Here is a 536335-nt window from a genome sequence, read left to right as displayed (position 1 = left end):
TCGTCGAACTCATCTCGGCAATCCCGCGACGCAGAGTGGCGGACGTTCCAGGAAAAGTTGACGCCGGTGTCGCAACTGGCAGGCAAAACTTGCACCTCAGCGGGCCGTTCCTAACACCGCGAAATACAAAACACCAAGTGACATGTCCGCATGAGCGTCGTGGTTGCACTCCTCCCAAACATTCCGCGAACAAACAGCCATAGGCGCGCTGACGCTTAAAAGGCGACAGGGCAGCAACGTAGGCATTGGCTGTGCCATTTACGCTAGCGATGTACTCCCTTCGCGACAGTTCGTTATAGCGATAAGCGGACACAGCGATTATCGCTTCTGCTGACGGAATTAACAGGTCCGTCTTTTCGCGATAGCTGTAAGCAAATTGAACATCTCTAAATAAAAAAAACTCAGTTTTCAGAAGGCTGAAAATGGTAGAATAAGAGTATCCTAACTGACCAGACGCAGTCTTTCAATGAATTTGCGTTTATTTTTCATGCGCTTTCACAGCAAGCGCTCGAAGAGGTCACCTTCTGCAACGATACAACACTGGGATCTTCTGAGAAAGCTTGCTGTCGCTGCCTTGAGCACCGTCGGTGAAATGCTGTGGCAGACTTCAGTTATATTCTCCTGTAAGGCTTCTGGAGTCGTTGTTTCCGTCGTGTATATATATATATATATATATACGTGATCCTTAATATAGCCCCACAAGAAAAAGTCGAGAGGGTTGAGGTCGGGTGACCTTGACGGCCACATGACAGGCCCGTTTCTCCCTATCCATTGCCCTGAGAAGGTAACATCAAGCCAGGCTCGTACTTGACTGCAGCTGTGGGCTGGGGCCCCGTCGTGCTGATACCACATTGCGTCAAGCCGGGCTGGTGGCATGTCGCAGCAGAAGTCTTCAACCGGCCCTTTGAGGAACTTACTTACATACCTCTTGCCAGTGTTAGGATTGGGGGCTCAATCCCATCGCTCGTAACCCGTTGTCAAGATTGGAGTCCGGCATGAATTAGAAGGTAGCTGGCCCATGCCGACGTCCAACTTATCCACGCTGATGACGTTGATGAAGGGAAGGACTGCTTCTCATCGAGAACGAGGAATATGGGTTTATTTACAGTATTTACATGCAGTTCATCAGTCTAGCATAACCGCGAGAGAAAGTACGTCAGTCTAACACGACTGCTTGAGAGAGTGCCTCAGTCTAACATGACTGCGTAAAAAAGTCTCTCAGTCCATCCGCACAACAGCCGTTTATAAACACTCGGTCTCGTAAACACGCCGCCTCTCCGCGGGATGGTTTATACAACACACACACACACACACACACACACACACACACACACACAGGTTCTCGGTCCGAAATCGACATCACACGAATTTCGTAGAACTCGGGGTGGACCCTCGCAGTGCGCCCGGGTAGCCATTGTCTTGCGTCTTGGTCGGCGCGTGGGAAGAGGTCTCCGACGACGTTCCCGCGGCAACTCCCCCACTCATAGCAGATCAGGTCCGCGTTGGTGGGTTCGGTAACAATAGTTGGCCCGCCGAACTCATTTAGTCACAACGGCGACGAGGCTAGAGCGTAACGGTGGCGGTTTCAGCACAAAGCCTGCTTCGTCAAACGCATCCTAGCTGAAGCGACGGAGAGTGGAGGACGCGCGTATTGTTCCCGATACAAAGTCGACTTAGTCACGCCGTGGCTAGAGGTTGGCGGTGGCGTTCCAGGAAAGTTGCGTCCACTGTCGCAACTGGCCGGCAAAACGCACTGCAGCTGGCCGTTCTGAACAGCAGTCAGACTGTTGTTAAAAACAGTGGGCTAATGACTGTGTTGACATATATTCCACACCAAATGTTAAAAGACCACTGATATTAGTGTCGGGATATTCCTGGCCAGGGGGGATCTTGCTCACTGCAATAGTGCGCGTTGTGAATATTTACTTGACGATTTCGAGAAAAGTTGGCCTCGTCAGTCCGGAAACCTTGGTGAGAAAGTCAGAATCCTGCTCCTCCTGAATCAAAATCCAATGCGCATAGTCGAGTCTCTTTTGGAGATCCCTTGACTCCAGGCATTGATGCAACTGCAGGTGATAGGGGTGCTGTCCAGCTGTTTTCAAAATTATCCAGGTAGTTGAGGTGAACATACGAAGCTGTGCGCTCACGCTGCGCGTGCTAGCGTGTAGATGAGCCGTCATGAAAGGCAAAACGTTGGAACGAACCTCATTACTTATGAGTGAAGCTCTCTGCCTCTTCCTTGTGAACCTGCCGGCTTGCTTCAGCGACTCGTAGGTGTTGAATATTGTCATTGGGCTCGGTCGCGTTTCCGGGTGCCAGCTTCGAAATATTTTTGCAACCTGCCGTCTCTGTCCGGCTGCAGCTCCTAGGGCAAGGATCGTGTCCGCTTTTTCCTCGTTGGAAAAAGGCATCACGAAATTGATCGCGCTTTAACAGCCGATGCACGATAGTGTGTTTATCGGTATACCTGGAACTACCACCTATCACTGCCACCACGTCCGTCAGTCGCTTTACGCAGCGCAGGAGATAACTGTTGCTAGCTTAAATCGAACATCCAACGCTTGTGTCGCTGCCCTGTCCCTTCTTAAGCGGCAGCGCACCTATGGCTGTTCGCGGAACGCTTGGGAGCAGTGCAATCACGACGCGCAAGCGGGCATCTCACGTTGTGTTTTTTTGTATTTCGCGGGCATCCGCAGTGAGCTGAAAAACACTAATACTTAATAGATAGAAAGACAGAAAATGTTTATTCGAACGTTTTGCCAACCGCTCTGCAACTTTCTAATAGGAATTTTTTCCTAGCTTTGTTGCTGCAGAAGTTAGTTAATTAATATTGACTAATTATCTAATTAAACAAAATAAAAAATAACGTGACACGCTGCATACCAAAGTGAGCTACATGCATTTGGTCGCGTCGTCTTAGAGTACATCGGCATATGTTTAAACTCTGGCTAAAGTTAGCTAAAACACCCTGTATAATACGTCAAACAAGGCAAATAAACATGTTGCGCAATCACAAATTCACAGATCACAGTACACCCGGCGTGGTTGCTCAATGGCTATGGTGTTGTGCTGCTGAGCACGAGGTCACGGGATCGAATCCCGGCCACGGCGGTGGCATTTCGATGGGGGCGAAATGCGAAAACATCCGTGTACTTAGATTTAGGCGAACGTAAAGAACTCCAGGTGGTCGAAATTTCCGGAGTCCACCACTACGGCGTGCCTCATAATCGGAAAGTGGTTTTGGCACTAAAACCCCATAATTTTAGTTCACAGAATCCTGAGGCCCGCCCACCCTCCCTTTACTCTCCCGATGCATCGCTCGCGACGGAAGGCTGCGCGCTTTCTCCCCGCTATACTCTGTTGCGCCCACAAGACTGACCCACCATCGCCGGCTCACCTCCCTCCCCCCCCCCCCCGCGCTCCTGCGCTTTCACTCGCACATACAGCATGCGGCGCGCGCTGACAAAATGTTATCGCCCTTGGACTTCATACGGAACATGACAGCGACGACAGGTATGCGCCTTGAGTATCCATATAATTGCTATCGGAATAATATAAGAGTATCCAGCGACTGAAGAGTCCCGTGGCACATTACTTTTCGCAAAAGAAGTAACAAAATCGAACTTTCACCATACGACAATTCGCTGCGCCGCAACAATGTCTTTTGTGTGTGTGCGCGTGCGTGTGTGTTTGTGGGGCGGGGGCATAGAAATGAAGAAACGCAAAGGAAAGCATGTTGGCCACAATCGAATGCTTACTTTGGGCACCTAATGTAGCTATCCAAGGAATATCGATGAAAACGTGAGACTCTTGGTCCACAGAGAAACATATGCATGCTGCTCGTTATCCTACACTGGCGAGATAAAAGGCCTTCCGTAGATATTGCGATAACATCGAAATGATGGTGATGCCCTCAAGCGAACGAGTTGCAATATGTCGAGTCCCCACAATGGTGGCGGCGAGCGACGATTGCTTCTTTTTGTCGCCTGCTAGCCAGAAAGTATCCAAAACTCTATGAGGCCAAAATCTGCTCGGCCAGAGAAAAAGGAGCGCCCACCAAAGTGCGCCGCGCGGTTGTAAGGGCAACACGTGAAAAACGCATGACCTCTGGCTGGCTCTGGCAGCGCGCGGGTAGCGAGAACAAGAAAATTAAAGAGACTCAATGTGTCCTTGCCAATAAAAGCCAAAGTAGAAAAAATAAATAAGAACGCAGTTACCTTTGCTGGCTTTAGCGTTTTGACATGTATGCTTTGGCGCAGGTGAAAAACATGTTGATATTCTTTTCTGTGGAATGATGGCACAAATGATCCATGACAACGCTTCGTCTCATAGAACCTCGCTGCGTGCTTTGTCAACTTGTCTGATAGTGTGTTTATTTGGCATGTCTCGTTGTTTGGTCCGATGTACGACTTTAGAAAAGTCAATGCACCTTTGGCGTCAAATGTTTATAAGAACATTAAACTCACAAAGATCCGGAACTGAATATGTAAAGCACGACTTTGGAAATGTCAATGCACCTTTCACATCAAAAGTTTATGTCATCTTTATACCCATAAAATTTCGGAATTGAAATCCATGCGGTCCGTAGATACCGCGGCCTCTGCGATATGCCGCGACGAGCCCGCTCGCCATCAAAGCGCCTTTGAAACTTTGTGCTGGGATGGGGATCTTTGCGGGGGCGGGGGGGAGGGGGGGGGATTTTTCGCACCAGGTCTTTCTGGAGTAATGACGAGTCGGGCTGCCGAGCTACGGCCATCATTTTAAACGACAAGAGGATGGCGACGACACCGGTGACTGTTAAATGACACCACCCACAACGCCGTGGCGGTCATACTACTTCTAGGTACCCGAGACCTGTGATGCATACTGCCTGGACGACGAAATAGAAGAGGATGTGTAAAGTGGGGTCGACACGCCACTTTGATTGCACCAAATCATGTAAATACAATTCGACCTCCCACACTGCCTCATTCTTTGCCACACAACTCGGCAACACCACTTTGCAGCACCTCTCCGTAACAACAACCTTGACAAAAGAAATACTTTTGCGTTCTCATCTCATAAGAATATGCTTAGGGATCCCCTTCAACTAGTCACTAGTCAGTACAAGCGTAGTACCTAATTTTGCCGAAATAAATATTCCCGCTTTGAATATACGTGTCTGCATTTGTCTCTTCGATATTTAGAATATTTGACTATTTTTAACATGGCCTTGAAGATTAGCTTTTCCCTGTCGCATCAATTTTTTTTTCGCCAGTGAAAGATAGTGTGCACAATTCGTGTTAGTGCACGATAACGATTGTCTGGTTTTTGCGCGTCCGGGTGGCGCATGTGATCAGGTTGCCTATATAAAGGCTTTCTGCCGTTTCATGAAATAAAGTTGGTAGTCTGCACTGTGTCCTGCCTCCTTTTTCTTTTCTTGTGCATCTTGCGCATCACGGTAATAATTGAACTAGAAGTTGCGAAGACTTCCTCTGGCATTTGCGGAGCGACGTCTTGCGCACATGTCTGGCACTTGAAGCCGTATGGGGCAGACATCGATGGATGTCGAGGTGCCGTTCCAACCTGTTCAGTATAATCTTTTCCGTCAGTTTGCCCACGCACGACGTTAGCGAAATGGGCCGAAGGTTTGCCAGGCATGGTAGGGGATTTGTTGGTTTTGGGAAGCAGGATAATGTTGGCTTCTTTCCAGCTAGGGGGAACTTGCCATGTTCCCAGACGCGGTTAATGATCCAGAGGACGGCCTCCAGTTGTTTGTCAGGCAAATGGCGCATAGGGTGGCGTAGGTAACACGGTCAAGTCCTGGAGTTGTGTTTCAGTGTAGGTGGAACAGGTCACACCCACCGCAGTTTCACAAATAGCAAATGGGGAGTCGACGCCCTATAGTCGGAGGTCTAATCAGGTAGTAATGTTTGAATGCGCAGCGGATTGAATATATAGGATACGAAACCTCGCGGAGCTCCTGAAAAAGTTCAGCACTGAACTTTTTCACTTAGCAGAGCAGCATCGCTGAATTTTGTGCTTTTGAAGGGCATGACGGGGCCAAGGGTCACCCAGAGGTAACCGAACGATGTGCCAAACTTCAGACAGGGTCTGTCGGGCAGAGCGACGCGCCTCCTGTGACAATACGCGAATACAGCAAAAGAGACGTCGATATTGGTGACTCCTACAAAAGAAACCGAGCTGCGGGCAGAATACCGTGGTCGGTAGGGGTCGCAGCTTGCTTCGGCCTGGTGTTCCTGGAAGTGCGCCCTCGAACTCACGTAGCAGTGTTGGTCGGAACGTCTCCGTCAGCAGCTCGTACATCCGCGCGGCGGGCGCGAACCACTGCGGGGAGCACGGGCAGCGGTGGGGCCCCGATTTATGAGTTCGAGTGCGCGCCACGGACTGCAACTCTGCTGAGCGCCACGGCTCGACGACTACGGTGGTCCTAGATCACGACGGCTGGAAGCGTTCCTGTACTGCGCCTCGACCGTGGGAGCGTGACTGTTGCTGGAGACAGCCGTGAGTGAACTGGAGAGGACCCCGTGCAGTGTGGGATTTACAACAGACTTTAAGGGAGGGTCAGGGGAGACCGATTTTGGAACGCGCCGAGTGCGCATCGGGCAATAAACAAGCTGCATTTAGCCCCGTAGAAATATCCTCTTACCAGTGACACATACAAGAGCCGGCTTTCTCAGTATACCGGTCAGCACTGGAGAAAGGTGCTTGCGAACATCACTGGTCTGTTTATATTTATTTATTTATTTATTTATTTATCTTTATTTACATTACCCCTAAGGGCCCTCATGCGAGGGTATTACATAGGGGGGGCGGACACAAACATGAAATATACACAAGAAATAAAACTATATGAAATAAACACACCCACGCACAAGGAACATAATATAAATAGATATGAACAAGGGGTATATGCACTAAGTCATGAAAACACAACAACTTTTTACATAATATGTTAATATGTACATATAGCAATAATTAATAACTAATCTGCTGCCACTAACAGCATATCTTCGCGTATCTGCACCTATCTTTGGTCAGCCAAGTAGTCGATGCAAATTTGACTTTCTCGTTAAGAGCGTAATAATGCGTTGAATCTGTCTGCATCTCTTGTTTTTCTGCCATTTTTCCCCATGTTTTCGGCTTTTGCTTCAGGGAGCTAGAAGGTGCGAGTCGACACCAAGGTAGTCTTCGCTTTTTGATCTTGATGTGCATGCTGCTTGTTTGTGCTCTGTATACTTTGGCACCAAACGTCGTAGTCCTCACAGCATGCCTCTTGAGCTTCACGTACTTTGCGTACTTCTGTACAATCGGTCAGGCTGGTCTCGCGGTATTTCTTGATGCACTGGGTACCGGCATTGCCCAATTGTAGGCGTAGCTCCAGAATGTAGTGGTCACTGCCAAGAGCGTCGTGGGTATTATCCCATTGAGCTCGTAGGGGGCAGTGGTACCGCGTCAAGTCTGGGTTCGTGTCGTGTTCTTGGGATGTGTCGATGCACGTGAATTTTGTGGTATATGGTTGAGCAAAGTCCGGATCATGAGACGCATACGTCTTCGCTATCCAAGGGAACGTCGGTGGGCGGTAGCCGATGGGGGTTTTCCGCAAGCTCGTCGGCGCGCTCGTTGCCGAGCACGCCGCAGTGCCTGGGGACCTACTGCAATCGGACGCCGACATCCATCGGCTCCAGTTCAGCGAATTGGCTGCGTATCTGAAGCACTAGAAAGGAGCCGCGGCCCTTCGCCTGGTTGTGGCTCAGCGCCGCGCGCGAGTCGCGTCCAGGTTGGCGACTCCAGGAGGAGGCTGAGTCCCGTGATCAGGCCCCAAAACTGGGCTGTCATCGACGAACCCTGGTGCGTCGGTCGTTGGTGTTCGTAGCGCAGGAGAACTGGAATGACGGCTACCGCACTGAGGGATCGGCCGTCTTGCCCCGAGCTGTCGGTGTGCATTTGCAGATGGTCGCAAAGTTCGTGCACGATGTGAGCAGCTCCAGCGCTCACTGTGGCGTTTTCCATTTAGCGCCGATGCCTGGGATATCCGCGCGCAGTTCGACGTGTTGTGGGCCTGGACAAGGCTCGCAGGTTCCGTGTGTGTCGCGTCCTTGCTCAGTTGTTCGCAGAGCTGGAGCACGTCTCCCCTTCTCTAACTGTTTTGCTGTCGAAGGCGCTGAAGAGGGAGACCACCGTCCGTATTTTGTCAATATGGGGCAGTGTATACGTTGCGTGGCCAGGAGTTCGAACGGCCAAGACCGCACTTATTCTGTCAGCATGGCTCCGCACTGAGTTGAATTTTTTACTTGACTTGAGTGGCTTGAATTTTTAATGTCAACTAACACACCCTTCGCGTTATTTCATACTGTGCCAAGCTTAATTGTTAGTCTTGAATGTTCTGGTTAAGAAATATGGATCAGACTTCATCCAGTATTGGTGTAGCAACCGCAGTATTGAATGGGTCCTGAATCACGATTTTTGAAGCATCAAAAACACCTTGGGACGGGTGTTGGGCCTCCCATGAATAATATATTACCGAAATATTCTTTTAAAAAATGCGTTAGTACTCTCGTATATGTACATACTACGAGCGCAATGTTTATCTTTCTTATTCCTACTCAACGTCCTTCGCTCCGAAGAAGTGGACGGCGCCGGTTCCGGTGCCCCGCCTACGGCGTTACGTCACCTGGCTTCAATGTTACTTCCTTCAGCGGAAATTGACTGGTGCTGTTGGCAACTTCGCGTTCCCCCCAACAAAACTCGGCGCTTGTCTTTGTCTGTTCTTCGGTTTTGTCTTCGTTCAAGTCGCGCTGTTATACTATGAGTCATGCAGAACCAACTATAGCCCAATCTTTGGCATTCGATACGCGATTGACACTATAGCACTGCCGAATGCGTAGTCCGCTGAGCCACCGCCACCAAACGCGAATGAAAAGAATAAAGCAGCGCTAGACGTCGTGACACGCGGCGAGCGCAATTACAGCAATTAAACATGCCACTACGTGTCTAGAGAACGAAATGTAATCAGTTCCGAAGCCGTAACATTTTGAACAGCGCTACCGAGCCACGCAGGCACAAAGACCAAATAGGAAACGAGCGCGATGGCGACAGGCGAAATATATATTCACCATCGAAACAAGCAAATAATTTCGATTCTGCGAGGCGGTCGCTTTCGTGATTGCACAGAATGCGCTAGCGACAGGTCGGTTGGAAAGCAAGCAACGCAGTATGCTATCTCGCCAAACGAGCTACATTCACGCTGGAGGCCTAAAGTTTTGGTATGTATACATCCCCCGCTGTGATGAGCATGCTCCAGAATCGGTTACCTGTGCTGGAAACACTGTCCAAATAGACAAAGATGTCTACGACATCCAGATTCACGGCGGCTCTTTCGCTTGGTGCGGCGCTCACATTTCTCGTTTGTGGCGTCGAATCCAGGTGTTTTCGTCGAAGCCAAGAGGGTCCTTGCTACCGACCACCTTATTTAGATCGGTCTCAAGGATTTCAGCGACGAAAGCGCGAAAACAGTTACGCTGTGCGTGCACACGTCCGATCTGCCCAGCGAGTCGCATCAGATTTCTTTAAAGACAAAGAACCGTTTAAACGAGCCGGAGGTTAAAAAAAGAAAGGGAGGTGTTTGTGCATAGCGGGCTTCCGAAAGGTGCAAGTGCTTGTTTGCGGCGTTGCTACACTGGTACAGGTACGATACTCGACTCTTTTCGACCTTCATAGGCAACTATAGGCGACTCCGCATTGCGGCTTCTGTCGTAGTATATCAATCATAGCATCTCACACTGTATAGGCAGTAACGACTGCCGCGCTTTCAGAAGCTAAATACGTATATTTTGCACTGATAGAATGAGGCCAAAAACTGTAAAGTTAACCTGGTCAATGTGTCTTGGCATGAAAACCAATGAGAGTTCATTTTGTGAGGCGAGGTGCACCTTTCTTTTTATAATTAGCTGATACGTGTGGTGAGGCCGTCTGCGTCCAATGACTGGCGCTTGTTCGTGCTCGCAGCACGCAGTGCTCGAGGTAGGGCCCGGGTTTGGGGACGCGACAGACACCTGCCACCCGTAGGAATTATCAAAGCCCGGTGAAAGGTGAGAAGTGAATAACAACGAATCGAGCCAAGTTGAGTTTCTTGCAATAGGTTTCCAAAATTAAGCGAAGCTTTTCTTTTGGGCAAAGTCACTTGTATTAGTGTAAATTCATGACTTGGAAACAAATATAACCAGTTGTGATGGAATTTAGCTGCGTTCACAGTGTGTAGGAAAAGAAACTAGCGGCGCTGTGCGCAGGCTGGACGCTCCAAAGCTCGAACGGGCGCTGTTTGCTGTTGCTTCTCAATTTCTTGTGAGCAAATAGACAGACAACTCAACGCGTTGAATGAGAAAGCAGCATCTTCTGCTTGCACCGCTAAACTAAAAGATGCTATGAAAACGATATGTCGCCTCGCGGCATAACATGTGTCGTGATCAAGTCCAGACCTTTCGGGATATCATTCCTGCTACTGTGCCTGCATACAAAAGTACATTAGCGAGAATATTCCTGCTGCCTAAAGCAGTATATAGTAACACTGATGCTGGGGCATAAAACTATGAACGAATCAAACCAAAGGAAGCTTAAGCGTACATTACTATAATTTATTAAAGCACCTGCTTGAACAAAGTGCACTCCATGATTTGAAATACCAGCAAGACATTTAAAATAAATAAAAAGAAAGCAATGCTCTACTCGTTGGGAAGAAAGAAGTCATCCCGAATGGAGTGTTTCGAACAAACCGCTATAGTATCGGTCACCTTTTCCCAATGCGGAAGTTTCTCATCCGAGCCGCTCTCCGATGCGCGTCGTCTGCTTCTTTCGGCAAAAGACGAAATTATGCATATATGTATTTCCCCCGCGATGACACGCACAGTGGTACACACAAGAAGACATCCGTCTTTTTATCATATTCGGGCTTGTGCGCGGCGGCATCACGACGATTGGAGAACTACGAGACATTCAGCACATATGAGACCCTCTTTCGCTTCAAGCTTGTACCTAGAAAGGCTGTTTCTCGGCGCGGCCGCTAGGTAGTGAGCTTGGAAAGTTTTCTATTGTTCGAGGCGTGGGAAAGCGCTCTGCGGAATGTAGTGCGTCCACGAACCATGTATCGACCGGAAAGTGACCAGTGTCGCATGTGTGGCAAATTGGAAGAGTCGTTCGAGCTGCATCCAAGCCGCTCGTCGGATTACCTTCTGTGGATCAATGGTCCACACCATGGATGAGACACCCTATATAAGATACCCGCCGTCGTGACTCAGCGGCAGTGGTGTTGAGCGGCTAAGTATGAAGTCGCGGGATGAAATCCCGGCCGCGGCGGCCGCATTTCGATGGGGGCGAAATGCAAAAACGCCCATTGTCCCGTGCACTGGAGGCACGTTAAATTTCCTCAGGTAGTAGAAATTTAATCCTTAGCTCCCCACTACGATGTGCCTCATAATCAAATCGTGGTTTTGGCACGTAAAACCCCAGAATTTCTTTGACATCTAAGATGACGATTTTTTATCAATCACTGTTCACGGTATATTCTAGTGAATAAAACGCAATAATAATTCGACGTTCGTCCCTCTTTGACGTAGCACAATACCCAAAGCTAAATAGCGCGAATAGACGCGCTCTTGATCATGAGCATGCCCCATTACGTTTACCAAAACAATGTTCATCCTTGCACAGTGCTTTGTCCGCATAAAAACTGTCATGATCCGAAAAACGAGTGCCCTGTCCCGCTCCTCGCGCTGCGTGACAACGAGACACGTGTACGCATGCATCTCGGGCGGCGGTCCACCTGCACGAAGTGTGCAGGTACGCGTACTGTTTGAAGCGCGCGGATGATTCACGGACTCAAGAGAGAGAGAGAGAGAGAGAGAGAGAGAGAGAATATTTTGCATCAAACAAAACACAAAACTAGATGCGGCTTCGCTTCGTTCTCGGCGTCGTTTCTTCCTGGTGGATGACTGCGAAGTACAATAACAAACGTCGTACTATAACGCCAGCAGGTTCGAAGATAACACGGAGCGCGGTGAGGCCGTGGCGCGGGTGGGGACGGACGGGGTGTCGGCCGGTCACGACTCCCGCGCACGAACGCCTTCCAACAAACGCCAGGTGTTACTCCCGTGCTCCCAGGGGTATCGCGCGCACGTCAATGACGTTCGCCCGCAACGGATGGCTGACGCAGAACCCACAAAACTGAACGAAACAACTTACCAAACCACGAATCCACGCACCGATCTCCTCGCGTGGCTCATAGGGTACACAGGCACAACTCGATACCCCCTTTCGTTTTGCCACGCCTGTAAAAGGACGCGCTGCGCGTTCGGGGTGCTGCGCGGTCTTGCCCTTCGATTGGCAGCGAACGCTATGCTCGAGGCTCATGCGCAGTAGCTTCGCCGTCAGGGGCGCCGGAACTGCTCGATACATGCTTGTAGCCCCGAATCCCAACTAGACGAAAGATCCAACAACTCATGGGAGAGACGAAAAAAAAAAAACATCAAGCCGAACGCACATGTTGGAACCTGAGACCTATATGAAGCGAAGCCTTAGTGAAGGGGTAAATTAAATCCTATATAACTAAATACGACGCGTATACAATCGCGTTCAGTTGCCCTTTATGCAACGTATAACCTCAAGCAATGTCTTTGGCCCATGCGCCATAAAACGCGATAAATAATCATCAAACAATGTTCCCGCACCACACAAGTCACAATTTAAATTTCACGCGATGTTTATGTTTTACACAGTTCACAAGCTATGCCTAAATGCAAACACCAAATCTGGTGGATGCAAACTCTGAGCCGTTGGCGCAGCGATATACCGATTAAGACGATGTACGGTATTCTTCGAGGGAACAATAGTGATGAGAGGTGTATGAGGGGGGGGGGGGGCATGAAGTACGACACATGTAAACTAATTTAAGCATTTAGCACCCTTTAGTTCAAAGTGATAAGCATCAATTCTTGAAGGAAGGAAGGAAATCAACTTTATTCGAGGTCCTGCAGGCCACGAGAGCTTTGGACTCTCATGGAGTGGGCGTCTCCCACGACGGAACCGGGAGGTTGAGTTTCCTGGCGGCGTCGTGGACCTGCTGGACGACCCAGAGTTGGGGAGCGAGTTCTTCGCTCCGGATTGCTTCTTCAAACTTGCGCTTGTCCTGTTCGTAGTTTATGTGAGCTTGCGAGCATGGCCAGAGTAAATGATATACGTTAAGGGATCTATTGCAACTGGTGCAATAACTCTTGTAGTAGAGCTCAGGCATGTAATGGTGTAGTCTGTTTTGTGTGGTGTATGTGTCTGTTTGTAGCATTCTGAGTGTAACCACTTGAGCTCGAGTGAGCGTGCGGTGTGGCGTGCTATACTCTCTACGTTGTAGGTAGTAGTGGTTAGTGATTTCATTGTATGTAGTGGGGGCGTCCTTGTTCTCCGAGTGGTCGGGTGAAGCAGCGCGGTCTGTAAGCGCTCGTGTGCCGCCTCGTTAAGGTTGGGGACGTCGCCGATCTTTGGTCCTAAGTGTGCCGGGAACCAGTATATGACGTGTTTCTTAATCTCTTTCTTTGTAACAATTCTGAGAGCCTGTGCGCAGACCGTGCTCTTTTGGAAAGCTCTGATAGCGGCTATGGAGTCGCTGTAGATATAGCAAAGATTGTCGCCGGTGAGCGCAACAGCGATCGCAACCTGTTCGGCCTGTTCAGGCTTCCTTGCGATTACCGTGGCTGCATGTCTTGTGGATCCGCGGCCGTCCACAACCGCCACTGCGAAAGCTTTGTCTCACGCGTATGCAGCCGCGTCCACAAAAGCTGAGCGTTCGCGGTTCGCCAAGGCTTGGTTAAGGAGTAATTGTCCTCTCGCTTGTCGTCTGCCCTTGTTGTTTTCGGGGCGTACGTTTCTGGGTACAGGTCGTACCGTGATCTTGACACGGATGTCCCGTGAGAGGTCCGCAAAGTCTTTTTCTATGTTTCCTTGTGCAAAGCCTAGCTTCTCTAGGATCGTGCGCCCCGGAGGCGTCGTCGAAAGCCTAGCAAGCTGGGCGCGCTGCTGGGCTTCGGCAATTTCTTCCAGGGTGTTGTGCATGCCCAGCTGCTCCAGCTTCTCGTTGCTGGTGCTGGTCGGAATGCCGAGGGCTTGCTTGGTGACCTTTCTGATTTGGGCATTAAGTCTTGTCTCTTTCGGATCGTGACTAATTGAGCATTGCCGCAACGTATGCGAAGTGACAGGTGACGAACGCGTGTAGGAGTTTGATGAGATTATGTTCCTTGAGGCCCCTGTGTCTACTTGCAATTCTTCTAATGAGCCCGATAGCGTTGTTGGTCTTGGTGATGAGCTTCTGAACCGTAGAGGCATTGACGTAGAGGCCGAGACTGAGCACATACCCAGTGGCACGTACCCAGTTGTACATGTACCCTGTGGGCCAAGAATGGGTACCCAAATATAAAATGAAGAACTAAGAAAATCAAAGGAGCCGCTGAATATCATGCGATATACATTAAGAGGTCTGTGCGCTGTGGACATACCGAAGAGCTGACATTATGTGTGCAGGTTTTATGCCGTGATTTAATGTTTTATTACGCAGAACACAGGTGCACCCAATGTTACTACTGTGCGGGCCAATTCTGTGCTGCATAAGCCGGTTTGCACTAGAATAGCAGCGCTATAGAAATGAAGAAAAAATTCATTTGCACTCGAAGTTCACGGGGCCGCTTTGCATTGCTGCGGGGCCCTTTTGCCTACGGCGTAACCGGTGCGAGGCAGTTGCCGCGGGGCTACGTCGCCGCGCTCTGTTTCCACTTCTGGGAAGGCTCTACTTTGAGCTATACTATCCTTTCTGTCAGAGGAGTTGTTCTTCCTTGAAGAAGAAGAGTTCCTTCTACAGTGGTCATGCCGTTTCCTGTCGGTGGCCAGCCAGTTTTCTGTAGCCTGTTCCTGTAGCCTGTAACCAGCCTGGTTCTTGTTGCCAGGCCATCAGAAATATTCATTGAATGCACATAGAATGTAGGTGCCCGTGATTTCTGTGTGTGTGTGCTCTCGTATACATGATCATTTTTGTATGGACACATGTCATGCACATCACTTCAAAATTGTGTAAAGTGTCTCTGGCACATCATCATTGTACATAACCATTGTGTACACTGTATATATGGAGCATCCTTTTATACATGTGACAATTAGTTTATGTGTAACTGTGCCTTTCCCTGGGTCTATGTGATTATATGTTAGTGAGTGAGGACTCGGACACTACTTTAAAAACGTGCCGTGTATAGAATGCTTCGTTTTTTGTATATGTTATCGTACTGGTGGAATTGTCCCATCATTGGGACTCAGTGTTCGTATCGTCTTTTGTACAAATAAACTTTTTCTAAACACAAAGTTTATAGGCAAGGAAACGCTGCGGGCAGCATGGACACGGCAACATGTGGTACACGGTTTAGCCATAGGCAGCCAAGCTATAGACGTCGGAAAGGTTGGCGGCGGAGTCTTCTGAAAACGCGAAGGGTATCCGTGGCAACGTAGGCACCGCTCGCGTGATCATGCGCAACAGGAGCTGTTACCACTGTGAAAACAAACCTTCGAAGGCTTAGAGAAAGGGATTGCCCGAGGGCTTGAACTAGCGTACACTGTATCGTATGAATGTTTGTCTCGCGTGCATTGCTTGGCATGGGCATCGGGCTGCACCGCATGTGCGCTGGCGGCCATACACATGTGTATCTGTTTTGCTTACGCTGCAGGGTCACAATTTATTTGTATCCTCCTTTTCGTCCCTCTTTGGTGTTTTTGTCACATCGAATTTGTTTAAAGACACCGACTCATTTTTTTGCCCATCGCCTCTGCTTGCTTTGCAGAGTGGCTTTCTGTGCGTTAATTTCGTGCTAGCGGCGAAGCCTAATTAGGCTACCTCAATGTATATTTAGGATCAAAGCAAGCGTGCTGGTAAAGGCCATCTCATCAGAATGTGATGGCCGCGACCAGGAATTGCAACAAGTCTAACTACGATCTTGTTCTAAGGCAAACACAGCACCATAGTAACCGATCAAGGACTGATTCATCAAGCCTGAAGCAAGAATTCTTGGTATCATGCTTACCATCGTCACGGTCAGTGTTTAGCAGTGTTTTGATGAAATACGAATGAACGACTGACTCGCTGTGTCGACACTTCTGAAGTGCACATTGCTCAGAAAATTGCTGGAAGCGAAGCGTTATACAGTCAAACCTCGATATAGCGAAGCCGGTGAATTCGCCACTTTATTTCGTTATATCAAAATTTTTTTATATTGAAATTCGACTTTTATGCAAATAACAACAGTCACTGACGGATTTTTCTCACACAGGAAGGGCCGTAGAATTTTCCGAATTATCGAGCAATCCTAATGACAAATTTCAATGAGAAAGAAAAAGCAACACTTGGTCGAATTGCAGAGTTTGCAACCAAAGATAAGGTTTCATGGTGTGTTGACGATATCTTCAGATTGGCGATACAAAACGAAGCCTGCGAAGCTTTTGCATCCACTCTGCCGCCGCTGCTGACAGCGTCGCCCGCCGCGTTGCGACGCTATCGTGAAGAAAGAAGGAAGAGATGCGCGAGCGCTTTGTCTGCCTCTCGGTTAAACGCGTCTTCGAAACTAGAAATTATAGGACATATAGCACTAAACGTGCGAGAAGAAAGCGCTCATGAAGCCACGGCCATCGATGGCTTTGCACCCGCCGCCGATTACCTCCAAAATAGGGTGCGCGGGTCACGTATGCGGTCAACCGGGCCGACAGCCATGCGTCCGGGCCAGAAGAGGAGACGCACGCTAAACTGAACGCCTAGCGTGCGCTTGATCACATTACGCTCGCGTTGTCAATTAGCCGTATATAATTCAACCATTTGACCATCTGGGCTAGCGGCAGTTTCTATTTATTGTCTTCGTGTTCCTTCGCGGCGGCAGTGAAATTTTGTTAAATTAATATCGTGTATGACCACACTTCATTATATTGAAGTTCGAAATGCATGGTGTTCTATGGATAAGAAGTTATAAAAAGTTAAATACCTCGTTATAGTGAGAATTTTCGTTATATTGAAGTTCGCTTTATCGAGGTTTAACTGTAGTACTGAACTTTCGCTGCAACAATAAGTCAGAGAGCAATATTAGCGAACACGGTGTGGACTGCTCTTCGAGCGCACCGTTCCGTTGGAGATCTATTTGAACGGACAGAACGACTGAACAGCAGAAAGAATAAGAACACGCGTTCTCGAAACAGTGGCAGCCTAATACGCTCTTTAAGATTGAGGTATTCGGAGCTGAGTTCTGTTGATGATCAGCAAAAGCTCCAATCTGAGGTCGACAAATTGATGCATTGGTGTGGGGCGTGGCAGATGTCTATTAATTACCAGAAATGTGTAATTATGTCCATAACTAATAAGAAACATCCTTTAACTTTTTCCTACACAGCGAACGGAAACGTACTGCCTCGTGTTAGGGATTTTGAATACCTCGGTCAACACTTCACTAATGATCTCAAATGGGATCAGCATATTACTCGCATGTGTAATAGGACAATGACTAAACTTTATTTCTTGAAACGTTCTCTTCGTGATGCTTCAAGCCTCACTACACTTCTTGCATTTACGCGTTTTATAATAGCAATACTCGATTACGCAAACATTCTTTGGGACCTTTTTACAAAAGCCAATGAAAACAAATTAGAATACAAAATAAGGCATTACGGTTTATTTTAATAGTTATGGACGAAAATCAATTTCACAACTAATGGCGAAAGTTAATATTAAGCGTCTATCAGAGAGGAATCGTGTAGGCCGTTTGACATTTATGTTCAAAATAGTCAAGGGACTACTGAATAGCCAGACAATGTACTATGTTAAATTTTCTTCTGTATGTGCTACTCGGCACCGACATAAGTTTACACTAGCTCCCTTTAAATACCAAAACAATACCTTTAAATACTCCTTCTTTCCACAAACAGCAATTGTCTGGAATGGTCTTAACGCTGATACAAGCGAACAAAATGAATTAGAGAAATTTCGGGATCTTTCGGAACTATGAGGAGCTTATTTTTGTGCACTAGTTTTTTTTTCTTTGTTTCCCTTATTATTTCTATTGTTTTTCATTTCTTGCCGAGGATGGTGTCTTATTCACACACACACACGCACACACACGCATATATATATATATATATATATATATATATATATATATATATATATATATATATATATATATATATATATATATATATATATATATATATATATATATATATGCGTGTATATATGTGTATATGTACAAATAAATAAATAAATAAGGAATTGGCTTCTTTTGACCAAAACCGAAGCAAGAACTGATTTCGTACGTGATCAGTAAAGATAAGTGAACAGAATTGCACTGCTATAGCCCTACTCTAGCGAGCCCTTGTGTAGACGATACTATGATGGTGATATATTGACGTCAGCCATCTACCTAGTATGCGACGAATGTATGCGGCTTCATTCCAAATGCTGCTGATGCAATGTCATGACTTTTTTGATGGTTACTATCGTCCTACGGGCTAGAACTTGACTTTGAAACGAATGAAATTGTTGGAATACGGTATACATCCACTATTTTTGGACAATGGTAGCGTCGCTACACTTATTCCTCTGACGGAAAATAAAAGCACCATTTATAACGCTGTGAATGCTTTGTAGAAATCTTGGGGCGTGAAGACCGATGTACCCTACAGCTGTACTAGTGACATGTCGCGCTGTCCCCCCGACAAGTGCATTTTTGATGATAAGAGCCAAATGAATGAAAGCTTGGAATGAATTCCATATTTTATAGAACATAAGCACCCCTTGAATCTGAGCGCCCCTACCTTTATTGCTCTCAAGTCTTGGAAAAGGCGAAAGACAAAAAATTGGCAGAGACACTTAAGGCTGCTTAAAAAAATTATGGGGTTTTAGCTGCCGAAACCACGATCTGATTTTTGAGGAATGCCGTAGTGAGGGACTCCGGAATAATTTTGTCCACCTGGGGTTCTTTAACGTGCACCTAAATCTAAGTACTCAGGTGTTTTTTTATTTTGCATTTGACGTCAATCCGAGAATTTTTCGACGTGTTCTTACTCTTTGCACCGTCGGCCATTTTCGGTACCATCTTTCGGTCACGCGGACGCCGACGGATTTTCGCGTAATGGCGCATATAATGCTATGGCATTAATAAAAGGGCAGGAATGTTAGGGGAACGTATGTTCATTCTTTGTTGCTGTTCGCCACTGACGCCGCTGTCGGAGAAATCTCTTGAAAAGGGCAGAGTCACAAACGGACTCGATACAACTTAAGAGCAGCTCGTCGTGACGTGCTCACCGCGGTGGCTACGTGGTGGCGCTGCTGCTGCAGCACTAGGTCACGGGTTCAATTCCCGGCCGAGGCGGTCTCATTTCGACGGCGGCAAACTCCAGAAACGCTTGCGTAACTGCATACATTTAGGTGCACGTTAAAGAACCCCGCGCGGTCAGAATTAATCCGGAGTCTCGCACTGTACCGCGTCTCTCCCCAGTGTTGCTCTGGGACGATGAACCCCACTAATCAATCAATCAGTACAGTTTCTCATTTGAAATCAAGAATTGGAAGGAAACCCGTCTGGCCTACATAACCGGACCATTTCCGCCTTCAACTTCATTGTGAACAAGGCTCCCGTGCGGAGCCGAAACGTCTTTCCTTTTGTTAACTTTCGTGGTCGGTGTCCGCTTTTAACTGTTCTCAAGCCTGTCAGTTGATTCCGAGCGCAGCAGCAGCAGCAGCTAGAACGACGGCACGACTGACTCCTTTTCAAATAGTAGTGCGAACGATTGACTGAGTGCCGTGGCAATGGTGGCAAGCCGAATTACGGCCAGCGAAAGCTTATCGTGTGCCTTTTAAACGACCTAACTGAACCTGCGCATGGGTGTTGGTGTGGGCGCTGGGTCACGGTCAGAAATAAGATCAGGCGGCCTTTGTTGGTTTAGCTCTTCTGTTTCCAGTGGTATCCTGCGCGCACTCAAAAAATTAAAATCTGGGTTTTGGCGTGCCAGAACAACGATCCAATCATGAGGCACATAGTAGTGGGGCGTTCCGGAATAATTTTGCCTCCCATCGTGCGTGCACTCTGATATTTCCGCGATTCTGGAGTGGAAGGGCAGTTATATGTCACTGCTGCAGTTCATTTCCACGATGCGTCACTGCCGAGCGCACTTCTAGCGATGCCTCCGAACAAAAGAATTTGGTTGCGCACCAGTATGGTGCACATCTGTGGCAACCGGATAGGCGAAGAGCTTAGCTCGCATGCAATGAGCTCTACAGATCAAAATCCGTTGAGCTGTCCCCACATGCAGCGTTTCTTCTATTCGAATTCACGCCCTCCCAACCAGTTTCCATTGCTCCCTCTTTTTTTTTTTCTTCGTGCTTTTAAGCGCTGCTTCGAACGTCACGTTCCTGGTCGTCACTACGCAGTCACGCTTTTCTCAAGCAGCCAAACGCAACCAGCGAGCACTATTTTTTTCCCCTCCTCATCTCACGCGCCGCAGAACAACAGTGCGTCACCATTGTAATTGGCGCGCGGCGCCGCTTTTGAGAAAACAAGTCGGCAAAGGCGCTTCGCCACGCCGAGTGGCGGGCGCGCGATCGGGGTTTCGCCGTTGCATCGCGCCTCGCACAATAATAATAACGGACCCGTAGGCAAGCACGGCTCGCGCACGCGGGAAACCGATTGGCGAAGCTTCGCTTCCTTTCGCGGCGGCAGGAGCAGTGACCACCGGCGCGGACGGCACGACGGTGCTTCAGCCGGTCACGCGGACCCCGCGGCCGCCGCTGTATAGACGCAGATGCCGCCGCCTCTCTGCCCATTGGAATCGGCCCGACACGCATGGACGCGACGTGTGCGCCCGTTCGCTGAGATGTGCGCTGTACGTGCGTGCGTAGACGCCCTTGTTTCGATCGTGAACGCCGTGGATGGCGTTTATACACGCCCGCGGAGTACCCGCGCCCATAAGGTGTGCGTTTGTTTGTGCGCGTGAGCGCGCCTGCTGGGATTTTGGACTCTCGGGGCAGAGTTCGTCGTGCTCTATGGGAATGTCCGTGTCAGTCGTTCTCCTCGTTGCCCTTTAGACAGCCTCTCGCGCGGGTCAAGAAGAAAAAAAAATGTGCTGGAGCCATCGACGATGATTGTCAATGTAAGCGAATAGAACGAACGAACGAACGAACGAACGAACGAACGAACGAACGAACGAACGAACGAACGAACGAACGAACGAACGAACGAACGAACGAACGAACGAACGAACGAACGAACGAACGAACGAACGAACGAACGAACGAACGAACGAACGAACGAACGAACGAACGAACGAACGAACGAACGAACGAACGAACGAACGAACGAACGAACGAACGAACGAACGAACGAACGAACGAACGAACGAACGAACGAACGAACGAACGAACGAACGAACGAACGAACGAACGAACGAACGAACGAACGAACGAACGAACGAACGAACGAACGAACGAACGAACGAACGAACGAACGAACGAACGAACGAACGAACGAACGAACGAACGAACGAACGAACGAACGAACGAACGAACGAACGAACGAACGAACGAACGAACGAACGAACGAACGAACGAACGAACGAACGAACGAACGAACGAACGAACGAACGAACGAACGAACGAACGAACGAACGAACGAACGAACGAACGAACGAACGAACGAACGAACGAACGAACGAACGAACGAACGAACGAACGAACGAACGAACGAACGAACGAACGAACGAACGAACGAACGAACGAACGAACGAACGAACGAACGAACGAACGAACGAACGAACGAACGAACGAACGAACGAACGAACGAACGAACGAACGAACGAACGAACGAACGAACGAACGAACGAACGAACGAACGAACGAACGAACGAACGAACGAACGAACGAACGAACGAACGAACGAACGAACGAACGAACGAACGAACGAACGAACGAACGAACGAACGAACGAACGAACGAACGAACGAACGAACGAACGAACGAACGAACGAACGAACGAACGAACGAACGAACGAACGAACGAACGAACGAACGAACGAACGAACGAACGAACGAACGAACGAACGAACGAACGAACGAACGAACGAACGAACGAACGAACGAACGAACGAACGAACGAACGAACGAACGAACGAACGAACGAACGAACGAACGAACGAACGAACGAACGAACGAACGAACGAACGAACGAACGAACGAACGAACGAACGAACGAACGAACGAACGAACGAACGAACGAACGAACGAACGAACGAACGAACGAACGAACGAACGAACGAACGAACGAACGAACGAACGAACGAACGAACGAACGAACGAACGAACGAACGAACGAACGAACGAACGAACGAACGAACGAACGAACGAACGAACGAACGAACGAACGAACGAACGAACGAACGTACGTACGTACGTACGTACGTACGTACGTACGTACGTACGTACGTACGTACGTTTATCCCACCGTAGGAATGGGACCGCATCGATCCGGTACGATTCGCCCTGTAGGACGTGGGACACCCCAGGGCTCAGTTCTTTCCCCTACTCTATTCAATATCGCGCTCGCAGGGCTTCCCCGGCTACTCGACCAGATCCCTGATGTCGCCCACGCTATTTATGCGGACGACATTACTATCTGGTCGGCACGGGGTTCCGACGGAGCCATCGAGGACCGACTGCAGCAAGCAGTCGATACAGTTTCCGAGTACGCGAGAAAATGCGGCTTAAGATGTGCTCCGGAAAAGTCGGAGCTCATAATCATTCGCCCCCGCAGCCGTTCCTCTACTCCCCCTATCACTGTGCACGTGGATGGCACACCGATACCACAGGTTAATCGTGCTCGTATCCTCTGCCTACACGTCCAAGCGGATAGCAGGTCAAACTACACTGTTTCCCTTCTATCCAGACAGATTGAGCAAATTCTGGCCATGATCCGGAGGGTCTCCAACAACAGGCGCTCGGGCCTTCGAGAAGAGGACCTGCTGCGCTTGGTGGAGGCATGCGTGATCAGCCGCCTTACATACCATCTCCCATTTCAGCGGTTGACCCAAGCGCAACAACTTCGCATAGACGCAATGATTCGCAAAGCGACGAAGCTGGCCCATGGCCTCCCGAATTATACTTCCAACCGCCGTCTCCTTAACTTAGGGACACATAACACACTAGGCGAGCTGCTAGAGGCACATTGGGTCAGCCATCGCCAGTGCCTCCTACTCATTCCTACTTCTCACACGGCTAGGATACTTTGTCCCACCCCTTGAGTCTGAAACCCGTCCAATGATCTTGTCGTCAGCGATACGCCAAGCACTAAGTATTCATCCATTGCCACGTAATATGCACCCCGAGCATGACAAAGGGCGGCGCAAAGCCCGTGTATGATACATTGGCCGCATGCTTGCAAACATCCCGGAAACACATACTTTATACACGGACACATCATGCACTCAAGAGGGCTATACCTCGGTAGTTTTGGATGGCACCGAATTTCTGAGAGACTGCTGCAATGCGCGGAAGAAATGCCTCTTACGGAGAAATTCTCGGTGTTGCTCTTGCAATTCGATACGCCATCCGTGTTCCTGAGGAAGTGTATATATTGACGGACTCACAACAGGCATGCCGGGCGTTCCTATCAGGACATGGCATCCCGAGAGCGGCGCACCAAATTCTCAAACAGATCCCGCAAAATACACCAACCACATCTCCCCGCATCCACTTACTCTGGACCCCTGGTCATACCTCGCTGCCGGGTAACGAACGCGCACATGCGGTTGCCCGAGAAATTTCCCTCCGGGCGACTCGGCGTGGTGAGGCGACTAGTTCAGAGTGGGGTGATCCCTTGCTCCGTTACAAAGACATACTCCGTTATTATACACGCATTCGTCGCACCCACGCCGCACCACCGCCGTCCTTCTCGCGGGAGGAAGCAGTGGTATTACGCCAGTTACAAACCGCAACTTTTCCAAATCTTGTCTCTCTCAATAAATTCTACCCACACTGTTATGCAGATTGTTGCCCTGGCTGTGGCAGCTCGCCCACAATATTCCACATCACGATTTAGTGCACCGCAAACCTCTTTCCTCCCTTGCTAACTCTCCTTTACCCCCTACGCAACAAAGAGCTGTGGGACGATGCCCTCTGCCACGGACCTCCCGAGGTCCTCCGAGCTGTGATACAACGGACTCGAAACATCGCCGGAATCATCTTAGGGACCCTGAACTGAGGGTTCCTCCCACACTGCTCTCGCCATTCAAGTATTATTAATAAAGATGTTTTACTCTCTCTTGCCGAGTTCGACCATCGACCAACCACTAAAACGCCCTAAAAAGCCAAGAAAGCTATTCGCTTGTTTAAAAAATGGGCAAGTGATGACGCGTTACAAAAACAATTTCGCGCGAGGAATTGGTAGCTCTGTAGCCGCGTTCACATAACAATGGCGCATCGCATCGCCTCTCTAGCGCAACGCATCGACGTAAACTGCGGTAATGCGCTAGGAAGACGAAACGCATTAATGCGCCAGGAGAGGGTACATTGACACGGGTAAGTCGACTCAAGCGTATCTGCAGCCAGTGTAAATAGTGTAGAATAAACCCTTTTTACTTCATTCCTGCTATCGGGCGTACTCATCCCTTTGCCTGGAGATTCATGGCCTAAACACTACCCAGAGCCGCAACATACTCTGGCTAGTTCTGCAGATGTTGGAGATGACCGGTAGCCTGTACCACAAGAATATAATAAAAAGGACCCTGTACAGTGGCCGCATAGAGTGCATTGACTCTCCCCAGGTCTTTCCTGCTAGGAAGCTAAACATGTGGCAAATTGCCGTCAGGCGTTTTTTCACGTAATTCACATGAAGGGTCCAGGAGACGTTTCTGTCAGCAACCACCCACAAAAATATGTGAATTGTGCTGTACGAGATCGGCTGTCCGTCGACGGATATCACGTATGGAGACATTGTCTGGTAAATACCACCACTGCGCACTTTTTACATGATATCAGCCGTCCTTGTTCGCGAAGGTAGAATGATGTTAAAGCGGCTGCCTTCTGAAGCCGCGCGCGAAAAGGGAGCCGCGTCACACCCGACGTCCAAATACAAATGTCGTCGGCGTATATGAATAGCCGAACGATGCTTGTGAGGATGACGGTGAGTCCAATGAGAGTTTGAAGAGCTCTGGGCTCAGTACCCCGCCCTGGGGTACTTACTGTAATGCTGGGGGATTGGGCCGTCCTCTGTGAGTATGAAGAAAGATCTAATTTGTAGGTAGCTATACATCCAAAGATAGATCTTGCCCCAAAGCCCTACTACCTCTAACGTGCTCAAGATCGGTTCGTGCGTGACGTTGTCATAAGCTCTTTTAATATCCAGAAAAAAGGGCCGCAAATAATCGTTTACAGGAGTTATGGTGCTCGACGTACGTCACCAAGTGGACTACGTTGACGATTGAAGCGTCTCAATCCGGCCATTGCGTCTGGATATACCTCGTAATGTTCGAGGTACAGTGTTCACGGAATTAAACACAACAGAGATCATTTAGTAGAACCCTGCATATGTGCAAAGTATTCGAGAGTATCATGTCATGTCGCTAGGAATCTGGTCACCAAAGATGATGCGGGCTCCAATCCAAGTGTACACGCCAAAATTACGTCGAATGGACACGAACTGCAGCCGGTGCAAACGAAAGTATGCGTATCAGTTAGCCCTAAATTGGCATGTTTCATTCCGTGAGCACTGTACTAGTCTAACAGTTCTAGAATCACCCTCTTCATTAATTTTCCGACCCAACTGGCAAATCCAATCGAACGGTATGACGCAATGTTTACAGGCGACTTCCGAGCCTTCAGGAGCGAAATTAGGCGACTAGTCTTCCATTTATGGGGAGCCATGCCTGTCTGCTTGGAGTTGAAGAGCAGGAGTACTTTCCGATCCTCTTCGTCAAGATTACATAGGGCGCGGTAGGATATACAATCGGATCCTGGCGATGATGAACACTTGCACAAAGCAAGTGCAGCTTCGAGTTCGTCCGTTAAAAAAAAAGGAAATTTCCATGAGGGGATAGCGTGAAATCGGTGGGTTGTCGAGCGTCGATGTTCCAGCGGAGCTAGTTTTGCCAGCAATCATCCGGAAGAAATCCTCAACGTTGTTAATCTCTTTGTGTTGTTGTTTAAGGGCCATCTATTTAAAAGGGTGCACTGCCAAGGGGTTCCACGGAGACCACAAACAGTTCTTCAGATGCGAGACAAAGGTTTGCTGGGATCCAAAGACTCCCAGAACAACATCCCTCGTTGCGATGGCAGCCGGACTTATCTCCGGGCGGGGACTCACAGCAGCTGCTTGGACTTGACATTAGTGTCGCATAGTTTAAGTTCCAAACTTCAACGGTTCACAGACATTAAAACTCTCGGCAGCGACCATATTCCTACGTACATGACCATCAGAGGCCTTAACAGTTCTCCCTGTGCTCTCAAGACAGATAGACTGGCAAGCGTACCGAATTTCGATCGAGGAAAAGTGCAGACATGAACATCCCGAGCCCCTCGAATACAGGATCATACGAGTTCTGCAGGCTTCTACGCGAACATTTACAACATCTACAAGACGCACAGATTTCGACCAATCATTGGAGAGGCTTCGGGTAATCCGCCGGCGGGACGAGAGACGATATAGGCCTACTAAGTCCATTTATGACCTGAGGGAAGCCAGACGCATTCAGATGAAAGTTCAGCGTCAGATGAACAAACTTCAGGATTAACGATGGAAGACCTTCTGCGAATCACGGGGCCCTCGCAAGACGTTATCCCCCGTGTGGAGAACTCTTCAGGGTCTTCGCTCATCTCCACAACAACGTCGTCCCTTAACAGCGCTGGCCCTACATCAAAGTCGTCCAGAGCTTGAGGTCGCGGGAGAATTTTGTGCGAAAGTTACTGGCGACTTCGTTCTGCTGGCTGACTTCTCGATACGTGATGTTCCCATCGCGTTCCCATCGATCAGAGCATAGAAGTGCTTTTCTATATGAAAAAATTGTAAGCAGCCTTGGCTGCGTGCAGGCGATCGTCATCACCCGGTCCTGATGCGGTGACCTACACTGCCTTAAGGCACCTAGGTTCAACAGCACAACGCTGTCTTTTAGATATATTCAATCAGTCCTGGCATGACGGCTAGTGCCCCACGGTTGGAAGTGTAGCCGTATGGTGCCTCTACTGAAGCCTGGGAAGTCTCCGCTGGACCTTACATCGTACCGGCCGATTGCACTTGCAAGTTGCATCGGTAAGGTCATGGAGAGGATGTTGCTGACACGTATGTAATGGTACCTCGAATACTATAACATTTATTCTGAGGCTATGGCAGGTTTTCTACGTGGACGCGGTCTTCAATTGACAGAGTCACCGTGACAACGTAACCCATGAAGCCATTCTCCAAGCTCTTGAGGCTGCAGAACTTGAAGGCCACGTCTTTAGTTGGATTACGAGCTACCTCTCACGGACATCCGTGTTTGTCCTTACAGAGGATGGCCCGACAAGCAGATGTATTTCCAGTCGGGGTGTCCCACAAGGCGGAGTGTTGAGCCCCACTAGTTCAATCTAGTTCTAGTGGGGTTTGCTGAAACTCTATCACAGACTGCTAATGTCTCGCTCTACGCTGACGATATTTGCGTCTGGCCGTCCGGCGTGACAAGGCCACAAGTGCCCGCCAGAATACAGAAAGCGGCAACTCTGACAGCGGCATACCTTTGCCGACAAGGTCTGACGATTTCTACAGAAAAATGTGCACTAGTGGCATTTGCACGAAAAGCGATGTCTTTCTACCCGGTGTGTATCGAGGGCCAGCCCATTGCGTACAAGAAAGATCACAAGTTCTCAGGCGTTAATGTGGATCGTAACTTCACCTGGAGTCCACATGTCTCAAACATGACGAAAAGCTCATTTGTATTGCGCATATGTTCAAATTCGTAGCTGTAAAATCGTGGGGATCGCGGGGAACGTCAGTGCGCTCCATATTGCAGCTATACACGGCAATTTTTCTCAGATTTTTGCGATAAAGTCTTCCTGTTTTGTCCAACACATGGAAGATTAATCTCCTTCCACTACAGAGCGTACAAGCCCAAGCACTTCGGACATGTCTTGACCTCCCGAGGTGTTCTTCGACAGCTGCAACGATTGTCATCGCACAGGAGTACTGGTTCACCACTAATATCGTCGGTGAGACGCTAAGATGGCAAATTCGACACCTTTCTCGGCTACCATCCCACCATTTAGCCGATTTGCCAGTTCGAAAACCACAGGCTACATTCTGTGGTATTGTGACGAGACACCATGACTCGATACCAACTGGCTTCAAGCCTGCGAAACGCCCAACATTGGCATTGTGGCGTCTCCGACATATTCACGTGTGCCACTCAATTCCTGGGATTGCGAAGAAGGCAGACTTGTTACCGCTAGCCTTGAAGCAGTTGTCTGTGCTTCTCCTTAACGAGTCTTACTTTGACCCCATACACATTTACGGTTCCACCAATTCAAACAACTCTACCAGAGCAGTAGTTGTTCCATCAGACGCCGTCTCTCTACTGTTTAAACATTCGAACAATACAACATAGACAGCAGTAGAACTTGCGGCTCTTCAAGGTGCACTCAAGTACGTGCTGCAGCAGCCACCAAATTGTTGGGCCATTTTCTGCGATACCAAAGCAGCCCTACAAACTCTGCAGTTCGCCCTACGTCATGGGTTACACGAGCAGCTACTGCACGAAATAAGACACGCGCATAATCACGTGCTCGAGAAAGGCCACGACATTGTATTTCAATGGTTGCCAAGCCAGTGCGAAATTATCGGCAACCACAGCGCAGACGAAGCTGCGCATTCGGCTTACCAAAAACATCAGCGGGTTCCTATACCGCTTTCAAGAACTGATGCAGCGCAACAACTTCAATCACTTGCTCGTCACATCACACTTCTACGATGGAATTCACCGGGTTTGACCAACTCACGCTTGCACTCTCTCGACCCTAATTTGCGACTTCGCCTGCCACCTGGACTCTCCCGTCGCGAAACAACTTTACTGTGTCTCATGTGGTTGGGCGTCGCGTTTAAAAATTCCTATTCATTCCTGATAGGAATGGCCAACAGCGTGGCGTGCAATTTGTGCGGGTGCGATGAGACTCTAAAGCACCTTCTGTGTCACTGCCCATCCTCTGACACTCAACGACGTACTTTACAAGCGAAACTCAACCTGCTAGACAACAGAGCGCTCTCAGAAGAAAAGATCCTTGGGCCATGGCCTATGCGTTCTTGCATGCAAAAGGCCACAAAAGCCCTTCTGCGTTTCTTGAAGGACAATGCATGGACTGTATGAACGCTTGTGACAGGAGAGATTCCTCTGCGACTGACTGTGAATGACTGACTATTCTTTTTCTTTTCTCTCCTTATCTATTCTTCCATTTACCCCTCCCCAAGTGTAGGGTAGCCAACCGGGCACGTCCTTGGTTAACCTCCCTACCTTTCCCTCTTCGTTTCTCTCTCTCTCTCTCTTGTCCATTCGACGCTGCATGTTCTTTTGTGCGCGTTTGGCCAACCTGAAGTCATGTACGTACTTTGTACGCCTATATTGTCGCTCCGCACGAGGACGAATTGCACGAAGCTTCTTTAATTCAATTTCGTAGTCGGTGCTTGCAGAAGTTCTCGAAAGCGAATGCGTGGCGACCTGTAGAGCACTATTTGAAGTGTCCTTTAGGCTGGAGGATAAACCATCACAACAGTTGTCTTCCCCAATTGATTTGAATGTCGGCCAGTCAATACTTCAACTTCAACTTCAACTTTATTAATTATTCTAGTACACACTAGAAACGTCCTCCTGGGCTAAAAGCTGCCATAAGCAGCTTGACTGGACCCAAGAGACGTTGTACATGGCAGGGTGATAACAGAGAGTACTTTAAAACATCAAACATACAACATCAAACATCAAACAAAAACAATTGTAACATTTTCAAATATAAGCCTATTGACAGGATAATTATCTTGCGATACAGAAACAAACAACATTCAAGGATATTTGATAAGTTAAAGAAAAAGAATCATCAAAGGGCACCACATAATTAGAATCATTATACGTGAAACATATATGTTTAGATTTGAACAAAACACATCTTCAGTTCCCAGTGAGAAAAATTAGAAGTGTCAGTGTAATTATTAGGGATTTTTGGTAAATTGTGTTTAATAGATTGTAATTTGTATTCAGTGCGGAAACGTGGTACATACCAAGGATCAGGGTTTCTTAGATGTACTGGTATTTTATGGCGCTGCAAGGCCGCTATGAATGTAAGCCAATTCTTCAATTCTTCTTTTGCAAAATAAAACATATGTAAAGTTTTCTTGGTGTCACACGAATGCCAACCATCGTGGAAAGTAGGACTCCAGGGGTACAAGATGGGTAGTATTGTTGGTATGTCGTGCCACGTTACAGTGCTTTGTTATTTGACCATGGAATAAGAACATTTTTTTTTCTGATTTGTTGTATAGACAGCATGAGTCCTGTTACTGTGGCTCGAGAATATGGATCGGCATACAGATTTCTGCAAGCGCCCCAGCCTAGATGTTCGATAGGTACGTAGGCAGCACAAGCTAGGAAGCTCCAGTCTTATTCAGTGCATTGTATTCACATTGCTTTCTGCAGACAATATATATACCCCAGGCACACTGTGAAGGCTCCCGACCAGGCCGCCTAGAAGCTTCCAGGCAACGACGCTTGATGCTGGATGTAGCTAAGGTATAAACTTCTTAACTTAATCTACCACTTGAGTTGAAATAAACATAAAGTGCACAAATGCTCAAGGCTCAAATGAATTGTAAACTATCCTTATTTAAAAAGTATTCATTGCAGAAATTCTGTTTGCAATCACTTGATATTGCGTTTTTACTGTTAAACTTTCGTATCTTTGTGGTGTTGTCTTTTGCACTGGAGGAAAGTACGAACTGACTTGGGAATTAATTTGCGTTCAGTTATTTAATCTTGAATGTTTATTGTTTCCGAAATTTCCTAGGCAGAAGAGCATACTCAAATTTATCGCGTTTATTTATTTGTTCTGTGGTAGTTTTTTGTATCTGTTCGTGATATATTTATACCTCTTTCGTTACTTGTTAATTGCTGTTGTTTGCAGTGCGACACGAAGAAGTAACTATAAGAGTTTAAGATTACTATTCTGTCCTTGTAGGCTCCACTGCGCAGCAAGGAGATCGGAGAATCAGCAACTGGCATACTGGCAGCAAACAGACATGATTGTGCTCACAACAGGGATGAGATCGTCTTCCTTATGATAGTCTAAAAATTACGCGTATTTGTATTTAAACATATTGAACACGAACCTTCAACATTCCTCTCTGTTTGCACCCTTCCTGGGGCTGCTGTAGAAATTTGCGCTGCCACGCAGCGCTGTGCTCAAAGGTCTTTTCATTAGTGCTTCATGGCCGTGAAGAAAAAAACGGTGTTAAAGTAAATAAAAACAGAGCAAGGCAGAAAGTATTTTTGCTTGTGAAGGGAAAACTTTGAGTTACCTTGTTTGCCACGTGCAAATAAAGTAATCATCGCATTTTGACTAAATGTTTTGTGTCAGCTTCTCTTCTTACAGCTGCTACTACATCATTTCCAGAATGTGGGTGCTGTCGCCTCATACCACCATTAAAATTCTTTTCGACACAGGCAATGTTGCATGCAGAAATACGTAATGATTCTGAAATGTGCCACCTCTTCAGATGCTGGGCTTTCCACTTGTGCAAAATATAATTATTATAAATCTCACTATATTGTGATGACAGCATGATACTGTTTAGGGAAAACTCTTTTAACATGGTCCGCAGCAAAGAAATTATGTTGCGGGTCGAAGCTTTATGCAATGCATTCACCTCTACAAAAGCAGCATAGTCTGTATTTCATCAATTACACTGTGTTTTACACATTTAATCCTAAAATTACCAATTATGTGTCAGCTTATTTCAAAGGCACAACTTTTTTTGATGCATTGTGCCTTTTATACGAATTGCTGCAAACTGCCTTGTGTAAATGACCTGCGCTGTAAAATAGCAAGACTGCAAAGGTGATTTATAGATACGCTGTGATCCAGACTGTCTTTCGAATATTAAAAATAGGAAATTTGAGACGAAGTGTTGATTTCTGCTGAACAAGCTTTATAGCAATCGCAACAGAATTTCCGCAATAACCGTTAGTATGAATATTCCCAATATTTGACTGATTAGCACGTAAATAACCAGCTGTGGTTAACGACAGGGGTGGTCAGTCAGCACTCCATAACCGGTTGCTGGAAGCTTTCTGCCGCAGTGTAATCTCAAAAGCGCATACTGCAAACATGCCCTAAAGTGCATTGTTGTTCCAGTTGAGATACATATATATGCAGAATTTATATGTATATTGAGATACTTATATATGCAGAAACGTGCGCGGCGGCCGCGCCGCGCACTTTTTACCGCTTGTGTGCATGGGGCTCTCTGCGGCGACAGAATAGTGCGCGTCGTCTGCTCACCGACGACGCCATTGATAAGGCATGCGGCGAGTGCGTCAAGACAAAGCACTGCATGAGTAGATTTATGTCTGCGGCGGCTGCTCTGAGTCGCGCCCACGCGTCACCATGCGCTGCCTCTCGCGATCTCCCGATTAGTGAGGCAGTCGCGCCACACTTCACTCGTTTGCAACGTGCTCCACGAGACACTGACCGCGCCAGCCAATATGTCGTGAAACACGTATGAAATATGAAAACACGTATAGAGCTGCACTCAATATTTCGCATTAGGTAGTATCGTAATCGTCGGTGAATTTTTTCCTTCGTTTGTTGACAGGTCGGCGCTGTGTTTACATTCTCCGTCCTTCGTTCTTAACGCGAGTCATGTCTTATGCAGATGACGACGCCGTTGCCACAGATCATAATCATGTTGGTGTGCTCTCTTCTGTTGCGGCGTCGCCGCGTTCTAAAGTCAAGGGGAATGAGGTACTGGGTGTCGCCTCCGCGTTCTTCTATTCAGAGTCTGTCTTATCGTACATAATCGGATATGGCGCACTTTCTCCAAAAACGTTTCCATCAGGACGTCTCCGTTTCGACTCGTCAATGTAAATAACAATCTTGAACCATGACAATCAAAACAAGCGCGAACGAGACCAGACCAAGCAAACCAAACAAGCGCGAGTGAGAGCTGACGCGAGCAGACTATATAGTACGAAACGAGCGGTCCAGGCTGAGACCAGATGCGAGTACGCATCGTGCGGTCGGGCGTGTCCGCATGACACCAGTCTCCCGCACGCATGTCACTGAAGGGGCTACTCTCATTGGTCTCCGTCATTCGCAGCTCGCTTTTTTCATCTTCCGCTTCGCGTTCGCTCTTTCATCCTCCGCCGTTGTGCTCGTTCGCTTGGTTACGCCGAGGCATACGCTCGCCGCAGGAATGGGCGCCTAAAAGCTGCGTTCTAATATTACTGGCGTATCTCCTTAACCGCTGTCTACAGCTACAACTTAACAAAACGCCGAGAATTGCAGATACGCACTGAATGTTTAGATAATCACTTGATAGTTGATCTTTGTGGGATACTGCAACGAACAAATGGAGAAAATGTTTTGACGAAGACAATACTAGTGTTGATTCACCACGCTAGGTCTCTAGCTATGCTATGTTCACCCAAAGTCTCTCCATACGTGACCGTCGACGAGCCTGCGGTGTACTGTAGTCACGGAACGAAACCCGACAGGGAAACTTTAATGTAGAACAACCAATAAGCGCACTTGCTCGAGATTGCGATGGCACACCACTGCGCACTTGGAGGTGGCATGAATGCTCATCTAGCCATAACGGCGAGAACTACGACGCCGATGTAACACGAATTCGAGACGACAGAAACGAAAGCACGCGCATTAGCAAGGCCTACATTGACGCGTTAAATTCCGTGAGAGTGGTGCACTTCCAGTCAAGCCAGAGAACAGCTTTTTGACTGCGCCTGCAGCATCAGTTTACATTGAGAGGAAGGCAGGGTGATCTTCGTCCAGGAAGGTCCGTCAATTACTTCTTGTCGATTCGCAATGTGGGATTCTCCGTGCGTTTATTGAACAGGACAAAAGAGTCAATAGCTCTTGGAGTTATTGGAGCTTGGAGCTGTTGGAGCTTGTTTCAGAGGCAGTGAGGAAGCGTGACTGAATTGCTGAATTCGGTACGTTTACTCCGAAGGGGACTATGTAGAAGTTGTCAGCACTTCTCGCTTTCTATTGGCGCTGATTTCAAGAAAGCTATGTTTGCAGATGTTTAACACTCTCTGAGCACCTTGCAAGCTTCAATAGCGTTGAAGCTTTTACAAGAGCATCAAAGTCTGTGACTAAAGTTAAAGAAAATCGCCAAGCGTCGCTTTTAAATCTGGGGCCGTATTCTGAAACAATCCACTTCGGCGATACTGTCGCCTCGGTGATAGTTCGCCATCAGGCATGGGTTGATTGGCTGGTTGAGAAAAATCGGATGACGCAGCTCATCCGTTTTGCTAAAACAACCAATCAGCGTGCGTCTGACGGCGAACTATCGCCGAAATGGATCGTTTCAGAATACGGCCCTTGCGCAGCGCTTTTAGTGATTGAGGGGAGAAGCAGCTGCAAGCTGTACGAATGTGACCGTATGCTTGCTGACGCCGTGATAGTCTGTAGCATTTGTATTTGTACTCACAAAGTTTCGTCGAGGTATGGATCACAAGTACGCTTACTAACTGAATTGCACATTCGAGCAATGTTCGTTTACTAAGTGGAGGCTGTGGTGGGCACATTAAACTGACCAACAAGCATGTGTCAACGGGTATCATCATATTTCGTATGCTGAATCCAAGAACATATCAGTGGAGCCGCAAAAGTTCTGTGAAACGCTGCATAATCTATAGAGAAGATATAATGTGCATTACTTTCACAATAAACTTCTTTTCCGGAAGCATGGGCCAGGTGCTGTGAAAATTTTAAATGCGGCATTACGTTGAAGTTTTCAACGACCCCTATGCGGCACTGCGTCTTCCACAGAAGTGCTGCGCGGCCCCGGTGTAAAGTTGTTCAATGGCAATCTTGGCCATTAGGCACCAGCGTATTGAGTCGGGGTTGACCACATCTACGAGCGAAAGCAAACGTCCTGAACCTTCAAAGCAGTTCGTCCTACAACAGGAACAATTCCAAACAACTCGATCAAGGCTACGACTTTCATAATACTCTATTGTGTTCCTATAAAAAACAAAGAAGGTTGCACTCAGTGATACGATCGCCTAGTTTTCCAACGCAGACGGATCACGAGCTGTGGATCAGCGCAGAACGCTTGAGCACAATTGTTCGGAGTGAAAGGCAAGATCAAGATAGATAAGGAACAGCCTCGCGCAGCGCGAGGTTGAATATTAACGGGCACTCTCAGAGGAGGTCATTAGGGTGGAGCGGGCTGCTCGCAAATCGAGAGCACCTTTCGCTCGCGAAATCGATCTCGCGGCTTCACAAGGACCAACTGAAGTGGTGCGGGCTGCTCGTGCGAATTTCTGCTTGCAGCATCACACTTTCTAGCTGTACATATGGTAGGTGGTATAGCCGACGAAGGATCTTGTCGTATGTATTGGAATATGTAGATGGCTGTAATTATCTTATCGCTTAGCTGTTTTCGACAGAAAGGTAATCTTGCATCCTTCAATGGAGTGGGAATTTCATCCGTCATAACTTCCTGTATATATCGCAAAAGGATTGACTTTTGGTAAATCGTCTTCCAACCAAAGATGAGAAAAAGTGGAGAACAGGGAGGTTAGCCAGTGTAAATACCGGCAAAAACTGGACGATCACCCCTTGACGGAGAAAAAAGTTCTAGGACACTGGTCCAGGCAGGTTTTGGCACTCAAGGCTTAAATGTTCTGCTCAGGTGATTCTTAAGGACTTATGAATTGAAAATTAAATTCTGGGGTTTTACGTGCCAAAACCATTTTCTGATTATGAGGCACGCCGTAGTGGAGGGCTCCGGAAATTTCGCCCACCTGGGGTTCTTTAACGTGCACCTAAATCTAAGTACACAAGTGTTTTCGCATTTCGCCCCCATCGAAATGCGGCCGCCGTGGCCGGAATTCGATCCCGCGACCTCGTGCTCAGCAGCCCAACACCATAGCCACTGAGCAACCACGGCGGGTGACTTATGAATTGTGCGACCGCCTCAGAATGTGGTTCGCGTTGCATAGCGCTATATCGTGCACATTTTTTCTATATTTATTTTAGAGCGCAGCTCTTAGGCGCCCGTTTCCACGTTGAGCGTCGGCGTCCTCGGCGTAACCGAGCCAACGAGCACAGCGAAGGATGAAAAAGCGAACGCGGAGCGCAGCGTGGGATGAAAGACGGCGTAAGTGAAGATAGCGCTAGGAAGAAAGCGGAGGAGGAGGGTGCAGCAGAAACATGCGGAAAGCGGAGGATGAGACTATGGACAAGAACGGCACCGAGAGCGGCGCTGCTGCGCCGGCGTTGAGAGCGCCGCATGCGAAGCAAAATTCTAATAGCGGGTGGTACCCCTCTCCCATCTCTCGTTCGCACCGCCTTGATTGCCTCCTGCACTGCGCGTGTTTGGGCACGTTTCGTGCCGCGCTCGGTGTGTGCCTACGTGTGTGCGCGTGGACATTTCATTCGAAGGGCGATTTACAGTCTGTTTCACATTTAGTGAACTCGGAGCGCGTTGCATCGCGATGCGGCGAGCGCTTGAGTCAGGCGGCGGCAGCAGCTCGCGCAGCTGCTCGAGGGGCGGGGTCTTGAACGGCGTCGTCTGCTGCGGCGGCGCGCGCTGGCCGCATTGTCGGGAAGCGTTCTACTGTCAGTTGCAGGGCGCCGATCTCATGGTTACTGCGTGAAATGAGCCGGTATTCTTTACTAAGCGTTGTGCGACGCCCACTGATACGCCTCGAAGCTAAGTTCATCGCTGAAAGGTGCAGGGCAGTCATAGACGACGTACTGATTCCATACACTCTTGACGGCCCGTTTATGGAAGGCGACTGTATATTCTAACGCGATAGGTCGCCGATCCACACTGCTCCTGTTGTGCAAGAACTGCCGGAAGAGCGCGCAGTCACTCTCTTGTAGTGGCCGCTTCAATCCCCGCGCGCCAACATCATTTAAAATGTCTGGGGCTCGTTGAAAGTATCATTGGCGCAACATCCCCTCTATCAGTCGCCCCCGAGGATAGGCTTCGCTCCACCATTGTCAGCGACTGAGACGTGTTGCGCATGAAGACATCCCTGATCAAGTCATTCTACACTTCACTGCCTTCCAGGATGAGCGCTGTCATCGCTGCCGCTGAGGACATGACGAGATACTAACTGAAGTTCCGAGCGTGACGTGTCCGATTCACCGCCGGCGGGCAGGGTCTGCCTGGTGTAGTGAATGATTGTCGAGAAAAATCACTTCCGGCTCATTGTCTTAACCTAAAACATTCCTTTAATCGTATCCATTTGTTTCATCGTGTTCGACCCCCATAGTTATCATTGTTGAGGGCTTTGTTTTGCTTTCGAGTCAAACAAAGACTGAGCACGTTGCGCGCACATCTTGGTGCGTCTTGTCACTGCTTATTACGGTAGCACACACAGTGAAGAAATATACGTGCACGCGCTCAGTACCCCGGCCTTTCGAATGAACAAACGAAGCATGCTGTCAAAAGAAGTTTGTGGAACTCCATTATCGCCAATGAAGGCTCGGAGTTTGGCTTCGCACAACGTTTAGTAAAGAATATAAGCTCAGCTCCCGCAGTACCGATGAAATCGGTGCACTGCCCCTGACAGTAGCACGCTTCCCGACAATGCGGCCAGCGCGCGCCGCCGTAGCAGACGACGCAGATCACGACTCCGCCCCTCGAGCGTTTGCGCCTGCTCAAGCTGCTGCCACCGCACGACTCCATTGCTTGCCGCATCGCGATGCAATACGTTCCGAGTTTTCCCCTAAATGTGAAACAGACTGTACACGCTTCTATTTGCCTTTAAGAAGATCGGTACGATTGACAATTATTTTTATGGCTGCAAAAGGGCAGCGTCTGTTTAACCGTGTAAGTGACGCTGAGCAGGTAATTGTAAACGACATCGTATGTGCCGCTGGAAAAATCGTCAGCACATACGATGCGCCACACGAGCTAAAGTCATTTTTGCAGTGTCTCACAATGTTTGCTACAAATCCGTGTTGTCTCTGATGGCGACAACGGACTTCCATCGACACTGTGCGGAAATAAAAAATATATCGCTGCATAGCACAAGTACGACATGCGCACACAACTTTAACTAGTACGTCCCCTACAATATGGAATAGAGGCAGCAATGTAGACAGCTTGGCCATTTTTTAACAGTGCCCAAGAGACGGAAGTTGAAAGTATTAGTAATCATTCCTGCTTCAGCAATGCCGTCGCGACCAAGACGCGGGCGTGTATCGTCCAGTAAGTCGATCGAGCGATGCAGTGGTGAAGCGGGAATGAACTCCGGTCATGTTCAATGCATCGTGCATGTATTCAATTTCTCGGCACGCGTGAACTTCGGCCACTGCTAGCGCATACAACAGAAGTGGTTTCCATTTTTTGGCAGCGCACACACAAACGAAACACGAGAAAGAAGACAGGACAAGCGCTCGTCGAACAACTCAAAGTTTTTATATGAATAAAAGAATTATGTACCGAGTAATTATTAAATTCATGTGGGTTACATATAAAAACCGTCATACACTCAGGAGTGATTAATGAACGCGCTCGCTTCGTTTGCCAGTTGTTTACTTCACTCGGCGCACCGCAGTAATCCATGTCTGTCGTCTGCTTTTTTCGTACCATTTTCTTGTGGATCGGCAGAATTTCACTGGTGGCATCAACCCTTTCGTGTTTACATTGCTGTCGTGACAGTGAACAACGCAATAATAATTTCCGGTCATCCGAAGAGGCGCCGTCGCAAACAAGAGACGTTTCGCGCGCAGCGCGAACTGAACGCGGGTACGACCGCTAAGGGAAGCGGCGGCGGAAACCTACACCCGTTGGAGATGAAATCGTTCCGCCAGGGGAGAAACGAGCGCTGGCGTCTAGGATGAAACTTGGCGTGCGGTCGTCCATGGCGACAGTGTGAGGAGAAAAGCGGAGTGCCGCACGAGACGTGCTCCACGGCGGCGACCAGGCATACGGCGAGCGCGCCCACCGATACCGTATATGGAAACAAAGCGCTGGCGTGGGCTTCGGACCCATTGCGCATGCGCTACTTTGCCTGCGCCGCCGCCGCTACAGAGTGCGCTCCGCGCGAGCCACGTGGTCCCGTGTTCTCTCTTTCTGAACAATGAGTGACGCAACCGGGGAAAAGGCTTCGCCTGTCGCTGCTGTAAATGACCTGCCTGAGCAGAGGCTCAGCGCCACCGCAGGGAGGACCCTGAAGTTAAGAATCAAAATATTTGCCAGAATATATCGCGTATTCAAAACACCTCAGATCAGATGCAGATCAAGGCTATATAGACACTCGGCACGAAGGCTTCGTGGGATTTGGAGCCCTCACACTTGCCGACATGACGCTAATACCGCTGTTGCTGGTGCAGGTCAGTAATTACTATCCATCTGAATCGCAGAAGCTAGTGTGTGCGTTGCCGGCTCCTCCCACGATGCCAAGTGTTTGTAACAAAAATCGCGGATGCAGCATGCACAGATTGCGTCTGAAGGGATTCCGTTTATTTTCCAACAGAGTGCTCTACTTGATTTCGTTGTTAATACTCGCGGGGGACGTTGAACTAAATCCAGGGCCTACTAACACACCGGAGATGGAACTGCTGCAATGTTTGCGCAGTGGGCAGGAAACGCTAATTTCAAAGTTCAACGGCATCGAAGCCAGGTTCGAAAAGAATGAGAACATGCTGATGGAAGGGAAAAATAAGCTTAGCCAAACTCAGAACCAGATAAAGGACATCAGTATGATTGCTACAGAACAGGCAGCTGTAATACGGCATCTCATGCAACAGGTAAAAGATTTGCAGAAGAAAACAAATCACCTAGAGAACAGAAGTCACCGGAAAAATCTTGTTTTCTATGGTGTTCAAGATAAACCCTCAGAATCATGGTATGAATACGAAGCTATGGTAAAGAATATTTGCAAAACGAGCCTTGGAATTGAACTCGGGTCTCTGGAAAGGGCACGCTGCTTAGGACGCTATAAAGAAAATAGAAAAAGACCGATTATTGTTAAATTTTCCTTGTACAAAGAGCGTCAGGCAGTGCTTCTTAATGCTAAATAATTTAAGGATTCGCAGTACAGCGTGGGCGAAGATTACTCACTTGAAACAAGAAGTACTAGGAAGAAGTTATGGGAATACGCTAAGGCAAAAAGAGAGGATAAGAACAATAAAGTGAGACTGGATTTTGACAAACTGATTGTCAACGGCAGGGCTTTCAGGTGGGATGAAGACAAAGAAGAGGTCGTCCCATTGCGTAGGCAGTGACAGACCAGAAAAAAGCAAAAGTACTAATGTCGACGACTCGTTGCTGTCATCGTGAACTGCCGAAGCGTAGTTAACAAAACAGCCGAGCTTTCTGGGTTAATAGAAAGTGTTGACGCTGACATAGTCCTTGGCACCGAATCTTGGTTAAAGCCTTCAATTGCTGATAGTGAGGTGTTTCCAGAAAACTACGTCGTCTATCGCAAAGATAGACCCACTGCAGGTGCGGGTGTCTTTTTGCTTGTTCATTCATCACTACAGTCTTCAGCAATTGATTACAAGTGCAATGCACTGGAGTCTGTATGGTGCAAGATAGTCCTATCTGATAATTTCACGTTCACTGTTGGAGTGGTTTGTCGCTCGCCCAGCTCAGATATCAGCACAGTGCAAACATTATATGAAAATTTCACCGAAGTGTCAGCTCAGATGATACTTCTTGGGGGGGGGGGATTTTAATCTGCCTGGGTTATCTTGATGCAATGATGCGTGTACAAGTTCTGGCAGGTGTATGAACCTTGCGATGAAAAATATCGTAGACACGTTTGGTCTGACGCAGTACGTTACCGATCCTACTCGCAATGACGCTGCCTTAGACTTGCTGTTTTGTAACTCGCCAGACTTCGTAAGAAATGTGACTGTCATTCCGGGAATTAGCGACCATCTGGCTGTTGTTGCCGGTATCCATAAAGAAAAAAAAACCGTGGGAAGTTATTTACGAGTAGAAGGGTCTACTTTTATGAGAAGGGTGACTACGATGCAATTTCTGAGAAACTTCGTAATTTCTTTTCTGTTTTCGAGTGCTTATCTGAGGAGCGTAATGTGCATGATATGTGGGACAATATTAAAAATATGTTACTCGAGCTGGTAAGTGTACATATCCCCAACGTTGATTCTTCACGGCTTACAAAGCACGAACAGCCATGGGTAACAACACATATACTAAAACTTATCAAGAAAAGGATGAGGGCATTTAACGCATTCAAGAAAAGCAAATCAGCTGCTCATTTTTCAAAACTACATACGATTACACGCGAATATAAGCTAAAAATAGGAAAAGCTAAAGATGACTACTTCACCGAGCTGAGCAACAAAATGAAATCAAACCCTAAAATGTTTTGGAAGTACTTAAAACAGTGTGGTTCAGATTCATTCGGAATACAGGAGTTAAATTATAATGGTAAGATAATTATGGAAGACAGGGATAAAGCTGCGTGCCTAAACATCTTTTTTCATTCGGTATTCTTACCCAACCACACCTGTCATATTCATCCACCTACAACGAATATTTCGCCTATGCTTCCTGTTGAACTTAGTGTTAATGGAATTGAAAAACTATTGAAGGATATTGATGAGAGTAAATCTAGTGGTCCGGATGGAATTTACCCACGTGTGCTCAAACGTTGCGCGGGGCCAATTTCTATGTACCTTTATTTAATTTTTGAAAAATCTTTATCGACAGGTATTTTACCACATGACTGGAAAATTGCACACTTTGTTCCGATACATCGAGGTGGGTCCAAAAAAGACGTTGGTAACTACAGGCCAATATCGCTTACGTCTATCCTGTGTAAAATACTTGAACATATCTTTTATAAACAAATACTAAATCATTTAAGTAAGCATAAGGTACTAATTAACGAGCAGCATGGATTTCATAGGGGACCATCTTGCACAACAGAACTAGTTGAGTTTTATCATGACATAATATCCAGCGTAGATGCAGGAGGACAGGTAGACGGTGTGTTCCTGGATTTTCGAAAAGCCTTCGACACGGTATTGCATTCACCATTATTGTTTAAGATTAATGCCCTAAACATTGATGCAACTGTTTTTAAATGGATTGATCGTTACCTTTCCCAAAGAAGGCAATGTATAATACTGAATGGGAAATCCTCCGAATATGCAGATGTTACGTCAGGAGTCCCACAGGGCTCCGTTCTGGGTCCGCTATTATTTTTGATGTACATTAATAATATTTCTGCCGGAATTTCATCTTCAAAACGGTTGCTTGCGGATGACTGTGTTGTGTACAAAAAATTGCCCATCACAATGATACAATTGAACTTCAGAACGACTTATCACTTATTCATGATTGGTGTACTAAATGGAAAATGACTTTGAGCATAACAAAGTGTGTACATCGCTCATTTACTAAAAAGAAGAAAGCAATTCAGTCACGGTATCATCTGAACAATGTACTATTGAAGCAAGGCAGTACGTATAAGTACTTAAGTGTGCTACTGTCGTCTGAATGTTCGTGGAAACCTCACGTAGACAGTATCATAGCCAAAGCTGGTAAAGCTTTGAATTTCATTCAGAGAAACCTGCGATGTTCACATGCGAATTTAAAACGTATGGCATATACAACTTGTGTTCGACCACTCTTAGAATATGGCTGTGTTGTGTGGGACCCCCACGAGGTAACCTTCATTGCCGCTCTAGAAAAAATACAAAACCGAGCTGTCAGGTTCGTCTTGGGACGGTACGGAAGGACGGAGAGCTGCACTGCAATCAAGGCTGAGCTAGGATGGGAATCTCTTTCTGCCCGCTGCAAGAAACTGATATTAAAATTTCTATATTCGATTTACTATAATAAAACTGGAATTAATAGGGAAATTTACCTACAGAAACCTCATTATATTTCAAAACGAACTGATCATAGTTGCAAAATCCTCGAGTACCCTGCCAAGACTAACATGTAGGCCAATTCATTTTTTGTTCAAAAATTAAACAGTGGAATAGGCTGACTGAAAAGCAAGTGAATTGTATGAATAAAGATGTATTTTATTCAATGTTGTAACCACCCTGCTGTAACGCCTTTGGGCGCTGCGGGGTAATTGATGAATAAAGAAAAAAGAATAAACTCGCCTCATTAATAGCCGAGATAGAAATATTTCACTGCCGCGAACCAATGATTTCAGGAGGCGAGCTCCACAGCCAAGCAAGACGCTCCCTCCACTTGCCCCAAGGTATAAATATATACCATGGGGCAAGTATCAATATGGTATAAAATTTAGGTTCGTAACTATGATTATTTATCCTAATGCATAGATGGTTCGAAGGTAATCGGGAAACGTGCCGAATGTGCGCTCTGAGAGCGTCGGTGGTTATGTACGTTGATAGTGGGTGATCTCGCGCTATGGCAATCCTTTCCGCTGTAGACAAACACTTAGGAAGAGAGAGACACGTCCTTAGGTCTTGAGCGTGTAGTCCCTGAAGTACACGCAGGTTTGTTTTGTAGGTGTTGCCTAGCCCAGGGAGACTGTATCTTGCAAAAAGGAGCAACAAGACATTATAAAGCTGCAGCATTCACCCTGCCGATGTGCCCAATGACTTTCTTTACCTGCAAAAAGGCCACGCACAACTTTCAGACGTATAATTGCTGCCAATCGTACATCGTTGCCATCGAACCACATGCCTGCAGCAAGACCATCCTCACCTTTATTGTGGCTGCACAAAACGCAGGGCCTACACCAACCGAACTTTTAGACCACCTGTTGGTACCTGGGCTGTAAATCCTCCATGCTCGCATGATGGGGCGAACAGCCTAGGCCATTACATTTGATGGCCTCAAGGTACCGCGCTACGTGAGGCTATATGGGGCCGAATACATGTATACGCTACATACACACCGCCAGGGGCCCAGGTGTGCGGCATCTGCCTCACAGTGGGTCACCGTGCGGACGTCTGCCCCACACCAAGCATCAACCGCTGCCCCACATGTGGTACTGAAAACCAATCCAACACCGATCCACACCAGTGCCACCCCCGGTGCCTGACGTGCAAAGAGGAGCACCCGACCACCGATCCCAGCTGTCCGAGCCAGGCACGAAAGCCACCCAACAAGAAACGAGTGCGCCAGGAACTCTAGAAACAAAAACGGCAAGAGCACCGTCCTCCGACCAAATACAGAGAGCGACGAAGCCGATCGCGGTCCCGATCCCGGTCGCGGTCCCGGTCGCGATCCCGGAGCCGATGCCCTGACGACCGTTCCAAGAACCGCGAGCGGGGACCACCATCATCTTCATTATCATCCTCACCATCATCGTCGTCACCATCATCGTCGTCACCACCACCGGCGGCATCACCACCCGCCAAAAAGAAGTCGCCACCACTACCGCAACAGCTACCATTAGCAGTGTCCGAAGAGCCAGCCGGACTTATCGGGTAAGTCGCGCGGAGGGCCCGCCACCTTCACTGCGCAAATCTCCCTCACCCTCATCCGAACGTCAGTCCCTACCACAAACCTAATCCTAATCACAGGCGCCTCGCGCCAAGATCCCTCCACAGTCCGCAAGTGCATTGTTCCACGACCTCCAGCATGAGCTCCGACGAGAATTACACCGAGCTGTACAGGAGATGCGAGAAAGCATTTTCACGGAGGTCAATGAAATGATCTGAGCCGCTTTCGTCGACTTCCTGACCACGGTGCTGAAACCAATGCTACTTGAAATTACCAGCGAACTCAAGCAGAACGTGAGAGAGCTCACGGCACAACCCCTTCCCCCTAAATCATCATCATCATCATCATCATCATCCTCATCCTCACTAGTCGCACGCGCTACACCAACCTCAGCGCCGTCACTAGCGACAAGCGAGCGCGCTCACCCGTACATTCGCCCAGCCCAACTAAAGAATGATGGCTCCTGCAATGCAGATGCAAAATAGAACGACGGGACTGACGCTGTGGCAATGGAATTGCGGGCTATCGATCTAAACGGGGCTCGCTGCAACAGTACGTTGCCGCAGCGTCAGGACCGCCGGATATCGTACTTCTCCAAGAGCCGGGCGCCACACTTGCTCCTATCAGTGGCTACGAGACCATAAAGGGCTCGGACGAGACGAAAGTGTGCGCGCTCGTGTGCAGGAAACTCACCTACACACATACTTTTCTCATGTCAGACAACCCTCATCAAATCATTGAGATTGTCGCCGCGGACACGCGACAAAATAGCCTGTGCATCCTAAATGTATACAGTGCACCTTGTGCTCGGTGGGACAATTTTCAGTAGCTACTCACGCATTCATTCATCAATATGGGCCCACAGTCCGTAGCGTGCGGTGACTTCAATGCCGCACACGTGGCTTGGGGGTATCGCAGTAACGCACCAAATGGCACCCAACCACGCCAAGCCCAAGGCACAACAAACAGAGAGCACCCAACAAGCCACGAGAAGTGCCAAGTTCACACGTTCTTCACATAAAACCCTATCAGAATCCTACCTGCAGCCCTCGTATTTAGGAGGGAGCGTATTTAGACCAGCCTAATGCCTAACGTATTTTGTTTCGTTTTCCCGAGAAAGCCACGATTATCGAGAGACTGAGAACGCATTGAAATTAAAGCCAATAAGCTACTGATAACTGATAAACGAAAAAAATTGCATCGCACTCTATATACACACAAGAAACTTATAGATGCGCCTAATTCGACAATTTTTACCTCTTAATGTGCACTCGATCGGACCGCTGTCTGAAGGCCTTCGGGCCTCGCCGAAGGCAACAAAGGGCGCCAGGCATACGCTGCCCTCTGTCATCGGCTGCCCGCGGCTTGCTACCCTCTGCCAATGTGACCGCGGCTTGCTTTTCATCTCTGAAAAGGAGGCCGTAAACGCGGGAAGAACTGCCAGCCTCCTTTTTCCCTTACTCTCGCGGCGCATTCTATAGCAGTAACAGTCTGACTGGTCCTGTTTGTACACGCATATCTCAGCCCGGGGTTGAGCCTTTCAGCCACATCCCTACTCGCAGAGACGCGTTCTGATTTGTTGTTAGGTGACGCCTCCGTTTTCTCACCCACCACAACGAGCCCTTTGAAGTTCTACGTGGTGGCCTGTTCTCTTGTCTTACGGGCTGCGGTGTGGCGACTTTCCCTATTCTTCGCTGAGCCGAATACTCGGATCGCTTGATCTTGCGCTGTTTAAGCAATTTTTGCCATGCCAGGCGGTCGCCGTATGCGCTTCTGCAGTTCCCGAGCGTCGGGTTGCTGCTCTGCTGGACCAACCTGGCATTCTCCTCTCCTTTCGACGATTCCGGAAAGTCGCCCAAGTGCGGAGGTACGAGGGAGTTTTTCAGCGCCTCCTTGAACTTTTTGGGGCTGTTTAAACTGGTCTCGTCTCCGCAAGGAACGTCCTCCGGGATAGTCCTTGTTTCCACTTTCGAGACGTAATTGCTCTCTTCTTCCGTCGCGATTCCTTCTTTAACAAACCTTCAGTAGGTCTAGAGAGCTTTCCGAATGTGGCAGCACCTAATTAGTCTTTAATTCCTCTCCTAGCCCTTGTTGCGGTATTCTCACTGACTCGGATGCCTCCTCGCTAGTGCCTTTTCCACTGATTTCGCTAGCTATGTGTTGTGCTCCCTGAGTGCCTCTGTCACGAGGCATATTTTTGGCTTCGTTGCCGTGATTTATATCTGTCGCGATCTCTCGAGCCTTGGAACGCGTGAGAGCTTGGACCGTATGGTCGCCAAAACCGGGGCCCTTTTTCTTCAACAGCATTTCCGAAAGATTTGAAAATAAGTAGTGATATTTTCGACAGATTTGGTGATACTGATGGTTCAGCGAGTAATAGTCCAAACGGCATTTCAATCTTCGCGCTGGCTATGGGCAAGCAAACACTATTCTTCTCAACTACCTGCCGGATCCACGCATTCCCCGGTGAAATCCTCAGGTTGCACAAATGCAGGGTGGACAATGTCCATTGTGACAGCTGAGTCCCTAAGTACGTTACACGGCATTCCATTCATTACTAGATCGCGGTTCTAAGAGGGCCAAGTTGTCATCGCTGCCTTTCACGAAAGAAAAACAATTCTAGGCTTCCGACAGCCGATCGCAAGGTGTCCAGGTTCCTGGCAACGGAAACAGACGACTGGTTTTCTAGCCTCAAACGCTTTTTTTGTTTTTGTTTCGTCTTTTACTGCGGTGTTATTCTCTCCTGAATTATCGGGCTGCACGTCTTCTGTCCCACCTCCAGCCTTTTCGTGGTGAATGGGGCGCCAGTTTTCGTCTTTGCTGAATTTAGTGAATGGCCTGACACGTGTTTTCTCGGATTCGCGACGTGCTGCGAATTCATCTGCTAGCACTGCAGCACGTTCCAACTCCTTTTCGCCCGACCTACCTTGAATCCACAGGCGCATTTCTTCGATCAAGGACCCATAGAACCGCTCCAAGCAGATTAACTCAGCAACTTTGTCGTGACAACCGAACGCCTCTTCCTCTTTTATCCATTCAATTAAATTGGCTTTCAGCTCATAAGTGAAATCTTGAAAAGACTCGCCCTGTCGTTATAGCTGTCTCCAGACAACGGCGACGGAAAGCCTCCGCTGAGAGCCGATATTTCCTTAGCAACGCAGCTTTTACTTTCTGATGGTCATCTGCGTCGTCTCTCGTTAGCCTTGCAATTATTTCGGTTGCTTCGCAAGGAACAACGGTCAGAATCTGCTGCAGCCAATTCTCTAGTGCCAACCCGTTTTTCTCGCAGATTCGTTAAAAAGTAGCGAGAAACAATCCCATGTTATCGTTTACCTTGTACGACGGCATGAGATCCCTTATTTTTACTCCTGCTTCACCTGAACGTCTTTCATTTATTGAGATGTTATTTGCCGATTGCATGGCCAGATTCCGCTGCACGTCTAGTTCCTTTAGCTTTAGTTCGTGAGCTCTCTGTCCCTCTCGTTCCTTTCTTTCTGCAGCTTCGCTTTGATCAGCTCTCTGCCTTTCTTCTGCAGCCCTGCCTTTCCTTTCCTCTGCAGCGTTTTATTCAGCTTTCTCAGCTCGTCTCTCGATCTCTTCCCATGCTTTTGAAATTTCGTGCTCAAGAGCCCCGCACTTCTCAATTGCCTCAATAAGCTGCGGCTTTCTCTGACTTTTCCCGACCTCAGTTACCAGCTCTTCACATAGTAATAATACTCTGGCTTTTCCCGTTTGTTTAAATCCATGGTCAATCCTGAACTAATACTTCCTTACTCTGCTGTGACGTGAGGAAGCTTTCAACAGGAGCCTGCACGTAGAGAAACTAATTTGCAGTTTTAGAAAATACAAGCGCTAAAACTTTGCAAGAGAGAGAGAGAGAGAATGAAGAGGAAAGGCAGGGAGGTTAACCAGATATGAGTCTCCGGTTTGCTACCCTACACTGGGGATGGGGGATAGGGGTTAGAAAGATGACAGAGAGGAAAACGTTAAAAAAATAAAGGTAAAAAATAAACACGCACACATGGAGGCACACACACAAAAGGCGTTCCAGTTAAAGTCGTTCACACAGGCCGGTAGAACGCAAAAAACGCAATAGCGCTTGCACAGCCTTCTTCTGTGACGGTAGGTCCTTTCGATGTTGCAGAATTCTTTTTTCGGATAGCGCTTGGTCGTCCAGTTCGTCAAGTTCGTGGCGAAGGCATGCCCTCTGTGTACTGTACTGCGGGCAGGCACACAAAATATGGCCAATTGATTCTTCATGGCCGCAGTGGTCACAGGTTGGGCTGTCGGTCATCCCTATGCGGAATGCATAGGCTTTAGTAAAGGCAACGCCCAACCAAAGTCGATATAAAAGCGTGGCGTCTCGACGGCGAAGCTGTGATGGCGCTCGAAGACTTAGTGTTGGATCAAGTTGTGGGTAGAGTTGTCTCTCACCATTTGTTTAAGAATGGTGATCTCTTTCTTGATCTGGGGACAGTCCTTGGAAGAGGCGCAGTGATCACCCTGACAGTTAGGACACTTCAACGTGATTGCGCTGCAGTTGTCTTCGGAGTGGGATTCGGCACATCGAGGGCACACGGCCGAATTTCTGCAGACACCCTTCACATGGCCCATCTTCTGACAATTGAAGCATTGCATTGGTCTTGGAATAAACGGTCGAACCTGGTGGCGAAAGTGGCCGACCTTCACGTAGGGTGGAAGGCAGTCGCCTTTGAACGTTAGTCTCACACAACGTGTGTTGCCGAGGCGGCAAACATGCACAATGACGTTGCGTTCACTTGCTGGTTTTATAAGAACTGGGAGGTCTGCATTAGGAATTTCATTGTCAATGTCATAGATGAAACTGTCATAGAAACTTTGCAAATTCTCAAAGAAAGTCATGCGCTCACCATCCTGCTGAAGCCAGGACGAAGGGTGGAGTATCTCGTTGCTGCCAACCAGCTTTTCCGATCTCGATCGGGAGAGGTGGGTCTTCACCGCAGGAATCAGGAAACGACGAGGAAGCCGGGCATCATGATGATGAAAAAAAAGTAGAAAAGATTGTATTCACTTCATTGGTACATGTTTGTGACTCTCATCCGAGTCTCGAGCTGTTCTAATATAACCCGGGGGCCTGGACGACCTTAAATAACCCTTCTTTCATTCGTTGAGGGAATCTACTGTCCAATCAAAACGCCGAATAGTTCACCACCTCCATCGCCCCTCACTGGTCGTCATCGTGCTGCTCGGGTGCTGTCCTCTGTGAGCTGCCTGGGGAGCTCATGTCCTCTGAGCTGCTCGCGGTGCTGTCCTCCACGTGCTGCTCGTGGTGCTCGTGTCCTCAATGAGCTACTCGCGTACGTGGTGCACCTGTATCCAACGTGTCACAATGGGAGGCAACCAGCTGTCGTTGATACCTCCCCCCCCCCCCCCCCGGGGAGGACCCGTTCATCAATAATTGGCCACTTTGTGATGGTCAGGAGGGCGACGTTGCTGTCTTGAAGCGAAGCGAATGATGAGGCGTGAATATCAACCGTGACAGCTGCGTGTTGCTCGGGAAGCATACCCCCCCCCCCCCCGTCGCCAGATGTGGTAGTCAATGGCTTCTTGGAAAACTTAGGTCGATCATAACAGCCCCCAAAATCATGCCAGCTGGCTCAGTGATTTACGCAACGATTTAAACAAAACGACTAGCCGCATAGCTACGACAATAGAGAGCTTCGAGGTTAATTGAGCCGCACCTCCTAAATTGACGCGCGCCGAGGTCTCACAAAACGGCGGAAGCGACAAAAACTCAACCGAAAATTGCGCATCAGAATATCCCAAATAACGAGAGCAGTCCAGGAATAGGCGTACCAGCTCACCAGTGCTATCTGGCATACGTTTTGTGGTAAGCTAAGTGGTACGCTGGGCACCGCGAGAACCTGGGCCATCCTTCGGTCACTAATAGATGCGAGAAACACGAAATCCCATAAATATCGGCAGCGTCGAGTACTCCTCCACCAGTACGGAGGAGACGGAGACCAGCTCCTGAAGGAGGAGGAGGAGGAGGATGGAACTTTATTATCGCAGAAGCCCTTGCGCGGTTTATTCCTGGGTGGTTCCCTCTGACAAGGCTGCACTGGCGATCGCGGCTCGCCAGGCCTGGTTGAGCGTCGCCAGGTGGCTTCCCAGGTCCAGTTCGCAGAGTCTCGCCTCCCAAGACCACGTAGTGAGTGTGTGTGCTGTGACCCATGGCGAAATTGCGTCGCCCGGACGGTCGTTGCGTTCGTGTTATGTGCGCGAGTGTCGTTGTGTCATTGCTACACCAGGGACATGTCCGGGACGTATATCTGTCCCGGGGGATTGCGTGTAGACGAGACCTTGAACAAATCTCTCCTGTGGTTCTAAGCCTAGCTGTCAGCGCCATTTCTATTACCATATTATGTATATGTCATTGTAAAAGCATAACAAGGTAAACAAATTAAAACCGCATTATTTAAGTCACATTCGTTCGCCATGGCACGTGATGGTCAAGCTTATCAGGGAAAACATTAGGGTTCAGGTTAGGGTAACTATGCGCAGAAACTGATGCACGAACGGCAAGTTACAACGGCACACATGCAGAACAGTAACGATGGTACTACGGGGCACGTACTTTATGAACAATTTCAGGAGTATTTATAGCCGTACATCGGGGGAGTACAGCTAGTACCAGTGAGCACCTATGTATTTGAGTGAGTGAGTGAGAGAGAGAGAGAGACAGAGAGAGAGGAAAGACAGGGAGATTAACCAGAGATTATCTCCGGTTAGCTACCATGTACCGGGGGAGGGGAAAGGGATGCGATAGAAGAGAGAAGAAGAATCGAAAAGAAAAAAGACACAGACAGAATACAGAACTGTTTCTGTGGGCGCTGTCACGCAGTCTGCAAAGGCGTTACATAGTGTGTCAACGTCCCACTAATACATTCTACATCACACAGCATACAGTCACAATTTGTCAAAAAGTCGAGTGTCTTTTAACTAACGCAGCAGTACCTTTATAGCGGCTCGCGCTCTTGTTCGTGCAGGTCAATTTCCAAGAACTTTGTTTTACATTAGCGGGTGTTTGTACAGTTGGTCTAGCGTGGCTGAGAGGGCTGCTGTTTGGGGGTTGAAATGAGGGCACTCGCAATGAAGATGGGCGATTGTTTCGCTGCACCCGCAGAAGTCACAAAGTGGGCTATCGGCCATTAAAATAAGAAAGGAATAAAAAGAAGAAGAAAAAACTTTATTATAAAGTAAAAAAATTGATGTGGTTGTGGCCCTTAGTCTACGGCCCCAATGGCTGCCGCCGCCGCTCGTGCTCATCGTATCAGGGCCAGCCAGACCTGAGGCTCGGAGCGACGGAGGATCGCCTCCCACTGCGCATATGTTGGATGGGGGGATTGTAGAAGAGGGATATCCGTTGGTAGTCTTTGGCACTCAATCGTGCCGTCGAATGTCGTCGGTGGTGCACCGCAGCCTGGGCAGGTGGTGGGGTATAAGGTTGGGGAGAACTTCTTCAGAAGCAGAAGGTTCGGATACGAGTTGGTTTGAAGCCGACTCAGGAAGACGGCTTCATTCCGGGAGAAAGATTTGCGTGGAGGGTGATATCGCAAGCGCCCTAGTCTGTAAAGGTCTAGAGTGTCACGGTATGTGTTGGGCAAATTCTGGGCGACTTGATCTGGGCTGCTCGCCTCACTGCCAGGTACCCAGCAGGTTAGCTCTCGGGCAGCCGCATGAGCGCGCTCATTGCCTGACAGTGAGTCGTGAGCAACTGTCAATAAGTTTATCACCACCACCACCAAATCAGCCTGATGCGTGGTATTGAGGGATCTGGAGTGGCGGGGAGTTGCGTGTGCTGGTGAGAGCGCGATCGGCTTCCTGAGGTATATGACCCCTAAGGTAGGCCCGACATGCGTCTTGGCAGTCTGTAATGATGATGTGGTCTTGTTTTGGTGATCTATTTCTATGAATGACGATGTGGTTGATGGTGAGTGCTATGACCAACGTCTCCCCTGTGAGCGTAGCCTCGGTTTGGACACTAGACGAGGTGACGATATCACCCTGATCGTCCACCATCACCGGCACTTCTCTTTCTTTATTTCTGATCGCAAGAGCGTAGTGGGCAGCGTCGGTATAATAGGCGGTGCCCTCCGGCACGGCGTTGAGGAGTTTCTGAAGGTATCTAACACGTGCATACCGGCGACCATTATGATGCTTTGGATGAATATTGCGCGGTATGGGGGGGTGCTATGGTGAGCAAGGTTCGGATCTTTGAGGGGAGGGTGACATACTCTCCCGTAGAGAGAGAGAGAGAGAGACAAAAGCGAAAGAAAGACAGGGAGGTTAGCCAGTGTAAATACCGGCTGGCTACCTTGTGCTGGGGAAAGGGGTAAAGGGAATAAAAGGAGAAGGAAGAGAGAAAAAAAACGAGAAAAATGCATACAGTAACGCGATGTTACGCGCAACAATAGTCAAAGGCGTTCACACAATTCACATGTCCTTAAGAACATGAGCAAAGCCCTTAAGGCCTTTAGTGCCGAAACCCGTCTGGACCAGTGTCCTAGAACTTTCTCTTCTGTGAAGGGGCGATTGTCCAGTTTTTCGAGCACGGTCACGAGCACTTTTCTTTGCACATTGTAATGTGGACAGTCACAGAGGAGGTGCGTGATCGTCTCTTCGCAGCCGCAGGTGTCGCAAGCAGGGCTGTCGGCCATTCCAATAAGGAAGGAATAGGAGTTCGTGAATGCCACGCCGAGCCATAGGCGGCAAAGAAGTGTTGCTTCCACTCGTGGCAACCCTGGTGGAAGGCGGAGTTGCAAACTTGGATCCAATCTGTGAAGACGTGTGTTCGTGAATTCACTGGTGTTCCACAGAGTTAGTGTAAGCTCGCGTGCGAGGGAACGAAGAGTTCTGGCTGCATCTGTTCTTGACAGCGGTATGGGTACAATCTAGGCACCATCATGGGCCAACCGGGCAGCGTCATCCGCACTGTCGTTTCCCGAAATTCTGCAGTGGCCCGGTATCCACTGGTAGATGATGTTGTATCCCTTTTCGATTGCGTAATGGTGGAGTAGTCGGATGTCTGCGACTAATTGAATATTTGGTCCGTGGTTGAAAGGGGACAGCAGACACGGGAGAGCTGCCTTTGAATCACAAAAGATGGACCATGAATGTGGTGATCTGGGACCAATAAACTCCAGAGCAGCACGGATAGCTGCGAGTTTTGCAGCCGTCGATGATGTAACGTAAGACGTCTTGAATTTGATAGTGACAGATTGAGCGGGAAGTACCACTGCTCCAGCTGAACTTTTAGAGGAGACAGAACCGTCCGTGTAAACGTGGGTGCGTTCGTTGTGTTTTTCATGTAAGAATGAAAGGACGGTTTGTTTGAGGGCGAAAGATGACATCTCCGTTTTCTTTTTGATGCCGGGAATAATAAGAAGGGCCTGGAGTGGATGCAGGCACCACAACGGTAGAGATGATCGTGCTGCAGGTGTGAAGTTTGACGGTAAACTTCCGTGGTTGGCGGCAATAATTCTGCTAAACGCTGAACGAGGTCGAGCGGCAGGAAGGGAGGCGAGATGATGCGATGGAAGTCGGGCGAAGTGCCTGATGTGCACCCTTCGGGAGTCGACATGAATATACGTATTGATAAAGTGGTCATGCGCGATGGCTATTGTTGCTGCCGTCGATGCACACCTGGGAAGGCCAAGACAAATTCGCAGAGCTTGAGCTTGTACAGATTGGAGGGCTCGGAGGTTCGTCTTACCGGTCCCACCTAGTACAGGTAAGCTGTAGCGTAGGAGACCCAAGAACAGTGCGTTATAGAGTTGGAGCATTGCACTCACAGACGCACCCCATGACTTTCCTGCAAGAAATCTGAGCACATCTGTTATCATCACTAGTTTCCTTTTTACCTAAGAGACGTGAGGACTCCAGGAGAGGTCTCGATCTATTACTCCTAGAAAACGGTGCGTCTTCTCGTAGGCAATAGGCTTTCCATTAATTCTAACAACGTATTGTCTCATTGCTTTGCGCGTGAAAGCGACCATAGAGCACTTCTGGGAGGACACCTCCAAACCTCGTGCTCGAAGATAGCTGGACGTTAGTGTGGCCGCTTTTTGCAGTCTGGCGCGCACCTGTGGACGCGTCGCTCCTGATGACCAAATGCATATATCGTCTGCATAGATCGACACATGGACGGATTGTGGAAGGGTGTGAACCAGGTCGATGAGCACGAGGTTAAATAGAGTGGGGCTCCAAGACTCCGCCTTGCGGTACTCCGCGGTAGGTGTTGTGTTGTGATGATGCACCATCCTCTGTTTGCACAAAGAATGACCTGTCTGCCAAGTAGCTGAATATCCATCGAAACGCAAGTCCCCCTAGGCCGACATCGCCCAAGGCGTCCAGGATGGCTCGATGTGTTACGTTGTCATAAATGCCTTTAACGTCCAGGAACATCGCTCGCGTAGAGGGTGAATGCTGTGGGTAGCCCAGCTGTGGATAGCCCAGCTGTGGGTAGCCCAGCCGTGAGAGCCTGCCTGTGGGGGTCAGCCTTAATCGCTCGAGTTGCGCCACAGTGTGGGCTTCGATGTGTTCCTCGATAGTGTTGTGTACCCCAAGAGCAAGTAGTGGTTCCGTGGAAGCATATACAGGAATTCCGAGTGCTTGTTTAACGGCTCTTCTTTTGTGCGGTTCGTCTGGGAGAGGGTCAGGTTGTGGTACGGAAGGTGATAGGTTAGCGGGTGATAATGCATGCTTTGGCCAACTGCAGAATATCGGCTTCCCTGAGTCCTGAGCGGCGTTTACTGACGCGCCTCATCATACCTATGATTTGATCGCGCTGTCGTACAAGGAGATTGAAGTGACGTGAAGTGACATTTGGCATTGGATTGGTGGTGATAACCAAGGATTCGGACCCTTTGTGCAGTGAGAATTGGTATGCCTTGTATTTTCACTTCAATAACTGGAATAGGCGTTTAGGAGCTGCGTCGGGGTCGGACTAATAATAGTTCTGACTAATGTGGCGCACATTCGAGGTCTCCAGCCGCGAGGTACTCCTGCACTATATCTACCACCGTCTGTAGGCAGTCCTGAATTTCTCCGTCCGAGCCGGTGCTCGTCCAAAGAGTCAAATCGTCAGCACATATTGCGGGGTATAACCCCTCGACCTTCTCCGGGAACTGAGGTAGCCTCGCCTTAGCTATGTTGAACAGCGTCAGCGAGAGCACCGACACCCTGAGGTGTGCCCGCTCCGGTAATTTTAATGTCTGATGACCGGTATTAGCCCATTCCCACTGCGGCTACACGGTCCTTGAGAAAGGCTCCTACGTAATTATACATACGGGAGCCAGAGTGAGACTGGGCCAGGTTTTCAAGGATGAGACCATGGGAAACGTTATCGAAAGCTCCCTTGACATCAAGTGCCAAAAGAGCTCTCGTTTGTGCCCTGATGGCGTGGTGCCGGCGCGCCAGTGCTGATTGTACATAGCACAGAGCGTTTCCAGGTCCTCATCCGGAAGATTTCGCAATAGGGTGTACTGTCCCGCACTCACCGGGTGCCAGTTATACAGTTATACGTACAGTTATAGTGGGTCACTTTCTGCAGTTCGACCGCTTCTTCACTGCCTGAAGGCAACAGACTTGAGTGCCCGACTATAGACATCCTACACCTAACTTAGTGCATGTGAAAGTGCGGTATAGACTCATGTTTTCTTTCTATCTCTTTCACTCCCCATTCCCTTCCCCACGTGTAGGGTAGCAAACTGGACTCAATCTGGTTAACCTCCCTGCCTTTCCTTCTTCCCTTCTCTCTCTTCTTCTGTGTACGGATAGCCCGGATGAAATACTCCCCACTAAATTGCTGATAATTGTAAAGCAGTTGAGTGGCTACTTCATTTTGTAGTTTGTAAGTGAGAAATTACTAAAGGTGAGTCTTACCTTACTTATACCCCTGTCACACGGGCACCCGCGAACTCCATTTAACTCCTTCGTCCTTACGTCAAGTGAATTGCGCTCCGTGTCACACGATCTCCCTTGCGCCAAGGAAGTTAAATGGAGGTTTTGGCAAAGGGAGGGTTCGGCAATGACCATTACGGCTGGATGGAATACTCTCGTTCCCAGACAGCGACAGCTGCGATGAAAACCACGCTAATAAAATCGTCGTAAGTGGCTCGCGTACAAATTTTACCATTATTATTTTTGCATCGGTTTACACGGCACGCAATGGGAGTTTTCACTTTGTTTCTAAGGACATAGCGCCTGTGTACCCTATACACCAATCCTTCGCCATGCAGCATGGGGAAATGTCGTTCCGTCATTTCGTTTGTTTATGCGCTTCGTCATTCATCTGGAAGCAAGTGAGCTCGCCGCGAACACACGTACATGGACGATTACACAGCACAGAACCACAACTCGAAGCGCACCGGTCGAACAACGTGACCCACGCTGCCCACTGTTGCGTACTCCAGGGTAGCGTGTCGTACTGCGGCCGAGTTGTAGCGGCGCCTGCCTGTCGCAGCTCGACTGACGTTACTTATTGGGTAGCGTGGCGTTGTCGGCCGGCTGCAGGCATCCGGTAGACCATGGCGACCAAGCAAGGGCGAGACGATTTCTAGTGCGAAACTTGCACGGCTTATTCAAAAGTTGGTGAAAGAAAATTATAAGAGCATGAAGTGATCTCAAGTACATTTCGGAGCCCCTTGTTGCGTACTCCAGGGTAGCGTACCGTACTGCTGCCGAGAAGTAGCGGCGCCTGCCTATCGAAGCTCGACCGACATTACTTATTGGGTAGCGGGGCGTTGTCGGCGGGCTGCAGGCATACGGTCGATCATGGCGACCAAGCAGGGGCGAGACGATTTGCTAGTGCGAAACTTGCACGGGTTATTCAAAGGTAGTTAAAAGAAAATAAGAAAAGCATGAAGTATGAAGTCTCAAGTATGAAGTCTCTCAAAGTACATTTCGGAGCCCCTTAAATAGGCTCTCTACAAGTTGTGGGCGGGATCTTGCTTCCGTCGAATGACACGTGACAGGCACGGAGAGAGGGCCCCCGTAGGCTCCGGCTCAGAAGGGGGGAGAGGATGAGGTAAGCACACACGATGCCACGACCATGAGAGGCGACGGGGATGAGGTCAGCACGCGCGATTCCACGACCATGAGAGGCGACGGGGATGAGGTCAGCACGCGCGATGCCACGACCATGAGAGGCGACGGGGATGAGGTCAGCACACGCGATGCCACGACCATGAGAGGCGACGGGGATGAGGTCGCTCGTGGGCTTCGGCTCAGGGGGTAGGGTGAATGACCTCTCGCCACGTGGTGTCAGACGCCAACCCTAACAGCATCTCCGGCGGGGGAGGAATATCCCGACGTGTAGGGGCCAACAGCCGCTGTACGATGGATCGGCGTTTCGGTAGCAGGATTCCCCGTAGAGGTCACGAACCCTTCGTTCGTAGCAGGTAGATTCCGGGGAGTGGTCTTCCGTCCTCGTGACGCTCTTGTGACTTTTCTCCTTGGTCTGGTCCGGTGAAATTGGTCTTTGCAAGCAGGTCTCGCAACTTTTCGTCTCCTGCGTGGGCAAGCAATCACCCCAGAACAGTGCCGGACCCACAACCACAAAGCAGCGAGCACAGGGCCACTCTCCCCCAAGACACACTCGGCTTTTAACAAAAAAAAAAGAAAACCCGCTACACCTTTCCCATTTCCTACGCCCCCCCCCCCCTTAACACTAAAAACAGCCATTTCTTGAAAGCGTTAAGACGTGGTTATTAAAATCGGCTAACAATCGGCTTCACTTCGGAAAAACATATGAATGCACGAAAAAAATGCCACGGAAACCCGGATGAGCATGAGGCTTTCGATACTCTAGGGGCAACGACTTAAACCGTCGGCATTGCCGTTAAGCTTACCCTTCTTGTAGCGAATATCGAAGGTGTACTGTTGAAGAGCCAAGCTCCAGCGCAAAAGACGACCGTTTTTGTTAGACAGGGACAGCAGCCATGTGAGGGGACAGTGGTCAGTCTCTATGGTGAATCTTGAGCCAGCGATATAGCAAGCTAGCTTCTGTACCGCCCAAACTACGCAGGCGCATTCCTTTTCTGATGCACTGTATGCTACCTCACGAACTGAAAGCTTTCTACTGGCGTACAGTACAGGATGTTCGTTCTCGTCATCTTTCTTTTGACAGAGCACCACCCCCATACCCCTGTCACTGGCATCACACTGAAGAATGAATGGCTTAGAGTAGTCGGGCGCGTTCAACACTGGCTGACTCGTTAGTGCGTTCTTCAGCATACTAAAAGCCTTTTCTTTCGCGTCATCCCACTTTACCGTTTGTGGTTCTGTTTTTCTGAGAGCATCCGTTAAAGGACTTGCAACCTCAGAATACCGCGGAATATATCTTTGGTAATAACCCGCCAAGCCAAGGAATGATCTGATGTCCCGCTTGGTGCGTGGTTGCGGGAAGTTGTCTATCGCGGTCAGTTTAACCTCGGAAGGCCGACGATGGCCTTGCCCTATTACATGACCTAGATAAGCTACCTCCGCGCGCCCTAATTGGCATTTGGAAGCCTTAACAGTTAAGTTGGCCTCTCGTAGCCGACACAACACGGTTCGCAGGTGTTGCATATGGTCCGCCCATGATGAAGAAAAGATAGCTATGTCATCGAGATAGGGAAGTGCAAAGTCCTCCATTCCTCGCAGCACGTGGTCCATAAGGCTAGAGAAGCAATATGGCGCATTCTTCAATCCAAAACTCAGGACTTTCGGACGAAAGGTTCCCATCGGGGAAATAAACGCTGCAAGCCTGCTTGCCCTCTCGGTCAACGGAACCTGCCAATACCCTCTGACTAAATCGAGCGTAGAAATGAAATTAGCACTGCTCACTTTCTCAAGCCTTTCCTCGATATGCGGTATGGGATAAGTCTGGTCCTTCGTGATTAAATTGAGCCTGCGGTAGTCGATACATGGCCGCGGCTCTTTTCCTGGGACCTCAACCAAGATAAGAGGCGAGGTATAATCACTCTCTCCTGGTTCGATTACACCTAGCTCTAACATCTTGTTTATTTCAGCGGTCATGACTTCACGTTGACGAGGCGAAACGCGATAAGCTTTCGAACGAACAGGGTCCGACTAGGTTAACTCGATATCGTGAACGATCGCAGTTGTCCTGCCCGGTGTGTCTGAAAATACGTCTTTAAATTCAAACACGACCATGAGAGGCGACGGGGATGAGGTCGCTCGTGGGCTTCGGCTCAGGGGGTAGGGTGAATGACCTCTCGCCACGTGGTGTCAGACGCCAACCCTAACACCCTTCAATAGGCTCTCTACAATCGTGGGAGGGATCTTGCTGCCATCGACGTCACGTGACCGGCACAGAAAGCTTGCTGCAAGGAGGAGGGATCTTGCTTCCGTCGATGTCACGTGACCGGAACAGAAAGCCTGCTGCAAGGAGGAGGCCGTCCCGCCTCCTGGAATTGTGGACGCTTGTCCGTCTCGTTTGTGCGTTGCTGGTTCGTGGTGGAAGTTCTGTAGACTTTGGCCGTTCGAGGAAAGGGTCCCTCTAAAGTCGCGCGCGCGCACACACACACACACAAACACACACACACACACACACACACACACACACACACACACACACACACGAGGCATGATGAGAGAAGGGCGGGTGAAATCCTTTTCTGCACGTGGTGCCAGACGCCAACCTGCCCGGCGTGTCTGAATATACGTCTTTAAATTCAAACACCAGTTCCCTCAGTTCGGCCCTCAGATTGGGATTCAACTCCGCCTGCTCTACTAGCTTGTGAATGGTCTCCTGAATGTATTTTGCGTCCGTCACGGCTGTTAACTACGGAAAGTCGACAGGCACCTCCTCAGGTTGGTTAAGGGACATGTTCACAATGGCCTCCCTCTGCCGGTAGGGTGTAGGTAGATTGCTATGGTACACTTGTGGTGTCCTTCGTTTTCGCGGTACCGTGATTACGTAGTTTGTTTCAGATAATTTCTGAATTATGTCAACCGGTCCTTCCCATTGAACCTCTAGTTTGTTTTTCAAAGAGGGTTTCAGGATCATTACCTTTTCCCCAACTTCAAAGCGTCGCGTGCGAGCCGTCCTGTCATAGTAATGCTTAGCATTGCTTTGTGCCTTACGCATTTCCTGCTCAGCAGTTATTGTGGCAGGGCTTACGTTCAATAACTTTCTGCTGCATTCCGCCTCGCTGAGACATTTCAGGCTCCGCTGCTTTCCTGACGTTTTCATTAGCTGGTGTACTTTCCGCATTATCCCCTATAGGGCTGTCCCGTTCGGTACTGGTTGACGAGTCCTCCTTCAAACCTGTTTCCTCCACCACTGGACATTTGTACCCTGCCTTGGCCGCGAGCTCTCTTGCCTTGGAACGAGTTGGGGCTTGCACTGTTACCTCACTAAACCCGATTCCCTTGCGTCGTAGTAAATCCTCCGATTTGTTAGAAAACAAATGCGGATGCTGCGGTGGGAGATGTGCCGAGACGGCGGCTTCAGTGTCCAGTACTCCAAAAGGGCCTTCGATACGAATCTGGGCCACAGGGAGACAAACACTGGAGGACTCTACGGCTTGCCTTATCGCAGCACATTCTCCCGTGAATTGGCCTTCCTCTACGTACGACGGATGCACCACGTCCATTGTGGCTGCCGAGTCGCGAAGCACTCTACACGGTTTGCCGCTTACCACGAGTTCTCGAATGTATGGTTCTAGCAAGTTCAGATTTTCTGCGTTACTAGTTAGTGACATCAATACAAGTTTGGGATTTTTGCATCCCGCGGAGATATGCCTTGTTTGCTGGCAGTTGTAGCAAACTATTGGTTTCTTGGCCTCGAAAGCTTTTCTCTTTTGCCTTTTTGCCTTCTCTTCGGGTGACTCCTTTTCCCCCTCGCTTTCCTCGTCACTAGTTTTCACCGAATCTGACCTTTCCACTGTTTTATATCGACTCGACTTTGACCATTGCTTTGGCTTGTCGGGTCGGCATTTATTCATCTCCTTCTTAGGAGCTTCGTCGCCTTCGTCCGCACGGCGAGTTACGCACTCGTCAGCGAGATCGGCCGCTCTCGTGATTGTGTCTACGCCTGGCCTATCCTGAACCCAATACTTGATGTTTATTGGCAGCCGGCGGTAGAACTGTTCTAAAGCAACGCACTGCATTGTCTTTTCGGCGTCGCCGAGTGCACCCTCTTCTCTGAGCCATTCCTTCAGGTTTACCTCCAAGGTGTATGCAAAATCTGAGTATGACTCGGTTTTGGTCTTCTCGACTTCCCTGAATTTTCGCCTGAATGCTTCCGCTGATAATCTGTACTTTTTAAGTAGATTCGCTTTGACTTCATCGAAATCCTCTGCTTCTTCTTTCCCCATGCAGGCGATAATATCAGCTACCTCACGTGGTAGTAACGTAAGCAAGCGTTGCGGCCACGTGTTTCTCGCGAATTTTGCTTTCTCACACGTGCGCTCAAGCTGTACCAGAAAAAGACCTATGTCCCCTCCTACTGCCTAGGGTGCCATCAAGTCTGTCATCCTGCGCTCGCTTTCATGTGCCTCTGTGCTAGGTCTTCTTCGTGATTTGGGAGAGGGAAAATACGCTCAGTTCTGCAGCCCATATGGGAGCACTTGTTGCGTTTGGTGACATTCCTGTCTCTGTGGGCCCCCACCGGTCTATGAACACTGTGCGTGGTGTCATTTCTGATGACGACCTCCTTGAACTTAGTGAGAGCGAGCTGTTGGAAGGATGACAAGACAAAAACGTGGTAAAGGTGCAACGAATTAAGTTAAGGCGCGACGACAAGGAAATTCCAACAAAGCATCTAATAATAACATTTGGAACAAGTGAACTACCTGATTCATTAGAGACGTGATATTGTAAACTACGCGTACGACCGTACATTCCCAATCCGCGCCGATGCTTCAAGTGTCAGCGTTTTGGGCATGGGTCTCAGAGCTACCGAGAGCGTGCTACTTGTGCATCTAAAGACCACACATCAGATAACTGTTCTTCCACAACCCACTGCGCTAACTGTGACGGAGACCACCCCGCCTGTTCGCGATCGTGCCCATCATGGAAGAAAGAAAAACAAATAATCGAACTGAAGGTCCAAACTAAACATTTCTTTTCCAGAAGCGCGCAAGCGTTTTAGTGTCCACAACCAATCGAATCCGTCCTACAGGGATGTGACGCGCCAGGGGGCAGTGCCACATCTTGTGGCGGCCGCGCAAGTCACACAGAGTGTGACGGCTGTTACGCCATCAGCCCTCCTGGCGGGAGCAGCCACTGCTCTTCCGCCCCCTACCATGAAGGGCCAGCAGACCTCCGAGCCTGCCGGTCCCAGGGCCACTGCTCGTGCAGACAGGCCCGAAAAACCCCCGAGAGTGCCCGCTGAGCGGGCGTCATCCAGCGCCTCTGACGAGGCGATGGATGTAAGAAATACTTCTCCGGCGTCTCAGACGCCGAAGGAACGACGTTACTCCCTGGAGCGCGCCAACAAAAAAGAAATACCCCGCATCAAGGGGCCTGGAAAGGCCTCTTGAGCCAACCTAATTGATTTCTCTTGACACACACCACAAAACACTTCCAATATGGCCACACAGGTAATGCATCGGAATGGGAGAGGTCTAATAAACAATCTTGATGACATTAAGGAACTCCCTCGCAAGTTTAATCCACGGGTGTTGTGTGTGCAAGAGACACACCTCAATCCTTCACATACTAACTTTCTCAAACAATATGCCATTTACTGCAAAGATCGCAGTGATGCGTACGCCTCGTCAGGCGGTGTTGCTGTTATAGTTGATAAGGGTATCGCCTGCAAGCATTTACATCTGCAAACGCCCCTTGAGGCAGTGGCAATCAGAGCCGTACTATTTGATAAGCTAGTTACTGTTTGCTCTCTCTACATTCCTCCGAGCCATCAACTTTCCAGAATAGAATTCGAGAGCTTTATCGCAGAACTCCCCGAACCTTACATTGTAGTAGGCGATTTAAATGCACACAACACCCTCTGGGGAGGTTCTCGTTGTGATACGAGAGGGCGCTTATTAGAAAACTTCCTTTTATCTTCCGATGCATGCTTACTAAACAAGAAAGAACCCACATTCTACAGCGTGGCGAACAAAACGTTCTCATCTATTGACTTAAGTATAACATCAAGTACACTAGTGCCATACCTGGAGTGGAATGTGATCAAAATATCATATGGGAGTGACCATTTCCCAATTGTCTTGAAATTAACAAAAGGCCATAAGTGTTCCCCTCATCTGCCATGTTGGAAGGTCGACTGTGCTGACTGGAAACGATACAGAGAGCTGTCACATTTGACCTGGGATGACATCTATACTCTCTCAATCAATGATGCAGTGTCATATTTCACGGCATTTATAACTGACGCTGCATCAATACGTATCCCTGAAACGAACGGAACGCCCTCTAAACGACGTATTCCTTGGTGGAATGAGCAGTGTAAGGAAGCTCGCAAAAATCAAAATAAGGCTTGGAGTCGCCTTCGCGACTGTCCAACTACCGAGAACTTGATTAGCTTCAAGAAAACAAAGTCCGAAGGTAGGAGAACGCGCCGCCTAGCCAAAAGAGAAAGCTGGCAGAAATACATCTCTAATATTAATTCATATAGAGATGAAAGAAAAACCTGGAACAGGGTAAACAAAATAAAATGCCGCGAAACTCATCCTCTACCCTTGGTAAATACACAAGGAGACACATTTATTGACCAAGCTGATTCTCTAGGGGTACATATTGAACAGATTTCTAGTTCATTCCACTACTCAGATACATTTCTCTGATACCGGCAACAAGCGGAACGACTGCCTCTGGGTCGGAAAGGAAATAGTAATCAACCTCACAACCGTCCATTTAACATGGCGGAATTCCAAGCTGCACTAAATGGCTTTAACACATCCGCTCCAGGAAGTGACAGAATATTGTATGAAATGATCAAACACCTACACACTGAAACCCACAAAACACTACTGTCATTTTTCAACTCTGTGTTTTCTGCCGGCTGCATTCCATCCGCCTGGAAGGAAGCAATAATCATTCCAATACTAAAAGACAGCAAGGATCCAACTTCGGTCAACAGCTATAGGCCTATAGCGTTGACAAGTTGCCTATGTAAACTGTTTGAGAAAATGGTTAACCGGCGTCTCCTTCATTTTCTTGAAAGTAACTATTAGATCCCCTACAGTGTGGCTTCAGGGAAGGTAGATCCACAACCGATCACCTTGCCCGCATTGAGACAAATTTCCGCGATGCTTTTGTGCATAAGCAGTTCTGTTTGTCAGTATTTATTGACATAGAGAAGGCGTATGACACCACGTGGCGTTTCGGAATTCTCCGTGACCTGGCTGAAATTGGAGTGCGAGGCAATTTGCTGAATGTCATCCAGAGTTACTTGTCTAACCGCACGTTGCGCGTCAGAGTTGGTAATGCGCTATCTCGTCTATTTACACAGGAAACGGGTGTACCACAAGGTGGCGTGCTGAGCTGCACTCTATTCGTTGTAAAAATGAACTCGCTTTTACCATCATACCACGTACAATGTTTCATTCAGTGTACGTGGAAGACGTACAAATAGGTTTTAAATCATGTAGTCTTTCCATCTGTGAGCGACATGTACAGCTTGGGCTAAACAAATTGTCAAAGTGGGCTGACTAGAATGGATTTATGTTAAACCCGCAAAAAAGCACGTGTGTTCTCTTCTCGAACAAGAGAGATATAGTACCTGAACCCGCTATTTACCTTAATCGACAACAGCTCCCTGTGAGCCATGAACATACATTTTTGGGCCTCATTTTAGACTCTAAATTAACATTTATCCCCCACTTGAAATATCTGAAAGCGAAGTGCATGAAGACAATGAATCTTCTGAAGCTCTTGTCCCGTACATCCTGGGGAAGTGACAGAAAGTACCTTTTGAGCTTGTCAGTGGCGTAGCCAGAAATTTCGTTCGGGGGGGGGGGGGGGTGCTCACTTTGCAGCTCGGCCTCCCCTTATAGAATTAGTCGAGGAATCTATATATATATATATATATATATATATATATATTATATATATATATATATATATATATATATATATATATATATATATCTGTCATTCAACAACCTTGTTTACATTTTCGTACATATGCAACGACCAGGGGAAAATCTCAATGACGCTGTCCTTTGTTAGAATGTATTGCGCAGGAGCAGCTGTCACCGGTTGTGTATTGCGAGTACTTGCTCGGAAAATATAGTCGCAACAGAGAGCACATATAAAAAGCAGGAGTTCTGCAAAATATACGAGGGCGAGTCAAATGAAAGTGAGACGATGCGAATATATGACACACGGGGTACATTATTTAAAAGTAGTCACCATGAGTATTTAGACACTTGTCCTACTAACGAGTCGCGTTATTCCCGTCTCATAAAACTCCTTGGATTGCTACCTCAAAAATCTGTAAATGACTACACGTCATCTTCCCACACGAATCTGGTTCACTTGAGCAGTTTCTTCAAATTTTACCAAATGTGGAAGACGCAAGGCAACAGGTCTGGGCTGCATGAGGGATGTTGCAGCGTTTCCCACTTGAACTTTGCCAGATTTGTATTAACCCCATCAGCGACGTGGGAACGGGCAATGTCGTGAAGCAAGATGTTCCCAATGCTCAATTTTCCACCTCGTTTGTTCTTGATTGCGACACGCAGCCGATACGACCTTTCACAATATCTGAAACGATTTAGAGTCTCTCCAGGTTTAGGAAATTCGATCAGTAATGGCCCCTAACGATCTAAAAGGAAGCCAACACTTCTCCGGCAGAAATGACGGCCTTTGTTTTCCTTGGGAGTGGTGAATTCAAATGTTTCCACTGTAAGCTTTGCCGTAATGTTTCAGGCTAGTAGTAGCGGCACCATGAGTCATCCTCGGTCACAATTGCAGACAAAAAGGCGTCACCCTCATCTGGGGTTCTTTGACGTGCACCTAAATCTAAGTACACGGGTGTTTTTAGCATTTCGCCTCCATCGAAATGCAGCCGCCGTGACGGGGATTCGATCCTGCGACCTCGTGCTCAGCAGCCCAACACCATAGCCACTGAGCAACCACGGCCTTTTCAATTGTGTTGGGGGTGATTGCACGGTGGCTTTGGCCCGGCCATGGATCGTCTTTGTAGCTTTCATGTCCTTTGAGCAGTTTGCTACAACGCTTCACAGTGGCCAATGAAACGCAATGTTCAACGCATACGGCAGCCATACGGCGAATAATTTCTTTTTGGGAAACATCTTCATTTATCAAAAACCTCACGACACCAAGCTGTTCAACTTTTGGAGTGTCCATTATGTCACGCAACCATGTTCAACCCAGTGTATGAGAGCATTAAAGAACATTTAACCTCACCTCTGCATGTCACTTGTAAATAAGATGCGTATGTGCTACGCGCATGCCTCGAAAATGATGAACCGGACCATTATTGCGCGGGGCGGGTTGTCTCACTTTCATTTGACTTGCCTTCGTACATTAGAAATGCGAAGATACAATGGAATATACAAATGTGAAGCTACAGCTTGATACAGGGCAAAAAATTGTCACTGGAAACAAAGTTCACTGCGCATATGCACAAAACCTCGCAACAAGATATTTAAATATACGTATAAGTCTCCAATATATCTACGTACCTAAGAAAAAGTCACTATATATAATGCGTCAAACAAGGCAAATAAACAGGTTGCGCAACCACAGATTCACAGATCACAGCACCCCCCCCCCTCCTTCCACTCCCAAAATGTATCGCGCGCGACGGAAGGCGGCGCGCTTCCTCCCCGCTTTTCTCCCTTGTGCACACAAGACTCATCGTCGGCTCCCCCCCTCCTCCTCCCCCCCCCCCCCACGCTTTCATTCGCACATAGAGCATGCGGCGCGCGGTCACGATGTTATCGCCCTTGGCCTTTATTTATACGGAACATGAGGGCAACGGCAGGAATGCGCCTGGAGTCTTCATATAGCTGCTATTGCAATAATATAATAGTATCCGGCAACTGAAGCGTCCCGTGGCCCATTACTTTCCGCAAAAGAAGTAACAAAATCGAACTTTCACCATGCGACAATTCGCTGCGCCGCAACAATGTCTTTTTTTTCTTTCGTGGGGCGGGGGGCGGCGAAATAGAATAACGCAAAGGAAAGCATGTTGGCTACAATCGAATGCCTACTTTGGGCACCTAGTGTGGCTACCGAAGGAATATCGAAGAAAACGTGTGACGCTTGGTCCACAGAAAACCATACGCATACTGCTCGGTATCCTACACCGGCGAGACAAAATTTTCCGGAGAGGTTGCGCTCAAGCGAACGCGTTGCAATCCGTCGAGTCCCCGCAGTGCTGGCGGCGAGCGACTATGCATTGTTTCTTTTTCTCGTGTGCTTGCCAGAAAGCGTCCAAAACTCTGCCATGCGAAAATGCAGTCGGTCAGAGAAAAACGAACGCGCATCCAAGTGCGCAGCGCGGTTGTCGATGCAGCACGAGAAAAACGCATGCGCTCTGGCTGGATCGGCATCCCGCGGGTTACAAGAACAAAAGAAAAAAAAAAGAGAAAGAGGCTCAATGTATCCTCGTGAATAAAAGTCTAGGTAGAAAAATAAATAAGAACTTAGTTACAATGGTGGATTTAGTGTCTTGACATGGATGCTTTGGCGCAGGTGTAAAAAAAATGTTCATATTCTTTTCTGTGACCTGACGGCACAAATGAACCACCACAACGCTTTGTCTCATCGGACCTCGCTGCGCGCTTTGTCAACTTGTCTGATAGTATGTTGATTTGGCTTGTCTCGTTGTATGGCCCGATGTGCGACTTTAGAAAAGTCGATGCACCTTTGGCGTCAAATGTTTACAACAGCTTTAAACCCACAAAGTTCCGTAATTGAAGATCTAAAGCACGACTTTGGAAATGTCAATGCACCTTTCGCATCAAAATGTTATGAGAACTTTATACCCACAAAGTTTGAGACTTGAAATCCAAGCGCTCCGTAGATTCCGCGGCCTCCGCGAGATGCCGAGACGAGCCCGCTTGCCATCAAAGCGCCCTTGAAATTTTGTGCTCGGTGGGGCTCCTTGTGTTACGATATGTGACTCCCGAAGCATGGGCGTTGCCGCGAAATCCAGCCCGATTTGGCAATGTTCGCGCTAAAATGTCTTTTCGAGCGTGAATTAAGGTCATTCTAGACAAAATCGAGCATGATTTCCGGCGCCGGGAGTTTTTTTGGTCGGCGGCGCATGACAGCACGAAAGAATTTCGGGGGGGGGGGGGCTGAAGCCCCATAAGCTCCCCCCCCCTGGCTACGCCCCTGGAGCTTGTATAAAAGTTTGATAAGGTCACGCGTTGATTACGGTGCTATAGTGTATAACTCTGCTACGCCTAGTGCCTTGAAGATGCTAGATTCGATTCACCACTTGGGGATCCGTCTTGCTACAGGTGGTTTCAGGACTAGTCCTGTAGAGAGCCTGTACCTTGAATCCAACGAATGGTCTCTGCATCTACAAAGAGCATATTTAACTTTCTCTTACGCCCTAAAAGTTAAATCAAATATTCAGCATCCATGTCATTTTACAATTCGCGACTTGTCCGCTGCCAGGCTTCCGTAACCGCCCAGCCACCAGGCCTCCTCTGTCCCTCCGATTGGAAGCACTGTCAGAAGAAACAGGCCTCCCTGTTTTAGAGACTGTCCTAATGGCTCCTACTCGGCTTCCACCGCCTTGGTAGTGGCAAACTATCCAATGTGACATCTCGTTCTTAAAAATATCGAAACGAGCGCCTGAGGCTCACATACAATCACATTTTCTTGAACTTAAAGAGAAGTATTCATGTGCTGAATTTTACACAGATGCTTCGAAGTCTGCTGGCGGTGTTGCTTACGCAGCTCTCGGACCCTCATTTTCCACATCTGGGGCACTAAACACACACACAAGCATCTTTACAGCGGAAGCATACGCTATACTCTCGGCTATTAAGCACATAAGGCTCACAAACGTCGCTAAGGCTGTTCTCTTCACAGACTCATTAAGTGTAGTGAGAGCCCTAATTAACCTGCGAAAACATAAGAACTCTGTTTTGAATGAACTATATACTTTGTTGTGCTCTGCAAATATGTGCAATCAAGTGATCGTCTTATGCTGGGTACCTGGCCACAGGGGTATAGAAGGCAATGTGGCTGCTGACGAAATGGCTACGTCAATGAGTTTTAGCGACAAAGATGGAAATAACCCCATCCTTGCCACAGACCTAAAGCCTTTTCTGCACCGTAAATTGAGGAATCATAGGCAAGGCGAGTGGGATACACAAGCAATGAATAAGCTTCACATTGTAAAACGAAAACTTGGGAACTGGATAAGTGGAAAAACAGCACGGTACAAGGAAGTACTTCTTTACCGATTAAGAATAGGCCGCACATACGGTAATCACTCTTATCTCTTGAGTGGGAGCGATCCTCCAACTTGTATTAAGTGCGGCAACAGTCTCACAGTCATCCAGGTTCTTATTCAGTGCCCTGCCATACAAACAGAGAGGAAAAAGTATTTCCCTGCTGCATATCGCGAGAATATACCCCTTCAACCTGCATTTTCTCTTAGCGATGAACCGCTCTTTAATCTGCAAACAGCCTTAGATTTTTTAGCGGAAACTGACACCCTGAAAATCATTTGGCCAGGCCAGGCCACTTTTAGTACATGAATAACAGCCCTGCATTCAAGGGCTCTCTTGAAACTCTGGTGTCAGTGTTATGTTTTATTGCATCATGTTTTAACGAAATTGGATTGGATTGGAGAAACTTTATTTATACCTGCAGTTGGGCGCTCGCGCGCCCCTACGAGCGCCTACGTCATCCTCGAAGTTGCCGTTACTCGGCGCGGGTCTCCGTTCGCCGTTGCCGGCTCTTCATCAAAGCCCATTGCCATAGCCTACATCAGCCTAGTCACCGTCATTATTTTAGCACCTATACATCCTACGCCACTTACAGCTACATGTTTCGGGCCCTTTTACAGCCATGTCACATCTACCATGAAGAATTCATTGTGCACGCAATCCATAATACATCGTCAACATTACCACTTGTCATGGCGCTCTTTGGCCAAACCTGGCCCTTGCGCCATAAAACACCACACATCATCATCAGCAGTCACGCCTCATTTCGACGAAGCATGGTGAGAGAAGGTCGGGTGAAATCCCTTTCTGTATGTGGTGCCAGACGCCAACCATAACAGCACGCACGAAAGCAAGAGCGCAGTGTGGCCAGCATCGCTTTCAACTTCGCCATGCTTGGAAAGCAAGTCTTGCGGTTACAGCAAACTCTCTCCCTATCATTTTATCAGATTACATACTGCGTTGAAAGAAAAAAAAACTACCTTTAACGGCGACTGTAAGTGTGTGCAGTTGCACGCGAAAGTATGCGCAGCAGCGCCGTTTCTCTCCCATACGGCGCCCGTCGAAAGCTCGCAATGTTCCGTGTAGCACGGCCGCAACTCCATTGCCGTAAATCTCCATTAAGGAGTGTCATGCCAACGGAGTTCACGGGTGCCCGTGTGACAGGGGTGTTACACAGTCTTACTGTACTGTGAGGCCCAATTAGTAACCGTTATTACATTCTTTAGTTAGTAAAGTTACAACCACTACCGTAACTGTCTGCATATACTAGGTGGTCAATATCGAGACAAACATTTACCACACTTATGTTGGTAACTCTATACAGCCGTTCAAAGAGTGCATGGCCAATATCAGGATTGGCTGGAATTCGCTCTTACGTACAATTCTAGCGTAAGAGCTTTTGGTGAATACGGGTCCAGGTGGTATCAATGCCACAATATATCCGTCTTAAGTTCCATACTCTATAGGCTATTTGCCTAAGTATACGCCAAAACAAGCCAACAGTGGTGATGTGGGCTTGTTGGCACATCTTGACTAAAGGTGGTTGAGCGCAGGGAAACACGAGGACAAGAGGAGGAACATTGGCGCCTGTGCGTCCAATATGATTTAATTCTTTTCTCCTCGTGTTTCCCTGAGCTCAACCACCTTTAGTAAAAACAAGGGCCCGTATTCACTAAACGTATCTTGTGTAAGTGCCGCCCGCGAGTGGCCACCGTCGGGGAGGACAACCGGGCCGTGATTTTATAGCGATCCCTTTGCCGATGCCTTTTCGCGCCTCGTCAGTGGTCAGAGCGAGGCATCGATCGCCCGCGTTATTGATGGATCAGCCGACCGTGAATGGTGGATGATAAGAATGGCATAGAATTGAGCGGAATGAATCGCTACAATATCGCGGCCCAGGTTTTGCAGCGACGCCTTCCGCTGCGGTCACTGAAGAAGCACGAAAGGGAATAGCGTTTAAAAAGACATCGCTACACATAAAATGGCGGCCGAGGGCCGCAATTCTGCATTGATGACGATCGCTATCATAAATGGCAGGCGCCGGAACACCAGCCATTGAGAGATGATCTAACGCAGAAAAAATTTTTGAGTATAGGCCCTGGATATTATTACGGCTGCTTTGTGAATATTGCACCTATTTTTTTTTTCGTACACGCAGCTTAATTGTGCGCGATCAATAGCGACCATCGGTTAATACATACGGTGAGTTCCGGCTTCCAAGCTGCATGCACAAATCGAAAATAGGTTTAGATTTATTTATTTTTCTCACGGATGCCGCCGCCTCCAAATTGTTTTCTCCTGACGGTTAGTACACATGGCGACCGCTGCAGTCGCTGCTGGACCCAGACTGAGCAAAGAAACACGTGAAACAGCCAGCTTATTATTGCAAAAACATTTTTTCCTTTATTTCATTTATTTACAGCGATGCCAAGCGTGTTCAGGCACTTGGCGCTACAGTGTACATAGCGCTGCGAACCACGCCACACTCACTGGTAAACGCGCCCAAGGCGAAGAACCGAAGACTGGCGGGAAAAAAAATTGAAAAAAAAAGAAAGACTCTTATGTAGAAAATCAACAGCACAAATGGTGTGGAAACAAACACGCACTTGGTCGATGTCACAGAAAACAAGCTGGATGGGGAGGGGTGGGTGGATGACACCTCGTGTGTGTGTGTGTACAGCGCGCAAAGCCTGCGTATAGATGTGTGTGCGCGTGCCCACGGCACGGTTCACGAGGTGGAAGCTCATCCTCGGCAGAGGTGAGGCACCTCCACCGCCACCGCTCTGCGCGCCTCGAGCGGCGCCTTCTCGAGGGAGCTGCAGTTTCTCGAAGTTGGCGTGCAGCGGGGCGGCGCTTGCGGCGTCGGGGCCTTCGAACGCTCTCTCTCCTTCCAGAATGAGAACTGTGCACCACCATCGATCTGTCAGTGTTTTTTGCAAAGCACAACTATATCTCGACGTCCTACAGAAAGACGACAAGGAGAAGGCGAGAGAGAGACGGTCAACAAGAAGTGTACATGAACAGAAAAGTGAAAGAGTATAGAGCAAGCTCCCTGCACAAGTAAGCTTTCAAAGAAAAAAAGAAAGAAAGAAAATATTGAAGAAATCGCAACGGGGCATGTTTTGCGGGATGTTGTTTCATTTTATCCGACATGAACACATAAAAACTTTATAACGCGCTTTCTCTTTATTCGTATTACGGCGGGGATTCCAACATCCCGCATGTAATAACATTGCCATCAACAAGAAGCTTGCAAAGCGGGTCTAGGCGCCACAAGAAAAAGAAAACGAAGGAAACCCGTGTGTGAGTGTGATAAGTTTTGTCGCGCGCGTAAATAAGTAATACGGAATACAGGAGTTAAATATACAAGGCGGAGAATAAAGATTCAGCGAAGGAGTTTCAAGTGAACCACAGGACATACAGCATAAAAAAAAAAAAACAAGAGAGAGAGAGAGAGAGAGAGGAAAGCACGTGCGTGTTTCGGCTATACATATATCAAATTGTCATCAGAGCACAAAAAAAAAGAAAGCTAAAAACAAGACGTGACCAGTAGCATCCATTTCGTTTCTGGCACGATTTCCAGATATCGTCGACGTGTTGATGTTCTGTTTTCGAGCTCGTCTATCCGCAGCCTATACACATGTGACGCTTAATTTCGAAGTAGAGCGCGTCAGTGACCGTTCAAGTTTCCTTCATTGCGCTTTCCTCGTTACTCTTCCGGAGACAAGCACGCGATTCGTTACTTTTACGCAATAATTAGCGTCACGTTTAGTCAGTTGAGGACTTCTGAAGCGTGGAGTATATTATAGAGACGCCGAAAACAAGACGTTCTCAGTGTGCGACTGCGCTCTACGAAGAGAAGAGGCAAGAAGTTTTGGCACTGACCAGTCGCTTGATGTGGTATGTATTTCTTTTCTTTTTTTCGAGCGCGAAAGTTCAAGAAGAGAGAGGGAGAGAGAGAGGATTATCGGAAAGGCGAAGGCGTCGTTCTGTAACAGACGCTCGCCAATTTTGGCACAACGAAATTCAAAGAAAGGTTTGCAGGAAACGAAGAAAGAAATCGAACACCATTACATCCGCAAGGAAAAGTATGTTATAGAACGCCGAGGTCAGAGCAGTGGGAGGCGCATCACGCGACGTTTCACGGGCGGGGAGGCGCTGCTGTCGGTGGTGGCATGACAAGCAGAACGCGCGCGAGGGATGCAAGTCGTTCAGTGAGAGTGGACCGATGTTGTGCGCTCCGCTTGTGCAATTTACAATGGTCCTGCAGCACGATCAAAAGTTGCGTCTAATGATCGTGCGGCCTCGCTTAAGGTTAGCGTCTCTTCTAAACGTATAAGGCTGCCACCGCGCGGATATGAAACGCAATATCAATGAACCAGCGACTTAACGCCGCGGTGAAGGCGTGCCAAGCTCGCGGTTCTCGCCAACGCGTTTGTGATACCATCACTTGAACGTAGGCTAATGAAGCAAGAGAAAGACGGGAGGGGCTCTACTCCGTAAAAACAAGAAGGAAAAAAAGGAGAGCGAGAGAGATAAGCCGCGCCCCCGACGAGCAAATTAAATACGACGATGAGGCAAAGAAGAAGAACGAGGGCCGTGGCTCGACCGCGCTTCCTGTTGCTATCGCGATCACTTTGTTCGTTCGGTTCTTTTCCTTTTCTTCTTTGTTCATTCTTGAACGCGACCTCCTCCATGCAAAAACTCGAAGAGCGAGGACTGCCAGCGCGCCGCGCCAAGTCGGTCAAACGAGAAGGATCACACTGCTTGTTTCCTCGTTTCCTTTCTTATTGCTTGCTCGTCTTCATCGGTGGCCGCTGCCGTTTTGCGCTCTCCGCCGATGTGCTCGGCCCGAGCTATTAAAACGACAAACGATAACGCGGCGTCGGGCGCCAGCGTACTGCCCCACTCGTCCCGGCGCCCGCACTCCAAGGTGCGCTCTCCCCACGCCTCGCTCCGTTTTCCATTCTTTTTCTTTGCTTTTTTGCCTGTCCACACCCGCCCCATTAAAGTTCGCTCCCAATTTTGACCACGCGTTGCTTCGGAGAGCGCACTCAGCCACGCCGCGCTGTACTCATATCCGCGCACCAGCGGCGGCAACTCGTCCCTCCCCGTTTCCTCATTCTATACCTTATGAGAAAGTACGTGTGTGTTATACTTCAGCGGGAGCAGGCAGCGACCAAGTTCAGAGGTGCTTCTTTCTCGGCTCTGAGAGGTTTTTAAGTCTGTGGGCCGGGCTTCCGTGACAAAGCCTACTTGTACTCTTATGCAAATTAGACTCACGAACTGTTTTGAGCGCGGCGCCTGAATGAAGAGGCAGTGATGTGTCTCGCGCGCTACGCGGTGAATAATGAGTGAAAGAAAAAAAAATGCAGGAAATAGGGGGGGGGGGGAGGGCTTGCGCAAAGCTCGCACTCGACACAAGCCCGGAACAAGCGTGTGTGTGTGTGTGTGTGTGTGTGTGTGTGTGTGTGTGTGTGTGTGTGTGTGTGTGTGTGTGTGTGTATATATATATATATATATAGCTCAAGAAGGTCGTTCGTTGAGAGCAATGGATTTGGGTAAGTGCTCCTTGTCAGATAGTTCCGATTTCACGATACGAAAAGGCGCGCGGTTCGCGGTTCTGAAGAAGCCATGCTTCGGAGGCTACGAGACCGTGTAGTTCCGAAGAAGCCTAAAAGGTGCATTTGTAAAGCAGCGTTTCTATTTCTGTCCTAATCACAGTGAGAGGACGGCGTGAAAGTTACCTTAATATGTTATTTTTTCTGAACGCGTAATTGACGAGGCGACCAACAAAGTTGCACCTGCAACCTGTTCCTCTTATATATATATATATATATATATATAACAGAAAACCAACAGGAGAACGGCACCAGTTGTAATAGATTTTTAAGTCAGGTTGCGTTGTCAATAAGTGTTCTTTCTTCTTTCTTAACTGAACGGCCTCGGTCCGCTAGCAAGCTTTATAGTATTTGTGCCGACCGTACGCACGTACGCGTAAAATAAACAGCTTTTTTTACGACACGCACATAGTTTACTACATATGCATGCGAGCGCGCGCGTGCGTGTGCGTGTGCGTGTGTGTGTGTGTGTGTGTGTGTGTGTGTGTGTGTGTGTGTGTGTGTGTGTGTGTGTGTGTGTGTGTGTGTGTGTGCACGACAACCAGCTTCATTTAAGATAAAGAAGACGAAAGGGCAGGGAGGTCAACAAGGCGTAATATTACGTCCGGTTCGCCACACCTCACACATGGGAATAGGAGCACAGTAGGAAGCGAGAGAACTGGCTATTCATGCGCAAGGTAGACTGGCGCAGCTTAAATCAACTCCGAGCCAGGCAGGCGCTTGCTTTTGTACTACAGCTCGCGAGGCCGACGAAGAGCGACAAGTGAACTCGCGCCCAGCGGCGGCGTGCGCACACATCACTAAGCTAGCTACCGCTTCGGCGCCCTAACGCTCCCGAATACTTCGCGCCTCGTGGCACGAGCACGAGCCCGAGGTCCCGTGACTCACGGCGTCGTCAGCGCTGCGTAACTCTGAACGAGAGCCAGGGACCGCAGGGCGGTTTATCGCGAAACACGACCGCTCTTTGCTGCCTTGTACAACGCGGCTACAAGACGAGCAAAGAAGCCTTCACCTCCTTTCTCACTCTTCTTTCGCCCTAGTGCTCCTTTAAGTACCACGTCCTTGCATCCTGCTTCCGTGCACAGCAAGCTGCCCTTGCTCTGTGGGAAAGATCTGCTCCCTGTTGAATGGCATACTTTGACGACATGCTATTGTCAGCGCTTACTTTTTCGTTTGTTTCGTTATGTAGTCGTTACTCGCATAAAGAACCAGCGTGCTCTAGTTTTACATTATTAGCGATACATTTAAAGGGGAAATGATGTAGGGTTCCAACTCTAAACCGTTTCGCAGTGGTAACAGAAATGTACAGAGACGGGAAAGATAAATCGTTAGTAGTATAGGAGCTGGCGCAGTCATAGAAACGTCCGGACACTGAGTTAAGGACCGTCTGCACAAAGCCGTCGATTTCGGAGTTAGCTAGTGACGTCCAAAATCGGCTTTCGGGTGGTCGAGCATTTAAGTGAGGCTGCTACAACTAACCACTGAGTTTGTGGTATGGCCGGTCTATTGAACAGTCTAAGTAAGACGTTTCTGGTATGGCCGACGTACTGAACAACCTAAGTAAGACAGTAAGATAGCTTTAAGGTTCGCCTCTACGAGTGCAGGTGCACGTGAACACTCGGGACCTACGCTATTCAGAAGTACCGCCTTAAGCGAAAGCTTGCTACGCACGTTGGTGTTAATAAGCTTTACAGTGTGCACAGTAATTAGACACGAGAGGTCGCTCACATCCGCGAGGCGGTATTACCCTCGGTCAGCGCAATACACTCGCGGTTCACCACATCGACAGGCAGAGGAAGGCACTTCGTGAGTCTTACAAGCGGTACTCGTGTAGCGTCATGCATTAGCCGTGAGTAAGTTCAATTCTGTGTGGCACGTGTTCGACTTCTGATCCGGGCCATCCATCTCTTCTGCGCACATCGCATAGTGGTCGCCCAGGTGTCACAAGCAAGCGTCCGTCGCGGCTGCTGGAGGATTAACACACATGCACCACCCGGCGTCGATCTATCGCCGCTCCAGGGTGCGCAGAAACCCGAAGACGTGCACTCTTGCGCTGGTGCTTTGCCGACAAGTGAGCTCTTGCTACTTTCTTCTGGAGCAGATAAACGGGTGCGATTGCAGTGTTTTCCTATACGGGAACTGGTTGCGGGGAGGTGGACACGAAGCCGCTGTCGTCGGCGCTGCCTTTATTGGCCGAGTCGGCGAAGAACGCCGCCTTGGCTTCAGCTAGCTTGGCCCTCATGGGCGTGTAGCCGCCTCCGTTGCCGTTCATCTTGGTTGGCTTAGATGTCTTGATTATTGTTTTGCCAGCGGCAGTCGATGACTTGTTACACGGGTCCTGGCCAGAGGGCTCCGCAGGAATAGCCTTGGGGAGCGCGTGCTGCAGTGAAGTGGTGATGTTGGTTACGGTCCTCGAGCTTCCCACTTCTGTGACCAACTCCATATTAACATCCACCGTGCTCTTAAGGTTTCCCATCTTGCCAGTGGACTCGAGCGTCGACTGCACCGACTTCTCCTCGACAATTTTCTTGATTGGCCCGGCAACAGACGGGGATGAAGCTCCGCTTTTCCTCTGGGCCTCGATCTTCTCCTCCAGGATCAGGTTCGTTGCGATCTTCTTGGTATTCTCGCTACCGTCGTCGTCGATTTTTCCGTTTGTCTGCTTGATGGACACCGTAGTCGTGTTGGTAGATGGCTGAAGGTTCTTGAGAGTCTGCGGTGAAGGCTTGGTTTTATCCAGGTCAGCCACCGAGCTCAGGTTCTGTATGTTCTTCAGCGTGACTGTGTCCGTCGTCGTAAAAGTCGTAGTGGTCGTTGTCCGTCGGGGTTCGATTACTTGCGGCTGTGGAGGCACCTTGCTGATGACTATGGGTCCGCACTGAAGGTTCTTAATGGCGGCGATCGGACGCGGTTCAACTTTGTCCTCCGCCTTGTGCAAGTTCTTGAGGTCATCAGCGCTGATGTGTGCGCCTCCGCGCATTGGAAACGCGGCCGCTGACGGCTGCTGCTGCAGATTCTTCATGGAAAAGGCCGTCGGGGCGTTTCTCTGCGCCTCCGCTCGGATCCGGGACGTCGCTACGTTGTCGATGTCCAAGGTCGTTCCGGCGATGCTGCTTCGGCGGGCTTCAAACGTGGCCAAAGGCACAGGTCCTGGTCTTGGTAACCTGTTGTTGTTAGTGTAGTCGGAAGGCTGTTGCGGCTTACCGCTGGGCGGTAGCTCGTCACCCGCACCGGCCTTCTCGAGGGCGTTGTTGGTGAAGTTTGGCGGTCTGTACCGTTGGTCGTCCTGCCGGAGGCCGCCGTTGTTCAGCCTCTCGACAGGAAGCGGCGGCAAGGCCCTCTGGTGGCGGTAAGCACGGCGAGACAGCGGCGGGGTTCTGATCTCGGCCGTCGACGGCAGGCGTCGGTTGGTGGCTGCCGACTGCGCCAGCGCACTGCCGTGGCGCGACCCGTTGTTCTGGTTGTGGTTGTTGCGGCGCGCAGCGGGAGAAGCGCTGCGGTGTCGGTACAGTAGCGTGCCAGAAGAGTCCAGGTCCTCAGCAGCCGCTAGGGCTGCCGCCTTGCGGGGACCTCGGTAGTATCCTCTCGAACTGCGAGACCGCCGGTCCGAGCGGTCCAGGCTTGCGTCCGGAGTGTCCCCATTACTGGAGTGTCGCTCGCGGGCTCGATTCGTGCTCGACGACCTCGGCTGCACAGAGTGAGAAGAAAGAAGACAGATTTATTACACCCAGAAAAACAACACTTCCATGTTGCGGTCGAACAGTTAGAGGGATGAAAGAACAAAGATCAAGAAAATAATAAGGCCGCCATAGCGGCTCCAATGTATGGAATGTAAGGAGACAAGTTCATGTTTCTCTGAAGCGACGTTTACCAGCCGTAAAAACCGACTCGAACTCTGTGTTTCAAGGTTGAACATAATTGGAACGGTTGAGTTTCGCGAAGCGCTTTCATGACACAACGCCGCACCTGTAGTATGTTCTTGATAAACCTATAACTCCCAACCTGAGTTGAGTTCTCTCGGCAGAATATGCCTTATGCAATGAGTCTTGCTCGCAGCGAAATCTTTTAAACCTCTGACGCACAGCTGAATATCACTACAGCTGAGAAATTTATGCCGAGGTCCTCAGCTAAATTATGTACCCCTGATATATTTATGTATTTGAACATACTTTGCGCCCTACCCGGGCACAAGTAGGAGTTCGAGCTCGTTAACCAAGAAAATATGCGCTGTGAAAAGACGTACGGTAGGATATAAAAACATAACAATGGTCATAAAAATCAAGATGACTATCACGAGGAGATGAGCAAATTAAAGCAAGGTGATGGTCATGGATAATCGTAGAAAGCACTATAGGTACATTCATTAAAAATACATATATATATATATATATATATATATATATATATATATATATATATATATATATATATATATATATATATATATATATATATATATATATATATATATATATATATATGCGTCGTACGCAATCAATCGACGCTTTTCACCGCGTTCCCACGGGCACCGCCATATTCGATCATGTGATGACCCCTCCATTCCTTGATTCAGCTAGCCTCTGCTGCCTCTGTTTACGATGGCATGTGCGTGGAACAGGGGGCACGGTGCAGCAAGCCGCAGTTTCAGCAGCTGTCGTCGACAATGAGCAAGTGAAGGGCACACAAATTTGGCCAAAGCTTCAGAAGGCATGCAAATGTCGCATATCCATCCTTCCGAGCTCGTTACGCCTTGTCGAAATGCTACGAGTACTGCCGCACAGTGCGCCTGCCACAAGGTAGCGCTAGAAATTGTTTTCCCATGACACAGTGGTGCATGTTTTCAGCCGCTGTGCAAAAGAGAATTTCTGTCATTCGCCCGTCTTTATTTATTGCCAATGACTTTGAAGCTACAGCTTGTCATGTTTTTGCTTCAGTAACGCTTTTTGGTGCGACTTCATTACATTAAATTCTACATAATCCCTCATGAATGTGCCAGTTGCGCTTGATTTGTTTATTCATATCTGCGAGCAAAAAACAGCCACGTTTTGAAGTTTTGCAACAGCTTAACGAAAATACGTAATATTGTTCGTCACTCGCTTACGTTGCGCCTCGTGACGAAACGTTCAGCTTCGAACATTAAAACGGGACATACTTTAACCACTGATCGGTCGGCATGCTCGTTAACAAGTTCACTCATTTCTAACACGCGACTCTGAGCCTCAAAGTGAGTTTCAGTGAAAGGGGCTGGACGTTAGTGGAGACTATGCAAAAGTAACATTTACAAGCGCGAGCGAGTGTCTGCTAGATTTGCGGCCATAGTATTTTTCCGGGAACTCTGTCTTAGATAAAAAAAAACAACAACAACAAAAAGTATCGCTACCGCGACACCTTGGTTTGAGTTAAATTATGGTCAGCCGGCCGTGAGCGGTGGATGATAGGAAACAAATAGGACCGAGCGAAATGAATCCTTACATTATGCGCGTAGTGGATGGATGGATGGATGGATGGATGGATGGATGGATGGATGGATGGATGGATGGATGGATGGTTGGATGGATGGATGGATGGATGGATGGATGGATGGATGGATGGACGGACGGACGGACGGACGGACGGACGGACGGACGGATGGATGGATGGATGGATGTTATGAACGTCCCCTTTGGAACTGGGTGGTGGGTTGCGCCACCAAGCTCTTGCTATTATACTGCCTAATGTGCAACCTAGGTTAAAGAAGAAAAAAAAAAACGCACAATGAATTCTCATCACCAAACTTTCTGAACCCCTATTTCGAACTTTGTTTCCCTACTTCCACCGATCTTCCAATCGCCTCTTACTAATCTCTATTGCGGACATGTTCGGTTTCCCCCTTCTCTCGCTGAACCCAAGAGCTTCAAAGAGGCCAGTGGTGCCTAAATCGACCGCTGGGCAGACATCTTCACATTCTAATAAAACATGTGCCATCGTTTCCCTATACCGCAGCAAGCACATGCTTCTTCTTCTTTTATAGGTGCGTGTTTTAAGGCATCCTGATCTCGCTTCGAAAAGTAATGATATTCCCTTTGAGTTAGCATAAATTTATTTCTTTTTAATTTCGTTTTTTCCTCTTAAGTAGTTACTCATGGCAGGTTTCTTTCCCATTGCCGCCACCCATGAGATTATTTCAGCCTCTCTGACTTTCTGCTTGACGTTCTTTGTTGCTGTGTTGCTCACCCTACAGGCCGCATACTTGCTGGTAAGCTTCGTAGTTCTTTTCCTCCATTGTGAATCAATCTTTCTTTTTCATGTACAGATACCTCAACACTCTCCCAGCCCATTTACTTTCTTTCATATTCCTCAGTCATTCTTCATAATCAATTTTACTGTGAGCTTCCCTCACTTCAAAACTTGTCCAGCCCACATCACCTTGCACAGCTTCATTTGTAGTCTACCCGTGAGCGCCTAATGCGAGGCGTCCCACTGACCTTTGGTTGCCATCCAGTCCTGATTGTACCCCTGATTTCAAGGAAACAACCGCATTTCCCAAAGTAAGTCCCGGAACCATTACACCTTTCCACACACCCCGGAGCACCTCGTACCTATTGTATCCCCGTAGCGCTCTGTGCTTCACTATCGCTGCATTTCGCTTCCCCTTTACTGTTATTGTTTTTTCCTGTGTTTCCATATATCTATTGCCTTCGTGTAACCATATACCAAGATATTTATATTATTTTACCCGAGGTATTTCCTGGCCCTGTATTGCCACTGTCTGTTCACTGTTTTCGTTGAATACCATAACACCTGATTTTCTAACCCTAAATTTCAAACCTTCCTGTCCTTCCTGTCCACCCTTCCTGTCCACAGATATTAGCCAGACGTTGCAAATCATTTTGCTTGTTAGCTAGCAACACGATGTCGTCTGCATAAAATGAACCTGGAAGCTGCTGCTCCACTACTGTACCCGCCTGTTTGTATAAGAGATCAAACCCGATATTACTACCTTCTAGCGCCCTCTGATCCTCACCATGTAGATCATAAACAGCAGTGGGGATAAAGGGCACCCCTGCCTCAGTCCCTTGTTGATATCGACTTTCTCCTCGCTCCTCATCTCTTCCCATTCAACGCAAACGGTATTTTCTAGGTAAATTTCTCTCAAAAGCTGCAGACAATCGTCACCTAAGCCTTTCCCTTCCAGAATATACCACAATATGTGGCGGTCTACGTTGTCATACGCTCCTGTAATGTCTAAAAAGGCCACACATAACAGTCTGCTTTCTACTCTTGATATTTCAGCACACTGAGTAAGAACAAATAAGTTATCACCCAAACGCCTACCTATTCTGAAGCAATTCTGAAGTTCTCCCAAAATGTCATTATTCTCTGCCCATGCTTGCAGCTTTAATTTGATTGCCTGCATTGCTGACCTGTATATTACTTATGTAATGGTACTTATGTATCAGTACGTACGCGGATGATATCTGTATTTGGTCATCCGGGGTCACACGTCCACAAGTGCGTGCAAGGCTTCAACGTGCGGTTACCATAACGGCGAAGTACTTGCGCCGTAGAGGCCTGCAACTCTCAGCAACTAAGTGTGCAGTCATGGCATTTACGCGCAAATTGATGTCAAATTATCCAATCTTTGTCGACGGAACGGCGCTTCCTTTAGTCACCCACCACAGATTTCTTGGCGTGATAATAGACCGCAGTCTTTCTTGGACCAAACATGTTACTGCGCTTAAGGCTAAACTGACTAACTTCATACACGTTCTTCGTGTAATATCAGGACTGAGATGGGGCCCCTCTGAGCGAAGTTTGCTCCAAGTGTACCAGGCACTTTTTGTGGGCTACATACGCTACAGCATGCCTGTGTTATCTAACATGGGGTCATCTTGTATACGCACGCTGGAGAGCCTTCAGGCTCAAGCACTACGGATATGTCTTGGCTTGCCACGCTGCACGTCAACTAAGGGCACAATAGCGGAAGCACGGGCTTGTCCTATCGACATATACAGGTCTTGTGAACCTGTGCGAACCTATCTTCGCCTGCTAACCAGACACTCACACCATCCACTGTCAACGCTCCCAAGCATCAACCTTGACTGTGCTTTTTCTAAAGCTATTGCATGTCACGCAAGCATTGTACCTGCAAGATTCCAGGCAACCGACATCCCCGCGACACCTCCATGGACATTGCCAAGACCACTAGTGAGGCTTCAGATACCCGGAATTAGGAAGAAATCTCACGTTTCCTCCATTGGCTTGAAGCAGCTCACCCTGTCCCATATATTTACTTTATATAGTGGGACTGTACAAGTATATACCGATGGTTCGGTCACGCCATCTGCCACAACGGCCGCATTTGTCATCCCACAACTTGGAATTACTCAACGATTTCGATTAGACCACAAATCGACATCTACGGCTGCGGAACTTGCGGGAATACGGGAGGCTGTCCGTTTTATGAGAACGCAGACACCCCATAAATGGACAATATTGTGCGATGCCAAATCAGCGCTACAGGCGCTAAAATACTTTTTAAACAAAGGACCATACTATCTGCTCGTGCTGGAAATCGTCGAACTTTATCACAGTGCCGAGTTAAGAGGCCACGTGATCACCTTTCAATGGGTGCCTAGCCATTGTGGTGTTTTTGGTAATGAACTCGCTGACAGTGAGGCAAGATCGGCCTCCTCTTCCTCTGATGAAGTACGGATTGCCTACTCGCGACCTGACACCAACTCCATGATCAAGGCACTCATGCAGGACCTTACAAAGGCTTACAGAGCCCACTCTGATAACATTCACAGACGTCTACATATGATTGACCCAGACGGTAAATTCTGTTTGCCCCCGAAGCTTACACGGAGCAAAACATCATTGCTACACAGGATTCGGCTCGGCGTTGCCTTCACCCGTCGCTACGCACACCTCATCGGCCAATCGAACAGCCCTGATTGTGTACATTGCCAGATGCCCGAAACACTGCAACACGTACTGTGCGACTGCCCAGCATATATGCTGGAGCGAAGGACGATAGACAGTTTCTTAGCCAGCGTTGGCAGGCAACTACTGTCGGAGGAAGCTATCCTCGGCCCATGGCCTGACACTGCAATTTCAATGCGTGCAACAAAAGTATTGTTGGAGTTTCTGCAGGACACCAAGCTCGACGAGCGGCTCTAGCGAGGCAACTGTCTCATGTACATAAGCACTCACCACTTCTCTTATCATCATCATCCATTCCAATACTTTCACTCCCCTTCCCTCTTCCCCAGTGCAGAGTAGCAGACTAGAGCGCACTAGCTCAGGTCGACCTCTCTGTCTTTCCTATCAATAAATTCTATTCATTCATTCTCCCCCCTTTAGAAATTAAATTCATTCTACTTTGTCGCCAACTGTCTGGCATTCTTCGATCTTTTGAAGTTTTTTCCACTGCTTTCACCAGGGCTTCCTTACTTTTTGGTCCTAGTTCATTAATCAGCCTAACGGGAACCTCGTCTAGCCATGTGGTTGTGCGCTTAGGAATTTTCTCTTCGGCTTTCTTCCAGTTGAAATTTGTTAGCACCTGCTCCTTTTCCATCTGGTTCTCTTTCATGCTCTGTTTTCTTCAAATACAACCCTGTCATTGCCTTGGAAAGATACGTCTGTTATTTTTCTGATGTAATTTAATGCCGCTTCCCCTTCCAGTTTGTTTCCATATTCGTCTAGGATATGTTGCTCTATTGTTGTTGACTTCCTGCCTAATAATTTTATGTGGTTTCAAAATCTTCTAGGTGCGGCCTTTATTTTCTCACGTATTTCCTACAACCAACGTTCACTTTCACCTTTTATTTTTGCTTGCACCAGCATTTGAAACATAGACTTTTTCTCCCGGTATAATTCCCATTTACTGACCACTTCATCCTGTGGCAACTGCGCCTTCTTTGCCTGCCTGTGCTCTCGGGAGGCTTTCTGTCGTTCGGCCATCGCTTCTCGTATCTCCCTGTTTTACCAGTAGTGCGCGCCGATGGACGCACTACTGGTGGAACAGGGAGATACGAGAAGTGATCGCCGAACAACAGAAAGCATCCCGAGAGCACAGGCAGGCAAAGAAGGCGCAGTTGCCACAGGATGAAGTGGTCAGTAAATGGGAATTATATCGGGAAAAAAAGTCTATGGCGCGCCACTGGTGGCGGTCTTGTGCAGAACACTCGGGAAAGGAGCCAGCCGCGCGCCGTAGTTTGCTGCGTCGTTGATCGTGCTTTTCTGTCTTATTCACCTTTTCATAGCAAAATAAACAACCCTCTTCGCATGTGGGGTGTGGCCAAGGCTTCAAGGTATGTCGAAGAAGAATTGTTTCACGGTGGGGTGCTCATATACCGGCAAAAACGTGCCGGCGATACGGTTCTAATCATTCCCCGCGAAGCCTCATCAGCGGGAGATATACGGTAGCAATGGATCGCCGCTGTTCAGCGGGAAATTTCTTGTTGTGATCATCCTTTGCTTTGCCGTGTCGGTGTTTTTTCCACTCGATCAAATTTTGACGGGAAAGCGACGAAGTTCGTCTGCAGTGCAGCATGCCGTTCAAAGGCATTTTCTCTTCGGCTTTCTTCCAGTTGAAATTTGTTAGCACCAGCTCCTTTTCCATCTGGTTCTCTTTCATGCTCTGTTTTTCTTCAAATACAACCCTGTCATTGCCTTGGAAAGAAAATTGTTGGTCTTATGCGGCCCGGTAAATCTTCGCACCAACTGTCGCGCACTTCATGCTTTTGCACCTATTTTATGCGTGGCTTCGCGCATGTTGAACTGTTGCTAGTTGCTTCATGCATAACGGTTGATTTTTTTTTTTTTTTTGAGGTGCGAGGTTTTCATCCTGCCTCGTTTATAAAGGGTCTAAATCACGCTGTCTCTTATCGGAATGATACCATGCAAGTGCTTCTTTGACAGTTTTATTCGTTTCGCCTGATGGCATGTTAGATATTGTGGTTTTTTGGGAAATGTGTTTAGGAAGTAGGTAGTTCAGGGCGAGAATTGTTAATAGTTGCTGCATATGATATTTTTGTTCCATTTTCGTTAAAAGGTTCGCATCACGTTTGGAAAGTCGTCACACTTCGATGCATGCTGTCTGAGCAGACTTACCACGCCGAGTGATTTGTTTATTTCACAACGTAGTCCCTTTTTGCATGTGAATTTTGTACTTAACTGAATTCGTTCTTGTTATGCTAACGCCGCAGAGGACTAAACCCGGCCTTGCTGCCAGCGCTCATCTACTTTGACTGGCGCTGCTCTGCCTTTAAATATATCATGTAGCATCTCTCTCTAGTAACATTATAAAAAAGTACTGAAGAGTTGGTCAGACTTTAGCTTTGTACGTTTCCAAGCAGTTCACTTGGGGAAATTAAAACTGCAAAAACTGCAGCGGGAACGGCCGTTCATCGGCGTATACAGCAGAATTGCATCGGCGGTACAGCGCTAACCCGTGCGTTTGGTGACTTCGTTGACTAGTGTATGCGTTCCCATAAAAAAAAAAAAAATCGCACTTACTCTTCTTGAGGCGACTTTGACTGCACTTATTCGGCGATGTCAGATGTATTCATTGGCAGAAAGGTCACAACGGCATGTGCAGACATCGCACCCTGCGGATTTGTTTGAGATATAAGTCTGCACTAATGACGGTTGCTTGTTATTGAGGTACAGAAGCAGCATTACGGCAAGGGTAGAATTAAAAAAAAAACGATCGAGACATTGCATTATTCAACAAAATTTAGCGGCTAGTTAACATGAACTGCACTTCATATAAATGGGATTCATCGCGTTTATCTGCAGGACGCACCTGGCACGTATGTGGACTGGGTTGTCCCAAACACCGGTAACATCGTGTAACGCGCTAACCCGCTACCACCGGTAACACGCTACCACGGAGGCCAGCGTCTTCCCTACAGCTGTCACTGCAGAAGAAGCAGTCTGGCGCCCGAACAAAGGAAAAATGGCAGCCGCGAACTTCAGCCATCCAGCGCTGCAAAGGGTTGTCGTCTGCTACTGCTCCCGAGCTTACTCTTGGAAGCACCCGCTAGGTGGCTATCAGTGGCGCCTCTATAGGAGGTGCATTACGCGTATACCGGCCCAGTATTTACCGGAGCCAATATGTGGGAGCCAGAGCTCGGCGCAACCGCCTGTCATTAGAGAGATGGTACTCTTATACGAAAAGAAGAAGCCAATAACTCGCACATATCCTTTTCCTTCCTTTCCCTGCTGGCTTGCGGCTATGTATACGGTAACATTAGCACGAGGTCATTTAGGCACTTGTATTTCTTCAAACCTCAAAGAGAGAGAGAGAGCAAATGATAAATGAAAGGTAGGGAGGTTAACCAGGACTGAGCCCGGTTGGCTACGTCACAGTGGCATGCATATATGAGAAATGTTGGTCGACAACGCTACCCGGTGAGGTTTGCCCTTGACGAAATAATACAGCCGCAAGTAACGACTTGCTTGTTGGGGACAACAATGTCGATAAAAGTTGCTGAGTTAAACCTTGCACACGAACACTTTGGAATGAAATTATCGGCTCCAGTAATCGCATCTATCAGGGCTTTCTGTGAGCAAAGCAGAAGAGACCCGACTTCCTGCGTTGCTGAAACAAACGCAGCCGTCCTATGACGAAACGTGAGCAACTGGAGCTATTTCGAACGGCTTACACTTCGTCTTTTCTTTTCGACCGCACAGATTAATGTGATAGCGCACGATGGTGCTGGCTCAGCGTTGTGAAAATCCTTGTCTGCAAGTGTATACAAGTAGACTTCAGCTGCGTGGCCCCTCTTGTGTCCTCGCTGGCCGGGCGCTTTAAATTCTGTTTGCAGCAGACCAAACAGTTACGTTTGTTTATAGGAACCGCACCGCTCCGTTACGCGGAGGCGTCGCCCCAAGTCGGTGCATACAAGCCGCTTCCTCAAACGAGGAAAGTTTGGCCCTGCCGCAGATGTTGCTCCGCGCGTATTGTTGCGGCGTCTGCTTGCATCGGCTGCGAGCTCCACTGAGGACCCGGCGGCACGTACGATATTCGAGGTCACGCGAAGTCGTCCAGTGTTGAAACATTTATCAAGCCGAAAACATTCATCATAAGGCAGCATTTGTCAAAGCAGAAAAGGAAGAACACGCCTTCTGTGTGCACGACTCGCTCTGAGCGCGCGCGTGCGTCTGTTCGACTGGCCACAGAGCGCCGTTGCTGCACACACCGACACTATACCGAACTCGTTTTAATCGGTGCCCCACCCACACCTCCGCCTTCACCAGTCGGCTCCGCCTACATTTTATTTAGCGAGGCCGCCATTAAGTGACCTGATCTCTCTCTCCCTCTCTCTCTCCCCGCTGCTGGTGCGGGCAAAAAAGGCAAGAAAGAAAGAAAGAAAGAAAGAAAGAAAGAAAGAAAGAAAGAAAGATTTTTTCTGCAACGCTGTATCGCCTAGTCGAGCGCTGCTTTGGTATGGACAAATGCAAATGAAGCGCGAGAAGCAGCTCCCCGAGCCCGTTGGGAAGGGCCGAGAGCGGGCGACTCGCTTTTTTCGCAAGTTGGCCGGATTATGTGTTCAGACGATCGGTCTCTCCGCTTTGCCCCTCTTGGAGCGGTCGCTTCTTTCCGCCACGCTTTGTGGGCGTTGTGTGCCGGGTACCTCGGCAGTACCGTTTACCAGTGCGCAGTCGGGCGTCCAAAGGAGGTACACGCGCCTGCTGCAGCGACGAGGAATGACCACCTAATGCTCACTCGGGCGCTGATACCGACAGACACTGTGGGGCCGTTTATCTACATCGGGGCCTCAATGTGCCTGTGACCGCAGATATCGAAACGGGCACGGGTCGTTGGTAGCCAAATGGGCACCAATGTGGTGCAATGTAAGAAACGCGCCTCATGCCCCAAACTTGCGTGCGTACTGTGAATTTTAGCGCGGCCATGGGCAGGCTTGTTAGACTAAGGGCTCGTCTGGAGAACAGAGCGAAGAATTACTGCGTTGAAGGTGAGGACTCCGTGCGCTAATGAGCCGTGATAGCCTCGTATTTTTGTTGAAACGTGAAGTGTTGTTTATTTCCCAGGTCTCTGCGTCTCCGCGCGTGCAGCACGTACGTAGCGGAAACAATGCAACCACAACAAACAGATCAGTAGCTGAATAGCTTCACTTCAGTGAGCACGCAGAAAATTCGAGAGGGAAATGTGCCTAAGCAATTTTCTAACGTAACACACGGTTTCACTTCTTGCGCGGAGACTAAGGTTCAGAAAAAAAGCCCTGCGCAATTGGTGTGCGGCTAAGGTGAAAATAAATAAATAAAAATAAAATAAAAAACAGGAAAAAAGTAAAGAAAAGAAGGGAAGACAAAAAGAAAGGAAAGCCGCGCATGCTTCTGATGGAAGGAGTTACCACGTGAAGTGCAGATATACGTACGTGAATTGGCAGGTGAGCGCTGTGACGTACATGGTTGCGCGTACACCTTCAGGGCTATTGTGCGCATGTTGCTCGGCAAGTTGCGAGTGTGTGCTGCTTCCTTACAGCCGGATTTTTTTACGACAAAGAACTATATTACAATCCACTAACCCAAATCTATTCACCAAGTTCTTTCGGTGAAAAGTGATAGTGCTCTGCATTTTCTTCACTTCGAGCGGACCACCGCAGAACCGTACCGTTTTTATTGCGACATCAATTATACGGACACTCCAGAAGAATTTCCGCCGTCGGCGTAGCCGTGATGTTCCGTATAAAGTCCAAGTGCGGCAAGCTCGCGGTCGCATGCCCTATGCTGTAGGTTCAAGGAAAAGCGTGCGAGGGTGAGCCGACAAGGATATTGGCTTGATATCACGTGTACAAGGGAAGATGCACGCTGTCTTCTCGCGCGCGAAAACGGGGGGGGGGGGTGCAGGTTTCTGGCATCTCCTCTTCTATACTTGAGCCGCGGCTGCCCATGACGTGGCTGCACCAGCCTCTCTCGGCGGTAATCTGCGGTGGGTGCAACGAGTAGGCGACCCGAGATGATGGTTTCGTGTGCGCTGTGTTCTCGCGCGCTTCTTTTATACAACCCACCACGGTGAGTTAGCGGCTATGGCGCTGCAAAGCGCGAGGTCGCGGGATCGAATCCCGGCAGCTGCGGCCGCACTTCAGTGGGAGCGAAATGCAATAACGGCCGTGTCCCGCGCGCATCGGGGGTACGTTAAATATCCCCATGGTGGTCAAATCAAATCGTGGTCTCGGTACGTAAAAACCCAGAATTCAATCCAATTCTTTTATCCGTCCGGCAGGCTTCTATGTATCTTAAGAAATGTACGGGGGAGAAGACATTTACTGAAGCGTGAGGACTGACTCAAAGCCTATAGTCAGAATAGCTTACGATACAGCGAAGCGTACCACTAAAGTGAACCGAAACCAACGTATGTCACGCAACTAAACAGAAATTATTTACGAAGAAAAAAAAAGTAACTATGTTCGGAAACACCTCTTCTAAGAAATATGTCGGAACTTGTTTGTAGATATCAAGGATGTTTTGGACAAGAGAAATCTAAGGAACTTTGCCTGCAGGAGGAGCCGGGGCCGCTTAAGATATCTCCCCAAGCACATATTAAAGAAGAAAAAAATATCATAGTCGTCCGTAACAGCTTTAAATTTGGGCAGCAATAATTATCACAGTTTGTTTCCAATCTCCCATTTTTCATAATTCGAAACGGTTGTGGCTGAAACGCTTGTGAGCTCGAACGAGTTTGAACACCTTTGGGGCCTGTATATAGTGTAACGATTCGTCTCGCTCGATTATGCATTCCTTCTTAATCAAGCGCCGCTGTGGACCGGTCGATCCAATTGTGATAACGTAGGCGAAGCACCGCTTGGACCACAAACAAAGCACGTGAAGCAAAAAAAGAAGGGGTGGGGGGGGGGGGCATGCAACTTTGCGCTCCGTCGGCCGGTGTTGCCGCTGAAAAAAAAAAAAAAAAGAACCTGCTTACAAGCTCGTCGCTTCAACGCGGTCTGCCGAGTCGCGAGAAAGGACGGCGACCCGGAGCAAACTACCACCCTGCCGAATATTTGGTCTAGTATTATTACTGGTCAGGATTACGGACGAGTCAAAGGAACTGAAAGGAGACATAGAGAGAGAGAAAGAAAGGAAGGAAGAAAGAAAGAGAAACCCCGTCGAATTGCACAGTCGGCGACGTGCAAAATTCCCACTTTCCCCGCACTGATTGCAGTTCGGACATGCGCCACACAAAGGACGATGACACGTGACGAGAAGGCGCGCGCCTCTCCTTTTGTATAGAAAAGTTCTGACCGAAATCAAAACAAAAACGCAACAGCCCCCAAAAAAAGAAAAACAACGAAAAGAAAACAGAGTCCCTTCGAAGTAAGAAAGCGACGACGTGTCAGAGCGACCGGCTTCGCGGCGAGTGTTGCCCGCGCTGCGTGGGCGGCAGAGAAATTGAGTGTGACCGTTTCTCCGGACAATTGAAGCCGTCGGGAAAAAGGACTCGCGACGAGGCATTCTCACTCCGCGGCGATGGGGAACGCACGGAGCGGTTGTCAACTGCACACAGAGCTGTCGTGCTGGCACTGGCCAGTTCTTCCGCGTGCTATAAAACCGGGTTTCGCGCCGTATACGCGTTGACAGTGCCCTTGTTAGCTCCGCACTGTATGTACTCTGCGGCCTGACCGCGTGCACGGTTGACGTGCGGCTGTGGTTTGCCGCTCTGTCGAAAAAGGTGCTGAGAAACGCTGCGATCGACTCGCTGCGTGCTCTCGACGGCGCCGGGCTGGTTTCCGTCAAACTGTGTACGCGACGTGCGGATGTCTCGCCTGAGGGACGAAAGCGCGTGCTGGCAGTTGGGTCGGGCACCCGGTGACGCGCCGTTGCGCGTAACCTCAACGGATTATATGCCACAGGGTGTGTTTCCGGCTCGTGGTGAAATTCGGAGCATGTTTCTCGGAGTTTATATTTTGTAAAAAAGGAAAACAAAAATATTGGCCTCTATTGGTGTTTATTTTCGCCAACTCGCATTACACGAAATTCAACGTGTAATTGCTTCTTCTTTTTTCACTTCGGAAATTATTAACTAACTGCTCCAGGTTTATCGTAAACGGGGGACGTAAGCTCGTCTGGCTATTTATTTGTCTGCAACCCGCGCTTAGAAGTGAGTGCATCTGCAGCCTCTACGATGATTAATTGCAATTTAGCATTGACGAGCACCGCCTCCTCGAAGTGAATCCCACGGCCTCCGTGATTAGCTGCCGAGAGCTAATGACAAGAGTAGAATGTACCACCACGACACTGTGAGAATCACGGCCACAGAAAGTCGAAAAGAAATCAGCCAGTGCTGCAGTGCGGGCTCGTTGGTAAGGCATCTTGGAGTATACTATTGCAGCGCGTATAGACGAGGACGCAAGAAGGCACACGAAAGACACAGGCACACGGCGCCAACTTCCTTTGTCTGCGTCTTGTCTTTCCAAAAGAAAGACGAGACGAACCCAATTCCTAATTCTGCCAACCAGACTATTCGCAGTCGTAAATGGGATGAACCTCATTGTGTGAGGTACACCTCCTCTCGTGCAATATAAGTTCACGGCCGACGTATGGACAAGTACCACATATAAAGGTCCATGGATTCACTCAGGTCGTAAACGCGAGGCTGAAATGTGGTCTGGAAAGAACTTGGCAGTGAAATGAACTTCTTACGTGCTGTATCAGTGCGACGACATCTCGCGGCGGCTAAACACAAGTGTATGAAAATGATACCGCATTATTACGCTACTCATTAAAATACTGGTGAAACGTACAATCAGTGACAATAAAGTTATAAAGTCTTCTACAGTTGCACAGTATTATGTTTTTATAATCGAACAGAAGTGGATGCCTAAAATGCGTCAACCTTCTGCAGTTCACTTTCGGTTTTGCTGCGCGGCGCCTAATTGTCGATATGGTATCGCCATATGCCTTTACAGTGAGATTTCTCTTATATGTAAAGTAATAAAAAGTTGCATACGATACTATAGAGAATAAGGCACTTTATACTGCCTGCCTCTGTTATTTGTTTATAGACGGTTTCTATAATAATAATAATAATAATAATAATAATAATAATAATAATAATAATAATAATAATAATAATAATAATAATAATGAAGTACTTACGGACATTGGGAACGGCTTCATAAATTATGCTCAGTTAAATTCACAAGGCACTCGTAAGTGATCTTTGCGATTGGTCGCAGCCGTCTTGACTAATAAAATGCCCAGCATTAAGGGCGGCTGTAATTTTATCTTACGAATAACTCTAGCCTCAAAGCTTCTTGTGAATAAGGCGCCTCGTCTGACAGCTGCGTACGATCCCACAGCTGCGTGTTTATCTGGAGCACACGGAGGCTCAGAAACATCGTATAATTCATTCTGCAGTGCAGCCATTTTGTACAGCTTGTCGTGAAGGGTGTGCGTCGTTGTATACGCTCTGTTAATGCAGTGCACTCCAGCGGTTCGACGTTCTGTCTTGAACTTGATGACACGTGTTTTATGCGAAGCATATTACTAGAGCTCAACCCAGCTCCTCAGGCGCGGCGGTGTCGCCTTCAATGACCTTTAGTGACCCCATGCCATACCACGTGACACCGTGACGTCACGACAGAGGAGAAACGGGGCTCCAACTCGCGCCGTCGCTCGCGGCGTCGCCTTCAAGGCTGACCACGTGACACCGTGACGTCACGACAGAGGAGAAACGGGGCTCCAACTCGCGCCGTCGCTCGCGGCGTCGCCTTCAAGGCTGACCACGTGACACCGTGACGTCACGACAGAGGAGAAACGGGGCTCCAACTCGCGCCGTCGCTCGCGGTGTCGCGGCGGTATATAAGCAGCTGCGCTTGCCTCTGCTAGACACTCACTAGGTGAGATGCCTTCTGGAGACAGAGCTGCTCGTTGGAATGAGAAGCGAAGGTTGCGGCGGGCTACAGAGACTGATGAAGAGCGGGAAGAACGTCTGGCCAAGCAACGTGCTCAGTATGCGGCTCGGCGACAACGTTCTACCCATGCCTTACCGAGATTAGTCGAGAACACCAAGTATAACCGAGCATAACCATGCCTTACCGAGATTAGCCGAGAAAGACCAAGTATAACCGAGAACAGCCATGCCTTACCGAGATTAGCCGAGAAAGACCAAGTATAACCGAGAACAGCCATGCCTTACCGAGATTAGCCGACAAAGACCAAGTATAACCGAGAACAGCCATGCCTTACCAACTTTAGCCACCAATATGCTTCGCATCTGTCTAGGCTTAACCAAGCTAAGCCTCAGCGAATTTTTTTTTTTTGTAATCAGAAAGATAAAACAGCAGCAATGCTAGGCGGGACGAGAACGAATTTCCAAATGCGAGATAGGAGTCGTGTTTGCGCGCTGCAGGGAGTATAGAACGACACTGCCCACAAGCTTGTGGGCAGTGTCGTGGGGCATGAATGTGTCGTGGGGCATGAAGTGGGCATGAATACTGCTTTGTATTTTATTGGAATAAAATGTCTGTGTGAGTGTCTGCCTGCCAGCCTGCCAGCCAGCCCGCCAGCATGTATGTATGTATGTATGTATGTATGTATGTATGTATGTATGTATGTATGTATGTATGTATGTATGTATGTATGTATGTATGTATGTATGTATGTATGTATGTATGCATGCATGTATGCATGCATGCATGTATGTATGTATGTATGTATGTATGTATGTATGTATGTATGTATGTATGTATGTATGTATGTATGTATGTATGTATGTATGTATGCATTTTCCTTTAGTCATACCAGCGGCAAAGCGACGCTGCGCCTCCGAGTTCGTACGTTCCCGCAGTGCCCTTTTTTTCAGGCCGACCTGCGTTGTACATACCGAAGAACTCGGGGTGTCTACCAGTAGTTAGCATCTAACATGCTACGCACTTTGGTGTTAAAATGTAATAATAATAATAATAAACTCGCCTGAAGTGCGTCCGAGAACTGCTTCGGGCCGCGTATCCACAAAAAAGAAAACCGCTTACGCTAGAACGTATATACGCTAGAATTGCCACGGGATTCCCGCATGGATGTAATGTTTTCGGTGGAGGAGCTTGAAGCGGCACTAGCGACTTGCAGGCGCTCTTCGTCACCTGGGCCGGACGGCGTTACATATGCGGCGCTTGCCAATCTTAGGCAGAAAGCACGACTCATGCTGCTAAACCTTTACAACGAGTCTTGGCGCAAAGGTTTGGCTCCACGTGAATGGAAATGCAGCCGCTTGGTTCCGCTTCTCAAACCTGGCAAATCACCGTTAGATTTGTCATCGCACCGCCCCATCGCTCTGGCCAGTTGCATAGGGAAAATAATGGAAAGAATGATTCTGACTCGCCTGGAATGGTACCTCGAAAGTTACAACGTGTACCCAGATGCTATGGCTGGCTTCCGGCGTGGGCGCTCATCCATAGATAATGTCATCGATTTGGTCACGTATGTTCAACATCAAAAACGGATGAAACGACTCACTGCGGCATTATTCCTTGACATAAAAGGCGCCTATGATAATATAGCACATTATGCAATTATAGAGGCCCTGATTAAAGCAGGAATCGGTGGCCGCACTTTTCAGTGGCTGTGCAGTTATTTGACCGACAGGCATTTCTTCGTGCTGACCGAGGAAGGCGCCACGACTCAACACCAAACGTTCCGTGGAGTACCGCAAGGCGGAGCGTTGAGCCCGACGCTATTCAACCTAGTGCTCGTTGGCCTAGTCAGATGCTTGCCCAACACAGTTCAAGTATCAATCTATGCCGACGACATCTGCATTTGGGCGTCTGCTGTAACACGACTGCAGGTACGAGCACGGCTACAAAAGGCAGCTACCTTAACATCACTGTACTTGCGAAAACAGAACTTAGAGCTGTCTTCAGAGAAATGCTGCCTTGTTACTTTCACTCGGAAGGAAATGAAGCGTTATTCTGTAAGTGTCAACGGACAAGCAGTTGCAAATGCACGTAAACACCGCTTTTTAGGGGTAATTATCGACCGCGACCTATCATGGAGCCCGCACGTTTCGTACCTAAAGAAGAGGCTGCTGACAATAATACATCTCCTCAAATTTCTCGGCGGAAAGTCATGGGGCACATCGGTGCGATCAATGCTGCAGCTTTATAACGCCTTGTTCCTCGGTTTCGCAAGATACAGCCTCCCTGTGCTTGGTAACACCTGCAAAACAAACCTGCGTTTACTCCAGGGACTACAAGCTCAAGCCCTAAGGACGTGTCTCGGTCTTCCGAGGTGTGCGTCTACAGCGGCAACGATTGTCATAGCTCGGGATCACCCAATATCAACGTACTTGGTAACCGACGCTCTCAGAGCGCATATTCGCCACGTTGCCCGACTACCTTCTCACCACCTTGCCGCTCTACCCGCAGAAAGGCCACACACAACTATCAGTCGTATGATTGTTGCCAATCGCACCTCATTGCCATTGAACTACATGCCTGCAGCAAGACCATCCTCACCTTTATGGTGCCTGCACAGACCTGAAGTACGCCTCGCCATCCCAGGAATCACTAAAAAGGCTAACATGCCGTCGTTTGCCCTGAAGCAGGCCACATTAGAACTTTTACATGCAGTGCACAGTGGCCGCGTACACGTTTACATCGATGGTTCAGTCACATCTGCAAGTTCAGCTGCTGCTGTGGTGATACCAACAAGATCCGTCGAAATACAGCTAAAAACGTCGCATGTATCATCAACGACAGCTGCTGAACTGGTAGCCTTACGTGCGGCTCTTCATTTCATTCAGGAGGAACCACCCCATGCATGGTCAGTCTTCTGTGATTCCAAGGCAGCCCTACAGAGTGTACTCTCAGCACTGCGCCATGGATCACATGAACAGCTCGTCGCAGAGATCAGAGAAGTACATCATCGCATAGTTGACGAAGGACATGATATCATATATCAGTGGTTGCCTAGTCACTGTGGCATACACGGCAATGATCGAGCAGACGCAGCTGCCCGATCTGCCCATGACGGCGTCAGCTGCGTTGCCATTCCTCTTTCGAGAGCCGACGCAGCGAAAAAACTTGCCGTCCTGGCAAACGACCTGACATTAGCTCAGTGGAATTCATCCGATTTCACAAGTGCACGACTTCACACCCTGGACCCTAATTTACAACTCCGTATTCCGCCCGAGCTTCCACGACGCGACTGTACCCTTCTAGTTCGTCTATGGCTTGGAGTAGCATTTTCAAATGCGTATTCCTTTCTTATCGGAATGTCCGACAACCCACTTTGTGACTTCTGCGGGTGCAACGAAACAATCGCGCACCTTCTTTGTGAGTGCTCTCGTTTCAACCCGCAAAGAGCAGTCCTCTCAGCCACCCTAGACAAACTGGACAAGCGCCCACTGACAGAAAACAAGATCCTTGGATACTGGCCTACGCGAACATCAGCGCGATCGGCTATGAAGGCGCTGCTGCGGTATTTAAAAGACACTGGACTTTCTGACAGATTGTGACGCAGGATTGTACGGTGACACTGCACAACACTAGGAACACCTTTGCGGGCTGCGTGACAGTGCCCACAGAAACAGTTTGTGTGTACGTGCGTGTGTGTGTAGTTTTTTTTTCTTTTTTTTTAATCCTTCTCTCTCTCACCTATCGCATCCCCTTGCCCCTCCCCCAGTACAGGGTAGCCAACCGGAGATAATCTCTGGTTAACCTCCCTGTCTTTCCTTTGCCTTTCTCTCTCTCTCTCTGGTAAGGAGTAATTCCTGGCAATCCCAATGCTGGACTTACTAGCGTAGGTGGCTGGCCAATGGCAGAGTACTTACGAACGGGTAACTTTGCGAGTTCGGTCCCAGCTGTTTAAGCAAGAACTGGTGAGTACAAAAATCATAAACAGTGGAACCAGCATGCCTGACTGCCCTTTCAGAAAGCATCACACCCTGGTACAACAACTTCGCACAGAGGTGACGTGAAAGCCGTTGTCTTTGATTCTCCAGCATACCTCAAAGATGTGAAGTTCCATACAAGTGTCGCCACGCACACACGCTTCCGCACACTTGCGGCTGCACGCTGGCTATAGAACCGCACGCCCGCGGCGACAACCGACACCAAAGATAGGCGTGTTTTTCGACAGCGTACGCAAAACGACAGCGAGGCACAACGCGGCGCTTAGGGATTGACTGAGACACCAAAGGACCCACTGACGCGGTCGCGTACATGACAGTGACATTTATATGTGTAATTACGTCCGCTTAATTACCCGTGATTGCACGCTTCGCGGCTCTGCAGCCGTGCCCACACCTTATAAGCGCGCGTATTTCGAGACGCAGCAAGAAAGCTGGCCCGAGTGCACTTTCTTTATTTCCCGCCCCCTGTATACTCTCTCGGCACACACACGTGGAGCACGAAAACGACGGCGTGCAGCTCAGGTCGTAATCACGGAGGACGCTCACGCAGTGGTCCTTCGCCTCCATATGTTGGGCACAGTGTGGCGCGCGCCGTGTTAGGCCCGCAATTTACAATTTGCTACAGACACAGAGCGCAAAGCCCGCGCTACCGTGGCCCCCGAGATATGGCAAAACGACGGCGTGCCATTGACGTTTAGAACCAAGGAATGAAGCGGCCTACATTTTTGTCGCCCTCTCTCCCAGTCGCTCGGTGCTCGCTTATCCGCCCGGCAAAAGCGGTCGGAGATGAGCGCCACGTGCGCTGCAGAGACCGAACCTCGGTCGAGGATTTTACTGGCCGCACTCGGGCGACGCGGCTTTTTCGCTCAACAGGCGGCCGTGCTCGCTTGCTCGCCTCTCGGGCAGCCACCGAGCAGCTGTAGCTGCGAGTCCCAAAGTGCTTGAGCGAGGAAGCGGGAACGCGAGGGATCCAACGGTGTCGACAGTCGGTGTGTGTGTGTGTGCGCGCGCGCGCAGTTCCTCTAGCGGCGCCGCCCTACTTGGGGCGTTTTCTCCTATATGGTCGGAGGAAGTGCTACGGGTTCGACCCGCCGAGAGATCAGTGGCTCGGATCTGTTTCGCGAGAAAAAAGCAAACAAACAAACAAAAAATCAAGCTTTGCCCACGGGCGTTGGCAATGACTGGTCGAAGTTGGGGGTTGGGGGTGGTTTGGGGTATAGAGTTACTGTTTGGGGAAGTGGAATCACAAATATACATGCGACGGCGTTGCCCAGTAACAAAAACATGAGATATATATTTATATATAGAGAGACAGACAGACAGAGCTGTCTTTATTTAAAAGCAAGGGGTTTGCCAACATAAATGTATTCGCTTATGTTATACACAAATCAAAACAAAAATAAGCAGACTTCCGAGGTTCCTCCGGCTTTGGACTAATTCACTGCGACCGCAGCAGGCTCTCACAGCGCACGCTGTCATTTTCTCGAACTTGCAACACAAAGCTCTCCTCGTCCGCTACAGCACTAGTTGCGTGTTGTCGCCTCCGAGATACATCTACAGACGCTCTCAAAGAGTGTGTGGGGCGCCAAATCTCGCAGATATTGACAAGGGCCAAAGCTGCATGACAGCGCAGTCAGCGCATCCAGCTCCCAAGTGCACATACCACTGCAGGGGCGTGAGTTTGAACCCTTGGGCAAAGTTGTGTTTCTCTTCGCCCTGGGTGAAACTGAGGATGAGTAGACGTACCACGACACAATAACGACCGGTAGCATCGATGCATCGATTACCTCGTTAACATCACAGCGCTATAGGTGTTAGGTATGTACACTTCGTCTCATGCCGTCGGAATCGTCGTATAGCGAAGGTAGTGAGTGACCGAGGCGTCCGTTGCGCTCAGCCTTAATCTGCCGGGCGCGCGGCCCATGGAACGGTGAACGACAGGCGCGCCCAAGGGCCGAACGAGACCGCGCCAGAGCTGGTGGAACGCGGAAACCGCGAGCGAAGCGTGCGTCGCCGGGCGGCATATCGCGCCAAGTCCGCTTAATTAACGACCTTACGGACAAAACCGCTCCCGGCGATCGCGGCCGGCCAGCGAACGCCTCGGCGCAGCAGGTTCGTGTATAAGAGTGGCAGATACGCGATATCCCCACCCCGCGTGCTGAGGCGACCGCGATGCCGCACAGCGCAGACGCCTTCCTCGGGCGCGCACCGCTATAAACAACTGTCAGTCGTGGCGCCTTCGCTTAGCCACAGAACACCTATACATGGCTTAGCCGCATCAGAGGTCGTTCCCTGTACAGAACGTATGCTACAAGGCCGCGTTGTGGTCTTTCCTGCACTCAGGGTGGCCAGGTACGCGCACCGTCGCCGCCGAGATCAACTGTTCGCCGACGCCCTAGTCGGGCAGTCTGATAAGGAGCGATGGCGGTGGAGAAAGATACGCGTTCCCTTTGTGGGACACGTCGAGAGTAGCGGACAGCGCACACTTGGAACTATAGGAGCTCCAGCCCCTGTACAGATTGAAAAATTTAGGTTACGGAAGTTTAACCGTTCCAGAGATACTCGTAACCTATGAGAGACGTCGCTGTGGGAGGCTCCAGATTAATTTAGACCACTCCAAGTTCCTTAATGCGCACCCAAATAACGATCGTAAATGCGGACGGAACGCGGCCGCCGCGGTCGGTATATAAAATCGCAACCGCAATGTCGCGCTCAGCAGTGTACTCACTGAGACACTGCGGCTGGTGAAGAGAGCGAAAGTTGAACATGCTATAGTGTTATTTCCGGTCACAGTATTTAGTAAGGTGTAGATTTTACCTGTAGCTTGGCTAACGTGACTTAATATGACGTCGCAGACAAGGACGGTCACATTAGTCTTTCTCCTTGTCCTTCCTCGGCACATTGGCTTGCACACATTCGGCGAGGCAGTTCAGCGACCATGGATAGCGGGCGCCCCCTCCACCCCACCATAGCCCTTTTCAAGCAATCGAGTGAAATTGCATATTCGACGCTCAGTGCATGGGCTGTAAAAGTCTGCGCCTGGTTCTCCGACAGGTGGAGCTTGAGGGTAATGCAAGGTGACTGCAGGATCTTCACGTACGTTATTGACGCTCTTTCGGGCTGCAAAATAATCACGCCTGCGAACACAATCATACTGGCGTCATTTGTTTAGCAGAGAGCCGCTAGTTTGTTTTATGAGAGGAAAAAGAAATTTAGAAAAAGAACCGCTTAAGAAAACGTTTTATCGCAGTATTATGCCGCGGCGATCGCGTCATTTCTGGACGTTACTACATTGAAACACTTTCTGCTTACCACAGAGTAAATGCGGAATTTGATGACGCTGAAATTGTTGAGTCATTCACATGCGCTACAGTGTGGGCAAACGTTGCGTATGCGGTGTGTCCCACGTGACTTGCGTCATAGTCTAAACAATAAAAAAAATATGCGAGTGCCACGTAGCTGGACAGAACCAAGGTAATGTTGTTTGCCGTCGCTTGGAGCTTGTCGCAATAATTTTTGTATTTTGCCTATTTACAGAATTACTAATTAATTAACTCCTCAAATATTGTAATCTGACCAAGGTTGTCAATCAGAAAATTGCAGCTCATGATGAAAAATTCCGAATCTATATTTCTGCTGCGCAATACATGCTACACAAACGTTTTTTTTTTTTTTTTCCGCAAGCGTTAAAGAAAGCTCCCAAAAAACAAAACAAGTGCCGTGCGATTAGTCACATGGCACTTCTCGCGTGCTTTTGCGCTCTCCTTTCAGACTGGTATTGCAGCAACCCATGGTGTATTGTTGCAATCTCAAATGTTCTTGTGCTTTTCTTTCTTCTTCCTTTTCTTTTTTTTTTCACACTGACTGACGTGAGCTTGTGCTCTGGCTTGTGAACTTGGTTTGGGAGCATGCGGCTTGTTAGTCACGACTTATGAACTATTCGCGGGAAGTCGTTCAGGTGTGCGTCTTGTATCCCTATGGCTTTGTTCTTCTTTGAGTGTTTCTATTTTGATGGCATGTCCGAGCGTAGGAGTAGGCGTCTACGAGGCGCCAACATCTCCTTGCACATATTTAATTTAAAAAAAAACATCCTCCTATTTTGCTCACAGTTGCATGTTGCAAAAGTATGGAACATATACTGTACAGTGCTACTATAACGTCTTGCATAAAACAGATATTTCACGCGGATGCAGCATGGTTTTCAGACTGTTCTTTATTGTACTGAACCAAAATTAGCTACGAACCTTTTTTTTTTTTTCTTCCTTTCACGAGAACGCAGAGATAGCCTGATTTTATTTTAGCGCTTCAGGAAGCGTTTGATAAAGTTCCATACGTAGAGAACGAATTACCATTTCTTGACCTTATTATACATTATTATCTCTCGTTCAGGCCTCCTGTCGTCACGTCCGGCGGGCCGCAGAAACCCACCTTGGGACCACGCCCCCATTTTAGTTACGAGAACGATACTGTTCAGATCCTATCGTATAAAACTCGGTTATACGCTGATCAATGATTGTGTCATTTATTATGCCATACGTAATCTGAGCGGTACTTCTTCAACATGGGTCAGATAAGATAAACGCTGGAATGCGAAACAGAATGTGATTTTGAATTCTTTAAAGTGTCAGTACGTCGTCTTCACAAGTATAGGGGACTCCTTGCGCAGATGAGGCGGCTTATAGTTTTCAGATAACATTTCACTAACGGTGGTTACCGAGCAAAAATATCTGGATTTACTTTTCACCCGATCTTACTTAGAGTCGATGAGTTAAATATATTTCCTCTAAAGCAGGTATTTAACTTCTCAAAACGTAAATTTCGTAAAGCTCCGAAGAAGATACACCACTTCTGTGCCACTTTAATGCAATTAGGCTTATACTGGAGTATCCCTGCGGGCGTGGCATGGAATCCTCAATTCGCAAACTTCTGTTCTGTACTTGAAATGCAGAGAACCGAGCTGCCACATTTATTTTCAGTGACTGTGACCATTGTAGTAGCGTTACAGGAACCAAAACAGCGAGTTGTAAGGGGCTTCTTTGAAATATCGGCGATTTTGTGAACAATTGGTAAAGCTTTAAAAGAACCGTATGACAAGTATGGCAATGCGTTCTCGTATACTTCAATAAGGCTGGTATAAATAAGAAAAACTGCCTCTTACGACCTCACTTAGTCCTCGAATCGACGGGGCCACGGTGGCGCAGTAGTTTTGGCGTTCTGGTGCTGAGTACAAGGTATCGGGTTTGTTTCCACGGCGGCCACAATTTGACGGGTGGAAATGCAAGAAAAGTTCGGGCGGGACTAACCTACTATGAAAGAAGCAGGTCAGAGAGGTTTGCCGCGTGTTGGCCGCTCCTAGAACACGGGGCAAACTTCCCTGACCGGCTGCTTTCTTCAGCTGCCGGCAGGCGGCGACACAAGTTTATGATAGCGCCGTCGCTGCAGAAGCTCGCATACACATAAGTGAAGGCAAATTCGCACTTTTTACAGCGAAGCTGTCTATGACCAGGATCTGGAAAAAAAAATGTGTCCGAGATGTTCACACAAGCAAATCATCATGTGGGCCGATTCTGGTGATAGTGCAGAAAGGGTCCAAGCTCAATGGCCCATACCCCTGTGGGCTCGGGGACCTGTAACGCGCTCTTGAACTACCCTTGTCGCACCTGGAAACCAAAGAGGACCCAGGCAGAAGGGTAAAAACTGTTGTTTTTGAAAAAAAATTACGCTTTCGGAAAGGTCTGTTAAAGAATTCTCGGCGCCAACCGCGCAAACGCGCTAGTGCCAGCGCTCCCGCGTTCGTCGTCGTCTTCCACAGCTGGCTCCGTTGCGGCAAAAACTATCATCATCAGCAATGGCTCGAGCGTCGTCGTCTCACAGCCGGCTCCGTTGCCGTTCATCATTCCAGCGCATAATTTCACATCTGTCGCCGTAATGGGGAGGCCGCGAATGTGTGTGCGTACCTGTATCTCCACAATGACCACATATTCGGACAACTCAACCAACTCAAGGCAATCCAGCAGGCCGAAGATGCCGCCAGGGCCCAAGGGCTCGAGGCCGTCATTTAGGTAGAGGCCTAGGTCGCAAATGTGCTGTGCACAAATAAAGTTTATTCCTCCTCCTCCTCCCACATTTGTTCAATATTCTGGGTCACCTCTGTGTCGTGCGCTAAACAGCTTCGCTGGTCATCCACCTTCACATAGTGGAATGGCTCACGAATTCTTTTTCTTAAACACCAGGCAATTAACTGCGGTAAGTGCTATACTAAACGACGTGGACTCCAATATCTTATCTTTCAGCAAAATTTGAGCAATAATAGTGCAGCGGGGAGCGCGAAACCTTTTTTCGGACAGGCTCGGCGGAATATGCAGGACCCTGTACATTTAAACAGGTCTGTCTTGTAGTGGTGCGGCCTAACCCTACATGAATTATCTTTGCGTGATGAAACATAATGCGAGGGTTCAAGATACGTCCAGGGAGAAAGCGCCAATTTATTGTGGTATATTTAATGAATAGCTTAAGACGCAGGTTCTTAAGCCGCTGCGCTGCAGAAACCTATAGCCTAGATTTTCCTTAATTTTCGTAACGCTTGAATACCGGCCGTATTTTACCAAGACAAACCTTGCAGCGACAGATTGTATATGTTCAATAGCATTGATGTGTACACTGTGAAATTGAGGTATAGCGCGAAAGGGCACGCAGGACGGTGCGCCCCCTTGCGCTATATCTATAGCTACGCAATATATATATATATATATATATATATATATATATATATATATATATATATATATATATATATATATATATATATATATATATATATATATATATTAACTAGCCCGCCAGTCTCTTCTTTTGAAGACATGCGTGTTTTAGGCGCGTCTCCCTTCACTTTACATAGGTGTTTAAAATTACGCTTTAGAAAACTAAGAGAGCCCACGGCGCTTAGAACTAAATTATTAATGGGTTCCGACTACGAGCCGTCTTCCGAAAACCTGACGGCGAAGTATATTTACTGTTTGCATATTTCTTAGTTCCCGACTGTTCAAGACATATTCGCTCGTTATTTCGTCAATTTCGTTTGTAAAATACACGTGTACGCACTTTTCTGTGTTTAAGGACACCTGACTGGTGATACAGGATTTCTTTCTTTTCGCTTCAAGGTCAGTACCCAGTCGCGCGCGTGTATTCCGCGTATTCGATCCGTCCATTCGCTCTCTAGAGAGGTGCGCGCAACTACTGATGCGCAGTGCGCGCTCCGCGGCGACCTGCTATCGCTGCTCAGGCTGGCCCGCGAACCGCGCAATGTCCGGCTTCGGCGCCGCTGGGGCCACGGTCGCTGCCGAAACGCCCCGAGGCACCGCCGGCGCACGTCGGCTCGATTCCTGCGTCGTCACGTACGGCGGCGCGTCTGCCCGAACACCGTCCGATTTCCCGACCCCGCAGACAGCGCGAGGCCATTGTTGAGGATGTTAGCGCGCACCGGCCAACGAGGTAGACATGCTGCTGTTGAATTCCCCGCCTTCGCCTATGCGTATTGTGTTTTTCCAGTCAACACGACGACGTAACAGCCGCCCTTGTTTTCCCGTTTGGAGGCGGATACGGACACCAGGCGAAACACCCGCACTCGCTCTTGCTGGCGAAAAAAAACAAAAAAAAAAAAAGGAGAAAGGACAGCTATGTGTGCGTACGTGTGCCGTGAACGCGGGGAGCGGACGTGACGATGACTAGACACTGACGGCGTGTTTATAGCTTATGTCGGCTAGGTCAATTGACTCTGAGACATGTCGAGCAAGCAAGCGCGTCTAGCGCGGCTTTTCTTCTTTCTCCCCGTGCATGCTGTAGATCGCTATGTTTTAGAGAAACTTGTATTGCTCCGACATTCATGTCGCAATCTGAACAGATGTGCGCAGAAATAGTCATTCCGCAGTGTAATTATGTAGCCTTGTGTGATGGTGCACTGTGCACTGAGCGATGTTAGGCCCGGATATGTACGGTCGTGCGAAGAAGTTCCACTTTGTTAGAGCGCAGGTTTTAGGCGCCCATTCCTTCGGCGTCCCTCGACGTAACCGCGCGAACGCGCTCGTGCCACGAGCTCGCGCGTTCGTCGTCTTCTTCCACAGCTGGCTCCAATGTCGCTCATCATGCCAACGTTCCTACATTGCCCCACACTCTGCGAAGGCGCTGACGGCACTGGCCCACTGCCAGTCGGTGCGGTGATTTTGGTCTCAAATTCTTTGCCTCAGTATATCGCGAAATGAAAACACGAGGTAGTGCTTCTCGTGCCGCTTATTCGAAGAACTAATCACCAAGTTTCCAAAATCGGCGATGAAGAAAGAATGATAAAAATAAGTAGGAAGAAGGAGTGTTCTCAAAGCGGCGAAGGGCAAAGAATAGTACATCTAGATTACTCGCATACGATGCAGCACTAAGAGAAAAACAACAACAAGATAAGCTTAACATGACACCGTTCACTGAGACGTGCGCAAGGTTATCACAGAGCCCGACGCCCATGCCAACAAGGGACAATTTGCGATCGCATAGGCGCACGTGCAGATTCGACTACCACCAGCACGTTTAACGGAGGACAATGTGTGCCTTGAAACAACGCGCACCACACACCCCTCGGCCCCTCTACCAATCTGCCGGTTCTCGCGCTCCGACGCGCGACCCGCGGCACAAGCGAAACGAGGAAGCGCTCGATCCTCTCGGCGTCCCCCATCTGCGATCACACGGTGTCGACGCGTCGACTGCACGCGGGGCGGACGCGAACGGCGCCGCTCTATGCTGTCTCAGGGGACGACGGTGCACCGTTGTGGCCGAGCACATGACGACGAAGATAGCGCGCGCGCGCGTCAGGTGGGCAGGCGCCACACGGACGAGGAAATTGTAAATAACTGTGATCGCACATCGTGGTTGCTGCCGCCTCCGCTGAGCTCTCATCTGATCCGGCCGCGAATGCGTTGTGCCGCGAGGCTTTACGGCGGAGTATGTTCTCGTCCTCCTCCCCCCCCCCCCCCGGCCCTTCCAAGAGCTCTTCGCCGAATGCATTGATACTTCGAGGCAGTTGGCCCTGGAGTCTCACACCAAGCAAGAGGTCGAAGAGTTTCGGCCTCGTCGTCCTAACTCCTCACGCTCACCTTTATTCTTTATTTTTTTTTCCTAATTTGTAGGTACTGTTCTGCAACAGGCACCACCGTCACGAGCCAACCACACATTCTCAATAATCGTTTCTCTCTCTTTTTATTTCTGATTTCTTTTCACTTGCAGTACTATACCTGTCTAGTATACAATGGACTATACCATGGGTGTTTCATCCTTAAAGCAGAACCATGAAAGTTTTTTGCAGCTGCTGTAGCAACAAATGGGAAAAGTCGGCTACCAAAACGCTGGTTTAAACGGCCCCTCACCAGGTCTGGCCATTTTGAGTTGACGAGCGCAGAGCATACATTGCGCGATAACGATCGTGTCTGCAAAGTATTATACATCGCTACGCGCCGCGGAAAGATCTGAAATTTCAAACCGAACGCCGTTTTTGCTTCTCCTCGCGGCCACCGCACTACAAGCCGGACGCCTGCGCCCTGCGCCTGCGTAGTCGTGTCCGCAGTGTGACGTCGCTGATGGAGACACGTGACTTCGAGAATTATTCAAGACAACATCTGTTATTAATGCGATCTGTTGCTTGAATTGACGACCTGAACTTTATAAAAATAATAAAACACACAAATGGAATGTCTGCATGTTTTTTTTTTCTTTTTTGTTTTACTTCGCACCGAAGCAAGAGAGATGTACTTCCGCTTCGTCTGCTTGTTCCCACGGTCGTGCGGTCAGGTGCGCAGGTACCGAAACTGCTATTTTCTACCGTGTTCCAGCGCGTGATCATGCTCTGCGATCCGCTTGTTCTGCCTCAGTATTCGTGAAGCACTGTATTATACCGCTAGTCATGTTTCCTTGTGCACAGCGCGCAAAATCGTGCGCTGCGCGAAACGAGACAACTCGCGCGCGACGCCGCCGACGGAAGTGCGTAGCGCCGAAAAAAAAAAGCGAGGGGGAAAAAAAATGAACCAGGGGCCTGTGACGTATGCGTCACGCGATCCTCGAGGTCCGGAATGGGAGAACGCAGGGAAGGAATTTCGCTTGCGTAGGCTAGACGGGGCGAGTGGAGAGAGCGTATTGTTTGGCAGTGGAGCCCGCCTACTGAAATCATGGGTTCGCGGCACTTAAATATTTCTGTCTCGGCTATTAATGAGCCGATTTGAAAAAAAAAAATTGCGGCAGAACGCTCCCTAGAGGACACGTAACAACTTCCAGCGTATAACGAAAATTTGCTACGGGGCCTGGCGAGGGGCCCGTTAAGCTTCCAGTCGAACTTAAAACACTGAGGCCTTTCCCGAAGCGCTCGAATCATATAGTACTCGCAAGTGCACTAACATGTCCGAGGCTTGGTTGTTTACGTAATGCCACATCATAGCACGAACGCGATGGGTCATCTGCCTCGCCAGAAATGTTTGTTTGCTGCTTTTCAGTGATATGCATACATTTATTTACTCAGTGCATGGTCCGATCATGGTCTACCACTACGGATATAGATTCTTTTCGTGTACATTTCTTCCTTGCTTAATAAGATTTAACTCAATCCTACTCCCATTCCTTGTTTTGCCGCCGTTTCTTTGTTTTCCATATTATCCTGCTCCACGCACTTACCTTAGCTTTCGCTGCTCAAGAACGGAACCTTTCTGAATGAGTCATAAATGAAAGCTTACCAAAGTTCTTGAAAAGTGTACATTCAGTGCACTCTACTAGTGTTAAGCTACGAGGTATATGCGTCTGGGTTCGTGCTCGTGTCGCAAGTTTTGCAGGTAGTGGCAACGCTATACGCTGATCAGTCCACGGCGTCTGTTTTATCCATTCTGTTGCTGCTGCTAGGTGCGTGTGAAATGCAAGAACATTGCCGCGGTTCCGCACCAATTGACAAACAGGATGATCGAGCCGGAAATCGAATGTATACGGACAATTGTAGTTTCGATGAGATCATCACTGATTTTAAATTAAAATCTGGGTTTTAAGTGCCAAAACCACGATATCATTATGAGACACGACGCAGTGGATTAATTTTGACCATTTGGGCTTCTTGCACAACGTGCACCCAGTGCACGGTACACGCGAATTTTAGCATATCGACTCCGTCGTTACGTGGCCGCCGCGGCAGGGTTTTGATCCCACGCCTTCGGGCTGTTTGTTCCACTTTCAACAAACACTGGAAAGTTAAACAGACTCTTTCATTGCTCCTTGTGATGTTGCTGAGTTATATGACGTTATCCTGCAACGACAAGCGAGTCTGTATTACTATTTTACTTTAGCCAAGTTGGCAGTACGCATTTCGCAACATACAGTAACAAAGGACAGCTTAAGCTAAAGTTGACGGTGCCCAAGGAGATCAGTTTTCGAGCACGGGCTATTACGCAATGGTTACGTGGTTAACTCAATTTAGATTTCCTTTGTGATTAACTAACATACTAACGGCTCACCATCAGGTCCGGTGCAGCTGGTCCCTGCCATCGCCGAGCGTGCTAACCCATCGCGTGCAGCCACGCAGACGTCGTTACCCAATGCCCGCGGCGCGGTCGGTTTCTGTCACCTATGTACGGCTTGCAAATCAGTGAACGGGTGCATCAGTGAGCTTTGTTTCCCTTCTGCACCTGCTCGTTGATTCTCGGCCGCGACAACTATTGTAATGCAAATTGTGATGACATTATTCCACGACGCTTCGGTCCATGCCGAAGAAAAAAATGGTGGTTCGAGTTAAATCGTATAGCCTTCCGTTGCATAGCATTGCTCATAGCCTAGGTTTAGCTGAGGATATCATACACGAGTATATCAGTCAAATCCTAGACATGCCGTAGTACAGTATATTCAGGATAGCTTTTGGTTGCGCAATTTAAATGCCGCCGCGTGATTACGACCGAAGGATTAGAACAGTGCTCTGGATTACACGCTGAGAATTCGCACTCAGCCTCTTGACGCATGAGTGCTCTCTCTCTCTCTCTCTCTCTCTCTCACACACACACACACACACACACACACACACACACACACACACACACACGCGCACGTTCGACGAACCCTGAGAAGAGGGACCGGTTTGACGAAACGCGTCGGCCGCATCGACAGCGCTGCCTCTCCTTTTCCTGTTTTCCTGTCAGCCCGCTTTTAATGAATGGCTCGCGGGCCGCTCTCTTGCCTCTCGAGGCTCCCAGTTCATTTCAGTACAAAGGGCTTGGCTGCCGCTCCATTCAGTCGACCAAGCCTCCGCGGCTGTCCACTTGCTGCACCGTGGAGTGACATCCTCGGACTCGTAGTCGCCACCGCCATCGCGTGTGCCCACCCCACGGGCGCGCCGAAGATAACCGCGCAGAAAGCCATGCGCGTTTTGCCAGCGCGGTCGGCAAATCCATGTCGCTAAGAGATAAAAAGAACGCGCCGTCGATACGACTGGATGTTTACTCGCGCACATGACGCGACTGACGCGCACCTTACGCAAACTAGAACAGGGCGCGTATTCGCGAAAATGCTACCAAGTTGGAATTGTTCGTAACAGAAAATTTCGGCCAGTCTTTATGCTGGACATCTTATTACGAATTCGGCGAGTCAATGGTAAATATCACTTAAGAACGAAATGCTTCGTGAAGGCACTCTCATGCAGATTGAGGAATTTTGTGTCTTCTTTGACAATGCCCAGCTCATTAGCTTAATATTTACGCTGCTTCGTACGGGTCTATAAAGACGATGGTAGTGAAAGGGAAAGATTGCATAAGCGCCTGTGTTCGTACTGAAAAGCGCGAAAATAAGACGAGCACTAAATTCATGCAACAAACGAGACACATACCGTACAATAGAATATGCTTTATTTCTCGTCCTGTTTTCGTTAATGCGACCTATCGAGTCATCGTTGAGCAAAAAATGGATTTCTGTGCGCCTAATTTTAAGCAACGTATAAAAAACCTTCTCATACTCAATCAAATTATTTATACATAAAATGCTATCGCACTAAAATATTTTATGCGCTATATATGTATTCCTTAATCTGCGCTGTAATGTGAATGCACAAACAAAAATTCTAGCATAAATGTCTTTTTCACATAGTCATTGTATAATGGACACATTATCTTGTTTATTTGTATTTTCTACATCGTACTTGCTTGTTTCTTGTTATATTTGCTTTTTTCGTACATTGGATCATCATGTAACCCGAACGCGCTTAGGAGCAAGAGCCCCTCCCCTGTCAGGCCAAATGGCCTTTAGCTCTTGTTTCCTCTTTCTGTAACGAAGAAAGAAAATCAACTTCAAACTTCAAACTACTATACGTCTCTACTGAGGTCGGAAAAAGGGAATGGAAATATTAGGTGGCTGGTCTATCGCATCAACTCTCGATTTTACAAAATCCTTTATTGATGTTTGATGTTTATCGTATTGCATTGAAATTGACGTTTGCAATGTCAGATTTGGGCTTCGAGTCCCATCAGCCGAACGCGATAAAGCAATGGGCTCAGATCTTGTCTTCTCGCTCTACAGATTCCACTATCAACGATGCTGGTGCCAGTGTGATGAGACAAAAGAGCTCGCGTTCTGCGATTTCCAGGCGCCATTTACTAGCAAGCAGGTATCCGTGGCCCGCTGTACACACACTTGCTCACGCGCGCCTCGTAGCGGATCGCAGCTTACAGTGTGACGCCAAAATTATGCGCGCGGCGTATCTTGCGTGACGCGCACACTGAGTGGCGAATCACGAGCGCCACGTAACGCGGGCACGGCCGTAAGCAACTTGCGGAGCTTCCACCCAGTCTTTGTCTTCGCTCTCTCTATCCCACGAGCCACAATGCGAATGAGTGCGTCCATGGCTTCTCATTAGCCCTACACCGGCCGCTTTTGGTGTGGAAACCACGGAGCGCTTACGACATACGCACTCGACTTGAGCACCTCGCCCTACCCCGTTTTCTTGTGCGCCCAGACGGAACCAGACCACTTAAAACCCACGCACAGGTACCAGCTGACACATCAAGTGGCGGTCGTACGTATACGCCGTATCTGCGTCACATACAGGCGCGGCGGCCCGAGCCCGCACACGCATCCGTGCGTATGTGCACACCGCCGAGAAGGCGCCAGTGTCGCGTTCAGCCAAAACGCGCACTGCCCCCCCCCCCCCCCGCCTTCCCTTCTCCTCCTTGAGGCAGCAACGCGAGCGATGCCTATCTCGTAGTTGACAGATCGCCTGCGCCCGACGTCCACTGCGCTAATGCCAGGCGGCAGGCAACTGCGGTGGCCCCACTTGGCTACGAGCAACTGCAGTGTGCGGCGAGCGTAACGTCCTTTCGTGCGCCAGAACACGGAGAAGAGAGAATAGTCGGAGTGTACACAAGGGGAAAACGAGAGCGCAACCGTTAATACCAGCGAGTCTCCACTGTCGCCACGAAGACGCATAGACAGCGTTCCGAGGGAAAAAAATATCGTAACGGTGCGCTCAGCTTCGGGGCCAGCATGCGGTACACGAAGCGCGAGCGACGTTTGTATATCTCGACAACAGCAGGGGAGCACCACTGTTAAAGATGTGGCCCCGTTAGCGTGCCGTGTTTATTCGGACACACGCGGTACCTCACCGCTTTCCTTTTCTCTCCCTCGCTCTCTCTCTCTGTCTGCCTATCCGTTTAACAGGCTGTCGAGATATTCCATTACTGCCGCAGTACGCAGCTGCATTAAGTGTATTCAGGGCAGTCAGATTCGCGCGTTTGTATTGGTTTGAAATGCAAAGGTGTGGGTCAGCGTCAAGCAGCTGACCATGACTTTTCTTATTTTCACCTTTCCACATCATTCGATAGATATTCAGATCAACATCCCTGCAAAGGATGGCCTTCCCCACCAAAATCAACTGTGTGGAACTGCCCGATGAGCGCAGATTGCTTACGTGAGCGTGCACTTCCCCTTTCCGGTTCAGTAGACTTGCTCCGACGCGCTGAATTATTTGAGGAGAATATAAGCATTAAATGAAGTGCCCACGCACGCACGCACGCACGCACGCACGCACACACGCACACACGCACACACGCACACACACACACACACACACACACACACACACGCATGCACATGACATATCCAATCGCGTGTATGGAATTGCATGCGAGCAGAGCAGTAAATGGCTGTCGTTTCTTTATTACCATCTATGCCTGGGAATAATATCCAATATCAACGTCAAATCTATAATTCGCGATATATCGAGCCAGCGCCCCCGTGGCTTTCGTCTTTCTTACCACTAAATCCGGTCGTCTTTTCGTTTTTCTCGTCAGGCACCCCAACGGCCCCAACAACGTATGAGTGGCCCCTGACTCTCTCTACATCCCTCTTCGTTTTAATAATAATATTTGGGGTTTTACGTGCCAAAACCACTTTCTGATTATGAGGCACGCCGTAGTGGAGGACTCCGGAAATTTTTTGTCCACCTGGGGTTCTTTAACGTGCACCTAAATCTAAGCACACGGGTGTTTTCGCATTTCGCCCCCATCGGCCTCTTCGTTTTCCATTCATTGCAGGCACTTTGGGCGCACAAAAATCTTTGGCACACACCTGCAGTCCGGGACTTGAGGTACGAGTATTGTTCGTAAGCAGTCTCTAATATGCCTTCGTATTTCAACCACAGGCGCTTCCATTTCTATAACAAATATCGACCGTTGTCCTGAGCAATAGCTGAGTGAGCAACGCATCGGGCAATACCCTTTCACCAGTGCATGGTACGGTGAACAGATTTCGATGTTGATTCCCAGTGATCTGCACTGTACCTCAAGCAACATTGGATTTCCATTTGAACAATAATACATTTAGCGCCAAAAACACAATGACAAGGAGGGGAGGACACAAAGACAGGACAAACGCTAGTACAAGTAGATTTGTATGCCAAGCCCGCTGAAAAGCAATAATGTGTTTCTTGCTTCACAGAGGAGCAATCGGAATAAACAGGCCGGGTTAGTTCATGCCGGACTTGTCCTCTTTAGAGGCGCCCTCGTAGCGAGCGCCTAGTGAGCGCACGAGAACGAGGTACTAACTTTCAACATTATTCCAAAGAATTAGGGCCAGAAAAAGAATAAAAACAGACAAGAACATTATCGATCACTAATTTCTGTCTTATCCATCTGTACTTGCATCGTTGCTTTTGCCGCATCACCTCCTGCATCGAATATATATTTTTAAAAAATGATTTAGAGAGAGAGAGAAAGAGAGGGAGAGGGACACGAAGACACTACCCCTCCTGAGAAGAACAAAAAAGGAAAGAAAAGAAAGCAAAAGGCAGGACGATTTAAAATGGCCACTGATGTTCTGGCGTTCGCCGGGCAGTCGAATGAAGCCGGTAGTACGCCAACAGCGCGGCCCCAGGCGACCGGACGGGTGGAACGGCATACAGCGACGGAGATCGGAGATACCGGCGTGCAATTTAAGGTTCGCTCCGGCTAATTTGCGCCGTTCAGCCCAGCCCCGTAACTCGAGAAGTGCCGCGCAGAAAGGCGGGACACTCGCTTCTGCTGGAGTCCGCGATCAGCAATGGGAGAGGAGGGCGCGTCACAACAAGCGATAAGGGGCAACAGTAGGCGCGGTAGCAAAACTACGGCAAGAGAAAAGGGCCCTGCAACCTGTTCACCCATTTTTTTTTTCTCGAGGAGCTGATATGTGCGTGGCAAGATGGAGCTGCCTCTTTGACGACGGGAAAAAAGAAATGCAACAATCAATCTACTCACGGAAAGCGAACTGCGCGCTGTGGGCTTCCACAAGCGACTTCTTTCTGTTTATTTTTTTTTTTTGCAGAGTTGTGCCTTATTTTACACTCGAACCTTAAAATATAATCAGCATCTCTTTTTCCTTCTTCGAAATCAGGGAACCTCTAATCGTTCGCTCAAGTAATGACTAGATACCTCGTTAAACATCAGAGACATGCGTCGTGCGAAGATTTCGCTTTGCTGCAACCAAGCATGCAGAACAAAGCATTACGTTCTGCACTGTGTCACTACCTAGCGCGTGAAGCGGATCTCGGGGGATCAAAAGCTGCGAAGTGCAGCAGTATATGGCCAGAAAGGTATTACTAATTTCAACTTGGCATCTTGCGCTCGGGATTCGTCGTGCATGAGTTTGCCCGCGACCGTTTTCAAGGAGTCGGTGACATTTTCGTCGACGGTTTCGATTATGTTCTTGCCGCTACTGCGCCCTTTCCAGGATTTCCAAGAAATATCAGCACCCCGGGCGTGGTTTATCGCGGTGCTAAGTTCCCTGTGCTTTTGCATCGAGCGGCCGTGTAAGTTCTACATTGCTCGTCAGACAAAAATGTGCCGGTAACTTTTCGCCCCCGTGCTCGGCTGTTGACCACCCACGCACGCACACGCTGACGATCTCGGCAATCTCGGGGATAAGCAGTCTGGTTTTAGCGGCACTAAAATTAGAGCCGTATTTCGTGACGATTCTTCTCCCTCGATTGCATTATGTTTCATTTGTCCCTCGCGCTGACTGGCGATAGTGGCGGCATAGTGGCGACGCAGTCGCGAATGGCGAAAAGAATGGGAAAAGAAAATAATGCTCACAAAATGCTGGCCTCCTATAGCGCTGTTTCGTACACTCGCGAAGTCGAACGCGACCCATCTGAACCCGTCGCGAGTCGAAGCCGCACACCCACGTGGATCCGAGGATAGCGTGTACGTCCAGGACAGCAAAACCAGCAGCGGCCCGCACAAATTGCTACTCACACCAGCGCCCAGCCGCGGGCTCTTCCGCGGATATGTTTCGCCCCACTCTTCAAAGCCTATCTAAGTGGTTCTGACGTCGCCGTCCTTGTTTACTGCGGCCTGATGATGGCGCAGGCGTGTCACAACTCACCCGAAACCGCCCTTGTCGCCCTCGGAAACACCGTTATGCTGGGCTAGCGCGATGTACGCGGCCGACACGCACGTTCCCACGATTGTCAGGAACTATACTCCCGAAAGCAACGATAAAGAGCGAAGACTTGGTGTTATCCGCGTTTTTCTTTTTCTTTCCTTAGCGAACGCTTCAGCCCTATGACCTCACGCGCGCTTTGTCTTAGTTGGCGCTGCGCACTGGGCAGAAATAGAACGCGTGCAACCCCCCTTCCCCTAGGACTGATTTCCATGCGGGCGGCTTCGCCTGCACGCGAATCAAGCAAATCTCGAAGAGGGCACGTGCTGCGTATACGTGCGTCCCTTTCTAGCCAAGCTCGATGGCGTGAGAACGGCGCTCTGTTTTCTTTGTTCCTTTCTTCTGCAGTGGTCTGCGTTGCGCCTTACACTGTCGTCGTTGCGGTACGGCATTGCAGCATCGCCTATTTCTCTCTGTGTGCCTCTCTCGCTTTCTTTGTTATGCGGGCTTGGCATTTTACCTTTTGTTTTCCTCGATCCGCATTTCTGGCCGTGCTTCACATTGTTTCGTCTGCGCTGACATTTGCGTATGCGCGTCGGCGCACGCAAAGCATGCCTTCGCAGTGTAAACGCCAGCCGCGCGCGATATGATGATTACGGGAAGACCATGAATGAAGCAGAAACGAAAGGCTGCTCACGCGCGACGTATGCGCTTAACGCGGTGCGCTGAGCTCCTTATTGAACCGTGCAGGCAGGCGGTAACGGGGTGCGTATGCGCGTTTCGCTTTCACAGAGCCGCGCGTATAGTAGAGCCACACGCACGCGTGGAAAAGAAAGAACAGAAAAAAGAAAAGCAAGCGAGCACCGACAAACGACTCAAGCGAAGGTGCTCGGCAAATATGTATACCTCCGCAGAAAAGGGTCGACGTACGGTAGATCTTTCGTCGAGGAAGAAAGCGGCCATGTTTATTGATGAGGTCACCTCTCAACTTCCGCCATCACGCTCGCCCAGCGGATAATGATGCGAAGTGCGGATACTCCTATACGGCTCTGAGCACACACCCGTGCGGGTATACGGCGGGGTTTCCGTTCGTGTTCCTGTCTGACTGCGAGTTTTCCAACAGTACACCGAGATTGAATTAAGCACGTTTGCGATCGTCGAGAAGACCGGAAGAAACTGCACTGTACGCACGCGGCAGCGGGCGACACTTCATGCCAAGATGCGGTCATTAATGAGTGCACAGCGTCGCGCGATATATGTATGTTACATACGTGATTCGACAGAATTTCGAAGCTGTCACGCATGGTTCAGAAGAAAGGGGGGAAAATGATAACTGGAATGCTGGGGCACGTCTTGCTCGAGCCATTAAGCTCTCTAGCATGGATTGCAACAAGGCCGCGAACTTTGAACCATGGGGGCGACGCGTGAAGGCAGAGACCATCATGGCCGTACGTTGCAATGGTTGACGACACATGTGGCGCTCTGTGCGAAGGCATTTTTGCCCATACAGCGTAGTTTCCAACAGCTATTTGGACTCCGCATGTGAAGTCACGGCTCAAAGCACGCAGGACTCCCGTTATCAAGGAGTTGGTGCTGCATGCAGAGTGTGCTACGTGTTCCAAGCGAGAGCGCGCTAAAAACCTCGAACACGTATGTACCCGGTGTTCGGGGCGAATTCGACAGTTGGTATATATATATATATATATATATATATATATATATATATATATATATATATATATATATATATATATATATATATATATATATATATATATATATATATATATTGTGCACTCCTTCATCATCTGTATATTATCATCCTCATGTGTGTGCCCTCCTTCTTAATCGTGCGGGTAGTCGCATCATATATCTTTATATATATGTGGAATTAATTCATTATATTTACATGGAATTTTTATGCTGTGTGTCTCATAAACCCATCAAATCAACTGGAACGGCAATGGGCGCGAGGAAGCTACCGGTGTACTAGCGAAGAGTTACCAGCATCACGGTGATTCTGGCCGGACAGCCAAATTGCGCAATCAGGACAGCTGCTCAATACACCTTGAACACCGTAAAAGCAATGCGACATGAAATGCAGAGTTGCAACGGCGACTGTTGCGACGGCTGAAGATGGTGCATGTTCCGCGTGTCACAAAAACCAAATGTCCCCAAAGTGTGATGGCATTTGGATGCGTCTCCAGTGAGGGTGCTGTGTTGCCCCCACACATCTTTCCACAGGGACTCAGGCTGGATTATAATGGGTTTGTGGAACTGCTCGACGGCTCCCTGTCATACCGCTGGAAAAGATCAAAAGTGAAAGCCTGAGAATTTTCACGATTTCGACGCTCCGAGCGTCTGGCCTCTATAACTATACTCTGACTGCAATTTTATTATGTGTAGGGCGCAGTTGAGCAGGTAACCAACCTACAGCAGCACCAAGACCTAGCTGATCGACAAGATTCGGGCGGCTTTTGCGGCTCACCCTCGGGACTAGGTGAAGATGCCAGGTTCCCCTCAAGGATGCTGAGGGTGGCTTTTTTGAGCGCTTTCACTTTGCCATCTTTTCAGCTTGATGCCCCTTCTCAATGTGTCTTGTAAATCTCTTTTTGCTCAAGTTACGACTTCTTTTCGACTTACATCTACATGTGTAAAATTTGCACTGACCACCCTGTATACAATTGTGAAAGTTAATGAAGTAGAATGGGGTTACTCAGTTGTCTTCGGAAGCTGCCCCCTTGGTCTATGGGCCGAATCCACGAATGTATTCGTTCGTAAGCGCTCTTTGCCACTGGCGGGCAACCTTACCTAATGATATGTCCAACATCAAGATGGGCTGGAATTTCTCCTTACGAACACTTCTAGCGTAACAGCGTTTTGGGAATACGGGCCCAGATGAATACAATTACGAACACAGGAAAAAAATTATTCCTGAACCACAACTCGTGCCTTTAAAGAATGTACTGTAATCGGACATTTTGTCGAGGAAAAAAAAAAGGCTACAGTACTGCAGGCAGTTCATCGAGTATACTGTCACACCATACAGCAGTAACTGAAAAAGACACGGACGATAAAGAACAGCTGTCGTTTGACAGCAGTTGGCTTCGTTGATATGCCAGTGGATCAATCGCACTCGGTTTCTTGAAGCCGATGAAGGTCTGAATGCGGCCATGTGAGGGTTTACACGCTACATTTACAACCGATACCCCGCTCGCTTGATGAGGTCGCAATTGTTATAGACCCTATAGCTCTTTGCTAAATAGACGGCCTAGAAACGTTTTCGGTCAGTTAACTGCAGCATGTTTGTTATTGTAGAGCCACCTTTAGGGGGCAAACTATACTTCAGGCCTCGCGTCTCGCTGCGTAATCGTTTTCTAGAGGTGCTCTAAAGTATACGACAACCGCCCCCCCCCCCCCCCCAATCCCTTCATTATTTCTACAGAATGCCTAATATGAGTTATTTTCAGAATACTAAAACGACGACAGCTTTGTATTTCTTCGCGGTTTGGACTCAGAGCCTGAATTGAAGATCCACACCAGTGGGATCTGGCACAGCGTGTGCAACTTCCAGCCATGGTTATACCAAGATGAGCTTGGACGTGGCTTCCACGCTACGGATACTGGTGGGAGGGGCTCTATGGCAACCATGATGTCCTCGGCATCCAACCAGGGCAACGCCTAAGCCATATACGTGGAAAATATTGCGCTGACGCCATCATGGGATTCAGCATCGCCGATGGAGACAACGGCCGCTTTAGCCTAGCGCGCGATCCTCACTCGAGACTCCAACAAACTAGCGTCAGGCCGGACCGACCGCATCAGGATTTACTGCTCTCGGGACAATCGGTGCATGTATACCATATATGGCCGCCCGACTGCAGTAACGCGTGACCGCGGCGGCTCGCTTTTCGGCCTGACTCCACAATATACAGTAAACGCGTTGTCGTACAAGCAAGCGTCCGTTAGTTTTCGGACAGGAGTGATGCGTCAGCTATTGGTTCGCTCTCTCCGTACCCACAACTCGAGGATGTATTCACGCTTCAAACATTCTCGTGCCATCAATCTCGCTGTATAGCATCCCATCGTAGCAGGAGCTCGAGCAACTAAAGAAAAGGAAAACGAAAAGAAAATCTCAGACACTGGAGCGACCAACAGAAATCGCACGCTCTCTTCGAAAGGCCAGCCTTATACGAACCAGGATTTCGAATTACCATTGCAGTACATATATATTCCAGACCATTCCTGCGGAGTCCCCGCGAACGTATATGAGCTCGTCCAGGTTTTCTTCGCGCCGATAAGCGATCGGATCCACATCAAAAGCTCGTACCATCCATCCCGGCGAGCAATCCATAAGCGATGCAGGCAAGAAGAAAAAAAATGATAATACACATAGACCACACAGCGCGAGCCGCAAACATACATCATCCTGTATTTGGAACATACGTGTGCGCTAGCCCGAGCACACGCTCGCGTGGACGTGTGCAAGACTTCCCTATCGCGCTCTCGCTGGAAAATCGCACGCTCTGGCCTTGGCGCTCTCTCCAAAGAGCGCGTGGTCATCACATCTGATATGCCGTCTTTATATTCTCGTGTAGAGCACACGCCCTCAGCCGCAGACCACTGCGGCCGCCACCAGCTCCACCGTTTACATATACACGTACAACACCCTTCGCTGAAAGAAGTATAGTAACTGGTCGCGCGAATGGTGCGCACTCGGAATAAACTATATACATATATTGGCCAAGTCGTCGCCACGATAAGGCCTGCTCTTTTTTCATGCCCGCCTCGACTTTTTCTTTTCCGCGCATGGCAGACAACGCGAATCGGGGGAGACCGCCACCACCAAATAAACTCTTAGCCAAAGAGTTTATTTGGTGGTGGCGGTCTCCAGTCGGGACGCATGTTCTCGCCTGCCGCGAGCCCGCACCCACCGTTTTTCATCCCGGCGCTCTTTCTCCCTCTTACCTTTCCGGTTTAGCGCGCGAGCCTCGTATATTTTTGAGTATAGAGCCCGCCGCGTCGTGACCGTAATGTGCCATTTCCGTATAAAGCTATACAGCCGCATGCCGTCAGCCTCCTCGACGCGGGAGCCATGTATACGGCCCACCATGGTCACATCCTGTACGCCCTCCGGCGAAGTTGCGACGCGGGTCTTGCGAGATACGCTGGGAAGCTTTCTGGGCTGCGGTTCTGCACGTGCGCGCAAGAGTCATGAGCCTTTTAGCCGCGTCGCGACTCCATAGCAGCAAAGCCGCGCGCCGCTGCGGCAGAAGCGGAGCAAAACGGTGTGGCCCGAGTTCTGATTGGTGGGCGGGCGTCCTTGGCGGAGTTGGTTTCGGGGCTGCGCACGTCCCGCCGTACTCTTTGTACCGCGCACGCGTACGCCGCTATGTCCGACTACGACCAACGCTCCTTGGAGATTTACGACCCCTGTCGGTGCTATAGCGGGCCGCATTCATCAGACGCACATCAGCCGTCTACACACTGCCCGGATCGCTCTGTCGACGTTGCATACGTAGCCCAATGGCCGAATAGCTGTGCCGCTATTCTCCGCAGGTATGAATGGCCCACAATGCGACCAGTCCTCGTTATTTATCCGCCATTATGTATCTATGCCGAGTAAATGTGTAGCGCTCGTTCGACGTGGATGCATAACACCGCACGCAATACATACATACATACATACATACATACATACATACATACATACATACATACATACATGCATACATACATACATACATACATACATACATACATACATACATACATACATACATACATACATTGTATACTGGAGCTTCAGTAAAGCGAACTAGTACACATAGTCTTCACTCGCAGATAACAGCTTTTAAGTGCCCTCTAAACGGATAATTTTGCTTAAACGCAGAACGGCGCCGATTAAGTCTCAGAACATTGTTCGTCGATATTAATTTCTGTTCAACAGCACTAACGTTCTTAGAGCTCTTTGGCCTGGTGGAGTGTTTCCATCGCGGTTCGATTGTTCGTCTCCAGGAGAGGCGTCAGACAAGAAGCGACTGCTTCGTCAATTTTTATTAAGTTGACCTCACATCAGCTGACCTAGCGATTGCATCATTCATGCGTACGCTCCTAAAGGTAAAACGAGAATAACGCGATACTTAGCTGACTATGGTCAAATCGCGCGAAATGAAATGCGGGCAAAGCAGGGAACCGATGAAGACGGCAAATATAGCACGTATTTTAAAGTTATATTATGGATTTTACGTGCCAAAACCACGATCTGATTATGGGGCACACCGTAGTGGGGAAACTCCGGAGATTTGGACCACTTGGGGTTCTTTAACGGCAACCTGAGTCTAAGTACGCGGATGTTTTCGCATTTCTGCCCCATCGAAATGCGGTCGCAGTGGCCGGGATTCGATCCCGCGACCTCGTGCTTAGCAGCCCAGCACCATAGCCACTAAGCAACCGCGGCGCGTAAATATAGCGCGTAGGTTGCGACGTGGCTGCGACCGCAGTTTTAGGGCAGCATTTTGTATAATTCTTTTCCTTCGTTTCTACCATTTCACACCATACGGCGCGCCGAGTTACCGACAGCGGAGGCGCGGTCGTGCGAACTTGAGATTTGTAGGACCGGACTGAGTAGAAATGTGCAAAATTTTAGACTGATTAGCATGTATGGATTAATCTGGGGGGGTGGGGTGGGGGGGGAGCGTGTATTCTTTAAGTGTCTGCCTATAGCGGACTGTCCATTGCTACGTGACGAGCTGCGTGAAGTAGCATTTTAAAAGGGCTATAGGTTATACGAACTCCGGAAACTCTTGCCTGCGCGGTAGTCGAGAGGTTGCGCGTTTGCAGATGTAGTTTTTTCGTTCACGCAAACGGTCAGTTTACTAGTCCGACTCTATATACAGCACAGATTTGTCCTTTCTTTCGCTGCGCCGGTGATTAAACTACTAAACTCACCGATTGGTCGTACACAGTCGTCTGCGTCACTGTTTGCACCATCGTGGGAACTCGAAAGAACAAGAAAAAGCGCTGTAGACGGCTCTCCCGTAATATGACCAGCACAAAAAAAAAAGAAGCAGAAAAATAAGGGCGTATCAGAAACGTGTTTTTTTTTTCTTTTTTTTTTCTGTTAAGTCCCATACGACGGCGTAATCCGAAAACACAGGTCGCCAGCCACACCCTTGCAGTCGAGAAGGACCGAGACCTTGGAGCACAACAATCGCGACTCGTCACACCACTGTGGAAACCACTACCCGCGCTCGGGTCAGTTTGTCCGCTGGAAGCCACTTTGCACTACAGTGGCGCGGCGTGCGCACGGTGTGCGAATCAGCCTCAGCGTCCGCAAGGCAGCTGCGCGCGTCTTCGGGCCAGCGAACGTCGGCCGAGTCACCGCGCGTGGGAAAAGCCTCGTTAGCGACCGTGGCCGCCACAGTGACAGAACGGTACACGTGTGGCATGGTGCTCGCTACACCTATCGGCTCGACATATCTCGAAGCTTCGCGCCTTTGTCGGTTCTCCGGAGAGAGACGAAACCCCGCGAGAGAGTTCGAGCACAAAGGCGGCTGACAAGTGTGCGCACCAGTTTCCCGACTAGTTGGCGGAGGCCACAAGAACAATGGCGCCAGATGAGTCGCGCGCTTGGGTTTCCACTGATCGGGGATGGAGGAGACACTTCCTCTCTCGCTGTCGAGGCTCTCGAAGCTATAGTATTTCTCCTCTTGGCTTGTATAAGGACGGCGGCATGTATGTGTCAAGCCGAAGATGTATGGTGTGACGGGAGCGACCGTCGCCAACTGGCTTCGTGTTGCGATGCACGAGCCATAGCTTCAATGAGGTGGCCGAGCGTGAGACGAAAGCTCAACCGAGGTTCTTTCCGATGCTATGATCGAGTCTGGAAAGACCGTACTTTTCTATCCGCCAACTCGAAACGACCGATGCATGGTGACAGCAAATTTCGCCCGTAAGACAGCGCAGGTAAACTGTGTTTCGTCCCACAAATATGGGCACACGCAACTCTCGAACATAGCCATATTCACAGACAACGCACATTTTTTTCGTGCCCCGTTGGACATGATGGTGAGCCTTCCTTTTCGTCCCCCGTTGCACTATGGCTGAGCCTTCCTTACTAGAAGTGCTCCTTATCAGCCAAGTGGAGCTTCCTGATAAATGTTTTTTTTTTTCAGCTGGCGGCACTTGTGCGTCACTGTGAAGCGCGTTAGTAACATCACTTGCCGCGTTGATAAGAGCAGATGAGACTTTGTCCACATTGAATTGATTACCGGAAAGATGCGTTCTAGAGAGGCAAGAAGCCAGCTGTACGATCCAAGCCTAGCTTATGTTTTCAGCCTTCACCTCTGTAGTATACTTATAGCGACTACGCGCACAAGTCGGCCTCAGCCTTTGCACAGTGAGTTTGTTTTCGGCGTTCATCTGGCGTCCGGCGTTCATTTGTCGTTCATCTGTCCGTTATTTCTTAGTTTTAATTGTGTATATTTACCTTAAAACTATGCGTTATCAGCAAGAAACTGCACATTTCTAGACATTTCGACAAGAAGACGGCACGGGAAAGATGCCTCCAAAGCAGGCGAAGAAGAACGTGGGCTCACGTGCAGGTAGCGCGAGAAGCGCTAGGGCGCTCAACCTGAGCAACCGCGCTGTCGACCGCTCCCGAGATCCCGCTGCACCACGGCTGGCCTGCCTAAATAAACCGTGGCCACGGCGGCTACCACTTCGCGCCGCCTCCCACAGAATCTAAAGATACGGCATGTCTCCGGAACAAAAAAATAAAAATAAAATAAAATAAAACGATGTCTGATCACATAACCACGAGGTGTCACTATAGGAACAAGACTGGCACTTTGCATGATTGCCGCAAGAAATTTATTTTGCCTGGAAAAATAGAAACTGCGCATACTCCAGAAATGCGCTGAGAAGTTAAAATACATGGTCGTGTTGCCTGAGGGTAATCTCTTGGAATGACTAGCTGAACGTGGGTATATATGTAGCAACAAACGCAGCAAGAAGACCCTTATACATAGCGGTATTGCAACCCTTCGTCCGCACAGTTCTATACATAACTCGCACGCATTCTTTCAGTGGTTTCTCTAAGCAAGCAAACGAAGACCGAGCCATAGGAAAGTCAATCCGCATTTAGTATATAGGTGAATTTCAAAATTCGCGCACATTCCTGCTCTGTTTGAGAATTTAACTAATCGTAGCGCCACAAGCGGAAACACCACAGCTGGAGGAAAAAGCGCACGAAATTGTCGTGGTGTGCGTTAGTTTCTGTTCACAGAGCGAAAGAAGAAACAGGACTACTTAGCACTGCCGTCCCATTGACCAAGGACCTCACTACAGCACCTCGGTCCCTGCGAAGGCTAACCGTTTATGCGTCGCAATCAAGGCACAACGCGCAGCATCCTTGGCGAGTTCCGACAGCTCGCGCGATACTGCAGCCTTTTCGTTAGTATGCGGGAACCGATCGCATCACGAGAGCGATAAGAAGACTGCGAGCCGCTCCATTCGCAGACGACGATCGGCGCGAGGAGTGGATGACAAACTGAGGTCCCCATCAGAATGGAGGGCGTCATAACTATAAACGATCCCAAGGTGGGATCGCCGTATCGGATCAACAGCGCACGGTTGATTATACTTATCGCGCGCGGTGATCGAGCCGAAATGGATGCCTGCGGAGCCGCCATCAATCGTCGGCGCGTACAGCGTGTGGACGAGGTCCACACACGCAGTACGATGTGAGGCGAGGTCCATACACTCGAAATAAATTGCGGACAAGAAGCTGCGTAGCGTTGTTGGCCTTGCCACTCGTTCGCACTGAGGGACAACGAGCAATCATCTTTGCTTCGTGGCACATGTAGGAGACGCGTCAAAGTATACGGCCGCCCAGTGGGGACGCGTCATTTTCGCGTTTGCATGTGGTGAGCCTCGCCTCGGCGTACCGCTGCAAGGCTGGCGAAGGTCGAGTTGTTTTCACCTTGCCTGGGCATGGGCGCAATTGTCCGGCGCAATAACACGAAAAGAAACTTATCTATACACACGCGTCCAGAGACAATGAAACTGCTGTCATCCATGCTCGAACAATGAATGTAGATTACAGTTCAGATTGTATGTAGATTCAACGAGAATCACGCCAGCTCTAAGATTTCGCATTTGCGAGAATCGGGCCCGTATAGTCATTAGCTGGTATAGCTTTTAAGTGCATGACAAACATTGGCACAATCACATAGCCGGCATGCTGTATCTTCTGAGCGGCGAGAGCATTCGGTACACTGCCTGACAAGAGGCACGCAGCTAACTGGAGGATAAATACCACCTCAGAGTTAATGCAGACTTCGGTGCCAGACCTCTGCTACGTGTTGAGTGAGACGTATATCATTTTCCATTTGCCTTCACACCGAAGGATATTATGTACCAACCTGCCTTATATCTCTGACACACGCGGACCGAGCACGGTGGCGGTAGAAGGGTGGGAGAGGTGACGGGAGAGGGGAGCGTTAGTGAGAATGGTATCAGTCACTTGCCTGCCCGTGTAGGGCGAGGCACCCGATCAAGTCTAGCACCCAAAACTCCAGCGCTGCCAAGATGCCTCCATCTGTTCCCGCCTCGCCTCCCCCCCTCACCCCCCGTTCGTCGGTATCGGCGTCGAGATGGTTCGCCTGGCTCCATGGACGTCGGGCTGGCCCACAGCTCACGACCCCCCGTCGCTCTCGCAAAGTGGTCGTGGGCGAGCCGATGCTATGGCCGAGAAGCCCTGCGGCCGCGGCCACGCGTATAGCGCGCAAGGAGCCAGCACGCGCGCGCGCGCGCGCACCAGCACACACACACACACACACACACACACACACACACACACACACACACACACACACACACACACACACACACACACACACACGTGTGTGTGTGTGTGTGTGTGTGTGTGTGTGCGCGCGGACAGGACAGGACGAATGAGCGCGCGCGCGCCCCGCGTCGACCCCGCAGGAGCGGCCGGCGTGCGCCCGGCGTGCCACTCCCCTTCGGAGTGCCGTGTCAGCGGCGAAGGGTCACGCCTTCGGACACGTAACCTATATACCTGGGGCGCCGACCCTCCTCCCGATGCACTGCATCACGACGGGGTCAATCCCACTTGTTTACTCCGACTGGAAGAATTACTGGCAGCGGGAAAGAAAAGAAAAAAAAAAGAAAGAAGACAACCTCCTCGGAACTATTTAACTCTCGAGTTAAACGGCTCCATACGCGCTGAATCGTTCCAACACGATGCACGCAGGTTACCTTTTCCTCGACCGCCTTAACCTAACGTCATGGGAGTGAGCAGCAGGCGATGCTGAACTCGTACACTGAACAACTATAGGCGGGCGATCTGCTTGCGGCGTGACACGCACGAAGGTCTTGTTTCCGTGTTCGCCAGTTAGTAATTGTTTTTGAAATGTGGCTCTCGCGAGGGACCCGGTTTGCATCCGCTCAGAGGCATTTGTATTTTGAGAACTTCAAAACTGATCTCACAGTTAGCAGTGTTCTGAGCACAATTATCGTGTCGAGGAAGAGGAGCAGCAACATGTACTTAAACGCAATTATTAATAAAAAGAATCAAACATGGATTCTTGATCGAAAAAAAAGAAAGAAAGAATGGCTGTCTTTTATTTCAAAAGCATGGCTCTGCGACACATACTGGGGCTTTGGCAAGATCGAGCGAGGCTGAAGAAGTGCGTGTGGAAGGGAAGGGGTGGGGGAGGATGAGAAAGGTGTCGCACAAAATAGGGACTAAATATGTGTGAACTTGAGAGACATGGTAAACACTTAATGTAGTGGCGTGCAGATAGCACTGGGCTTCGCTTTGTACCCTTTAGTGCGCTATTACCCAAAGGAACGCACATGCTGATGCATTATGCTTGATGAAGTGGCTGTCCCGTAGTTTCAGCTCAGGTAATGCGTCATTCTTGGTCGCAGTCGTAAGCCGAGACCCCAACAGGGGCCTCGGAGCTCTCGCTGATCGCATAGACGCCATTGAGGCGCGAATGGCTACACCCGCCTCCGTCGTACAACCGCTCACCGTTCCCGCCATACTAAAGGAAGCTAGACTTCAATATCCAACCAGGGCGGCGTCAGGAGGTCCCAGTCTTTGCACAGCCCTAACTGCCCCGTTAGGTGGTAGTCCATCCGGTCCGCCATAATGGATAGGTCCAAAGAGAGTTTTCGCATTTGGAAATGGAACTGCAGGGGATATTCTAACAAAAAAGCCCCTCTGCAGCAGTTCTTCAGGTCCTTCGCTGTCAAACCTCAAGTCATTGCTCTCCAGGAAACATTAGTCTCCGCCGCCTCGCTCCAGGGCTACAGGGCCGTGTCGGGCCTGCCCGGGGGGCGAGGGATTTGCACCTTGATTGATAACAGGCTGACTCATCTCACCCACGACCTCAAGCTGGGGTGTGGTAGAATTGAATATGTCATGGTTGAGATCCTGCTCGACGTACCACACCAGAATCAGCGCAGAAACAGCGTGTTCGTCCTCAATATCTATAGCAACCCCAGGGACTCGCGCCAGCAGTTCAAGACCATCCTGTGGGAGTGTGGGTCGACATACCCCAAGTTCATCAAGGAGGAGTGGGACTCGCTTTTGCGTAGCCCCGCTCTAGAAAAGCAAATCCTGGCCGTCCAGCGTGCCCGCGACCGGGCCGGTGGGCTAGACCTGCCGGTCCCGACGTGGGACTAGCCGGGTGCGCAACGAGTTCGCGTCCTCGCCGGACCTACAATAAAGTTTATTCACTCACTCACTCACTCACTCACTCACTCACTCACTCAGCTCAGGTGACTCGATGACCGGCTTTTTACTTGAACTCATGGAGTAACGAATCAGCGCAACGAACCGCTCTGAAGGCTTTAATCGCATTCCTAAGAGGTAGTGACATAGCGTCGAATTAATGATATAAAGAGAATTTAAACCTTCTACATACGGGGTGTCTTTTTTTTAGGTCATACATAACTTTTAAAATTCGCGTGTGGCAGACAGCCTAATTGCACTCATTGAGCTGGATTATTCGAAGCGGCGGGCATTACTCGCACGAGAAATCAAAATGAACAATCAACAAATTAAAAATTAAAATTTAATTACTAAATTTTGCCTTGAAACTATACTAAACTTCTAGCTAAAGCTTAGCTTCACCTTATGCTTCAGTGAAGTGTGTCACAACTCTGCATGCCTGCGTCAGGAGCAATGGCTGCATCAGCGGTAAAGAAATCAACGGAGCTCGCAGCTTCTGCGCTAAGCTACTTTGGTTTAAAACTAGAATTGTCTTTCATTTTTGTGTGCCTTTTACTTAAATGCAAGTGACCACCCCACGTAAGGTAGCGCATTGCAAAATAGTTTAAAGGTTTCACTTCGTCAATAATTATCCTTCCTTCATTTAACAATTTAACGATCGGAGAATGTAGTGATATACTGTACTTAAAACCAGCATCAATCAATCAATCAATCAATCAATCAATCAATCAATCAATCAATCAATCAATCAATCAATCAATTAGTTCCTTGGTATATGAGCCAGTGTCACAACGAAGATAGCCACAAAAATGTAGTTTTTCAAAATATTTACCTATCGGATAACGTTCACCCTCAGTCAAGTCCCCAGTGAAGTTCTCACTGCCTTGTGCCATATCTTTAGAACTTGCCAGAGCTAAAAACAGCCGTGAATTGGGTCCATGTGTTATTATCTGTCTAAGAATTTAAGGTTGTGGTATATTCATGTATGCTCCACACGGCAGCCAGATGAATTCGAAATCTGTGGCCCTAAATAACCATTATGATAAACTGACTATCCACGAATAAGATATCCGTGATGCACAACGTCAACGAAAGAGAGCGCGAATGCACCTTAAAGACTTATGGTGTCACCCCCCCCCCCCCCCCCCCATTTGAGACTCAAATAAAGAAAGAAATTAGAGACGAGCAAATAGTGCCCCTAGCAGCCGCAAGGTGTATAGTTAACAGTAGTTTCTACGTGAGCACGTTGCTTACCCTACTTTGTAATTTTTTTTTTATTTTCTTGTACAAAACTAGACATCCAGGCAAAGAGTCGGGATATCTGAAAAGGAAATTGTTTCTACACAGAAAGTTGCGCGGCACGCATTATTCGTATACGGCTTTTTTTTTTTTTTTTTTTTTGTACAAGCGAAAACTTCTTCCAAAGTTGTTGCGAAGTTTGAGGTATCACAGCCGATATAAATAGTCAGCTAAGCAATCTATGGAGTGCAATTCTTGAACATGAGTAATAGAAAGATTTAAAATAGGGGTCCCAAACGTTTGGGACCCGAAAGCAACAGCGTCAAAGCCACTGCGCATGCGCAAGGCGCAAACTGCGTTTGGGTTTTGCGTCGGGCACGCTATTTCACTGATTTAGGGGGAAGTCCAAAAGCTTTGCGGGAAACAAACATTTCGGCACCCATCGAAGCGATGGCTCTAACCTAGCACCAAACTAGGCTAGATTCGTGCTAACGCGTGAAGTTCGCAAGCTAGGAGAAGTGATTGCAGTTATAGCTTTCTCTCAACTAGCGTGTGCTATGAAGATTGATTCATTAGACGCCCCTGATTCCGAATTCGATTGTCTATTTCATGGCTCGTAGGCCTAACACGGCTTAACTTGGCTCGTGAAAGCACTTAAATTTGGTATACTGGAAACTAAGCCCAACAAACTGCTTGCTGCTAATAGAATAACCTCTTAATTGTAATTTAGCGCGGAAACTCGGATGTTAAAGTTACTCTTCCTATCATAAAATGGTATATTTTATTTAATTATTTATGATAGCTTTTCTTTGACGCCATAGTGGTGCTGACAGTGCAAGACGCTATTCGCAAACGCAAAGCCCTATTCTAAAGTTCTTCATTCCTGCGTGCCCCAACGCTAACAGCCGCAAAGCTCTTTGGGGCCCCAAAATTTTGGGGTCCTTATTCTAAAACCCTCTAATGCTACGCAGGGGTTGAAGAAGGAGAACGTCGTTGCGGCTGTTTACACACAGCGAAGAACAAGTCTGCTAGACGTTTAGTGCATACGCAGATGAATAGTTTTCAGCTTGGTTTCGTTGGCAAGCCTATACAGAGGATTGTTTGTCAGTTTGCACACTGGCGCACCGTCAGTCTCATTCGCGTTGGTGTTGGGCGCTATAGTCTGACTTCGCGACGTAACAGAAGCCAATAAACGGAAAAGTAAACCAGGGACGGGCTGACCGCGTTTTTCAGGTGCGTATAAGCAAGATGCAGAAAATACGATCTCTGTTCTTCGTCCGCCAGTCGGCACAGTAATGAAATTGGCCTAACGTTCGTTTTCAGACTGTCCAGCCGGTTTTCATATACAGATGCTATCAACGTGACGGTCCGCTAAGCGTGGGGCCGAACAAACTTTGTTGAATGAGACGAAGGCGAGCAAGAAAGAAAAAAACAGTTGGAGGCGAGGGGGGTAAGCCCCTATATAAATCCCATCACGGTATATTTGTCCTGCCGTCATCAGATTGAGCGCGAACACATTCGCACTAAAAAGAAAGCCATCGTTTATATATATATATATATATATATATATATGCCTTGCTCTGCCATCAACTCAATTTATCGCAGCCGAAAAGGATCTCAAGCATTCATGGATCTCATTACAAGACGAAGGCTGTCACGTGGTCGCCGCTTATAGGTAATGATTAAAGGAGCGTAAAAAGAATTAATGCAAAGCGAAGGTGAGGTTTCGCTCGACACAGAACGGAAATAAAACAAAAAAGGAAGAAAAATAAGAGCCAGAGAGATCTGCAAGGTGCGTGACGCGCAACCCAATTTTCACGCTTTTTCCTCATTAACAACAATCTGACGCAGAAATCTCTCTAATGTTAGCACGTTTTACGTCGGGAAGGTCGGCAATGAGGCCAGTTTTACGAGTGTCTTTTGTATACGCGCCGCAGCGTTCAGTGTGCGCTTGCGCTACCGCGTCTCCGCGTTTGCTTCTTCTTTTGCTTGTGCGAGTGCTCTGTCCCGAACGTCGCGCTCGTATCCAGTGAAAGAAAGAAAGAAAGAAAGAAAGAAAGAAAGAAAGAAAGAAAGAAAGAAAGAAAGAAAGAAAGAAAGAAAGACTGGGAAGGATGCGAAAAAGAAGTAGCACATGGCTCGTAAAAACTGCCATCTAAGCAGCCTGGCGTGTCCTTCGTGGCTAAAATTGGCCTGGACCTTGATTGCGCAAAATAGGAATTCGCTGCGGCTATCAGCCATAGGTATTTGCTCCCCTACGGACGTCGCAAACTTAGGGCACGTTGCGTATCTATGGCAACGTAATAGAGTGTCGCGTGGAGTCCGTCCTGAGTGCGACGAAGTTCAAGGGACGATATGAGGAACGATGTTCAAGGCCTACTCACGTCGTTTCACGGGTACGTGCTTCCACAACGTAACGAATATTTAAATACCTTGGTTACGCGCTCTCGTGAGTGAAAGTTTATAGAACAAGTTGGCGGTGAAATGTCGGCGGTGAAAAAAAAGACAAGAAATGTGAAATGTCTCGTGGTCCCAGCGCATACTGCCTGCAACTGTGAGACGTACTGCAAGTGTAGAGGCAGGCGCCCAGTAGACTGTGCCCATTGCTTCTTTGAAGGTGCATGCATACCTTATACTTGCGAGCATTTTAGTGGCTACCGTGGTAGCTAATTTATTGCTCGCGACCATAGCGTCCCCCTTAATGAAGATGTGTTCTAAGCTCCCAGTTCTGTGCACAGTTCGCGGCATCAAGCGATAGCCACCGGTACGGGGTATTTTGCTTCGAGCAGTGGTATAGCCAGATGACCAGTCCACCGCTACTCGGTCTTCTCGTTTTTTTTTTCTTTTTAGACTCCGCGTTATCAACGGCGCTTGCCTGCGCCAAGCGAACCTCAGCTGTAGCCAAGCGGCGCAGCGATGGAACGCGTTATCGTCACGCGTGGCTTGTCGCACACCAGGATGCGGCCGCGTGTCAGTTCAGTCTGTTCATGTCGGTTCGCGTATTTTGTTTAGGCGTTCTCATATTGAATCGGGACCCATTCATTCCACTGTACCCGACAGCCTCCTTAGGGGTACACGTCTGTCAGGTTTTCTGCTTCCAGGAGTAGCACACTTTGTCGAAGCATAACGAACCTTCTCAGCACGTTCTGCCTATACCTCAGTGAAATGCGACTTTGGCCCTCTCCACAAAACAAGTCACATGCAATGAAGAAACGAAACTATGGTATGTGCGGGTTCGGCCACTCTTAGTACGAACGCGGCGCAGCGTGGCCGCGCTCGGCGGAGCTCCAGCGCACACGGCGCGGCCGCGCTGCGACGTGTTCGTACTTCGAGTGGGTGAACCCGCACATACGAGACATGTAAGATAACAGAGAAAACATACACGACGTTGCTTGCGTGTGCAGCAGCCCGTGCCATTCAACCGCAATTTTTCTTGCTAGCAAGTGCCGACAGACGCATGGGTACACGCATGCTTCTCACTTTGCTGCACGCCTCGGATTCCGAGGAGGCGTATATATATATCACCCACTCGCGGCCCGAATGTCCTACGTACCGAATGTCCAACGAGACGGAATGTCCAACAGTGGACGTTTAGTCCCGCTGAACATTTCGGCTCGCCGGTGATGTGACCCGTCGGACATTTTGCGAACGTGTGGACATCGTGCGCCTGATACTCCATTTCGGGAAAGGACTACTTGTCAGCACACAACGACAGTTAGAAATGATCAGTATTGACCAGACTTTCGAAACTCGTGATTATATCAGCAAAATGGCAGTTCAAGAAAACGCCTTGGGAGACTAAGTCTTCCTTCCTCGCTAGAACATGTGCGCTGCCTCGATTGCGAATATGCTACCGACGATCGGTTTGCAGAAAGCACCACTCGAACCGAAAATTCTAAAAAAATTTCGCGCTCGGTAATACGCACGAAATCTCTAGTCTACTGGTAAAATCTTGATGCCATAACTAACACGTGACTGTATATGCGTATAGTAACGTGAATTATAATGATGATGATGATGATGATTACGATCCTATTACCCGCCGTGGTTGCTCAGTGGCTATGGTGTTGGGCTGCTGAGCACGAGGTCGCGGGATCGAATCCCGGCCACGGCGGCCGCATTTCGATGGGGGCGAAATGCGAAAACACCCGTGTGCTTAGATTTAGGTGCACGTTAAAGAACCCCAGGTGGTCGAAATTTCCGGAGACCTCCACTACGGCGTGCCTCATAATCAGAAAGTGGTTTTGGCACGTAAAACCCCAAATATTATTATTATTACGATCCTATTTTTGTGTTCACTGCAGGACGAAGGCCTCTCCCAGCTATCTCTAATTGCCTCTGTCTTGCGCTAGCTGATCCCAACTTGGCCTGCAAATTTACGAATTTCATCACCTTACTTAATTTTTCTGCCGCCCGTAAGGTGCTTCGAAGGTCACTAAGGAGAAACACTAAATCACGTTAGACGGATAAAGTATTCTTCCGTAATTATATTCTTGTTAATTTCGCGATGATAGGTTGATTAGAAAAGAAAAGGAAGGTCAAAGTTCGATTTCTTGAATTTCGCGCCGAATCCCCAATGACAATACGTCTTTTTCTTTTCTTTGTTTTTGGCCTTTGGGCCTCATTGGGTTCGGTAAAGCTCGCGAAACTTCCCAAGTTCAAGTTCAATCTTGATCGCCTTTAGATTGCAATGTAGTGAATTTTTACCGATAGCCAAATTCCTGCTGTAAAAACCAGAAGATAAGTCGAAGTATTCTCTTGAAAAAAAGAAATCAAGCTAAAGACACCTCTCGGCTTATAAGCGGTCTTTAGCAGAATATGAGTCGACATCTGTCAACCCGTGCATGTTGGCGATCCCACAGCGAAAGCAGAATCATTATCCAAATGTGATTGCTGGCACTCGTTCTCTTTTTTTTTTTTCTTGTCGCTGTGTCTTCTTGTGTGCGCTCTTCCGTTACACTTCGTGCGTGATATTTCTTTCATTATTATTATTTTTTTTTTGTCTGGTGAGCGATTAGTAGCCTCCGGCAGAAACAGTTGCCGACTGCATTCAGGATAGAGGTAGACTTCGCCGAAGCAAACGGCAACATGGCCGCTCAGCGCCAATTTGGCGTTCATGAAAAAAGCCCGCGATATTGGCGGGCAACCCACGTAAAACGTTATTTCGTGGGTGTCGTACAATGAATGCACAGCTTGAGGAAGCACTTGCTAACTTTGTGCAGTAGCTTCGTGCGCGCTCGCTAGCGAAGACAATGCCGTTGTGGAAATAAACCCGTTTCGGTGATATTTTTTTTGTCACTTCAAGCAAATGGATCGAGATCCATTGCCACGCAAGACCAGCGGTGCCACTCACTTTACAAAACAACATGCGGTCGCGGCATGTGGCAATGTTAAACTTAAAGTGCGGCAGAAGGATGCTGTAAAGTACCTGTCTGCCTTTCGGGAAATGATGCAATACGACCACGACGCATGATTGCGTTACGGTCAAGTGGACTCCCGAGCGACGTGGTCGTTTTAGTTTCTAGAAATGCGCTCACAGGGCATATCGAATAGGGAACTTAAATATGCTACTTGTTTCATCGCTAGCAATAAAGACGGGAGAGAAGACGAGTTGAAATGGGAGAGCATTGAGCACGGTGCTGTGTTCTTCACGGGCCTGAGAGCCAGTTATGAAGCAAGAAATGGCAGTTTCTCCATTGTCTCATGGTAATGGTAAGAAACGGTATGTGCATGGGCACTAGCGGAAAGCCTCAACACATCTATTTATATCTCGGCTCTCCGTCAAAGCTGGCTTCTCTGCTATGGCGATCTTTGTGGGGAGAAACCCCGTTTCCGTGAGCACTGTTCGTACACTCATAACCGCGATGCAGGCATATTGATACAGCGTGCGTCCGTGCGTGCGTGTGTGTATGTGCATGCGCATGTGCGTATGTGGGTGCGTAAATAAATAAATAAATAAATAAATAAATAAATAAATAAAGTAATTAATGCGCCATGACTCTCCCGTTTATGAGAGTTGCGCTCGAAGTTGCACTAGTGGGACATAGGATGCACCGTAACGCGCTGAGAGGATCGCACGTTTCCCGAAGGTGGATGCGATGTGAGCGCCGTGTGCTGGACGTTGTTCACGATCGAGTAACCAGGTGGTGGTGCGACTATGACAAACAAAGCGGAGTGGCAGTGGCCAGAGAGAACTCACACGAAAATATATACGCGCGGCCTATTGCCTATAACAATTCTACTGCAGGCCACCATAAATATTCCTAGAATTTTTGCACCTCAAGCGCCCGTCTTCTCGAAGCAGCAACACCTCCTTGGTAGTAATAGAAGGCCTTGTCTCTTCGAGCAGTGGCGCACTTGCGAAAGTATAGAGCCTATGGAAAATCATAATTTGCAAGGAATATTATGGCACTATGTGTAGAACGAATCTACAGTAGGTTGTCAATAAGGGCTCTCGCCTTCCGGAGTGAGGTCACGGCTAAAAGCGCACGAGCCTTCTGTCACCTAGTAAGTGTTGTTTCGAGACCAGTGTTAGTTGCAAAGTGTCGGAGCCATAGCAGTGCGCGCATTCGACCAGCCAGCACAGCAGCGATGATTGAGACACGCAAGAGGTCTGCCGTTCGGCTCCCGGCCGCCGACTACGCATACTATCGAAGCATTTTGCAGAAGCAGCCGAGTGATGAGACATCGGTGGAAGTTCAGGCACACCACGTGGTATACGTTAATGCGCAGTCATTCAGCATGACATCCCTCATAGCGCACGTGTAGCGTAGGAACGTAAAATGCCGTATTGCTCCCGTCCAGAACAGCGTGCTCGCCGCGCGCATCTCCGTAGGCGAGACCGACACACTACCGTCTACCACGACTGCATGGGGGCCGGTGACGATAACCATCGCCGTCACCACCAGGCGCTTAGGTGAAGGACTTTGGGCGTAGTCACTACAAGTGTTGCGTGGTCGCTACAAACACGTCACCGAGAATAAAGGTGACCAAGAGCCTGGACGAGTCGTAGTGTGGTGTGCCATCAATGTTTGTCGCGGTCAGTAAACACCCACAAGGACGTAATGTCGTCGATGCATAGATCTCAAATGAAATGCGAGCCATCGGTACAAGTGCTATGTGTAGCACGGGAAGTATTATGCGGCGATAGAAAAGCGCTACTACTTTGGCTAAAACAGGATATATAAAAGATTGACAAGAATTACGCCCCGCCTCCCTCTCGGTGTCGTTACAACAACGGGGATGGATGAAGAAATCCTGGTAGCCGCGCACAATACTAAGTAAACTTCTTTAGGCACGTATATACGAAACCTTCACAGAGGGGCTTGCTTCTGCGGCAAGCATGCATTCTCCGAGCGGAGTGACTTCGTGCCACGCATACAGCACAGGGGCTGCTCGCTTATACACGCTGTCACCGGACAGTCGTATGCACTATACAGGGCGATGGCACTAAAGGCGCAGAGATGGCGCTCCGTGCGTTTGTATAAAGTGCCTAGCGGCGCAGTTGGTGGGATACGAAGCATGCGACATCGAGAAAAAAAAATCGACTCGCGGCTTGTCTCTGCACTAGGACCGCCACGATCGAATGAGGTTATCTTCCGAGCAGTCTTGTACATACCACGCGACCCTGCCCCCAACCCTCACTCCCTCTACTCCACCACCCCGCTTCCCCCTCGTAGTCCTTTCCAGCTGAAATATGAGACGTGCGCGCTGATCGGCATCGCGACTTGCCGCCGCGTAATTGAAACAAGTCACGGAGGTAGCGCGCTTGGGGAATCGGCGCTCGCCAAGTGAAGCAAAACGGCCGGCAGGCCGCACTTGCGCCGCCTCCTTCATTCTTTATTTTTTTCGCTTCGAAGTAATTTTTCTTTTCTTCGGCTGCGGTCAGACTTAATCCCTCCAAAGCTGCGCGCACTTTTGTGCCGTGCCACACGAAAGCGAAGATAGTTCGGACGAGGGCGAGTGCTCCGCAAGGTGAATAGCTTTCTTTTTTATTTCCTTGTTCCTCGAACAGAGTGCTGAATTTACGGTTGCTTTTTTTTTCTTTGTATTCTTTTGTCTTCAAACGCAAGGGCTCAAACTTTTACTTGACAGCAATGCATTAGAGAAATATTCATCGACGAAGAGAGCGTGCAGACGAAGCTCCCAATTACTACGCAAAAAGCGCTAGTTGAAAAAGAAAAGAAAGAGAAAAGAAATCATGCGACAATTAGCAGCAAAACCTGAGAACAAAGAGAACAGATTGTGGCAATGGAAGGAGAGTGCCGGCGACGTATGCGTTCCACAACACCGCGAAGTTATTTTCACACTAAGAGTTTTAGTCTTTGACATCGCAGTAGTATAGGTCCCTCCTCCCTCCCGTCCGATTCTCCCCACTTTCGAAATTTTTTTGTGCATTTTTTTTTTGCTTAGAGCAGCTGCTGCCATTCTCCAAGCAGACATCAGTCCCATTCACTGCGTCGCAAGAAACTCGACGCAATATCACAGTTTCTCCTAATATTATCAATAATGTTTTTACGAACGAACATACAAAAAAAAAGTTAGTTCCTGGAAGTCGAAAAATTTGTCTGCTTACTGTATCACATTGCTCCGATTTATTTTCGTCTGTTTCTTATCCACGCGACACATTATTCGCTTTTCAGAAACATAGCAACAACGTCAGAAAACAAAAAAAAGTACATCGCCACATATATAAAAAAATAAAGAAGCGAAGGCTTACTAAAATATAACGCGACCAACAGCAGCAGTAGGAGGCTTCGCTTAACGCGATCATTCGAAGACACGTGCAGCTTTTGTCAAAAATAAACAAGCTCACTGCGTGGATATGACGTCAGCTGGCTGCGGGGTGCCTACGCAGCCTCCCAGTACGCCTGCACTGCTCGAAATTTCTACTACGTTCTGCAGTGCGAAGAGTTCAGCGAGCGCGACACGGCTATACCAGCACTCAGTGACGCTCATTCTCTTAAAATAATGGCTTCGTTCCTTCCGAAGATGGCTGTGCCCACCTGAAGCGACATGTTTTAGAAATAGCGCACACAAGCGCCTTTGCGTACACCTAAAGCCACGCGCTCCGCTTGCGTTCTCCTGTACGCCCAGCGGTTTGCATACCCTAACTTCGGGTGCGCGAAACCTCAAGTTCCCCAAATAATCCGAGGACGCCGAAGCTGTGCGATACGCTTTCCGTGACGAACGGCCACTCGGCTGGTCCACACCAGCTTAGCTCGAAAAGTACTACTATAGCGTAGCCTTTATACCGTTGTCGTTACCATCACTGCCCATTCCCATTGTGTTGGCTCAGTGGGTATACTGCGTTCTGCTGCTCAGCACAAGGCTGCGGCTTCGATTTCTGGTCGCGGATTCCGATGGAACCGAAGTGCAACAACGCGCGCGTTGCGGTGATTATTTAGGTGCACGTCAAAGCTGCTCACGTGAACAAAAGTGATGCGTCGCCCTCCGCGTCTCTCAGGGCGTTGAAACCTGTCAGCCAACGATATTATATACAGAGTCAGCCAGGTGACTGCTGCGCGCATGCGCCAGCCATGCCATGCCGCGGATTGCTTCGGGAAGAGGCGGTAATAAATAGTGCATACAGCGGCACTAAAACGTTCTATAGCACAACATTAGCACTCTGCTATTAACATTCCAACCAGGCGACTGCAGTGGCACCTGACCAGGCGACAACGTGCCGCGGTAACGCTATGCAAGAACGGTACGTGCGGTACAACAGTGCGCAAGGACGCACTTCCTGCATCGAGCGCGCCTAGCGCTCGTTCGCACCCGATACTGTGCCGATGGGCTCGAGGCAACGCAACATCCAAGGCAGCATCCTCGCTGACAGGGCGCGCACAGCGGCTCGCTTTCCCGCCAGAGCGTTCAGTGTGCGGTGAGCCGCCTTTCCTCGTTTCACAAAGCGTTCGAAGCTCTCTGGCCTCAATCACGCCGCCGGTGTACACAAGCGGCCGGCTTACAGGATAGGATAAACACTGCACCCCACTGCAGTATCAAGAAGACGAGGCCCGTTTCCCGCGTGGTGGAAGCGACGCATTATAATGCTAAGTACGGTTGCTCGCGAGAGCGCACGCACGTGATCCAATTTGGCCGCCTCTATTTAGGCGTGCCGGAGCACGCCCTCGAAGCTATAGCCGTGCCTCGACGTCATCACGTTTTTTTTTTTTTCAATGGCTTAATAAGTGCAATGGCGTGTTGCAGGCTGAAGTGGGAAAACCAACTGTAGGAGCACTAAACCCACGCGACACTCGAGCCCTAGATACGGACCTTTCAGAGTGCACCGCTAATAGCTGCAGCGCCGCCGCGAAGCGTTCGTTCGTCACCACGCAGAAGCCACACGGATGGCTTACAATTATACGGCGTCGGCTAATGACTACACGGGAGAATAAATGAACGCGCTTCGGAAAGACAAAGCCAAACAGGGCGCCGGGGCTCGCGCAGTGTAAATCAAAAGGCCGTGCTCCCTCAATTAGTCGCCCGACAGCGCGTCTGTGTGCGCGCACGTATATGCACTCGGGTTGGGAAAGGTCAAGGTCAACGAGGGAAGGCCCATGCCCGTCGACCCGGCGTTCACGCATGGCTCCGAACAATGGCAGACTCGGCTTTTCGAGACGCTTAATTAGCGTCGGCGCGAGATCAAGGAAACCGCTGCGACGCTGTTGGTTATAGAGCGACGCGCGACACGCGCCTTTATGCGGCTCGTCGGGAAGTTCCCACTGAACGACCGGCAGCCTCTCAGTTCTGCGTGACCGCCCGCGGTGCGCGCGCGGTTAGCGTCGGTCGCCGAGGGCACTTTCCCATCACGTGTACACTGCTCGCGTGAACCACGGGCACTGGACCAGCGTGCGAGCGTGGTTGCTGTCAGTCGCCCAATATAGATGCGGTAAGCGGCGGCAAAGCAACAGGAGCTGAAGTCGTGCACGGCAGCGCCCTCGCAGTGTACACACTCAAGTCGCTGGGTGCAGGAAGTGAGCGTTCGCGATTAAAGGGAAAGCCAGTGAGCATGTGACATCGGGACGAAACGAGCAGTGTCCTTATTTCGGCACAAGTACGCGAAAATGAATGAATGAATGAATGAATGAATGAATGAATGAATGAATGAATGAATGAATGAATGAATGAATGAATGAATGAACATTAAAAAGGAAAGTGAAGAACAGACCAGTGTTGCGGAGATACCACTCCAGAATTGGAATGACTCCGGAATCATTCCACGTTTCCGCGACCCCGGAATGGAATGGGAATGTAATGGCGGCAGCTTGGAGGAATGGAATGGGAATGGAATTACGTCTTTTTTCAACAACAAAGCGCTTTTTCGTCTACGCGCCATTTTTTGTCAAGATATGCCGAAGAACCAACCAACCCACGTTCAAACATTAGTAAGTCAGAGCCTCGAATTTAGCAATAAAACAGTATATTTAAAATGGCTTGGCTTATTACAAGTACGGTACATTTATAAGCAATGCACCTACTACAATTCTGTCCTTATAGACTGAGTTGCTCCGAAGTTTGTCTCGATTCTTCGCGTAATCGCGGTTCTATGCCGTTGGTATCTGTCGTGCGGAACTACGGCGGCGGCATACTCCCTCCATACCTACGAGTTGTGATTTTTTTTTTTTTTACCTCGACGGCGCCTTTGCCCCGGCCGCCTGCTGTCTCCGCACCCTTCACTTGTTTGTTTTTGCTTCTGTCGCCATCGGCGACTCGGACGCATATTCGAAATAGCGCTTCTCTAAGATGGGATGCGTATTGGCGCTGGCGCGATGCTTGTGTTCACTGCAAGCTTTCGCATACCAGCTTAGCATCGTCGCACCTCGTACTCGCCCCCCCCTTCCCCCAACCCTTTTGCAATAGTGTCCCTCCTGTCTAGACATACGGACGCCTTTGCCCGAAACTCTGTTGAAGACGGTCTGCAGGTCAGCGCAGCACACACTCGTGCGCCCTCTCCCTCCATACAGAGAGACAGAGAATAAACTTTTGAAAGCATCGATTCGCGAAGCTAGCCGAAGCAGGAGAGCCCACGTAACTGAGGCCACGGCTGCGCCTCCCCGAGCCCCGACGCGACGATTCGCGCCGAAGAAAACCCACGTTCGCTTTGTTCCAGGGAGCTCTGCTCTATTGCAAATAAAAAGCACTTCCATAACGCACTGCCACACTGGCTCCTGCGCCCAGCGGCTCACGCACGCTGTAAGACCGCCAACATGGCACATTGGAAACAATTCTTTGAAATTACCCGCGAAGAACACAAGCAAGCTACACGCAGCAAGCTTTACTCCGAAACTATACATGCTGAGTTTCATATAATTTGATTCGGCACCTAAAAAGAAAGCACGAACGTGAGTGCACGCAACAAGAGAAGGGGCTGGCAAGCCAGCCGAAGATAACGTCGGCCTTCACCGCTGGGTGCAGCTCTGTGCCTGTTCATCGAAAGGCTGCTCTTGACGACGTCATAATCAACATGATTTTCACTGAGACGGAGCCCTTTCGTGTTGTCGAGAGGGAGGGATTCAAACAATTCGTAACGGCAAGTTTGAAAATATTATAAGCCGCCTTTCACCAAAGTCACTGCTTTGTATTCTTTCAAATTCAGGTCGTAGTCCCGGGCAACAAGTTGACATCGCGGGATGGCCTCAGAGAGAAGTTCCTGCCCGGGAAACTATCAGCGCTGCAGACCAAAATATCATCGTCTTCGGCGGGAGCGCAGTACGTCTGCATCGCAGTAGACGTGTGGACGTCGCCGTCTACGGAGCGCTTCCTGGCTGTCGAAGCAACATTCGTGGACGGCGACTTCATGGCTCACAGGTACCTCCTCAGTTTCACTCGCCTGACAGGAAGCCACACAGCTGCTCTGATCCGCTCCGAGTACGACGCAGCGTTGCTGCAGTGGAACATCGCTGACAAGGCGAAATATGTATTTTCGTGCTATTTCGCCTCCGTTAACTGTTTTTGTTTCATTTTCCAGGTCCTTCGCGCGGTGGCAGATAACGCTTCATTAATGATAAAGGCATTTTTCACTTACCGGGTGGGACACTGAAGAGGACGATGATGATGACAAATTCGTCGACTGCCCGGAACGCTTAACCAAGGAGCTTTTAAGCGAGTTCCATCAGTTGGAGCAATTTCGATTTGGCTGCGCCGCCCACAGCCTGCAGGTTGCCGTACAAGACGCCATTCGGCAGCTATACCATATTAAATGCCATATTGGTTTCATCTTATGTGCATTGATACTTCGTTCATTTATTACTGTTTTCACGAACAAAAGTTTGGGCCAAGCTTCGTTAAATAATTTGCTATGAACGCGTGGACAAATAATGTATGAATATAATAATTGCGGTTTGAAATGTAAGGGCAGACAACTGTGCTTATTACAGTTTCAGTGCTTTAAAGCTTTATTATGCGACTACCCCCCGCTCATGTTTAGCTGAATTTTCGAGCGTGCTTCGCTTTTTCATCTTGGGGATTCATGGTGCATTTGCTGCCATGGCCGAGGTCACGAACTCTGCTTCCCATAATACAGTGCCATGGCTGCGGATCATTTTTCTTCCGCAGCCCAGGCACCAAGCTTACGCGACTTCGAGGTCTGCTCTCATCACGTAAATCAACTGTTTCGAAATACCTCTAAAGACAAAGAAAAACAAAACTGGCACTTCATCTAAAGAACGCCCACGGTGTCTAGAAGTTACTTTTTAAAAGATTTCGATTTGGTTCATTCCTTGTTCAAACTATTTTTACCTTAGTGTATTTTGTGCTCCTTGCTATTTTTCTCCTTTCGTGATCTCCCTCTATTTGTTTTCTTTTATTACCCCCCCCCCCCGACGTTGGAAAATGAAATCCTGAGCACGTCACTCCTTATAGTACAAATCGCTCTGTCCGTAAACACAGTTGCCTGGCATATAAGACCAGTCAGCGAGGCGGCAGTGTGCTTATAGTATGTTTATTTCAGCTACCAAGCCCATTTCATTAAGATAATACCAGCCGTAGCGCCGTAGCCATGGCACTACGTGCACGACATTTATTCCTAAAGAAGAGGAAGGTGCAGCCTATGCATTAATGTGCACCCAATTTATTGTAGGGCTGGAGGAAACGGCTGTGTCTGTCCCCACTTGATTTTGTCTAATGCAGCCCTGAAGAGTGTCAGTGTGTCGTCGAGTGCAATACCGTACGATTACGTATGCCATCATTCTCTTTCTCAAACTCGATTGCATTGCATGCTTGCCGTTGGCGCTAAGTGTACTTGCAGTGGCAATATTCACTCATTGTCGTCCTCGCTTTATTTTAGGGCCCAAATGCCGAGGAAGCCGTACAAGAATGCGACGCCATCGTTGCACCTATACGCAAGAGCACCGCCGACACGGAAGAAGTGTTGAATGTGGCCGGTCTGCACTTGAAATCTCACAACGTGGCGAGGTGGAACTCGCAGCTGCGAATGATAAGAAAGCTAGTTACCACTTTTTCGAGTCATCCAGGCCTGACAGAAACTCTGCACGCGTGCAAGAAGGCTAAACTGTTTATATATAAACGGAGGCTGACGACAGACTTGATTGAGCTTCTCTCCCTTGTAGAAGAAGCCACGGGGTTGCTTCAGAAAAGGCACGAGACAGCCTGGCTTTTGATTCCCGCGTTGCGAAATATCGAAGTTTCCCTTGCGGAAATCTTAAGCGTGAAGGCCCGTACAGGTAGATTTTTATAAAATTCCTGCCGAGCTCGGCAGCGGTTCGTATCTGAGGGCTACGACGCGATTTGACTTCTCCGGAGAGCAGCGTTGGCTTAAATATGTGCATAAGCTGCTATGATTGCCGAGGCCCTCTTGCAAGGTCACTTTTGCTCCTCGCCGTTTCCTTTAGTGCTCCAGATAGAGATACCGTTCGCGCAGATTGCAAGGCGAAAGTTGGACATTTGGTTGTGTTTGTGAGAGAGACTTTTCATGACCAAATGAAAGAGTCTTGATGTGAGTGTCTACTGACAGTTCTTGTGTGCATGGGAAATGTCTGGTTCGTCCGCATGGTTGGCCGTAATGACCCAGGATGAAGATAGTTCTATCAGTAAGGAAATTCGCGCTGTCTTAGAAGATTCGATAGGGGAGGTTTGTCTCTGTCAGGTTCGGTAGGATGGCGTTGCGCTGGCCACTGTCTAGCGCTTTCTTGGTATCGACCCTCACTGTTGCGCGAAGGTGTATTACACTGAATGGAGCATAGACTCCTTTGTGTATATTGTCATGTCTCGATTGCTAATGCGTTTCCAAAAGTCACGCAATACGAGTGTGTAAGCGTGCTGGTTTCCGACATCGTGTGATTACTTTTATAGGTAGAGTACGCGAGTGTCATTTATACTTCTGTACTACATGCACCTACGAAAATCAACACCCGGTCGCAGGAAAGCCCCCTCCCACTTGCGGGCGTCGAGGCTAGACTCTTCAAGAATCCAACAGGCATTGTCACTTTAGAAATGCACGAAAATCACGGGGGCCAGAAACGCAAATAAGATAATCGAGGACTAAGCAGTGAGATTCATCAAACCAAAAACTGTGACGTCAGTCTGATGCGAAAGGTCAATGAATTTCTGACACGCAGAAAATTAACGAAATTTTTGTGAGGGACATAGTCTTTAGTGATCGAAAGTTTTTGATCCTGTTACGTGAAAATATGATCCACACTACCCACCCACAGTCCATCATACCGTTCCTTGCCGTTGCGGCTGAAAAATATATGCAGGTGAAACAGAACCGGGAAGCATACTAAGAAGGCGCGGATAGAAGCGGCGGCGTACGTCTTCCAAGGACGGGGTCATTACACGTTTACGGTATTGATCTATATTTCGGATGCCAAAAAGTTTAACATTTCAAGAAGCCGCGGTGAGAACCAGAAAAACAAGCACGGGGACATACACGGCGCAAATGTCGTCCGGCGTGAGCATCCGCGGCTTTCCAGGCGAAAAATCGCACGCTATCTCATTTCACATTAACGGGTCAACTACAGCGATCACACCGCACGTGGGCGTGCAAGAAACATTTTCGCAAGACAGTCTCCAACCGTGGAATTCACGACGTATAGTCACATTTAAAAGGGTTGGCAGCTTGGGCGATAGTTGGTATCCCATTATGTTGCAAGAGGGCATAGCGCGAAGCGCTACCTACAGGGCAAGAGAAAGCGACGAGCTCTCGTCCCTGTCTCTTGTCGTCCCGTTGTTACCACTTCGCGCTACAAACCTTCGTATAGTCACATTGTCAAAGCAAGTGCAGACGGAGCGGAACAGGCGAGGTCAGAACGCCTTCCTCGCCATCAACGTCTTGCCCTGCGAAGCGAGTTCCATGAGGCACTGTTTTGCAGCGCCACTAGGCGGGTAGCAGCTGCGATGAGCCTTAATTCCATCGCAGCTGCTAGAAAGACACGGCCGCTGCCACTGCCCTCGCTAGAGGCAAAGAAGGGGACAGCCGGCGCGCTCAACTTGCAGAAAGGGGCGAGAGGGATGCGCGATGGCATGGAGCACGTGCGCAAGGGCTACGATCGCCCTGCATCCAGAGCACGCCGTCGTGCTAATGGCGGCGTCTCTGAGTCTATTCTTGCGGCACATCGCATGCCCTCTGCCGAAGAACGAATTAGAATTGAGCAAGAGCCCGCTGTTGAGCCCAGCCCGGCGCAACGTTGGCCGAGTGCACTTGTCGCGAAGACCACGCGGCGAAATATTAGCCCCCGCTGGCTGAATGGGTCAACCGCGTCGACCTAGAAGCCACCGGCTCTACACGCTGCGGCACAAGCACACGTCCAGCGCTTACCTTGAGCAGGGCAGCGTATGGGTGCGTGTCCTGCTGCTGAGTGACGACGGCGGCGCTGGTCTGCGTGGCGCGCGAGTGGAATCGCGCGTAGTCCGGGTCGCTCCACTCGAGCGGTGGGAACTGCGCCGAGAAGCTGGACAGCTGCTTCTTGCACTCGCCCGAGGAACGCTTCTCGGATCGGCTGCGCCGGAACCAGCGGCTGAACATGGACGACTTCCCGTCGCCTGCGCGCGAAAACACAATTTTGAGTGGAAATTCCGGCCTCCGGAGTCATTAGCGCAGCCGGGAGTTTTGCCGGGAACAAGGGGGAGGGGGGAGGGGTTATATATATACTATCCGGCGTCCAGCATTTACTATTTCAGTATCGCGCTATGAGATGCAGCGCAGGACTGACCGACACACAAGCACACAAAAACCCACACGGGCGCTCGTGTTGTGGTGCCTTCTTTCTTAAGGCGCTCGTGGTGTGGTACCTCTTTTCTTTAACTGGACAATTTTGTGCGCATTATTAAAGTGAACCTTTCATTAGATACTTGTCAGATACCTGATGCCTCTCGAGCACAGTGCATACAAAAACACTGAAGTATCAACGCAGCAACCATGCCAAGCAACGCGCTTACATGGAAGTCAGGCGTCTCTCAAGCACAGCGCACACAGCGCATACATCGCGCCAAAACGCTACACTCAAGCATCAGCATATCAATCCCGCCAAGCAACACGCTGACATGGAAGCGATTACGAGCCCTCTGGTGGTATACATCCGACTTTTGGTGAGGTGAGATCACCTGAGATGCCTAGGCAGACTTCCGAACAAGCGAAGAAGCGGAACTGAGTCGAAAGAGAACATCAGCGCTATGCACAAAACAAGGTCAGGCATCAGCGTCGGGCAACAATGTTCGCGCAAACGCTTCGAAAGCTTCGCGATCTCTCGGTCCGGGCACAGGTGTCGGACCTGCGCTAACTTTAATGATAAGTATTCTTCTCCGAGTGCAGCCACTTTTTTTGCTGGTGGGCGGGCGTCGTACCTCACCACCGTTTTGGTGGGCCGATACCGGTTGTAGTGCTGTCTGAAATCATGTGCCGAAGGGGCGACTGGTGTTACCTCTCAACATGGTCAAGGGCATCAATTAGACGTTTACCACGAGGCAACTCCACCCATTCATCAGCGCCTATCCAGAAGTCAACACAGCATTGACGGCGACTGTTGACGTGTCAACCAAAGACCCCTCTACGGGAACCTGACAACCTGAACTAATGATGAAGAGGGCCAACGTCGAATGCTACCATGAGAACAGCTTCGACCTCGGATTCCCAGGTTGGTAAATATGCGGGGGCGAAGTGCAACATCGGAGGCGAAGTTAGGCGGAACGGTGCAGTATCATTAGCGGGATATTGCGACCGATTCGACTATTGTGATTGGCCGCGATACAGTCACCACATTCCCTAGTCTAGTCGCCTAGGGAAGACGACGTTATAAAAATTGGAGACCTTTGGTGCAGGTGGTGCTGACGTGTCCTGATGTGAATTCGGACGTTTAATATGCTCCTGCATGCAGTGGGCTTCCGTATCAGGAGCTAGTGTAAATAATGTAAAATGAACCCTTTTTCCTTCATTCCTATACTACCGGACGTACTCGTCGATGGGCTTGGTGGATTCCTGGCCCAAACGCCACCTCGAGCCGCAACACTGGGTAGGTATACTGGTATGTTTCGTTGGTTATGTGCCGCTGGGTGTCTGCACTGGGTATGTGCGTTGGGGCGACTGGGTACATGTCATTGGGTTTTAGCTCGCTCTCAACATTCTAGTTTGCCATTCCGTTCTACTTATTATATACAATATCTACATAATTGATCGCTACACAACAGTTACACTATTCATACAACCGTTCTCTACAAATCATGAATGCTTCGCATTATGTAGGCGTCAACTACAGGTATTAAGTACGCAATTTTGTTTTAGTTCGTAGCAATATTTCTCGCCCTGCGAAAAGTTAGTCTTTCAACTATAGTAGCTGCTAATGCTACAGAGTCTTTACCACTGTGCTCTTTCTTTTCCGCGTCTAGTGAAGAATCACCCCTGTATTACGGCTATTACTTCGATTAGTCCCTTGTCAATTGCAGTCTGTTCGGTTACTTTGAGTGTCTGGCCACAAAGGTTTGTTTTTGAACGAGTCTGTCGACTCAGCGGCCAGGGCGTCTCTTTGCGGCACTGTCCTTCCTGCTGTATAGCATTGTCAACATACACCTCACTGCGGCTAAATCCCGGAGGCGCGCAGTTAATTATGTGCTGTCTGACCTTGTATATTTGATGCTTCTCCCGAGTATCGGAACCTGTTATATAGTCTCCAATAGTGAATTTTGCAATACACGGATGCTCGAAGTATATATGACTAAACTTAACCCCCATTGCCGCATTTCCGCCCTGAACATCTGTCTGCACAAGTGTGACCCTCACCTTTGTGAATTTTTTTTTCTGTAATGAGAGCAAGGCAATCGATAATTTCTTGTTGTCATGCCACCGCTTCACTGCTTCGAGAAAAAAAATATTGGAGGACGCTTAAGGTTCGCCTTTAAGAGTGGAAAGCGATAGCATTCAATGATCCATGACTGCTTCTCACGCTTCCCATCAGCTGCAGCTTACGTAACTGTAATGTTTACCGGGAAACGCTGGCCACGAATGCTATGCACGAAGGCGAGCTTTCTGATAGAAACGCGGCCTCTTGCGTGGGCGAATCCCTGAGGTTGTGCACAGCCGCGCCAAGAAAATTTACATCATTTTCAGGTTTCTCTTATTGTTTCGCACCTTTAGTATTTCAGTCTGAGAAGATTTAACATAAAAGGCATGCTCTGTCGATGTTTTGTTTCATGACATTTGTTTGAGGGTTGTTATTCTCAAAATTCCAAGGAATAAATTTGTCAAGAATGTGAGGCAAGGTATGGGCAACCTTAGTGATAGAATGATGTGGCAATATAACCTGCATATAACGCATGTCATATAGCTAAACGTGGCACATACATATACTTAAATATATACGGGAACCTTCGCTCACAGGACGCCGGTGCCGGATTTTCTGCGACACGGGACCTTTAACGTTATCGACTTAATAATTATTCGGAGATTCCCCTTTGCGGACAGCAACAACACGCTGTGCTGTCCGGCAGATTTCTTCTCGGCTTCTACAACTTCGAAATAACTACGGCCATAATCCTCGAGCCAAGTCAGCTTCACTTTAATTTCGCGGAAGCGAGATGAGCGTCCGTGTCGATGTTTCTAACGTAAATAAAAAGGGCTTCTGCAGCGACGGAATGGCTCTTTTAACAGAGGAATAACAAAGAGAACTGAAACATTCCGAGAACTGTGGGGCACTTGTCTACCAGCTGCTGACATGTCACCAAAGAATAACAAATAAATAAAATAACAATAACTAAAATAACAAAAGCATCTATGTTAGAGGCGTTCTATATATATATATATATATATATATATATATATATATATATATATATATATATATTCACCGTACCGCTGCAGTTCTGGACTGAGGACCCTACCCGCGGACGACAGAATCACCCATCTCCTTAAATAAAAGTTCCCTCTTTCTACGCGAATACGAGCTTCAAAACTTCTGCGAGCTTGAGGCCGGCTGTTAGAGTGCGGGGAAGCGTGGGGGCTTAACGGGGAATTTCGCGCATACTATGATGTGGTCATGGCGTCGGTTATGCCTGCAGACGAGATGTCAGGACCGGGTCGGCGCGACTCGTGTGGCTCTGCGCGCGCGCGCGGTCGAGCGATCCAAGCGCACACGACTGTCGAAGGACCTAATACTTTGGGCACACACTGCATACAAACATGCTTGGCCGCTGTACAGAGGCAGCGTTGCGCACGCATCTCGTCCCGCAAAGGAAGGGGCGATTTGGAAGTCTCGTCTTCCAGGCGCGAACTCGGGGCACACACAAAAGGAACGGGACCTGATTCGTGTCTGTTATTTGTGTAACCCAGCGTTCGCTCGGGCATTAAGTTGCGATTAGCGACCTCCCTTTTTCGCGTGACGAGAAATACTGCCGCGCACGCAGTCATCAGGCCGAGGAAGATCAAAATAACGCGTCTGGAGCTTTGGAGCGAACAGCTGGCTGGGAAAGAAAAAAAAAGAAGAACAATTTATTATCTCGCTCTTTCTTCAAATGAACCATTCGTTCAATCTTTTGTACTAATGTGAGATGGTGCTCCGTAACTGATGCACGGTATAGCGCCATCGAAATGATGCCTCGATCGGGGTTGTTGACGGCATTTCTCGTTGTGTTAACAGACACGGAGGCCGCAGGCAACTGCGGAGTGCACATCGAACGTCTACATCTGTAACGACGACAATCTGGCATCTCCTTTAGCTTTCATGCTCCGTTCATCTTTTCAGGCGCAAGGTCGTAATAAGTAACACAATGAGCGCTTGCTCCTGGCCAAACAGCGTGAATCTATACAGTCCATCCGACTTTCGCCCCGTCAACGCCGGTAATTGCGTTCGCAGGAGATTCTGCACCCCTCGGACTCCAAAATCCAGTGCAAGGTTCTGCGCGCCCTGCCCACCTTTGTTGACGAGTGCCACCTCCCAAGCTCCCTCTACTACACCTCACTTAACACCCCTTCCCCAGTGCACTGCGGTTGCGGTGTCCTCGCTGAGAAGCAGTTACTTGACTGCACAGTGCCCCCTATCCTTTCCTGCAACTCTAAACATCTGTTACCACCCACCCTACCTCCTCCCCAACGTCAAACTGACTCGATGGTAACGAACATCCTTTAGTGCTGTATTATTCTTCTTTGTTTACTTTTTTTATCATCATTATCCGCTTGCAAATGGGAGCTGCGGCCGAATTGGCAAAACTTTTCACTCGTACAAATGGTTGTCATTGACCGGCCACATTAGCCCATCTCTGTCTGTCAGGATTGTCCGGCACCTGTTCTTATACCAGTCGTTCTAACGCTGTTTTATTAATGCAGGCCTTTCATTCATACGTGCGCGTATACGCGAGGGGAGATGGTAAGGACAGACAATGGCCAATCATTATAGTAGAGTCATTTTATACCGTTTTCCTGTTCTGGTGACAAAACTTCTAAGCTCACTATGCCACCCAAAGTAGCCGTGCGTGACGAGGCGTCCTCTATTCGTCGGCCGGGGGAAACTAACTTGCATGTAAACTCTAGCGGGCAGTGTAACTTTCCTACTGCAGTGTTGTAGGAGTATGCAAAAGAGAGAGAGACAGAGAGAGAGTGAAGCTTTAATGATATGCTGGAGATGTTAGCCTGGTGGCTCGCCTGACATGCTACTCCCGGTTCTGGGTGATGATTATGATATATACAGTGATAAACACTTAACAGCCCAGTCACACACACACACACATACACCATAGAGATATTTATAAAGTTTAGTTAAGGCTCGTAGCCCGCAAGAACGTCACTAGCACTTTCGTGGCGCGTAACCCGCAGGTGGTGCTTCGCCATGGGTAGAGAATGTATAAAAGAAGTGGCACATTCAAGCCAATGCCACTAAGCGCACAAGCAGATCCATCTCGTTCCTCTCGATTCGCCTAATGTGTACTCTTGTTCTGGCTCGATACGGTGAAGTCCTTCGTTGAGTGTATCCAGCTAAAGTCCAACGCTCTTTCAAAGAGTCACTGAATAAACTATGAAGCTTCGCATGCAAGTCCCCCAAAACAAGCCATACTGAACCTTACCCGTTACGTGCATAGGCCTCCAGCCATCTTTTCAAGTCAGTCTTTTTTTCTTTTATTGATCTGATATGCTCCCGTCACCATGTTCGCCACCCTCCACCGCCCTCCATCCTCCGTCCTGTACGCTATAGTGCTCAGCGACATTGTGGTTAGCCAAGCTCGCGTTGCTAAATGGCACGCACAATTGCATAGCGAGCTCGACAGAAACACGACGGCGCTTGCAACTCGTCCTGGACGGCCGTTATCGGGCCTTGTGCAGAAAAAAAAAAATCAGCAAAAGGGGGAAGCAAGCTCATTAAACAACCGTGAAACATGACTCCGTTAGACTGGAACGCTGCTCGCCATTTCGAAACGGCTCGTGAAACGACTCTGCGAACGACCGGTAAAGCAAGCAGTGACCATTCGCTGGGCAATTCGAGCTGCGCGTCGTCGGCCTCGTTTGCATAACCCACCTCTGCAAAGAATCGGGTCCGACCGCCGCTATTGCGGCGGCTGGCTTATAGTCTGAGACCGCGAAGTGTGCGTCCAATAGGCTTGTCACCGCTCCGGCTCCGACAAGCTGGTACACGCGTGCGCGCACGGCGGCTGCACGCGTCACCGAACGGACGCTCCGCAGGACAAGATTGGTCCGGTTCTCAAGAGGCGCGCGCACGCCCGCGACGCGTGCGAATTCGGTCACGCCGCGGCGGGGTGGAGGCGGTGGGAACGCGCCATGATAATTGTCGGTTGTGGAGGGGACTTGGCTTTTGTCAACGCGCCTGTATCTGCGATCACCGGCCGCGGCCGCAGTGCACCGCGGACGCGATACGCGCGCATCGCCGAAAACGCCTTAAGCCTATACGCCGCTGGACGCTGCCTCCGGCGCTCGCTAGGCGCCGAGCTGCGCGCGGTGTGACAGGGGGCGCTAGCCGCGAAACCCCGTATCCACCCCGCATAAACCCAGATATGACGTTTGAGTGGTTCTTTGGAATGTCACTGCAATATTTCGCAAATAAGCGCACGTGATATTTAGTTCCGGCTATGTTTCTTAATGCCAGTGTTTACTGAGATTGCAATAGAGCGGCAAGTTGGGCTAGTGGGTGGAAGTTCATCTTGTAATACGGGGGTTACTGTCATTTTGATCATTGTATATATATGTATATATGTCATCTTTCACCCAATGAAATTCCGTTGTGCGTCTGCGCGCCTCCTGTCCATTTCTACTTCTGTTGTCCGTGTGTTTATAGAGCAGTAACCCTCGTATTACAAACTTTATTGAGATTCTTTAAACGCTACAAGATTACAGGCGTTCAAAGTCTTTACTAACGTATGAAGCGTCTGAATCTTTTTTCTCTAAAATTCGGTGTGAGGCGTCGCTAATCGAGGGTTAATTGTGATAGGAAATTGTGATAGAAATTGCGATTTGAAGGAAGAAACTCCGCTCATCGCCTGACTCGGCACTCAGCTCTGCGTACGGATGGGTTTGCACTGAACACGATGCTACACCGTGCGCACTGTGCGCGCAGAAGGAACAACGAGGAGGGACGCACGTTTAGCGCCGGTGTCCTGGTGCCGCTTGCCGCCAGCTCCCGTGGACTGCGTCGCGGGCACGAGTCCGTCGTGCGCGGGCGACGAGCGGCACAGGCGCACCGAGCTGCTGCGACTCAAGCGGCTGCCGGGCGCCGCGAGTCCCTCGTCGGAGGCGCCGGCGCGGGTCCGCAGCAGGCGCATGGAGGCGCTGCGCTCCAGGGTGCTTCCGTCGGCCGCCGACTCGTCCGTGGTGTGCGCTGGACTTCCGTGGAGCCGCGAGATGGCCTCTTCGTTGGTGAGCAGCATGGGCCGCTCGGTGGGCACCGGCGATGGGGAGGTCTGCAGGAAAGTGTCCGGGGCCGCGACCTGGCACACGTGTGGAGAGAGAGAGAAGGGAGCGTCGTCTCGGAATTAAACGCCGCACTTTATTATTATTTTCTTCTTTCTTAGATGGACAATAGAGATAAAGTTGAGCTGTAGTAACGTATATGTACAGTTCCCGAATAGCAGCTCAAGCTTACTGTTACAAGAAGCTAGCGAGAAAAGAATCAAACGAGGAATTACGGGCAACCCGGCCCCAGACGATATATCTTGACATTCCCGGGTGCTGGCTCCCCCTGATATTACGGATATTTACAGCATCTGCTCCACGTTGTTATTTCGCTGTTGTTTCATGGATCAGTTGCCAAGCGTCAGCGAACCATAGTGTTACAGGCGCATGTTCTCTCTGGTGTAGCATATCGGTTTCGTGCAGTGCCGGTTGGAATAAACATTCGCAGATGCATGCGGAGAAATCTACTACTGATAAGAGCACAGTGTCTATTTCGCGGAGGTGGCACTCCTCGGTCATAAAGTGGGGGTGCAGAAATATTTTGTCCTCCTCTCTCCTTCCTAGCTTTCCGATCTTACTGATAGCTTCGTTTAAATTGCTTCACCTCGGTGTTGGTTTATAGCTAAACTGAAGAACGTGGGGTCAGCCTATCATAGAAGCTAGAGGAGCCACCCATTGTTTAGGTGTTGTATTATTGATTGTGGAAATGTCGGCGGAGCGCCGATGTAGCACTTCCGACTTGTAATCTGTAGGTCCACAACGTGAATCTAGGGAAAGTGCTGCGCAGCTTTCTTTTATACGCGTCTCGGAAAGCACTTCAGGATTATTTCGGCAGAAATTCGAAAGGCTAGGGTAGTGATAGAACAAAATATATCACTGTAAAAAAGAAAACGTAGCATGCACTTCGGCAAGATACCCATAGGGGAAGAAGGTGCAATAAAAACAAAACAAACACACACACACACACTTTTCATATGGGTGCATTAGTTCGTTAAAACACCCTTCCTCTGTGGGTGTATGTGTGAGAGTTACAAACAGAAGAAAACGCCCGCAAGGTTGCCAATTTCCTTAGTGTGCTGCAGGGTAGCCACGCGCCTTAATCTGGCTCTGTCTTTCGCTCTGGTTATTCAATGCTTATATATGCAGTGACTACCTGGTATCCGAGGCCCGTGTGGTAGAGCCTGCGCTCCCGGATGAGCGCCCCGAGCGCCCTGTAGACGACGTCGGCGCCAGGCCTCTCGATGGCCGGGAAGGCCTGTCCCAGCTGAGCCGATATGGTGTCCAGCGTGGCCGTCGAGCCGCGCGATGTGAGATCGAACACGGCCTTGCACAACGCCTCGGCTAGCGGTGCGAACTGCGTCTGTAGCACCTGCACCATCTCCACCGAGGACACGTCACCTGCGAAGACAGAAAGAGGGAGTGAGCTATCCATCCCTCTCGCATATGCAGTGCCGTGGTACAATACCGCTTTCATTCATGAAAGTATTCTGTACGCGTTGTTACGACTGTAATGGGCTGGGCGCAGCAGATCAGTCCGTTCCCTCAGAAAGCAAAACGTACGCACTGCTCAAAGGAAGTGAAGTAAATGGCTCATTGCTAAATGATTTGATATTGCCACCCGGGTTATATTAAACGAATTATTCTGTTCCTTTCACCTTCTCACTCAGCGAGATCCTTTGTGCGGGTGAGGCAGTGGAAAAAAGAAATAATATCGCAAGTACTGATGTGTCCAGCCAGCGTCGGTGGGACTCCCAGGGTTTTTGCAGAGGCAAACAATTAGCCGTGAAAGCGATTAAATTCACGGTTGAAAGTAAGTGTGATGAAATAGTCTTAAAAAATGAACTTATGTGTTAGGATATTGCCAGATGTATGCAGCGAAAAAGAAAGTAAAATGTAAGTAAAAAGTAAAAGTAACAATGTAAAATGTACTAAGGCAGTATAGCAGTGATGGTATCATCTTTTTCCTTAAAGACCGAGGGAAAAAACAACACACTTTGGTCAGCGCCCTTCTTTTCATTTTCGGACGTGCCAATAGACACTGCCATGAAACATTCAGGAAGTTGGTCCTTCTGAAACTCAACCTTTCGGAACTTCCCCTAGCCTCAAGAAAGAAACGAAAGAGAAGACGACAAAATAAAAAGAAAGCCGAGATAGAAAGCATAGCCCCTGGATATACTAACATATTCAATGCGCAGTAAGGTTTGTTAGTGTTCGATCTCGAGCACTGATCATTATTTAGATCCGCAATTTTTCGAACATGTGGAGTGCAGATATTCCAGCCGTTTACGACTTGCGCACGAATCAGCGACGATATCGAGAGTCAAGCCGCTTTTCTAAACGGAGCGCGTGAGGTGACCAGTTTACGGCGCCGCGATGCACTTTTCAAGTTTACGTATACGTGCACACCGTTAAGTTGGGCTGTCGTGCAAGAGCCTCCACAGATGCAGGCGTGAGCATTTATGGAGCGTAACTTTGGGATGCAGGCTGATAGGTAGGACGCGTTAGCAACACCAAAACCGGCATGGTGTCCCGCTCGACGTCCAATTTCCTCCTTCCAGCCTAACGGCAGTCGGGAAATGCCAGCAGTATACGCGCCAGAATATAGGGTATATTGTATGGCGTATAGTGACTTCAATGTGCATTAGCTCCACTGTTCTGTGAAGACGTACCGGTTGCTAATAGTAATCTGGTCTCCACTTACATTTTTGGTAGCTACACTCACATCTTGTTCACGGTCAAGAGGTGGACTATTTCAGCGCGTCTGCTTTGCAAATGTATTTTTCTCTGGAGAGGTGAGTGAGACGGCACTATACGCGTGTATATATTAAACAAATAAAAGGGCAGTCAGCGCCAGTATGGAAACTCATGTCAACCGTAAAAAGCTGCCGCCTTTCGTCGGGCCGACGGTGAAAAGGAAAAGCACCTCCAGGTCAGGCTGCGTGAAGGATCGGGCTCTTCTTGTTGCTCTTTTATTCCTCCTTCAATCAAAGCGGCCGAAGATGGGTTTCGACAACAGCCGAAACGCAGCCGGGGCTGCGAGCGTATACACACCATGCGCACCTGTCCTGCGCACATCTGCGACTGGCGCTTTGATGCAGACGAGCGTATGTCGCTTCGCAGACGGCGCAACGAAACTGCCGAAAACGAAGCGACGACTACTTCGCGCGTTGCCGCCCGAGTAGCGCGGCGAAAACCGCACGGACACTCGCTTCCTTCAACTCCCCTCGTTTTGTCTGTTTGCTCGCTCAGCGACGACCACTCTCCGCCGTTACGGTCGTCGCCGCGCGATAGAACCGCGCGCGTCTCCCCGTGCCGCGTATACACTGCACGCACTGCGGAATGAATTGATTGACGAGTTGTGCCGGCAATTCTTGGATCGCCCTTCTTATCTTGCTACCAGTGATAGTATACGCTGTGCCTTCTCACCGTATAGCTAGACAACCAGCGGAGAAAGTGCGCATGTTCCAGGTTGTGTTCCTCCATCTCTCGTTCAGCTGCGAGTTTGGGGTGGGTTGCGGTGCGTGTGCAGTGCGTGAGGCTCGGAGAAGGACGGATGCACTGCGCCATCGACAGGCGGGCCGCGGCTGAGGAACGTGCGGCGCCGTTCGCGATTGCGGCGCCACGCGGCGCACGCGGAGTTGGGCGCCGTGCAAGGCTGCCCCGAGTGCGCGCAAACGGACTTGCCGCCATCGAGTATATAGCGTCGCGCGCATTAGTAACAGTGCCGCACATATGTGGGTGTGTTTGTCCCCCTCTCTATTTCTTTTTTTTTTTTTTGAATGCCGACGTGCTGAGGCAGTTCGGAATGGAGCAGAGGCAGATGAAACTATAGGTTTACACAAGCGAACGTGATATACACGCGCACTGCCTGAAACATCTTCGCCTATAGTGCTGATCGTGGTCAAGGTGTCGTTCAGCGCACAATGAACTGATAGATTCAACTGCGCGAGGCGACATATATAGGAGCGAACACGTCTGTGCGCGCCAAACGTTGCAAAATAGTAAACAAATAAATAAAATAAAGTAAAGGAAAGAAAGAAAGAAAGGACAAGGAAACTGGAAAAAAAGTGAACAATGTTCATGACGAGAAAAACGACTTGTCGCGGGATCGAATCCCGCCCACGGCGGCCGCATTTCGATGGGGGCGAAATTTGAGAACACCCGTGTACTTTTAGGTGCACGTTAAAGAACCCCAGGTGGTCGAAATTTCCGGAGTCCTCCACTACGGCGTGCCTCATAATCAGAAAGTGGCTTTGGCACGTAAAACCCCATAATTAAAAAAAAACGACTTCCGGAGCGCTCATTTCCACAGCGTCGTACTGTATATAGGCGTGGACAGTACGCTCCGAAAATATGCGCGTGCTGTAGCAGGGATCTCAGGAACCGCGCTATGCCTCATGCAGGGGCGTTGTGTTCAAGACATTACAGGGTTTCAGGTACCAAAGTGACAATATGCTGCATGAAAGGAACCGTAAAGGGAGGCTCCGATTTAGTTTCGAGTACCCAAGGTTATTTAACGTGCGCGAAAAGCTTGGTATATCAAGTGTTTCTTTTTACAGCGAAAGCTCTATGTGGCTAACCTTCCGTACTTTTTCGGCGTCCGGCGACAGAAACCGACTTGGCGATTTCTAACAAGCCCATACGGGTGCAGTGCGGCGGCGCAGATGTCAAAATGCGGAACAGATTAGAACGCTCGCCGTGAACAATAGCGTGACGTCAAGGTTATGACAGTATATAAGCAGGATAAGTTTTGACGCTAAAAACAGCCGCGTTATCGATGGGGCAGACACGTATAGTTCGTACACCCAAAGAACAGACAGCTTGCGTACGGGGAGCGTCGTAGAGAACAGCAACGAGAATGTAAACGACGCCGGCGTGAAGCGACCACCGGCGAAGAACGTTCCCGCCATGCTGAACGAAAATGACAATCGCGAGCCCGGGCGCCTCCGAAGGAGCAATGACGCCAGACTCGAAAGCAAAAAATTACAAACATTCCACTCTGTGCAGATGGAATGGCAGCGAAAGCATTTTGCCTTTCGTTTGAGAGCTTTGACTGTCGTCAGCTTTCGCTTCCATTCCATGCATCTTCACAGAGTTGAATGGTCGCCATTTATTTTTCTTCTCTCTTTCCATGTTTTGATTTTTTGCCGTCATAACGTCACTACTATCGCACTACATCTGAGGACGGTTCGTGCATCAGAACATTGGGCAGACAGCTCTATTTAACTTCCTTGCCCTCCTGTATTTCGTGCCCCGACGCTGTGGCAGATGTACGTGGCGTGCGAATACATATTTGCGATAGTGGATGTAAACTTCCAGCGATAGGAAGTTTGCGTAAAAAATGCCATACAAATGGCAAAAGGGCCTATTTAAAAGGACCCGGATTCAAGCGCCTACGCAGAACGCAAAACGCGAGAAGGTTTCGCTTTTGTGAATACTATATGGTGAATCTGTGAATCTCGTTGGGTCCCCGAAGCACAGCAGTGCTGCAGAAACGAATGGTTTATTTTGCTATGAATCAATTGTCCTAAGACTCAGCAAACATATGCTGCTGAGTCTCTTCCTTCTTTGCACAACACTATGCGGGCAAACTGATTTCGGAGCCTTCTATTATGGCGTGTCACAAAGCGCACAAAGCAAGCAGCCCCGGCAAGTTAAACCGTAACACACTGTTTCTTCGACTCAACGCTTTTGAGGTGCAGATTGTACGCACATATATACGATAAGCGAGTGAGGCCGAGAAGCCACACCGTGTCGCCCCTAAAACGTGTATCGTGGGTATGGAGCGCGCACGCAGCATGTTGTCTTCACCCCGAATTGTTCGGCCCGGTCGGAGGCACTGCGGCGCCCAAGCGCATCGGCGACGGTGCGGCAAGCGGTGACATCGCGGGACGCGAGAACGGGACACATCGCCGCGTCCGCCGCTGCGGCTGGCCTGCCGGGACGAGCGTGACCCAGGTGCCACCGAGAACGGCCGATTCTCACATTTTGCGGTGCAATTAACGCAGACAATCTGTGGGAAACCTCCGGCATGCGGGGAGCGACTTTCGCAACCGCACCTATCAACCTGCTGCGCAGTAATTCCACGCTTTCTATTTATCAGTACTTGCTTGCCACGCAGCGTTTAAAAAGATAACAGTTAAAAACGTGAAATAGCTAACCGACATAATTGCTATGATGCAGAGGCTTGGTGAAAATCGCAGAGTTCGTGACTTGCAGCCTAAAGCAAAGCGGAAATCGTACACACACGCCAGTAATTGGCACATAAATTCCCCGGGTTAGCTTGATAGCTCATGTATGGCGCCTGGCGATGGCGCAAATTCTTGCCTGTAATTCGAGACCATCGAAGCAATGTTCGTTGCCTCAGTAAGATAGTGCTTCCCTGACAGAAACTACAGCTTGCCCGTGATCTATTTTTTGAAAGCGGCGAGAACTGCGCAGGACGCAATCATATGCACGGCGCTAATTGCTCCAGGGATGTGACTAGCTCTCGCTTCGCATACCGCGCGTTTCTCTCTGATCCTCAGAAGACTGAGTAATAATGTACAAATAGCCCTTGTTTACTCATAATGCTCATTTAAAGGCTGACGGCATCTAACTTGCTTGTCGCCGTGATAAGGCTCAGTGCGAATTAAAGTATGCGCGGCGTATCCCGATGACATCGACAGCTGGAAAATGTGACGCGCTTCGTTGTGCTTTTCGTCTCATCAGTCAAGAACACCCTCGTAGAAGGCAGTGCCGCAGTCCTCACTACCGCTACTGCGGCGCGCGGACCACACGAACAACTGGTGATCCATATTACAGAGTTTCTTTAGATCTTGGTATGTTGCTTCAGGCCACTGCTCGTGTGGAACAGGACAACATTTCAACAGAAGATACTGCACCGCCTGGCTGGTCGCTCCGCCTTCATATGACATCTAGACTCTCCCAACGCGATACAACCCTTGGCCCACCATAGTTATATGAGTACCTTTTACGAGGCCTTCCACTTCAGCTATGGCCTAAAACGCTCCTTGTAACGACTGTGGTTACGAGGAGATCTATGAGGACATTCTTTGCGACTGTCCTCGTTAGAGCGCACAGAGCTACAGCGCTCACAACTTTGCTAGCTCATGATAACCGACCACTTTCGGAACCGGTCATCTTGGAATCCCTATCTTACCAGATGTCGCAGCACAGGGTGACGAACGTGCTCTTAAGCTTCTTAAGTACAACATACTTGTGCAGATTGTATTAGTTTTTACTCATGTGAACTTGCGTCGACGGCAGTGGTTGAGCGTTTAGTAAAGAAGAGGACAAGAAAAATGAGACACACAGGCCCACGCGCCCGTGTTACATAAGGTGTTACATACCTCCTCTTCCACCGACCCAAATACTAGCAAGGCGGATTTCCTGTTGTGGTAGAGCAACCTAACGTGTGCATTCTCAATCGCTTTCTATTTTCTTTTGTCTCACTTTCTCTCTTCGTTCGGTGCATTAAATTACATGTAACAATGCATGTGTACCTACTTCTACTAGCACTATTTCGAACCTTTATTACCACCTGGTGTCTATTGCGAAACAACTTTACTGCGTCACGTATAACGCGTGCATTCTCAATCGCTTACTGTTTTCTTAACTACGTGGCGGACAGCGAATCGTTGCAACTTTTGCGGCCGGAGCGACACTATTGAACTCAACCTCTGTCGCTGCCTTTCCTTGACGATCAACCAGCTCTCTGTGGACCCTGGGCGCAGCTCTCCGCTGCAACAGTACTTCGTGATATCTGCAGCTGCGTCTGTTGCATGCGCAAAAGAACAAAAGGAAAGAGATAGGAGGGACGGAGTGTGGGGGTGGACACAGTTTAGCTACACTTCGTTCACTATGCGGTATAGCTTCTGAGCTCACAGTGAACTGTAGTGCTCACGGCTTTCGAACGCCGTTTGGTGGCGCACCTTGTATTTTATTTTCGTTCGCTTAAAAAAAAATTAAAATGGGGTTTTACGTGCCAACACAACTTTCTGATTATGACCGAGGCACGTCGTAGTGGGAGACTCCGGAAATTTGAACCACCTGGGGTGTTTTAACGTGCACCTAAATCTAAGTACACGGATGTTTTCGCATTTTGCCCCCATCGAAATGCAGTCACCGTGGCCGGGATTCGATCCTGTGACCTCGCGCTTAGCAGCCCAACACCATTGCCGCTAAGCAACCACGGCGGGTTTTTTTTTTCGTTCGCTTGTCCTTTACTTTTTCGCGTCTGACCGCGCCCTCTTCCTTGTGCAGTGTCTACCATCCCCACACACACCACATGCCGGCGAAACATTGCGGCCGATCCCCTGTGCGAGGTAGGTAGGCAGGCAGGCGAAGGAGCAAAGTGTCACTACGAACCTGACCAACGCGAATTAACGACCGTTGGAGGGGGTCCGGCGTCTCATTAATGAGAGCGCGCCTGATTATACGCCGAGTGAACTTCGCGGGGCGGGCTCTCACCGAAGGAATCCGGAAGCCGAGAACCGTTTGTCACCCCGCCAACGCGAAAGTAAGAAGGATGGAAGAAAAAAAAAAAGAAGGGGATGGGGAGGGGGCAATAGGCAAAGCAGAAAGTAATCTCGCCGGCCAAAGGGAGTGGTGGTGGGCTTCATGCCCTATAGGCTATATGCTGTGTACCGAGGTCCCGTTTTGCAAATCGTTCGACGGAGGCGTCCGCCAAAACTCAAGGAAAGGACACGAGGGAGACTGAAGGAGAGAGAGAGGAATGCGGTAGATAGGAATGCGGGAGTAGAACCGGACAAGAAACAGAAGCATATGACATTTAAGATTATGTAAAGGCTCTCCGTGAACTGGAATACATAGCAAGAGAAATTAACAGAGAGAGAGAGAGACTGCGGAAAGACAGCGGAGAAGAATGATGGCCCCAACCGTGCTACCCTTGCTGCAGCAGAGTCGAGTGACCCGGCAATAGCTATGGAATGTGCAACAGCGCCCATAACACCTTACTTCGAGCAAGCGAACACTGCAGCGCTGTAGTTTACGCTGGACAAGATCGACAGAGGCGATACGCGCTGGCATCGTACCTCCAACCACAAACTTCTTCGGAGAACGAGATCCGTGACAAAAAAGATCTTATATATATATATATATATATATATATATATATATATATATATATATATATATATATATGCCCGCCCCAGAACAGAAACGTTCTTATTGTATACGATTCTCGTGAATTCCATCTTTAGCGGCAAAGATGCGACAATATTTTGTCTTTTCATCAAATTTCGTGGTCCTTAAAACTTCCGCGGTAGACTGTAGTATAAATGTAATGGCGGGGAGCGCACGCGCGTGGCGCGCCGCTGGCGGGAGGTTGCGGGGTAGCCTGTGCACGATCCCCGACCTCGTCTGCTGCGACATACACATACCGTTCGCAGCGATGCTGGCGCACACCACTCCCGATAGGCAAGTTCGTTTCGTCTTACTTTCTTCGCTTCTTCATCTCGCCCCAAAGAGAGAGAGAGAAAAGGAAGACAAGAAAAGCAAAGAAAAACGTGATTCGCAAGCTTTGTCTGAGTAGTGCACGGCTGATTGTCGGGTGGAAGCGGCTAGCGACTCGGCCCAATAAATATCAGAAAGGCGAACGCCTCCGCGAAAGAGCTTGGCCGGGTCGTGCTCGACAAGTGGCCGAGCAGCGCGCGCATTGACGCGCCGCGTACTCAAGAACAGTCAGTGTTGAGGCCCGCAGCCAAGAAGCGGGTCATTTCATGCGCGATAGCTGCCGCGACCACGCACTCTCCCACCGGCGGACCAAGATACCGGCAGTGTTATGAAAACCGAATTATACATACGCGTTCCACCCTGAACGTTCACGATTGCAGCGCACAGGCTATACATGCCACCACGCGAATACGCCAGTATAATTGCGGGGGAGTGAACGTAAAGGGTTGAAGGGGGAGGGGCTCCTATGCATGTATGCGCCTTTGTCCCGCTAAGCGATATACGCACAGTGGCTGCATTGTTCGCTGTAACAGCGCGGCTTGCAACCCTGCCGGAAGAGGCGCTCGCTAACTAAGGCGGCGACGCGCCACTTTAAAAGAAGTGCGCGCCGCTGGACAGCGGTGCATGACGGCCCGGTGCGGTTGGTTAGGAATCCGGGGCAGACGATCACCGCCGGATAACGCGCCGGCAAGATCGAGCCGCCATTTTTCTCGAAGAAGGTCAGCCCCCCTCTGTGCTCTCGGTTCGTGGTGTGACGGTGGCTTTGTCTCTCAATCTGTGCAGCTGCGCGCCAATTTTATTTTTATCTTGTTTCTTGACTTCTTTTTTTCGACCCCCATAGGTGTTTTCGTTACCATCGCGCACATTGTTGTTCTTCGGCCCACTTCTCCACTGTAAGACCGTGTCTTCGCCACCTCCGTGAGACAGGCCTTTGCCCAGGATGCCCTCTCGACCATGAAACGCTGTATTCGTGGACTCTTCTATCGTTCCTTGTTAGACTTCCGGCTGAAAACAAATTCTGTTCTGCTTACTTGTAAACATGCCCTTGCATTATGCCCCAAAGCAGGTTTCCGAAATGAAAAATAAAGCTTTTTGTTAACCCTCGAAGTAACTGAGAAGTGCACAGCTTCTTGCATTCCAATTAACAGCCAAGCCTGAATTTCATCAAAACAAACCAGTTAATCGATATGCTGCGAAATTTCTTCACACTGACGCATTGCACTGTAGATAAGGCGGAATAAAACCGCTTTATTGTGCATATCTTCTGCCTCTGTCCCATCTAATCGCGCTGACACCAGCTAAACATGGTGACAGTTTCGCACAGTTCTGCAATGCCCACAAACGTGATGTGTAAATACCAGTTTCCCCCTTGACACGCTGCGGCACTTCGTTGCATTCGCGTTAATTTGTCCCCTTCTCCTCTATTTCGATTTATTTCTACTGCATTAGCTGGTAATATAGCCTATCCTGAAATCAGGTTAAAAGAATCTCCCGCTGCTCATCTCTACCAAAGCGTTGTTTCCTACCACGTATATTCCTGTGTATAGGCCAAGCGGTCTTTGAAATAAACCTGCTAATCTAGCTTCACTAAACAAGAGCATCCGGTTCACTTTTGCAATATGTTCCTGCGTAAAGAATATTTTAGTAACACGTCAGCCACGAACCATCACCATGGTTCTACTTGCATCCTATGCGCGCTCTTGTGCGCACTAACACGTGCACTCATAGATAGAATGCCTGCATTTGCCGTGGCGTTCTGCTGTTAAACGCAAGGTCACGAGTTAGATTCCTCATTCCGATAGCGGTGGAATGTAAGAACGTTTGCACCGAGATTGCGGTACTCGTTATAGAAGAACCACAAGCGATCAAAATTTATCCGCAGCCCACCGCTACGATCGAATTGTCTTTCGTAGGCCATGCGGGTACAGCTTTGGAATGTCAAACGCCATCAAGCTTCGTGCAAAGCAACGTGCTGCGGAACTAAGTCGCTGCATCACGATCCGCTAGCAAAGGAAAAAAAAAAAGGAAATAGAAAACCAGACAAGGATAAATGTAACAAACGCAAAGTTAGAGCCATGGTCAAAGAGCACGCACATATAAACCTGGCAGCAGACTACCGGTACTGCCGAGTTGAGAGCTTGCTTTTATCCGCTAAAGGAAAGGACTGCATAGTTATCTGAAATGCATTCCAACAACTTCCCTGTGTGTGCAGTTCGTGCGGCAATTGATTACAGTCTTGGCTCCACGCAGCTAGATTCGGATGGAACGCCTTGCATTCTATTACTGGCCAGAACGTTTCACTGTCTAATCGTTATTGGCCATCTAACACTGGCAATGTAGCGCTTGGCTTGCACTCCAGGACGAAGCTTTTTATAACTGTTCAGAGATTTAGTCCTTGATCTACTTTTTCTTGCTTTTTCTTTTCATTTTGGGACTGTAATCACATTCCGCTGATGTGAACGACAGTCTAGCTTGTTCCTTGAATTGGCGCCGACAAGGGTGTCTCCTTGCCTATTGAAAAGACCGTGAAACGTGGGGGAGCTTAGTCAAGCTCTTTCAGCACGGCAGGACACAGCGTATTGTTACATGCAAGACTTCCAACAAGATTAGCGTACACTTCCTTGTGCGCTTCATAGCGAGCGTTGATATCGGCACAAGCACTGCTGCTATACAACTACAAATGCACATGCTGATGTGGCTCAGTGGCTGTGTCGCTCTGCTGCTGAGCACGAGGTCGCCGGTGCGATTCCCGAACGCGGTGGCCGCGTTTCGATGGGGCGAGAATGCAAAAACGCTCGTGTATGCTTAGATTTAGGTGCACCTGGTGGTCGAACTTAATCCGGAGTCCCTGACTACTGCGTCTCTCATACATAGTCCGTGAGTTACTTTCTGCTTCTTTGAAGTGTACTTCTTTGAAGTCGCATTTAGGAACCGAGGCCAGGGAATGCACCTTTTGTGTGCCGCCTCTGAGAACTCAAACACAAGGAGGCGGCCCACAAGCGACATCAACGGCAGCTGATGCGGAATCGGGATCGTTACTAAGGCGAAGTCCAGCTTCAGTATAGACATGGGATGGTTGTTCCAGCGCCATGCGCACCTGAACATATTCTACAAATTCTCGGCTCACGTTAATGAAAAACACCAAATCGGGAAGCCGTTAGCCATGCTTGAACGTTGCCTACAGCGTAGAGTCAGCACTATGCTGCACTGTGCTTCCCTTTTCAATCGTTTTTGGTGTGTGTATGTGTGCGCATGCGGAATGCGTAGGCTTAACATCTGTGGTTTTGCGTTCACCACGTCAGCACCTCTCGGACATCATGACATCTCAGCTCTTTCCGTAGTCGTTTTTCATTGTGCGCTACTATTGTCATTTATTCTTTTTCATATTCTTTTGTGAAGAAGAGTGGAGTAACTCCTGTAATATGGACAAGTTTCCCTATTTTGTTCTCGTATAAATAAAGAAGAGCACAGAAAACACGCGTGGTTATATAATTATAACGAATCCATAGGAGCTTTCGAAACCTCCCGAGTGTTGAACAAACTACCATTACAGTAAGGCCTCCCAGAATGTCTAAGTAACTGTCGTAGAGTTTCCCAGCGCCACATGCACTTTATACGGGGACAACACTCACTTGCAGCGCGATGAAGCGAAGCGAGACGGCGCATACAAATGGACAAATGTGTGCCCGACAGGTATCACGTTGGTCTGTCGCCGGAAAGCTTGCTCCTTCATGTCAACCTTGATTTTTTTTTTCATCATTCTAAACGAGCTGAACCAACGTTCCATCCCGTCCATTGTGGGCAATATACTGCGCTGCGGTGTCTACTACGGAGTTCATATAACTGCAGGCGGTTGCGCCGCGGAGCCACACCATGCAGAGACATTGTGTGTGTACACGTACCTTGCATCCGACATTGCAGACACAGCCGTTTTCACGCGCTCGTATTGGCGCAGTTGCATACTGTCCACTTGTTCGTGCTTGCGAGCTCGCCATTTGAGCCAGCGGCAAAACAAAATTCGGCTTGAGCCGCAGAAATCTGCGTGATGAGCTCATGCATTTTAACTTTCGTTAAAGCGAATCTGTGATGGTGGTTCATAGAGAAACTGATGGCGAAGACAGGCACACGCAACCAAGAGCAACGTTCGAGGCTTCAGTAATTTCCGTAATTGCAACCGCCAAGCAACTCGCTTGTTAAGTACATACTGAGTAGTGCTGAAAGTAAACACGTACACCTGTTACGTAGACACGAGCGTATCTCAAGCAGATGGAGGGCGGGTAATGGAAGGAGTAGGGGATGTACGAGTCATCAATGGCATCTGCCGTAGCCTATGTATCCGCTTTCAGATGCAAAGTACGCAAACTAGTACACGGTCTACGCCAAGAAAGCAAGGAAGGCACTAAACCACGCGCAACGACCTTACGAGGGACCCACGCTCATGCTGAGTCCCATATGGTATACAAACTACGGAGACCTCCGTCGCAGCATTCACAATATATCTCTCCGTTAGCCCCGAATGTATACGATCCCCACGCAGCACAAGAGGGAGAGTGAGGCGGACAGTCACACGACTACCCACACCACGCCTTGCGAGACCACGCCGGAGAAAAAAGCGTCGGCGCGATGATTGCGCCTCGCTCCTGTAGACACCACTGGCGGTAAATTCGTCACCTGCCCGTCGGCGTGCATACGTATACTGCACCTCGCTAGCTCAGGAGCTTTACTGCTCGGTACGCCTGATCCTCCCATCTTCCGCCCATCCAATCAACAGAAAGCCAAGCAGTGAGGACATATGCAGCAACGGTCTCCTTCGGAGTCGGGTCAGATAAATTTAGTCGTCGGCACCTGTACATTTCACTGTACAGGCCCGACAAGGATCGTTTTAGAACGCGACGAGTTTCAGAAGGCGACAAGTATAGACAGGCTGGAAGACGCGTGCACGCCTTGCCAGTAGCGACCGCACTACCGGGGGCTGATCTCAGTCGCGCCGGCCCTGTCGGCGCGTCATTTTAACGTGGCCCACTTGTGACAGCAGCAACGCGGGCGATACTGGTTGTATACACGTCAATGAGTGCTTGTCCACAGGGTCAAAAATAGGTACCACATTTGCTCGAATATAACTAGGCGTCCATATAAGCCGGTATACCCGAAAGTCGGAAGGTCGAAGAATGAGAGAGAGAGAGAGAGAGAGAGAGAGAGAGAGAGAGAGAGAGAGAGAGAGAGAGAGAGAGAGAGAGAGAGAGAGAGAGAGAGAGAGAGTGGAATGCAAGTTCGCAGGAAACTAAGCATCAACAGAAAACCTGAAAAGCTTTTCTCATCTCCGAAGCTGGTCGCAAACATTTTGTATGATTACATTTCCTCAGCTCATTTATACGGACATAAAGTGCACTCGCCGTTATCTGTTTCAGCCTAATTTGGTTCCAATGTTTCTTCTCCTAATGATTCACTTCCCATGGCCTCTGTCCGAGACAGAGATAAAAGAAACCGAGAAGGCAGGGCTGTTAACCAGGGGTCGTATATATTTAAACGATTATTTTATTTTACACTCTTTTGCCCTTCGTCATTGGTCCGCTTGACGAAACACTCGGCACGACACCTGTGGCGCCACACCCGCGGTCAGGGTAAATATCTTCTTTACGGTAAATATGCTCTATATGTATACTGCCCCATAGAAATTGTCTTGTGGACACGAAGATCTTCGACAGTTACTGACGCTTACATTACGGACAGCACGCACGCTGTAGGCCTAGCGTATTTTGGTGTGCGTCGTATAGAAAAGATGTTAGATGGTGTGCACAATTTCCGAACATGTGTGCGCAATGAACACAGGCTCGCCTTTGTCATGCTGTATACAGGGTGTTTCAGAAAATTAATTCAATATTCATCTCAAATAGGGAAGATGGGATAATTAAGTGATTTCCTTGGGATTTCCCCCCCCCCCACCACCACCCCAGAGGCACGCATTTTAATATGTAAAGAGGTAGTAATTAGGTGAGTGAATATAAAAATTAGACTACAATCGAAAGAGTCAGACGACTTATCCCAATGCAAGAGTTGAAGCCCGTGATTTGAGAAGTTCATAACAATTTGCAGGCATGCGAAAAGCGGACTCCGCTAATTTCTGCAGCTTAATGAATTGCGGGCAATTTGATTCAGAAAAGCGAACCTGAGCTGCCAGATAGCGCGACTGCCACGCCCTTAACAGACGTATAGGAGTGACGTGACCATTTACGCCTCACTGTCAGGCAACCATGAAGGGAGCGAGATCGCGGCCGTAGCATGCGGTCGTATGCGTACGGCACCAAATGGACGAGACGCAGTCCATATAGTTCATATCGTTAGCCCGTCCAGGATATTATGCACGTATACCGTCTCAGATCGAAAAAGAAAGCGCAGCCCACTGGGGCTGCGAAGCCTTGTGGCAGTGTAGGCGTTTCTGGCAATGGCCCGAATGCCCAGTGTACAGTATCTTGACAGTGCTGCCTGCATACAGCTCCTGCGAGCGTTCTTTTCGAACGTTAGTTTCTGCAGCTTCCCACTAAGGCCAGTGCAGGAAGCACCATCACCATGCGGGTTCACCCCCGCAGCGGCCACAGTACACACAGCGTTGGGCTGCAGCCCTCTTGTGGAACAGGCGGTACGCAGCTTTGGCACCAGCGACGGCGGCACGCCACCGTCAGCGCTTTCCAGGCGTGCGCGGTCGAGACAGCCTCGAACCTCAGCGCCCAGCCGGGGCACACCTCCCGTGCTGCCGCCGTCGCTCCTGCGCCGGCATGATGTACGCGCGAGCGCCATCCGCCGGGGACAAACAGGTGGCAGGCAGGAAGGTCTCCGGAACGGGTCGTCCATAGCTGCCGCCGCCGCCCGAGGGGATTCGCGGCTATATAGCGCTGCCTGATTTACGAGCCGCCGGCCGGCAAAATGTGTGCAGCCTATACAGTCTCGGTGTACCGCGCTCCCGAGACAAGAGTGAACCCAGCAGAGAAGGAAGGCGGCCGTTTGTTCGGTTTTCTGTCTCTCTGCTCGCTGAAACCCCCTCCTGTTTGTTCGTTCCAGCTCTCGCACCCTGCGTAAACGGCTTGCATACTCCGCCATTAACTGCGTGTTAGCGAGGCTATCTACCTGTTCCGCCCCCCTCCGCTCTTCTCGCTCACTCTCGTAAATATTTATGTCGTCCGCTGCCAGACGTGGTGGCTGGCACAGATGGAGCCGCGCGACAGAGACGGTGCGCGACACAATAAAGTTCTGCGCGGTTCTTACGAGCGGCGAGTTGGCGGTCGCCTGCGAGCCACTGCGACGGTGTGCGGAGAGATCGCGGCCGCACGAGATTAAAGAGCGGGCGACGAAATGGAGCACGAGCGTGCCGAGGGAGGCAGCAGGAAGGCGACGCTCACAGCCGCCCTCCGACGCAGCTGTAACTTGTCGGGACATGCGTGCGACTGGCGGCGATTGGCGTATTCTCCATTTGAGCGCGTACTGACAGGTTCGTCAACGCGTGTAATGCGACTCTTTTCACCACACCGTCAGAGGAAGGTAGCACTGTTCAGACGACGGCAATTGATATCGCATTTTCGCCATAGGTTAGTTTGCTGGTGTAACGGCAGGCTGGCAGCTAAGACGAAAGCATGCTTTCGCTATTTATTATCCATCAGTTCCCGCCGTCCGTTCGGCTGGCTGCCCCTCTGTAATCTCTCCTCTCGCTCGTTTGTTATTTTATATTGAGAGTTCTTACGCATCAAATGCGCGACGCAAGAATACAGAACTCTCGCCAGTGCACGCGCTCAAGAGCTGTATGTTCAGGGCATGCGCACTCATCGGGATACAGAGGCACGACTCAAGATTTTTGTTCGTAAGAACTATCCGTTAATTGGCCGCCTTAGCTGATAGTATTTTTGCTTTCGCGATTGGTTGGCGCTGATGTTGAAAATACGGCCTGATGACTGCGTACGCGTGTAACTAAATCTTATTCCCCTTTCTCCCACCCCCCGTGTAGGGTAGCAATCCGGATGCTGTTCTGGTTGACCTCCCTGCCTTTCCTATCCTTGTTTTATCTCTCTCTCTCTCTCTCTCTCTCTCTGTAACTAAATCTCAATATAAGGAAAGCTGCGTGAAGACGACAGATGATGGCATTTTCTCACACACTCCACCATTCTAACATGCACTCCGTTATTAACATTCCTTTTCGTCGTGTGGCACATTTTCAGCAAACATGCGGTCAGTTGCTTTCGATTCGCCCGTGCTTGTCGCCCCGACGCTCACCCCAAACTCTATACAACAGATTGTATAGCAGAAGCACACCGACTGGCGTACCAAGGACAGCAACGGCGGCGCATCGCAAGCGCGATATGTCGAAGATGCTGTTTCACATTGAAATTACTGTGTTCGTTCGATCAAGGCACGACAGACGTTAATATTCAACGTGCACAATTTATGTTTCGCTTTTCTGATAAGCAGCCACTGAATACAGGTATATGGAGCGAATGAACATCGGTCACGAAGGGTCTCGATCAAACGGCGTTCACCCGCTTGATCGTGTCCAGCTTTTTTTCGACCACGACAACGAGCGAGGTCAATAAGGGGCCACGAACTGAGCCCCGCTGAGGCTCTTGGTTTGCGAGGAAAACAAGGTATATCGCTCACATCTGTGCTACTGACTGCCCGCGCCGCAGGTGCTGCGGGGAGGGCGGCGTGTTTATGATTCATCGGGGACGTCTGGGTTCAAGAGCGGCAAGTTTCCTGAACGGCTGGAGGATTATCGCCGTTCCGTTATATCGATCATAACGATCTCCACAGATGCGTGCGCTTTGCGTTCGATCTATCGGTGGTTGCCGCGCATACACGAGCGCTATAACAAGTGAACATTTTTACAGCATGGTCTTTCTCGCTTTATCGAACGGCGCGCGTTTCTTGAATGGACGCGATGCGGTGGTCAGCATGCGAAAGCGGCCTATAAAGAACGATGGCTATCGTCCCGCGAGGCGTGTTGCACTGATTGCGAAACTTGAATGCGCCTAACGATATAGCATTGGCTGCCTCCCCCTGACCGACGGTTAAACGCTAGGTAACAGGAAAACGAGCGAGCGCGTGTAGAGAGAGTGGTGACGGTACTTTCTGGGACATAAACGAAATCATTCATGAAGAGCGCGCGGCCGCGTCGAGGTATTGCTGGTATTACCGCGAAGTCAACAAGTCACTGCGAGCGGGTTCACCAGTCAAATCGCGTTGACGCATACGTACCCTCACCTCTCCCTCTTTCCCCAACCTGTGCCGGTACTAAGTGCTGTAAGGGTAGTTAGGATTCATGTTACGAGGCTGAAGGCTCAGAGGTCATATTCAAAGAGCCCTGCGTTTGAGATAATCATATGCCAAAGGCCAGCGCCATCGCTATTCCCCTTTCGACTGACTAGTATACCGGTTCATATACCAGCAGGCACTGCTGCGTGTGCATGCAAATGGTCTGTGGCCGGGAGTTCTATCAACATTTGGAAAACGTTGCATGCTGGCAGCACTTTTTCTCATAATGACTGTAACAATTCCGTCAGAACAGTAAGGTATCAAGGCTGATCAGTGCTGCTGACCGCTTGCTTGCTATCTACAGTGTCTTTGTAACAGATACAGTATCTTGGTAACATGCATCACGTCGAATCCGATATACATTTTTGAGTTCTCCATTCAGGCAGAGGGTAAAAACAGCGTGAGGACCAATAAATAGACCCATAAGATCAGGATGAGACGATAGCTGCGTGGGAACCACTATTTTCTATCTGTGCTGCTGTTACCATTTCTTTTTCTGGGAGGCGGCGCTTTCCTTGAGTATAGGCGATGGAAGTAGAGTCGTTTGAGCATCGGAGTCAGTCGGGCGTGTCAGCAACAATCGCCACGTGGAAGCGACACCACCGCCAGATTGACGCAGTCAGTGAGGACCCTGCTACAGAAGAGGACCCATCTGATGACGCCGATGACGAGATCACGGGGACACGAAAGATGCAGAGCGCGCTCGTCAGAGCTTCCTCCTCTTCGAGCGGATTTAAAATCGCTTTGATATATATATATATATATATATATATATATATATATATATATATATATATATATATATATATATATATATATATATATATATATATATATATATATATATATATATATATATATATATATATATATATATATATATACTGTCCGCTTCTTGCCCGAGGCAACTTTACCTATAGTTTGAATGGAATAAACCGGCAAGCTACACGTCTGTTTCTTGAAGCCTTCGCTCCCTGTGAAACTACCGATGTAAGGATCGACAGCCGAGGTAACTTGCTTGCAACCGAAGTCAGAAACACGCGCGGACAGGATGCATTTAGTGAAGTGCTCGTCCGCTGTGTAACGTGCTCCCAGTAGCGACAGTATACACTGCAGGCGTTATTTACGAGGTTGGCGAGCCTACTTGCAATAGCGACCTGCCTATATTTATGAAACCGTCCGTAAGAGTGATGCAATACTGAAAGTTGGCAGTCTTTGGAAATCACGCTGCATTGAGCTTTCGTTCAAGGGAGGCGGTATTGCCTCGTATGTGAAGGGCACTTTTTTTTTTTTTTTTTGCGATAGCCTGCTCAACCTCTCGTTCCGCAGCCGCTTTAGTGTTGCAAGTGCCGCAAGCTCGGGCAAGTGAGAGGAATGTGCTGCAATTTAACGGTGTGCCCCCAGTTGCTTAGAGTGACACAGCCCTGACACATGCCGCGCAACTCAGTGCCAACCGCGACCACTTCAAAAGGTCCCACAACGCATCATCTTTAACGACTGTCCAAAAATCAAGAGGGAACTGATGTAAGCGCAAAAATACATGCACGAAGGTCAGAGGGCGTTGGTCCTACCGTCACTGGTCTCCTGGAAAAGCCATTGCCACTATGATAGATACGTCTTGCTTTCCTGTGGTTTGTGGTCTTTTTGCCAGCGATTCAGATCACCACCTATGGAACTCCACTTTGGTGTCACGGTGCTTCACTGCACACAGTCATCACTTCCTTCCTCTTTTCTTCTTTCTATTCCCCCTTTCCTTCACCCCGAGTGTAGGGTAGCAAACCGGACGTTCGTCTGGTTGACCTCTCTGCCGTTCCTCTCTTTGCTATCTCCCTCTTGCCAGCGATCGGCATTCTCACTAAATGTCCTTTAAATGTGGCGCGGTTTAAAGGGAATATATGAGGCACTGCGGCCGTCTCTGTGAAGTAGCTGCGTGCCTAGATAAGCTGTACACCGTTCTGCACTAGTGGTCATCGATTTTTGCAGAGGGCATGCGATGAACTGCATTTTGGCATTCCAACGCGACTTCGAGACGTCGGGAAGTGTGACGCGTTATCGCATCGCGCTGCCCGGTCACGCGCGGAAACGAGCACCGAAACTGCACACGTACAAACAAGGTAGACGGAGCTGTCCCTGTAGCGTCGCCGCTTTTACGCGGCAACTGGATATTTTTACTTGGTGAACGGCGAAAACACTTGGCTTCAGTGCATGAAAGACTATGACATCACGAGCGGCCGGTAGGAGGGAGCTTCAGAATTCTTCCAATATACCTCCGTCGTGGAATACGGATTTCCGTGTACGTATCGGGCAAGTTTGAACTATTTAGGTCAACAGAAACTGAGACCGCAGAAGGCTACGTGTTGAATCTGTGTGTGCATGTGTGTGTGCGTGTGTGTGTGTGTGTGTGTGTGTGTGTGTGTGTGTGTGTGTGTGTGCGTGCGTGCGTGCGTGCGTGCGTGCGTGCGTGCGTGCGTGCGTGCGTGCGTGCGTGCGTGCGTGCGTGCGTGCGTGCGTGCCAACAGACGGTTGATGCATACCGCGTAAACCACACGTGCGCTACACAAGTCTGAAAGGCCGAGTCATCGTTGCAATAAACTTGGATCGCATCATGCACGTGCAGGCGCACACCCAAAGACCATTATGCGACACGCGGGTTAGTTTTTACGATCACGCCGCCAGAAGCGCGCGGCCAAAGCAGTGCGCGCTGCGTCGGTGATTCGACTCTCTCGAGAGAAAGATTGCGCGGGTCCCACGTGTGGGCGCTAAGGCCACCTGTCCAATTGGGGGCGGCAGATATCGGGGCGAAGTGCGCGCCCGGTCGGCGTGTACTGTGTGTACGTGGGTGAACCCTCCGCGCACAAAGCAGATCATTGACTATATACGAATTAGGGACGCCGTCAGCCGCGCTTCCTTCCCATCGCGTTTTTTCGTGCGCGAAACACGTTCTCCCCGGGGGCGAGACGATACGGGTATCTTGTTCTGGAAGCGCGATCACCATCAGGTGGTGGCCTTCTTTTATTCTTGATCGCTTTGCAGAACTTGCAGAAGCGCTGGCTGGCTGCTGTTCCTTATTCTACTCCTTCTTCTTCTTGTTTCTTTTCTTCTTCTTTTTCTTGGGCGTGTTTTGTTATCTGCAATTTAAGCAAGTGACGCTGTACCGTATTGTATTTTTTTTTCATGCATTTGGAGCACGTATTTAAAGTATTCGAATATTATTTGCCGGCTCAAAGCTGCGTCCGGAGGGCCCAAGGAACTCCCCCATCCTTGAGATTAGATACAACGACGAAGACGACAACGAGCTAACTGACTTCTATAATATTTAACTTTGCGTTGCATCATTTATAGACTACTCTTGCGCGTATTTGCTCACTTGCATTCTCGTCACTGTACTTTTTGCCATTTAATCTATATCCAACAATTCCGTAGGAACATATGGGATCATATATAAAACTGGTATGTCCCCACATACCAGGTGCTTCAGCGAAAACTTTGAATCTAAAAAAAAACAATTGACTGTGGCAGATAGCAGAATTCTAGTCCGTGAGCTGGTCTACTCGAAAATGCGGACATTACTTGCACAAATAATTGAAATACATAATCTACGAATTAACAAGAATTGACAAATTAAGTTTATAACTATTACCTTATGCCCCATATTGCAATGTACAAATTCTAGCGCGGGAGTTCGCAAGGTGGATCCACTTGGAAGGTATTATAAGGATGACACCAGTTTCTAGATATTAATTCCCGAGCTTTGCGGAAAAATGCATTAGCGTTCCAGTTACTTTTGTGCTTCAATGCATAAAACGATGTTTTGTTAAGAAAGTAAGCGGAACGACAGCGCATTCTTCCCGCAAGTTTGCCGGGGTATATCTCGTAAATGGCGTCATCCACACAATTCTTCTCAAGTGGATATGCCTTGCAGTCTCACCCGCTAGATTTTGTAAATTGTAATATGTGCTATATGGCAATTAGTTAGAAACTTAATTCGTGAATTTTTTTAATTAGTCGATTAGGCACTTCAATTTTTTGTGGAAGTAATGACCGCCTCTTTGAGTAGACTAGCCCATGGACTAGAATTGTGCTACCTGCCATAGGGACTTTTTTTTTATTTTGAAAGTGTTCGCTGAAACACCCTGTATCTTACGGGCGGTGGTGGTGGTGGTTTGTAGCAATAGGCGGGTTTAGCTTGGAAATCAAGGCCGGCAATTGCTCCGCCCGAGCGTCTCATACAATATCTACCGACGAACTGAAGTTAAAGACTAAGCTTGCGAATATTTCAATGAAACATTGCCTAACCTTATCAATCACAACCCTAATAGCTTTTGGAACTTTTTTCGCGCACGCCCTGCAGCGACACCAGATCGTCCACGCCAGAAAAAATTGGCACTCGCTGATAAATTTTAACAACACTTTCACTCAGCCTTTACGAAAGATAACGACACAATTCCATATTTGCCACCGTCATCATTTCCCACTATTGACACATTAACAATAAGCAACTCCTGAATATTTAAACAGTTACTTGAGTTAGACGCGAAGAAAGTAACCAGTCCCGATAACATTTCCAACGAGTTCTTGAAAAAATATGCTGAATGTAAGAGTAAATATCTTGGCCTTATTTACCGCAAGTCACTTTCGAGGTCAGACCTACCTGAAGATTGGAACATTGCTAAAATTGTACCGATTCATAAGTCAGGCGATACTAGCCTACCATCTAACTACAGACCAATTTCACTTACCAGCACATCATGTAAAATTTTCTGGTTCTGGTTCTGGTTGACCTCTCTGCCTTTCCTACCCTTGTTCTCTCTCTCTCTCTCTCTCTTGGAACACATTATTCTCAAACACTTACCGCACATTTCTAAGAACATATTGTAGTAGATGTTCAACACGGTTTTAGAAGAGGTTTATCGACAGTCACTCATCTAACAGAGGTGGTACACGATCTTGCTTTAAGTATAAATAATCATGATCAAACTGACCTACTTTTACTAGATTTCAGTAAAGCGCTGAGTTGTGTGTGCCATACTAAACTAACTGCCAAAATTACAGCTGTGACTGGCAATGGACCCATTACTGCATAGAAAAAAAGCTTCTTATCTCGCCGATCCCAATTTGTCGTCATCGAAAACATCCCATCTGCTCCGGTGCCTGTTACATCAGGGGTCCCACAGGGCTCAGTAATAGGTCCACTGTTATTTTTGGCTTTTATCAATGACATTGCAAATAACATTCATTGTAAAATTAAACTCTTTGCAGATGACTGCGTAATATACAGAGAAATACGTAATCACGAGGATCAAGTTCTGCTCAATAATGCACTAGCAAAAACAACCCAATGGTGTTATAAGTGGCAAGTGACCATTAATACAAACAAAACGGTTTGTGTGACAGTAACGAGAAAAAAAGCACTCATCGCTTTTCCACTGCCCACTTAACGGCAGCCTCGTAACTAGAGCTCAACAACTTAAGTATCTTGGTTTAACAATAACGTCCGACCTCAACTGGACATCACATATTAGCAACATTATTTCTTGTGCATTACGAAAACTCTTTTTTCTCGAAAGGTGCCTGCGGTTTGCACCAACTAGCGTCAAACTTTGAACTTACATTACATTTGTGAGACCTGTCCTTGAGTCTGCTAATGTCGTATGGTTCCCGTACACTAAAACAAACAAACCTAAACTGGAAAGCATCCAGGGAAAGGCAATTAGGTTTATCCACCGAAAATAGCCGCGCAGTCAACACAGTCAGGGCTTGCAACTTCGGCTGTTCGGGCAAAACGAGCTCGTCTAAAATTTCTGCGTCATATACTGCACAACCGACTGAAAATAAATACCTCTGCGTACGTTACCTTTTCTAAATCCCGCGTACTTCGTCATAATCATCCGTATACACTAAACGAGTTCCTTTGTAATAACGATACTTTTCAGTCTTCCTTCTTCCCCCGTGTTGTTCGCGAGTGGAATAACCTAGATACATCTATAACTAACACGATATCGCAGTCTGATTTTTTAAACCCGCCGTGGTTGCTCAGTGGCTATGGTGTTGGGCTGCTGAGCACGAGGTCGCGGGATCGAATCCCGGCCACGGCGGCCGCATTTCGATGGTGGCGAAATGCGAAAACACCCGTGTGCTTAGATTTAGGTGCACGTTAAAGAACCCCAGGTGGTCAAAATTTCCGGAGTCCTCCACTACGGCGTGCCTCATAATCAGAAAGTGGTTTTGGCACGTAAAACACCAAAAAAAAAAAAAGTCTGATTTTGTTAAGTTATTGGAAGATGAAATAAGCAGTTAGGAAAAAAATAGTTATTATGCCCATATAATCGTCAGAACTCCAATTTTTTCGAACTATAGCTAAACACTTACCTCCGTTGTTTCTTTCTTTGTTCTTGTAACATTGTAATAATCTTTACGTACATGTAACCTGAAGTGTACTATTTATGTGAGTTTCTCTTGTTATTCATAGTATTATTGTTGTAAAATTGTGCATTGAACCTGTTTGATGTATTTCCATTGACATATTTGGATGTTTTTACCGTTCGGTATGTAAGAAAGAGAAATTTATTTACAGAAAGGCAGAGAGGTCGGCCTGAGCTATAACTTGCTCTGGCCTGCTACTCTACACTGGGGAAAAGGGACGGGGAGGGAAAGGGCTGATGAATTATGATGCAACAAGGAAGAGATGCGTATATAAAAATTCACAGAGTTGTAGCATCTCTGAAGCCTTGCGTCCAGCCCAGTGGCTTGGAGAAAAGCTATAGCGGCTCTTGTTGCCAGGGTTGCGCTGTTTGCATTAGTCCAAGGACCTAAAAGAAGCTCGTCCGATAGCGGTCTCTCATGGATCTTTGCAATGGAAGAGACAAGTTTCTGTCGTTCTTGCGCGTACGCGGGACACACGCGAAATATATGTTCCAGTGTTTCTGGCACTTCACAGCATTCAGTTTGGGCTAGTATCACTGGCACCTATCATATGTCTATAACGGTTGGTGAACGCGACACCAAGGCGAATCCGGTGCACCATGCTCGTGTGGCTTCTTTTGAGCTTGTGAGGCATACGAAATTTCATTTCCCACCCGTATGCCCACCTGCTGTACATCAAACCAGTCTCTCTTAAGAATGCTATAAGGAGAAGTGACGTTTCTTTGCGGGATATATCTGATCCTTCGGGGAACACAAAGTGTTGCAGGCACGCATGCGGAAGGTTCTCCAGAAGCGCGTCCCTTTCATCTCGGTATTTCAGGCATGTACACAGAGCGTGTTCAATGTCTCCTGTCTCGTCGCATGCCGTACAGTTAGGAGAATATCGTTCCTGAATATCGTTCCTGACTACACTGAAATTACTGATGATTTTGAAATCCTAACGGTATCCAACGGTGACAATGTTTTCACTTTTTTATATCGTCCCCCAAATGGTAATACAGGGGCCTTCCTTACATCCTTACATTCTTCGGTAAGTTTATAAGCTGGGTAAACGAAACTGGATCAAAGCTGGTTATAGGTGGCGATATGAACATCAACTTACTACACGCGTCGCCGACACAGCGTGACTTCCTAATGATATTAGAGTCTAATGCTTGCACTAGCACTATCAATGAGCCCACTCGTGTCCAAAGCAGCACTGAGACGTTACTCGAACTCTTTATTATAAGCTACCCCACCTCCAGTTCGCTTGGGCGTAACTGGCGTACACATCAGTGATCACATCGCAATCTTTCTTATCACTGACCTACATAGACCACGTCCCTCATCCGATCATGAGCAAGTCTCATTTCAAGATATTAATCGGATCTCACTAGAGCAATTCCGAAACGATGTACTGAACACTGACTGGCCGGAAATATACAACAAGGTTGATCTCGAATGAGCATATAATTCATTTTTACATCTATTTAAATCCACTTACACCAGACATTTTTCGAATAAAACAAGAACGCAAAACAAAAAAATCCGAAAACTTCGGATCACAAAGAGCTATTTATCTCAAATAAAACAAAAAGATAGACTGCATAGGAAAGTTTTACAAACGAGAGATACAAATGACGTCCATAATTTCCAATCTTTCAGAAATAAATTAACACATATGCTTATAGAGGCTGAAAATAATTAATTCACAATGTATTCGATCCACAGATAATGAAACGTAGCGACCTTGTCTGGCAAAGGCTAAATGGCGCACTAGGGAGAGTAAACCGGAATCCGCAGCAGTCTCAAGGAATAATTCTAATTGGCACACCAATGTCAGGTTCTTCATTAGCAAATTCGTTTAATGATTACTTTACTTCTCTTATAAACAGCCCCCATCATCCTGCTAGCTTAGGCCATATTACATGGTGGTGGTGGTGGTGGTGGTGAATTGTAGCAACAGGCGGGTTTAGCCTGGCGAACAAGGCCGGCAATTGCTCCGCCCGAGCGTCTCGCACAATACCGCTGAAGGGTTTCACCATAGGTCTATCAAGCCAGTCTCTCTTAAGAATTCGATGAGTAGACGTGAAGTTTCTTTGCGGGCTATAACTGATCCCTCTGGAAATATAAGGTGTTGCAGGCACGCATGCGGAAGGTCCTTGTTTTGCAGATTCTTCAGGAGAGTGTCTCTTTCATTTTGGAATTGCTGGCAGGACCACAAAAAGTGCTCAATGCCTCCTGTCTCATTGCATGCCGTACAGTTCGGAGAATTGATTCGCCCCGTTTTAAATAACCAGGCCGGTGTATTAGCAGATCCTGTCCTTATTCGATATAGAAGTGTCGCTTCCTCTCGGTGCAATCTCTTGGTTACGCAGGGCATATTACATCTAATAATCTTGACAGTGCATTTCTAACACCTACCAGTGCTCAGGAGATACATAATGCACTCATAACTTTTCGAAACAGAAGAAGCACTGATGTTGATGGCTTGCAAATTTGCCCTATTAAATATGTCACAGACATTATCTCTCAGATATTCGAGCGTGTATTTAACCTCGCATTTTAAGTGTTACATTTCCGAAAGCAATGCAAGTAGGGAAAGTAACTGTTAATTTTAAAGGTGGTGATAATAACCTGTTATCAAATCATAGGCCAATATCCACCTTGCCGGTCTTTTCTAAATGCATTGCAAAATCAATTAACGCTAGACTGGTTTCGTTCTGTGAAAGACATCACATCCTTACCGATGACCAATTTGGCTTCACAAAAGGACGCTCAACGGAAATGGCACTTTTAACCCAAAAAGAATTTATGCATAACGCATACCATCAAAAGTTATTAACACTAGGGTTCTTCATAGACTTCTCCAAGGCCTTCGATCGTATTAACCATGAAACACTAATAGGAAAGCTCGAAACCTATGGCTTTAGAGGCGTATTTTTGAGTATAGTAAAGAGTTACCTGGAGTACCGATGCCAAGTAGTTGTAATAGGAAACCATACATCGAACCTTAATTAGTAACAGGTCGGGTGCCTCACGGGAGCATTCTTAAGTCCCTATGTTTAATGTTTATATTAACGACATAACAAGCATTACTTCAGCGGCCAAGTTTATTATCTATGCCGACGATACCACATTATTGTTTCGGTCTGCTAGCTGTATTGAACTTGTGAGTTGCGCAAATTCAGCATTAAATGAGCTTAATACATGGCGTCGAGTAAACTCATTAACCATTAACACGAACAAAACGAAAGCCATTATATTTCCACCTAAAAATTTCAGGGCTCATATTACTGGCCGTATAATTATTGGAAACTCGCCTGTGAATGTAACTACCTCACTTAAATGCCTTGGTGTCATTTTCGATTAACATTTAACCTGGAATAAACGTTTCGACATGCTCAGCGGTAAACTTGCGGGCGTCTCGTACGGTGCCCTTGCAAACGTACGCTTCTCTCTACACACTTCTGTCAAATTATCAGTATACAACTCTCTCTCTCTGTCACACCTAAACTACTGTCACCTTGTCTAGGGAAACACTACAGGGTCAAACATTACTAAATTTTCTCCACTAGAGAAAAAGGCTGTGCGTGCTATTAGCAACTCAGTCTGACGGACACAGTGAACCCCTTTTTAAGAAACTTTAAGTTTGCCCTGCAGGACACCAAGCTAGACGAGCCGCTCTAGTAGGGCCACTGTCTAATATACATAAGCACTCACCACTTCTCTTATCATTATCACCCATTCCAGCAATTTCGCTCCCTTTCCCTCTTCCCCAGTGCAAAGTATCAGACTAGAGCACACTAGCTCAGGTAGACCTCTCCTTTGTCTTTCCTGTCAATAAATTGTATCTATATATTAAGTTTCTCCTGGAAACTTACTATTCAATGAATTGCTCTTGCAACGGTACCTCACAGAAAAAAAAAAGCGAGGAAATCACTTTATTGAACACCTATTCAACTTATCCACAAGCATAAAAAAATACAACACTCATCATAATCCGACCTGGTTCATACCCCGCAGACGCGCATATTATTGAACACGACTACTTTCCTACTTGTTAAATTCAGTTGGTTTCTGATTACTTACTTCATTCCTTGTGCTTCTGCAAGAATTATGATTGTAATTGTATTACATTGCTTGCATTACGCTTCTTCATTGCGTATATTTGGATTTCTCTCTTGCCGTAGTATAGAGGCTACCTGTTTCTAATTCTTATTTTTTTCCCTGCAACAATGATGATTATCCTTGTATTAGACTGCTTGAATTACACTTTATTATTGCGTATATTTAGATTCCTCTCTTGCCATTATATAATGCTACCTAACAGTGTCAGTTTACTGTCGATAATCCTTGTTTTCCTTCATTTTGTACACTATTTTTGAAAGGGGTGCCGACCCCTCTCAAGCCGAATTGATTTTGGCCTTTTGTCTGTGCCGTCTGCATCATGTATGGATGTGAAATAAAATTTGATTTGGTTGATTTGATTTCATTTGAATTGATACGCCACATATGGTTGCATAATCAGTGGCCGCGGCTACTCGCTCGTTGCCGGATGCTCATTCAGGAAAAGGACCCGTCTTAACCACGGTGGTGTACGAGCAGATCCTGTCCTTAAATAATACGGGATTATTATTTATATAGGGGAGGTCTGCGTGCACATTAAAGTATATCCCAGCTGGTCAAGAAATCGGGAGCTCTCCACTACGACGTCTTTCACAATAGCCCCCGTGTTGCCTCGGGACGTACAGGTCCCATGAATGAATCAAGCAGCGCAAAAACACGTCTGGCGGAATCCCGAGTGACTGCAAGCCTTCCATAGTCCTCGTGAATGGAGAACACTGCATGCTATCGCAAGCAGCGATGCTAAGAGTTTTGTCCTATCCCAACTTTTCTCCATTGCATACATTGCTCTCATGTAGTGCATGATAAAAGACAGTCTAAGTCAGTAGGCAGTTTGCCGCAAATTTATAATGGTTTATGCGTTTCCGCCAGCCCTTTACCACCATTCTACTGGTTCTATTGTTATTTTCAGTGTTTAAGGTCGTTACGTTACACATGCATTAGACAGGTTATGCACGTTAACACCGGTAATTTAAACCTTGCTGCCTTTTGTGCGCTTCAGCGAATTATTTCACTTCAGAAATGTCATCACAGGGCGTGCTTTGATATATACGAGTCAATTAGACAAAGTTCTCGCAGTTCTTGTTATACTGTATCTGTAGCAAGTCGGTAGAACCAACCGAGCCCTGTTCCCTTCTTTTCATTTTTGTTTTGTTTTGTTTAATTCCCGACGACACACTCATTACGTCCACCTTCACGTAAAAAAATTGTCGACGTTCGAACATGTACTGATAGCGTTGAAAGGTATGGCAAGTATACTACAGACACGCTTTACTTTGGACTCTTTCATTATTGTTTTAGTTTTTTTCTTGTATTTGTTAAATGTTCGCCGTTTGAAAATACGAACAAAAAGACATAGTAGCGTGAACAAGACTGGCAAGAAGCTTAATGAAATCCACCTGTGGCTAGAATGCACGATAAGCTTGGCAAAGAGAAAAGTCAATAAAAACACCACCACTGTCGTCGTTGATGTTTCGACGCTTTGTATTTGTTTGTTCTTTAGCCATAAACATTCATTGGATGCTAGCTCAATGGACGCCGCATGGCGTGATGTACGGCGAATAAAGATTCGTAAGTCTCCTCACCATCTTGTAACAAGCATCCGCAGTAAGTTGCCGGACAACGAGTGTACATAGACCATGCCTGTCCTGTAATGTTCTTGCCCCGGACTAGCCTCGTCGGCTTATCGTAAAGCATGACATGGCACCACGAAAGGAAACGCGCCTTCGACGCACGGTCACATACACTCGTTGCACCTATCGCGAATTAGTTCGCAGACGCTGCGCTCCCTTTCGGCCTTCCTTCTTTTTGTTCGTTCCTCTTCGCGACGTACGAGGGGGCCGCTTCCCGCATTGCTCCGCGCTGCCAACGCGTAGCGACAGGGCGTGATGCGCCTCACAGTCGGTTGCGCCTGCGGCCGTGCGCGGGCGAGCGATACTTAATAGACAGGGCCGTAACATCACTTCGCCCAGTAAATAACACGTTTCACCGACAAGGAAACGTCGCGCTCTCGGCTCGCGCCGACGGGTCAACGAATGGCGATCGCCAAACGGACCTTTCTATGGGTATAAGAGCAGACGGCGAAACGCGGTGCTCGAATCGCTTCAGCGATTCCGTACCTCGTCAGACAATTATGGGCGCCGACGTGCGCTGGTATAGTTCAATGCAGCAGCAGGCGCAGCGAGGGCCCTGGTTCCCCCTACCACTTTTGCCTATCCCCGTCCGCTGTCCGATCCAATCTGGGCAACGAGGCATTCGAACACTTGTCCCTCTGCGCCGGAGACGCGCCTGTAGCGTTTTCCTTTAGAACAGGGTCGTACCTTTCCGCGCATGCTTTGAACAGCACGAGCGAATCGTACGAGACCGGTGTATCCGTCTGAACACAATTAGTAATATCAGTTTTCCTGCAAAAAAAAAAAGACAAAACAAGAAAAGTAAGAGGAATGGAGCAGAAACGACACCACAACAACAGAACTGTCGAGTCTCGCGAGAAGAACGATATTGAACTATCGCTATTTGGTTGTAGGCTTCCCGAACATTATCTTACGTCGATTGACGGCGTGCTCAAGTGAATGGGCGGCGTGGAAGCCACGCAGTACACACTATAGATTGTGGCTTGGATACATCTCGTCGCTTTTCTCTCCCCTCACTGTTGAGGGACACGTTATCCTGAGGACAAGGCAAGTGAAAGAGCCGGTGCAGAAAACCGACGTCGCAAAAGCCCAATCATACAACGCAGCTCATTGTGAGAGTTGGACGTATGTAAAGAAGCAGTTCTACCCAAGAACACACGAGTAAAAATATTATGCAAATGATCTTGCAAAACAAGCTACCGACTTGGCATACGCTTGAAAAGCGCTCAACAAAACGCGAGATTGCAGGAGTGAGCTGTGCTGACCAATTTCGTTTTACGCCTACAAGAACCTTAACGGATAATTAATAACGGATAACGGAATCATAACTCCTTGCAGCCCAGCTGAAATATGGTACCTCCTTCTGTATGTTCAGTCCATGTGTAGAACCTTTTTTCCAAACAATAAAACAGGGCTGCCGTAGTTACTAGCATACGCAGAGGGTGTACCTTCGGCTTTTGTTCCGCGGCTAGTGTTATCAGCAAGCGCGCGAATTTTCGTACATTGTTACAGCCGCTGCGTCCATGAGTCAAACCAATAACATCGACATCATTATTGCAAATCCCTGCCTACTGGTCAGCTCAGGCTGCTAAGTATCGCTCGTCGTATAGGAACGCGAACGTAGTTGTATCTACGCGCTGACTTTCGTTTGCGCTGCACAGAAGCTAGCCGGCGGCATGGCGTCCAATCGGCGTCCAGCAGACGTCCTCACCGCCCAGACCGCAACACGACGCAGCGTCCCGGAACGCGCACGCAGTTACGCTTCCTTTCACTCAAAGTAGGGGGAAACGGAGAGCGAATCAGAGAGAAAGACGTGGAACGGCCGTCGGTTTTTTGGGCGTCCGGGCACCCTCCCCTGCCAAGGACATCCAAGGTCATTATTCCCCGAAGAACGGCACGACGTCGAGCCGATGCCGAGGTCGACGAGCTCCGACCAAAGCGGGTGACACGATCTTTGCGGCATGCGACATTCGCGCGGCATGACAAACTTTCCCTCTCGGGCTCAAGGAGGTCGTGCGCGCGCGAGACCTGCAGGACCTGGACGATCGTGCGCGGAGCGGAGCAGAGATGAAACGTGCCGCACCACCGTCCTGCATGCAAGCATCGCCGTGTCGGCGGTGTCGCGCGCGCGCGTAGGCCGGGGCCGACTGGTTGTGATTATGTGGACGGTGAACGCATCGCCCCCCCCCCCCCCCCCCCCATCTCTTCGCGCCTTTCGTCGAACGCTTTCCGACGCAGAGGCGCCGCTGATGCTAATGAGAGAGCGGTGCCCCTACGCGTTCGTGCACATCACACGCGCCGGGCACGCCGAGTGCGTAGGGTTAGTTTACCTGCTCGGCTTTAGCGTACTTCTAGTATCCTTTATAAAACCGAGATTTTAAAAGAAAGGATTACATTGTCTGCGTACGGAAGTCGCAGATTTTGTACATTTGTAGAGGAAATGACTCCACACTCATTTTCAGAAGCTACAAACTCAGGGTGCTTCCACGAGGTGGTACATATACTGCCTTTAACAGTGGTCTTCTTACATGCCATAACGGTTCATACTCCTTTTAACAGTGGTCCTCTTGGGGTAGACGATCGGGCTCACAAACGTAAGCTCTAACTGATCCTCGATGTTACTGCTCTAGGGCGAGAACAGTCAGAGACCTCGCAATGCGATAGCGTTCACTGGGATCATTCGACGATTCTCGTCGCCTGCGTTAGCTCGCAAGAAGCGCAAAAAATAACAATAATTAAACATGCGTCCTATACCAAGTGTTGGTAAGGGGAAATTTACGGAGAGAGAGAGAGAAAGAGAGAGATGCAAATGAGAGAAAGGCTGGAAGGTTAACCAGAGTTAAAGCCTCCGGTTTGCTACCCTGCACTAGGGGAAGGGAAAGGGAAAGTAATAACAGGAAGAAGACCGAGGACAAAAAAAGGCGTGAAAAAAAAAGACGGGATCATTATAGTCTTTCTAATAGGCCATTTACGGAGCTCACTACCATAACCAGCAACTGAAGCGCTACTATAGTCGATAGTCAAACGTATTTTCGTACGTGATATCTTTCGCTACTACATGCTACATCAACCCGCCGTGGTTGCTCAGTGGCTATGGTGTTGGGCTGCTGAGCACGAGGTTGCGGGATCGAATCCCGGCCACGGCGGCCGCATTTAGATGGGGCGAAAACACCCGTGTACTTAGATTTAGGTGCACGTTAAAGAACCCCAGGTGGCCGAAATTTCCAGTCTTCCACTACGGCGTGCCTCATAATCAGAAAGTGGTTTTGGCACGTAAAATTCCATAATTTAATTTTTACATTCTACATCGCGACGCAAAGCTTGGCCGCCATGCATGTGGGCGCTGAATTCATCAGCGCAAGACACGCAGCGCGCGCACCACGCGCTGCCTGGAAAGCCCAGTGAACGGTGACATATTGGTCATCACACAGTGTACGGTGCCACTAGACATCATATTCTTTTAGCACATGCAAGTATCCGATCCATCTCTCTACGAAGATGAGGTGTGGTAGGAAACTGTGTTAATGCAAAGCTAGCTTTCTCACAATACAGCTTGCCAACCTACTCGTGGTACATCCAGTTCTATAATCAACCGATGCGGACAACGCTGGTGCATTTCCTGAGAGAGATGTACATATCACTTACAGCATGATTACTTGCAGCTGAGACGCGCTAACATTCGCAGTTTACACTTCGTCCTCATATCACTGATAACCTGTGCCGCCTTTAGTTGACCAAATGTGCAATGTAGCGAAGCCAGCTTTAAAACTACGAAAGAAACCCAGATTCAATTCCGGCGATGTACCTTGGTTTATTTATCTATCTTAAGCTACGCTTACCGTCGTCTTGACGACTTTTTCAGCTCACTTCCTTGTGCACGAACAAACGCATACTTTCTGACTACGCGCCGTCACGGGTAAAACTAAGAAAAATCACTGAAGCGGGCTCCTCCGCATGACTACTTCCATAGTGGCGAAGTCAGCCTTGGCAAATGTTGTCGGGTAAATGTTGTCGGTGGCAAATGTTATATATATATATATATATATATATATATATATATATATATATATATATATAACATTCATAAAAGAGACAACACGAACGTTGTGACATATGTTTTTACTGACGTTTCGGCCGGAGGACCGGCCGCATGTATATATATAAATGGCGGTGCATCCAACTTTTGGCGATGATTTGCGACTTTAATATGATTAGCAATATATTTTACGATGCATGTGTAATTGGCGATGATAGGGTTTATATGATGATTATCATGAACAGCGACACATACCCAGTGACAAATATAGTGCACGAAGTTGGCTTGAAACAGGTTAGGCGTGGACACACACACACACACACACACACACACACACACACACACACACACACACACACACACACACACACACACACACACACACACACACACACACACACACACACACACACACACACACACTGGTTGAAGTTCCCAAAGAATGCTAATCGCATTAAAAGACAGAAAAGAGAGAAAGAGCACCTGGTCACGTTGTCGTGGCTTTCGCTTGCGCAGTCAACATTTGAATTGCTACGCAATGCATTTTTTCGCATTATTGGTGGCGCCTCCAGGACACCAAAGCGGCAACGGGGACAACAAAGCTAGAACCCGGACTGGTCCGTGGGTTGGGGCTCGCCGAGGCCTGCGCTTGTCAGGGGTGGAAGGCCGGTGCCTTTCCTTGCGGCATCACAGTCGCCGAGACGCATTTTCAGAAACATACGCAGCGCGCGCTAGATATAAAACAAGAAATAACATGAGCGCGACTGCACTCGACAAAATAGACGCAGGGGTCATCGTGAATCAGACCTCGACACACGTCGTTCCTTACTGCGTGGCGGCTCATCCAAGAAGTCGCCTTCGTGCAGTCGAACGGTGCTGCCGTCTTCTGCGGCGCCCACTCGCATTTTGTTCGTCTTATTTCTTTCCGGGCGCTCGCGGGCGGCCACCGGTGACAGTCAAAGCAGGCGGGCAAGTACATGCGCGGCGGCTGCGCGGAATGTTGCGAGAGACAAACGAGACCGTCGTGTATACGAAGGCGTCAAACCGCACGAGCGTCACTCGCGCGGCCCGAATGACGACAGCGGTTTTTATTGGTCGTCCTGTCGCGCTCTGCGCCAGTGCTGCTGCACGACCGCAACGCGTATATAGTTTATACCCGAGTATGCGTATAAATAAACGGGCACCTGCGGAAGCGTGGCCGCGCCATTGCCGTGGGTATATTGGGTGGCGTGCACCTTCAGCCGCTGGTTGCTATTCTAATGCGCTGTCACACTCTGTGAACAGCGAACGGTTCATTTGAGTAACAGAAACCCCTTCAGGGATGCACTGTAACGGCCATAAGACAATTCATAGTTAGACACCACTAAAACGTTGTTTCTCTTCAATACGTTTTTCCGGTTCGCTGAAAGCACTGTCCTGGTGCGTAGACCCCCATGTAATATCAAGAACATTGCTTGGACGGTTTTCCCGAGGCAATGGAACAAAAGAATAAAGAATAATAAAGATGAAAGACTGAATTAAACCCGCAGGACAAGAAAGTGTTGCGATGTCTCAGGCGCTGTGAAGGAACACTGAGGACACACCCCACTCGTGAGCTCGTGAGTGTGATCGCTGAAGCAATAAAGCAGACGAGCGCTACATAGCTGCCCTATCTCGTCACTGGCCATTATTAAGACAAGCCTATAGTTGGCGTCAGCCAGTCGAACGCCGCCGTCACCGACCGCGGTGTTGTCTACTATAAACGCAGAAAGCTGCTTCTTGGCGCGAACTGTCCCGTTTTACCTACCAACTGTCAACGTTATAGTGCCACATGCTGGGCACGAGCCTGATGAGGGGTGTACTGTAGAGAGTTCTCGGTTGTCTGGCACCTTTCAGTCGACGGTGGGTCATTGATACGTCGGAGCAGTAAAACGAAATACGCGGAGAAAGCACTTTCTTGCGATGGAGCGTCCATGTCATGTATAATACCTTTCTAACCCGTCACTGGATTAGCGTCATATGTTGAAGAAGTCTTTTAGCATGCAAGCGAAAACTATAACTGCTTATAAAGCCGAGCTTCGGGTACGTTGCTGCAGAGAAGACCTACCATGAATCGGCCAATTCATTTCCACCACTCGTTGACATTACGGGTACATCGCCGGGCCATACCTAACACATCACTGGCTCTGTTCGGTGATTAATATAATTATGAGGCTTGCCTCTTGCTTCAATTTGACGCCAACCGTAACCATTCAATATTAAATATGACTTGCAGGCTGCAATGACCTATTGACCGACAAAGAAGCCTGTCAGGTCCGTAGGCCTTGTGGTCCCCGACCGTTCCAGTTAATCCTTGTCTTTTCATGCAATTGTCCAGTCGCTGCAGCCTGCATACGTATCACCTAATAACGCTCCTACCTATAGGACACTCTCTTCGATGCCACGCTATGCCCAACGTATATGTAGGGCGTGGTTCCACTGTCTTGCAACGGCAGTGGGGCAGCCGGTGCCGCTGCAAATCGTGCGGGGCGTTGAAAGCTGTGTCGGCAAACGAGAAAGAACGATTCGCTGGCCAGCCGGCCTTCAGAGATCGCGGCAATGTGTGCGGTGGTGTATAGATAGCCGCTTATTTCATTGTGTTGACAGACCACTAATCGAGAATTAGCGGTGTGCGCAGAACCGGACGATATAGTAATTAAAACGGTGCCAGAACAACAGATAGCAGCCTTGATTGGAGCACCACTGCCTGTAGCCATGTTGATCAGTGCACCTTCAATTACGGACAAGGCTGAGCAACCTTCGTTGCTTCCTACTGCGATGAAACGATTACGCAGCCCACAGTTTCTGAACTGCAGGGAACCTATGGCCTAAACAGTTAACCGGTTATTGCGTTTGCCTTGAGCGCTTCGGTCGCCAAACATGACACAAAGCTGCATTTTTTCATACCCTGCGCAGGACTTTGTATGCGCTATCAGGGTCGCCGCAGTAGAGAATTTAATTTTAGTTCTAACCGGGGCTTGCAGCCTTGAAGTGCCTGCATGGTCAAAGCTCAATATTTGAACGTTAGTCACTGCCAGGTTTGTACTGAACGAGCGAGGCAGTTCTTGGAATGCGGCCAGCGAAGTCTGCACCCTCACCGCGACCTCGCTACCTGTAACCACGCGCTTCTAAAGTAAGAAATGCATGAGACCAGTAAGGCTGCACATGTGTTGTATTATTAGACAGAGTTTACGTTACTTTTTTCCGTACGACTCGCTTTGAGTACGATTACCCGTTCAGCTTAGTGATCTTGCACGCTTACAACGCTGGTCAATGTTTCATGCGTGTCTTCAGTGCGCTCTTGTATTCCTCAAACTGTACGGACTATTGAACAAGAATCTTATTTCAATTCATCGCGACGCACATGACATACTCATAAGCATTCTCCACAGCTTGACCCTCCACAGATGCTTGCAGTGTAGACCACCGTTCATGTGTACGTACTTGCAAGCGGGATGTACTTAGAAGCGTCATTCTTTTTTTTCTTCCCTGCCTTTTCCAGCTCGTCATCCCTGAAAGTCCTTTGAGCAGGCTTTGTTTAACGAATACATTATACTTCAGCAATGGGGCATCATAAGCATTTAGCATCACAATAATTTATGAACAAGTGTTCATCAATTCTGATGTGCAGTGAAGTGCACTAATTTGCGAGCAGTCAGTAACAATAATTAAAGCAGAAAATATCCCGGCGTTCCTGAGATCAGCTTACCATAACGGGAAAACGTATAGGCAATAGCACATTCTGGACGTTCTTTACTTTAAGCCGTAAGATATGGTTTATTCAGAAATATTCATCTGAAGCATTGTCAACAAAGCCCGGCGCAGTGGCCTGGAGTGACACTTAGGGAGCCTTACAGAAGACATAAGCAGTCATAATAACGCAGTAAACTTAATTAGAGAGTTCTAATTTGTCGCGTGTCATGAGTCACGACTCTAGTCACGAGTAAACCCCTGAACGCGTTCTGTGTGACGTTCCTCGACACAGTGTACGGAGACGACAGCTCGCAGCTGTGCTAGCTCGCGTTGACGACAAACCACTTTCGGATCGTATGATTTTCGAATGCTGCCATCACCAGATGTCGTAGCGGGGGGTGAAGAATGGCTGTCATTCTTAAGAGCAACAGACTTGGGTTTGCAATTGTGTCGACAATTGTGATAGTGCATGTTTTGGTGCGCGGTAACTCTATTTTCATTTCCTTCCTGTTTTTCCACGTCCCCCATCCACCAGCACTCCTTTGTAGGGTAGCGAACCGAACTAGATTTGTTATTACATTTGGCCTCCCTGCCTTTCTTCTTTCTGTTCTCTTTCTCTCACTCTCTCTAGTGTCTGTGCTCGGGTCCGTGGTGTTTCGTGCATGGCCATGGCACAATGCGCAGGCAATTTTGTGCATTTAGTGCAAAATTTACAAGCCTATTTTTACAAGTTGTTTTGTCCGCTCGAACGGTATACGCACGTATATAACCAACCGCAGAACTTGGCCATTCAGCACGGAATATGTGTTAGAAATGCGAAAGTCGCACGGAGAAGTATCCACTGATCTTTCCTTATCGATGATGGGATATGCGTCAGCTGCAGCCATACATTATTTCTTCTCGGATTTCGTGCTCCGAAACCCTTTGCGATTAGACGTAGTACTTCTTATGGCTCGAGCGCAAAGTGCCTGGGACCCGCCACGCGCCCTTGCCGAGCCCCTGCATGCGTGCACAATCAGTATTGCGGTGCTGCAGCAGCACATTCCGGGCACCAGTCCGCGCTCATGTGGGAAGATGTCACGGCACAGCTTGAACTATCCGCGCCAGTCTGGGCGTGTTTTTCTCGCAACGTTCTGTGGACACAAAAAGTGGAGCGCTCAAACACACTCGCGGGGGTCGTGGCACGCGCGACTTCGGCCGCGCAGGCTCGTCACGCCGCGCGGTCTCCGCCCTGAAATCCGCGCTCGCTCGACACGCCGCAAACGAGCCCGTTTAGGCGTGCGCCTGCGCGCACAGCCCAGAGGATTTGCTCGGGGCGCTCAAAGACGCACGAGTGCAATCTGCACACGCTCGCAAAACCGGACCGGCTCGACGGGACGCACCGCGTGCGTGTCCCCGCGGCCAGCTGTCCCAAATCGAGCGGTGGCGGTCGGTGGCTGCCCGGCCGAGCGAAATGGCGTGCGCCGGTGATACTAAAGTTTGAAGCCTCTTGCCAACGGCTCTGGTGACGATGTGGCGGTGCGCCGCGACCGTGTTCGTGCGCTTACGCCCGGGGAGGCGCGCACGTCGTGCAAAGCGAATGACGTTTCCGGTGTACGATCGCTTCGCTTGCGCTACTATCTTCGCGACCCGTTTGATAGTTTACTAAGTCAAAACAGCAGCGCACTCCAAGTAAATGGGCTGACAGCGCCATGCACCATTCGCGGTCTGGATCAAACCACTATTCGCGGAAGTACTCCGCCCCCACCCCACCCCCCCACCTCCGTCAACAACCCCGCGCTTCATCCAATCGGTACAGTCTCGCAATCCATTCCGTAACCCTGTGCAGGCCATTCCATGGCTACTCCCAGATAAGTGCAGATTCCAGTGTAGCTGATTATCGGTATTTTCTTCAATTCTTGCACATCTAGTCGTTAAAGTCGCTTGCATGGCTACGTGGAACAACTTCGTGGCACGTGCAGTGCTAGGGAGGCGATAAAAGCAAAGACTTGCAACGCAATTTTATTGCGAACAAGAAGATAACGTAGAAACGCCGCGCCTTAAAATACTTAACGGTGCCTCGTCTGATGCACATACAGTGATTCACTGCCGGCTAGCCTTTGGCGAATACCGCCATCAGTGAAGTTCAACGCTATTTGCCAGCTGTTAGCGAATATAAACCAATAAGCTCACGTGGAACACTAATGGCTTCGAAGTGCACTACTTAACATATTCTGCAACAGGATTAAGCAGAAACGTTCGACAAATCCATAAAAAAATGCACTTCCGCCCACAATGCGAAGTAGTGACGCGATAGCTAGCGCAATATTATGCGCAGTAAATCTTGCACTGTTTCACGTGCTATCTATTTGGAGTAAACCCTCACACGTGCGCGCGAGGAACCTACTTTTGAGAAAAAGAGGTCGGAGCAGTCCTTGTGCGTCACCGTGAGCAGGAAATCGGCGTTATTCCACTGATCAGAATGACTGCGCTGAATCGAAGGTGTCATTCGCTTTAATGCGAGATAGAACGAACGCTTCTGAACGAAGCTTATTTTATTTAATAATTTACTTTTGTTACAGGCTCCTTTATTTAACCTATGATGGGTTCACACTGCAATTCTATTTTTCTTTGTGTCTCACTACGAACCTTGAAATGGTGAACGCAGTGTCTACGTCATACGAACGAACAGCGCTTTTTAATTGCATCGTGTCCATATGCTGTTCCTTCGTCACTCAGTTCGCATCCAAGTCCTCGTGCGATGAAGCTATTTTTCCTCGTGTCTCGGATGCCTCTTTTCTGTCCGCGTTGAACCACCCCATTCATCTATTAGCATGTCGTCAGCCAATCATAATGCGTCAGCCATTACTCTCACTGGTGGCAATCATGTCGCTGGCGACCGCGTTCTCCATCGCTGTAGCATCGCTCTCCATCGCTGCATAGCATCGCAGTGGCTGAAAGGTAAAAGTTTCGACTGCCACCTATCGCGTCACCACTTTGCAGTATAAGCGAAGCAGACACTTTAATGCCAAGCATACTTTGCTTCATTCTTGGCACTTTGCGGTTTCTGCCTCACCTTGCTGTAAGAAAAATAAAACAATGTGCGACCTCAGTCGTCGAGCACAGCAGCTGGGTGCTCTTACCATTAGGGCACGATCGCACGCATGCTTTCCCTCCTTTCAAAGCTGTAGCCGGCTCTTTGCTCCCGTGCTCCCTTTGCCACTTTGTAGCCTTCTTACCTTGTGGAAGCTCGCGCTTTGCGGCGTTGTGTTAGACTGCACAACCTCCGGGACCGGCCCACTTTGCCAAGCACTTTCCTCGCAGGAGTTTACTCTACGTAGAAACTGTGCGACGTTGTACAGACTTGATGAACACCCAAGTTAATCAAGCTTTCGCATTTTTTTCGCCCAAGTAGACCACATGACATAGCCATATGTACGTACGATCGTATAACGCGCAGTCGCTGATGACATTACAATCCGTGTTTCTCTTGTTTACGTTCGTAGACTACACGTGTGCAAACCAACATTCGCCATGTCGCAAGCTCACGTCGAACGGCCGGCGTAGGAATGTCGTTGCCGTCATACGACCGTCTACAACGTGTTTGTCACGGACACGTATACGCTCGCGATGCGCGCGCACGCACGCACGCACGCACGCACGCACGCACGCACGCACGCACGCACGCACGCACGCACGCACGCACGCACGCGCACGCACGCACGCGCACGCGCACGCACACACACACACACACACACACACACACACACACACACGCACGCACACAACTATTCATTTTGCTGGAACACGCTGGTTTGCGGAATCCCAAGCAATGCTGTATAGTCAGGTACCTGCAAAGCGCTTCGCATAATATAGATTCCCACAGTGAGCGGGATCTGCACAATTTTTGTTCTGGATATCTCTAAAGAATCCGCGACGGGCACCGGCGGACACCACAACGACCAGGGTTGTGAGCCCGTATAGCTATCGATATAACAATTTGCGACTTCATTGAGCATATCACATTCTACGTTGACCTCGTTTTCTCAGGACTGAAGACACTTGGATTGCGCGCTAGCGTTGACGATCAGCGGAATATGCAGAACCTCTAGTGCGCGGCATCATTTGACCCACTTACCTAAACGCTTTCGAAAAGTAATTAGCAAGATCTTCCCAGCAAATCATCCCATTAACAATTCAACAATTCTGGTTACAGTCTACCAGTGTTGTCAAATGCATGCAAGACGAACTTTCGCGCTTTGGAGAGCATACAAGGTCAAGCCCTACGCACGTGTTTAGAGCTGCCTCGGTGCACGTCAACAGCCGCAACAATTGCCATCGCTGGGGACCATATGATCCAGACACACGTAGCTGTCGACTCTCTCAGAGCGCACATTCGCCATCTGTCAAGGATCCCCGACCATCATTTGGCCTCGCTACCAGCCGAGAGACCTCAAGCGACCTTTTCACGAGTGATTAACGCTCATAAAGAGTGCATACCGTCATATTTTACACAGGCGACGAAGCCTTCATCTCCCCTGTGGTGCCTACGACAGCCTCAAGTGAATTTTGCTATTCCTGGAATTACAGAAAAGCCCGATCATCCATCGCCGGCTCTAAAGCAACTTACGCTCCTATTACTGCATCAGGCTTATCAGGACCACATACATATATATACCGATGGTTCGACCTCCCGTACCAGCTCAACTGCCGCATTCGTCGTTCCAGCCAAGAAGGTTACAGTTAAATTCAAATTATCGCATACGACTACATCTACATCGGCAGAGCTTGCAGCTCTCCATGCCGCTATGATGTACGTCAGCGAAGAGCCAACAAAGAAATGGGTCGTATTTTGTGACTCTATATAAGGCAGCCCTTCACAGCATCAAGTCTGCATTACGTCACAGAACTTACAAGCAGATGACATCTGACATCAGGGAAGCGCACCACCATGCTCTGAGGGCACACCATCATATTTCAATGGATTCCTGCTCACTGTGGCATCGTCGGCAATAACCTAGCTGACAAGGCTGTCCGGTCTGTCCACGAAGGTACTCAGACGCGTTCAATACCTTTGGCGAGGTCGGACGCTGCCAGGGAACTTCGCCTACATGCACGCAAAAAGTCGCAAGATCTCTGGAGTTCAAGTGCCTACAATTGCCGATTATATAAACTGGACCCCACGCTACGGCTACAACTGCCATCTAGCCTTTCCCGCGGTGAAGCAACCTTGCTGTACCGCTTGTGGCTGGGAGTAGCGTTCACGAACTCATACTCTTATCGTTTGGGAATGGCCGTGAGCCCGATGTGCGATTCCTGTAGGTGCGAGGAGACCATCGAGCACTTATTGTGTACCTGCCCCCGCTACGATGTACAACGCCTCTCTCTGCGGGAAACTTTACACCGACTGGACTTAAGACCGTTAAACGAGTCAAAGATACTCGGACCGTGGCCGCACCCGTCACTGGCACGAAAAGCGAATCGTGCATTAATGCAGTACTTGAAGTGCACCGGCTTACGAGACCGTTTATAGTGTCCCTGTGCATAGTGTCCCGCCCACACGCACTCAGTGCTCACTTTCTACCCTTTTCCTCTTTCTATTCCCCTTTGCCCCACCCCCAGTGTAGGGTAGCAAACCGGATGCTCTTCTGGTTGACCTCCCTGCCTTTCCTATCCTTGCTTCTCTCTCTCTCTCTCTCTGGCGACAAAAGGCCATGATATCTCTTTCCAATGGATACCAGGTCATTGCGGTATCATAGGAAATGATGACGCCGATAAGGCAGCTCGGACATCAAACCAAGAAGACTGCTGCGTCCCCATTCCTCTCTCAAGGACCGACGCCACGAGACAACTTGGCATTTTAGCACGCACGATCTCCTTAGCAGAGTGGAACACCACACATTCAAGGCGCACAAGACTGCACAGACTAAACCCGTCACTTAAACTCAGACCTCCAGCCGCTCTACACCGACGTAAAGCGCCTCTTCTGTGTCGGTTATGGCTTGGAGTTGTCTTCACGAATGCCTACCTAGCACTAATTGGAATGGCTGATAGTCCTGCATGTGATGTTTGCGGATGCGGGGAGAACATTGAACACTTATTGTGCCAGTGTCTTCAATTTCAAGCACAAAGACAATCTTTGTCCAACACATTGAGGAAATTAGATGATCATCCTGTGAGTGAACAGACGTTAGTAGAGCACCGTCCCGACCGATCATCGGCTCAGAAGGCAGTGAAGGCACTTTTGTGCTTTCTCAAAACTTCTGGTTTGCGCGAGCGTCTTTAACTCAAGTGCTGTCCGTACACGTATCTACACCTTCTCTCTCCCTTCTCTCGCTTCCCCTTCTCACTTCCCCCAGCGTAGGATAGCCAACCAGACTATTGACTGGTTAACATCCCTACCTTCCTATATTACGCTCTCTCTCCCTCTCTCTCTGTCGACACACCAGGGGTTGGATTCACAAAGATTTCGCACGTTAGTGCCGTTTCCCAATGGCCAGTGATCTCACAACGATAATATGTCCGGCAACGCGATTAGTTGGTACTTGCTCCGTATACGAGCAGTTCTAGCGTGAGAACACTGTTTACGAATACGGATCCAGGTGCCCGCACGAGCTGTACACCTTCTATCCTTTTAGCGCTGGCTCCCACGCGCGCCTATACGCCTGAAGAATGTGCGTAAGCTCGTGCATATGACGCAACAGCCTCACACACTGCAGGTATGACAGCCACCAGGGACAAATCAATGCGCAGCGCCGTGCGCTCACTCCTCAGCGGAATGCCTGGCGTGGGCGAATCACCGCGAGCAGCCTCGGCTAGCAGGTGGCGACCTTTTTGAAAGATTGAGCGCTCCCATTTCTGCGGCCCTAAGTGCTCGTGCCGACGCTGCTCGGCCGCCGTGGGCCGATAATGCAGCACACCAAAGTATGCGCCCCCGGAAGGACGTCGCATTAATACAGATACGTGCCGTCAGAAACTGTAGCGAGGCTCCCGCAGCCGGCCTGCACCCAGCTTTCTGTGGCCGAAACATATAGTTACATCTCAGCCTCAAGGCTTTATGCGCGTACGAGACGTCGGATTACCAAAATGACGAGACTTTTCGCGTTACGCTAAAGCTGGCGAATGGAAGCCGACCCGAAGTCCTTGAATATGCGTTCTCACCGTTTCTTCTGCGGGTTTTTCTCTTCCTCCAATCGGAACTTCCCACAGAAAAAAGCGCCAGGGGCCGGATTCACAAAGCTTCTCGTTCGTAAGTTATCTCTTGCCATTGGCTGCCCGCCTTCGCTAATGGCATGTCCAGCATCCAGATTGGCCGCAATTTTCTCGTACGAGTAATTTTAGCGATAGAGGTTTTTGAAGAATATTCCATGGGTCGTGTTAAGAATGTAGCCTAAACATAGCGATTTTCTTTATTTTGGTTTAGTATCTTACGCGTTCCCCGCAGTAATTTTCCCTGTCAGCAAACTCTCCATCGAAATAGGCGCGGCTTTGCGGGGAAACGATCATTTTACTCCTCCCTGGTGGCGGTCAGCTTGCGTATAGGTGCGACGAGAGATCATAAATTATATAACTACCATACCGGTGCCGCGAAGCTGCAGTCGTAACCTCACGAGATGCCAGTACCAGCTTTCCATGGAAAACTTCAACTGCCTTTTTAATAAGAACGTCTTTGATGAGCGACAACACACTCTCATCAGACGCACATATGCTCCTACATGGCACAACATTAGATTATGAACCAACGGCATCGCATACTATGATTCTAGCAAAGGGCACCGTTTCAGAAGTGCTTAACGGGCGCATGCGTTCCAGTGCTGTTGTTAGCAACGCTTTGAACTATTTTAGGGAAAAAAAGAAAGAATGGCCGCTCGCTTTCTCGCGATATGCGTGTATATAGGGTGTTCTTATTTTAGACAACAGACTTTTCAAAAAATAACCTGTCGCAGTAGCGCGATTGTCACCCTCTAACTGGATTATTCAAAAAGGCGGAAATTACTTACATGAGAAATGAAAAAAAAGTAACGGAATAATTAACAAAATCGCTATAATTAAGTTTTTTTATCATTTATATCTCATTATGCAAATTAAGAATTGTCGCAAGAGGTATCCACTTGGAACTAATTCTACGAATCACACCAGTTGCGAGATATTCATTTACAAAGTGTGGGACGAAATACGTTGGCGTTCCAGTAAGGAAGTGGAGCAGCACATTTCTCATCTCGAGTTTGACGGCGCATATCTCTAAATCGCTGTCATTGTCAGGATTCAGTCCTGGTCGATATGCCTTGCAACCTCACCGGCTGCAATTCATAAATTGCAATATGTGCCGCAATGTAATTAGCAAGAAAAGTTAATTAGCGAAATGTTGATATTTGGTCGATTATGCATTTTGATCTCTCGCGCAATAAATGTCCGCCTCTTCGAATAATCCACTTCATGGATTGAAATTGTGACTCTGCCACAGGCGATTTTCTTAAAATTCTGCGTAGTCTGAACATAATCCTATATATATATATATATATATATATATATATATATATATATATATATATATATATATATATATATATATATATATATATATATATATATATATATATATATATATATATATATATATATATATATATACACTTTCAAGGTTGACCATAATATTCTTTAGAGCAACAAGGGTCATATCTAGATTTCCGAAGGTTAACCTTTGGACATAACAAGCACTAATCTTACGATAACGCAAAAAAAAAAAGGAAGCAAGAAAACGGATGCTAATGGCAGCATTGCAACGCTATGCGGCTAACTGAGGAACAGAGAAACCAGTTTCGCGGAGTTCCGGGATGAGCTACAACTCGGAGCTACAACTCGGAGCTACAACTCGGAGAAGCATGAACCGAATTCAACGTTAGCCTAAAGAAACGATGTGTTCACGGTCGCAAAGAAATATGCTTCCTTACTTGAGCGTTTTTAATAGTTGCAGCAACGGTAGTTATCTCACCAAGTGAGCAAGAACAATAAATGTTCCGGGAGAGCTTTTAGCTCTGACGTGCGCTGCATGGGATGCCACACTTCACGTGTGTCTAGCTATTACGGAAAGGTAACGCTCGTGCCCGCTCGCGCGCACGCAAGCACACGTACGCGCAGGTCTTTCCGAAGACCTTTCGAGACGGCCTTATCTTCTCACACGTGGAGCCGTGGTCGTTAAAACATGCAAGGTTGAACAAGCGTGTCATGTTATCGAACCCATGTGCTGTCAATACGTGGTTCTATAGGGGAAGCACGCCAAAATGGGCCAAGTGTCCGCTCCAACGTGCCTGTAACGAGCGCGAGCCGTGACGAAAGGATTTACCTTGCTGGCAAGAAACCTGCCCCCGTTAAGAACAGGGGTTGGTTGCATCAGCGTTATCAGAACGGGTCACTTAAAGTCGCGAGCTGTGCGGTGTTTCCCAGCAGATTAGGTTAACTGTAGCTGTTATTCAAGTATCCTTGAAAACAAGGGGAAAAACAAAGTGCGGGAAATCAAGCCGTACTATCGGCAGGGGCCGCAGCTTCGTTTTGTTTGCTTCGTTCTTTCTTTTTAATAGAGCAGGGGTGGCGGTGGGGGTTACGGCAAGGTTTTAACGGTAGTACAACGGTTGCGGCAGAACACACCTCCGCGTCTATCATAGAGCGCACGGCATGTTATGTGGCCAACACCCAAATCTGCATTCCCTCCTTGGTTATTTCCTTCTCGTTGCGTGCAGAATTCCCTCCCGCCCTCTATACGTTTACCGGAAAGCTCCGCCTTGGCCAGCGCTCAAATGTGTCTCAAGGCCAAACACGTTTGCTCTCAGCTTTCGCTGTTCGCCACAGTGGTCGCCGCTTTTACTGCGTGTCGGCCCAGCCCCACGTCGCGATCGAAGCTGAAGCGATAGCAACAAAAATAAAAGCGAAAACGTCGCTGACAACAGGAAAGAGAGCGCACCGACGCCATCAGAAAGCGCGCGCATTGGCAGCCCACGCGAACCGCGTTGTGCGGTGGCTCCAGGTGGCTGCAGCAGTGCAGAGTACGAGAAAGTCTGTCGCTGGAACGAGTCCACCTACGTCCCTAGCATATCTTTCTTTTTTTTAATCCAGTGGTTTGGATTTTGACAGCTCGCCACTTCCTTCGCTTACCGCGTTTACTCGACTCTATCCAATTTCCTTTCTTTTTTTCTTTTTTCCCCTTTTCTTTCATTTTTTTTTTCACTTTCGTTCTTCGAATGTTGAACCAGAGGACAATACTTAATTACTTAAGTGTTCGCACAGCCTACCATCATCTCCACGCAGTGCCATTCTGGACGGCAACCAACGGCGAAAAAGTGCTCTCCGCACTCTTCCCTGTCGCTTCCGTCGTGATGCGTTTACATTTTGACGTGTGATACACGCACCGGCCCTGTTCTGAATTTCGAGTCTCGAGAGAGTAAGATGTCGGCCGGCTGTTTTGTTAAAGACCAGTGGCTGGGGCCCAGCTTTACGGAAGACGAAAGGCACAACCTAACTCATTTTGCTTCGTTTGCCTAATTAGCTTTAAACACGTGTGTCCTTTCCAATGGTGTGCAACTATATACATGGATGCGCACAGCAAGGCCGCACTTCCATCTGCGGAGACGATACAACGTGGCAACTACGTCACTACAACGCACGCTTCACGCCTCGGCCTTTCGTTACACATTGCGCAGCAGCATTGAATCACTGGTCGGCAGTTCGCTCTGGGTATTGGGTGCAGTACTCGACTTGTTGAGCTGACCGCGATAAGTAGCACTTAGATCCACCAAACCGACGAAGTGAGAAAACAAATAATAATAATAATAATAATAATAATAATAATAATAATAATAATAATAATAATAATAATAATAATAATAATCAGGGCCGCGTTGGCAGTATTGGCGCGCGTGTTTTTGTACGCACGGGTTCTCACATGGCGAGCTGGATTTGGCATTTCCATACTTGTCAGAAGTCTCTTCCTGTGTCTCCCGCAGAAACTGCGTCGGCGACAAAACGTGACCGCCGGTTTTTAAATTGGAACAGGAAGTAGCAGAGGCGTTATTTACGAAGACCGCGCAGTGTCCCGGGAAAGAGAGAGAGAGAGAGAGAGAGAGAGAGAGAAGAACGAGAGGCAACACGCTATTATATAAAGCTGATAAGAAGATCAATATTTTGGCTGCGGCGCAAGGAGGGCTGTTTCTCGAAGGGACCAAATTATCGCGGCACCTCATCGATGCGGCGGCCACGCGCCGCGAAACTGCACGGCATCAGCATCCGAGCGAGGGAGTAGGAAACCAAAACAACTGTTTCGAAAGAAATATAAATTATTCGAGCTCGGTTGCAACTGCATCTATACCTAAGCTGTTGAGTTGAGTGGTTGTAGGCTACTGGTGGGATTAGCCTTGCAGTTGCTGCCGGCAATTGCTCCACCGTAGCGGCACTTAAAATACATAAATCATATAAATCAGACACAGACCTCACAACTACACATAGTCACTCCTAAGGTCACCATGTGGAGGCCAAATCCGTGTCCTGCAGGTAATTTAAAAGAAGGCGAGATACCTCCTTCCTATCTGACTGGTTCCCGCGCGGGAAAACAATGTCCTGAAGAGAACTGTGAGGAATTCTTGTCTTCTTGAGGGACCCGAATAACACACTCCTTTCCGCGTTATACAGAGTACAGCACATAAGGTAATGTTCTATGTCACCACACACACCACACGTTGAGCATAAAGGAGACAACGCTAGGCCAGTCTTGTACATCCACGCAGGGGTACGAGCAGAGCCCGTGCGAATGCGGAGCAGTAAAGTGGCTTGGTTTCTTTTGAGACCCTTGGTCACACATGGCTTGTGAGGTGAGCTCCACAAAGAACTGAAGTGGCACGACACCGCTTCTCTGAAGAGTCTCTTGTCGTCTTGAGGTACTTTTCTCAATGGCTTCCCAGACAGCGCTCTATGGGCGAGGCTGTCCGCCATCTCGTTGTCTATGATACCTATGTGCGAGGGCACCCATTGGAATCGTATTCAGAAGCCTTTGATATGGAGATTGTGCACCGAGCGTAGGGAGCTAAGACATAAGGCATGAGTAGGGAACCCGCGCTCTAACCTTTGAAGGGCAGATTTTGAATCTGTAAGAATGACAACAGGTTGAGGCGTACAAGATCGTAGCTTCTTTAGAGCTGCCTCAATGGCAACGCTTTCGGCCGTTGTGGAGGACACGACTGCAGTGAAGCGAACCGACCAATCATACTTCAAAGAGGGAATGTGAAAAGCAGCTGCACTAGATTCTCTGACCTTGTCCACAGAGCCATCAGTAAAAAATTGAAGATGACGTGCATATTCAGTTTCAAGATGTTCCAGTACGAGTGAACGCGCTGCCACCGAAGGAGAACTCCGCTTAGCACGAACGTGAGGAATTGTCAACGAGCAATCGAGGCTCGCGAAAGACCAAGGTGGTTTCAACCTCTTAGTTCGACCTCTAGCGCCAAGACCCAGGTAACCAAGAGTATTAAGGGCCAAGTACGCTCGGGACTCATATCTCTTTCGAAAGCTCTGTAAAAGGGCTCACTCGGCTATCGTCTCTTTGAGGCGGCCAATTTGCATCAATAACCTTTGTGAAGCGACTAGGCTAAGAGGTTTCGATAGAGACTCATCAAGTACTGCGTTGTTTGAAGCAGTCTGCGGAACGCCAAGAGCCCTCCTTAGGCCCTTTCTGTGCAAAACCTCAAGCCGTTCCAGCTGTGACAGTGAGGGGGAAATTAAAGGGAGCTGGTACATTATTCGACTCGTCACTAGTGCATCGTGCAACCTGATCATTGAAGAAGGGTGATTTCCCCGTTGCTCACTTACAACTCTACGGATAGCATTGAGACACGGAGATAGTGATGTCACCATAGAGTCCACAGCTCGTCGCCACTGTAGACGGTAGTCAATAATGACGCCCAAAAAGCGCTTGTGCTTCAATTGACGAAGGCAAGATTGATCAAGGTCTATCTTCAGCCGCGCATATACCGTCTTCCTCTACCTGGAAACATGATGAAGCCAGATTTTTCCACCGAGAGAGTCAACCCAACACCTTGAAGGTAATTTTGAACTGAAAGTGATGTTTGTCGAGCTATCAGAGCTAAACGCTTGTGTTGATATCCGCTTAACCAAATACAAATGTCGTCCGCATATATCGACATGTCGATATGCCTGTAATGTTTTTGCACTTCAGCGGGAAGGCCACCATTACAACATTAAACAGCGTTGGGGAAAGAACACTTCTCTGAGGTACACCTCGCGATACCGCCCTTTCGGTGCTTATGGTACTTCCTAACCGCACTTGAATTTTACGATCACTGATAAGTGAGTGAATGAATCGCAGAAGATAGCCCTGTACGCCTATGGCCTGCAAGCTATATATAGTATTGAGCTCTGAAGGACGCTATCATAAGCCTTTGATACGTCTAGGAAAATAGCTAGTGTTGAGAGGCCGAAAGCTTTTTGATGTTCAATGTGGCTTATCAAGTCCAAGACGCTATCTTGCGCGCTTAAACCTGTGCGGAATGCAGTCATGCATGTTGGCAGAGCCGTTCTATCTTCGAGCCACCATGATAAACGCTTATTTGCCAGCTTCTCCATGAGCTTAGCCACACACGACGTCAGTGATACAGGACGATACGATGTCAAGTCTGTCATTTCTTTGCCGGGCTTCAGCACTGGGACAACACAGGCCACCTTCCATGAAGGAGGAATGTCGCCAGTCTCCCATACTCGATTGAGATAGCTTAGGAGCATCTTCCGGTGTTCTAGAGGTAGGTTCTGCATCATCTGGTTGGTAATGCCGTCAGGACCTGGTGCACATCAATGCCGCAGGCTGCTGAGGGCTGTCTGTAGCTCTGGAAGTGTGAACGGGGCGTCCATAACAGACGTAGATGTTGCAGGCAGAGCACATGGATGAATTCTTGAACTTGCACGTACAAATGCATCTGCAAATTCCTCTGCCAAGCACGCGAGAGGTTTCTGCTTGAGCAGTGCAAGCGCTTCGAAAGGCTTACTAGGACGAGAATCACCAGCAAGGCTACCAATGACTCGTCAAATTCTCGTCATCGGTGAAAAAACAGTCAAGCTAGCGCAGAAGGACGCCCACTGCGACCTACAGAGCTTGTTCGTATGGCGTCGAATGGCAGAGTTAAGCCTGTTGAAGGTCGTCTTCAACGATTTGTCGTCCTTCTTCCGCATCAGTTGTCGCTCCGCCCTTATGCGCGCTGCGCAAAGGTTCCTGAGTTTTAAATCCGGAGTCGGAAAATGATTAGGCAACTTGACCGCCGTGGTAGCAGCCATCTTACCATAAATCATTTTGACTATCACATCACCAGAAGCACTTGCAAGTTGCTCCCTGTATTTGTCCCATTTAACAGCATGGCTCATTTTACCGCCGCGCATATGGAAGTCGGCAGTAGACACTAAAATTGGATAGTGATCACTTCCCATGCGGTCAACTGCAGTTGACCACTTCACACTGTTGCGTTTCGCCTGCGACGCGCGGTTTTGCCGGCGCGACTGCGGCGGGGCGGCAGACATTTTGGCCCGTTCGGCGTCGCCGCAACGCTCCCCGCCAGGCGTTTCCAGGCGTTTCCAGGCGTTTCCAGGCATGTTCCGATGCCACGTGTCTTCATGTGCGTGTGTGAGTGTATGTGCCATTGTGCCCGAACGGCGGCGATGCGACAGCAGGGGGTCACCCTCTCCTTCCAGTCATTGTGCCCGACCAGAGGCGCTACGAGAGCCGAAGTTACCTTCTCCTCCCAGTCTTTGTGCCCGACCGGCGGCGCTACGACAGTGTGCGTCACCATTAGCCCATTGTACAATCACGTGCTCGTCTATTGAGGGGTTCCTTCTTGCCCTCAACTGCGAGAGTATAAAAACAGCTGCCCCCGGACGCCAAAAGGAGGGCTCCGATTTCTTCTGTTGAGTAAAGTGCTCTCCCGTCTCTCTACTTCGGTCAACCTGACCGCCAACTCTTTGCGATGTTAAAATAAACAAGTTGTTTTGTTGTTACCAGTCGACTCATGCTTTGCCGGGACCTTCGGATGCTTCCAGTTGTACCCCAGGCCGCCAGGCCAACGCTACCCTTGGGGCTTGCGACCCAGGTGCAACAACGGGCGTCAGCGCCGAGTTCCCAACAACTCGTACCAGCAGTCCGACCACAACAACTGGTGGCAGCGGTGGGATCGCGACAACGGAGGCCAGCAGCGAAGATATGCAGTTGACTGAATGCTGAGCAGCTCAACGACGATCCGGGAGCAGTGCAACGAGCCCTGTGTGATGACTGGTTGCCTGCAGCGGAACGACTGCGCTGAATTCTTGGCTGCGAGGTTTGGTGAGTGCGGGACTTTCTTCTTCTGAGCTTTGCCAGGCTTTTGTTAGTGTCAGAAACAGAGCTGGTAATTGTGGTTGTCGTTGCTGCCGGGTTAGTTTGCGGCAAGACAATAGTAAGCAGTAGAGAAAGCAGCATTCAGAGCAGCCATGGATTTGAAGTCGTTGCGCAAACCGAAATTGTTGGAGCTTGCAAGAGAGTTGGGTCTGGATGTCTCAGACAAACTAAGAAAACCTGAACTGCTAAAGGCTATTCTTGAGTTAGAGGCTGAGGATGACGAGCTGTCGGAATGCCTTGAGACCATTGAGGAGAGGGAGACTGCAAAAAGACAGGAGCGCGAACTTAAAGAGCAAAAAGAAAAAGAAGAGCGTGAACGTAAAGAACAGAAAGAAAAAGAAGAGCGTGAACGTAAAGAACAGAAAGAGCGAGAGCAACAAGAGAAAAAAGAAGAGCGCGACCGTCAACACGCGTTGGAAATGAAGCGTCTCGAGATAGAGATGGAACGCGCTCGTAATGGAAGTCAGGCACACGGTGCAGGAGAACGCGTATTGTTCAAAATGACTGACCTGATGCGGCCGTTTAAGCTTGGAGAGGACATTGGTTTGTTCCTGGTTAACTTTGAGCGAACGTGCGAGAAGCAGGGGTTCTCTCGGGAAACGTGGCCACAGCGCTTGCTCACTTTGTTACCCGGTGAGGCGGCCGACGTAGTCGCTCGCTTGGATAGAGAGGAGGCAGAGGATTTCGACAAAGTAAAATCGAGTCTGCTAAAAAAGTACCGGCTGTCTGCGGAGGCGTTCCGTCGGAAGTTTCGGGAAAATGAGAAAGGCAGAAGTGAGTCATATACAGAGTTTGCGTATAGGCTTATGTCAAACATGCAGGAGTGGCTCAAAGAAGAGAAAGCGTTTGGTGACCACGATAAAGTTCTGCAGTGCTTCGGGCTAGAACAGTTTTATAGTCGGTTACCGGAGAACGTGCGATACTGGGTCTTGGATAGGCCAGACGTTTGTACGGTGGCTAAAGCCGCTGAGCTAGCCGAGGAGTTTGTGACGCGTCGGGCTCGCGGAGCTAAGGACGGTCAAAAGGGTGAATTTGGCTCGAAGTTTGAGAGGCCGAAGTTCACACCCATGAGAGCAAAGGGGAACACGCGTAGTGCGGATGCGAGTGGAAGCAGTGCGACCGAACCTAAGGAGACGGCGGCAGCCGAAGCCGAACGCAGAAAGCGGTTCGAGATGAGGCAAGCGCGCGTTTGTTATACGTGCCAGAAGCCGGGTCACTTTTCGGCGCAGTGTCCGGAAACAACACCAAAAGTTGTGTTTTTTTCAATAGGCAGCACTGACGAGAACATGAAGCTTCTCGAGCCTTACATGCGAGACCTCCTCGTGAACGGGAAAGAGTGCCGAGTGCTTCGCGATTCCGCAGCTACGATGGATGTAGTTCACCCGTCTTACGTAGAACCCCATATGTTCACGGGCGAGTGCGCGTGGATCAAGCAAGCCGTGGAAGCTCATAGCGTGTGTCTGCCGGTAGCAAAAGTGCTTATTGAAGGACCTTTCGGAGCGCTTGAGACGGAGGCGGCAGTGTCATCTATGCTGACCCCCCAGTACCCGTACCTATTTTCAAACAGGTCCGATCACCTCCTGCGCGAGAAGGGGCTTTTGTTTGGTGAAGCTAGTGTTCAGGCCTTAACCAGATCGAAGGTTCGGGAGCTCGCTGCAAAGGCGGTAGTTGCGGGGCCGACGTTATCAAACAACGAAAAAGGGTCAGAGGCGCAGCAAGCTGATATTCAGAGCACGCCCGAACTGAATAAACTTGAGTCTGTAACGTTAAAGGCACCAGATACCGGAGAGGAAAATCCCGATGCGGGAAAGTTAGAAGAGCTATCTACTGATTTGCTCATCGCGCCTACGTCAGACGGACTTAATAGGTTGCTAAAAGTCAGCCGGTCGGCTTTGATAGCCGAGCAAAAAAAGGATGGCAGCCTGGAAAACGTGCGCTGCAATGTCAAAGAAGGTATCGCCAGGAAAACTGCGCGTTTTGTGGAAAGAGGTGGAGTCCTGTACCGGAAGTATCTAGACCGCCGAGGAGTGGAGTTCGATCAGCTGATCGTGCCTCAATGCTATCGTCAGGATCTGTTGCGCTTGTCACACGGGGGTTCGTGGTCCGGACACCTAGGAGTTAAGAAAACTAAGGACCGTCTCTTGCAAGAGTACTATTGGCCAGGGTGTTTTCGGGACGCAGACCACTTCGTGAGGTCATGTGACACCTGTCAGCGGGTGGGCAAACCAGGGGACAAATCGAGGGCGCCGTTGAAATTGGTACCTATCATTACGGAGCCTTTTAGACGGCTCGTTATTGATACAGTGGGACCTCTGCCGGTAACAGCCACGGGGTACAGACACATTTTGACTGTGATCTGCCCAGCGACAAAGTTCCCTGAAGCAGTGCCGCTTAAAGAACTCAGCTCAGTTGAGATAGTCAATGCACTACTGTCCATATTTGCGCGAGTTGGTTTTCCTGCGGAAATCCAATCAGATCAGGGCACAGTGTTTACTAGCGCTTTGACGACAACTTTTCTCGAAAGGTGTGGGGTAAAGCTGCTACACAGCTCAGTGTACCACCCACAGTCGAATTCCGTTGAGAAGCTCCACTCCGTCATGAAGCGCGTGTTGAGAGCGTTGTGTTTTGAACATCGAACTGACTGGGAGCTGTGTCTGCCTGGGGTGATGTTTGCTTTAAGGACCGCGCCGCATGCGGCTACGGGGTTTTCGCCAGCTGAACTGGTGTACGGTCGCTCGCTTCGATCTCCGCTTCGCATGCTTCGAGAATCGTGGGAAGGTAGGGGCGACGACCCAGTCGTGGTGGAGTACGTACTTAAGCTCCTCGAACGCTTAAGAAGGGCACAGGAGTTGTCAGGTGAAGCAATGACAAAGGCCCAGCAGAGGGCCAAGGTTTATTATGATCGGACAGCCAGGGCCCGTCGTTTTGAGGTGGGCGATGAGGTCATGATATTGCGCACATCGCTAAACAACAAACTAGACGTGCAGTGGGAGGGCCCAGCACGAATTGTTCAGAAACTGTCGGACGTTAACTACGTGGTAAGTCTGCCAGGAAAGCGGAAAGCACAGCAAGTTTACCACTGTAATCTGCTCAAACCTTATAGACAAAGGGAAGCAGATGGTGTGCATGATGGTAAACGTTCCTGAAGAGCTTCCGGTCGAGCTTCCGGGACTAGGCTCAGTGACGAACAGGGAAGACACCGGTCAAGTCATTAGTGACTTAGTCAGTGGAGCATCGCTGTCGCGTGAGCAGAAAACCGAACTACACCAGCTCTTACAAGAGTTTCAAGGTCTGTTCTCTGAGAGGCCTGGTAGGACTTCTGTCCTTACTCATGACATAGAACTTACCTCCCCAGAGCCAGTACGATCCAAGGCGTACCGGGTGTCACCCCGCCAGAGCGATATTATGGAGGCTGAGGTAAAGAAAATGCTACAGCTCGGTGTTATTGAGGCAGGTGAGAGTGATTATACCTCCCCTTTGATTTTAGTTGAGGTACCGGGCAAGGAACCTCGTCCTTGCGTCGACTACCGCAGGCTTAATTCCATCACTAAGGATCAAATTTATCCGATCCCTAACATCGAGGAGCGCCTTGAGAAAGTTAGTAGCGCTCAGTTTATTTCCACCCTAGATCTTGTCAGGGGTTATTGGCAGGTTCCACTTACAGAAGAGGCTAGTAGGTATGCGGCGTTCATTTCACCAATGGGAACATTCCGTCCTAAAGTGTTGAGTTTTGGTTTGAAGAACGCGCCATACTGTTTTTCAAGCCTCATGGATAAAGTGTTGCGGGGACAGCAAGAATTCGCTTTACCGTATCTAGACGACGTAGCGATATTCTCCGCATCCTGGTCTGAGCATATGGCACACTTGCGGGCAGTGCTAACCCGCCTGCGCGAAGCGGGCTTGACAGTAAAGGCTCCTAAGTGCCAGTTAGCACAGGCCGAGGTTGTCTACCTCGGTCACGTGATTGGTCAGGGTCGTCGCCGCCCCTCTGAAATAAAAGTGGCCGCTGTGCGAGACTTTCCGCAACCGCGCACAAAGACCGATATTCGGTCGTTCTTAGGTGTCGCCGGCTACTATCAGAGGTACATCCCCAGGTACTCTGATATCGCGGCTCCCCTGACGGATGCTCTAAGAAAGTCAGAGCCTCAAACAGTCGTCTGGGACGAGACAAAGGAAAGAGCTTTTAGCGCCCTAAAGAGTGCCCTAACAAACCAGCCTGTGCTACGATCGCCAGACTATACAAAAGGGTTCATTGTTCAGTGCGATGCTAGTGAGCGAGGCATGGGCGTTGTACTGTGCCAACGGGAAAAGGGAGAAGTAGAACACCCCGTCCTGTATGCTAGTCGTAAGCTGACCAGTCGTGAGCAGGCGTATAGCGCCACCGAGAAAGAGTGTGCATGTCTCGTGTGGGCCGTTCAGAAATTGTCATGCTATCTAGCCGGCTCGAGGTTTATCATTGAGACGGATCACTGCCCTCTCCAATGGCTGCAGACCATCTCTCCCAAAAATGGCCGCCTCCTGCGCTGGAGCCTCGCTTTACAACAATATTCCTTTGAGGTGCGTTACAAAAAGGGGAGTCTCAACGGTAACGCCGATGGCTTAAGTCGAAGCCCCTAACGTAGGAATCAGCCTCAAAATTGTTTGTTACTGATGTTTTTCTTCCTGAGGCAGGATTTTTTTTAACATATTGCTTTTGTTTAGTGTTTCAAAGTGATGATATGCTTTCTAGTGCAATTTTCCAATTTGTGGACGCGTTCTGAGTGATGCTAGACTACTGTAAGGAACTAGGCAGTGGTATAAAAAGGGGAAAGAGCCTGGCAGGGCTTAGTGAGGGTTGTGCCGTGCTTGCTGACTGAGCGGTTGAGTTTCAGCGTAGTTCTAACGCTTGCCGGGAACGAGAACAAAAATGTGAACTCTCCCGAAGTCACTTTGCAGTGTCCCGTGCGAACCTGAACGAGAGAACGAGGCCTTCTCTGTGCGCTGCGCTCAAGAAACGTCGAGGGACGCCCGACTTCGGTTATGAGCATCATCGAGCGACATCCCTCCGGACAGCGGATGCAGTCCCCTGTCCATCGGGATCTCCTTCCCCCGGCGGGGCGGTCTGTTGCGTTTCGCCTGCGACGCGCGGTTTTGCCGGCGCGACTGCGGCGGGGCGGCAGACATTTTGGCCCGTTCGGCGTCGCCGCAACGCTCCCCGCCAGGCGTTTCCAGGCGTTTCCAGGCGTTTCCAGGCATGTTCCGATGCCACGTGTCTTCATGTGTGTGTGTGAGTGTATGTGCCATTGTGCCCGAACGGCGGCGATGCGACAGCAGGGGGTCACCCTCTCCTTCCAGTCATTGTGCCCGACCAGAGGCGCTACGAGAGCCGAAGTTACCTTCTCCTCCCAGTCTTTGTGCCCGACCGGCGGCGCTACGACAGTGTGCGTCACCATTAGCCCATTGTACAATCACGTGCTCGTCTATTGAGGGGTTCCTTCTTGCCCTCAACTGCGAGAGTATAAAAACAGCTGCCCCCGGACGCCAAAAGGAGGGCTCCGATTTCTTCTGTTGAGTAAAGTGCTCTCCCGTCTCTCTACTTCGGTCAACCTGACCGCCAACTCTTTGCGATGTTAAAATAAACAAGTTGTTTTGTTGTTACCAGTCGACTCATGCTTTGCCGGGACCTTCGGATGCTTCCAGTTGTACCCCCGGCCGCCAGGCCAACGCTACCCTTGGGGCTTGCGACCCAGGTACAACCACGGGCGTCAGCGCCGAGTTCCCAACAACCGATGCCATCGGTGGGATCCAAACAACACGGAATGTCAGGTGAATGCAAGGTTAGGTCTATAGATGCGGCTGAGGCTGGAGGCCGGAATTGAATTGAATTGAATTGAATTTTTATTCTCCTTGAACAAATACACAAGGAAGGAGTAGCCACAAAAAGCTACTGAAATTAGTAGCTTGACGAGGTGGCTGCCCCGTAAGAAAGTGGAACTTCCGTCATTGGCCACGCACAGGTCCAAACTGTCTATAACTTCTACAAGTTTGCGTCCGCGGGAGTCTGTGTTCCTGTCACCCCAGACAGAGTGATGGGCGTTGAAGTCACCGCAGATAATTCGGGGCGCTGGGCAACGGTCACAAAGGTGCTGGAGAAACAAATCCATTGCTACCTTCTTCCGCGGAGATGAGTAACAGATGAGTGAAGTGAAGTATACGGATGCAACAGAAAGAGTTCGGAAGCCGAGCCGTATCCTCACAGCCGCTACCTCAATACTATCGGTGCAAAGATCGGTGACGTTCAAAGCCACATGAGGAATCTCTCTTCGTATGCAAAGGGCGGCACTTCCTGCGGGAAATGACTTTATGCTGCAATTCTTGTGTGCGACATATCCAGTCAAAGATGCGCCGGGTGGAGACTCAAGAAAAAGAATGGGCAGCGAAGCCTATACTAACTCTATACCTAACGTGCTCATTCCGCTATCTATTTTCATTTGTTTGTCGGGATGGTCAAAAAATGTTAAGAGCTGAAGGGGTGTAAAAAATTTAATAATACGCATATTACGCACTGTCGTCTTTTATTTCGTTCTAAAGCGGCCTAGCTCGATTCAAAAGATTGGTGTCGCTCTGCACCAGGACCTGTCACACTTAGGCCGCCTGAGCGAAAGATAGCTATAGTATGTACCCTCGTGCGACGAACGGATATACCTAACGCGAGCACAGGGAAGGGCACACCTACCCATATATCGTAGCATCTCGCAATATAGCCAACCACCGACGTTCAAGGTAAATCTATAAGGATATTAAAAAAGGGCAGCTTTAGAGTGAGCCCCTTAAAAAACCATTTTTCATTACCGTTACTTCACTCATCTGTTACCAGCAATGTCCATGTTTTTCGGGAGCCCTCCGTGGTTCCGCTCGATATTTTTCAAGCCCAAGTTCACCCCTTGACACACGTTATACGTGCGTGTTTGTTGACCTTCTTTAGTATTTTATATATTCGGTAAGCCATAACGGATCTGTAGAGAGCACCCACTTTTTACTGCAGCAATATAGTTAAGAACTCGGAATAACAGAATATGCGCTGTCTCTGTCCGCCTTTTCCGTTACGCCGTCCTTACCCATTCGTCGGCAAGCCACCTTTGCCCCACCGCATCCCGACCTTCGGATGCACTCTGACTAATATATATGACGAAGAAAAAGAAAAAAACTTTGCCTACAGCAACTGTTAGGGATTGAACTTTTCGTTCAGCGGCGGTGGGTGGTTGAAAGCCGGACGCGCTAACCATCGAGTCACGAAGTGACTTGGCTGCTTCGAAGGGTTCGTAAGCAGCCCTTCACGAACAGGCAAAGGCGGAGCACGAAAGTAAGTAAGATTTAATAAGCCTGACGCGAACTACAGAGAGAGAGAGAGAGAGAGAGAGAGAGAGAGAGAGAGAGAGAGAGAGAGCTGTATGACTCTTTAGTGAATCCTAGAGAGGATCCGCTGCCTGGCGGCATGACCAGCATGCTACTCCAGATGGTTAGGGTGAAACACGAAACTTGTGGTATGAACATACACAAAACACACCCCAACACTGAACAAACGAAGGATCTCGAAAGAGCGTAGGTTAAGGCGTGTTGGTATTCCATAACTGAGGTTTTTTAGCGCACGAAAAGGGACGAAAGACAGTGGCAAGACGCGGACACAGCGCTATGTGTCCGCGTCTTGCCACTGTCTTTCGTCCTTTTTCGTGCGCTAAAAAACTTGAGAAGGATCTCATTGAGGCAAGTGTCTTTAAAGAAGGTTAAAAACGTCTGTATTGGCTGATGTAACCAGCGCAAGAGTGGACACGGGACACTACTAAGGCGACAAGGACAAGTGCTGCTTTGTCGCCTTACTGGTGCCCCGTGTCCAGCGCTGCTCCTTCTCGCCTTACTAGTGTCCCGTGTCCACTCTTGCGCTGGTTATATCAGCATGGAATACCAACTAGCCCGGCCTCACACCCTGCATTGGCAGCGTTAGCCCGTGGGCCAAGTACGTGTTACAGGTCAAAGGATGACAGTGAACCACGGAACACACGTGCACAAATGTGTTGGTTGAAAATGAGCCACAGAACATAATAGCAAACTGGTATAACCGACTACGCGTGCTCACAGGTTATCCCTGACCACGGCGGGGCGCACGCCGCACAGATGCGTATATTTCCTATGCGGTCAGCAGCAGTCTCCCCACAGTGTTGTCATGCTACTTGCTTATAAAGCCTTCACAAACCATGTTGTATACGCAAGAGCGGCTCATAAGAACAGACGTTGGCCAATCGCGACAGTGGACGTGATATCAGCGAAGGCATTCGACCAACGACAGACACCTTTGCGAAAACGAAAAGATTTGCGAATTCGACCCCTGGGCCCGCATTCACTAAACACTTCGTGCGCCGTACAGTTGTCAGAACATGGCGCCGGCCACTCGCCGTAACGAACATATCATTAATAAAGGCGGTCAACCAACAACAAAATTTCCTTGCGAAAGGACAATGTTTTGAAGTCGACCTCTGAATTCAAAAAGCTTCCCATTCCTTAGAACTGCTCGCCATTGGTTGGTTGCCTTCTCCAATAACAGGTTTGCCCTCACAGCTGGCCGGTGCCTGCTCTTATACGAACCGCTCGATACACGAACGAGCTGCTCTGCGAATGTCACCCCCTTTCACCCCCTTCCTCGCATTGCCCTTAGCAGGATATAAGTTAACTGTACTATACTATACACTGGATTCTAAGGCTATATACTTGTAAAGTCGGGGCTACGTAAATGTGTACGTCGTCCTCAGCCTTTTCCCGCAATGCCTGCTATCCCTGAAGGACGGTTGATCTTGAAATCTCACTTGCTCTGTGGTTTGACGAGAGGTCGCCAAACATGATGCCTATCGGGAACACGGCAGTAGCCGCAGGCGTTATATGGAGTAAGCACCAACATCTATTAGCGCTCATTTGTGCACGGTGCTCACACATACGTCACGATCCATTCTGCTGATAAGCCTTGAAATTGGTTCTGAGTGATTCGGACGCAGAACGCAGCCGCTCGCGCCAGCAGCCACCGTAAACTGAGGCACGCGCAAGGACACTCATTAACGAGATATACGCAGATACGACGGCGTAGTGCGTATACAGCTGTACTTGCGATGCCGCACGCGTCCTGCAGGCAGACAGTGCAGCAGAGCCGTGTGCGTTGTGGACGACGCGATGTTTGGTGTTCGACTCGCGACATATGTTTTTGCTCTGTCAGGTATACGTGCCCATGTTCACAATGCATGTTCGTACGTTATGGAGCGGTTTGTGAGGGCAGGCGCCAACCGATTGCGATAGCAAACATGTTAGTAACGAACACGGCTGGCCAATGCCGAACAGTCCATACGAGCAAAAAGCTTTGCGACTACAGGCGCTGTATAGAATCGAAGCCTTTGCGCTGATATACCGCTGTGTATTTAGAACGCGCTTTTTAGTAACAACAAAATAAACACTTGATATGATCAACGCAAGGACAGTGTCTCGCGTATAAAAGAAAAAAAAATTCTGTTTTTTTTTGTCTACAAAACACACCGAGCTCTCTCTTGTTTATAGTTTTCAGCCGGCAAACAGCGCGTGATAAAAGTCACACAATGCTCCAACCACCAGCACAGTTCACCTGTTTCGCTGTGCGCTGGAATACGTCAGAAGCCGCGGCCAAAAGTACCCGGCCATGGAAAAAATATTTCTGACGAATGAAAAATTTTGTAAATATAGGCTGCTATTTTTTTTTCTTCCACATAAGACACACTAGTTGCAATATGTTGCGAACATACAGCTGTTTCTTATGCATACCATTTCTCACGTATGTTGATTTCTTTACTATAAAACAAGTAACTGCAGTACATCGTACTCAGTCGAGTATGGTTCTTTGTCACCAACGATAATGCGTTCTGCGCTGCATGTCTCAAGATTATGGCGCGTTAATATTCTTCATAATTTTGAAACCTAATTAAGACTTGAACATTTATTAACCGACGGAGCAACTGTTGCGCACCAGTCTGATACCTTGTCGCATGTGATCTGCAGTACGCGGGCTTCACAGAGATGTATATAGTAGGCATACTCGCTCACGAGTATACACTGACCTGTCCTCTCTGCACACTCATTTTACAGGCAAACGTAAAATAGAGCGCTAGTTCGCGCTCTATTAGGGCGGTGTACTTAGCGCTGTGTTATTTAACATAACCCTAATTGCTCTCCTTGAGCACGTGCCAAGCACAGTCAGGCTATCAATGTACGCGGATGACATATGCATATGGACGTCTGCAGTATACGCCTACAGTTGCGAGCGAGAATTCAGAGAGCCGCCACCCACACTGCTATCTACCTCCGCAATCGAGGCCTGGAAATTTCCTCCGAGAAATGCGCACTAGTGCACTTTAAGCGCAAGCCCATGAAAAACTACAGCGTAATGATAAATGGCCAAAGCATACCATGTGTTCGATCTTACAAGTTTCTAGGTGTCATAATCGACAGGGACTTGTCATGGAGCCCTCACGTATCATACGTGAAAAAACGGTTGACAGGCATCTGCCACCTGTTCAAGTTTTTCACTGGCAAGACTTGGGGAATGTCGACAAGTGCTATGCTACAACTATACAGGGTGCTTTTTCTCGGCTTTCTGCGGTACAGCTTGCCAACAATAACCAACATAGGCAACACGAATCTACGCACAATACAGTGTTTAGGCTCAAGCGCTCCGGATCTGTGTAGGCCTGCCTCAGAGTGCGTCAACAGTGGCGACTATAGCAATGGCTGGAAATCCTTGTCCCACATTGAAATTGAAGCGCTGAGGACCCATATAAGGCATCTTGCCAGGACTCCTCTCCACCACCTAGCCTCTCTACCAGCGGACAGACCACGCACCTCTTTCAGCCAAACGATAACCGCGCATGATGAATCATTGCCAGCTTGTTTCACTCCTGCTGCGAGACCTTCGATTCCTCCATGGTGCCTCGCTCAGTCAAAAATCAAACTGACAATACCTGGCAACACGAAAAAAGCTGATCTATCATCACCAGCCCTTAAGCAGCTCACGTTACTACTTTTGCACGAGAACTACCGTGACTCTATACGCATATCTACACTGATGGATCTGTCCTGCCAAATAGCTCCACTGCGGTAATCGGGATACCAGCGAAAGTTACAACCATCAAATTTAAGACGACTCACGGGACAACATCGACGACAGCAGAGCTCGCAGCGCTCCTTACCACCATTCATTACATCGCTGATGAACCGCCTCACAAGTTAACAATATTCTGCGATTCAAAGGCGGCACTGCAGTCTTTACTGTCACCTTTACGACGAGGACCGCACGAACAGCTAGTATTTCAGATTACGGAGACGATGCACCATATAAGTGATGCAGGTCATGAAATAACATTACAATGGCTTCCAAGTCACTGCGGGATTATCGGAAATTAACAGGCCTATCAAGCTGCCCGTTCAGTCCATACTGAGGACCACCCCGTACGAATACCACTTTCTAGAACTGACGCAGCACTGGCGAGCAAGAAGGCGGAGCTATAGCTCCACCTCCTTGCTCGCCAGTGCACCACGTCGCAATGGAATGAGCCACATTTCAGGAATTCCCGACTGTACTCCCTTGATCCCACATTAAGCCTTCGAGTCCCATCAAAGCTTCGCCGTGGAGACGCCACGCTTTTGTTTCGACTGTGGTTGGGCGTTGCTTTTACAAAAGCCTATGCGTTCCACATAGGGATCGCCGACACCGCAACCTGTGACCACTGCGTCCATGAAGAATCGATTGGCCGTATTTTGTGCGATTGCCCGCGGTACAGTCCACAGAGGGAATCCCTACGCCACGAACTCAACCAGCTGGACGACCGACCACTTTCGGAAGAAGGAATCCTACACCATCGACAGGGCCTAACGCCACACAAGAAGGCCGTGCAAGCGCTACTGCGTTTATTGCGATCTACCGGCCTTTGTGAACGTATGTAACTGGAACGCCCTTCGTGTGTGCGTCTCTGTGTGTGCATTACCCTTTCCTCTCTGTCCTCTTTCTAACCCATATCTCCCAAACCCAGTGTAGAGTAGCAAACCGGAAACTGATATCTGGTTAACCTCCCTGACTTTGCTCTTCGTCTCTCTCTATATATAGTTGGCGTTAAAGGGTGTCAGTGGACGTGATATAAAATGGCGTGAGTGCCGGTTAACGACAGTACAAGCGAAAGACAGTGACGGTGATTTTGAGCGGATGTGAGTATGCAGGCGAGTGAGTGGGAGTGGAGGCGAGCACGCGCGTGAGTGGGTAAATGTGAATCGAGGTGACTGAACGCGATTAAGTGTTGGTATGAGTGGGCGCGACTAGAAATGGGAGTGAATGCATGCGAGCGAGTATCGGCTTTTTTCTGCCGACCTATAGAGTCTACATACGTACGCTATATCTGTGTCCTGCACGAACACAGAATTATCCTGTGCAGCGTCCAATAGCTGCGACTGGACGTAGTGGCCGCTGTATTGCATTCCTAAAAGTCAATGAGGCTTGCTGTTTTTCACAGGTGGCAAGACTAACGAAGAGCTGGAATTTTTGCCAATCGACGGGCTCGAGACATGGCGCATGCAAGGAGCCGGATGCCAAGAAAAGCCATTCGTGCACTTTTATCGGTGTATCTTTTCAATATGTACGTTTCACACTTTTGCACATGCAAGATATGCTAGGGTATAAACCCCAAAACCACAAACAAGACAAAAGGGTGACTTGAAGTGATCAACGAACTAGGGAAGCATCAGGCTGGAGCCAACGTTTCGACAAGGGCCTTTGTCAGGGCAGCCCTGACGCACACGCCCTGACAAAGATGAGCCCCCTTGTCCCAACTGTGACTCCGTACACGGGTGTTTCGCCCATTATTGACTACTTCGGACGATGTAACTTTTAGACTCCGCAAGACCAACACAAAAACCGGCAAAAAAAGGACTCCTCTGCTCCTCCTATATTTCCAAGGCACAGCACAATACCGCCGTTATGCAGCCTAACATTCAAGGTTTATCGTGCTAGAGTGCACGCAAGAGCGGCCCACAAGAATCGACGTCAGCCAATCGCGAAACCGAGCGAGGCTGTCTCGGAGGCGCTGGTCAATGACAATTTTTCTCTCACAAAGAAAGAGCGTCCCAAATCCAGCCGTCCAATTTTATCTGCAGGCGCTGACCGTGGCACGTTTTCGTGCCACGGTCAGCGTTTTTCTTTTGCGATCTCGCCTTGGAACACGAAATAAATGTGCATAATACCCACTACCTACTGATATCCGAGTCCGTTGTTCTTTACCGTCGGTGTGCGGTGCGCATACGAGGAACAGGGGCCGGCCACCCCTGCGCGCCAGGCGACACAGGTCGGAGGCCAAGGGTCATCGCGGCGCGACTGGCTCCGTCTTGCTCACCCCGCGCGCGGCTTCCTCGAGGAAGATGCTGGTGTATAGGAACACGCGCACACCGCACCACGACCATACGTGCACTATGTACAGAGTAGATGGGAGACACCAAAATGCGAAGAAGGAGGTGTCCCTCTTATCGACTTGCCCCCCAACCACCGACGCCAACCTTCTTTCTGCGCGTCTTCCGTCTCGCCGGCGGGTCACGCGCATCAGTGCGGCACGACGCTTCGCCTAGTCGTCTGCGTGGTGCCACTGCACCTCCCCCACCCTGCCACGCACAGACGCAACACTCTGTTGCTTACGCACGTGTTCGAGCGCCTCGGAACACCACCTCTCTCTCTCTCTCTCTCTCTCTCTCTCTCTCTCTCTCTCTCTCTACGATACTGTGCTCCGGCTTTGGCGCGTATTCAAAAATCCGCTACATCTCTTCATTTTTATGATATTGCATTATGAGCCAGTTCGTTCATGTAATACAGGCGGAAAGGTCGCGTTGTTGCTTCAATTCGCTACCAGGCCTTACATGCTGCTATACAGATGTTTATGATGAATGACGGCGCTGTACAGAGAGAACAATCACAAAACACACAAACAAGCGAACTCAAAGCAACGCGCACTTTGCAGAGTCTGGTTGAGGCTTGCGTACCCGAAAAAAAAATAATAAGAGGTGTCTTGGTATATAGCACGCAACACAAAAGGCACCGCCATGATGCTACGGCACTCTGGCATAACTCTTGATGTGGTAAAATAAAGAACTGGGCGAGTTGCTTTCGATGGGCGATTGTAAATGGCGCAAGAAAGCAGGGGACAATTAAAAAGACCGGATACACAAATTTGTGTACCGCTCTTTGTCATTGTGCCACGTTCGTCTGCGCCATTCACAATTATGCGTGACTCTCGTTACCAGTACTTTTTCCAACCTCCTCCCTGATTGCATTTTTTTTTTTTTGCTGCCGAAGAAAAAAGTGACCTACCCCTAATGAAAGACATCCGTACGTTTTCCGTGAATATACTCGCAACCGTGATAAGAATTACGCAGTGTTCCATTATCACCGTCACGTAAAACATGTGGACTTCTCGAGAACATAAGCAAGGTTCCAGACGCGGCGTACTGCTTAGCCACACGACAGGTCCCGCTCGGCTGCTCTTCGAGGGGCTAGCATTGCTGTGCATCACGCACACAGAAAAGTACCCGCTGACTGCGCTGAACTAGGCTTTGCACTGCGAAGGTCGCTAGCGGCAGATGAAAGAATAGGCAAAGAGAGAGAGGGGGGAGGTGCTTAGGAGCGAGGGACTTGGAAGGCAGCTTATGAACCCAGGAGCGCCCTCCTTGCTGCGTCGGGGTGCGCAAGGAGCGGACGGACATAACCATGCGCCGTGCGGCGAGGAAGTTCAGTCGCCGCGCTCTGTGTGAGCGTGCACAGTGCACCGAGGTCAGGGACACAAAGGGTGCGCTGCCGCCGTACCGCCCATCTGCGCGCCTGACTGCAGGGGGAGTGCCAAGCACCTTCGGGAGGCGTTTAGCACCTCGGTGCAAGGTTCTCCAGCGCACTGAAAACGTGTGCAACTGTGCTCAGCAGCCCACTGAGAGCCGTATTGGTACCACCTCTATAACATTGCCACCTTTATCCCACAACTTTATGTTTTTCGACTATCGATCTCAGTCCTATTTCACCGTTCATTTCATCCTTACCTCTTACGCACTTTCCTATAATCTACCACTTCCTAATGGTGCCACATTAGTAAGGTCTCCAGCTAAAAATAAAAATTAAATAATAATATGTAAAGGTGTTTGTGTATGCGTGTGCGGGGGAGAGAGCGTGCGTGTGTGTGTGTGTGACGGCTATTCGCCCAACACGGAAGAGTAGCGTATCACCCTTTGCAGATGCTACCCCGCTGCGTGGTGTGGCGCCCCCATTGCCGTCGTCCTTAGTAAGTCATCTCTGTCGGCGCGACCGCCGGCAGTCGTCATAACGATTAACCGCTCCTTGAAGTCAGCGATTCCGAGCGCGGTCACGCACCACGTTTTGTGTCTGCGACCGCACCGCTGCCCGTTGTCATGCGGGAGCACGTAGAGAGCAGGCGTACAGTTGGAGGCCGCCGCGCAATTCATTCAGGCCTCCGGCCGGTCCCCATATTATGCGGGCTCTTTTGTCCTCCGTGCGACTTGGTTCTCCAGGAGGGACCGTATGCATGCACCGTGTCCCACCGTTTTTTTTTTTTTTCTACGTGCAGACAGCGCCCAGCGGAGCACCGGTTAGCGTGCCGACATATGACTCGCCCTCTCTATCGGTTTCGATCAGGGCGAGCCGCGCTTGTCAGCCGGACCCGGAAATACGTAAACGCATACGCGAATATTCCTTGCTCCGGCGAGCAAAGAGTGAACATTGCTCAAAGGTGCACCAAACAGTACGTGAAGCAGCAGCGCCGGCAACGGTCGACCAGCTCGGCTGTATGTATCGAGCTATTGTCCACCTCCTTGTAAAACAGTGCAGCGCTGTGTAATTTAGAGTTCCGCATCAGCCAACCTGAGATCAGAAACCCACGACATCCTCTGCACGCAATGATAACTCATGACTGGGTGGCGCCCATGAAAAAAAAAAAAAAATCACAATAGACAGTCAACCGCCAAACCACCGACTTGCGCACTTCGTTGTATGAAAACCTGACTACTGACGCTAGATCTCGCCGGCACTATGCTGCACGGTTACTGCGAGACAGCGCACACTTGAGGGCGGAGGGAGGGGGCGCTTGGTAAACATCTTTATTGCGCTGTTTCGATGGCTTTTCCGGTCCGCGGCTGCGAGTCGCAAGGCACGTTTACCCATGGGCCGCGAATATCTGCTGCACCCTATTTCACGTGTGCCCGGAAGTCACCTGCTTCTTCCGCGCGTTGTGCACACACTCTGAATGCAAATGGAACATTGTTGGGACTGCTAACGTCAATCGGCTTCACGTATACCACATGTAACTGCTGAGCTAGTCGAGGCGCGTATTGCGGAAGTGACCGCGAAAATTTGCCTTGCGTGCCGACAGCATCAAGCGTCACGTGTCTTTAATATCAATGCTTGACATCAATGCACGCACTCTCACGGCGGCAGCTAAGCGACCATCGCAATGAACTCGAGGCTTTTGCCCCGCATCCAACGCCAATGCCCCCGCACGCCTCTCGAGCGGCATTTCAACCCGAAAGGCCGGCAATAAGAAGCCGGCAATATATTGAAGCCGCCAAAGTTTGTTCTCCCAAACACACTCCGCTCACGAGAGAAGCCGCAGTACGCTATACCTGCAGGCAAGTGCATCAAGTCTAAGCTTTCGCTCAACGCCCACAGCATATACGTAGCAACCAAATTAACATCGGGTGGTGTCTGCGGTACACGTTCACTCGAAAGGACTATATGGCCATCGACCTTGCGAATAAAGGTATAGGCCGCGAACGAGAGAAAGAAAGCCAGCGAAAAAAAAAAAATCCACAGCGAGAGCGACAGGCCCGATCGAGCAAACTGGGTTTCAAGAGCTCGACCGCCCTACAGATACAACGCGAATAGTACGCGCATATGTATACGTGCCGGGGCCGAGCTGTCGTACAGTATGTATATAGAGACCCGAGAGGTGTATACCTAACATACATTCGATCTGTCTGTGCATGCGTTACTCCCCTATAGGCGTACAGCTATAGGCGGGGGAGTTGCGAGGAAAAGGACGAGCAGCGAGTATACACGAGCTCTCGCGCCGCTTCACCACGCCGTAAAATTAACGGCGGCAACACCCTGCGCGGTGGCTGCACAAGCCAGTGCGAAGCCCCTTTATGACGTTCCTTTATAAGCCACGTCGAGAGCAGATATACTAGGGGAGGTGTGTCCTCAGGGCGCACCCATGCCGTCTACGTACGCCACGTCGGTACCATGAAAAAAAAAATCGAACGAGTGCTTGCTGCAGACTCGAGCGCGCGCGAGAGCGTCTGGTGGTGAGCCTGCTCCGTGAACTTGCATGCATTCTAAAAATGAGCATACGAAGGCGCTTCACTCCGCCTACTACGGCACCCGTTAATGTGGCAAGCTTACGGTGAAGTGCACGCGAAGATCTCTCTCTCTCTTTCACTATTTTCCCAACATGTACATTCCCTCTAGTGTTTAGACCTGGCTCTCCTTAGATTTACATTCGATACCGAGCCCGCCGCCGTACAACACCGGCCTTCAATGCCGCACGAACACGGTCTTGCAAGTGCTTCGTTGCAAAATAGGTACAGCACCGGGGGCTAACGTGAAAATTTCAGCAAATTAGCGTTCGTGCTAATATAACGAAAAATGTGGGATTGCGCCAAATTTAGCATATCAGCGCATAAGCTGTGCATGTTGACCACAACTCAGTTGCTATGATCGAACATATTCCATGCAGCCCGGGGAAGAAGCAGGAGAAGGAAGACACAATCGCTTTTCAAGATAGATCCTTCTCTACTCGTGATGATAACTGAACTTATTGCAACAAGAGTGCTAATTTAGGCTAGTTGGTTAAGCACCGACATATTGAAAAAACAGCGCAGACAACAGGAGACGAGAAGGCGAAAACACTGCATGGCGCTTCTCGTTTCCTGCTGTCCGCGCTGTGTGTGTGTGTGTGTGTGTGTGTGTGTGTGTGTGTGTGTGTGTGTGTGTGTGTGTGTGTGTGTGTGTGTGTGTGTGTGTGTGTGTGTGTGTGTGTGTGTGTGTGTGTGTGTGCGCGCGTGTGTGCGCGTGTGTGCGCGTGTGCGCGCGTGTGCGTGCGTGTGTGTGCGTGTGCGTGCGTGTGTGTGTGCGTGCGTGCGCGTGTGCGTGCGTGTGTGTGCGTGCGCGCGTGTGCGTGCGTGCGTGCGTGCGTGTGTGTGTGTGTGTGTGTGTGTGTGTGTGTGTGTGTGTGTGTGTGTGTGTGTGTGTGTGTGTGTGTGTGTGTGTGTGTGTGTGTGTGTGTGTGTGTGTGTGTGTGTGTGTGTGTGTGTGTGCGTGTGTGTGTGTGTGTGTGTGTGTGTCCAATATGTTGAACTCATTGACCGCACTTCGCATACGCTCTTTCGCTTTTATTCATGCATGTAATCCACACACATTGCTTCTTACATCGAATCGCGATGAGGTCCTCCGTGGCTTTCACCACCTATATACTGTGAAACGCCGGACGCCTCTGTGTAGCGTATACTGGTATATACCGGGTAATTTCATCGAGTGACCGCAATACGGCCGGTGGCGAGCGACTCTTCTCGGTAGTATATACACTCTGTATTGATATTCTTTACATATGGTGGCTGACGTTTTTGGTCTCTAGTTGCCTGCGGTCAAACAAAGGCGCACCTCCCACAGCCATTTAGAGCAGATGTCTGTCGTCCGGTATTGTTAGTGCTCCCGCAACGAGCAGCTTGCCAAAGCTACACTCAAAGTGTACCGAGGTTGTGCGGAAATTCTCGCTATATACGGCGCGTAGCTTTTTACTCCGTCTACATACTCTGGTTAGGAAATCAAATCGCCCTACACCATTTTGCTCCCTGATCAGCTATAGCGTATAGGTAGCAATCGGGATGTGAGTTCTGGTGGATAACGTCGCTACGTTTTCCTTCTTTCCCTGTCACAACAGCTCAGCTAACCAACAGCAACGGTGGCACTTGTCGCCAAGCGCCTGTCCAACGATGAATCGGCGGCCCGGTCGCGCATGCAATAATAATAATAATAATAATAATAATAATAATAATAATAATAATAATAATAATAATAATAATAATAATAATAATAATAATAATAATAATAATTTCATTGTACAACTATAGGGGAGGCCGCGAGGAAACGATGCAAGGAAGCTTTACTGCATTTACGAGCTCCCCGGTCGCGACATCCGTCCGCGTGAGCAAAGCGATCGGTGTCAGCGTGCCGCCATGCTCTGCTCGTGCAGTCATGAACAGCGTTGCGCAGAGTGGTTGCGCCCTTCTCTGCCCAAGCTTGGCCCACATTTCGACATCATCGACCGCGTGCATAGCATACGTGCTCACTCGCGAGCACGCCGTGTAGGTCTTTTCGCGCCGCCCATGCAAACATTTGTCGCCTGACAAGCGTTTACGGGCGCTGCGATTGCAAAGTGGTTCACTAAAGTACGAAGGGCGAAGCGGATGCCTCTTATGCAGGGAACTTATTTATAGCACGCTGGCATGCAGGGAGCAACTCCCACCTTGGCTTTTTCGCCGGTCTCTCCAAGTGCGCACAGGAGAGTGAAAAACAAGCTTGCATGGCGCATAGATGCGCTCTATGTGCTGACGCAGCCAGCGGCTAATTGCAGCCTTCGCGCACATATATTACCGGCCGCGCAAGGTCGGGTCCCTCTCGAGTTGAGAGGCATAGTGTTCTCCTTGCGCAACAATTAGGCATTGGTGGAGATATCGGATAGAGGTGAAACAATTACAGTACAAGTGTAAAGCGCAAACTGCGGGGCGTTCCTTAAGAGATGTGCGCTGCCCGTTCGTAGACGGCGCTGTCAGAACCAAGCTCTCGAAATGGGGCGACGTCTCGTGGACCTCTTTTGGCCGGACCGGCGTTTACTTCTTGTGAGAATGTTTCGCGTGCGCAATTAGTGCTGGATGAACGCCGGCTGCTGCGTTCAAGCTCGCGGAACCTTTCCGAGTATAGTGCGTACGCTCCAAACACTTGGGTGGTCCTAACAGAGCATTCCCGCGCGTACCGACATGTTTAATAATGGGCAGCATTGTTTGCCCGAACGGTACCGTTGTGCGAAACACCAAACAGGCGCGGCAGTTTTCAAAGTCGAAGCCCTTTGATCAGCTAGGACACATGGAACGATATATGCAACTCAACGCAGCGCAATTAGTGCGTTTGTGCATTTTACCGACAAGTCCATGAGTTGGCCTTGGCGCCCAATATTTAAGTCAACCATCAATGGGTTTTGTAGATATAGAATTGTTTCGGAGCCGGAGAGAAACTGCTGCCCGCGCGCTCGGCTGCGACGGAGAGCAACGACGTCACTATCGGCGCAGCCAATCGCGCGCCTCTCTTTCTCTTTCTCTTTTTTTTTTTCGCGCATGCGCATGAGGTTGCGCCGGAGGAGTTTTCGGCGTACAGGCGACAGACGGACGGACGGACGAATCGGCTAGTTATATACAGCTTCGCTGTAGAAACGTTATTGTGGACAGGCATCTTTCGCGGAGCTACCATATATTTCTGAACTGACGAAAAAGCTTGCCTCGATGGCCCAAGTTTCTCGGCGTTAAAACGTGGGGCGCAACTGTGAGATCTATGCTAGCTCACAGCTATATTGAACTTTAGCCAACCGGAGATAATCTCTGGTTAACCTCCCTGTCTTTCCTTTGCATTTCTCTCTCTCTCTTCTGGGATACATGTTTTAGTATAGCCTCCCAGTGTTGTCCATCGCTGGCACAACCAACACGGGCGTCCTTGAAGGCCATAGCTTCAAGACGCGTAAAAGATAAAACTATTATTTGTCTAGATTGCCAAAACACTAAAGGACAGACAATATAAATCAATATAACAGATTGACATGTATATATGTAGGCTTCCGTTGCGAGACCCAGAACACACCATCCATAACCCATTTTGTTTCTGCGTTGGTTCGCAAAGTTTTCGCCGATGGCGCGCGTCTGATAATTTGTGATACTTTGTTTAGCAGACAGAGTATTACTTTATTATTATTATTTAGTACATACTGCAGACCTTTCGGTCCAAACAGAGGGGCAATAGAATGCGTACAAACAAAAGAGAACAAATTGGGAACAAGCAAATACAAATTTATGCAATTTTTAGTCACACTGTGTCTGTAAACTGTCGTTCCAGTCTGATTCTGTTCTGAGGAAAAATGAACATTTAAACGTGTCAGTTCGAGCATAATAGGGTGTTAGTGAGTCCGGATGATGCTGTCTTGTGTGTCGTGTTATTGCGGGCGTTATGTAAGTCGATGGTTCCATTTCAAGCCTGTTGTTGAGAATAAGGGAAAGGAATTCAAGCCTTAGCTGCTTTCGGCGTGATTCAAAAGTGGGTATGGAATTTTCTGTCATAATTTTAAAGGGAGTCCAGTCTTGCGAAATTATTAAATATAAACCTAACTGCCTGTCTGTATTTTTTTCAGGAAGCGCGATATTTGACTTAGTGTAAGGATCCCATATATACATGCATATATACTCTAACTTTGGTCTAATAAATGAAAAATAACACAGGAATTTTACATTAGGAGGGGCATTTTTCATTTTGTGTCTTAGGAATCAGAGTTTGGGGAAAGCAGAACAAATACCATTAATGTGCGTGTTCCACGACAATGTGGGAGTAACACCTAAGTATTTGTAGTTGTTAGTCTCACGCAGAGCTGAAGAAGCTAGCGTATAAGAACAAGTTAGTGTTTTTTTTTTTACGAGTAATACGAATAAATACGGATTTATCAGCGTTAAAAAACATACCCCATTCATTACACCCCTTGAATATGTTATATAAATTCCTTTCGAGGACAGTCTGGTCATTGTGACAAGTTATATCACTGTACAAAATACAATCATCGACAAACAGTCTAATTTGCACAACAGGAGTTATGGTTTTAACGATGTCATTTATGTACATTAGAAACAGTAATGGCCCCAAGACACTACCTTGGGGCACCCCTGATATGACTGGGAGAGTGGCCGAGCTATGTTCACTAATTGTAACGTACTGAGTGCGTTTGGTCAGGTAAGCAATAATCCAGTTTATGGAAATCTCACGTATGCCAGTAATCCTAATCTTGAAGATTAATTTGTCGTGCGGAACTTTATCGAAGGCTTTTGTGAAATCTAAAAACAATAATAACACTAACATCTTGTTAGTGTTAAATAATAACACTAACAGTACTTTAATAGTCAGTTGTCGGGTAATATTCGGTTTCTCAAATGTCCGAAAATACCCCATAGTTCTTTTTTGAATACGAATATGAATAGTTAGTGCATGTGATATTCGATTCGTATTCGAAACATCAAATATTCACCCACCCCCACTCTCGACGCACTCGGGGAGCATAATTGCCATATATCACAGATACCTGACCACCACACCTTGTATCGCGTGAAAGAGTGTAGACCCGAGAATGCATCTTTTAGAACCGCTGTGGCTCATCATGACTTCACATTATTGAGCCAGCTTCTCGCTCGCGGCAAGGATATGTACCTCTTAAAGCCTCCGGTGAGGCTTCCAAATTTCTAGGAAATGCGAAAGTGGCCAGCCTGTCCTCAGTGGGTCTTAGGTAGTTCATATTGGCGTACGCCCGCTTTCTGTGTTGACCAAATTCCCGTTAACACACGGACGGTTCACTATCGTGACAGCAGCGGCTCGACAAGTATAGCTCTCCCGGCTCGACTTGTCCCCATCAAGTTTAGCATTTCAAATATCGCGACATCCACTAGCTGGGCCAAAATTCGCCGCTCTCCGTGTCACTGCAGAATATATCGGACAGATAGCCACCTCGCAAATGGCATGCCAAAGTTCGCGCAGTGGAAATTACGAGCAAGTGGTGCTTGATATAAACGAAATTTGCCGTTGCGCTGCTGGAGGACGCGATAAAATTTTCCATGGCTTCCGAGTAACTGCGGCATCAATGGTAAAAACCGTGTAGCCGATGACGCTGCCCAATTTGCCAGCGCTGGGGCGCTGACATTCCTTATATGCCGTCGCCAAGAGTGGAAGGGAGCTTCGCCATCTAGAGCGTAATATCACATTCTCTCGCTGGAGCACTCCCCAGAACTCCTATATCGCTGTTCGCACATGTTCGATCCGTTGGTATACGATTGCATTCCCCGCACAATCTCTCAACATGTGATGCTACAATGTTTTGTCGGCGCAGGTTTCGAGTAACCGTCACTAATTCGCACTGTTATCGCACTGAAATAGGGCCGACTATTCCTGCCCCCTGTACGAGCTGTGAATATGTGATGAGACTATACATTATACCGAGCATCTCCACTGTCAATATTTCCGCTTCGCCGAACACTCTCCAGTATGCTGTCAGCAGTCTGCATGATCGACCTTTTACAGGAGCTGAGACACTGGGACTCTGTCCTCACATCTCATCAGCCAAGAAAGCCACACGAGCACCTCTTTAGAGTGCCTAACGACATGCAACGGACCCGAATGATCGAGATACGCTACGCCTTTTCTAGGGCTCGTGACATATCTCAACTCCTGTCTCTTCACTTTCCCTCTCTCTTTCACTTCCATACCTGCCGTACCACGTGCAAGGCAACCGACTGTGGCCAACTACTTAATTAACGTCCTTGTCGTTCCTCACTTCCCCTGCTCCCCGCAAAGGCTGTTGTACCCGAAGCACAGCTTCTAGCTTCCTCCATAATATAGACACGTCAGAGACAGCTTGGGTGGCTTGCACGAACATTTAATAAAGAAAATAATAACGAGTTTATGAGCGCGTTCTTGCGCGGACTAGGAGTTATCTAGGGAACATTTAGGAACGCGTTCTTAAAGTCGTGTTATTTCCGTTATTGAATGTTCGCGCAAGCCGCCCCTGGTTACAACGACTGTTACGCACCGTATAAACTTTTCGGCGTTTTCGAGCCAAATGCTCATTAGCTTTTAGAACAGCCTGGACGCGATACTCAAAACTGCTCTGACCCGTTCCCCTCACGAGTCACGTTCAGAGCCTTCAAGGCGGAAACCCCCCAGCTTAAAACACTAAAAAAATAAAACACCCCTGCTTTTCTTCCTTCCTTATATGAATTGAGGCCGACGCTCGATGGCACTTCTTAGGCGAGAATTATCGTGGCAGCGGCCTGCTTGAGCGCCTTAGGAAAAGCAAAAATAACGCAATAAAAGGCGGCTTGCCGCACGCCATAATGCACCCTCTGGTAACCCATATAGATGGCTGGTGATAAGAGACTGACGACAAAATTTCCCCCTCTATCGTCACCTTGTAAATGTCGCTGTCACTTTTCGTTTTTTCAGCTCCCTTCCCCCTCCCCCATAATATAAAACCGTAAATAAGTGATATGTTTGAGAGAGAGATAATTTAATTGAAAGAAGGCAGAGAGGTCGGCCTGAGCTAAGGCGCTTTAGCCTGCTACTCTGCACAGGGGGAGGGGGAACGGGGACATAAAGGTGTGATGAGGGATGATGATGACACAGCAAGAGGGATGCGCAAAGGTGAAAGCAAGTTCAACACTCTGATGATAAACATTCACAAATGTCATCCATGAAGACACTATCAGGTTTCTTATGAAGTCTGTAGTCACCAATTCAAGTGAGCTTTAATATAGAGGCGCTAGGACGAAGCTGGTGCGTGGGCCTCCCCTGCGTGAACAGCACAAGCGCCAAACAAAATCTTTATAGCATATAAAGAGCTGCGATAAGCGGCTCTAGCACGGCAAGTACTTGTAGGGCACTTTTAGCGGCCGGAGTCTCGAGACCACCGAGAATCACGCGCATTGACTCTACTAGGTGCTTCAGAATTTTTTTGTACACTCTCCTTCTCATTGTGTTCATCTCCTTGCTTGCAGGTGGTGTCACCGGTTTCATTCGCCCTATAATTCTTGGCTTCATGGCGCAGAGGACCACTAGTGCCCGCTGGCATGGCCGTGGGCCTAGAGGGCAGCAAAGGCCATTGCGTGTCTGTATCAGCCGGTGGAGGTGAATGTTTGTCGCGTGCTCTCGTCGACGTTGAATTATCAGTAGACGGCGTTATCATCCTCGATGCACGCACAGGCAGAGGTGGTCGTGGTACCTGTGCCACGCTAGGTAGTTCTCCTGAAATGGTTTTGTGATGCTTCTGTCGCGAGCGTTGGTCACTTTGGCGAACAGATTGGGCAGCCTCTTTACGTGAAGATTGGTTTCTTGCCATTTTTCGAAGAATACGAACCTCTTGTTTCATCTTCGGGCATTCATTCGAAGTCGCTTCGTGAGAGCCAGTACAGTTGGGACATTTAAATGAGGACGCCCCACACTCAGTGGTATCACGCTCTCCGCCGCAACGCGAGCAGGTGGCTTTGCTTCTACAAACAGCGCTCACGTGTCCTATCTTGTGACATTTCCGGCACTTTATAGGCCTCAGAATGAATGGTCGTACTCGGTATATATATATATATATATATATATATATATATCGTAGCCCACTTTGACAGACGCTAGCTGGTAATGTCGAAGAAGCAAATATTAACTTGATACATCGGGAGTGCCCCAAGCGGTGAATCTCAAGAATGCGCACCGATGACCTCAAAAGACTCTTGAGGTCCGCATGCTTGATTTCAAGCTCCACGTCGGAAATCACTCCAGTCGTTGTCTCCTTCCCGTAAGTAATAAAGGAGCGGACGGGGATTGCGCTTAACTGTGGAATGGTCTTTAACTTCTCAAGTATTGCGGAATTTTTCACATCTATTGTCAGGATGTTCTTGCGAGCGTTGATCCTGATCTCGTTAATTTGCCCAGGGGCCACACTTTCAGAATATTCGGTTAGAAACTGCCTGCTGAGGGAGTTCATGCTGTGTGACGGCATGCTGTGAGTTCATGCGGCACGTAAGAAACCATGAAGGATTCTTGCTCACTCTGATGCGATGAAGTCGCCTCAGTCGACATACGACGCATCTTCATACGGCGGCCCATGACTACGGTGTACTCGCTTTCAGAGTCCATGGCTTCTGGCGTTGAGCTCTCCCAGGAATCGAGCTGCTCCGAGCTTCCAAAGGCACGTCGTCCAAAAATGAGCGATGAAGTAGACGACTGACCTCGTTCAGGTGGTCGTGGGAACATCTTCTTGCTCATCCTTGATGAAACGACTCTAACGAAAATGGCAAGGACGTAAGAAAATGCATAACAGCGAGAGGCCCAGAGCACCAGTCGATATGTTTGAACTGGTCGCTATACGCGTAGTGCGCGCCGATGGACGCGTCACTGGTGGCGGCCTTGCGCAGGACACGCGGGAGAGGAGCCAGGCGCGCGCCGTATAGTTTGTTGTGTCGTTGATAGTGCTTCTCCGTCTTGTTCACGTTTTCAGAGCACAACAGGCAACACCCTTCGCATGTGTGTGGTGGCCAAAGCTTCAACGAATGTCGATGAAGAATTGTTGCATATACCGGCGAAAACGTGCCGGCGATACGGTTCTAATCGTTCCCCGCAAAGCCTCATCAGCGGGAGCAATGGTAGCAAAAATGAATCGTCGCTTCGGCGGGAAATTTCTTGTTCTCATCCTTTGTCTCATCGGTCTTCGTTTCCACTCGATCATAGACGCGTAAGCGACGAAGTTCGTCTGCTGTGTAGCATGTGGTTTAAAGGCATTTCGCTGAAGTTCGCAAGGCCGTTTGCCGCTTATATTGTTTTCCGCTTCCTTACCGCGTTGCGCTAGCTAGGCACCACGACTGCACGAGTGCATTGTGTTGTATGTTAAAGCTACTGAAGTTTGGAAGAACTGAAATTGTTGGTTTTATGTGGCCCGGTAAATCCTCGCACCAGCTGTCGCGCACTTCATGCTTCTACATCTATTTTATGCGTGGCTTCGCACATGTTTAACTGTTGCTAGTTGCTCCATGCATAACTTTTGTTGATTCTTTTGAGCTGCGAGGTTTTTACCCTGCTTCTTTTGTAAAGGGTACAAATCACGCTGTGTCTTATCGGAATGATACCAAGGAAGTGCTTCTTTAACAGCTTTATTCTTTTCGCGTGAGGGCATCTTAGACATTGTGTTTTCTTGGGAAATGTGTTTAGAAAATAGGTAGTTCATGGCGAGAATTGCTAATAGTTGCTGCACTTGGTAATTTTGTTCCATTTTTCGCTGTTTCACAACGTAGTCCCCTTTTGCATATAAATTTTGTACTCAACTGAAGTCTTTCTTATTATGTTTACGCTGCAAGGACTAAACCCGGCCATGCCGCCAGCGCTCATCTACTTTGACTGGCGCTGCTCTGCCTTTAAATATATCATGTGGCACCTCTCTCTAGTAATAGAAGAAAAAAAAAACTATTGAAAAGTTAGTCAGACTTTAGCTTTGTACTTTTCCGAGCAGCTCCTTTCGGGGATTTAAAGTTGCAGAAACTGCAGCGGGAACGGCAGTTCACCGGCGTATGCAGCAGAATTACATCGGTGGTACAGCACTAACACGCGCTTTTATTAACCCGTGCGTTTGGTGACTTCGTTGACTAGTGTACGCGCTTCCATCAATAAATTCGCAATTACTCTTCTTCAGGCGACTTTGACAGCACTTATTCGGCGATGTCACACGTATTCATCAACAGAAAAATCACAATGGCATATGCAGACATCGCACCGTGCGGATTCGTTTGATATAAGTCTGCACTAGCGACGGGTGCTGATTATTGAGGTACAGAAACAGCATTACGGCAAGGGCAGAATAAAAAAAAAAACGATCGAGAGATCGCATTACTCAACAAAATTTATCGGCTATAGTTAACATGAGGTCCACTTCATGTAAATGGCGTTCGTGGCGTTTGGCTGCGGGACGCACCTGGCACGTATGTGGACCCTGTTGTCCCAAACACCGGTAACACCGTGTTCATACCCGCTCCCACAGAGGTCAGCGTCTTCCTTACAGCTTTCACCGCAGAAGTAGTAGTCTGGCGCCCAAACAAAGGAGAAATCGCAGCCGCGAACTTCAGCCATCCTTGCTATCCTTGCTAGGTTATCGTCTGCTACTGCTCCCGCGCGTACTGTTGGAGTCGCCCATTATGTATACATAGCGGGCGCTATAGAGGCGCTATATGTATACATAGCGGGCGCAATAGAGGCGCCACTGATAGCTATAGCTATCAGTGGCGCCTCTATAGGCGATGCACGAGGCTGAGAGGAACGGCTGAAATTCGACGACGGTCTTTGCAAACGCGCAGGCGCTGTTCACTCGTTTTCATTCAGAGCGCGGCAAAATAAAGCGCACAGAAACGTTTTCCTGTACTACTCACCTAACTAGATGAATGAATAAGGTATAAGCAAAGAAAACCCTCGTATGCATGGTAACGCTCGCCACATTTTTCTTGCGTTTAAAGCTAAATGCGGCCCGCGGCTAGGAATCAGGCCTCTCTATATATAGTTCAACCACTGGTACAACACCAAGCGCATCGGCATTTATTTTTCGCCGCAAGCAATCCAAGGTCGATTCAAATAGGTCGCGAAGCTTCGGGCGAAAAGCGGTTCAGTACAGATTGCCACCGACATCAGCATGGGGGGTTATGGGAGCAGCGATTGAAGCGCGACTAGGTTTGGAGGGAAGAAACATTGGGAAAGAAAAACGCGTTTTTAATTCAAACGAGACACAGTTAGATTCATTCAACAAAAATAAAATTCCTAGTCATTTTTATATATTCGTGACGAGTTAAGAAAATACAAGTTTAATTTTGTTATTATTAATGAATGCATTTCTCGTTTCAGCGCCCATCGCTACAGGGGGCGTTGACGCCACTATCACTCGCAATGCAATGCACGTCTTGAAATGGGCAGAAAGGCGCACTCGTAAAGTTCACCTGTTGAAATACGCCCCCCTCACAGTTTGTGCTTTCTTGCTTATCGAAGTTTGTCTGAATTTGGTGACGCGGGTAGCTTCATCGCTTCTTAATCTGTTCAGTTAAAAGGAGTGGGTTACGACCGCCAGATAATTGTGTAGTTGTTTTCGTGAGACTGCGCTGGCCGACGGGCTTGGCATCCGACAATAGGATCAGCACTCTACACCTAGCGCTTTCGTCGGCCTCCAAAGAAAGTATGTTCTGTGCAGGGATGCGATTTCGACAACCGTACGGCTGGCCTCTTCCTGCGTTGCTTTCCACGCTGAAAGCTCGAAGCGCCCATCAAGACGAATGACGGGGCATTTGAATATATAGCTCCAAAGGAAGGACAACAAAACAAATTTCGCGCCTTCGAAAATAACATGACGTCACTTCTGCTTTTAACGGACATGGCGTCACATTATTTTTTCTTCCGCCGGAAGTGTTCCCACCACATACAGATGGCGCTAAGCCCCATGAACCGCCGATGGACCGCCATGTTTTGAACGTATGGGCTCCTATGGAAGCTTCGCTACCAGGTATATTTACCTTGAGCAATCTGGAGCTGAGTCGACAGTCAAGGTCTGCGGCATAGTCGCGCGACTTTCCGAACCAACGCCTCGAGATAGCGCTACTTGCTCCCTGACTTCTATTGCAATTGTTTGCATAGCGCGAGACCGTGCGGCGCAAATCGTGCGTGCGCGACTCCGCGTGGGGCCCGAGCTACGGAGTCTGCGCTGCAGATCGAGGTTTGCCGGCGCGAACCGAGGTTGGGACGTTGGGGGTGGGGAGTTGTAACCGGGTTCGTTTGGGGAGGATGGAGGTGAGAAGAAGAGACACCGTGTGACTTAACCTCTAAAAATACACGCGTCACTTCCGTCGGGCAAACTGAGCGCGTGGCCAGGGCGCGCGTTGTTTGCCGCTGGTTGCTTGCATTCCGCGCGGCACCTGCAGGGCCCCGTCAAACTGACGGGTTTCCGCATTCTCGCCTTATACGCCGGGCCAGGAACCGGAGGAGAGCGCACCCTTTTCGGTGGGTCTCTCTTTTCTCTTCATCGAGCACCGCTCGGGCAAAGCAGAATATAGCTAACCCCATTCATAACGGCGAGCAGCTTGACGCTATAGCTGTGCGCGTGCCCTAGCGTGAGCGCGCCTGTGACCGAACTCGTTAGGGTGACATCGACAAGGAAGTACACGTTTAGACACCACCGAGCAAGGAGATGACTTTCTGCTTTTTCTTCGTCCTCGCTTCCTCGCGCTCTTGCTAACGCGCGCGCGTTCTCTAGATGCTAACTTTAATCCTTGTTTTTCCTTTATTAGGAGGGAAACACAACGAGTCGACCGCCGCGCGCATAACCGCACAACTATTACGCGAGTTGAGCTACGGCGCTTCGTTTCCGGTTGCATCAGTTAACGTCACAGTCGCGACGTGGGCGCTGGCTTTTCCAACCGCCTTCATTCTCTAGGAGACACTTCGAGACGGGAACAAATGACGCGTTCTCGGCGGGCGGTGAAAGCAAGGGTTGCACGCGTAAAGTTGGAGCGCCTTGGATGGCAATTCCTTTCAGGGTTGGAGCCACGCGCTGCTCTGATGGAAGCGGTATGCGACAGCCTGTGCGCTGATACATTGGAGCGTGCTGAGGGACGCCTCTGCCATTTTAGCCGCGAGCTTAACGAGGAGGGTCCAACGCCATTTTCAGAAAGAGATGGGATCAAACTTATGGCCTTTAGTGAAAGACGCAACTGGCGGACGAAGATTGACATGCTCATGCAATCACGACTGTATACGAGAAGAACGCGAAAAAGCGGAAGCCCAAACAACTGTCGCAGTGTATGGGAGCGCGCTTAAACGCTCATGTATCAAAAAAGGCAGCAGGGGAAAAAGTAGCATCAGTGAGAAAGGCGGGTCCTGCGTTTTACAGCTAGCTTCACTGTGCGTGAGTTCGCATTGGATGGTCCCGAGCAATCGCAAGAGTTGCCTCTGTTGACGTGCATCTGGGCAAACCAAAGCAGACTCTGAGTGCTTGAGCTTGTGCTGCCTGCAGAACACGAATATTTGTCTTGCAGGTGTTGTTCAGTACAGGTAGACTATATCTTAGAAAACGGTGGAAGCCCTGAGAACGCACATCAGAAATTTTGCACGTGCCCCCTATCACCACCTTGCAGCGCTACCTTCAGACAGGCACCAATCATCATTCTCTAAAGCTATCATCAAGTACAACGACAAACTTCCCTCGGGCTTCACCGCTGCATCTAAACCATCGATACCCCCTTGGTGTCTTATCAGCCCCACAGTCCATCTCAGTGTACCAGGAATCGGGAAAAAGTCTGAACTGTCGTCGCCTGTGCTGAAACAACTGTCTCTGCTTCTTCTGCACGAGACGTACGCGGACAGTGAACACATTTATACTGATGGTTCCACAAACATCCAGTGTTCGTCCGGTGCTGTGGTTGTCCCAGCAAAAGCTATTACCATCAGCTTTGGGACTGACCACCCAACAACATCGACATCTGCTGAACTAGCTGCTCTTCGCGCTGCACTTCGTTTCTTCAATCGGGAGCCACCTCGACAATGGTCAATCTTCAACGACTCAAAGGCAGCCCTACAATCTGTACTATCAGCTCTGCGTCGCTATTAGATGCCTACTCCATACATCACAGGAGGAAGGACACTACGTGACGTTTCAGTGACTGCCAAGTCACTGCGGCGTCACTGGAAACGAAGACGCCGATAATGCCGCTCGGGCAGCTATTGAAGACGCACAAGAAGAGGCCATACCGCTTTCATTGCGAGAAGACGCTGGAACACATTCTGTGCAACTGTCCTGAATATAATGTTCAGCGACAGTCCCTGGCATCTGTTCTAGCGCACCTTGACACTAGACCATTGTCCCTCGACACGATTTTCACATGCCGCCGACAGAAGACATCGCAGGTGAAGGCGACGAAGGGATTACTTCGGTTTTTGAAAGAGACGGGATTGGACAAGCGGCTGTGACAGTGATATCACGTACCATGCTAGATTGATGGACTCCAACGGACGATGTGTGTGTGCTGTGCTATGTGCTCTCTCTCCCTCTCCCCCTTCCCCATCTTTCATCTCCCCCATCCCTCTCCCATGTGTAGGGTAGCAAACCGGTTAAGCTGAACTGGTTAACCTCCCTGCCTTTCCTTCTCCACTTTTTCTTTCCTTCACTGTGCGTGTGCGTGCGTGCGTCTTTGGCGTAAAGGAAAGTGGCGTACCCGTGTTGTTACGCAATGTGACAACTGTTATATTACAGCAAAGCTCTTTATAGCTAAGATTCCGCGCATTTTTCGTGTCTATCAACAAATATGTGTGACCAAAACTATCATCATCAGCAATGACTCGCGCCACTGCTCGTGCGTTCTTCGTCGTCTCCTTCCACAGCTGGCTCCGATGGCCCTCATCACGCTAGCGTTCCCATACTACCCCTCCCTATGCGAAAGCGCTGACGGCACTGGCCCACTGCCAGTCGGTGCGGTGATTTCAGACTCGTATTTTTTGCCTCAGTATGTCACGAAATGAAAACACAAATGTATATAAGGAATGTATAACACGAATGAACTCGTATGTATAAAAAACAAAAGTAAGGCCAGTTTCACGCAGTGAAAGCTGTCAAAACAGCGAAGCTGGTGGTCGTTTTCGCTAGCTTGAACTCATGTTTAGCGCGATTTTAATGAAAGTCCTTTGTCTCGTTGTCGTCGTTTTGCTATATTCGAGCTTCGGTTCCGGACTGCGCGCACTCTTCACTTGCGTGAGATTGTGATCAAAGCACAGTCTATCACATCCCTTGGAGCTGTGGCCGCACTCGCGGTCGAGGAATTCTCTCTTGAGCCGTACATCGGCACTCTCCCTGGGAGGAATCTCTCTGCGTCGACGTCTCTGCTCGGCCTCCTACTTTCGAAGTTGGGGGTTAGCTTGCCTCTGCTGGCGCTTGGCTCGGGTTGCCTTCTCTTGAAAGTTGGGGGTTGGCTTGCCTCCACCGGCGCTTTGCTTGCGCTTCTCGCTCTCGAAGCTCGGGATATGCACGACGTCTGCGCTGCCGCTCGCGCCGAACGGAATCCACGGGGTCCAAAGGCGGCGCGCCGGTGAAACACCTGCTCCTATACCCCTCTCCTCCCTCTCGTATGGCTTATCCCCATAGCGGGTTTGTGCCATTAACTTGCCGCCCTGCGTGACACCGGACGCCGGACGGCGAAGGCTCGACTTAGAACAGCTCCGCTGTTAATAAGTGTACGTACGTACCTTTCGTCACGATGACCACCGATCAAGACGATAAATGTGTTCGTACCTTTGTTCACGATTCTTTGTCACCTGTTTGTCGTGTGCTACACAGCTTCGCTGGTCATCCACCTTGACATGGTGGAATATAGTTCATTATTTATTGGCTTGCATTTCTTCATTTATTCTTAATTATTTTAAATGTACCGCCCGCTTCTCGGACAATGTCCCGTTGTGTGTATATCCCATAGTATGGAAATTATCATCACAATCAACACGCGGCGATCATCTCACAGAGATAGTTGCCGTTTGCCCTAAGTATACGTGCGACTGTGAACTAATGTTTTTGATATGATGATTGATATAAAAAAATTAAATAATTCGTGGCCGCCTCATAGCAGTTGTCACCCTTATTGTTACTATTTTTGTCTATTTGTTGTAATGTGTTAAGCAAGGCAATAAAATAAAAAAGGAAGTCATTTGTGGCGTGATGGTTAGGGCATCGGACTGCTGCGCTGGGTGACCGACGTTCGATCCCAGCATCGGACACGTAAGTCATTCTTTCTTTTATTTTTAGTGCGAGCTATTCGACAAGACAGCAGCGTCCAGCCAGCCGGCAGCCACGGTCAGGAAATTCCGGGCGGGCTCACAAGAAAGCTTCGATTTAAAAAGAGAGAGAGCAAATGATAAATGAAAGGTAGGGAGGTTAACCAGGACTGAGCCCGGTTGGCTACCCTACACTGGGGAAAGGGAAACGGGGACGGAAAGATTAAAGAAAGAAGAGAAAGTCCACCGGGGATATCGTTCAGTCACTCAGTCCGGATCACAGACGCTGACTCAATCCTGTATCTTTCAAATATCGCAGCAGCGCTTTTGTGGCCTTTTGTAGCTGCGATATGCGAGGCCATGGTCCCAAGATCTTGTTCAAGGTGAACGGTTTTCTATCTAACTGGTTGAGAGCTGTGCAGAGATCTTGTCTTTCATTTTCAAATGATGGGCAGTAGCACAGTAGATGGTCTATAGTTTCTTCGACACCGCAGGCATTGCACTCGGCGCTATCAGCCATTCCAATTAAAAACGTATATGCATTCGTGAAGGCGACGCCCAAGCGTAAGCGGCACAGCATTGTTTCCTCATTACGCGGAAGCCCTGGTAACAGCCGCAGTTGCATAGATGGATCGAGGGAATACAATCGATGTTGAGTGAAATCAGGTGTGTGCCACTTCTCCAATGTCATACGGTGTGCTACCTTGCTTAGGTGTTGGGCTGCGTCGGTCTGCGATAAAGGTACAGAAACAAGGGTTGCTCCATCGTGTGCTTTCTTAGCAGCTTCGTCAGCGAGGTCGTTGCCGGAGATACCGCAATGGCCAGGCAGCCACTGAAACACGACGTCGCGCCCTTTCGCAATCATGTGATGGTGCATTACTCGTATCTCCGATACGAGTTGGTCACAGGACCCGCGACGAAGAGATGACAGAAGACATTGTAAGGCCACCTTTGAATCACAGAATATTGCCCACCGATTAGCCGGTTGGTTGTTAATATAATCAACGGCACCTCGGAGGGCAACAAGCTCCGAACAGGTTGATGTTGTCAAGTGAGAAATCTTGTATCGGATGCTTAGTGATCGTGATGGTATAACCACTGCCCCGGTGGAGCTGGTCTGGGTGGAAGAGCCATCCGTATATATGTGGACTCGATCAAAGTAGAAAGTGTGCAAACAATCCAGAGCTGCTTGCTTCAAGGCCAAGGTAGGCCAGCCGGCAGCCACGGTCAGGAAATTCCGGGCGGGCTCACAAGAAAGCTTCGATTTAAAAATGTATAAATGTAAACAAGCTCATCGGCTGAAACATACATGCAAAGCGAAGAAGCTGATATGAGGTGAAGACCACAGTGCGGCGGGCTCCATTCGGCTAGGGGACAAAGAATTTCAACTAACACACAATTAAAGTACAATCTAACTTGAACGAAACTGCGTAAGAACCTTGAAACTCAAACGAACATGTAGACTACATTTACAATCTAATTTACAGATGTAAGCTCGACCAGCAGTGAATTTTGGCCGTAAAGGACAATATTTTAACCTTCCCGTAGAGTGGTGCCCAAACAGCCTCTTAAGGAGAAAAAGATGCTCGCGAAGCTAAGGTGCAAGTTCTTGGACAGTGCGTGATAATTCCTGACGAGACAGTGCCGTTCACGTGCAGGTTGGGCCATTGCGCCTTGCGCTTTCACGCACGGACCAGCCGGCGTATTTCGCGTACCCCGTGGAACATGCGATATAGGACGAGTGCCCAGGCGCCCAAGCTCATGTCTCATGCCGTGGTTCACTGGTCAGCAACTAAGGTGCTCCTTAAGACCTGTGCCTCTGTCGGGACCAGTACTTCAGTGTATCTTCAGTTTCTCTTCGGGTGCACTGCAAAAAAGAAGCCAACCTCTCCCGAATTCAGCGCTTCGTGTAGGCCTGCAGCATTCGAATTCTTCTTCCGAGCTTAAATTTGACATTAGCACTTTATGCTCTAGGGCTGACTCTCCGCTTGACAGCCCACGACACCCACAGGGCGGTTTGTTTGCCCTTGAGGGCGACAGAAAAACTGCGCCGCTAACAGATTACGCGCTCGCAGTCATTTATCAAGGAGAACGCGTCGAGTCGCCGGTTTGACAATGCACAAGAAGAGCAGCGTGGGAGCGGCGACACGTAAACAAAAAGACTGTATGTCTTCGTTCCGGAACGTAGTCGGCGTCAGGAGACGAGAGAAATGCGCAGCGCGAGTGCAACGGGTGGCGCCGGTGGCTTGCCTGCCACCTGCCATTAGACGAGCGAAAAAAAGCCACAAAACCAAAGTGCCGATCAGAAAAATCCGTTCCTCGCGCATCGGCGACGCCAACGTGCGCTGACAAAACGCGATCGTTTTTCACGGAAAGTAAGGCGGGCGGCGCAGTGGTCCTCTCAATCTTTCGCATGTGAGGGTTCAAGTTCGCTCGCTGGCTTTTCAGATCACGCTGAACCTCCCCGTGCCTTGGCGACCATGCCATTGAGGTTCGAGTCAGATCGTCCGAGCGTAGATGATCACGTTGTCACACGTCGCGAGCCGGCCATGCATGCTATTCTCGACACTGCCAAATTCTGCCGCGTTTTGGGTTTTGAGCCAATCAGAATGGCGTATAACACCCCCCCCCCCCTCCTCATGAGACAATCAGAGCTGACAAGGGGACGAATTTGACAATGTGGAGAAATTTCACAGCTTGCAGAATAGCAACATCGGGGATACAAGCTCGGGTGGGGATAAATGGTGACTTGTTCGGATGTTATAGACAAACAGAGTACACATGGGATTTGTACAGACTGGTAAAGGGTACACTTTAATTTGACTGAACATCTTTCCTTTACTTTCAGTTGGTTAAAACACGGCGCTCAGCAAACTCCGCTCAGCAAACTCCACCAGAGCTGTGCTAGTGACGCTCTCTCGTGTCCCTCCCTTTATTGAGCTATGTACTTTTTTACCAATAAATCACAAACAAGCCCAAGTTTCCACGATAATCCGCCAGTCCCGTGCTTAAATTCTCCCGAGCACCAGGAGGTGTTGACGGGTAGCGTATTAACACCGCGTCATGTAAATTCAAACACGTAATCTGATGTAGCAAGCCCTGTATATAGTAGAGCTGGCATCTTCAGCGTCCACAAATCTCCCTCCCTGATTTGCTCTCTCTCTCTCTCTCTCTCTCTCTCTCTCTCTCTCTCTCTCTCTCTCTCTCTCTCGAGCGGGCTATCTCGAGCACAGGCGCCAGCGCCTGCAGCCCGCTGCATCCGCAAGCATCATTCAGGTGTCTTAGAGGCACACATTACGCCCGTCTCGTTACATTCTTTTTTTATTTACGGTACTTTCTCTTTTTTTATTTTCCTTTCATTTTTTTCTTCTTAGCTTGCAGCCATTCTATTCTGTATTTCTTGTCTTAGTTGCAAAACACACTCTGTTGCTTTCATTTTCCGTTCACGCCACAACAGAGAGCTCTGAAGACACTTGGGTTTGGGAAGAGCCGACAGATTGGCTAAACGAAACCTTCGATGCTGCTGCTAACTTCAAGCACTTGAAACTGGGAACCCGTTAAACCGCCGTCGACAGCGAGCGAAGAATTTTCACCTGAACTGCCGTCGGTAGGAGGCTTCGCCTCGCAATCCTTCTTCATGGCTACAACGGACGACATCATTCCAGCGACATCGAACTGCCTTATCCGGCTAGCCCGCATACCCCGCTACGCAAGCTGCTCCATCAGCTGAGGACCGAAATAACTAAGTCGTGCTGGCAATTATCTGCGTGCGTGAGACGCGCTGCCGTGCCGCCGTGGTCTCCTCTCATCCCACCCCGCTTGTGCTCCGCCTCTTCCTCGCGCAGGGTCTTCCGCGCACACATTCCGCTTCCCTGAGTCGTCTTCGCCGAAACTAGGGCGGCGGAAATCGCATAAGGAGCAAGAACGTTCCGTACATACACGGAGGGGGAGTGCAGGCGCCTTTGTTTTGCGGCCCGACGCCTTTCTGCCATCCCATTCAGTCTTTGTCTGCGGCCGCACAATCTCTGGCCGTCTGCCAGCAGCACAAGGGGAGGCGTAAAGCGAGTGGTGTCAAACACTGAGGGGGACTCCCCTCCCTCGCACCTGTCACTCATTTAGTCTCGGCCACCCGTGCCTTTCGTGAGTGAGCATTACTACATTACCAGCGCTGCTCGCAGTCTGTCTAACAGACGCGCCGCAGCAGAACTCGGCAGGAATACCACGGCAGCTGCTTTGTTGAACGGCGTGTTAACACCGCGTCAGTATACGCTGCGATGACCTCCGACTGCGGCCTGATATTTCAATTCCACCTTCGCCGTTTTCTTCATTTAAGCATGAGATGGTTTTCTTTCTTTCATTGTGTGCGGTTTGAGATGGGGAATCCAGAATACGGCGATACCCAAAGTGAATTCAAATTGAATACCATATACACGCCGACAGAATATAAAAGAACGCGAACAAAATCATTCTTTCTTGCCAGACTTTCGTTGAGCGCCTGTCAGAGCGGTATGCAGTGCACGCGCGACGCACCTTTGGAGAGTGGTGTCGCTTGCGCATGTATTTCGCGGGACAAACATCAGACAGCACACGGTCGGACATATATAGAGGTGTTCAAAATTGTTAGATCGGAATGGCTGATACGCATGCAATGACACCAGCAGTTCTTCACGTGAGCCCAATTTCGCACACGTACTTTGAGGCGCGCACATGTGAGTACCGTCCCGTATATTATTTATTGAGAGATGTAGCATGAAACATGTATGCCGCATATTGTTCAAATAAAGAAAAATTAAATGCTTTTAGAAACGGTTTTAGGCGCAATAAATAAGATACGGTCAGCAAAATAAGAGACACGGACAGGCGTCTGTTATTCTGTTGTCCGTGTCTTATTTTCCGCGCCTAAAACCATTTCTGAAAGCCATGTACCAACTAGCCCGACAGCAGACGTTATTAAGAATGAAATGCTTACGCCTACTACCGTGTACAGGAGAGTAGCAGATGTGAGAGAGCAGATTCCCGATGTATACAATATGCGGCTGATAACGCCCTGTATATCGTTTTAGCAGAGCAGTGGTGTCTGTGGTTTAACCTTAACGTTATCGGCAGGCTATGGTTTACCTGTTTTGCGGGTCCTAGCTGATCTGCAACTCCACTGCTTATAAACGTTAACGCATGCAAAAACATCGCATTTACGTTATTGAGCACGTTTCCTATATGTATAGTAACCGAGCTCCTAGAGTAATGGTTATCGCGTCGGTTAGTGCATTTATTTAGTGCTTGTATGACGCTATTTCGAATCAGCCAGTGCTTACACAGCTGTCTGCCATTTCTATAGGCCCCTTCTTACTGCACTAGGAGGATTATTTCCAAGCGTCAGTCAGGTAAGTGCCTTTGCATAGGAAACGAATTAGTCGGCGCTTGCACTGCTCCTTTGCGAACGCTATTCGCATTTTTCAGTTTATTTTTTAATCAGAAGCGTCGACAAAACACTGATTGTGTGTCCCATTGCTAAGCTTACAGTGAAAGAAAATCAGGCTACGTGACATCATTCGCGATACGCGAAGAACAGCGGTGAGCACGGCTGCAGTCGACCGTCGCGAAAGCCATATGTACCATTTCGCGACTGCGCTGGCCAGGAAGGCAAGTCACTGTGCGGGCCAATACCGCGAGGATGGACCACCAGTGAAGCCGCCCCCCACAATTACATCTATCGACGCCTGGCGGAACTGTCCTGAAGACAGGGATGGCATACTGCTGTTTGCGGCAAAGTTCTCGGTGGCCAACAAATCACCTCGAGTGTCGGTGTCCTTTTAAGGCAGAAACTGAGCATCCGCGCACTTGTTCCCTTCTTGTCTTCGTGGAGGGGACGGGCGCAGACGCCGTTCCTGTGCGCGTGCGAGCTGAAGTGCGTGGTCGAGTCAAGGGAGGGCCTTCTTTGGGGAGCCCTGCAGCTGTCAAACGACGCTTTTAGAAACGGCGCGCGCTCACGGGCGTAATGCAGCGGTGGCGGTGCGCGTTGACGCTGCATCAGCCAAGGCAATAACACACGCGGCGCGTGGCCCAAGGCGGGCAAACTAACGCCCCCACCTTTTGCAGCGGACTGTGTACCCCCGGGGCTGCTGTCACTCCGCGGAGACGCGAAGGAAGACGGACGTTTGTCCCCGCGGCTCGTGTGGTGCGTGCGAGGCGCCCGCGAGAGCAATGACACAGCTGGGCCGCCCCTGCTGCCACATGGTGTCGGAAAAACATTGTCCGCTTCCAGAATGGCGAGTGCGCGGTGGCTCATCGCAGCTGGCATTTCTCTCACAGAGCACGCGCATGCAACCCTGCGAGCCCCCGTCGTCGGCTGCCTCAATTCTTTTAGGTGCGAACTGCGACGAAACGCCCGTTCTGTTTGCGATTCCCGCTTACTTATTGACATAGGAAACGTGTCGTTCAGTTGTTCCCGAGACACCCTTGGGGACGTGCTGCGTGTGACAGACAGACAACGCACCTTATGCAGCGTGAGTTCAGCTGCATCCGCGCTCCATCACCCTGCACTTAAAAAATAGTAGCATATACATATTGTTCAAACCTTCGTGAACATAGTCGAAATTTCAATGCACGTTACTGAAGGATGTTCAAGTGTCAAAATAAATTGTAGGGTTTAACGTCCCGAAACTGTACGGTCGGTTATGATTAGAAATGACGCCGTAATGGAGGGCTCCGTATTAATTTCAACCCCGTGGGGTTCTTGAAATGCACGCAGTGCACCGGTACACGAGCGTACTTGCATTCCGGTGACATCAGAATGCGCCACCGCGGCCGGAATCGAATCCGCGACCTCGTGCTTAGCAGCGCAACGCCAAAACCAGTGAGCTATTCAGGCCCTCCAAACTGTTCAACCAGTAGCTTACACAATGTAAGTAGATTGTGGATAAGACTGAAGCGATACCGGTCGCTCATTCCCGCTCCTACTATATTCTGAAACGAATATCTGCTACATGCAGTACTTCAACCACGTGCCAGCATATTTCAGACGTCGCGCTGAAAAATAGTCTTGGCGGCATGTGTACTTGCCTATGCGTACAGGCATGTGTTCCAGCAAGGGACCTCTTCAACTAATGGGGCCGCTCAGCGAAAGGACAACGCTTTCCGCGCAGTCCTGAATGTTATTCCGCTAGACCCCTCCTATAGTGTTTGCTACGCTTGAGGACTGTACACCTCTAACAGCTTATCGGTTTAGGAATGTGGGTATTGTGGGTAAACGCTTGAACGTTCAGCGAAGATAACGAGTGAAAAAAAAAATTGCCGACGGTTATTCTTCGTCTGGAGTACGAGACACGAGATATCATATATATATATATATATACTTCACATCTTTATTGGAGAACAACAAAACGTGGCGAAGGGACGGGGAGTGGGGCTGGCGTTGGAGTATTTAGCGCACGAAATAGGGGTTGCCACGCAGAAAGATCTTTATCAGACTTCCTTTAAAGCCTCCGCTGCTAGAGTATTTACTTGCTTCACCCATAATACGGGTCACCGAAGTGGAATCTGCCAAACATAAGCACCGAACCCATCTCCTTGTCAACCAGGTGAAAACACTCCAATATGCGCATTTTGTCCACACGTCTAGTACCGTTCTCCCTTCAATAGGAAACATGCGTTGTGTTGACACCGACAACCGTTGTAACGGCGAGTGACAGCAAACAGCCTGTGCTCCAGCCTGACACGGGAAGAGCGAAAACCAACACAAATGTTTGTTGGGTTTTCCGCGCGTTACCCTCCCCTTTCTTTTAAGTATATTTTTCTCACCCTTCTTCCTTCTCTGTATTACTACGAAGGTGGTACGAGTATATATAAATAATACGTCAAGTGGAGGGGAGGCGGCAGTTTGTTCGAGGTGGGGTTGAGCGTTGAAGTCGTCGTCACCGCGGCTTCGTGCGGAAAGGTCGACAGACTGCAGCGTCCTCACGTGCACTACGCCGGAGTTCATTTTTGGAATCATCGCCACCGCTCGGCTACGCAATCGAGCAGCGATAAACAAGCTCCCTTCTCTTTCTTCCCTCCAGCTCTGAAAATACCACGGGGCGCGACGACGACGACGTTCAGCGCTCTGTGTCGAAGCCTTGCCGAGCCACTACCGCAGAGGGCGACCTTTGAGGGGGGAGCAGCAGGGCGTTGATCGAGAGTCTTGTGCGTGCACAAAAAAGAACGGCAGTGCAGGGCAAAGAAGCTTTCCTTGCGAACCCCCCACGACTGCGCTGACCGTGGCTGCAGCTGCCTCGTCAAATAGCTCACACGCACAAAATAAGCAATTATGCCGATCCAGCGCATATGTTCACAACCATACTTCCGTCGGCGAACGTCAAATGTCGCCTGCGTGACATCACTGCGTCGACGTCTCACACATTGTCATGACGTGCTGTTTGCATTTCGGCATAGTTTGCGAACGGTGCAGTGCATAAACGTAAGCATTGCATGACATTAAAGTTGTGACCTGTGTGGTGCATAATCATAAACACTGCATAAGATTACACGCTTTATATGATGAAAGCGAAGACAATTGACGTATCGCTTTTAGTTTTATAGTATTACATTGACTGATCAACGAAACCTTCGTATCACACAGAAGTATCACGCACAGGACCTTTGAAGACGTTGTTTTCCCCGGAGGGCCCGCGGCATTCAGGAAGAGAGCGCAACGACTGCTGATAGCCTTGCTGCGAGACACGGGGCTCATCGACACCTGGTGACACACCCCTGATCTCAACTCGAAGGAGGATCAGGCGGAACAATTGCCGGCTATGTATGCCAGGCTAACCCCGCCTGCTTCAACATCACCACCACCACCACCACACTGAGGTGTGCGTTGAATCTGCATAATACTTTTATATAGAGCAGCATTCGGGTGGACAATGTTCTTGCCCAGTTTAGGAAGCAGCAGCGAAATCAGAGTAGCTGATGTATTGCGTATAGCAGATAAATGGTAGTCCATTAGTGCAGCAAAATGGCTGTCACAGGTGCGAGCCACGGGCGGCGGGAAATTAGATGGAGTGATGTCATTAGAAAATTCACAGCCGTACTAGTCTTCAAGGTCTCATAACTGCTGTCCGAATCAATTGATTTAAGGGAACGAAAGAGCCTCTGCAGCCGGGGAGCTTTATTCTAAGAACAAAGTTTCGTTTTTGTCTTGCAATATTTCAGCGAAAACAAAGCAGTGGCAAGTACAACAGTTTTTTAAAGTTAGTATACAAACCTGGGTCATTGTGCAGCAATGTTTAATGCAATATACTATTTCAGTTACAGATCAGTCCTTGGACAAGCATCCGACTGTCTTCCTGTCCCCAGGCGCTTTTTTGGGGACAGGAAGACAGGAGGTGCTACCAAACACATCTGTGTGGGGGTATATATATATATATATATATATATATATATATATATATATATATATATATATATATATATATATATATATATATATATATATATATATATATATATATATATATAGTGAGATGGGCTCATGCTTCCTTGTGCGCGCCTATGTTTACAAGTTTATACGGCCGATAAAGCTACTATCCATATTCGTATAGCTGTTCACCACTATAATTTGCTATCGCAATCTATGCTTTTCGGGCGAAATCGCTACTTTTTTTTCCCCATCTGCGAAATGATGCTATATGCATCACTATATGCTGCACGATGCACTGACCATGAGCTTTGGCAGTTGCAGCAACAGAACTTGTGAGGACACTAAAAAAAAAAAAAAAGAAAGCAGATAAGGACCGCACCGAGGTCAACAATTGCCCATTATCAGCAGCTTCATCGAGCCGACGCCTGCGCGACGCAGTGGCACGCAGGCGCGTCGTGGTCTCCCCGGTGACCCTTGCGAAGCGTCGCGGGCGCCCGCAGACCATGACGACCCCAAGCAACACTCTCGTGCCCGGGCGAACCACGACGGAGGGCGGCGCACGTTGGTGTTGGCGGACGAGCCCGCCGCCGTCCGACCGATTTGCACGGCTCGGTGCACACGTCTTCGACGAGAGCCAGCTCTAGCTTCCTAGGTGTCAATCGGACTTGGCTCGTTCTTCTGGCGGACGCTCCAAGGCAAGGCGCGGTGTGATACGGGACGCGTATAGCGGGCCGCTCAATAAAGTGGGCTGGCTGCAAAGTTCTGCTGGGCCGAGAAAAACGCAACGGTTGCATTCCATATCGCGCTTCGCCAATGGCCAAGTACAGCGCAGTGTTTACGATACCGTCAGGAGTGGCCAGCTGGAGCGGATAAATGGAAATAAATAAATACATAGCGTCTTGTAAATGCGAAGACGAAAAATACACTACATATATTACATAATTACAGCTGTGTAACCTCGTATGTAATTTCTGTGTTGTACTTTTCAACGGCACAGAGAGAAAACGCAACCAAGACTCATAACATGAGCATTGGCGCTCGTCTTGTGGCGATCGCTTTAGGGGCCTGGCCAACTGTTCTTGCTAAAGTTCCTGGAACGTCGAGCATAGAAAGACAACGTGGCGAGCACTGTCATTTCTCGTGTCCTTCATTTTCATTGTTTTTACATCTATACTACTTGTTGTTGGAGATACTGACAGACGTCAGTATCGCAAATGACAATGGAAAATACTACAAGCTCACACGGCCCCCAGTGAATCAGTTTTCCGAACGTGTCATCAAACCATGAATCATGGAACCATCGTTGAGTAGGCAATAAAGAAAGGAAAAAGAAAAGAGCCCTCCGACCACTACAGACGGCGCCTTGTAAGTGTGCCGCTCTACGACCTTCCGCGACATTACTCCGACATCAATGCTAACCTTGTCCTTGAGACGGTCTCGGGCTGTTTCCCGTCTCGTAAGCGCGGCGGCAGACACATCAGTGCCGTTTCCTCTTCGCCGCGATCGACGCGCGTTTTAAAGAATACGATGTTTCAACCGTCGTTTCCTCTCTCTTTCCTGCCATACGTGCGGATGGACCCTCTGTTCTCTGGTCGTCGGCGGCGCACTTGTTCAAAGCGAGCAGCCAACAGGTCTCGTGCCCGAGGAAATACCCGACGACTCACGCTCGAATCGGGTGACTGGAAAGACTGGGCGCACGCCGCGGCGGGACCCCCGTCGGAGATCTTAAGAGCACGATCCACGAATACTGTGGGTGTGCATGAGGTGGGGGGAAGGGCGCCCTTGGATGCATCTGGGGGTCTCGCGCGTGCGCGCCTCATCAAGGAACGAAACTCCTGCCCCCCTCCGAACACTCTCTCAAGAAAAGGGGCTCGCCGTCGTCGTGATGCGACGTAGATGTAGGCATGCGAGAAAGTTGATCGCCACCGACGTCGGCATTGTCATCCGGCCGCGTCAAGGGAGAGAGAGCGAAAGAGAGATGCACGCCAAACGCCGGCTTCCTTCCCGCTGCCGCCGCCTTCCATTCTTGCGGTGGCCATGATCACGCGTCCGATCGCCTGCTATGTGCGAGCATGCTCGCGAGGCTGTAGCGCCGCTGCGATGGCGTTCGACAGCGCGCGTGACGCTCCGATCTCCCGCCGATCACGATCGAGCCGTCTTTTTTGTTTTTTCTTTTTTTTTTTGTTACGAAGGTTCTGGGCAAACCATGGAGGAGGATATACTACTCACATGTAGCCGCGTATAAATACACGTACAAGACAAGCAGTCCCTCTCCTCCTCTTTCCCGGCTCGTCTTTCTTTGATATGTTGTTTCTTTCTGCATGGACGTGACGTTATTTGTGCGCCACGTTCGCTCTTCTTGACTATACATTTTACGCGCATCTCCTTCTCCTTTATTATGCTGCATGCAGCCCAAAGGAACGTGACGAACGCTGTCGATAGCTAAACGAAGTACATAAAATTACATGTTTATCAATGTGTTACTACTTGCCTGGCTTAAGACCGATACCGAGAGAACACCATAACATTTCCAGCTTCAGAACGCATCGCAAATATGCTCCGAGCAAAACTACTCAGTATATATTGCTGAACATTGCATCTGAATGAACCGTGAGTTAGATACAGCTGTACAAAGTATCACCTCCAACGAAAATTTGAATGACACTTGTTGTATAGAGTTCGGATTCTGGGATGTGATAATTCGCCCATAATTAGCCCCTCACAGCTGCCGCGCACGTAGCATGATCAGTGGATACGCGCACATGACTGTAAATGGATTGATTGATTGATTGATTGATTGATTGATTGATTGATTGATTGATTGATTGATTGATTGATTGATTGATTGATTGATTGATTGATTGATAAGGGCCCAAAGCAACGCAGAGCTGGACCATGAGTGATGCCACAGTGGAGGGCTCCGGGCTAATTTTGACCACCTGGGATTCTTTCACGCGCTCCTAAAGCGGGTGCCCACTCGTGAGCATGTCTGCTTTCCGCCCTCACCTTAATGACTTCGCTAGGAATCAAGCTCGCGGCCTCGTGCTCAACAGCAAACCGCCACTAGTCACTCAACCATCGCGGCGGGTGCATTCGTCACTGTTTAATGTTAGACGGAGAAGGTCCAAATTCTGCCTCGTTAATTAAAAAAAAAAAACATAACGAAAAGATAGAGATACGCAGCTTCTGCGCAGTTTAATATTCTAAGAACAGCCAGAACGCTGGAAAAGAAGTAACGAAGTGAGTTTCAGCACGGGCTGTGCCTTGAAAAATGCGTGCTTTCTATTTGGGTGACTTATTGAGAGCTGCCATAGCTCTTCTCTCTCTCTCTCAAAGCAAAGAGCACTTTAGCTCGCTCGGTTTGCGCTTTTTTCTCTCTCCCTTGTTTATATTGTTTCCTGCTTCTTTTCTTGCACGCCGGCTGTTGAGAGGAAGAAGAGCCAAAACGCGGCCCCAGCGGAAGCGCGGGGGTGGAGAACCGCTCAAACTATTTTAGACGCTGTCACTGAATCAGCTCCCGCGTAAAGGGGTCCGCGGCGTAGACAGCGTCACAGCAGCATAGCGCGCGGTCGGGCGGCGCTATATAGCGGCAAACAAGAGAGGCAAAGTAGTGCCAGGGTGGACGGAAAGAGAGAGACTCAAACGGGAATCGCGAAAGAAGAGGCACGAAAAAGAGGAAAAAAAGAGAGAGAGGAAAGACAAAGGTACAACATAAAAATAAAAGCGGGGTGGGGAGGGGGGGAGGAGCGAATAAAGCAAAAGAGAGAGCTTTCCACTCCACGGAGAAGTAGTCGTCTTCGGCGGGGCGCATTCCACGTTCCAGACGGCGCGCGACCGATGAAAAATGGCCGTTTGAGTTGCGCGGGAGCGCCTTGGCTGCCTCGGCGGCAGTGCCGGTGGTGCGAGGCGGCCGACTGTTAGTGCGCTCCAGCCGTACGTGTACTCTGCGTTAGCGCGAAGAGCTATAGGCGTGCGTGCGAGGCGGACAGGGGATATATAGAAGACGGACACCACGGGAAAGGAAGGCGCGTCTCAATTATTTCTTTTTTTCTTCTCGCGAGCGTTTGAGAAAACCTGTGCTGCGGCGCAGCGTTGTTTGTCCAACGCGTGCGGATATAGCGAGAGTATCCGCGAACGTAGGCAGTAGAGACCGCCGCGCACGAATGCTCGACTGTCACGCACGTATACAACGCCACCGTCGCCGCCGAACGAATTTAAGGGCGGCACTATCGGAAACGGCGGCCATAATTCCACTCTCGCCTTCTCCCGTGTCGAATGAAGCTAAGGCAGGACGAAGACCCTGAAGGAGGAGGCGAGCGTGAGGTGAACAAATAGGCTGCGCGCGCGCACACACACACACACACACACACACACACACACACACACACACACACACACACACACACACACACACACACACACACACACACACACACACACACACACACACACACACACACACGTGGACGTGGACGTGGTACGCCGCACCAGCTTTCATATTCCAGCGTCCAGTACAAGTTATTTCAAGAGTCCGAGTCAGATTACGCATGGTAGTAAGCGAATTGTATTTATATACACGGAAACAATACTAGCCTAATTATAAATTACTGGAGAATTGATATTTACCGCAGGTGTGAACCCAAAGCAGTTCACTCGCTTAGAAACCGTTGACCTCCGTTGACACGCTGCCGAAACCAACCGCAGGCTGTGATGAGGTGCGTCTTCGGAACGTTCGCTGTTGCATCAACAATAGCTCCCCTGAGAGCCTCAAGGGTGTTGTGTGGGTGCCTATTGGACTCCCTCTCAACTACGCCCCATACGTAGTAGTCCGTTGGACTGAGATCTGGGGAGCTGGGAGGCCACATGTTTGGAGTAACGTGGTCGTGGAGGTTTTCGGCCTTTCATTCTTGCGTGGTATGGGCTGTGTGGGATGGTGCAGAGTCTTGCTGGAAAACATACGGCCTCTCACGTGCTACAGCAGCAATCAAGGGCTTCACAACCTGCTCACGACAACCAGGACCATCACTGATGCTGGAAATTCTGCGCGCATGAGAGTTGGAACATCCTGGGGGCCTTTGCACAACCACCGATCATTCTTGCGGTTTAGCTTCTGGCCCTGGACGAAGTTTTTTTCATCGGAGAAAAACCACAACATTCCAGGTTCCTCTGAGTGTTTCAGTTTGGTCAGGAGGCGCTTAGCTCTGGTCAGGCGGTTCTCCTTGGTTTTCTCAGACAAGAACTGTCCTCTCCGCATATCATAAGACTTGTAGCGACGGTACTTATGAACCACACGTCTGACAGTGGCCTCGTCAACCTCTACCTCCTTGGCGAGGGCTCTTATCGACTTGCCAGGGTCTTCATCAATGATACCTTGGACGCGACTAATGAATCCTGGGGTCCGAAGAGAGTCAGAACGCTAAAGATATCGTTTCCTTTGTGAAACAGCGTGCACATCACCCTTGGCAGCCTCCAGTTCTTTCCCAACTTTGAACACGAATGATAGGGCAACCTTCAAGAATGTTGCGATCTCCGAATCAGGGTGTCCTGCAGCCAAGGACACGATAACTGCATGCCTCTTCATTTGCTGAGTTAACTGAAGTTCTGCCATGGTTACCTGCAGATAAAAACTATTTGCAGCTATTATGTACCTAGAGGATGGCGGTCACGAAATGTGTGTTCTCAAACACCTGCCGCACCATGTATATGCGGAAGTGCTCTTTACGTTGAACGAAAACGGGGAACCTATTGAGCGGGACTACGAAACGCACTTCTAAAGATGTGCGCATAATACGAAGAAAAAAAGATAACATTCGGACCCACCGTGATGGCTTAGTAGCTACGGCGTTGCGCAGCTAAGCCCGAGTGCGCGGTATCAAATCTCGGCCACGGCGGCCGCATTTCGATGAGGGCAAAACGCAAAGACGCCTGTGTACCGTGCATTGGATGTAAGTAGCCTCAGGTGGTCAAATTTATTCAAGAGTCGTCCACTACCACCTGCTTCATAACTATATCCTGGTTTTGGCACGTGAAACCCCAGAATTTACTATAATAACAAGAAATTGGCCAGAATTCATCTACAATGACTATCCAAATATGCAAATAGCCGAAACACGTCATGGATGAGGAGTGCACTACAGCTAGGCTCCTCTCTCGCGCTTAATTCCCTTTGGACACGCTGCACCTTCTGGCGGCGCCCCCATGAAGTACGCGCATACCTAGTGCACATACAATGTAACCCATATTGGCGTCGAAGAGGTTCATTGAAAAGCTGCAGATACCCAGTGACACCATATAACCACGCGAACGACACACATTTTTAGACTGAGCTATTCGGGATCGGCTCGGATTTTTGGCGTGATAGCTAGGCAGAAGGAAATAAATCTGCTCTGACAGTGCCAACAAGGCTGTTCGCATTAAAAAGAAATGAATGGAAACACAAACACAATTTGTTCCTAAAAGCTATTGTTCTGTAGTGTTGTCCTTAACTATGGCACGGCTCTTCCGGTTGCGTGTTCCATCGGTAATATAACCCTGAAGCGAGATGAAACCGGTACTTCTTACCGGTACACTACAACTACGTTCTACTTCACTTTTTTTGGTTGACCTGCCTGTCTTTCTTCTCTTTACTATCTCCCTCCGTACTTCACTTTTTTGCGTTCACTTTTCCCCTTTGATCTGTTCGCCTTGGTCGCATGCTCTCAGTTGAGTTACAGAACCCTAATCTCTAGATTAATCAGGGTGTGGAATGTGGCACGGTTAGGCTGACCCCCCTCCCCCCCTCCCGCCTCTCCACGTAGACGACCTCTCCCTTCAACCCCTCCCCTTTGCAGGCACCAGCACATGTAAGCAAGTAAAAGGAGCGCGTCGAAGCGAATTAGCATCCCTTGAAATGGAGTCTCCCCAAGAAGCATCCCGAGTGCCGCCATCGCTTCTCTGCCGCGCGCATGCCAAGGAGCGCGTGCGTATACGTGACGAGAATCGTGCCGCGTGGCGAATGCGACGGCGTCACAACGGCGCCAAAGTGCTTCACCGCTGTAGAGATATAGACTCGGCGCGCGTGCTTTTAGGCGACGTTTAACGCGCGCCTCTGCGAAGGAGTTGCTACACGCACAAGAGAAACATATCTTTCTCCAGTCTGCTTCTGGTTCTCGGGGAGATAACCGCAGGCGCTTCGGTAAGCCGAATTGATCGCGAGATCTCGGCATTGTCGGAGAAGATTCGGATATCGCGGTATAGTACAATGGTGGGAGTTTAACTTCTATATACTCCTAATGAGTCACGCTAGGCGACCGCTTTCACGCACGTCTCCTTTGTTTTTTGTCTCTATGCAGACCTTCGGTGGCACGGCATTTTTACGCGGTTCCCTTGGAGCGCTGAAATATCGTCTCCGCGGAGCATGCAAAACTTCGCTGATGCTTTTCCTGATAGGATGACTGCACTTAGAATTCTTCCTTGAAAGTCAGCGGTTATATCTCTGATAATTGAAGGGGAAATTCGAAGCGTTTGACTTTATCGTACACCGGATCCGGGTCACTGGATTTCTTGGCACGCTAGCGTAATCAGGCAAGCATATTAGACGCTTCGCCCTTCTCCGTCACCTCTGGCTACCAGTGTACTACACTCTTTATTTTCTCTTTCTGTTTTTTTAGCGTCACGGGCTTGATGGCTAAGAGCCTTTCCTGAGCAGTGATACGAGATAAATATGCGGCCGAGCGTGACAAATAATAATAATAATAATAATAATAATAATAATAATAATAATAATAATAATAATAATAATAATAATAATAATAATAATAATAATAATAATAATAATAATAATAATAATAATGCATTGTACTGGGACGCATGGACTTCGAGAAGAAACACGAGTGCCGTGGTTTCCATCCACAGTTTCTACAGTGCGTTTTCCACGTACCTTTCATATATTGCTGGGAGTAGGGATACCAACGTCGTCGTTGGGATCGTTTTTAGGATTATATCCATGACAGTAACAGCGCGTACTCAACGCCTCAAAGTGTTTGGAGGGAGCCTATCTGCCCCTTTATATGTGAGCGGGGGCATTCTCAGTCCAACACGTACTCGGCCCCATACTTACCTTTACTTCGCGCGGCACGTGTTATGAGACGAGGAAGACAGTAATCCTGAAGTTGTACGTTACTACTGCACGTAGCAGTGGCTGTCGGTCCATTCACCATTCCTGTCACGCTCCTGTCAGTATGCGAGAAGCTGACATGCACTGGAGCGACACTAACCGCAGAGTCTTATCCCCGGTGCGAGAAAACGAAAGCAACGCCGCACGAGCCACAAGCGCTGGCTGGTGCAGTAGCTTAGCTTTCCCAATAGCAGCGGAGAGAACCATTGAGACAAGCCAAGGTCGAATCGAGACTTTTAAATCACGTAACGGAAGCGGCCCGAAACATGCGCCGCCGCTGCGACACCCGCGCCTATGGAGGAGCGTCTCGGCAGGGAGCCCGCGCTCCCCGCACTCCCTCCGCGAGCAATTGTCTTCTATTTCGACACGACCGCTGCAAGAACGAAAGGACGCCCGCGGAAAGTTCGTGTCGGAACGTTTCAAAAAAGAAGAAGAACGAACCGGCAAACAAAGAAGAATGGTAAATAAACGGGCGCTTTCAATCTGCCGTCTGGTACGGCTCTTCTCATTCGGTTTGAAAAGAGGTAAGAATGATGTAACAGTGATAACCGAGTAAGACTTCCTCTTTATGTCGCAATAGCGCATTACGACTATTTCTTTCCACTCGCGCTGTCGAGACGCGTTGTCGTTTCCTTTGAATATCCAAAAGACAACCCCCCCCCCCCCCCCCCCCGACACACCACTTCGCAATAGCCTTCCCCATGTGTCTTCTCGTGTGGCGCGAAAGCCGACTCGGAATGACACTGAGGCGAAAAGCAAAACGCGCTAGAGGAGTCGTTTTCGAGATCGTCTGTGAGGCGGCGCCTCCCCCCCCCCCCCACACCCTCCACCCACCCCGCACGCACGCGAGAACACACCCTTCTTTCTAAGTGCGCTGTCCCTCCGCCCGCGCACCGACGCGGCGCAGCGCCGGCTGCCCGGCTTCTATTCACGGAAGCCTGGTCGTTCTTTATTGCGACAGCAGGGACAATCGTTTCACGGTTTACCGCAGTGGAGGCAAACAGCGCAGAAAAATAGAAGACAAAAAGGCAGTCAGCAACGATGACAAGAAATCGCCGCTTCGAGGAGGGGTAGTCGCGGCTACAGAGATGGAGATGAGAAGGTTCTCTCTTCGGGGCGCTCAAGCACGCGTGGTACTTGAGAGAAAAGAGGCTTAGTGGGAACGGCGCGCCCCGTTGTAATTTACTTGCGTGTGCGCATTCGTGCACCAAAAACGCTCCCGGCACAAGCAGTATAGCAAAATCCTGATCTATGATGATCACCACACGAGCTACGCCCTCGGCGACTAAAACTGTCTTTCTTTTCCGAATCGCCGCGTCAGCCCGACGCGACGGCTTAAAGTGCACGCAAGAACGACAAGCGTCGAGTAAACCGTTATATACCACCAACTAACTGGCATTGTTGACTTGTCCAGCGGGACGCTGCCAGATTCAGGTAACGCAACATCGCCCAGCAATTCACGGAGCTGGGAATTCACGCTGCTGCGGAGGCCTATCGGGCAAGTTTTGATTGTCGAAGGCAGCAGCAACGCTGCCCCCGGCATTACAGAGCCTCCTGACAGAGAAAATGCTGACATCGCCTTATAAGCGCTTTCCGGCCATAAAATTTAGCTGAACGTCAGCGATATAATCCTGTTGAATTCACTTCTCTCTGTTTTTGTGGTTTTGCACTACCTGTAATGATGAGCACTCGCGTATGTCGCAAAGACTGACATGCGCGTACTTTCTTGTTCTTGTTCTCTAGTTTTTGTTCATGTGTCGTCGTCGTCGTCCCCCGCCTTTCCCCTACTCGGAGGACTACAGGGTTTGAAGTGCTCTTGCGGTTTTGATTGGCGACCGCAGTAAAGCAATTTGTAAATGTTATGTAAAAAACAAAAGATTTTAAACAGGCGAATTCTGAAGTTGCGGTCGTCCAAGACATCGCATCGGACTTATCGGCTTCTCTTGAACGCCGCCGCACTATGCCCGAGGCACTGATTCTTTTTTTTTTTTTTTACTCACTCGGACGCGCCTTGTGCGGCGTGCATGCTGCCCGAACTTGATTGCCTGCCGTTGCAACACAGAGTGCATGGGCAGAAGCCCACCTGTGCCACATGGGACGCCACGTGCTAGCGTGCGCGCCGCGCCGCACCGCGTCCTTGGCGGGTGGCGGTTCGGCTTTCCCGCAGTGGCCGTGAACACGGCGTACCGGGACGGAAGTTGGCCACATTAAGGGGTCGCGTAATGCTTATATTCGGGAAAAACCAGTTTTTTTTTTCTTCCCTCCGAATCGAACGGAGTGTTTCAGTCTCGTTTTCCTTTTTTTTTCTTCTTTTCTTCATTACATGCGCACATACGCTGCAGGACAAGCGGCTCAATTCGTTTCTTCCTTTAGAAAACCTGGAGATTGCGCCGCAAAGTGCCACTCGCAAAAGAAAGTCTACACACGACCGAGCAAACTGCTGGACGTGCTAGATTAAGGGCGTCCCATCGGACTGCGGACGTGCTGCAAGAAAAAAGAAAATATTGGGGGGGATGGGAGGAGGCGTGTTCGGGGCATGGCTTGCATTCAGCTTTAAAGTGATGCCGGCGGATGAGTAATGCGCATATCGCGTGCTCCCCTTTCCTCTGCAAGCGGCCGCGCCGGTCCACGCATTCGTTCCTTGGCATCCAGGGTTATAACACACGAGAGGCCCACTTCTGGCCGGCCCTCCTCTTTTCATTGTTGACGACAAAAAAATAAAAATAAAAAAGGTCGCACTCGTCATAACCGCGCCAGTCGAAAGCTAGAGCAGAAGGTTGTACCTATGTATATCGCGTGTTACAGCCCGAAACGAGCGGATTAGACTGTAAACGATGCAGCATTTTTGTTTGTTTTTTCGTCACGCATCTTTCCAGTGCAGGCATTCTGTTCGCGACATTAATCCTCAGCCATATCTCGGCATCTAGCCTTGAAGAATGGAATGGCGTCCATATGGCAACGGTTGAGACTTGGATGCTTTTGAATAGGAATGTGTGGCCGACTTAACAATTGCGCGTACGCCATCCCTTGTAACCCCCTCCCCCTCCTTCCCCTCTCTAAAGAAAAACAACATCGCGTGAACTTGGCACAAGGTGCATCAGGCGGCAATCGGCGCCTGAGATATATACGTGAGTAACAAGAGACTCAGGATTTATACGTTTAAATATCTAACCAGGTGGTGCCAAAGGGCCATCGCTCCAGCTTGGCAAGTCCAAGGCGCGTCCATTAATCTTAGGCTTATCGTATATTAGTTTAGAGGCATCCGTCGCCGAAGCGGGCGCTACAAGATAGCCTTCCTCGGCCTTCCGGGTAGTTTTGCTGAACAATGCGCAAGGAAGCCTTCTTGGGCAATATCAAGAGATAGTTATTCTGGCGCATACCTTGTGGACAGATATCTCTAGACTGGCGCATGGACGTGGTGTCAGCACTGACCAAAAGGTAAATTATTACGCTATGTAACAGACGGCGAAGACAAAGGGGAAGAGGACGTACCCAATGCGAGCACCGCTTAAAGCAAAGAAACAGCGCAGTGCGCGTGCAGCAACGACGCAGGTACCGCGTCTCGATCAAGCTGTGCACGGCGGGGTGCTGCAAGTCTGTTGCACGAGGTAAGCCCGACGGAGGCACTGGTAGGGTGCCCGATACAGAGGTGCCCGATACAGAGGTGCCCGATACAGAGGCACCGGTAAGTCCAGTGCCTCTGTATGGCGGTCGCGTGGCGCGGTGACTGGAATGCTGGGCTTGACGCTGTATGATCGCTGACTCGGTGTCGGTGTTCGGTGTCTGTACTCTCTCGGATGATCTAACCAACGCACACGATCGGTCCTTTTCGTTTCTAACTCATAACTGCCGTTCACATGAAAAAAAAAAAAACGGACGAGTGAAAGAAGTCAGAGGAGAATGTCAAGTCGTTCGTTCGCGCCCACGTCTGGACATCTATTGGTAGAGCGCTTGTGGAGTTGTGTCAAGTCACACGAACGTATGCCGTTACCGTTGCCGGTTATTTTATTTATTTATTTATTTATTTATTTATTTATTTATTTATTTATTTATTCAGTTCAATGCACGCACGTCTGCGAAAACTGCGTTAATCGCTGAATGATCTCGTTTCTTCTCATGATATCATCGTTTATTCACTTAATGATTTCTATGACCGCTTGTCATTAGCGATGAACGCTTGAATGCATGTGTACAGTGCAAAGTGTGAACTTCTCCCTTCCTTCTCATCGATCACTTCTCTTTCCCCCTTTCCCAGTGCACGGTAGCCAACCGGGCTCAGCCTGGTTAACCTCCCTGCCTTTCCCTTATCACTTCTCTCTCTCTCTCGACAGTATAATGAAGCCAGCGATAAAATAGTTGCCAACCTTTCCAAATGCGTCCGAATAAATAAATGATCTCAAGTCAAACGTAAATCCATAAACTTTAGCGCGGACTGGCAACGTCCAACAAAAGGTGCAGCAGAATGAGCGCGAGCTCCGCATCGAGCCATGTTCATCAATTACGAGCGGTAAACAGCGCTAAACAACAGGACGAGACCCTGTGGGTCTGTGTCCCTGCGCTGTGGCACAGCGCTGTGCTGTGTGTCCCTCTCTTCGTCCTGTTGTTTAGCGCTGTTTACCGCTCGTAATCATGAACCAACCAGTGCAAATGCGTACTCTTCTGATGTTCATCGAGTCATGCACCGACGTCCGTCAAGTGCTCGCTCCTCGTGTGCTTCCCTCGCAGTCCACTCAGCGCAGTCGACGTGCCGTTGCTATTCTAGTCTCGCGGCGTTTACACGCTTCGTTAACTCCGCTTTTAAAAGCTCGAGAGAAATGGCTCCTCTTCGCCGCGACAGCAGCAATGTCTTTTTGTTATTTTCCTTTGTTTGTTTTCGTCTTTTTTCTCTCTCTATAGCTGAGCCCTTCAGTCCCTTCTCACAAGCAAGCACTGTCATATACGTATACTGCTCGGGGTTGTGTGCAGTTCTTCACCTCAAGTTGCGGGCATCAGCTGCATCTGAGATTGTGGTTGCGAAAGTTGCGTTACTGTATGTATATATATATATATATAGGCTGTCCCAGCTAACTTGGACCAAGATTTTGAAAAAAAAATAAACCTATGCGTTCTTCAGAACAGAAATCGCGTGGATGTTGTTAGCGTTTATCTAAACTTACAGTACCATATCTTTTCTCGTCTTTTTTTGAGTAATTAGCCGAGATAAATTAATTAACTTCTTAAATGTAGCTTGAAGCGTTCAGGCATCATTAGCAAAGTTGTGGAGCTCCACAAATATTGCCCAACCCAGGCACTTCCAACGAGATAGATTTTGCGTGGCCGTTTTTATTGGGGAAAAACGAAAGCCCGCAGAGTTTAAAAAATCCCACGTTACAGCGCACTCTGCGCGCCCGTATGCGCGCGCCACGATTACACCGCTCTCAACCGTGCTTGTAAAAACCATCGCTCGCTTCGCGCCTTTCGTGCTGCCCACGACAGAGCTTCGCGTTGTGCTTGCTTCCGAGATAAGCGCCAGTGGGTTCGGGCGGCAGTTGAAATACGGCGGGGCTCCCGTTTCTGCGGCGATAATTGCACTCTCACGCTAGCAGAATGCATGCGCAGGAAAAATGTTGTAATGCTTCGGCCCTGAGGGTAAAATAAATAAAATGACAAGCTCATGGTTTCGAATTTGGGAGCAGGACCCCAACAAGCAAACGCGCATTATAACAAGCTTGATAACGTCGTGTGAATTACGCTGGTTGTCACAAAAGGAAGAATTGTAAACTGTCACGGAAGGTTGCTTTTTAGCTTCCTGTCCATTCCTTGTCGGCAGAGAATTTGTAATTTCATATTACTTACGTGCCTTTTGCACGTCGTGCAAAAGTTTCACACATATGGCTATTATGAAATAAATAAAATAAATAAATGGCTCTTTTTATGGATAACGGTTGTAGAGATTTATTCGCTGTGATGTCTGTCTAAAGAATGTGTTCAAACAAGTCGCCCTCTGCCATAATACACTATTGGCACTTTTCAGCACGTCCGATGTAGCTTTTTTGATGACGCAAGACGGTATCTCGCTGCAGGCTTCAGCAATCTCTGCCTTTAGCGCTTCTGATGTAGGTTTGCGGTACACTCGGTCTTTCACATGCCGCCACAAGAAGAAGTCAAGAGGTGTCAAGTCCGGTGACCTTGCAGGCCATGCCACTGGTCCATGCCACCCGACCCACTGGCGTTTGAAGGCTTCGTCAAGCCAGGCTCGGGCAAGGCTGCTTCTGTGAGCTGGTGCACCTTCGTGCTGATACCAAGTTCGCCTTAAAAATGGAAGAGGAAGATCACAGCGAAAATATTCGACTGGGCCTTCCAAGATGTCGTCCACGTACCGCTGAGCAGTGAGCATGTGGTAAAAAAAATATGGGGCCAATTATTATTCCGTCAAAAATACCGCACCACACACTGAACGACCATTGGCAGTGGTGTCTGGTCTGCGACACCCAATGCGGGTTCGTATCGCTCCAGTAATGCACATTATGGATGTTGACTTGAGAATTTCTGGAGAAGGTTGCCTCATCTGTCCTTGTCACTTTGTCAACAAAATCAGGTATTTCGTCACTGTTCACAAGGATCCAATTTGAGCTATCAAGCCACCATTGAAAGTCTCTTCCAGCTTTTGATGCAGTTGGAGGTGATATGGATGCATTTCAGCCTGCCTAAGAACGCTTGACACTGAAGACTTTGAAATGCCGACCTAACCACTCACATCACGCACTCTGGAATGAGGGTTTGCAGTCATGAAAGCCAAAATGTCTCCTTCAGCCTCTTCCCTGATGGTCCCTTTTTTGTGCCGCGTCTTGAACCTACCTGTTTTTTTCAGCGTCAAATAACTCCTCATAATTGTGTTCGTGCTAGGTCTTCCCCCACATTGCCAATTTCGGTATACCTTGACAGCTTTCCTCTTGTCGCCCCGTGCCGCTCCCAAGGCTAAGACCATGTTCGCCTGCTCGCTTGAGTACGGCATGCTTTAGGCACTGCAAACAAATTCTTCGAAACGGTTGCGCGGCACGACAGTAATAGACAGTCGAGCTCACATGCATCTATCTAGCCGCTGGCACAGCCTGGAAGAAAAGCGGCGTTGTAACAAATGATGCTCTCTCTCGCACAGGTTCGAAAAGTATGATGAATTTTTTGTGTGTATTTTTTTCTTTTCCGCATCGGCTTGAACGCTGGAAAAAGAAAATGGCTCTTCTCGTCATGTCGGAATGAACAGCTGATGACGGCGCGTTCTTCGGCGACAGGCGCGAGCGGCTGCTGACGAAGCGATTTTTCGGAGCGCCGTCGCCAGCCGCTGCCGGTAATGTCGGAGCCGGGCAAAGGTTGAAGCCCTTTCTCGTAAGTGAAGGGAAGGCGCGGCGCTGGCGATGTTTTTACAAATCACTCATGAGAGCGCTGTAATCGCGACGCATTCGGGCGCGCAGAGTGCGCTGTAACGTGGTATTTTTTAAACTCCGCGGACTTTCGTTTTTCCCGAACCAGAACGGCCACGCGAAGCCTATCTCCTTGGAAGTACCTGGGTTGGGCAATATTTGGGAAGCTCCACAACTTTCCTATTGACACCTGAACGTTTCAAGCTATACTTAAAAAGTTAATTTATCTCGGCTAATTGTACAAAAAAAAAGGCGAGCAAAAAATGGTACTGTAAGTTTAGATAAACGCTAACAACATCCACGCGATTTCTGTTCTGAAGAACGCATAGGTTTTTTTTTTCAAAATCTTGGTCCAAGTTAGCTGGGACACCCTGGATATATATATATATATATATATATATATATATATATATATATATATATATATATATATATACTAGTGGTGCTCTTTCTCTCTTTTCTGTCTGTTAATGCGATTAGAATTCCTCGGGAACTTCACCCAGTTTGCTGTATGTATGTATGTATGTATGTATGTATGTATGTATGTATGTATGTATGTATGTATGTAAAGTGCACATGACGTACGTTTACATGCACGCGATGAAATCGGGTCGACGTGCATTGCGCGCACGTTAAAGAACCTCAAATGGTCAAAATTCATCCGGAGTGCCTCACTACGGCGCGCCTCGTAGTCAAATAGTGGTTTTGGCAAGTAAAATTCCAGACTTTCAAATCGGGTCAAGTCAGTCTGTCGAGCAGAAATCCGGTGGTCGCTTTCGTACGAACGCTGTCTAGCGGATTTCGCAGCCGATAGAGTCAGCCCGCCAAATTGACTCGCTCGACCCGATTGGCAAAGTGTGCGCAAATGCGGTCGGGAGGCGCTCGGTCATGTCGACTTCAGACTCGATCCGATCGCCGCCAGTTCAGGCAAAAGAAGCCATCGATTGAACTGCGAATATGTCGGATTCTTCACGTTTCTTTAGATGTGTTTTTATCGTTCTGGCATCGGAAAAAAAAAAAAAAGGAGGAAGACCACAGACTTGAGCTGCTTGCTGCGAATTTGGCCTGCTGAAAGGGCGTCCCATATCGAGGGCACGGAACCGGCAGATTTGCAGCTGCAGTCTGGGAGCGTAGCCTTCCGCAGTGTTGCACGCGTAAACGTGGGAGATCGTGCCCCCGTGGGCCGGACCACGAGCAAGGACGTCGCCTGCCGCGAAAGAACAGGTGGTCGAGAAGATGCACACACGCCCCAGCGAGCGGCGTCGGAGGCTGCCTGAAGGCCTCCAGCTCCCGCGATGCGCGCGCGACCGTGAAAGCTGTGTCGCGCGGGGGAAAAAAGAAAAAAAGATTGGCGAGGCCGCATATATGCGCGCGCTGGTTGTTCGTGAGCAGAGAGCGCGCCATAACGGGAGTGCACGCGGCACGACCTTTCGGTTGAGTGATGTAGTACCTCGAAATCGTCGGCGTCACGATGGCTCTTCGACTCCGGAAGCAAACACGCGCGCCCGCAACCTCCACCGCTCGAGCAGGTGGGACGGAATGCGCATAGTTGTTGCTGCTCGGAGGCCCTGGGGCTCCTTTTTCCTCTTCCTTTCTCTTCGCCATCGCCTTGTTCTGAGAACGAATGAATGGCGCAGGTGCAACTGACGCCCGCTTTTTTTTCTCGCTGTAGCTGCTGATGATCTCGGGAGCGATCTGAGCATGGTCATTCTACTTCTTAAAGCGACAAGAACGCAGAGAGGGTACGGCTCAAGCGTGTTTCTGCGAAACGCACGTTGTAGCATACAAACAAATGAAAAAAAAAAACACGTTTTCGATGAATGTAGTGAAATGTCAAGTTAAACCAATAAAGACAGTAATCAACGGAAATAAGCAAATGGCTTCGTTGAACGAACTCAGCAGAGAACGAGGGGCGCTATCTTGCGGTGCGTGCTGAGTGAGTTGAATCGAAACACTTTAGTTTCATTACATATTTTTTCTTTATGATAGCGACAAAGCAAAGATGGAAAGCAGGTGGAGAGACCCGTTCCCATTGGTCATTAGTGGCAAAGGGGGAAGGAGAGTAGCGTGGCCGCTGTAGACAGAGCGCTGATAGAGGGCCCCATCTAACACGCGGTGCTGGTCGAGTCCTTTGCGCTAACAATGTGTTATCACTTCTCCTGCTTTCCTTTTTTTTTTTTTCAGTCATCTCGGTTGCGAACAAAAATGTGAAATTAACGTCCGACTGGAAATGAAACGCTGCAATTGCCCGGTGCAAGCTCTACTTGTCTTCAATGAATTTCCGTTAGCTCCAGTCGAACCAAGTGCTTTCCAACGCAAGTCATGCCGGAGTAACGCTGCGCGGCGTAGACGAACGCGTATTCAAAAAAGCGAAAGATCGGTGCCTGTTCGTTACATAAGCATCGAGCGAACAATAGCGAAAGTTCGTAATTAAGTAAGCGTTCCAGGAGGCTGAAAAACAAGATATCGTAAACAGCGACTAGCGCTCGCTTACGGAAGTTATCCCTAAAAGTTAATTACACGCATGTCAGCAGGCCCCCTTCAGTGCGTCTCTGAGACAATGGTTGTTCACTACCTCGTCACACTGAAAAACAACGTACCACTTTGGCGAGTGCGCATACTGGCGCCGAGCCCGAGGCTTTTCCCATTTGTCTGCGTGACGTCATGCTTCCGTTACATGCGCAGTCTTCCCTACGGTTGACATAAATCATGCGTTAAAGAGAGATGGTGTTTTTACAGTAAACGCAAGCAAAAAAGAAATAAAAAGAAAAGAAAGGATAAAAAAGAGAAAAGGGAAAAAATGAAAAAGAAGAAAAAAATAGAAGTGCCACGCTAAAGGCGGCCGCGTCCCTCCGATATAATAAAAGACAATCACTGTTACTATTCTGGGGCTCGCGATGGTTTATTGACGGAATCGCTATCATGCCACCACACTGCTATTGGAAACCCCCATGGCGAAGCCGTGTTGGTGCACCGTTTCGAACTTGAGCTGTGCCCCACAACGGCTGGGCCGAGGATATAACAGTGAAAAAGCGAAACTCCCGTTGCCTAGACAGACTCAAGATTACCGTTGAGGAGAGGGGGATCGCCTGCGACGGCTTCCACCGAGGTTCGTCTTCTATTCCTTCCTTTTATCTGTGTATTTATTACTATTATTATTTTCTTTTTTCACGGCTGACTCTTGCCGCTTAAATTACCTTTTCGTTTGCGGATTTTTCATTCCTCATTACTATTCCCGCGCCTCTCGCCTTAGCGGGAACGGCAGCCGAGGCATCATCGGCCTTCTTCTCTTCAAGGTTAATGCGGAACAGGAGAGCTTTGTTGCGGGCGCCCCCGCCCTGCGACAGCGGCCGTATACCGAGACCAACGTCTCTAATTTAAAAGCGCGGCTTCTGTAAAACGCGGCGCGGAGCTTTTTTGACCGCGGAACAGAGGCCCGGCGTTGTGCCGCCGCGGCGGTCGACCATAAAAACAAATCACGCGACTCCCGCGCACCACGAGCGGAATCTCAAACGAGCCGGAAAAGACGGGAGACGAATGTTCAAGGGCGCGGGGACAGAGCCGCGCCGCTCGACACTTTTGACGAGTTTCGTCGCCACCGGGAAGAGAAGCTCCTGCCAGGTTTAGATGGCGCGCCGCGGCTTCCGTGCGTAAAATTCGATCTTTGTGCCAGTTACAAGACAGGGTGACGCGCGCGCAGGGGCTCGGAAGAAGCGGACCGAAATGGGAAACCGAGTTGGGGGACGTATATAACGGTAGCGTTCTGAGCGATGCTTTTCCAAAGGAAAGTCGGGGACGAGCCGTTCGAAATTAGCGACCCCAGAGAAACGGCTTCGGCTCTGCTCAGGAAAATTGTTAGACGCGCAGAAAGAGTTTAACGGTAGTCGAACTAGGAATTTCGCTGGAGCCGGCGTTTCGACAAGGCTACTTAATTGTCTTCGTCAGGGGTCCAGCGTTGGCACCAACGTTGGCCCCAATGTTAGCTTTAGCGACGCTCCTTTTTCAACCACTGTTAATCAGTTCAAACCTCCATCTTCCCGTGAGCTTCCACGGGAAGTGTACGCATATTTCAGTTCTGGCGCAGGCGTCGCTCGGCGTCGGTGCGTCCGCTGTGTGCGCCGAGAGATAACCAAGCTGTAATCTACGCCCGGATTTGTTCCATATGATTATCGACTATAGAGGACAACCCGTGGAATGTGTATTGGTCATGATGAAAGCGTTAGCATCGCGCGGCGTTATATTTGGCCCGCGAAAGTTACTGTATGCACCGGACACGTACCCAGGATTTTTTTTTTCGGGGCAGGGGGGAAGGTGGGGGGGGGGGAACCCAAGGTAACTTTTTTATCCACATGAGGCACCGGTGTACCTTTGCTAGTACAAATGCGAATAAAGCACACCATTCGCCATACAGACGCATAAACCCGCAAAAGATAAATGAAATAAGGTGTATCTCACAGGTACGCATGTAAGATACACCTCTCCTTTATTTGGCAAACAAGGAACCCCATCAAATTGACTCACGAATGAAAGAAGCGCAGGAAGAACACTGTCAAGAACAAGTAAAGAAACGACAGTGTAAAATGAAGATTTCTAGTAGGGTTTTTTGAATTACCTCTGGAGAAATACAGAGAAATATATGTTTGCGAAACAATCACGGTTCTTTTGGATCCCTCGTTCACTGCTCTACCAAGTTCAGTGCCAAAACCGACTCGTGCAGTTACTTGGGCAGCTGCGTAACGATGCGTGGCCACCAGTCCCGTACAACCGCGTAAAGCGCAGGACGCTGCGGTTCTAGACGTAGTGCGGCCACCGCGGAAAATTAGGAAAACACCCACGTTACCACAGCAGAGAAGTGGCTACGTCAGGCGGCTCGACTGATAACTGTATAAGCGTCATTCAAAACACACAGAATTATTCTCCACTTCCGGAGGCGTTTTCTCTACTTCTTTTTTAAATAAAAAGATCATCATCATCACCAACCTATATTTATGTCCACTGCAGCACGAAGGCCCCTCCCTGCGATCTCCAATTACCCCTGTCCTGCGCCAACCCATTCCAACTAGCAGCCGCGAATATCCCAATTTCATCGCTCCACCTAGTCTTCTGCCGTCCTCGACTGTGTTTTCCTTCTTTTGGTACCCATTCTGTAACCCTAATGGTCCAACACTTATCTAACTGGCACATTACATGACCTGCCCAGCTCCATTTCTTTCTCTTCATGTCAATTAGAATATCGTCTATACCCGTTTGCTCTCTGATCCAAACCGCTCTCTTTCTGTCTTTTAACGTTACGCCTAGCATTCTTCGTTCCATTGCTCTTTGCGCGGTCCTTAACTTGTTCTCGAGCTTCTTTGTTAGTCTCCAAGTCTCTGCCCCATATGTCAGCACCGGTAAAATGCACTGATTGTACATCTTCCTTCTCAATGATAATGGTAAGCTTCCAGTCGGGAGCTGACAATGTCTGCCGTGTGCGATCCAACCCATTTTTATTCTTCTATGTATATCCTTCTTATGATCACGGTTCCCTGTGATTAATTGACCTAGGTAAGCATGCTCCTTCACAGACTCTAGAGGCTGACTGGCGATCTTGAACTCTTGTTCCCTTGCCCGGCTATTCATCATTATCTTTGTGTTCTGGATATTAATCTTCAACCCCACTCTTACACTCTCTCTGTTAAAGTCCTCAATCATTTGTTGTAACTCGTCTGGAGTGTTGCTGAATAGAACAATGTCCTCGGCAAACCGAAGGTTGCCGAGATATTCGCCGTCGATCCTTACTCCTAAGCCTTCCCAGTTTAATAGCTTGAATACTTCTTCCAAGCACGCAGCGATTAGCATTGGAGATTTTGTCTCCCTGTCTGACTCCTTTCCTCATAGATATCTTCCTACTCTTCTCGTGTAGAATTAAGGTAGCTGTGGAATCTCAGTAGATATTTTCCAAGATATTTACGTAACCGGTCTGTACACCTTGATTACGTAATGCCTGTATAACTACTGGTATCTCTACTGAATCAAATGCCTTTTCGTAATCTACGAAAGCCATATATAAAGAGGCTGATTGTACTCTGCGGATTTCTCGATTACCTGATTATTGACATGGATGTGATCCATTGTAGTGTTGCCCTTATTCTATTGCAAATTATCTTGGTAAATATTTTATATAATACTGGGATTAAGCTAAAGGGCCTATAATTTTTCAATTCTTGATCCATAAATGTTTTCACAAACAACGGCTAAATTTGTTAATTCTCGCTTTTCCTTCCTGTTTGGCTGTTGCCTTGGCTCTCTCCCTTAGTAGATCACTTAATTTCTCATCTCCTTGCGAGTTTTGCTTCCAGTTGCCAATTTTGCACGAAAAGTGCCGTACATTAAGGGAAACACCAGATGTAACGGGTGACAGTCATACTGCTTATGGGTTTAACGGTTATTGCAGGGTTTGATGATGGACGCTGTTTCACATTATTTTATTTCCCACCTTATCTAACCCATACCAAATCAAATCAAATCAGTTTATTATTATTACATCGTATGTTAATTACAGCATATAAGATATACAGACGAGGGTATATATGGTTCCGAGGATCTGTCAACATCGCGGCGAGCCGTCACTCGAGAAAATAATGAAGCAAAATCAAAACTTAAACGCAACTGGCATTTTCTCCGGCCGCAACTCGTTCCACGAGCATACAGATCAGCTGACTACGAAACAAATCTCTTTCGTTGTCCCTGGGTCAGTCTAAACAAGGAAGGTTGAACTTACGAAGAAAGAGCGATGCGCGTGATCGTTGAATTACAATTAAACGTTGAGTGACAATTGAACGCATCTAGAGTTAATCGCGCGGGCACCGAATTGATGAGAAAACTGGCCTTCACACCCCAGGAGATGCCGATAACTACCGCCATCTAAAAGGAGTGAAAAAAGGCAGTAAAATGTTGACCGCCGAATAACTGTCGAGCCTCAAGATTGATTTGGCAGCGCTTGAGGAATTTGTGCGAGGAGTCGTGGCGCGTAAGTTACGTTGCTTACGTTAATTGCTTTTGACAATTTCAAACAACCCGCCGTGGTTGCTTAGTGGCTACGGTGTTGGGCTGCTAAGCACGAGATCGCGGGATTGAATCCCGGCCACGGCGGCCGCATTATGAAGGGGGCGAAATGCGAAAAAGAAAAACCGTGTACTTAGATTTAGGTGCACGTTAAAGAACCCCAGCTGGTCTAAATTTCCGGAGTCCCCCACTACGGCGTGCCTCATAACCAGAAAGTGGTGTTGGCACGTAAAACCCCATAATTTAAAAATTCGAACAGGGTGATGCAACTATACGGTCTTCGCAAGCGCCGCAGGCGTCCGCGCTACTTCAAGGAAACATCGTTGGCTTGCGGCCCCGTCTCCGCTCAAATAGACTCGTGTGCATTCGGGCGGCAAATCCAGCTGCTCCTAAAACTCTTGAAAGAATTGAAACTCAGCTATACGCACGCACCGCGATAGGGCAGCCTGCACGCCTTGAGGCTGGTTTTCGAGTTAACGGTGCCATTTCGAATGCATTGGCCGTTTCGCTAAGGCGACGCGCCGCGCCCCATAGCCCGCGCAGTACACCCGAGGCTCTCTCTCTCTCTCTCTCTCTCTCTCTCTCTATATATATATATATATATATATATATATATATATATATATATATATATATATATATATATATATATATATTTTCGCGATCGAGCATTTCGACTCACTACACATCCCGTTTCAGCTAGGCTAGCGGAAGGAATAGGTTCTTCCTGTCTCTATAGGTGGCGCTTTCCCGCTGCGTCGTCGAAGGCGCTATTTATAGATGCCTTGTTATTATTCATTATGTAGAGTTATGTCCGGAGCATTCGTTACAATCGCCACGCCTCTCAGTGAAAGAGCTTTTTATTATTATTATTATTATTATTATTATTATTATTATTATTATTATTATTATTATTATTATTATTATTATTATTATTATTATTATTATTATTGAAATTAATAATCGGAGAGGTTGGTGCCTTTATGGCGGCCCCGGCTGCTCCTTGTCACTTAGCAATTAAAGGCGACACATATGCGCAAGAAGGGAGAATAAGGTCACGAAATATGGCACACAATAGAACACCACATTAATAAAATCTATACAGTCCAACAGTGCATGAATCGCAATGTTTTGTGCATGAGTTCAGGGGCGCTATAACGCACAGCTATTCCAAACTTTTCTCTTCCAGTTCTGCAATCAGCCCTCTGCCATTGGTAAAAACATTTTTGGACCACCCCCACTTCGCCCGTCTGTCACGCGACTGCACGAAAGCTCCCCATCTGATGTGACGTGTACACACTGATTATGCATAATTGGACCAAACAAAAGAAAAAGATAGTTATTTCTGATTCGATGCCTTTTCGCCATTAGACCTCGGCTACTGGTCAAAAGATTTGGGGCTCCACCCACTTGACCTGCCTGTCACGCGACGTCACAAAACCGCGAAAACTCTCCGCGTCAAAGTGACGTGTACGCGTTAAAGATGCATTAATATGCTGAGCAAAACTGATTTTTTTTGCTGAATAGCTGCACGCTGCCCCGTTCCGAAAGGAATAAAAGATGGCTGCTGCCCATCGCTGAGGCACTGGCTACACGTACCTGCCGGAGAGCATGGGTTTATTTGCGTACAGTAAAGCTTTTTGTGTGGCCCTGTAACGTTTTCGAGCACTTTCGGCGCGTTTACGACCTCGCTCTGCCTACTATTTCCGTTTTAGCAGCATTCTTAACCTTCCGTTGCATGCCGCCGCGATTTTCGACCAGCCACCGCAAGGGAAAGAGGACCAAACGCAGACGCCGGCACCACCCTCTTCATCCGGTTATCAATTTTCAATGCACTGGCTCGGTCCTATCTAATCCCTCTGCGCTTGAGCGTGCTCCTCGCCTCTTGTCAGCCAATTAGATAAGACAAGCCACTTAGTGTAGGCAATGCTACTCGTTTTTAAAGTAAACAGAAGTGACCTCCTATAAATGAGGAGAGCGTTTGATTGATCTCTTTAGACAACCCTGCGGGTTACCGCCTTATGCTTGCGTCGGCGGTTACGCAAATTTGACGTCAGGTGATTAAAATAAAAACATATTGGAATAGTTTTAAGTTATAGGGCCCCAGTACACATACCTATGTACAAAGTCAAATATATTGAATAGCCAAAACACAGAACACATGTAATTACACTGCAAGCACATAACAAAAGTAATTACACATAGCGTAAAAACTACAATCCCCACATAAATCAATTTTGAACTTAGAACAACATTTATATGACTCATTTAGCTTATTAGGATAATCTGAAATTTAATATTTCCACAAAATGTTGGTGTCCTCGAAAACTTATTCAAATCAGAAGTGCTCTTTTCTGAATGCCCGCAGTTGGCCATGTACCTAGTATCTTTTTTAGAGTGAATTGTCTTCTGTCTAAAAGCAACAAATTTGCTTGCGATAACCTTCGTTGATGGGCGCTATATAATGCAAAGCTATTCCGATCTGTTTCCATTCTATTTCTGCCGCTATAACCATCCACGATTGGTCGAAAATTTTTCGGGCCGCCCCTACTTCGCTTGTCTGTCACGGGACGTCACAAAAACTGTAACAACGCCACATGGGATATGACGCGTACATGCTGATTATGCATGATGAGGTCGAACAAAAGAAAACATAATCTTTCCGATTCTACGCCTTTATTGCAATTAGCCCCCAGTTATTGGTCAAAGTCTTGGGGGGCTTGATCCACTCTGCCTGCCTCTCACGTGAAGTCACAAAACCGCGATAGCACACACCATCAAAGTGACGTGTACGAACAGTAAATACGGGGCTTCCCAATTTCGTCCCTAACATCCGCAGTGGTGGTGTTACTATGGTGATGCAGTTGTTACTATGGTGATGCACTAATATGCCTAACAAAACTCGGTCACTCCCCAGTCTTTGACTATGGGACCTCCTACAGTTACTTTTACTGTACAAAATTTCAATCGCTTCAATAAACTGAAACTGAAACTGAAAAAAAAAACTAATTTTATTTTTTTAATAGCTGGAGGCTGAACAATTCCGAAAGGAACAGAATATGGCTGCCCGCCGATCGTTCTGCCACTGGCTACTCGGAGCTGACGGCAGGAATGAATTTTTTTAGCGTATAATAAACATCTTTTCTACCAGTATAGCATTGTGAAGCCCTTTCGGCACGTATACAACATCACTCTGGCAGTTCATCTTCGCTAAGGGTCCGTTTAGCGGCATTTAAAAAAAAATTCCGTTGCATGCACACCGCCCACCATTTTCGACCAACCACCACAACCTCAGCAAGGGAAGTGGACCAATCGCAGACGCCGGCACTACTGTCCTCTTCTGCGCGCTCCTCGCTTCTTCTGAGTCAATTAGATAAGAAAAAAAAACTGTTAAGGTGTTCAATGTCTTTCGCTTTGGAAACAAACAAATAAGAACGCCTATAAACGAGGAAAGCCTTTCCTTGGGCTGTTCAAACAACGCTGCTGGTCACCGCCAGATTTTTGCATCAGTAGTTACGTGAATTTGACGTCAGGAGATTGGAATAATATCAGAAAGGGAACGTTTTACATTATATAGGGCCCCATTTCTTCTATGTATTATTACATCAAATAATTCCCGCGTTCGTCGTAAAAGGCATCATGAAAAGGAGCTTTGCAGTACTTATTCTGTGGGCTTCAGTGACGTACAGTAGCATCAACGTAGCTCCAACACGAATTTTTTGCAGACGAAAGCAGAAATGTGCAGCGAACAAGAACTTTTAATGATTTATTGACGTTTCGGATCGCCATTCGAAAGTCTTGTTCACAATAAAACCAGTGTATCGTTCATTCATCCGGACGTATTTCCGCTGCTTAGCGTCCTATACTAAAGCCTTATACTTGAACACGCTGCATTTCTTACGCTGGCTGTCATTAAATCTTTTTCGGCATCGTCGGTACGCGCTTCCTCTTTCTTCTGCAACACTCCTCCTCTTGGCCAGACGGTTTGCCGTCAGGCGTTGAATTTCAGTACGGGATTTCCCAATTTTGTCTTGTTACTGGTTGATCTGTTACTAGCAGACTTGTTACTATGGTGATCTATTGTTAACTCGATGAATACAGTGGAAGAGCGACAGTAGCCGCATGCACTATCCCACACAATAGCCCTTGGTTCCAGGGCTCATGAACAGCTGATAGAGAGGAGCGTCGGCAAAGAAAACAAAAACAAGATACTCGCGTACTAAAGTTGTGCCATCGATATTTCGCAGCCAAACGTCACACATTTCCGATGCAGATACATATGTGGCCTATTCTCACACCTTATGACTACATAATATGCTGAATATGTCGGCGTGTGGACTCATTAATGGGCTATTACAAAGTTCCAGTGCAATATTGATGCCTGGGGATATGAGGGTTGTCATAATGGAGGGCTCCCGATTCATTTCGAACGCCTGATTGATGCCCGTTGTTAGTGCGCCGATCTGTCGGTTCAAGGGCGCTTGTTTCGTACAGCCACCATCTGAATGCAGCCAGGGATCCGAAGGCCGCGACATCGTGCTCAGCAGAATAAAGGAACAGCTGTTGAGTGAGAGGTAATGCGCGCCCCCATCAACTTTCGAAATAAATCACTCGCCGCAGTGGCGAGGTGGCTATGGCGTTCTGCTGCTGGTCACGGGTCCGATTGGCGGCCGCGGCAACCGCGTTTCGGCGGGGCGAAATGCAAACGCGCTCGTTTGCTTAGATGTAGGTGCGCGTTACAGAACGTACCCCACATGGTCAAGGTTATAACCCAGAAATTTCCTCTACGGCGTCTATCATAGCCCGAGTCTTGCTCTGGAATGTTGCAAGAACCAGTCAATTCTAAATAAATCGCAGTTTAAAAGAAAAAAAATTGCAAGTCACGTCGATGTATACTCCAATAAGTATACGCGTGAGCATGAACGGTTGCTGCCAGAAGAGACTCTGTGAATAGCGCGACGAAGCTCGATTACGAACGGCACGAAATCGTCTTGTGAAGACGGAACGCCATCGGAGCATGCCCCTAACTGTACACATCGCTCTGCTTGAAGCGCTAATATAGAGACACACTCAAGCTGCTGAGTGAGAGAGAGAGAGAGAAGGGAAGACGGAAAGGCAGGGAGGTTAACTAGACTGAGTCCAGTTTGCTACCCTACACGTGGGGAGGGGAATGGGGAGTGAAAGAGGAAGAGAGAGAACTTAAGTGTAGGACGTCTATAGTCGGGCACACAAGTCTGTTGCCCTCAGGTAGCGAAAAAGCGCTCGAACGGCTTTCTGGGCCAATGAACTGTGAGGCCAGGCTCCCAAGATCTTCGCTTCCGTAAATGGCCTGTCATCCAGTCTATTTAAGGCACACTGGAGAGTCTCACGTTGATTATCGAAGCGAGAACAGTGGCACAGAAGGTGACTGATGGTCTCTTCACACTTGCACTTAGCGCACATTGGTGAATCCGCCATTCCAATACGGTAGCTGTAGGAGTTGGTGAATGCTACTCCTACCCACAGCCGACACAGCAGTGTTGCGTCACGTCGTGGAAGGTTCGCTGGTAATGTAAGTTTCAGTGATGGGTCGAGGCTGTGTAAACGACACAGCTGCTGAGTGATTTGGAGCGCCACTACGCGAGCTGCCTGCATGAGTGGTTTTTCGTCACGGCAGAAAAACGTAAGCCGGTCCTATTAACAAAACCCACTTGCGCACGTCTATTTCTTGGTAGAATGCTACGTATAAGCTCAACTGAATACACGTGACGCCAACAGCAGTTCTTAAGCATTGCTACTTTGAGAGTTCACAGGAGAGTTCCTTACACCGGAACGTCGTGATCGCCTTATTGTGTAGCCCATAACGACCTCTATAGAGTTCGCTACCAAGCGCTTATAATTAAAAATGCAGGCGCACCCATTTTGCGTTACACTTGGGTGAGCGGTTAACGATTTAACTCGACCAAACGAAGAGCAAACAAAAGGCTGCAAGTAGAGAAAATTCCCCGCGCAATACTTGAGTGCTCTTTGCAAGTTATGTCAGGCAACTAGAGCGACGCTCTCACACATGTTGTGGGAGTCTCCCGTTATATCAGCTAAATGGCTGTAGCTCCGGAAGCATCTTGCGTCGAAGTGGGCCGCCGCTCTGCGCAGCTCCAACCTCAAGACGCAAGAGTGGGTAGTACAGCAGGCCCGAGAGGCGGCGACGAGGCAAGGCCTCGAAGTCCCCTTATGGGAGACCTGAGCCCGGTTCGTTAAACTTTGCCGGATTCAAAATAAAGTTGTTTCCATCCATCCAAGTATAGAGAAAACCAGGCCGGAACGTGGTTCTTCTTGTACACTATATCAATTCGTGTTTTTAAGCTGTTTTGCATGTTCAATATTGTTCTCGAACATAAAGCGGCCCATTTACCACCCTTGACTCAAGCAGTGTGGTATTAAATTGCACCGCAGGAGGTGAGCAGATCAGGGGTTCGGACACTGGAATTCCAATCGAGTAGATTTACGACGCAATCAGAATCCTCAGGAGCACTCGATCCTCCAGGTGGAACCGAACCTCGACGACGCGATGACACAACGCCTCGACGGGACCAGATCGCGAAGGCATCGATCACCGACGTGCCGATCGTGGACGCCGCTCATTAACCTCATCCGCGGAGCGATCACAACGACGTCTAAAGCTTCTCCACATAGCCAATCCAACACATTTACAACTCGTGGAATGCTAACGAACCACGGTGGTGCACCTGACCATCGGCGGCTACCCTTTCCCGGACTCAAAATTCACGGAGCAGACAAGAGTCACAAAAACAAAAGGGCTCCAAGACTCGTGCAACCTCCGCTGGTGATTCTGTATATACGAAAGAAAGCAAAGGTGCAACAGGACAGGTGTGGTGGAGCAACCCTTCCCACATTCTCGCGCCGCCCGCAACTCTGGCGTGCAGCTAAGGCACGAGGGCGTGGCTGCGGTGAGCACGTGTTTTCTTCTTCTATTTTCTCGCGACCCGTCCGTTTAACCCGCGCCGTTTCACGCACCCGCCGGGGGTCGACGAGACCGCTCGTCGGCGCCGTCGTGCCGTCGTAACGCGGTGGGCGAAGGTCGCTGTCCGATATCGCTTACTCGACGGGCTCGCACAGGTGAGCCCAGGCAGGTAAGCGGCGGTCACGCCACACCCCCGCAACTATACCGCAGTGAACGCGCGCGCGGGCAGCTCCGGCGGGCGCCGCGCATAATCACGCAGCGGCTGCATGCGGAGCATCGCTGCGGCCGAGCGCCGAGTCCAACAGTGCGCAGCTGTAGTACGTGCACGGCCGAGAGGGAGCGTTGCGCCTTCGCCGGCGTACGCCACGCGGCCGACACCAGCTGCGAGTGCGCGGAACGCTTCCAGGAGATTCGGCGCCGCACGGGCATGTTGGAAACGCCTTGACCCTGCCAGCAGTCGCGCACATAAGCGAAGCCGACGCGTATGCCTTCATTTATTCTCGCCGTCGCGTCGTAGCTCGCATTTATTGCAGGAACATTATTCGAACGACGCTTCGGCACGCTTCCTTTTTTTTTTAGCAGCTCGTTCATCACTGGCTCGTTCGTGTCGTTTCGCTGCTCCCATTTCTTTATTTTCCTTTCTCGGCCTTCGCGCCCCGTGCTTGTTCTTTACTCGCCGCTTTCTCAGAGAGAAACAACTGGAAAATATGCAATTCCCAACTGACAAGTGCATGCACGACCGCCTGTTTAGCTGTCCTCGTTGCCCTTATTGTTCAAGGGCGATGGCTTAGAAATTACCATAAAACAATATGCGGCGCCACACAGAACACTGAAAAAAAAACGAAGAAAGAAAGCTTCTGTTCTGATTACACATAGATTCATCGTCCGTATACGCACACCTGTCGTATGGGCCCCGCTTCTAAGAGATCCTCAACAACGGTGTGCTCGTTCTATATAATATGTAATATTAAGTTTTATATCTATGTAATCTTGACAACAGATGCAAGAATCGTAGTCAAACTCTCTTCTCCTGAACTTGTATAAACCAGGAGTCCCCGCAGGCATGAAGCATCTGTGGGTGCAAGGCAATCCATGATGCCTTCAAGCTTCCCTTAATCCGTGAAGGACTCCATGGCAAACTTCTTTCTTACATTGAATAAATTCGCTATTAGGATTAGACGATCAACAAAGCCCACCATGTACTTTTGCAGAGGATGCAACCTTCTTACGGCAAGATCTGCAAAAAAGAAAAGGAAAAAAAAAAGACCACGCAAATGAGTCCTCCCCTTCTTCCAGTCATGGCTCAGTGTATCTCTATCTCATTGCAGACGTTGCAGTAGCCTTCACAACCTCGCTCAAAAGCTCACACTGACTAAAAAAAATAATTGAGATTACGAATTTCCGGCTAGGTCATCTCGATCCCTCTGCGCACCTTCGCCTATACCGTCAGACCAGCCATGATATGGTCAACGTTTCTGTGCCGTCTGTGGCTCAGCGTGCACAATTCACCAAAACATAAGCTTGTGTTAGGATGACCAACTGCCCGGTTGGCTAAACACGTTACATATATACGAGCCTATCGGGTGTCATCTATGCGAATGCCGTCCGTTTTGCCCGCACAAGCAGCCACTGCAGGTAGTCCACTGCGCCTCACAAGTTGGACAACACAGTCCGCACTTAAAGCATATATGCTTATATGCTCTTAAACCCATAGGTTTAGGAGCATCGCCGCAACAGCCGGCTTTGAAAGAGCTGCTGCTCCTTTTAGAGGCAAGGTATACTGCCTGACAGATTTTTCATGGGTCTTGACTTATCCCGTGTGTCCCCGTGTAACGCCCCCAATCACTTATCCTTATATATATATATATATATATATATATATATATATATATATATATATATATATATATATATATATATATATATATATATATGTATACACGGATAGTCGTAAGATACGACGGTGCATCACGACGGTATGGGAGCGCGACCCAAAGAGATAGTGTGACCCGTATAACATATCCACGGCCAGGACCGGTATATATATATTCATCTCTAGATCACCCCAATCCCTCTAGCAGCTTAGACAAGCGCACTTTTTCGGGTCCCTGTCTTTTCTTATCGGCGTCTTCGGTACGCCGGGAGAAGCAGCTTTGGTTTCTTAGCGACAGAACAACCATCACAACATTACGTAACACCTATGTTATTGAAGTTATGGTGGTGTGAGCTTCAAAGATACCACGCTGAAGCACTAACTTACGTTCCACTCACATACATATCGCACTCAGATATCAACAGATCTCCGTTGACTCCAGGAACGAAGTTGAACTCCAAAAAGTTCTTCTAAATCACTCCATTATGTGTGTGGGAGTAAATAACTGTTTGTCCCACATTTGATTATATGTCGTCGAGAGTTGTAATGCCTAAAAAACTACGTGTACTCAGCTCGCATCCCAATCAGTGAACGTCAGGAACTAAGTTCTAAATAACGGAGCTAGTTACCAGCATCATATTTAGTGCGTGAAGTTTTTCATGCGCTGGTTAGTCTCTTTACGTAAGAAGCAGGCGGCTTAGAGAGTGACTGAGTGAGCTAACGATGGAACGAGCAACAATTCATTTCCTAGAGAGAGCATGCAGCGGGAGCGGGCGTGGCAGCGTGCGAAGAACGGTCAAATTTCGGCTATCTTTCGCTGCTCCTGCATAGCCATCTGTCCGCCATTTCGTCCCTGCTCGCGCTAAGCGCATTGCGTGATGAATGGTGCGCGCCGAGGCGCTAACCATTGCGCATATCTGCGCGAGCGAGCGACAGCCAAATGGACGACCTGTGGGGTGCTGCCTCAGAGACGCGCCGCGCAGAGAAGGGGAAGATGCTGACTACAGATCCGCGAATTGCCGCACACAGTGTGCGAAAGCCGCTCTGTCTTTCTTGCTGTTGTCTTGTTTGTTTTCTATCTCACTCTCTGTCTCTTCTACCTAACAGGTGCTGGCGCCAAAATGAGGTCACCCGACCGACAGCCCTTGGCCGCGCGAGGTGTCACTGCTTGGAAGTTGGCCACTTCATCTTCGACACGGCGTGGGAGGAAGGCTGCCGCAGCGGCTGTGTCCGTATTTCATTACAGCCGCCACATGGCCAACTTTAATGAGGCGAGGTGGTCGCGCTTGTCTCTTGCAACAGTATACTATACTCGCAGAGTGAATGAAACGCGTCAATTTGGGGCTGACTAATACGTATGCCTTTGTTTGCCCCATACTGAGTTTGCATGACATCAGCGTAATTCTATAGCTTTTACACTTAGGGCATGCATTGTGCCTACCAACTTTAGCGACCCGACGCATGCGCAGCGAAGCGACATCGCACTGTCGAGTATCTGCGCTTATTCGCTGTTCTACCTTAAAATATGGGCCTGTCGCGTTTCATTCCGTGAATATACAGTACACGCATTCGGTCTCTTTCTCGCAAAAAAAAAAAAAAACGAAATATTTAAATAACCGCGGCTCCGGAGTCCATCCCACTGTTTTTGTTTCTGACATTCGTCGGCTGTGCTAATATTATTTTGATACCTCGCACACAAAGATCAAGTAGCCGACGCCTTCTACCTGTGCTGAAATCTGCTTTTCTTCCACAGCAAGGGAGAAAGAGAGAGAAAGAGATAATAAAATAATGCTCGTCAAAGTTGAGCGTTGGGCTAGTTGGTGGTGCATTACCAACGCCAGCGCGTCAGAAACGTACAAGTTTGGACACTCACAGCGTTGATCTCAGTTTTGTGAACATGGGTCAGCGGTGTATACACAGTATTGCACGTACGTCATTCAAGGATACCCCGCGACTTCCGGTTTACGGCGGCGCCATGTTGGGAAACCTATAGGCCTATGCGCGCGCCTGTTGATAAGGTTCCCCAAGATGGCGGAAGGTAGCGGAAGTAGACGACAGCAGCGGATGTGACGTCACGTGCATACTATGTATAGTGTCCAGTCTTGTCTGTGTGTGATGCGCTGGGAACCTGTTGTGATGACGTAGTGGCTATGGCGTTGTGCTGCTAAGCCCGAGGGCGAGCGGGATAAAATCCCGGTCGCGGCGGCCGCACTTCGATGAAGGTGAAATGTAGAAACGCCCGTGAATAGCGTGCGTTGTGTCCACGTTAAATACCCCAAGGTATACTCGAAATTAATCGGTAGACGCCCCACTACGACGTGCCTCATAATCATATCGTGGGTTTGGCACGTAAAACCCCAGACTTTACTGTGCTTGGAAACTTTGGTAAAGGAAGTTGTAAAGCTATAGAATGCAGCTTTAACAGCAGCGAAGGCATTAGCGAAGCATGCCAAATAATTTTAATGCGTGACATACTAACAGCTACGTTTCCTTCATGCGTCTTTACGAACGTGCGCTTGCAGAAAAAAAAAGAAAGAAATAGTTGTTCCTTGTATAAGCGCCACTCACGTTTTCGTTCTTTACAATTAGCTGCACTAGCATACTTGCGTTAATTTCCTCATCTGCATTCATCTTTACTGCGTACTGTGCTCGGTTGCTGGTTTTCTTCTGGTGCTGCAGTTTTTCTCTGTTAACATTATTTTTGTGCATCAGTAACAGGCAACGACGTTTGTGCTGCACCCTGAAGTCTTCTACTCTGCTGGGAGATCCTCCCCGCGAAGCTTGCCATGGAAGATATGGTCTTGGACGCGTCTGGCGGTCAGCATAGATCGCCCGCGGCTCGGAAGCGGCTCAGTTCGGCAGTAGGGTCCGACGCTACTGATTCCGAGCTTTCTGCATACGCGCAAGAAGAAGAAGTATTTTAATGATTGGAAAATGTAGAGAGGTCGGCCGGATAATGGAGCATCTGGCCTGCTACTCTACGTAAGGGAAGGGGGCATACGCGCAATGCTTCAAAAGCATCAGTGTACGTTCGTGCTGACTTGGACTTCGCGGTTATTGACACAGACGGCATCTGTGACGATGAGTTTAAGTGTGTAGCTGTTACTGTGAGCCTCAGAGGTGTGTGTACGACAGTGGCAAGCATATACAACAGGCCTACACGTTCTTCCGATACCTCGCTACTTGAGTGCTTAGTGTCTCGGTGTGGTGCCTCGTTTGTGTTATGCGGGGACTTTAATGCCCACCATCCACGATGGTGTAGCCGTCCCCAAGACAATCGTGGGGCAGAGATTAACGAGTTCCTTATCAAGAATGATCTCCAAATACTGAATGACGGTTCACCTACATTTATTGGTAGAGGAAAGGAGCATTCCACTATAGACCTTGCGATAACAACGAGAGATGTGTGCTTGCCTGGTCATGTGAACCCGACCCGTGGGGCTCAGATCACCTACCCATTCGGTTAACACCAACACAAACTGCGGGTCGCCAGGATGTCGTTTATACAGTTGCTAACTGGGACAAGTTCCGGCAGCTGATCTCGGAGGCACCATCTCAAGACAGCCTATTTAAACTTATGAGTGAGTGCTTACAAAAAGCTACAGTATTATCGCCGCTTTTGTTTAACGCGGTACTCGCCGCGCTTCCAAGTCGTTTGCCTCGAGACACTGACTTCCCTGTGAGCATAACTGTCTACGCAGATGACATTGCTCTGTGGATAAGCGGCCCTTCGCACCTTGGTCCGCGGCTTCGTGCAAGCTTGCAAAGAGCTCTCAACGCTACTTCGGAGTATTTGGGTGAAGTTGGCCTGCTCATATCACATGCTAAGTCGGCTGCAATAGCATATCACCCTAAACAACGCGCTCGTCGAACAATGAGCCGACTGTATCTTGACGAAACGCCTATAAACTGGGTGCGACAACACCGTTATTTGGGGTTAATTGTGGATGATCGCATCTCTTGGCGTCCTGCCGTTAAATCTGTACGACGCAAATCGCACTCCCTCCTTAAGTATGTGACCGCCTTGACTGCTCGAGGTGCTGGCTGCGACCAAACAACGGCTCTTCAGGTGTACCAGTCATCTGTACTCTCAGGCATGCTGTACGCATTACCAATTTTGAACATACCACATAGTTTGATGGCCCAACTGGAGCGAGATCATCGCGTTGCCCTTCGACTAATGCTTGGATTACCTCGTGAGGCGCAATCTATTGCATTACTCACTGAAGCGCATCAGTTACCCCTGAGGCTGCAAGCAGATCAGAGAGCTCTGTATCATATTGAGCGTCTGCACCGCGCATCGAATGGTCAATCGCTCCTTGATGGTCTCATTCACCGCCCATTATCTCGAATGGGAAAAATGGCGGCTTTATTTATGAATGTCACTACCATTTCTGAACATGCTGCTTCAGATACGTCTCCGCCTCCAAAAGGTATCACGAAACACGTACTCCCCATTTACCTCACAATCCCTGACATGCACAAAAAGTCTGATATGGCTGTTTCGGCAATATCCCAATTGGCTCAGTCTCACATGTTCGAAAAGTTTCCAGATTATCTTCAAGTTTTCACAGATGCATCTGTACACAACGACGGTCAAAGCGCCTCTGCAGCTATTTTCTGCCCTTCAACTAAAGTACGACGTATATTTCAAATACCTCATCCAGCTTCGTCAACAACTGCAGAACTAGCAGCGATTAATGTTGCATTGAAATACGTGCAAGAGGAGATAATTACATCGAAGGTTGTCATCTTTACGGACTCCCGTGCTGCCCTTAGCAGGTTACAACGAATTGAGCTTGATTGTCCACTTGTGCGCAACATTAATAACTCTGCGAGCAAAATTACATCACGTGGGGTATTTCTCGTTCCTCAATGGATAGCTTCACACGTAGGAATCGCCGGAAATGAAGAGGCTGATCGGCTGGCTTCAAGTTGCGTTCATAACAACTGTGACTGCCCAGAAATTATGTGCAAGCTTGATGACGCTCGTCTGCTGATTCGTCGCCACCTACTCAAGCAGCGTCCAGATCAGCGCGTCGCAAATGGAACGTTTCCGCCCCGTGTTCGTGGTCTAGGCTTGCCTCGTCGCGCTAGAGCACAACTGCTCAAGCTGAGGGTTGGTTGCGTGAACGTGCACGAACGTTTATACAGACAAGGGCGTGCGGAAAGTCCATTGTGCACGTCTTGTGGCTGCTACGAGACACTTCAGCACCTTATACTTGAGTGTCTCGCTTTCAGTGCGCAGCGCATGTCGCTAGTGAGAAACTATTACCTCCTTGGCCTGCGGTGTGCGACACTCGAGGAATGTTTATACCCCAGTGGCTGTGCATCTAAACGTGATCAGGCCCATCGCGCCCTACTAACCTTTCTAGAGCTAGCTAACTTAGGTTCACGTTTGTAGCATGAACATTCAACATTCTGTTGTAGCGTGACCTTTAGTGACCGACCCTCCTGTGTGTGATCAGTACTGTACCCTAACGCTTCTTCCTTCGAAGATGGAAGGTGGCGGGTTCAAACACCTTGTAGTGTATATTGTGAACCGGTGATTACGTGCAGGTGATTACGTGAAACGGTGATTACGTGCAGCTTTACTTGGCGTCTCATCGTGAAGAACACAATTAGCCGCATAGCCAACTAGCCATGGATGTGGTTGATAATTGTGGAGGTTGTTCGACTCGGCGTCACTTTAATTCCGGCTGCAGAGTTCTACTTTAGTCTTTAGATTTGTCCTGTTGCAGTGTTCTACTTTGGTCTTTAGATTTGTCTTGTTGCTCTCCTTTCCTCTTTCGTTTTTCCTCCCCACCTTCCTATCTTCCATTTCTGTGTGGCTGTCACCTCCCTTCAGAAGAGTAGGCAGGCGTTGTGCCCCTTCCGGTGGCAGTTGCCAGCCTGCTCCTCGCTTTCCCTTTGCTGTTACCTGTGTATATGTGTATATGTGTTCAAAACAAATAAATAATAATAATAATTCATCTTTTATTGCCGTCGTGCATTTTCGGAAGTCTGTCACTTTGCGTATCTGTGCCTGAACACGGTAGTGCAAACGTCACGTGCTAGAGGGACTAAGCCCATGAGAATTTCACAACGCTCATGCATAATTCAGTGATCCTTTCTGATACTGCAGTGCCCACCTGAGTGCGGTTTTCTTAGCGCAGTTACTATAGCGAGTCTTTTACATAGACATGCAGCGGGCAGCATCCGACGCTACCTCAAAGCACCAACGTGTATTTCAATTTCGTGTAACTCAAACAAAGATTGCGATGAATTGATGATTATCTACCAGAGCAGAAAACTGTGCTTTCGCCCTGCTTATTTTATTTTAATTTTATTTCACCCATGCTGCTAGCCTCCACAGGGAGGCTGTTGCAGAACATGGGAAAACACATTGCGCCAAAATATGAAGGACAAACTGTTGTACACTTGTTAATATTGCAGCTAACAACAAAGCGTAGTCGGGCAGTACAGTAAGAGGGTGTGACCTTCCTGAGTCAGCCCTTAAAGATTAATGAAGAACAACAGTAGAGAAGCAGAAGCTTAACAACAAAAAGTGCATCAAAATCAATTCAAAGGAAACTGCGGTGTCTGTGGATGATCTTTACAGTCACTATACATACTTGCAGACATATTTTATAAGAACGATTACCTGAATGTGTCCGTGTGGAACCTATATTCAATTAAATGTTTGGAATATTTAGTTCTATAGTGTTTCGCCGTTCAGAGAAAGGTATACATATTTATCAAATACTTTATTGTTACTTTATAATATTATTTGTATTTGCATTTATTATTACTTCGTATTAAAATGCTGCCTGCTGTACATTCGTGTTTTATTTCGACTCGGAGATTATTGCCTGTGAAGGTAGTTTTCCATGGGGCTATACAGAGGTATCAAACTCGATGGAACGCATGCCTTTCCTATCCCTGCCGCCGCTGGCGTCACACTACGCATGCGGTGAGAGAGATGTCGTTTAATACGGGCGTGACACGGTGCGTTCGCAAACCCGACCCAGATCGACTGCGATCGAAAATGCGCCCATATAAGTCAGCTCGGTATTGCCAAGCCAATAATCCTGCACGCAGCATCTGCCTTATAATCTTTTTCCTCGAGCGGGATCCGCAAAGAAGCATTTACATAATCCGATCTAACGCGAAAGGCATCCATGCAGACATAGCTCGGCTGCAAGCGAGCCTTCTTCCTCTTCTTTTTTTTTCGCACCCGACGGCAATGTATATACATGATGGAAAGTAGCGTAAGAAATTAGGAAAGATGAAGGGCGAAGTAACTTATTTCTTTCCGCCTAATTTTTCGCGCCGCTTTCCATCACGTCTGCATACCGACCCCGCAACCCTGCAAGGAATCTTGCTCGGCACTTCATAAATCTACTTTCACGTGCACTGCGCACCACGAGGAACCTTAATTCGTAGCGCAAGTATGCGTTGGAAACACCCAGTTTAGGCTGTAAAGACCGCTATTCCGTCATCCACGCGTGAATATACGGGGTAATAATCCGCGCCGACAGACTGGCAACCGGTGGGCAGGCATGCACCAGGCGAAAGAGAGATATGTGCTGTAGATAACAAGATATATGACCACAACGCTATCAACGTGGCGCGCGAGCAGCGTTGAAAGAGTGCGTGAGAAAAGAAAATAAACTGCGCGTATGCGACGTCGACTAAATAGAAGAACGAAGACATCAAGAGAGGGGGAAAAAAGGGGGGTGGGGGTCTCCCATGGTCACGTAGTAAGTTTCTAAAAACAATCGCCACCCAACGGTGCACACGCCTTGCGTGCGTGGCTGCATGGAAGACGCGGCGCTCTTTCCGCCGCAGGGGAAGCGCACGCGCGCTGCGGTTATAGACGTCGTCATGGGGGCTGCATGCATATGCGCTTAGCTCGTGCGAAGACGGCTATATAGGCGCCCACCGCGGCACGACGCACGAAAACTGCAGTGCTACCGCCGCTATATTACCGCCCGGCATCGAGTTTTTAAGCTGCGCACGGCAGCGCGGCGCCGAGTGCCAAAGGCCGCCCGCGGGAAACAAAGAAAGGCAGGAAGAAGATTTGGGAGGCGAACGGGGCGGCCGTAATTCGCTCCTCGTGCGTCCTCCACTGGCGCTCCGGCGTCTTCCTCGTGTCCTGCGCTGCGCGTGAACTCCGAGGTGTGCAGCAGCCACGTGTTATAGACCTCCGCACGGGCGGGTTACAGACCTTCCTACGTGGAAGCGGCGCGTATATGCACTGCGTCTACAATTTCGTTTTTTTGCCTCTTCTTCCTTTCCCCGTTCCTTTCTTTTATCGATCATTATATAGCCTCCAGCCACGGGCGGCACCTTTTCTCTCTGGAAGTGTTTAAAATGGGAAATGGAGAGAGGAATGCAACGGGCGAGAAAACAACAATAAAGGTGTACATGGGGCTTCGTGGATGACGCGTCGCGGCGTATGTATGACCGAAGCTGGTTCCTCAGATAATGAGCGAGAGGTTCCAACTTATGCAGAAAAAAAAAATATTCTGGTGTTCTACGTGCCAAAACTACGATCCGATCATCAGGCAATCCGTAATGGGGGCCTCCATATTAAATCTGACCACCTGCTGGGGCTCTTTAACGTGCCCTCAATTCACGATACACGAGCGTTTTTGCACTTCGCCCGCATTGAAATGCGGCCGTGACTTGCACGAACCCTCGGGCATAAAGGGACACTAAAGGCGAATATTAAGTCAAGCTAGATTGAAAGATTATGCTTCTGTAATAACAAATTCTTCATTCGTAATCGAAACAGAGCTCGAGAAAATGGCGAAAATAAAAAATCGGAGTGGTGCCATCTGTCGTCGACTATGGTACGTTTTATGCGTGGCGTCACCATCTCTGATTCACAGAGAGCGACCGCGATCCGCCACGGTGAATGGCATCGCTTTTCCCTGTTCACAACGGCCGAAGCAGCAACGTGTGGCGATAAATCACACTGCCGGCTTTGACAGCGGATGCTGAAGTGACCGTACCTGGTAACCTGAACCCAAGCAGAGCCACACATTGACTCACGCAAGCTGAACACCTACATCGGCAAAGTAGTACGCTTCGTATATAGAACTAAATAAAGTCTACAAAAGACATAACGGCAAAGAGGGCGGTCACGTTGAGATGACGTCAAGTCCTCCGCGTTGGCGCGGGCGGTTCAAATTGAGAAGCAGCAGCGGGACCTTCGACGGCAATTTCTTAGGCAAATAAAAATAAAAATTTATATATTGGCATGCGGAAAACGATGATACGACTTCTAGACAAATACTCTGTCGATTTACCTCAACTTATCACTTTCCTTTAGTGTCCCTTTAAGCAGCGCAAAGCCAGGTTGGTATCAGCTTATTATCACGCGTGACAATACTACAACGTGACAATATACTGTATGCTCAATATCGCGTTTCAGTCTGCACAGCGCGGTTTAATGCCAGGTGACGCATTATAAAGAACGTCCGCACACGGATGTTTCGATCCACAGAGTAGCCGACGGGCATTTAATCTGGTTAGCCTCTCTGCCTTTTACCTCTTGTTTTCTCTCTCTCTGCGTCCACAGTCAAAAATGGCGCATACCGTTAAAGGTAGATTTCAAACATATATTGCACAGCGTCCGTCATAGCCAACGACTAGCTTTGTAACTTGAGAGCTGCCAATCCGATTCTCTGACAACTGCCGGTGTATGCCGAGTGGCCTCCGTTAATTATATTCCACTCGGAGGCGTCGATGAGCAAGATTACGCGATCACGTGGCCACGTCCTGAAACGATATAGCGCAGCCAGCGTGTATAATTTTTGGGCGTGCCGAGCTCCCTGAATTGCACTGAAGAAAATTTCGATTTCAGCGACATCATATGGTAGTAGCGAGTAAGCCAGTCATCGTCGACTTTAGTTTAGTTCACATCTTTACGAAGCATTAGGCAAAAGAAGAGAAAAGGCTCTCAAAAGAGCTAAGACAAAAAGCGCGTAAGGAACTATCTATCTATCTATCTATCTATCTATCTAACATACTAATGGCGATGATCAATTAAAATATTTTTGTTACATTTGTCCGGTGCCGGGAGATTTCTAACCCGTCACAAGAGTTCTTCAAGAGCAGTATTATTATTATTATTATTATTATTATTATTATTATTATTATTATTATTATATCTGCGCCACGAATGGACAGCAGGGGTATAATTATCAGCGTTCGCAGGCACCGGCGCGCCACCGCCGCAGTCTTGAAGGCCACGCCATCTCGGACTCGGTGCCGCGACATGGCGCAGGGGGCGTCCAGAAGGAAGCGCGAGAGGGGAGCCCGGCGGTGGCTGTACGCGGCTCATACATGACGCGTTCCGGCGATGGCAATGCAGTGTGTCGCTACACTTTCTGAATGCTAATCGCATTAACCTCAACAGTCATCGTGAGATGGGTTCTGTCGGAATTTTCTCTTCCGCACCGTCTTTCACAACAACGACATACAGAATCACACAACACAATTAAGGAAGAAAAAAAAAGGCGAGGGGAGGGAAAGGGTGGCGAACAAGATACAAGCAAAAGGAAGTGTTGACTGTCGCCCGCCACAGCTGCCATGTAACGCTGGTAAGTAATAGGACTGCAAAGAAGTCTTGGTATTTACATTTGATCTACTTCTCTGCAAGACTCTGACAAGAAGCAGATCTCCTAAAAAAGAAAAAAAAAATCAGGTGGCGCTGACTGCAACGAACAAAGTCAATAATTGAGCAACGCATGCTATACGCGATTTTCTGCACCTGCAGAGATAGATGAGACAGTTTCCTCAAGCTAGTGAGACTGGCCACGACATAAAAGAAAGAGAGTGGGTGTTGCCTACAGTACGGACAAATTACGGCTACGAGATGATTAGTTATAAGTTACCAGTGCTTTTAAATCAGCTGAGTGACTGCAACGTTACCCTTAAGAACATTTCAAATACGCAATTACGCAGTTATTTCATTGGTGGCAGCGTGACGGGAACAGCTTCTTAACGTCGCGCATCAACAATGTCTCTTTATATAAATAAACATGCTACAATTCCCATTCTACCTGCAGAGTCAATCTTACATCTTCAAGTGTGGTCACCTCTCGTTGTAACCTTTATGTTGCATAAAGCTGCATTATGCTGCACGTTTGCGATCTTAATTTGTACGTTTTTTTGTAGGTTTGTATAACATGTATAAGGCAGAATGAAACGCCTAGAAATTTATTTCAGTAACTGCTTCTATTCGGAATTCATCATTGGCTAATATGAATCTAAATGTATCATGTTCCCTGCTGTTGCCTGCTGTAAAAGGTATGACACCTTCGTCAAGCGTTCCTAGATTTTAGTCTCATGCCTTCCACCAACCCCTGTATTTATGGGAAATAATAATAATAATAATAATAATAATAATAATAATAATAATAATAATAATAATAATAATAATAATAATAATAATAATAATAATAATTATTATTATTATTATTATTATTATTATTATTATTATTATTATTATTATTATTATTATTATTATTATTATTATTATTATTATTAAAGACGCAGCTTCGTGTGTAGCAATGGCACTTTCTACAGTTAACTTTCACTCAACACTGTAGCTCTGACGCAAATACTATAGCTAATCTGTTGCCGGCTCTCTTCAAGCAATAGATATAATTTTTTCTTCGTCTGTCGCTTCAATACTCAGAAAGGAAAATAAATTACGGAAACACGCGTGGGACGAACTTCAGCCTGAGAGCCACGAAAGATGAAAAACCCGAGGAAAAAATATATAGCATAGACAGGCGTAGCCGCGATAGCGGTGGTGACGCATGTTTTCTTGCGTGCTTTAATTCCAGCCGGTGTTCGGCGAATTCCGGAGCCCTTCTTTACGAGTTCTGTGGCGCGGGCTACTCGCCTGGATTCCGCGGTTCCGATGTTTTACGGGGTCCCTCACCTCGACACCGCGGAGAGACAGCTCGCCAAGTACATCGCAGAAAGAAGCAAGACGGAAGGAGGGGGCAGAAAGAGGGGGGGGAGGGGGTGGCGTGCCCCCCGACCTCTTCTGGGCATACACGCCTCTTGGAATCTTCCTGCGTATCTGTCGCTTTGAAGGATGTCTACAGACCATGACTGTCAACGTACAGTCTAAAACCGCTTCATTCGAAACAGAGAACGTAAAAAAAGGCAATAAAAAAATCTGAAGTTAGCGAAACGGTTTTTAAAGTTATGCGCAGCCAAAGGACGAAATGCCAAATTCCGTAAGCAGGCTTTTCCACATGCTAAACTTGCCGTAATCAAGATGGCCGCTACACACATTTTGAAAGCTTGACAAGAGCTACTGCTTGGCCCTCCAACGGAGCTTCTCTTGACGCTAGAAGCGCAGGAGAATGAGAAGCGCTATTCTCTTAGCCTCCAGAGATCTGAAACACCGACAAGAGGAGAGAGAGAAAAGAAACAGGTAGCGAGGTTAATCAGAAATCAGTTGGCTACCCTGAACTGGATAAAGTGAGAAGGGCAGAAACGGTGAGACGAGAGGGAAGAATGATTCATCCGAGCACGCTGCGGTGAAGCGCGTAACTACCATCAGTCTTGTTGAAACGCCTTTAAGCTGGCCGCTGATTGGGTCGCGCTCGCTGAAAGAGTGCTAGCAGGCTCGTCACTCAACAAGTGGCTATGCGCTACCTTGTTCACTAATCTCCGCTTCTGTCCGTTTTCATATCACGTTCCCCTTTTTTTTTTTCAGAGACGTTGTCTACCCGCAACTATATGTTATAAAACAGCGTCAGTGCGATTCAGTGATTCACAAATTATGCGCGATGAGAATTGCACTTGGCAATCTGTGCGCGGCGGCTATGTCATTAGAGACCACAAGTCCTACACGCTAAATATCAGCAAGAAGGGAAGTATTCTAGCAGGCACATCAAAGTGTTGTAAGAGTTGGTGTCGAGCATGTCAAAAGGCGTAGCTGGCCCATGCCGTCGTCCGACTCATCCACGCTGAGGACGTTGTTGCAGGGAGGAACGTGTTCTCATCGAGAACGAGGAGTACTGGGTTTATTTACAATATCTACATGAGGAGTGGAGAACGTTACATCTCGTCAGTCTAGCATGACTAAAGTGCGAAGCACACCGAGAAGCCGAAAACGGCTGCTTAAACCCCCCCCTGTCCTCCCTTGGTCCCTAGGCCAGGGAAACTGCCGTCCAACCTTCGTACAATCGGAGCGTCCGTGTCGTGGAAGGACCCGCGTTGAGAGCGAGAGTTCACACAACGGACTCCCGCACCTTTGTTCACTGAACACACGGAATGGAGGGGAGCTTCGTAGACAGGGAGTGTCACGCGTGACTCAAAGTGGCGCATCTTGGTTCCTGGGTTGACCCAGCAATTAGCTGAAGCATCTGTCAAACGACCGTGGCGGTTAACGGAGTCCGTGAGGAAATGCCGCAGAACACCCTTTTCCAGGAGTTTCTCGCTCGCATTAGTCCGTGACGGCGACAGTGAACCAACAAACAACACTCGATCCCCTAAACGTGTCTCGCTCTGCTGTCACCGCAGGTCTGTCCGAGGGGGACGCATTATCTTCACGAAGCGATTCGTCGCAGTGGTGCAGGAGAGCTAGGCTAGAAGGTCACTACCCCCGCTGGCCGATCGTAACAGTGTGCGTCGAATTGACGAGCTAGAAAATACGCCGACTGGTTCGTAAAATTTCTTGCCTCACCGCCTACCGCCTACAAGGTATTCATGGATCGGTAACTGAATAGCTGCCGCCGCAATCTTACGTAAGGGCCGATCAAAAGCAACCCGCACTGCGTGGGACACCTGACTACGCTTCTTTCTTCACCCATACGCATGATCCTTTACATAACGCGCGCTTTCCATAATCGAGCCCCACGTAAGCAGAACGGCGCCGCATGTTTTCCGCGAGGTGATCCGTCTTGGTAAACATAGTGGAAATCGCCGCTGTTCGTTCGACCAAGAACAAAAGGGCCTATTGTTTCTGTCTCATGGCACTGAACTTGAATGAAAATATGGGGCAAGAGAGATGAAGAAGAAACAAACGAAAAAAAATATAAGGCGAGCGGCTCTCACAAAGAAGTAGGTTGATGTGTTTCTCTTGAGCGGGTCAGAGTCGCTGCCCATGCACCCTTTCTTCTTCTGTTTCGTCCTTCATTCTGCTTTGAGATAAACGCTGCCTAAGCGTGTATACACGCAGATCATTCGTCTCTAAGTGAAAAATCAAAACAAAACGAAACAAGAAGGAATGCATATCGGAAGAACCCCCCCCCCCAAAAAAAAAGAGAAAGAAAGAAAGAAAAAAAGCCGAGTGCGGGGGCGGTGATTCAGACCTGAACTTCACCCTCGACACTGAAGCGCCCGGGACGGAGAAGAGCTTTTTCGTTGCGCAAGAACGGGCAGACGGCAGTTCGTCATTCTATTGCAGCCCTCTCCATCCGCAGCTTCTTAGAGAAGCGGGCTGTGCGATAAACAAAGGGATCACGTTCCCACTGCCGAGCCGCGGCCTCTCGCCCGCCGCCGACAACCACCTGTTTTTCATACCACTTCGCAGCCGAGGAGCCGTCGCCTCCCAGGGACGCGTCCCGTTATGCTCTCTCTCGAAACCGTCCCTCCGGAGAATGTGCGCACGCCGCGTGCATGTGAGGTGATGAACAGTCTATTAAGGTGTCGAGATAGGAGCCGCTTCACTTGGCTCCGCAGTGAAAATCATTAGCGCTATCGCCTCTTCATCCGCGCTATTAAGCGCCTCACCGAAAGTTTTTCGAGGAGACTTCGCGGCCGACCCACGCGATTCGCGCGTATACACCTCGCACACTGTACAGGACGTCGCCTATCGAGCCTGTCATCTGACGCCAGCGAACGCTGCAGAAACGCTACAAGCGCGGGAATATATCGCGCGCCAGGAGTGCTGAACGCGGCAAGGGTTCACCTTTCGCACGGCCGAATTTCGGTCTGCAACTGGCAATGCGTATACTTATAGAGCCTTTTGTTCATTCACTGATCAAAACGCTCCTTTCTGCTTTCTTTTTTTCCTCAAGTTTATAAACGTGGTGTGACATTTTATAAGATCGAGTTAGCGCTACAGCAGGTGACACCTTGCGCTTGAATATAATATATATTTAAGCAAAATAGAATAAGTCAGCTTAAAAAAGGAAATCAGACCTGCGCATGTACTAGCGCTTATACAGGGCCCAACATCATGGTGGCAGTTCTGTGCACTTTTTAGTGAAAGCTCCAGCCTAGTGCAATCATGTGCGGAGAGCTAATTTAAGTCACAGTGCTTATACAGTGTACTCTTAAAAAAATACTAGCAGGTCTGCACAAACCTTTAGTAGGCCTACATCGAGAACAGCGTCTTGATGTATGCCTACCTTGTGGATGAAACTTTGTTGATTGCGGGCTTTAGGATTTTACCAAAAGGGTCTCCCACGTCCCTGCACTGGAGTCAACTCTCTATCTGCAAGTGCTATCTGCAAGTTTTCACCTTGATCGACACATCTGCTGCTCTGCTTGTGAGGATTCTTTGAACATATATGTCTACAAACATAACCTCCAGTGATGCGCGGAGTGGGACGTAACCGAGATTGTCAACCAAAGCGCGCCCACTCTTGATTCAAAGGTTTTTTTTTAGCAGCACTGCAAGTTAATTACGAGTTTAATATTTTCATGACAGACATTTTAAGAGGCTCGCCAATGTTTACACACCTACGCTTTACTCATTATCTGCAAAGTTTCAGCCCGGCTACCTCTATCTACCCGCTTGTTCCTATTCCTTAAACATCGGTCCTGCATACACCGATGCTGCATACTCCATGTGTAAAATAACACCACCTTTGCCGACCTAACTTCCTCTATGAAAATGCGAACCGCATTTTCTGTTCTTGTTCAGCTCTCTTGCTTTATTGTTTGTTTCACCTACCTCTCTCTCTTTTCTCAAAATATCTTTTTCAATACACATAAGAAGTTTGAAGCGCTAAAGCATCGACCAAGAACTCGGCAGGCTGCCACGCGATTGTGTTCTTATATCTTCACACTGTGTGCACGACCACATGCAGCCCACTGGGCCGATCACGAAGGCAGTACATTAGATAACGCTGGTTACAGACGGCGCGTACAGAGTAACCCGGAACTGTGTAATATATACTCTCTGAATAACTATTCACCGTAAAAATGGGAAGTCGCCCGACGGCGCTAGCACGACGCCCTGTACGACGTTCGTGAAATCCAGCCACACAGTTATAGTTCCGCTTGAACAGTCTCTTTCTGAGCGGCGCAAATGTCATCAATAGATTATGAAACCCCGTCCTCAAACGTATGCGCGAAACTACGAAACTATCGCTAAACACACGTATAAAAGCTGTCGACGTCATGGGGGAAGCCGGCTAGTTTTTGCATCTTTGTTATATCGTAAAACGCTCTACGCGAAAATATGTTTGCCGAAAAGCTGACATCGCTTTGCTCACACTGAATTCGCGAAAGCTCTACTGTGGCGCGGCATTTCCTTCTTTTTCAGAACTGCGCATGCGCAATGTCCACGGGGTCCCGTATGACGTCAGAACGTGTATACACGCACGTGGGAGGCGAAACCGTCGTCGTTGCTCGGTGCACACAGAAACATGACCCACATTGACTGCGCGATCGTGCTGCAGTCGTAACTTCATCGCACTTTTTTTAGTGTCTGCTGCGTGCAGTGTTGAGTACCATTCGGGGTGTCGGTAGACTTCACAAGCAATCGTCGCAAATAGATGCGGAAAAGCGATGGCTTCGCTCTCCATCGGCGCCGATTGGGATCTCTAATCTAAAATCGGAGCACTGGCCGGTGACTACAAGGATCTTTGACTTCGTTAAGGGCGTGCTCTATATGCGGTTACAGCCTACAAGAAACACGTAGACGCGCAACTATAAACCGCCGTGAGTCCCTTGTTAAGCTGGCCCATTATAAAGTGAAGATTCATACCGAGATGCGCCTTCTTTAAGAGAACAAGTCGCGTTCACAAAGCGTATGGCAAGCAACTAACTCTGCAGAGGAGGGTTTGTTATACGCAAGCGCATAAAAAGGCTGCCTAATATCTCCCATTCGATCCGAGTTCAGGCTAATACTATCCTCTCTATTTTACAGCCGCCCGCCTAAGCGTCCGCTGCAGGCCCTAAGCCTCGACACGCCGCATCTGCTCGGAACTTGGGTCACGTAACAGCTAATCCCTTGGCGTTCTAGAATCTATTCGAATAATGATAATAACAATAACAACAACAAGAAGAAAAATCCGGCCGACCGCCGCTTCCACAGACCCACATAGCCATCACCGCTGCGCAACCAGCGGTGCGCGCCTTTCTTCTCTCGCTTTCTTTCGCTCTCTTGATTTCTTTCGCACCACCAGCGGTGTGTCCGCACAGCGTGTGCACAACGGCAGCGGGCCTGTAACATGCTCCGTCGGACGAAAACCAGCCTTAACTCGTCTTTGACCTTCTGAAACTTGGTCGTGAAATACTCCGCCTCTGTCCAGCGCGATGTATCGACGGGATCTGATAAAACTATACACGGGTACACCGTGCCAGTGTGCCGCCGCCAACCTCTCCATCCATCTCGCCAATTTTGGATCCGCTCCCCATGCGTGTGCACCAGAGTGCGCGGGGTGTACTATAGCCACGCCTACGTACGACCCACGTGATGTGAAACAAAAGCATTCCACGAGCGCCGAATTTCGCACCTATATACTCCTCCCTGCCGCTGTTCTCTTTCTTCGAACTCTCGAGAGCCCTGCCCTTTCACTCGACGACGAACCAGTTCTTCCTCCTTTATACTGAATTGAACGTTCCCGCATTATTAAAGCGCTATCGGTGAATAACGCCAAACCTTCTGCCGATGATGACGCTTTTGGCAACTATATAGTCGCAGAGGAAGAAACAAGAACATCGGCACTGAAATATTTATTTCCCTTTTCTTTTTCTCTCATCTATCGCGTCCATTTCCCCCTTTCCTGGTACAGGATAGCCAACCGGACATATCCCCTGGTTAACCTCCCTGTCCTTCATTTGCCTTTCTCTGTCTCTCTCAACATCGGGGCGTGAAAATCCTTGTTAAGCTACGAGCTAAATACGGATATATACATTCCGTGGCACGGCACGGCTCAGATCACAACGTCTCCATTCACCTCAACAAAAGCGTCGAATAGAGAACGATAGTGATAGAACGTCCGAGGAACCGGCCGGCCGCGCCATAACGTTCGTGATGCGCGGCTAAAACAACACAGCTTTATTTCAAACGTGTAACTAATCACGGTTCCCTCTCCTCCACGCGCCTTCTGAGTGGTTTTTAATTCCTTCGTGGATATATGTCTTACAGGTATAGCGCGCAGAGAAAAGGAAGCTATTAGAGAGTTTTAGAATAGGGGCCCCAAACGTTTTGGGCCCCAAAGAAATAGCGTCGAAGCCACTGCGCATGCGCAAGACGCAAACTCCGTTTGGGTTTTGCGTTGGGAAAGCTATTTCACCGATTTACGGGAGCCCAAATAGCGGCCCCAAAAGCTTTGCGTCGGCAAACATGGGGGCACCCATCGAAGCGACGGCTCTAACCTAGCACAAAACTGGGTTCGATTCGCGGTAACGCGTGAAATTCGCAAACTAGGAGAAGTGAGTGCGGTTATCGCTTTCTCTCAACTAGCGTGTGTTATGAAGACTGACTCATTAGACGCCGCTGATTTTGAATTCGATTGTGGATTTTATGGCTCGTAGGCCTAACACGGCTAAGCTTGGCTGGTGAAGGCTAGTAAAGTTTGTTTGCTCAAAACTAATTAAGCTAATTAATTAAGCTAATTAAACTAAGGCTAACTAATTGTTTGCTGCTTACAGAGAATAACCTCTAAATTGTACTTAAACGCGAATACACGCAAGTAAAAATTATTATTCCTATCATAAAATGGTATATTTTATTTAATTATTTCTAATAGTTTTTCTTTGACGCCGTAGTGGCGCTGTCAGCGCAAGACGCTATCCGCAAACGCCAAACCCTATTTTAAATCTCTTCACTCCTACGTGCCCCAACGCTAACACCCGCAAAGCTCTTTGGGGCCCCAAACTATTGGGGCCCCTATTCTAAAACTCCCTATTGATCAGTGCGTATTTGTCTCATTACTCCGCTATATAGGCTCACGGTCCCGTGATTCGCGTGGCTGGTCAAAGCGCGGTCCCACGCAATCGAGTTAGGTGAAAAGCGAAACACTGTCAACAAAAAGAAAGAAAAAAAAAGTTGGGAAAGGGGGGGGGGGCGGTCACATGTACGTCAAAACTACCAAATCCACCGGACGATCGATGCTTCCGAAGAAAGGCTGACCATGACCATTTAGGACTCGCTGGAAACCAGCAGTGCTCGAAACTTTTAAGATGCCTTGTTAGATGCCTTGTTGGGTACGGCCAGTCGTATGACCGATCGACTGGTTCCTATGCAGATGTGTTTCGCGTATTATCACGATTCAGTATGCGTTCCGACATATTCGACTAGTCGCGCCGACAACCGCATCCATCAAGTTTCCAAGAGGTTTGAGCAGTTCGCGCGGAGCAATTGTTGCGACGCTCCGCACATCGCATCGGACACCTTGACGCAAGATGTCAAATCAGACTATACATACTGCATTGCGCCATAAGAGAAAACTTTACGAAGGAGCGCTGGGTTCGTTAAAAAGCAAAATGATGCACACCGAAGCTGCAGGTCGATATTGGAAACATGTGAAAGGTCGCTGTCCCGTCTGTTGGAACCTGTTAGAAATTTGTTGGATGCTGCTGTTAGTACGAGAAGTTCGCGCATAGGATCGCCGGCGGAATCGCACCACGCGCCCACGAAACACATGTGCCTATAGCAGCCGTCTGACCCACTGCAGTATAGGGTTGGTCGCGCCGACATGACATCCAAAAAACTTCCAACACGTTTCGAACAGGATTCCGACAACGACAAATCGGATGGTTGCGGAGCACGTGTTTTCCGCATAGTAGGAGACACGTGATCTGATTATAGGCGTGGGACCTGACGTACATACGACTAAGTATACCAACAGCCGTATCCAGCAACTTTCCAACAATTTCTGACAGATTCACTCTCAAGTTGCGACGCTTGTTGGAACTTTGTAGAATATGTTGCAAACTTTCTAGATCCACGGCTGTTGGTATCGTCGTACGCCGGATAGGGCGCAAAATCGTAACGTACGTGCCTTTGATGTGTTAAATCGACGAAATCAGTTCAAAGCAGCGATATACGTTCCCACATCAAAATTAATAACTAAATATAGTTGTGTTGTGAAAACATCCAAGTGCCCTTGTTTTGCGTAGATTACAGCAACTTGGAGCTGTACAGGCGTGACCAATACAAGTCAGAAACAAAGGACTCATTTTCAAACAACGGGTAGTTGGGAAGTATAATTTCAACCACGTAGGTGAATACGAGGCGAGTATTCTTCCAAACGGATATTTTCCCTACGGAACACCTTTATGTTCGGCATACGTGTTAGGCCGCAACAAACTCTTGAATTCAAACTTAATTAGGTGTGCGTTGGCACACACTGATAAACAGCTGAAATGACGTATTCTACAAAATTATTTTTAAAAAAGGGCGCCAATCCACGCTGTGAAGGTGGTTGGCCAGCAACGCTGTGGTATCACCTGATCCGATCGGTGCAACGTGACGTAGCCTTGAACTGCATGGGTCCTACCGAGCCTGAGCCCGACGCCGTTGTGCATACTGACGTCGCGAGTCCTTCCGTGGCTCATCGTATTCGCGCTGCTATTCAGGCGTGCTAACTGTGCGTGACTTGCTTTGGGCAGGAGCCGTTGTGTCCTACCTATCCTGAGCAAGACGCGGTTGTGCACATATACGTTGCTGTTCCCGTCACCGCTCATCGTGTTCACGCTGCTTTTCGGGAGTCTTAACTATGCGTGGCCTTTACATAACGCTATCGGAACACAAATTCAATCATTTGCTAGGCGGGTTCTTCTTTTACATGTGAAAGTCTAGTAATGTCACTCCCTGCTTCGTATGCTACAGTTGCCGGGAACTGCAGCTTATGCAACCGTAACTTTTACTGGGAAACGCCTGCGGCGAACGCTATGTGCGACGGCGAGCTTCTTGGTTCCTTTTTTTTTTTTTTCGTTCCCCCGCATGGCCGGCGACACCGCGGATGTGCGGAGGCGTGCGCCATATAATGGTGCTGCAAGGAAGCCAGCGGCGCATGCGGCGCGCGCCTCCCGCTGTGATTGGTTGAGTGTTTTGCCCAATGACACGACAAATGCATTAGGGGGAGGGAGGGGGGGTAGAGGTGTACAGCTTTGCTGTAAAAAAACTAGCGACGCAGCGCAAATGGCCTATTCTTTGATTTTCGCATAGTTTGACGTCCGGACAGCACGTTTAATGAAGCAAGCATGGCATGCTTAACCAGGTGATTTGTTTCCAACCAGTCCTACAGAACGCAAATAGTGTACTAAATACCCTTCCGAGTATGGAACCGTGCGCCTTAAGAAAAGTCACCATGCGAGACCACAGGAAAACAGGCAAATTGTTACAAAAATCATTTACCGGCTCTGTCACTTGGCTTCGCGCGCGCAGAAATATTAGGCCCAATGATGCATGGCGCCCTCATCGAAGGAGTTTCCTCTTTTTCGAAGGCGAGCTTTCCCGGCCCAGTGACGCGCCCACAAATCGGTGGCCTAACGAGCTTCTACCCGCGGAGAGACGGGACAATAAGTCGAGGAAATGAGACAAACGCTGACCAGGGGACAAGGAAGTCGTGCGCCGTTTATGCACTAAACGCGCTCGCGCCGCAGCTATGCAAAAACGAACGGCGTTTTGCATCGCCAGCTGACCACTACCCTGTACCGGCTCGCCCCGGTAACTCAGTTTTGATAGAGTGCAGCGTGTGCGGAGCACATTCGTTCCTGTAACGAGGCTTTTCAGTAATGAGCGTTACTGGAGCGCCCCGTCAACTGGTGCTGCGCCTGATGCTCGATACACGAAAACGGCGGCCGCCGTCGCTCCTCGGCGCATGTGGGTCACGCAAGCCGTGCCCTTCCCGCAGGGCACGACACGAGATGCGAGGCGCGGGCATGCGATTCCGCCTCGGCTCAAAGGGAAGCGCTGTACTACAATCTGCAGCTGTCCGCAGCTTCCCCCCGACACGCCTCGACTCCGGTTATTTCCGTGCAGCAACTGCCACGCTGCACGTATACGTCTCCCACGGGCCGAATTCAGAAAGCTTTTCGTTAGTAAGTGCTGTTTGCCGATTGGTCGGCCGCCTTCGCTAATAGTATGCCCAGCAAGAGGGCTGGCCGGAAGTTCCTCTCAGAAACTATTCTAGCGTAGTAACTTTTCGGGAATACGGGCCCAGGTTCGCTCTTTCGAATGCGCCGTATTCGTTACTCGTGTGGTTTATTTGTCCTGTGTTTACGTCCGGGTACCATCGACGACGCATGCTTCTCGGGGCTCCGGGAGTTGTCTGTACTTTCGTTCTCGCCAACTGGCGACACGAACATACAGCCTGCCACATCTTTTCTGTATGCTTGTTTGCTAGTTCATTTTATTTTGGTGACAACACCATGCGGGTCATCAGAGAATTTTTTGTTTTTTTGTTTTTTGCAAGTACAGTGTCTGATGCGTTGTCTGTGTCCTTCTATTCCTGTGTCCTCGTGCTGACACCATGACAGGAAATTACTAACTTAAAATTCATTTACAGATTTTCTTTTTTTTTTAGTCACATATGCGCTGCGGGCACAGGTGAAGCAGCCGTAGGGAGGTGGGAGTTGGGAACTTACTCAACATGCTTTGAATATACGCTCAGCCGCGGCTAGCTACTAAGTGTACTTTGGCAGGTTATGAACCCGTTGTATAGTGCTGCCCAGAGATGATACTAATACAGTGCAGACTTGTATACGGTACAGAAAAAAGGTAACCGATTGCAATTACAATTACTTCATTCAAAAATGTAATTTATTACAGTCACCGATTACTGCCCTACGAAAATAATTGAAAAATTACTCATAGGTAATCGATTAGTAAGAATTAGTTTTTAAAGAATTCCTCGGTCATTGTCATTCGTTTTTTGCTGTGAAGACATCAGCAGCGACACTGAAAACTCGCCCGAGGAGTAAAACGAGAGGGACCGACAGGGAGGTCAGCCAATTCGCTCGATGTGCGCGCTGGGGGGTAGGCAGTGTTGTAACGTATACGCATCTTGCGCGGAAGATTGTGGTTAACCAGCGTCTGGATTCTCTATGAAGTGCAGCCTTCATTGTTGCTGGGACTTGGAGAAGAGGCTCCTGGTTGGGCTAATGAAAAGCTGAAAAACTCGTCTGTATGTTACTTTCTAACATTAACATCCTAAGGCTTCGCTATCGACACGTGCCAGCACCGGTTCTATGAGGAAACAAACACTGAGCCCCCCGGGGTTGCTTGTTTGAACACGCGCATTCGCGAGGCTTCCGCGTGGCAAGATCTCGGGCCGTTCTACTGCAGTTATCGCCCATTTCAGGTTCCCAAAGCTGCGTCGGAAGTGTTACAGCTTGTCTCGTAAATAAGGTAACTGCTTACGTGTAATTGGTTACTGAAAAAAAAAAAGTAATCGAATCATAAAGAGCGTTACCGAGTAAACAATGTAGTCGTTAACTTACAAAATTACAAAAAAACTGTAATCGGTTACAAGTAATTAATTACAAGTAACTCGTTACGTACAAGTATGATATAGAGTGCCTGTTTTTTTGGACACATCACTGAAAAGGTGGATCGGATTCGGTGATTAGCGATGCCGCTTTGGCACACGCGCTCATGCATGAACTCGTGCTCGAATGTATACGTGAGAGGCTTTCAATGCTCCTGCACTCTTGATCGTTGATGGGGAGCAGCGGACAACAACAGTGGAGCTTTCACGAGAACGGAGGCGAAAATTTAGAAAGCGAACATCAGAAGGAGGCGTTCTCTCTTCCACATTTTCGTTGCGTGATGTGCGTGTGATAGCGCGCGCGCGGGTTGCAGCGGCAATTCATGCTGAGGCTTCGGGCTGAGTATAAACGACATCCAATCTTCCACCAGGGAGACGCATCTGTCGTAAGTTCATGAACAGTGCGCCGTAACGGTATGGGAGGCGCCAAACGGACCCAAGCAGAAAAACATCATCATCCCACTTATGCTCTTTTCGGTGCCACAATAACAGGAGTCACATATGACATTGACAATGAAATACCTAACGCAGACCTCCCAGTTCTCATAAAACCAGAAAGTGAACACAACGTCATTGGGCACGTTGGTCGCTCCGGTAACACAAGTTGTGCGAGGATAACGTTCAAAGGTGACTGTCTTCCCTCCTACGTGAAAGTTGGCTACTTTCGCCACCAGGTTCAATCATTTATTTCAAGACCAATGCAATGCTTCAACTGTTAGAAGACTGGCCATGTGAAGGGTGTTTCCAGAAATTCCGCAGTGTGCCCTCGATGCGCCGAACCCCACTCGGAAGACAACTGCAGCGCAACCACATTGAAGTGTCCTAACTGTCAGGGTGATCACTGCGCCTCTTCCAAGAACCGTCCCCAGATCAAGAAAGAGATCACCATTCTTAAACAAATAGAGACAACTCTACCCACAAAGAGGCTACTGTGAAAGTGCGACGAAGACGACGTCACCGTCGAAGGACTTCACGACGAAAAATATCAACTTTTCAAGAAAAGTCGACTCATCAAGCAGCACCGTCAGCGGAAGTTTCCAGCACTACAAACACCGATGTTTGAAGGGAGAAAACTGCCAGATCTCTCTCTACAAAGGAATAGCCGCCACTTACGCGTACACGGCTGGCAGAAGAGCCACAGCAGAAGCCGCCCCCAGCACAGCAAGGTGCTGCATCCGAGGGGTCGCGGAAAGCAGATGAGCAAGTGATAGCTCTTCTAAGGCCCTTAAAGGGACACTAAAGTGAAAAATGATTTCTTCTGCATCAGTAAATTACCGTTCTACAACCCGAAAAATACCACTCTTACAACGATAAGATGTTTGGTAAGCCAGAAAAAGCGCAAGAACGAAAGACGGGTGGCGACGCCTACTCAAGTTCCCGCACCTGGGGCTGTGACGTCTTGGATTTTGATGGCATCTTCTAGGGCCTACTAATTATATATAGCGGTACAGATTGACTACGATGGGTTCTAAAGGAACCAAATATTAAACATGGCAAGTTTTGGGAGCCTGTATTCAGCCAACGCGGCCAAATGCGAAAACATACTTTGGAATCCCTGACGTCACGCCGACGTACTGGCGCTGGGGTTTCTGCGCGAAATTCAAATACTGATACTTGCACCTTCATTTCCTCATCTAATTATCAAGCTATTCTTTTAATGACTGCCTACGGGGTTCTCAAACAATGCTTCATTAGTACGAACTGATTTATTGTTTCGATTTAGTGTCCCTTTAATGAATGCCGTTCGCGTGTTGCTAAACAACATGCATACACCGTCTGCCAGAAGTGCACTTCAAGTACTGGACGCTGCGAGTCCGGTGCTGGCAACCCTTGAGTAGATCATGGCTCCACAGCCACTGTCTTTCAGGGATGACGTCCGAAAAGCAGATGTTTTTCAGTGGAATGCCCGCGGACTCGGAGCGCGCATTTCGGATTTCCGTGGCTTCGTGTATGCCATTAAGTTTCCCATTATCGTCATTTTCGAGCCGAACTTATCCAACACGATCAGGCTTTCTGGATATGAATCGTTTATGTCGTCAACTGTTGGTGAAAAGAGTAAGGTTTCGGTGTTTATTCGCCGTGACCTCACTTACATTCATCAGCTTGTGCCACCTAATGATGATAACCAATATATACTCCTAACAGTAAAGAAAGAGAATTTACCTTTATTAGTGCTGGCGCCTACCTATCTCCGTCAAGTCGATTTGGCATCTCGCCATCACCTAGCCTCTCTACCAGCGGACAGACCGCGCACCTCTTTCAGCCAAACGATAACCGCGCATGGTGAATCATTGCCAGCTTGTTTCACTCCTGCATCGAGACCTTTGATTCCTCCATTTATTTATTTATTTATTTATTATACATACTTTCAAGGCCCTAAGGCACTACAGAAAGGAGTGGTACATACAAAGCAATGTAATATGCAGACAATGGTATGCAGGCAACGTTAAGCGATAGCGTGGTAGACTGCTGTTTTGAATGAAGTTACATCTGTGATCTGAATGATGGAAGCAGGAAGGTGGTTCCAGTCGACACTTGTGCGGCGTAAAAAAGAATCATGATACTTGTTCGTTCGGGAGGATGGGACGGCAACTTTATATCTGTGGTCTGAACGGGATGAAGTGTAGGAAGGTGGGGTGATAAGTTGATTCTTGAGCACCTTGTTTGAGTGATAAACCTTGTGAAATAGGCAAAGACGAGCACATTTGCGGCGTAAAGAAAGATCTGGCAGATTCAGGGTTATTTTCATACATGTAACACTGGAATGGCGGGAATAGTTAGATAAAATAAAGCGAGCTGCTCGATTTTGAATTGCTTCAAGCGTTACGGTTAGTGATGCTTGATTGTTATCCCAAATGGCAGATGCGTTTATAGCCAAATATCAACCTGACAGTACCTGGCATCACGAAAAAACCTGATCTATCATCACCAGCCCTTAAACAGCTCACGTTACTACTTTTGTACGAGAACTACCGTCACTCTACGCATGTCTGCGCTGATGGATCTGTCCTGCCGAACAGCTCCGCTGCGGCAATCGTGATACCAGTGAAAGTTACAACCATCAAATTTAAGACGACTCACGCGACACCATCGACAACATCAGCTCTCGCAGCACTCGTTACCACCCTTCATTACATCGGTGAAGAACCGCCACACAAGTGGACGATCTTCTGCGATTCAAAGGCGCCACTGCAGTCTCTACTGTCACCTTTACGACGCGGACCGCACGAACAGCTAGTATTTCAGATTATGGAGACGATGCACCATATAAGTGATGCAGGCCATGAAATTACTTTCCGATGGCTTCCAAGTCACTGCGGGATTATCGGAAATTAACGGGCCTATCAAGCTGCCCGTTCAGTCCATACCGAGGACCACCACGTACCAATACCACTTTCTAGAACAGACACAGCACGGAAGCTCCGCCTGCTTGCTCGCCAGGGCACCACGTCGCAATGGAATGAGCCACATTTCAGGAATTCCCCGACTGTACTCCCTTGATCCCACATTAAGCCTTCGAGTCCCATCAAAGCTTCGCCGTGGAGACGCCACGCTTTTGTTTCGACTGTGTTTGGGCGTTGCTTTTACCAAAGCCTATGCGTTCCGCATAGGGATGGCCGACACCGCAACCTGTGACCACTGCGTCCATGAAGAATCGATTGGCCGTATATTGTGCGATTGCCCGCGGTACAGTCCACAGAGGGAATCCCTACGCCACGAACTCAACCAGATGGACGACCAACCACTTACGGAATAAGGAATCCTACACCATCGACAGGGCCTAACGCCACACAAGAAGGCCGTGCAAGCGCTACTGCGTTTATTGCGATCTACCGGCCTTTGTGAACGTATGTAACTGGAACGCCCTTCGTGTGTGCGTCTCTGTGTGTGCATTACCCTTTCCTCTCTGTCCTCTTTCTAACCCATATCTCCCAAACCCAGCGTAGAGTAGCAAACCGGAAATTGATATCTGGTTAACCTCCCTGCCTTACCGCTTCATCTCTCTCTCTGTTTTGTGGAAATAAATATTATTCTAATATCACTAATGTTATTAGCTATTATAGTTCCTTCATTGTAATTTATGGCAATCATCCAGATTTCTTAAGCTATTCATGCATTTAACCTGTATTAGATCAACATTGTTAAGACGTGCTTATGGGAGTGATTTCAAACTAGATTGCTCCAGCCAGAGAAAGTACAAATGAAAGCCTCAACGTTTATTCCTATCTGGTATTCGTATACAGATTATATTACCCGCCGTGGTTGCTCAGTGGCTATGGTGCTGGGCTGCTGAGCACGAGGTCGCGGGATCGAATCCCGGCCACGGCGGCCGCATTTCGATGGGGGCGAAATGCAAAAACACCCGTGTGCTTAGATTTAGGTGCACGTTAAAGAACCCCAGGCGGTCCAAATTTCCGGAGTCCTACACTACGGCGTGCCTCATAATCAGAAAGTGGTTTTGGCACGTAAAACCCCAAAATTAAATTAAATTAGATTATATTTGCAGAATTTTATGCGCGCTTGCATTTCCTGCAATTAAATGCTCAAAGCTGGAAAAACTGATTCCTTTTCTTGCTGTCGAAAGGCTGCTTCAATGTCGATAGCAAGCTATAATTATTCATTTCAAAAGCGTTAAGCAATGACTATATCTCTAAGCTTATCAATGCGATTTTGTTCCATAACACAATTAAGTTTTCTTTCTCCCTCTCATTAACAGCCATGTAATGAAGCTGTTCACTTTTATAAGTATCAGGATGCAAACATTCTGGCGTTTCTCCTGAGCATTTGTGCGCACCCTATAGTGTGCGTGTTTGTATAAAGTTCTGGTGTTGCAATCGCAGTGATGTACGCATTTTTTAAAATATGTTGCAACAAACTAATTTATTGAACTTTGTTTTCAAATCTACAAGATGCGGCCATGCAATAACGACCACATTAATAAGCACAAAAAATTGCAGATTCAGTGCACGTGCTAATGCAGTCGGTAAATCGAAGTCTTTCTGAATTATGTTACGCATTTGTGTTTCGTAACGCGTTAATCATAGTATTTATGATTCAGTTAGGCACTGTAGTTACCAAGTGACTCACCGGGGCTGCACATTTCATTTAATTAAATACAGGGACACATTTTTTAACCTACTGCGAAGTCGGAGAGAGACTGCTGCAGGCGCGTGCTGCTGCGAGAGAGAAACGACCACAATATCGGTGTAGCCAATGGCCCGCCACAGCTTTGATGCGAAATAATTGTCATTATGATTTTGTCTTAACCCCGTCTCCCTCTGTGTCCCTTCCCTGCAATAATACGTAGCTAAATGTATATGTTTTAAATGCATAGGTATTTCTATGCCTACGCAACGAGAAATTTGTCCGTCCGTCACGTGAGACGAATGCAATGGCTCATACCCCCGCAGTAGGGTTTCTGTGGTCGGACCACACGTCTTTCGCCTAGGCATATTCGGCTTCGCTGTAAAAAGAATGAGCACCTTTCTTCAGGAGACCAAGACGATCATAAGGTGCACTAACAAATGGAAGTTTATTGAACATGCCGAGTAAATGCTGGTTGACAAGCAATAAATCGAAGTTACACAAAAAGCAGAAGCAAGAACTGATGTGTGTCCATACAGGTCCCAACAGGAAACGCATCCATCTCTGAAAGTGTAACAGAGGCCATGCTGACACAAGATTCTCACAGTGTCTTTGCATCTACATCTTCCATATTTTCCCTAGGCAGCAGATCTGCGCAGAATGCTAGCTTCTTCCTCTAGAATGCACCCTCGACATCTGAGCGTGCATAGTAGAGGAAGAAGCTAGCATTCTGCGCAGATCTGCTGCCTAGAGAAATTACGGAACCTGTAGATCTAAAAACGCTGGGAGAATCTTGTCAGCATGGTCTCCGTTAGAAATGGATGCATTTCCTGTCAGGAAACGCACATTAATTTTTTGCTTCTTCTTTTTGTGTATGTTCGGTTTATTGCTTGTCAGCTAGCATTTACTCGGCGTGTACATTAAACTTGCGTTTGTTAGATCATCTCGGTTTTCTTGTTCGTCCTATGTGCTCTTTGAAGCCGTTTGCAGCCAGGCTAGTCTTTATCTTTTAAGACTGCAACAAGTCACCTTAATGGCCCTTATGATGCTTCTGTGTACCTTATGTAATTTTTTATTTGAGCAATGTTGCAAGAGCGTACAGTGTGAAGCAGTAAGAACAGGGCACGCTAACTTCTAATTAAAAGGTTTATTGTGAAAATGCAGTGATTTATAAATTTTACCAGAAAGTAGTTCAGCAGGAAAGCCTGATAAACACTAGTGCTTGATGAAACCATACATAATCAAAAACAGGAAAGAGAGAAAATACAAATGAATATACAGGTCCAGGGGAAAAATAACATTCTGATCACGAAGTGCGCATGCGGCTACCTTCCATGAAACTCAAGTTTTTTTTTTCCAATGGCATGGACCCGAAAGACTGTGCTTGCATAAGCAAGTTGTCAGTCTGTCTATTTGAATAAGAAAATTGTTGCTTGAAAGGTGCTGGCATGCACGATTGGCGATTGTAATGATTTTTCCTGCACTTGGAATTTTCCTGCATTTCTGTAGCGTTTTCATTTATGTTTCGTTGAATGAAGCACCAATTTGTATCTAGCCTTCAAAGCTGTCTTGTTCTTGTGGTAAACTGTATAAATCGCCACATTTTTACAATGAACCTAAGTTGGAAGTTAGCCCTCGTCCGTCTCTAGTGTCATCCTGTTGATACTGCTTCGTGCTATGCACCCTTGCAACATGCATATATGTGTGTGCGTGTGTGCGCGCACGTAGATTCGGATGTGAAATCGGGGCCTTGGGTGGGGATATCCTTCGTCTGCTGTGCAGCCTCATGAATTCATTAACTATAGTGCAACAGAAATCCAATGGACAAGAACGAAGTGAATACACAGAGCGCTTCGTTCTTGTCCGTTGTCGATCTGTTGCGCTTTAGTTAATAATGAATACACACCAACGCGTCCAGTTTTCATTACTTATGTCGGGCTCATAAGCCCGCTTGTGTCCTGGAATATCTGCACGGCCATGTATCCTGTAATTTAATTTTTGGCCATGTGCTTGCAAGTCGCGTGTTAATCTCCTGATTTTCCTGACGATCTTGTGTGATGTGCAAGCCCAGACAGTTTCTGGTGAATCCATGCAGGCGTGCAGGGTGCTGTCTGAAAATTTGCACTGAAAGTGCTGCTTTGATTGCTTTCAGTTTAGCTTTTCTAGATGTAAGCTGACCTGGAATGGTACTCACTTGTGTGGGTTTAATTTTATGTAGTGTCATACTACTGTTACACTGCTATTGCCACATCAGTGTAGTATATGTGCCTGATGTTTGCTTGCATCTTCATGATTAGCAACCTCCTCTGTGTGTATGGCAGTTGCATATAGTCTCCTGGCCTAATTATTTGCCCCCATAGTGCACGGTATGGGCCTGTTGTGTTTCAAGTTCAGGTGCTCCTGAGGTTGCGTTTCTGAAGGGAGCGGTAGCCGTCTTTGCATCTCATGTGCTAGCTGGCATAGTATCTTGGGACCAGGTTCTGAGCTCTTGAAGCAAAGAATTTGTGCTGCAGGCTACAACTCTACTCTGTCTAGGTGCTTGTTCGTTTGCTCTTTCTCATAGGTCTTCAAGCATGGTAAAGTTGGAAAGACCTGTCATTACCCGATGCCTGTATTCGACGAGTTGTCTTTTTTGTGCGCTGCTAGTAATTCATACCGCACAATAACTTGGACACAAGTACAGCATCTGCGATTTTCCATAGTATCCGCTAGTCCACCCTCCATAATTTCGAGATTATTCTTTTCACCAGGTGTAGAATTTGCGTCCAGGCACGGCATAATTGTTTCACCCATGTGCTGGCTCTGCCGTCATGGTCTTACACTAGCTGAGGATTTGTGGATGCTGACTTGCGGGTACATTTGTCCAGCTATGTGGGGCACAATGTGCCACCTGGGGTAGTCCTTGATTCTAGCCTTTTTTCCAACATCGATGTAAGCTGACTTATCGGAAAGCGAGAGGCCATAATGGCCAAGAGAGTCTGCAGTGTTGTCGAGAGCTTGTTGCATCATTCTTGATTTCTGTATAAGATAGCTTTCCTATAGGCTGTAGTACACCATAGACTGTAGTACTTCTTGTAGTATGCCTGTGTTGTTGGTGTGAGCAGGCCAAATGTACCTCCAACTCTCACCTGGAATTTTCTGTCTTTCATAAAGTTGCTGTTAAACTTAAGTCCTCTACCAGAAATTTTCTTGCTCATCGCTCCTCTTATTAGAGTAGCATGAGGTACTGCTGTCTAAAGCCTCTCACTCTCTTCAGTCTTTCATAAGCGGTATTACACAATGCCCTGTAATAAAGTTTCTGCTGCTTATGGTCCACTCATATCTGCCAGAAGGGACAACTCTTGAAAAAAGGTTTTCCTTGTGGAAACCTTTTCATCATGTGCATGATGGAGTATCAGCATTCGTGTCTTAACATTTGTACATCTGTAGAACCAGCTTCCTGACACAGTACTTGTTATGCCTGATCATGCTTTTTTGTGCAGTGCTGTTGAACAATACATATTGATGCAATGAATGTTTACACACTCGAAGTATCAGAAAAGATGCTTGTTTTACAATGGTGCCCTTTGCTTTCGATTGGTGTTAGATTTTGCATAAGCATGCCACCCTATGCAATAGTATTTGGAAGTTTAAGGGTTCAATAAATGATGAAGAACTAAATCTAAGTGCAAGAGCTCTTTTTTACCCATGACTCCCATCGAAATGTGACTGCCATGGCTGGCAATTCAGCCCTTCGCCTTCTGTTAGTAGTAGAATGTTTTAGCCACAGTGGCAGGTGACTAAACTGAACAACAATTTTGTCGTCTACAGATTTTTTTTCTTGCCTATATGTAGGTAAAACTTGGAAAAAGTTTGTCATTACAAAAAAAGCAGTTTGTGGTCCGTTATTGAATAAACAGGATATTGTGTATAGTTGAAATGCAGAAATTTCTCTTAAAACCCCAGGGTCATATGTTCTTGCAAGAAGCATAGTATTTCATTGCTTTAAAGGTAGTAATCACAGCCGATATCGTTATATGGTTTTACACAATATACGTGATCACAAACTTATTAGAAACTGTTTTTAGAAACATCTAAGGCATGGATGTTTTTGCACACTCGATCAGCTGTGAACGTGCAAGAACCATTTGTACTTAAAAGATTCAAAGATTCACAGGAAGGTATGTAACTGTCTGACTTCACTGCACAGTTTCCATTTACTTTTCTCTAACGTGTCGTCTTCTACTGTTTCGTCTCCACAAGAACAGGCTGTTTGCCTTCTTTTCGCATTGTTGCACGAGATTTACATGACGGTGCAGGAAGGTACGTTGTCACTGTGCCACTATAGCAAGCGAATAATTTACTTAATTTACTAACTGTAGAGTTAATTACCGTTCAAAGCTAATGTTAATAATGTTAATGCAGGTGCAGTAAGGATACAAAGTCCGCAACATATTCAATGTTTATTGGTTTCTGTACAAAAAAAATTATTCAGTGAAAAGGTGCAACTTAACGTGCATGAAGTATTCGAAAACAAATTGACGACGCTGTTTATTCAAGCCACGGAGATCATGCTACCGTAGAAAATTCATTACGATTCTTCTTGATTAAGAAGAAGACACTAAATCTGGCTTTTTCCTTGTTGGCATCAGGAGTGCTGACATCTAGTCACTTCAGCCTACACGTTTGCTCTGTCAAACTTAATAAGTAAGAGAGGTAAGATAACCTTTCAAGATGCATCGGGAAATTCCCGCTTGAAAACCGACAACAAAATGCAACTGAATGGTACCACGTTCAGCAAAAAGTTGAAACTTCGGGTACTTTGCTGTCTTGTCATTTGCCCTTGCCGAGGTTAAAATTATGTAAGCTGCTCCGTACGCGCGATTTTTGTATGCTACTCAACAAGAGAAAATTGGGACGATCCCAAAAGGCCATGTCGTCTCGTGGGAATCTAACACCTCGCAGTATTGACAACTCGCAAATGTGTACGAAGCAAACGTGAAAATGCACTTCATTTGCTGCGTAGCGTGTCAACGAACGCATGGAAATGGGAGAATGGAATTTGCCGTACAAGGTTTTTATTCTCCCTTTGCGTACGTACCGAATTCGGCAATCCACGTCTCCGCGCGTTGCACTTGTTGCAACACGCGGAAAAACCTTCCAAAAACAAACCGGCGAAATAGCTCTCGACGCAATTTCGACGGTGCGCCTATGCAACCAATCGGTTGGTCGCAGCCGAAAATCGGGGGGTCGGCATTGCGACTGCGATTTTCGTCGCAAACGACGGAAATCGCACTTCCGGTGCGACGAAAATCGCATCATGTGAAACAGGCTTGCGGCACAATGAGCAAAAAGTTCAAAAATAACGTACAGTGTGAAGGACAAGGACTGCGAGAGACGACATACACAGCGCTGACTTACACACGACATACACCGCGCTGTATGTCGTCTCTCGCAGTCCTTGTCCTTCGCGCTGCACGTTATTTTTGATCATTAATTACCAACTAGCCCAAGCAACCACCCTAGAGCAAAAAGTGTGCGACGACATCATGAAGTAGTACGTTGACCCTATTTTCTGCCTTACCTTTCTTTGTCCGACGATGAATGCGAAAGCTTCGGGCCGCAATAGACGATAAACGACACGAACTTAATGAAAGCAAAGTGAAAGTAGATATACAAAACGAAAAAAAAAATTGGGAATATCTGCTCAACTTCTAACATTTACACAGGTACATATAATAAATAATAGCTACCGGTATAGCGTAACTCAAGTTACACGGTACCGGCGGAAAAATGTTTTCCACCTTCACCTTGTGGTTGGTTTACGACTGTCTCCGGTGTATCCTGTCGAGGGCCATGTGCTGCGTTATGCTATACCTTTTCTTACGATCAAACAAATAAGGCGAGCGCCTCGCAAACCGCGGTCACACTGAACTTCTACCCGCTCCTTTCTAACACCCTTGTGCCTGCATTAAGACCATCTCACGAACTGCGACGCGAAGTGCAACGTGTGCTCCGTGACCTACTGGTTCCTCTGGCGCTCGCTCTTAGTCGATCATGTTGAGGCCCAGTTCGCTGGGGACCCAATTTTCAAAGGTCCCAGTCTCGATAGAACCCTTTCTTCGAAGTTTCACACGTCACTTGAACATCACCATGACGGCAGGACGGCGATCATTCCTTGATGCGGACGAGAAACTTTCACCTGGATGATTTAACAGATGCTCGTTGCAAAGGCAGCCGTGCCCAACGTATCAATCGCGATAAACTATCGCGCGGATGCCGGCGGTGCGGACAGCACCGCAGTGCCGGCGTCAACGTCTCCGCAGTGAAATCCGCGACGGCGACTCGCACACGCCGCAGGTGCCAACGGGGTTTCGAGGATAAACGCGGAGGCGGCCCGCGTGTAACAAGCGCGGGCTGCTCACCCCTGACCCCCCGTGGCCTGCGCAGCGCGAGCCACTTCGCCGATATCAGCCCGCAGGCGCGGCGGCCATTGTGCTCGCCACGTATTCCCACAGTATGCTGATTGACCCTGCACCCAGACGCTTAATTCATCGCCCCCACGGTTCACACATGCGCGGGTATCGTTGCGCACAGAGCTGCTTATGTCGCGAGTCGACCTGATCAGTGCGGTCCATTGTATAAACGCGAAAAAAAAAACGAAAACAAAAAGAAACACGAACTAAAATACAGACGTTTAATTCCTTTCTCGTTTTCACGCAGATTGCGCACTGCATATTCATGCTGCCTATGTATATATGGTGATGAAGCGTGCCCGTCCTTGGCCTCTTCGGTCGCTTACAGTGTGAGGTTGAGCTTGAACGCTCCTTTATGCTTGGGCTCTTACACGTTCCCAAGTCTGAAGCCTCAGGCACCGCGATAGATTATTTATTTATTTATTTATTTATTTATTTATTTATTTATTTATTTATTTATTTAGTACCTGCATCGCCGATAGGCATTACAGCAAGGGGAGGGGGCACTTTCACATTTGCAATTTACAAGAAATTATGCACTTAACGCGTGAAAAAAGGAGTCATTTGAAACAACTATAACAACATGTGGCGACAAAGCATTGCATTCACGAACTGTTCTCAGGAAAAAAATTAATAGCGTAGTACGTCATCCTCAAAAGGAAGTTCGTGAAGTTTTAAATCGTGATCTCTTCGCTTCGAGACATAGAACGGTGTCTTCAGATATTTTGTTTTTTTCTATACCAGTTTGAGAATAACAGATACTGTGGAGAAATTTTAATCTCAAATTTTTTCTTCGAGATTTAAGGTCTGGCCACTGAAGATTGCTTTCGCTCTCTGACATACTAAGTAACCTGTCGTAATTTCCAAGGAGGAAACGGACTGCCCTATTCTGAATTTTTTCCAGTTTATCAACAAGATCTTGAGTGTATGGGTCCCAGCAGACAGACGCATATGCCAGTATACCATGCGGACGCAAGCAAAATATAAAAGTTCCTTGACATGTTTGGGAAAATAGTTGAAATTTCTTCTTAACAAACAGAAGAGACCAGCAGCTTTCTTCACGACGTAATTGACGTGCTCTGACCACCTCAGGTGAGCAGTAAAGTAGACGCTGAGGAACTTAAAATTCTGCGCTTTGCTCACAGACACGTGGTTGATAGCGTGTGTAAAGACGGGTAAGAGCGCTTCCTCGAAAAGGTGACGTGTACACATTTTTTAGCATTCAAGGTCACGTCCCAATTAGCACACCACACGAATATCTTATCTAAGTCATCTTGTAGGCTTTGCATGTCAAGTCAACTATCTATGACTCTGTAAATCACGCAGTCGTCTGCGAACATTCTGAACGAGGACGCAACACCATCATTAATATCGTTTATATATAACAAAGAAAAAAAGAAGCGGCCCCAGAATAGAACCCTGGGGGACACCAGAAGTGGCAGGACCATAGTTCAATGAGCGACCACAACGTCACACTGCTGTCGCAAGGGCAGGTACTCAGAAATCCATAAGATGACCCTTTCATTCTTATTGTAGCTGCGTAATTTAGAAACAATAAGATCATGTGCAACAACATCAAATGCCTTCTGTATATCCAGAAATATACAATCAATAACCTTTTGTTTATCAATAGCTACTGCTACGTCATAAGTAAACTCGACCAACTATGTAGAACAGAACAGACCTTGATGAAATCCGTGCTGTGCAGGATTAGGTAAATTATGTTCAACAAGATGCGACATGGTGCAACTGTAGATTACATGCTCCATTGTCTTGCAAGCTATACTTGTTAGAGACACTGGCTTATAACTTTTTTGCCAAATTTCTCAGCCCATTTTTATGGATGGGCATGACGAGAGTCAATTAGTCTGTTAGTAGTGTCCCTTCTTGCAAACTATTTTCAATTAAACGGCTAACGTACAATGACATTATATCAGAACCATTTTTAACAACTGTAGCAGGTAAGTCATCTGGGTCGCTTGCAACTGTCCGCTTCACATTACGCAATAACTTTCAAATACGTGTTGTACTTCAGATAACTTCTGGCATTGGATCAGCATCACGTGATGGAATCTGTATACAACTCGCGATTGCGATGAATGAAATACCGACAAGAAATACGTACTAAAGGTTTCAGCCTTACATGTGTCATCATCAATCAATCTATCACCACTTTTTATAGTTGGTAACGAACAATCATCTTTGCCACGACTACGAACAAATTTCCAAAACAGTTTTGAATCTTGAACCAACCTGTTTCCAAGTGCAGAAAAATAAGAATGTTGCGCTATTCCTGCTAACGATTTAAAGTCAAGCTTGAGTTTTTTTAACTGAGCCTGATTCCCAGGACAACGCTTTCTCCTGAGTTTCTGATAGATACGTTCTATCCTTTTGCTCAGAGCACGCAGCTGGCTGTTGAACCACGGTTTATCTTTAGCTCTTGTAGAAGATTAAGTTTGTACAGGGATGAGCATGTCTTGGAGTTGCAGAATTGTCTCTTTCAAAATGGTCCATAGCTGCTCAGTACTAAGTTCATCAGCCAGAGCATCGAAAACCAGAAAATAGGTTTCCAATTTTATGTTAATGCTATCATAATTGCCTTTACTATATACGTAGACTCTTCGCGCGAGTTTCTTTGCCACTGACATGCTACCAATAGATGTTAGCTATCACTATATTGTGATCACTTACACCCGGTAGTACCTGAACATCTGAAATAACATTTGGGATATTACAAAGCAATAAATCGAGAATATTCCCAGAGCCATCATTGTGTGATGTATCATGAATGTACTCGTGGAACTTAAACGAATCAATTAGTACAAAAAACGTTGAGTACAAGAACCTTGAGCACTGTTTCTCGGGGGACTGGCTGAAAGGTTGAAATCCCCTCCCGACAAGATAGGATCGCTCTTACTGGTGTCGAGAATATCTGCTAGATGTTCAAATCGCGCTCGTGATGAACCTGGTGTACAGTAGGCCACCCCAACAGCTAAGCTTTACCCATTTGAATATCTTAATTTATAAAACATAGACTCCGTAGCACTGGAAGACTCCAACGTTGCGCGTGGCACTCCGGTATCAACGAGAATGAACACACCTCCTCCTCTTGTGCAACGATCGCGAAGAAAACACTGATATCCAGGAGGAAAAACCTGAGAATTTAAGACAGACGAATCGAACCATGACTCAGTTCCAAGAACAATTGTTGAAATGCTACAATGCTAAATGCTATGAACAATGTTAAATGCTGCAACTTGGACAAACGACTTCCGAGAGAGTGAGCTGTCATTCACGCGAGTATAGAGCAGAATAGGGTGGTCGGTCTCCTAATTTGATGGCGCGGCCACTATACGCAGAAAAGTCCGGGCGTAGTAAGATCCTATCTCTTTCTACAGAGCTATCACTGATTGACTGACTAATTGATTGATTGATTGACTGATTGATTGGTTGATTGTGATTTAACATTTTAAAGCAACACCTAGGCTAAGAACGAGAAAACATTATTCAATGACGATTCTTGTCCGAGTAGACGTTATTTGTGGAGGTGGCGCACCTCGGTGGTGGAGGATTGGCGACGGATGCCGTTGTCGTCTGGATGTGGCCGGCAACGGCGAGCGGAGACCCGCGCCAAGTAACGGCGGCTTCGTAGATGACGTAGGCCCTCGTCGGGGTGCACGAACGCCCAAATGCAGGCACAAATAAAGTTGGCTCCAACCCAACCCCATCTGGATGTGGCGGACGACAATGCACGAGGAGCGCCCATAGGGTCTGGAGCAGGTCCTATGGTAAACGCCGTAGCTAGTGAGAGGTTACGGATTAAGTTGCATCACCTGGGCACCTTTAACGTGCGCCAAAAGCACGAAACAGGATCGAACGTGTAGTTAGTATTCTGCTATGTATTATCGTAGAGACACGGTGTAAAGGTCCACAGGCATTTTTTTTTATGTACAGGTGTACGTCCAAAGGATCATACCAACCACTTCATTCCGATAAAGGTGAAGAAATGTTCCGGTTATACTGGTCTTATTACTTGTTAGGTGTTCCTTTAAACAGCGGTCCGTACGTACGTCAGAGTGACAGTGGTAGCGCTACTTTGGGGAACCTTTGTGTGTCATTCTTCCTTTCCTCTTGATTTTTCCTCGGTTACAGTTCCTGTCACGAGATGTCGGCACAGCCTAAACTTTATTGTTGGTGTTGATGACTAAAAACATCGAACGGTGAGCCGTGCGGTCGTTTTGTTCTCTTCTTCCTTTTCCGGTTGTCCATCGCTACCAAGAGTCCCCTTTTTTTGTTGTATAGGCATAATCATTAAAAAAAAAACGGGACAAGAGAAGACACAAAGGGACACACACAGCGCTGTGTGTGTCCCTTTGTGTCTTCTCTTGTCCCGTCTTTGAATCGCGCTACCATACTCCCCTTGAAGATGCATTACCAACAAGCCCACATTGCAATCCTCGTGAACTTTATTAAAAAAATCATGCTCCCACAATAATGGAATAGATACTGCTGTTCATTCTTCCTTATCTGCAAGGATGCGCATATTTTGTTTCTTTGCGGACTGTCGGCAATAGCTGTTTCGCAGACAAAGTGGACACAAATTTCCCTACATGACAAAAAAATAAAGAAAAGCTAGGAATTGTGTCATGATTTACCTTAATTTCGTGACTTATAGCGATCAAAAACTTACCATTATGATCCACAAAAACTCCAGTTCAACCTTCGTGGCGAAAAAAAAAAACAGTTCATTAGTTGTTTATTTAAGTATGAAGTACGCAAACCGGCGAAGTACGCAACTGTTTGCGTTCGTCACGTCACTGTAAACCAAAACGCAAAGCGCAGAGAAGTGTACCCCCATGCAGCTTTCGCCGTGAAAAAAGAAAAAAAATAATCGCTCCAGCTGTACCGAGGAATGGTTTAAAAGAGTTATGCCGCATTTTGAGGTAACCCTAAGAGGTACGTTTACAGGCATGCCGGTACGCCGCCAACACCCCTTAAGGAACGGTTTCGATCGCCGCATGCCTTACGTCTTAAAGAAACCTTACACCATTCACTTATGAACTCGACGTCATCAAGGGACTTGAGTCAAAGCCGAAACACATCCTTCCTCAAATTACACCAGCCTTACGAGAACCGCATGACACTTACGGCGCGATATGCCCGGTGTTTCTCAGTAGCGGCAGTTCGTCAAGGAGAACGTGCCGAGCGTGTAGCTGCACGTTCGTGATTACGGAAGTTCCTCTCTATACCGGCTGCTTAAGTGGCGTTGTGCACATGCGGAACACTGGCGAGTTTCATGTACGGCTTTGTGCGATACTTTACGGCCGTCTTTGATGCACAAATGCTCCAGCGCAACCGAAAGCTAGTGGCACTTCTCACTACATGAAATCAACTGCTGCTCCTGAAGGTACCAGGGACCCGCCGTGGTTGCTCAGTGGCTATGGTGTTAGGCTGCTGAGCACGAGGTCGCGGGATCGAATCCCGGCCGCGGCGGCCGCATTTCGATGGGGGCTAAATGCGAAAGCACCCGTGTACTTAGATTTAGGTGCACGTTAAAGAACCCCAGGTGGTCAAAATTTCCGGAGTCCTCCACTACGGCGTGCCTCATAATCAGAAAGTGGTTTTGGCACGTAAAGCCCCATAATTTATAAGGTACCAGGGATGTACACGGCTGATGAAGAAAATGTACTGTAGTCGTATTAGTCAGATTGAAAGCGCGAAGCATGGCAGTGAGGCTCGACTAAGGCTCGACGCTAAGCACTGCCCTGTTTAAAACAGTGTTGGATGATCTATACATAGTAGGCGTACATAAAAAATGGTCACCCTAAACGAGCTTGCATGCATACTTATTTATGTTGTTTTCTGCTCAGAACCGGATAAACTTGATTCTGATTCTGAAGCAGATGACATTCCACCTCCATACAACGTCGAAAGAAAGCGCTGAAAGTAAGTTGGGGCAGAACAAACAACTGTGTCGCACCAGAAGACTCAAAGCACTTGATTCAGGCATTGTATTTAATACTGCAGGCAGTATGTTAAAGTTAAGTTTAATGGCACGGCAATGAAGACACAATCGCGTTGCATACCTTGGTTCAACGGTGCATGAAGAAAGCAATACGGTAAGAAAGGAAATCAGTAGGATCCATGCACGGAGGAACCATTCGAAGGACGTTTCCATGATTTCTCGAGACAGAAAGATGCCAGCCAGGTTTAAATTCCAAGCGTACGTGACAGTGGTGTTACCAGTAATACCGCATGATTTAGCAACAATTTGCTAAACGCGGGCGTCCATATATCAAAAGATCCGAGTGGTGAAGTATAAGGATGCTGAGGTAGATGTGCGGAGCGACAAGAAAATAGGGAGCTAAGACTGACTACATCCCTGGTCATGCGAAATTCGCGGTAATCATAGCAAGGTTTAAGATGAATCAGACCCAACAAATGCCATGTAATGATAATTGGACACAAGAGATAAGCATTTCGATCGACTGAAAATAAACCATCAGTCAACCAATCAGCAAGATGAAGCGAAGTCGGCCTAATAACGGATTGCAGGACACAGCCGAGGAAGACATCGACTCCAGAAGCTGACGAAGAGCAACTGATGGCACGAACTAGAAGAAACTCGTCAAAGGCAGCGACACGCTGCGCATGGGGCAGCACACCAGAAAGATGATGCGCACCACCGCAAGAAAAAGCAAATACTCGACGACGAAGTTCTGAAGGCTTTGCTATCACAAGTTATTAAGTCTACAGCGCGTGTGGGCCATTTTAGTTGGTTGAAATAGTGCTGCCGCACTGAAGATGCTGCGCGGTTAATGTGTAGTATAGCTATTGTCGAGTGTTGTGCGCACTGGTTCAGAGCCAAATGTCTACAGTTGCTGATTGCGAACAGGTCTTGGAGGGCCGCTCACCAGGCCTGGCCATTTCGAGCTGACAAGCGCAGAGCATACTATGCGCGATAACGATCGTGTCTGCAAAATATTACATCGCTACGCACCGCGGGAAGATCTGAAATTTCAAACCGAACGACGTTTTCCCTTCTCCTCGCGGCCACCGCGCCCCAAGCCGGAGGATGACGTACGCTTGCTAGTGCGCCTACGTACACGTGTTTGCTGTGACGTCGCTCGTGGTGACACGTGACTTTGAGAATTATTCAAGGCAACATCTGTTATTTGTGTAATATGTTAATTGCTTGAATAGACGAACTAAAGCTTAGAGAAATAATAAAACGCACAAACCGAATGTCTGCATGTTTTTGCTTTACTTCGCACCGCAGCAAGAGACATGTACTTCCGTTTCGTCTGCTTGTTCCCATATCGTGCAGTCGTGCGCGCAGACACCGAAACTATGTCATTTTCTGCCGTGTTCCATGCAGCGCGGAATCATGCTCTGCGATCCGCTTGCGTCTACCTCAGTATTCGTGTAGCACTGACTTATACCGCTAGTCAGATGTCCTCGTGCACAGCGCGCAAAATCGTGCGCTGCGCGAAACGAGACAATCACAGCAGCCTGAGCGCAACGCCGTCAGCGGAAGTGCGCAGCGCCGAAAAAAAGCGAAAAGAAAAAAATGAAGGCGGTGCATGTGGCGTATATGTCACGCGATTCTCGAGTTGCGGTATGGGAGAACGCAGGGAAGGAATTTCACTTGCGGAGGCTAGACGGGCAAGAGGAGAGAGTGTCTTGCTCGGCAGTGGAGATCGCCTCCTGAAATCATGTGTTCGCGGCACTGACATATTTCAACCTCGGCTATTAATGAGCCGACTTGAAAAATTTTTTGCGGCAGACATCTCCCTAGAGGACACGTAACAACTTCCAGCGTATAAACAAAATTTGTTATGGGGCCTGGTGAGGGGCCCTTTAAGCCGACAGCTCTTCCAGGCGTATACAGTCACGCTACATCCGTATTTACAAATTAACATGGCGGCATTTGTACGGTTCTGCTCCCACTCTCCACTCTTATCGCCCGTCTCGCAGTTCAATGTCACGGTGCACCAGAGTTGACATTGGGGATTGTGGAGGAGCTTTTGTAAAGCCTATTATGGCGCTCGAAAAGTCGGGAGAGCGAAAACTGTTCTCCCTAATCAACGTTCGTTCGCGAGCACTGGAAGCGTTACAGGAGCCCCGGCCTAGCAGATCTTTCAAACAGTTGTGGTTACGCACGCAGCGACCTCGACAGACTTTTGATACAGACGGTACGCATACTCGGATCCACGTACGGAAAGATGAAATGAAAGCAAAGCGCACGTGAGCGGTCTATGACAAGACAGACCACGGTGAGTATTACGCATGGATCCATTTCAAAAGTGTGGGAACGCGTCGGCACGGGAGCCGCAGCTCGAAAACCCGTCCCTTTGGAGCGTTCCTGACACAGTTTTCTACTGCGGCGCACACTACACTCAGAGGCGCGCGTGGATGCAAAAAAAGCGACAAACGACCGCAGACCGTCGAAAGGTACTCTGCGGGGAGGCCACCGCAGACGCCCAGTTTACGGCGGCCACACAGTGGCAACAGAACGGCGCCCTGTCTCTCGGAGTGCCCACGACAGGAGCCGGCAGGAGAAGGAGAGGAACTGCCGCAGCCTCTATGCTCCGCTTGGCTGCTCGCAGACCGCCGAGCGGCACAGAGCGACGGCGGAACGAATACTGTGCAGCATGCAAATCAGACCTGCCCGACATTACCGCCGCTGCTGTTGCGAGTGCTATAATGAGGGTGTCTGGAACAGAGTTGAGAAACCAGATAGAAGGAGGAGGGTGGTGGAAAAGAAGTGGAAGACCGAGAGGCCTAGCCTCGCCCGCCCGGAAGGCCCCGTAAGAACGACGATAAGAATACGGACTTTTGCGGGTTTCCGCCAGCGCTCAACCAACAGGTCACGCGGATAGGACGCGCAGCGGCAGGCCGGCACAGGCGTTGCGAGTCTTGTGAAACGCCGCACACGGCGTATCGCCGACGCAGGGCACCCGCGCCGCAGCGCGCGGCCATCAGTCACGTACATCAGCGCCGCGGTGGTGAACCAGATTCGCAAAGGCCTCGACGCGTATAAGACCTGCCGGGCTTTAAGACGTCGATAAAGACGCGACAGACAAGGCGGCCGACGAGAAGTGGTCAGAGCACGTGCGTCACGAGTTACCGCGTGCATGCACACGCAAACTTTCCCTCGCGACTGATGCGCGGACCGCGAGGAATGCACGGAGGAATGCCGGAGAACGTGCACAGCCTCAGATGGCGCGCAAGCGAGTCCTCGTAACCACACACTGCGGCCAGTTTAACTGGTCGGCACACACATGTGCGCGCACTCATCAGAGACGCGAAGCACGCGCCGCTTGCTTCTCCTTCGCGCAACCGTGGCATTGACGCGCGTAAGGCGGCGCAACGCAGCCAACATCTCTACCGAAAAGCGCCTTGAACATGAATACGTTTACGAGTCCCATGGCACCGAGTATAACGCTGTTTTTGGCCTAACAACGCAACCTCTTACGTCACCTTTCCTCTCATTCAGCGCGTGAAAATAATTGATGCTGTCCGACGTTTGGAATAGCAAATGATGTACGACATAGCAAAACACTTAAATGGAGACTAAAGGCAAGTACTAAGGCAACGTGGGCTGTTTGAATACCATTCCAGAAACCTCGCAACGCTTCTTCCGTGCCAAGAAAAGACTTAGTTAACGAGAAAATTGCATGTGAAGGGTCCGAATACCTTTGTGGCAATTCAAATCCCGCCACCCAACTGGGACCAAGCGGGGGGGGGGGGGGGGGGGTGACGTCGTATACGCCATCGCAGCCCTCTGCTGCCGTCGGTGAATAAAATGGCGCCCGACAGACGGCGGTACATCTTTTTGTACAAAACGCTAACGCGCGGCCATGGAGACATCGCGGTTCAAGAAAGAGCGGTGAATTTGCCACTGAAGCTGCTTTTGGTCAAGTGGCGTGGGCCGTTCGGGCATGCCGCGACGTCACATGGAAGTGGAATTCTCTGCTACTTGCAATTCGTGTGAGTTTCGCGAGCCCACAATGTCAACGCAGCACTACGCGATAACGAAACTACTGAAACGTGAAATCGCGGGCGGCGCAGAATCGAGCGAAACCTTTCGACCGCCCGTGTCGTTGTAAAGGGTCATGTCAATCAGTTCTTTTTGCTGAAAACAAGATATAACTGGAAAAGTAGCCTTTTCTTTCGTCTTATAAGGCAATACATTGATGTTTTTATTACGAGTGGTCGAGTGCTAGTGACAGAGAGAGAGAGAGAGAGAGAGAGAGAGAGAGAAAGCAAGGACAGAAAAGGCAGGGAGGTCAACCAGAAGAGCTCCCGGTTTGCTACCCTACACTGAAGGGTAGCACCCTCTGTATAGTGTCCTTCCCATACGCATTCGGTGCTTACTCTCTCCCTTTTTTCTCTTTCTACTAGTGACAGAAATTAAATTAGGAGTACCTTCGTCATCAGGCGAGTACTTGAATGACCCGGGGGAGTCTCTAATTTGTCCCTGCATTTACCTCAATTTCTCGATTACAAAGGCTCCGTTCGCGATAATATTAACGCCTTAGAAATTCTCCATGCCGATATCTGACGTATACGCCACCGCGAAGAGACGACAAAGAAATGGGTTGTATTTTGTGACTCTAAGGCAGCTCTTCACAGTATCAAGTCTGCATTACATCACAGAACTTACGAGCAGATGATCTCTGACATCAGGGAAGTACACCACCATGATTTGGAAGCAGGGCACAACATTATCTTTCAATGCATTCCTGCTCAATGTGGCATCATTGGCAACGACATTACTGGCAGTGCTGCCCTGTCTGCCCACGAAGACACCCGGACGCGTCCAATACCTTTGGCGAGGTCGGACGCTGCCAGGGAACTTAGCCTGCTTGCACGCAGAAAGTCGCAAAATTTCTGGAGTTCAAGTGCCTTCAATTGCCGATTGCATAAACTCGACCCCACGCTACGGATATAACTGCCATCTAGCCTTTCCCGCGGCTAAACAACCTTGCTGCGCCGCTTGCGGCTGGGAGTGGCGTTCACAAACGCATACTCCTATCCTATGGGAATGGCCGAGAGCCCCACGTGCGACCCCTGTTGGTGCGAGGAAACCATCGAGCACTTATTGAGTACCAGCCCTCGCTACGACGTACAACGCCTCTCTCTGCAGACAACTTTAAACCGACTGGACTGAAGACCGTTCTCCGAGTCAAAGATACTCGGACCTGCAAATACTCGCGTGTGCAAAACCTGCACACCCGTCACTGGCACGAAAAGTGATTCGTGCACTAGTATACTACTTGAAGTGCACCGGCTTAAGAGACCGTTTATAGTGTCTCTGTGCATCCTCCCATACGCACTCAGTGCTCACTCTCTCCCTCGTCTCCTCTTTCTATTCCCCTTTCCCACAACCCCGGTGCAAGGTAACAAACCGGGTGCTCGTCTGGTTGACCTCCCTACTTTTCCTGTACTTGCTCTCTCTCTCAAGTACTAATGTAATACTTTAGCTTGACTTAATGTTTGCCTTTAATGTCCCTTTAATAAGAAGGAAAGAAGGCCCCAATGTTTTGTTAAAGTAAGAGAGGCCTTCGGAGACCCATAGCCAAAAGCCCCCTTTTGTGTTCAACTAGCGTTTGCGTAATACGTACCCTGACAGCAGCAACGGGTACGTCCGATGCACGACGACGCTCACTAACATTGCCCCAATGATAAGCAATAAAATTTTCTGCCGCGTACTAAGCGCTGGAGAGCTTTTTATAAGCACCATATTGCAGAGGCTGTATTCGTGGTTCACTTGAGTCGTGTACCGGATCTGTAGAAGCAGGCAGCCACACTCCAATAAATCGCTCATTTTGTTAAGCTTTTCTAGATACCTAGATAAATAATGCCTATATATACCACCTCAGTCAAAATGCGGCTGCATATGCGGTAGCACACCGAAATCGCGGCCCTGCATGGTGTGCCAGCCAGCAGTGCGCCGAAAGCCTCTGCAGCATATTTAGTCCCGGCGGCTAAACGCGGCGGATGACTGATCACGCTGAAAAGGGACTCAACGTCGACAAAAGGAACCTGTCCCCCGCGGCCATGTCCGCGTTGACGCACTCGTTGTGCGGCAGCATACGACGCACATACGCAGGGCTTTGCAGTCATAGCAGACGCGCCGGCGGGAGTGTGGGACTCGCGCACTCCGACTCGAAACCGCTTTCATTCGGAGGCAACCTTGGCCCGTGCGTTTCCGAGACCGTTCAGCGCGATGTATACAGCCGCGGCACTGTTGGAAAGAAAACTATACGCTGCATAACGGACCGGAGTAAGGACGAAGACGTGGATTCAACGAGTGCCTGTCCCTCCTTCGAATGCATGTCGTCCTGCCGCATCGTCGTCATTTGACACGCGACGGCGCTTACGCGCCGAGGGCATTCGACAGCGTTTAGGCGGGGCGCCGTCGAACGCGAGCTTATTGCTCCTTTCCTTTATTAGTTTCTCGGCCTTGCAAGCAAATCACGCGAAGCGGCCAGAACATCCTCTCAAAGAGGACCATTAGGGAGAAAAGTAGGTGCACGCAAGAGCGGCCCCTTGATTCTGCGAGATGGTATACGCGTGGTGGGACGGAAACGCGATGTGTATATGCACTTCATGAAGAAGAAGTTCATCTGCTAGCGAGAAGTCGCGCGTAAATGACCTTCTGAGCGCGTGGAATATGCGCACCGTGAATAATCAACACGGCGCTTTGCGGATGGCCCGTCCTTTATGTATACCTGTAAAGCGTATATACCTAACGCAAGCGCATAAAAGACAGTGTTGCGCAACTGCCTTAACTGTGTCACGCCACATGCACGACAAGACGTGCGTATGCCTGCGAAATGACTCGCTATGCGAAGCACTGTCTCTTTTTCAATGAAAACAAAAATGGATACGTCTCCCGTCGCCCACGGGTCTACCTTGAAAATTTCCACGCTCCGGCACAGATGGACATTAATGTCGTCAGTGTGACCATGGAACTGTTCCTGTCATTTAGAAATGTTCTCTCTGAATGGCTCTTATTGCTCGTATAGTATATCATTTCCATTTTTCATTGGTTGGCTAAACACATAAGCAGGTTGTCACAGAAAACTTGATGGTGTTGGGCTGCTGAGCACGAGGTCGTGGGATCGAATCCCGGCCACGGCGGCCGCATTTCGATGGAGGCGAAATGCGAAAACACCCGTGTACTTAGATTTAGGTGCACGTTAAAGAACCCCAGGTGGTCGAAACTTCCGGAGGCCTCCACTACGGCGTGCTTCATAATCAGAAAGTGGTTTTGGCACGCAAAACCCCCCAAAAATAATTTAAAAAAAAACAGAAAACTTGTAGCATACAGGGCAGCAGCTCAGGCCGTCGGCCCTCCCGTATACCCAATACATTTGATGTCATGGTCCCTTGTGAGCTACAGACTCTACAGAGCAAGTGAAACTTGATTATCTCCTTATATCTGCCCTCTCGTGGAGCCATCGATGTGAAATGATTATGAGACTGGTGACCTCCATTATTGGAATTTGGAACGTATGAGGCTTTGGCACGCAGTACTCAAGCTGCGATTAGGCAGCTTTTTTCCCGATTACCTTTATTTTCTGCAAATTTTTTGGCGAAGGTAATGTTCTTCTTTGATTTATCTTTGATTGATAGTAGAAGTACCAAAACCTGCCTAATGATTGCGGAAGTTTATGTTTGAACTGTGTATTATAGTGCAGTAATGTTCCAACTAGCAGCGAAAAAGGCTCAAACGGACGGACAAAATGACGCAACGCTGGACTATAGTTGATGGCATTATTTATAATAAAGCGCAATCAGAAAACGCAAGATGACAGTGCTAAAACTGTATAAAAGTGCCATATCCCCATTTTTTTTCTGTACTTTTGCACGTCCCGATTGTGCTTTATACGGTAAAAAGTACACAAGACCTACGAGACCTTTCACACTATAGCGCCTCATTCGTGTTAAGTAAACGGCTCTGAGCATAAGAGCGTACACTCCTCAGGCAAGCGCTTTTATTCGGTTGCTCCGTATACTACTAAGTCGGGGCCGCGCGTTTCCGTCTCAGCAGCGCTCCCGCCCCATTAATTCAAGAATACGAAGCGAACAAGTTCCAACTGAGGAATCCTATGTCACAGGCACGGGCTTCCACAAAGCGAACCGAGACGCGGCCTGCCTTCGTCCACGCCCCGGTTTTACACGCTGCGTGCAGGCACCGTCTGCAGTCGAGCTCCCCACGCGACGACCGCGGACGCAAGCCTCGCGGTGGCTCAGGACGCTTCCGCACACGTGCGGTAGACCCACTTGCAGACCGCTGCTCGGCGACATCGCAACGTGTTAACCGAGTGCCGGTAGGAGTCCCCGTCGCGTCACTTCCGAATAGATCTGTATGCAACCACGATGGGTGAAAAAGTGGATATCCATTCAGTGGCGCACATGAGTCGCGCTTTCGCGGATGCGACAGAGTCCCAGCCAAGCCGCTTAGTCGCAGTGGTGGCCAGGGAAAGCCGGAAAACAGCCGTGAAAAGACTCCGTCAGAATGCGCTCTCACTGGTTGCGATGCGATTCGTGTTTCTGGACGTCGCAGTTGCATCTCGATTCTCGATCAACCCTGAACGGCCACTGCATGCTATAGACTCAAGTCACATGTTCCCTTCGATTCCGTGGCGAAGTAAGCCGCTTATGTGATGTGTAAGCTTGGAAACACGGTCTCGCTGCATGCGACGTTGTAGCAGCCATGTAAATGCGGCTACACCCGACGCCGTGTTTAGCGTTCGGAGGAAGGAAGAGTTGGTCGGCTATAGTTCTTTAGCATTATCTGCGCTGTAGCTCAGGAGAGACAGAGGACGCAATTAAGTGCCATGGGTGCTGTGTGCGTGCACCTCCTAGAACTAGTCACTTGTACAGTGCCCCCATGCCATACAGTTCGGGCCCCCACAGTCATAAAGAAACGTATCACACTAGAACCGGTCGTACGAGCACATGGCAACCAATTGTGAAGTGGGACCTATTATTAGCGATCGAAGCGGCCGGCCAATGGCAAATAATGCTTACGAAGGAAAAGCTTTTGAATTGGGCCCCATAAGTATTGCAGTTCACGCAGCCACTCTGTACTACACCAGACCATGCATATGCCAGACCACCGCCATTTCAACAAAGCCTTCTTATTCAACGACGGGCCGGAAGGGGCCGTCTCCGAAGAGAAAAGCGAGCTTTTGTGAACGCGCAGAGCTGAGTACGCTCGTCACTCCGCCTTCTTTCTGGCGCTTCTTGCTCCGTACAGTTGAAGCCCATTTATCATCGCAGCTGGGTCATCGCGGCATGTCTTCCCTGGTTGTATACGCGCAGTTCACCCAACCTCTAACCAGGGTCGAACGCGTTGCGCGATCACAGCGGGACACTGTCTGCGCTTTATGGAGAAGCTCAACACCATTCAGTGCCGGTCCCGTTACGCTAAACGAAAATAAAACACAGCAAAGAAGAAGAGCTAGGCCTGGCATTCAGGGCGTCTTTCCCGAAGGGGTTTCGCTGTATGGGCCCCTGATCATTTGGCGATGTGCCGACGTCAGCTATGGCTGAGGAAATGGATATACGCGCGTTGATCTCCGAAGTATGTCTGAGGCTAGACGGGCTCGAGACCGAGTCATGACCCCTACATAGAGTGCCAATTTTCTCGACGTGTTCTTCGTGCCCTTCTATTGTAAAATTAGAGGGAGGGTGTCGATGCAACACGCGCGCGCAGTCGTTGGTCATTATGCGTACGCATTGCATAGGAAACTTGGTCGCCGGTGCCTGGTTTTATTCTTCCTAAACGAGTTAGGCCTGGGTCGGCACGAGTAAACACGCAGTGCCGCTGCTGCGTGGTACCATGGTGATATCCCTATACAAGAACTACATGATACTGTATCTAGAAGTACACTACACTAAATAATACGCGTGAAAAACGCCATGCAACGCCCACATCGTCTAGCTTCAGCCAAGACGCGTATGACAACGGTCTTTGCTTATACGCGCATGTACAACAAGTGCATGGGCCCTAAAGCTAAAGCAAGACGTGTGACCAGGCTACTCGGTATTCCATTGTAAGAACAGCGCACCAGCGGAGCGGAGCCTGACAAAAGAGACGGACATAAGCACCGAGTTTGAGTGGAGATCGCGTGTGCTTACACATGCGAATAAAAATCTTAGTTGGAAGTTGATGCACTTGTGGCCGTACCTTTATGTTAGTCTTCTGTCTACTGGTGTACTGTCTTAGAATAAACTACAATAGCTAAAGGTCGTCGGCGAGGCCACTTCTTGGGAAATTGGTTGAGCTGACCTATATATAGACTCGCGATAGCCTCGGTTGGACGAGCTCCCTGCTATGAGCCCCGCTTTGGTACGACGGGGCACATGGGCGCCGCGAAGCCTAATCTTATCGAAAGAGTCAAAAATTTTGCACGTCTACTTTCCACACCTTGCAATCTGTACAAATTTTGCGCATCTACTTTTTGACACCGCAGTGAAATACACGTGCGTTGCCATTGCCAGGGGGTATTGGAAAACGCGCGCGCTTGAGCAACATATACACTTCGCTCGGTTCCAATGGGGACGCAAACGTGTGCGCAATGCTCGCGTGCCGCCCGCGCCGCTCTTCTCCTTGGGCTCCATCTCGCGAGTGGGATCCCCGAGAGGCCACTCAACGCTCTGCACGGCGATCCCACGGAAGCGCAAAGTGGCACGCACAGAAGCTTTCTCTGCATTAAGTCCTCACCTCGTCTCATAAAAACATCGACTCGACGATGTTATAGCGAGGAAGCCGATGGCGTCTTATAAACTACATACCATGGCATCACTCCGGCCGAACGCCCGTATGTTGTACATATTGAGAGGCGCTTTCTAATGAGTTGTCGTGCTAACGAGAGAGAAAGAGAGAGGAAAAGCAGGGAGGTTGACCAAGGCGAGTTTCCGGTTTACTATCCCGCATTGGGATGGGGAATATAGGGGTTGTAAAGACGACAAAGAGTGAGAGGAGAGAAACAAGGAACAAACGAAAAAAGAATAAAATCAGAAAAGAACAAAAGAAAACAGGTAACAGAAAAGGCGTTCCAATCACAGGCGTTCACACAGGCGCCGGTCCATCTCAAGAAGCGCCAGAGCGCTTGCACGGCCTTCTGATGCGATGTCTCAAAATTATTTCTTCCGACAGAGGCTGGTCGTCCAACTGTCGCGGTAACGAGAGAGAGAGAGAGAGAGAGAGAGAGAATGAAGAGGAAAGGCAGGGAGATTAACCAGATATGAGTCTCCGGTTTGCTACCCTACACTGGGGATGGGGGATAAGGGGTAGAAGTGCACATTATGCTATATAGTGTACTCGGTTAGATTTTTAAGATCCCCCACCCCCCTTCCTTCCTCTCTTATGGAACAAATAACTACAGTTCGAGGCGTAGCCGTCCGGTGCGTTTCACACGGCAGCCACCGTTCTCATGACACACGGCCCCAGTTCGGTGCGCCTAACCATCTTTTCTCTAATCGAGAAAACGTCCGCTATACAGCTACAAGGGGCACACCATAAGAGAGAAGCGCGTTAATAAGACGCCACGCGTGAACCCTTGTTTCAGTTCGAAAACAAGGCCTTACACTCGAGCCCTCCGGATATGCGCATAGCACACGAGCATGACTTGAGGCGCACTGAGGAAGGAAGAAGTAGGGTCGGATTGCGACACGCATGAAAGGTCAGCGCGCTACATACACACACTTGGCCTGCTATACGTGCGCCCCGTAACCGCCTACACGAGGCGTCGAGAGGGACCGCAGCTCTCCATGCCAGGCGCACCCACCGGCAGGACCTCAAGAAGGACGAAGAAGGCCATGGACGGCTGCTCCAACTTACCTGCATAAAGAAAGCGAGATAAATTGTCAGAACGGCAAGCGCGAGAAAGTCGTGGCGCGGCATGCAGTGTGCGCACCCGCCAAGTACGGTCCAAAATAAAAAGACATCACGTAAAACAAACAACGCCACAAGAACCACACCAGAGATGACACTCGAGCCAATCGCGGTCAGCCACGCAAACAGTGAGCGAAGACTCACCCCACGCCAGTGCGCGCGCGCACACACAGACACACACGCACGCACAGCCGAATCCTTGTTAACGCGTCCGGCCTTTTGAAGAGCCTCGCGCGAGTTGTCTTGTACATACGCGCACGACCGCCTAAAGATCGCTTTGTGCGCAGGCTGTCAGGGCAGCGATCAAGGTTCTGCCAAGCGCCAGACATAGTGTGTAGACATTTCTTTCCACATGCAGTTGTACACGCGAAACAAGGCCACGACATGAGATGCTTTCGGAGTGCGCCTGCTCGAACCACGCATCAGCACGAGCTTCCCGGACGCAGTTCACTACCCGTTGTCCGTCAGAAATATGGCGCCGTCAAGGCTCTCGTCGTCGCGAGAAGCGCGGGTGCTGCCAGCGGATGCGACTAAAACGCTCCCGACACTCAAGCGCGCGTGGAGTACACACACACGCCCACGTGCGAGTCTGTTAATGGGAGGAACCGAGCGATGCTTCTCTCTTTGAAGAGCCGAAACTGCTTCGTCCTTGGCTTTATTTGCTCTTCCCGAAAGAAAGGACCGGGCGCGCGCTTCTAAATTCGGAATGCGAAACGTCGAGTCACACAGACGGGGAGATCTGATAAAGGACCCTTCACTCTCACCGTTCGAATATCTTCGCAAGCTGCCACGGCGACAGCCCTGCTCCGATTCCACTCGAATGTCGCTTTCTTGCATTGACAGAACAGGAACTGCAGCCTCTCATTTCAAACGTTGCCGTTCGTTTGCTGATGTGTAGGAAGTGACGCCGAAGCAGGACGCGACCTCCGTTCGTGCTGCGGAGTAGCAATATCAGATTTTCTTCTCACGCTGCCCGCTGCTGCTCACGCCGAATTCAGGGCACGCGATGGTAGGTCATCTGGAGCGAAACTGATATGTAGCGCAGGGCAATTCTACGCATTTGCTTTGAAGTTGCACCGCTTACGCCTCGGTTCTTGACAAAATAATGATTAAAAAGGAAAAGCCGATAAATTTTCGCCGGAACGGCGAAGACAATGACCGGCGAAAAAAAATCTCCGCTAAACAATATGACGGAAGTCCCGTTCAACTTGCCCAACGCCTCCACGCTAACCGCTTTTGCAACGTCGCACCTCCGCGCGTACGCTCGACGGCTGCGAAATGTCGAGCCTATGACGATAAGAAGCCCTATTTACTATTGTTTCTATGAAATATTTTCTTCTTGCTCACACTGTTCATTCCAAATGCACTCTTGATGCCTGCGTATGCTATATATATATATATATATATATATATATATATATATATATATATATATATATATATATATATATATATATATATATATATATATATATATATATATATATATATAGTTTTCGTTTTCGCCGAAATTCTGATTACTAGCGAAGAAAATAAAGGGCAAGCTACCCTTTCTTGAATTTCGCACCTAAACAGCAGTGCCAATACGTCTGTGAGGCTTCACACGTTTTAAAATCATTTTTTCGTTTATCCCGTTTTTAGGGGAGGGGGGAGAAAAAAAGAACGTTATCCGATGTATGCCTAAGCTGAGTATTTGGTGAACTTAGAATGCAACGTAACCCTTCATCATCGATAAAGAATGAACTAGACAGGAGGAGACGCTGCCCGAAAGCCATGACGTCGAGAGATATGCCATGGTGCGCGTGGACGTTGCCATCCGCCTTTCGTGTTTAGGTAATCTTCAGCTTACCAAATAAAGCTCAAGGAAAGCGCGAGCTTTCGGCCATTCTAGAAAGGTAAGTTACCGATGGCGCCAAACTTAATATCCCTGTCCTGTGTCCCTTTCAGTAGCCGGAGTCGACCGAGTGTAGACAACCAGCAAACTCTCGCAAAACTAGATGCGCGCCGCAGCTGCACCCGGCTGCCTTCCTTTGTCAAGCGATACTGCGCTCCCAGCGGCACCTTTCGATCGACTTCTCGATATTACAGCTGCCACGCGACGCTGCAACCTCCGTAGATCCCTTGGGCCACATTTCCCGGCACTCATCACGTACTATCAGCCAGGCTTTCACTTTTCCGTGACGTGACCCTTATTTCGGGTTGTCTCGGTGGCCGTGGCGTTCTGCCGCTGAAGCACGACGTTGCGCGGGGTCCATTTCTGGTCGCGGCGAGCATATTATACGATCGATTACGGCTTTGCCCCTCCTCCCCCCCCCCCCCCCCGCAAGAAACAACACCGAAGTTGCTTTTTCTTTCTTCTTTTTTTAATTCCTCAATATTCCGTGCATGGTGTTGTGATTAGAAGAAAACCTTAAACGACGCAGTTTGTCATTTATATTCATCTTGACTGGTGAAGAAGAAAGCTTGTACGAAAAAAAAAAGATGAAAACAAATTAGGCGAATGCATCAAGAAAAAAAAAAACGTGAGCACCCAAGATGCAAACTGAATTCGACGAAATTGTCCGATCAGATTGGTCGGTTTCCGGCGCGTCAAAAAAAAAGAAAAAGAAGAGCAAGTGCGTCCCGGCCAAGGAAAATTTCTCTGCGGCAATACACGGTACAAGTTGACCCGGCGAGTCGTCCCTTGCAAAGGGTTAAGGGGTCCCAGCCTCGAAAGAACCGACAGTACGTGGTTGCAGTTGATGTGAAATCATTCACTATATACGGCACCTCCCTCGTTGTCCGTGCACATGGTGAAGCATGCAGGACGTCGGATTTCCGCCGATCTTGAATTCGCATTTTCCAATGCCGACTCTGTCAAAGGCGATGAGTGTTGTTCCCATCCGTTTTCATTCCCCGCGAATGTGCACGGCGCTCATGGTGCGCTTATAGCACCCGCAGACGCCATTCTAGCTCCGTTCCTTTCTTGCTTCTGTCTTCTATCGGGAAACGGCCAAGCGCCCCAGATTGCGGCACAAGAGTGCCGGCGCGTATCAGCCATGTTGAAATGTGAAAGGGCGCGCCACCTCCAGCAGCGCACAAAAGAGGCAGCTCTGGGGGACAAAAATTCGAGCAGAGAATAGGCGGCGAGATGAACGGTCATTCATAAGCCCGACCTCCTTGTTACGGGCGCAAGTCGTTCATCACGTACGCTCCGCGGCGGCAGCGCGTAATAAGGGCCCTTGACAATGCTGACGCAAGGAGCGGCGCAGCGCCTAATGAGTTTAAAGGGAAACGCCTACGCCCCGAATCTCCGCCGTCAGCGCCGAGTGCGGCGAGCACACACCGGGCGGTCATGCGCGACTCGGATAATAACATTGTTAGAGAAGGAAAAACAAAACAATGCCCGTGCTCCGCTTTCCTATTATACTTCCGTTTATCAAAGACACAATGACCTCCGCCCCCTGTACGACATTCAGGCTTGCGACACTGCAGTGGCGGAGGCGAAGCGCGTTGCGCCGCGGACAACGCGTTTAGCGAGGTATATACGGACGAAGAAGACATTTCATCAAAGTCGGAGGTCAGCTGCGTATACGCAAGACCCCAAAACGCGCTAGCGGGTATACAGAATGGGGGGGCTCCTTACGAGTAAGTGCGCAAATCTGCGCTTACATTGGCGGTTCAGTCGATTCTCCGCTCGTTCTTGCCTATATATCTCGCGTGATTTGTGTCTTATTCCCAGGCGGAAGGCGCAGCCTGTTTAGCGTATGCCGTCGTATACGTCGACCATGGCAGGTCACAGGAACGTCGGCTGCTAATCAGGACGCATAGAGCCGTTATGTATAGGCCCCAATCAAACAAAGCACATCTCCAATATCTGAACCACGCGCGCACGAGACGTCGAAATTCGGAATGAATGGGCGTAATTACAAATGGACTATACCTAACCAGCACATCTTTACGCATATACCGTTGTGCCGTCGTAGCCACCGTTTCTGCCTGATAACATGAGTACGAAGGCTTCAAGAGTATGCCAATGCAAATACCTTTAGTTTCTTCAAGTTCTATGCTAATTCAACACGATTCGTCCTTTTTCTTCTGTGGGATGGTGACAATTAGGGAGGCAGAGGGAATAGATGTACAGCCACCAAAATAGCGACAAAAGGTTGTGTGCGCCAAAGCAATACAACATGGGTAGAATGACTCGTTCACGTTGCAAATACGCCGTGCAAAAGAACCACGGCGTGCAGTCAGGTTAGGAGGGAACGTATTACACATGGCTCGTCTTTATCGTGTGTCGAAGGTTCCTTTATCACCGTGTTGTTCTTTCTTGCATGTCATCTTCCATTTCTTTATTTTCAATCCAGCGTTATATAGCGGTACATAACGTTGTGCTAAAGCGTATATAGGCGCAGTAACAACGAAATGGTATAGGGCGCTACACCGTTATCATTACCCTTTCCGCGATTACCGATAGCGATGCTGTATTACCGCTACCGCAAATTCCACGTGCACATTGCGCATGCACGTTACAGTATGCATTGGTCTCACTCGCAGCTGGTACGTGCATCGGGTAGTATCGGTAAAATAACGCTGTGTTAAAAACCTTACAGCATGCCGACAATGGCGCCGCACCATTAAAGCAAAACGCTGACGTAGCCTTTGTTTCAGTTTGCAACTCAAATTCACCAGCCTTGCCATATCTTGACGACGTATTCCTAAAATGTCTTTCGAAAGCTGCTGTGCGAAAAGCAAAAAATGATCGGTCTGCTACCCATCATCATCATCATCATCATCAGCCTGGTTAAGCCCACTGCAGGGCAAAGGCCTCTCCCATACTTCTCCAACAACCCCGGTCATGTACTAATTGTGGCCATGCCGTCCCTGCAAACTTCTTAATCTCATCCGCCCACCTAACTTTCTGCCGCCCCCTGCTACGCTTCCCTTCCCTTGGGATCCAGTCCGTAACCCTTAATGACCATCGATTATCTTCCCTCCTCATTACATGTCCTGCCCATGCCCATTTCTTTTTCTTGATTTCAACTAAGATGTCATTAACTCGCGTTTGTTCCCTCACCCAATCAGCTCTTTTCTTATCCCTTAACCTTACACCTATCATTCTTCTTTCCATAGCTCGTTGTGTCGTCCTCAATTTGAGTAGAACCCTTTTCGTAAGCCTCCAGGTTTCTGCCCCGTAGGTGAGTACTGGTAAGACACAGCTATTATATACTTTTCTCTTGAGGGATAACGGCAACCTGCTGTTCATGATTTGGGAATGCCTGCCAAACGCACTCCAGCCCACTCTTATTCTTCTGATTATTTCCGTCTCATGATCCGGATCCGCCGTCACTACCTGCCCTAAGTAGATGTATTCCCTTACGACTTCAAGTGCCTCGCTGCCTATTGTAAATTGCTGTTCTCTCCCGAGACTGTTAAGCATTACTTTAGTTTTCTGCAGATTAATTTTTAGACCCACTCTTCTGCTTTGCCTCTCCAGGTCAGTGAGCATGCATTGCAATTGGTCCCCTGAGTTACTAAGCAAGGCAATATCATCAGCGAATCGCAAGTTACTAAGGTATTCTCCATTAACTTTTATCCCCAATTCTTCCCAATCCAGGTCTCTGAATACCTCCTGTAAGCACGCTGTGAATAGCATTGGAGATATCGTATCTCCTTGCCTGACGCCTTTCTTTATTGAGATTTTGTTGCTTTCTTTATGGAGGACTACGGTGGCTGTGGAGCCGCTATAGATATCTTCCAGTATTTTTACATATGGCTCATCTACACCCTGATTCCGTAATGCCTCCATGACTGCTGAGGTTTCGACTGAATCAAACGCTTTCTCGTAATCAATGAAAGCTATATATAAGGGTTGGTTATATTCTGCACATTTCTCTATCACTTGATTGATAGTGTGAATATGGTCTATTGTTGAGTAGCCTTTACGGAATCCTGCCTGGTCCTTTGGTTGACAGAAGTCTAAGGTGTTCCTGATTCTATTTGCAATTACCTTAGTAAATACTTTGTAGGCAACGGACAGTAAGCTGATCGGTCTATAATTTTTCAAGTCTTTGGCGTCCCCTTTCTTATGGATTAGGATTATGTTAGCGTTCTTCCAAGATTCCGGTACGCTCGAGGTCATGAGGCATCGCGTATACAGGGTGGCCAGTTTCTCTAGAACAATCTGTCCACCATCCTTCAACAAATCTGCTGTTACCTGATCCTCCCCAGCTGCCTTCCCCCTTTGCATATCTCCTAAGGCTTTCTTTACTTCTTCCGGCGTTACCTTCGGGATTTCGAATTCCTCTAGACTATTCCTCTAGGTCTGCTACCCGCTAGCAGCAAAATGTTTACCACAAACAAGCTGCAACTCGTCTATAATCGCGGACAACTCTCTATGGCCGTGAAGGGCGAGCTAGGGGCGCGTGGCTGCTGCACATGTGTTACCGCGCCTATAGGGGTCCGGCAGCGTTGAGTGTTTTTGGTTGCTCGGAACAGACGCTGAATCGACGCAGCTTCCACGTGCGATGGTTTCACGTTTGCCCAAACTCGGAAGGGAAAAGCCGCAACATAAGTAAACTTTTACACTCAATGGTGTGTTCTGTCTTGTTTAAGTGTTGCTAATAAGGTGCTTATGTTTTCTCTTCCCCAACATAGCCTAACGGAGATTAAAACACGGGACTCTTTTCAGAAGCGCTCTCACTTGGGCACGCTTTGCCTCCGTAGCTTCCCCTTCATAGCCATGAGCCGCGAGTATAGCTGTCGTACGCAATTCGTCGAAATAACAACGCTGTTTCGGGCACAGAAGGCTCCCGGCGTTTGCACTTGAGATCAAAAACATGGGTTGACTCCGCTGCGCTGCTAAGGCGTTTCGTATCGGCGCGCGGGAAAATCAACAGACGGCGTCGTCACGCGATCGCATGGCGCGGCCTCGGTGTAACTATACGCACGGCCTTATCCGTTCGTCAAAGAAAAGACGGATCACCGCTTGGCTCCTTTCAAGCCCGTCACTGACGATTATCGGTATATACAGCGCACGTACCAGAACGGCTATAGAAGATGGCAATTGCCGTAGCCCGCGCGCGCCGCAGTAGCCGCTGCCACCGTCGAGGAGCCGCGGAATTCATCCCTCTTATGCACATCGCCGAAGGAGCTGCCCGGGTGGGGACAATGTCGCGTGCATCTGCATAACTGGAGACCTTGAAAGAACTACACATGCATCTGCCGGACTGACGAGTCGGCCTGGCCTACACATTCCCGCGCTGTGACAATGGCGTAAGCCCGGTGGATATATCTGGGACACGCGCGCTTTGACTCCCCGCGTTGCAGCGATCGCCACGTCGATTCGTTCCGCTCTCGCTCTCAGTCTACACCGCTATTACGTATCGTTATTTTTTCTAGTTTCATATCCTTTGCTCGGCTAGTATCTCCGAACACCCGCTATGCCCCTTCCGTTCCAATTCTTTTTGACCACTTTATTCTCCCTCTCGGATCGGTCGCGGCGTGAGTCATCGTCGTTTGCGAAAGCGCGACCTTTTGCGGCTGCGGTAGCCGGCATCGCCGATCATTTTCCGGGGCGACGTGCATAAGCGACGCGGTAGGCGGACAGGCGAGCGGCCAGCTTTTGTTGACATCTCCGCCCGCTGTCACAATTGAGCCCGCGAGCGCTTTCATCGTCGCGCGATTGCAACTGGCGGCGCGGATCGCGGAAGGCGCGCTTCACGCGCCAGCTCACGCATGCGGCCCCGTGAGAGCGCATACGCGCAGTGTACGCGGCGCCGCGTATACGCAACTCGCGCAGCGCACCTGACGCGCTGTATACCGCTACGCAGGGCGTATATGCAGACACTTTCGATCAAAGGGCGCCGCCATCTTGCGTCGTTTCACGAACGATGTCTCAATTTTGAACGCGTCGAATTAACATAGCCGTGATAAAATACCCAACGCACTCTTACGACCATTTTGGGGAACGACTGTAGTAGCGCGAATATGGTTGTTACAGATGGAAAACGGAAGCGTCAAGTAAAGAGAGATGAAACAAGTTCTTTATTGAAAAGGGAGTGTGTTTGGCCGCCGTATATATTCGCTATACATGCCGCACTGCAGTAGCAGTAGTAGTAGTAGTGGTAGCAGTACAGTAATTGGTTGTTTGTTATAATAAGTAAATAACCATAAATAAAGGAAAAGGCAGGAAAGAAAAATTTTGCTGACCGCACTGTAACTGTAAGCGCAGTCTGCTGACACCTGAACGGCCGTCAGCTGTAAGAGGAAAACCGTAGGGGAGTAAAAGGACAGGATAGCAGAGAGGATAGCGTAAAGATGGGAATTATTAAACAACTAAGCGACTGTAGGTGAAAGATATCGATAGATCGCTTGGGAAGTGACTTCCTCGAGAGAAGCGACTGTAGGTGAAAGATATCCATAGATCGCTTGGGGAGTGACTTCCTCGAGAGAGCTTGTCATCCGGTCCCGCACACCGGCACAGGTGACGAAAAGCAGCCTGGTACGACGGGAAGAAAGGCAGAACAGAGAAGAGTTAGCTTAAGATAAGCTCCTTAAAATAGTCGATATAGGAGAGGCCACCGAGCCGCACGAACCGTTAGGGTATATGCTTTTGCGGTGCCTGGACCTCCCGAAGCGAGACCTTGGCGCGACAGGGTATTCGCTGACGCCGTGCGTTTCTATGCGGCCACTCACATGAGACACTTTCTGTTCCTTTTACAGCGACAACTGGTATGACCTCACTCCCTTGCTGTGTCTGCCGACGTCCATCGCTGGAATCTCACGATCATTTGTGAGGAAATCAAAAAAGAAACATTGCCATTGCGACACGAGGATTCGAACTTACGACCAATAGAACGGCAGTGCAGGATTCTACCTCTCGGCCACTCCTTTTTTTCTTTCTTTATTGCCGGCGATGCAACAGTGGAGGGTACTAATCCTGGAGAGGGTGACTGCGCCGGCAGCTGCAATATTTGGCCAACTCCCACTCAACATCTACGTACGGATAGAGCTGCCGTGCGCGACTTCTTCGTGTTCTAGTATACCGCCTTCGCAGATGGGCAGGCGGCCCTGAATAAGTTTTCTTCTTCTATATGGCAATGACTGAGAGCGCCTGCTTTGTCTTCATTAGTCTTCACGTAGCGCTCAGCCTCTCCCGTTTACTGGGCGACGCTGACGTCTTCTTGTTTCCTCCAATAATCGCGCGGGACACATTAATGGGGTAGCGCAAATATAAACTTGAGAACAGCCGAAAGAATCCAGCAGTAAGGAGCTAAAGGGTTGCTTTAGTAAATACCAGTGGCTAAATCCGGATTCGTAAGAGGTGGAAGAAAGCCGAACCTTTCCACTTCACCACCGGGAGGCCCAACGAGCGACTCACACTTCTTTTACTTCTCGAAAGGAGATTGCTCGCTCGCATCTGTGCACGTTCACTCCAACAAACACTGCCACGAAAGAGTCGAAGGCATAATGCGCATTATATTTCGCCAGCTATCGCGTCACTGGTTCGCGTTACGGGCGAAACTGTAATCTTTTAAAGCGTTCAACCTCGGCACCTAAAGCACGCCTGCAGCACTTACTTCTCAAGTTTCGACTGGTTGCCCGGATGATCTCGTTTTGTTCTCGCAACTTGCCTACATGTTCTCCAAGTTTTATCCGACTCTTCCTGCAGCCCGGTTCGCAATTCTGTCAATTTCTCGGTGCACAAAGGTCTGCTTATTTTCTTTTGCAATATGTATGCGGATGCCCGTGCACCAGTCTTTCGCAACATTCCTTGCATCTGGTCCATACTGCAGTCAGTAAACAGTTGAATAACTGTGGGCAAACACGAGCCCACATGCTTAAGAAACGCCGTCGCAAGGGCTCGTGCGCAGCCTTGCCGACGCTGCGCAGTTCTTTTCTGAACCGTTATGGCTGCTCCTGTTCGCCCAAAGCCCTATGCGAGAGTATACTTACCCACTCTGCAATATCTTTGAGCACGGTACTATACTACGAAACATATAGTATATGTCCCGAGTTTGTTCGAACCCAATACTTCAAATATCGTTGCAGGAATGGCGCGTAGACGGTGTCCATGACGCTTCTGTTCGGTGTCGACAATCTTACAAGCTTGGCCAGTCTCCCCAGCCCTTGACGAAGTTCAACAGTCTTAACTTCTTGGTGGGTGCGTAACTTAGCAAAAGTGTGCTATGGAGGGCCGCCGAATGTAGTGAAAAGCACTGAATGAATTTTGATCGTGTGGATATCTTTAACGCTCATGTACATTTAAGTTACGGGAATGTTTTTGCATGCCAGCTGTGTCGAAATGCTACAGCCGCGATTTCGATTCGATTCCATGTCCTTGTGCAGTGTCCAGACGAATCTTGTCGAAATCTGGCATAAGCTGTGCTAACTCTTCTCTCTTTTCTGCAGTGTTCTCGTTTCGCTCCCATAGTAACACAGCAATTAAAGTTTTCATAATGACATTGCTCTGGCTTGCCTGTGCGCAGAGTTATATCAATGGTAATTAAGTCAGCTAGAGAATTACAGCGGTAGATTAATTTCTCCGAACTTCTTTTCTACGGGTTCAATCGAGTGTTTTCGTGTCCTGTTATATTAACAATAAGGAACCTCCTTTTTATCAAGATTTAGTTATGCGGCAAACAATTCGGGTCATCTCACCTTCAATTTCAAAAATTCGACTGTTTCGAGTGTCGAAAACAGCAGACAAAAATAACCGTTTTGCAATATCGTTGGTGAGTGATGCTGTCAAATGACACGGAAAGATCAAGAGGCTATCAGAAAGATGGATGCACTTTAATTGATTGACAGTAGCCGAACAAGGGGAAGACTCTGCCCGGAGCCTTTTTTGGGGCTAAGGCCTTTCCTTGTTCGCCCAATTTTACACACATACAGATATGACAATAGTCTTATATATGCTAAAGCATCGTGATTTCTTCGTTAACGGCAAATTACGCGATAAGGTTAATTAGATGCGAATGGGAAACCTTCACTGCTCTAAAGAAAAAAAAATTAGGAGACGTTGCGATGGAAGCACATCAGCGGGCCTCACAATGAAAAAGTAACAATAAAATAGCGATAGAAGTCGCAGTATGTTTTCTCAATAAAACCATGGTAAAGCGTGGAAAGCTTTATTTGTGATTGCCCGTAAATTCCGCGCTCGTCAAGCGACTACAGTGCAATCGCGCTCGCGTCGAAAGTCTTATTAAACGCAAGCAAGGATATCACGATTGGCGAGCAAATGCACAAATTCGTTTAGGAAGGCCCCTTGGAACTGTTAATGTTCTTTGTCTTATCAGGGCGGAATCTCGGCCAGTAACACTGAATCTCGCGTAAAACGACCGTGTTTATCGCGACGCGGAAAATCACGTATAGCCTCGGGGACGCGCAGGAAAGCCGCATTTCGCGCGCGGCGTTATAAGGGTGTCACGCTAACCGATTTATCGCCGTTTTAACCGACGCGACCGTGTAACCGCATTCAGTCCCCGTGCGCGAGCATGCAAGCTACGAAGAGCCCGACGGCGGTTTTTATTTCATTTCACGTTATTTTTATTTCATTGTTTACTTCCCGTCTCGAGCCGCTTGTTCGCGTCGCGTCCTTGTTGGACGAAATTCGCCGCATTGCCGGAGGAGGTGATAAGCAGGTCGGTGGTGACGGTGTCTCCGTGAGTGGTCAGCCACTGAGCCACTTTTGCTTTGTTTCCCACGAGAAAAGCGGCGCTGAGGCTCTGGCCGCCGTTTTTGCTTCATCGTTGATTTCCTGCATGCAGGCTCCCCGGGCGGCTATACAGCGCCTTGGCAACGACGACGCGACGGCGAAGGGTGTCTGTGCGCGCAGCCGCCGCGCTTTCCGTTTGGCCCGCGGCTGCCATGCGCTACTACACAAGCCAGCCATTAACGGATATACGGAGGTCTCTGTGGGCAGCCTTGCGTGCGCGTTTTTCAGGCGCGAACGAAAAGAAACTGCGACGGAACGTGTGAGTGTCGAGCGAGCAAACAAAAAAAAAAATAACAAAGCGGGGGCTCTCTTGTGGTGACAATGCGAATCTGCCTTCCGCGATTGCTGTAATTGTGGCCCCGGCAGCAGCAGCGGGCGCTGGTCCGACCGACCGTGCATGCGTTCGCGTATAGGTAACGTATACGCGCGCGCCCCTGCCAGCGGCGCGATTTCGGTTTCGCGCAAGGTGACGTCTAAATGAGCCTGTTCCTCGAGTTGTTCTTTCCGGTATAGTATAGCTTACGTTAAGATATAGTAGTAAGCGGCGAGGTGCGAGACGAGCGCGCGGTGGACAATGATAGTGCTTACATGCTGGCGAGCAAAAATGGCAGCGCGGATGAGATAATGCGCGGGAAATGCAGCGCTTACACATGCGAGCGCGTACAATCGCGGGAGATTGTCGCGCGACCTTGGAAAGCGGTTGGCGCGACTTCGCTCGGGTTGTGTTGTGGCTAGACGTGCGTTAACGGCAATGACGAAAGACGATGGAAACGACTGGCTTCAGCGCAACCATTAAAACGAGGGTCGCTGAAGTGCACTTGTGACGTGGGTGAAGCACGTGCGCGCTGGTCGCATAAACGGCATAACCGCGTGTCACATGCACATTGCCTCCTTGTATTGTAGAGGTCGCGCATGTCTAGCTGCTTAGGCATGAGTATACCGCTTAAACAACCAAACACGACATGTCAGTGAGTGAGCATAGACGGGGCTGCGATGGTTCATGTGGTTTGTTTTCGTATTCAAAGAAAGCGCCCGTGCAAAGAAGACACCGGACCAACGAACAATCATTATACTTGCGTATGAGGAACCCGTAATCAAGTACGGGGATGCGTGTTACCAGCATTCAGCCTCAGCAAAGCTTTAGACGCTGCATTGAGGTTGCAAACAGGAAAGGACGCTTGGAAAAGCAAGCGACGATTCTCTGCGAACGCCATACGTCATACGCGCCATTGTAACACTCGGCCAGCAGCGAGATTTGAATCGGCAGCTGCGGTGGTCGTTATAGCTGTTATTAGCCACTTTGCTGAAAGTGCCGTTCTTTATTTCGACAATTTATGTTTTCTTTCCTTCGCATTGAACGTCTCGAGCGCATACTGCTGATGCCAGAGGGACAGCGTGAATATACGGACGCGATAGCACACTGCAGAGCGGTTGCAGCGGTGGTGCCTGTTCTGGTCTCAGACTCTTCCGCGTATGTATATGTAATACCGAACTTCCAGGAACGTGTATCCAATGAAATTTATGCATACTTATGCACGCAGAAAAGTTCGTACGCGTATGTCTCGTGTATGTTAGTATAAATGCCGCCTTATCAGCGTCAGGCATCATCACGCGTGCGAGAAGGCTGTGTGCGGCGGTCGCAATGACCTAAAACAAGTCGCAGTCAGTCGAGCGTCCGGCACACGCGGGAACCTACGCCGTTGCTTTCCTGCTGGAGCGCGGAGGAGCCATGCATTGCTTGAACGGCTTCTCTCTCTCTCTCTCTCTCTCTCTCTCTCTCAATCTCGGCGGAAGTACACTGAACGAAACATAGAACGAGGCGCAGAGCAGCTCAGACAGACAGCCTGGAGGGTTCGTTGTTTACAGGCACGTGGCCTGAAATAGGCAAAATGCAAGGAAAACAAAACACAAAACTGCAGCCGCAAGGAAAGTCGAGGCACGAGAGACGCTATACTACGGCGGCCGGTATATTCGTGCATCAAGGAAAACGTACCGCTGACATTAAATGAGTTAGATACGCCTGAGGACAGCAGTGATTCTATATACTATTGCCACCTGGTGTTTCTAGGCTATAGCCAGCTGGATACTGGGTCTTCGTGTCTAGCAGCCCTCTATAAGTAAAGCTGTTGTTTTGCTCTGGTGCGCGATAGAATTCGTGGAGGTGCTGGGTAGACCTATGCACCAAACGCCTCCGAGCAGCAGCAGTTCCAGCTCTGTACCGGTGGTTACACCTGTTCATCGCGCTAGCAGAAGGATTCGTAGACTAGCCCTTGAGCTTGGACTGCTTCCCGAGATAACAGCAGCTCCGACCGTTCCAACCCGTATGGAAGGCACAACCCCGATTCAGTGTACACTGCAGAATTCGCGAACGCCGAATTATTCTTACGGCGATATACTTGAGGATGTCGAGGATTGGCTCGTCCACTATGAACGCGTTGCTACGATCAATGAGGGACAATATAGCCAAACTGAGACACGTCTATTTCAGTCTGGAGAATGGCGCATGTATTTGGTACGAGAACCATGTTGGATCTCCTGACATCGTGGAAAGAGTTCCGAAGGCAGCTTCTTTAGACATATGTGAGTTCCGATCGCAAAGAAAAAGCTGAACGAGCTCTTCAGTCTCGCATACACATGCCGAACGAGAGTGCTGCAATGTATGTCATGGACATGACGCGTCCTTTACGTCAAGCCGACCCCATCATGTCGGATGAAAAAAGAGGTGCGTCACCTCATGCGTGGGGTAAAACAGCAGTTATTTGGCGGTGTCTTGTGCAGTACGTCTAAGAGCGTATCAGAGTTTCTAGCCGAGGCCGTCACCATTGAAAGGACTCTATGTCACCATTGAAAAGCTCGTACGAACGCCATGTGAACACTCCCTCAACTACGGATTTCTTGGGAGCTTTCGGAGCCCATGCCGATTTGTTACAAGAATGAATCCGTTTCGTAATCCGCGAAGAATTACAAAAGCTGTCGGGCACTTCACCACCTACCGAAATCTCTTTGTCAAGCATTGTTCGTGACGAAGTCCAGCAAGCGCTAAGAGAACTCCTTTATAGTTCAGAGGCGCAACCGTTAGCACGAGAGTTTCATCGCGTGTTCCATTCTGAAGCATTGAGGCGTCCTGCTCCTCCTCCAGCTCCGCTTCACACCGCGTCATGCTACAGTCAGTCCAAGCGATTACAACGACCACCGACCAGACACGCAGAAATTAGACGTGTGGCGTGCACTGGATCGACGTTCCCTATGCTATCACTGCGCATGGCGAGGCTGGGCACGTCTATCGACAATGCCCATACAAAGAGCTCGTACTGCGTGGGTTTTCTGCAGACTCTCAGCGACCCCGGTTCCACTAGCGACCCCCAGAAATAGAAGAATATGTCGCGCGGCAGCGCCCATCCTCGTCATCTCGGCACTAGTCACGCTCTCCATTACCGTGGCGATTTTCACCTACCCGCCGTACATATTCGAGCGTGGCGCGGGGACGTTCGCGCAGCCCGCACCGGGTAAACTCACCGCCGAGACCTTCGGGAACGAGCTCGCTCAGATTGGACGTGCTCAAGGCCCCCTATCGACGCGCACGTGAAACGGCGATACATCGACGTCGACAGCACCTGACCCCGGAACAAGAGTTTCCCTAGACATCCCTGGTACTGATCGACGGTCGCAAAGTCAGTGCTTTAGTGGACACTGGAGCGTACAACTACGGAAGACTAACGGATCAACGTAAGACTCGTCAGCCTTCTGAAGAAAGTGACGACGCCTTGGAGCCGAACGTCAGTTCGTACAGCTGGCGGGGATGTCGTCACACCGCAGGGTATGTGCACGGCCAGAATGCAGATTCGGGGTTCTAAGTTCGTTGACAGCCTAAGCATTCTTCGTGAATGTTCGCGAGACCTAATCATCGGCACGGACTTTCTCACGGAGAACGGTGATATCATCGACCTTCGACAGCGCCTCGGCACTTTCTCGACGCACAACGCCGCAGAGACGAATGGCAACAGCCTTCCGAGAGCCCCTCTTCACGTCATCGACGACATTCACGTTACCAATGCGTCAAAGTGTCATAGTTCAAGTGGTGTGTGACGGCTTACTACACGATGAAGCAGTCGCGGAAAGCAATCAATCTCTGCTGCCGTTTCAGGGTGTCTGCGTGTCAAGAAGCATCATTGACCTCCATGATGGCCACTGTTAGGTCCTCGTCACGAATTTCAGCTAGGAGCATTGGAATCTTTACCCTGTGTTACGTTTCGCCTACGACGCGCGGTTTAGCCGGCGCGGCTGCAACGGACGCCGGGGCTTCGTTCAAAGCGGCAGACATTTTGGCCCGTTCGGCGCCGCCGCTACGCCTCCCCGCCAAGCGCGTCCAGGCCTGTTCTAATGCCACGTGTCTTCATGTGCGTGTGTGTGTGTATGTGCATGTTGGTGCCCACGCTTGTCGAAGCGCGGCAGCCGGGGAGAGGAGCTCCCCCAACTGTGAAGCGAGGGGGTCTGACCGGCGCCGACACGACGTATGCGCCACCTTCTCATCCCATTGTGCCCGAGCGGCGCGGCCCGGCGTATGCGCCACCTTCTCTTCCCATTGTGCCCGAACGGCGCCGGCACGACGGCTACGCCACCTTCTCATCCCATTGTGCCCGAGCGGCACAGTCACGTGCTCGTCTATAGAGGGGTTCCTTCTTGCCCTCAACTGCGAGAGTATAAAAGCAGCTGCCCCCGGACGCCAAGAGGGCTCCGATTTCTTCTGTTGAGTAACGTGCTCTCCCGTCTCTCTACTTCGGTCGACCTGACCGCCCACTCTTTGCGATGTTAGAATAAACAAGTTGTTTTGTTGTTACCAGTCGACTCATGCTTTGCCGGGACCTTCGGATGCTTCCAGTTGTACCCCAGGCCGCCAGGCCAACGCTACCCTTGGGGCTTGCGACCCAGGTGCAACAACGGGCGTCAGCGCCGAGTTCCCAACAACTCGTGCCAGCGGTGCGATTCCAACACCTGGTACTGTCATCGCCTATGCAAACCCAATAGCCGAAGTCGCTAAGTGTTTTGCTTCTGAAGCAATCGGCACTGCATTAGCGTCTTTCGGCGGCGTCGGCATCAGCCCAGCCCTTTCGGTGAATAAAAAGCCACTGCGCGAGCTGTTGCTGCAGGTCCACACTTGCTGCGCACGTTTGTCTAAGATATACGTCAAACGCAGACTACGAAACACGATATCATCGCCTACGACGACGCGCACCCTATACGGCAACAGCCCTATCGTGTTTCTCCAAAGGCAAGCCATGCGATTCATACGCAAAAATGCTTCAAATGCTTCAAATGCTTGAAAGAAATGCTCCAGGAGAGCATAATCCAACCTTCAAGCAGTCCTTCGTCGTCACCGGTCGTTCTCTTTAAAAAGAAAGATGAGACGCTTCGCTTTTATTTAGGGTACAGGAAGCTATATAAAGTCGCAAGAAAGAGAAAGGCAAAGCAAAGACATGGAGGTTAACAAGAGATTAACTCCGCTTGGCTACACTGTACAGGAGGAGTGGGAAAGAGGTGCGATAGATGAGAGAAAAAGAATACGAAAAGGAACACACACACAATACCGAACTGTTTCTGTGGGTGCTGTCACGCAGTCTGCGAAGGCGTCACATAATGTTACACAGTGTCAGCGTCTCACCAATACATTCTACATCACACAGTACTGTCACAATTTTTCATAAAGTCCGGTGTCTCTTAAATAACGCAGATGTGCCTTATAGTGTCTCGCGCTGATGTTCGTGTAGGCCACTTTCCAAGAACGTTGTCTTCCGTTAGTGGGCGCTAAGCTTGAGGGCCGCTCCTCGCTCCTTGCCCGTTCCATTTCACGAGGACTTTCGCCATTTTGCTTACGAGAAGGCAAAAGAAATACAGGAGCCAGTGACAGATTTTATCTTTTAGCCGTACCCGAATCCCTCCAAAATGATGCCATTTTAGCCATGCCCAGACGAGCCTACCTCTGGTAACATGGGCTAGTCAAGAACATTAGCTATAGTGCGTCAGATATACTACTGGTCTAGACTTACTACCTGCGTCAAGCGTTATATGAAAGGCTGCCGCGAATGCAAGCGACGGAAGTCGCTTGCATTCGCGGCCAGGAGGCCTACTCCAACCTACTGACCCACCGCGTGCGCCGTTTTGTCAAGTGGTAATGGACCTTCTTGGACCTTTTTCCCTTATCTTCCCCCAGAAACAAGTGGATCATTGTCGCTACCGATTATTTGACTCGTTATGCTGAGATGAAAGCGCTACCACGCGAAACAGCATCTGAAATTGACCAATTTTTATGCGCCTCATTGTCCTTCGGAGCGGCGCCCCGTCATTCGTCATCACTAACCGAGGGACCGCGTTTGCTACAAAGCTCGTGGACGACATATTCACTCTGAGTTACACAAGCCACCGAATCACCGCTGCGCACCGCCCTTAGACTAACGGTTTGGCGGAAAGACTATATAAAACATTGGCATACATGATCTCTATGTGTGTGGATGTGCAGCACAAAACCTGGGACGAAATCTTACCGTACGTAACATTTGCTTACAACATTGCCACGCAGGAAACTACACGCTTTACGCCGTTTCGTCTTGTTTATGGTCGAGATGTTCAAACGATGCTAGACGCCATGATTCCCTATGACACTGCCGACCGATTCGACCAGCTACGACCTGACGCCGAGGAGTACATTCAGCGCGCCAAGAAAACGCGTCAACTGTCCCGCGTGCACACAAGACAGCAGCAGTACGCAGATGTGCGATGGTATAATCATCCACCATCGACAAGTTAACTACCAACCTGGTGACCAAGTTTGGGTCTGGACTCCAGTCAGACGACGAGGCCTCCGCGAGAAACTCCTGAGAAAGTACTTTGGACGAAATAAAATCTTAAGTCCTGTGAGCGGCGTGAACTATGAAGTCATTCCAGACGGAGGCGCGCCGCAGAGTGAGCATCGATTACCGCGTACAGAGATTGTACATGTCGTCCGCCTAAAGCCTTATATCGCGCGGTTATGTTAATGCCCAGCTGTGATGCTGACACAATTTTCTTTCTTGCTATCTTTACTTTTAGTCAGGCAACTGTGAACTGCGTTGTTTTCTTGTTCCCGCCCACCGAACGTATTTTTCGTGTGCATGACCGTCCTGTGTTTCTCTGTGTGTATATTTTTCTTCTTTGAGCATCGAGTCGATGCTTTGTAATTGGAAACGGGGGGAGGGGGGGGGAGGTAGAGGGTGTTCAAGAATGCCAAATGGTATTTTTAGTCTATACTTTACGAACGACGAAAAGAAGAGGAGGACCTAAGCCACGCGCCAGCTGGAGACCGGGGGCGGCGTGCACGAACATTTAACAGCGAAAATAATAACGAATTTAAGAACGCGTTCTTATATGCTCCACAGACAACGCATAGTCCGTACAAGAACGGCTTCCTAAATTCGTTGTTGTTTCCGTTATTAAATGTTCGTACAAGCCGCCCCGGGTCTTTGTGTCGACTAGCCGTCTAAGCTGTTTTGCTCTGGTGCACGGCACTACATAGTGTAAGGATTGGGGTCGGGCATGAAATGAGTGGTAGCTGGCCCATGCCGTCGTCCCACTTATCCACGCTGAGGACGTTGTTGAAGGGAGGGACTTGTTCTCATCGATAACGAGGAATATGGGATTTATTTACAACACCTACATGAAGGGTGGAGAACGTTACATTTCATCAGTCTAGCATGACTGAAAGAGAAAACAGACCAAGCAGCCCGAAACGGCTGCTTAAAAGCCCTGTGTCCTCCCTAGATTCCTAGGTGAGGGAAAACTGCCGTTCAACCTTCGTCCAATGGGAGCGTCCAAAGTCATCGTAGTTGACCCGCCTTTGAGGGGGAGGGTTCACACATTCACTTCCGCACCTTGGTTTCACTGAACACACCGAGGGGAGTGGGTCGTCGTAGACAGGGGTTGATACGCTTGACCAAAGCAGGCGCCTCTTGATTCCAGAGCTGACCCCGCAGCTAGCCGCCGCGTCTGTCAATTGACTGTGACGACTTCTGGGGCCCGTGAGAAAGCACCGCAAAACCCCATTTTCCAGGAGTTCCCTTGCTCCAAGTAGACCGTGAAGGCGACAGCGAATCAACCAACAATAAAGGGTCCGCCGGACGTGGCTAGACTCGCTGGCGCCGGAAAAGGTTCGAAGGTCGCTTTTCCGAAGATCGCTACTCCCGCAGGTCGATCGAAACAATTACAGTGGGCCGTGAAAAGTTTGCAGTTCAGCACCCCTGCAGGCCGATCGTAACAATAGCGAGACATCAGCGGACTGAGCCGCAGTCGCGTTCTGGCGCGAACGTGACAGAAGTTTTTTTACTAAATGTGTGGCGCGCGTTGCTCCGATAGCTGTGAACAAGGGAGTGGCGTGGAGTATCTCAAATCAATTATGTTTTGCATACATATGGCCTGTGCTGCAGAACAGAGTTATGGCTGCTCGGCTGACACCTACACATCAAGCTTTGCTTTAAGAGAAGACTGATAAAATTGGTGATTCACTGGCACTTATGCCAATTGCCATCCACCAAAAGAACATGTATTCAGTATAGTATTCATCAGCCCCGCAATCCTGGAAAGTGTTGGAGAACAACTTGTCCAGCAGAGTATAATGCTGGACAAGTTGGCGCAAAGCTTTAACGAAAGATTTGCGGCGTAGCGTAAGTGATAGGAAACACAAGAGGGACAGGATAGGCTGGCGTCCTATCCAGTCCCTCTCGCGTTTCCTGTCACTTGCGCTACGCCCCATATCTTTCGCTAACGATACCAACGTGGGATATCAAACGTCGTGTAATCCCTTTCTTTCCTTACAGTCACTCCGTATCTGAGAGTTACGGAAATAATACGACCGTGACTGAGAGGCATAGTGTTATGAAGAGAGGAGGCGAAAAAGGGGGGCGAAGAGTAAACGATGTGGCGAAGGATGGCGCGACATACTATCCCGACGATTTGCAGGTTGCCGCATATCTATAGATATATCAACTCCACAGTATGTCGCTTCCGCAAAACACTGCGCGCAACGCTTTATCGTTCCTTGACCCTTTATCGCTTCGAGGCCGTGCAACAATCAGGTCCGTTTGTTGGCCAGCGCGTGCAACCTACGGTATCCGCCATTTTATAATCACATCATGCCGCCACTACGAAAGCATGTCAAAGTGGGTGTCTTCCGCTCTCCTCTGAAGGCACGCACGTTCATCCCGCGGGCAACGAATTCCTTTTCTTCGCGTTTTCTTTTTTCTCTTGATCTTTTTGACAGCATCAAAGGATAAACGAGCGAGAGCGTGTTGGCACGCATGATCGAGGTGGCGATTTAGCGTGTTGGGCTGTAAGCTACATCTGTCATTTACAGCCATTTTAGTCCGATACTGGCAGCCAACTTTCCTTTTACCCTGTTTTTTAACTGTTATTCTGGCGGGTGGATAACTTACGTTGGTTTCCGAAAGTTTCTGCTTACCTTCTATGCATTCCCAATGTCTTTCCCTGCATCGTCGATGAGTCCTCATCATCAGCATTTCGGGCTCATAATCAGCACTTTTCTTGCTCCCGAGTCCCCTTTTCTCATCTATTCCATCATAATAAAGGCCTCTCTGGATCTCACCCCCGAAACGGCACCCAGTGGTATCAAGAAGTATTTCGCGCTTCTCCATATCACAGTATCAATAAGCCCAGACATGCCGCTGTTACTGCATGCCACTATCCAAATAATAACCACCCACAGGACCACTTTTTCTTCTTTTTTCTTTAAGTGTGAGGACCGGCGAGCAGGATATCATACTGGACCCTGTAGTGCGTTCCGATTCCATCTGCGTTCGGCGACGTGCGATTCCTCCCAGATCGCGGCTATATACGCGAAAGGGTCACGGTGAGACTCGCACGGGGCTTCGCCTTGTTGTTGTCCCACATTAATGACAAACGGCAACGCGGCGGTGGTGGTAGCGCGTGCGCTCACCCGACAAAGTGTCATACGCCGGTGATCTATAGAGGTAGAAGGCGTGAGCAAATCAGGGACCAGATGGCGCTAAAGAGGACGTGATCACCAGCGGAAGAGAGCGTACTCAGAGAGGCGGCTCGTGCCGATAAGCAGCAGATGCACGAAGATCGCACACCACACACACGGCGGCGCGATCGTTGTGGGTCACCTGCGCCAAGTTCACAAGCTCGGTGAACGTCTCATTTGGCCCACTCCGAACGGGCATCGATGTGAACGACTCAATGGCGCGCACCGATGCGGCACGCGAGTCCCGCAGGAAGGAATTGCGGCGCCGGAACGGTCAGGCAGGTGTAGCAGCGGTCAGCGAGCCGCCGGGGCCACTCGTTTCGTTCGTCAGTGCACTGCCACGGAGATCCGCGCACATAGAAGTGCGGCCGCGAGACGACGGGCACCCGGAAGAGGCGCAGCTCTCGGCTCGGCGGGTGACCGACAGGTGCGCATCTCGGCGCGCCGGCTTCACGGCTGGTGCGCGTGTGTGCGTGTGCCGCCGCACATGCGTGCCCTCGACTGTGTTGGCAGGAAGCCTTGTTCGTGCAGGCAGCCATGTATTACCTCTGGCGCAGACGCGGAACAGCAGCGGCTGACAACCTGACCTCTCTCTCTCCACCGCGCGTGCGTATGTGCACACATATAGAGTTGTCAATACGGTTCCGTCGACGGAAGCGAAGCCGTATTTTTTTTTTTTCAGCTGTCTGTTTGTTGCGCAGGAAGGAACCCCGCATTTGAAGCACTCGCCGTCTCTTTACGATCGTATTTCGTATTTGAGAAACAGAAGAGAGAGAGAGAGAGAGAGAGAGAGTACCGAATTTCGGAGTGCACGAAGTTTTAAAAAAAATACCCTTTCCTATCTTCTAGAACGGCGACCTGAAAAAAAGAAAGCAGAATAATGCGCAAATTTGTGCAAACGCGGTCGGAGCGACGTCAGGCATAATCCACAATTGGTCTCCACCCCGATTTGTTTTTTGCTGTTGTCGTCATGGTTGCTGTTGCTGTTGTTTGAAGCAGTGACGCCAATAAGCGTGCAGAAACCGCTCCATGCTTGCGACCGTATACTTTTGCGTGACGACGCAGATATGCTCCGCCTTAACCAAGCAGAAAGGTGAATCTTTAAAAAGCAGGCAAGAAGTGCATGCCGTGCAGTATACGACGCTTAGTCGTGCACTTAGTAGGTAGTGTTACTTCATTAGAAGTGACTTTGAGATGGCCTGCTCAAAAGCAGCCTGCTTTCCCATTTTTATTGAATTAGTGAACAGCAGCGATAAACCATGAATGAAACCATTTGCTTGTTTTCTATTATAAAGGATACTGAAAACTTAACTCGAATGGTTCAGCTGTGGCAATGCTTCAAATCAATTAATACAGAAGTGGAAAAGATGAATCAGAATAATAAGATTTACTAAATTTACTGCAACTAATGTCTATGCAAGTGTTACACTCAGGAGAAAATATACCAGCCGGCGCTACAAAGGTACAAGGAAGCATTTTTTTCTCACTTATTTTTCGCGCTAAGAAAATCAATGTTGGGCCGCATCACGGCCCGGAAGCATACTTCCGTTTTTCGTATATGTGTAAATGGTGATCATTCTGAACAGATTAAACTGGAAGCGATTTCAAGCTCCGCGATGAAGCGGCCATACATGACGTTTGTTTGTTTTCCTGCCATAAACCCTCCGACCATAAGGTGACACTGTTTCATTATTATTTCATTAAGGTGCGGCCCATGCAGTCTCAATGTGATGCTTACCAAGTGAAAATAGGAGACTCTCATGTAAGGAAAAAGGCAGGAGAAAAATGTGGTCTCTGTTTCCTTTTGTTTAGTTCTCTTCTTTAGCCATTATGATTATCAGTTCCTGCTGCTATAAACTCTCGCTATATTTATAAGTTTCTATCACTTCATTCTATCACTCACCTACTCCACCGACTTCAAGGAGTGAACACTTTCCTCACTAATATATTGCCACCTCCTCCCTGAACAAACTTCCCATGGTCTTTTCACCACAATCGATTTTCATCCCCCCCTTGTGGATGCAGCGCTTGTCTGTTCTAATTGCGTTACTATACAATCTCAATACTTTCTTCAATGATAAACCACACCTACGACGTCCGCATCTTCGGCCGCCGTTCAGCGTACGCAAACGCCTCCAAATCATTCAATTCATCGTCGCTTCATGCATCCCTCTCAGTACCCTTATTTTACCCACTCGGCATATCCTGAACGTTAGCCTAGCTATTAAGTGTTCCCTCTATTCACCTCGCGTCCTACATACGTACATAATGCGTGGCTACATGTTTGTCTCCGTTTCTCATTTTTATTATTTCTTGTTTTCCTGTTCGCATGAGTATGAGCACCTCAGACTTCAGAATTTGAAGACTACAGCTGACTGCGGGCAGTGCAGCAAAGCAGCTTGGAAAGAAGAAATATTAACTTTCTTCCTGGCCCTCAGCAACGTTGCGACTCCAGGCACGCCATATGCTTGCAGAGAGCAGCTAGGTGAGCCGACAGAGGACAGCACCCGCTGTTGCGCTCTGCAAGAGACTTTTCTTACAGAACTACAAAGCTAGCTTCACCGCACTGCACAATTGCAAAGCTAATGACGGCGCGAGTCGCCACTAAAATTCACGCTAAGCATGCCGTACTTTGCGGAAGCACGGCATGCGTAATACGGCACCCGTGGATCCGCATCGACGTCTGCCTCGCAGAACACTCCAGCCTTGCACGTACCCGCTGATTGGAAAGAAAGAAAGAAAGAAAGAAAGAAAGAAAGAAAGAAAGAAAGAAAGAAAGAAAGAAAGAAGGTGCGTGCGGTGGCCGTTAGCTTGGAAAATTGCCCTGCTTGAGAACAAACTTCACTGTTAGCAAAATATCTTCAGACGAAAAGGAACCGAAATAGGCAGGAGCAAATCCCTTCCACACTTTCTGCCCCTGTGACTACACGGGCTCACGTGTTATATCGTAAGAATATTTTCTGTGGGAACAGCTTGTAGGCAGACATATTTCAATCGCATTTATTGATATTATTGCGATATCAATTGTATGGACACTCCATGCAAATTATCACCGTCGGCGTCGCCGTGTTGGTCCGATAAAGTCCAAGTGCGATAAGATACCATCGCGCCCCGCGCGCCGTATGCTGTGGGTGCCAGGGGAAGCGTGCAAGGGTGAGCCAAGAAGCCAAAAGGGAGGGAGGGGGAGCGCGGTACCGTGATCAAGCGTGCGCCAAGGGAGGAACGGGGAAGTATGGGCGGCCGGTGAGTGGCGTCTGCTCCTCTAGCACAGCCGACCGCCGCCGCGCCCTGTCTTGGAGGCAGTGGCGTAGCTAGGTCGTCTGGCACCCGGGGCCCATAGGTCTTCTGTCTACCCTCCCCCCCTCCCGGCTGTAGTCGAGGAAGGTGAGGATATCAACAAGTTCCGGGTGTCTTCAGACGTATATGAACCTCCCCCCCCCCCTCCACTGGCCCCTTGCACCCGGGGCCCACGGCCCCCCGCCCCCCCCCCCCCTGCTGCTACGCCACTGCTTGGAGGTAATATCCGGCAGGGTCCAAAGTTGGGCGAGCCAGATGGCTGGCTGCTGCATGGACGCTGTCTTCGCGCGCTTTTATAGTGCTGGAAGTCGCGTAATCGTAAGAAGACACGTCGAAGGGAAAGAAAGCAGAAGTTATTCGCTCCACTCGGTTTGCGCTCTTCATCACGCCAGCGTTGCGACAGCATATGTTTGCAGTCATCGAAAGAGATCGGTTTATGTATATATATGCCTGTGTGCGCGTGACACCAAGCTTGCTAATTTAATAAACAAGCGAATGTTTACTGTAATTATACGGCAGATAAAGCTACGAAACTTACTTCGTGCAGTTGTGTAATACTTTGCTATCGCTATCATGCAATCCTTCGCATTTCGGGCGAAACTGTGACTATTTATCCATCGAGCTTATACTTCAATCGACACGACCTTCATTTCTTTTCGCAAGTTTGATTTCTCGCTAATTCATTTTATGCTGAAATGTCGGGAAAATTCACGGGCACTTCGAAAGTTCGCTACTACACCACTGTAGGGGGTGTAGCAGCGTGCTCCCATGCTCCCACCTAAATATTCGCGGCATCAGTTTTTCGAGCATTAAGAGTCATTCACGAACATCACCAAAATAAGGTCGCTGAAGTCTTTAGCGTGTATGCTCTTATTTCGACGCTTTCAGTAGAGTAAATGACTAGTTTCATACTATAGGATCCGCATAGCATACTACTATTGCGGCAGAAATGCGACTCAACTCGACGTGTTCATGTCTGCTCGTAGAGTTAGCCACTTGCTAACGCATGCTAGCTGCCGTAGAGGCAGTAATCACGTTTCGTTTTTGGACGACCGTGAATAAACTCAGAGGTGCAAATGAAAAAAAAATAATAAAGGAACGATTAGGACGGGATCAAAGGCGCTTGAACAGACAGGGCTCGTCCTCACTTCGTCCAGTCCAAGCGCTGTTTTTACCCCGCCCTAATGACGTACCAACCATGCCAAATCGGCACACTCCTAAAGAAACAATGTCTTCCAAATGTGTCCACTTACGTCACGGCATTTTACGCCCAAGGTAGGACGCGTGAACACAAATGTTGAACGCTCCCACAACACAGTTGGTCGAGAGATTCGACGAATGGCAAGAAATAAGAGTGCTGCATAAGCAGCCTGCATTAATATTTTCTGTCTGTGAGCCTTCTAAAAAAAAAACGCAAAAAGCTAGCGCACATTCCAATGAGGTAGAGGATGTCAGTGTGGCTACGTGCAACCGTGAAGTACCAGCACGACGAAAAGCTCACCACGACCGCGGTCCGCGACACGAGACCGTCACCCTGCTGCCCTACAACGCAAGCTATATCCACACGTGCAGTCGTGGACCCTTCGCGAGGCAGGCACGAGAAACGCTGGCCTGTATCGCGCTCCCCTGAACCCTTGTGCTCTCCCTTGGCGACGCTTGTGCTTATGCTCCTTTCAGGTCGCTTCGTTAGCTTCGCCCTGGACTTTGCTGTGTCAGAAGAACCAGTGCGTTGCCGATTGATCCCCACATAGGTTTTGCTGCTCTTAATTATCGCATCTGCATGGTGGCGGCAGCTGCAGAAGCCTATCGTGCCTGGTCACTGCCACGCGTCTCGAGTAAGCAGCACTACAGAGAGCTCAATGCCTCTTTTGACCAAAACGCATTGCGATTCACACTGTCTCTTTCCCTTCCCTCTTTATCCTTCACTTCGCAGCTTCGCTCATGTCCCCGCGGCCGTAGCGGCACCCCACGGTGGTCGCCTGAGGATTCACAGAGTGCATACGCACGCACAGTTGCCCACGTCATGGCTGCTCGCCGCGAGCGTGTCGCGGTCGTTACGCGCGCGGCGTAGCGTGTCACAAATGCGAGGCGCCGCGACGCGAGGTGTTGGAGCGTTGAGCGCTGTGTGCGCGCGAACGCTCCGCGCGCGCCCCGTTCGGCTCCGTGGACGCTGAGCGCCCGCGCGGCCTCAGTGGTGCGTGCAACGACCAGGGCTGGACGAAATAATCCTTTTGGCGACGCGGAGAGTGTGGCCAGTGAACTGGCTCCGCCAAATGCCTGCCCCCGAACGAGGCTGTGGCAGGAGGCGTACATAGCGAGGATGAGGAAGAAGACACGGGTGGTCAGGCGGCCTCAGACTGAACGGGGTCGAAAGCGACAAGGCTGCGTTGGTAACCGGAGGTTTAGGTAAACGCGGCTCTCTCATGCAAAAGCACGCATGCCGCCGTTCAGGGGCAAATTGGAGGAACTGAGAGGTGACCAGTAAGGTATTCGCAACCTGTGGAGGCCGTCCGAAGTTCCCCAAGTGCTCACGAGTCCAAATTTTATACTCTCTCCTCCCCGAACGCACGCACGCATGCAATCTCCTTTCTCTCTCCGAACCAAACAGCATCACTCGCTATATCCGGAGAACGGAGAATCGTTCTTAAAACAGACAGCGGTGTCCTACCTGATAATTCGAAGCTTTTTGCTAACCAAGTTGCGCTGTTGTATCCCACCACTAAGACTTTAGTTGTACAGCTCTGGTCTGCCGCAATTCCCCCTATGCTAATGTCTCACGAACGCGAATCCATATAGATCATACTTCTTTTGTCTTTATTCTGCCTGTGGTTTTGTGCTCAAGCGAAATGACTTCCGAAAATTCCATTTCATACTCTTCGGTTGAACTTGCGGAGTCCCTGTGTACTCTCTGTACAGGGACCTCAGAACTGGGCTCCAGCAATAAGAATGTTTGTCGAAACAAGCTGCAATTAGGAGCTATGAAACGAGAAGGTTGCCGTATTAATGTCTTCCTGTTCTATAAGCTACTCTTCGCCCCCCCCCCCCCCATCTACTACTATTTCTTTCTCCTATTCTATTCTATATTTAGATTTTTCTTATATATATCCTGACACCCCATCTCTCGCAATACCGTTTTGCTTTACCTTTCGTACTTTTTTTCCTTCCGCTGTCTCTTGCTCTTTGCTTTTGCAAGATTGATTGCATTTTTGCTTTGCTCCACTTATTATCTGCATTTTTAAATATTTTCATTAATATTTTCTGTTTCCTACTACCGTCGTACTCTTGGCCAATCCTCCACAGTGAATTTGTGGCATTTTCTGACCTCATAATCATCATCCTAATGTTCACTGAACCCGCTAATTTTCTCGGAGGAAAAAAGAAAGAACTGCCGAAAGCAAACCACTGAGATCAAAGCAGACTTACAGAGCGGGCTGGGGAAAAGGGGTAAGGGGAATAAAAGATAATAGACTTAGGTAGGTTGCGTCTCTCCATGCTGAGAAAAATATCACAAGGAGTAGGAGTAGGTGGTGAAATAGACGGAAAGACAGGGAGGTTAGCCAGCTCTCAGAACGGCTGGTTACGCTGTGCTGGGGAAAGGGGGTAAGGGGAATAAAAGATGATAGAAAAGAGTTATTATAAAAAAAAAGAAAATTGGGAAGGAAGAGCAAAAATAAAAGAGAAAAAGGAAAGGAGAATACGGCACTGCTTAAAGTCTGTCTCTAAGACCAGTCCTCGGCAAGAAGTGCAAGAACGCTTTCAAAGCCTTCTGTACTGCGGACGGTCTCGGGTGGTGTCCCAGGACATTTTCCTCCGACAAAATGCGTTTGTCAAGACTATCTAGCACTCTTGAAAGTTCTTTCCTGGGCGCACTGAAGCGGGGAAACTCACAGAGAAGGTGGGGGATTGTTTCCTCGCAAAGTACAGTTATCGCTTGTAGGGCTGTTAGCCATTCCGATCCGAAATGAGTACGAATTCGTGAAGGGCACGCCAAGCCACAAGCGACACAGAAACGTCTCCTTAGTTCTAGGCGGAGCCGTAGATTCGGATCCATGTTGTGGAGACGAGCGTTGGTAAATTCCGTCGGGTTCCACTGTGCAAGCGTAAGTTCACGTGCGAGCGAACAAAGCCCTGTAGCTGCGTCTGTTCTGGATAAGGGTATAGCAACACAGTGGGGACCATCATGAGCAGATCGGCGGCCTCATCTGCACGGTCCTTTCCCTAGATACCGCAATGGCCCGGTATCTACTGATATGCTATGTTGTGGTTTTTCTCTAATGCGCGGTGGTAAAGAAGTCTTATGTCAGTGACTAATTGCTCATTCATTCCATGACGAAATGGCGACATAATGCACTGGAAAGCGGCCTTGGAGTCGAAGACTGACCATGCCTGTGACGGTCCTTTAATTACGAACTCTAGAGCAGCACGGAGAATGGCGAGTTCTGCAGCTGTGGATGATATAAAATGCGATGTCATGAATTTTATGGTGACGGATTTCGAGGGAATAATCACTGCTCCTGCTGAGCTTGCAGAAGAAACTGAACCATCCGTGTAAATGTGAAGGCGTCCGCTGCGTTTCTCATGCAGGAGCAGTACTGTGGCTTGTTGTAGGGATAAAAATGACGACTGTGTTTTCTTTTGGATTCCGGGAATGGTTGGGAGGGCTTCGAGGGGACGGAGGCACCACAACGGTAATGGCGGTCTTGCTGCAGGCGTGAAGTTCGAGGTGAAGCACTGCACGGTGCGAAGAAATAACATCGCTGAATGCAGAGTGTGGCCTAGAAGCAGGAAGTGAGGCGAGGTGGTGCGATAGAATCTGGGCGAAATAGCTAATGTGCATTCTCAAGGCATCGACGCAAATATATGTTGTGATTGGCTGATCACGTGCGATGACCGCGGTGGCTGCTGAAGATGCACATATCGGACGGTCAAGGCATACTCTCAGTGCTTGAGCTTGAACCGACTGGAGGACGTGTACGTTTGTTCTACGGGTCCTGTCCGGCACAGGTAGGCTGTAGGCACATGAACTCGCGGAAAAGTACAGTATAAGGTTGAAGCATCACTCGTACAGATGCACCCCACGATTTTCTCGCAAAAAATCTCAGCACGTGGGTTATCATGGTGAGTTTCCTTGTCATGTAGGCAATATGAGGGCTCTAGGACAGGTCGCGAGCTATTGTTACTCCCAGAAAGCAGTGGTTCTTCTTATAAATAATACCCTGTTCATTGAATTTAATGACGTAGGGGCCCATCGCCTTGCGCGTGAAGGCAACCAGCGAGCACTTCTCGGATGACAGGTCTAGTCCACATCCTTGAAGGTAGTTTGACGTCAGTGTAGCCGTTCTCTGAAGCCTGGCACGTACGTGTACACGCGTCACCCCTGATGCCCAGATGCTGATGTCGTCTGCGTATATTGACAGATGCACAGACCGTGTAAGTACATCAACACGACCGATGAGTGCAAGGTTAAAGATAGTGAGGCTCAGGACTCCACCTTGAGGCACACCACGACACGTACAGTGGTGCGTTGCTGTACCATCTTCTGCCTGTACAAAGAAGGCTCTGCTCTTCATATAATTGTAAATCCATTGGTAGACACGGCCCCCCAATCCAATGCTCCCCAAAGCGTCCAGAATAGCTTCATGCGATACATTGTCGTATTCGACTTTCACGTCCAAGAACATCGCCGCAGATAATCCCTTTAGGCTTTTTTGTTGCTGTACAGACGAGACAAGGTCAATCACATTATCTATAGAGGACCGAGTCCACGCCGAAAGTCGGTCATAGCATCAGGGTATATCTCGTTATGCTCCACTCTAGGCGAGTCAGTACCATCCTCTCCATCACCTTTCCAAAACAGCTGGCTAGTGCGGTGAGGCGATAGGAAGCCAGGTCCAGAGGAGATTTGCCTGATTTGAGAAGAGGAACGAGGCGGCTGGACTTCCACGAAGGAGGAACCAATCCGTTGCACCACGGTTAGAATAACACGCCGAGCTGTTTGACCGAGGTTACACTGGCCCATGTAGGTGACACCAAGGTCCAGGTGATGAGGAACGCCTGCACGCTGCCAGAGCTGCTTGAAGCTCCTCTACAGAGAACAGATTGTCCATCCGGAAATCTCGTGACCTCGGTGCGTTTCCTAGATTACTCGAGGGGAACGCGAAAACCTCACCGGCAACCCTCGCGCAGAAGTCTTCTGCTACTTCAATTTCACGACGACCTTGGTGGAGAGCAAGGCACTTGAAGGGTCGATGTTGCTGTGGCAATGTTCGTATATAGGCCGCGGACAATTCTCCATATTTGAGATAGAGACTTGTGTGGATCGAGCGACTCGCATAAAGAATTCCATCTTAGAGAGTGGAGTACATTGATACAGAGCTGAATCTTCTTCTGCAGCCGTCTCGCCTCCCTCAAATCGTAGATGGATTTCGTGCGCCTATACCTTCGTTCGGCACGACGACGGTTTGCTCGGAGCCGCTCCAATTCTACTTCACATTCGCAAAACTGTAATAAAAGTGTACAATTGGAGGCAGCGTTTTGAGTAGCAGCTTTTATTATGCCTTCTAGGTTTTCAAGAGAACCTCCTTTATTTTCCTGAGACCACTTCTCTGTGCGTGACCTGTACTTTGATCAGTCGATGTGTGAAGAAACGGTGATTTGCGACTTGCTTAGGCCCTTGATCTTTATAAAGGTGGGAATATGGTCACTTCCATGGGTTTCATTATCCGTAAAGCACTGCACCTTGTTACTTAGACTGCGTGACACAAACGTCAGGTCGACGCAGATGCTATATGTCAGTCCCCGTAAAAACGTAAGACTGCCGTCGTTTACACAATACATTTCATGATCTGACGCAAAGGACAAAAAACTCGTCTTCCCCGACGATTCATCTTCTGACTTCCCCATAGTGGGTGATGAGCGCTGAAATCGCCAGTGATGATTAACAGGCCAGCTGTCGTTTATATTACAGCGCTTAATCTCGCCGTGTCAAACCGGCTTGAAGATGAAATATACACACCTGCTAGCGTGAAAGTGAGGTTATTGCGTTTTAACGTCAGGCACACGTATTGGTTGTTATCATCAGGTGTTACTTGATGCTCAATGTAGGTAAGGTCGCACCTGATATAAACGATGACTTTACTGTGGTCGTTGCAGGTAGCAGTCTTGAAAGCTTCGTAACTAGATAATCGTATGGCATTGTGAATGCGTGATTCGCAAATGACGATAATGGGAAACTGATTTTTAAATACAAATGGCCGAATATCCGGAATGCGAGGTTTAAGGCCTCGGGAATTCTACTGGAAAATCGAAGCTTCTTTGACTTCTTTACAGAAGGGCTGCTGAAGAGGAACCATGGTGCTTCTCCAGACTTGAAAGCACCAGATTTAGAGCATCCAATACTTGAAGTGCACCATGAGCAGCCAAAGTGCGAATGCTAGTTAGGAGCACTCGAAGGGTATTCATGAGAGTTTTTACCATGGCTATGATCTCCTGATCTCGGTTGTTGCCAAACACTCGTTCCGAAGTGTCCTTGGACTAGCGATGCTGTGACCCTGCTGGCGGGTTTATCAACGGCAGCGCTGGCCACACGTAAGGTGGGCCAATAATACTTGTGTCCTTCTCAGGGTGCTTGTTGCTGGCATTTCTGGGCGCTTGTGCTGGTGGGTGGACCTTCCGCGTGAAAGGCGCATCCCTAGTTTCGGCCACAGGTTTCCTAGAATTAAGGTCTCCGGCGACGAGAGCGCCGACGTCGTACCTTGGCAGCAACCGTCTCTGACCATTTGATTCAGCACTTGCATCTCCGTCTTCATGTTTGGGCAACCCTTTGAAGATGTATCGTGAGGGCAGCGACAATTGCCGCACTGCATGACAGGCGTCTGTACTGCGTGACTCCGAGCATCGCGAGCACACGGAAGAATTTGTACAAACAACGCTGACGTGTCCCATCTTACAGCAGTTCCGGCACTGAAGTGGTCTTGGCACAAAGGGCCGCATTGCATGTCGAGAATGACCAACTTTGACTTGTGGTGGAAGGATGTCTCTGTTGAAAACAAGTTTTACACATCGCGAAGTGCAAAGGCGACGGGCTTGCAACATGATAAGACCTTCTGTCACCGGCTTGAGGAGAATCGGAAAGTCACTTTCGCTGATGGAAGTGTCGACATCGTATAAATAACATCTGCCTTAGAATCCTTGCCGTCTGGTATGTAAGAGCGTACACTGATGTCCCCCAACACATTGACTTTGTTCAATACATCCAGCGCACTACGTTGCGTAACGTCGATAGCGAGAACGTTCATGCGACCTCACATCTGTGATTTGTCCTGGAGCGAGGGCCTCAAGAGACACTTACGTGGCTTGACGATTAAGCCGGTTCCGGCTATCAGCAGCATCCACCGGTACAAACAAAACAGTGTGAACCGGTGGCTCTCGCGTAATCATGGTATCCCTGCTTACTGAAGGAGAGAACATATGTGGTCTTCTCTTTGCTTTACGCCTTGTCACGGGCACAAAGTCACCTTCATTCCAGCTGTCGTCACTGACCGAAGAGTGTATGAGCGCGTCCTCGCTGTCGGCGTTGCTCGGGTGGCGGGAACGCTTTCTTCGAGCGGCTGCAGTCGACGTGGAAGGTATGGGCGGACGCCTCGGTGATTCCACGTCCATTTACACAGTCACAGAAACGGCGTCTTCCGCAAACACCAAAGAAAAACTTGAAAAATTACAGAGACTGAAACCAGCGCCCTACAGGGGAATCACTTCCAAAATCACAAGAATTTTTTTGAAGTTGACAAGTCTTATGAATGTAGTAGCGTTCCTGTGTCATAAAATCACAAGAAAATTGCGCTTATCACACAGGAAAGCTACTATATTCATTAGAATTGTCAACTTGAAAAAAAGAAAAGAAAGAAGAATAGGCATTGGTGAAATTATTTTTATAGCCGACAGTAAGCTACTACAGGTTTATTTTTCTTTTATTTTCTTTACTGAGCTGTGGCTGAACACAATAGTACGATCTGGCCTCTGTTTGCAAACAATGCGCTAATCTTCTTGTTCTCTCTCTTGTGCGATTTGTCGAAATGGCGGACAACCATGGGGTTCGGTAATGTGTCCTAGTAACACTGGGACCGGCGCGGGCTGCTCCGGAGATACTTGCAATGAAATGGATGGCTCCCCTCGGCAACCGTGAATCGGTTCAAAGGGCACATCGGTCGAAGCCCGTCAGGACGGGGTGCTACGCGATGCGAAAACGGTGTCGAAATGGGGCCCATCTTCGGGAGCAGCAAATTGCAGGTTGGCCGTGTGTAACATGCGCAAGAAAGGCGATGTACGTCTTAAGAGCCTGCAGTACGAATGAAAATAATAATAATAAACGCCTGCACGACCGCCGGAGGGGTTGAAGAGGGAGGAGCAAACGGGCTCACCTATTTTGTCATCGCGACAATTCCGTTCACGAGTTTCGCCCAGCTCTCGCTGCGCACATTTGGGACAGAGATTGCCCTCCGGGGTCGTCGTTTCTCGACGCGCGCCGCGCGGGACCGCAGCTTAAAAAGTGGTGGCCTAGTGTGTGGCAGCAGTCCAGCGACCCCCCTGAGTTACGGTGGCCACGCAACGGAAGTGGGAAAAGTCGGCGCCGATGCACAGACGTCCTCTCGCAGAGTTTACATAGGAGCCGCGCGGCAACACGGTTTCGCCTCGCGCATGCTGCTGCTCCCGATCCTGGCACCGGCATATCGATGGGGGCGGAATGTAGAAACGTTCGTGTGCCGAGCATTGCGGGGACGTTGAATAACCCCAGGTGACCGAAATTAATTCGCAATCCTCCGCTACAGCGTCGCAGATAGCCTCTTCGTGTGCCCCTTTGGTATATACGTTAAACGTCAATCTATCAAGGTTCCGCTTAGCCTCGCACCCACATACGAGGTGCAAAAGACTGCGATCCCAAGCGGCAACTTTCCAACTCAATATTCTGTCAGTTTACCAACGGTATACAGCGACAGACGTATACATTTTGTGTACGTATACCATATACCGCTAGCGAAGCCGACAGAAACCCAGTGCTTTAAACTGCTCCCTCTCGATCGAACGGCTATGTATGAAAATCCCACAGCATGTTCACACGTGCAACGCACATGCGCGCGCGTATAGTGCCCATCGAGATTTTACAGACCTGGCCGTCCGTCGAAAGAACGCCGCGCCTGGGGCGACATGGGGAGACCCCTTCTGCCTGGCAGCCTAATTACGCCGCCGACTAGCCACGAAAACACGCTAAACCGCTCGTAGGACGGCGATCTGCGTGCGCCGTTGTTTCGACTGCAGCATGACCGGCCGAGCATCGCAGAGACTCCGGCGCGGAGTAGAGACGGATGAGCGGACGGGGGCCGGGTGCGCGGAAAAGCGCATATATCGTTTCGTTCGGCCGGCCTGGCATGCCCCGCAGTGGTATGGGAGAGCGGCGGCGCCGCACCAAGTGTCGGTATCCACGCCTTTTGGACGAGCCGTTGTTTGACCGTGCGAGGCGCCGGCCGCCGTGCCACACACGGCCTGCAGGGTGAGGCCGGCCATTATCCTTTCGGCTTTGGTTAGCCACCTCGCGCGCGCTAAAATGAGGCCAACACGCGTGCTATTCCCATCGGCTTCCATTGCCCACACGCTCGCTTTTGCATCTTGGCAGCGACCTCCTCCACTTAGAAATGTAGCACAGGTGAACGCGAAACCCTTGACCACAGTGAGCTCGGTCGATTCTGACATGCAGTGGCAGCTAGGCCTGTGTGTTTTGGTTGCCACCTGATTTACGCCCCAGCTCAATAAACGAACTCATTTCCGCAAGTGGACTCGTATGAATCAAATTGCATTCCATTTCATTCCTGAACAGATTCCTTTCGTCCCGGATCACATATGTTCACAAACAACAGCCGAGTGGACCAAAGGAATTGTGGTAATTACACCTGAACTTTGATCTAGAAGTGTTTTGTGTACTGTATTTGTTAAAAAATATTCGGACTACGTTGCCTGCGATGGCCATGCTGAATATATATGCTGTTTAAAGGAGCTCATGACAAATGTTCCCAAGTAACCTGTGGAATGAAAATGACTCTCGTACTCTACCATCCAGAGGTCTGGATTGTCAGGAGCGCGACGTGAACTGCAACCACACAGCCGACCGACATATATGATGAAGGCGCAGAGTATTCTGTATACTTTCCACAAATACTGCGTATACGCTGGATCTCTCTATGTGCCAACAATGCTGTATATACGCGCGTAATCTGAGCAAGTAAAGCGTTGATGTCGTCTTTCCACAACTAAGGCATGTGATAGAGACGCGTGAACCGATATGTTGTTGTTGTCCTGAGTGGCTGTTGCACATACCCGAAATGCACCTCTTCCACAGGTACACGCAGTCTTTTCTTTCTTCTTCTGTTTTATTCGCCTGGGTTGCCATGCGGCATACTGTAAGAATGAAATTGTCACTGCATTTATTTAATTTCAGCTTCATTTGATAACAACGTAGGTAATTTCCTTCCTGTGTGTGTGTGTGTGTGTGTGTGTGTGTGTGTGTGTGTGTGTGTGTGTGTGTGTGTGTGTGTGTGTGTGTGTGTGTGTGTGTGTGTGTGTGTGTGTGTGTGTGTGTGTGTGTGTGTGTGTGTGTGTGTGTGTGTGTGTGTGTGTGTGTGTGTGTGTGTGTGTGTGTGTGTGTTTTGCTAGCGAGTACATTTAATGTGTGTACTTTAGCCGTGCTGCGCCTGTGAAATAAAAGGTACAGAGAGCATTCGAAAATAAGACGTGGTTAAGTTGAGAATGAAATCACATGTTATTAAGATTGGTGAGGAATTATGTACCTCCCGGAATGCTAATGTTGAATGCAGGGCCCATCGTACTGCTACATTATTCGACAAAGAAAAAAAAAAGCGCCATCGTACATGCAGCAAGTAACACCTCCACCCCTTCCCCCGCGCACACCACCAAGAAAAAAAAAGCGTAAACTCGGAAAAAAAATCTGCCAATTAGCTGCGCTCTAAGCTCCCACGCCATCGCAAGGAGTTCGAATAACTGTTCGACGTTGTCACAAGTTTGCTGCTATCTTTACACCTGCATTTCCGCTGGAGGGCTTGTGACGAAGTGTCACGTCGCTAAGTAACTTGTCGTGGCAAAACGCGCTCCTTTTTTCCCCCTTCAGTTCGAGAGAATCGTCCGGGTCGACATTCCTTCGCCGGGCACTTTCCAATTTTCCGCTGCGTAACGCGGTTCCTTTTAGAAAAGCGCTCGGCGGCGCAGCTGCCCGCACGTACGAACTGCGCCTCGCGGGAGTCCGTAGCGAGTGAGGTCCCTCGGCCGTCGCCTCCTCCGACGCGCGCTCGTGAGACCAGACAGTGCCGCAGGCCACGGCGTCAACTGTGCCGCCGCTTCTTCGGTGCTCTCTTTTTACGATCCGCGGCGGTTATTCGCCCCCCTCCGAGCAAGTTGCGCTCGGATCTGTGTTACGCAACAGCCGCGAGCGGATTTCTCTTTTATCCTCGCTTTGGAAAGCGCACTGGTGCAGCCGAGAGAACTTATTCGCGCCACAGAGGACGCTTAGAGGGACAAGAGAGCGCGTTTAAAGCGGCCATGGCGAAGAGAGCTGGATGCACGACGATGCGACTATCAAGAGAGAGAGAGAGACATGCGGCCACCATGTACCCGTCCAGAGCGTGGTATGCGCGAATGCGAGAAAGGGTTGTCGATTTCTGTGTGATTACTGATCGCGCGCCATGCGGCCTATTTCGTTACGGCACGGAGGAATCCAACGAGCACAGCGCTTTCGACCCCGCTATGTGCTCCGGCCCCGTGTGTATCGGTAGGCCGCATAATACGGCACCAGCACGTCTCATGTCGCACTGAACAAGACAAGAGAATGAGACACCTGGAATAACCGTTGCATGATGTAGACCTTTCAAAACTGGGTACAAACACGCGCACATTGTGACCCCGTTCTCCAACTCACCGCAGAGGTCCTCACGGCCACGAATGTCCGTTTGAATATTGACAGATAACCGTGCCGACGAATGGCTGGGTATAAAAACGTACCACGACAACATTTTGCAGGAAAACGTCTCAAGATTTCTTTAGAGAAGCTCAGTCGCTGAAGTACCGCATCACGTTGCAGCAACACTGCAGCCCAAAGAAGAAAGAATGAGAGGAAAAGAGACGCATACTCACGTCGCAGTGCCGCCTAAAATGCGAATAGCATGTGCGTTTATATAAGAACCATCTCACGCGGACGCGGTCCTTAGAGCCAGCCGTGCCAGTATATAACCACAACCAGCAGCCTTTTATGCCAGCAGCATTCCGACAGATTGCAACAGGTTCGAACAGGCAGCCATCTTTTCGACGCGTAGTTTGACTGGTGGGATAATAATCACTTGCGCTTCACACCTGATTTCCCTTGTTTGCCGTCTTCAGGGGTTTATTACTTCTATCTAAAGCTATATCGAAACGGCGAAGCGTTCGTCACGCGCTACAACCCAATTCCAAATCGCTCGCATTAAACGATTGCATACACACGGGTGCATTTCACGCAGATGGAGCCACCTCTCTGCGGCGGATACGGAATCTCTTGGAATTAGACACCACGCAGGAAAAGAAAACGAGCACCGAAGTGGAGGCGGCAATATGCCAGTGGCGGCCAGCCGAGAAGTGCCTCGGGGCAATTCGTGAAGAATCAAGGATGCGCAAGTCAAAAAAGAGAGTTCGCGCTCGCCTGCGATCTGGCAGCTCTCGGGTTACGTTCACACCGACCACCGCATGCAGACAGAACACGACGGCGTGCGCGTATATAGGCATACGCGCACCGCGACTGAGTTTAGCAGCCAGCGGTCACGTACGCGTGCTGTGTACCACATGTGATTCGCAGCTTTGCATTTTCGGCGCTCCCAATCGCATTACAGACTCCGCACGCGGCGCGCGTGTACTGGCGGTATCATCGTATACATGCTCGCGGCGTACGCGCAGCGGGATGCACGCACCAGTCCCCCTCCGTCTCAGGATTTCCCTCGATCCCCTGTCCCGGGCAACGCATGCAGGCGGCAATCAAAGATGCGCTTTCCCACGGGACGTTTACCTGGCGCTCGCGGCAGCAAACGCTCCCGCGCGCTGAGTTTTCTTTCTTTTCATTTTTTTGGCTGTCGCGAAGCTACTGCACATGGCTGGGATCGTGATATGAGAACAGCTTAAGGAGGACGAGAACGCGGTGTCCCGAAGAAACAAAAGACGCGTTTCACGGGTCAGCGCTGTCAGTGCTTACCATATGTATGACGAAAAGTGGCCAAAACAAAAGCGAATAAGGCAGAAGGAAATTATGACAAGACGAAGAAATAGCTTCCGTATTCGATCGACCAACACGAGAATCTAGCGCTGTCGCTCGGAGGGACTCGGAATATGTACATCTACGGTACGTGTGGTGGTGGTGTTGGTGGCGTTAAACTTAATTGGTTAGCCAGGCAGTCTGAGCCGGCAGTTGCTTTCCCTGAGAGTCTCTCGCCCTCAACACGAAGATGCATCGCTGTAGACGCGTTCGTCATTTCAGCTTCTTGAAAAAAATGAGCGATCAGAAAGCGTGATGCATCCTTGCGCACTATATCAGCTTTTCTTAAGAAACGACTATATATAGTTGTCGGTAAAAATTGCGAATACGTGAGAAAATCATCGCTTTTGGCGTTGTCAAGAAACTTCAACTCAAGAAATGATGATTTGGAGCCGCAGCACAGAAGGTGTCCCGTGTCGCTTAGTACGTTGAACGTTGTTCAAATGGGAAATAATATCGAGGCCAGTCCTAAGCGCACGTGCGTTAATGAATGCTAGGGGTGTCGACGCCATACCGTGCGCGATACCCTGAAAGTGTACTTGCTCACATCGATGTGAATTTTTCCGTCATAAGTCACGCATAACCGGCGTCAACGCGACTGCTTTAATATTTCACGCGCGTCCGTTTCAAATCACTTGCTAAAATACTCCATCACGTGCATGTTGTCACGTTCGGGAACATAGGCGCGTACGTTCATTTATTTTCACAATCCGCGGCGCTAATTGTGTGCGAAAGCATGCCTTGCACTACAGGACGTAATCACTCGTGGTGCGCTGGCCAGTTTGCTCGCTATCCCTGCGGAAGTTGAGGCTAGAGCATTCTTGTAATGATGATGATGTCGGTAGTGGTGACGACGACGACGAAGGCGGTGATCTCAAAACTGTGGCACGTATACCCATTGGGGCGGCGCATCGGCTAAGTATCTGGCGGCGTGAGGAAAGGAAATTTAACGAACCTGCGAATTAAACCTGCGAAACGTTTAAAGAGAGGAAAAAACGGCATTTTGCTATGTATTAGAGTTGCTTCTACTTGATCACCTTCTTTGTTTACCTGTCCCGCGCGCACCAACTGCTCCTCGCCCGAGGCCTTCTTGCTGTCCGGTGAAAGAGAGGCTCGCTGTGGGCAAGAGCCCCCTTTTCAGAAGATCGTGCGCGCAATCGCATTGCGAAAGGTTTCATCGCACCCCACGCGGACATGGTCTTTTTCGTCAGAGCTGTGGCCGAATGGCCTCTGCCCTACCCCGCCTGCAATCTCTGGCAGCAGTCAAGAAGACTCGCTGAATGGCTTCAAATCGATCCAAGGCATGCGCTGTTTGCTCAAGGCCGGACTCGCCTACTTCGGTAGGAACAGAAAAAAAAAATGTGATGTTTACCACGGCCTTATAAAGCGCAAGAAAAGAGCAAATAAGCGACCGGCAGGTCAATAGTACCGAACACGTGAGTGAGGCAAGCGTGAAAAACAGAACAATGGTGTGCCCCCCTCTCCGCCAGCCTTCATTTCCTCTCCCGCATACACATCATCTGTCATCGCGAATTTAAAACGGAACACCCAGCCAGGACGGACCTCAGCGAGTACGTCGCTCTCAGCTCTTGCTCAGGACAAGCAGATCTAACGCGGTTTCCATATATATATATATATATATATATATATATATATATATATATATATATATATATATATATATATATATATATATGCATGCTTCGCCATTCGCCGCAGCCACAGTTGCTGCTGCCACTTTGGTGCGCGTGTGTGCGTTTTCCGCGTGCCGAACCCCTCCGGATTCATGGCTTGCGAGTGCGACGAACACCCGCGTTTCGCAGTGCACCGCGGCATCGTGCATTTCTCGAGAGCGACGCATGGGCGCTCTTTGCTCACATGCACTTCACTGCGTTCCATGCCGGAAGAGCGATTCACTGACTGCAGTCCTCTTGACATTCTGCTTCCATTCTTTTGATTCGTTCTGTACCATTTACTTATTTATTTATTTAGTTATTTACTTTCTATACGGGCCTCAATTCACCTTCAAGGATACGAGAGTCAACGCTTATGTAACCAGAGCTCCTGCAATTAGTTATGTCTTGCTCCCTCAAGGGAAATGAGGCTTCGCAGCATGAAAAGAAATCACGGGGTCGGCAGCGATCATTTAAAGAAAACGCGCGACATATACTTCTTGTCCGTACTCGTTTGAGAAGCAACCGGAATTCCACGACTGTAAGTAGGCATCTGTGCTAGGGCGGCTAGAATGCTACCATTGTAGCCACCATATACCTGCGTCGAGCAGCCCGTTTCAACAGCCTGTAAAGTGTGTAACGGAGTGAGTACATTAAACTGAATAACTAAATAAATCAGAAAGAACCGTCTCGTCGAGACCAAAGAAAAGCGAACGCGAGAGAGCTCACGTTCTGAGGAATAAGAACGCATGTCAGCAAGAAGGCTTCATACGGCGCTCGCCGAGGATCAAACTCCTCGCAGAAACACCCCAACCGATGCTCGCGAAGAGAGCGAAGCCAGCGGCGTTCGACGATGACGCGCCCAGCGCGTGAGTGCCAATTACCGGAGAACGCGAGCCTTGCTCGAAGGGGCCGTGGCCGAGCCATTTTCCCTGCCTTTTCGGCTCTTCCGCAGCAAAACCCGAAGAGCACGCTGTCGAAGTGGACTGTGGCCACGTTCGCCATCCGCCAATCGTCTCCCTCGGCAATCACTTGCGGCGGCGCGGCGGACAAAGAGAACGCGCGCCGTGCTCGCGCAAGAATCGAGAGCAAATTTCTCCGCGGAGCTTCTGGCGCTCAGCAGCGGGTCGTCCCACGTCAAGCCGGAGGGCGCCGAGTATGAATGGGCATTGTGGAGCTCTCTCTCTCTCTCCGACGCATGCGCACCCTGCTGCTGCTGCCGCGCTCCCTTGTTTCCCCGTTCTGTAGGATGCGTGTGTTTTGATTCGCGCGCGCAATGCACGGCGCAGGGTGTTTCACATTGTTGCCCATGTGTGCGCCAAGCCCCTTCCCGTCGGGTCTGCGTGACCCAAGCGCGTTTGTCGCGCGATTCCCACGCAGAGTAGAGGAACGCTTGTGCTGCGACGCCGTCTTGGAGGATTGGGAAACTGCTCGCACGTGCGATGCGGAAATGCAACTCCGCGTTTGCACGTGGGTGTAGTATGCGTAACTGCACGTGAGAATTAAGCAGCGAGGGACAGTCCACGTTTGTGTGTACGTGCGCGCGAGCGTGTGCTGTATTTTTCGAGAAACAGTAAAATGTTGCACCGGCAGTTTAGCAGAAGCGTACCACATGCGAGCCATACACAACAGTGCCACGAGCGTTTCCTTTTCTGACAACTTTTCTTTTTATGAATGTTGTCGAGCTATTTTAAGCTCGCGAATAGCGAGTTATTGAATGAGCTTATGGATACGTGAAATCTATCAATCAATGAACTCCGTAGGATGAGCAAGGAAAGCTAAACGGCGCCATGAGGCAGCGCGCATGACGTTTTCCTTGCAATAAGTGCATTTTACCTACTACATTCTAACTCTTTACGCTTTTCCAACATTACAATCTATAAATACTGAACTTCGCTGACCCCATACTGTGCCGAAAAAGGTAAGACGCCGCTGCGGATTTAACCAGGAACGTTCTGTAGAGTTGAAAGTTCTGCTAGTATACATCGAACTCGGCCGGGTTGCGCCATTCTAGCGGCACACGTCATCGCGGCCCATCAAATGCGGCCGTAAGCACCCCACCGGCCAGACCAGCAGCCGACCCTACCTGGATTTCAGGGTATCGGGATGCGACGTCGACCATCGCGAGAGCGCAGGACCACGGCAGTTGTTTACATATACTGTAGTTCTCTTCTGTCGCAGGCACCGCGCGACATGCACCGCACACTCAGCCTCACACGAAGACGCAAGCGCAGGGGCAAGGTCGCTTCGTCCCCGCGAAGAAAACGAAGGGACTCCGCGCTCGGTTTCTTCTCGAAGCGCGCGCAGCACGCGAACCACGGATTTCGTCTCCGAGGCCAGCGTCCTCGACCGCGAGCGAGTGGCGATGCAGCTGGCAGCCGCGCCGCACGCGTACGGGACAATACCTCCGCGTCACGGACGACCGTGCGTGACAATGAACGACGACGAGGAAGCAGCCGGGCCGACGTTGCTCGGCTGCCGCTGCTTGCGGTCGTGCCGCTCGCCTCACGAGGCAAGGAAGAAGAGACGCGCGTCGTCGCTTCCGTGCGCCGCTGCCGTCTCATTAATTTCACGCTTGCCGGACCGCAATTAGGCTTGCCCGATTGACTGCCGTCGACCCTATACGAGCGCGTGTGCGCGTCTGTCTGCCCGCGAGGAAAGAGTTTCCCTACTTGCTCGCATTTTCTTTCTTTTCACAGAGTCAAGGTTGGAGGAAGCGACCGCGCTACAGCTTCGCCTTCGAAGCGTGACAAACCCCGACAGAGCCGGTGTGTGGCCGTGATACCCTCGGACGCGTGAGCGAGAGACGACCGACCGTATTTGGCTTTCTCTTTCTTCGCGCACAATTGATTCCCCTTTGTGCCTCCGAGTGTAGAAATCACTTAGTGGTTCTTTCCTCGTGCACGCTCCCTCGCACAGTCAGTGACTCATCGACCGAGGAGCTAGCCCTCGCTCACTGGAAGCAAAACGCGCCCTGTCTTTTCCCATTCTCCTCATCCTTTCTTTATCTTTCTTCACTCGCTTAGCGTGGCCCAGCAGTGCGCCGACGCTCTCACCGCCAGGCTTGCGGTGGAATATAACATTGCACCATTTCCCAAACATTGTGCAAGCATGCATGACTGCTTCGCACATTTATACAAGTAACTAACATGCGTCTTTTTATCTCTCTCTGTATGGCAGAGTATTAGTCGAAATGCTTTGCCTCGATTAGGTTTCGACATTGCAAACAAACAAGCCCGGAGCGTATAGATCGCGCGGCAACAATCTTGTCTGCAAACTATTACACCTATAAACCACGTGAAAGCAGTTGAACGAGAAGAAAGGAAACCGAGGGCCCTATTTTTATTAGTCATATCATGAGCGTTCAAACGAAAGCCCGTCCGCCCTTTCTTTGGAGCAGCCAATCTCCTCGTCATCGAATATGACATCACAGGTCTGCCTAGTCTACGTCGCAGGTCTTGCTGGCGGCCCAAGAACAGCCAAGAGCAGCGCGAACCCCACGGGGATTTCTGGGAATCGCAGAGCGCGTAGAACAGCTCTCGGAATTGCACCACACAGGGAAAAAAAGAAGAAAGAAAAATGGGTAGGCTGTAACAGCTTCATAGGGATCTCACCCCTACAGTTCTATTAGATATTCACATACCGTCGCACACGCCAGTGAGCGACGCTAGTTTCCCAGGGAAGGTAGAAATACATGTGCTACGTACATAGATATAGTCAAGGAACTGGACTTATGGACATCCATCGCTCTAGCTCAATTGCAGGAGCGCCACATGATGCCATGCGCAAGTTTTTGGTTCGGCTCGCACCGGCGGCATGGTATTATTATTATTATTATTATTATTATTATTATTATTATTATTACTATTATTTGACGTTCATTTCACATTTCCTTTATCAAGAATACAAAGTTTATTTACAAAAGTTAACCCCACTTTTCATTCCTGCAAAAGGAAACAGTTATTCCACAATGCCTTCCTTGGCTTCATCGTCGGCATGGCTTGAAACAGTCGGCTGCATTTCTCGCGCACTCCACCTCTTTACAAGGCCTCTCACCGGGCACTATCGGAAATTTCGGTTGATACATTTTCTCGTCGTTGCTGGGCTGAGCATTTCCAGAGGCTGCTGTTGCTGCCTGTCTGTGCGCTGCAGGCGCGCCCCTTATGACGCGGGAGCCTGTCACTTCATCGCTGCTGGCGAGAAGAGTGGCTCCTCGGAGAACGGCAGTTTGAATTTTCAGCCGTTTTCACATGTACATGGATCGTCGCCGTGTGATCTGCGCATTGCCGCTCTTGTCTGTTAGCAATGGCCAAACCCTCGGGAAGGGTATTTATATTGCGGCGTCCAAACTGCTCTCCCGTTAACGCTCACAGCACATCGAGCTATCGAGGGGGAAGGTAACCTGATTCGCCGGTTATCTATAATGAACGTGCCATCTAGAACTGTTCTTGTAATTTGTCGTTGGACGGGCGGGCCCGTGAGAAGCAGCAGAACTGTCAACGGCGCGTGCGCAGTGTCCTGTTGCAGCGCGCGGCGCTATCCCAATGCCGCGCGCATTCCGAGCCTGTACCTCTAAGAATGTCTCTCATTTTCTCATCAAAGGACACCGCCCCCTGCGCAGTCTTTATTTCGTCGCCCCGCTGCATGTATATACACATATACGGGGCACCGCTCCCCGATTTCTTCGTTTGCCGATTGCGATCGCTTGCGCGCCTATATGCGCCGCAGGTGTGAACGCACCCAACGTCCACACTTCCGTTCCTCTCATTCATCTCCGCGGTGGCTTCCCGGAAGAGATTAGCAAGCGGCTACTCCCACCGAGGAGGACGAGGCGGCGGCAAACGAGCAGCCAAGGCCGCGAGTTGAGATCGGCTGCGGCCACAAAAGGGCGCCGCCGCAGGTCGTTTTCATCGCCCCGGAAACAAGCACGAAGCGGCGACCGCGACGAGGGCTGGGTCGCCCTCCTTTGTCCAGCGTACCCTTTTTGGACGCCACCTAAGGGGGCCTCCTCCATTCAGGCGCCTTAATGGAGCCAGACACCTACAGCCGAGCCAGCAGCGGCCCGCACGCAGCGAACCGTTCGTTGCGCATCTAGCGGTCGCTGGTTTGACTGACGGGAAAAAAAGAAAAAAAGAACGGTCGCTCAGCTTGATGACAGCGCAGCAAGAATATGTAGGCGCGCCGAGATTTAGCGAGGAAACGTACTGCGCTTGGATCCTGGTGCAGCGCCCCATGTGCGTCCTGTGCTTTAACTTTCCTACGAGACACCGGCCTCCACCAGGCACTGTGATGATTGTCCTGCGCTTGGCAGCCAACTACTAGATAGGTGCACGGTTTCGCTTCGGCTATCATCATCTTTCACTCACATAACAAGTCGACGTTGTGGAGAAGCCGAGTGTGCTTTTTGCCAGCATTAGCGATCCATAATAAATGAATGAAAGAGAAGCAGAAGCCAAAGGCCACTTGGCCTTACTAAGGCTGCTGCTCCAAATAAATCGATCAATCACAATCCCAATAAATCGATCAGTCAAGATATTGTGATTCGCTTTTAGAGGGTGCATTTGTGTACTACACCGTGCGTCTGCGATGTACATTAATTGTGTGTGTACGCCATCGCTTTCAACTGGACTTTCACGCTATAGGAGACCCTGGGCAAACCTCAAGAATGCATGCCATTGCTTCTGAGCCCAGCATCGAACGCCATGTCTACAAATCAGAGCTATGATCTTTACGGTGCTGATGCAAGCAAAATCAAGCTCAAGCGAAATCAGCCTTGACGTTGACCATTAGAATCGAGAGAAGCCCTAAGTAACAAAAACGTTTTGACGCTGACATTGCAACGATAAGTCGTAACTTGAAAAGCGCCAAGCATCACGATATTGAGAAAGAAGAAAAGAAGACGCGCATTTTGTCAGATATGCTCAGACTCTGAATTTTCCCGACCGACTATAGCCCAAATTCTAACGCCCAGAAAAATACGTACTCCAAAGTTATATTCAGCCGTCTCATTCAACACATATTGAGTAATTAAAGCAAAAGCAATACTGATAATTAATCACCACCCACTCCTTACTTTTCCTTCTTTCTTTTTACCTGCTCTCTCTCTTTCTCTTTCTTGAGGGGCAATTTTACTCATAATCATAGACCCGCATTAGAAGCGAAAGCTTAAGCTATACGTAAATGTAAAAGAGCAGACTAAAATGCACGCACGAGCAAGACACAATCATAAAAAAATAACCGTTTTCCTGGACGTGTTCTTATACTGATAGGTATATATGAGAGGCTATATATATATATATATATATATATATATATATATATATATATATATATATATATATATATATATGTGTGTGTGTGTGTGTGTGTGTTTGTGTGTGTGTGTGTGTGTGTGTGTGTGTGTGTGTGAGGCGCTATATTCTTTTTAGAACAGCGCGTTATGATTCAAGCCATACACCAAACGTGAACCAGCTCACTCCAATTATTGAAACGCAAAATAATTAGTAAACAGTTGAAATTAACATCTTTGCAAATCCAAAAATATTTGGCAAACACAGTTGTGTAGTTGACGTCTACGTAATGCGAAGCATTCTTTATTTATTTAGAACGGTTCTATGAATAATGATAACTATTGTGTATAGGGAACACTTATGTAAAGGTTATATGCTCCAGTGTTTATAATTAGCAAGTTATAATGTTTCTAATGGCCACATAAGGAATTGAAAGCAAACTAAAACCCAGTGACCCAGTGTCCAGGAGCACGTACCCAGTCGCCCCAGTGGATGGATCGATGGATGTAAAACTTTAATGAAGGTCCTGAGGTACGCGACTCAGCGCGCTGCGGGCCGCTCCCACGTTGGGACAGTCAGGCCATGCCCGAGCGCCGTATCGTGGGCCCTCTGGGCAGCCCATAGTTGCGCCCCGGCGGAGAGCCACTCGTCCTCATTGGTTTGCTCTGTGCCTCGTAACGAGGGGCAACGCCAAAGCATATGGCCTAGGCTAGCGATGTCATTGCAGTGCCTGCAAGAAGTAGTGGCATAGGTGTCGGGATAAATTTTGTGATATGGATATGAGCCTGTTCGCAGTAATCTGAGGGTCAATGCCTGCGCTCTATTTAACTTCTTGTGTGGAAGGGGAAAGTCTCTCCTGCCGAGATAAAAGTGCTGCGCAATTTAATTGTATGTGGTCGGTTGATCTCTGTTCTCCACCACTGCGGGCCGGCGTTGGAGTTCTCCATGGTCGCGGAAAGCGAGACCTCGTGCCTTGGAGTGGGCCAGCTCGTTGAGGTTTGTGAGGCCTCCCACGATGGATCCCATGTGAGCGGGGAACCACGTGAGAGTGTGGGTGGCGATGCTTTTGCCGTCGGGGATGCGACAGGCTTCCTTACACACGGCTCCAACGCTGAAGGCGCGGATGGCTGCCCTGGAGTCGCTGAATATATTGGCATGTTTGTCGTCCAGGAGGGCCAAGGCAATGGCCACTTGCTCGGCCGCACGCGATGACGTGCTTCGTACCGAAGCGGCGTTAACGGTCGAACCCCTGTGGTTGATCGACATTACCGTGAAATTGTTGCTGTTGCCATACTGGGCCGCGGCAACGAAGCAGCTGCCGTCAGGGAGTTCTGTTGCGCGGCGTAGGAGCTCCACCGCTCTGGCCTTCCTTCTTTCTACGTTGCGCTGGGGATGCATATTGCGAGGGGCGGGCGATATAATGATGTTATCTTTCTGCTCTTTCGGAAGGCCCTTGTAGGCGTCTTCGACAGTGGCCGGGGGAACGCCCATCTCAGTTAGGAGCCGTCTGCCCGCCCTGGTGCAGGAGAGCCTGAGAATCTGTGCCCTTTCTTGTGCTTCTGCAATTTCTTCCAGGGTATTATGAATACCCAACTGCAGGAGTCGGTCGGTGCGTGTGTAGTTTGGTAGTCCGAGCGCGCTCTTGATCCATCTCCTTATCATGGCATTTAGCTTGTCTCGCTCGGCCTTCTTCCAGACGTGCATGGCCGCTACGTACGTAAAATGGCATAACAAAAAAGCGTGGACTAGCCTTATCAGATTCTCTTCGCTCAGGCCTCTCCTTTTGTTAGCCACCCGCCTGATTAGACCGATGACGCTATCCGTCTTCTTTGCTAGTTTGTGAATGGTGATGCTATTCGTGCCCGCCCCTTCAAGTGTCATTCCCAAGATTCGAATGGACGCGACTTTGGGAGTGGGATCTCCGCACTTGGTGTAGAGATTAATGTCAATTTCAGTGGGGGGTTTCCAGTTCTGTGGCTTGCGGCCATTTCTAGTTGGGCTGTATAGAAGGAGCTCCGATTTCTTTGGGGAGCACCGGAGTCCCGTGTCGGTTAGAAAGCGCTCTGTAGTGTCGACAGCTTCCTGGAGAGCGGCTTCGACTTGTCCGTCACTGCCACCCGCGCACCAGACAGTGATGTCGTCCGCGTAGATCGTGTGAACGATGCCCTGGACCTTGCGTAGGTATCTTCAGAGGTCGACCATTGTGATGTTGAAGAGGAGCGGTGAGATGACTGACCCCTGGGGCGTGCCTCTTCTGCTCAGCTCCATTTTCTCCGATTCCAAATCTCCAGCCTTGAGGATGGCGCATCGTTTGCTCAAGAAAGACCTGACGAAGGCATGGAAGGACGAGCCTACAACGAGTTTGGAGATGTCGTCGAGAACGAACTCGTGACGGATGTTATCAAAGGCCTTCTCCAGGTTCAAACCAAGGATGGCTCTCGTGTCCCGAGTGCAGCGTTCCAGAATTTGGATCTTGATAAGCTTCATGGCGTCCTGAGTGGAGAGGCCTGGCCTGAAACCTATCATGTTGTGAGGGAAAAGGTCGTTGGTCTCGATATACTCGGCAATTCTGTTATGGATGGCGCGCTCGGCCACCTTCCCTACACATGACGTCAGTGAGATGGGGCGGAGGTTGTCCAAGCTCGGCGGTTTACCGGGCTTTGGGATTAGTATGACCTTCGCCAACTTCCATTCTTCCGGTACAATTGCCTCCTGCCAAATCGGATTTGTCTCATCTGTGAGAAACTCGATCGATGCGTTCTCTAGGTTTCTGAGAGCCTTGTTGTTAATGTGATCCGGGCCGGGTGGTGACCCCTGTGGCACATAATTTTAGACTGCACATCACCGGGATCGGTCCACCAAAAGAGCAAAAGAGCGAAAAAAAAAGGGCCTGCACAATCGGACAAGAATGCTTCGCAATAAAGACAGCGCGTTAGGGGCAGCCATGCATTCAGATGATTGATTCATTTATCTAACGGTATTGGATGCGTTGCAGCTTTCGTCACCGGCCTTTACACAACAGTTTATTGCCACGTGACAATAAACTTATTTCCCTGTGACAGTTCGAGCTCTGAGGCGCTCTGTTGGACTGCACTACCTCCGGGATCGGCCCACTTTCCACGCTACTTCCCCCGTAGCACGCTACGTAAAAATTGTACGACGTTGCACCGACTTCATGACCGGCCAAGTTAATCATGCTTTCACATTTCTTCGCCAGAGTTCAAGCACGTACAATCGCTGATGACGCCATAATTCGCGTTTCTCTCGCTTACGCTCGTCCACTGTATAACTATGCAGTACCCAACAATCGCCATGTAATTAGCTCGCGTCCAACAGCCACCCTAGAAGCCATGCCGTGATCGTCGTCGTGCTGCTGTCGTCACACACACGCACGCCCCTCGCGGCACACACAACTACTCAATTTACGCACACACTTTGGACCACCTGGTATCGCTTTGCGAAAGCCCAAACAACGCTGGATATAGCCATGTACCTGCAAAGTTATTCGCATAACATCGATTCGCACAATGCGTGGGATCTGCACAATTTTATTATTATTATTATTATTATTATTATTATTATTATTATTATTATTATTATTATTATTATTATTATTATTATTTTTATTATTAATATTATTATTAATATTATTATTATTATTTAATTTCTTAGCTTCTTCTCGGCATTGTACGTATCTGTAATCTACCTAACCTCTATCGAATGTGCCAGGCGCACATTGACATCAAAACGCCGCTTCTCCCTACAACTCACGGAAAAGAGAAAGACGCATCAATACTTGTTGCTGGGCTAGTTGGTTCGTATTATTCCGCGAAGTTAAGAGGCAACCAAGGGCGTAAAAAAGCTTTAGGACAGGAAACACACAACTGACGTCATCAAACGTATACAAAAGAGAATGCAGAAGACCCTTTCTCTCAGTTGTGAATGGCGCCCCCTCCGAAGATCCAGACATTCGAGGAACAAGAAAAGAAGCGACCCGAAACCATGGACGCGTCGTAATCTGTAAATAAACAGCCCGGCACATGGTACATACCGTGTATTGCGTTTTATGCACTGTTCTCCGAAGCTAAGAAAGATTCGCTTACACGAAGAGACATAAGGGATGTGTCCTGCCTAATTTTTTTTCTATTGTTTTCTACATCTTAGTGTCCCCTCAATCCGTCTGTTCATTTGATAATTTACCGCGGGTTAATTTTGTACGTATATTCATCTGTTTCCTTCAAGGACTTGCCCTGGCTTCATTAAAAAAGACGGTCGAGACCATTCACTGTTGGCGTAAACACAGGACCGAATTCGCGTTGGCGCGCATTTGCGCCCATTTCTAGCTATTTGACCACAAAACGAGCAGCTTCCTATCTATCTGGGAGGGCAGCCACTCAGACACTCCCCCCCCCCTCTTTCTTTTCTTCTTTTTTCACTTGAAGAGGAAGCTTTAGCTCGGGCTTAACTCCGATGCGGCCTATTCAAATACATGTAAAACGCAAAAACGCTTTTCTGAGATAACGCCTTGCCGATTTTAATGAAAGTTGTTGCATTTGAGAAAGAAAGTTAAATTATAGTTACTGTTGGAAGCGGAATTTCGATTTACAGCCTGAATTCCGGTAAAAGAATTTTAAAGTATTCGCAAGTTCGAAAAAAAAAAATAGACGCACGAAGTTAATAAATTGATAGCTCTGCATCAAGAACGGATATCGCGGTTCCGCAAACGGCATCCATTAGATCATTCAAAGCGGACAAATTATATATGTTAATTTATATCTTACGTGAATTTGTTACGTTGTGTAGAAGGGTTCTGGAAAATCTGTATTTCCATATTACTGATTTTTCTTTAGATTCATGTGTAACATACCACTTTTGTCCGCTTTAGGTGTACTATTAGATGCAATTCACAGAATTGTGATGTCGTTTTTCCTTGCCGAGTTACAGAGTTGTAAACTTGATAGTTTAGTTTTCTGAAAATTTTCAATTTTTGCCAATTTTTTATAAATTATTGACGACCTAAATAAAAAATTGTTCTATTGTTCTGACATTGTTCCATTCAGCAACAATGCAGACGAGTTACAACAAATGATTGAGGACCTTAACAGAGAGAGTGTAAGAGTGGGGTTGAAGATTAATATGCAGAAGACAAAGATAATCATGAATAGCCGGGCAAAGGAGCAAGAGTTCAGAGTCGCCAGTCAGCCTCGAGAGTCTGTGAAGGAGTACGTTTACCTAGGTCAAATAATCACAGGCAACCCTGATCATGAGAAGGAAATCCATAGAAGAATAAACAGGGCTGGATCGCATACGACAGACATTTTCAGCTCCTGACTGGAAGCTTACCATTATCATTGAAAAGGAAGATGTACAATCAGTGCTGACATATGGGGCAGAGACTTGGAGACTGACAAATAAGCTTGAGAACAAGTTAAGCATTGCGCAAACAGCGATGGCACGAAGATTGCTAGGCATTACGTTAAGAGACAGAAAGAGAGCGGTTTGGATCAGAGAGGTGTTTGGATCGCACCGCTGGTACGATCTGTTGGGAACTCGGCGCTGACGCCCGTGGTTGTACCTGGGTCGCAAGCCCCAAGGGTAGCGTTGGCCTGGCGGCCTGGGGTACAACTGGAAGCATCCGAAGGTCCCGGCAAAGCATGAGTCGACTGGTAACAACGAAACAACTTGTTTATTTTAACATCGCAAAGAGTTGGCGGTCAGGTTTGACCGAAGTAGAGAGACGGGAGAGCACTTCACTCAACAGAAGAAATCGGAGCCCTCCTTTTGGCGTCCGGGGGCAGCTGTTTTTATACTCTCGCAGTTGAGGGCAAGAAGGAACCCCTCAAAAGACGAGCACGTGAATGTACAATGGGCTAATGGTGACGCACACTGTCGTAGCGCTGCCGTAGCACCATGTCGAGCACAATCTCGTAGCACCCTGTCGTAGCGCTGCCGGTCGGGCACAATGACTGTAATGAGAGGATGATCCCTGCTTTCGCATCGCCTGGTTCGGGCACAATGACTGGAATGAGAGGGTGATCCTTTGCGGTCGCATCGCCGCAGTCGCGCCTGGAAACACCTGCCGATGAGCGTTGCGGCGACGACGATCGGGCCAAAATGTCTGCCGCCCCGCCGCAGTCGCGCCGGCAAAACCACGTGTCGCAGGCGAAACGCAACAGACCGCCCCGCCGGGGGAAGGAGATCCCGATGGACAGGGGACTGCATCCGCTGTCCGGAGGGATGTCGCTCGATGATGCTCATAACCGAAGTCGGGCGTCCCTCGACGTTTCTTGAGCGCAGCGCACAGAGAAGGCCTCGTTCTCTCGTTCAGGTTCGCACGGGACACTGCAAAGTGACTTCGGGAGAGTTCACATTTTTGTTCTCGTTCCCGGCAAGCGTTAGAACTACGCTGAAACTCAACCGCTCAGTCAGCAAGCACGGCACAACCCTCACTAAGCCCTGCCAGGCTCTTCTTTTTCTTTCTGTTCTTTAAGTTCACGCTCTTCTTTTTCTTTCTGTTCTTTAAGTTCGCGCTCCTGTCTCTCTTTTTGCTCTTTAAGTTCGCGCTCCTGTTTCTCTTTTTGCTCTTTAAGTTCGCGCTCCTGTCTTTTTGACCTCTCCTCAATAGTCTCAAGGCATTCCGACAGCTCGTCATCCTCAGCCTCTAACTCAAGAATAGCCTTTAGCAGTTCAGGTTTTCTTAGTTTGTCTGAGACATCCAGACCCAACTCTCTTGCAAGCTCCAACAATTTCGGTTTGCGCAACGACTTCAAATCCATGGCTGCTCTGAATGCTGCTTTCTCTACTGCTTACTATTGTCTTGCCGCAAACTAACCCGGCAGCAACGACAACCACAATTACCAGCTCTGTTTCTGACACTAACAAAAAGCCTGGCAAAGCTCAGAAGAAGAAAGTCCCGCACTCACCAAACCTCGCAGCCAAGAGTCCAGCGCAGTCGTTCCGCTGCAGGCAACCAGTCATCACACAGGGCTCGTTGCACTGCTCCCGGATCGTCGATGAGCTGCTCAGCATACAGTCAACTGCATCTCTTCGCTGCTGGCCTCCGTTGTCGCGATCTCACCGCTGGCAGACAGTTGTTTGGATCGGAGGCGATCTCACCGCTGCCAACCAGATGTTTGGATCGCACCGCTGGTACGATCTGTTGGGAACTCGGCGCTGACGCCCGTGGTTGTACCTGGGTCGCAAGCCCCAAGGGTAGCGTTGGCCTGGCGGCCTGGGGTACAACTGGAAGCATCCGAAGGTCCCGGCAAAGCATGAGTCGACTGGTAACAACGAAACAACTTGTTTATTTTAACATCGCAAAGAGTTGGCGGTCAGGTTTGACCGAAGTAGAGAGACGGGAGAGCACTTCACTCAACAGAAGAAATCGGAGCCCTCCTTTTGGCGTCCGGGGGCAGCTGTTTTTATACTCTCGCAGTTGAGGGCAAGAAGGAACCCCTCAAAAGACGAGCACGTGAATGTACAATGGGCTAATGGTGACGCACACTGTCGTAGCGCTGCCGTAGCACCATGTCGAGCACAATCTCGTAGCACCCTGTCGTAGCGCTGCCGGTCGGGCACAATGACTGTAATGAGAGGATGATCCCTGCTTTCGCATCGCCTGGTTCGGGCACAATGACTGGAATGAGAGGGTGATCCTTTGCGGTCGCATCGCCGCAGTCGCGCCTGGAAACACCTGCCGATGAGCGTTGCGGCGACGACGATCGGGCCAAAATGTCTGCCGCCCCGCCGCAGTCGCGCCGGCAAAACCACGTGTCGCAGGCGAAACGCAACAGAGGCCATGTAATGCGCCGGTTAGATAACCGTTGGACCATTAGGGTTACAGAAGAGGTACCAAGAGAAGGGAAACGCAGTCGAGGACGGCAGAAGACTAGGTGGAGCGATGAAATTAGGAAATTCGCGGGCGCTAGTTGGAATTGGTTGGCGCAGGACAGGGGTAATTGGAAATCGCAGGGAGAGGCCTTTGTCCTGAAGTGGACATAAAACAATATTATGATAATGATGATGACGACGACGACGACGACGACGACGACGATGATGACGATGATGACGATGATGATGAAATCGAAAATTCGAAACCAGCAGTCGCTAGACTTTAAGTTTGTCTTTTAAATGCAAGAAACCTCGTCAAATTTGGTGCATTGGTTGCCGAGAAAAAGGAATTCTCCTTTTACATGTATTTAGATAGGAGCACCCGAGCTAAAGCTTCCTCTTAACAACGCTATCAATGCCTCGCGAGACTGGGACGCGAATCGCTCGCGATGACCGCCCCCACTGCGCGGTCCTGCCCGACGAGACTTGAGCGTAGCCGTGTAGATTCAACTGCGCTTCGCGTACACATTCGGCAAGTTTCCCACCAGACTCGGCTCCACTTTCACCTTCGCTCCATACTAACGCGGAAAGGACGCGCCGCAGGACGAGAAACCTCTCTTCCCCGGGCGCACCACCAGCGCATAAGCACAACGCAGAAGGAAGGTGCCGCGGATTGAAGAGATGCCCCCTCCACTCCGCGTCGTTCTCCCTGCCGCTCCGTTCAGCTGCCTCGCAGATATTCCGGTCCGTTCGCGCGGCGTAACGACCGATTGTGTGCTGCGCCTTCTTGCCCGGAACATTCTTTTGTCTCACGCGGTCCTCGTCGGCACGGCACGCGTGTGATGTGCGGGTCATCAGAAACCACAAGGGGCGGGGCGACGGGGTTGAGGAGACAGTCGACACCAGTGCGAAAAGGCGGCGGTCCCTCTTCGGACCGAGCCGCCTCGCAGCCAAACGAAATACCTGGCGCGGCATTGTTCCGCGGTTCTTGGCCGGTGGACGCTGCGGAGAACGATAGAATCGCCTTGGGGTGAGGCCCTCGTATGTGTGTGTGCGCGCGCGTGTGCGCGATCGGCGAAAATAGATACGCGCGGTCACCCGTCCTCCGAGGTCGTCGTTTGTATGCCGTCCCTTTTCGCGTCCACCTGGGGGACGACCAACAGGCAGGGCTGCGAAAGGAGCTACAGACTATGCCATCTACTCTGGGCGAGACACGATCTTCTCGTGTGTACGTACGGCACTCTTCGTGCACCCACGTGGTGACTTCCACTGCGTACCATCACTTGTTTTCGTTTTTTTTTTCGCTCAGAAATATATCGTCGATCGTCTCTTATGTACGGGTACCTTAGAAAGGAGTGCTGGATGAAATTACTTACGTGTTCTCCTTTCCCTCCACCTTTTCCCGCTTTCTTTTCGCTAGGAGCTCGAGCCTTCGAAGCCCTAGTAAGAAGACTGGTAGCCTTCAGAGCACGCATCTACAACAATCTCTAACGCTAGAATTGTTCGCAGGAGCAATTTCCAACCAATGTCCTGATGCTAGACATAATGAATGCGGCCGACCAATAGTAAAGAGCACATACGAACGAAAAGGTTTATGGATTCGGCCCTAGTTAATTTGGTACGATGTCATTTCCTAAAAGTTAGCTTAGTGTTGTTTCGTGCGTTTCGTGCTAGTTTCGCTGTGTGAAAATTGGCAGATGACGATCAACTACAAAAAAAAAAAGGTCATAATGTGAGTGACGCCGAAAAAAAAAACGTTTGGTTTACTTACCGCATTGATGGTCATGCTTTTTCAGAGGTCTCTAGACATAAATACTTAGGAATAATACTCACATCTGACCTAAAGTGGAATTACCATGCCGAGTGCATCGAAGAAAGGGTCACGAAAAAGCTCGGATGCCTAAGAAGGAGGCTTGGAAATGCCCACGCCGGACATGAAACTTCTCGCATACAAGACATTTATAAGATCGTTGTTAGAATACGTGTTGGAATACTGTGTTCAACATAAAAATACTAGAAAGGGTTCAAAGAAAATCTATCCTATTTGTCTCTAAGTGTTTTAGCTGACAGACGTCACGCTCACTCCTCCTACAAAAAGCGGAAGTTGAAGGGCTACAAAGAAGTACTGAAAGGCTGAAATTCTTTTATTTAATTTTTCATGACAATTCGAGTTAAGAAGACATTGTATATAAAACGAGCATCTGAATGTGCAGTGCACTTTTGTCACTTTAAGAAAATTGTAAATTTTATGAATCGCACTGGTACGTTCAAAATTGCATTTTTTTTCCAAGAAGAATTCGTTAGTGGAGTCATCTATCAGCTGACGTTATAGAATGTGAAGCAGTCGATTCATTTATAAATGCACTCAGGAACCGGTCCTAAATTAATTTTTATAATTTTATTTTTATGTTTATTTTTCTTCTATGGCATTGGTTGTATACGATACATCTCATTGTAGATAACGCTATGTTTTTCTCTGTGTTCAGTTATTTTTCTATTTTGTCACCATGGTCCTTGTGATGTTGCAATCGTTTTGCCGGCAAAAACTATTTATGCCCACTCCTGCTAAAGGCTTGGTACCCAGGCTGACTGTATGAAATAAATAAATAAATAAATAAATAAATAAATAAATAAGAGGAGTTGGTATTGATTCATGTGAAACATTTATCGCTTGAAAAGACCAAGTTAGTTCCGGCTCCGGTACTTGGGGGATGGATGCGTCATGAAGTCGCGACACCGGAAGATCACGTGGGCGCGCAATATCTCGGCCTTTCAGTAGTCACTCTATCGTCTCATCTACGCTGTTGGGTCACCCTGCAGAGCGGCTTCTCGGAAACTATGGTGCTGCTGACTTCGCTGTTTTACTGGTTCTAGTATTTGCCACAAAAGTAGTTCTCATGCTCACTATCACGGTGGAAGAACCACCGTGCTCATTGTAATGGATTGTTAGATCGCAGATATCTTGGGCCGAAATCACAAAGCTCTCCATTCGTTAAGTGCTCTTTGCAGTTGGCCAGCCGCCTTCGTAAAAGATATGTCTGGCATCAGAATTGGATGAAGTTTTCTCTTACGAGGAATTCTAGCATAAGAGCTTTTTGTGAATACGGGCTCTGTTTTTAAATACTTATTTACAAAGTGCCCGCAGTTTCCTCAGAGAAACGCAAAAAGAAACCTTAGCAACGAAGCAGTGCTGTTGTTTACATAGTCGCATTCAGCCACCGCTCGTCGTTCGCTTCGCACATGGTGACTATATCACACGCCATAAAAGTTAAGAACGCCGAAACGTAGCATACCGCACTCATTCGCGCTCATTTATAGCGTGAGACTTTCTGCTGTTGCTGCCAGGCGTTGCTGCCAATCGCAGTGGCTGGCTGGTGTGAGCGCTTCGTGCACTTGGTCGAGCAAACAGCCAGCGTGTTCGCCAAATTATTGCTAGATGGGCAATACTCTGGTCGCACAAGTAGTGTTTTAGAGAGAGCGCTTTTCTCGCGGTACAGCCGATGCTATCGCTTACGCTTCAAAACGGTCATTTACGCTGTAGGTAAAGTCTGTTTAGGTACTCACCAGTGGGTGTTTGCGAGACAACTGACGCAAAGAATTATTCGCAGTTATGGTGGCGCTTTACTATCGGTAACAGCCCAAACTGCGTCCGAGGACAAAAAAGTTACCGAGATTTCCGTCGCTTCTCCAATAGCGTACAGCCGACTTCCTTGCACTCATTTATGATCTGTACACCACCTCTCGAGAGAAGCGCCGGAGAGTGCGACTGGAGATCGGCAAAGGTGGCAGATCGATCGACCACTCGCTCCCCACAAGCGCACCCTGCCAAGTAAACAGTACTCGATTTCAAATCAGTATTGCCAAAGCCAAAAATGAACTTCGAGATCGTTTCTGCTCATCAAAATTGCTTAATTTGCTGTCAGAGACTAAAAAGAAAAGAAACAAAAACGTGCCGTTCATACACGAGGCGAAGCGGTTGCGCTAAGCTTATAACCTCCGTTATGGGAGCCAGACGTTGAAAACGCGGCAACTTCGTGACGATGCGCCGACACGCGGGGTGCCCGAACTCCACGGATGAAATACGGAGCGCGCGCATGCAGTGCGTGCAACGTCCGGCGCACGCAGGCGTCCGGGGCCGCCTGAGCGGTCTCTGGCGTGGCACGTTTCCCGTCGAGTAGCCAAATTTCCCCTTCGCTCAGCGCGTTCATTTTGCCTTATCAGCAGTACTCCGCCCAGCTGCGGTCTTACGTATGTGCAGTCAACTTCCTCCTCACAAGTGATGCGCATTCAAGGTATACGTGGACTTGCGGCCGGCAGGGGTGCACTCCTCCTTCTTGCACGAAACTTTCCCCGGAAGTGCTTTCTTTTTTCTTTCTTATTCGTTAGCATCCACGCCATAAATTATTCGCTTCAAAGCGCACAAGCGCTCAGTGTGAAAACACAACGAGAAACAGCGTGACGAGCCCACTTTCCTCGTCCGGCCGTAGTCGAAACGAAACAATAGGAATGTGCTCTGGCTGTAGTTCCACAAGCTCCTTGAGTCTTCGAACATCTGGTGACGAGAAGGAGAGAGAAAGCAGAAGCTCTGCGGGCATACGTGCACAGTGTTTCGCGACACGCTGCTTGGAAAACGGCGTCTGTCCATAGTCTATGTAACGGCGACGGCGTCTGTCTAACGCCAGTCTAGAAACTGGGCGGAGGCGATAAAAGCTGGGCTCCTGCTCTCTGCTGACAGAACACGACTGTTTTCCCCCTTTCCCACGAAACCAGCTGCGTCAATCAGCAACTGAACTGATGAAGTCGTTGTGTCGCGACTTTTTTTCATAGCATCAATGATCTCTGCAGAGAAAGAGAGAGAGAGATACAACATTGATTATTCCCACAGAAACTAAGCCCCCAGTCCGGGCCTCCTGGTAGCCTCATGCCTCCTGGCACGTTCTTGAAATGCTGCACCAGAAGCGGCCGCCATAGTTTTTTCTAACTGTCGTGGGGGAGTGGTCCAGCCCTCCCAGATGCCGGGACGCTGGATGGGCAGGACGACGTGAGTTCATCCCTTGCTCCAACCTATGCCTCAGTCTGTTCTTTCTGAGCCCTTTGTGTCTGTTTTGTGCTTGCGTCTCCGTTTAAAATACGCGGAAATGTTCGACGGCCATATTACCAAGGAATGTAGCCCACGCAGTCACCATGTCCCAGAGCAAAATAGCAGGACGGAGCGAGAAACGTAGAATGTAAGGATTTAGTCGTTCATAATTTAGTCAACGTTAGCGAGTTAACAATGTTCATGAGCTGTGCGTCGGCCCGAATTGTCCGCAACTTCATTCCCCAGAAGAAATTATTGGCGTCCAAGTCCCTGAATATAAAAGCAAGGAGCTAGCGGGCGTCGGCTGCATATAAGAACTCCACAAATCCTTCATAAAATGCCTAAATGATCTATTTTCTCGCAAGCATACGTATTACACAAAAGTTACACAGCGATGTTTCGTCCCCAAGCTAGCTCTTACACTCCCTATGAAGTGCACGCACACTCGGCTCTTAACAGCAACCGATATATGAGGCATGCCCCTGTGAAGGCTAAAGATACGGCACTGTCGTTGGAAAAAAAAAAAACAGTCAATCCGGCGCTTTTATTATACGAAGATTTCACCAAAGAGTGCCCACAATGGCGCTACCTGAAGCTAACCTCCAAAGCCTACCGCTCATATTACCGGACACATTTCGCACACGAACTATTCTAGGAGCCGTCATAGTCTCGGCACGGTGTTCGCCCGGCAACACACGACACCGCATACGCCCGCACAATGCTTCTGTCTCTGTTTTTCCTCGTTCGGGCAAGGCTTTCCGGCGGCGTGGCAAGCAGGAGGGAAGAAGCGATTCGGGCCGCCTAACAAGGAACTTAGTGAGCGCGACGTCTTGACAAAGCCCCAGAATTTGTGTAAACAAATCGTGTCAGAAGATGTACTTTTCTCGGACGTGTGCCAAGAGGCGATGCGACTGTATGGCTCCTTCTGATACGAGCCACTGCTTGTGCGATATTACGCAAAGTTTCCGGTCCTGCATATAGTTAGTAAATCGAGAAGCGGGCAAGAAGGATTCTTCCCTGCTTGTAATGGCACCTCGAGCGATTCTACATCTATCCGGAATCCATGGCGGGCTTTTGTCGAGCTCGCTCTTCCACCGACAACGTTATTGACTTCGTTATCTGTGTCCAAGAACAAAAAAGCCTCAAGCGCCTATCAATGACACTTTTTCTCAATAACAAAGGAGCATACGACAACGTCCCTCGTGAGGCCGTATACACTAAACTCACTTGAAGGTGTGGGAGTTGGTGGCCAGATGTATCCATGCATTCGGGAATATTTGACTGAAAAGTGCTTGTTCTTACCGACCGAAGACATTCCGAAGATGTTCCTAAAAATTCGGAACATTACATCTGCCGTGATGTGCCGCAGGGAGTTGAGCCCCATATTGTTCAACCTCCTCTTGGTAGGACTTGCTGAGTACTTACACCGGACAGTTCATGTCTCAGCATACGCCGACGACATTTGCATCTGGGCCTCTGCGGTGACTCGGCCTCAGGTGCGGGTCAAGCTTCAGCGGGCGGCAACCATGAGGGCTTCCCATCTTGGAGGACAAGGCCTCATGCGTCTACCGAAAAGTTCCACGTCCGCCGCCAAGGTCTGTGAGTGGTGGCGCTGGCTAACACTCCCAGGGCTCTACTAGGACACATACCCAAGAAAGTGAATGGGATAACGGCGCCGCGGTAGCTCAATTGGTAGAGCATCGCACGCGAAATGCGAAGGTTGTGGGTTCGGTTCCCACCTGCGGCAAGTTGTTTTTCCATCCACTTCAATTACCTTTAACTTATTGTTTCTTTATTTCATTTATTAAGCACAAGTAATTTCCCCTATGTTGTCCTTGGTGTCAGTGTTTGTTGGCTTCTTATGATAGGACTATATATATATATATATATATATATATATATATATATATATATATATCAAACCTGAAGATACGTTTTCTCAAATTCCCAAATTGAAAGGGTCGCAATAAAACAAACACAAAAGGAAAGAAAGAAAGGAGGAAGGAAAGAACGAGGTGCTACGAGATTTTTGCTTCTAAGAGTCAAGAAATGTTTGCGGGGTCCATGATATATCTATAGAGTGTATAAGCGCCACTGAACGTGGGCGTAGAAAGAAACAGATACACAGAGGCAGCGCTTCTGGGGTGCTACCCATAACGGATATGTGGTACTATAGCGCAACAATAGTCAATGACTGAACCGAGATATTCGAGAACTGCGCACCACTATAAGCCTCAAGAATTATGCTCGCTCGTGTTTAGTAAACATGGAAGCTAGGGAAGGACAGGAGGAAAAAAAAAACATATGTTGCTACGCGAAACACGCGATGAAAATAATACATTCAAGAAGAACAGAAGTCGTTGCCATTTGATGCACAGCGAGGTGTTGGCAATGATGACGGCGTTCATTAAGGCAAGGTTAGCCTGAAAGTCATGCCCGGCAAGTGCTCTGCCTGAGCACCTCGTTCCAAAGAACGCATGGCATTTACCATTTCAATTCATCTCAAGAATTAACGGGAGCAAAATGTGCCAGCCCTGCTCGAACACTGTCTACGGTCATTTGCAAATCGCGGTTGCACACACACATGACTCACCAAGAAATGCCCTCATGTGCGAAACAGTCCCTCAGCACTAAAGCACTGGCGGAATCAGGTGCAATGATTCGCGTTAAGGCATATCCACACTGAGAAGATAAACATGGCACCTCGTGTGAACGAGATTTTTTTCCCCCCAGGACAGGTTACATTAGTTAACAGCCCTGTTTCCGATATATATGTGGTGTTCTAAGCATATCCTAAGCATAGTTAAAAACTATACTAATATGCTACTAATTAACTATACTAATACAAAAGCATAAAGCTTTTAGATCGAACGTTGCTACTTAATTAGCACCGCTCCGTCCCAAGCACCTCGGCTAACGCCATTCTTCTTCACAAGCTCCAAGAATACAAATAACCTAAAGCCTTCTTAATTTATTTATTTTTGTGACTAAACTGCCAGTGCGCCACATTGCTCTTTTAAGCCAGGTATTCGCGGGAGGGCCGATAAAACGCCATAATTGCAACTGTCCGATCCAAAATGGCAATGCGCTGGCTGTTCAATGAAGGAGCATTTCTATCGACAGACTATAGTTAGGCTGCGTGTCCATAAAGACTTGGCGCTCTCGGCTCCCGCTATTTCACTGCCACTTCTCCACTCCTTTCACTTTTGCGTTTACATTCTTTCACGTCATTTACTTTTCCTCTTGCCATTCACTCTGATGTGGAATTATTTAAGTGTGTTTGCCTCGGACAAGACAGCTGTGGTGTCCACGGCAGGGCCTTTTAAACTTCTCTATCACACCTCTCTCAACCTCCCCTTCTCTTTCTCGGCTCCTGAACACGGAACGAAGGCGATAGATATTTAGAAGCAGTACAACACATTTATGTTATTTTTCTTGTGTTTTTTTTCTGTGTTTATTTTTCTCTAATTTGGGCTCAACACAAGCATTATATTTAATGAATTCTTGTTCTGGTCCGTACGACAGAACAAGCACTGCTACCCTTCGTCACCTGTTAACTGTCACGCTTCGCAGCAGCAGCTAAGTATAATATACTTTCTCCAATCATTGTGTTCAGGACTTTAAAAGGTTGTGCAATCGCTAGAAGCGTCCAGCTCTGTACAAGTGACGCAAGGTCAGTCCACGGAAAAGCATTAAAAAGAAAGATCTTAGGTTATATGTATTTTTGGAGCGAGTAAAAAAGAATGGCGTTAGCCTAGGTGGGATGGAACTATGCTAATTACGTGGCAACGCTCGAAAAGCATTGGGAATCGTGGCTATATATATATGGGCACGTTTTCGACTAGCTAGTGTGAGTACTCCCGTCCACTCTGCGGGAACGGAATTTCAGGCGAAATTAACCGCTATATCTGAATCGTTCTGGCGAAATTCCGGCTAATGTGCACACTAAAAAAAATTATGGGGTTTTACGTGCCAAAACCACTTTCTGATTACGACGCACGCCGTAGTGGAGGACTCCGGAAATTTCGACCACCTGGGGTTCTTTAACGTGCACCTAAATCTAAGCACACGGGTGTTTTCGCATTTCGCCCCCATCGAAATGCGGCCGCCGTGGTCGGGATTCGATCCCGCGACCTCCGTGCTCAGCAGTCCAACACTATAATGTGCACACTCTGTGTGCCTGTTTAAGTAATAACGCATTTTTGCCGGACCAATGAGATTACATTATTGTAGAAATACCTGCGCCATTGGCGAAGGTTTGCTCACTCGACGAGTACAACATTTTTCGATGGGCCGCTCCCGCGAGGCTGGGACAATCCCAAATACAACGTTCTTCTTTTTTTCAGACACATATACACAGCGCGACGAGATCGAGCTATCTCCAGGGGCTGGCTGACGCCAGTTAGAAAAAGAAAGTATGTATACCCACGGACACCGGGCTAGGAAACGCGAAACAGCAGCCGTCAATAGGGGGCATGCAGCCTCGAAATCTAGCAACAACGCTATATAACCACTTGCTGTCGTTTGACGCGGAAAGTACGTCAAAAGCATTCATATATCGCTTGAACGGTTCAGTTTACACAGAGTCGAGTTTCAAAGAGGCACCGCACAAAAGGTGTATATACGTGAGCTGAGAGCAGCGGAGCAAGACGGGTATAGTGCGAAGAACAGCGCTTATAAAACCACGCTGCGGCCTCAAGACACTCTGCTTCCGTGAAGGAGCCTTCCGAAATAGAGAGGGAGGGAAATTAGTCGGGGAGGAGGGGGGTGATCACGGCTTCGAGCCGCCACACAACTCTCGGAAGCCGCCGGGCCAGTGCGCCGCAGAAATCGGGCCTCCTCCGCAATTCGCCGCCTTCGCGGCCAGGCTTCCGCTCCGCAAACCACGGATGGATCCCGCGCACGGAGTCACGAACTCGGCGCGATCAAAGCATATCCGGCGCATCTATCTACACAACGCCTGCGAAGTTGGGCGCAGCACGCTGGAACGCTGCGGACATTGATCTACAACCCCATTGCCTAACCATACAGCTGGATCGCGCACCGCGGGAGCGCGTACCAGTGTGCAAAGAACAAGCGAGTCGCTCATTGCTCCTATTCGTACTGTGTAACGATGACAGTCGAGCGTGACTGACACTCCGGCTTTTCTATCGTGCCTTTCGATTTGCGGATACTGTAAAGGTATATAGCCCAAATCGGATTCCAGGATCTCAATTATATTTATTACCCGTAAGACGGAACTGTTATCATCGCACATCCCCTGTTCCGAGTCGCTGAGAATGAGTGATCATGAAAGCTAAACGTACAGAGGTTTCGGGATAACTTCAGATTTCTTTCGGACGTCGTTATAGTCTCGCACGGCGCTTGCCAGAATAAAGGACGAGATGCCGTATAACGATTTCCTTCCTTTTTTTTTTCTTGAAATTACGACTACGGCTGCAACAATGCGATGATTCTATTCCAATTCATTTCCAAAACAAACTCTTTCTGTGCCCTTGTGCTCGAGAGGCGCACCGCTGATTAGGATCCGCCAACTGCTGTGACAGGTGATGCAGATGATATGGAGTGGAAGGGCGAGAACCATATCGCATTGCACAGGCTTAAGAGAACGTAGATCGATGACATTGACAAATTGAATGTATATATATATATATATATATATATATATATATATATATATATATATATATATATATATATATATATATGTATATATATATATATATATATATATATATATATATATATATACAGGTTCCCTACAACTTTGTAATTGATATGTTTGCGATTCAAGCAATAATTACGAAATTACCAAATTAAATGTAATTAATTAAGTAAGACTTCGTGATGAAAAAAAGTACTGGCCGTAAGTGCACACGACTACGGCTACTATGCAGCAGGTACAATTTCTCTAGAACTCTTGAGTATTTTTAAAATCTTCGTGCAAGTTAGCTGGGACACCCTGTATATTCCCCCGCCCACCGTCACAGGCATCATTCAACTGACACCGAACGAGGATCTGCTTATAGGTACATACATCCAAATGCATCGCGGCACAGACGCTCGATTCGGCTTCGGTGGTGCTGCAAAGAACTACGAAGCCGAGACGCGCTATTAGTCCGCCGGTGTGGTACGTATACACGCGCGCCGTGCACACAAATGCGCAGATGCACGCAGCGCTGCCCCTCGGGCACTTCTGGATACAAAGTCGTAGTTCCACGTGCGCTGCTACCAATGTCCACGTCATCCGTCAGCTGCGCGCTGTTACATATCTTTCACGAGCGAGCCAGACCCAGTATCGTGCCTGGCGCGCATCGCGAGTGCGCGGCCCCATTTCCTGCGTCCTCGGGGACCGCAGCGGCCAACTGGACCAGTCTGTCCCGAGCTCCTGATCTGGGCGGTAGCAATAGTGCATTACAGGCGCAAATTGCAGTATATACAAGCTGAGTGCATAAAAAAAAAATGTTCTATACTCGAAGCTTTGAGCTACATTTGGTGCGTAGCATATACATCGCACCTCAACGTGCTGTACGCTCATTCGCGTTGGTTCCACTGCGTACATAGTTTTCGCTGGGGGCAAACTGCGTGCATATGAAGCCGCAGGCTCGACCACCCTGTCCCCGTTCCCTCAACTTCTCAAAAAGACAGTAAAAGAAACTACAGCGAGAGAGTAACACAAATGCTTGCGTGCAAGGAAGGAATTGTATTCCTACTACTTGTTATAGAGACTGCGTTCTTCGTCGACACTTGTCCGGGATGATGATCTGTGTTCGTTTCAAGCACGGTCACTATAGTGCTGTCACATGCCTAATGAAGATTGGTATTGACAGATGAGGAAGCTCCCGTTTTTTTTTTTTTTTAATAATATGGAACTACAACAATTGGTCACTCACCAGGGACGTCACGCTCCAACCGTATTCACAATTAACACTCGCCCTCCTCGGACGGCTAGATTGCCGTTGTCTATTGCCTCTCTATCTATGTTTTCTTCTTAGAACGATAGAACAGTTGCTCTTGTACAGCGGCTCACCCAAGCGATTACGCATTCGTTTGGTATATGCTATACTCAATACACACTTTCTGTGAAGTTAATAATACCCTAGACGCGAAGCCTCAGGACGAGCGGGCTTTGAGAATGGTTTCATGTCGACCGTCAATTCTGAAGAGCTCGGGCCTCGCCTGCGCGATACCTGGTGCATGCGTTGGACACGCGGGTGAACTTACTCAGCGGAGAAATCAACCATGAACGCAACTGCATCGTCACTTTCCCGTTTGTCGCTGACCGCCGGAACGCGCGCGCTCAGCTCCCACGAAACGTCATGCGATGTGAGAACCCGCGATGCCACGCCAGAGGGGTCAACGGACTCTGGGGCCAGATGCGCACCACGCTGGAAAGCTGACTGTTCAGAGCGAAACATGTTCCGGCAGCGCTCGGTACAAAATGCAATGCGGTGGGCGACGCCAAGCATTAGATGCGATGGTACGTGTCGGTCCATGCATCTAAAGCTGCCACCCTGCTCGTACACAGGAAAGGCGGACGGCGCGCTGTGCGTACCGGTCGCTCCTTTTCTCGGCCCCGTCTCATGCAGTGTGTCGCTTTCACCGAGGCAGTTCCGTTTCTGGCATCTGCAGGCCACGCTTCCGAGCTGTCTTTGTTCCGCGCGTGTGGTGGCGCTGGTGCGTCCCATCGGCGTGGGCGGCGGCCGCGGTGACCCCGCGCGAGCACAACCTCACGCGAAGGTGGTGAGGGAGATGCGGTGGGCCTTTGGCGGTGCCACCGAAAACGAGTTTCGGCTGCAGGGTACCATGCGCTGCTGGTTTGGTCTCTGGGACGGGGAGGCTGGCTATATACATACACCGCGCTACGGCACGCGCGCGAAGTGCCTGCCGATCCTGCATGTATATACACGCATTGTTCACACGTGGCGTCACATTGTCTACCTGTTGCGGTCGTACCCGCCATCTTTAAAAACTGGGAAACTCGTTCGCCGTAAGTGGACCGCTTATCCTCCAATGTGCGCGGCAGTCAATTGAAGGATAAACGGAAATGAATTCAGCCCCTCGTAGATGGATTGTGGGTTCCACGCCGACCCGTTACGGGAGAAGGAAAACGTGTGACGGGGGGCAGCAATCCGCACACGTTGTGCTCCAGTATTAACACAGCTTGTGTGGTAAAACATGGCTACCGGCCAGGATGCACGCCGATGTCGTGAACTATACTTGGCTCATCTACAAACCACGACTAACATAATGGCTACTGTGCTACGCGCATACACATGCACTATAAATATACTGCTGCGAAAAAAAGCAGCTCTACGCACATACCACGCCTACATTTTCTATGCACCTCTCTCGAAGCAGACTTTCGCGAATCATTCGCACTCTAGCACCGTGCTTTACATTTCGTTGTCATCATATGGTTCGATACTTGGACTAAGTTGTTTACTGCGCCGTTGCGTAGACAATTTGTTCAAAGAAATGCGGTCGCCGTTGCTCGGACCAGTGCACGGCGGAGGTTATCAGAGCTCTCGACACTTGCGCACAGCTCAGCTCCCCTCATCCTGGACTTCCAAACTGCTCCCAAAAGTTTACGAACGCGTCCGTCTTAGCTTCTATGGGCGCTTTTAAGCGACCGCAAGCATGAAGTGACAGTTGACGAGAACTCTGAAGGCCCGGTCTGCGTTTCCCCTTAGTGTGTCTGCAACTTTGAGGCGCGCGTGTCTCGTATTTTTCAGCATGAGCGATTTACGGTATAGGCCGCAAGAAATCGTCTTCTTCCCGCGGTTGAAAGCCTCTGCGGCATCATCCCGCTGCCTCTCTCCTTCGCAGGTGCACAGAAGAAGGAACTCGAGCAGCCGCGGCATGGCGTTGCGCACTCGCTCGAGCTAGTATAGTGCTGCAGGTATAGCGCACGGTTTCAAAAGCGACCATCCGGAGATCCGGCGTTCCTTCGCGATCCGCGTACGCACGTCGCGATCAAGGCTGCCGCCGCCCCCAAGAAAGGCTCTGACTTTCATAACAAACGCGACGGAGCTGCTGCTCCGCAGCCGACTCGCGGCTGACGCACTGTCGCGGAGAACCGGTTCAACTCGGAAAGAGGCGATGATGCTCCGCCGGGATGCTCGCGGTTTTTTTCCTCCCCGGCCAGCTGGGAGCGACGGCACTGCTGCGATCAGTATACCATCGCTGCACTACACAGCTATAAGTAGGTATTATTACCTACATGGAGGCCGAGAGGGCTAGCCGCCGGACCAAGACACACTGCCCAGCTGAAACCGACTCCATCAGTAAGAGGGCGCACGATGCGAAACCTGTAAGCAGCACCGAGTGGTTTTCGCAGTGTGCTGTGTTTTTGCTAGCGCTGGTGAAGGGAGGGAGGGTAGGGAGGCTGCGGCGAAATGGCGCTGCCTATGAGACCCCCCCCTTGAAACCTTGACGCGCACCCGCAAGAAAAGCAAGTATCGGCTCAACTTTCCTTCCGATTGAAGGTGAGCTCCTCGCAACATATCGCAGCCTTACACACACGTCACTCGTGTGCTTTCCGATTCAGAGTACCATCACACACAGAATGCTTGTGACCTGCTGCTGTGAGTCTTGTACGCCTCATGAGCCTTCTTTTCAAGCAAGTGACGATGCGACCCACTGAAAGTCGTCAGACTCGTCCGCGCATCTGAAGGGCGCCTATATATCTCGTTACCATTAAGGTGTTCTTCACCAAAGAGCCAACGCAGAGTAAATTTAGTAAGCAGCACGTGCACTGCGATTATGTAAAGGCACGAATATGTAGTTGCGATAACAAGTCTAACCAGGCTAAATATCCGCATGGCGCCTTTGATGTCGCGCCAGAGGCACGAGAGCTCTGGTGGTGATCGTGTATGAAATGACAACCCCACGTAGCCGAGAAAGGCTCAATTGATGTCCGCTTTGTGTAGATAGACGCTACTTCTCATACGCCACACGCCAAACAAGCACCATCACTTTCAATGGCAGAACTGGAGTGCACCGCTCTCATCTGCTGAGTCGCCGTTCCAGGACCTGAATATTCATTCAAGCGCCGTCTTGCAGGAACAACACTTGCAGGAAGAAGTGTTGCCTAGCAAACGCCGTTGGGTTGACTCACATGTGCCTTCGCTGTGATTTAACCAGCGGCGAAGGTGCTTCGGTTAAATCCATTTGCTAACTTGATGGAAGACACCATCATTACACACACACACACACACACACACACACACACACACACATGTGTGTGTGTGTGTGTGTGTGTGTGTGTGTGTGTGTGTGTGTGTGTGTGTGTGTGTGTGTGTGTGTGTGTGTGTGTGTGTGTGTGTGTGTGTGTGTGTGTGTGTGTGTGTGTGTGTGTGTGTGAATACGGGGCCACGGCTCACGAGAACGGGCAGTGGCCGAAAGCGAAAGCGCCGGAGCCCCGGTGGCGAATTTTTCCCCGTCAAACTACGCGTCGCTGGTATAGTGGTTAGCATAGCTGTCTTCCAATCCAATCCCCGGCAAACTGAAACCATCGCCACCTCCGGACCGTGGCGCTTTGCACGGCGTTCACTGGGTACATGCATATAACGAGACAACGGCGAAGAACGTGCAGTACGCGCACTACGCAAAGGCTGCAAGGGCATGGCGCAAAGGCAGCATGGAGCGCGTGCTGCGCAATCAGGCTCGTCGCACGGTGACGCGCCTCCCACAACAAAGGCGGCCTCATCCGTGCCTCGCGCTTTCTCATATATATACCATAACGTGAGAGGCTGCGGATCTGCCATTATACGGTGCAACCAGCGAGTGTGTATGCGCGCGCACCGAGAGCGTCCCAAACGAGAGCAGGAAAGACGATTCTCGACGTGGCGAGGGAAAAGCGCGGCGGCGTTATTATTTTCTCCTGGAACGAGTCGTTTGCGAGGCTTTCTCCCTTCACGCCGAATGTGCGTCGGCCTCCTCGCCTGCGGTGGACTGCGCGTCTTTCTCTTCTTTTCCCACGGACCACGCTCGACCCACGCGCGTAATTCGTTCGGGCAGCCGCGAATTGTTTTTGCCCGCCTCTTCCCGACGCAACGAGCGCACCAGAATCGAGCGAGCGGGCACCGCCAAAGAACGGCACAAATGGCTGCGCATACCACGCCCGCTCAACTGAGATGCACGCGTCTCGTGTAACGCTGCTCCGAAGCCCGGGCCAGGCAATATAATGAAAAAAAAAGTGCCAGGAGAAAAAACGTCCGGGCGCGTTCGCTTCAGTTCCCCGACTGAGCAGCACCGCAGCTTTCACAGTCGCCTCTAAAGTGTAGCTTTCCGCCGTCGCAAGACTGAGTCCGTCGTCACAATACAATACAATACACTTTATTCGCTTTCTTCATCACAACACTATAGTTAATTCCGTGGTCACACAAGCGGCTGTTCTTACGGTATATAAAGCGGTTAGTAAGAACCGAAGCCGACCAGTTGCGACAGTGCAGGTATACAGTGACAGCGAAGGCTTCGGGGCAATGACAAAAGGTTCTTACGAAGATAGAAACTTCTTGAACTCATTTGTTAGATCGAAAAATCGGAAGTTGGGCCTGGGAAGGAGCCGCGGCTAGCTATATCTTAGCTAAGAAAAATAACACATACAAACAAATAGCGTAATGAAAATGCGAAACGCTGTCAGAAGTTAATAACTAAACATAGTAAAACAACGGCTATAGTTTGGAAACTTTGGCGATCTGGTCTTCGTGCATGCAGCCGCGCCGTATAAGGTGAACTCTGGCTACACACTTTTCGACAGGTAGTCAAGCTGCACTTAAAATGCGCACACGTATACGCATATTGTTGTGTGTGAGAAGCATAAGTCAGTATAAGCTGCCAGTACGTTTGGAGAGCGGCAGCTAATGCTCGCAAACTCGGTGAAGGATGCCGCGCTGATGTCCGTGGTACCACTTCTTTCGACAGCTTAATCAAGATGGGTCGTACAAGGGCTTTACAAGGATGCAGCACACCTCTACAGTTTTCCAGATGGCATGCGTGCGTACTTCGCGTGTAAAGGAATAGTAAAGGCTGCCAAGTGCGAGTTATCGGTATGCAAGCGCTCGATGCGCAATTTCGCAGAGCGCGTGCGCACCGAACGTGTGAGCCACTCGGGCGGATACATGTTGGCGGCTCCACGAGTGTATTAAACGGCGTGTTTTTTGCGACGACTATCGCAGATTATACATTTAAAGAATACATTGGATTACGGACAAAATTATAATTTTTACACATTAAACTTCGTCGTAGCAGCGGCGGACATATAAATTTGCGCGATAATCGTTAGAGCGATTAACAAAGATCCGAAAATTATGTTTTATAATTAGCGAGTGGAGAGAATATGCCATAGTTGCAGAACTGAAGTCAGCCGTTATACTGACATCGTAGCCTTTCTGCTAGAAACTCTGTGTGCCCAACACCGATTCCGAGAAATATGTACACAAAGACTGCAGCGATATGCGCTGCTCTTCAACATGTTTCCGCACTGTTGAAAAATGCAGCGCGCAAAACATGATATTCGTTAACGCGCGCCACGTTTGATAGCATTGCGACCGCGCCGGGCCACGTAACTTTCTTCTTTAAGACTTGTGAAGTTGGTTAACTAGTGTGGACTAATTACTAAATAAACAAAATAAAATAAGTTGGGTGACTTACTAGATAGAGTGCATGACCGACAACATGCTTTTCGTCGACTTCATCTCCAGTGTATTGGGATATATGACTTAAAACTAAGGATGAGAGAATATCAACTTCTTCGAATACAAAACGAATATGAATAGAAAGTATCGAATATCGAATCGAATATCGAATATTCAAGCACAGATGCGTTCACTTACTGAAGGATTTCTTATTTCGGCATAATTATGTACCACTCCTGTACTGTCTAGTGCAAAAAAGAAAGCTAACTATCAGGGACAAATGATCAGATTTAAAGATAAGATCACTAAATATATTAAAAATAACTGCACGGATAGCCTCTGCACAACTTTAAAACCTGATTGCAAAAAATCTTTTCGAGAAAGAGTGGCTGCTGTATGACTGGGTTCCCAACGACGCTATATAAATGGTTGTCGAAAAAAGGTCTCAAGTTGTGTGTGTGTGGGGGGGGGGGGGGTGGGGGAGGGGGAAGGGCGCTGAAGGACTTGTGTGCCGTAGACGCATGTAAAAGGGCCGGTTGCAAGGAAAACATCACAGGTTGTAGCGTAAAAGATAAAACTGCTACATGACTGCACTGCCAATAACACTAAATTACGCACTACAAGCAAAAGTAGCAGGTCGTCATGTGGGCTTGCTCAGCAAACAAAGCTTGAAGTACTGATTCTGTTTCCACATTGCTCCAAAAAATTTTGTCGCTGCTCACTCCTGAAAATTTGCGATACTTTGTTTAGCAGGTGGAGAACATGTAGCCAGACTTTAACATTCGGTTGTTGCGAAATGTTTGCTTAGTTTCGAATATTCGAAAATACCGCATAGTTTATTTTCGAATAAGAATATTTTAGTGTATACATTATTCGATTCGTATTCGAAATTTCTAATGTTCGCATACCTAATTTAAACCTTATAGCTAGAGTGATATCTGGGACATCCTAAACTACATGTCGATTCTGTCAGCTAAATTTGGGTGTGCGCGAGTACAGAAAGCCGTATAAACATACAAAAAAAAAAAGCAGCAGGGGGACGCGGCTGCGCGAAAGGTGTCGCCATTCTAGCCCCAAGGCAAAAAGAAAGAAAAAGAAAAGAAAAGAAAACGAACAATGAACACACAATAACTGAAGCATGCAGGCAAGCCCTCGCAGCTACATCACTGCCCTTTGCGTGATTGTACGGACTTAATAAATTTTATTTGAGAAAAAGATAAAAGAGTGAGATAAAAGCAAAAGAAAGACAGGGAGGTGAGCCAGAGGATATCTCCGATTGGCTACTCCGTACCGGGGTGCAAAAGGTGCAAGAGATGAGAGAAAAAGATGAAGAAAATAAGAATACAGAACTGGCTCTTGAGAAAAGATGTTCCCATGGTCCATGTTGGGGGTGCAGAAGGACCGGAAAGGGTGCAGAGAAGAGGGCTCGAAAAAGATGCTGGCTTTGACAACGCGCGACTTCGAGTAGGCCATTCAGCTCTCTAAACAATTCCGCTAGTTGGCCAGCCCGATCGCCAGAAATCGCTGCTCTTCTCTGAAGTGAGCGTTAGCTGATCCGATCTGCGAAGGAGTGTACGCCGTACTTGAGCGAGGGAGCCGTGGCGCCGTTGGCACGACAAGTAGCGCACGCTCCACGAAGTGGCCGCCCATTTCTAAATATACGCGCCCAAGGACGCGCCATGTAACCTCTTCTCCTATGGTCCCGCTATCGCCGCGAAGGAAGCTTAGCCGGAATAAATACGCGAAGGTATGGGTAGTTCAGGCCTCGACTTATTTGCAGTGGCTGAGCTGTATGCGCTAAGAGGCCGAACCGAGTATCGATCGATTCGAGTGAGGCGCTACAGCGCAAGTTTTTATGAATGCCAGATATACTTCTGTTTATCTTTCTTCCTTCAATAAAACAGTAACAAACGCGCATATACACTTCCGTTGCGCCGTCATCTCGGCAAAGCCCTCTGTATACCGTCTTGTATACGTATGCGGAGTGTTTCAGCGAACACTTTCAAAACTACATTTTCTTTTTTTTAAAGATTCACTTTGCCAGATAGCACAATTCTAGCCCAAGAGCTGGTCTATACTCGAAGAGGCGGACAATACTTGCACAAAAAAATTGAAATGCACAATCGACGAATTAACAAACATTCACTAGTTAGGTATTTTAACCTTATAGCGCACATCGCAATTTACAAATTGTAGACGGGGAGTTCGTAAGGCGGATCGATTCACTTCGAACGAATTCCCTGCATGAGACAGGTCTTGAGATATCATTGCGATTCCCGAACTTTGCGGAGAGCACTGGCGTTCCAGTTACTTTTGTGCTTCAATGCATGAAACGACGTTTTATCAAGAAAGGAAGTGAAATGACAGCGCATTTTGACCGCAAGTATGATGGCGCATATCTCGTGCATGACGTCGTCCACACTAGTCTTTTCAAGTGAATATGCCTTACAGTCTGCCCCGATTGAGTTTGCAAATTGCAATATGTGCCATAGGGTAATTACCTAAAAACCAAATAAGTGATCTTTTTGTAAATTAGTTGATTATGCATTTCATTTTTCTTTTCTTTTTTGAAAGTGGTGTCCGCCTTTTCAAGTATAGAGCGGCTCTTGGACTAAGATTGTGCTATCAGCCACAGGCAATATTTAAAAATATTCGAAAATGTTCGCTGAAACACCCTATATACAGTGAAGCGAGAGAAAGAAAAGAGGGAGGCGAGAGCGTTGCGGGTAACGCAACATGGTTATACTAGGGAAATGCCAGCAAAATCGAAAAAGGGAAAATAATCGAGAGGCAGACATAGACAAAGCGACAGGAAGGTGGCTGGACCAGTCACCTTCCTGTCGCCTTGTCTATGTCTGCCTCTCGATTGTTTCCCCTTTTTCAAGTTTGCTGGCATTTTCCTAGTATAACCAGGCACTAAATAACTCACCAAGCGACTCCTATTACCGCAACATGAGTTCCAGTTGTAAAAAAAAAAAAGAAAGGAGTTTAAGGAAGAAATCAGATGGACAGGGAAGATGTTGCAGACTTGTAACCTGTTTTGATCTCTTCCTCAAGCTATTTTACCGCCGGAAATCATGGTGCTTTACTCGATCAAACAATTAGCTCCCTTTTAAGACTTCAAAAAGGCAAAAAAGGAGGCCCATAGTGACAAAACGTTCTTAAGCTAAAACCGCGTACGTAAGAGCAAATGCCAGCCATTCGAGATGTTGGACGTATTATTAGCGAAAGCGGCTTGACAATGGCAAACAGCACTTGAGAAAGAAAGGCTTTTTGAATCCGGCCCAAGCTTCGCGAAAAACCCAAAATTCTGCCGGTGTGTCTATAACCGCCAGCATGTGCTCGTCTTCTTGTTTTTCTGTTGTTGTCTCTTACATTTTGTGATCGTGGGCCAATGTTCCACACGAGCGGCTTCATATGATGTGGAATGATTACATGATATGACCCATATATACAATATAACGCGGTGAATCGTTCCTTACAACATTTCAGACCTGGCAGGTAGTCGCAGAATTGCTGCTCGAGCTGTTACTACGCAGCAGGGATCCGTAAGCCGTGTTTAAATTTAACAACCCAGATGCGCATTCCGTCTCACAAACACATTGGCACGGCCGCTCGATAAAAACACACATCGTGCTTTTTCATGGAGCGGCTGTTGCCAATGTGCTGGAGGCCCGACAGCAGCGTGCGGTGATGAGCCCGTGCATGGACCTAAGCGTAAACTGTATTTCTCCGGTGCACCATTGAGTGTGATTAAGTAGTGCATGCGCATTCGCACAACTCTTCACACGGCAATCAGCGGACGTGCACTGCATTGCGTGCAGTCAAGGACACCGCGGTCACCAATGAGCCAAGGTATGCTGCTTTCGGACTCACTTAAAAATGATCCTGCAGTGTACGTGCTTCCAGTGGTGTGAGCAGTTTGCTACAGAGAGCCAGGCGGAGATAAAGCCTCGCTCTCCACGCAGCGACTCACCGAATCGGACACTTTCGCACTGCGATTACGAAACCGTGACTCGCGCGAACCGGAACCCAAGTGCGGCCGCGCCTTTTGCTCTACTTTATATTTGGATTTGTCTGCTGTTGGACAAAATTGTGGAATCGCATACAACAAGCGAATGTTATAACATTATATATATATATATATATGCTGTGTTTCGTTGGGATGACAGTTGTCATAATCTATCAACCTTATGCTCCTCCGTCCGATCGGTGTAATGTTACATCCTTTGACCGCCTCAGGCTTTGGAGCAGTGTACCGGCGGCGTCACACGAGTCACTTTCGTTAGCTCGCGTAGTGCAAACCGGGGCACACCATTTAGCTTTAATGCTGCGTTCTTGATCAACTTCTGCATTTTTGTCCCTTCTTCCTCTCGCGCTTCTTTTTTGGACTGTCAATCTTTTCATTGCTACTTCCGTCATTGCTACTTCCGGCTGGCATCCTACAAGTTCCATTATCGTCCCCCTCTTTACGGACCTGCATGCACTGGGACACAACTGCGTCTGAATCTGCCCGTGTTGCACGCATCTGCGCGGACTCGAAGTGCGCCTGTGTTGCAACATGGCGTAAGGCGCGCAGATACATGCCTATTCGCATTTCACCATCGGATATACCAGGAATGGAAGGACGTGCCGCGAGGTCAGTCGTGATGCATCCTCGCGTTCGAGCGCTCACTTGGCGCCGTGTGCATGCACCTCGCGAGCGTCTGTCCGGCTGCAATAATCCGATCGGCGCCGCCCTGCCTCTGATCCACGGCGCTAATTGCGCTGGCGCTCAGTCGTGACGTACCGAACGTGCACGACATTACGCCTCCTTGCGGATCTCTCTCTATGTTTGGCAAACGCGCGTCGGTATGTACATATATATGCGCGCGCGCGCGGAGGCCGTTCTCGGACCACGTCGCGCGCACAATCCCACTGCGCTGAATCACATCGCGATCCCTGGCCTCAACCGTTTGTAGTGACGTCGACATGTTGCTCCTGCTGCTTATGATTGCTATCTGTAAAGTGCCGTTTGCCGTCCATATAATCATGGTCATTACCACCAACATCACACCGAGAGTAACTCCTAACGGCAAATCAAGAACGCGAAAGACATCGTTGACGAACCTCGAAATATGACATTAAAGCACTGCGCGCGCGCAGTTGTGTGCGTGCGTGCCTGCGCTAAAGTGTCTTCTTAGTTTTTTTTTTTCAATTTCTTCATTTCTTCCAGCAAATTAATTTTTTTCCTATACCTGAAGTGGAGCATACAGGAAGCTGTAGTTCGTCTCCATTATTAGCCCTATACTTGTAGTCACGTGATTCTGCTCAGACCTTATGAAAGGTAGCGCCCACTTAAGCGAATATTCTCGCATTCTTGCGCAGTAAATTACAAATTCACTTTGACTCTTATCAAAATGGAGCCACAGCGGAAGGTACAGATCGAATCAGAAAGGACGCGCGTATCCCGCTTCGCGTCGGAGCGTCGTCTGTTCAGCCTCGAGTGCACTCTTAATTGTGTGCTATCTCTGGCGCCAAAGAACGCCTCGTACCGTTTCCAGTGCGGGTGCCAGGTTATCGCGAAACGAATTGCGGAGCTGCGTACAACTTCCTGATTACAGGGGCACGCAAATGTGGAGATGCACTGCTTTAACTATATATGTCATATTACCTATACATACCGTACGCAAACAGAATGTATGACAACTCTTTCAGTCCGCCAGAGCACAGCAAATGACAGCGAATTAAACGACGGCCAGGCGCGTCACTGTATATTAGCTCCACCATGCACGTGATAAACATTTTTATTTTCGGTAACCGAAATAAAAGTGTACGAACGAAGAAGAACGAAGAAGTGTACGAGTGAAGAAGCCATATGCGCTCAGCAACATCGCGAGAAAATGGATTGTAAAAATATGCAGATTCTAAGAACAGCTTAGATTCTATGTGACGCGTAGCTTTAGGGTATTGCGCTTAATTCTTGGCCAATCCTTACAAAGTCAAACCAGCCGCACCATATAATGCTGCACTAAAATGAGAGGCCGTTATGCTTTCTGATACCTATGAGACGACGTACAATTAAGGTTTCTATGTATATCCCTTGTGTGACATTAGCACACGCCCATTCTGAAAGAATGGGCACACACCCAACTGGCACATACCGGATGCCTAAATCATAGAAATTCAAGTAAATCAATGAAGCCGTTGAACGTAATGCGGTATTCCATTCTGTGTGCTTCATATAGACACATATGCGGCGACATTGCATGCGTTCTGGTTTTATAGCAGTATTTTTGCATTATTATTACGTATAGGGCAGATGTGCGCTTACTCGCACTTCTTTGGCGGTCAGCATGCAGGGTTTATATACGCCCGTTTGCTGCTACTTGCCTTTGGCGCACATATGTAAACTTCGTACAAATATCCACAGATATATGCGTGATACACCGACCGACCGACCCAGCCACAGCCACACCACAGCCAGGAGGCTATAGGCAAAGAAAGCTTCTTTTTAAAAGGACAAATATGACACGGCGCTCCTGCGACAGAGGCGATAAACGACAGACGCATATTGCTCGGCGTATCTGTGCGACGACGAATGCGGCATACAGAGCGTCCCGAGTGTCAAAACGTAGCGCAGCTTCTCTGAGTCCACTCGCTCACCGCCGAGATATTCCGCTGCAATCTCCGCGGCTGCACTTTATGATTGCCGCGAATGTTCGCAATACTATTATTGCAGCATTCGCTTTGGCTCCGCAGTCTTACACGAGATCTATCAACTCCCCTGACTGGCAAGTGGGCGCGCAAACGCGAAACTAGTCACGCGCACGCGCTCGTTTGGAATAACCTGCAAACGGCCGTGGATATCGTTCTAAGCGGCGTCAAGCAGGCGTGTTGCGAACGCATGCGTCACGCATGCGTAATAGCGCACCTAGCAAGAATGAAACAGGAAAGAAGCGCACACATTACTTCTGCTAGGCTGTCACTATTTACTTATAACATGCATAATCACATTTATGGCAGAAACTCTGCCGCATAAAACTGCGCCTCAAAGAAGGTGGCCAAATGCCAATTAATAAAGACTCCGTATGGAACTACTGGCCGTGGGCAGCATAGTTCTGCGGTGTTTTTATGCCCTAAATCTGTCAATATGCGCCCACTGGAGAAGCGACGAAGTCGTCTAAACAAGAAGCAACCATCCGGCACTGAGAAGCTTAATTTTAGTCCGCAGTTCCTCTTGAACCATGTGGGTGATGAGAACGTAAAGTTGCATGAAAGATTACACAATCTTTCGCATAAAGTGCCTGGGCTCACTGCAATAAGCGAGAAGGAAACCGGAGCAAAGCTATCCGCTTGCTTAAGGGTTTATTGAAGATCAAGGACGCAGACACCAAATTTGGGAACTGGGATTGTATCCTTCTCTAAGAGAACCTTGATCTTCCACGTTCGTGCACTGTAAAATAATTTACCCCCTTAAATGGGTCAAAAGGGCGTAAGTCTGCCTATAACTCACACCCTTACACCCTTCTTGAGTGTAATGGTGCGAGCTATAGACAGGTTTACACCCTTTTGATCCATTTAGAGGGTAAATTATTTTACAGTGTAGTTGCACGCATTCGTCCGGGGCAGGCGGGTGTTGTCGCACTTGGTTTTATTTCCAGCTACCCTGGTACAGCGAAATTTCAGGAGAAGCGAGGGGGGGGGGGAGTCTATGGCATGCCATCTTCCCTGTCCCCTCCCCACTTCCCCCTTGTTATGCCCCTGGTGCCAAGTGCCGCCGGTGAGGGAACGAGGGCAATCCGATGTATCGAATGAAATTCCTGGTGAAGGAAAATTAGGAGGCAGGTGAAATGAATTATCGACTGAACTGCGTGTTTTGATAGCAGCCCGTAACACGTTCCACTAGTGTCTTACAGAAATGCTTTCGCGAACGCTGATCCATCGGGGAAGACCCTCGTGAATATCGCTGAACAATAACGCTGACCGCTAAAGACTATACTAAAGTCGTTGTGACGTGACCAGGGTGTTGTGCGCGAGGGTTTTCCGAAATAAGGAAGACCTGTAAATGCTAAGTATACCACCTCAAGGTAACTTCTCATGCAATTACAAAATGCGATTTTAAAAGAAAAGAAGCAGAATTCTTCAATAATGGCGTCATACCGCAATGACATGACATATGGTAACGACAATAGCCACGTGGTCGTCAACACTGTGCAATTATCGAGTTACGGAACTGTGCTGTTAAACATACCTTATCATTTTTATTTTTCTCACCATCCCAGCTCGGCAGACAAAGCTCGATAACGGAGACGTACTTAATGCCCCCCACGAGAGGCTTCACGAGAGGCACGCCAAACGCAGCAACACGTGGCTAGCTCAAGGTCAGTGCCTCGTTGAAATACGCAAATCACGCATGTTTACCCATATACAAGCGTGTCATCACTATAGGACAAGAATGTCGTGTTGCACCCGCTTGAGATGGTCGGAGGGGAGCTGCTATGCGCTACCAAAAGGCAACAACGAGTGCGCCCATTGGGTATACACGGCTCGGCGAGCACGTCACAAAGGCGCCGAAAGTGACTCCAGCCACCAATAAGCTCAGAGTTCAGCTTTGAAGTGGGTGAGTGCTTGCGACAAACATTTACGGCTGCAATAGCCGCATCCAGCCGTCCTCGAACACTGCGCAGCCAATCGCAGTTTATGCGTCCACCTCGTATACGTGTGCAGGTGCTCTTGTAGTACGCGCGCAGTGTGTGGAGCGCAGTTCGGCCCCGCGTATCGCATACGCGCGCCACTTCTTCCGCCTATGTTTCTCCGCTCCCCTTTTAACTTGTTTCTCGCGGATGCGTACACCACGCTCGGCACATACTACTATACAGAGCGTAAAGAAAAACCAGTCCAACTGGATCGCGCCGCAAGTACATGCGTCCTAATGCTGCGCGCCTGCACAATCGCCGTTGTGCCTTCTATGTACCTCTGTCTTCTGCTCGACAGACTCATCCGGCCGCCCAGACCGAGTGCCGCAGCCTTGGCACCCGGTAGCAATCAAGGACGGGCGGTCAGCGCTGATCGAAAGATTAGATACAAAGCTGGGCTGCCGGCTGACCGCAGAGATCTTTAGAATGGACCGAGGGACGCTGGTGAGGACACGCAATTTTACCGAACTCACACACACGCTAAATAAATACAGAGAGAAAAGCCGTTTCCTGTCCCTGAGCTGAGTAGCACGGTCGTTTTAAATGACGATCTTCTTTTTCGCCGACCAAGCACGCTGTGAGATAGCACATTGTGACGTCAGCTGATTTTAAACCGCATCATAGTAAAACGACACATGGCAAGATTCTGGCCTACGATCCGACGTGCGATCTGTCGTATGGCAACAAAAGCATCCAACAAGTTTCCAACAGGCTCCATCGGGTTCCAACAGTCGCAGAAGTCATCTTTAAGACCCGTTGTGACTATATCTCGTATCGGAAGTCGCGTATAATAATACACGAAGCATATTAATACAAGAAGCAATATTAATACAAGAAGCATATCCTTCTGAGGCATGCAGTCATGCATTTATGGCACGCATTTATCCACGGCGGCATGTATTTATGCACGGAGTCAAAGAGAAGGTTCAGTTCCGTGCACGCGATCGGCCAATCTGTTCAAGGGTTTTATTGAACGTTTAGAACTCCCCCGCGATCATGAGATACGGATTCCAGGGCCGGCAGGCGGCAAAGTGTGCACACAGCACGTACGGCGTTGTGTCTTCCGCCCTTTGACGCCGCAGCGTGCATGCGGCACTTGGCGAATCCAGAGAGGGGCTCCTGGGGACCTGGGCCTAAGCACTTCAGCGTGCCCCCCCCCCCCCAACCCCTACCATCCCCTCACCCCCTTGAGGCTGCCCTGTCTATGCCCCTGGTGTGCAGTCGCATGAACGTGCGCCGAGCTGATGTCACCGCTTCCACAGCCGTATTCGATCGTTGAAGGCTGTAGCGTGACACAAATTTATCACCTTGTATAACGCAGCGCGGCGGCTAGCGCCATTGAGAACATCGGCCGGTTCCGGTCGGTGAACATAGTTCCTTGTGACACTGCAGCGGTGAAAGAGGACGCCCCAATAAGAGCAAGGCTCACGACGACGTTCGGCATCACGTCACCGCACAGCTGGGCAACGCAAGAAACCGGTCGAGAGTCAAGGGCGGCTTGCGTGCGCCTCCTCGGCACCTCACCGTGTGCGATATGGACGCCTGCGGAGGCGCAAGTGCGGAAAACAGCCGTGCATGCTAAATGCGCTGCGTCGCATGTTTCGCAGCACCGAAACTCAGTAAACACAGGATGCATCAGGAATAGGCACTACACTGCGTCGAAACGTTATTAAAACGCCTCCCTATCTCAATGGAAATAGATATGGGGTCCTCCCGCATCATGTAAAACCCTGCGTGATCCAATAAAGTTCAAAATTAAAAAATATATATATATATATATATATATATATATATATATATATATATATATATATATATATATATATATATATATAGGGTGCAGTAAATATTACAAACCTAACATTGGCTGATTTTCAGAGGGAAACGTTGCCTTATGTCAGCATTTACTAGATGGCCAAGCTCAGCCGAGCCATCAGGCTACTTTCACTTCAAGGGTGCTATAGGACGAGATCCAAACTTGGCGCACCAACTTTCCACGGCGAAGAGAGCCTGCGCGAGTGAGTCCAAAGTATGCGTATGTGTAATATGGTGAAACACGCGTACTTCCCGCCAGCGCTTCGGAGAGCGCATTCGCGAGGTGACGACGCCAACGAGCTTCTCAGCGAGCGGGCACTGGCGAAGCGAGAAAGCGAAAAAAAGAAAAGAAAAAACAAAATAATAATAATAAAGAGGGGGGGGGGGTGCTGGCGTTAACAAACGCTTACGAGTATTCTGCGTTATTTATTTACTTTTGTTTTTCTGCTCGAGGAGTGAAAAAGAAGGAAATACGCCGGACTGCGCAGCCTCGGAGCAAAACAAATCGGGCAAAAAGGAACGAACCAATGTAGGAGGCAGCGGAGCTTCTCTTGCATACGCAGAAAGAGAAAAGGAAACGCATTCGGCGAGCGCCATCCAAGGTTGCTGGGCCGAGGAAGTCGCCAGCGCGGCCAGCCCCGAGAACCGGCGCTGTCTTTATCACATCGGGGTAAAACGCGTTGCGGCGAGGTTTGCGAAGCAGCAGTCCATGCATACGCGCGCGAGACCGGAGCAGAGCCAGCGCCGCTCCTTTCTCTTCCTTCAGCACATTTACAGCGTTTCGATTTCGCTAGCGTCTCTTTGTGCCCGCCCGACTTTCCGTATACCTGCCTCCGCGCGAACCGGCGCTCCATGCTGTCGAACGAGAATCGGTTGGATTTCTTTGTGCGCAGTTAGTACATGCGGACGTTTCGGCACGCTTGTTTCGGTTCGCGCTCATTCGCGAGTACCTTCATCTTATCTCTCTCTTTCTGGCATGCGTCGCTGTGCACGAACAGAGAGACAGTAGAACTGGGGAGGGGAGCTGGATATGACCATCGCACAAGCTCTCAGCGGACTGAGATTTTCCCGCAGCGTCCACTGACCGCGTATGCCGTCGGGGTGGCATCGCTATCGGAACCGCTATATATATATATATATATATATATATATATATATATATATATATATATATATATATATATATATATATATATATATTACATGATGCACAGAAACATCACTTTCTTGGGTTGTTGTTACTACCAAGCTTTCCCATAGAAGTTTCATGACCAGAAAAAAAAATTTTATGAAATGGTCGACTGCACGAAGACAGTGTGACTGTACAGCTATACAACGCTCAGTGTTTAGAACCAGTTTGAAAGTGGAAAATCTGTTGTATACAGTCGCAAAAGGTGTCGTACTCCGCTAACAAAGGTATATATCAAATTTCTGAACATCCCCCATTGTAATTCGGCAGGAAGGGCCGAGGAATCGAACCCGGTGGCGATCAGAATGCCTTGGGCACTGAGCCACCACACTAATGCGCTAACTTGGGGCAGGCGCGTATCAGAGTCCTATACAAGTGCTCCTAATAGACACACTTTGCATACACCAGCGTCTACGGACCGGCAGCAAAATATGCCGTTGGCACAGACGGACTGAGTCAATAGCAGCAGAGAATGATCTTGCCAGTGCACCGGTTTATAAACTGGACGAACGAACCGCGCTATATGTAGGCTATTTCACCACATATTGGCACGTTGCAAGCAAGAGAGACTTTATCTGGCGCTGAGCGGCATTCCATATGCCAGTGTCACTAAACGATGGAACAGCGAGTTGATTCCAGCGGTTGAATAAATCTGCAGCTCAGTGATAGGGCACTTCGGATGTGGCAACGAGGCACAAGAAATGGCGCGGCAAGCAGCAGGTCACGCAAATCATTCCGGCTGGTTTTAATATCAGATACCAGCAAACACCGCGATGATCTCCTTATACGAAGTCCCACGCTTCAAGACGCAATAACGTCAGAACTTGCATAGACTCTCCCGAAAGCAATCCACCGCTATCCACGTCGCTTCTCCGCCACGTACGTGATCCGCTTGGAGCTTATGTACCTCTCCTGCATGCGCGTCATCTTTTTTCTTTTCTTTTTTTTATTGGATATGACTTGATACTTATGCAGCGCTCTTGTTGCGGGGGTGTTACAGGGGTTTGAGCCGTATATAATATAGCCACCGGCGACGATGCTTTCATCCGCACGCATAGGCATTCAAAGAGAGAGAGAGAGAGAGAGAGAGAGAGAGAATGAGCGCGCAACGCCATCGCGTGGCCGTAGCCTCGAGGAAGCGCGCTCTTGAATTTCCCTGATGAGCTCTCCTTTTCGCCGCCGTATACGTAGTCCGCGGGAAGCACGCATTTGGGGCGGCCCTCTTTATAATGAACGGAGAGAAACGACCGTGGCACGTAACGGGACCGCATGCACTGCCGCTTGCGACACGACGCCTTTGAGAATATAAAGAAGCGATACAGAAGGAGGGAAAGACGAAGAGAAAGAAATATATATATATATACGTATATATACACACATATGTGGCAGGGACGCGCGCGCCCCTCGTAACATTAAAACGCACGCGCAACTGTTGTAAGGGCCGCAGCGCGGCTTCTTAAAATGCAATGACCGGTTTCTATCTTTTCGTATGTTTTTTTTTTTTTTGTTTTTTTCCGGCCCATGTTGTGAGCCGCTGGGACGTCGGTAATAAAGATTTGCCGGAATATAATGGCGGGGTGACCGAAGAGATGAGGCAGAGCCCGAAGAGTGGTGGTCACATGCACACGCACTAAAGAGAAGAAAGAAAAGTCAGCTCGAAAAAGAGGACACCGCGCGTGGCCTAGGCGGCGGCGACGGTCCAGTTTAGGGGTTTCGTATATGGCCGATGCGAGGGGAGCTCGCCTTCGCCGCCGTGTAGCAGGGTGCACAGAAGATGCGGCTGTACACGTACAAATGAGCCGTCCGCGTGCACCCGCGCCGGCGCTGCGACGAAAATTTCGCATACCAGTGTGTGCGCACGCGCGGACAAGAGCACGCCCGAAACGTTGATCAGCTTTTTCGGCCCCTAAAGGAAGGCGAAAAGAAATGGGCTTGTTGCATGCACCCACCGCTATACGCTGCAACCGCCTAGGTGACGAAATGCGAAATAAATTTATAAGTCGAAATAGGAGAGATCGCGAAATAGAGAGGAGATAGAGGTTTTGTATTCAAGGAAAAGTGGTGAGGTCGGCGCCAGCTATATAGTATGCTCCGCACTGCACAGGGGGGCAGAGGAGAAGTGGGAGGAAAGAGGGTGAGGACAGACTGGAGGCATTATGGACGCACGATCTTGCAGCACTGCAACCGTGCCCACCATCAATGCTGACGTTCCGGAACACCCCTCAATGACTATAATATTGCCTCTATGGGTCTGTTGGTGCTTGTATCCCTCGATGAAGAACGTTAGGCATTTCGGCAAGCGACCACTGACGCCAGGGAAAGTCCTTGAATACCTGCCAGATATCGGCGCGCAGCAAAAGGAGAGACTGGCGTACATTCGTACACCATCATTAATTGAGGCACGAAGCAGCGAACGCATATGCACATGAAGTAACAACTTGCATATGACGCCAAAAAATGCGCAGAAAGAAAACGTGCTACAAGCTTATACGCTTGCATGGAAACGGTGTACCACCATTTCTAACGATCTTTTTTTTTTTCTTCTTATTTTTCTCGTAATGTTCGGACCCATTGACGGTGTCGCGCGCACGCAGTGTCCACTTGTGCATCAGCCGTAGAACGCAGCGGGGTTTCGCTTTAGTTCCAATTAACTTGTCCCGGGTGATGGGCTCAGAGGATATACAGGGTGTCCCACGAACTTGAGCCAAACGTTAAAAATATGCAAATTCCACGTAGTTGGACAGAAACAAGGTAATGTTGTTTGGCATCGCTAGGAGATACTCGAATTATTATTTTTTCATTCCGCATACTTAGATAATTAGTGCCCTAATTATTTCAATTAACTCGTTCTTAATCAATTCATTGGGCTTAATTAATTCACCCCTTATGTAATACCTCTCAGAGGGGTATTTAAAAAAATAAAAATGAAATGAAAAAATCAACTTCTCAATTATTATAATTAGATGGAAAATGTAAATGAGAAAATTGTACAGCAATATGAAGAACTTCCGATACAGCTTTCTGTTGCTCAATACGTTCAACATAAAAGTACTTTTCCGAGCGTGAAAGAAGCCCGCGAATGCACGCAAAGTGCCTCGAGCGGCCAGTCGTGCAGCAACATTGCACGCATTTATGGGCTTTTTTCACGCTCGGAAAAGCACTTTTAGGTAGCACGTATTCAGTAACAGAAAGCCGTATTGGGAGTTCTTCATGTTGCTGTTATTGTCTCATTGGCACCTTTAATCTAATTATAATAATTAAGGAGTTATTAACTAATTGGGTAATTAATTATCAAATAATTAATTACGTCTTTTCATCTAATTAGCCCGAACGCAAAAAAAATGATCTGAGTATATATCTCCAAACGACGGAAAACAGCATTACCTTGGTTTATCCTGCTGCGTGGCATTTGCATATTTTTAATGTTTGGCTCAAGTTACGTGGAACACCCTGTTTACACGGTTTGTGGTTTGCACCTGAATGTTTGGTTGGTTGGTCGGCTGCGGTGTTTATAACAGACGGTGTTGACGTGGGAGTTAGGGCCGGCCATTGGTCCGCCTGTTCGTCGCTTTCGTTAATTTGTTCAGGAATCTGCTCCCTGAAGAAGCGTGCACGGTCCGTAAGGAGATCTCACGCCTTCTACTCGAATATCTGCGCGACACTGCACTCATACCTGAGTGATATTTAATAGTAAACAATGGAGTTTCGCTTCCAAAATTACACTTTAGCTTTAGGGCACGCCGTATGAGAGGGCTTCTGATTAGCGTCCATTGCCACCTGAATAAGCATCGTTACTATAGACTACTACTACTACTACTACTATTATTATTATTATTATTATTATTATTAGTAGTAGTAGTAGTAGTAGTAGTAGTAGTAGTAGTAGTAGTAGTAGTAGTAGTAGTGTTGCGATATGTATCGATAACTGCAGTTATATGGACACTCAAGGCGAATGTGCTTCGTCGTCGTCGCCGTGAAGTTCAGTAAAAGTATAAGCGCGAGAAGATCGCGCCCCGCGGGCGTCGTATGCTGTGGGTGTGAGGGAAAGCGTGCGATGATGAGCCGAGGAGATAGATAGAATAAACTTCATTACACGCCGTCTTCCGGAGCGCCAACTGTTGGACGTCACGTGATCAAGCGAGCGCCAGGTAGAGTGTAGTTGAGCGCGCCTCTCCCCCTCTGCCCGGCCGTGGCTGCGCATGCCTGTCCGCGCGTCTGTCACGCGCGCCTTATCTTGGTGATAATCTGCGGTGGGTGCAAAGACTGGGCGAGCCGAGACGGCTGGTGCGCATATGTGTGCCGGGTTCCCGCGCGCCTAGTGTAGGAGGTCGCGTAATCTAAAATTTTGAACTTGAAGCGAGAAGTAACACGAAGCGTTCGCTCCCTGCCGCTGGCACTCTTCGTCACGTCAGAATTGTGACAGGGCGAGTTCGCGATCATCGAGTGAAATTTGTTTATGTTTGAACACGATCCTTAATTCGTGTACTTCTATAATACTTTGCCATCGCTATCAATGCCTCGCCTTTCGGGCGAAACTGCTACTTTTTTCTTCTCCCCACAGGACCCACTAATTCGTTCCTGGAGCCCTCTATATTGCTGCGATTTCGTGTTCCTCTGGCGATCGGTTGCCTTCATTAGTTTGAAACAACTGCTAGGACTGGGCGACAGAGTCCACGTATAACAGCGTCAAACCGGTGCTCTCGCTGTTCTCGATCTCAATTTTCAAAATTGCAAACAGCTTTAGCCTGCGCTCAAGAAAGTGCGACGAAACGACCGTGTAGCGCGCTGCCCGGCCGCTCGGAATAGATACGGCGGTATTCATTCTAACTCGCTTTTTTTCGCCCAAGTATACTCAATGTGCCAAAGGCACCTCACTGGCGCCTGCGAATGCGTTTCGCGCTCGGAATCCAGGAATCGCGCAATTACAAGTATAATAATAATATCCGGAACCACGTTCGCAAAGCGACCACCGCCAAACGCCTTTCCTCCACCGCGGCTCTCGAGGTAAAAGCGGTGTGAACGTCCGGCGGCCAGTTGAGGGGCATTTCTGGAACTGTCCCGGCTATTCTCGAGTACCCCTTCTCTCTTGAGCGAGCACCTTTACAGACGCAGAAGATAAACGGCGTTTCCTTTAACCCCTCAGCCGGCGCTTTAAGCGATAAAGAGCGCGTCCGCCCGCACGCACGGTCGCGGAGAATTATTGCAGCCTCTCCTTGCCCGCTCCAACTTCACTTCGGGGCTCTCCTACATATATCTAGAGCTGCCATCTTTCGCTACGGAGCCATACCCGTTTCCACACTGAACGAAAAGAACACCGCGCGGCCACTGTTTCTCAACATGGCGGCTCTCGGCGCTTTTCAGGGGTTCCTGGCAAGCTAGAAACTCACCTCTCTTTTTCTTTCTTTTCTTCCCCCCCTTTTTTTCGCACGCATACGATTGCGTGTTGCGGTTCAGTTAAGCATGGAGAATCGAGGGGGAGAAGCCCGCGACTCGGTCGCTTTCAAAAGCGCCTCGTTTTTCCCTTCCAACAGGGGTGGACAGCCCTCGAGCCAGAAGGGAAAAGCTGCTGCGAGAACCGTTTCATCAAGCGGTGCGCCGTATAGACAAGAAAACGCGAGCGGTGCATGTCCACGCTGAACAGACAAATGTGCCCGACACGAGCTGCATCCGCGGCTGCACGTGCGCGCTTCGTGAGCATTCCTCGCCTCCGCCTTTTCCATCCAGCCCGGGGGGAGATAATAAACTTTTATTCTGAGCAAGCGCAGTCTGCGCCCCAGGTATACGCGGCCTCCGAGGTAGCCGCGGGCCACGGCCATCTCCCGTGCTCTTTCGATCAGGCTGCGCTGTTTCTTCGGGTCCGGGTCCCTTAGCTTGGCCTCCCACTGCTCCTCAGTTAGTGTTTGAATGTCTACTGTGTCATGTTTTCGTACACATCCCTATACCATATGACATAGGGTGTCCGGGGCGTCACAGTACTTGCATATGTATGAGTGCTCAGATGGTGAAATTCGGTGCAATAAGATACCTAGCTCAGAAGTGATTGTAAAAAGAGGCGACCGACCGAGCGCGTCCACCTCGATCCGCATTGTGCGACTGTAACTTTCTTCTCTTATGCGTTACTCTCCCTGTACAGTTATCCATGCGCCGAATGGCACGCTTTCCCGGCCGAGCGCTCCTCTTTCGTGGTCATTAAAAGCTTTATGTCGACGCACCAATTTTCTGGTGATTGATTGATTGATTGATTGATTGATTGATTGATTGATTGATTGATTGATTGATTGATTGATTGATTGATTGATTGATTGATTGATTGAAAGGGTTCAACGTCTGATAGCAACACAGAGGTTCATAGGAAGATTTAATTATTTATTTCAACAGACTGCAGCCCAGAAGGGCTATTGCAGGAGTGGGGAAATACAATACATGGAAAAGCATAAAAAGAGCACTGAACATCAGTGATTAGTATTATACAATAAAAATTCACCGAGTGGTAAAGATCTTGCGCAACCAGGCAGAGCATTCCGCAATTCTATAGAACGGACAAAAAAAACTGTATTTAAACACATCAGTACGATGGTGAAAAGTGGACATGTTCAAATTATGGTGATGTCTGCTGGTTGCGGATGCAGCGGGTGCGATGTATTTGCTAAGTAGGGAAAATCGTGGGAAGTTAATTAGAGTATAAAGAAACTTCAATGATTCATTGTGAAGACGAGAAGAGAGACTGGTAAGTTGAAAACTAAGAAGGGAACTGGGTGAAAAACACCGGTCAAAGCGACGATAAATGAAGCGTACAGCTTTCTTCTGGACAGATTCAATTTTGTTGATGTCAGATATTTTGTGTGGGTTCCATACGACAGAGCCACACTCCAGTATTGGACGAACCAGTGTTTTACAAGTGAGGAGTCGTGCGCTAAGTGGGGCTGAACGTAATTTGCGTTGCAAGTAGCCTAACCTTCTAAGCGCACGGTTGCACATGAGCTCGATGTGAAGCGACCAAGTTAAATCCTGAATGAATAGAAGAACCAGATATTTATACTGCGAAACATCTAGAGGGTAGCCATTATACGAATAGGTAAACGGAGAAGGGAAAGAACCTTTGGTAAATGACATAGATACAGTTTTCTCGAAGTTGATTTGCATCTGCCAAGCCTCACACCATGATTGAAATGATGCAAATGAACCATTAAGGATAATGTGATCATGGGGAGTTTTAATCGTATGGTACAAAACACAATCATCTGCGTACATGTGGATTTTAGCAGGAATATTACTTGGTAGATTATTTACGAAAATCAAAAATAGAAGCGGACCTAATATTGAACCTTGAGGCACGCCAATCCTCCACTGCAAGTGGAGGATTGAGAAGACCTGGAGAGTACGTACTGGGACCGATTGGATAAAAAAGAAGAAACCCAGTTAACTAACTTTTGGTTATTAAAAATAACAGTGAGCTTTTTAAACAATTTGTAGTGTGACACAGTGTCGAAAGCTTTTGAAAAATCAATAAATATTGGATCAATTTGATCACCTGCATCGAGGGCCTGGATGATATCAGGAGTTATCATGATAACTAAGCTGGATTGTGGCGCTAAATCCGCGTCGAAAACCGTGTTGAGCATCAGATAAAACATCATTAAGCTCTATAAATTCAATGATAGGTTTGTAAATTATGTGTTAAAGTATTTTACAAGAATGAGATATGATAAAGATGGGCCTGTAGTTTAGTAAGGACTGCTTATTCCGAAATTTGAATGGTGGAAGAAGTTTAGCCGTTTTGCAGGCAAAAGGGACAACAGACGTCGACAGAAATTTCTGACAAATAACAGTTAAATACTGACTAGTCCATAAATAGTATCTAAAGGGAAATGCATTGTCTGTATTGTCGGGACTACCTTTCTTTTTCGGATCCAGTTTGCAAATCAAATTCAGCACACCCTGGTCCGAAACAACAACGTCGTTAATAGAACCATGCGTCTGCTCTATAAAAAGAGGAACAACGGAGTTATCAAGTGTAAACACAGATTTAAAGTAACTATTTAATGCATTTCCAATCATAGAAATATCACTTGTAATTGACGCGTTTACTTCAAAAGTATCAGTGGTAGATTGTCTTCGCAGAACAGAGCTCCAAAATTTGTGTGGATTATTTCCAAGCAACCTGGAAGTGTTACCTGGAAGTAAAAATCACGAGCAGCATTAGTTTTCTTCGAAGTTCCTCCTTAAGAGCAATGAATTGTGCAGTAAGAACAGAGTCACCAGTACGTGTAGTACGCCATAAACGTCGAAGTCGTCGCGACAGGTGCAAAGTTTCCCGTGTGATCCAACGCAGCTCTGAATTCGTCTTTTTTGTTTTTAACAGTACAAAACGCGAGATGCAAAACGTAACGAGATCCCTAAATGATGTGGGTAACTTATCCACATCATCAAAAAGACGTATCGCTTCAAACTGGCTAAAGGAAGCACTAACTATATCAATTATACCAACAACATCAGCATGGGTCATATCGCGGAAAGAAGAATAAATATATCGGGGCTTTCGGTACAGGACAGGAAATAGATGTAAAGACCGCTTTATGACCTGTATGTCCTCAACGACAGCACATTCGTAACCATAATCACAGACCCTGGGGCTGAAAAAAACAAGATCTAAAATCGCCGTGCCTCTTGTGCTATCAGTGACTATTTGCTTTAAGCCGGAAGTCTGTGAAAAGTTCAATGTATCTCTGCGTAGTTGGGAATCATGGCCTAGCCGAGATGACGACGGCCAGTGTATATCGGGGACATTACAATCACCCATGCATATTAGATTTGGCGAATGAGGTGATATTTCTTGGATGAATGCATTCAAGAAAGCCAAAGGGTCTGTGATCAAGATAGGTGGGCGGTAAAAGACACCAACAACAAAGGTCAATGACTCAAAATAAACTTTAGACCAAACCGACTCAGTTTGAGAAGGAGCATCAAGCATCAAGATGACCCAAGACAGAGGGTCACCGGAAAATGGAGGCTTGAAGTGATCAACAGTGCAGTCGTCGAAGAAAGAGACAACGGCGCAGTGGTCAAACAAGGGATGCCTCTGGAGGCAACATTTCGACAAGAGTACTTGCCTTCGTCAGGGCCACGTTTCGAGTTATTCAACCAGGTTCTGCGGACATCTGCAATCTGGAGCTCGGAAATTTCATGTGAGGCAACATTGCCATCCACCTCAACGGAATAGGGACGTATTTAGGTATCTTCGACACACAAACTTCCAATCTGGCGAAAACTTTGTCTTGGTGCGGGGATCGAGCACGAGACCGATGCCTTTACGCGTAGTGCTCGCTCTATCATCTCAGCTGAACAAGAGGCAAGCAGATTAGCAGCGTGAGACCAAATTAATCGACAACTCGAAGCGCCGGGAGCTTGAACTGAGGAATTATTCAAATAACTTGCTTACTCCAGCATGTAGGCGGATTTCCGCAGAACTTCGTATTCCGCTACGGGAACCCCGCGTGATCTAGTGGTTTCGATGAGAGGACGCGCTTCCTCCAGTGGTCGCATATGTTTGTAGGAACACCAGAAGCTGCTATATCGAATAAAAAACTGGATATGCTTACACGCCAGCGTGGGCATTTAAGACGGGGCGTGTCACTTTCCCGCTTTGTTTCTCGAGCACTCATGCAGGAAAAGTCTTGTATAGACGTGCGCATGCTGCCGTGTTGAAAGGGAAACGCTCTTTCAGAGCCCAAAAAAGGGACGCCTTCCTCATCCATTCACGCTGTTGTTTCCGGGATGGCAGCAGCAGTAAGGAAGTATAACGCGGGTCCCTCGTTTATATAGCTGGCTTGTTGAGCGTTTGGTGACGTGCGTCAGTGACAATGCGAAAACTTTCCCGGCCGGAATCGTCAGGCACAATCCGTCTTCCCCTATATATACCGATATATATATACGACCGCCACTACCAATACCTTCCCGATTAGCCGAAAAAGCTGTAACTATAGTCATCGCTGTGGCACGTGAAGAGTGCAGGAATCCGACACGCGGCGGGGACCGCCCAATATAGCGGCAAAGAAAGCGCGCACGCGATCTGTGCCCACGTACTCACGGGGCGGCGTGATTCGACGCGTTCTGCCTACAGGATGACTGCACAGAAAATCCACGAGTCGGCAGGTCGGCGCGACGCGCGGAGCGAAGGATGCGCTCGGCTGCCAATCGGTGCGCGTCAGACAAGGGCGTCCTAGGGCGTCTCGCCAGAGCAGCTCCGCTAACAAGCAAGCGCCGCGCGATTCAGCGCAAATCACACGTCGAACGAGCCATTCCGGGAAGGCTGCCGTTGGAAAAAGGGGAAAAAAAGACAAAACATAAGCAAGAACAGTCGCGCAGACGTGGAACGCAGGAAAGAGACAGCGCGTCAGAATGCGCATGCCCCGTTCGGGCCGTCCTGCCTCCAATAGTTTCCATCCTCCTTATACAGCGCTGGTCTTCCTACATCGAAAGCTTTCCAAAACCCAGCGACCCGTTTCGCGAGCCGAGGTACAGCTGTGTCCATACGCGCACAAACGCGCACATTTTGATTCACGCCTCCGCATATAGTTTATACACGTATACGTAAGGGCCTGCGGAGGCGGCCTTCATCCTCTCGTATTGAATATGCGCCCGAATCGACGGCCTACTTCGGCCTTACCTTCATTTTTTTTTCTTTTTTCTCCTGCAAACAACGCCATTCAGTAGCGAGAAGCTTCTGTGTGTCTTCCTCCCTCACTCTGCGCGAGCGCGTGCATGCGAGCAAGCGCACTTGGCACTATGCTTGAAAGATAACCGATCGCACGCGCAGATACGCGGGAGTTGCGAGGTGAATTCGATCGCTCACGCTTTGTTTCGGAGACGCAGCAGAGCTCGGGGGAACGCGGGCTAACCGCATGAGTAAACACGGACAAGGATGCAGAATCAACTCCCGCGTCCCTTGTGAGCTATGATCTGCGAAGAATTAGGGAAATGAGGCGCTCGTTAGGTGAGGGAGCTCGTTACGCACCCGCGGTTGACCTCGTTTCCTTTGTGCGGTGCACAGCGTTTACTATATACAACGCGGTGCGCGCACGCATGTGTTATCACGAGAACAGCGAGAACGCGGTCGCCATGACTTAACGAGCCGCGTTCACCAGGTGTTGGCAGTTCTCACGCGTGTTCAATACGTGAAGGCTACGCGCGTCAGTTTCTTCCTTTACCGCTGATGGCCAAAGGCCGCGAACGGCACGCACACACACACGCACGCATACACACGCAAACACGCACGCACAAACCCATGCAGACCATGCTACTTCTTGCGAATAAGAACAAAAAGACACAGCGAAAGCAGAGAGAGAGGGGGGTGGGAAAGGCGGTAAACTGCGGAAGCGAAACATCCGGTTTGCTACTCTACACTGGGGGAAAGATAATAGAAGACAGAAAATAGTCATCAGCAGAAAAGAGTACATGCGGCGTATATGTGAAGCGAACTTATTCGAGGGTCATGGAAGTCAGTAAGCCGGTAAGGAAAGCAGCTCGCTTTCTTTAGATCGCGTCCGAAACCTGTCATATAGGGGCGCCACAGCGCACACGATACGCGAGCCGCGCGCAAGCTGGATGCACTTATTCAAGCCGCGGATGTTATGAGCGGATACACATCCGATCGTCCTTCTCGCAGCACCACTTGTCTGCGTATGTCGGTGCCCACAGGTATGCTCGGCAATTGTGCCGATCGGCTCGTGCGAAACACCTGTTTACTCGAAGAACCTGCCTGGTGCGTCCACTCGGTGCATGCTTAATGTTATGGAGCAACACGCACACTACCTGTTCCGCGTTTGCTGCAGCGCTCAAGCTGTGAGCATTCAGCCGCAATCAAGCAGCGCCTCCTCGCCGCCGCACGGTAGACGAGCCCGTCGTGAGAGAGCGCAACCTTTTCTTCTCCGAGCGGCAGCGTTCGTGGAGTGCGCAGGCGCACCGTTCATAGATCACTGAGTATGCATGATGAGCGCTGTCGCTCGAAGCACAGTCTGTCGATCGGTGCCGCGCCGGTTCAAAAGGACGCCAACGTGACGTGCTGCCGCCGATGCGGTCTCGTTATTTTCGTGCCCCGCGCGGAAGCGAGTCGTCTCGGATAACAGGCGCCCCGCAAGAGAAGTGGGAGTCCGGATGTACCGCATGCTGCCGCGTGTTGGCGACGCTGCTGTCAACCACCTGTCCATCTCCCGCTCTGTCGCTGCCTTTAGTTATAGGAAAGCTTCAGCGAAGACCAGTTGGCACTGAAGTCGCAAAACGCGAAGGATGACCAATAAATGGATTGTTGCAGCCTGAAAAACTGTCTCATGAAATCACAAGGCGAGCCATTATGGCGTAACATTAAAAAAATATCCCCATATGTCGATTATTCACAATTCCACAATTCATTCTCGTTTTGAATCCGTATACTTAAGTAACACCAATCTATACTCCTTGTCCTTGACTTCATTGCTAGTTGGTTCATGATCATCAGCGTCGCCTGCCTCTAATTGGGTATTTTTTTTTTTCTCCCTGCGTAGGCGAGCTCAGTTGTGTTTGAAACCAATAAGATTTGTAGTTCATTCGGTAAATGTTTAAGAAATGAGGAGAACAAACAGCACAGCGCACTCGTTGCATGCATCAGATGGCGACAGCCGTATGCAGAGCGCACAAGGCACCGTTGGACGCAACGCGCGGGGGGTCATCATCGTGTACGCATCCTTCCTCGTGGCCCCGCCTTTAGTGACGGTACTCAATTTGACAACCGAAACAGCAAATGACGAGACGCGTGATGCAGCCGTGACAGAAAAGGTGGGAGCGCGTAAGGGCACAGACGTCATAGAGAAGACGTCGCACCCACTTGGGTGGTGCTACACGTCGCCGACGCCAGTCGGGCAGCGCCTCGTTCGCGTTTTGGAATCTTCCCTCTTAGGATCACAGTGTGGCGCGAAAACGCGAAATAGATGACGTGCCAGGCGCTAATTAACCTACTACGAATTGTACAGAACGGCCCGCGCCGACAGCTGCGTGCAGCGGATATCGCCCCACATGGGCAGTCGCTGGACGACGAGGACGTATACCTCGGACCAAGAAAAATTTGGCGGGGCGCGCGAAGTGGTTTTCGGTGGCCACTTCTGTCAAGGTGGTACCCGCTACAGCGGTCGCAAGTCTCCTGCGCGCTGAGACCTATAGTCGGGCAAACGCGGTACAGGCGGTGCACCACGCGGAAACGACGCGTCGAGCCGGCCTCTCGCAGCGGGGCTCGCAGCGGCAGCGAGGCGCCGAGGTGAGGAGCGGACGGTTTTTACAAGCGGGCGCTCGCCAGACACGGTGCGGTGGCTGAGCGGAGGTGTCAGCTCACCGCAACGAGCGAAACCTCGCGCACGCACGCAGCAGCTGCTCCCGCCCGGCGCGTCCTTACAAATTACGCGCGCGACGCCGGGTCGCCACGGGCCACGGTAGCGCGAACAATGGTTGCCTCTGCCTGCCTCAGCTGTCCGTGTCTGTCTGCTGCGCGGCCGAGGGCGGCCGGCCCGGCTGGTCTGCGCCGTTTCCGGCTCGCACTGTGTGTGTAACGCGCGGCACTGGTGGTGCACGTGCAACGCGGCGACGTGCAGCTGCTCCTTTCGGAAGAGCGAGAGCAAAGTTTCTTGGATGCACCTAATGGGCACATGCGTCCTGAATGAACAGCAGGCTACGCTGTATACGGCTGCCACGGCGTCGTGACAGCTGCAAATGGGGCAGCAGCGTCAGGACGTCATGAGAGTAATGAGGCAACCTAGTCATCACGCTGCGAAGCGGGGTCATATGCTCACACGCTGCAGCTTCAAGTTGCTGACCACCTCGGTCAAAAGTTTGTCTGCGACGCTTCTCAGTGGAGCCCCGTTGTTTCGGCGAGGAGCTCCTCGTTGCCGCCCTTCTTCAGATGTTCAAGGGCCTTACTTGCGAGAGAGTGGAACCGACTGACGCGCTCATCACGATGCCGACCTCACTTGCGAGACAAATGACCTGCCGTCGACGAGTTGTGCGGTCGTTCCAAGGCGGTCTGTAGGATATGGCCCGCATCAAATCGTGCGTGCCTCGGAATTTCGGCAACAAATCAACAGACGAAACTCCTTGTCGTGTGCAGTAAGGTGACGCAATCTGATTCATTCAAAGGCAAACTCGGGCCGCATACACGAGGTATATAAACTTTTGCCTACAAATTCAACTGCGCAAACAAAAACAAGAAACACTCCTCACGGTTATCGAATCGCGCCCTAAACACTCGTGACAATATATTAACCTTGGAACCTGTTAGTGTGATTGAGTAATAACACTCCGGATAATATGACGTTGTAACGTCGCAAGTTATGCCTTTAGCAAGGGTGTGCAGCCACGCAAAACGCTCTTTTTGCGGGGTATAAACGTCGAAACAAGCGCGCATAAGCATGAATCTAATTTTTTAATGTTGGGCACTAGGCGAACCAGTAAGCTCCACCTTTCACCGAATAAAAATGCCTCGTTGATGTCAGGTTGAAGCCAATTTGGTGCTTTTCACTGATCTGCAGCGCGCAGTACATGCGCCACTCGGAAGCGTTTCGCAACGCATGTAGCAGAATGCCGATGCCGACATTTCATTCCTTCTTTTTTGAGAGTTGGGGCGGGGGGAAGCTTCACGGTTCCTTTCTTTACGTAAATGAGGAGAATGGCAGAAAATCGTACGCGCACGTCCACAGTCATCGCGCTTACATCTCCGAGAAAACTGCTCCACAGAGAGTGGTTACGAGCGCGCGTGCGCGTTAACGCTAACCGTGACGCGCACTCGCGCGTCGCCACGCACTCGGGAAGGAACCGTGTGCGGTCGGCGTGCGCTCGCGTCCGGAGTATCAACCCGACCGACAACACGGGAAGAAAGAGACGGCGGCGAGCCCCTCGAGCGGAATGCAGCCGCGCACACAGGCAGGCGCGATCGCGGGCTCTGCGTGAGAGCCGAAGGAGGTCTGACCGGAGTGGTTCTTTCGGACGGAAAACGCAATAAGCGCGAGTTTTTTGTCGCAGATAAGGCACGCTATATTGCACCGCCAGCCAGCCGGCGAGAGGCAGACCAACGCGCCGGAACGAAGCGCCGTGCCCGCGTGCTCACAGCCCGCGGCGAAAGTTGCCGGTTCGAATGGCCTCGGGAGCGGCGATTGAGAGGCGTGCCTCCCCCCGTTAGCACGCACGCACGCGTGCACTTTCTCCCGACTCAAAGATCGCACAAAAAAGAAAAGTCAACGCGCAAGAAAAAAGAAAAACCTGCAACAGGAACGGTTCACAAGGAGAACTCTATTTTTCCTAGACGGAGAACGCTAGGTTGAAAAAAAAAAAAAGAAAGGAACGCCTATTGTTGCGTTTCGCCTGCGACACGTGGTTTTGCCGGCGCGACTGCGGCGGGGCGGCAGACATTTTGGCCCGATCGTCGTCGCCGCAACACTCATCGCCAGGTGTTTCCAGGCGCGTCTGCGGCGATGCGACCGCCTAGGGATCTCGTTCCAGTCATTGTGCCCGAAACAGGCGATGCCAAAGCAGGGATCTCATTCCAGTTATTGGGCCCGAAACAGGCGATGCCAAAGCAGGGATCTCGTTCCAGTCATTGTGCCCGAAACAGGCGATGCCAAAGCAGGGACCATCTTCTCGTTACAGTCATTGTGTCCGACCGGCAGCGCCACGACAGGGTGCTACGAGATCGTGCGCAGCGCCACGACGGGGTGCTACGAGATCGTGCGCAGCGCCACGACAGGGTGCTACGAGATCGTGCGCAGCGCCACGACAGTGTGCGTCACCATTAGCCCATTGTACATTCACGTGCTCGTCTTTTGAGGGGTTCCTTCTTGCCCTCAACTGCGAGAGTATAAAAACAGCTGCCCCCGGACGCCAAAAGGAGGGCTCCGATTTCTTCTGTTGAGTGAAGTGCTCTCCCGTCTCTCTACTTCGGTCAAACCTGACCGCCAACACTTTGCGATGTTAAAATAATCAAGTTGTTTCGTTGTTACCAGTCGACTCATGCTTTGCCGGGACCTTCGGATGCTTCCAGTTGTACCCCAGGCCGCCAGGCCAACGCTACCCTTGGGGCTTGCGACCCAGGTACAACCACGGGCGTCAGCGCCGAGTTCCCAACAGATCGTACCAGCAGTCAGATCCAAACATCTGGTTGGCAGCGGTGAGATCGCCTACGACTTCAAACAACGGTCTGCCAGCGGCGAGATCGCGACAACGGAGGCCAGCAGCAAAGAGATGCAGTTGACTGTATGCTGAGCAGCTCAACGACGATCCGGGAGCAGTGCAACGAGCCCTGTGTGACGACTGGTTGCCTGCAGCGGAACGACTGCGCGGAATTCCTGCCTGCGAGGTTTGGTGAGTGCGGGACTTTCTTCTTCTGAGCTTTGCCAGGCTTTTTGTTAGTGTCAGAAACAGAGCTGGTAATTGTGGTTGTCGTTGCTGCCGGGTTAGTTGCGGCAAGACAATAGTAAGCAGTAGAGAAAGCAGCATTCAGAGCAGCCATGGATTTGAAGTCGTTGCGCAAACCGAAATTGTTGGAGCTTGCAAGAGAGTTGGGTCTGGATGTCTCAGACAAACTAAGAAAACCGGAACTGATAAAGGCTATTCTTGAGTTAGAGGCTGAGGATGACGAGCTGTCGGAATGCCTTGAGACTATTGAGGAGAGGTCAAAAAGACAGGAGCGCGAACTTAAAGAGCAAAAAGAGAAACAGGAGCGCGAACTTAAAGAGCAAAAAGAGAAACAGGAGCGCGAACTTAAAGAGCAGAAAGAAAAAGAAGAGCGTCAACACGCTTTGGAAATGAAGCGTCTTGAGGTAGAGATGGAACGCGCTCGTAATGGAAGTCAGGCACACGGTGCAGGAGAACGCGTATTGTTCAAAATGACTGACCTGATGCGGCCGTTTAAGCTTGGAGAGGACATTGGTTTGTTCCTGGTTAACTTTGAGCGAACGTGCGAGAAGCAGGGGTTCTCTCGGGAAACGTGGCCACAGCGCTTGCTCACTTTGTTACCCGGCGAGGCGGCCGACGTAGTCGCTCGCTTGGATAGAGAGGAGGCAGAGGATTTCGACAAAGTAAAATCGAGTCTGCTAAAAAAGTACCGGCTGTCTGCGGAGGCGTTCCGTCGGAAGTTTCGGGAAAATGAGAAAGGCAGAAGTGAGTCATATACAGAGTTTGCGTATAGGCTTATGTCGAACATGCAGGAGTGGCTCAAAGAAGAGAAAGCGTTTGGTGACCACGATAAAGTTCTGCAGTGCTTCGGGCTAGAACAGTTTTATAGTCGGTTACCGGAGAACGTGCGATACTGGGTCTTGGATAGGCCAGACGTGAGTACGGTGGCTAGAGCCGCTGAGCTAGCCGAGGAGTTTGTGACGCGTCGAGCTCGCGGAGCTAAGGACGGTCAAAAGGGTGAATTTGGCTCCAAGTCTGAGAGGCCAAGGTTCACGCCCATGAGATTTAAGGGGGACACGCGTAGTGAGGATGCGAGTGAAAGCAATCCGACCAAACGTAAAGAGACGGCAGCCGAAGCCGAACGCAGAAAGCGGTTCGAGATGAGGCGAGCGGGCGTTTGTTATACGTGCCAGAAGCCGGGTCACTTTTCGGCGCAGTGTCCGGAAACAACACCAAAAGTTGTGTTTTTTTCAATAGGCAGCACGGACGAGAACATGAAGCTTCTCGAGCCTTACATGCGAGACCTCCTCGTGAACGGGAAAGAGTGCCGAGTGCTTCGCGATTCCGCAGCTACGATGGATGTAGTTCACCCATCTTACGTAGAACCCCATATGTTCACGGGCGAGTGCGCATGGATCAAGCAAGCCGTGGAAGCTCATAGCGTGTGCCTGCCAGTAGCAAAGGTGCTTATTGAAGGACCTTTCGGAGCGCTTGAGACAGAGGCGGCAGTGTCATCTATGCTGCCACCCCAGTACCCGTACCTATTTTCAAACAGGTCCGATCACCTCCTGCGCGAGAAGGGGCTTTGGTTTGGTGAAGCTAGTGTTCAGGCCTTAACCAGATCGAAGGTTCGGGAGCTCGCTGCAAAGGCGGTAGTTGCGGGGCCGACGTTATCAAACAACGAAAAAGGGTCAGAGGCGCAGCAAGCTGATATTCAGAGCACGCCCGAACTGAATAAAATTGAGTCTGTAGCGTTGAAGGCGCCAGATACTGGAGAGGAAAATCCCGATTCGGGAAAGTTAGAAGAGCTATCTACTGATTTGCTCATCGCGCCTACGTCAGACGGACTTGATAGGTTGCTAAAAGTCAGCCGGTCGGCTTTGATAGCCGAGCAAAAAAAGGATGGCAGCCTGGAAAACGTGCGCTGCAATGTCAAAGAAGGTATCGCCAGGAAAACTGCGCGTTTTGTGGAAAGAGGTGGAGTCCTGTACCGGAAGTATCTAGACCGAAGAGGAGTGGAGTTCGATCAGCTGATCGTGCCTCAATGCTATCGTCAGGATCTGTTGCGCTTGTCACATGGGGGTTCGTGGTCCGGACACCTAGGAGTTAAGAAAACTAAGGACCGTCTCTTGCAAGAGTACTATTGGCCAGGGTGTTTTCGGGACGCAGACCATTTCGTGAGGACATGTGACACTTGTCAGCGGGTGGGCAAACCAGGGGACAAATCGAGGGCGCCGTTGAAATTGGTACCTATCATTACGGAGCCTTTTAGACGGCTCGTTATTGATACTGTGGGACCTCTGCCGGTAACAGCCACGGGGTACAGACACATTTTGACTGTGATCTGCCCAGCGACAAAGTTCCCTGAAGCAGTGCCGCTTAAAGAACTCAGCTCAGTTGAGATAGTTAATGCACTACTGTCCATATTTGCGCGAGTTGGTTTCCCTGCGGAAATCCAATCAGATCAGGGCACAGTGTTTACTAGCGCTTTGACGACAACTTTTCTCGAAAGGTGTGGGGTAAAGCTGTTACCCAGCTCAGTGTACCACCCTCAGTCGAATTCCGTTGAGAAGCTCCACTCCGTCATGAAGCGCGTGTTGAGAGCGTTGTGTTTTGAACATCGAACTGACTGGGAGCTGTGTCTGCCTGGGGTGATGTTTGCTTTAAGGACCGCGCCGCATGCGGCTACGGGGTTTTCGCCAGCTGAACTGGTGTACGGTCGCTCGCTTCGATCTCCGCTTCGCATGCTTCGAGAATCATGGGAAGGTAGGGGCGACGACCCAGTCGTGGTGGAGTACGTACTTAAGCTCCTCGAACGCTTAAGAAGGGCACAGGAGTTGTCAGGTGAAGCAATGACAAAGGCCCAGCAGAGGGCCAAGGTTTATTATGATCGGACAGCCAGGGCCCGTCGTTTTGAGGTTGGCGATGAGGTCATGATATTGCGCACATCGCTAAACAACAAACTAGACGTGCAGTGGGAGGGCCCAGCACGAATTGTTCAGAAACTGTCGGACGTTAACTACGTGGTAAGTCTGCCAGGAAAGCGGAAAGCACAGCAAGTTTACCACTGTAATCTGCTCAAACCTTATAGACAACGGGAAGCAGTGGTGTGCATGATGATAAACGTTCCTGAAGAGCTTCCAGTCGAGCTTCCGGGACTAGGCTCAGTGACGAACAGGGAAGACACCGGTCAAGTCATTAGTGACCTTATCAGTAAAGCACCGCTGTCGCCTGAGCAGAAAACCGAACTACACCAGCTATTACAAGAGTTTCAAGGTCTGTTCTCTGAGAGGCCTGGTAGGACTTCGGTACTTACTCATGATATAGAACTTACCTCCCCAGAGCCAGTACGATCCAAGGCGTATCGGGTGTCACCCCGCCAGAGTGATATTATGGAGGCTGAGGTAAAGAAAATGCTACAGCTCGGTGTTATTGAAGCAGGTGAGAGTGATTATACCTCCCCTTTGATTTTAGTTGCGGTACCGGGCAAGGAACCTCGTCCTTGCGTCGACTACCGCAGGCTTAATTCCATCACTAAGGATCAAATTTATCCGATCCCTAACATCGAGGAGCGCCTTGAGAAAGTTAGTAGCGCTCAGTTTATTTCCACCCTAGATCTTGTCAGGGGTTATTGGCAGGTTCCACTTACAGAAGAGGCTAGTAGGTATGCGGCGTTCATTTCACCAATGGGAACATTCCGTCCTAAAGTGTTGAGTTTTGGTTTGAAGAACGCGCCATACTGTTTTTCAAGTCTCATGGATAAAGTGTTGCGGGGACAGCAAGAATTCGCTTTACCGTATCTAGACGACGTAGCGATATTCTCCGCATCCTGGTCTGAGCATATGACACACTTGCGGGCAGTGCTAACCCGCCTGCGCGAAGCGGGCTTGACAGTCAAGGCTCCTAAGTGCCAGTTAGCACAGGCCGAGGTTGTCTACCTCGGTCACGTGATTGGTCAGGGTCGTCGCCGCCCCTCTGAAATAAAAGTGGCCGCTGTGCGAGACTTTCCGCAACCGCGCACAAAGACCGATATTCGGTCGTTCTTAGGTGTCGCCGGCTACTATCAGAGGTACATCCCTAGGTACTCTGATATCGCGGCTCCCCTGACGGATGCTCTAAGAAAGACAGAGCCTCAAACAGTCGTCTGGGACGAGACAAAGGAAAGAGCTTTTAGCGCCCTAAAGAGTGCCCTAACAAGCCAGCCTGTGCTACGATCGCCAGACTATACAAAAGGGTTCATTGTTCAGTGCGATGCTAGTGAGCGAGGCATGGGCGTTGTACTGTGCCAACGGGAAAATGGAGAAGTAGAACACCCCGTCCTGTATGCTAGTCGTAAGCTGACCAGTCGTGAGCAGGCGTATAGCGCCACCGAGAAAGAGTGTGCATGTCTCGTGTGGGCCGTTCAGAAATTGTCATGCTATCTAGCCGGCTCGAGGTTTATCATTGAGACGGATCACTGCCCTCTCCAATGGCTGCAGACCATCTCTCCCAAAAATGGCCGCCTCCTGCGCTGGAGCCTCGCTTTACAACAATATTCCTTTGAGGTGCGTTACAAAAAGGGGAGTCTCAACGGTAACGCCGATGGCTTAAGTCGAAGCCCCTAACGTAGGAATCAGCCTCAAAATTGTTTGTTACTGATGTTTTCTTCCTGAGGCAGGATTTTTTTTTTAACATATTGCTTTTGTTTAGTGTTTCAAAGTGATGATATGCTTTCTAGTGCAATTTTTCAATTTGTGGACGCGTTCTGAGTGATGCTAGACTACTGTAAGGAACTAGGCAGTGGTATAAAAAGGGGAAAGAGCCTGGCAGGGCTTAGTGAGGGTTGTGCCGTACTTGCTGACTGAGCGGTTGAGTTTTCAGCGTAGTTCTTACGCTTGCCGGGAACGAGAACAAAAATGTGAACTCTCCCGAAGTCACTTTGCAGTGTCCCGTGCGAACCTGAACAAGAGAACGAGGCTTTCTCTGTGCGCTGCGCTCAAGAAATGTCGAGGGACGCCCGACTTCGGTTATGAGCATCATCGAGCGACATCCCTCCGGACAGCGGATGCAGTCCCCTGTCCATCGGGATCTCCTTCCCCCGGCGGGGCGGTCTGTTGCGTTTCGCCTGCGACACGTGGTTTTGCCGGCGCGACTGCGGCGGGGCGGCAGACATTTTGGCCCGATCGTCGTCGCCGCAACACTCATCGCCAGGTGTTTCCAGGCGCGTCTGCGGCGATGCGACCGCCTAGGGATCTCGTTCCAGTCATTGTGCCCGAAACAGGCGATGCCAAAGCAGGGATCTCATTCCAGTTATTGGGCCCGAAACAGGCGATGCCAAAGCAGGGATCTCGTTCCAGTCATTGTGCCCGAAACAGGCGATGCCAAAGCAGGGACCATCTTCTCGTTACAGTCATTGTGTCCGACCGGCAGCGCCACGACAGGGTGCTACGAGATCGTGCGCAGCGCCACGACGGGGTGCTACGAGATCGTGCGCAGCGCCACGACAGGGTGCTACGAGATCGTGCGCAGCGCCACGACAGTGTGCGTCACCATTAGCCCATTGTACATTCACGTGCTCGTCTTTTGAGGGGTTCCTTCTTGCCCTCAACTGCGAGAGTATAAAAACAGCTGCCCCCGGACGCCAAAAGGAGGGCTCCGATTTCTTCTGTTGAGTGAAGTGCTCTCCCGTCTCTCTACTTCGGTCAAACCTGACCGCCAACTCTTTGCGATGTTAAAATAATCAAGTTGTTTCGTTGTTACCAGTCGACTCATGCTTTGCCGGGACCTTCGGATGCTTCCAGTTGTACCCCAGGCCGCCAGGCCAACGCTACCCTTGGGGCTTGCGACCCAGGTACAACCACGGGCGTCAGCGCCGAGTTCCCAACAGATCGTACCAGCAGTCAGATCCAAACACTATGCAGGAAGCCAGGGAAAGAAGGCTTTATGAAAGTCAACAGGGAAAGCTATTGGCCTGCTCTCGCTCCCCTTGTTATACTGCTTTCCTCACGCTTTTCAATTCCTTTCCTACCTATATATATATATATATATATGGCCGCCGTACGTGGTATAGTGCGATGCCCAAGGCACTCAGCTATTTAGGCTCGCTGATGCGGGTTGAATTGTGGCCGCTTAGTGGGCAGCCATTTCAACAAGGAGAGAAATTTCGACGCGAATTTCACTCGAGTTAGAAGAGCTCTGTAGGTGATTTATACTATGTCGTCACCGTGGTTCGTACAGCACTGCCCGCTGTGAAATCCCTACTGGTGGACTCTGCTTGACAATAACATTACTCAAGGATGTGGCAGCCCCTAAATTCTCAACATGCAACTTGTTGTGGTTAGAGCTACAGGATTCCTACGTCCGGACAGCTGTATAAATTACCCGAACACAAGTCGAATGCGAAAAGCAGGCACCACTATACGTAGGGCAATAAAAGAAAAAAAGAAAGAAAGAACCAAGTAAAATGAATCCCGCATGACCAGAAGACTAACGTTTGCAGAAATTCGGGTTTCGCATTTTCAGAAACGTTTCTCCTCATGGGACAGCAAATCAGCGGTGATGGTTGTGCTCAGTTGGACCTAGGCTTGCGAGATGGCCAAGCGGTTCTTTGACTTTAACGTATCCTTCAGGACGGGGCGAAAATGCGTTTCTGCGGGGGACTATAACAGTGCAGCAGTTGAGCAAAGAGTATTCGATTACGAGGCAAGACACTTCCGTCCTAACGTTTCCGTGCAGCACCACCGAGAATTATAGCTGTTGCGCGAGCGCATGCGAATGTCGATTGGTTGGTTGGTTGTTGTTGTTGTTGTTGTTGTTGTTGTTGTTGTTGTTGATGATGATGATGATGATGATAATCCCTTTTTTATGGCTCATATCCACAAGGGAGATAGGCCAAGGATCGGACGGCAGGAGGTAGCTTAACAGAATTCTTATTTGAAGAGGAGAAACGCAAATAAAGGAAAAAGAAACAAAAGGAAATAATGGAATAATTACACTACTATGCGGTTGGTTGGTTGGTTAGTTTCCTCTATGAGTGGCTCACACCCACTATGGGGGATCGGCCAAGAATCGGGTGAGTTAGGAAAATAATTAATCGAATCTAAAGAGATACATTAATGAGGAATTTTGATTAGGTAAAAATAATAAGATAAGAATTTATAAGTTTAGCAAGGAAATCGTCATGATGGAAGTATAGAATAAATCGAGATTCATTCATAGATTCAACTGAATGTCTTCTTGTCCTCAGGGTGTCGAGTAACGTCTTCCTTCTCCCTGCTTGTCCCGATGTTCGTATGCAAAATTAAAGGCATGCTGCCCCACAAACAATCTCAGAGAAACCTTTCCTGGTGCCCAAAGAAAACAACAGCCAAACTACCACTGCATGGGATTACCAACCAGTCACAAGGACGGTCAGCCTGCTGGCAGACCGACGGCCGTACAGTGAAAGCGACACTTACTGAACGTAAGTACGAACAGAAAAGCGGTAAATATAAAAACCATACTTATCAAATTAACGAAATAGGATAATTAAAATAACATAAGGCATCAGAAATTGTCGCTCATCAATGAATAAAAGACCCAAGGATGAGGACAAACAACAAGAGCTGGATTCGAGAGATCTGGACGCTAGTGAGAGTCTTGCGAACTCCGACAATTGGCGGCCAAGGTCTCGAGACGCGCTATTCAGGGAGGGGGCACGGCCCAAGGGACTGCCTCTGCACCATTCCCCACTGTTTACGCACACACACACACACACACACACACACACACACACACACACACACACACACACACACATATATATATATATATATATATATATATATATATATATATATATATATATATATATATATATATATATATATATATATATATATATATATACTAGGGAATGGTGCTGAAGGAAGGACGAGGTCTGTACGCAATGATGTGGTATATGTGAGCATCTGTGCGGCTGGGCAGCAGAGAAGGTGCAGCGAGCGAACAGCGCTCGCTCGCCGCTGCAGTTCCGGGTGGCAGCGGTGTTGGTGGCGGCGTAGGGGACCGGCCACCGGAGCCCCCCGCCTTTTAGAAGGCCCTTAATTGCATCACGCCCTTCGCGACGTCTCGAAAGCTGGACACAATAGAGCAGGAGCGGGCCGGCCAGCAGCACGCGTCTCGATCCTCCTCCTCCTCCACCTGTTTCCTTTCTTCCCCTCGCCCGTTCCGGGAACGCCTCGCGTCCGGATTTGGCCGCACTTGATCTCGCCGCCGCCACAACCGCCGATGTGGCAGCTGCCCCTGCTGTGGTTGCCCATTTCTACTTCGCCACTATTCGGCTTGCACTCTAGCGTCCGATACGTACGCGCCGTCGTCTCTATCTGACGAGGGTCGGGCGATCATCTGGTTGGAAGCACACAAGGCGTTTTATTCGAGCCACAAAACCCGCGTTATGCACCGCGAATAGCATGGCTTGTTTTATGGCCTTGCATTTTCTTTTGTCAAAAAAGAAAGAACGAAGAAAGCTAAATGAAGTGTGTGTGTGTGTGTGTGTGTGTGTGTGTGTGTGTGTGTGTGTGTGTGTGTGTGTGTGTGTGTGTGTGTGTGTGTGTGTGTGTGTGTGCGTGTGCGTGTGCGTGTGTGTGTGTGTGTGTGTGTGTGCGCGTGTATCTGAATTGCGCAAGAGACAAAACGCACACAAGGGTGATCTACAAAGGAAGGGATTTATTTTTTTAGAATTTTTTTATTTTTTACTACCTCAAAAATGTCGCTGCTTGCTTCCCTCGTAATAAAAAGAGCGTACGGTAAGAGACGCGCGCTCTACAATCCCGGACGCCACGCTTTCGACGCACAACTTATAGAGGCCAACTATTCTTGTGCACGACCGACCCCTTGAGTAGTGTACACGCTTCACCGAAGCAAGAAAGGCAGAGTGACGGTCCCGGTGGCACAGCGGCGTTCTTCTGCTTGCCCGGCCGCGATGGTCACATTCCAGCGAGGGCCGAATGCAAAAGCGCAAGCGAGTTCAGATTTAGGCGCAAAATAAAGAATCCCAGATGGTCAAACTACATCTGGAGACCATCTCACAACGGCGCCCAGGTGTTGCTCTATAGGACGTTTAAATCAATCAATCTATCTACCTATCAATCAATTGATCGATCGATCAATCATTCAATCGTTCAAAAAAGTTAACAAAGGCAGATTTACCAGCGCTTTCATGGTGAAAATAGTGAAGGTGTTCGGCGCTTTCAGCAAACATTCCCTGCCGTGACGTGTACACCATGCGCTCTTACATAAAAAATAACGACCAACTACTCCCGCATAGACACGGTAGAGCCATGTGACTCTTACCTGCGATTTTATTCATCGAGTACGAACGGTCGCTTTAAATACCTTTTCTTTACTGTTTTATTATTACCTGCCGTCGTTGCTCAGTGGCTATGGTGTTGGGCTGCTGAGCACGAGTTCGCGGTATCGAATCCCGGCCACGGCGGCCGCATTTCGATGGGGGCGAAAACACCCGTGTACTTAGATTTAGGTGCACGTTAAAGAACCCCAGGTGGTCAAAATTTCCGGAGTCCTCCACTACGTCGTGCCTCATAATCAGAAAGTGGTTTCGGCACGTAAAACCCCATAAGTTATTTAATTCTTTTGTTTTTATTGTTGTTTTTCCACCGCACGATTTGCCATAGGGCGTATTACGGTTAAATAAATGTGTGCAACCCTTCTTTGTGAAGAAGATGCATGCCTTGTGCGTGGAACGTAACGTCCCTAACAATTCGTAATCTGTAGGCTGGTCTATTAGTAGCCCGGCACCTCTAAGCACTCCCTCTCTTGTGGCCTTTGTCCCTGGGCACATGCGCCGCTGAAGACGCGGGCCCAGAACAATTTTGGACACTTCACAGAGTCTTTAGGTGCTAGGCCCCATGCCCAGGTTGAGGACGGGTCAAGTATGACTTATCCATAGTAAGAATAACGTCTCCATTCTGGTTCAATGTTTGCATACGATCAACGCTGAAAGTGTTGACAGTTCGGCAAGTCTATTAGAAATGCGAATTACGAACAGCGACGTGACAGACATGACGCCGGCATAAGCCGCCCGCTCCATATGCTTCAGTTTCAGTTAATTTCTTTAATAAGTGGATATACATACTTACATAAGTAAACAGAAGGAGGTCCCAGAGCATGTGGCTGAAAGGGGACCTCCTTCGATATCCTTGTACTTCGATAACGAATTAATAACGCCATAAAGGAATTAGTATGATAATGTCTCTTTTAAAAAACGACCCAATTAAGAACCCATATCAGTGTTATGGAACATAAAAGATACGGTACTTATGAGTTCCTTAAATACGGATTCGTTGCAGATACCAATACGGATTACATGAGGACCGAGCACGTCCACCACTTGTAAGACAGAGGCCGAACCAATTCTTTTACTTGGCAGCTGTCGGACAGGGAGCGCGGAAGAAGATGAGGTTTACGATCATGACGAGTGTGTGCAATAAAAAGGGTGAAGAACGTTAAGTGCGATTACGGTATCTCTTTCCCGAACAGCTCATTTTAGCGACAATGTGTCATTGGTGATTCCTTCCTTTCGCCTCGGCTCGTCCTCACATCAAGCTGCGCCCGTAAGCCGGAACGACGGCCGCGGATGTGTATACGCGCGCTGCACGTCACGCACGAATCATACATCACGCAGCTGCGGACGTGAGGAAACAAAAGCGCCTTGGCCCACTTACTGGCGCGACAGCGGAGATATCGAGACGCCGGGTTGAAAGGAGAAACCTTTGTTACACATGCTCTAAAATTTGAATAATACCCGCGGGAACGCCGCAGCGCTGTCCCCCCCCTCCCCCCCCCCCCCCTAAAAAAAAAAACTGTTGCACACCCACCCTGCGTTCCTTTCTTCGACCGTGGCGTAAGTACACAGACGAGGGTCCCAACGCGTGCGCAACCGCGGCGGCGGCAATGCATAAACACTGGGCTGTGCCCTGGGTGTGTCGCCGGCCGCTTTGCGCGGGGTCCACTTTGAGAGAACCAGCGAGCGCCGGGCCACAGTATATACGTCGCGATCGCGTTTCTCTCACGAGCCCCATTGTTCGTCCGCTCACTGTGTAGCACATAGGCGTCGAATGTTCATGTCGTGTGTGTGCGTGTGCGTGTAAACTGCCGTGTTGACCGGCGGGGCCGGATCGTATGCGTGCAATATTATACACATGCCTTCAGACACGGCGAAGCGCGCTGCTACAGCATGCGGTCGCGCCCGCTGATCGGCCGATTTCTCGAGGATTGCATACTTGGGCCGGCTCAGTTTTCGTAGTGGCGTTGGAATGAAGCGCGTCCATCCGAGGGAGAAAATGTCGAGTGAACTCGGCGTGGCATGCCTTGGTTGTTGTCGACGTTGCCGCCGCCTATGCTCCCGTCTCTCTTTCTATACTCACGCATTCAGCAGCGCGAGCTGAGACATGTTAGCTGTTGCAGAGATAGCGAAGCACGGAAAGTCGCTCCGAGGCGGAGACTCCGGTTCGCATGCTAATAGAGCGGTATCGTTGCACCGCAAGATCTCTGGGCACAAGAATAAAGAGAGTTGGACAAACGGCGTCTCATTTCGAATACTTGCGCTAGCTTATCTCCAAATTTCGAGTGCTCAAGACAAAGGCGGTTGCAGCAAACCTTGCTTGCTGCGCGGCTCGAGGAGCCCGCTTCACGTATGTATAACATGCGCGTTCGCCCTGTTTGGCTGCCATCGGCCACTGCAAACCGGATCCGTTTGTTTCTGGCGTCCTCCCCGTTATCTGTCATCGACGCGTCCTTATATACATGAGCACACAGTCGGGCGCTCTACTTTGCCCTTGCGCGTCGCCCCGTGTTCCCACGGCGCTAATAGTTTAGGCTTTAAATTGCTCCACTTACACGCGAGGGAGCCTTGACCTCGTCGACTTCGTCCCGTGTGCCTGCACACGCACGCACACACACACGCACACATACGCCACTCTGTGGTCAACCGTGGGAGTCCAGCGTATAGAAAACAACCCGGAAATGAGAAGCAAAGTGCAGCGCGATGATTCTGTCTGTGCTGTAAGCGCGCCTATACTCGGGGCGATTATATACACTCGGTATACCCACGGATAAAAAAACTAGAGGGAGATATAATGCGTCCGCACAAGGCGGGGATAACTACGCCCAGTATAGGATTCTGTTTTTGGCTCGCAGAGCTTTCCGTTTCGGCTTGGCTCTTTATCAGCTTCAAATGAGCCTGCATTTCTTTCTTCTTACTAGTGCCTCGATATATGCGCTAAGCAGTAATCACCGTCTGGAGACGGCACGTACAAGGGCAAAGCGAGCGACAAAAATATGAAAGGAAAACAGCTAGTGCTGTCCAATTTGATGGTGAGCAACTAAGGGAACTTTCCCATGCATTCACTCAATCGAGAGCGAACAGAATGGGCTATGAGAAAGGGCGATCGACCATACTGCACGTGCTGCGAACAAAAGCGCTAGTCTGTTAACTGCCATACAATCGCATTCTGCAGGGAAGCTGAATACACTTGAGAAATATAGGTGCAGCGAAACCTCAGGCGGCTTTCCTCAATTACGTGTGCTTGAAGCGGCAGGTGTTGTCGCCAATAGATCAGAGCTGCTGAGATAGATGCGAGGGGCCGATGTAAATTTATGAAAACACATAGATTTAGCGTTAAAAATATTAAAGGATGCGCCAGATAGAGAAATCTATAGAATGTGAGGCATGCCGCCCCACTCATGCGCCTCGCAAGTGTGGCAGGCGATAATGCCTGATAATGCGGCCTGATGCGGCCTGCGGCAGCGCTCATGACTTCGCTGGTGAAGCGCTTTCATTTTTATGTGACCGCGTTTTCACCTGAAACGGTGGACGCGCCTTTTTTGTGATGTATCTTTGCCGGAAAGTCGGCGTTTGGCCCTCTCCTTGTACGTCGTCGGTCGGCAAGCAGACGTCATGCGACGACTCATTGAACGCCGTGGTAACAAAGGTAATCATGTTTCCCTTTGCGACAGCAACAACCTAATTCGATCACAAGGCTTGTGTCATGCACCAGCTTGTAGTTTCGGGTGTGAGGCAGAGGAAACTAAAGTATTCGTCCACCCATCGTTTTTTGTTTTTTTTCTCAACTTCTTTTAACTTTGCCTCCTCTAAAGATTTGCGCCAGAAAAGCGCTATCTCTCCGGCAACTTTTCTCTTTTGCTCAGTAGCGATGGCTAGTTTTTACACTTAATACCATTCGATAAGTTCGTGTAATCATAGATAGAGGAGACAGAAAGAGATATAATGAAGGAAGGAATGTGTGCTCCATGGCGTTTAGACGAAGCCGTCATTACGATTTGCAAGTGAGGAGAGAGAGAGCAAAGAGAGGAACAGTAGGTTAGAGCACGCAGCACTGCTGACTGCAGGAGCATACGATTTCTCGATATCAGTTATACCTGACACTGACGCGGATGCTGGGTTCCTGGTCTTGTCCATCAATACAGCGCAAAGCCCTGAACTTCTTGTTTTTATATATTGAGTCAATAGGTTTGCTCTCTAAACTAAGACTCATGCACGTTGTCTCATCAAGATTGTGACTTTTAAATATGTAGAGTACTCGCAAACGATCCACACATGTCCACCCCTTCGTGCACACAGATGAAAAAGAATCGACAGCAATTTTGATACGGTTTCCTGACCACTTGCTTCTACTTTATGTGCTAGACATCAGCAGTCGGTGTTTACCTTCCGGAATGCTATATAGGCACAATCTGCTTCACGCGTGCTTTAGAAAGTAAAAATGAATATGAAGCAAGAAAGCAGGCGGGCCGGCCAGCCCACGAGATGCGGAGCATGTATACATGCTAAGAACAGCGTGTCGCGCACGTATATGGCCGCGGCTGGCGTTCCGGCCGATCGAACCACAGTACAGCCGAATCACCCTCGCTGCTGCGGACGCGCTCAACGAGCGGCGCATCCTGCTGGATACGACGTGCACTGATCAGGCACGCGCCCGTGCTCGACGAGCGAGCGCAAGCGTTGCTCGGTGCGCAGGGTGAGGGCGCTAGATCTTCGCTGGCGTGCGCTGCCATCAGTTAACCGCCCCCTCCTCCTCGGTCGGCGAAAGGGAGTCGAGAGGGTGGAAGACGCTTGCCTTACACGGGGGCGCACGAAGATCCGGAGCCGGCGCAATGCCCAGGCCACGAGCCATGCAGAAGCGGCGGTGACCCAAACTGTATGCGCATAGTATACGATTGCGCCAGAAATATTTTTGCGTCTATACGCGACACGAAAAAATGCTATCGATTTTAAGGCGACAAATAACGCGATGGTTGAACGAATTACTGTTGGTAACAATACTCACCCGTAAATACTTACACTTCATGGTGACACAGTGAAAAAGAAAAAGAAGTCCTTATTTCCCTCAAAGGGCGGAGCAGTAATAACACGTGTTAATTTTCTCGTAATTTTTGTCAGTGACAAAATTGTATGGTGCCTTTATTGTTGCATGGAACAAAGTGCACGTTTCACACGGACCTGGCACTAATCATGATGGTTATATACTGTTGTTATTCTTTATTAAATACCACAAAATGGGATGTTCGGTGCTGGAAATCGGGAGAAGTGATGACTATATATACGGCTGTGTTCATTGTTAGGTTCTACAGAATTTTTTTTAATTGCCTGTTGTAGGTAACATAATTCTATAGTACTTGAGCTGGATTATTCAGAGAGGCGGATATTACTTGCCAGATAAATCGAAAAACATATTAAACTAATTACCAAAAAATTACTAATTAACTTCTTAATTCATTAATTTACGGCTCACATTGGAATTTACGAATTATAGCCAGTGAGTTTGCAAGGCGTCTCTACTTGGAATGAATTTCCACGACAACCCGCCGTGGTGGTGTACAGCAGCTTTGGAGTTGCGCTGCTATATGCCCGAGGTCATGGGATGAAATCCCGGCCACGGCGGCCGCGCTTCGATGGGGGTGAGATGCAACAACGTCTGCCGGCGTGTACTTTGAATTAGGTGCACGTTAAAGCACCCTAGGTGGTCAAACTTAATCCAGAGTCACCTACTGCGGCGTGCCTCATAATCATATCGTCGTTTATATATCGTCCAGAATTTAATTTAATTTAGTTGCTAATATCCAGAACGGGTTTCTAGACATGCGCCATCAAACTCACCGTAAAACTGTACTGTTGTTTCACTTACTTTCTTAAGAAAGCGCCTTTTTCATGCGTTGCAGCTCAAACGTAACTGAACGTCTGTGTATGTCATCCCACACATTGGGAAATAATGTATTGAAACTGGTGTCAAATGCATTTCAAGCGGATGCGTCTTGCAACATCGCAGGCTGCAGTTCGTAAATTGCATTATGTGCCGTAAATAATTATTTAAGAAGTTAATTAGGAAGTTTTCGTTAATTAGTTCAATAGGTGTTTCGATTTCTTGCGCTAGTAATGTCCGCCTCTTCGAATAACTCAGCTGAAGAACAAGAATTACGCTATCTGCCACAGGTGATTTTTAAAACTTCCGTAAAACTTAATAATGATCATCGCGTATATGGTGCTACAATGCTTTGAGAATAAAAACTGAGTCATTTGGGCACAAATAAAGCAATAGAAAGTCTTACTGTGCGCAATCATTGTGCGCAGTAAGACTCGCAGCATTTCGTGCAATATCAGTTGCGAAAAGCCCGTATAGCAGTGCAAACGATCCGCGGATTCGTTTGTGCACCTGAAGTTTATAGCCATATATATACATATACATATATATATATATATATATATATATATATATATATATATATATATATATATATATATATATATATATATACACGTATAGTCGTAAGATACGACGGTGTATCACGACGGTATGGGAGCACGACCCAAAGAGATAGTGTGACCCGTATAACATGTCCACGGCCAGGACCGGGTTCGGGTTTTCGGGTACGTCGTAGCCACTTGCAGGGATGTGCAGTACAAAGAACCGAACACGACACAAAACAGCACGACGTGCGCTTCATGCTCCTCCCGTAAGTATTATCTCGCACGTACGCCGTACACTCTTAAAATTTTCACACCCTTACGGGTGTAATGCGGGTGTATTCATCTTTTCACCCTTGTAAACACCCCTGAAACGCCCTTTTTTAACGGAAAAGGGTGTTCAACAAGAAAACACCCTTGGAACACCCCAGTCTCTCTAATTTACACCCTAATTATAAGGGAGTAAGTGAACAAGCTTACAGTATATGATAAATTAACATTGCCAGTTAAGGCGTTGATATTGGCTATACATGAAACGCGCGCTACCTGCGCTTGAATCAGGTAGCTGGAATGATTAGATCGGGGCATCTAGGCAGCAGCGCACTGGCTCCGAACAGTGGTCAAAAATGAAGTTTCCCACGAATGTTGATATCGAACGGATGACACTAACGCGCAGACTTTGCATAGCCAGATATCTGCAAAAGGCTTCATATGATCAATGGCAAAATATTTACAATGCTATTACTGAATACTTAAAGGTGTGCAACCAGTTAGACTGGGAGTGGTTAGGAGTGAGGGCTAACGGTAAATAGCTCACCAACATACGGTTTGTAGATGACATTGGCATACTCAGCAACGCTGCAGACTATTTGCAACAAACGTTTGAGGACCTTGTCGAAGAAAGTGTAAGAGTCTGATTGAGAGTTAGTATGCACAAGAGAAAAGTAATGTTCCGCAGCCTGGCTAGAGAACGAATGTCATGGTCGGCAGTCAGCCTCTAGAACCTGCGCAGAAATACGTTTATTGAGGTTAATTACTCGCAGGGGCCTCTGATCAAGGAAATTAACAAAAATAAAAAAATAGTTGGTGAGCTTACGGCAGGCATTACTAAATCATGACCAGGGAGCTTACTGCTAACCATTGTTTTCTACCGTTACTAACGTATGGGGCCGAAACTTGGAAGTTACCAAAGAAGCTTGGGAAGACGTTGAGGACCGCGCAACGAGCGATGGAATAAAAATTATTAGGCATGACGTTAATAGACTGGAAGACAGCGATGTGGATTAGAGAGCGAACGGGGATAGCTGATATTCTGGTTGACATTAAGAGGAAGAAGTCGTGCTGGGCAGACATTGCAATGCGTAAGGGAGAGAACTGCTGGTCTATTGGAGTTGCAGAATGGGTGCTAAGGGAAGGGAAGCACAGTCGAGGACGGCAGAGAATAATGTGGACGTGATGGAATTGGGAAACTTGACGACACGTGGAACCAGTTAGCACAAGACAGGGGTATTGGAGATCGCTGGAGAAGCTTTCGTCCTGCGATGGACGTCAAAATAAGCTGATGATGATGATATGACGACATCCATGCTAGCTTCGCGGCATGTCATTTATGTTATGTCATGCATGCGTGTCATGTACGTTCTGATAGCTCGATTTGCGACGATTGCGGGGGGGGGGGGGGCTAGTAGCGGCGTAGCCAAGTGGGGCACGCCGGGCACTTGTACCGCTCACTAACAGTAAAATTTTTGCTGCTATGGCAATGGCCCCGCTGGGGGGGGGGGGTCAATTGGGACCTCCCCCCCTCACACCAAAAAATTTGCTGTTTACGCCACTGTGGGGAGGGGGGTGTAAGATTGCTCTAGACCCCTCCCCCTAACTTGTCAACGGAAACGGGGGACGGGAGGGCAGCTGCCGCCGGGCCGCAAACCTTAGGCAGCCCAATTACCGGCTGCATTTCCCTTTGGACGTGAATACTGCTCTAATGCCATTGCACTGCAGGATTGTGGCGGTTCGAGGGCATGCGACAATAAAACAAAACACATACAGCCATCAGCAAGTCTTAGCATGAGCAGGTCTTTGGGAGCTGGGCAAGACTCTCACAAAAAAAAAAAGCTTGGCACCCCTCTTACAGGCATTGTCAACTCTGGGTCCCACCGCTCACTGCACATTTCCGGTAAAAAAAAAAAAAAAACACACACACAGGAACTCCTCTCGGATTTGTCTAAGTGTGCGGAAGCATTGTGACTCTTCCTCATCTACACACAGACCATGTCGTTATCAATGTTATGAGACTTGATCCGACAAGTATAAGCGACAGCGCTGCGGCGACACGAACTGCTCTGGTCGGCGGCGCAAGCAAAGTACTACCGGTGGCGGGGCCAGGCGCGCTGGTGACGTTCCGTTCGTTTTGAGCCGTTATCGCTCTTTAGCCGTTCTCATCCGCGACGAACCATTATCTACCGTTCTCCGGCGGCGACTGCTCGTGGCACGGCCGCGCGAACCGTATCTTGAAAGCGAACTGCATTGTGGACAGAGTGTGCCCACTGCTGAAAACTTCACGCGCTGTGTTCTCACCGTTTACTTCGCTTTGAAAACAGACGCGCGTACACCTATCTTGAAAGTGATCTGCGAAAAGCGCATAGTGCGGCATAAGCTGAAAGCTTCGTGAGCGCAGTGTCCTCGCCGCTTCGGTCGCGTTGAAGCGAGAGCTAGCACGAAGGTGAATTCACTCGCTGCTGCGGGTTCTATTTTAAAGGATATCGTGCGGTACGGACTGACGGACGGATGGTTTTTCTTGTTGGGGAAATATAGAAATGCTTACGTTATACAAAAAAAAAAATCGCAGGGTTCGCGAATTTCGCGATAAGAACCAACACCAACCTTGTCCCCCGCCCCCCGCTGAGCGATGCCGTGTTGATCGCCCCCTCCCAACCCCGGGAAAAGGGACACTACCTCTCTATCTCAGTTCAAGAAAGGATGATGAAACGGTAACAACGACAATAACGGCATTTTCTAACGCGTTGTCTTATGGTCTCTGAGATTTGCGCGCGAAGCTGGCGCGCGCGAACCTGAGAGGCCATAATTGGCCGCTTAATAGCATAAAAAGACAAAGATAACACCAAACGATACAGTTAAAGATTCAAACAAAGAACTGATCTTAGCTATACTGTTTGGGGAAAAGAAATAAAAAAAATTAGACAGCCGCAACGCACGCCACTAAAGCCACCACCGCCGGCATAACGCGGAACCAACAGTTGGCAACATTTATTCGCGCGTCATTGCTTCGTCCGCTTCGTCTCCGCAACGAGAGCCGCCATCTTCTCGCGCCTAACGTTTTGTATGGTTTTGTTCTCTGCAATCCGCGCACACAGCTCATCGGTGGCTCACATCTGCTCGGTGTCGCAATGCGGCCTGCGTCATTTTGTGGTGTTCGCGCAATCGGTGTGAAACATGTCGCATGTGAAATGTTTGATAGAAGTGCCTCACGTCCAAGTCAAGCCGCCGTACGGGTGTATGGCTGTGCGCCCCGTTCTCGGAAGCGTCGACGGGTTTCCGGCATGCGGATTTCAGGTACGTGCAAATGCGTTTCGCCCTCCTATTGAGCTCCGGAGCAAAGCGTAGAATATTTCATGTGAAAGATGCAGTGCCCGTCATCATGGTGTGAATTTCGAGTGGCAAACGAGAACTTTGGCACTTAGAGCACACCGCGGCTGCTGAGTCAGCGTGGAAATTGTTTTACGTTACCGTAATATGTTGCTGTCAGTCTAATCTTCGGCTTGTGCACAGCTAGCCCATTGACTTTTGCTTGTGGCCGCGATAGGTATATAAATGGAAGCGGTAATAATTTTCGAGAGCAGAGAGTTGTTTCGCTCGATGTTTGGTCGTGTTCATGGCGTTATGAAAGCTAGAAAACTAACTGGCTTAATCGTGCTTAGTTCCAACTCCAATGGGCGTAACGTTGGCGCTGTATATGTTTATTTTCGGTGTCACGAGTACCACTTTCACGCTTTTGTTGCATGAGAGTGGTAGCTGCTGCATGCCGTCTGGGCAGAACACAATAAAAGCAATTTCCTCACTCATACGTATGCAATGTGACGTAACAAAATTTCCAGCGTTTTATTCGGAGCGTAAATATCCAGTATAGTTTAGTAAGAAACTCAAATTCTGTCTTAGCTTAGTAGGCGTGAAATAAGTGAAACTCTCATTCCTTTTTGAATTGTTCGCCCAAGCCGCACCGCCCGCAGATGCGTCATCGGGTAATTGACAGTAGCTTCGCTACGTGAGTTGTTTTATGCGCCAATATTACCCGGTTAAGTATCCTGTTAATTTATGCCGACGCTCGTTCATCTTGATTTTAAGCGGTTACTATCCCCGAGTACCGAACGATGCCAAACTTGTGAGGTGTAGCAAACTTGGGAAATTCGAAGTGGAGTGGCTGAAAGTTCCTGTTTTTACATTTCTTGCATTCAAAGCCAACAGACACAGTATCACTCATTTATTTTCCATTTCTGCTGTACTTGATCAATCTAATGTGACAACTGCATTTGCTCTTTAATGTTCTCCATTTACTGTGTATTCAGCTTGGCTGCCGTCCTCTCTCCAGAGGATACCTCTGTGATAGCTCTTTCGTATAGCACATGCCTCTAGGCCCTTGTGTTTCAAGGGCTCTGGAGAGGCAGCAGTGCTCCAAGTAATTTTACCATCCTATATATCTTCTATTTTGCATCATTCTTCCACGATGGATTTTAATGTTCATAGTATTCGTCATTAGTCATCGCCATAATCTTATAGCACGTAGATTTTACGCACGCTACAGCGACAATTTTTAGGCCAGTTTACAGCCAAGTCACATCTTCCATAATACATCGTCAACATTACCACTTGTCATGGCGCTCTCTGGCCAAACCTGGCCCTTGCGCCGTAAAACACCACACATCATCATCATCAGCTTGGTTGCCAGAAAATGCTTGAATTTTTTTCAGTATCCAAGTGACGAAATATTTCACTGACGGCCGTGTGTGAAACACGCAAGATGACAAAACTGATAGAAAAATGATGAGATATTTCTTTTATAGCGTTTGGACTCGACTTTTCGTGAGGATGTCGATCGACCTTGGGCCTGGTGACAGCGCACCCGACATCGCCAAAGTGCAGCCTATCAGTTGAGTGCCCCCGAATGGACCATCAACATCGGAAAATGAAGCAGAGCCAGGTAGGGGCAATTTTTACTTTGGAACAGAGTACTGACAGCTGCCTCTTTTTTTAAGAACTAAATAACATATTTACAAACCAACCCTTTCTCTTTGTGCAGCCTACATAGAATCGTTTTTTGCTTGTTATACAGACCTTCAGAAAGCAGTTCTTGTGAACCCTTTTTGCATGCACAAAAAATAAATAAAGAGGAATGCACTTTCTAAAGAAATTGATGCACTGAAATGTGCGTTCGACACATAGTGAGATGCAAAATAACCAACAACTTTAAAGCGGTAAAAAAAAGTTTGAAACATGTTCTAACATCATAACCCGCCTTAGCATACGGATCTAAATATAACAGCAACAGAGGTGCATGCAGAGAAGTGTTTGTAAATGTTTGCAAGATATGTACATTGTCTAAGAAATTGTTTTTATTTACTTGGAGCTTCTTGGTGCCATGGCAGTGCAGTAAAAGCTCAAAATGATGCCCTGGCTCCTAATAAAGCACCTTTAGCTTTTAAAATTAAATTATGGGCTTTTACATTCCAAAACCTGAAGTTTTGGGAACCTGGCCTTCTTTAATGTACACCTGAATCTAAGTGCATAAGCGTTATTGCATTTTACCCTCATTGGAGGGCAGCTGCCGTGGTCTAGATTGAAGCTGGGACCAGCATGACTGAGCAGCATGGCATCATAGTAAGTTGGCTATAACACCAGGTCAAAATGAGAAATACTGCTTAGAACTACCAACTTCTTGGCTCACAAGCACTTTGCACTAAGTTAAAGGAGTATGGAGTACTGACAGCGACCGTTTATGTACCAATTTCTTTTTAGGCTGACTCCATTATTAGGGTGCGAAGCTTCAATTAGTCAAAACCAGCCTAAATTACAGAACCAGCTCAAAACACGCACCATGTATAGCTGGATTTGGACATGAAAATGGAGTCAATTCGTGTCGCCGAAAATGGAAGTGGCAGTCACACTATTTCATGCATTTTGCCTAAAACATAGTCAACAATAATTAATCAATTTCTAAAATATTCTTTTCAAAAAGTTTTTTTCAAGCATGAAAGGAGGAGCCAAATGGTGTTCAGGTGCACGAGCGGTTAGTTGCACGGCACTTCTTGCATGTGTTCACTGGCTTCTTTCTAGCTTGAAAAAAAAATTGTTGCATCTATTGAGCAGTAGAAAGCTGGATTGGGAATTTTTCAGGATGCTCTACAATTTTGGCACTGACACTTTTGCTTTGAATAAAATATTTGAGCAGTTAAATAATAGTTAATAACTAATTACCTAATTAGGAAAAATGCAAGAATTGGTTTCACTTCCTCAAAACGATGGCAAACGGCATTACCTTGGTGCTGTCCAGCTACGTGGCACTTGTACATATTTAAAGCTTGAACATGTCATACAGACCACCTGGTAATTACAAGGCATATATAGAAGTGGCTAAGTTGTGTGAGCCAGCCATGTGTAGCGAATCATGAGAAACAACCATGTTTCTTTGACTTAAGGGCATGATAAGATTTACATGCTCGACACCTTGTATCAGTGTGTTCTAGGCCTGTTCGTAGTTTAGCTGCTACATAAACAATATTTCTCCACGTGTAAGCTCATATGCATCTTTCAAGTATGTTGCCTCGTGTGTCCAAAATAAACCATCCTCGCGCTTCCTTCATTATGTCTTCATCTGTTGCTGTGCTAAATTTTTAACATGCAACTACACAAATTTTCTTCTAGTTTTCATATTTCCTCGTTGTTTGGTGGCTTTATTTCTGAACGAGTTCTTTTCTTTAAGCCCTGTTGCACACAGCAGTACACAGCATTTCTGCCTAGAGTGGGAATTTTTTTTTTTCAGATTGACATTAATACACCTTGCCTGGGCAATGTAAGGCATTCTACATAACATGACCCTGCAATGATGTTTTATATTGCATTCCAGCATCATGCAAAACTGTTTACTTACCAGATTAGAATATGTATAAGTGTTGGAAGTAACAGAACTGGAAGAAGCCAGCAGATAATGATGCCAAGGAAAGCATACAGGAACATGTTTTAAGTTTTTTATATGAAGTATGGAAATGATAAGTTCTAGGTAAGTGAAAGTGGATTAAAAGATATCCACCTGTGGGTGGGGAACGGACCCATAACCTTCACATTACGCATGTGATATACTAACCACTGTGGTACTACGGCAGTGTTTGAGCTTCGACAATCTGAGGGGCCATAGTGGACGGTTGAATGCTGCCTCGGTGGCACAGTGGTTAGTGCATCGCATGCCTTATGCAAAGGCTGTAGGTTCGTTCTCCCCCCATGCCTGGTTGTTTTTTTTTACCATTCTCATTTCCCTTTATCATTTCTACATTTAAATAGAAAATTACAAATAAGTTTCCATGTGCCTTCCCTGGCATCTTCCAGCTGTGATTCAGAAAAATTTTGACCCTCAGTATCCTTTCTTCTCGTTTGGAAGAACAGGAGCTGCATTTTAAAAATAATGAATTCACCTTGTTCAGCATCTCAATGTGGTCTCAAATCTTATCACAGCATGTGTATTACTAAGTGATGTTTTTGTTAAGATGGTGATATAGCATGGGACCTAATTAGTAGCCTTTGTGTAGTCTAGTCTAGTCTAATAAATAGGAGGATATTAAGAAGCACTTCTAACATGGTCTGAGCATGTGTTTAGAAAAACTAATCTAGCATGATTTCAGGCATAACTGTTGCCCCTGAAAAATATTTGGATCATCTGCATTGGAATTGTTTTTAGAGAGCACCAATACTGCTTTGATAGAAGTAGCCTCGTGGAACATGAAGCATCGCTTCTTGCTGAGTCAAGGAAATATCTGCATATCTGAGGTGCATGTGTCATATGCTCGAATGCTGTTTAAAGGCTGCTAATAAGAAAATTACTTCACTTGCCTTCCAGGGATTGCTTGAGTAGTCTATGCTACTCGATCATAAACAATTTACAGAGTGAACATTCATCACAGTTGGCTTTGCAATGTTTATGCAAAATACCACAATTGTCTACTAGACATGTGACTGCACTAAAACTTGGAATTAATGACCAGTAAGATTTATGGGACCAGCAAAACTTAGTTTATTACTCCAGAACAAAATGCGAGGCACTTCGGTTATTTCTGCCTTAGAGTTTCTTACAGTAATTACTAGAGGGAACTCTGGCGCTGCATTCGTACCACCATGGGAATGATGGGAAGCACATGGATTTGTCTGATATTCGTGCTTGTGAATTCAGACGTTCTTGTGGCTTCGTATATTATACGCTATATAAATGTTATTGTCGTAAATTTCAGCGCAGTCTATGTCTATACTCTTCGAAGTGCAGAAGACGGCGCCCAATTGCTATTAATTGCAACGATTGAGCTTGTCCAGGTGGCCAAATCGAAAGGCGCTAAGCGTCTCAAGGCACTGGTATGCCCGCGATAAATTCATCAAGGCGTTGCACTCGCTTGTCGTTACATGCCTCCGTGGCTTAATGGTTTCAATATCAGACTTCTGTTCTAGAGTTCCTGTGTCTGAATCCTGTCGTCGGACGATTTTAATGTTTATTTATTTATTACACAGTATATTGTTGAAAATGACTAGTTTACAAAGTCACAAAGCCGTTTGAAGCCAAACAGACAAAGTTTAGGCAAATCCATGTACTTCCCATAATTTCCATGCTGGTACAGCCGTTCTTGTTTGATCTCCTGTGGACACTAACGTGAGAGTTCCCTCTAGTAATTATTGTATGAAACTCTGATTTCTGCACCTCGCTCGTGCAGAAGCGGCACCACACCTGCTGCGTAAACATGCACTACCTTTCGGCCATGTGCAGGGAATGCTGTGAACTCGCCCTGTACAAAGCCTGCACTAAGCAAAACAAATCACAACGTGCAGTTGCTGCCACGTTTAACTGGTGGAATGAGTAGTGAAATGCAGCACCTCCTGAACTAGTTCAGAAAGTGCAGGTTAATCAAGTGGAGATTATATAGTAACAGAAGTTGAGTGATTCTGCATTACATTCACGAAATATACTTCATGATACTTTTCCATTTATTTCCTCAGTTATTAAGAATCCCTTTTGCATTGTTGGACAAAACTACAGAATGCCAACATATTTTCTAGCATTCACTGGTAGCAAACATGTCAAAACTTGTTCTAGTTTCTGGATTGCCGCTTTAGCCGTTAACCCTCAAGTTAATTTCGGAAAAATGTACCAAATTTTTTACGTACTCAATTTTTCGGTGTCATTCTCATTCTAAAAATATATTACTTCATTGGTCTCTGGTTAGAAATAACACAAAAATAAGAGCTGCTCTTGAGGGCAGCTTTCCCTCAATGCCGACTGTAACTCATCTTTGACAATAAGAGCAGCATAACATCAGTCAGAAAGAGTGCGACTCGTCATTGGTGATATTGGTACTACCTCCAGTCACTAGTACATCTTGGGATCAATGGTTAAAGGTTGCGACTTTGTTGCTGCCCAATTTTAATTCTGCAGCTGTTACACTTGGGAGTAGCGTGTGTATGTACGTGTGCATGCATTAAAATGACTTCACTCTAGAGCAAAGGAACTGTAGTGCAGAGAGGCATTAGTCATCTTTATATATTTGCTTTGTAAAGATGCGCTAAGTTTATCTTTTGCAGTATAGACTTGGCGCTCATTGGCCAGAGATGCCCTTGTGCTACTAAAACCTATCAATTCGCTTTTTGCAGTAGTAGGTGCTTATTCCTTTTTCAGGATCCGTCTGACAGTTTTAATTTGTTTTTCTTGAACTGTGCAATTCCCACTCACCGGACTGCATGTCATCTGAGGTGTTCCTTTTTCAATCAAGAATGTTGAGGTTGTGTTTGTGAAACTCGATTTCTGACCTCAAACGAGCTTGTACAAACTGACCAAGCTGATAATTCCACCTGCTTATATAATAAATATATTGCGGTTATGAACCCTCATAATGAATGAAACACAGTATAAAAATTTTATCTAATAAAACAATTTAATGAAATTTTTCATGTTTTGCGCGTTCGTGTTCACTTCTCTACTCTCGTGTCCTGTCTGCATGCCTCACCTCTTTTTTTGCATATTAAATATCGTAGAAACTTAACCATGCTTTTTTACCACAGTCCAGGGGGAAAAGGTTCCGGTAACACCATGCATTCAGTATGGTGGCCCAGATGTGTATGCAAGCAACCTCCTTCATGTGGACCAAGAACTACTCTGCAGTGTCTCGCAGACTTCCATGCGAAGCCCTCAACATTCTCGTCTGAGTGGAATGGCTGCTCATCTATCTGCGTGTCCATCACCAAGACGGCCAGTAGTAAAGCTCCTGTACCCGTTTAACAAAGCTTAATGATTTTTTTATTTAGTTTTCACGGTTGGCCGTAGAATCTTAACATTTTTGATGTTTCTAACATTGTTACCTGGCACAAAGTGGTGCAATAACTTTAAACCAGTGTAATGTATTTAAGTGATGCTCACTCTAATGCCTATCTGGTTTTGTTTGTGTTTAAGAAATTTGAATGTCTGATGAGGTAACGGCATTTGAATTTGTCATCGTGGCTCGTTTCAATGAGCTGCTAGGAAATAAGACGCAAAACTTATCACGCGCCAGTTGTAGCATTTTTGTTTTCATGACTAAAGTATACACGTTTCAAAAGATGGAAAGTGGGGAAAAAGCCTCAAGAACATAATCATCCTAGGATTGTCATGTCCTTACAACTCTGCAATGACTAATGCCGCAAACATCTTGGGAGCACATTGGTCGCAATGCCTACAGGTATACTTGATAAGAGAATAGCTTGCACTCAGATTTGCCACGCAGTTGATGGCTGATGGCTTTTGTTTGTCGTCTTCATGTTACTACTCTGTATGCAATATTCGTTTAGATGTGCTGCGGTTTTTTGCAGTCACCTATATGTGTATATATATATATATATATATATATATATATATATATATATATATATATATATAATAATGTTCTTCGTTTCAATAAAAATTTAGTGGAGAGTTAGTGCTCATCCTGTCTGCTTCTAGTCTGTGTCCGTGTCACTTCGTGCTACAATCCAAGATCATGTTACTGTACGAACTCGCCCAACTTTCTATCCTTGTGTTAAAGACAACTCTGACTTGTTCTTACTTATGTGACCGGTTATTTTTGTGCTTTATAATAAGATGCAGTGCTTTTCGAATGAAAACATGTAATAGTTCGTAGTCAGGTTATTTTAAAAAACTGTTCTGCTTAAAATTTAATTGAGCAAGCCTGTGCCATTATTCGGTGCTTATGTCTTTGTATTGGTATGGTTTTACTCCTTATCTTCCTTGTTACTTTTAAAATGTGCAAACATTATTATGTAACCATTTCTCTTTAATTAAATAAATACTTTTCTTCTGACATTTCGTCACAAATTTTACAATGATTTTGTTCAATTAGGTAACCTTAGACTAGCTGATTGTTGTTCTGGTAGCTTTACTTACAATGCCTGTGGAATATTCAATGCAAGCACATAGTGAAAAATAAACTAAATTATTGGGTATAAGCAGGTCACTGGCAGTAAAGGGAGCATACATATATTTCAGGAAATAGTGCATGCTTATGTATTGAACAGCATGCACAGCTACACATGCTGTTTTGTTCGTAAATGCTGAAACATTATTCGACGTGGAAGCACTTTGTTCTTTGGCTTTCAGTGCTACCTTTAAGTCGTATGTGTGAAAGTACTAGTAGAAGCATCCCGTGGAGATAAATGACAACTTTGATGAATAGAGGTATAAAATGTGTGCTTAAAACGGCAAAAAACTGCTTGACAGGCAAACGTATGCTTCTGTAGTACTGCACTTGTTACCGTCGCCAATCCATGCATTGCTTGCGCTCTATTGCATTCAATATGAGCTAAAACAACGAGCTGTGGTGTCTTTCCCTCCTGGTCGAGCTGGCGTTGCGAAAATTTTTGACCAAGAAAAGTGGAGGTTTTTAATTATTTCTGAAATGCATGTAAGCATGCTTTTGGCTGTGTGCTGTTTCCACGGGGTTATAAGTACTGGTGCACCAAGGTGCGGGAGATCCTGTGTCCTTAGTGCAGCGCGCATTGTTATTGCGCTCTGCATCCTGCCGGCAGTGTACTATCACTGCAGAGGAAGATTACGAAAAGCATGGCGTGTGTGCCTTGCTGCAATGGCGAAACCTTAAATTGTTTGCCTGAAAGGGTCGCACGTTATGCTACCACATGACGGACCAGAAGCGCGATATGACGACGCCTCACAGATTCTGGCTCATACTGAACAAGGTAGTACCATAGCTAAGGCTAGGCAGCATTCACAACAGCTAGTCTTCCCATTAACTACATGGCTGTAGTGAACGCTAAAATACTTGCAGCGATAACACCCTTTTGGAAGGTTTTGTCCATGCTACACCCATATTGAAAGGGTGGTGTCTGTGTTACACCCCATATAGAAAGGGTGTTGTTTCTTTTACACCCATAGGCGAGGTGACGTCATATTAACACCCCTTCTTTTGTGGGGTGTTAATTTGCATCCCGTTGCTTGGGGTGTAGCAATACACCCAAAAAGGGTGTCACCCATGGGACAAGTCATTTACACCCTTAAGGGTGTTAAAATTTTTAGAGTGTATATACGGCTGCGCGCCGATGAGACCGTCCCGTTTTTCTGCGCATCTTTGTTCTCGTCGAGGCTGTAGCACGTATATCTCATACAGGGGCCTGTTTGCTCGCTCTTTATACCGTGACAAGCTTACCCACTATTGGACGCACCTCTGGAGAACTGCGGACTTTGCTCCTGCGCCTTTCGTACCCCGTAACATCAACGGCTCTGAAGCACCGCGCACAATTCGCGCTCGCACTTTCGCCAATGCCCCCTGGTTTGGAGCTTCAGATTTCAGAAGGGAAGCCCACACGTACGGAACCAGTTGAGCTACTTTCTTTTCTTTAAACTTTATGCATATCCCATCATCGTCATGACGAACTTCTGAAAGTCTTGCGGGAAGCTACTATGCGAAGCTATCCTCCGGAGACCGGCCTGACAAGCAGGAAGTTCTTGGGGACCGCATGTTATTCCCTCATTCTTAGAGGTATACAAACACAGAGACAAGACCTTCGACACATTGGCGTGATTTCGTGTGAAAAAGAGCCGGCTACCACATCGGTAGATGCTAATATTTGTAGAATGTTCAGTGTAACTTAAGAATTCCCGTACCATGAATGTAGTCGAATTACTACTGATCACGAGATCGCGGGTCGGACTTCTGGCCACGGCGGCCGCAATCCTGTGGAGTGGGAAAGTGAAAATACCCGCGTACAAAGTTTGCGTGCACGTTAACGGGAGATGTACGTACCTCAGGGATCAATTTTTGTTAATAATAAAGGTAACTGATGGATCAAATTTATGCGCAATATAGAATTTATTCTCCCATTTTCAATATGTTTTTTTAGTTTCACGCTATATTATCTGACTATATATTTCCGCAATGAAATTGGGAAAAGCATGATCTTTCGTGCAAGGTTGAGGCTTCATATTGTTACGCGCTAAGGAGACCGTATATCACCCTTACGGCTGAAAGGGGCCGTTTGTTTTACGTCGCGAAGGTGAGCTCAAGAGCGGCCAGCTGGTTGAAGAACTCCACATCGTCTTCTTCCTCTTTTCCAACTCGGTACCGCAAGCGCGTTCATCGGTCTTCGTTTTCCTGACACGTATGTGCAACATTCCTCTCGTCGCAGACGAAGCCCGCCGGCCAAGTCAATCCATTTGTCTTGAAGTGAACAACTTCAAGCGGGGGACGTGGACCACTTGGATCTTGGCAGCTCTTCTACCACTCGCCGTGAGGCGAGCTATGGTATAGGTAACGTCCGTGAGTTTGTTAAGAATAACGAACGGTTGATCGTAGGTGGCCAAAAGCTATTGCCATAACCAGCATTTTCGCACAGGAGTCCACATCCACACTAAATCACCAGGGTGATAGGTTACCCGACGGTGGCGAATGTCGTGGCGTGCTTTTGGTCTGTCCTGCGATGTCAAAGTGCGTAAACGAGCAATACGCCCTCTACATACGCGCCTCTTCGGCAAGGCAGAGGGTCTCGGCGACAGTGGGATTTTCGTGACTACAGAAAGGGAAAACAGTGTCGATTGCGTACCGCGGGGGGGGGGGGAGGGGGGAGGACGTGCGTACAGCAGGAATAAAGGCTTAAAGCCGGCAGTCTCGTGCTTGGTGGTGTTGAACGCGTAGGTGACAAAAGGCAGCACGTTATCCCAGTTCTTGTGGTCGGGTGAAACATACATAGATAACACGTTCGGTAATTGTTCGGTTGGTTCACTCCATAAGCCCATACGTTGGTGAATGGTATAGTGTCGAGTGGCGCAATTGGGATTCACACAAACGAATTAACTCTTCTACGACATCCGCTGTGAATTGTCGTCCACGGCCACTGATAATCACGCGAGGCGGACCACCTTGGAGTATGACATATTGCAGCAGGAACGTTGAAACGTCAGTGGCGGTTGCGGATATGCACGGCTGCCGTCTCGCAGTAGTGTGTGAAGTAGTCGATGCAAACAATAATCCAATGATTGCCCACGAAGTCAATGCCCACTTGTTGTAAAGGTGTGCTTGGAGGCGGTATCGGCTGTAGGAGACCAGCTGGAGCACTAGATGGATGTTTGTGGCGGTAACACTGCATGCAGTGGTCCACGCACATCTTAGCAGGCTTTCGCATTCCAGGCCAATAAAAGCGTTCCTTAATCCGGTAGAGCGTTCCTACCGAAGCTAAATGGCCAGACGTAGGGTCGTCGCGCATAGCACTTAAAATTGCTGTGCGACGGTACCACTAGGAGAAATGCGCCAGTGCTGGAAAACCTCTTCTTATACAAGAGTCGATCACGCACACAGAAATGGTGTACTGTAGTAGAGGCGGTCGTAGAGGTGAAGGGCGGTGTTAATGTAGTGTCATTTTGCTGTTCGGCTTTGAAATTGTCGTTTCCTGAAAAATTCGGCGACACAGAAGCCACAAGGTGATCGAAGTCGTCGGCGCCGCAGTCCGTATATTGCGAAATGACATACACGAGAGGCACTCCGCGTCAGCGTGCTGGTGACCGCTCTAAGAGACGCTGAAGCTATATTCTTGTAGTCTGAGCGCCCAGCGCGTAAGGCGGACACAAGGGTCACGAAGATTTACAAGCCAACACAATGAGCGGTGGTCAGTGACAACTGTGAAGGGGGCGTCAATAGAGGTAAGAACGAAACCACTGAACCGCAAATATTACCCCGAGGCATTCTTGTTCTGTGATAGTGTAATTCTGCTTGGCCGTATATGACACTGGCATCCGTATGAACTTCCGCCGGAGTTCAATGATTGAAATGCTGAAGTCAGCAGCACTTGAATCCGCAAGCACGTTCAGCGGTCTTCGTTTTTCTCACGCGTATATGTGCAACAATATTAGGCCTATAGGAGAGTGTTATAAGATAACCAACCACGCTTCTTATAAGTAGTGTATTTCAAGTAAGCACGAAAATTATTTTTTTTTGCTCTGTTGTCTACAAACAAAAAATTAACCGATGATTACGATACTCCCTAATGCGAAATTTCAGTGGATCTCTACACGTGTTTTCATTTCGCGATATATTGGCTGGCGCGGACAATCTGTATCCTGCGGCACGTTGCAAACGCAGCGAAGTGTGGCCCGACTGCCTCACTAATCAGAAGATCGCGAGAGGCAGCGCGTGGATGACGCGTGGGCGCGATTCACAGCAGCCGCCGCAGACAGACCTCCACTCATGCAGCGCTTTGGTTCCGTATATGGTATCGGTGGCTTCATCGGTGAACAGACGACGCGCGCTACTCTCGAGCCATCTCGTAGCCGTCGTCCCCGCAGAACCCGTCTTGCGCGGCCCTACGGTTTTCTTCGCACGTTTTCCCCATACCTTCCTCCTCCGCTTTCCTTCTCGTGCTCTCTTTGCTATCGCCATCTTTCATCCCCTGCTACGCTCCGCGTCCGTTCTTTCATCGTTCGCTCGGTTAATACGAGGTACGCGGACACGGGCGCATGACGCTCGCTGCGGGAACGGGCGCCTAAGAGCTGCGCTCTAAACTGTTCATTTCGACCACCGTTATTGAGAACAGCGATGAATGGTTTCCTATAATGGTTTCCTATATTGCGCATGACTGAAAATGACGCATATTAAATAAAACCTAGATGATTGCATTTTGCGAGTCGTCGTGCGTGCGCATACAAAATTTCGCCAAGATTGAGTTACATTAAGTGCATTAATTACTGTGCGCAAATAGCAAAAGCAGCTCGAAATTGAAAAAAAAGGACGAACAAGGTTGGAATTTTCTACACATTCTTATAACTATTACAGATTATCAATTTTCGTGAAATTTGCCCAGAATGCAGACTATATATTGTTTCCAGAAGAAGACTATAAAACTTCAAAATTCTCCTTTTGCTTAGGTGATACCCTCAGAACCGCTGCAAGCTTCCTGTAAAACTTGATCGAAGTCCTTTTGGCCCGTGCCTCATACTGCTCGCAATCACAGGATGCTTATAGAAGACGACATATCTCCACAGCAGTGCTTGAAGCAAATCTTGATTTCGGAACAGCAATGAAATCTTGCTGTTATGGAAGACTCAGACGCATTTTGGGTTTTGCTTTGAACACAGCAAGACAACAGCTTTACATCTGTCAGCCTCTCATATATGTGTGCGAAGCATGAACTTCGCCTGATTACTGGTGAAAATTGAAGAATGAGCTGGTGCCGGCTCAGCAGGACTAGTGCTGGCTTGTATACTTACACCGGGAATGTCGCCGTCTAAAGGCGAAGCCGATGCTTGTGATCCTCATGGGTGGAGAAGGACAAATGAAGCTTCTCCTACCATGTTTCAGTTAGATCATTTTCGTAGTCTTCTGGTTGAAGAAACTCCTTAATTCACTTTGTTTTCTTTGAGATGAAGTAGGAAGTTGCAGCGTGATATTGCAACCAAAGTCTGAACAATAATTATTTAAAAAAGAATAATGCGAATAAAGAAACCCAAGAGGCCAAAAGCCGCCAGGAACACCCCGCTGTGGTATGCTTCATATAGTCAAGCCGTGACTTTTGTAGCAAAACTCGATCAATTATTAGAAAGTTTTAGAACTAGCGTCCTCAAGGGGCTTTAATTAAACGCGTACCCAAAAACTCAAACTCTACGCATTGTGCGTTCTTTCGTGCTCTTCGCATCCTTTTCTACACCTGACCGATATAGCGTCCCCTATCTTTGCGTTCCCTGCTTATAAGATACTCAGTTATTACATAAGGAACGTCGTCGTGTCTGTATATACTGTTCACATACATTTGAGTCTGCGAGAGCTTCCGATTTGAGTTGCCCGGGCCCCTGAGTTTGGCATCTGAGCACACACTTTCATATGGTTAGATGGCGTTGACTCGAAATACTTTGTGCACTGGTATACGCTCATGAGCTTGGAACTTATCACCGCGGAGTCGATGCAGAACAGTGCGCCTTTCTGCAGATTTAGTGCACCTCATCACTACTTGGCCATCTGGAACGTCTATACCAGCTAAAGCCAGTATGAAAGTGGCACAAGTTCATTCGTAAGTCAGACCCGAATACGCTTACCCTTCTCACCGAACGACTTTGCCCACGACCACGCAGCGCTCAGGTTGGTCAAGCCACTTAACGTGAGACCGGAAGAAAACAAGAAAAAAAAAAGCGAGTAAAACCGCTTGTGCGTCCCTGTTAGGCTTAACGTGTACAATAAGCAAGCACGCATACGCATGCACGCAAGCGTCCGAACAATCGGGCTCCATTGTGCGTTACGAAAAGAACGCACGCCATGTAAAACAAGGCTGCCGGGGCCTGCGATCGAGCTGCAGCATTTGCGGGAAGCGATTAATTAGCATCCGTGATCGGCGCCCGCACGATCGGCAGTTTGCAGGACAGCGTGGCGACCTCGTCCGCTCACGACTCAAGCGGCACGCTGGCGAGGCGCGCCTTCGAGTGTGTTGTTTTGCCTCCTTGAGCTGAATGCGGCGGTCCGCCGTTTGTATCCATGAGCGGGTGCCAAGAGAAGTCACGGTTGTATGCCCGCGTGCAGCGCACAGGGAGTGAGAGTGATTGACGTCAATTCGCAAGTTCAAAAATATGTCCGTATAGCGCGCCGGTCGTTCATCGCAGCGTGCATTACTGTCTTGCAGAAACAGGTAAGCAAACGCTTCCTTCTAATTCTAATTCATCATTGCCACCTCATCCCCTTCAACCTTCTTGTCTTTCGTTTCAGACCTATATGTGGCGCAGCAGCCGATAACATGCTCCACCACGAGAAGAGTTCTGCGCCCTTTAATCTTATTAAAGATTCTCTCTTCCCATAAGCTAGCTATATCAGTAAAATTGCTACGTCCCGTTCCTTTCATGATCCTTTCATGAAGTCGGCAGAAATAATCCGATAATTCCTTTACTCTACCTTGTGTGTTTTACACTTCGCCTGTGATGTAATTGGGCGAAAAGCCCGTGGACCACACTGCCTTATACGCAGCTGCACAAACGTCTAGAAACTCCAACGAGAAACACGCGATCCGGAAGATGCATTCTTTGGTGCCGCACTACAGCGACTTTGCCCAGCGAACGCGTATCTATAGCTATATACGCCGGCGTCCACTCCGGGCGAGGTCGTTTTCCCTGGCCCGGCTCGTGATCGACTCGCGTGTCGCCCCCGGAACACCTGCAGCCGCGCGTCCTCGTGCGGGGATCCCGCGCGCGCCAGCTGCGCCCCAGTGAACGGACGGCCGCCGAAGGCACGATCCGAGCGGCCGGGTGCCCACCTTCATCCGCGCGGTTCATGCGACGCGAACAACCTTCGCGCCGGCGGTTGGCCAGGGCTGGGCCCGCGCGTGCACCGGGAAGCACGTCGCCCCGCCGCGTATTCGCCGCACCTGCCGCCGACCTGCCCGAGTGGTGTCGTGCGCTCGCTACAGACAGGCGTCCAACGCAGGCCGCAAGGTGGCCGCCTCTTCCCGCACATGATCGCCCTCTAGCACTTCCGACGGAAGCCACGCCTCAGTGAGATGGGCCCCAGGCAGCGGAAAGTGATTGCGCATCTGCGGCAGCACCGGGCCCGCACAGCGGTGATGTTTCTGTGGTGTGCCAAAGCTCGATACGGCTGCAACTGATGGAGAGACGAAGCGAGGCCGAGAAAACAAGGAACAAGCAAGCAGCGCAAGTACAGGCCGAGAAAATCTGACAGAGTCGTATAGAGCGCAGGAACACGAGGAAGCGTGATAAGAAAGAGCACGCTGAACTTCTCAGGCTGTCGTTACCACATGTTTACAAATTCAGCTTAGCCCTTTGTTACGGGAAAACAGGGCGTCAAGTGCGAAGAGATTGGAAGCGAAAGGCAAGAACATATAACGCACGTCGCGCTGCTTCCCTCCTTCATTGGCTGTCTGACCGCCATCCAGTTTCGTTAACGAGTGTAAGATCAGACGTAATCTCACGAAAAGAAAACGAAAAGGAAAGAAAAATCCGAGGACACCTAAGCATTTCTTATGAGTTAATTGTGAATGCAAAAGTATTAATGTCCAAATGAACGCCGCGGAGCGGTCCTTCGAGTTATGAACTCCTTGCGGGCAAGCGAGCACGTTGAGACACTTGGCGCGTTTTCATTTGGCCTTACCGAGACGCAGTCAGAGCGCAGGCGAGAACTTGCGCGGCCAAGGAACGCGCGGATAACGCAGGCTTCCGAGAGCGAGGGTGGCGTGGCGTCGCGGCGATGCCCTCTCCCTTCACGCAATACCGCGGCCAGCAGATGTTCCCTTTCGCCCGCTCTGCTTCGTCGAGGCCCGAGCCAGCAAGCGCGAGCCCGCGTCACGAGCGTGCGTGGCGTCGCAGCCAATGTGAACGCGCTCGTGACGTGGTGTCGCAGCCTACGAGAAGTTTCGCTGCTACAGACGCCTCTGGCTTTCTCGTTCAAGGGGCCATTTGACACTTTCGCATAAAACACATGGTGCTTCATAAGCTTCCATAAGGAGCGTGTATGTCTATGCTCCTTTCTTTCTTTATCTCTACTTTGTTATCACTTTACCTCCCCCTCCCCTCTCTCCCCAGCGTAGGGTAGCAAACCGGATCTTGCCCTCTGGTTAACCTCCCTACCTTTCCCCTTTACTCTGTCTTTCTCTCTCTCTGCTCCAAAGCCGTTGTGAAGAGATACTAAAGCGCAACTAAGCGGCAGGACGGAATCGGAGAGCAAGCGCATCGCATAGTGTACATTTGTCTATAACACTGCATGGCTCTTCCCTTAGCTGCACCCCGCCGTTTATCTCGCTATTTCGTCTGGATGCTGCTTTTTGACCGAAAGAATGACGTCTGAAACCGATGTAAAGTAATGTGTTATCACCCGTATAGTCCGAAGACTTAATGCTTTAAAACTAAGTTTTCTTTGCAGAGGGATACGTGTTTTGCTGCGCATGGCTAGATAGTGAATAGGAAGAGAGAATCTCACAGAGGGGCGTGGAGTAGAATGAAGTGGTTATAAAAAGAGGAAAAATGTTGTAACAGTCTCAAGCACTGATGCGACAGTTAGCGTAGGTGAGGCTGCGACAGGGGCGAGGGGGAGAAGAGCGTGTGTGCATTGGATGCGGCACCGATTCATTGGTTGCGTGAGCGATGGCGTCATTCCCACCGCGGCGGATGCGCATATGTTCTTGGTCGGGACAGATGGAACGCCCCTCAGTGACGTGTGTTACAACGGCGCTATATGAGGCAATGAGTTCGAACGTTGCGCTAAGCGACAGAGATGGTTCCAGATGAAGCGACTCGTCGATCAATGACGAGTGACGAAGCATGTGAAGTATATCATGAGAAGCCAACAAACAAAGACACCAAAGACAACATAGGGGAAATTACTAGTGCTTGCTAATTGAATTAAAGAAATTATAAATTAATGGCAATGGAAGTGGATGAAAAAACAACTTGCCGCAGGTGGGGAACGATCCCACGTCTTTGAATTACACGTGCGATGCTCTATCCAATTGCGCTACCGCGGCGCCGTTTGCCCATCCACTTTCTTGGTTATTTATGTGTTACTACTAGAACTAACCTTGGGAGTGTTAGCCAGCGCCACCCCTCACAAACCTTGGCGGCGGATGTGGAACATCCTTTCTGCCGCAGGCGTCACGAGTACGCGATCTTTCCGGGTGAAGGCAACTGGTCAAGAAACCAACAAATGCTACCACAAGGCATCAATGTTGCTGCAGGATTCGAGACCCTCGTTATGTCAGAACGAGAAGAAAGGGGGTTAATCGAGGGGCCCGATTTTTTTATTAATCATATCGTGAGAAGCCAACAAACAAAGACACCAAGGACAACATAGGCGAAATTACTTGTACTTGTACGGAAGCATGTGAAGCTGATTTAGCAAAAATACGTGAAGAGCGACGGTGGCTAGCGGTGGCTTTGATAGTTGATGACGGGAAGCTTCGTTTACGTCGACGATCGATGGTTTCTGCTCACTTTTTTTTCACCATGTGTTTCCTTTCCAGCTCCCATTATCTCTCCTTATATTCATTTCAAAGAAATCGTAATGAGTTACCTTAAACGCTCAACAATTCTAACGAGCGCTCCATTCAGTTTAACGGGGAAGCTTTAATTACTTGGGACTTTACCTGAATGCTGAATTCCTGCCTCCATCTATACGATGAGATGGAGTCGTCAAAGCTATAGTTCCTTTAAACCCTTCCCTCCGATCCCTTGGTTCGCTCTCTAGGCTAAGGCTATACGTATAGTTATGAGTGACATTCACGAACTAGCTATGGTGCACACCAAACAGCCAGGCCAACCAGAGCAACCGTCAATACTACCTGCCCTCTTTGATGCATCTCTATATGCCAACCGGACTCCGCCGAAGAGAGGCGACTCTGCTTTATCGCTTATGGCTAGGGGTGGCTTTCACGAAATCTTACTCCTTCCGCATTGTAATGGCCGACAACGCTCTCTGCAATGCCTGTCTTTGCGAGGAGACGCTGGAACACATTCTGTGCGACTGTCCTGAATATAATGTTCAGCGACAGTCCCTGACATCTGTTCTAGCGCACCTTGACACTAGACCATTGTCCCTCGACACGATTTTCACATGCCGCCTACAGAAGACATCGCAGGTGAAGTCGACGAAGGGACTACTTCGGTTTTTGAAAGAGACGGGATTGGACAAGCGGCTGTGACAGTGATATCACGTACCATGCCAGATTGATGGACTCCAACGGACGATGTGTGTGTGCTGTGCTATGTGCTCTCTCTCCCTCTCCCCCTTCCCCATCTTTCATCTCCCCCATCCCTCTCCCACGTGTAGTGTAGCAAACTGGTTAAACGAAACTGGTTAACCTCCCTGCCTTTCCTTCTCCACTTTTTCCTTCCTTCCTTCCTTCCTTCCTTCCTTCCTTCCTTCCTTCCTTCCTTCCTTCCTTCCTTCCTTCCTTCCTTCCGTCACGAACTAGCAACTCCCCTTCTCATCGGTATGAAGAATAGCACAATTTCGCGCATTTTTCGCGCGGTTGCAAGGAAGCGACTTTGCACTTTCTCTTAAATTCCGTTCCGTTGTCGAAGCGCTGGGTCTAGGCCGTGGCTCCGTTCGCGTATACTGTTGATCAATTCAAGTCGTCATCTTCCTGTATACGTGACAACGTTGTGTCTTGCTCTCATTTTAGTGATACAAAGAGAAGCGTTTTTCTCCGCACTATGGATAAATGTAGACGACTGTCGAGAGCAGACAGCCCCGACATCGACGCCAACACAGACAAATCTAAAGGTCACCGAAATACATATGCTACCTATACATATGTATTTAATGCATAGGTAGACTTCGTCCGGAAAGGCGGGAGACGAAGTACGTGGACGAAGTACGTGGACGGAGTACGTGGACGAAGTACCACGTACTCCAAAAATTCAGGCCGGTGCCTAAAGTCAGGTATGGGGTCAGCGTGCGGTAGAGTGGATAATCAGACAATCACCCGCTGGTTCGCATTACGAATGGGAAAATAACAGTGCAAAGTCAGAAGAAATGCGCGTAACCTAAGGGAGCGATACAATTACGCGGGCGGTGCACGATTCTGCGGCGTGCTAAGCCAACGCAGCCAACCACTAGCACAACGTTTTTCTCAAGGCAAAACTACAGCAAGCGCGATCCTTCGCTGTCGCAACTGGCGATTTTCGTCTGGAGCGCGCAACTGGTGTTTACATCCTTGCTGAGAGGACATTGCAGCCGTCGCACTTGCACTCCGCCCGAGCGCTCAGGTGGCCGCGATGGAAACGCATGGCGTGCGCATGGGCTGCGCCGGGTACGACTGCGTATAAGCGCCGACGCATTCTGGCATCGAAACATCCTGCTTTGCAGCGGCACGTATACGTGTATGGCCGCGCTTTCTGCAGCCTCGCGGATTAAGCCTCGGCAGTGAGATATCTGATGAGAAGTCTTGCCGGGAGCAGGAAAAAAGAGAGGGAAATACAAGGAGGCGAACAAACTGACTGGCTGTCCTGGCTATCCTGGAAAAAGAAACTGGCTGCCTAGCTGACGATTGGTAGCTGATATATAAAACAGCGCCGAGCTGAAACAACTTAAACGAAGCCAGTGATAAAACGCGATAGGCAGGGTATATAGGAAATAAAAAGCTGTCTTTCCACTTCACCACCGGAGACGCAGTGCGCATTAACGTGGTTGTTTGGGCCTGTTGGCATGACATGACCGAAGCTTTTAGCGCGCAATCATGTACATGCCATGTACATGTCCATGACATTCACAGCCTACTGTGATCATGCATATGACGTGCTCGAACAAATGACTTGGCCCAAACCGGTGGGAAATTCACACTGGTGGCTTTTTATTTGCTTCAAATGTTAAATAAGGCGGTCTGTCTGCTATCTCGTCCTGGCGAGCACTGCCCTGTCACCGAGATCTTCGTATGCTCTCCGACACTCGTGACCTTCCCCGCGTACCATGTGACTGCACCGACGGCTATAAAAGGCTTCGCGCCATCGACGATGGCCAGTGGGCCCGGCAGTAGCGCACCGATTGCCCTGCTGAACCCGTTCTGCCTTCTTGCGCACGTTAGTTCCTACTTGCCAGATAAATCTTATAGAAGTGACAACCGGTCTCTTTTGCTGCTGCCTTGCCCACTGTCTACCGGAAGGGGGAAGCTTGAATTACTTCAGACTTTACCTGAATGCTTCTCAAAGTTTTGCTTGTTGGTATCCAGCTCCTGCCACCCGCTCCGAATCACTTCTCGACATAGCCTACATCATCATTCAAAACACCAAGTGTCAGTTATGTTCCGGTTTCTAAAGGAAATCCATTCGCGCTCATTGCAAACCAGTAAATCTCACGCAGAGCTCGCCACTGATATCAAAGCAATCAAAAATGGACAAAAAAGTATTGAGACCAAACTTGCGGCGGTTCAGGATCGCTTGGACACATTAGGACAGCAAGCTAAACAGGCTCAAGACCTGTCACACGAAGCATCTTGCCTTAAAGAGGAAGTCCATGATTTGTCTTCACACAAACACTCATTTCAGTCACGACTCGATGAAATGAAGGACAGATCACGTCGCGACAATTCAATTTTCTATGGCGTTCCAGATTCCAAAGTCTCGGAATGACACTGAAAGAAAGATATAACAGACGCAATCATTTCTGCATTTCCCTCTTTTTTTGCCGATTGCATCCAGCGTGCTCACCGGTTAGGTACAATCTCTCCTACCAAACCCCGTCCCATTATTGCTAAGTTTTCCAATTTTAATATTAAAGAAAAGGTATTATCACTACGTGAACAATACAAAACAAATGGCATGTTCATCAGTCAAGAGTCTTTACCCGGAACCCGCGTAGCTCGAAATAAACTAATGGGATTTGCTCGTAGCCAACTGCAATCGTCTTCCTTCCAGCTGCATTATATAGCAAAATGGATATTAACAAAAAATGCTTCATACATAATTCTGTCTCCGATAAGGTAGAAGAAATCGAGCTACACCGAGGGACTACCACTGCTGCGCCTAACCCCGGCACTACAAGCTAGGAAAGCTCGAGGAGTGATGGGCACGCAAGTTGTTCTCGTGTGGCCGTCCTTATTACCAATGCAAGAAGCGTATTACACAAATATAACTCCTTATCATCCGCAATAGATGCATTTTCTGTCCATGTCACCGCACTGACCGAGACGTAGCTTCATGATAACATTCAATACTTGGAAATCTTCCAAGATACATACCGTTTCTTTCTTCAATTTATTATTGTGACAGAGATGCGCGCCGAAGTGGCGGCGCCCTCCTCGCTATCTCTAAAGATTTTCTATAATCGCGCATTGACGTCAACACTAAGCTAGAAATCATCTGGGTATCTTTAACAATTGGCCACCAAAAAATAGTCATTGGCATTTGTTACCGTCCGCCCTCATACACTAATAGCTTTTTCACGGAACTTCATGACAGTATTAATTATACTGCCTCACATTGTCCTTCATCCCCCGTATTCTTATTCGGTGACTTTAACTTTCTTAACATAACGTGGAACACTGAACCAGCTGTTATGTCACCATTTTCGTCTCAAGCTCACGATTTTTTAGAACTATACTCTACGTTTTCTTTAACACAGTTAACCACTCAAGCTACTAGAATAACGCCTGTCTCGGCCAACACCCTTGATCTAATCCTTACAACTAGGCCTGACCTTGTTTCTAGCATTTGTTGTTTGCCAGGTATAAGTGATAATTTGGTAGTCTCCTTTTTATTAATGCGCAAGTTCCAAAAACCAGCAAAATGCGCAAAAGAATTCGCGACTACGCTAGGGCTAACTTCGAGGCAATCAACAATCAATAATTTGATTTCACTAACACCTTTCTGACTAACGTTGATAAGCGTCCTATTCAACTTAACTGGAACATGTTTTCAACTAAAGTAAACAAACTAATTGAAAAATGCATCCCTGTTTGTATTATCACGTCTAATCCTCGAGCACCATGGTAAAACACCCATATCAAACGGCTTCCTAATCGAAAAAGAACATCTATATCACTTGGTCAAATTATCATCCTTAAACTCGCGCTGGACAGCCCACAAATCTGCACTTGATACTTACATCGCAGCATTGAAGGAAGCTAAAGATAATTTCATATCGAATGCGTTACGGAAACTGCTGACCTCTATTGTTTGAAAATTTTGGCGTATGAATAACCCCAGTCTTGATAACTCGCTTGCTTTGGTAGATACAGCTGGTAACTCCGTTCCGCCTAACCAATGTGCTATTATTCTAACTGCTTCGCAGTCTCGCTCGTACCATCACGTTAAGTTACTGGCATACACCACAGAACTGTAAGCGTCGTTTATACAGCCTCGACCCATCACTGAAACTTAATTTACCAGCAAAGCTTTCACGACGTGACGCAACACTGATGCGTCGGCTGTGGGTAGGAGCAGCATTCACCAACTCATACAGCCATCGTATTGGAATGGTGGACTCACCAATGCGCACTAAGTGCAAGTGTGAAGAGACCACCAGTCATCTTCTGTGCCACTGTTCTCGCGTTGACAATCAACGTCACATTCTCCAGTGTGCCTTGAATAGACTGGATGACAGGCCATTTACGGAAGCAACGATCTTGGAGCCTGGCCTCACAGTTCATTAGCCCAGAAAGCAGTTCAAGCGCTTTTTCACTACCTGAAGGCAACAGACTTGAGTGCCCGACTTTAGACATCCTACACCTAGCTTAGTGCATGTGAAAGTGCGGTATAGACTCATGCTCTCTCTCTCTCTCTCTCTCTCTCTCTCTCTCTCTCTCTCTCTCTCTCCACGTGTAGGGTAGCAAACTGGACTCAGTCTGGTTAATCTCCCTGCCTTTCCTTCTTCCTCTCTCTCTCTCTCTCTCTCTCTCTCTCTCTAAAAAACACCTTTTGGAGAAATTTCTCCATGATTACAAATACTCATCTTCCAGACATTTTCATTACAGTTACCAATTCATGCCTCCCATCATTGTTAACACGGCTGGAATTGCGAAACTCATCAACAACTTAGAGTACCATTCGTCCACTGGTTATGATTCTATTGATTGCAAATTTCTGAAAAATACTTGTGTTTACAGTTCAATCATATGAACAACAATATTTCAGCAATCACTTGACACATCAAGTCTTCCAACTCAACGGAAAATTGGGAAAGTGATTCCAATCTTCAAATTGGGAAATAAAAGTTTACCCTTTAATTATCGGCCCATTTCCATTACTAGCACATGCTACCAACTCTTAGAACAGATTATATTCTCGAACCTTGTCACCTTTCTTGAATTTGACTCCTTTTTCTCACCAGCTCAACATGGCTTTCGGAAATCATTTTGGTGCGAAACACAGCTCATATCATTTACTTATACTACACAGCATTCTTGATCATTCTTCTTTAGCCGACTGTATTTACTTTCATTTTTCCAAAGCGTTCGACAAGGACTCCCACATACTTCTAGTTCATAAACTTAGCTTAATATTGATCGTAGTCTTTTTCTTTGTGGATCAAAGATTTCCTTTCAAATCGTTCCCAATTTGTTGTAGCCAACGAACTTTCCTGTAACCAATGTCCTGTTTAATCTGGAGTCCCACAAGGCTCCGTATTAGGCCGCCTTCTTTTTTTCATTTACATTAACGACCTTCCTTCTCTAGTTTTCTCTAATATTCGTCTTTTCGCTCACGACTGCGTAATTTTCCGTGAAATAGTTACTGGTAACGATGCTAACATTCTTCAAACAGACCTAAATTCTACATCTAACTGGTTCAGTACTTGGCTGATGGAATTAAATATTAACAAGTCTAAAGTGATGCGTGTCTCTCTGACATCTAGTAGTCCTTTTGCATATTACCTGAACAAGTCTCCCTTAGCCGCGGTTTCCTCCTATAAATATTTAGGTGTTCATATCACACACCTAATCTACGTTGCTCTTTGCATGTTGAGAAGATAATTAACAACGCTAATCGCCTGTTAGGTTACTTACGCCGTAACTGTTCAGCAGCTCCTTCATATTTAAAGCTCTCGTTATATAAAACACTAATTCCATCTAAATTAAAATATACCACTCCAGTTTGAGATCTAAGCAATAACAATTTGGTTGCTTCACTAGAAATGGTACAGAATGGTTCTACCCGCTTCATCTGTTCATGTTATAACCTCACTGCCAGTATAACGTCTATGAAATCGGTTCTCTCTCTTGCGTCATTAGTGTTCCACCGAAAAAAATTTCGCTTGAACATTTTCTTTTTGTGCTTTACTGTCACCCAGCTCTCCGTGGCGAATTCATTCTTCAGCCACATTACATATCGGACCGTGTTAACCATCGTTTTAAGGTTGGTATAGAGTCATGTCACACTAAAACCTTTCTTTGCTCTTTTTTACCTCGCACTTTACAAGATTGGAATCGCCTTCCTTCCGAGATTGTTTCCATTTACGATAACACCCGATTTAAATCTGCTTCAGCTAAGATTGTATAATCAAGAGTCGTCATGCCTACACTTTGTTATATTATTGTACACTATGCTTTATTGTATACCCACCCCCTCTGTAAGACTTCGGCCCTGAGGGTAAATAAATAAATAAATAAATAAATAGACCCGAGCACCCTTGAATTCTACTAGGTGTAGGCTTCTCAAAAAAATACCTTAGCACCCTGAAATTACTGAAAGGGTGCACTAAGGGTGTTCTTCGGACGAATGCACCCGTTTTCAAAATGTTGAGAGAAGGTAAGGGTGCAAAAAGGTTGTTTCTACACCCAGTCCACCCTCAAAGGTGTAATTTTCCTGAGTGTGTACATTCCCGGCCTGGCTCCCCCCTCTTTCTTCCCCTTTCTTTATCCTTGCTTTTTTATCGTGACACCCAAGATTCATGCAGTGGAAGTTAAGCAGCGAAACTGGTAATTGGCAGCACGGTAATGCCTATCTTCGGCGCACTCCGGCTGCTTCGAAAGCTGTTATGTACAGGAAGGAAATACTCGCGGGAAAACACAAGTCCAAGAATAGTGATCGAACACAAGCCTTTTTACACTCTGTGCAGCCTAAGTTTCTGAAAAAATGGACGACAAAGAAATACCGTGGAAACGCGAAGAACGAAGTCGCGCTAATTTATACACCAGGGACCGAGAATGCGGTCAGAAAAGCGGAGATGCCATGGCAACTGACTGGGAAGGCTGTATAGTTAAAGAAAACCAACATATATGCATGGGAAGCGAAAAGTGGCTGAAAAGATTGGCAAAGTGGCCCCGAAGGCATTGGAAAGCCCGCTCCTTTTATATCTCGACTCCGCCAGTTTCCACACGCATGCAAAGAAACGCGATCGCAGACACAAGCCGGGCGCGCCTGTGTATTATTATTCTGCAGCTTTGTGCAATTAGACCACGCGCCGTGAAGCTCCGTTTCGAAATGTGAACTCATGGCCTGGCGACCGCGCCACTACTCCAAGACGCTACATATTCCATACTGTTGTTTCCCCCGCCGTGATACAACTTTGAGCGCCCCATACCTTGTATGTATGCATGACACCTACATCTGGCGGATTGTTTTTCAAATTAGCTCATAATCGATTAACCGTCGGGCTTGAATTCCACCATTCTGAGCCACATAATGTTCTCGTGGGTGCTGTCAGGATTAAAAAAGAAAAAGTCGTAATAAGATGCTCTCTCTCTCTCTCTCTCTGTATATATATATATATACGGTGTTTCAGCTAAGACTGTCAAAATTTTTTAAAGGTTGCCTGTGGCAGATATCACAATTCTAGTTTATGAGCCGGTCTACTAGAGGCGGCGGACACTAATTACACAAAAAATGAAATGCAAACTCAACTAACAAGAATTCACTAATTAACTTTTAGCTAATTATCTCATGACCCATATTGCAATTTACAAATTCTAGCAGTGGACCACTAGCAAGGCGGATCCTAAAATTCTAGCAAGTCGGATCCACTTGGAACGAATTCTCAGGAAGACACCAGTTTCGAGATATAAATTCCCGAACTTTGCGGAGAAATGCATTGGCGTTCCAGTTACTTGTGTGCTTCAGTGCATGAAACGACGTTTTGTTAACAAATTAAGTGCGCTGTCAAGTGCGCTGGCGCTTTTTTGTGTTGCGCAAATAAACCTCGAAAGGGACACACCGAGAACGTCACTTATCAAAGACTTGGGAAACACGGTAATCAGCGCACCTGCGTGGATGTTGAGCTAAATTCACTACACGTCAGTGGGAACACTCCCGTACAGAGTCGACGCATTTTATAATTATTTCTTTTCTCCCGCGATCTATTCGGCATTTCCAGGAACGACCGCGGTGTCACATACGACGGGGCCAACCCAAAACGAGAAAATCGTGTTCTCTGGACGCGCACCACCCGGTGGCCCGCGCAGCCCGCCCGCACCTCCGGCCACGGTGGCGGATGGGGCAGCGTCCCTAAGAAAAGCCGCCCGCTGCCTTCACCTATGCAGTACACACCGCGCCGCTGCCGTCCTTATTCATGCACGCCCGCCCGCGACACACGAGAGAGGCGCGCATATGCAGATGTGCGCGCCGCCGCTCGGTGCACGGTTCAGCGCATCAATTAATTGACGACGACGACGCGCGAATGCTGCAGTGTGTGTAGCCACGCGGACGAGCCTCTCCTCCGCGGCCGAAGCATGCATGTTGCGCTTTCATTATTGCACGCATTATACGAGCGGCGCGTGTACGCATGCACGTGCCTTTCCTTGTTGACTCACTTTCGTCGCTGATCCTCCTCGCAGGCGCTTTTATTTCGTTACCTAATTTTTTTTTATCATTCGTGGTTCCTTCCGATAACTTGCGCCCCTGCGCCGTCTCAACCGGGAGGCATGTGTGCGCTAAGTCTAAATCACGTGAACGGCGGTGTTCTCGGCAAAGACAAACGTTACGACGTTGCGCGTCAGAGGCGGCGAAACTGTGAAAACAAGAAAATTTGCTTTAATCTCTATGCGCGACCAATTTGTGCTTTATACGGATTCGTAACGCTTCTAGTGGATCACATCAGAAAATAGCCCCGCGGACCCGAAATTGAAGCATGCAGTTTTGCCATGTGTAAACATATAAAAAGGTCGTGTCAACCATTATCACAATTTTTGGTATGTTTTATTCGAACTATTGCCGCCTATTTCCTTTTCCTTTCTTTTTTTCTGATGAACCGTTATCAATGTCGGTTTATCATTTGTGATCTTGCAATAGGCTGCTCTGTTCCGAGCCTATTTTCGCATACTTTCGCTCACTTAGCGAGCAACGGCCAGGATAATAACCTTTAGTGTACGCGCAACAAATAAGAAGAACATTATATACTCCGGATCACTCGGTATAAGGCCCACGTCTTTATACTCCAGCAAGCACAGGTGACCGCCGCGGTCGCTGCACTTCCATTATTTCCAGCGGTCTCTTTCTTTCTTCTCGGATTCCAGGGCTCGCCGAACCAATTCCGCACATGCCACGTCCTTATGACCGATCATGGTGGTACAGTATCCTGTTTCATCAAATCCTATCGTATGCTTCGGGAAGCGCTGTACTTGATTAAATAAGCGGCCGTCACGAGCAACGTGACGCCACTATTAGACGGCCGAAACTTTGTTTTCGGTCGAGGTGCAGCCTTGTCTGTCCACACGGCGAGCCTACATAATACCGCGCATGCAATTCTGGCCTTGCACGGCCCGCCGAAGGACGCAGAACCGCGTCTTCCTTTTCAGGTCCCGGTGGGCGCGCACTCGCCTATTAAACGTGGGACAGCCACAAATTACGCGACTCGATTTGCCTCAGCCGTCAGTTGCTTTTTTTTTTTTTTCCGCCGTAAAGCACTTATTACCTATTTATCGCCACTCGAAAGAGCTGTAACGGCCGCCGACGAGATCAAAATGACGGATAATAATGGATCGCTATTGCAGGCCACACTACATTATTGCGGATCATTGTATTAGAGTACGAGTGATTCGATCATCGTGCGCGACGGTGATTGGGTTATTATTTATTTGTTTATTTACTTATGCTTCATGTGCGCGATGACGAACAGAATTCTCGAAAAAAGGAAAGAAAGGCATTTAAGGAAGCACTCTCCGACAACGGAACTCGTGCACCTGCAGCACGACTGAACAGTCCAGGCAACGTCCAACTTTTAAAAAAAAATCTTTATGACGCATTTTGTTATACATTCTGGAATCGGTTAAAGGCCTTAACACGCGGCTTGGCGTTCCTGGGCGAAATGTTCACTGCATGCGCTCCTGCAGGCGTTCATCGCCGCCACTGGACGTTGCTCCGCTTCGCATTTACCAGTCGAGTATACTTCGCCACGCTTCGCTGCATGTCAAACACATTTCTGCTCCTCTCGACGCTTTTTCCGAGTCCCTGTCTTTTCTGCACTCAGTGCGCGCTTCGACCTCATCATTATTTTTTTTAAGCGTTAAAGCTGGCGTCTGCGCTCGGTGTATAATGCATTATACAGGGAGCGCAGGCCCGCGCCTCGCGGTTTAAGCTATCTCCGGGACCGGCCCATCGTGCAAGACAGCAGCCGCAAAGCTCGGGTACGAGACAAAGGAAGCTCCGCTTTAATACGCTTTTCACTCAAGCGGCACAGCGCAGAGGTGCTGCACACGATTATCCTGCGTGACTCGAAACCGTTCCGCCGATGTTCCATAGCTCCAGTGCATCCTCTCGTGCTCTCTGTTCGTAAATCTCCCAATTCGAAAGAACTGCGACGTGTAGCGGTTTACAGATACCACAGAGTGAACGAAGCGGACAACGAAGCAGGACGTGAAAACACGCCTGCCAGAGTCGTTCGGAAACGGCCGTGAAGGCGAAAGCCGCGTGTCTGTGGCGATCTCGAACGCATCTCAAAATGCAAAAAAAAAAAAAGACTATGCGCGAAGCGAGAGCAAAGAAAACGTGCAGCACCGGAAGCGATTAGCACTTGATCACGCCTCAACGCGGCCACTCACTGGGCTGATTATTTGATTTTTCAATCGACTCGGGAGAAAAATCAGAACTCGCTGATTAACGTGCCCATTGTTCGTGCTCAGGAAGGCGCGCATTCCATTCACTTGGCTATCGTTATACATGTAAAGGGTGAGCAGTGGCGGCACATGCTGTCGTTCGCTGCCGCATTCGCTCCATCAAGTTTCCTCTCACACGCACCCTCAGCGCACGCGCGCAAAGCCAGCGGGATTCCGTCTGCGCATAATTAACGAGCGACCCCGTTGAATGCCGCCGAATATTACTGATTTAATCGCGCCACCCAGTTGAGAGCTGATGAGGGACCCATTGAGAACCAACTTGATCAGCAATCATTTTTAATAAGGGCTCACGGCAGGAACTCGCTTCGATAACGACGACGCGCACACTTCCCAGTCGACGCAGCCAAAATCTGCATGCGCGCAAGGCTGAACGAAACAGAACGCGCTCGAGGAGCCGCTATCATTCCGTCTTACATTAGCATTTTCAAGCACGCAACGCTCACAATTAAAAAATTGAATTATGGACTTTTACGTGCCAAAACCACTTTCTGATTATGAGGCACGCCGCGTAGTGGGGGACTCCGGAAATTCAGACCACCTGGGGTTCATTAACGTGCACCTAAATCTTAAGTACACGGGTGTTTTCGCATTTCGCCCCCTTCGAAATGCGGCCGCCGTGGCGGGGATTCGATCCCACAACCTCGTGCTTAGCAGCCCAAGAACACACACACACACACACACACACACACACATATATATATATATATATATATATATAGAGAGAGAGAGAGAGAGAGAGAGACAACGGAAAGACAGGGAGGTTAACCAGATATTATCTCCGGTTGGCTACCCTGTCCTGGGGGAGGGGCAAAGGGATTCGATAGGTGAGAGAGAGAGGAAACATAGCCACTAAGCAACCACGGCGGGTGAAACGCTCACAATCAGCGTCACCTATAGGTTTTGGCAATGCTATAGCAGTGTCGCTTGCCTGCTGCTACGTGATTAACGAGAGCCGCCGAAGTGGAAGTTTTGCTGGTCTCGCAGAAATTAACGAGGCAAAATACCTGTACTCTAAAATTAAAAAAAAAAAGTGTGCGGGTAATTTATTTATGCAGGAGTAAATATAACTGTCGCGTATTTAAAATGCCGCTTTCGAGACTTCCCGCACTTCCCAATAGTGTGCACTTTTACTTTGCTTGTGGCCCCAAGCACAGCACACGTCGCAATTTTTCCGTGTACCTGGAGTTCCCAACGTGTTCCTTTCCAACATGCTTATTCCACTGTCCATGCGTACTTTTCATCATTTCATGCCGTAAGATGCCTTGAGCAGTAGAAACTGAAACTGGGCCATTGAGTGACAGTGCACAGCGTACATTTCTCTGCATCCTATTTACTTTTTCGTTTCTTTTTCAGTATTTATCGTTATGTCACCCTTTTCACTTATGTCCTGCTATTCTCGTTGCGTCCATTTTATTGTAACTTTCATCTCCCTTGTTTCTTTTAGCCTGTACTTTTCTCATGGCCACGGGACAGTTCAGGCATCCACTGTAAGATGAGACTGTTATTACGGCATCACTGTGACCTTTGATTTACTTCCTCCTTTTTATGCATAGTACAACAAACTACTAGTTTTCTTTAAATATACTATACATAAGCACATTTCGAAGAGACATGGGAGCGCCGTTTTCTGTGACTATACTGACCCCCGCACGTGAAAAGAGGCACACCTAAATAAATAAATAAATAAATAAATAAATAAATAAAATGGTGCGTGCGTGCGTGTGCGTGTGTGTGTGACATCACGAATTTCAAAGGTATGTGTTCGTGTACTAAGGTCCGTTGTACGTGGCACAGTAGAAACTGACAAAACTTGCTGAAATGAGTATTCCGCTGACCTATAGAGTAGAATGTGCAGCCGTTGCAGCGTTGCCACGAGTCTATCGTTTCTTTTTCGTTTTTTTTTCTTGCGACTTTTCTGGCTTTGTATACCAAGCCTCCTGACTCAGTAAGAGCGGCTTTTTTATATATTTCACAAGGTTAACTACCAATACTGCTCAACTTGTTTTTCTCTTTAGTGTTCCTTTAGAGTTAATTATGGCCACAGCAACGTGACAATGATACTTAACAACTCCGCTCCGTCAGGACGGTTGGTCGGCAAATATCTGTAATTAAAGGAAATAAAAGTACTGCGTTCCTATAGCAGGTTAACGGAAAGAACAATCGCCAAACTGCGCTTACATATTACAATGAGGGAAAGGACAGACCCGTGGAAGGCCTTCGAACGTAAAGAGAGAGAGAGATGGGCGAAAGACAAGGACTCGCAGTAACGCTAAAACAAACAATTCGCTCTATCCTTCTTTGGCCTCGAACTGCACTTAGATCACCTAAACTTTTTTGAGAAGAGCAATAAACTGCGCGCGCATTAACGACAACCTCTATACAAGCTATACCATCGCCCCATGCAGACAGGACGGCGCCCGAGCACGTTTCCCTGTATTGTTCGAGGCCAAACATAACAATGAGCGCGACGGAACGACAAAGTCGTCAGGTCACTCCGTCCGTGCTTTCGTTCGCTGCCTTCAATTTTATTGCGCGAGCAATAAAGAGGGAAAAACAGAAGAGGCGAGGGCTGAACAAAGTTCGGGCTTGTGTTCCGCGCCGCTGAGACAAAAGTGGGGAACAAACTCGGCATAGTTGCGTGTTGGCCCTACATAGGCGTTGCATTCATGTCGACTGCGCGGAACGCACGAAAGTGAGCTCCATCTGGACCGCCTTCCACGGCATCCTGGCGGCCGCCGAATGAAATGTACATCTTTAGTTTGGTTCCCGTTGTTTAATCAAGTATATACCACTTGTTACTTGCGCGGGAAAATTTTGTATTCGACGAGTCACTGCCTTACAGGTTCTTTCTTTCTTGCTTTCTTTCTTTCTTCTTTCTTTCTTTCTTTCTTCCTTTCTTTCCTTCCTTTCTTTCTTTCTTTTCTAAGCATGCCAATTGAGACGTGAACGCATGCCAGCCATGCTTAGCTCGATCCTCTGTCGATGCATACGACTGTGTATACGACTTGCGTTCTACCTTTTGTGTTACGAGTATCGTTTCTTCGTTATTGCGAACACCTTAGACACCTAGACAAGTGTTTTAATCCCGCGAGATGCTTTCCGTGTTAACGTTCGGCAACCGCACGTCAATCCAACATTTCGTCCGCGTACTGAGGAGGGATTGCAATCACAAAATATGGTAAACGCATTTCCTTTAACACATCAGTGGCTTTAGGAAGCCGGTAAACAATCAGCTGCAGTAGAATTCATCGTTTCTTTTTGTTAAAGACGAAAAACAATATGACTACTCCCAATCCGGAGTATAGTCATACAAGAACACGGTCACACTCAGAGCGTGAGCGCACCCTCCTTATCGCTATCTTGCAAAGAAGTGGATGTTTGGAAAAATGCCGCCTTTAGAATGTGTCATTCACCGATGTTTTTTATGACTGCCTGGTTTTGTGTAGCGCATGCGCGTGTTGGCTTTGTTCTCTTTTCGACCCAAGCGTTTCATTAAACTCTGTTGCTAGTCCCTGCAGCTTGTGTGGTTGTCTTTTCTCATATCCTCTTGCGTACGCGTCTTCGAAGGCTGGGTTTCGTTGTTTGTCAATCCCAATCCGGCCATTCCTCAGAGGAGGTCTCGTTCGCCGCCGACTGTTCCTTGAGACCCACCCCCACGTGAACGTACCGTGCACAGAAAGAAGCAAGCATACACGGTGAACGCTTGCTAACACAACTTAGTCGCACCGAGCACGCCGCGAGAAAAAGCGCGTCAAACAATTCCGCTCGTTTTAGTGCCGTCTCCAACTGACACATCCCTGTTGAAGCTCGTAAATGTGCCTGATTACATAATCCTGGCATTGCGATGTCCAATAGTCACATCGAGCTATATATGACGCGCATATGTCACTGCGATCGCGCGCCGTGAAGACAAAACGAGAGCGACGAAACGTTCACGGATCGGTCCCGCGCGATCCATCGATTCAACACAATTACGCGTTTTCCCGTCACAACCATAGCGCGGCAACCCACTCCGCCATAAGAGAATACAAGTGATGACAACGACAGCTCTACACAAACGAGAGCAACGTTAAGGTGCACCACGGCGTTCGAGCAGCGGAGCACGCAAGATCAATCAGACTCTACACGGAACGCATACCGACGTGCGCAGCACTTGTAGCATATATAGGGCACGTGCACGCCGGTGACGTACACAGCGCCTTGAGCGGATCGGCCATTGCGCGCCCACTTTACAATATGCGTCGATTTGTGAACGCGGCATTCATCTCAAAAGAGCGAAAGAGGGTCACAAGAAGCGGTGATTCAATAATACAAAAAAATACCTCGGCTATTTCGCCTCGCACGTCAACGGAGCGACGGTAAGTTAATAAGGAGGCAGCACCTGGGGCCACGCATAAGAGTCGCGTTAGGTCGGTTTCTAAATGGCTCGCGGGAACAAGTGGTCCCGGAGGCCCTCAAGGCGCGCGCGGTGCTGATAAGGCGAATGGCAAGCGCGGGAAGACGTAAAACACACGCAAGCAGCGCACGTCAATGCAGGGCTAGCTCTTTCGAGATGCCGATAAAGAAGTCACCCAATTACAGCCTTGCGAGCGACCCCCGTCGGGCATTTGAGAGCAACAACAAAGACGACGGCTCATTCTCAACTGACCGAGCAGAGACAGCATGCGCGATCGTGAAACAATGCGTGACATTACAGACGCGGAGGAAACAGAACGGATGAAACGACAAACGGGCCGATCGAGAGCCCCCGTAGTGCAGCCGCATTCCCCGACCTCTTCCTCTGATCGCATTCGATGGCTGCCTGTACGAACATGACGGGGGCCAAAGGATGCCTCGGGAGACACGCCTTCCAACGCAGCTCACGCCGGCACCGACACAGGAGGGACGAGAAGGGGAGCAGCGAATCTGTTCAAACCCCGTGGCGAGCGGCTGTCTTCGACCTTCTTTGCTATTTCTTTGTTTAATGTAACTCTTCACTTAAACATAATCCCTTTCTATTTCCATTCTTCTTCTTCTTTATTTCGGTTTACGCTGCTTCAGTTTGCCTCTCACACAGCACGCTCTTGATTCAAGTTTATCGATAACAGTTGTCAATGCACGCAGTTCGAGGAGATGGTTCGGTATACAGAGAACACAGAAATGGACAGAGAGCAACGAAATGACACCAGAGGGACAGAGAAAGAAAAGTAACGTATATGCAACGGTAAGGAACGTGAAGCAATGAACAGATAGAAAATGAAAGAGTGGAATGGGGGAAGAAAGGGTGACTGCGCCAGACGGTACACTAACGGTTGGAAACGGATGAGGGCTGGACCGCCATTGTAGTCTCCGAGGCAGCTCCCTTCTCTTGCGTATATGCTCCCTGAAGCGGGAATGGTTTTTTCGCGTGACTGGACATTGTTTGTTTGTTTGCTTGTATACGTTTTCCTGCTTCGCTTTCGTTATTATTACCGTTCAGTGGAAAGAGCCGACGTAAAGCAGCAGGGACGCTCACAAATTATTAGAGTGGGCGGCGGCAGCGACGTTGGCGTTTTGGTCGTGGGCGTTGGTATAGCGTATTATTTCGCCATTATGCTCTCCTATTTCTTTTTTTTTTCTCTCTTTCTTTCTTCTAATTTCTTCTGTCTTGCAGCGCCGACCTTCGTCGACTACCTTTCGGACGCGCTCTCGCAGCGCTCGAGAGTTCTCGGTCACTGCATCCTCCAAGATGCGCAGACGACGACCTCCAGGCGAGCAGCACGGATTCATCCCCGAGTCCTGCCTCCGCTCGCGATCGTGCGCGCGCTTGCACCACCCTCCTCTCTCCCGACCGCGCGTAATGGTCTGCGGGGTTGCCGCGTCGCCGCCGTCCACGCAATATACAAGCCGCCTGGTGTAGGCTGGCGGCCCTTCGCCCCATTTGCGAGACCGTTCGTCCTGTTCTTTATTATCGAGCGAGCGAGAACCGCGAGGTAACAAGAGAAACAACTTGTGGCCCTCTTTGTCGGTGCTCGCGTGCCTCCTTTAGGTGGCGGCGGCCAGTGCGCGCCTACAGTGCGCGTATAACATTGCGTGCTGTTGTACGCATAGCTGTTATTTTCTCGCTGCAGGTCGTCGACGCTGTCTTCTAAGCGTTGTCCAGCTTCCGTGGTTTCACGGGCCAGCCGTTGCCGGTGTCCTACGCTAGCATGAAGGCAAAGCCACAAGCGACATGCGTTACCTGAGTATACATGAATGCCGCCCACGTTGCTTTGAGGACCAACGGCGAATATGGCTTCTTCCTCTTGTTACCATCTTTGCGTGTCACGAGTGCGATGAGCCTTCCTTCCCTTATCTTTGCTCGCACGTAGGCCTCCAGAGCGCGCAGATAAATTTTGCTTAGACTGATGTTCGTTTTTGCATCTTTCACTCACTTTGCACGGTCCATCTTGTAAAACTCTACAAAAGAGCACTAACAATAAAATAAAAATAAATAACAATACTAGACGGTCCGGTGTTTCCGACGCTTGATACCGGCTGCGCGTCTTTTGCGATATCTCTGGGAATCTGTCCCGCGTAATTTCAACATCAGCTCAATGACAGCTCAAGCTGTCAGATCAATGGTGCCCTCTAAGTCGATGAACGCGGAACCAGTTCCCCATAGCAAATTGTTTCGATGTGCATACCAAACATGTATATTGTAGCCCCCCCCCCCCCCAAAATAAGAAAGGAAGAAGAAACGCTGAACAAGCACGTGCTCGCATATTTGAGTGCCGGCCCGGAGAGCGGCGTTATGTCTTAATTAGCCGCGGCAACCGACTGAACGGCATTCATCCATGACCCCTCGAAACCGTAGAGTAGGTATTGTGGCCAGCCGTTGCTGGTAGTAGCACCACACAGCACTTTAACCCTGTAGAGCTGCACGTATGCATTAAGGGACACAGTGGAGGAGCTCCTCGTATCAGCATAGTTCACGCGGAATTCCTTAAGTGACTGATATCCCAGTGCGGAGTTCGCAGTTTCGCCCCCACCGTAAAGTGGCCTTCTGAGCGGCCCTATACAGGTCGAGCTCAAGCAGCAGCAGCCGCTGCGCCATCGCAACCAGCAACAACGACGCATCGCCGAGACCTCCGCCAACGCTCATTGGCCTTCATTTCGGCCATCTTAGCACGGCACATAGCGAACAGCAGCAGCAAAAGGCGGCAGCCGCCAGGAGTTCATCGCCGACACGCTTAATAACTCGTACGCAGAGCGCCATGTGCCACATACCCATCGCGCACCGCGCGGTCGCACGAAGCAAGCGAAAGCGAGAGCCGAGGTCTTCTTTTCCTATACCCGCCGTCACCCAGCGGCGGCGTGGGGGCGCACTTGCGGGGGAGGTTGATGGCCCTCCCGGGGGCATGCGTGCATGCCGACGCCTCGAGCCGGCGCCACAGCGTTCGCGTGGTGCTCAGCCGCGGCGGCCCTGCTCGGCCGGCACACAGCGAAGAAGCGGGCTGCATGCGCACGACAACAAAAAAGGAGACGCGAAATGAAGGAACGGGACTGGACCTCGGCTGACCTCTGCCGGGCGGCTTCGTGCGTAACTTGGCACATGACCTATGGTCCGCTTGAGAGACGCGAGGCTGTGGTTCTCGCTGGTCAGCAAGGCCATCGTGTCAAGATAAACTGCCCACAAGAAGAAAACAGAGTGGCTGATTGAAATCCGTGTTAAAGCGGATTGCAGCACAATTGCCACGTTGCACGTGTGCTGTTTCGGCTGTCCAGTTTAATGAAGGTCAGGCACATTACGAAATGTAGCCCGTGCGAGTTAGCAACACACGCAGCATTCTCGCTTTCTGGTATGAGCTCTGTTGCGCCTCCCGCGTGGACCACTGGACTGCATCCGCTGCCTTAAAACATGCTGCAGTGCATGCACACGTGCGCTGCGCGCGGGAATGTTGTATGTCACATAGGTGCATATCATGACTGCGAATGTGAGAGCCTTATTCGATATGTATTCAAAAGGCGAAAACATGTGGTTATGCACAGCCCAATTTACACGTACACAGACTATATGCATGTTTGTTATAGGAAAAGAAAGCGACACGAAACGTGCGATTCGATATTGGTGCGTGGAGCCCGCGCCGCTGCTGCAAACTCCCGGCCCTGACTCGCAAGATGCCATACTTAATGTCGGCGTCTGCTTCGTAATTACAGCTCGGTTCATTTGGTCCTAGCTGACGCTCACGCTGGCCACGATGTGCGATCTCCGCGAACACCCCACGACCCCCGAATAGCGAGAGGCGAACGACACGCAGCCGGATCCTGACACCGAATCCCAGCACTGCACAGCCTGAGAAACTTTCGATGATCCTCGGTGTGGCGCACATCGATGAGCGCTAATTCCACGCGATACTGCAATGCACGCCGCACGCGCGCCCAATAACGCCAATTATCGGCCATTCGCCTAAATATATACGCCTCGGTGGACACGCAAGCGCGAGGGCGTGCGGCAGCACGAAGCAGTGCAGCTATCCGAGCATGTGTGTATACGTGACGTGAGCTGCTTAGCCCTTAACCCGTAATGGGCCGCTTTCACCCGATAAACCTCAGCCTGTTCCTTCCCCATGTATAGGAGAAATCGAAAGGTCCTTACAGCTCGCAGTGCATTGTGTGTGCGGTCGGCCGGCGTTGACCCACTCGTCTCATTCGTATTTTCGGCCCGCGCGAGTAGAATACGAAATTGCCGCCGCACAGCAACATTCCTGCACGCTGAAGGGCGCACAGCTGCAGCTCCTCGGCGGCTAGGATGTCGCGAAAGCGAAACCAAAGAGCACGGCGACGAAGCTAAATGGCTGAAAGTTTGCCTCTTATATTCGCGGTTACATCGCAGTCGCGGATGCGGCGCCTGTATAGTTGTTTTTACTGAGGACCGAAGTGGTTGTTCGCAGATGTGCACACATTTAGCAACCTGTTGAAGGGCACCGTGTTTCTGCGCTTAATCTATAGCGTTCCACTGTGCCATACATGTCGTTATAGGCACACCAACTGCCACATGGTGTCACTAATTAGCATTTCCAGCTCCTGCAACGGTACTAGCGCACACCTCAGCGAGGCTATATGAAGCGAAGCGTAACTCTGCCCGTGGATTTTGCAGTACAGCACTTCATTGTGCGCAAACATAGCGAGTGCCTTGATAAGCGTAACATTCATCTATTAGTCTCATACTGTTGACTTGTACTATTTCACCATTTCAGAAGAGGTTCAGAAGTTTCCCCGGCCTTCCCACACCTCTGATCTGGTGCCCGCGATAGACCGAGTTCCTTGGATATATCCTCCTATAAGCTCTCTCTTTCCTTGTCACTCAACCTAGCATCGTCACTTCAGTTCCATTTCGCTCCTTGTGCGCCTCACAGCTCTAGGGTATGCAAAGAAGGTCGACCTACTATCACTGGCCCTACAGAGCAGACTACAAGCCTCCTCTCTTGTACGCGGATGGTTAGGTCTCGTCACGTTCTACGGCAGCATACGTCGCCTCGGCATCATTGGTCCGAACGAGGTTCAGAACGCCACACGTGACGACATGCACAGGATCCAAGCCTGCAGACCTTGCTTCACAGTATAATGATGAGCAGCACGGTGTCTGAGGTCAGGAAAATTTAGCCCGGCGCTGCTGATAAAACGCGTCTTACAATTGTTTCAGTGGCAGTTAACAGAGTTTTTGAAACATTGTTTTAAAGAGTCTTGGAAATTTTAAGAAAGCTTTTGAAACTGCCATCTATCTGTATACCGTATACCACCCTATAATGCATGTATCATAATATCGTTACGCAGATTGTTCCGGGTGGCATAAGAGAGCCGCACGTATCCGTTCAGCTTATTAGACTGCAACGGCGGATTGGCGAAACGTCCTGGTTGTGGTATATCCAGTGCACGAACACGTCTACACGCGCAGTTAAAGATGGACAGCGGCGCATATCTGGCAGCAGCGCGACGTACACCGGCTGACGGACGCGCGCGCACCCGTCCGGCCCAGTGCGCCGAGGGAGGCGCCCCCGCGCAAGCCGGGAAGCGACAGCAGCCGCAGTATGGTTGCAGTAGCAGCCGAGCGCCGGCGGCAGCCGCGAGCGATGGGGCACCCCGTTATTATATAGTATGCCGGCGAGAGGCGACGACCAGGAGAAGGGACGCCCGCGCCACTTTTCGATCCAGCCATGGAAGCGCCAGGCGCTCATCGCGGTATCACGCCGAATCACCGCGAGCCCTGCCATGCCTGCTGACTGCGATTATGCTACACGCCGTTCGATGAGTGAAGACGGAGACGTCGTGATCCCCCCCCCCTCCTTTTTTTTTTTGGGGGGGGGGGGGGCGTGGCCGCGACCGGCGGTTACTCTCACCGCCGCCATCACGCGGCTATCCTTCCTTCGCTCTCTCCCACGTGTAGGTACGCGCACGGTAGCGGTTCGCTTAATGTGTGCGCACACACACAGGCCACATGTTCCTGAGCGCGCAACGCATCAGTCTTCTTCGTTGTCGTCGTGCCCTGCCCTGCCTGCAAGGCGTGCGCATTCACCGGAGAGGAGATACTGCGAGAGGTCGACGGGAGGATATGCGTTCACGCCGCCCGCGTACTAAGCGTGTATACATATGTATACACACATATGCTCACAACTCGCAACACTACCATCTCGCCGCTGTGTTATAAGTTGCGAGCGCGAACATGCGCGCGCTCACAGCATACGTGCTCCGGAGTGCTGCGCGGGCAGAGGGCCAAAGTTTTGCTCGAAGGAGAGAGCGAAAACCGCGTACGTGACGAGAGCTGCTCGATTCGCGGTTTATATTTAGGATTGATCGGCCTATCCGCGCTTGACTCCGTGGCACGAAGCGAGCCGCATTAACCGCGAGCGGCGTCCACCACGTAAGTATACGCTTATACCCGACCGCAGGGTGCAAGCGATATTTGCGCGTGCAGTGGGACGACCACCACTGCTGCCGCCGATGGTGGTGGTGGACAAACGCTGCTGCAGCATCGCAGCAGCAGAAGCGCGCGCTGGTCGCGGCATTTGAGGGGAACCGATAAATTGGCGCGGCGTGAGTTAGCGCGCCAGTTACAGGCGTTTCAAGCTTGCCGCAGCGTGTAACAGAGCCTACGACTGTTACTCGCCAATCTATTCGTCTCTGTTTTATTTATTCGTGCGCCATTATTGCTTTCTCGACCTAAACCTCATTTCGTCGCAATTATGTCGGGCTATGTATTTCGGTACCACAAGCAATCGAGTGGGTTCGAGGTACCGATCATTTTTTTCGATACCGCGCGCACATCACGCGCAACGCCTGCAGGTCGGCGCGTACGCATGCACGTAAGCCACGGCCCGGGGCCGCTAAGCTAGTGGGAAACAACTACAGTGAAACAAGAAAGAAACTTTACAATAAAACCGGGAAATTACGTTAGCGTCTAATGCTATTTATTTTATGTTTTATTATACACATTTTTTAAAATATTCGTACAGAACTTATCTACGATGACTATCCAAGTATGCGAATAGTCGAGGTGAATATTCGAATACGCGAATACGAGGCGCGCCTGGATTCTCTCTCGCGCTTCCCTCTAGAAACGCTGTGCCGCCTGGTGGCGCCGCAGTGAACTCCATACATACCCAGTGGCACATCCCCACGCGAAACCCCACATTTTTGGACTGCACCATTTTTGGGATCATACGACATTTTTTTTTTTAAGACTGCATGATCTTCGGGATCGGCCCACATACATATTTGGTGAGATAGCTACACTAGATAGCCGGAAAGAAAACTGCTCTGACGATGCCAAGTATGCTATTCACATTATAAGTGTAAGCTAGGCAGAACACATCCCTGATGTGTATTCGCGTAAGCGAAGCTTGCTTAGTTTTGGAGCACGGTGCATTGAAACACAACACATGGTATACGCGCAAATGTGCAGTTCTCATTATTTACAGATTACGATGTGTCCATGATTTCGGATTCTTGCCTGATTACGCATAATATCGGTCTGTGTGCGGTGAAGTAATGGCGAATTCGGCAAATCGCACCGGAACACACCGGGGCTGCTCTGGGGCGACGATGATTCGATGAAACAGCACACTGGGGCGAACCGGTGCGATTTGCCGAATTCGGCATAAGAAGCGTGCTTAACGGCTTCCATGTTTACAATCCCTCTTGTGAGCACGTGATCGATATATCCACCGAACCTCTACGTAGGTATCGCGTCATCTAATACAGGTGAGTAGCTACATTTGCTACTGCCTAAAGTCGCCGCGCTGACGCTTTCCGCGCGTTTAAATCACTTGCTATTATGCGCATGCGTCATAGCCAACGCGAGTGAACTAAGAGTATGTTTATTGAAACGTCACAATGGACCGGGTCGGATTAGATATGAATGAGAGTTAAAGGTGTAGAAAGGGTGCAGAATGTGTGGTCCGAATTAGGCATTATATTAGCCGATACAAGACAATATGCGTATATCTTGCACAATTTCCAAGAGTTGTGGAAGCGTGGCGTTTTGACATTAGTGTGTACTACGTAGTCGGTAGCGGTTAGAAATGGACGCCAAATAGGGAGCAAGAGGCTAAGAAAGCTTTGCTTTCATTATTAGCATTGTAGTGTGAACAAATACGCTGAGCTCCACTACGATCCGACGTCCTTCACAGTTGAACTTTGCTGCTCACAGTTCTTTCTGCTTCGCACCTGAAACGTCTATAGTTAAGGACGAAAAATCGCAGAAGCCCTTACCTTTTGAGCGTCATGCTCGCGATGATGTGTAGTACGTTACCGTGTTAGATCGTTATGAGTGTTGCGGAAAATATGACCGTCAGCGTAAATTAACCACGGCAACCTACAGCAGAAGCGCACATCGCACATACAGCAAATAGTACTTCAGTGCTTTCTGGCACAATCGAACTGACGTCCATATATAACACAAACATGATTTTGATCCTCACTGCCGCTTGGGAGTACACTTTCTTGCGCGGCAGAATTATTAAGATCGAGCGCGTTCTTTTGAAGCAAATCCGCAACACAGCCGCGCCTATGTCCCCAAAAGCTCGGTGGTATAACATATCCTATACGCGATATGGGGTCAGCACCACCCAATCTCGGAGGCCACACTCGCAGTCTGCAGAGTCGTCTTTGCACGCTGGACAATCGATGGCGTTTTGCGTCAAGAATTTAGGAGTAAATTCGAGGACAAGGTTCATTGGCTGTTCACGAACACGCCGAGAAAACTTTGCGTTCGGCGGTACACGACGAAAACTTTTCCGTGTTAAGAGCCCATACTCCAGCCTTCAGGATAACTACGGACAAAATAGCGGGTGTGCGGCCTTGCTAAGGCTTCTCTCGGACACTGAGCTCGCCCCTCGCACTGAGCAACATTATCCTTACGACCTCTACGTGCGAAACTCGGTCGTTTATATTTCAAACAAGAGAGAGAGAAAAAATAATAATAACTCGAGCAGAGTGCTACGCACTAAGCATCACAGATATATCGAGCACCCGTGCCTTAAACGGCGCTGCCCTGTTGCTGTGACTATTTTTAGACTGCAACGAAAAAGAAAGATGTAAATGAAGTGCAATTGTGGGACGTAATGCCCTGCAGATAACAGACATAACAGATACACGTATGCTCAATCCATGTTATAGTACACGCGAGCACGAACATGGCGAATCTGCAAGTGCGCTCTCTCTTCCTTCACCCAAGAAGAAGGGGGGGGGGGGGGGAGGCTCTATTTTTTACTTCTCGACTGCAGTCGCAGACCTCTGAACTCTGTTCTCTTAAGTGTTCCGTGCCAAATTTTCTGAGCGGAAGTGAGGCCGAAAAGAGTGGACGACCGAGTCGGGCCGAATCGGCTTACTCTGCGGAGCACCTGATATGCAGAAAAAGCGGAACGCTTTTCGTTTCATTTGTTCGCGAACTCCCTCTCGCTATTAATGAGTCCTCGAAAGTGGTCTCTCGAAAGTTGCGGAGATACGGCCACAAGAACGGTATGAAAATGAGACCAGTTCTATTTTCTTTCTCGGTGGGGTAGATAAGGCGCGAGGCGGAAGGCGGCTAAGGATAAAAGCGCCCTTCCGCAAAGCTTTTGATCGCGGAAAGGCTTGATCCGCTGCCGCGGGCCTTCCTACAAAAAGATCGTGAAGCAGGTGGCGGGATCTCGGCGCTGAGGAGCTTTGGGAATGGCGCTTTTACACACACACACACACACACACACACACACACACACACACACACACACACACACACACACACACACACACACACACACGTGCGTGCATGCGTGCGTGCGTGTGGCGTGTGCATGTGGTAGTCTCATTCTAATGCGTCTTACAGGCTGTCGCCATTACTATGTTGCTTTCTATATCTCCTTTTGTATCAACTGATTCCTTTCTCATACAGCTAGCAGCGAAGTCAGAGAAAGTCATGGAGGCCATTGACATCATCTATACCACGAAAGAGATGGGTCAAGACGAAAGTGCCGTATCCCGGTACCCCCCTCCCATCGTGTGGCCAACGGACAGCGATGCCTCTGCCGAAGCCACCAGGCTCCTTGCGTACGCAGCAAGCGTTCGTCACGTGTGCATAAGCGCGAAAAAGTCGGAAGGGTCATTACCTCTCTCTGACTCCCACTGCTCAGCTTTCGTTTTTCGCCCGTTCTCAAACTTCTTGTCTGTTTTAGCTGACCAGAATGGCCCAGCGTAGCGGATGTCAGCGGGCGACTTTGAGACTGCAAACTTTACTATAGAGGGAGCCATATAGTACATACGCGACGGAAACGGACGGAAACGTACGTCCAAGCGTCTACGTACAGTGTTAGCAGTCGTGAAGCGAGGAGCAACTCGAAATGGCCCGCTGACCGCCAGTGAGGGATGAACCAAAAAAGTGGCGAAGGGAAAGATATGGACCGACGAAGGGGGGCGGAAAACAAACAACCGAAGAGCACATCACAGAAATGAACGCAGAGCGCACACACACTCGTCCGAGGGCATGGGACGAGCGCTCTGCCGGCCAGGCAGCCGAAGAACGAACCTAACAGCCAAATTCGATCGGCCATACCAGTAAGAATAAGAACGTAGCGGCAGGAAGTATCGGTTTCTGAAGAGAAGAAAGGACTGAATGGGTGAAGAGCGGGAAGGGAAGAAAGAACACGAAACCCCGTGAACACGGAACACGCACCGCGTGCACAGCTCTGTACAGTATGTATGTGCTACAGCAGCGCCGCGCGCCGAACAGCAGCGAAAGAAAGATGCGCCATAGATGCGTCCATCCTGTGCTGAGGTATGCAAGGGGGGCTTCACACGCAGTGGCGGCGGCTGCGTGCATTCCTGGCCGACCGACCGGCTCCTCCCCGGGACCCGCTGACTCGCTCACGGCTGCACCAGCTCCTCTCGCAGCACGCTCGCGTTGTATGCGCGCGCGTTATGTTTCTCTGTCCCTGCACGCACGCTCGAGCACCGCACTCAGAGTTGTACATACGTGCGCGCTTCTGGGCGCGTCCGCCTTTTTTATTATGCACAGAGAGTATTTCTCCGTTCCAAATACGCGTGCCATAATATTTCTTTGTCTCCGTTATTTTCGTCCTCCGGGGCCGGCGCGAGCGGATAGCTCCGCTGTTGCGCCGTCGACCCGCCGTTTAGCGCGTAATATACGCATGAGGCGCACACTGCGAAAGCTTGGCTGACGTGTGCTATACGTGCTCGCTCCTTCGCGCACTGCCGATTTTAAGACGGTTGCTGCGTCTGTGCCTCCCACTTGCATTTCTCATTTCCTTATAAGCCCTCACGGCCACATGTTACTTGCGGAACCTGTGCGCACGCCGCAGAACTGACGTCTCGTGTTATTCGTTAGCATAATCTTGTTTGTTCTCGTTTTCCTTTATCTCTTGTTCTTCGGGGAGGAGAAGGGGGAGGAGGTTCAGGGGGAGGGGGACATCCCACTTCTAATAAAGGTACCTTTACGATGTGTTGAGTAGAAGATTCTACGATTTCGTCTATGAGTGGCAGCGCTACAGTTTATCTATTATATGGTTATACGCTTGACAAGAAAGAAGAGAATGCGTGCATTCGAGGTGGCCGGTTGCGCTATATTGCTTGGCTGCAGAAACAACATGCATACAAGAGCCGCGCCGCCAGTCGCGTCTCGACGCCCGCGTGCACACTCACCCGCGGTGAGTCCTTCCGGTGATCTTGCAGGTATCGGCCACAGGAAACAAAAGCCACCATCTTCTCATTTCGGTATAAGCGCTCTCGGTAAACGGCTGCAATCCCTTTGCGCCGCTCTCTCCGCACACGAGGCGTGGCCCGAGCGTTCGGCTCCCGCGCTATCACCGTGACGCAGCAAGCGCCCCTCCGCCTGTGCGAAGGCAGCTTCTGGACAGAACAGCGCACGAGAGCCCAGGAGCACGCGTGCGGAGGCCCCCAAGAAGACGCAACTTGCAAGACGACATGCCGGCGGCGGAACCACCGTGCTGTAGTTCTGTGCAGCGCTATATATGTGCAGCAAAGTGTCACGGTCGCAGCGCGCGCCCGTGGACCTGTAGCCAAAAGCAAACTCGCGTATAGTTCGGACTGGACCGAGGGCTTGACGGCGGGGGTGTTTCGCACAACAGCGTAAAGCTTTTTCTTTTGCAAGAAAGAAAAGAAAGGTGACCTTATGAAGCGCTACAAACTCGCGCACTTAGTACGGAGAAAGCCAGTTCAAATTAAAGCATGCCGAGGTCAAAATCACTGAACAGATAGGATGCACTACCTTTTTGAGTCAATGCTCCTAACGGCAACTTTTTCGCAGTCAAAATTTCATTTATCTGTAAAGGCGTGTATATCTTTTACTTCAGTGTATGTGGTGCCGTAAACAGTATGCAATTATTGCTTCGGCTGGGACAAAATAACGCAAAAAGTGCATTATCAACCGAATGGTCCTTATTCGCTTTCCAACATTAGAATACTATAGGGACTGTCCCTACGATTCCCTAGGGCATCGTATTGCGCCGTGAACGTCCGACTTTTCTACGGTACTTGGTCATTACAAAATCGGAGTCGCTTTTCGTTCACACGAATCGTACCGCAACATACAAAAAGCCTTTCAACGCCGATATTTATAGTTGCTTCCTCGTAGACAGTCGTATATATATGCCATTGCCATCTTGGGGTCGCTTAAATTAAGACAAGGCTACATGTCATAAAAGAAATCGCAAGGAAGAACTTTGTATGCTCTGCCGTATACGGCGGAACATACAAATACATTATACCGCATGCTGTATGATGCATGCGCACACGATGGAAGGTTCACACACAAAATAATGACAGCTATGCAACCAAACTCTATTTAATGACTTCGCCAAGTAGTCGTAAAGTATGAATTTGGAAATCCGCTATCGGGAAGTTCCAGTAAACTGTAAGATCGTATGCAAAAGTTGCGTTTCAGCTGTGCCTATAGCCAGCGTTGTTCAGGAACATGCCGGACAAAGATCGCAATGCTTCATTCCATTCCGCATAGCCGTAGCGGTGAGTTGTGCCTTCCGCTACGAGACACGCGCGCTTTGGCAATCGCAATTTGTCCGGTACGTTCGAAAGTCCGCCTTTCTCAAGTTTCCTCGTGCAAATATTACTTAAGAATGAGAAAGAGAGAAAGAAAGACGAACGATATGACTTGCGCAAAACAGTGCGGTCTGTAAGATTTACATTGCGAGGCCGCCTTTTGCCGAAAGCAGCACAATGTCTTCAATTTCTCCATTGCCCCTGGCCCACGATCAGCGCCATCTTGAAAATGTCTGTTAATCCTGTAAATCAGGACGTTTTCAGAGTGATACAAGCGGTGGCCTTTAGTTCACGGCGCCGTGCGACACCAAGCGAACCTGTGGCACTTTGATATATTTTCTTTGCTTAATCTCATTTCAAAATTAAAAAAAAAAAAACAGGCCGGAGGGGGGGGGGGAGGAGCGTGTTGGCGGTACAGCCAAAAGGCTTCCACATAACAGCCCAAAATGGCGACGTTCGAGCCTGGTAAAATTGGTAAATCCTTCCGCAGCAAAGCTTGGGGAGTCAAAAGCTGCACAGAACTGCGGTGCCAAGTATCGGCCCCGCCGGCGCCTACGGCCAGACGGCTCGCAAACGGAATTTCCAGGACCCCGCTTGGCGGCGCCTTCTGGACGGTGTCAGTGGTGCCCTTCCTTCGGCGAGCACAACGAGAAGCAATCTGCTGGACGGCCCGCGGGTCGAGGACCCGTTGACGGGCAGCGATGACGGCCGCGTGCGGCCCCTTCCTCTCGCGCGTTGCGCTGCACGACGCGCGCGCGGAGCGTCGCTGGCGAGCCCCGGGTGAGGAAGAAGAGAGCGGCCGGTGTGTTTCGGACGGCACGAGGCGCGCCGCGCTCGAACGAGGGGCATTTTCCACGGCGCACTGTCGCGTCGTGCGCTCGTCGCTGCGGCAAGCGTTCTTCAAGAAATTACCAGTGGCGATCCGCGTGGTACGCTCTATCTGCATGATGATATCACACTCGCTTGCGTAATCTCCTCGGACGCCAGGAGCCCGTATCTATCGCTCAGCTTCTGCGGAGTTCCGCTGCTTAACACGAAGCAGCGCGTTCGATTCCAGACTGCGGCGAAAAACTTTGCTATGGGGGAGGGGGGGGGGCGCATACAGTGCGAGAGTGTCTGTGTGCTGAGATTTCGGCGCACGCTATTCATAACACCGATTGATATACTGTTTATTTTGTAATTATTCCGGCTACAGCAGGCACGATCAAGATGTATCGAAGTACGCTCTGTAATGTGATTCTTGAAAGAGCAAAAGCTAAAAGACATTTCGACCTGAGCTTGGCACTCCAAGCACTTCAAGCCAGCTGCTCTGCGCGGGCATAAAGGGAAGACAAGATGGTTTGGAGATGGTGACGACGTTGACAGAAGGCGCGAGTCTGTCAGAGGCATCTTTTACAACCGCGAGTCAAGCCCCCGTGCATGCTCTGCGGGAATGCAAGTAATGCGCAAATTGCTCTGCAACTGGATTTGCGGTCTGGTCAAGCTCTCATGCAGTAGCATGGCTTCAATATTTATTGAAGAAATGTGCAGAATATAACCAAGCCTTATATATAGCTTTCATTGATTACGAGAAAGCGTTTGATTCAGTCGAAACCTCAGCAGTCATGGAGGCATTACGGAATCAGGGTGTAGATGAGCCATATGTAAAGATACTGGAAGATATCTATAGCGGCTCCACAGCCACCGTAGTCCTCCACAAAGAAAGCAACAAAATCCCTATAAAGAAAGGCGTCAGACAGGGAGATACGATATCTCCAATGCTATTCACAGCATGTTTACAGGAGGTATTCAAGAGGCCTGGAGTGGGAAGAATTGGGGATAAAAGTTGATGGAGAATACCTTAGCAACTTGCGATTCGCTGATGATATTGCCTTGCTTAGTAACTCAGGAGACCAATTGCAATGCATGCTCACTGGCCTGGAGAGGCAAAGCAGAGGGGTGGATCTGAAAATTAATCTGCAGAAAACTAAAGTATTGTTTAACAGTCTCGGAAGAGAACAGCAGTTTACAATAGGTAGCGAAGCACTGGAAGTGGTAAGGGAATACATCTACTTAGGGCAGGTAGTGACCACGGATCCGGATCATGAGACTGAAATAACCAGAAGAATAAGAATGGGCTGGGGTGCGTTTGGCAGGCATTCTCAAATCATGAACAGCAGGTTGCCACTATCCCTCAAAAGGAAAGTGTATAACAGCTGTGTGTTACCAGTACTCACATATGGGGCAGAAACCTGGAGACTTACGAAAAGGGTTCTGCTGAAATTGAGGACGACGCAACGAGCTATGGAAAGAAGAATGATGGGTGTGACGTTAAGGGATAAGAAAAGAGCAGATTGGGTGAGGCAACAAACGCGGGTAAACGACATCTTAGTTGAAATCAAGAAAAAGAAATGGGCATGGGCCGGACATGTAATGAGGAGGGAAGATAACCGATGGTCACTAAGGGTTACGGACTGGATTCCAAGGGAAGGGATGCGTAGCAGGGGGCGGCAGAAAGTTAGGTGGGCGGATGACATTAAGACGTTTGCAGGGAAAACATGGCCACAATTAGTACATGAGCGGGGTAGTTGGAGAAGTATGGGAGAGGCCTTTGTCCTGCAGTGGGCGTAACTAGGCTGATGATGATGATGATGATGATGATGATGATGATGATGATGATGATGATGATGATGATGATGATGATGATGGAAAACAGCAGTCTTGAACCTCGATGGGTCTATAATAGCAGCGACCGATGCGGGGAGGTGGTTCCAGTCATTGCAGGTGCGAGGTAAAAAAGAGTAATGATACGCGTTCGTGCGACAAGACGGCACGAAAACTTTATGAGTGGTCGATTATGGTCGATTGCCGATTTCGGATAAAGAATGCGCCAGCGTCTTCCGTTCACGCATTTACCAAGCGTTGTGCGCATCCATTTCAACGTGTAGGCTTTCGCAACTGTGATTCCGCTGTGTCGTATCAGAAACAGTGTACCATGTCCTCTGTGTTTGACCCCAGTACCCTAATGTGACAAAGCGATATATTGTCCCAACAAGATAAAATACAGTATAGCGCCGGTGATAACACGAATCCCAACTCAAAGTACAAAATTAGGTGCGCATTAGCAGTTTCCTTAAAGCATTGAAGGACTCTGGCATTAGTCACACGTACGCGCAGTGGCCGAACGACAAACGACAGAACAAAGTTAAAAGAAAAGGAAAAAATAAACTAGGTGACAAGCGGCAAAGTCGATCTCGTGCCGCTGCGCAATATAATTAATCCAGAGCCCTCATTCACGGTATCTCTTAAATGCAGCTTTGCACAGTACAACACCATTAATTAGGATTGATTCTTGTACGACCCATATTTGGTCGCACGCCACCGCCGACGTCCCCCCCCCCCCCTCCTCCTTTCGTCTATTTGGTGGTGAGACGATACCAGAAACATGCTACAAACCACACGACCTGACCAATTTGTCATCGTACTGTTCTTTTCGCGTAGACGTGATAAGAACTTGGGAACTTGCGGAACAGACTACAGCTATATGCAGGCTGCCACCGCAGAACCAATGCAAACTGGAAGCAGGCACCGACATGCGTACTGTACAATGAGCTCTCAGCCAGGCGAAACAGCCAGCACGTAACACGTAGCTCTGCGTGATCCGCAACGCAAGCCGCAACACAGTGTGCGCCGCTTTTTCGACTTCAAATCGATCTGCCGATGCCGCGGTTACGTGTTCGTCGCGACCTAGAAGCGTGCCGGCGAGCCGCACGCGAGGGTTTGGGGATGAGACGTCCCTCGTGACGCCGTAGCCCACACAATGCGCCCTGGCAGGCACGAGACGGATGTCCCGGATACGCCGGATGGTGGCTCTTCTGCTTTCCTGCGTGTATACCGCATACTCGTTCGAATACAAGGCAGCCGCGATGATTGCTGGGCTGTCAGAAAATCCCACCGATTTGCGCGAAGAGATGCAGCGCTGATTGCGTTCACGAACGGGAAAATGTGCCCCGCAAATTGGGCAAGAATGCTCACGTGAACGGTGGACCGTTAGCGGGCACTGCACAGTCTGCTGTTGCTGTCCGATGAGAGGACTCCCACATACCGCGTGAATTCAGCTCTTCAGCCTTGGTAACGCGCGACAGTAGCTATCTTTCTCGCTGGTTATTTATTAATGTTCTGTGTGCTTTGTACACGTGTTGTGCCATTACTAAATCAGGTATACATGTTCGGGCGCCAAGCGAAACGCAACGTGTACCAGAGCAAGTAGTCGCAAAGTGTGTTTTGAAGTCGTCTAATGGCAAGATTGAGTTTAGCATAGTATACTCTATTTATTTATTTATTTATTTATTTATTTATTTATTTATTTATTTATTTATTTATTTTCAAAGTGTGCATCGCGTGTGAGCACAAAAGAAAAGAAAGTGCAATGGAGGGCGGTAAACGTACAGTTGCTCGTACTCGAAGGCGTCAATTTCTGCGCCTGCGATGGAGATGGGTTCTCGTAAGTGCTGGCCAGTCGCATGTACACCATACATTCAGAAGCAAAATATAGCTTGCCGTACAAAAAAAAAAATGCGTGTCTCGCACCAACTTAAGATTAGCATGCATTTCAATGTGTGAAGCTCGCGAACTTGTTTACCCGTTGAGAGTGCCTTGCGGCGTTATGAAAAAAATAATAGTAAAGAATGCGGAAATAGGGTCGAGAAAGAACTTATTATATATATATATATATATATATATATATATATATATATATATATATATATATATATATATATCGACACAGACAGCGTATATGATGGGCATCGTGCTAGGAGTTCCAACCACTTCTGCCGCCGTCATATCGCTTTTCCAGTGAAGTAGGCAGCCCCGAGTTTAACGCTACGTCCCGGCTTCTCCGCTTACTGCATCACAGACGAAGGTCAAGGGTAATACTCACGAGGCAGCAGCTCTCGGGGTCCCTTTAACTTTCGACTGAGCCGCAAGGTGGAACCACGAGCGCAGTGGTTCTACCTTGACGACCGTCACACTCACCGCGGGAGGACCGCGACGACGGGCCGTGCTTTGGTCATGTAACAAGGCTCTAGCTTCTGTAGCATTCATGCTTACTGCATATACGGCGCGCATTTGACGACCCTCGTCACTGCGTGCGGGTAAACGCGGTATCCCGCGGCCAGGAGGTGGCTTCTCTTCCTGCTGCGGCCGCACGCGCGCTCCCGGGCGACGAGCGCATACGCGCACCGCAGGGACACGTTCGTGACGCCGCGTGCGTCTCCGTACGAGCAGCGATTCCTCTTTCGTATGCGGCCCACTGTCGCGGCTGGTTCACTTCGTGGCGCGGCTATGGAGGTTGCGGGAAGCGCATACCGGTTGTGCGCTGAGCCCGCGGTTATAAGCGATTACCACGGAAGCGGCTTGTCGCTGTCCGCGTCGGTTTCGGCCACGCAGCTGCTCGCGTTCAGCGCCTGCTGCGCCGGTGGGCACGAAGCCTCCTTCCGGACGTGCGCGGCCACTCTGCACGAGGAGACATTTCCCCCGTCCCGTATTAAACGCAGCACCGCGTCCTTCACGCGTGGCTGCACGGATTATCTTGTGTTCGTCCTTTCCTCGTATATGCGTTTCCCATTGAAACGCGTCGTGGTTGCGGACAGACGAAGACCTTGGTATTCTAAGAAACACTTAGCTCGAGTACCGAGCGTAACCGCCGAAATATCGATACGCTTACATGTTAATTTAGGGGCATGTTTCGCTTTGTATGAACGAGAGCGACCAGGTAATTAGAATGATGCTTAACAACGTAGCGCTGCACGCCAAATGCGCATGTGCGACTTTTCTTGCGTTTGAAAACTAGCAGTAAACGCTGAGCGCTGGCGTCACTGTGGCCGCACTACTTTCGTACTAACGGACCAACAAGGTGGCATGATGCTTCACTTCCGGTAAAAACACATAATAAACCAAGATGCGTGATCATGCGCGCACACACACGCGCACACAGACTTTTTCTGTCCCACGCATGCGCGCTTTGTGGAACACTGGTCAATGTATGCGGTTCCCTCGTGATCCATTCTTGCGCAATCCAAGTTTTGCAGACAATGAGTATGTGGAACCAGAGCTGGCCAAGAGGCGCTACGGCAGTTTGAATGTGCAAGTAAAATATGCTGACACCGTCCGCTAGGGAGGCCACGAAAGTGGCACCACATATTTAGCGGTGACAGACGCGCGCCTTTCTGAATGTTTGCTTAGCCCGATGCGAGCAGCCAAGTTCCCATGCGGCCATGCTGGTTGCAAGGCGCGCATGTGCTGCTACACTCCACCCCGTCACGGTGCCCAGACAGATCAGAAGCTGGACGCACGTGCTTCAAAATTAGGGGTCAATTTGCTGATGCAAAATCGCTTCAGCGCAGTTACCCATGGGGTATACGTAGAGCGAACGACATGGCTGGGAGTGTTCCAGGGGCTCATTGTCCAAAGCTTGTCGTCTGGTATACGATGCTCAGCGCCAGTGTCGCCATGTTTTCGTGAAGCTTGTCGCTAAAGTGGTACGTAAAAGTTGCTAAATTTCCGCTACATTGCGCTGCAAAGTCGTTAAAATTGTCGATAATGTTTTTGGGCACCTTTTAGGTTATCAAGGCGCTTCGGTACACTATATTACACGCTACAGCGCGGCGTAAATCAATTACCTAAACGTCTCACGTATGTTCAGGTCCCGTCTGAATGAGAAATAAACAGTTAATGCACCACGTGGATATAGTATAGGGTATTTACTTTTATGCTTCCGTAACAACGGACGATGACAGCTGCGATTCGGCGCTTATCTTCAGCTTGTGAGGTTTCAAATGCAGCACGATTCAAAAGAACAGCAGTAACCTGATTTTCCTATAGCACGCGAAAGCACTTGATGCTTATTACCGCCCAAAGTTTCCTTTTTCACGGCGCTATGTAAGAGGCAGAAGGTAGGCATGCTGACACTGCGATAAGAATTATGTGACCTTCATGCATGTCACCTATACTACGCTTCCGGCCCTTGGTCCACCTGAAGGCTCTTTCGCAGTACTGATTTGTCCGAAATCCATGCGAAGCGATCTTGCGAGCGACAGCGACAAGCGATGCGACAGAGATGGCTGTCGCGTTCGCTCGTGGCAGTGTGTTCAGGATCGGGTAAACGAGCCCAGCGCCTCCTATCTATACGCCTTTCTTTTCTACACTCGATCTACCTTATTATTCACCTGTAGCGTTCTAAATCTCACAAGAAAATTTGTAAGCGCCCACCAGTCGAACGTATTTACTGACAGTGCAGAATACGGAGCGTTAAAACCCATCCAAATAAATTTCGTAAGAAATAAAAAAAAAGCATTTTGTGAGCACACGTTGAGTCATGTGAAGGCAACCGTTGCTTCATGATGGTCACAGAACCCACGCGTCCTGAGGCTCACAGCTAGCTCTTGAATAATAAAGTGGGTTCCATAGAAGACTATTTTGCAAGCAAATTTCCTAACTTCAGAGTCGCCAAAATTCCGAAATTTGGACACGTCGCTGGAAAAAGTCATCAGTCACTAAATTGAAAATTTTGTCGGTAAGGAGAGAAGAAATTCGCTAAATCTATGCGCTAGATTTATGAGCAGTTCAGTCCACAAAAATGAAAGAGTAAAACGTGAGATTTCTTTGTCCACTATACTCTACCAAAGTCGATATACAAAGTATAGACTCCCAGTCAAACGAACCTAGCTAAGCCAAATTTTCAGATATGAGGAACAATGTGCGTTTGCCGCCGACCATATATATATATATATATATATATATATATATATATATATATATATATATATATATATATATATATATATATATATATATATATATATATAAGACGAAGAAGGGTTTCGCGCCAGACCCGAAGGTATAACATTGAAAACGAACGTTATGCCATATGTGTTTACTGAAGTGTCGGCCGGAGGACCGGCCGTGGTCGGAGTAAATGCCTGCACTCCCACGAAGGCCAGTCCTTCGGCCGAAAGTCAGTAAAAACATATGCCTTAATGTTCGTCGTCTTTTTTTTTTTCATTGAATGTGATATATATATATATATAGCGAGAAAGAGAGAGAGAGAGAGATTTATATAAGTACTGCGAAAGAGCCTTTTCAGGTAGACCAAGGGCCGGAAGCGTAGTAGGTGACATGCATGAAGGTCACGTAACTGTCGTCGCAGTGTTAACATGCCACCTTCTGCATCTTTCAGAAGCGCCGTGTATTGTCAGCGTGAAGCAAGCGGCGCGTGCCGAATTTAGCGTTAGATTGCGCTAAAAGAACACGGCGATTGCGATAATGAGTGTTGCTGCTGTAGTTTACTATAGCTGAAAAATCCTATAAGTTGTTTGATTACACAGAAAGGCAGCTATCTGAAAATTTTGGCTATGAACACACAACTGCGAACTAAGAGACAAAGAGTAACAATATCAAGAGGGAGCAGCGCGCCAAAACAAGGAGATAAGTCAGCAGGCTAAGAAGAACAAGAATTGAGGGAAAGAAAGAAGATTAAAGTGTTTTGGTCTTAAACAGGGACGACGCGTACTTGGAGCCTCGCCACAGGGATGTTTTGACTCTGTTTATGATTACGTTGAGGCTACAAAACGTCTGCCATGCTCATCTCTGTTTTCCTTACTATTCCTGTATATAATTATAATTTGCTTCCAATCTAAATCGTTCAGCAAACCTTATTTAAAATTTTTCTGGATATAATCATCCACTGATCTGGTCCGACTTCTGAATTACGCAATAGTCCTTTGTTGGCAGCTTTACGTTTTTCCAGCTATTCATTCGTTGCTGCAATCGTCCGTGCGTACAAACAACCCGATGCTTGGCCCATCCCCAACTGTGGGTACGTGCCATGCTTCAAGACTCATCATCATCTTAATGAACACACGTATGCAAGTACGTAGCCCACGTGCACTGCCGTGCAATCTGAGAGTGTACGCGTATAGTAAATTCAACGTCACACTGGGTCGACAGAAGACCGCGTCTGCCGCCGCCTCTACCGCCGCCGATGATGTGCCCTTGTACTTGGCCCTCGAAGGTCGGCTCCTCCGGACAGCAGCCGGCCACTACGGCGGCAGCCGGCGGGAGGCAGCCAGCAGAACGAGCCTGCTTTTCTTTCTTCTCTTGCCGCGATTGCTTTTATTTCATACCTGCCCGCGGGCGTCCCTCCCGCGGTGGCGTTGTCCGAGAGCCGTGCTTTTTTTCTTTCTGCTCGTGTGGATCCATTTGGAAGCGGCGGCAGAACTGGTTGCCGCGTGTTGAAACTTGTCGTACGGCGGGCCGGCCGGCCGCCGAAGCCGGTGTGGCGGTGGCGAGCCCGCTTATTGGCCAGCCATTTCTGGCCACGGACGGACCGAGTGATCGACTGACTGACTGAATGAATGACTGACGGCGGCGGCGACGACGACACGTACACACGGCTTCGGACGCGCAAGCCCGCCACCGCGACTGCCGATGAGTGAAGTGGGCCAGGAATATCGGGGGAATTGTCGCGATGGTATACATGGAGGGCGTCTCGGTGGAAGCGTGTCTTTTTTTTTTTTAACTTACGCATGGAGAAAAAAAGAAACGCCTCTTCATATTCAGCCTTGCGCAGTGTGAATGGCATTCATTCAGAGAGAAATATAATTTATTTGGGGAAACGCAGAAAGGTTGGCCTGAAGTAACAGTCCTCTGGCCTGCTACTCTGTTCGGAGGGAAAGGGGAAAGAAGAAAAAGAGGGGTATACGAGTAGTAATGACGAGAATGGACGCGACTATATGAGCGCGTTCGTCTCCGAAGGGTCCGTTCACAGCCTTGAAGCTAAACCTCCACGTTTAGCGCATAAAATTGCTTGAACAATTCCTGCCGCCGCGAAAAAAGAAAGAGGAGGGAGCTGTGAGGCGCACCATCCCTTTACGTATTAAAACATAGCATGCATAAATGCATCATAATCGCACCGTATTGTACAGTTCGTGTCATTCGAGCCCAATGGAAGAAACCAATGTCCCGTCTCCTTCAGAACAGACGACACGAAGTGGATCGCACTGTGGTTGATGTCCGACGCAATGTCCACCGCGGCAGCTCGACGGCTGTGGCGTTCTGCTCCTACACGCAAGCTGGCGGATTTGATTTCCGGCTACAGCAGCCGCGTTCTTACGGAAGCGAAATGGAGTAATCCGCGTTTCCTGAGATTGGGTGCAGACGCGGCGTATTTGCTAAACCGTGCGACGCTGTATGGACGGAAGTTAGCCAAACAGCCTTACAAAACTTCGTTCGTGCTACCACAACCCTCCCTTCCGAAGCCTTCAAAACGAATGATTTTTAATGAGTTACGTACCCGCAGGTACCTTCCAAGTCACTTCGAGGATGTAATATACGGGTAACCACTGCAATAACAGCGGTGAATTGGGTGCAATGGTTGGTAAGCAGTCACGTTTTGCCTGTATCGTGCTACTCGTCTGTAGAAACGGACACCCGACATGCGAGAGGGTGCAAGACGCGCCAGAACTGAGAAATATCGTAACTGAGCAGCTAGAGAACTGGCTTGGCTGTACAGCTATGTCGAATGTATACACAGCACCACCGGCGGGTCACGATATTTCCAAAAGGAACGAGAAAGTCTGAGCTGGTTCGCCGGTTTCATATACGTTTTACCGTTGTCGATGTTCGTTGACTGGCCTGTTTAGGCCCAGCCGTGTCTGCGTTTTAAGCCCAAACCACGTTGAAACCAAACCATCCTATCCCGGTATTCCTTTGGTACAGTGACCTTAGTACTCTAGTTCACTGTCCCTATACTGTCCCATCGCCTTTTGAGAAACACGCGTAGACGGTAGCGCCTGGTTGCTCCTTAAGCACTACGTATAGGAAGCCCCTTGGGGCTGCAAAAAAAACCTGCGAGGTGGCATTCGTGCTACTTAATTAAAATAGCCCAGAGGACTCGTCTCGCCATAGTCATTTTCTCCGTCATTTCGCTAGACCCTGAAATTGTGTCAGAAAGAAGTGGGAGAGCAAGCGAAACGAGACAGCAGAGCACAGGGATGGGCGCGCACAAAGGATGTTTCATCCAGGTGCACTGCTCTGTCGCGCTCTCCCTCGCTGAGAGGTACGTTAACGTATACAGAACGCAGCAGCAAGGCCACCATGAAGCATGAAGGCTTCGTCTCATTGACGCACTGGTAAGACTAAGCAATTACAGCAAGCAGCGCTTGCTTTAGCAGCAGCTGATTAGTGGGCCCTTTGTCCACCCGTGACAGTCGAGTTATTGTCCTTCTCTTTACTTCAGCAGATATTGAATCGCCGGAAAGACCAAACAATGAACGCTGACCGCGGGACACACACACACACACACACACACACACACACACACACATATATATATATATATATATATATATATATATATAAAGGAACGAGAAAGTCTGAGCTGGTATATATATATATATATATATATATATATATAATGTGCTCCAATTAAGTATAAACACGGGCCGTTAAAATTGCGCCTCCACCGAAACGCGAACAAAGCCTGAGAATCCGACACTCCAGAGGAGGGCAATCCCTACAATTAACCATCAATTATAATCGTTCTAACGAAGCTCTCGAACGCGCTTACTTAAGGTTAAGTGGTCCATATACGTTTGGGGGCAGCGCGCACTGGCACAGTTGCAGACGCGCGCCGTCAAGATGGCGTTGGCAAATAGTTCACGGGTCATTTATAAGCCTCTATGGGGGCAGTTATTTTCGTAGCAGATGCGTCGGGCCGCAAATAAGGGGTGGGCGAAAGCGTACACAAGGTAAACGCAAAAGATAGCTTTCGGACCAGGGTACCCTAATTGGCCACACAGACCTTGCCATAATCCTCTCACAGCCACAAGACTGGCCTGGTCACCCCGTGAAGAGTAATAGACGCTTCCAATTAACCTTCTACCATTTATAACGGCAAGGTGGCTCCCAAGTGCAAGGGGTCGACAGGCACGAATGACGCGGGTATATTTTACGAAGCGCGCGCGGGTGGCGCTGGGCAGAATGATTCTAGGAGAGGAGGAGGATGAGGCGACTCGGTGTCTTTGCGCTGGCAGTGCCGCGACAGGAATGGACTGAGCCGCGCTCGGTTTCAGAAGCGTAGCATCATTGCTAAAGGAAAGAATAAGGAAGCGTAAACTTCAGGCTTTCACGCTGTATACGTGGAGTCGCCAGGTTCGCGAAATTCGATGATGAACCACTTCAAGGCTTCACCCATTAAATTACGAACACCCAGTCGCGGTATAAGCTTCGCGGAACGCAGAAGACTGCGATCGATCGATAAAAAGTGTCACCAAGTTCGGCTCGACAAATGCTGAAGCTACACCTGACAGATTACTGGACCGCATATTGGTTTCGCTTCGTGCACCTATATCACGGTATAAGAATAATAAGTACCGCGAGAGCCTGGCTGACCAATAAGCCCTCGTATGCTATATTATAACTTTGATGGCCAGTTGCCTGCTCCTATAAGAATAAAGTACTAAGTGTCACCTGCGGTTGAAAGGATTTTGTACATCCGTTGCCATGATGGTCGTGAGTGGGCGATGGCTAACACTCCCAGGGCTAGGTTTAATGCATGCGCACAAATACACAACTCGCAGCGGTATACTAAGTGGCTACGGCGTTGCGCTGCTGAGCTCGCGTTTGCGGGCGCAGCCGCGGCGGCCGCATTTCTATGGGGGCAAAACGCAAAACACGGCGCTCGTGTGCCTAGATTTAGGTAGAGGTTAAAGAACCTCAGGCGGTGAAAATTAATCCGGAGTCCTCCACTAAGGCGAGCCTCGTAATGAAATCATGATTATGGCACGTAAATTCATAGAATTAACTTTACAGTATAACAGAGATAGATAGATAGATAGATAGATAGATAGATAGATAGATAGATAGATAGATAGATAGATAGATAGAGAGAGAGAGAGAGAGAGAGAGAGCAAGGACAGGAAAGGCAGGGAGGTCAACCAGACGAGCACCCGGTTTGCTACCCAACACTGGGGGTGGGGAAAGGGGAATAGAAAGAGGAAAAGAGAGAGAGTGTACGGAGGGAGAGCCGTTGGGCGTAGCTCAATGGGTGTGGGCGTCGCGCTCGCTTGTCATGTGGAGCTGGCGGGTTCGGCTGCCATCGGTGGCAAGTTGCCTTTTCTTTTATTTTGGACTTCATTAAGGATATCAACAAGAGATGGTACCCCGCCTAGCCCGTGGCCTCTGCGCAAAATATTACCGACTCCTTTGTGACTTTTTCGAACGTTTGACGCTGAAAGGCAAATAAATATGCTAATGTCATCGCCTACCTGCTCTACTGGCGATCATTAAAACTAACACGCAGAGAACCCCCCGAAACACTGGCGTAGAGCTCTTATACAAATTCTAGGTCATGCTCTGCAGAAACTTTTTTTGATGTTTTCGAGAATTAAGCTGCGAATCATACGCGAGACAGATGACCAGTTAAAATGCGGCCGTGAAAAATCACTCGTTGGCGTGCACGGGGAGCAGCAGCGCAGCTAACTGCACCATTTTTTTCGCTTCGCGAGAAGGCAGCAGAACCCTGCTGCGAACAAGAGCGCATCTGGGCCACACCTTGCCGGCGGACTCTTGGCGTCGCTGTGGCGTCCTCACGCGGGCCGCGACGGTCCTAAATGCGCGCGTGGACAAGCAACCGCCGCGCCTTCGCACAGCCACCGCCTCACAGTGGGCCTCTTCGATTTTCGGAGTTCTGGCAGCCCGCTGGCAGCTAGATGGCAGCCAGTTAGTTCCGGTTCTGACAGGAAGTCACATGGGCTGGGACCCCAAGACAACCCGAACCTGCCCGAAGTTTGCAAAATCGAACGCCGGTACAGCTGGCCAAATGTAAACATGCTACCAGCATGGCAGCGCCCGTCGAGGCCGGCACGCGCTCGGCGTAGTCGGCCCATTTATGCGTTGCCAGCTTGAAAATATATTGTTGCATTCAGGGATACGATCACTTTCGCGCGATTTCGCGCGACTCGGCGCAGGACGCGTACTCGGCCAATCTCGCTTGCGCAGCGCAACAGATGGCCTCCGACGCGGCGGATGAGAAGACGCGAAATCGTGATTGTATACCCGAAAGCGATAGCTGGAGGATCCCTGCTCGCAGCGATCACGTCGACCACCGGCGACATTTGATGAGTTGGCGTTGTGTCATCACAAGACATGAAAAAGCAGGTTATCGGGTACGTCTAGCTCATACGCATAAAATTTCGCGTCGACCTGCTTGGGCTTCGATTTCGTAAAGTTTGTTGTGGCTGATGGTACTTCTCATTTAAGGAGCTGGGGACGCGGCTGGCGCATGAAAATGCACGTCGCCTGTGACGAGCGAAACGTTTCACACGAGAAACAACATTGGTCGCAATCATGAGAGCAATAAGCCAATGTACGTGTGTCTAAATGTACCGAGTGCAATCAGTGTATTCTTAGATCAACGGCCTGCAGTTCGAACACATATCGGTTTCGAGCTGCCACAGCATACGACGGAGAGACGGAGCAAACACGGGCTAGCTGCAAGGCCTTCGCTAACTGCAGAGAAAGGAGATATACATACGCGATATATGTGAAAAGGAACGCCACCAGAGAAATACGAACCCAAAATGTACCGCAATGTGTGAGTGAGCGTCTACAACTTGCGTGGAACACGATGCAGATAACATGCACGCATGAGAGCGCGGCGCGCTGTTCACCGCCGCGAAGAAGCAATCAGCTGGGGACACGCACACAAAAGCTTCAAACGGTTCACCACGGCTCGTATCACACCGCTTCGCGATGCGGAACGGTGCGTTAGTACCTAAAAAACGCTAGAAGTAAGGAAATCCGAAGATGACCGTAGACGGTTGGCTGAGCGAGGTAAATTTAAGTCCTCAAGCACCCGCGTTGCAATCCGTGAAGCCCCCGTAAAGATGGCGGTGAGCGCCCATCGCCTCTTTTAGTCGTCTGCTAGCCAGAGAACTTCCAGAGAGCAGCCAGACCAAAATCGTCCTGGCAGGTTCTGGCAGCCCGCGGGTAGCCAGAACCGTCCAGCGCGAGCAAAACGAACGCTCGGCGGAAGTGCGTAGCGCGGTGGGCGGAGCAACCCGAGAAAAACGAAGACGCTCTGGCTGGCTCTGGCAGCCCGCGGGTAGCCAGAAGTGGAAAATCGAAGAAGCCCAGTGGTAAGTGCGCCGCGCGACCGCGTTCACGTTACCAAGCTTCCGCGACGGTGTGGCCACCGTAGGACCACCTGTTATCACGTGTGCACTGGGCACAATTAATTGCGGGAAAAGGCGAGGCTACGGGGTTGTTACAAGTGCCCCTGCACTCCGAAAATAAGGCCAGAAATTACGGCTCGTGCTCCTTAGGCATGGCCAGAAACAAGAAAACAAAGACCTTTAGACTCTCTGCGCAGCCTCACCTCCTCCCGTAAGGCCGAAGAGGCATTGTTATCGGCGTCGAGCACGGCAAACGTTCAGCACTCTCCGGAACGACTCATTTGGAAACCTTTCGCCATCTCTGCGCGCGCTGCATTCTGCTGACGCTTGTCTTGCACATCAGCTTGCCGCTTCCATTCATGGCTCGCACACCAAGGCGGGCTGTGTGCTGGCAGCTCTCAGCGTCAAGAGAGCTGGACCCACCGCGAATGTAGGCGCGCGCGGTTCGCGTTCAACGAACCGTGTCACGCCGCTCGTCTTTTCCAGCGGAGCGCGGACCATAAGTGCGCCGTGAGCGCTGTTTGTGACGGAGGGTAGAAGACGGCGCTTTTTCTTTCATTCCGACTGAAGGGATTTCTATTACCACAGTTACCGAGACAATTTGGAATTCTTACACTTCAACAATGTATATACTGCGGACTTGTTGCGGCCCGTGTTAGGATTTCCTATGAATACGGGTTGCGTAGCGGAGTCGGAAACGTAGGGTGCAATGTTTGTTCGTGTGTGGGGAGAGAACGGAGGGATAACGGAAACCCAGTCTGCGGAACGATCGTACCCCTGCGAGCTCAAGTTTGCCAGTGTATAGTGGCCAGCAAGTGACCGCTGCCCTCTCTCCATCTCTCCCCCTTTTCCTTTCTCAAGCACAGCCGACGCCCATGGGTTCCGCGCAGCAACGCATAACGGTAGGGAACGGAATATATAAGCGGGTACAAAAGCAACGGCCTGTCTTCGACACACAATGACAAGGAAAGACTACGGCAAGAAGAGCCAGCCTACCGAATACTGCAACACGCGTCCGTATCAATCTCGCTGTGACAGACTACTTGTTGCATATTATCTGGCGAGTTCATAGTACGGAAAAAATAAAAGCAACAAAGAAAGACATAGTCAGTGTCTCACCTTCAAAACAGTTTTGAGACTCGTCCCGGTCTTTAGTCCCTTTTCACTGTCGTTCTCTCTACACAGACGCTCAAACAACAAATATTGAAGGCAGACTGAGCTGGTTTAACGACGGTGACAACTGGCCGGGCTTAGCCATAATACTGTTTTGAAGATGGGACTGTCGAATGTTCGTCTTAAGTGCCCAGACGCCACGGTATTATAGCACTCCACCGACTACATTGAAGCTAAAACTGCGTGTCTTCTTTCGGCGCACATTCGCATTCGAGACGTCGCAAATGACAAAGTCACAGCACAAGTGACTTTGTTCGTGTATACACGCTTCGCGAGTGCATGGTGGCGGACGGGCACAAGCAAATGGGGGGAACCCAAACTTGGTCTGCCGAACCTACAGCCACCTGGAGTTCCTTCTGACACCTTACATTCGCAGATCGTACGTAAGGGGCTTATTCACTGTACGCGACATGTAATAGCGGAGCTTCTCAGTTTCGGAAATTGCACAGGTAATTTCGCAACCAATTAATGTCGCCACAATTAAGCACGGATTCACTTTAGATGTCAAGTTATACGTTAGAAACTTATACCTTACATTGCCTTCCGAGTGCTAACCGCGGACCGGAAAGTCATGCCTGCTGTGGCTTTTGTCATTTGTGACGTTTCAGATTTGAAGGTATCCAGCACGGAAAAGAAGAGAATTTCCGCTTCAATGTAGTTGGGGATTTGTAATTCCCTTATCGCGCAAATATGTTTCGTCATTTCGCTAATGCTGCAACTTTGATTGCGCGGCGCGTTTAGGTCTGAAACGCAATGGCACACTACCTAGGCGCATTACTAAATAGCCGAAAAGTAAGGTCTGTCATGTCCGCGGCAGCGGAATTTACTTTATTATCTCAGCAGCACAGCTCGTCAAAAGTCACGCACGACCAACAACAAAAATAGGGTTTCTGCAAGTTGACAAACTGCGTACGTTACTAGCTCACAGGCACATATTTGCGCGGCCGTCGAATTTAATCATAAGAACGTATACAGTCGTTCCCAGCACATGAGTAATGGGAGTGCATGGCCTCACACATCGCGCGCTTGATCTCCCGTAGACAGAGTGCCGATAAAAGCCAGTTCCTCGAGGTGCGCTTCTACGCACCTTCCGCTGCTGCGGCGCACTGGAGCAAAGAATCAAACCGGTACGTGGAAATCGCTGTATACGTTTGACTCAGACACAGCGTGCTTCTGAGCGAGCGCGTCGGTTCCAAGGTTGACATGAAAGCCGTTGAGCGACGCGTGCCTGTTCTCGTACGTGGTCCAGATGTACCGGCTGACACCAAGCTCATACTCCTGTTAGTATACGGGCATACGAAAGAATGGCAAAGTTGAAAAAAAAAGAGCAAAGAGCGCACTGTACTTAAAACAAAGCTTTTTAAGCAGGTATTCCTTGTTTCTGAAAACCTTGTGGCAAGTATTTGTCCAAACCATGCAAAAATATGCTTTGTAGGCGTAGTTCTCAAAATGGCCAAGAGCGAGAATGTTTAAGAGCGGAATTCGTGCCAAAGCCGAGTCAAAAAGTTCGCTTTAGAATGCTGAAGGCCACTAATGAACTTTATTATAGCTTCAGTTATTATTAATGAAATTAAGCTCTGGAGATTCACGTGCCAAAACCACGATCACCAGTAATTGTTTTGCCAGAAGGGAGGATTCACTAAAAACGATCACGCAAGGAGAGAGATGGATTTTGGAGGGGTACTACAGCGGTGTACTGCAGCGTAACTCATTGCGTGATATGATGCCAAATAACTGACTCACTGAAAAGCCTTGAAGAAAGCACCCATTGCTTTTTATCTCGGTCACTAACATGAATCGACATCCCCTACTCGTCACCAAGATCTATATTTTTCGGTAACATAGATGAACGCTTAATGATAAAATAAAAAAAAATAAAGTTTCAAGATTTCATTTCTTCCGTATATAACACAGAGAGCGCTGAGATACTGTCTAGAGCGCGATTTTCGTGCCAGTGTGAGTTACAAAATGCAATAACCACGGGACCAGTACACGGCGTGTACAGCATACACCTTTCTGACTTGGGAGATTGCCGAACGGCTGTTCAAACAATTATCGCCGAAATCAAAGTATTTCACTCAGTTCGGGTGGTTTAGCGGTTCAATTCAATCAGGCTCGGCTGCGGCGCACCATAAAATTTATCACGAAGCCAATTAAATAAAAAAAGCAAGAGAAGAAAAATACACACACACACACACACACACACACACACACACAGAAACGATGGAGATGGAGTCGAACCAACATCCTCACAGACAAGATACAGTCATTGCAAAGGGTGCCACAAATTCCAGACGACCTCGAAGTTCCTCAACAAGCGCTCTGCACATGTGCACGCACCGGCCTACGACCGTTGAACTCTGCAATCATGCATGCGCCTCAATCAGCGTTGGGTGAGACACTCGCATGCTTGAAAGCAGCGGCTCTGTGCGGATAGAAAGAAGCAAGAACGAGAGCCTTGGCGCTAATGGCTCAGTGTCTTAGAGGCTCACAAAGCTGTCAAGTGATGTGCAGCGGGCACAAAAAGAGACACAAGAGCGGAGAGCTTCGATAGCTGTTGGGGCCACACAGGTTGCAACGGCGATTGAGGCTCTCGTGTGAGATACACTCATGGCTCAAGACGGCAGCAAAGCGAAAAGAAAGAAAACCTCTGCGACTCCGTTTCGAGCTGCGGAGCGCTGGCGACTCACCGAGTTTCTGGATCTCGTATCCGACCGGCGGACGCAGCACCCGGCGGGACCAGGCGGAGCGCACCACTTCGAGTGTGTACTCGTTGCCGGAAACGAAGATGGTCGAAGGGATCAGGTAGCCGCGATATTCCAGGCAGGCGACGCTCTGCACCAGGCACTGGTTCCAGAAGCATTGCGCATTTTCGTGGACGAAGCCGCGGAACAGGGACCAACCGGGCGGGCCCGCCCTGTCCTGGGCCGACGCCTCATCCTGGTCGTCGTCGCTGCCCACCCGGCGACACACCACCACCAGGCAGTTGCCCAGCAGCAGGCAGCGGCGCCTGTCCTCCGGTCGCGGTGCCATCGCAGCACCAGCACCGATCACATGGCACGTCAGCACACCAACGAGCACCGCCGCTTGTGTCGCGCGCGCACCACCGCCCCAACAATATCCTCACGCACGCTCGGCTCCTCTCGATGCTCCCGCCGCTGCCACACGCCGACCGGCCCGACGCGCTTCTGCTGCTTCTGCCCGGCACTCCGCCGAGGACAGGTTGGGCTCCCCCCGCTCGCCCCAGTGGGAGAGGCGCGGGAGACGCTGGGGCGAGGGGGGAGGCCCTCGCGTCGCGGTGGCCCGCTGCGGACGACGGCGGGGCGGCTGGCGACGCGCAGCGGTCGACGGCTGCAACGCGCAGGTCTTCGCCTTGAGAGACCGGTGGCTGTGTGCTTCGGGGACCGCCAGAATCGACGCATCGTCAAGGGTCAGCCGCTGCTGCGCTTCGGCGCGTGGCATTCAGAAGCATACTGTACATCGGGCTCCCGTCAGTTTATATTTCACTACTTCCGGCAGTTGCGAACCTCTGTCCAGAAACAACCCAACACATCGACAGATTTAGGGAAAGAGGTATAACTGCGAGCCATGCACTGCATTAAACCTTGCGGTCATCTGGCGAACACAGTCGAAGCCAAACTTTTAAGTCCACTGACCTCTGTGTTGTACATGTTTGTTTGTTTCTTTGTTTTCCTTCGGTTGACTGACTGAATAAACTGTATTGAAGCCAGCAAGAGGTAGTGGCTGGGCCTAGGCCTCACACGTGCGGACGTCGAGGTGTTGCCTCTTCGCCGCCTCGCAGGCTTGCTGGGTCGCCCGGAGTTGGTCGTCAAGGTTGGAGCTACGCAGGGCAGCGTGTGATCTCGTCGAGAGGGTCGTGGGGTAAGGGTCGGGGTATTGTTGTGTACAGTCCCACAGCATGTGTGGAAATGTGGCTTGCTGTGTCTTGCAGATATGGCACGTGGGATTGGGATAAATGTCTGGGTAGATGTTGTTCGCCGAAGAAGAATATTTGCTAAAGTTCACATACCTGGCCGTGCCGTTCGTAGATGTTCTATGATTGCACTAGAACAATTAACCCCTACTTCCGAGGATAACCGCACGCAGAAACCTTATTTGTCCCCCCCCCACCTTATAGATTTCTAAAAATAAATTTTCGCAGAGTACTTTACAACATCCACTTTAGAACTACGTATTCAATGAAAATGTCGTTCCACATATTAAGTTGATGTCCTTTTTCTTTTCAAAGAACCGGCGGAAACGTGTCATTCAGATTGTCCCAGCGGCGCTACAAGAATACTTATGCTGGATTAGGAAGCCGTACGGGAGCCATATGCATGGATTACAATTCGTGCACCGACGCTATATTTGAATGAATGACTTTATTTCCCATGAAAAGAATTCTATGGTGCGGTTCCTGGTAAAAAGTTGCGCGCAGGCAACTTTGCCAGCCCCAAAACTCATTAAGAGCAGCAGAAGGCAGCGGACGCTTACACGTGAACGCACAGGTGGGTAGGTGTCAATTTACAAAAAAAAAAGAATGCGTGTACACAAACGGGAACTAACGCATTTTAATAATTGCAAAATCAAGTAGTCTGTGTGCACAAGGAAATATTAATTTATACATAAGTATTACAGATTAGCTAAAGCATTGTTATGATACAAAAACCGAGAAAAAGAAGAGAAACCTAACATAGCGATATATTCAGTACAGCGCAAACTAAAAATGTCATATACAGCATAGCATATGCACAAACGTAAAAGTTGACAGTCACTTAGCATATATACGCCAAATAGGATGAAGGCGAAAGCCCGCGCGCTCACGAGACATCACTACATAGCCTGAAATTTTCATTCGAATGCGTTGCTTTCTGTATTGTTTTCTCCCACCAAAGTTCGTGGGTTGGAGTACCTTAATTAAATATACCGTAAATAACTGTGCCTTAATTAACTTCGCCCTAATTAACACCAAGGGTCGCAGATTCGACTCCCACCCAAGCTCGAAGGTTCGCCTCCAACCAACGGTCGTGGGTTCGAGTGCCTTAATTCACTTTAATTAACTGTGCCTTAATTCACTTCGCCTTAATTAACACCAATGGTAGCAGGTTCGACTCTCGACCTTCACGATGTCAATTAGAATACAACTTGGAGATATGGCCGGTTCGCCCATATCTCCAAGTGGGTTCGGTTTCCACCAAAGGTCGTGGGTTCGAGTGCCTTAATTAACTTTACTTTAGTTAACTGTGCCTAAATTCACTTCGCCTTAAATAAAACCAAAGGTACTGGGTTCCACTCTCGACCTTCACGATGTCAATTCGCATACAACTTGCAGATATGGCCGGTTCGCCCATATCTCCAAGTGGGTTCGACTCCCCATGAATTTTGTTGCCATGAATATTGGTGCTCTAACGCCGGACGGCGTAACGCCGGACATCGGATTTTTCGTCCAATGAGCCGTCTAAGGCTGTCGCCTTAATAAAGAATAACAAAACTTCGTTTGACTCCATAAGGACAGAAGATCTATTTTTCGCAAGGCGAGGCTGTTGAGTAAAGTCGGAAGTGTATGTCTAAGCATTTGTTGGCCATAATTCGTTCTTGAATGCGGAATGGTCCATTGCTCAGGTGTCCGCGTGTTACAGGCTGCACCATGTTTATGTAGGCGAGCTATATTTCGAATACCGTTCACCGCGTGCTTGAGCTCCTTGGGATACGTCAGTGCCAAACGGTGCTGAAAGAGATTTTGAATTCTAAGTAAATTAAGTGTAGTGAACAGTGGCTGAGTAAGAGCATCGTACGGCTTATTACAGATCAAGCGTATTATTTTTTCCGCAAGATATGGAGACAATGTATATACATTGTATATTAGTTTTTGTTGCCGTGCCCCATACTAGAAGAGAGCAGTAATTTAAGTGAGTTAAAAATGAAGCATTGTAAAATAGTATTTTGCGTGGAAGGTATTTAAGGCAATACACTGCGCCTACAACTTAGGTAGTTTTCCAGCGACGAAGTCGTAATGGGTGTTCCACGTCATATGCTCATCGAACGAGACACCTAGTGTTTTTATTGTTTTAACAACTTCAATTTTTGAACTTCTTATAAGTAAACCTGTTTCCGGTGAAATTTTCTTATTTTTACCTTGAAACTACACTGATTTAGTTTTCTTTGCATCAACTTTAAGGTCATTTTCAACAAACCGTTTGTACTTTCCTTAGAACAAAGTTGGCGGTCGTTATGGAGGCTATGTGCATCGTTTGATTTAAATAGCAAAGTGGTGTCGTCAGCATAGATAACATATTTTATGTTAGGCTCAACATTAACTAAGTCATTTACGTAGAAATTAAAGAGAAGGGGTGCTTCCTTCTGGAACGCCAACCATGACTGGCCTAGTATGTGATACAGCGTCAAATTACCCCAGCTGCTTTCTGTGTTTCAAGTACGATGTGATCAAGTCTAGCGCTATGCCCAGTATACCGTAATAAGTTAATTTTTGCAGCAATAAAGCGTAATTTATACTGTCAAATGCCTTACTGTAATGTATAGATACTTCTAAGGTTAAAAAACGCTCTTCCAGATTGCTCAGAATGAATTCGTTTTGTTCACGGAGGGCAATTTCCATGGAGAAATGTTTTCGAAAAGCATACTGGAAACTACAAATCAATCTCTTCCTTTCAGTAAATACTGTTACACAACAGGCAATAATTTTCTCCAATCCTTTCGAAAACATAGGTGATATTGGAATCGAAATGGTCTATATTTACACATATGTGTCTTCTCTCTTTCTTTATATATTGCAAGTACTTTGGCAATCTGCATTTTACACGGGAACACACCAAAAGAAATACAGATTGTAAATATACATTAACATCGGAGCTACAATATGAATAGAATACTTCACAGGTCCGATATGTAAATTATTAATGTCACGTGTGGTACTATTCCTAAATTCTTGAAAATTGGTGACTTCTTCAGACACTGTCACAGGGCTCAAAAAATGGTGTCCGGATACCTTGCAGGCGTTGACAGGCGTTCATGTTCACTGGTGGGTTGTCGATTTGAGTCAAATGTTCATTGAACACTACCGCCAGACACTCACCTCGTATTTATTTTCTGTAACGTACGTTGCAATCCATCGTACGATCTTTCGGTGAGCGGTTGAGTAGCGAGGTCACTTTGTTCCACGTCTTGTTGCTGTCATTTTCACAAGATTGAAAATAATTCTCATTAAAAGATGTTTTCTCTTTGCGTCGGTGAAAATTTAGCTTGCTACGGAACTTTTTAACCGTTTCAAAGTCAACTATGTCCCGGGATTAAATAAATTTGTCATACAACTTATTTTTCAGTTGAATGTGAGTACACAGTTTATTTGTTATCCATGGCTTGCGAGTTTTATCTGACCGCTTATTTCATATGCAGCAAGGAAAATTTCTTTGGCAGGAGGGGCAAAACTTTCCAAGAAAGATATTAAACGCCTCGTCAGGATCCCTCATTTGGTAGAAATCGTCCCAGTTGATGGGACTTAGTTCTGCCCAAAAATGCTCAAGCCGAATAGATGTGATCAGCTAAGTGGTATCTGGGCATAAATAAGTTTTTTTATTGCCGCGTTCAAAAATTAGAAAAGATTGGCATGTGGTCACTAACGCTGCATGAAAAGACACCTGCCTTTATGCTGCTTGTTATGAAAAAATCAAGGCATGTTTCCGTAGAGCACGTCACCCTTGTGGTCGCTGTGATAGCGTTGAAGTGCCATTTAAGCAGGAGAGTCCTTTTCTAACCTCCCTCTAAAGTTGACACTGTTGTAGTAGTAACTTCGCGCGATAAAAATCACAGAGACAAGAGGGGTGGACAACGACAAGTGCTACAAAGAGCAGCGCTTGTCTTTGTCCCCCTTTCTTGTCTCTGTGATTTCTACCGCGCTAAGGATTACTACTTCAATTATGGAAAACCAACTAGCCCAACAATCAACTTTTCTACAACACTGTTGGATCTCGGGAGACATGACCTTAGCAAAGTGGCTTTTCGATTTATCGAGCCCTACAGGCAAAAATACCGTTACTTCTTTCGCGGTCCGACTGGCACCCACGAAGGAAGTTCTAGCTTACAACAACAACAACAACAACAACAACAACAACAACAACAACAACAACAACAACAACAACAACAACAACAACAACAACAACAACAACAACAACAACAACAACAACAACAACAACAATAATAATAATAATAATAATAATAATAATAATAATAATAATTATTATTATTATTATTATTATTATTATTATTATTATTATTATTATTATTATTATTATTAGAAATACAAAACAACATAAACAGGCCGGTCTAAGCCTCAGTTGGCTTGTAGGACCGTGCCTATGAATATGATACACATGGCGAAAAGGTAAAAAAGATACATAAATTGATGAGACATGTGGAATATATAAAATGAATGACAAAAAAATGGAGAAGAACAAGATAACATTTGTTTACTTAAAACGAAGGAAGTTGAGGTAAATATTATGATGCAAAAAATGTTCTGGAGGTTAATTTCACCATCGCTGCTTTAATGTCTCTTTCAGCGTGCTTTTCGATGTCGCACTAAAAATTTCATCTCGTAATTTGTTAAATATGTCCGGTACATATGCAGAGCGTCTGGCGCCACTGTACCTTGTGGCTTAATGAGTAACTACATAACGGACGTGTTTTCTAAGTTCTCTTGTGGCGGCACTTTTCTTGTTTGAATGCGGAATTCCAAAAATGTTTGACGACAACCGTTTCTATAAGCAATGAATAAAAATTTGCTACACCAAGTTCACGGAAGATACTTGCAGCTGTTATTGCTGGGGAATTGTAGGCAACATTTTTAAAAATATTTTTTTATAATCCTGTCTACCCTGCATCTCCAATGATCCGAACAGAAGCCGAGGACTGTAATGCCGTATCGCAACACACTGTAACCCAGTGCATATACAATAATCTTTTTTTACAGACAAGGGTGCAAAACTTTTGATAATAAACAACAGCCAAGCTACTGACCTCAGTTTAGAACAAATAAGTGATAAGTGATGTTGCAACGATAAGTTACTATCGAAATAGATTCCGACATATTTCACACAGTCCACGTATGGGATAGGCGGATATTTACAAGAAACACAGTCTGACTCATGTAAGTAGAAAGGCGTGTTAATTACAGTAGTCTTGAGTGGAAAGCGAAAACAGTCAAGTTGTGTTTTTGGGCATTAACAATTCCATTGTTAGTGAACCAAAGCATTGCCTTGTGCACGTCATTTTGCAACATTTCAGTGGACATTTTGTAAGAAAGATGTTTTGCCAGTAACACTGTGTCGTCCGCATACTGGAGCATGGGAAATTTGGAAATTGCCAAAGCAATGTCATTAACAAATATATTAAACAACAATGGCGATAAAATGGACCCCTGAGGAACTCCAGCTTTCAACGACAGCTTAGAACTAAGAACGCCCTTATCATCGGCAGCGACCACTTGAAATCTGTTGCTCAAGTAATTTTTGAGAATGCTGTAAAAAGGCCCACGAAATCCCCCAAACTACAGTTTACTTAACAAGATTTGATGATTCAGGGTTTCAAACGCATTCGCTATATCTAAGAACAGCGCCCACGTGAAAAGATTCTGATCGAATACCGAGAACAGTTCATCTGAATATTCCTCAAGCAGTGCCACAGTACCACGCCCTGAAACAAAGCCAAGCTGTCGATCAGTCAGGATGGAAAATCTGTTAAGGAAGAAGACATCGTGTGGAAACGAAATTTTTCTAAGACCTGAGCAATAACCGGCAATGTAGAAATTGGCCGATAATTTTCAATACTATCTTTCTTCTCTGACTTGTGTAGTGGTAAAATAACTGCCCTTTTCAGGCATTCCGGAATTTCTTCACCTTCCGAAAAACCATTCAGTATATGGAAGATAATATCTGACAGCGCATTGAAATTCCTTCTGATGTTGTGTAAATATATTACATCGTATCCAGTTGGCTTGTTAGGACGGGAACTGAAAGCGATTTCTTCCAGATCACCCCTCGACATTCTCGGAAGAAAAGCTGACGCAGATACTTATTGCCCTAACGACCGAGTGTTTCCGGATGGAGAGATATCTATTTGGGACGCTCTAACAAAGTGCCTGTTGAAAGCATCAGCCACTGCTGTGGGAGGTTGCTGAAAAGCATCGAAAACTGACCATTTACTCGAACTCACTCCTCTGAGATGATTGACCAAAGGCCAAGTTTTGCTTACATTATTTGAAGATTGCTGGAATTTATAAAAAAAAGTAACAGCGTTTGGGGCCACGCAGAAGAGCAACAACTCTGTTTCATGCCGACTTGTATTCTAAGCGCCGTGCTTGGTTTCCGGGATTTCTTCTGCAGCGTTCCCACAAGGTGTCTCAATACGAAACGGAAGCAAGAATTTCTGTGTTCATCCAGCAGTGACCCTTTCTTATCGGCTTAGCTATTAGCCGTGTGCAACGTAATTCGAAAATTTTCAGTTGCGTACAGAACCTTTCATACATTTTGCCGACGAATCTTCTTTGGTTAAGAATGCCCAGTCAAACAAATCGATAAGCTTATCAAGCTTGGGTTGATTAACAATAGGGACAAAGCATTTGCGCTTCCCAGATGCAGTTTCGACCGACGGCGTTCCAGACGCGTCGGGTAATTCAAGAGGGCATGCTACAAAGTAGTGGTCCGCCAACCTTTGTAGAATAGTGCATGACCTAAATGAATAGCTGGGAGTTCTGCCCGCTATATGATTTAAACAAGATTGCCCTAGGCTATTATTAACTAATTCCGCTCTAGTAGGAGCTCCAATTGTACATTTCAGACCATAAGCGGACAACGTAGATAAATAATCACAATCACTTTTTCAGGGCATAAAATATTGGTATTCAAGTCTCCAAACAAACAGAATTGGTCTATTGAGCTCCAATGCCGCAGAGTTTCATCAAGCTCAACAAGAAACCGTGGAAGGCTGCACGAGGGTGGTAGATAAATCAAAAAGATATGGACAGAAAATGACCTCTTACAAACTTGTACCATCATAAATTCGGCATGTACAAAAGATGGATCAACAGCAAAAACTCCACAGTTGTCATTTAAAAAGAGCAATACCTCCGCCACGACACCCGCTTCGTGTGACAAAATGTGCGGAGAAGCCTTGCAAGGTAAACGAATCAAGGCAAGCCTGGGAAACATTGATTTCGGTTATCACAAAAACGTCTACAAAGCCGGCTGCCGACTCAGCCAGAAATTTAAATTCGTCGCAGTATTTATACAGACTTCAAATATTAACGCTCACAACGGTAAAATCTGTATCATAACTGCACGGAAATTCTGTTTTAAGCGAACTGAAGTCGGGTGGTTCGCTGAAAAAATAAAGACATGTTGGCTAAGCAATGTCTTCCAGGTCTGCTTGTTTGCGGATTCGAACAAGAGACGCTGTTTCATTTTTTTTTTCGTCCAACAAAACCGACAACCCTCATCCTTTGCCTTCGTTCTGGCTTTCCAAAAGAGATCATGGTTAACTTTTGTCAAGTTATCATTAAAGTAGATCTTTGGAAATGATACACCTTCACGTAGTTTCTTCAGCTTTCTCCGCGCTGCAATGGAATGGAATGGAAAACTTTATTGGTTCTTTAAGATATTAGCGAGTTGAGGACGAAGTTTTCATTCTTGAAAACTTTGGGTCCTCTTCAGCCTTGGGTGGGCCCCTAGTCCAGGGCACCACTGAGTCGGGCCACCTCGCTTGCGTGTGCTATGAGGGCCCTTTGGACCCCTAGCTCGCAGCTGGTGAGCCGGCTCTCCCATTGCTCCGCACTTTATGTTGTATGTTTGTGGAATGTCTTGTTTCTCTCGCATTCCCATGTGATGTGATATAGTGTTGGCCTTGCTCCGCACCACGGGCATACGGCGCAATATTGGGTGGGGAACATCCTGCTTAGTATGTAAAGATTTGGAAAGGAACCCGTCTGCAGTCTACGCCATCCTGCGGCTTCCTCCTTCGTCAACGCTTTGTGTGGTGGGGGGTATTGGAATCTTCGCCCCCTATATAGGTTTAGCAGCCCTGAATAACTAACCCCGCAAGTAATCTGAGGCTCTCCCGGGGGGACTGAGGTGCCCTCTCGGATGGTGAAGCCTCGAGCTAAGCTGTCCGCCCCTTCATTGCCCTGAATCCCTGCGTGGCTTGGTATCCAGATTATGTTGTGTGTAGGTTGTCCTTCATAGAGCGGTGCTCTACTAAGGATCTTGAGTGCCGTGCTGCTTATTCTACCCCTGATATAGTTTCGGCACGCCTCTTGTGAGTCTGTTAGGATGTTGAGGGATTTTCCTATCCTGTATCCTTCCTCTGCTGCCAGTGCGACAGCTATTTCCTCTGCTTCGGTTATGTCTGATACCGCTGCCGTGAGACTCGTGATTAGTTTGCTTTGGTTATTAGCTACTACCGCTACTGCGTGTTTCCTGTGTTCTTTTGGATAGAGGGAAGCATCTGTGTAGACTGTGTTGTCTCTCTGCCCCATCGTTCTTTCGTAGAATTCTGCCCTAGCCTGTCGCCTGCTGGTATGGAGATTGGGGTCCATATTGGGGGGGACAGGTTGTATGCGTAGTTTCTTCCTTAGCAGGTCCGGTATTATTGCCCTACTACTTTGCGGTTTTTCTATTTCCCAACCCAACTTTGTCAGGAGCGCCCTTCCTGTTGTTGTGTTACTGAGCCTTCGCGCTTGTGCCTTGAGCTGGCATTCTTTTAGTTCTTCAAACGTGTTGCTGATTCCCAGTTGCATCAGCTTGTCATTGGATGTGTTTCTTGGGAGATGAAGGGCTGTTTTGTATGCCTTCCGAAGGATTGCTTCGGCTTGTTCTCTTTCGACTTTGATGGTTACATAGTACGGCAGGGAGTATGTGACCCGGCTGACCACCAGGCTGTTGACCAGCCTGAGGGTATCTTCCTCTTTCATGCCGTATCTCTTGTGCGCAACTCTGCTGATCATGCGGCCCACTTGTCCAGCTGCTCTACTCAGCAGGCAGAGGGTGTGGCTGCACCTCCGGCTGCCCTGCAGCCACATGCCGAGGATCCTGATCATTTTCTGTTCCGGAATGTTTTGGCCTTCGAGTTTTACTTCGAGTGGGGCATCTGTTGGGTGCCTTCCCACTCTGAGGAGCTCAGACTTCTCCGTGGAGCATCTGAGGCCTCTTTGCTGCGTATATTCCTCGATGGAAGCGGCGGCTTTCTGTAGCGCTTCTTGCTTGTTCCCTAGTGATCCTTCGGTGGTCCAGATGGTTATGTCATCTGCATATATGGCATGACTGATGCCCTGGACTTCGTTGAGCTTCTTCGCAAGGTTGACCATGGCGATGTTAAAAAGTATCGGCGAAATTACCGAGCCCTGCGGAGTGCCCTTGCATGGCGTTTGAAAGGTGCCGCTCCGCAGGTCTCCGAGGCCTACTGTCGCTGTTCTATCTGTGAGGAAGCTTCTGACATAGGCGTGTACTTTCTTCCCGCAGTTGGTAGTGTTGAGTCCTTCCATGATGGCGGCGTGGGATACGTTATCAAAGGCCCCTTTGATATCAATGGCCATGACGACGTTCTCCCCGTTTTTCGGCATTGGTTCGAGTACCTCTTCTTTTAGTTGTAACAGGATGTCTTGGGGGGATAGGTTTGCCCGGAAGCCGGACATGGTGTTGGGGTACCACCCTCCGTCTTTTAGGTGCGTTTGGATTCGTCGGGTCACAATTTTCTCAAACAGCTTGCCGAGGCACGATGTGAGCGAGATTGGTCTGAGGTTTTCAATTTGTAGTTTCTTGCCGGGCTTGGGAATCATGACCACCACGGCGTGTTTCCACTCCGCTGGGACTGTTCCGTCTTCCCATAATTTGTTGAGGTAGATGGTGAGTTGGTCTACTGCTTCTTCACTTAGGTTTCGTATTAGCGAGTTGCGAATCTTGTCCGCCCCTGCCGCCGTGTTCTTCGTGGTTGCTGGTATGGCTTCGACAACTTCTTCCCTTGTGATGGGCCGGTCTGTTGTGGAGTTCTCCTCTCCTTGGTAGTCGCCTTGATACCATTTTTCCTTTCAAATTACAGATTTAAAGCTCGCCAGGACCACAGGTGTACCACCGATTTTGACTTTTAAGCGATGTACGGCCACAATGTCATCAGACGAAAACCCCCGATAGGTTCAGATTTGTTGCAATTTGCGTGATTGTTTGTGTTAGGCTTTCATCACTTTTCTCTGGCAAACCGTGAATCTCAAGATTCTTTAGTCTGCTGCACAGGTCACTTTCATTTTGGTTTTCTTCCAGCTTTTCTGTTACTGCTGCCTGAGTTAACACAGCTGTTTTCAGAGCTTCCAGTTCAGCACAATCATACATTTGACGTTCCTGAATATCCTGTTGTTTTTCAAAGCAGAATCGTACTTCTCAGACAGAAATGACGCCGCGCCTTCGAATTCCTTAACTGATTTCGATACAGCCATGAACTCTTCCTGCAACAATAGGAGAGAATCAACCTTCTTATGTAGAATCGGCAAAGATTGCAAACTTTTTCTGATTTCCCTTAGCTCATCCAACAGTGAAGACTCTGAACCACTGCTTTCTTCAAGAGCAGTCTCTGTGCCACTGTTTAGCTTCTTGTTACTTCGGCACGTTTTTCAGACCCACGCATCTCTCTTAGCATTCCCCATAGTGGTGGAAGTGTTAGCTCCTATTCCAGAGCATGATTGCCCTCGATGATACGAATATTCGCATTGAGCACATATTTTTCCATCAGTAGGCAGCGCCTTATGACAGGAAATGCAGCTATCATCTTTTCCCATAGTGCACAGCAGACTAAATAGATAATATACATATATCATATTTACTCGCGTATAACCCGCACCCCTAGCTTTGAACTCCACGAAAAAAAAAGCTCACGTATAACCCGCACGTTGACCTGAAAAAAAAATAGAACGCTAGAAAGGTACAACTGTACACTCAGTGATCATTTCGTTTGCAGAACATTTATTCAAGCGACCACCACCATGTTACTGGTTATCCGATTCTCAATCGTCGCCGCTCTCACTGCTGTCATCCGAGGCTTCATCGCCACTCTCAAAGACGTAGTCGTCCGCGGAACCACCCAAGCTGTTACTGATCTCACATTTTTTAGAGCTTTTACGCACCAAGTCGGCCGGTATCGCTTTCCACGCATTCACTATCCACTGGCACAGCAATGGAATATCGGGCCTTCGCACGCGTCCCGTTGGTGTGAGGGCGTCAAAGTCAAAGTCAAAGTGGAGTCTATTTACATCGCCAAAAATTAACGATGCGGGTAGGCCCGGTCAAAAAGTGAACAAAATCACTTGAATAATCACAAACAATCACTTTTTCAGGGCATAAAATATTGATATTCAAGTCTCACATCAAACAGAATTGGTCTACTGAGCTCCACTGCCACAGAGTTCCATCAAGCTCTACAAGAAACCGTGAAAGGCTGCATGAGGGTGGTCGATAAATCAATAAGATGTGGACAGAAAATGACCTCTTACAAACTTTGACTATCATAGATTCGGCACGCACAAAAGATGCATACCTCTGGAAGAGCCGTCGGCCATCCACTGGGCATACAGCCGCTTCACGTGTGCCTTGAACGGCTTGTTCAGGCACACATCGAGTGGCTGTAGCGAGGACGTCATGCCGCCAGATATTATAACGAGGTCGGTGCCGGTCTCGGCGAGGCAAGCCTTTACCGCATCAATGCAGTGGCCTCGGAAGGAATCCAGTACAAGCATCGACCGGCGTGCCAGCAAGGCACCTGGTCTTCGTTCCCAGATTACTCGAAGCCAGTCACCGACTAGGCGACTGCTCAGCCAG

At 48.8% G+C, this 536335-nt stretch overlaps 1 protein-coding gene and 1 long non-coding RNA gene across 2 annotated transcripts; one reads left to right on the top strand and one right to left on the bottom strand.

Annotated features, from left to right (window-relative positions):
- Positions 1 to 76317: 76317 nt before the first annotated feature.
- On the bottom strand, positions 76318 to 523694 carry ko (Stork-head domain-containing protein knockout). The gene is made up of 5 exons (XM_075691312.1): positions 523157 to 523694; positions 156011 to 156255; positions 154547 to 154892; positions 147295 to 147518; positions 76318 to 79432 (listed from the first exon to the last, which is right to left on the bottom strand). Exons 1-5 carry the CDS (start codon positions 523497 to 523499, stop codon positions 77873 to 77875), a joined length of 2718 nt encoding a protein of 905 aa, XP_075547427.1. The 5' UTR covers positions 523500 to 523694; the 3' UTR covers positions 76318 to 77872.
- LOC142581871 (uncharacterized) lies at positions 456590 to 464416 on the top strand. The gene is made up of 3 exons (XR_012828312.1): positions 456590 to 456885; positions 458391 to 458527; positions 463641 to 464416. It is a non-coding gene; the product is annotated as an uncharacterized LOC142581871 (long non-coding RNA).
- Positions 523695 to 536335: the final 12641 nt, after the last annotated feature.

The sequence above is a fragment of the Dermacentor variabilis genome, chromosome 1 (assembly GCF_050947875.1).
Source record: "Dermacentor variabilis isolate Ectoservices chromosome 1, ASM5094787v1, whole genome shotgun sequence".
NCBI lineage: Eukaryota > Metazoa > Arthropoda > Arachnida > Ixodida > Ixodidae > Dermacentor > Dermacentor variabilis.
This window is presented reverse-complemented; position numbering and strand designations above follow the sequence as displayed.

Bases quoted from the DNA above. Each gene is read 5' to 3' on its own strand.
- ko (XM_075691312.1), bottom strand. From the start codon at position 523,499: ATGGCACCGCGACCGGAGGACAGGCGCCGCTGCCTGCTGCTGGGCAAC. The intron at 156,256-523,156 runs GTGAGTCGCCAG...CTGTCTTCGCAG, and splicing joins ATACGAGATCCAGAAACTCG to GTGACGTGTCCTCGGTGGAG. The intron at 79,433-147,294 runs GTAAGCGCTGGA...CACTCTGTGCAG, and splicing joins CATACGCTGCCCTGCTCAAG to CCGAGGTCGTCGAGCACGAA.